The sequence below is a fragment of the Vidua chalybeata genome, chromosome 15, assembly GCF_026979565.1.
Source record: "Vidua chalybeata isolate OUT-0048 chromosome 15, bVidCha1 merged haplotype, whole genome shotgun sequence".
NCBI classification, from domain to species: domain Eukaryota; kingdom Metazoa; phylum Chordata; class Aves; order Passeriformes; family Viduidae; genus Vidua; species Vidua chalybeata.
Genome location: NC_071544.1, coordinates 9,904,511 through 10,480,146, shown reverse-complemented (window position 1 = coordinate 10,480,146; position 575,636 = coordinate 9,904,511). Strand labels below are relative to the sequence as shown.

Here is a 575,636-nt window from a genome sequence, read left to right as displayed (position 1 = left end):
GGACAGCAGCACGTGTGACACACGGTGACAGTGCTCCCGTGCCTGTGTGCCTACAGCTGTGGGGAAGGAATGGAGCCTGGTTTGCCAGCCAGGAGAAGACATGGACATGCCTGAACTGACGTTCTGCTGGCTGCAGGAGCCATGGAGGGAGGCTCCCTGCTGCTCTCTGCTGTGATGCAATCCTCGTGAGCAGAAGCAGGCCCTGGATTTGCATTCCCCATCCATTAGGGCAGCTTCCACCCTCTCTCGGTGCCTGTGCCATCAAATTGGCTGTTGTCTGGTAGCTGATGTCACATACAGCCAAGGCCTGTCTGTGCCTGAGCCTGTGGCTGTGCAGGCAGCACCTGAAGGTGCTGGCAGGCATTTGCAGAGCTGTTGTTTGCTGTTGAGTGCTCAGTTGCTAAAGCCACTGTAGTGTTCCCCTGTGAGCTCCTTGCCTCAGCCCCTGCCTGTGTGGCAGTTCTGCTTTGTGTTTGCCTCTGTGAAGAACCAGATGTGAGAGGTGATGGTTTGGCACTTTAGCTCTCTCTAAGGTTGCAGTTGCTTTCTGCACGCTGACAGTGCTGTAAGTTAGAAGAGTATGGGTGTTTCTTCGGGGTTTGGATCTTACCCTTGTCGATCTCACATGGTAGAGTTTGGCACTTACAGTGTTTATTAGACATTATGTAGAGCAGTGCAAATTTCAGATCTTTTAGCTGACTGTCACCCTGTCTGGGAGCAATATTGGTGGAGTTACAGGTGGGTACCTGGTGTAGAGAGACAGAGATATCTCAGCAGAGTGGGATTTAGTTACCTTGAAGAGGTCAGTAGGCTACAAATAACTCATCTTACCAAATAAAATCAATGTACATGTCTGAATTCCTCAGAGGCTTTGCACAGCTCTTTGGTGCAAATAATTTACTTGAGACCTGTTCTCTTTCTCTTCTGCTTTCTGGCACTCTCCATAACAGTAACGCCCACTTGCCGTCACGGATATTTTTCAGTCTAGTTGGATTTGCCTGGTTAAAATAAGAACATATCCCTGTGTGCCCCATTCACACCTGCAGTGTGTCACTGAGCCCTGAGGGCCCAGGCACAGTTACCCATGGACTTGGACCACCCATGGCTTTCATATTTCAAGCTGTTGCTCTTGATTTATAAATGTCTCTCAAGTAGTTCAAGGATGGCTCCTGTCCAAGGTTATACCATGAGGCCATCAACAGGGCTGTGCTGTGATGCAAGGGCTGCTGGACAATCCCAAACCCTTGGATGTGGGAGCAGGGCCTGGGAATGTTTTTGAGTTGCCCTGGGTTCCCACTGCAAACCAATCCTGGCTGGACTCCACCACAGATTCCCGTGGTGCTGGTTGCAGTGCTGCCTTCCAGTCTACCAGGTAACAGTTGGTATAGTCAGTTTTCAGGAGCTGGAATAGTGGATGATTTGGCTTTTTTCTATTTTGTCTCCAAAGAAAAAGGGTAATGAAAAATCAGACATGTTCAGATTACAAAAGGAATTCCTGGACTGATATATCTGCTTTAAAGAGTGTCCCCTACACCTTAAAGACACCATTAACAAAACTGCATTGGAGGATCACTGCCCCTTCTTTTTCTGCACAACAAAAAACTTCATTATCCTCAGAACTGCCATCACTCTTCATGTCCCACTCTCTTTCCAAGTCCATGATCAGTCTGGACACGCACAAAAGATGCACAGAAACAGAGGGCACAGAGGTTCCCCTGTCAGAGGGGACTGTGGCCACCTGTGGTGTAGGACCACAGCACAGTGAGGTGCTGCAGGAGGATACACACTGTATCTCGAGTGAGGAGCACGGTCTTGGAGAGAGGTTGCTCTACTGAACTGAATGAGAGAAGCTCCTGACAAGTTTCCAGTATGATGAAAGAGGCACTGAACTTTAGCACTAAGCAGGAATAGCAGCAGCTTATGAATTTGTGCTCAAGACAGTTACTCAGTTGCATGGCATTAGTTCCTTGATGCGATGATTGCTGCTAAGACCTCCTGACGTGGCAGAGACCGTGGCCAAGGGATGGTGGCTGTCAGGGCTGCGAGTGTGCCTGGCCTGATGCCCTGTGACACACCAGGCAGTCAGTGTTCCCACAGTAAATACAGGCAGCTCTACGTGGGCTGCTGCAGCTGCCAGTGCTTGAGAAAGGCTGGGTTAACCTCTCATCAGAGCAGATCCTGTCAGTTCAGCTGAGTGAAGACCCCATCACTGGGAATTCTGTTTGTTCTTGGCTGCTGTAGGTCAAGAAGGCAGAAGTCATCCTTGAAATCCACGTTGCTGGCAGCACCTCTGTAGACAAACTCATCCTTCACACACATGGCTCATGTTAGATGCTCTGTTCTCACCTCCTCTTGTGTGGTCCCTCAGTTTCACAGTTTGCTTCTCATGAGTGTGTTGGATGCTCTCACTGTTATTGTTAGATTTAGGTAAAGGAGAGTTCATGGGAACTGATAAAAGGCTTATGAACTTCAGTGCTGGGACAGTCACAGCTTTAGTCTGAATTCCTTGGTTTTGATTGAGACCTAATGAGGGTTGAGGTTATCTAGTAAATCAGGAGACTTTCAAGCCTGCTGCAGATGATGGCTGGTGTTGCTTTAAAGGGCAGAGTGTATTTGGTAGAGTAAATGTCCTGAGAGCATTTGGGCACTGGCTGCAATGCTGACAAGCTCTGCCACTACTAATTAGTTTCACGTGGTTGAAATAGTGGGTTTCTGTAGGAGGCCAAAGCTGTCCTGTGTGTGTGGCTCTCCAACTCAGCAGTAAAAATGAGAAGAGGTCATTCAGCTTCCAAGAAAACACTGGAAGGTCACTCTGAGGTATCTGTTTTCTCTTTGGTGCATCTCCTTTTCCTTATGAGTGATGCTCCAGGCTTCTGTAACTATCAGTTCTCAGACTTCTGAGACCCTGATCCCACATCCTGAGGAGCTCTGTGTGTGACCTGCCCCTCTGCCTGTGTTTGCCTTGCTAAGCAGAGAGGTTTTCTACAGCAGGTTAGCAGACCTTGTTCCCTGTGAGGGTGGTGAGGTCCTGGCACAGGCTGCCCAGAACAGCTGTGGCTGCTCCATCCCTGGAAGTGTTCAAGGCCAGTCTGGATGAAGCTTGGGGCAGCCTGGGATAGTGGAAGCTGTCCCTGCCCATGGCAAGGGAGTTGGGAGGAGATGGTCTTTAAAATCCTTTCCAACCCAAACCATTCTGTAATGTTACGAGTCTGTGAAAAGTCATCACCCTACAATTTACGCCCTTGAAAGAATATCTAGCCAAGGTTTTACCTTGGTGAGTCATTCTAGCAGTCCTGGTGTCTCTTATAAATGTCAACCTTTACTTAGTGTAACTCTAGATCTTTGTGAAGTGGACAGAATTAGACTCGGCCAAATGAAGAGTCCAAGGACCTTTGCAACCCAACACCAGAATGATTACAAGGTACATCCAGATCATGCTGTTGACACAAACCGTAATGACGACACTCTGGCATTACCTGAATAGCTGACATGGCTGCAGAATTATGCTATATGCAACACTAGGACAAATTTAACACAGGGCTAGGAAAGTATTAAACCTGCACGGAGCCCTTTTGCCAGGTGTTTAGATCATGGAAAACACATTAAATCTGTTTTAGGAACAAGATGAGCATCTGCTGGACCTGAAATACACTGCATTGCAAAGAGTGTGTGTAGGGGGGAGGAGTACATTTAAAAATTTACACTTAGGAGTGTAGCAGAGCTAGACTGCAACATCACATTAATGTACTAGCTTGTCTTTTATTTTAAAAGCTGCTTGAATAGATACACAGGATAGCAACTTCCAATCACTTTGGAAATGATGCATTTTGCAAACCATCTGCGTGTACCTGATGGTGCTACTCATTTTTACAGAGGTGTTCAAGCTTTGGGAGTGTGTGCCAGACACTTGGGTATCTTGGGCACTACTCTGTAGGGCTTAACAGAGATATGAATAGGTCTGCAAAGAAGGAGGCTCTTCCAGTGGCAGTGGGCTGCAGAAAGCTCTGTCTGGAGCTGAATTTCTTCTGTGCCATATGGCTAAACAGGGAAATTGTCACCACTTTAGTAGTGAGCTCTCTAGTTGTGAGTTCCTTAGTGGTGTGAATGTGTGATTATAAAGTGGCTTCTCTGTTGCTCCTGGGGTGTGAATAATGAGATTTCTGTAGGAAGTGATAAAGAGTGATTTTATTTGCTTCTCCTTCTACGCTCCAAGAATCCTGAGAAGATCAGTTGGACTGCAGAGACCGTTGTGATTTATGGAACAATTTCTAAAATCACTGTTCTTCAGGTGGGGAGTGGGGCAGCTGGGATATTCTGAAAATAATCAAATAGCTGAAAGAGGTTATTGTAGCCATTGATAAGGTATTCACAGCAACTGCAGAATCCTGGTTGGATGTGAAGCTTGCTGAGAGTCTTTTTAAATTGTAGAAATGCAGCTGAGTATGTTTCAAATACCTCTTTTATTTTTGGCATATTTTCAGAACAGGTAGCACTGAAGAGCACAATTTCAGAGGCTCGTTTTCTGTGAATTCAGCTTTTAATGCCTCCAATGAAGCAGGTTGGAGATTTGCATCTCAAAAGTTGTGTCTGGCACTCCTGTGCACATTTCCATACACGTTTGGGAAGGGCAGGAAGGTGTGCTGGCTTTCAAGGACAGGCTCCCTCTGGAATTAGCAAGGACTGTCAAGCATGGAGACCAGCATGGCAGCAGGAATGAGTGTACTGCGTTTTATGCTTCAGAGCCACTGCTAAGTTTAAGTTGGGTTTGTCCACTTTACAGAGCAAGTGATGTAAAGAAAAGAGCATTAGCTCTCAGAATGTAATGGCATTTGAGCAACAGTAGCCTTAATATAGGAAAGAGCACAGTGAAAAGATTAATTTTGGAGCTACTTAAGGCACATCCCTGATGAGATGGTGAACGAACACAGCCAGTGTGTGGCTCACGCGGCCGTGAAGCCTGTGGGCTCTTGGTGCAGGTGTGCCCACACTCAGGGTGCTTGTGCTCACAGGCACACGTCCCACTCCAAGTGCAGTGTGAAGAGATGGGGCCTCAATATCTGTGTGTTCAAATCTCCTTTTGGTTGCCTGGAAGTCGCTGGGGCAGAGCAGGGTCCCTGGCGGGGCTCGGGGGCCGCCTAGCGAGAGGGACACGCTGGGAGGGACGGGCCCTTCATCCAGCGGCTGGGAGCGGCTCACACACCAGGGCTGAGGGGGAATTCATTCTGTCCCTCGTATTGCATGCCTCTTCTGAGCACAGCTGTTTCTCAGGGCTGGAAAATCCTGGCTTTCCCTCCCCTTATTTGGATAACAGCTGAACTGCCAACAGACACTGGACACTTGAGTCGAGCTGGAGTTCCTAGAACCAAGTGACTAAATCCCTTTTAAGCACCGACATTAAAAGACGCCTCCAGCTTATTTTAAGAGATGCTAAGCTTCCACTTGAAGTCATGAGGCTCCATACTTGTTAAAGTATATTTGTGTCAAACAGAAATCCTGCTAATTTCCTTCCTTTCTTCCCTATAAAAAAACTCAACCCTGCCCCACTTCATTGCATGCCAGAGCATTACAGAGATGCAGAAGGATTTTGAGCCCAGACTGCCTGACATGGGAAGCCTGCAGGCCCTGGGATGAAGGCTCTGGTGCCCATGGCTGTGACCTGCAGAGGATGTGCAGGTGTGAATACAGGCAACAGCATTTGGGGAGTCTCTGGGCATCCTGTGCCTGCTGCTCTGTGCTGTATCTTTGGCATTCCCATGGCACAGGCACATCCCAGAGGCTGTGTTTGTGGAAGCTGAGGGTCCCTTATGTGAATCCTATGGACCATTCAGTGCCATGGACAGAATGTTGTTTCAAGAACCTGTAAATGCTGTCTCTGCAGTTAGGATGCTGTAAGAAAGCTAGATGAAATTCTTTCCTGTGAGGGAACACCCACAGCCTCACAATCTCCAGGATTCCTGCTCCCTAAGAGCTCAGTGTTAGTGCTGAGCTGGTGCACCGGGGCAGGGCTGGGCTGCACTGCTCGGGTCCAGCTCTGAGCCACCGAGCCCCGGTCCCTCCTCGCAGTCCCCGTGCTGGGAGCGTCCATCGGCTCCCCCTGCACCCCCCCCGTGCCTGGGGAGGGGATGAATCCCATCCCAGCTCTGCCTTTCCCATTCCCACAGGATGCCTGATGAAGCAGAGCCTCAGCCATAATACAAAAACCTACAGTCCTTTTTTTAAGGTAGAAAACGCGCCGTGCCCTGTTCGGGCAGGGCGCGGGTTGACCTCCCCACCATGGCCCAGTGACGGCTCTGCCGCACGTCAGAGGGAGGATTAAGTTAACGGGGCCAAAGAGGAGGGCGAGAAGCCTGTCCTGCCCCATGCTCCGTGAGGGGCACACCTTCCAAGGAGGTGGCTGTCATTCCAGCAGGCTTAGGAGATGGGAATTGTGTGATCAGTGCAGTAACTGTGACTCATGGCTTTGCTATCCGGAGCCCCAAGGATGACTCTGCTGCCGTGGCTGTACCCTTACGTTTGCAATTTCTGCAGAAGGCAGCGAGTTCTGATCTCCACTGGCCCCAGACCACACCTGTTACACGTGTCCCTCCTCCAGGAAGAAGGAATTTTTTGTGAACAGCGCTGCAGAAATTGCAACTGCTACAGTATCCTGTAGCACAAGATGTCTTTGCTATAGTAGTAATTACCAAAATGGAGAAAGAGCCTTTTCTGTCCCCAAACATCATGATTTTACTTAGCTGATTTCATTTGCATGGGAATAAAAGGAAAGTATGTCCTCAGATGGGAACACATTCAAATGGGGTGTCTCCAGAGTGACAGCAGTAGCTCCGTTGCACTCAGATGCAAATACAAATGTGGGGTAGCTTTTGCAGAGCCTGCAGAACATTTTTCTCCAAAGTGCTATGCAAAGCAGCACGTGCCTGCTGTAGCTTCTGTCATCTCCTGTCACACAGGTGTGCCTCAAGTGGTTACTGACTGGTGCTCTGATGCTGCTGCCATCTAAACCTGAAATCATCAAAGCTGGCAGATCCAGAGATGAACCAAAGCTCCTGAGCCTGCTGAAATGTCAGCTCTGCTGTCCCAGCGCACGTCAGGCTCCTGAGCTGCCCGTGCTGCTGCTGCACGATGCCGGAGGCTGCAGTGAAGGGCTGGGAGTGACCGTCCTGCTCCATGGGAGCTCCTCCCAGACAATGCCCCAGGCAGGGGAGCTGTGCACAGGATCCTCCCGTTACCCATCGCCTCGCAGCTGTGCCCTGAGTGAATTCTGCCCCAAAGATCTTGTCCTAGCTGAGCTCCATCAGCTCAGCCCCTGAGACAGGCAGTGCCAGCCCTTCCACAAGCAGAGCGAAGTCAGGGGCTGAGATCTGAACGAGCACAGTTAACCAGGAGCCCAGACCCCCCTGGAGTCTGGGCTGTGAGGAGTGCTATCTAAAGCTCTCTGGTTTCTGGTTTCCCTGACACGCCAGGGGATGTTTTTAGCTCACTGGTCAGAGAATTGTCTGTCTGGGCTGCTGGGAGGTGGTGCCCGTGTTCCCGTGGTGGTGGTGCAAAGTTCTGGGCAGAAGTGCCTTTCCAGAGGCACACACCAGTGTTGGGGTTCCCCCAGGAGCTGGAGGGTTTGTGGTGAGCATGTGAACCACAGGAGCAGCTGCTGGGCAGCAGGGATGTGTAACCTGGCTCCCCCACAGCACATGTGCAGTGCTGTGGGCTGGGCAGCCTGGCAGTGGGGAGGAGAGCACAGGGATGGGGTCTCTGGCCAGCTCCTGCCCAAGCTGGAGCACAGCTCTTCCCTCTGCTGCCACCTGAGCAGCAGGGTAATCTCAAGCACCGTTCAAATGGTGCTAGAGCAGGCCCATAGTGCTGTGGAGTGAGGGTGGCAGAGAGGCAGCAGGGCGTGCAGCTGCTGCAGGGATGGCAACATGAGAGGGCATTTTCCATAATTTTTCCTTTGCATGGGCCTTGCAGAGGCTGGAGGGCTACTGTGCAGTGGGGCAGAGCTGGGGTCTCTTAAATACTTGTTCCCAGGTCCTATCCCTGATTTCTTCACCAGAGAAGCTGGGGCAGCTTCAGCATCTAAAAGAGAATTTGAGTCTACACCAAGAGCTCTGATTCAGCAGCAGGGCTCGTGGTAATTATCCAAAACTGCTGGGAGCCAGAATGCAGCATGTAACCAAGTCAGGAAGAGCAGCCTGTTGCATATGCTGCAGCATTACCACAAAACTCAGAGCAGGGTCCTACCTCTTGCACTGTAAAATGTGGTAAAGAAAACTATTCCTGTCTGGAAGCTTTTACACAGAGCAGAAATTGTGCATTTAAAAGTGTAAATAATCAGGATATTGCTAAGCACTGTAGTTTGGAAGCCTGTGTGTAGAGCTAAGGTGTAGACTATGAAGCAGTTAAAGGTGCCAATTCCCCAAACCATCATTGTTCAAATTGCCTAAATTAACCTGTCACTATACAGTCAAAGGCACCTTTTTATAGGGAAATAACTTTACAAACCCCAAGCCATTTCACAGAAAATTGAGCTGGCAGAAAGGATTGCATAAAATTAAATAACTTGCACAGATGTTTCTTGAATGAAAAATGAGTTCTAATGGTTATTATCTGTGCCCAGCAGGCATCAGGACTGTGCCATCCAAGCTCTCCCAAACACCTCCTGTGACTGCCACGTGCCACACCCCGTGCCCAAGGAGGAGGAAAGGTTGGTTTCAATGAACGCTGAGGGATTTGGGCTCCCACAGATGCCCTGTGCCCAGCTGGTGCCAGGCAGTGACTGTTCACAGCCAGCAGCCCATGGGCAGTGGCTGCAAGCCAAAACCCCCCAGAAATAGGATCAGGCTAATTTTAACTGCAGGGACAGCATTTGATATGGAAGCAGCTGGTGTCATACAAAACTCTGGGCCTGTCGAGCAACCCGAGAGCATTGCTAAAGCAAATATGTTCATTTCCACCCAAAGGCCATTAGCAGCCAGACCTGATTTTAGCTTGCACTTGGCTCATTATAAATCAGAGCTGTAAATTTGTAACCATAGGCATGCAGTGCCTAAACTCAGATTTTAATTCCATTTCTTTAGAAAAGCGAGGCATGTCTTGTCTGTTTCTCTCACCCTGTAATCCATTGCATTGCTAGCATGTTTCACCTGTGTGTGTTTGCAACTGGTGAAAAGGTTTCCTGGTCATACTCCCTGTGCTCCCCTCTTGTGAAAACGTGTTCTACAGTGAAAAGTTGATTTGCCAGACATCATGCTAATTGCCAAGAGCACATCTAGGCAGTGATCTCAATGTGTGCTTGGATTACCTTCTTTTTGGCAGCTAAGACAAACTTCCTGGGTAGAAAACCCCTAAAAATACAGAAGGGCTTTAATTTTCTGTCTTCTGGGGAGTGGCAGAGGTAGCATATGTGCTAAACTTCAGCTCAAGTGTCCCACAAGCAATTGATATTGCATAATTGTTGGAAAGTCTCTCAAAACCAAAGTGCCTGATTTAATGTGTACCCAGCTGCACTGGAAAGTTGTCACAAGTAGAGCCATGTCAGGGTGGTTTTGAACTCCAGCTTGTGCTGCAGGCCTGGCACTCAGCAAGGGGCTGTCCCCTGCCCTATGTAACCTTTGGAAATGAGGAAATGGCAATAGAAAGGCACATGTGCACTGTGAGGCACAGGAGAGCCAGGGCTTTGTGTCTGCCTGCCCTCCCTGTTTGCTTCTGCTTAGAGAGCTGGTCAGTAAATTAGTTTAAAATGTTATAGGTTAAATTAGCAGCTGAGGTGGAGGTGAGTTACAGTTCTTGTTAATTGTATTTGTGGGAAGTGAACGAAGTTCCTCTCTCAGGCACTGTACACACAGCACTCAATTTTCTTGCTACCTTTTGCAACAAGAGTGAGGAATTTCTCTAGGAGTTAACAGTGTTAGGGACAAAGTTCTTGGATACCCCAAACCTACTAATTAATGCAACCAAAAAGAAAAAAGGAAGATACTCATAAAACAAAGGGAATTAAATTCCTTTCAAGGGGCAGGTCCTGCCCTCAAGTTTGCCTCACACCCTGATCTGCTGAGGAAATCCTTGATCCTCCAGTGTTTTGTCCTTTGGAGCTGGGAGGCTCCACGCTCCCATCGGCACTTGGCCATTCTCACAAGGCTCTGGGTTAAGCCTGCAGACAGGGCCAGGTGTTAATTGTCCTTCGGGGCTGGGCTGCGGCTCCTGCCCTGCTGGAGCACTGCTGAGAGAGGAGGCACTGCCCAGCCCTGCCCCTGGCCTGAGGTCACCCTCTGCTGCTGCCCTGCTGCAGAGGCACAGACAGGCTGTCCTTGCTCCTTGGCTGTGGCACAGAACAGCCAGTGATGTGTTCTGGTAGCACAGTGCTGGACAGTGAACTTCTGTGGCTGTAAATGATGTGCTGGCAGAGAATCAGAGCAGCCTGGGCTGCTGCAAGGGGGAGCACAGGGTGAAAGACTAAATCCAAATCCCACTGCTGTGGTTCTGGTTACCTGCACTAACTACAGTTCTCAGTGCTCTGAAAAGACACCCACTGAGTGTATTGTATTATATTTTCTGGCCACTTTCTTCCCTGTAGCACCTCTACCTCTTTTCTCTTTCCCCTGCCCACGAGCCATGTATAGGAGCAGGCTTTGGAGCTCTGTGAGTGCTCTGCTGCACACCCCAGCCCACATCACAGCTGAGGGTTTTGGGGCCAGGACACTAAGTGAAGCACTGTTGGATTGGCTGCTTGCAGAGTACCTCAAAAATGGACCGAGACATTCAGGAGGGCAGAGCTCATCGTGGCTTCACCCCTTGTGCCCGTGCTGTGGGGCTGGGATGCCCTGGTTGGCAGTGGAGTCCTCTCCTGCTTTGAAAGCACAATCTTCCTGGGTGCCAGGGTGAGAGATGCTGATGCAGGCAGCAGGACTGAGCAAGGATGCTGTGGGTTTGGAGCTCCTGGGTTGCCAGGATGCTCAAATGACCACCCTTGATGAGCCTAAAGGTAAGAGCAGAGCTTGATGTGCCAGCAAGGGGAATGCTGCTCTCTGAAAAGGAAAATCATATCCCTGCCTCTATTCCCCACATCTGAAAAGCATCAAACATCCTGAGAACATGGTCAATATGCTAGAAATAAAATGTTACTTACCTCTATAAGCCATCAGTTTGGTGTTGGGGCTCTTGCTGCCAGCAGTTTGTGTCAGTGCTGAGTCTTGAAGTGGAAAGTCTCCTCTCCAGCAGCTCCCTCTGAGGTCTGGAGGCTGTCTGGGGTGGTGGGTTACATTTCTAATGTTCAGATCCCTGCTTGTGAGTGATGGCATGGCGGGAATGTCAGCTGTATGGGAATAAACTGCAGCAATTTATTCCCTCCAGCCTGTTTGAAAGTCAACAGGGTGGCACCATTAGCTGGAACAAAACAGGTCCAGTGTTGTGAGACACAACGGTGGCCAGATCCGTAATTGCTCATAATTTGAAATGCTAATAGCCCTGAGTGCTGGAAAGATGCCAGCTCAGGTCGATTGTGGCTCTGTACATTGAAAGAGAAGTGTAGAAAAACTTCATTAGAAGCAGGACTCTCTTATACGGATCTGGAATGTAAAGAATTTCCTATTCACTTGGGATATAAAGAAAACCTGAGCTTCTTCCCAGATGCTGAGGAATGCAGGGAGATGTCTTGGTGGAGCCAGCATGTGTCTCGCTGGCTTGAGCAGCCTCGTGTAGCCACCCTGCAGAGCTGGCAGTGTGAAGCTTGTAGGAGCTGAAGGGATGTTGTGAAGGGATGCTGTGATGATGGCAGAGGTGCAGGGCCGTTGTACACCCGCATTTCACACAAGGTGCACTCTTCAGTGAGGAGTCGTGGGGAGGGAGGGCATCTCTGAAGTGGAGGGCAGTGTCCCTCAGTGTCACTGCAGCAGGTGTACTGGGGGTTCCTGTGCCCCCAAACCCTCGGAGGAATTGCTTTGTGTGATGCACAAAGGGCAGGATCCCCAGACAAAGCTGCCCACTGCTCTGCAAGTGTCTATAAACAAATTGGTTCTTGTCTGCCCCCACAGCAGTGCCCTTCCATGGCTGGACTGGGGTTATCCTGCTCAGGCTGGGCTTGGCCAGCCTTCATCAGTTTTGTGGCCATGGGAATAACCCAGCTGCTTTGCAGAACCCTGCCCTGCAGTGTGAGGCATTGAATAATTAGTTACCTCTCGTGGGATTCCCCAGATTCCCAGTTTGAAAACATGACTTGTAGTTTGCTTTCCTGCAAGCACAAACTCTCACATTTTATTCATACGAGTCCCAGAAGCTGTGTGAAAAGGTATAAATGACTTTTGGCTAGAGCCTCTCTCCTGGCACTGCTACTAAGGGCTGCTGCTACATTTTTTGTGTCGCTGCAAATCGTATGGAGGCCATTTGGGCTCAAGGGTGGCATGGGTCCTGCCCTCCAGCACGGGCTGTGCTGTAGGGATGCTCTCCCTTTCTTCTGGAAATTCTGCCACTATCAGTGGGATTTACTTGGATCCCCTCACTAGGCAATCCAGCCCGAGGAATTTAAACTATTATTCACCTCTTGGGGGTGCAATTCCCAGATGAACTTTTGAAGCTTTTCGAATGCAGGGGTGGTGGGAACAGACTGGCTATTCCAGCCATCTTAAACCCTCCCCAAAATGGAAAAGCAGCAGGTGCAAAGGCCACAAATGCTGGGGCCCTCCTTCCTGAATTGCTTTGTCAAGGGCCTCTGAAGTGACATTTCAATTTATACATCAAATTCTGAGGCAAATGAATAAAGACTTATTTTTAATTTTAATTTTTTTTTTCCAGAGACATTTCTGAATGAGGAGTGCAGGTAACAAAAATCTTCTTGTGGGTGATGAAGAGATATGCCCTGTGGAGAAACTGGGTATCTTCAGTGGCAAGCTGGTGTCTGGGGTAGTTTTGACAGTAAAAGTTGAATTAATTCTGACTGTTGTATTCAGAGTTCAGCCAGGAACTTCTGACTTCCTGAGGAAACCCAGCTCATCTTTCCACTCCTGTGTGAAGAAGCTGGGCACAGGCTGGTGTTTGTGTCACAAGGGAGCTGGGACAGGGAGGGAGCTTGGCAGTGCTAGGAATTTCGGGACAGAGAAGCTCCAGGCAGGCTGGCAGGTCCAGCAGGTGTTTCCTAAAGAGGTCCCAGGGTTACTTGTGGCAGTGGCAGCCTGGCTGGGGCTGGTTACTGCCAGGGAGGATGCTGGGCAGGGGTGTGCCAGGACAGCTGCTGCACCCCCCTGCAGGGCTGGGGGAGGATGGGGGGCCCATTGCTGGAGACAGCCAGGGCTCTTCCTCCAGGGGAGCCTCAGACAGGGCAGGGAATGTGATTGCAATTTTAACATCACTATGTGTGAGAGAGGAGAGGCTCTGGGAGGTTTTAGTCACATGGAGTGTCATTGCCAGAGGCTGTCACAGCCTGGCTGATGTCCCAAGGCAGTAGAGGGGCTGTGAGTGGGTACTGGGAGTCTCCCCAAGCCTCCCCTCCTGTCTTCCCACACTGGGGACTCCACGTGGGTGGTAAACTCTGGTAGACTCTGCCAGGTTTGGCTGGTTGCACTTTGTCAGACCTGTCTGAAACTGGACTCACCAGTAGACTCAGCCAAGTCTGGTTAAACTGAACCAAGTCTGAGACTAGCACTGGCTGGGCTGCCTTCACCTCTAACAGTACTGCTCCAACCCCAAATTTGGGCTGGTACAGTTCCTCTACTTCAGAGAAGCAGTGCAGGTTTATGTGAGGGCTGTGTTTGGACAACAGGGACACATTTGACCTTTCTCCTGACATTGTTGTTCCATTTAAGATCTGATGTTCTCAGTGAGCCAAACAGATCAGTAGTTTTAGCCTAGGTGCTTATCATGGGCATCTTGTAAATTCAGATTATCTCTGACCACATTAGCCAAATACTCCTCTGAATTATGCTGGTGCATATTTGTAGACTTCAAGGGGATTGAGCAAGTGTGGTGGAAAAGGAGTGCAGATGAGCATGAGCAATTTGGAACTTTGCTACTACATAACAGAGGTGGCATTGCTGGCAGATTTCCTCAGTCATCTGTCAGAATTAACTTCTGAAAGCAGCTTAGCAGAGGTGCCTGCTTGCTCTCCACATCCTGAATCCCAGGAACAATATTTTAGTGGGGAGACTGGCTAGGCTCAGATTAAAGTTCTCACAGAGTGTTGCAATAAAGACATTATGGATGCTGCCTCGAGGCACCGCTTTATTGGGTGCTCTTACAGCTCTCTTAGTGCTGCTTTCTGGCAGCATTCCCTGGGGTTTAATTTCAGGTATTTTGATGTATCTAATGTATTTTCCACTGTAATTTAAGCCTGTGCCAGTCTGGGCTATACATTCTTGTCTACAGGCAGTTTGAGGAGGGGTGAACATTGTTGGGTGCTTGCCAGCCCTGGGCAGGACACTTGCCCTATCTATAGAGCCTGTACTGATGTGTGCCCCAGCTGGGTCCTCTGCAGGCTGCATCAAGATACAGCTCTGCAAAACATGTCAGAGTTTTATGTCAGTTTCCTCTGTGGATGTGGGTCTAGGTTTTGCAGCTGAGATATTTCCAGGGAGGAATCTTTTATCCTGGCCTTTCCCTAAGCAACCCACTCGCTAAAGAAGACAGGATTGCACTCACCACGATCTCCATTTCCATTTCACTTCGTGACAGTGGTTCCTACAGCTGGGCTTTCCCCTTGATGCTTGGGGGATGGAGTTAAATTATTGAGGCAGAGAAAGTGGCTCCACGCAGAGCCTTTTCCCCTGGGCTGCCTCAGCAGGGATGGTCAGGACACGTGCAGAGCGTGGATCGCCGGCGCGCCGCCCGCGCTCGCTGTTTTTAGCTCTGGCAGGAGCTCCCCCAGCATGCTCAGGATGCCTTCCCAACAGCTGCAGCTCTCTTGATGGACACACAAGCACCTCTGGCCCTCAAGTTTGCAGGTTTTCGTGACCATAAACAAGGACATTTAAATGTTATATTGCAGAAATATTCCTCCTGACTTCTGTGTGTGGCACAGCACCTTTTATCAGCATTTAGGGCCTGGCAGGTGCAGGAAGAGCCATGGAAGTTGGTGGGAAGCCTGTTTTCTGGCTAGACAGCAGGCTTAAGTGCTTAAGGCAGAGCCCAATTGTCAGTATAAATAGCTCTCTGTAAGAACAGGAAAAATGATTCTCATACAATGCAGCTGAATTGGGACCATCAAAAAATACCCCTGGTGGAACTCACACCAATGTCTTGGGACCTGCTGTCTGTGTGAGGTCTGGGTGCAAACTGGGTGTCTTGGAAAGATACCCAGAAAATCCCTTCCAGGTGGGGATTGTGAGCCTCTGCAAGTGCCTACAATGGAGGAGCTGGATCAGAGCAGGCTGGGATTCTCTCTGATTTTATATATGGAGATGGTTCTGTTTGTCCTAAACAGGAGATAATTTTTAGCAAACCAGCTTGGTGTCCTTCTCTTTGGGACTGCTGGATTTTTGAGCTGCAGGGGTTAAACTCCTGGCTGAGGAGCTAAAAGTAACTAACTAAGCTAAAGCTAAAAGTAGTTTCACCCTAAAAGTAAGTGTCTATCTCTGTTTCTATCCCATTCTTTGCTTCTAGAAGGGCATTGTGTCTAATTTCATGCAGCATTAAGGACTGCATCAACAAGGATTTGCTTGTGATATTTCTCATGTAAATAAATTTTGCCTAAAACCTCGTTTATCCCTAAATTGCCACAGGAGACCCTCAGGCATCTGAAGGATTTTCATTTATGCCAGACATGAATTAGTCAAGTCTTAATCTTTTGTGCTGCTGTTCCTGATGTGCCTGTGGCTGCCAGAACGGCAGATGGCACCAGCACCCTGTGCTGCTCACAAAGCTCAGGTTCCTCAGCACAGCCTCGGCTGTGACCAAGCCACTGGAATTGGACAGGGAATTTTAGCTCTAAAATCCAGCTCATAGCAGAGGTGGGTTTTTTGTTTGTTTGTTTGTGTTTTTTCTTGTTGTTTTGTTTTGTTTTTAGTTTTTTGTTTGCTTCGTGGTGGTGTTTTTGTTTTTGTTTTTGTTTTTGTTTTTGTTTTTGTTTTCGTTTTTTTTCAATCCAAGAATCTTCATAGACAGCTGGAGACTTGTAGTTTCCCTCGTGGATACCTCACTGCAGTGGTTTGAGTAGTTTGCAGCCAAACAAAAAAGAAACAAAAGGTTTGATTTCTGCTGGGTGGGACAGAGCTCCTTGTTGCCCAGGTGGGCACAGAGCAGCCACCCTCAGGGCTGGGGCAGAAGGCAGCCTGGTGGAGTTGCAGGTTGGGCTGAGCTGCTCTGCCAGCTCCCCTGGCCAGAACCATGTCTGGGTGCATGATACCCCTGAGCAGGAGCTGCAGCCCCTGTTTGCAGCTGGCCCAGCAGGCTGACAGGCCCTCAGTTCTTTGCCTAAGAAGCTTCAGCACTGGCAGCTCTCCACAGCAGAGCCTGGACATGAAATTCAGCATTCAGCAGGCACAGCAAGGGAAAGGAGTGCAAAACAAAGTCAGGAGGAAAGGACAGAAGAGACTGCATTCATTAATTGTGGTGATGTTGAATCACTCCTCCACTTGCCACAGGAGAGTGGCAAAGCTCTGAGCACAGCTCTGGTCTGTTGTCTAACAAACATATCTGTACATGTGCTTTACCTGGGGCGAGCTTATGGCACTATGACTGAAAGCTTTTAAGTTGTCAGGTCAAATCTGCCCAAGCAGAGCTGTTGAGGCTACGTGGCCTGGTTTTGTAGCTGGTCCTTGCCTGTCCCTGAGTGTTTTTCCAAAGCCATGGACACGGTCTTGAGTTTCTCCGTGGTGTCTTTTTGTGCATCTCTCACTGTGACCTCATCTGTGACCTTCCCCATGGCCTTGCTCCTGAGCTGGGTAAATATCTGAGATGCAGATGCTGTGGGCTGGTGCCTGGTGAGGATGCAGGGCTTGGTCCCCCATGGGCTGTGGGCACTGTCCTGGACCCAGAGGAGCAGCTGTGCCCTGAGCACATGGGGGAAGGAGAGTTTGCAGCAGCACATGGGAGAGAAGATTGTTCTGAGGGATTTGAATACCCAAGTCCATTAGAGTTCCCTGGGAAATAAGTCAGATTCATGCTGGCATACCTTGGAAATCATTTTAAATTAAGTACCCAAACTCAATGCATTGCAAGACTCCCAGCATGTAATTCTGAACCCATTAGGAGATTTGTGCTAATTTTGAAAATAATCTTCCTATTTTAAATATTGCTTTGAATGTATTTTGAACTTGAATATTTGGCAGAAGGGGAGCAATTAAATCAAAGGAAAGATTATATTGTGTTACTTTAATTGTGATGGATTGAGTCATTTGCTGAAGGAAAATATCTACAAAGCATGTCTAAGTGCAGAAGCAAAACTGAAAACGGGTCTTGGCTGTTCTCTTCCCTGTGATTAATATATATTTATGTGATGCATTCCTTCTCATATCTTGATAACACCACGGGCCCACAGTGCATGAATTAACTCCACTGAGAACTGCAGTGAGATTGTCTCTGAGCCTGTGTGAGCACGAGGTATCAACATTTAGGTCCTGTATGTATTCATTTGTACTTTATGGTTTTAAAGCTACCTAAGGGAGAGGAGGAACATCCCTGACTGGATGCATTGCACCAATGTCTGGTGCCACTTGGGGTCCAGAAGACTGTCCCATAGCTGTCACCAGTGCTTGCTTCTGCTGCCTGTGCCATAGGCTGGGAAGTGAAGCTTGGGACCTGTGGGATTTTGTGAGAGCCCTACATTAGGCAGGGGGTTCCTCTTCAAGAGGAACTGGTGAACCCTGCCTCATTTCCACCTTCAGAAAATTAGGCAACAAGTGGTAGACAAGTGATGATTTTATTAAAACTGTCCTTTTTGGAGGTTTAAATTCAATCCAGTTATTAATCTATACATCAGACTGGAGTTTTTGTGGCTTATGTTTACCTGGAGGTGTGTCTGGTGAGTGCTGGGCACTCAGTGCTCCCAGTCCCAGCAGCTGTCAGCTGTGAGTGCTGGACACCTGGAGGGACCAGCACAGATGGGGAGGAGCACAGGAAAAGCACAGCAGCTCAGAGGCTGTGTGACCTGTGCCACCATGCTCATTGTGAGCTCCCTTCGGGGTGTATCGTGTGTCTCTGAGCCCTTCCCATTCCTATTGCAGCCCACAGGCTGCTGGCAGCTGCTGTCATTAGAGCTTCTGACTTGAGCAGAGAGGGTGCTGAATGCTGCTGGAGACAGGGAATGGCTTGGGCCAAGCTGGGAGGAGTTTTGTCCAGCAAGTGATGTCTTGTCATGAAAAAATTGTATGTGCAAAGGTAGAGCAACTGCTTCTGCTTCTAATTAAGCTGCACCTGTGGAGCTCCTGGGGTTATGGGAACAGAGCTGCAATACAGGCTTTTAAATCTGTGTAATAAAGCCATCAGTATTTGAGGATGGTGTTGGCTGTTAACTGTCCCTCTCTGACCCCTCCTTGGTTAATGAACATAGCAGTTGGATAAAAATGCAAAGATTCTGAGTTGTGAAAATGTGTGTTTGCACCACTAATCACTTGAAAAATCAATCTCCAGACCTTCATTTGTAAAGAGCGGCTGATTAGCTGCTCTCTATGCTTTTTCCTTTTTAATAAAACCCCTGAGAGGAACAACAGAAGGACTATAATTAAGGAGCAGTTTTTCCCCTTTCTGTGTGACATTCTGTCAAATGTGAGCCAGTGGGTAGCTGGCACACACAGGACAGAAATGCCTTTGCCCTGGTGGTGCAAGGCCAGGCTTCACCTGTGAGAGAGAGATGGGGCTTTGCTCCTGTCTGCCCAGGCACTGACAAACCTAGGACTGGATGGTGGCTGTGCTGGATTTGGCAGCACTCTCTGTCCCTTGCTCAGCTGCCCTGGTGGGGATGCTCTTCCTTTGCCAGCAAACTGTGCCTTGGAGGTGACAAAAGGAGCCAGAGCAGACCCAGGCTCTTGGTTTCCATGTGCTTCTGTCTCGAGGGCCCCAGGTTAGATGATGATGATGACACAAAGATCTTTTGTAGTAAAAGATAACTCTAAGGTTAATATTCCATCCCTCCTCTATTTTACCCTGGAGATTGATGGCTTTGAATGAGAAAGAATAATTCTGAACTGTAAAGATTTGTGCTTCTCTTAAATGACTTCCCTGTTCAAAGGTACACAGCACAATTTGTCTAGCCAGGCTGTAGGTAAAAAAGGGGCCCAGTGAACAAAGCTCAGGGCTTTGTCTGTTTTCTGACTGGTACCTTCTGGTTTCTAAATGGCCATATATCAGCCATCTGGCAACAAGATGGTTTTTAGTATGAAAAATTAATTAGATACAATCTAAGCAGAATTCTGCCTCGATTTTCTGCAACACAATAATAGTTTATACCCATAAAAGGCTAGCAGGAAATATGGTGACAAAATAACCACTCCTCTTAAATTTTTGTTTATTTGCTTCTTTTTCAAAAAAAAAGTGAAGAATTGTCCCAGCTAAAGATATGCCTTGTGCAGGTTCTTGCTGTGCTGCCTAAGCTGCCCAACCCAGCCTGTACTACAGGTGTGCCCACCACAGCTGCTGCCTTGGCCAAACAAGGATGGCAGGTAATGACAATAATGACAATATATGCCAGTGATGACAGATTGTGCCATAATGGACGAGTAATTATTATGGACTGAAGCAATTCCACAAGCCTTGTGACTGAGGCTCCAGAGATAACAAGACAAAATGTCAATACAATAAAAGAGTGAGATGGGGAGAGACTTTTGGTTATTTTTCTTCCTTCTTTTCAAGACTGAGCCAAGAAAATATCTGATTGTTTCATAAATTCAGGCTCTTCGTATTTACATTGAGGCCATTAGGAGAAAAATACAATTTCAGCTTCACTCACAGAATAGTGAGCACGATGTGGAACTCAGCAGAGAGCTCGGGCAGCTCGTGCACAAAGCTGGTCTGGGTCTCTTAGGGTTTTGTCTAAATGCAGCTGTATCAATGCATTGATAATGCAGTGTCTGCACACTGTCTGTAGGAGTGCTGGTGAAAGGTGTGGGAATTTGGCAAACAGAGGTCTGGGTTTCTCGGGAAGAAGGGCTGACACGGGGCTGATGTAGGAAGTGCTGCAGGTGCTCCAGGAACATGCAGAAAGGGACTGCTGGCCCTCACAGCACTGCTGGGAGACAAAGCAGAATAAGGAAACCTGGGCAAGGATCTAGAGCTGAGTTTGTCCTGACCTTTTGTTACACTTAAAATGAGGGAGCTGATCTGCAAATGTGTATTCTTTGTGATATCCAAAACCTTCACATTTTGGAAGTACTTAAAGAGCAAAATTTGTGCATGGGGAAAGTTGTCTGACCACGTTGGCAGGACACTGATTTCCCTAGGAAGGTTCAAGCTGATGATGAGCTAGAGATCACAAGGATGTTGAGCCAAACTTCCAGCTGATGCAGCTGTGCTGACCCAGCCCCAGTGCCAGGGATACAACCAGGCTGAGAACATGGCTGTGGAGTGTGCCAAACCTGTTGGTGAGAGTGGTGAGGTGATGGTGGGAGGGAAACTTCCTTGGCTGATGTGTGCCTCACCTTTGCAGAGGTGAAAAAGGTGGAAAATGTCTTTTGAGGAATTCCTGTGCAGCTGCTGTACTGCAGGCCCAGTGTTTCTTGAGTTTCTTGAGTACCTCAGATGTGCTGTGGAAAGCACAGTGCTGCCAAAACCTCTGGGTAGGAAAAGGACGAGTCTGGTATTTGGGAGTTTAGTGTGCAGGGATTCTGCTGCTAAAAATCCCATGACTTGCTTAATGGTGCCAAAATCTGACCTTTGATTCTTAAGGCTTTGTAGTAGTTATTTTTTAATTTAAAAATTACCTAAGTGAATGAAAACAACTTTTTCATCTATACATGAAGGCTGGTAAAAGTTCCAGAGTGTGTTGGTGCTTTGCTGCAGCTTTTGTCTGTGGGATTTATTATTGTGTTTTGTGGCTTTTTGGTTTTTGTTGTTGTGGTTTTGGGTTTTTTTTTGGTGGGTTTGGTTCGGTTTTTTTGTCATTGGGGATTCTGGTTTTGTTTTTTGTTTGGTTGGTTTTGGGGGTTTTTTTGGGTTTTTTTTTGGTGTTTGGTTGCTTTCCCCTCCCCTGCAAATCAAACCTTAGATTTTCACTGTCCTGATTGGTAAACCTGAATTACAGGTTGTAAAATCCTGGTGCTGGCTCCTTGCATCATGTAGATGTTCTTGCTCATATCACCTCTATTCTTTCCCAGAGAGTAAGGGAGTGGTAGAGAGAAGGAGGGAAAGAGAAACTGAAAATCCAGGTAGAGCAAGCCGAGCACTGGAGGATTCTAGAAATGGGTGATGAGCTTTGAGAAGGAGTAATCCATTCCCCATATGGATTTTGGAAACTCAGCCTGGGAGAAACCTTCCTCTCTCTGTAGCCATCCCAGATAATAACACATTTCCTACCTCTGGCACCAGAGTGGCTCATTTTTTATGTACTCAGTGCACTGAAGTCAGTGCTGTGTGAGCCAGATTTGTCTTGGCTGCAGCTGGGGACATTTAAGAGGGTTCCTTGCTGTGCGAAGGAAAAATCCATTGTACCTCTGTCACCCCCTGGGAATTCTGGAGCCTTTCAAGGCTTTTTGATTAGGACTGCAAAGTGTTCATTTTTGCAGGAGGATGACTGCTGAGATGTTAAAACTAGACAGGAGATTAACCTAAACACTGAACAGTGGGTAAAAAAAAAGGGTTTTATACAGCCTGTATCATTTGATTTGAAAGGAGCGTTTGGTCTACCAAAAATTCTTGAGAACAATTTATCTAGAAATTAATGCTTGTAGGGGAACTGTTATTTTATTTTTAGTGTTTCCTGGCACTGGGATGTGGGCAACTTCTGATAAAGAAGGAGTTGTCAGAACCTAGTTTTCCACCTGACTTTATTTGGAAGCTGTGCCCGGAGGGCTGGGCATGGGGGGGGGCACAGGGCTGGCCAGGTCTGCCTGTGCTGGCACCTTGTGCTGAGGGTGGGTCTTGGGTGAGGGTAGAATGAGGTTTCCAACGAGTGAAGGACCCATTTCATTGCCCAGAGTAAAAGTTAGCTTTCTTTCCATCTGGTTAAATAATGTCAGAGGCCAAGCAAATTTAAATCCAGACACACAGGTTTGCAGGAAGAGTGGGAGAGAAAGCAAAGTGGGTAAAAGTAGGTCTAAGGACTTGAGTAAAGGAAGAGCAGGGTCTGTTTACCTGTACTATGATGGCTGCATAGCACAATGCTGATTCAACTACCTGCAAGAAAGGTTTATGGTGTGCTGAGCAGACATCTTGGCACCAAAACCTTATTTATAAATCTTTGCATCACAATTCCAATAATGTTGGAAGCTAGAAATAGCAGAGGCATAGCAGGAGCACCATATGGTGAGCATGGACCTCTCCAAGACAGGGCTGGAGCTGGGGCCAGGCTGTGTGCTGTGTTCAGGAGATCTCATTTCAGTGCTGGGCACCGAGGCTTCAGCTTTTAGAGCAAACACGGTGCTAATCTGATTGTTAAAGGTGGCATGTGAGTAATGCCTGCCTCGGGGAGCAGCTCGATTGCTCTCAAGGTAAAGCAAATGAAGTCGGTATAAAAGGTTGACAGATATTCATGAAGATCAAACTTGACAACATTCCTCTAGATATATTTAATATAAAATGCAGATGGCAGTAATTTGCAGGATCTCTGGATTCTGGTCATCTAAGATGGTTCTGCTGGTGTCTGTCTCTGTCTGTACCATGTACTGAAATATTAACTTCCAAACCCATCAGGATCCCACAGATGAAGTAGGCAGGAAACGAATTTCTATTGATTTCAGCCCTGCTTTGGTCTGTTGCATGAAGAAAAGAGGAAAACATAATTATCTTTTTGCTTGCACCTCTGCCCAGACATACCAGGCTCGTGCCTCCTCCATCAGCAGCTCCACATCACGTCTGCTCACCTCTGCCTTCATGCTGGCAGCTGAAGTGGTTTCCACTGGAAGATTTTGGTTTTCCTGAGAGACTTCAGCTCCCAGTTTGTCAGCAACATGAACTGGGACAGAAAAAAAAAAATCCTTTAGAGTGGGGAGATGCTGAAGCAGAGCAGCACCAAACATCTGGTGAGGGCAGTGGTGGTTCGGCGACACCCGCCCAGGAGCAGCTTTCTGGTGAAGTTTTAATTATGTGAATTTATGATTGTACTTCAGAAAAAGCATTTTATCTTACTGAGCATGGGGGGTTAGATTAGATGATATTAAGAGGCCCCTTCACATCCTCAACAGTTCAGTCATTCTGCATGTTTTTAAATTCTACTTAGTTGTTAAACTAGCAGCTGACTTATTTTAGCTTTTCCAAGAAAACAAGAAGCAGCTATTATTTCTTAGCAGCAGATGTACAGTAACCCTTGATTAAATTAATTTCACTGTTCATAGTTTTTCTTTGTTCATAATTTGTTTTTGCTCATAACTTGCTGTTGCTATTCTCAGATGCTTTTTGTACAGCTGCTGCAGATCCCCTCCATGCAGAAACACACTGAAAGTATTTTAACATTCACCTCAGCCTTTTAACATGGCTTGAGTTGTATTGTATTAATACACTGTGTATTTTTCTTTAGAAAGAGGCAAGAACTCAAAGCAAAAGCTAATCAACTCTGTAAATTGATAAGTCAGCAAAGTAAATTATGCTAACAAAAAAAACCCACAAACCTTTCCCCTTGAAATATTTGATTTTTGTGTATGCCAATGAATAAAGATGTGAGGTTTAACAGGATACTTGAACTTCCATGATTGTTGGGTTTTTCTTGCATAATGCCCTCAGTATGTCTGTGTCTGGTCTGCTTGCATGATGGGGATGGGAAGAAAGAAAGTTTTTGTTATCATTCATCAAAGGCTTTCTTTTTAAATTTAGTGTCAGAGCTTGGGTTTCCTGGAACATCAAGCAGTAATTATGTCCCTGTGTTTGTTGACCTTTCAGTCAACTCAGATTTTGCTTTCGGATTCAATGCTAATTCTGTGGCAAAATTTTAAAGGAGTCTCAAGTTCATCTTTAATGAGAAGCCAGGAATCTTGTTCCCAGTCAGTCACAGGACTTCCCTTCCTTCAGCTGACCACTCAGTGCAGTATGTCAATGGTTTTGTTTGAATGCCTAAATGCAGGCAAAGTTTTACCAGGTTTTAGTTAATAAAGAGCATTTTGAAAAGATTGTTATGCCCTCAATACGGGTTAGGTTTTGGGGGTTCTGTCTGCCAAGCACTGGGGGTCTGACCCTGCTGGGTTGGCAGGAGGTTCTGCAGCACTCCGAGGTTGTGGTGCCCCTGGAGAATGTGCTCTCTTGGGATCAGGTTTATGGTCACTAACACGGATGGTGGCACAAAACCACCGGAGGGTGACATTTTCCACAGCTCCTCCCTGCTCCCACCCACCACAAAAGCTGCAGACAGACGGTGCCTGAGGCAAGGGGCCTTGAGAGCCAATGCCAGGGGAGAGCCCAGCCTGCCTTGCACACGTATTTGATGCTGGGGGACACCAGTCCCAAGGAGGAGATCTCTGATTTCTTTCCAGGGGAGGAGTGCACAGTGCATTGGTGAATGTGAGAACTTGACCTGCTCACACTGTCAGAAAGGTCTGGCAATAAAGAGCTGGAAGCACTAAGGCACTTAAAGCCATCTGAAATGCTCAAATGTAAATGTGTGCTGGATAGGGTATCACCCATGCTGACAGCTTTGCTAGGCTGACTGGCAAAGATATTCCTTACAAATGGTGAAATAGTGGCCTGGACATCGTGAAAGACATTATTTGCTGACTAATTTGCCTCCCAGAGGTTTTCCCTGTGAGTGTGGTGAGGTCCCTCTGACCTTTACTTTGCAGCTCCTCAAAAGCCACTAAACTTAGAGCCACGCAGTGCGGGTGTGGAGTGCCCATCCTGCAGCACAGCTGGGCAATCCACTGTCCACTGCTGTTTGCTGTAAGAGCTCCCAGGCCTTACAGGCGAGCCTGGGAGTCCCTCACTGACATCTCAGGTGCCTGATGGCTTTGTGCTCCTGCAAGGACTGCCTGTCTCTCCTAATTCTCTGGGCATGGCTGCAGTTTGTAGGTGGATCTTCCACCTGTGCAAGTTGAATTATGAAATGGTTCCTGTGTCTTTTTTTTTCTTTGTAAAAGTGTCCTGTGAAGACATCATGTTCAAATGCAATCTTTTCTCTGGCAGCCCAGATAGCTGCCAGTGTGTTGAGTTAAACACCCACAAACACACACATATATTTGTTGTTGTTGTGTTGTTGTTTTTATGTGCTGTTACAATCTACTCAGAGACTTGTAAACTCTATCTTCATCTTCTTGCAGAATCTTCCTGAGTCTCTTCCAGGGTCTGAGCTCTGTTGAGATCTTGTCTCAGCTCTGCTCTGCTCTATCAGATTCAGCTCCTTCCCTGCCACTTCAGAGTTAAGCCCCTTCCCCAAAATTCAGGCTGCTTGGCATTCATTCCTGCAGCTGAAGAGAGCGCCTTTAGCAGTGGAATCTGCCCAAGAGGCACTGGGAATGGGTAAGGACTGTGAGGTAATAGTTGCTTTTAGGTTCCTGTCCTTATGTAAAAGGGGAGGCAGCTAGACAGTTTTGTTAAGGAAATTCTGGAAGAATGGGAAATTGGCTCTGAAGAAACTGTTGTGGGATCTCCTTTCTTTTTTCTATTCACACAAAGATTCTTGACTTTTATTCTTGCCTAGGTTTACTTCTCCTGTGTAAGAAAACAGTGGTTGCATTTATTTGAAAAGCAAACAAAACCCCAGTACCACTCCCACCCCCAAACCCAATAATCTGATGGCGATTGAACAGCTTCCGCTGGCCAACTACTTCAGAAAATGTGGGAATTTGATCAGACTACAGTCATGGGCTGGCTTTTAGTAGTTGTATTTGTGGCAATTCCTGAGACAGCTTCAAGGTAGAAATGAATGCATGGACTCATCTGACACAACTATACCACCCAGATAAGTGGTGGTAGTCCCAAAAGCAGTCATTTTGTAGCTTGTTAGTAGACAAATCTGTTGGCCCTTACTGAGGAGAGGAGATATTTGGGTGTGCTGGGCAATGTCAGAGTGCCCTGAGGAGGTGGAGGCTGTGCAGGACTCACTGCAGGGGTGCCTGGGAGATCTGTGCCCCTCACACTGCAGGTCTGGTTCCATGCAATGAAGCACTGCAGGAGTCTCCAACCAAAGATGGAGCTGCCAAGGGTGGTAAGAGATTCTCTTTAGAGGGAACCCAAACTTTCAGAGCTTCTTGTGACTCTAGTAGCCATCCCTGGCTGGAAGAACTAATTCATGGAGCTGATACAACCCTGACATCTACATGAATTAACAGGTTTTCCTCATCAGGTATGAGGGTGAAGTGAATTCTGCAGAGAATAGCTCCACACGTGCCAATTCCATCACATTATGTAAATAACCTGTGACTAATGGAGAAATCTATGAAATGAAATGAAAGAAATGAAATGAAGTTAAATGAAATGAAATGGAAATTAAATAAAAGGCATCAGTCAGTGCATTTGCATGGAAACCAAAGGAATCTTGTTTAAAAATGAGTGATAGCAGACAAGATAATTCTACAGTTGCCATTGTGGAATATTTCTAAGTGTCTTATTAGCATAGAATTGAAGGGACAATGTTGTTTATGGAGTCTGTGAGGTTCCACTCAATTCCACAGCCAGTCTGACCTTTCATTGTGAGGTTTCTCAAAGCTTTTCTACAGATTCGCTCATCTCTCATTTTTTAAATTGCTCTTCTGTGTCTACTTTTATCTGGTTTTCTGTCCCTGTTTTCATTTTTTTTCTTCCTCTGCCTTGTACCCCTTAGCTTTTAAATTTTTTCTTTCTGTCTCCTTTTATTGAGCTGGCTATTCATATTTATTAAGGGTTTTTTTCTCATTTGTCACATACCCTGTTGCTTTTTAATTTTTCTATGTGTCTTTTTTTCCCCTCTTCTCTCATCCTGATGCTTTAAAGGATCACCATAGCACTGCTATCTCTGGAGTGTACTTTGTACCCCTCTGGGTTTGTCAGGACATCTCTGGAGGTCACCCCCTTCTCCTCTGAGCAGTTTTTGTGTCCTCTCCTCCTTCTCATTTGTCTCCTCTGGGTCAGCAGCTTCCTCACACATCTGAAGTCTTGTCTGGTCCCTCAAGGGCACCTTTGTGCCCTTGAGCTGTGCTCTGTTGGCTCCATGGCCATCCCTTTGACCTGCAGCAGGCTCTGCATTTCTCTTGGAACTTTGGATCTCTGGACCTTTTGGTGATTCTTGATGCTCTGGTGCCCCGTTTGAATGAGAAGTGCCCTATCCCAGTTACAGACAGCACAATTCACCAGCTGGGCAGGGAAATGGTTTTATTTTACACAGGGTAATATTTATTTGTCAGTCAGTGGGAGAAATCAAAGTCTTTAAATCACACACAGCACTGGCACTGCCTTTGTCCACAGACAGGATTACAGTCAATAATCAATTGAGCTCTTTGCTCAGTGGAATAAATTCCACAGTGAAATGATACTTGGCACTTCCCAAGTATCTAACCCTAGTTATAAGGGTATAGGTGCTTAAAGTGAAACCAATCAACCATAAAATACACAGACATATAAGGACACAATTCATTTACAAGGATGTTTATAAATATATTGGTCTGGTCTGCATGACCAAACCACTCAAACAAATCTCTGATGCAGTTTTTGTTTTTTGAAAACTAAGACTTTCTACACTGGAATAGCATCTGGGAGTTCAGGCTTCCCCTCCAGCTTTCTGTAGTTAGTTCTGTTTCCCCAAGGAAGCTCACAGTTCTCCAGCTTGTTGCATCAGGTAACAACTTTCTGCTGAGAAATGCTGTTAGTATTTTTTCTACTTGGCTATACCAATAAAACAAGTGAAAATAAAGTCATCAGCATTACCCAAGACAGGGTAACATTTGCCATTTTAACTTGAGCAACCTTTAAGTATCAGGTATTGCAGTTACCTTTACCGCTGCACACACTGGGTTGGAGTCCATAATACTTATGCTTTAAAAACAAGTAATTACTCTTTGTTCCTGTTCCTGTCACAGTCAATTGGCTCCTACTGACTTGCTTGGAAGTTCAGTATCAGGATGCACAGGAAGGCAGTGGATGTGGTGAGAGAATGTGCAGCGCTGAGGGCGACGTCTGAGACACTGAGGATCCTCTGCTCCGTTAACAATGATTGTTACAAGTGCAGCATTAAGGAGAGATGCTTGATGACTGAATGCTCAGAACAGAAACCATCAACACTTGAGTCAAGTGAAAGTGTGAGAAAGAAATGAGAAGGAGAAATCAAGGCACAAGTGTTATTGTTCACTTTTGATTCTGAAGCAGTGTCATTGCTCAGAGAGCTCCCACCTGCTAATGAAGAACCCTCTTATACCAAGATTTTCAGACTGGAAGGAAAAATGGAGTGCTTAACTCTGATCAGGATGTCAGGAGTAGACAATTGCTATTGCAAAAAAATGATGGCAATCTTCTTTTTTATGCCTGTCTAATACATACTGCCCAAGCACTTCTATGGAGAGACAGTAGAGAGACCATCCATCAGCATCACATAATCTGAACCAGAATTCATTTCATGATTTTTTAAAAACCACTTGGGACATGATATTAAAACCACCTCTGCTGTAAAAGTAAGCACACTTGGCCTTGTCGATGGGATGGGATGGGATGGGATGGGATGGGATGGGATGGGATGGATGGGATGGGATGGGATGGGAGCCACTTAGGCCAAGTTCACACATGGGAATCTCAGCTGGGCCTGATTCAAACATTAAATACTGTCTGAGACATTTGCCAGTGACAGTAATCTAAACTGCTGTGCTAGTATTAATAAATTAGAGTAAATTGTGAATGTCATGTGCTTGTAAAATGATTTAAGCATAGGCCCTGAAGCTGTAAATAGTGTACTTAAATTTGAGGAAGATGGTGGTAGAGATCTGTGTTCCAAACCCAGGGAAATACAGTTGATAGCCCAGCCTCTAGAAGGTGTGACACCAGCATTTGTTAAAACACTGTTAGGAAACATCCTTTTGACAGGAGTAGATGGTTTTTAATACAGGTACTGGGATTCCCAAGAAAAATGAAGTTCCTGGATCAGATCAGCTCTCAGTTTAGCCAGGTGCAATGAAGACAATGAATCACTTTGTTACCCAGGAGTCTCAGTGGTGAAAGAAGCAGCTCCATTCCTTCACCAAAGCACAGCCAGCCCCTCTGACCGTGCACAGCCCCAGTGTCATTGACTGCAAGTTCCTGCTTTTAACCTGATGAAATGCCTGTTGTGCTGAACAAACAGATGATGTGCATCAGCAATAAAGGCAGCCCAGTGACCTGGGTTGAAGTTCACAGAAATGGTTAATGCTGAGATACTCTCAACAGTCTGATCATTGGCCTTTTTTAGGTATTTAGCTGCCTCCTGGTTTCTTTTCTGTGATGCACAAGGCAGGTGTTAAGGTTTGTGTAATCAATTCCACATGCATAATATTTGATTTAATTAGAAAAAACCCCTAAATTATGCCAAAGCTAATCCATACCTATCACTCAGATACTTGATTACCATGTCACTAATTCTGCCATTCTTGCTCTTGTGATGGAGCTGCCCTTATGGCTTCTATAGGCTCAGACATGAAGAGATTTCACCGAGGTCTTTTATCTCGGTGTGAATCAGGGGGCACTTCACAAACCTGAGTACCTGCAGGGGCTGGTGAGGCTCTTCTGACAGAGCTCCTCTGTTGAGCAGAGTGGTGCAGACTGAACTAATGCTGGAACAAGAGAACTTGTCCAAACCCTTTAGGAACTGGATGGCTAAGGAAAGCAATGTTCCCTCTCCAAGAGAGTTCTCTCATAGCCTCAGGAGCTCAGTGTAATTTGAATGGGAATTCTTTTTGCTTAAGTGGGCATTAATAAATTGCTAAAGTTAGAGAATACTTTACAAGGAACCTTATGTACAAGTGTTAGAACAGGGTGTTTTGAAACTCAGAAGAAAAAAAAAGAAGGGGCTTTAGCAGTACAAGTAATTAATTATATTTAATTTGAACAAGAGGAAGCATGGTGAGTTTTGGACTAAAGTGTTCTAAGTACTGTGTTTAAATAGCTCAGTATTAACTGATTATTTATGTTACCACTATATCATGGATGAAGAAAAAGTTTGACAACTTTTTTATGGCCACACTAGAAAGTTGTTTTTAAAATGTTTTAGTTTAAAAAAGTTCTGTTCAGTGTTATCCCTTTAGGCTTCTTTGCACTGTGTCACTAAAGAAAATGCTTTCAAATACAGAAATTGTGTTTCTGTGAACAGAAATGACTACATCTGCTCAAGTGTGCCCTCTTGTTAGTGCAGAAATGTGGGGAAAAGTATTGCTGAAATTAAAATGCAAACCAATTTTCTACTCAAAGAGAAATCCAAGTAAGTAGCTAAAACAAATATTACTCCGAATTTTTAGTGGGTTGTTTTGATAATGGAGATTCTAAAAAGTCTGTTGTAAGGAGCAGTGATGATGGTAAGAGAGAAAACAACGATCTTTACTGGTGCTTTGGAGAATGCAATGCTTTTAGGAGAAAAACTAAATATATATTTCATCTTGAACAACATCATTCTGAGTGAAACTTGCAGTGCATCAAATGGGTCCTGTTTTAGTGTTCATAAAAAAAAGAAAAGTCCAGCTCTAGCCTTTTCCCTTGTTAAAATACAATTTCTGGTCTGAACTGCCACTAAGCCAAAGCAAACTGCATGAGGGGGCTGAAAGGAAGGTGGTGGAGTCTTAGGATAACTTCAAGGGCCTTCCCTACAGTGTGAACTGCCTCTACACTCAGATTCATCAGGGAGGGTATTGGTGTAGGGCTGGAAAATAAAAATGCCAGAAAACAGTGTGTGAAAGGCTGCTGAAGTTAGGAACACCACAGTGTTCAGGGTTTACCTGGGGGAAGCCAGGTGTTTAGGAAGGACATCCCCATCAGTGGCTGAAATTGAAACATTTTTATTGGAAAAAAAGTAAGATGTTAATACTGTTTATAATTTATTATGATTGATCTTTAGGGCTGTTGGAAATGGTTTTACCATCATTAATACTATCATAAAGCACCTGTTAGGACTATGCCAATGGGAGTATAATCCTGGTTTTGCTGAACTAAATGGCAAAGAATTCCTCTAAACTTGGTAGTAACATGACCAAGGCCTGCAGAAAAAGGCCATCTGCAGCAAAATACAGAATTTTGGAAACTGCAGTAAGATTATTTTATATATCCACATGGGGATTATTTAACTTCAGAGACCCCTTAGATGCATCCGTTTGCAGGTTTGAAAGGGCAATATTTTCATATTCCTCTTGTGATGCTGAGCATCTGCAGTGGTGAGCTAACACTACCAAATCCTTCTGGAAGTTGCTGTTCAGAAATCCATAAAAGATGGGATTGATACATGTTGAGATCATGGCCACAAGGTGGCAGATTGTAAATGCCAGGTTATGATTACAGCTCATTAGTGCCTCGTAGTTCCAGTCAAAAACCACATTGAATATATTGAGAGGCAGCCAGCAAGCTGCAAAGGTCACAACGATTGATACCAGCATCATACTGATCCTTTTGTTTGCACTCAGCCTGTTCTCATTCTCTCTCATCCTGTCTATTTTACCTCGTCTCCGTCGAAGACATACAAAAATCCTGAGATAGCAGATAAAAATAAACCCCAGTGGGAAGCAGTACTGGAAAACCAGGAGGCTAGTGGTGAAAATCAGTCTCTCTGTAAGAGACGGCCATGCTTCGATGCAAGCAACCTTGTTCTTGTAGAAATCACTGTAGAAAGATAAATGTTTGAAGGGTTCGTCTGTTATTTGGTGGAATACTAAAAAAGGAGTGGATATGATGAGGGAAAGCCCCCAGACAAAAAGAATTCCCCAATAAGCATGTGAAATATTAGGCTTCCAGCCACGTGGGTTCACAATTAACTGATATCTCTCGACAGCAATGAGTACAAGTGAGAAAATGGAGACTGAGACAGATAGGCTTTGTATGAAAGAGCCTATTTTACACATTGCTTCCCCAAATATCCAGTGGTCCATTAAGGTATATGCAACTGTGACAGGAATGCACATGATACAGATCAAGACATCTGATAAAGAGAGGTTGGCAATCAAAATGTTGGTGACATTTTGAGCTTCTTTCCGTCTCTTTATTATAATAATTAAGCAAAGGTTTCCAACGAGCCCCACTAGTGTAACCAATGTGTAAGCTGTAATAAGCAAGAATTCTGCAAGGGAGGAAAGTTGGCATGTATCAAAGTTCAAGAACTGAGAAAGGCTAATGTTAGAGACAGTTTGATTCAAGATTTCACTGGGATGCTGAACAGCTTTATCCATCCTGAAGCATCTTCCAACCTATGGACAAAACCTTGTATTATTTAGAATATACTTCGCATGGAGATTTTCAAAGCAGTGAGTACTGTGTGTCTATCATTTTAGTCAGTGCCCTTAAAGTTTTGAGTAAATCTAACATGATTAGTTACAGTACTGGGAAAGCACATGGTTATTAGTGGGTTTATGTATCTCTGTGGAAGGAGGTTGATGTCACCTTTCTGAGGTTCTGCACAGACAGTGCTACAGATCTATAACTGATGCACAAGAAACAGCTGTGATAGCAGCTCTGACTAAACTTGTACAGACACTTTCACACAAATCCTCTTTTACCAGTTGTGGATAAAGTTTGCTTTTCAGAATAAAGTATTCTAAGATCTGTCTCAGCTGAAGATTTAAGAAGGTTTAATGGATTCCAATGAGGATAATCTGTTGCTTTTGTACTACCAGAAAAGAAGAATTGGGTCCTGCCATCACTCTGCTAGCTTAGACATCACACTTAGATTTTCTTTAGAACTACAAAGCAATGTGAGTTAATACACTCAGTCCTCCTGAATTAATCAAAGTTATGTGTGCTTGAGCTCAAGTGGCATTCAAAGCCTCTATGAATGATACCTAAAGGGAGTTTCCTGTTCTACTGATGCATTGAAGATAGTATGTCCTTTTTCCTAAATCTAACCTGAGAAAAATGTAAACAAAATAAAGCTCACATTGTAGTTATACAGAAAGGAACTCCTCTTTCAGCTCTAACTCAAACAGGAGTAAAGAAAAAAATATTATATTAGCACAGTTCTGTGGTTTTAAAACTTATATTAATGGGAAGAGTTAGGTTCAACATAATATCTTGATGGGTTTGAGTTTATCACTGAGTGCAAAAGTTAATTTAAAGGCTCACCAGCTTTCTAGCCAGAAATTTTGTTTCCAATCTGGGAAAGGAAAAGCTAAGTATGAAAAGAGCTATTTTAAAATTTAAAAATGGGTAATGGATATATGTTCTACACATATATCTTTCAAAACTCAACTTTAACTTACCTTAATTCATCTGTGAAATTACTGGAAAACTAGCTGGAAGGAGATCATTCTTCACCCCTAGTAATGGTGTTGAGAGCCTGTGGAGAAAGGAGAATGAAGAATCAGTGGGAAGTTAGAGGATACACAAAAAGAAGGGATAGCTGGATTTTATTATTACTAGAAAAAATCTGCTTATGTGTAGAAGATTTGTCAGCTCTTTCACAGAAATGATTGCCATTATTTAATCACTAAATTTTAAAAATTTAAAAAAAATTTGGATTTAAAAAAATGTTTGGTTGCCTGTAAAAAATTAAACACTAAATCCAGAGTTAAACTGGAATTCTGTAGTTGTTTTCCCACAGACACTCAAAGAATATTCCAGCCAGAGTTATATCCTGGACTGCTTTATCCTGACACTCCCGTTTGATATAAGTTTGGGTGCTTCAAATTAGGATTCTTAAAAATCTCTAAAAAACACCATGCTCACCTTTAGAGCATCTATTGCCACTCTCATTCTGATTAAAATACCCTTTTCAATCAGCATACTCATGTTGGAGTGGGAAGTGGCTGTAGATACATGTGACTCTGTGTGGCCCTGATGTCCCAAAAATGACCTAAATTGTGGTCAGGGCTAGCATTAAGCCCTGTAGTCTCCCTAAAGAATGTACCTGGCTTGGTTAAAGCTGTATTGGGGAATGACATGAAAAACTCTACAATCCTGCTGCAAAAACTATGGAAGTCTGGTGGCTCTGATAGATTTTGCAGTCCCTTGAAGGTGTCCCTACTTCAGTAGAGCAAGAGCTGGGTACTCCACTGTGTGCCCACCAGGCTCCAGAAACTCTTCTGCTCCTGAGGCCAGGAGAGAGGCCAGGGACTGTGACTGACAGCCACTTGCAGAAGCCCATGATGTGCTTGGGCAGCAGCCCCTTCAGGCCACCTATTTCCTGGTGGCTGTCACCCACCTTTCCCTGGAGCAGCACTGACTGCCTGGCCGGGCTTCTCACCCCCGAGGATGCATGTGCTGGAAGGACAGAGGCACTGAACGCTAGATGTACCAACGAGAGTGGCACTTGTTGCCCCAGTGAGGTTTCCTGCCACTTCAGAAGTGTGAGGATCCAAAGCCTGGCTGCTTTTCCCCAAGGGGTGACCTTTCTCTGCAGTGCCTGTGGTGTCCGCCTGGCTGGTACAGATCTGATGCCTTCAAAGACAAACTGTGCTCTTCCCTGCTTTTTATGAGAGTAGGAGAAGCTGTGGGGGACTCAAAAGGCCATGAAGCTGAGCCAAGTTTGTAATATTTTATGCACTATTTGCTAAGCTTGCTTATTTCTCCATGGATGCACATCACAGTTTGATAGCAAATTCTGAATGTCCTCTCCCAAGAATTTAGGATGGTAGGACTTCTCTGGCATTTTCTGTTTGGGAAAAGTCCCTGTATTGACCTAATCAGTTCACTTGCTACATCAGTTTTAGGCACAGTCTCCATCTACACTGTCCTTTTCTCAGGAAAATGTGTCATTTCTTTTCACTCTTTGGTTTGTGCCAGGAGTTAAAGAGTGCAGTCTTCAGTACACATCATTCTGCAAGGCAATTTAAACATTTCCTTGGCAATAAAACAAATTCACCTGTCTTGGTGAACATCTGGAGTATTCCTAGCATTAAAAAATAAGTTACTCTAGTATTTACTACAGCATGTTGAACTATATTGTAATACATACTGGCATTTTTTAATCTAATAAATAAATGTTATTGGAATCAGCATCCTTGGATCATAGCTACAGCTGATATCAGAATTGAAGTGTTTAACAAAAAGAAATAATTACTTCAACCCCTAATCCATGCATTTTGGAAAAGATTCTCTATCATAGTAAGAGTTTAACACTGTAAGATATTATAAACCCCCTAGTCTTGTTACATTCATGTGTCTGCAGAATCATTACTGAAACGTTCATAAGCAAAAGAAAGGTCTAAAATAAAATGAGTTTTAGAAAGGTTTTCTTTCCTAAGTATTTTCTTACCTATGCTAAAGATGAACAGTCCCATCCTTTCAAGGTGACCAGTAAATGTTTCAATTACAAACATTGTTTATTAAGTTCCTAAGTACTGCACAGCTAAAATGTGGAGGAAAATTTACATTCAATTTTAAATATAGGTTATAGAGAATAAAATAATGCTTTAAAAGATATTTCAGTAACTTTTGTCATAGTTTTATTGATTTTCTGACTTCTTACCTGATGAAAAATTCAAGTCATATCCACACTGCTTTAACAATTTTTCTTTTCCCTCTGAGCCAGCAAACACGTCTTCTTTCTGTATAAAAGAATCCAGAGCAAAGCCATGTCTCCTAAAGCGATACTTAAACTCTCCTTTCTTCTCTGCCTGTAACAAAGCACAGATCCCCACTTTCCAGCAGTACTGAATCTGCCAGGCTGTAGGAAGGCTGCTGAGGAATAAAACAAGCTCTGGAATCCAAGAGGAGATGAACAGCCGTGAGCAGGGAGGAGGAAGGACCAGTAGTCATGGGGATGGATTTTCCTCCACTGTGCTGCTTCCCTCCACCCCGTGAAACACCTTATCATGCAATTTCATTTTTGATTATTTAATCTGTTTTGTAGTTCAAATGTTTTCCCTCTGCAGGATTTCATACACAAACATCTGCAGATGGCATATTGCTTTCTTAATTGATACAGCAATACAATAAGCTGCTTGGAAAGAGCATGCACATCCTATTAAGTGTATCATTTGCTTTATTGCAATTAAGATAATCAGATTTTCATTATAAATCGATATTTTAGCTTATACTCCTCAGATAAAGACAATTCCTGAAAGCAAGGCATGGCACACTGCACTAGCACATAGTGAAAAGAGGGTTTTTTTTTTTTCTTAGTGTTTTTTCAGTAAGACTCCCTACATTTTGTAGACACATGTTTATAAAACAAGCATTCAGCTTGCTAAATATTTAGAATGAACATTTATGGAGTGAGAAAAGAACTGCTTTGCCTAGGACCTGCAATCTGGTAAGTTGCTATATAAACTCTTGCATTTTTACCTGGGTCCACTTCCAGTATCTCAGTCTGTTTTTTTTTTAAGAGAATGGCTATCAAAAAGCAGTAGGATTTTTGGGATGATCAATACTGATGCTGTACTGAAGTGCATTTCAGAACTAATTATCTAAAAATATAGTTGGTTGTCATGCTATAGTATACAAATAAAATAGGTGCAGGGTGGAGGGAGCCTTTGTGACCAGCCAGAAAAACATTCTGCTTTTCATGTATTTGAGTCTATTCATGATGTTTGTCCAGACTGTTTTTTAACCATCTGTGGTGATCTTGGATTAGGTATTCAAGTGCCTAATTGACTGCTAGGAAAACTGCCTTAACATCTCCCCATAAAACTTCCTTCTCTTTAGTCTAACCCAGTGCTTTTTATTCTAGGTGTGGTTTGGGAATTCCGATATTTTAACCAAAAATGCTGCAATCAAGCAATGGGAATATATTTTTCTAAAGCATGTCTAGAGCTTGCTGAGTTTGATTATGTCAATATTACTATAAAAACAAAGCTTTGCCAAAGTACCTTAGAAATTCTGTTTCTGGTTGTAGTGTAACCCCAAGAAGTTAATCAGGACATGAACATGCAATGTGATAGATAAGCATCAGAACAGGCCATAAAAATGCATATCTACTTATGAAGCAAATAAGTCAATAAAATGAAAAGATGTTCTATTTCTTAATTTCAAAGGTCATTTTGCTTATTTACACATGCCTCTGTTTCTAATATAATTCTGTCCTTCATTTGTGGAAAAAGCGGAGTCTTTAACATATGATCCATTGGTTTTACAGTTGCATCAGCCTGCTGCCTCATGTGGATTTTATTGTGTTGTAACCTGCTGTGAATTGGATCACATCCAGCATCAGAGGCTTGTTGGTGTAGCTGCTTCTGTGTGTTTAATCCTGATGTCAAAGGTATGTATGCTAAGTGGGACCCATGGCTCTGGAGGAGGGATCACAATGTATTTTTTCAGCCAAATGCTGGAGTGTCTGTTTGCAAAAAAAAGGTTAATGGATAGCAGAATTGTATTTACTTTTTATCAATGCTCTTGTCATTTCTAAATTGCTCAGTATTAAGTGATAGGTGAAGTGCCATAATAGATTTTTAAAGTTTGTAATAACTTGTGTAGCATTGGCAACAACCTCTTGGTGAAAGATAACATTTAACTCTTTTAAGTTCACCTTTTGCTCTGGCATTTACATGATTCCTTGGACAGCAGGAATCTTTGCTGGTGGTTGATCATTCTAAATTTTTGATTTTGCTTAGTTGTTTCTCCTATGTACCTGTGCAGTAGCCCTTGTTTCTGCCTTTTGCAGCCTCATTCTTCAGAAATAAGATTTAGTAGAGATGTACATGTTCAATTTCTCAGCTCCCCATGTGAAGGAATTCTTTAACAGCAGATTGGCCAAGGGCTGGTTCAGAGACTTGTAACATCTCTGAAGGGTCATGGAATCACAGACTGGTTTGGTTGGAAGGGACCTTAAAGATCATCCAGTTTCAATGGGCAGGGACACCTCCCACTAGATACGGCTGTTCCAAGATCCATCCAACCTGGCCTTAGTCACTTCCAGGACACTTCCAGTGTCACTTCCAGAACGCTTCCAAGGATGGGACAGCCACAGCTTCTCTGGGTGATTTCTTCCAATGACTCACCACCCCCACAGTCAAGAATTTCTTCCCAAATCCCACCTGACTCTGCCCTCTGTCACTACAAAGCCACTCACTCTTGTCCTGTCATTCCAGGCCCTTGTCCAAAGTCCCTCTCCAGCTCTCTTGGAGCCCCTTTAGGCATTGGAAGGACTCTAAGGTCTCCCTGGAGAGTTCCCTTGTCAGGCTGAGTACTCTCAGCTCCCTCAGCCTGGCTCTAGAGCAGAGCTGCTTCAGCCCTCGTAGCACCCTGATGGCCTCATCTGGGCTTGCTCCAGCAGATCCACATCCTTCTCAGTGGGAGCCCCAGAGCTGGATGCAGCACTGCAGGTGGGGTCTCACAAGAGTGCAGGAAGGAGGGAGAACCACCTCCATCATCCTGCTGGTCACGCTGCTCGTGATGCAGCCCAGGACAAGGTCAGATTTTTCAAACGCAATTTACCGGCTCATGTTGAACTTCTTGTCAATCAACACCTGCAAATCTCTCTCCTGGATTATTGCTTCCTAATAAATATTGTTCTTCGTAGCACTTCAAAGAGGCATAGAAAATTAAACAAGAATAATTGGAAATCTCATGTTAGTGTTGGATGTGCTGGTTAATGCCATGAAAGTAAGATAATATGCTGTGATGGTGGAAAAACACACCCCCCTCATGTTTTCCTGTTCTGTGGAGAGATCAACACTCCAGGTAAGGGATTCTCAGTAAATAGCTCATAATGTGAGCTCATAACAGCTAAGTATGCACTGGGACTTTTTCTCCATGGATGTACATGTGTACGTTGAAGCCCTGCTCCATGACTCAGAGGTTTTTTCTAATTGGAAAAAATTGTCACAAAAATAATTAATATTCACTACCTGGAGTTTAAGTTTCACTCCATTATACTGCGTAGCTCTAAAGGACACCTTTGCAATATCCTTGATGCCTGATCTCAATTTTGATTCTCAATTAGCTCATGCCTAGAATGAAAAGTCAACTGTTTAAAAATCTGATATAACTATAAATTAGTTACTTATAATAACATATTAATTTTCAAAATTGTGTCATGCCATGAACTGTTGGCTAATTTCTGGACCTTATTCAGTTGGCATAGAGCTGAGATGAAGATGAATACACTCCCTGGCTGGAAGGTTAGCATCTTAATTTTTTGGGTCAGCCTAGTTACTTTTCTCACTGAGAAAGAGATAAGATATGTGAGTAATTGTAATAGGAGTGTGACTGCATAAATTCATATTTTATAATAGATTCCATTTTCCAAACCCTGATTCAATTCTTTATAGCTTCCTAGAACTTCTCCAACTCACTTTTACCAAAGGTTGTCTCTCAACTCAAAAGAATTATTTCAATAGCTCACAGATTTGGGGGGAATATGTCAATTTGTATCTCTGGTTTGTTTTTTCCCATTCTAGAGTCTTTTCATAAAAACATTGTGAGCACCAAACCCTGCTGTTCTAATGGCATGACATCTTTCAGGGTCCTAATTGTTAATTAAGCAATACTTAAATGATCAAAAGTTTTTTCCCATTAATCTCAGTCCGTTTCAATTTTCCAGCATGTTTCAAACGGTAACAAGCATTTTGATTTTCTGGATTAAACCCAGGATTTCTTGATTGCTATTTCCTGTCTAGAACACTTACACTAGCTCATTTAAAATTTCTTGAGTAGCATGGATATCTTTCAGCTAATTTCAGGCAGGTACTTACTGAGCTTCACAGCTCAGCTCTTCCTGCTGTGTTCAAACAAAGTTTAACATCAGTCATGCAAAAGCACCACAAATCCACCCCACAGAGGTTCTGTGGTATGAGAAAGAGTTGGAGTCCAGGAATAGCTAAGGGGAAAAAAAATAAAAGCAAGTAGATTTTAATTTAATTGGAAAATACATAATGAAAAATTTGCAGGTGAAAAAGATCAGAGTGTGGCTGAGATTGTTGCTGGCTCCAGGTCTTTCTTTGGCAAAACTTAGGTTTCTGTCTGTCTCAGACTAAGATACAGTGAAAATTCTCCCCTCTCACATCTGTCACAGCATCACTACAGTCTTTGATCCTGCACAAGAATCTTGACTTTTGAGACCATATTTTGCTGCTTCAAATTATGGCCAGCTTTTATATACAATTTTAGGAAACAGAAGGAAAGAAATAATGAATTATTAAAGAAGAGTGAAAAGATGAAAGAGGAAAAGAGAAATTGAACTTCAGAGGGAAGAGGCGGGAGGGCAGGGTTTAAGGAAAAAATGGTAACTTAAATCCAAAGAAAAGGATGCAAATTCAATTCTCTGATGACTTTCCACTTCAACCTTCACAAAGGTGTGTTTCTTTCTTCAGCAAACTCCCCTTAGAAAGGGCTCAGGGAAGATTTTGTTTAACAGATAAACTTTGATACTACTTACTGAAGAAATAGTACCTGTGGGTTATTCTGTTACCTTTTTATCTGTAGGTTATCTTTTTTTGCATTAAGCAAATACAAGAGAGGGGTAGTGTTTTATTCCCCATCTGAATTTACAAAAGGTAGAGATTTTTATCCTGAGGAGTGTCATGTTCAGACTTTGGGAGGTAAAAGTCCATCGAGTTGCCTCTCAGTATTTTTTAATCTTTTCAACAAAAATCCTCTCCTGATCAGTACTAATTCATGAAAGTCTCCAAAGTAAGATCACAGGTTTGATGTTTATGCAGATGAAAGTGCAAACAGCAGAACAGAGTGAAAGAGAAACTTTGGCCAAAAAGGCAGGAGCTCTCTCAAGGACAGCTGTACATCTTTCAGAAGTTTTTGCACCTGTAACTAAAGCGAGGTGCCAGGCTGGGAATGCTCGTGGTGCTGCTGTATTTCTACACAAAATGCTCCCTATGAACCACACAATTGCACTCTGCCTGAGGTGTTGATTTGGGTAGGGGCGAGCCTTCCAAAAGTCTAATAATACCTCATTGAAATGATGAAAATAAAAATCTTTGCTTCTGTGTGTATCTCAGAGTGACGTGGGAAATTATGGTTGAATCCCTTGTATTCCCAACTGCTCCCACCTGTGCACAGTTAGAAAAATCTGGGTGAAACGTGCGTGTAGCTAAGGTGGTATTATTACAGTGTTCAATGTGAATGCAGAACTAATTCAGCAAACAGTCTGCATGAAGCTTCAAAATGCTTTCTGTCTGCTGAAAGGTCAAACTAAATCTAAGCCTAGAGCATTGTACTATATTAAAAAAAAAAAAACCAAACATTTAAACTCATTAAAAATTCAAGTGATATACATAAATTGCTTAAAAAAATAATCAATGCCTGCCAAGAGTGGAAGCCAGAGATGTAACTAAAGATGTTGAAACTAGTTAAAAAGATATGACTTTGTGTTTATATGAGGGTTTAGATAAAATATTTATAACTTACGAACTACTTCTGACTTCACGATGTTTTTCTATTGCCCTTCATGCTCTTTTCCAAAACTTAATTATTCATTTTCCATCTTGGCAGTTTGGACCCATGAAATAGCATGACAAAGTTATGTTTCTTGAATGACAAAAATTAATGTAAAGAATTCCTTAATAGTTTATTTTGCATCAGCTTTTACTAAGAATATATGGTAACACAGGAAGTCGTGTTGGAAAGGGACTGCTCAGATGTCTCTGGTTTTCAATCTCTTAAGCAGCAATGCCCTCCTGTGGACTCTGGGTAGAATGATTTCTTCTGGATAACTAGAAAGGTGTATGCATGAACATGATTTGTTTTCCTTCTTCCTAACGCACTAATTAAAATGTCCCATGAAGACATTTGATTTAATTGACATTATTTAGCTAATGCTTCTCGTTTGAGAAACACATCTCCTTTAGGTAATGATACAGGTGGAGCTTTTATCTGAAAAAGCACCTAACTTTAGAAACTTCAGCTGCTGATTTTTTTTTTATTCTATAGGTTGCTATCAGAGCTGAAAAAATGTCATGCTGCAACTGCTTTGTCAGAAAGTGAAAAGCATGTATTTCTTTTGCATGACACTTTCCTAAGAATTTTTATATCCATAGGATGGTATTATGCATTTCCTAGTTTACATGAAAAAGCAGTTTAAAAATTCTGTGGGGAAGCTGCTGTGGCAGCCGGAGTGTTTCTGGTTTACATCTCACACACAGTGAGACTCATCTTTGGTTCTGCACTCACACAGTGGCAGCACCTGTGTCTCGTTGGCTCACATAGCTTGAAGGAAAAGCACATTTCAGGAGCACAGAAAGGCACCTAGTTCCTGGGAATGTGTGTGCCAAGTGATTTGCTGCACAGCTCAGGTGACTGGGTGCCTCAGCAGGCGTGAATCCAACAGGTCCGGCTGGAGCCTCCGAGGCAGCTCGGATGACCTGGGAGGAATGAAGGTCTGTGGGGTCTGCAGGAGAAGCTGATGTTCAGCTGGCTGGGAAGCCTGCATGCCAGAGCCTGGGATGTGTCGGGGCACAGGGATGTGTGCAGGAGAAGCTGATGTTCAGCTGGCTGGGAAGCCTGCATGCCAGAGCCTGGGATGTGTCCGGGCACAGGGATGTGTGCAGGAGAAGCTGATGTTCAGCTGGCTGGGAAGCCTGCATGCCAGAGCCTGGGATGTGTCCGGGCACAGGGATGTGTGAGGCTCTCAGCCCTGCCAGGGCAGGGACTGAACTCGGAGCAGGTTTGGGCGAAGGTGTGAATGAACAACACGAGCTCACTCCGGCAGCTGGGAAAGGCGGGGACACCGGGCCAAGTGCAGATTGGCCTTTGTGCATTTTCAGAGGAGACATTTCCACCTGCAAGACATGGGTATGTGTGTCTTAAAGGCGTTTTCCTTTCATTAATCAACCAGTTAGAAGTGTAAATGAAGAGGAAGAATTTGGGCTACACCTGAATTGAGTCAATGGCTGATTTTTCCTACTGATTTACTCACATCTTAAAGACCCTCATCTCCTCGTGATGCAAGCTGTGACTTTTTTCTTTGATCTGTTCCTTGGCTTACTTGTCTGTCTTGCTTTCAGGGAGAGAAAGTGTGCTGCAAACAAGCTTTGATTTCTTTGTTATCTGTTGAGGCCATAATTAGCTCCTCTTAATTTTTCATCCTATTTGCTCTAAATTACTATAGGTCTATAAAACTCTCATGGATTATTTTCCACGTGACACATACTAATTTATCTTGTGAAGGGCCATACAGCTCTTACAATAACTAGTAGGCAAAATAGTTTTGTATTTCCTATGATTTATGTGCAGCTGGCAGACAGACTCTGGGAAGATTTTTATTTAATACAGTAGGATATGTTGTTTATTTTAAAACCAGAGATATTTCAGTGGCATTATGGGATATTCTCTTTTCTTAAACTAGATAAAATGATGGTGTCGGTTCATGTGTTAAGATAAATGGATCTAAACCCTTGACAACTTTCCTTGTGATTGTCAAACATAGTCATTTAATAGTCATTTACTCTTAATATAGACTTGGCTATAGCATAAAAAAAATCCAATCTGAGTAAAATCAGATTACTGTATTGCAATTATCAATGCTACAGGTTAATGATAGCCTGTGAGACAAAAGCATGTTCAGCCTCTCTGGATTTCCTCTGGGGCTGTGGTTAACCAACCTTCCAGCACAGTCAATGTTCTTCTTGTGTCTGTGTCTCCAAGGGAGCATTTCCAATTGATCTCCATCAGGGGGATGCTGCAGTTCTGCCTCCTCCCTCCTGCCAGCACCAGCAGGTCACGCAAAAAATATTTCAGAAAGCTGAGGCAGCTGAAAACCAGTTCCTTTGTCATGATAAAACCGTTTATGGCTGTCTCAGTTCTCTTATGGGGATGCTGTGTGTTTGCAGAAGCATCAAGGCTGGCACATGGGAAAAGAAAGGATCAATTCAGGAAACTGTGGAACTACATCCTGACAATGCCTAATGCAGCACAGCAGCCATTCTTAGCTCCTCCTGCTTTAACATAAACCCCAGTGGCTGTAAGACCAAAAAAAAAAATCTTTCTAATGAAAAATTCACTTAAGTTGAAAGTAATACTGCAGTCTTCATGACAGCAATGTTTAATGTATTATAAAAGTAAGAGAAAAAGAAGGAAAATTATCTCACTATTCATCATTCCACAGGGCTTGCACACTCTTGAACAGCTCAAATCATTTATCTGAGAAAATACCTCCTTTTCAGAGCTAAGGAGAGATCTAAGGGTGCGTAGGCTGTGATAGGGTTGGAAAGGGAAAGCAGGGGAGGAAACAGTAGCAGGAACAGTGAGTGAGAAGGAATCACAGAAATGTGTAAGTTGGAAAACCCCTTCAAGATCATGGAATCGAACCCTTCCTGCGGCACTGCCAAAGCCACCACTGAACTGTGACCCCAAGTGCTACATGTGCGCTGTCTTTTAAATCCCTCCAGAGATGCGACTCCACCGCTGCCCTGGGCAGCTTGTGCCAGGGCTGGACAGTGCTTTCGGTGAAGAATTCTTCCCTGATATCCAATCTAAACCTTCTCTGGCACACCTTGAGGCTGCTCCTCTCATCCTGCCCCTGTTCCCTGGGAGCGGCTTCCCAAGGGGAAGGCGGGCACGAACGAGGGAAGAGCCGCCGCTGACGGGGAGCAGACAGAAGCAGGGCGGAGCGGAGGTTAAAGCCCCGAGGAGGGCAGCGCGGAGCGGGCTGGGGGAGGCCAGGGGTGAGGTGCGAGCACAGGGCCGGAGCCGGAGCCCGGCCGGGGCCGAGCCCGACGGGCGCCGGCAGCGTCCGTACCCACGGGGCGCTGCCAAGAGGCTGGCCAGGCTCCGCTTCACGGTGCCGACCACGGCAACACGAGGCAACGGCAGCCACAGATTCACAGCAAGTTTTAAATGAACGCGAGGAAGAGCTTCTTTAGGGCGCAGTGACGAGTCCTGGGACAGACGGGACGCGGGGTCCGCCTCACTGCGGGTGTCCCAGACCCGTCCGGAGGCGATCCCGTGCTGCGCTGGGGCTCCCGCCGCGCTCTGAGGGGCGGCCGCGAGCCGCTCGCGCGGGAGCGCGGCTCCGCCGCGGGGGGCGCGCGCGGGGGGCGCCCAACGGTCCCCGCCGTTCAAACGCTCCCGCGCGCCCCGCCCCGCGCGCGCTGCCCCGCCCCCCGAGGGGCGGGGTCAACGGGGAGGGAGCGCGCGCCGGGCCGGACGCGGCGTCCCATTGGCTGCCGGCCGCGGGCCCGGAGCATTGACGCAGCGTGCCACGCCCCTCCGCCCGGCGCGCGCGGAACACGTCCCGCGCCCCTATTGGCTGCCCGCCGCGTCCGTGGTCGGCGAACTCCGGGACTTTTGCGGAGGTCGCGCCCTTTCATTGGTTGCTATACACGTCCATCGCGGCTTAAGCCACGCCCCTTACACGGGAGTGGCGGGCGCCGCCGGCGCGTCGTTCTCATTGGCTGCGCCGGCGGGGGAGGAAGGCCCGGGGGGCGGGGCTCCCGGCGGCCCCTTTGTGTGGGCACCAGTCGCCGGCCGCGCTCCCGAGAAGCTGCTGCCGCCATTTTGTGCGCGCCTGTGTTCGCGCCCACCCCCGCCCGCCTTTCCGGGGGAGCGGCGGCACTGGGGACGCCCCGACTGTGCTGCCGGTCAGGTGAGGCGGAGCGGAGGCGCCGGGCCGCGCCGAGGGAGCTACCGCCGGCGGCCGCCGCAGCCGTGAGGTCCCGTTGCTCGCAGAGGGAAGAAGCGGCAAGACGGAGCAGGGGGGGAAAAAACCTCCGGAGCTGCCCCCGAACAGGAGGAGGAGTCTCGGCGCCAGGCCCAGGCGCGGCACCGGAGGCGGCATGGAGAACTCGCAGCTGTGCAAGCTGTTCATCGGCGGGCTGAACGTGCAGACCACGGAGGCCGGGCTGCGGGAGCACTTCGCGGCCTACGGCACCCTCACCGACTGCGTGGTCGTGCTCAACCCGCAGACCAAGCGCTCCCGATGCTTCGGCTTCGTCACCTACTCGGCGGTGGAGGAGGCGGACGCCGCCATGGCCGCGTCCCCCCACGCGGTGGACGGGAACGCGGTGGAGCTGAAGCGGGCCGTGTCCCGGGAGGACTCGGCCAAGCCCGGCGCTCACGCGAAGGTGAAGAAGCTCTTCGTGGGCGGCCTCAAAGGGGACGTGGGCGAAGGGGACCTGGTGCAGCACTTCAGCCAGTTCGGCCCCGTGGAGAAGGCCGAGATCATCGCCGACAAGCAGAGCGGGAAAAAGCGCGGCTTCGGTTTCGTCTACTTCCAGAACCACGACGCCGCCGATAAGGCGGCCGTGGTCAAGTTCCACCCGATCCAGGGCCACCGAGTGGAGGTCAAGAAGGCCGTGCCCAAGGAGGACATCCAGGCGGGCGGGGGAGGCGGCGGCTCTTCCAGGCCCTCCCGGGGAGGCAGAGGAGGAAGGGGTCGGGGCGGCGGCGGCTCCGGCAACCGGGATCACAACGGGCTTTCCAAAGGAGGCGGCGGCTACAACAGCTACGGCGGCTACGGCGGGGGAGGAGGCGGCGGGTACGGCTCCTATGGCAGCGGTTCTTACGGAGGCGGCGGCGGAGGGGGAGGCGGAGACTACGGCAACGGGTACGGCGGGTTCGGCAGCTACAGCCAGCACCAGTCCTCCTACGGCCCCATGAAGAGCGGCGGAGGAGGTGGAGGAGGGGGCGGCAGCTGGGGGGGCCGCAGTAACAGTGGACCGTACAGAGGAGGCTATGGTGGGGGAGGCTACGGGGGCGGCTCTTTCTGACCTGGAGCGCCCATACCCATTGATGGGGGGGCGTGGAGAGCCCTCCCTTCGATACGGGGCAGCTTCTAAATGGTTTCTCCCCTCATTCGCCGTAGGGCAGCTCCTTTTAAATGCCTCCCTGCTGTGGGAGCGGCTCCTAAATGCCCCCTGAGGGTCGCCTCTGCTGCCTGTGCCACTTCTTTCTCTCTGAAGATGGACTGGGCCCCACATACACATATTTTGTGTTACAGTCATTGATGGACTCTATTTTTTTATTATTACTTGGACCTTGGTCGTTTTTATACTAGCAATGAAAAATGTCTTGTTTTAATTTGTTTTTTGGGGGGTGCGGGGTGGGGAGTGTCTTGCTGATCTGGAGTAAAAACTGGGGAGGGTTGGGGGGAAGTTCCTTTGTTGTAAGGACTCGATGCCTGGATACTACGTTTTTTTCTACAAAAGCTACTCGGATCCCATGACTGACTTTTAACATTTCTGTAAAGGAGGAAAAAATGGTTTTTACGTTTTTTATTTTTTAAATAAATCATTGTGTTCATTGACCTTTACACGTCTAATTTTTTTTCCTAGGATCAATTCCGCACGGTTTTAGGGCTTTTCTAGGTTTGAAGCAAGTGTTCCTCTGCTTTAAAATCTCAGTGTACTTAGAGTAGTAAATATTTTGTTGCCAGTAAAGGTCCTAACTGACTTTTTTTGCTAGTGGCTTTCAAACACTCGACAGAGAAATTTTTGAAGTACTAATCCATGGATGTGGTCTGTTTTTTAAATACTCGTTCTCACTTTGGCAGTTTGTGTGCATCCACCATCTTGTACTAGGCAGTTTGACGTGCTGACATGGTTGGTCAGTTTTTTCTATAGGACTTTTCCATCAGCGTATGTACTGTGTAGTTTTGAAGAAATAGTTTGTGTTAAGCATGTGCTTCATTCATATAAAATGTTCAGAATTTCTTATTGCTTAGTTTTCAAGTCCTTGGTTTGTCTGTGTGTGATTCCTTCCAGGAAAGGGTCGACATTTATCCCTTCTATTAAAGGCATACTTGTTTTCCTAGCCCCGGGTTAACAGATTTCACTCGGAACTATTGTCCTTCCTGAAAGTTCCCTGAGAACTCTCGCAGCAGCTCCGTCTGCTGTCAGGATGGCAGCCCCGTGCTGTGGGCTTCCTTAAGGCAGGAGTAAAACTGGCTTGCTGACGATTGTACCACACTTTGGAAGGTTATTTTATGCCACTAGATGACTGGTGTAGAATGCAGTGACATCTGCATGTGAATAAAGATGGGGTCCCTGACTACTGATTTGGTGGGGGGGGGGGGAAAGGAATGGATTTGCAATACCTGCCTCAGCACGTAATTTAACAAATAATAATTGCAGTTGCCCACATTTCAGAAAGTGGTGATCTAAACTGGGCAAAGAGCTCTGAGAAGTGAGCCAGCAAGTGTACCAGTAACATAGGTGCCAGTTGTAAAGCAAAGATATCTGTGTAGTCTGCTTGATTAAAAAATGTATATTTGTAGCCCTTTCACGCAATAGAATTAAAGTTTGTTGTTTATTAAAAAGCATAATGTTTTAGGGGAAAACTGCCTTCCTGCATAGAAATATAGAATAGCAACGTTTATGGGTTTATGGATATCAAATAAAAGATTTGAATTCCTTATATGCTTGAGTGAGAGTATGTTGTGGGGCATGCATTTAAAAAGTACAAAGTTATTTTGACTTCAGGTTTCTAAGCTCTTGGAATGCTGATGTTTCATGGGACTGCATCATAAAAGCTGCTTTTTGCTTTCGTCCAGATATGCAAGATATTAGGCATATGATTCCCACTGATTCCACTGAAAAGTTAAATGTGTAGGGCTTGGTGCTTCTGGGCTGAAGAATTTCGAATGGAATATCAAGGTATTGTTACCATTTGTTATCAGTCTAACTTGATTTAAATTGAAATGAGCTTCGATGTTATTAGAAGTGAAACTGCATCACCTTAATTGCCTTTGTGAGCTTAAACAGGACAACTGAGAGCTGAGTTTCCTCCTGATTGTGGTTGTTTATGGCTCTCTTTTGCTTAGCTGAGCTTTTATGAATAGGTTCCAAATAACTTGCTGTTTGCAATTATATTGTAAATTTTCTATCTCAAAAGCCTGTTAATCACTGTTGTGCACCAGCATCTCTTATACATTGTTGTAAGTCAATTTCAGAGTTTGAGTTTATAAAACACTGCAAGTGCCAGCTCTTGTCCGTGCACAGCTTCAGGTGGTTTTATTTCGGCTCACTGGACTTGAAGGCTTTTTGCACTTTACAACTGTGTTGGACAGTCATCCTTGAACTTCATTTGAAGCCCAGTTTTCCTGTTTTTAGCTGAAATGAGCAGCAGAGTTCTAGGTCTTGTGTTAGTTTGGGGGTATGATTTAGTCTTTGCAGTGTTGTTGCCTTAACCTTATGAAGGAACAGCCTGGCTTGCAGAGAAATGGTTAAATTCACTTTTGTTGTCTGTCTTGTAGTTTGATTTAGGAAGCTAAAGGTTTGTGCACCAACTGTAGCTTTACAGTGTTTTCATATTATGTGCTGTGACAGAATATGTTGATACTAGAAACAAGTAGGTTTTTTAAAAAGTGACTTTGTGAAATCTGACAATTTGGCAAGTGCTATGCTGAAATGTGCTGTTACCTGTGTGCAGTAGTCCTTGTAGGATTAATGTCTGCTAGGACAAAGAGCTGATCCCAAAAATCGCATGTGGATTAGGGAGTAGGGTGCCTCGTGTCGCCCTCAAAAGATTGTCACCTGTTTAACCATGTTCTCTGGTGGCTTGAGCAGGTGGCACCTGCTCTGTGACCCCTGGTCTCTTGGGAGTGAGAACTTGTGACCCTGCGGGTGACATTGGAGAGGATCCTGTGAGCACAGGTTGGGGAAGGGGCAGCAATGCCAGGGTGTACCATGGAATACAGAGAAGTGCAGATCTGTATGGGTTGGCATTAAAGACACTGTGACTTCAAGACTTTTGGAATATAAACCTGTTTCTAGTACAGTTCCTAGTTATAAGAGATTTGTTGATAAACCTTTGCTCATGCGTTTAAAGGTATTTAATGATTTTCTGAGCCCTGGGTGGATTTGTTTGCATAGAGGTGCATAGGAAGAATTGAGCTGAAATAAGGTGGATAGCTGGCATGTAAATAAGTTTGTGAGTTCACAGTTGCTTTAGGAAGGTAAGGAAGATAGAAATAAAGTAACTCTACTTTCCTGTTCCTTAGTTTGTAGTTGAGTTCTGAAATTCCTATGTCTAAAATTATCTTGATAAGTTAATGGCCTTCTGTTCAGGACCAAATGTTCCATTGTGTTGATGTCACCTGTGAGAAATAGAAAATAAGAGCAATTAGTTTGCTTTCAGCATTTAATAAAGTAAAAATGTAGTAGTTTTCTTAAAACACAGATTTTTTTTATTTTTGTAATCTGCATGACCAAAATGGAATTTACAAACCCAAACTTTTCAGACTACAGTGTCACTGAACTCAGTGTGTTGTGATGTACATACAGTTTTTTAATAGTAATGGGTGTTCATGTCTGCTCTAAAATACAATTTGTTCTTGACTTGTAAATTTTATTTGGCTAATAAAACTAGCCTAACTTACACTTTCATAATACTGATTACTACTGCATTAAAAAGAAACATGCTAAACATCTGTAAATGTAGTGCAGTGATACTTGCACAAGTCTGTGGAAGTACCTCCCACATGTTTGTTTTAACATCAGGTGCTGGAAAGGTGGCTTAGAACATGCTAACAGCTCAGACAGCTTCCATGGCAGTAAATCTCTGTGGGTCACTGGTGGTGTGACACACTTACAAAATAAAAGCTGTGTTTTGTCCTGCAGGCTTCTGTAGTGTAACAGTCCTTACCCTCCAGGACTGGGCAGGCTCTGGTGGTGTGTGTTACAATAGCTGCAGTCCAGGCTCCAGTAGTGGCTCTGGCAGTCCCGTGCTGCTCCCAGGGGCTCAGCCCTGCGGGGAGGTGGGGGTGTGAACTGACAGCTGGGCACTGACAGGAGGTGTGCCCGAACTCTACAAGATACTTTGCACATGTGGACTTAATGGCCTGTGAAGGAGAAATTCTTAAAATGGCTAAAAATGTAAAGTTCTCAAATGCTTTATGGGATGGGGTTTTGCTCCTACAGTCTGTGAGAGGGTTGGGATTCTGATAGAAGGCAGCTTATCCAAACCTTTAGATTAGGATTGTTTGACCTGTTGTAACTACTATGCATTAGTGTTTATCATGTAATCAACAGTTTATGCCACATTTATGTGGTTTACTTTGTTACGGACCTTTTACTTTCTGAGCTATTTGGAAGAAGGCATTTTCAGTGGTTTTTCAAACTCTATATGGGTAATACCTTGGATTAATATTAGGTGATTAAAAGTGTAACACCCAATTTTTAGTCTTTCACACTAGCCAGAGGCATACTTTGCAAAACAATGAGTTATTTAACATGCATTGCATAACTGATTCTGTGATCTGGTGTATGTGTCCCTTAAAGATGCATTTTCTGCTTGTTATTTTTGTATTTCTTAATGAATAAAACAGTTGTATTCCTGCTTCACTTAAAAATGTATTTCACAATGCAAGCACACCACAAGGAGTTCTGAGCTAGCCTGAACATGCACAATTTGCTTTTGTTGATAGGCATTTTTTAGGTCTCCTGTTGAAGCATTATTGCTCTGTTATTTTTGGAATGTGCATTTATACACACAGACATTACCTCTACTTCCACGTACCTTTAATGAGTATTTATTTGTGCTGTAATGTAAGCATTACTATTGATGAGTGTCAGATGTGTATTTCTCATTACAAGATGAAAGTCTTCCTGCTATGTGTGTTTTTCTGGGAATTTTGTATTATTTACCTGTATATGAGGACTTGTAAAGGGCTGATAGAGTTGGGTGCTTTTCTTGTTGCTGTTCTCTTTGACAAATGCTAGTATTTTTACCTTCTCTGCTCCCACAACTCTCACCAATTTCTCTTATATATAAATGGGTGGAAATAATCACTTTTGAACTGATACCTCTTGTTCATATGGCTCTCAGAGTGTTTTAATCCTATAAAATCTATGTTCCCCTTAAAAACATCTCTCTGGGAAAATGGGTAGTGGGAACCCTGAAAGAACAACAGCTGTAAAGCTGTAGTTCACTGCAGAAGAGAGCCATTCTCCAGATTTTTCTATTTCCTGTATTACCTGCTGAATAGGCTGAACAGTTAAAAAGATGGTACAGTTGAGGTCTAGACTGTAGCAAAAGAAAAAAAAACAGCCAGCTTAAAAACCAAAATTCAAGTACTGTTCTCTGTGGTTCAGCCTTTGCCAGTAGGAGTCCTAACCTAAAGCTGCAACAGCATTTTTTAGAGTACATTCTGAGTGTGATTAATCTTGGTGTAACTTTTTTGCTAAAAGTCTGAGGCAAAGCTGCAATGTTGCCTGTTGTTGTTACAGTAAACGTCAGGTTTAGAGCCCTGGCTATTCTCAGATTGTCAGCCATCCAAGGAACCAAAGCTCCTTAACTTGGAAAACTAGATGTCAAGCCCAGGCAGACTAATAATGCCATCTGTCTGAGGCATCTGGATATTAACCTTCTTAGCATGATGCTTACGGTTTCATTCCCAAATGCTTTCTCAGATGGAAAATACACAGATTTGAAAGAATAGCTCTTCTTTTTTTAAAAAAGAATAAAAATTGGGCTGTGTTGAGCTGTGTATAATTTTGGTGCATATTATATTCATCAAACTACTATAAATACCTCTTTTCATGAGTAATACAGTGAGGAATCTATGCCAATTTAGAAGGGAATTACATTTCTGGCTGGAAATATGTCAAGATGCACATTTGCTTACCACCATCAAAATACAATCACTGATTAACATTGCAGAAAAATTCCTTAGAAGCAAAATGAGCTGACCAATCTGAAAGTACATAATTTGTTCAAATGCTACTTTGTACCATGGAATTGCCAACTGGTTTGTCTCACAGAAGCCCTGTTCTCCTGGGAATGCTCTTTGAATTTAAAGACATGCAAAGCCACACATCTGAAAACACGCTGTCAGTCTGTAATGTAGTCAATATAAAAGATGAGTACCATCTCAGTCTCTTCTGTCATTTTTGTAATTTTTGTTGCTTTCTGTAGCATTACAATGGATTTTCCCTCTCTTGTAAGAAAACCTGCTTTCCACAAAACCCTGGGGGGAAGGAAGCATGAGTGTAGTCACTGCAGGCACTGCCTGGGAAGGAAAAAGTTCAGGAATACTGAACCTGTTTGCAGCCCAGGCATGGATTAAAGCAATGCTAGGTAAAATGCACAAGTAGTTTGGGGCTGGAAGTTCATGTGCTTTTTACTTTTTCTCTGTGGATCAATAATCTTGTTTTTTTACTGTACACTAAACCAGCTCCAGTGGGAAGCCTCCCTCTCCCAGCCACACACCCTGATGAACAAATTGCAGCATGGGCAGGGCATGGCCCTGGGGGGAGGCTGTGCTTACCTTGTTATAGTATACAAGCACAGCACTATCAGCTGTGTTTTGAAATAGTTTACTCCAATTTCATCCTCCAGATCCCCTCCCTCCTCAGAAGGGATGTCCTCTGGTTTCGGGCTCACTGGCTCTTCCTGGGCTGGGTCACAGCATTGTGAAAGATTCCTGATGCTAAATCCCCGATTCTCTCCTTGTGCTTATGTAGTACCTCTTCAGGTTTTAGTAATCTTTTAAGTTTATTGGGTAACAAATTTGGCCAAAGTCCTTCACTGTGATATTTCATTTGAACTTGTTTGTTTTCTTTCCACCACTGCTGCAATATTGATGCTCTGTTTGTTGGAAAGAGCTCCTTTGAGACCTGATTGTAAGGTCAGGACTTGCCCAAGATCACTACTGGACTGCAGGATGTTTGGAGTTGTCATTGCCAATGCCTCTTGCATAGGGTGGTTAGCAACTGCATTCTGCAAGGGTAGTGCCAGCTTCCTACTGTTACTTTCATGGAGGAGTGTCCTCCTGAAAAAGAGAAATGCCCAGGAGCACAAGGGGCTCCAGCCTTTGCAGTCAGTGTGCCATTTCCCTCTAAGCCCATCCCTCCATTACTTTCAGCAGTCTTAAATGCAGGCAAATAATTTTTTCTCAAATGACATAATTTAGATGTTATGAGAATTTTCTTTTACTCAACCAGCACCAGTTAAAACCTCAACTTCCTCTGTGTGGTATCAATTTTACTTTTAAATCTTTGAGGCGTGAGCTTGGCGATGAATCAGCACCACGTGTGTTTTGGAAATGTTACAATGGCTTTGGGTGTAGGTGGTGGCAACGGGGAGCCCTTGTTTTTGGTATTTTGGGGAGTCAGATGAGAGGGAGTTGGGAAGCATCACCTTTGAAAGGAAGAGCTGGGCTTGTTTTATTGCTGGAGCTGCTCTGTGCCAAAAGTGTTGCAACGAGCTGATGCCATGCACTCTCTAATGCCTTTTTAAAGTGTGGGTTTTTTTCTTTCACAGGGTGCACTTCTGTGTGAATGAGAGGATGGGAAAGCTGAGCCCTGAAAAGCACACCACAAAAGTCGAGTAAGTGAACAGAAACCTGAGCCGAGCCCCTGACATACAGTTCCCACTCTGAATAAGCTATGGAATATTGAACAGAAAAAGAGGTTTGCCCAGAAAATACCAGGCAAGATAATGAAGGTCAGTCTGTTACCTGTGAGGAAGATATGCTGCCTGAGACAGGTTTTTCTGTTCTGGTAAAATGATGTGTCTGCAGAAACAATCCTGTCTAAATTTTTGTGTACGGCATCTGTGGATTTCACTCATTTGTGTTGATGCTGCTGCACATTATGTTAAAATATGAGGGTGGTGGGCTGTGTTTCTTGGCTTTTGTAAAGAGCAAGAAATGAAATGTTTAAAAAAATTCCAAGAAGAGAGCAAGTCAAATGAGTGTACAGGGAATAACAGTAACAAGAGACTTGGGTTGTGGTGTTGAGATCCTGAATGGGAATGTTTGTTTATGCTGTTCCCTCTAAATTCTAGTATGCAAATATTAATTAAGCCATACATCTTTATGAAGCATATGGATAATTTCCCCTTATTACAGAAGGTAGTAAGGAAACATTAAGGGTTGTATTTTAAAGATGAAGAATCACATTAAAATTTTATCTTATTAGAAAATTTTTGGTTTAAAAAATCCCACTTTTTGGTCCATACCTTAAACTTTTTCTCAAGTTCAGTCTTTTTCTGAGCCTGTAGCAAGAACTGTACACTCAGTAGTACAGACTAATGAGGCAGAGAGACTAGGTAGCATTTAGGCAACTGAATACCAGCCTTTGCCTTTGTTCTAGTGCCCACAAGAGTTGTTTTTATAGCTTTCTTCCTGATTTTTTCATTTTGAGCACTAAATTCTAAACAATAAAATCAATCTGAAAATCTTCCTGCAGATCTCTGATAAATATGTAATATGACTGCAGGGCAGGAAGCGTGTGCCTCTGACATAGGTGACTGCGAGTGACATCTGTGACTGATGCTCCAGGAAAGAATCAGGAGAGCAGCAGGAAGAGCATTTTCAGCTGGTGGGTAACTGCTGTGTAGCTGAGCAGTGGAGTGGCTCATGCCCCAGAAATCACAGACAGGGGTGAAGATGCTCAGGGGTCGTTGCCCTAAAGGTGGTAATGTTATTATGGAATTGTTGCAATAAACCCACTATTTGCAGGAATTGTGATTTATACAAAAGACTAAAGGAAAACAATGTTCTGAAGCTGGATTGTGCTGGCCTGCACAAGCAGGAGCACGGGAGTGGGATGTGTGCCAGCAGAGGGCCACAGCCCGGAGTGCCGCTGGAGAGGCTGGTGGCTCCTGCAGCACCTCCACGTCCCGGGGGAATGCTGGCCTGGTGCTCCAGCCCCTGCTCTACCAATCACAGGCTTTAGAAAACAGCGCTCCAGTGGGAATCTCTTACTGCTTCAGCTGCCAGAACATCCCTGGTTCCAGCCCTGGGAAAGTCCTTACCTGGGAGGTCTCCCAGAGCATCCTTTGGAGCCTTGTGAGAACTTGGATTCCTGTGAGCTGCTGCAGTAGGTAAATTGTAGCTGCTGATCTGGTTTTGTTACTGAATTCTAGCAGCAGCTGGGCAGCAGATACCCTCAGGACTCCTCTGCTGAGGCATCTCCATCTCCAGGTCCCTTGGGAGGAGTACCACCTCCAAGTGACTGCAATTGGCCTGGGAGCTACCAAGGCAGCTATTCCAGCAGATACCCTATATATCGCTTTTCTTATATTAATATCCTTAGAGAGCCTTTTCCAAGAAAGCACATGGTCTATATACAGATCTATCTAAATGAGTATCTACTTAATTAGGATGACAAAAGAAGTTTATTTAGAAGGGACTCCTGGAGGTGATCTGGTCGAAAGAACCCTCAGGACCAGCTTCAGGGTGAGATCAGTTTGGTCACTCAAAGATAAATATATATACCTAATATATGCATTGAAAAAATAAATATGTTTATGTATATCAACAGATATTTTTATCTAAATATCCGTATCTCTAAGAAAACAGAATGAAAAATAATTTAGGTTGTGAAGATGCAGCTTTAGAAGCTTCTGTGAATGCAGTGTTTTATTTACACCTTTCCCAGCTCTTCAATGCTGAAACCACAGATTTTTGAAGAAAGTTGATGAATTATTTAGTGGAAGATATTATGCAACTAAGCAGGAGAGCTGCTAAAGATAGGAAATTGCTTGATATGGGTTTCTGGAGGCTGAACATTGGTATATACCTGGAAACAGGTATGTACAGGGGAGTGAAGTGTTCCTGAATTGTTTGCACTCTGTCCAGGCTGGATGATCCAATGATTCTCTACTCTTGCAGTTTGCCTTGCAGAACTAGGAAGGATTTTTCCCAGTTTGATGCCATTTGCTCTCTGCTGGGTTTTTGGGAGGTGAAGTGACCTTTTAGGCTTCTGCAGAGGCTGTGGAGATTGACAAGGTCAATTGTAGATTGAAGATTGTATTTGGCTCGTCATATAATTAAATTCTCGTAAGCACTTGGTGTCCTTTCCTTATAACCTCAGCATTAAACCAGCTGCTGGATTTTGGGCCAGGAGAGTTTTGGATCAGATTGGTAGGGATTGTTTTTATTCCCTCCCTTCATGCCACTTTTATTGAAGAAATTCCTTGCTGCTGTGGAGACACTGGCAATGCTTTTCTCTCCCGTCTCCCTATGGCTCCTTGGAATTGGGGGTTTTGGTCTTTCACTGCAGATCTGAAAATTGTCACAGGAATCTGGAAAGGTTTTGATGGGCTGAGGGATGGTGGGACTGGCTGGAACAGGTGTTTTAGGGACCTTTCTACTCTGAGAACTGGTTATATGGTGTTCAGTGGTCAAAGGTAGATTAGATGTAGGAGTAATTTTCGACTACTTGAGACTAGGAATTGTTGAAAGAAGCTGGAAAAATTCCACCCATCAGGTGTCACTAATTCCTTTTAGCTGAATGCTTTATCAAGATGCCAATCTTTGCACTTAAAAACAAACAAGAAGTTTTTGTCTTGGAATTGTTACCAAGTCATGATTATTTTGCAAGGTTGCTGTAAAGATAATCTCTGATTACTGGAACATGGTTTTGTCCCACTCCAGAAGGACTATTCACTGTTTTGCTTGTCTGTCACTGTACCTTTCAGGATTTGTAGAATGCAGTGTACGCAAACCTGTGGGGCAAAGCATATAAGAAGGTGTTGCTGGTTTGATTCAATTTAGGTGCTTAGCTCCCAGGTTGACTGGAGTGAGATGTAAATTTTAAGGTGAAAGCCCAATATTTTGTTATTGAAAAACTTTGTGTTAATAAAAATACACAGGCACTTTGCAGCAGTTTCAGGACTTGCTCTTGTATCTGGAATTTTTGTGATTACTGAGGGATTTACTCAGAGGAAAAAATCTCTAGCCCTTATTTCTGAGGTGAATTCTACTATTTTTATATAGTTCCCTTTTCTCTGGTTTGAGCTTGTGTCTTGCAGTTTTGCATGTTGTGCATTAACAGTGTAAGACTGGACATGGAGAAAGTACTTGAGGATCTGAATGTTTTAAACTGATAGTGTAACAGGATTCTCTAGGGAAGATGAAGGAATTTTACCTGAATTCTGTGTGAGGATTGACTTCATGGCTTTATCTTTATTTCTTCTTTTATGGGTAGGCTGCCAAATGGTGTTTAAATAGCAGGACTCTCAATCCCCATGTGTCTTTGATAAAGTCCTTTAAGTTTCAGGTGTGTTAAGTTTTCTTACCTGAAGAATTAGGGTGATGAGTAGTTAAGATTCTCAACAAGCTTCTGAAACCCTCCTGTAGAAGGCACAATAGCATCTGTTCAATCATCATTGCTGATAGGTTTTGAAAAGATGTATGAAACTTGGGCTGAGGATATGGCTTGAGGAGAAACATACAAGAATCAGGTAATTTTATTTACAAAAGAGATGAAATGGCATCTTCAAAGAGAAATCTCTTGATACTTCTAGTTATCTCTTCCTTTTGCACAAGAACATTTTGTGAATGGATGAGTAATGAAGAAGGCAAATGTTTCTTGTCTTTAATACAATTAGCCTCTGAGGCCTCGCTGATGTAGAATACAACTGAAAAATTATTTTAATAAAATGAGGGGGGCGGGGAAAGATTTATGTAGAACTCTGTGCATTTGTATCAATTGGAATAAAAATGACAAATGTAATTTAGTTCAGTCCTTTAGGCTAAAAAAGCACCTGCAGTGGAGAGGGACTCATATTGCCTATGCATGGTGTATTTGGCCTGATAGATTGCATAAAGGACAGGAAGGCTTTGATAAATCGGGGAACTGGAGGCAAGATCCCGCTTTCTGCGGTGGGAGCGGGGAGACTTCGGAGGGCTGGGACTCTCTCCTTCCTCACCATCACCGCTCCTCTCCTGCGCTGCCCCGTGCGCGGGCTTCACCTCGGCACTGGGGATGTTCAGCCGCCACTAAAACTTTTGTCCAGCCCGCAGATCGCAGGCGTTGAAGCAGTTCGGGCCGCACGGAGGACAAGTCCCGGGCAGCGGCAGAGCGGAGGGATGGGTGCCGGGCCCGGGAGCTGCCCCGCGCTGCCCGTCCCGCTGCCGGCGGGTCCCGCTCGGGGCCGGGCCGGCTCGGGGCTGCCCTGACCTATTTGGCTGCCGCAGCGGGGCCGGGCCGGGGTGCGGAGGGCGCTCTCGGGGCGGTGCGGGGCGGTGCTGCCGTTGCCCGGAGACGCTCGCAAGCCCCGCCGGGGAGGGGAGGGGAGGGGGCTGCGCGGCAGCGGCAGCGGCAGTCGGTGCGGCGGGCGCGCCCGGCACGCAGCGCTCCGCTCCCGCAGGAAGCGGCCCGCGGCGGGGGCGGCCGCTCGCAGCCATGCCGGGCCCGGGGCGCTGAGCCGGCCCCGCCGCCGCCCCGCACGATGGAGGAGGAGAGGTGGGTACCGCCGCCAGCCTTTGTGTCCGCCCGGAGCGCTGCGGGATGGGGATGCCCTTCCCCGGGGTGCGAGCCGTGCGGGGCCGTGCGCAGGAATGCGGGGCGCGGCTGCGGGGACCCCCGCTGGTCGCCGCCGGCGGGAATGCCTCCTGCCACGGGCGCCTGCAATGCTCGTGGATGTTGCAATGTCATGGTGACAGGCGGCTTCGCCCCGCACCGAGGCAGCGGAGGGCTTTCCGTGGGATGTGTTTGGGATGTAATTAAGGACGTGAGGGAGGTCGGTCGGGGGGGTGTTCGCCGAAATGGAGGTGCGGGGCAGGGGACTGGGATGCCGGGCAGGGGGGTGGGATGCAGGACAGAGGGGTGGGATGCAGGACACGGGGGTGGGAGGAAGCTGCCCCGCTGGCTCGCCCCGCCGGCACAATGTGCTGGGCTTGTGAGTGCCCTGCCTACGCCTGGAACCTCAGGCAGCCGACTTCGGCATTCCGCTCAAGACACACTCGCTGATATTTGCTGCTTTTCTGAGTCACGAGTGAAAATCCACATCGTCCGTGGATCCTTTGGGGTCTGTTTTCCTGCTGCCGTGTGTGGATGCCGGGCGCTGTGCGGTGTTAGGGCAGTGCAGGGGATCCCGCTCCTCCTTCGCACGGTAGCCGGGCCGTGTAGACTTTATTTCCTGCCAGGCAGCTGTTTTGCTCCACAACCTGCGTGAAGAAGTGTTTACCGAGTCGACCTAATGTCCACTGAACCCATAAAAGATATTATTCTGCGCAGGGACCTCGTGGATGCCAGAGAGATGTTCAGTGTTTTGGCTCTGCCCTCATTACTCCCCTCTGTCAGGTGCCTTTTGCACACCAGAAGCTACTTGTGCTTCTTCAAACGAAACATTAAACTGGTCTGGGTTTTTTTACAATATTTTTTTAAGAACAGGATATGCTGAGTGCTTCCTTTTGTGCTGCTGACCTTGCCGGGGGTGGGGGAACAGAGAGGGGGCTTGACCTGCTGGTAAGACTAAATATCGGGGCTTGACAGGAGTTTTGTTTAAATATGATACATTAGAAAATTAAGCTGGAGTCAACCCCCAAATTCTGGAAATCTTCCTTCTGTTGAGGGAAAACATTCACAGCAGCCTGTAGGAGTTGTTTTCCAAGCTCCAAAGGGCAGCTTCCTACCCTTCTGTGACTCAAGGGTTGCAATTGTTTGTGTATTTAATGTGCAAAACCTTTAATCCTGCCACATTTCTCATTGTAGGCTTCTGCTTTCCGTAATGTGTGAACAGTCACCTCTGAACATTAATCCAAATATTAATTAATTTCAAGTGCCTTGAAATCTTAGTTTGTCATGCTAGATGCTAGCTCATGGAAAGGGATTTTTTTTTTCTTTATTTGTATAAATGAGCCTGTGTTTGAGGAAATGGAACAGAGCTGTTTTGATACCCCAGGCTGGGCTCATCCTTGGCACAGTTGTTTGTTACTTTTTTTTTGGTGGCTACAAGCAATGGTCTCATTTTGATTAGAGGCCTTTTTCTGTGGATAGAATAGTGAAAAAGCCACTGAAAAATACCTGGACTGTTTTACCTTACCCTTTTTTTCACAGACTGTCTGTTTTTAGGGCATAAAGGACTATCCCCATCAGCATGCTTTCTGCCTCTGGAAGTGAGGAATGATTACCCAAATTACTGCTTTCATTTCTAGTTTTTGGGAAGAGGAAGGTGGTCCTGAACTGGCTGTGGGCAGTAACGGTGTGAGGTTTGATTCTTGGCAAGAAAAGCTGGAAATATTCACCTGCTTTCTGGTTCAAAAGGGCACAGTGTGTGTGGGGCTGTGCTGGGGCTGCTTTGGCTGCTCGGAGCAAGTCCTGGGAGGAGGTGTTCAAAAATGACCTTGGCGGGCGAGCACCGTGGCCTCGGTCTGTGCTTGTTGCTGTGCTTTTGCCCCACATTTCAACTCACAACTGTGTTGGGCAGACTGGTCCTCAAATTTTACACTTGGTGGTTTTCCTTATGGCAGAGTTCCCCCTGGTTTTTAATATTATTGCCACTTTCCATTCCTGTGGTCGGTGAGGATCCGTGTTGTTGGTGCTCACTTCACCTCTGACTCTGGTCCTGAGCCTGCCCAGACTCAAATATCCTGTTAACTTGCACACCCAGGACATTCAGTGGTATCATGTGCCCGTGGCATTGCACATGAGCAGAAGCATCTGAGGGCAAGGGAGATTTAACCTGAAACATTCACATGTGGCAATAAAGTATTTCAGAATCCTGCTTTTCTTTTACTGTGCTGATAGTAAAATGATGGTACTTCTATTTTATGGAGAAATTGCATAAGGCTTACAGTTAGGTATGATACTCTGGTTCTGAATTTACAAGATGTTTTTGAGTTTGAATAGGAAAAACCCTCTGGAATGTTATTTTTTTTTTTTTTTTTGTTAAAATATTAAAACACCTGTGGTTTTATATTTAAGTGAAGGTAGTCTGTTGTATCAGTTTGAGAAATACAATATTTGTCTTTGAAAGCAAATAGTATTGTCATATTTGAGTTATTTTGTGTTGTTTCCATTAGTGTCAGCAAAGACTTTTCTTCTCACTAGTTCCCAAAGTCTTCTTTCCCCCTGAGGTCTCCTTTGATATGAATACCCTTTTAGGGATCTGCTGTATGCCAACTGTGTGTTTTCCTAAGCTAATGTCTCCATGTTGATCTAGGCACTGAAAAAAATCAACAAAATAGGAAAATAATATTGCTATTAAAAGAAAAATAATCCTTTCCATTTCACTGCCTCCCATATGTTTTAATCATAATGCATTTCTCTGAAATCCTCTCAAAACCCAGTTCAGTATGTGGATCCCTTCAGTCACAATTTTTTTTAATGTCTTTGTATGTACCTAAAGACAAATTCAGAAATCGAGATTTTTATAACTATGCCATTACACTGACATGTTTTCCTTAATGTGTCTGCCTGAATAGAGGAATAAAACTATTGGGCATAATATATTTGTCCTGTGATTTGGGGTGTTGATTCTAAACAGAGAATTAGGCCAGTTAAAGCAAAATGATTTTTCATTGTGCTTAGACTAAAACTAAGACTAATTTTGGTCTCAGTTGATTTCTGTAGCAGTATTAAAGTTTTCAAGACTACTAACTGCTATCAGGCATCTGTCAGGTTTTTAGACCAGAGTGATGTCAAACCTCTCAGAAACTGTAGATTAACATTTTCTGGTGATGATTCTTACATATCCCTCAAAGAAGCTCCACAGGCTTTGGAAGTTTATGGTTAGCAGGCACTTTTAAGTTAATCCAGGGGTATGAAGCTGCTACAGAGGTGCTGGATTGCCCGTGCAGGACGCTGAGCCCGGCTGGATCTTTGGCCCTGCTTGTGGTGCTGAAACTCTGTGGTGTTAGGGACCAACCAGCAGAGCAGAGCTCAGCCTGTGGTGCTCAGGCAGGAGAGGAGAGCAGCTCCCAGAGACCCTCCAGGGATGCCCAGTGGGATGAGGCTGGGCTGGACATGTCTGGTGTCCCATCATCTCCCCAGTGACAGAGCCTGGTGGAGGGGGACCTCTGTGGTGTTCATGTTGGGTTAGGAGCTAAGCCTGGAGGCTGTTCTCCCAGAAACATGAGCAGAACCTTGCCCTTCTGTGCTCTGAAGGAGAGTGCATTTGAGATCTGCCCTTCCTTCAGGGTGAACTGGCTCCCATAAAGCCAGTGTTAGAATTGGATTTGGCAGAGCTGGGATTTTTGTTCCTGGGGTTTACCAGCTCTCTGCACAGCAATAATCTTGCCAGGGGACAGTTTATCTCTAAGGAAGGCTTTTATTCTTTCACATAATCTACAAAGACATCTGTAATTATTGCTGGTAACTAAGGCAACCCAACTTTATAACTGATACACGCGGGCAGCAGAACAGTGGGGTATGGGTTTTTAAAACACCTTTCTGTCAGCTGGGTTGTGGCCACACTTGGGCAGGAGCTGGGCTGTGAACCCTGGCAACCTGAGCCCAGCTCTGCTAGGAGGTCCTGGAGAGGAGGAACACGGTGTCAACAGGGTGGTGATTAGCTTCACTGGCTTAACTGGGGACTCTCAAATAGGGGTTCATTTCTTCTACTTGGGGACATCACTGAAAGGCCACGCAGGAGAGAGCAGTGGAGTTGGCACTGTCTAAAACTAAGAGCCTCTCTGCTCATTTTAGGAACATCCTGCTGTGTCTCTAAAGAGGATGTTCATCTGGCCCAGGGAAATTAAATCATTTGTCCATTCAGTCAGTGCACGGCCTCGGATAGCCCAGGAATAGAACAAATTGCTCCTGGCAGCTGGCTCAGAGTCCTGCTGCTGTAGTTGGACATCAGCTTGGCAAACGTGGGAGCCATGTCCCTGTGGTCATGGGGTGCAGGGGCTCTACCATGTCCAGTTGGTCTTGGCTGGTATCTTTGATCAGAGTACCCTATTCCTCCTTTGCTTTAATCCATTAAAATAACAACAGTGTAATAAATGTAATAATTCTTAGCCTTGTAGGAGGACAAATCTCAGAAAAGGCTGTGAAATGTAATGGTTTGGTCTTCTCAGGGGCTGCTTTTGCTTTTTGTCAGGGTGCATTTGCTTGGAGCATTCAGGTTCTTGCAATTTTATGTTGGAAATGTGTCAATGATCTCTGAGAGTATGTGCATGGAAGTGTAAAATATCTCTCCCAGATAAAATCATCCTCTGTCTGTTACTGGAACACAATTCTATGGTAGCTGAATCAGCTACCAGCTGAATCTTAGAGATGAGTTAAAGGCTCTTAGCCATTAATTCTTCACATTTGTTTTTTTTAATATGAGTCACTTGGAAAAAAACTTTAAATAGCATATCTTGATCTTTTTTGAAATAAGTTTTTAACCAGACAATCTACAGTATTTTCTCATGGTGAGCCTTTGGCAAATTCTGAAATCAGTCCCTTTTAATTAAGCTGAGGATGTCTCTTAGGATGTTTTTTAAAAACCTATCTTTCCTGCTTTTTAGGAAGAGCTGATTGATCTTCTTCCAAAATCCTGAAGCAAGTTTTTTTGCTTTTAAAATACACAGACAAATGTTGGTGCAGTTGAGGCTTTATGAAAGCTTGACATTGGACCTGACATTTACTTTGGTGTTCAGTGAAACTTGCTGTGTTCTTTGAACTGTATCTTTTGCCAGCAGAAAAGTTTGAACATCTTTGGTCTCTGGCACTGGAGAGCTAATAAAAAAATCTCAGTAGTGTGCTTGTTCTTATTAAAGAGCCCCCATGATTTCTGTGTGCATGGCTTGGTTTTGGATCTGTGAGGTGTCTGTGAGGCTGCCCAGGGCAGTGTCCTGTGGTCATCCAGCTGTCCTGCCCGGGAGCAATGGGAGTGCCTCTCCCTGATACTCCCTTTTGGTTTCACTTTCTTTTAATTTTTTTTTTTTCTTTTTTGTTTACTTTGCTTACTTCCTGTACGTGTCCCAGCTTTGGAGCCTGAAAGCTCCATGAAGTCACTTGCACTTCCAGAGCCTTTTTTTCCCTTCTTGGCTCAAACATACCACATGGGCAGGTTTAGCTGTTTAAAAATCAAGAGTTTGTACTGGGGTGTTGAAAGCTGTGGTCACCTTGCCTAAAGTTTCAATGAAGGCTTTTGATAGACACAGCACTGAGGCTTAGCTGGATTTGGCCGTGTCCCTGGGGCAAGGAGAGCAAGGAGGCTTCTTCACTGGAGTGTGCAGAGCTGGGGAAGAGCCAAGTGCCAGCACAGCTCCATGGCAATGAACACCTCTGGCAGTTCACGTGGCACAGAATGAGTTCAGCTTTCCTCAGGGATAGAAAAACTGTTTGTGTTGATGCCTGGTACCAGTCCCTTGAATACTGAACACTTAACACGAGGTATTCTGCTTTCTGATTTTTCTTCTTTTAATCCAGCCATACTAAGCTAATTGGATGATGACTGTAATGGAATTTGGGAAGTTCTCTCCCTCACTGGGACATGTGCTGAGTGACGTTCTGCTCAGCCTTGTGGCTTCCCTTATGACTGAAAATATTTCACTCACTCAGCAAAGTGAAAGAATTGGACTTGGCTGGTTTTTGGCATTAACCTTTGTCTCAGGCACAAAGCTGGAGGCTGCTCAGTATGCAGGCGTGGATTTGAGCTGCGTGCAGCCAGGCTGCTGCTCAGCCTCTTGCTTCTCGAGGAAGGAGAACCAAAGATTGTTGGGGGGCAGAGAGCTTTGTGTGGTGTCAAGGGACGCGGTGGTGGTGACAGCCAGCGGTCAGGAGCAGGCAGGATGTAATGTTAGCCAGGGCTTCACACTGTCAGGGGTTGTAAATAGTGAATGATGTGTTTTTCAAAGGGAAAGTCAATGTGTCTAAGTGTGCTTGTATATAGATATGTATGTCCATGCATACACACCTTGACAGAAGCTGACAGGGTGTTCTGGGAAGGATCCTTCCACACTTCCCTGCTCTGTGCCCTTCTTCAGACACCACCTTCTGGTCACCAGAGAGCCAGGATGCTGGGTTGTCCAGACTGCTGGCTTAGCTCAATTCAGCCTTTTTTATCATGCCAGCCCAACTAAGAAAGGTGGTAGGGAGGAGGGGACAAAGGTGAAGGAGACTATCCTTTGGAAGGAAAAGCTCTGAGAAGGTCTCCAGTCAGGCACATGGGGCGATGGAGTTGCCACCTGAGATCTGCCTTTCTCTTGGAGTTGGCTTTAGACACAGACAGCCCTCCTTGACTTGTCTTGTTTGCCTTTGCCTGCCAGGGGTTTGAGGGGTGAGCCGTGGAGGTGAGCAGAACAGGGACCTGCCTCAGAGTGCTGCTCCTTTCTCAGGTGGGAGCCTTTAGCTCCGAGTGATTTCACAGACTTTCACATCAGGGAGGTGGAGATATTGACCCGCTGTCAGTTGTGTGTAGAGAGCTATTGCTGCCAACAAAGCAATGAGGACATGTATGTGCCTTAGGCACCTGTTGGCCTGGTTAAACACAGCACATAGCTGAGTGCCTCTGGTTTGACATTACCTATGGAGCTGGTGGTTCTGGTAGGAAGGTTTAATAATTCATTCCATATGTTTCAGTGGCAATAAATAGACTATTTCTGAAATGGAAAGCAGCTTCAGTAAAGCTTTGAAAGCTGTGCAGGGAGTTTTAATAGCCCTTTTCTACTTGCCTCTAAAGAAGATACAAGTCATGTATTGTGTGCTTGCTTTTTTCAGATGGGACATTGAAGGCTAAACTTCTTTTTCTCGGTGTGAATGTTAAAAAATCCATGGTACTCTTATAGTTCCCAGTGCTGAAGTCTATTTCTATTCAGTGAAGCAATTATGTTCTGGCTTGAATTTCAACTTATACTGCTTTCCTGGCCTGAAGGCTGTAAGACTGGGCTTTGTCCTCAGGTGTTTGGCACTTCTTTCTTTTCTTCCCTGCTGTCTGAAATGTGGGCTGAGTTGGCTTTCAACATCCATGCAGAAGTAGCTGCATTTTTTGATGCGCTTCATGTGGAGAACCTAAACTGACTAACTGACTTGTGAGTAACTCCATGCTTAATACCCTGTGCTGCAGTTTTAGGATGCTTGTTTTTTATAGTGCCATTGAATCAAACTTTCTGCTCCTTTTTTTGTCCCTGTTTTTAGCATTAAGCAGAGTTCCCGTTCCTCTGAGGCAGCTGAAGATGAAAAGGACCAGCGTACAGTGACAGTCAATCCCTCTCACATGAGAAAGGCTTTCAAGGTCATGAATGAATTACGGAGGTACACTTTTGACTTACTGGGCACCCTCTGTGGTTTAGCAGAATTATGCTGATTGAGAGACGTAGAAAATAGTCTGTGCCATTTTTATTACAGCTAATGGTTGCATGTAGAGGATTAATCACAAATAGGGAGCTAAAATATACTCCTTTTGTGGTGGGCTGCTCTCCTCAGTCTCAGAACTCTGCCTTCCCAAAAACATTATCTGAGCCATAGCCTTCATTTATAGATGATAATTCATTTAGACTTTTCCATTACTTCCAACAAATTCAGCTGTAAACTATGTTCTTAACTGAGATAAGGGTCTGAAACTCAATAATAGAACATTACAGACACTAAGACACCTACACATAATTACAGACCAAAGATTATTAATGTACTGTTCTTAGTCTCTTTAACTAGCAGCATCACTCAGTCTGGGCTTAGCACTCCAAAGTAAGGGGTGGGAAAAAAAAAGCAAGTACTCAGGAAGAATGTCAGCTCTCTTCTTGCAAAAAAATCCTCATATTAGTTAAAAGAGAACACCTTGGTCTTTACACTGCTGTGTGGGTACAGGGAGAACAGAGGCTGAAAAAATATCTGTGAACACAGCCTTGAAAACTGCTGTCATCACATCAGCAGTGTGGTGGCAGTGGTTCAGCCTGAATTGTTTCTTGGTGGCTGTTATCCCACAAACCAGACAGAAGTTCAGTGAGCATTTCTCTGACTAATTCATTAGACTTTTCACCCTTCTAATTTTAAAAAGAATATGGAAAGTATGTGTGTCACACACATGAATGTATGTGCTCCCTAACTCTTGAGGGGACGTGATGAAAGCAGATAACACCTTTTGCTCTTCTGCACACTCCAAGTAATCAAAAGATGCTGTAATAGCTACTTACTCTCCATGGATTAAGTAGTTTCCTAATACACACTTCTCTAGTGTGGAGAAGGATTGGAAATGTTTCCTTCCACAGATATCTGACAGTGATTCTCTGTTGCATAGGAACAAAATGGAAATATTGTAACTATTATCTGAAGCAGGGCATGTTGTAATTTTTTTTTTTTTTTTTTTTTTTTTTTTTTTTTTTTTACTTTTAACTGGCATCCTTCTGGTCCTTTCTTTGTACTGAAAGCAAAGGATCTGAAACTAAAGTTTTGTGCAGCTATATTCAGAAATCTATTGCGCTACTGTTATTCCTTTGTTAATTGAAGCAGAGTGGGAATAACTGGAGACAGAAAATGTTTCTTAGTGCCTGTGGTTAGGTATCTTGGGCAATACTGAACAGATAAAATAAGGAAGAATTAAAGCTGCCATTAAGCACCTGTATGATGTTTTCATCTTCTTGGTACTGGGTTGTTTTTTTTTTTTTTTTGTTGGCTCCTGTTGCTCTTATGGAATATACAGTTTTCAAATCTCTTGAATGTGCACTGAGCTTGGGATCTGTTAAGCTGTCAGCAATCAGTGTTAATAGATACCTTAAATAATAGTTTCTTCCTTCACAGGCATCCAGAAATCTCATTCAGAGGGTCTAGAAAAATCATGCTAAGCCTTTAACCTATATACTATGGAATAACCTATACTAATAACCTGTACTAATCATGGAATTGTTTAGGTTGGAAAAGACCTCTAAGATCATTGAGTCCAATCCTTAACCCAGCACTGTCAAGGCCACCACTAAACCATGGCCCTAAGTGCCACTTAGGCTTTTAGTTGGCAAATGTAGATGAAATTAATTTTATGAGTGGTACTTTAGATTACTATAGCCCAAAGCGGAATTGAACAGAGCACCTTCTATATAAGCTAAAATAAATGAGGAAGCTTCCATTAGGAGGCTCTTAAAGAGTTTCCCTCTTGCCCTTCCCCCCTTCCAAACTAGCATGAATGCAGGGTACAGACTGCCAGTTCCTCCTTTCTTCCTGTTTTCCAACTATAACCCTCCTTTTCACAGCTGTTTTTTCACGTATTTCAATATATGGAGAAGAAGAGACATAGCTGGTCCATTAGAAGCTCTGTGTATGTTTATTTGATAATGCAGTTTCCTAAAGACAAAGTTCAGTGTGGAGATAAGTAGTTCCAAAGAGAAGGCAACATCTAGATTTACAGGCACTGATCCTTTTTTGGGCTTGACATTTGAAACGAACACCCTTAGTTTGCATTTGTATGCTTAAGCATCTTAAACCAACTTATTGGGAGGCTGAGCACTTCTTGCTGTCGGCATCTGCGAAGCTCTGTGCAAACATTAACTAATGAATCCTCAAAGGACATACGTGGGGCGAGTAGAAAAGGTCACTCGTTAATGAAGTGACTTTTCCAAAGCTCTACAATGAGTCAGTGGGGGAGCTTAGAAGGTTTTTTTTTTGGTTTCTGTCTGGAACCCCGTTCTTTATCCCAGTGACTCTTAATCCCAGACTAATTCATGAGGTAAATGAAGTCCTCAGGCCCATGGATAAACTCCAGTGGTTGATACCTCTGCTCTGGCAGATGCCTCAGGCAGCCTCTGCACCTAACAGTGCCAGGACATATTTTGGTGGCCACTTTCTTTAGTGACAAGCATGGAAGGAAGTACAGAAATCACTTCATTTTCCACTCCACCTTTTCCCTGTGGAAAGAAAAAAGTGATGCTGGTGTTCCTTGCATGGCTATTTCTTGTCTTACAGATCTGCTAGAGCCTGGCCCCAGGTAGTGCCCAAATCCTTAAGCTCTTCTGTGCCTCCTCCAAGCCCTACTTGTTTGAGAGGTGAGGGAGCTGCTTACCCTTTGTTCTTTGAGCAGCATGTATGCCTTGTTTGGCTTCCAGGTTTTGTTTTCCCCTGGGGAAATCAGAAGCACAGGCAGGGCTGCTGCCTCAGGAGGATTCAGGCTTTGCTTTGTAAGCAAACAGTGATAGGAGCTGGTACTGAAGGATTAGAGGACCTTCCCCTGGGATTTGGCAGAAGCTCAGGTGCTGTGTCTGTAATGGTGGGTCTTCCACTTTTTTGGGCCATAGTGATGTAGCTTTTTGCCTGACAGGGAATTCTGAAATGATCTTTGTCTTTTCTGGTGTTTCCCCAGCAAGCGGCTCCTGTGTGATGTGGTGATTGTGGCCGAAACCGTGGAGATGGAAGCTCACCGGGTGGTGCTGGCAGCCTGCAGCCCTTATTTTTGTGCCATGTTTACAGGTACTGCTTGTCACACCACACAGTGCTTGGGCTGAACGGGCCATTGCTGTCCCCAGCCCTTGGGCTGTGTCTGTCAGGAGCTGCAGCACAGGCTGAGAGGGTTTCCTTGAGACAGAAGGGGCACACATGGGTCTGCAGATTGCTGTGCTTGATGGATGATGCTGGTCATCCTTGACTAATTCCTGTGGGGTGAGTAGATAGCATGTGGGGCACTGTGAGGTTATGGATTTGGCTCACTGCTTTATGGGTTATTTTTTTTTCCCCTAACAAGACCTTGGATCATGAAAACATTACCATCGAGCACGTGTTCAGTGCCCTAAATGTTCATGGTGCACATCAAAGGAGTTGCTGGCACAGGAGTTGTAGTTTCAAGGCTCAGTCCTGCCGATACTGATTTGGCAGCCACAGATGTTTAATCTCCCATGGCACTTTTTTCTGCTGCCTGAAATAACACCCTTGTTCTCTTGATCCCAGTGTGTTTTAGCAGCCCAGCTTTTTAACAGGGTGAGTTGCTGCAGTCCAGTGTGTTTTGGTAATGACAGAAAGGAAGAAGAGGACAAAATTCCCACTCTGATCACCTGATCCCTGGAGCAGGTGCCCTTCAAAGGCTGTGCCCAGATGGGTCAGCAAAAAAAACCCCAAGAAAGCTAGGTCAGTCCTGAAGGAGGAGAGTGAGCAGCTTATTTAAGTCATTCTAGTAAAATTAGTGTGGTCAGAAACTCCTGAGCTTCCTTCCCTTTCTTTGCCCTCATTTCTGGGACAGGAACTGACAAATACAAAGAAAATGATTGTACACCCCAGGGAATGGTTTTCACTGCCCCTGAGCTCCAACATAAATGATATTCAGGGATTTTTCCCTGTTTCGTGTTCATTTGCTTGTGGTCTGGGCCTTGTTTCTTGCTTTTAAAAGTCTTGAGATTAGACCTAGTTTAATTCATTTTGTTGGAAGCAGGATGCAGCATTTCTCAGGAAAGACCTTGTCGTTAGTGAAGCTTTTTTCCCTTCTGTGATGGAAGTGGGGAGAAAACCTCAGGTGTAAAATGTGAGGCATGATGTGACACTCCCCATGGTGGCTTTATCAGTGTGGTGAGCTAAGGTGGGGAGCATTTGTGTTTCCTGGGGTGCTGCACCCTGCAGCTGGTACTGTCTGCAGTGGTGAGGCAGAGGAGCAAGCGCTGCTCAGAAGTAGCTGTGTGTGAGGGCACCTCGAGCACAGCTTGTGATGCTTGTCCCTGATGAAGAGTTTAATAAAGAAAAACCCTTGGAAAAACCCCCTGATCCTTAGAGGTCATCTGAGTGGGAAGGTGGTGGTGCAGGGCTGCTCATGTTTCCATGCAGGAATTCTCTGGGCCGTGTAATCCCTCACTCTGTGGGTTAAACAGTAATCAGCTAACCCATCATGTGGCTGGCTCCAGAGCTCCCCTGGGCTGGGTGACAGCCCCGGCAGCCGCCTGTCCCCTCCCCCTGACAAGTCCCCGGGGGCAGAGGGTCAGGCAAAGACCAGCTCTCCCTTTGCTTTCAGTCTAGCTATCTCCAAATTCCCGAGGTCTGAATCTCATGAAGAGTGTGTGATCTCCTTCCAGCTGCACGGGGGTTCACTCCCTGCAAGGGGACAGTTTAAAATCACACCTTCAGCACGAGCTGGTTGTTGTGACTTGGATTTTTTGCACTGCACAAGGGCTCAGGTTCAGCTGCACTGTGGGGGTATTTGCAGGAGCTGCTTGTGGACACTGAATTCCCACTGGAGGAGTCCCCCAGCAGTGCCAGCAGTGAGTAGTGAGTGATCAGAGTGGAGCTGTGAGCAGTGGGACCCACACTGAGACCCACAGCTCATCCACCTTCACCACTGCTTGCTCTGCAGGCTCTGTCTGTGTCAGCTGGCCCTGACTTTGGAGCCATGAACGACCTTGTGATGACCTTGGGGTCTTTCCTAAGCCATGTGTGTCCTCTGGTTAGCCATTCCTCTTTGAAGTATTCCTGGAAAGTCTGAAAATGGGTAGGCACATTTTCCATTTGTATCTTCCACTGCTGAAGGAAAGCTGGGACCAGCACTTCCTGAATGTCCCTTTCCATGCTGGCTTTCTAGAGCATTTTGGGTGCTGGTCCTTGTTGGCACTATTCTGTGGGGATGATTTGGGACAGTAATTTCTGTCCATTTAGAAGAAAACACAATCATTTCAGAAAGGGTAACAAATACTCCAGTGACACTGCTAGGACTGCTCTTGTCACATACCTTAGGAATTTTGGAAGTGCTGAAGGAGGAAGCAGAAGGAAGTCCCTTGCAGGACTTATGTGCTGCTTCAAAGCACTCACCCCATGTGTGAGAGGCTGTGGTTTTGCTATCCAATGCACTCATATGCTCCCTCAGCACATCTGTGACTTAGGAAACAGCCAAAGCTGTGGCTTTGCTCTGGGAAATGCAATGTGGAGGAGCAGAGCAGGCTGCTGTGCTGGGTAAACACAGCACCGTGGGCTGCTGCAGTTTGGAGTGTGGTTTGTCTTGTGACAAAACAGAGCTCTGCTCTCTTCTTGCCCTGATGAGCAGAGGGGAGTGGAAAAGGCACTGCTGGGTGTTGAGTGTGGTGCAGGAAAGGAATGCCTCCATGAGGGGCTGTGTCTGCTAAGTCTGTCCCCTACAGAGGTCTGCTCAGAGCCACCCTGCCTGTTTTGCCTGCCTTTGCCCCCTCTCACCTCGTCCCTTGTGTCTGCCTGGCTGCAGCGGTGCAGGGATGGGTCTGTGCAGTGCCATGTGCAAGGCAGCCCTTTCTCATGTGGGAGAGATGCTAGTGATTTGAATTATTCTGTAATTAAGGTATCAGATAGGGCTGGAGTCCAACTTATGAAAGACACCCTAGAAATTGCATTTTGTGAGGTTTAAGGTGTAGGTTTTTCTTCTGAAGAGATGTGAGACGAGATGCCCTCAGTGGTCCAGCACTCAGCTGCCCACAGGCTTGCCCTGGGTCTGTGCTTGGAGGAAGGAGCAGCCTGTTGCCTGCTCCTGGTCTGCACCAACCCCTGCCTTGGTTCACTTGTGGTGTCTCCAGGCTCTTCCCCATTCCACAGCACTGGAGAATTGTCCCCCGTGTGACAAGTGGGAGGGGCGGGATGGCTCCAGTTGGATCCTGTCCTGCTGTGGGCACAGCACACAGCCTCCCTCCTGGGCTGGTCCCGCAGCAGAGCCAGTGGAAGCTGTTAGTGTGCAGGGCTGGCAGCTTGCTGGTGGGTGGGGAAGCCCACACAGCTTTTATTTTTGTTGCTTGTGTCACATGGATGCTGCCACGACAGATGATGTTATCAGATTGGTCCCTCCAAGCTATTTCTGCATCAATCTCTGGGTGTGTGTGGCCGAGCCCCTCCCCACACCGAGGGTCCTGCAGGGCTGGGGCCCCACTTGCCCTCCCCATGCAGGGGGTTTCGCTGGGTGCTCCTTACAGGCACCTCCAGCAGCACAGGGCTGATGGGGACTGGGCTGTCCTCAGAAGCACCCTTTCATCTCTGGAGATGTTTGGGGTTTTTTAGGGGGAGGAAGTGTGTGAAGATGACACATTTTGTCAATTAAAAAGTCCTACCTGCTTTGAAGGCCTCCTAAATGTAGGTCATTTATCCCTTTGTACTGGTACATTTGTATTCATGAGCTTCTCTGAATAACATTTTATTATTAAATTTTAAAAATTGAATTTGGAGCAAATATTATTTCACTTCTTGGGACGTTGTTGACTGTTCTAACACTCATGATCCCACCTCACTCCTATTATTTACCTCCTTATTCACATAAGGAAAGTCAGCAAAGTTCAATTAGCAGGATCCAGGTTTTGCTCAAGCTTGGGCCCTCTTTAGCATCTGACTCTGTGCTGTGCACTTACTGTGCCTGGCCATGTCCTGTGGAATGCTGCACGGAGGTGTAGGCTGTAATTACTTCTATAGGCTGCAGGAAATATTTTTCCACTTAATCCCACAGCAGTACTGAGTCACTGAATTTCTGAGAGTAGTGATTATTCATGCCCAGGTTTAAGAATTGACATTTCTTCATGCTCTCCTTTGTTTAGCTTTGTTTTTCCACCTATCATTTTCTTTCCACTTGGGAGTTTGTTCTTTCTTTTCTGTGGAGATCCTGGTGATTAACTCCTGGGTGAGGTCACCATGTGTGGGGATGCTGGAAGGGCCGTGGGGAGTCCTTTCTCCTCCCCACTGCTTGTTTTTGTTCCTCTGATGTGCTCCCGTTGCACGGGGGGTGTGGAGGTGTGCATAAAGCTCTGGGTCATGAATAGGCTCTTACACAGCTACGAGGCTTTTCTTGTGTATTCAGGGAGGAAATTATTGCTCTAGTTCCATGTGCTTTTGAGTTATGGGTTTGGGGAAGGGATACGGTTTGGATCCAAAGGTGTGAGCTTGGGAAGGTGAGAGATGAGAACTGCATCTTTCTGTGTGGATGCTTTGCACAAGGTGTAAGTGATGGATGGCTTACAGCAGGGTAATTTAGGAGAGAAGCTTGCTGCATGCTGTGTAACTGCTGGCCTGTGTGCTTGTTTTTCTAAGCAGGTTTTAGCTTCTTTCTAAAGAAAGAGAATAACACTGCATTGCTTTTAATGTAGGGTATACTAAAAAAAAATACCCTAATGTAGCTGTTGCAACATATTAATTCATATTCATTCATAATCATTCTATCCATATGTATATATATTTTAAAAATTAAATATATTTTTAATAAATAGATATAAAAATATATTTCTCAAAGGCCTTTGTGAGGCACATCCACAGTGTCTTTGAGTCTGTCCCTGTTTTGGGACATGATTAAGGGACATACTGGGGGTTTATTTTTAGCTCTTGTATTTGTTTGAATGCAGGTGAACCATGGCAGGTTCTTTTGAAGAAATTGAGTTTTTTGCATTTATTGATTTATGTTGCTTTACACCAGTGTCCTCAATCTTGAGTTGCTTTTTAGGTGCCATTGGGAGGCTTCTGGGAATCTCACTGGTGGTTCTTCAATGGTGAGGGATAGTGCCAGGCAGTCTCGTAGTCGGGCACCAGGAGAATGTGCTGGATGTGTGGGGAGCAAGGTCCTGCAGAGCAAACTGTAACTGTCCTTTTGAAATGAATTTCAGGAGACATGTCTGAAAGTAAGGCCAAGAAGATTGAGATAAAAGACGTGGATGGGCAGACCCTGAGGAAGCTGATTGATTACATCTACACCGCTGAGATCGAGGTCACGGAAGAGAACGTGCAGGTGGGTCTGCTTCAGCAGCTCCTGTGGAGAACCAAGTGGAAGGCTTGGAACTCAAAGGCACAGGTTCTTCGGGGGTGAGGGATCTCCTCAGGCTGCAGAAAGTAAAAGGTTGAGCTTGAAAAGAGCTGCTTCCAGCCTCTGTTTAGTCTTGAGGCACTTTAGTGCTTTCCCCATGCTTAAGTCATGTTGCATTTGGCTTTTGTGTGGAGCTGTTTTAACAAGAGCGGGCATCTGCCTTCCAAGAAGCTGTGCTGACTTGTGGGTCAGTCTGTCGAAGGTCAGAATACACTCAAACAAGCAGTGAGTCAAATGTTTTAAGGCCATGGCAGAGGAATGTGGCTGTTAGTTTTTAAATTCTTCTGGGTAGTTTGAGTTGTTTCACAGAGCTTTGAGTGGAATATGTTGTTCAAATGAGGACGTTCTTCCTTTTTTTTTTGTGTGTGTGCTCTGTCTTGAATTTCTGAGAGGTAAATATTTGTTCAGAAGTGGAAAGAGTAATTGAAAGGCAGCCTTCAAATAAAGCAGGGTGCTCAGGAAGAGTGTTTTGCAGTGTCACGTGGCTGTGGCTGCTGGTAAAGCTTGCTCTTTGACTCTGCTTGTATTTGTGGTAAGAAAAAGGCTCTGCACTTAGCCACTGATGTCTGGGAGGGATGCTGAGAGCTTGTGTGTGTACATGCTTTTAGTTTTTCAGTTGGTCTGGTTTTGTTTGCAAGTGGCAGTTTGAGCCCATCGTCTTCCTCGCTTTGACTTTGACACTGCCAGGGGAGCAAGTCTGTGTCAGTGATGCTGGGGAGAGTTTTGTTGACCTAATTAACACAGCAAAATTAGATTGGTTCTGCTTGAAACGAGGCTCTTGCTGTGAGCTCTTCTGCTCTGACCCCTCAGGCAGAGTGAGGTTCTTGCTGCCCTGTCCAGGAGCTTGGCCAAACCCCTGAGCTAGTCCCACTTTGCAGTGCGGCCCTTCGCCATCCCTCGTGACCAAAATCTGTGGGGGCCTTTTCCTGTCCCTTCTGCCCTCTGGTTTTACAAATGTGACTCTTTGGTGTGCTCTCAGCCTGGCAGTGTCACACTGGTGGGAGTGTGGAGCCTGGCTGCCCTGATTGCCCTGCAGTGAGGCTGAGAGCCATCAGTGCAGAGACCTTCAAGGTGCCCTATGGCAAAGGAGCTGGGACTCAAACCCCACTGTGGGTGGCTTGGCCTGGCTGTCTGCTGTGTGACCCACATCAGGGTCATCAGGAGCTGGCACCACATCACTCAGTGGGGGACTGGGGTGGAGCTCCTTGCACCTCTGATCTCCCATTGCTGGAGGAGAAATGACATTTACACACCCTCAGGCTGTAAATTTCCCTGTTTCTGTGGGAAGCATGGAGGCTGTATCCATGTGCTTTGTGAAAGGTGTGCTTTCCTTCCACGCTGCTCAGCCTTGGGTGCTCCAGAAGCTCCCACTTGGCACATGGGATGTGCAGAGCTTGGGATCCCATCTGCTGAGCCTGCCGTGGATGGGGCTCGGGCGGTGACCCTGGCTGCTTTCCCAGGGGAGAGTTTTGGTGCTCCAGCTGCACCAGGGTGTGAGCAGTGCTGTGGGAGCTGGAGCAGGCTGGAGAGACAGCCCCATCCTGCCCAGAAGGTCTGTGAAAGTCCAGGTGTTGCCTTTCCTGAGCAACTAGACAGCCATATCTTTTAGTAATACATAACCAAAACCTACCTTCTGTGGCCCAGGGATTACAGGGAGTTAAAGCAGATCTCTGGCTACATTTGTTTTTCATCTCTCAGACAGCAAGATAAAAAAAATGTAAGTTCTGAATACTAAGTGTTTTTTCCCAATCTAGTAAAGCAGGTCCTTTTACTGCAGCATTTATTTTAATATCCACTCTGTGATTAACTCTTCCGGCTAGAGGTAAATTAATTCATAGAAGCTAAGAAATGAAGCTGATCTACTGCAAGATTAACTGACTAGTTTAAATTTTATTACATGTTTAAAGTGTTCATGCTGAAAATGTTTCATGGAATTTAATATAATTGTGTTATGAAACCAATAGAAAGAGAAATTTGTATCCTGTCCCCGGGTGTTTTACTCTGAACAAAATGCCATAAACAGGTTAATATTCACCTTAAGCCACAAGAAGAAAAGGTTACAGAAGTGACTATTCTGTGATTTATTGGAAAGTTTCACATGAAGTGAAGGCTAAAAACAAAAAAATTAAGTTCCTTGTAGACTCTCATTTGAATTAGATGTGTCAGTGTTAGAAAGAAGTGAGCAGGTTTGGTCCCTTGCATCACCACATCCTCCTGCTGCACAGCTTTGGGTCATCCGTCCATCCATCCGTCCATCCATCCGTCCATCCATCCGTCCATCCATCCGTCCATCCATCCGTCCATCCATCCGTCCATCCATCCATCCATCCATCCATCCATCCATCTGGAAGGACACCTCAGTAGTGCCTGTCTGTGCTGTTTCAGCAATGTTTCTTTGCAGCCCTGCTTGAGCACAGTGAGGCTTTCTCTTTTCCCAGCAGGTATCTCCTGAGCTGTCCTGTTTCCTTGTCACATGTTCTGAATCTCTAGCTGGGCAAGGGTGTTTTTAAAGGAGTTCCTCAGACTTTCTCTGGAAGAAGCAATTTCTGGGTACAGGTGCCAAGTAATGTCATTGTAGAAATTATGAAAAGAAAAAGAATGTTGCTCAATGGTGTTGACTGAGCAGATGCAGCCAAGATATCAAAACTTGTGAATAAATGAAAAGACACTGTCTTGGCAGTGAGAAAAATAAGATGAGAGCAGGATAGAACTGAGAAAAAGATGGACAGCAAAGGTAGCATGGAGTGCAGAATGAATGTTCCTAAGTGTGTTTGAATGCTGAGCAGTGCCCTTTTTTTTTTTTTTTTTTTTTTTTTTTTTTTTTTTTTATAGGCCTGGTATGGGCTCAGGAAGTGAGATTCTTTTTCTAAGCACGTATTTCTGTAGCTGATTGTGCAATGAAATGACACAGTGTCTTTTGTTTTTTATGTAAGGATAGATATGTGTACCAGGGGCCAAGCCTGTACGAGTCAGTTCCAGTCATCATCTATGTAGTGAGTTCCTGGGGGTGGCCATCCAATTCCTTCTCAAGATTATGTCCCAAATGTGCAGGCAAAGGTGATTTTCAGCTCATGCTGAGCCCAAGGAATACTCTCTTCTAACCCTGCTGGGGTACATGGGTGAGAATTACCCCAGCAAATGCACTTGTGCTTTATCTATTGGAACTTCATTCTTAGAGAGGGATTTCAAGGCAATATAGGTGCAGCAGTAGGAGGGCTCAGGGATGATGGATGATAGAGAAGTTTTATCTGTGTATTTGGGATTAAGCCTCCCACTTGTTTGGAAGGCAAGGAGCAGAGACAGAATTTCTGTCTTTGTTGCAGTCGTGTTGTAGTTTCAGGAAAATCCATCCTGGGATTTCTACACCTGCTGCCTTCTGTTGTTCCTCCTCTGTTGCATCCTGTGTCAAGGTTGGTTGTAAATTTTGATATGCATGATATAAAGACCTCATTCATTTGAAGGTGGAGCTTGGTACATTTATTTAGAAGGAAGTTGTGTCATGCAGTTTCTGTAAAAGGAAGGAAAACTAAAGTGAGTGTCTCGGGGAACTTCACAGATGCTCAGGTTCCTGGGCTGATCTCAATGGAAATCATAAACACATCAGAGCACAGAGTCTGCTGCTCTCTACGTGTGAGGGGTAGCTGGTGATTTTAACATATGAATTACTTGAATGTTTCAAATAGATCTTGATTTTGCACCTGAAGTGGTTACATTGCTGCCTGCTTTCCAACTTTCATATCAAACCTGCTAGCTCAGTGATGGAGAAGCTCTTCATGGTGTTCTTGAGCAGAGCTGAATTAAGAGATTTGGGACCAGGCCTGTCCCTGTCCTAGGCAGTCCTGGGAAAATGCCTGGACCTCTGTCTTTAGACAGTGAATACAGTCCCTCCTTATGGTGTCCCAACCAGCCTTACTTGTGACACTTCATTACTGGCAGGCAGCCAGAGAATTGCCCTCCCAGATAAGAAAGTAATTATCATTCAAGTTATAATGATTCCCTGGAAAAAGTCCCGATTAACCTGGTTTCACAATTAAGTTGTTAGGAATGATGTGCCATGGACCACATGTGTGGTGTCCTTGTGTGCTGCCACAGTTTGAGATATGGCTCATACACAGAGAACAAATCTGAAATCAGCTCTCTGGAGGAAGTAGATATTGAATCTGTCAGCTTTGCAGCCATAGTAATTGTCATAAAAAATGTCTCAAGAAAAGAGGAAAAAAGAATTGCTAGGAGCTGCAATATTTCTGTTCCAGAGTACTTCTGCACTTCAGCTTTCCCTGCACACTTAGGAGTTCACAGCAAGGAAAGAGAGTTCTCTGGCAAGTGCAGTTTTGATGATAAAGGGTTTATAAATGGGTCAGTCCATCTCTCTTCCCCCTATTCAGTCCAAAAGCTGCAGCTGTAGTAGGTGCAAGCCAAGGGTGAGGCACAGCACCTTTCAGCAATAAGTTAGGGCTGTGTTCCTCCCTGGAGCCAAAGCTCCTTGCTGTGCATCTCCCTGGGGTGCAGGGGTCCCTGGTCCATTGCAGGGCTGACTCCTCTGGGCTGGGGGCCCTTTCTTAAACCTTTAGGAAGTCTTTTAAATTGGCTTGGCCTAATAGAAAGCTGAGGAGAAACTTGTGGATGTGGCACCAGAGCACTGTGTTGTGCCCGTACATGTGTCACTTTTTTATTTCACTGTTTAACCGAGGGATGGTGTGTCTGAAGTTGGAGAAGGTAGCTCAGGAGGGAAGTTGCCAGTTGTTCCCCTGTTTTCTCTCTCATCTCTATGTCCTTTGTCTGTCTCCTGCTCCTGACAAGGTTTTTGACTCCCTGATGCTGTCACACCTTCCTCTGTCTGGGCTATTTCACCTCAGGTGGAGCATTTAACTGGAAGTACTGTTGTTGAGCCCATGTGCTGCCTGGGAGCAGCTGGGGCGTAATAAAGCCTGATTGCCACCCTTGCACTCAAAAGCCACATTACACTAATGTAGTTTTATCTCCACTATTTGTGCTGTTCAGAGCAGCTTGTTTAAAACTGATTTTACCTGCCTTGCAAGCACAAAATCCATTTGTTCCTCTGGTTACAGGTTCCCCTGGGCAGGTGCCTGGGAGCTGTCTCCCTGTTTGGGCAGATGTGCAGTCCCAGCTGTGGCCCTGGATGTGCAGCTGAGGCTTACAGCCACTACTTTTATTTGGCTTCCAATTTGACCAAATTGTCAAAGGTGCTTATAAGCTTTCATACATCCCCTGCCTAGGGGAAATGCTCCTTTCCCAGTTTTGCAGAGTGGGAATGATGTAAATTAACTTTTGGCCAAGGCTACCTGTAAGGCTCTGTCACAGTAGGGAATTAACCTCAGCCTCTGCAGTCCAGCATTAATGAATGAACCTTATATGTACAGAACACTTTTGGCTGAAAGATGTTTCTAGTTTAGAGACATCACAGGTCTGTGGAAATAATTGCCCAGACAATGTTGTGTAAAACTTGAAATTTGTGTGGAGTCTGCAGAGCACAGCTGGATATATATATGTATATATTAAAAAAAAATATATATATACACATATAACTAGATGTTATCTATATCTCTAGACACACACCCCATAGATGAAGCTCTGGACATGAATTAAGCAAAGCAGTCAGTCTCAGTAGTAATAGCTGATAATTTTGATATAGTTTCAAAAAATGAGTGGGTTTTGATTTGGAGGCAGATCTGGTAGAGAAGCCAGCTCTCACAAAATGGTTCATGGCTGTTGGAGTTCAAATATTAAGAGCCAAATCCAGACCCATGTGAGCAACTTGCCTGGATATTAATGGGGCTGCAGTTTGGTCCTGCTGCATGTTTAGGCAGGGCATTTCCTCTTGTTATTTCTAAAGGAAACAGACTTTGTTCTCACGGAAATCCTTTGCTTGCTTTTTGCCTTCCCTGGTAAAAACAAGATGAGTGTTGAGATGTTCAGCTGGGAAATAAGAAAGAGAAAATCCCCTCATCTCTTGATAGGCTTTTTATATCCTATTTCTGAGAAGTGCTGTATGATAGTGCCCCTTTCCTGAAGGCTGAAGTGGTGTAAGGCTCCTTCTGCACTGCTTCTCAAGCCAGCACAGGCCATAAAGCAGCACTGGTTTGTCCAGGGGCTGGTGCATGTGGGGATGGTAGTCAGTTCCTTTTGGTCTGGAGGTCACATCCCAGACACCAGGGGTAAGCAGCCCACCTGGACTGGCAGGGATGCATCCTGGGTGGATGGGGTGCACAGAGGAGGCTCTGGCTGGTCTATAGCCAGAGATGGCATGCATGGAGTCTCACTTGGCTACCCAAAGCCCTTATGTAGCTCAGATGTTCAGAAATGGTTCAGCTAGAAAGAAAATGGTTCACAGCCAGGTTTTAAAATCCTAGAGCATTGCTGTCTTGACTTAATCAAAGCCACAAACTAATCTCCTCCTGGCATCAAGAGGCTTGGGCCAAAACAGGCTCCTGGGTTAATTGACTTCTCTTTTTATTGCTGCCTGTTGGGGTGGCTGCTTGGCAGCAGTCAGCCTCTGTACAGCTGGGCTGGAGTGGAACACATCAGTTGCTTAGAAAGACTTGGAGCAGGTTGTGAGTGTCCTGCCCTGGTGTGAAATGGGACTGTGGTGGCAGGGACAGGGAGGGACCATCTTTATCCCTTTGCTGCCATTGGGACCCAGGGAGGTGAATGCTGTTAACCTATTTGTTTTGTTTAACAGCTGCTTTTTTTTTTTTTTTGAGTTGGCAATAACTTTCCGGAAATGTGTGCTCAGATGGAGAGCACAGATGCCCAGTTGGAAGGACATGTGTGAGGCAGCCAGAGCTATGAAAGAGCTGGAATAAGACACGTCTGCAGTTGCTGTTGGACATAAAAAAGGAAGTAGCTGATGTCACGGGCTGTAATGTCCTGATGGATTTTGTTTTCTACTTCCTGTCCTTCTCGCTGGCCTCAAAGGTGTTTTTTTCCAGCAGATGTCACATTTGTCATCCCTTTCTGTCTCCTTTTTCTGTGCTTAGTACCTCATATTCAGATGCAGCCATGGTCCACAAGTGTCCCCAGCATTTTGTGTAAGTGCAAATGAGAGCTGCTGATTTGAATAGTTGGACCTGTCTTTCCCAAGAGCCTTGCTGTCACCAAAACCTGCTTGAGATTCTGGGAACCCCCTCTCTTACATGACTGCTTGGGCACCCTCCTCACAAGCCAATAAGGTTTTGTTGGAAATAACGAAGTCCAGGGTTTTGAGGACTGCTGGGCTGCTATGGGCTTTGAATCTGGTGGCAATGCTTATAAATAATATAAAAGCCCTTTGGGAAAAAAAAAAAATCTGTGTGCAGGACCTACCTGCAGCAAAGCCAGAAATTCAGGAGCATTCAGAAGCATGGTTGCTTCTACCTTGTCCTCATTTTGCCTTGAGGTCTTGTGGGGAGAAGCTGTGAGAAGAGTTGCACTTACAGCCCAGGGTAGGATAGCCATTTTCATGTCTCAGAGCATGAACAGGGATCTTCTGCATATGGGTGGAGCTAAGACTTGAACCTTCCCTCTCATAACCCCACAGGGATGTGGCCCTGTCTGGAAGGGAATCGCCTCCAGTTTGTGCAAGCTGTGAACCACTCCTTGTTACTCACTTCCATTCCCCTCTCGTGCCTTTGCAGGTTTTGTTGCCAGCTGCCAGTTTATTGCAACTGATGGATGTTAGAAAAAACTGCTGTGACTTCCTTCAGTCCCAGCTGCATCCCACGAACTGCCTCGGCATCCGCGCTTTTGCCGACGTGCACGCCTGCACCGAGCTGCTGCAGCAGGCCAACGCCTACGCAGGTGAGGGGAGGGGAGGGGGTCTGGGTGTGCAGCTGACCCTGCCTCCAGGCACAGCAGCTCGGAGGCTGAGCACGTCCTGCTTGGTCTCTCCAGACTTCTGGTTTTAGAACAGGAAGGGAATGCTTTGTTTAGTTCTGGGCTTGTGACTTTCTGTGACGCTGCAAGTTGTGAAATGTGGTTTGGTCGCAGGGGAGCACCTTAGGAGGTAAAAAAGGAGGAGGTTAGGAGGTAAAAAAGGCTGATCCTCTGGATCTCAGCCCACAGAACAGTTCCTGAGTGTGATCCTAGAAGCTCTCGGTGTGCCTGTTGAACAGCTCAGCGCTGGTGCTGGTGTCCTCCCCATGGACCCTGCCCTGGGAGAGCAGCAGGCACTGCTGGGCATTTCCATTGTGGGAATGAGCGGCTCTGGGCCAAGTTAGATCCTGGGGGTGGGAGCTGGAGCACTCAGCTAAAACTGCCATGCATCTGAGGCTCTGATCTGTGCAGCAATGGCCCCTTACCCCAAGGGAGGATAGGCTCATGTTTCTTTGGGAGTGGGTGTGTTTGGTTGCAATAAGTAGGTGCAGACAATGGCTTTCAGCATTTCTCCTCTACATCATAAATGTAAAGCTTCTTCAGCCAGCCCAAGCTTTGAACTCCCCAGCACTTTCCAGTCTCCTCCAGCAGAGTTGCCCTTGACCTCTGCTTGGGACAAGCTAATAGTTTTCTCCCAGTTTGTTTTTCTGTTTTCTGATAATTTGTATAGGGACGCACACACCTGCTGTTTCCCAGAGCACCTGCTCTGTCCTGCAACATTTTCCTTTTTAACAGTTTTGCCCTTAATTGGACCATAAGTAGGCTCAGTGAAATCAAAATGTATCCATTGAATTCTCCCCTATTCTCTTGCAAATAAAACTAAAACCTTTTCAGCTGCTCTGGCTGTATTATCCCCTGGAGAAAAAGGTACCCTGGAAGGAATGGTTAATTGTATAAAAGCTTGCTTGTAATATCTCATTATCCTTGTTTCCAGGCCCTGTTTAATCTTTAACCCAACAAGCAGTGCATTCACTGTATATTTATTTGGTTGTTTGGCAATTAGAAGGTCTGCTTTGTTGTTTTATTGGCCTTCATAGGTCCCAGTTAGTACAGCAGCCCATGTAATGTTAATGGAACTCCATTAATAAAAATGTCATTAAAATTCTTTTCACTATGTTGTTTATGTAACAGCCTTAAACCAAGACAGAAGTCCCCAAGCTCAAGAGTCCATGCATGCATGAGCTCAGTTACTTGAGAAATGCTGAGTTCTGGCCAATGGATAACTTCAGTAGGTGAAGGAGCCTTCTTGATGCAGGCACCAGTTCCTTTATTAAAATCAGTAAATACTCTTCCTTGCTTCCAACTAATAACAAGATCAAATACCTCTCTGCTGCCAGATGCAAGTCCAGAATGAATGAATATGAGATTTTGCCCAGAAGTCAGAGTGCATCCAGCTTATTGTGTGGGGAGTGTTTCCTGCCTCTTAAATATTTAAGGCCTAAAGAGTTCATTAGGTCATATATATATTTCCAGCATAAGAGAGTATTAAACTTTATCCACATTCTGCTATTTTTAATCAGAGCCTTGGCTTAGCTCTGAGATACTGAGGATTTTAGTCCTCAGTAGAGCAAGGAGGGTCTGGGAAGTCCAAGTCCAGAGTCCAACTCTGCAGCAACAGCTTTGATGAGGGGTTGTTCAGGGGCTCCAAAAATCTCCTGTCTCGAAGTTAGGCCAGCTCATGCCCCTGTGGTGCTGCTTTTTGTCAGGCAAAGCACTTTGCAGATGTGAAAACTCGAGGCAGATCTTGCTGCAGAGAGAGCTTTTTGGATTCAGGAGTCTGAGCTTCTCAAAGCTACAGAATTAGAACTTGAAAGAAGCTGCTTCAGATAAAGTGTCTGAGATTCATGTTTCTGTAATTCAGCCAAAGATAAATGGGACTTAGCAAGTGACAGGTGAGATTAAATTGGCAGTATATGTAAGAAATTCTTGCAAAACTAAAATTGCTGCAGCTGGCTAATGACATGTTTGACCTAGAAATTATTTTTTAGGAGGGGATTATTTTGTGTGCCTTTTGGCTAGATATAAAGCTTGACAGGTTTGATGATGCTCAGTCGTAATTCTTCCAGTTTGGGGTTATATTCATGCTTTTTGTTTTCAAGTGGCTCCCAGAGTTACAGTATGGAGGGATCTGGAGGCAAAAAAGGGAGAAATAGAAATTTGTACAATTGCAGGCTCAAGCAGAAAGGGGTAAACTACTGGGAAGGTGGATGCTGGGGTGGCCAGGTTATTTACTACTTTGGACATTGACCCTTGTCACTTATAATTGTATTTGCCACTGGAATATTCTCAGTGGCTTTTCAGAAAGTTTAGTGTCATTTATGAAAGCATTTCATGGGGCCGGTGCTGCTTGAAATAACATCAGGTTTCTTTTTCCTGCTCTGAGGCTGGTTTCTGTCTGTGCTCCACTCACAGCTGCTGTGGGTCTGTCTTGGGTTCTCAGCACTGTTGTCTGAATGCTGACTGGTCCTTCCACTGACTGAAAACATGGATTTCATTATAATTTTCTGTTCCCCCTTTTCATTTGTTGAACAGAGCAGCACTTCCCTGAGGTGATGCTAGGAGAAGAATTTCTTAGCCTTAGTCTGGACCAGGTTTGCAGTTTAATATCAAGTGACAAGCTCACAGTCTCCTCTGAAGAAAAGGTACAGTAAATTGTATAGCAAAAGTGAATGTAAGAATGCTGGCATGTTTCTAGATATTACACCAGGAACTGTTATCATTATATGCTCCTTTGGGGCCATTCTCCAACAGAGATCATGTGGAATGGAAAATTAAAATAACGTGAATCCTAAAAGCACATAAAAATGACCTTCACTTGGTTGTTCTTTGCAGGAAGTTATGACTCTCAGATCCATATCGTGCTAAAAGCCCTGGGGCTCAGAACCAACTACTTTCCCTCTCTGGAAAACTAGGAAACTCCCATCTGCTGTTGTGTAAAGCATTTAATACCTGCTGTAAAACCTCAAAAAAAAAAGTGAATTTCATTAGGCAGGGGAGGAATATTGGCTTCTGTTGCATGTTGGCTAGAAAAACAAAAGGAAGTCCAGAACCAAAAGGAAGGAAGGAAATATTTTTCTAGTATCTTCAGTGGTTTTAGTAAAAAAGGGGAGAAAGGCACTGGTTGATACTGTTTTTGTGGTTGAAACTTTTGGCACATCTTGTGTAGTCTGGAGCCCTGGGGAGGAGGGTGAGCAGTGTTTATGGTGGTTGGTGACCTCCAGCCCCGTTCTCTGGTCTGAGTTTCTTGTATGACCTGCTGCAGGTTTCTGGGGACAGACACGTGCCTCAAGTCCTTCAGCTCATCTCCAAATTGTCACTGTGGGGAGATTGTAAAGTCACAGAATCAGTAAGGTTGGAAAAGACATTTAAGATCATTGAGTCCAACCACTAACACAGCACTGCCAGGTCCACCACTAATCCATGCTCCTAAATGTAAATGGTCACTTGTGAGAGGCTACAGAAGAGCTTGAGGGCTGTGTGGTTTGTGACTTCAGGGCTCTTGCTGGATGCCTGCATTTGGGTGGGCTGAGGCTGGACCTGGGTGTGGTGGTGCTGCACATCCTCATGTGTGCCCTTGTCCTCTCAGCCCCTCTGGGCTGCAGACATGCAAGTGCTTGGGCCCAGAGGACTGTAAAACTCTCCAGAAATCCTGTTCCATGTGAGGTGTGGACACAGGGGTGCTCCCTGCTGATCCTGAGCCAGCAACCTCGGAGGCTCCGGGCGTGTTTCCGCAGGCGTGGGGCTGGCGGGGGCTGCGAGGTGCCACTGGGGCAGGGCCAGCAAGGGAAACAGCAAATGGCACAAACTCACAGCAGAATCCCTCTGCCTGAGCCAAGCAGCCTGCAAAGGGAAGTGCAAGTTTAGTAACCAATTTTTTCCAGTCTTGTGCAGCATTGTTCAAAAGCTTTTATTGGCCTTGTGCCCAGGGGAATCAAAATCTGAGCTTTACACAATCAAACCCAGTATTTCTTTAGCTGACTGTAAAAGAACTTGTAAAAGAAAAGATTGTTGAGAATGCAAGGCAGTGGAAGGAAATGTAAGCACAAAGCTGCACGTTCAAAACAACAGACCTGAATAACAGGAGAGAGGCAGAAAATGGGAATGGAACATAAATGTGAAATGTGCTGGAGTTCAAAGAAGTGCTGGAAACTGAGGACAGACTCGTAGGCTGCTGTTTTCATGTTAACTTCATGACAGACAAGCTGTTTTCCTCACTTTTATTCTTCCTATCTGTTAATGCTTGAGATACATATTATAAAACAAATTATATAAAAGCATATATGTGTGCATACCAGTCTATACATACACACGTGTATCTGTGTGTATGCATGTGCAAAATATTTCAGCAATCTGGCAGCTTAATTGTCACAGCCAGATTTCACAAGGAGTTTTCTCGTTGCCCTTCTTGCTGTGTCTCATACATGTTCTGTACCTGTGAGCCAGAGCATTGCCATCCCTGGATCACTGGGAAGCGTCAGAGCCAAGTCCTGCTGGGATCAGGGAGGGAGAATTACCCTTGGAATGCCTCAGGAATTTGTGTGTTCTCCCCTTCCTCTGGCACCCTGTAACTAATACCAATTGGCCTAATAAAATATATCCTTATCTTCACCAATTTTGGCTTATTTATACCCCTTGGCCATCAGGATGACAAAAATTCTCTGCTAGCACAGAAATCTATTTTAATTGTCAAGTGGTGACAGGATTTTCTCATCACTCAGAGATTCCTCTCCTTTCTCTTCTATCCCCCTTGTTGTACCAGCCTCTGCAGTTACACAGGCCTTTTCAGAAAAGGGCAGAGGTTTGTTGTCCCTGCTTGCTCTTTTTGCTGTAGCTGAGTACAGTACAGTGGAAGACATTTTTACTAATGTTTTCTGTACCTGACCTAATTGGCTCTTTTTACTGTTTGCAAGGTAAAAAAACATGTAAAATAATAATTATTTGTTATTTTACTAAAGGTGTGTGAAGTGGGGGGACTTGAGAATGGTCTCCTGCCAAATCAGAACAGTGGCTAAAGAAATGTTTTAGAGGGTTGGGATTTTTGGATTGGGGATTCTACTCAGAGTCTGGTAATTGATTCATTGTCTCATGCTGCTGACATGCAGCAGAAGCTGATGCAAGGTTTGGCCCTCACTCTTGGGAGTCTCTAACAAATGGGTTTTTGGCTGAAGAGACTGGGAAAACAGCTGGACTTGCTCTTTCCTTAGGCAGTATGCAGAGAGGGGATATTCCAGGCTTTTACCCTTCTTCTCCATAGAGTGGGAATTTTACTTCTCCCAAGCTCGGGACTGATCCTGCAGCCAGGCAGGTGCCAGCTGCTACCTCAGCCTGTGCCTCAGCTCTGAATCAAGCTGTGTGGGCAACTGCTTTGTCCATCCCACCCTGGCAGCAGGTCCTGCGTGGCTGGAGGGTCCTGGGGGAGCAGCAGCAGCTGCTCGGGGTCTGCAGCGGGCACGGCGTGTGGAGGGAGGGCACGGCAGGACTGGAAACAGATGTGGCCTTTAAATAGAGATATTGCTGTCTTGGATTAAAGCCTTTTTCCCTTTCTCTGAAATTAGAAATCAGAGCCAACGGAAGGTGCCAGAATCTGATTTTTTTTTTTTAATAGTTATTTTTAGAGTAGGCACAGCAGGGAAGCATCAGTGCTTGTCTGACTCAGGAGTGGACGCCAGCACCGAGGAAGCAGCTTATTCCTAGTGCACAGTGCCTTACCTTCCTTTAGATTGTTCACTGTCCTCCTGACCTGTAGCTGGGTATGTCCCAACCCTTTTAACCCATTCTGCAGCTCAGCCTTTGTGCAGAAGAGGTTAATGAAAAGCCTGTCTGTCGGCTAAACATTTGCTTTATCCTACTTCCACACTCATTTACAATTAAAAAAAATCTCACAACAACCCAGTTTCTACTTTAAAGGCCTCATAGCCAAAGTTAAAATGTTTGCTTGCTTATTTATTTTAATTTTAAAATACTTAAAAGCTCTGCAGTAGCTATTTTCCTCAGCATTTGCTGTGGTTTGATTACACCGTTCCCTGTTGGGTTGCTTAAATCCTCATTGCAGTGTCCTGAATTCCAAACAGTTCAGCAGAAACTTTGTTGGCACAGGAAATGAGGCTGGTGCTTTACTGCATTTTAAAAGTATATAGTTTAGCCTAAGAGGAAGAAACCTGTTTCTGCTCTGCATCTCCTTCATGGCAGGATGTGTCTGCCAAGGCCTCCTGCAAATACATTTACCAGCAACAATTGGGGACTGAAAGGTGGTGCCCTCATTTTTGGTTGATTTTGTCCATTTAGTGACCTTGGACTAAACAAATTGGTTTATTGGGGAGTGATGGGCAGGATGGAAAGAAAGAAATAATTATCTGTGCAAATTGGCCTGACCATTTGGTGACCCCAGAAGGAAGCTGAAACCAAGGGCGCTTGCCTGGCACGCTGGAGGGAAAGGCCAGGGATGCTTTTGGGGGAAACATGGGACAGATGGGGTCTCTGTTCAGCCCCCCCAAGTAACTGGGCAGTGAGAGAGCTTGGGGAGTGTTGCCTGTAGATATGGGTTATGCTTCAGAATTTAATTCTGTCTCTGTGGGGAAACTCAACTGCAGTGATCCAGTTCCTGCTGTGCAGCATCTGAGACTGCATCAGCCCCTCTTCCTGCCTTGCTGGGTGTTTCAGGAAGCCTTTCCCACTCCTGGTGACATTTTTAGGCCTTTCTTTTGTGCGTGAGGCTCACAGTTACATAAGCACATGCATATTCATACAGGAGCCCGCATAGGACGCTTCTCCCGCGCCTGTGCGTCCCAGGGCTCTGCCCATGGGGCTGTTTGTGAGCACTTGGTCACGGACTCCAGCTCTGGATGCTTATCTCAACCAGCTGGATCTGGAAGTAAAACTAGATTTTGGTTCAGAGCAAAAGCCCAGTGTGCCCTTGTTTCCCAGCTGGAGTATCTGAGTATTTTTAGCAATGCAGGCAGTGCAGAGGCTCCATGGCTGCAGGCAGGGCTTGCCCTGTGTGTGTGGGGAACTTGTCCTCAAGACTTTTTGGTTTCTGGGGGCTGGTGGAACTGGTGCAGTGATTAAATATGAGTGTAGTGACTTTACTGTGTGGCCAGGCTCCTGGAGGAGGGAGATCTCTGTTATCAAGAGTAATTGTTGTGGCTGATTTCATGAATAATATCCAGTGCAAATGTCAGCAGGCTCATTAAGTTTCCTGGCTGCCTTCCAGCGCTAATGTCCAAGAGGTATATGATTGTTCTGGACATGCACTTAGCTCTGGGAGTGATACAGCACATCTAGATGTGAAGCTGCTTGTTAGCATGCATGGTCAGCTCAGCTCTTTGCTACAGCACTGCTTGTGCTCTGTGCAGTCACAGCTTTTTGATATCTGTTTGATAGAGATCTTGCACCCCCTTCCTTTGATGCTCTAAAATCACTATGCTTCTGATTTTGGGTGGGTGACTCTGCAAGGAAGTTGTCATTTCCCCATTTAATTGTACTTTATCTGTGTAGGTCTTTGAAGCAGTTATCTCTTGGATAAATTATGAGAAGGAGTCTCGCTTAGAGCACATGGCTAAGCTGATGGAACATGTTCGCCTGCCCCTTTTGCCCAGAGATTACCTGGTACAGGTTAGTCTCCAAAGAAGTCATTAATACTTGCAATTAAGCTGCTGGTTGCTCCGTAATCAGTGGCTTGGCTGTTTGTGTCTGAGATGGGTAATTTGGTCTGTTGCTGAGTCTGTAAACAGAAGAATAAAAGCAAAAACTGAGTGGATTCTGAAATCAATGTGTGCTTCAGAAACCTTCTTGAAAATGGGACTCATGCTCTGCCAGGCAATGCTGAGAGCAGAGCTGCTGTCCTTCTAGGGGAAACATTGATAAGTGAATATCTTGTGATTTTTCACCCTGAAAATACTGAAGTGGTGGTGTTACAAGCGTGTGCAGCTTTTTTTCTGTCATGCACAGGCAAAACATCATAATGGACACACATAATCTGTGATAATTTTGGTTTAAGACATGTGCTGTGCATACATATGGGTCTGTGTGGCTGGCAGGGGAGGCACTCTCTGACTCAGTCTGACTTGGAGATTGTTCTTCATAAATTAATTCCTGGGATCTGGGCCTAGATAATGAGCTGAGAATTCCCGAAGAAGGGGTTGGCATTAGGGCTTTTTGACTACTATGCTTTTATCATATGTCTAAAAAAAATCAATTGGTATAAAATCTGTATTCACAGGATGAACCCGTCATGGTTTTGGTTTTCTTTCATCTGTATCTTCTAATGGAATAAAAGATACTGCCTCTCCTTAAAAATTCTGACTCAGATAAAAAAAAAATCACTTACTTTGTATCCAGACTCCTGGTGAATTCTCCTCTGCTGCCTCAAGTGTTTGGCAGAGAGTGACAAAATACTCACTTCTTGTGAGTGATCTTGGAAAAAAGTAGAAGCTTGGATGTTACTCTGTGTGCTTCTTTGGGAGGTGCTGGAAGTCTGTGTTTGTCTCCTGCACTTTTTTTTTTAAATGTTGGTACACTTGAAGGGAAATTCCAGGTTACATGTTCTTTCCACAAAGCTCCTTGTGACCTGTGCCAGTGTAAATGATCTTTGTTGTGTGTGCATGCTCTCAGACAGTCGAAGAAGAAGCTTTAATCAAGAATAACAACACCTGTAAAGATTTCCTTATTGAAGCCATGAAATACCATTTGCTTCCTCTGGATCAAAGGCAACTAATAAAGAATCCCAGGACAAAGCCAAGGACTCCTGTTAGCTTGCCAAAGGTAAGCTGAGCTTGTCACTTCATGTCACCTCACCCCTCTTCCTGGTGGCATTTTCAGTCTTTTGACAGGAGCTCGAGAACTTGCTGTTACTTTTTACTAACTCAGTGGTTGTGCTTGGAAGTGTTTTACTCCCTCTTCTGGCATTGCCTATGCCCAGCAAGGAAACATAATTAAGTTGATTTTACATTGAATAAACTTAGATAAACCCTTAGGGGAAGGAGTATCTCTGCTCTTGAAACGTTTTGTTAGCCACAAGTGGGTTGGTGGCTTGCTGAGCTGCAGAGTGGCTGCTGGAGTGCTGGGAGAGCTGGCTGAGGTTGCTGCAGCCTGGTAAGAGTGTCGTGGAGCCCTGCTGAGGGAAGGTCACAGTAGGTGTCTCTTCCTTTCCTGTATCCATAATCAGAAGCCAGGAAAGCAGGAAACAACAGCACCCAGCCCCGTGGGCAGGAAGTCTGAAGTGAATTTCAATGGACTCAAAACAGCAACTGAATAAATAATCCTTGTTATTCCCCACATTTATCCTGCAGGCGTGGGATGCTCCAGCCACCACTTTATTAGTGAAGAAAAAAAAACACCACAGGAGTTTTTCTCTGTGCCCCAGAGATAAACACAGTTTGGCACAATGTCTCTCATCAGACTACCTCTGAAGGTGCTAGTAAGCATTTGGAGATTCCAAGACATCAAAACCACAGTGTGTTATTTTTCCAAGCACAAACAATAATGAGGTTGTTTTGTGGGATGGTGTATGAGATCTGTGCTGTGATATTTGGATACTGGACTGTCCATTGAGAAATCGTGGTTTTGCGGTGTGTGCCAGTGTCCTTTCTGCCTGCTGTTGCTGAGATGAAGTTGGTAGAACCCAGCTTCATGAAAGGCTGACATGGCCCTTGTTCAAGGACTAAAGTAGTTAAGGATAAAAGGAGCAGCAAATCAGTGAGTTCAGAGGTTCTCAACATCTTTTATAGCATCGCCTATGAGTACAAACCCAAATCCTTCTGCAGGTCTCTCCTCCCTTCTTTTGAACTGTGAAGAAAGGGAAGGAGCTGATGATCTTTCAGCAATCCTGTTACTGAGAAACTTTCATCTGGCCTGTTGGTTCTGCTGATGAGGGATTATTGTCTGCTGTGAAATCCCTTAATTCTGTAATCGCGTGAAGCCCTGCAGCTTGCCATGGGAGACTGTTACACAACTACTGGTCAGGCTGTTAATTTAGACTCAATTTGGTTTCTAATATCGTGTTCTCATCTTTGTAGATCAAACAGGCCACTGTTTCCATGCTCTTCAAATACTTTAAATTGATGTCTAGCTCTCTACTTTTAAAGCAGCCCTGCTTGGAGTTGAGTTTGTTATCCAAGTGACGATCTTATCCCCTCAGCTACTCCCAGCTGCCTTGCAGAGCCTAAAGCCAGTTTTCCAACTACTCTTTATCTATATTTGAAGCTCCATTATCTTGTTTCTAGCTCCTTGGCCTTGGAAAAATCAGATTGTCTTGGGTGATGTTTGTCCCACTGATTTGCTGTGATAAGGGGAGCAAATCCTCCCTCTTGAGGGAGGCTTGCATGAAATGTGTGCTGAACAAAGTGCAGGTCCAGCTGCTTGCCAGTGCAAGTGTTTTGGGGGCTGGCTGCCTGTGCAGGTGTTTGCAGTGCCCAGCTGGGGCTCAGAGCCATGGGCATCCTCGAGTACAGAGCTCCTGGCACCCTTGTCCATGGGGAATTTGTCTTCTGGCAGCAGATAGGGCAGATTTGGGAAGGACCACACTGCATGCCGCCCAGGTCTTTTGGTCTTCTCACTTTCCTCCAGTGTCCACCCCTTGCTGTTGCAGGGTAGTGCAGTCTGGGGCTGGACGAACCCTTAGCCTGACCCAGCACTCCTGAGGTTGCCCTTGACCACCTTGACATAGCTCTTCCCTACCTGTAAGGAATTCAGGGTTTAATTCCTGCATTTCCTTCAGTACCTGTGGCAGCCAAAAGCCTTAATGAAGCTGACAAATCACATCCTTCAGCAGCCCAGACCCCCCAGGTCGTAGCAGTTCTGGTGATTTCCCCGAGTGTCGCCTTCCCTGCAGGTGGCACCACAGCTGTCACGTTTTATTTGCTGAGTGGCATTGATTATTTTTAGCACCACCATGGAGATAATGACTAAACAGTGGGCTGCCAGTGGAAATTATGCTGGAATCTTCTTCACTTAAAAATACTTTTGCAGTGAGTCTTGGGTATGCCATGGTGCCAAAAGGTTTTGTATTTCAAGGAGAAGTTGGGCAAATTGCCCACCTTGGACACAGTGAGGAAGGGTAAATGGGGTGGCCATATTTAGCATGCATTAAATTGGAAAGAAATTTTTCCGCCTTGAAATATAATTGCCTGAAATAAGTGTCCCTGCAGAGGCTTCTAGCTGGCCTTCAGCACATGTTTTGGCAGCTGCTCTTGATCAGGTTGTGGTGATGGTTTCTCTGCAGGGAGCAGCTGCCCAGGGTCATGTCTGAGGTTTTCTAGCTCTTCTCTTCCCTCTGCAGGTGATGATTGTGGTGGGTGGGCAAGCACCCAAAGCCATTCGCAGCGTGGAGTGCTATGATTTTGAGGAGGAGCGGTGGGATCAGGTTGCTGAGCTTCCCTCACGGAGATGCAGAGCAGGTAAAGGGAACTTTTGCTGCAACCTTCTTTCTTTCCCTGATGCAGCTCTTCAGCACTGGATGGATGTCCTTAGTCCTCCCTTTAGCTTCCTCTGTGCCCTGCCCTCAAGCAGCTCTTTCTTTTTGTCATGCCTCCTTCTTTCCCTACAGACATCTTTCCCTTCTTGTTCAGGTGGATGCCCTGCTCTCTAGTGGGGTTGCTCCTGCCTGTCAGCCCTCCCACTGTCTCCCCTTCATCATCTCTCTCTCCTGGCTGTTCCTCCATCAATGTTTCCCCTCCTCCTCCCCTGTTGCTGTCTTGGCAGCCCACAGGGGTCCAGTTTTTCTTGCTGGTTTCCTAGTGAAAAATCAAAGGAGCTGAGTCAGTCCCTCTTGGAGCGGAGGAGTAGGTGATGGAGAGCAGATCTTTAAGTTGGGGGTGTTCCTCTGAAAACATCTGACAGGGTTGTGAATGTGGCTCACCATTTGGTGTTCCCTCTGGCTCACAGAATTACTCATTCAGGTGTGAACTCCATCTGTGCCTTATGCTGCCGCGCTTTCGTGTGCATTTCACCTCCCATATGACACGTATGTTTCATCACGCTCGACTTCAAACGCTGTTAACCCGCAGAAAACACCAAAGCCTCGCCCGTGTTCTGCTCTCCCCAGCTGCCTTTCACACCCTGCCGGGCGAGCAGGATCTAGACTGGTCCTGCCGTGAAACCCCTCTCCCCTTTCCTCAGGCGTGGTGTTCATGGCTGGCAATGTCTACGCCGTGGGCGGCTTTAACGGCTCGCTGCGGGTGCGCACGGTGGACGTGTACGACGGCGTCAAGGACCAGTGGACGTCCATAGCCAGCATGCAGGAGAGGCGCAGCACGCTGGGCGCCGCCGTGCTCAACGACCTCCTCTACGCCGTGGGCGGCTTCGATGGCAGCACTGGTAGGTGACCGGGCAAAAAGCAGGCACTGCCTGACCCGACAAAAGTGCTTTCAGAGCGCCCTGCAGAGATTGCAGAGCTTCAGAGCGGTTCCTGAGCCCTTCCTCTAGGGTTCTGTAAAGGAGGAGCCAGAAGTGGGGTTTGGTGTGTGTTGTAACTACCCACGTGCGTGTTCTGACCTGTCAGTAATTGCAGAGAATCTCACCCTTATTATTTTCTTTAGTGATGCAGTTCTTTCAGCCTCATTCTCTGTATGATTATGCTTTTTCTGGGCTGAAAAGGGATTTTTCCTTGTTTCAGTTAAATTTTTCATAGCAACATGAATAAAATACTAGCAAGGAATCTTAGAGGGTGTGTGTGCCTGGGATTTATCTTGGCATAGCTGCGTGTTTAGATTCACACCTCTGCCTCTGCTGTAAAGCTCTGCCACTTGGCTAAGCCCTGAACTAACTATTACAGCAGGGTTTTGGGGAATTTTTAAACCTCTGCATGGATGTTTTTGGGGCTTTTGGGCTTGGAATTTGGACTCTGCTCACCTTGGTGGCCTCAGCACATTGGAGAGGCAGCAGTCCCAGGGCAGGGGTGATGGGGTAACAATTTTCCCAGCCAATGAAGAAGTGGCTTTGACATACTGGTCCCAGCCTGAAAGGCAAGGGATTAGAAAGTGGGATTGCAGGAGCATGGTGGGAATTATGGGTTTGGGAGGAGGTGGAAGGCAGATGAAAGTGCAACACCAATCTTTTTTTCTTCTCTTTTTTTTTAATTAGAAAACCTGTGTATCCCCTTTTTAACTAGGTCTGGCATCAGTTGAGGCCTATAGCTATAAAACCAATGAGTGGTTTTTTGTGGCTCCCATGAACACAAGAAGAAGCAGTGTTGGAGTTGGAGTTGTGGAGGGTAAGAAAATTAGCAGCCATTTCCATCAAGCAAATGTTACTGTGTCAAACAGAAGCCTGAATGGTTAAGTGCAGTAGGAGGGGATGGCAAGAACTGTTCCCTATACCAGAAATCACCAGAATCAGTCTTGGGAAAGATTGATTTTATATGATGTAATTGCTGCAACTTTTTCCATTCTCCTCTTTATCTTGGTGAAAAATCATGTGTAGCTTTCCAAGAGCCTCAGATCTGTATCAGACTAGCCCATGCCTCCTGTGAATGCAATTAGGTGTGTGCAGGTTTCTTTGAATCCAAATTCTTCCTGGGCTGGTTCTGGCTGGTGAAGGGCAGCACTGCTGTGCAGTGGATGCTGCTGCTGCCGGCAGACACTGCGTGGATGGAATACCCATCACGGAAAAACTGCTCAGCCTGGGAAACAGGAACAGAGTTTGTCCCACAGCCCCAAGCTGGTGGTTTAGCAGGAATACTAAAACCTGTGTTTATTGACACCAGGCACAGCTCTGCTGTGGTTCCTGAATGAGCAGGGGCTGACGATAGCAAGGGCTGGTGCTGCAGCAGCCTGGAGCGAGGTGGGAGGCCTGGGAGGATGGTGGCAGCTGCTGGCACCTCTGGGTCAGCACCAAACTTGAGGGAGCTGGAACTGAGCAGCTTGGTTTGGACTCAGGAGAATGAAAAGTTTAAGTAGGAACCATTTATTCCTTTACAAAATCTATTCTGAAGCAAGTGAAAGGCTTTATTTGAACTTGTCTTTAGTGTGGCATAGCACTTTCCTGTTAGTGCAGAGCAGAGCAGCTTTGGCACAAGCCTTATTATAAATCACATAAACTATGCTTTACAGTGCTTTGGTTGGACCTGTTTGAGTGGGAAGTACCTGGACCATGTTAATGAACATGAAATGTGTTTATATGAGAAGAAGGGATTTAAAGTCAGAATAAATAGTGGTCATTAACTTAAATTTGCATATTTAAGAAGCACCTCCTTCAAAATTGGCCCATGCTTGGGAAGTGCTGGGCTGCTGTCAGTCATTGGAATTCATTCAAGTGGCTTGAATGCAGAAAAAGTATTAAATATGGACCTGAGAGATGCATTTCTATGGAAAGATTTTTTACTGGAGACTCATGAAATCCTTTTCCTTTACTTTTCCTGAAAACACAAGTAAGTGTTGCATATGTTGGAGTCCATGATAAAAATAATGAGGGCATGTGATGGGCACAAGAGCTGGTGTAGGGAACGAGCTGCAGTGTGCAGTTGATTCACAGGGTTCATCTGAAAGTGATAAAAATTAATCTGATGATCAATCACATACTGAAAATACTTAATAATCTGTGTCAGCTGGGGAAATTGATCTTGTCTTGCTTGGACTGGCACTCTTGCCTGATTCACTGACAAATACCAGATGGGACCAACAGCACAAGTAAGAGTTTGAAATGTTCTTAGAGACAGGAAGATGCAGAAGGAGGCCATGAGTGGGCCTGAGGGAGAAAGAAAAGAGCCAGCCTGTTCTTGGAGCCTTACAAACATCCAGAAACAGGAGGATGCAAAAGCTGAAGATAACTGCTGGTGGGAGTCTTGGGCATGCAAAGAATTGCACAGCTCATTCATGGCCAGGCTCTGCTGTCATCGATTGGGAATTGATATTATTTCTAGGTTTTGTACAAAAATTTAGGTTAGAATTTTTCTACATATTTGTTGAGCTTTTTAAATTGTTGTTTGTTGTAGCATCTGGGGACCTGGACTTGAACCAGAATGCCTTGTGCTGGCTGCTTTAGTAAGAAGAATCCTTCTCTGCCCAGAGAGTTAACTGCCTAAATGCAAAACAAGCTGATGGATGACACAGGGAGACAAGGGGAGAGGATCAGTCAGGCCTGGGAACAGAGGACACAGTAGAGCATCAGCCTTGTTTCATGTATGATGCAGCCCCATGGTATCTGATTGTGCTTCTCTGATCTCAGTGTGTGTCTATCAGCTCTCAGTGAGCTGAGGCAGGGAGGGCTGGATACCCCAGGAGACCCTCACAACACATTGTGTCCTGTCCTGTCCTGTCCTGTCAGCACCGGCCATGAGTGACCAGCTGGCCTCAGCTGTGCTCGCAGCATCTCTGGGTTTCCATTTGGCCCAAGTTCTACAAAGTCATGTCTGGGTTTCTTTGCAGGTATTATACTATTATAAGAAGCTATTTTGTATTTATTGCTCATGTGGTGTTGTAATTAATGTGCAGTGACAGCCTTTGACAGCACACCTGAACAGGGGGAACTCTCCATCAACAGAACATGCTTTGATAATCCCTCTTCTCCTGGGCCAACATGTAATTTGGAAAACCCTCTGGGCTGCTGACTTCTGATTAAGCTGTTGTGGTGTATCCTTGTGTTGCTGACAGTTTAACAGCTTTACAAACAGTCACTCCTGAGGCGAGTGACTGTTCTAGATCCCTTTGCTAGGCTTTTCCCCAGACATCCCAGCAGGTTTAGGCACGTCCCCATGGGCTGCCCTGAGGCAGGGCTGTCAGGGCTGTGACTGCAGCTGAGCCTGGCTGTGTGTGTTGCAGGGAAGCTGTACGCCGTGGGGGGCTACGACGGGGCGTCGCGGCAGTGCCTGAGCACGGTGGAGCAGTACAACCCCGCCACCAACGAGTGGACCTACGTGGCTGACATGAGCACGCGGCGCAGCGGGGCAGGTACTGCTCAGCATGGGCACCGCCTTCTCTGCTCACACACAGGGAGGAAAAGTGGGATTTGCCATTGCTGGGACTGCAAGTGCAACCTCTTATATGCACCCCCCCTTCCCATGAGGGGTAAAAATGTAATGGCTTGGAATCTCTCAGCAGCTCTCCTGTCTTTGACAAAATCTGCCAAATTGAGATCGATTTCTGGGTTAATGAAATAATGTTCAGTGTCTCTAGGTAGCCCTGCTAGCAGATGCATCTCACTTGTAAGCAAGGAGTTCTCTTTCCAAATCACCAGCTGCAGACACAGCTGGGCACGGGAAAGCCAAGCTGCACCTCCCTCTCCCCTGTCATTGCAGGGTTTCAGAGGAATTTTCATTTTGGATCTTCCTGCAAGCACCCAGTGGGGGCTTTGCAACACAAACCTCATCTGCACATTGGGTGATGTGTAGGATAACAAAATTCATCTCAGACTGTCCCTGCTTAGGTAGTTTTTAGTTTATTTTTTGCTGGCAAGAGTTGGTGATCTGGAAGATTAGAGGAAAGGACCTGTTGTAAAAGGATTGGATTCTAGTCTTGACGGTTTCTAATTTCCTACATGATCTTGGGCCAGGTAGCAATTTGTCTTCTCTGTTATTCTTCCTCTCTGAAAGGGAAGAGAGCTCTTATCCACTGCATTTAAAATCACCTTCAGGTGAACAGGAATTTGTCACTGTTGGTCCTAATGCTCAGTGTGTGCCATGGGTCCTCCCTGATATTAAATTGTGCAGGAACCCACAGGCAAGCCTGGGGGCTGCTCTTTGGGGCTGAAATGACCCACAGGTTAAGCTGTGGCAGGAGTTCCCTTTTGAGCTGGGCAGGCTGAGGCTGCTCTCTACACCCTGTCTCTCTCTCCTCACTCCAGCATCTTTTCTGTAGCTCCAGGTGAGGTAAATATGGACACACTGTTGGTTTGAGTTCTGTTGAAGAGGATTGTAGTATCTGCTTGATGCTTAAACCTAGTCCAGTGCAGCCTTCCAGGAGAGCAGAATGAGTATCTCCTGTTGTGGGCAGTGTGTTGAAACAGCAAGAATTTTGTGCCTGTAGTGAAATGATTTTGGCGAGTTGTCTTTGTTGGAGACACTCTGCTCTCAGTGCTGCTTTGCAAGTGTTTCTCTGTGTAGCAAGTCCTTTGTTAGCAATGTTCCTACTCCCCTGCCAAATTTCTTTGCAGTTTTCTGTTCCCCACCTGAAAGCTGAGCTCCTCAGGCTCTGGTGGTCCTGCAGAGGCCCCTCCAGCCCTGGAGGGGACTGCCCCGTGGCACTGGCCACCAGCGGTGCTGCAGCACAATCTGCTGTACAGCTGCAGCAATGGCACCGCGCTCTGCGCTGCCGTCCCTGTGCTGACATCTAGTGGGGCTGAGGACAGTGTCCACAAGTCCCTGGAGCCACCCCAAGTCCCTGCAGGCACTGGGGCTGTGGGGATGTGCAGGTGCTGCCCAGGTTTTGTAGAATCATACATTTTTTTAGATTGGAAAAGACCTTTAAGATAATCAGGTCCCACCATTAACCCAGCACTGCCCTGTTCACTGCTAAACCACGTCCCCGGGTGCCACATCTGCACATTTTTTGAGCACCCCCAGGGTTCGCTGAACCAGCTGGGGGGTTCACTTCCCCTGCTGGCAGGGATGTCCTGTCCCTGCCTGCCCTGGCTCACTGCACAAGGAGGCAGTTTATGTGAAAAAGCTTGAGTGTTTCCGACTCTTTTACTCTCTTACTTGCTAAATTACTCATTTAATTTATTCTTACAAGTATAAAATTTCCATTAACAGCTGAATATAGTCAAATGCCAAGGTGCTGCACAGCCAGGCTGCTGGGCTCAGATGCAGTTAAGTGATTTTCTATTCCCCAGTGAGCTCAGAGACACCTGCTGCAGCTCAGGAGCCAGAACACACATGTGGATGTGTTCTGCTCTTCCCAAGTCCTGCATGTTGGAGTCCTTCTAGCACAGCAAGGATGTAGCCCAGTAGGGTGAATATTTGTGGCAGTTACAGATTAATTATATGTTTGCCAGAGGTGAACCATGAATCCCAATGTCATATTAGGATTTCAGCACCTCTCGGTAGAGTGAGAGATGGGTGGCCAAAACCAAACCCAGCATTAGCAAGCTAAGATAATTTGGAGAAGGGAAAGGTGACAGTGGTAGACCTATGTACCTGTCCCCAGATGGGGAGAGCTCCTGATGGAGCTGCTGAGCCTGGGTGCTGCCTGTTCTCTGGCTCAGCAGCTGTTCCTGCCCTCTCCTTTCCTGACCAGGAAAGATCCTTGCACAGGGACCAGTCAAAATCAGGCTGGCAGGGCCCCTCTCCTCCCTGCACACTGGTTAACGCCCATGGCTGAAATGATGTGATTCAGATCTGTTTCTGTTTTACCAACATCTCACCTGGTTAATTTTAATAGAGGGCTTTGAACCTATTAATGAAGATATGTTGCTGGAAGTTTTAACTCTCACGGATTGGTGAACATTTTAATTAACTAATTTACTTAATATTAGGAAGAAGTAGCTTTAAGATCCCTGTCATTCCCAGAGATTTGGCCAGGGGCCTTAAAAAATGGCTGAGAAGGTGGCATTGGAGGCACCTTGTCTGTGCCAAGTGCTGACAGGTTTTGGGGTGGGAGTGGGAGGAGAGGAATCAAGTGGCAGCTTCAGGAGCTGTAAGTTGTTGAGGAGAGGAAGATCATGCAAGGATGATGTCATGTGGCACAATGGCAGCAGGAAAAACAAAAGTAAAAGTCCTGAAAGGGGGAATCAGGCTAAAAGCAGAGGATCCCATGGCAGAAAATATCAGGCAGATGGAAACAAGGTGGGTTGGGAGGCAGAGAGCAAGTCAGTGCAAAGAGATGAAGTAAAGGCAGAGGAATGTCATGGGACTAGACTGCTGGTCTTGGATAGCCTGACAGCTGCCTAAGAGGGAAATGTGCCACACATTCTCTGCAGGTTGCTGTAGTGCCACGGGGTGGGCGGGTGCAGAGCTGACCACCTGCCCGGTGATCTTGATGCACATGTGGCCCATGTTTTTGGAAGTGCCTTGGAGAGGCCAAGGCCATGCCCAGTAGCAGATCCAGGGACGTGCAGGCCTGTCCCTGTGCTGTGGCTGACCTGGCTGTGCTTGGCAGGTGTCGGTGTGCTCAGCGGGCTGCTCTACGCCACCGGGGGCCACGACGGGCCCTTGGTGAGGAAGAGTGTGGAAGTCTACGACCCAGGGACAAACACCTGGAAGCAAGTAGCAGACATGAATATGTGTAGAAGAAATGCAGGTAACCATGATAAGTTTTTCTGTGGTGGTTGGCTCAGTTGTCTGTGTGTGGTTTTTAATGCAATTGGTGTGCTCGTGGTGTACGTGATCAGTGTTATAAAAGATGAAAATGGGAGTTGAGGGATCTGCTTGGGGGTGAATCAGAATGTGGCAGCAGCGTGCTGTGGGGGATGAGTTAGCCCATGTCTCACCATCTGTACTCTGCTTTGAGGTGTGTGTGCTGTGAATGGCCTCCTCTACGTGGTGGGAGGTGATGATGGTTCCTGCAACTTGGCCTCGGTGGAGTACTACAACCCCAGCACAGACAAGTGGACGTTGTTGCCAACCAGCATGAGCACAGGGAGGAGTTATGCAGGTAAACAGGCAGTGGGAGAGTGGGTGGCAGTGGGGTCATCCCTAAACTTGAGAGCTGTGCTCCCTGAAGCTTTAATTTTACTTTTTTTTTGTATGTTTTATGTTGATTTCAGTAGGAGAAACTTTCACAGAAATGGTAGACACCTCCCTCGTTGCTGGCCTTTGGCTTTGCAGGATGATTGTAGCCACGTGGCAATTCAGGAGCTGCTCCTACCATAACTGTGTCTGTCTGTTCTTACAACAGGTGTGGCTGTGATTCACAAACCCTTGTGACACACGATGAAGCCAATGTGAGGAGCAGAAGTGAAGTGGATCCAGCTAGGTGGTGTTGGGAAGATGACTGACCTCTGACTTGACCCATCTCATTGCTGTTAATGTCTTAGCATGACAAGTGATACGTTGCAAGCATCATCCACTCTGCAGTGGATTGCATAGCCAAGTGAAAATCCCTCTGGGGACATGTTCCATGCTAGACACGAGGTGTTGCTTGTTATCTGTGGTGCAATCAACTGTTCTTCTCGATGGCATGTGTCCTGAGATAAACACTGTGCTTGGACTGCAGGCACGGAATTTTTTGTGTGAAACAAAACTGCTACGTTTGGGCATGTGAGTAAAAACAAACGGTTCTGGATTTCTTCCCTACTGATGCTCCGTGCACATTGTTGGTTGAACTACTTACTCACTGTGCCTGGAGGGTGGACTTTAATACTGGCAGGGGAAACTTCTGAGTTCCAACAGAGAAAAACAGCAGAAATGGACTGGAGCAGGGTGGTCTGGCTCGAGTGTGACGCTGTCTCAGTCATACGTTTGTACATGCCACTGGGCTGCTGTCTGTATCCCTGAAATGCTTGTGGAAATAAACACCATGTGGTTTTTCTACTTGCCATGAATGCTGTGTGCTGTGCGTGACGGGACCTGCTGGGCAGTGCCTTCCCCAGGGCTGAGCTCTCAGCACCTGAGCCACACAGAACTTCCCAGCCCCACACAACACATGCTGCTCCCACGGGGTTTATTGCTCCTGTGAAACAAATATTGCTTGAATAAAATGTTCCCAACCCACACGTTTCAGCTGTGCTGGAAGCTTCAGTTCTAGCTCTGTCCAGCATCTCAATGCCATTTCATAATAGAGCATTTAGATGTTAAAAAATACCTTATGGTGCCATTAATGTAGAGACATTCCATACAGCGAGAGCCCTCTGTCACCCAGGCAGGGATTAATGAGCCAAGTAAAATACCTGCAGTGTTTTAATACTTCCAGAGCATGGAGATTAACTAATCACTGTTACTGTAATTGCTATTTTAGCCTTGCCCTTACTGAAAGCATTCCTCTATTAGCAAGAACTCATAAGATTATTCAAACAGACAAATCAGATAAAAGGGACCTGTCTTGTTTATATACCAAATTCTTAAAGTTTTCTGTTAAGAAGACATTTGATTTTAAAATAGCTTTTTGTGTCTCCCCATGAGCTCTGACATGCTTCATGCATACAGAGGTGAACTCTCAGAAGCTCCTCAGCTAAAGGGAACTAATGAAGAAAAATATTTACTCATTTTCTTGTTGTTTGGGTTTGTGTATTTTTTTGTTTTCCCCTTGTAGATCAGCTGAGGCTTTTTGTTGTGGGTGGCTATCCAGAGTTGTTATGCTGGTTTCTGTCTCCACAGATCTGCTCTGTGTGACCTTTGACTGTAGAAAAGAAAAATACTTAAAAATGGATTTCAGAGGGATCCGAGCTGCATCACCTTGTGCTGCTTTTGTAGAGGAGTGGGTTTCTTCTATAAATATGCAGTCTTTGGTGTTTGAGTTGACACAGTCCTTGTAAGATGGGTGCCTGTTCACTGTGAGGGAAACAGCCCCTGCCTGTGTTGTGTCACTGCCCTGCAGAGGGGCTGGCATCCCCTTCATGGGGAATGTGAGGTAGCTCCCACTCCTCTTTGGATGCTCTTGCTTTCACAAACAAGGGCAAACTGTCTAAAAAAAAGCATTACTACTCTTTATGTCTGCCTTTCCACTGTATGTGAGCTCAGAGGTCTTGAAAATAGTAATGAAAAAAAAAAATAGTCTTTTCCATAATACCCTTTAAATCTTTTGCTTTGAGTTTTACAATCTGCAGCGAAACGTGCCAAAATAATAGTGTGACATGCTGCTCTCCTCTGAGGTGTTGCAAAAGCCATTGAGGCTGGTAGGAATGTACCCTGGTAGGAATGTATACCCAGTAGGAATGTACATCCCAGTAGGAATGTATATCCCAGCAGGAGTGCACCCCAGCAGGAATGTGTATCCCAGTAGGAATGTTTCCCTGACTGCAGCTGCCTTCAGATCAGAGTCCTGAGATGCACCTTTATGGTGGCATAAGGAAGGTGATGAGGCCTCAGCTGGGACAGACTCAAATTCACTGGCCCAAAAGGTGGTTCCCTTCCATGCAGCCTGGGAATAAAGGATAAAATGGGATAGACAAAGCATTTCAGTCCGAGGCAGCATCTCTTGTTAGGCAGAGGCAGCTGGACAAGCATTTGGGCACACGTGGCCTTTGTTAGGTCTGATACAGACATAAAGCTAAATAAACTCCTCTATAAGCTACTGTGCAGCCCAACTCCAGCTCAACAGCTGGGAACAGTTCCCAGCCAACATTCTCACACCTCTGGCTTCACTGGAGTAAAGGCAAATATTATCCAGAGAAAGAGTTTATGTGGGCTGGAGATAAAAATTGGTAGGTACTGCTAGAGAGGTGCAAGGTTGCAATTTGCTGTGTTTGTCAGGTGTGAAAAGTGGGTATACCTGGAGGTGGGATAATTTTATCCCCTGCTATCTATCTGTTCATAAACCTTCCTTGCTCATAAGGAAAACAGGTTTTGGTGGTTCTCTGCTCTTGTAAAATGGCACTTCTGCCCAGTGCTGGCCCAGAGCTACGGCATGCTGGACAGGGCTAGGACTCAGAGCCCTTGCCAGGGACGAGTGATGCTGTTCCCAGCTCAGCCAGTTCTCCTCGATGGTGTTTCCTCCCTTCCTTCCCAAACGTTGCAGTGTTATGCAAGTCAAGTGACCTCGTTTTCCAGCTATGCAATACAAACAACCGTAACATGTGATGAACCAGCTGTGCCCTCCAGCCCCAAAATTTGTCTTTGGTGTGTGGTTTCGTGTTTGTATTGTTCATTTTGAGCACCTGAGCCAGATCCTTTACAGATTGCCTTTTTCTAGGACTGAAAACGTAGCATTAGTACTAACAAATTTTACTGTAAATATTTTTATAAGACAATTTAAAATTTTTGGATTGCTTTTTATGGTCTTCAATGACATTTCTGGATCTAAGTCATGCACTCCAGTGTGGTTTTTGCTGGCTGTGGTGTATAGGTGTGACTCTGTATGTTCTCTGCACAAGAAATGCCATGTTGTAAGAAAGATCTGGGATAGCTGTTGTGCTGATTTTAATGTTAGAAGGACAGCATTGGGCTCCACATTATGAGATAAATTCAGACCCATTACCTCAGTCACCAATAGGATCTTAGATTATTGGTTATTTTACAATGATTTCAATACCCTGATTTAATTTCCTTGTGCCATGAGTTTGGTTCCTGGGTAGTTTGGGGGACAAGCTGTCACTTGGTGGTTCTGTTTCTTGGCTCTGCATGAGCTGCTTGAAGACACTCTGCCCACAACAGTCTGCCCCCCAGGATGCCAAAATCAGACAGATCATTGCAGGAATTTTAGTAAAAGCTTTACAGACCAAACTTGGACCTCTTCCTCATGTTGGTCCTTTGTGAATATGAGCACTTTCCTTATCTCCTTCTGTTGTAATCTCTTTTTGGGGTCACCCTGTGCTTGACCCCCTCTGGGACTTTGGCCTTGGGATTCCTAAAGGGGGCTCTGCTCTTGCAGAAAAGCACCCCAGGATGAGCCCCAACCCCAACAGCATCGTGTGTGGTGCACACCCTGCTGCGCTTGCAACGCAGGGCAGATTTGCCTCAAGCAAGCTGTTGTTTAAACAAGTCTGAATGAAGTCCATCTTTTCCATTGGTGCCTAATAGATAAATTGGGGGTGTTTAAAATCAATTTTCAATTCATTCAGTTTATCCAAACAGTGTCCTTTTATGGATGTGTACAACAAGTGATTACCATAAATACACTTGGCAGCGTTTGCATGTCACCACCATGAAAGCTCAATAATTCTGTTCTCTGGTTTACATTGTTTGGAGACCAAAATCCTTAATACCCAGAGAGGTGTGATGCCTGTTCCTGAAGCCAATGTGATGGCTCAACAGATAAATGCTGTTCATCAAGCTGTTGTGATGGTTCAACAGATGAAAGACAGCTTGGTCTTAACCTTTGGGATTCATTATTCATATATTATCAAAGCAGTTGCCCCCTTTGCCCACATCATGCCCAAAAATCACTTTCATGTGAGCATTGCTGCTCAAAGCTGCAGTGCTTGGGAGTGTGCTAGACATTATGGTCTGAATATGGACTCATCCACTTTTTTCATCTGCTCTTATTTTTGTTTATGGGTTTATAAATTATTTTCCTCTTCAGTGACAATAAATAAATAAATAAATACTGATAATTTTAATTAGTATATTTTATGTATGAAGACCCTCAAGGGTAATGAATGATTGTGAAATAATTTACCTGGGTGTGAAAATTTTTGGTTTTGTAAACCTGACTACTTTGGTTGAATAGCTGACAGTATACTCTAACAAGTTGGTTGACTGTTTAAGCTCATTTTTTAAATTAAAGATTTTTTTTGCATGAGTGTGGAGGACAAAGGACTTTGCAAAGTAACTCTCTTGACAGCTGTCTTGTCCAGTGTGAGGAACAACTCAAGAAACATTCTTCACTGACATATTTATATTATGAAAGAAAATCACACTGTAGTTCCCCATCATTTAATTTGAATAAAAACTGAACTAATGAAACTTTTCTGGGTCTGTTTTGACTTCATTGGCTTCTGACAACGAGGAACAATCTCATCACTCCACACAGTTTTATTTGTCCCTTCTTTAATTAGAGCAGGTACCAGCCCTGGGGTTACTCTGCCCCTTGGTGTGGGGTGGTGGCACTCACACGTGCTGATGCTGAGATGTCTTGCTGCCAAGCTCTGCTCTGCTCCTTTTCCAAGGGAAGTTAAAAGCATTTCTCTTGGGGGTGGGGAAGCCCTTGGTTCAGGGCATCATTGGCAGAAGACAGAACCTTTTAGGGAATGCAGCTGGGAAGAGAGAAAATGCAAAAAACGAGAGTTTAGCGCCTAGGGCTCAATATTTCTTAATAACACCATGAAGTAACACATTAGCCAAGTCACCCAACTCATTTTGCCTTATGCTCACAAAACATCTCACTGAGCTCTTTGGTTTTCCAGAAATGCTCCTTGTGCCTCCCTCATCTGTTAATACCAATGTACAGCATCAAATTTACCATGTGGGATCCTGAAATTTAATTACCTGATACACAGATAATGAATGACATATTGTGGGCTGCTCGGTGCAGCTGGGGGAGTGCAATTATTCCTGACTTCATTTCAAAATGACTTTTCTCTTCTGCAGCTGGCTCCTTTTTATTCATGTTTAAACTGATGAATCTATGAATCTATGAACCTGCAGCTAAAGAAAACCTTGGCAATCCAGGGAGAAATCTCACTAGCTTGAATTTGCTGCCTGTTTTTTTTTTCCTGCTGTTATTGTTTCTTTTTGCATCTTATATTTTCACCTTTGGGCATGTTTTCCTCCCTACATTTCACCCTTGACAGGGCAGAAACCATACAGCAGTAGCTGCCACCTTGCCTCATTCACCTCAGAAGGGTCAGGGTCAGGGTTAGGGTTTTGCAGTGAGGAAAGGGAAAGCAGAGAGGAAAGGAAATAAAACCGGGGAAACTCACTCAGCAGAGTTACAAGGTCAGAAAAGCAGCTCCTCTCTTTGTTGTTGGGTGTCACACATGCTGGAGCAGCCCAGGGTGAGATGTGCCTCCTCTGCAGCAGGGATGTTCTATGTTCTGCCTGAGTCATCTGGAACTGGAATCAAAGGTAGGGCAGGAAACAACCTCAGCTGTGGAAACTTCAACACCTGATCAAAGATGAACCTGTTCATTCCTAGGCCCAAATGAATCAATAAAGCCAAAGAGGAATTCCCTGTGTCCCTGAGCTGCACTGATGGTCTGAGTTTGAGATGGGATGTAGCTGTGGAGGGCTCAGATGGCAAAACTGCCTCTGCTCTGGCTGGAATCTTGTTCTTGGACTGTGCTAAGGGTGGATGGCAGAGAATAAGTGCAGTTAAAAAAATAACAAAATCTGTTGGATACATTTGAAAAAGCCTCTAGGAGGCAAAGGACCACTACAGAAACATTGCTAAGAGCACCCAGGGTTCCTAAAGCATCCCACAGTTGCTCAGTGACTGATGATATTGCCTCACAGAATGTTATTCTGCACTGTAAACAAGCACAAAATCACTTAACTACTCAGTGTCACGAAATATTCTAAGAAATTTGCCAAAGTGATTAATGTTAATGTTCTTGTTCAGCAAATTGAATGAAATTTAATTGGCACAGCTGCTGAAACTCAATGCATTTGATTTGGCCTTGATTTACAAAATATGTTATCATGAGCCTCCTCCTTCTTTCACTGCAAACTTCCACAGCCTCTGCTAAGCACATTGCTCAGTGATTTACTGGTCTTAAATGCTAGAGGGATTTCTTTCTCCATTCAGCAAGACTTCTAAAAGGGCCCTTTAAAGTATGAACACCTGTCTCAAAGGATCTGTTCTTCTTTCCTAACCACAAGAGGTTTAGATCTTACTTTTTAATGTTTTTCTTATACTTTATTACATTATACTCTTTCCACAATATTTTGTCGTTTATTATTCTTAAAATGCCCCTTGCCTTTAGACTTTGGATAGAGAAAATGCTGCAGGATACATGGTGCAGCATGGTCCAGTCTCAACCCATGCACAACCCAAGAAAAAGAAGGTTTTAAAAACCTGCAAGAGCAGGGCTTTATGTCTCAAAAATCAGTCAAGTTACTTGTTAACATAGGTTGTTTTTAATAGCTGTATCTTGAACATAAAACATGCATTTGTCTTTCAAAGCATACGTGACATTGGCAGTAGCTTGCTTTATCTAACACAAAATGAAACTGATATCTTTACAATCTTAGTTAAAGAAAAAAAAAAGGTGGGAAGTCAGGTGGAAGCAAATTACTTAAGGCAGGAGCACGTGCTTGATGACTTAACCTCAATTGCCATCGATTGTTTGAAGCACAGGAGCTGGCTGCCTCACTTGTATCCATCCCTCCACCCTTTCCCCAGCCACCCTGTGCAGGGAAGCTTTGATCCCTGTTCTGGACTGTCTCCCATTTTTCTCTACAAGAAATACCTCACACAGGCAGAGGGTCCCACAGCCCTTGTCCCAGCCACAGAGCAGGGGGAGCTCCCAGCCCCACGGGGGGCTCACTGGGACACAGGTGGCAGCAGCCATCCCATCAGGGTGTTTGGCAGGGGTGGTGGTGGCATCTGTGCCAGGCCACAGGGGATTCTTGTGTTCTCTCCTTTGTGCTTCCTCTCTGAGTCTCTAACGTTATCCTGTAAGATGAAAAAATTCTGGGACCCCTCCCTAAGTGCAGGGGATGTTTTCCTAGGAGGAGATGATGCATTGAGGATACAGCACCACAGATTTCTCTTGGCTTCACCTGTGCTCGGAGATGGATATTTTCTTGAAAAGTTATTCTAGTTTAATGAGTTCCAGCACGTTCCATATGTTTGTTTATGGCAAAATGTTGCAGCCTCAGGTGCTGACTGAAGGAATGTGATGCTCCCCAGTGCAATCCTGCTGGCTGTAGGATGCACTGTGGGGCTGGGTGCAGCCAAGGTGCTGGGCTGAGGGCTGCAGGGTCAGGTGGGAGTCCTGGCTTGGCTCCCCTGGGCTGTCCCAGCAGGGGTGATCCATCAGTGCCATCAGCTGCTTGCTGATACAGAGCTCCTGAGAAGGACATGGTCCTGGGTGACATCAAGTGATAGCTCTCTTTGATTTCTTTCCAAGATGTTATTTATTATGACTTTTTCCCTTTTTCTCTTTCACACTTCAGCACTTTCCTTTTGTCCCCTGTGTGTGCCTGGTGTCAATGTCACCAGGCCTGCAGCTGGTGTCCTCCATGCTGGTGACAAAGGGGACTCAGGGGGATGTCCCTGCTCACAAATGTCTCCTCAGCTGCTGCTGTAGCTCAGGGGACAAGTGTCAGCCTAAAGGGTAGTGCAGAGACTGGGGAGCAGAGCCAAGAAAAAAGATCCTGTCTTCACAGAAGGGTATACTGAGATAAAAGAGATTTATCAGGTTGTCATTTGTGAAGGGGGGAGAGGGAAGATAATTCCCATCTGGGTTGTGAAAAATGCCCCTTACCTGAAGGCAAACTAATTTTTTTTTTCCTAGATTGAAGGTCGCAATGAGCTTTAAAAGTTAAAAAATTATATAGGTATTTTAAACTTGCTTAGAAAACGGCTGCAAATCCTCATCTTAAAGGAGACCTGAATTTGGGTAAAGAAAACTCTATGAGTTTTTAGTTCTATGTGCAAGAGAAGGACACTTCATTTATTGAAGTGGGGCTCCTCTCAAAAAAAAAAAGTGAGCAATCCCTCAGCTTCTAGTGTCCTCTTGTCCTGGGGAAGTTCTGGTGTCTGTCAGAGTGATTTTAACATTGTGACTGTGGTCTAAACAATTTCTCTTATGCAGCAACTAGCTAAGAATAATTAACCCAAATTAATCCCTCTCCGTTTTCTGTGTGTTTTATAATGTCTGATTGCTATGTTTGACAGTTAATATGGCAAACAGTTATTTCAGAAAAATGGAATTAGAAAGTCCTAAAAATGTATATTAGAAAATAGTATCAGCTTTCTCCAGACTCAAGTAGCAGATATAAAGGATTCTTTCTGCCTTAGCAGGTGCTTATCTAGTGATAATTCAGTTTTTTCCAGGTGTGTGGCTGGAGATATTAGATATAATCAGACAGCTTTCCCATGAGACTCTCTATGTGCTTTATTATAATGCCTATGTAATTTTTTCCCCCTTTATCTAGTTAATTCTGCAGTTTCAAATGCATGCAGCAATTTGAGTCAGCGCGGGGTAAATGTCTGTTTTCTCTGGTGCTGGCAGGGTGCAATCATCCCCAGGCTGTGGGAGCAATCACTCCAGAAAAATCTCTGGATTAGTGGCAATGGGAGGAAAGAGGTTGAGGAACCTGATGGGGTTTGGCTCGGGATGTGCCATGCAGAGCACTGGACTCTGGGGGTCAGCACAGCCAAATAAATGAGCATGAGCCTGGCTAGCAAGAGCCTTTTGTGATTCAGGGTGCCTTCCTGAAAACAGTATCTGGGGGAAAAATACCAATATTTTCTTCTCAAGCAGTGCAGCTGCAAGATTGCAGCACCTGTGTTGTATTTCGCATGTAGATTGGGATGAAAAGTTCTGTGACACAAATCCTTCCTGCTCTGTTCTTCAGAGTCATCATATCTGAGCCTCACATTTGATGGCACACATTAGAAATAAGCTGCAGACAAGAAGCTGGAGTTTATAAGGGCTGTTTCTTTTAAGCCATGTACTTTGTCATCTCTTTTCGAGTAGGAGGTGCCTGAAGCTGCAGTGAGCTGAGCAACAGCTGATGTGTGGGGGAGCATTTAATTGATCTCAGGGGCAAAACCTGTGCACTTGGAGTTGCAGTCTTAATTACGCCTTAATATTGGCTGCCTGTGAGCTCTTAGGGGTGTCATGAACTGTTTTGTGAACTGAACTGTGTAAAAGACACTGAGGGGCTGGAGTGGGTCCAGAGAAGGGCAGGGGAAGGGTCTGGAGCACAAGTCTGATGAGGAGCAGCTGAGGGAGCTGGGAAAGAGGCTCAGCCTGGAGAAAAGGAGGCTCTGGAGGGACCTTGTGGCTCTGCACAGCTCCTGACAGGAGGGGACAGCTGGGGGGGTCGGGCTCTGCTCCCAGGGAACAGGGGCAGGATGAGAGGAACAGCCTCAAGGTGTGCCAGGGAAGGTTTAGATTGGATACCAGGGAAGAATTCTTCACAAAAAACATTGTCCAGCCTTGGCACAAGCTGCTCAGGGCAGCAGTGGAGTCACAGCCCTGGAAGGATTTAAAAGATGTGAAGTGGCACTTGGGGACATGGTAAAGTGCTGGGGTAACAGCTGGGCTTGCTGATCTTGGAGGGCTTTTCCAACCTAAACAATGTCATGATTTACTCCACCTCACAGTTTGATTCTTTGCTAATTCTAGTCCCCTCAAGAAACTCAAAGCAGGGATCATCCCCTACTGATGGAGAAAAAAAGAGGGAGGTTTAGGGTCTCTCTCCAGCTGGGACATTCCAAAGATGTCTGGGAGAAATTTGGATTTTTGCCTCCTGTATAATGATTGAATCCTGCCAAAGCTGCTGATCCTTGGGTGCAGGTGACAAGGAAGGATGAGGGGATGCTGCTCTCCAACAGCTGAATTCTGGGATTCAAATCTAATGGAAACAGCATTTAAATTCCAAGTCTCAATGACATTACCTACAAGCTACTCAGCTCTGTAAGTAGCATTTAGTAATTTCTGGATGTCAGAGAGTATGATTTTCTTGAGCTGGTACAGGTGGTTGCAGGGCAAACAATTACTCTTGGTAGAAATCAGAGCCCCTTATTTGTTTCACTCTGCCTCCTACCTCGAGGGCTTTTTTATTTGAAACTCATGAAATAAGGCCCCAGAGGTTATTAGCATCTCCCTTTTCTATCTTAACCCCGAAGTGGGCACTGCCTAGGAAGGCACTGATTGCCTGTGCTGTCACTGCCTTGTTGATGAACCAGAAAAGCTTCTATTAGTTTATGGAAATGAGACTTAGACTTACACAAAAGCTTGACACCATGCCATGTTTTTAATTAGTTTTTTTGAATAGGTATGTGAGTTGAGACACGCATACACTGTTGGTTCTTAATGTGGCTGTTAAGGAGCAGGTCCTTGGTTCTGAAATCTGTGTCTTTTTGCAATGATCTCATTTTATAATTACCATTTAAACAAATCTGGCAGATTCCTCTAATTCTACCCTTTCTAGAAAATAGCTCTTCAGTTGGCCTGCTTCTTTCAATGAGAGATTATCTGGATTTGTTCACAAGGAAATGGTAAAATCAAGATCAGTTACTTGATTATTTGTACAGCTAGTTTTAGTACTAACCGAGCCCTTTCAATTAAATACTTTTCCTTGACATTTTTCATCTTATGAAGTACAACAGATTCCCCAAATCTTGTGGTTTATGGATAGGATTATTAGTGGAACCTGGTCCTATTTGTGGCTTCTTGAGGGAATCACTAACATTTTGAAGACTTCTTTTTTTCTTTTGTGTCAGGAAGCAGCTTTACATAGGCAAGTAAATGTAGGAAAAATGTAACCTACCCCATTACCTGATCACCTTAAAATATCCCCTAAACAGTTCAGTTTCAGATTTTGACAGATTAACTGATGACAGTTTGTTTCATCACCTTTGGTAAATCCAGCTTTAATTAACTGGCATTTTAATGGTTCCTAAGTGGTCACAGACTTCAGTATAACTGAATTTAATTTGTTGGGCATGATTCTGCACTGGGGAAGTCCACAGCCAAGCCTGTGTTCTCATCCCTGCTGCAGCAGTGCCAGCCCACAATCCATCACTCACAAGTGTCATTAAGAGCTGGTCCAGAGCCCAGCTAAAAGCTGGGTAGGGACAGCAGGAGCTCTCCATGTGACTGCAAATTTGTAAATAACTGGGAAGTCAGGATGGTTTATTTATTTATTTAAAAGAAAAGGAGTGGTGCCAAGCAGAGGATGTCACCTGGAGGTGTCCCTGCTGTGGCACTGAGGATCCTGTGCACACCAGCACAGCTCCCTCCTCCCTAACTCAGCTCAACACCGACCCCAGCCAGCCACAGAAACCTCCCAAAGACCCCAGTAAAGTGCTGGTTTGTAACATGGCACATCTCTGAGGCTGGCTTTTTAAAGGGATCTGGAGGAAAAGCACCACAGCCCAGTGGACACCTTTGAATTGCCAGATCCATGCGATGTTGAGGAGATACTGAACACTGCCTCTTGCAGAATTCAATATTTGAACAACCTTTCTTCTCTAATCCAGGTATTATAATCTTGGAATAATAACAATCTCTCTTTCACCAAATATATTTTCCATCCTGTATCTGGGCTCCAGTGTCCAGAGAGACAGTTCACTTGCTCTTCTAGTGCAACTCATATTTGTCCTGTTGAATGAAGCTGTCTGCAGCTTGAAAGTACACAGATGTGCCGAGCATAAGCTGTACAAATGTTAGCACTTGAGTTTGAAGGCCTCTATTAAATTGGCCTACCTATATTTGCATGTGTATTTACTTAATTCCTTTCTTTACCAAATATATTCAGCATGCCAGGGGAATATTTCTCTGTTTTACCTGCTGGCAGGGCATCTGTATCACTTCCCACCTAAAGGTGGTGTTGCATCAATCTCCACCTGTTGCCAAAGGTAATGATTTACTAAGCTAAAATACTGTTTTTAGAACACAAAATTTAATTTAGTAATCTTAAAAAAAAAAAATAAATTGCTGTACTTGATGCCTTAGCTGTTCTGCTGACTATGCCTCTAGCCTGAACGTGTACAACTGTTTTTATTTTTATAAGCCAAGTACTTGTTCTTCTCAATGATCACAGAGCACAGAAATATTCTTTGTGGCAGTGATCTGGTTTGGTGTGTTATGTTTGTACAGGACTTGTTTGTTCTGATGGTGCTGTATGGAATCTTTTATAAAACTGACACAGATTGAGACTCTTCACTTTCATGTGGTAGTTCTTGAAGGGCATCTGGGAGGGTGGGGGAATCTCATCAAAACCCTGCTCTGCAAGCAGGTACTGCTCAGAGTTTTAAAGATAAATGGTGTGACACCCCATTTTACCCAGTCATAGCTACAATGAAAGATGATTTGGTGATCTTACCCTGGAAGGGTTGGATAGACTGAGCCAGCCCTGATGTGATGGCTTTGCTGTGTCTGGACTCATCACCTACAGCACTGGAAGAGTTTCTCTGAGCTCATAACCTTGATGGCTGTGTCCACCCCTCACCTCCCTCTGCCTGTCTGACTGATCTTCTGGCCACTTCCAAAGGGGTTTATTTAAAATGGAATTGGAATATAGAGGAATTATGCACAACCTGGCAAGGCAGGGCACTGCCAAGAACTATGGAATAAACAAAGATAAGTTGCTTCCACAGCCCTGGCTAAGAGGAGAATTAACAAACAGTTGCTGCCAGAAGTGTTTCAGCCAGTGAAACTCTTACCCCAGGGACCAAGAAACCCCTCTGGCAGCAGATCCCAGTTTCTCCAGTCGTGTAGGAAGGAAGATGCTCATCCAGCCACCCTCTGGCAAAGTTCTTTCATGGTCCAGCTGAAGGCCATTCACTATGTTCAGCATGTACTGAAATTACAACTAAATAAGTAGTAATATTAATTTAACTATTACCTGAACATAGCAAGGATTTAAAGGAAAAATTAATTTCTTGGTCTTTGTGGTGTAACATTGCTTCTGCAAACTCTTCAGCAGAGGATGGGGAACCCTGGCAAGATTCTAAATATTGCTAAATGCTGCCTTTAGCCATGCTGTGTCTTAGCACACAGAGGATGAAATTAATGAATCTGATGGTAATGAAGGTATAACAGCACAGGATGAGTGTTGTGCCTACAGGTTAATTATTAAGTAATTCAAGGGAGTCTGCCTTTATAAGATTAAGATTTATGTGATAACGTTGTGTGTTGGTTTTGCATGGCCTGGTTTTTGGTAGTGGGGAGCCACAGAGGTGGCTTCTGTGAGAAACTGCTGGAAGCTTCCACCATGTCTGGCTGAGCCAGTCCCTGATGGCTCTGAAGATGGACATGCTGCTGGCCAAGGCTGGGCCAATGAGAGAGGTTGAAAATAGCTCTGTGATAACAGAGTTGGGAAGACAGTCAAAGCAAAGTGGGGCACAGCTTTTTTCCTAGCCAGAGAAGAGGGGGATGTGAGAACATGTAAGGGAAACAACATGGAGACACCATGGGCAGTGGAGAGGGAAGGGCAGGAGGAGCTCCAGGGGCCAGAGCTGAGATTCCTCTGCAGCCAAGGTGAGACCATGGTGAGGCAGCTGAGCCCCTGCAGCCCCTGGGGATCCACGGGGCGTGCAGAGATCCACACACAACTCCTGGGGATCCACAGGGAGTGCGGAGATCCACCCACAACCCCTGGGGATCCACAGGGATGCAGAGATCCACCCACAACCCCTGGGGATCCACGGGGGATGCAGAGATCCACCCCCAGCCCCTGGGGATCCACAGGGATGCAGAGATCCACCCCCAGCCCATGGGGATCCAGGGGGGATGCAGAGATCCACCCCAGCCCCTGGGGATCCACAGGGATGCAGAGATCCACCCCCAGCCCATGGGGAAGGTGCCCATGCTGGAGCAGGTGGATCCCTGGCGGAGGCTGTGACACAGTGGGAGACTCCTTGGAGAGAGGGCCCTGTTTCCAGGCTGGAGCAGCCTGGCCTTGGAGGACTGCCCCCCATGGCAGAGTGAGCCACGGCACAGCTGTTTTGGGACTCACCTTGCAGCAGGTGCAGTTTGGCTGCTGCTGGTGAGATTGGACCCACTCTGGAGAAGCTCACGGAGAGCTGTCTCCATGGGAGGGACCCCACAGTCTCACAGGGGAAGGACTCCTCTCCTGGAGCAGCAGAAGAAAACCTCTGATGGTGATGAACTGACCAACCCCCCCACCCTGTCTCCCTGCACTGTTGGTGGGAAGGAGGGAGGGGATGGGGGGGAAAAGGTGTTTTAAGGGCTTATTTTACTTCTCATTATCCTCCTCCGATTCTGTTAGTAGTAAATTCGCTTTGTACCTCTAAGTTGAGCCTGTTTTGCCCTTGGAGTGTTTTCTCCCAGTCCTTAGCTCAGGAACTCTTGGTTTAATGTTTTTTTTCCTCTCCTCTGCTCAGCTGTGGCAGGGGATGGTGAGTGAGGGGCTCTCATGGGTACCTGGTATTGGGCCAGTGTCAAACCATGACATGTTGTTTGCCTTTATATAAACCAAAATCCAATACTTAATAAAGGAACGACAAATTAAATCCTTCACAGAGCAGGTAGATTTGGTTAGCTGTGTTTGCTATTCAGAAAAGCCTGGCATTGCTGCAGCCTGAAACACAGGAGAACTTGCTTGACATGCTTGGCCAAGGCAGGTGAATGGATGGAGTTTGGTGACACAAACCCTGGTACAGGTACCCCAGCAGCAATGGGGAGCTGCATGTTCAGTAGCTATGTGTGAATTTTGGTGAAGCCACTGAGACAGAGTAAAAATCTAACAAGGTAGAAATCTATTTAGATTTAGATTTAAGTGAAATGTGCCGCTTTGAGCTTCCCAGCATAAGTAAAATATGCTGTTTAGTCTAGAAACTTTGCAACACTAGTAAAACTGCCCCAGCTTAAAAGAAAGAATGGGAATTTCTAAGCTGAAGAGATAAGAGATCAAAAAGACTCCTCAAACCTTAAAACAGACAAAGCAGAATGACCCAAGAGTTCTTTCTGTACTTTCTGACAAAAAACTAAGTACAAGTACTAGCTGTAAGTGTAATGTGAATAAATTAAGTGTAACAGAATAAATATGCATAAACCTATTGTAAAATTCTATACATATATAAATTAGTAAAGAGTAATAAAAAAAGATCGAGAGTCCTCAAAGGCACACATGTCCTTTGAAGAACAATCCCCACATGTCCAGTGCTGTAATAAACATACCGTCCCTACAAATCTTTATAAGAATTGTAGGGTTTTAATTTTTTCCCTCTTTCACCACAAAGTGACTGATGAGCAATTGCACACTGTGGAGGAAAGAGTTTGAGCAGGGGGCTGGATCTGTGCCTGCTTTTCCTGGCCACTCCATCCTGCAGCTCACTTTCACAGCACATCATCCAAATAATGTCACCCTTCCCAGCACCAGTGACCCTGGGGAGGGGCAGGGAGGGTGGGGTGAGAGATGGAGAGAATTGTTTTGCCCAGAGGTAGGGTCTGCTGACATGGGGGGGAAGGGGGGGGGGGGGGGAAGGAAGGTAGACCAGACCTCTGTGAAACAGATGAGGTCAGTATGTAGAAAACATAGGTTGGAAAAAACTGACAGAGGAAAAAATGGAAAAAAAAAAAAAAGTGAGTAAAACATCTAGAAGTCTGTGAAACTCCTCCAGGTGATAGAAAGAAGAAGAGACATGGAGTGTTGTGAGCTGTAGTGTCTTTGAAAGAAGCCAAAAGTAGGGCAGGATTGCAGATGTTGGAAAATGATGACTTTGCAAGAGGAAGACTCAGCAAAGGAAAGGAAATTGAGTTGTTTGCCATAAAAGATGGTGGTTCTGGGAGAAGCAGCCTTGCTTTGGGCTGTCCATGGAAAAAGTGTGGCTGCAGGGCTGGTAGCTCAGTTCTGAATGAGGCACAAATCTGCATGCAGTTTCAATTTCTAAAAGCTCATACTTCAACGGGTTTCAGTGCTGGAATAAGCATTTAGAGTTTAATAGAAATACAGTTCTGGAGGCTGGGATACCTGAGGAAACATTCCTGGTTTGGAATAAAGTCACTGTTCCTGTAACACTGAGTTAGTCAAGGATTATTTTGGCCATTAAAGGAGACTGAAACCCTCAAGAAAAGGAGTTTTTTTTCTACCACAAGATGGCATTAGTTCTGCAGAGATAGGCTTGCAAAAAGACCTTAGGCTGGAGACAAGAGCAGATTTAAAATAAAAACAACATTTTAAAATTGATATCAGACTGGTACGAACCAAGTATTTGTCTCACCAGTGTCTCTTGGAAAACCTTGTTACCAAGGTTGTAAAAGCTTATTTTGGGTGCATAAAATGAAGGTCCCACTGATCAGATTAACCAGTGCAGCTGCTGATTGTGATCCTACTGGCATGAACCAAATTTTGCCCACAAATGCTTTTCTGCTGTTCGTGCACATCAGATCTAAGTGAGTTTATATTTCCCTCACAGGCCTCCTAAAGCCTTTCAGTTGTTTGTTGTAAGCTAGCAACAATATTTACCCTCATTTAAAGCTCATCTAATGTGTTCTAAAGGTCTTGTGGTTTGCTTTATAGAAATCCTCATTTATATGTTTGATGCTTCACATATGTATTTTCCAATCCATTTTCAGGGCTCTATTTTGACTCTGTGTGGCCTCATAAAGGTTTTTGAGGTAAAATCCCTCTAAATACTTCTGTTGCCTCATAAAGCTGTGAACATCGTCAGCTGGACTGCATTTTATATTAATTTAGATAATTTTGTAGTTATTATTGTAAATCCAGTAGTAATCTACTAGAAAACTCAGAATATATTGGTACTTCTTGGACTTCTCTGTTCAGAGTTTTGATATTTTTTTTTTCATTTTATGTTATGAAAGATATCCAAAATCCTGTTTTGTACCATAGATTTGTGGTATTTTCCAAATAGAGGTTCTTTACTGAGTTCCAGGATGGCCACACTCCTCTAAAAATAGCTAAAATATATCTGATTATTTTCCTTTTTTTTTTTTTCTTTTTTTTTTTTTTTTAAATTCTTTTTTCCCCTCATTTTGTCTTAAAAGCAACATTCTCAAAGTGTCACACTGGAGACTGTAACTCATGGTGTCACAAGGTTATGACAAGGCATTTGGAGATTTATCAAGTGCCACTATAGGTTCTGCTTTGCCATGTTTTACAACTTAGAGCTGCCAAAGGCTTATTTCATTCAACTGTTGTGTGTATGTTGCTTTGGCTTTCAGAAAACTCTCAAGATTCATGCTTTGTTCTCCTGTTTTTAGAAAAAGTCACAGGCTTTCATGAGTGCTTGTGGTGGATAGTGGATTGTCTTGGAGCCCTTCCACCACAAGCAATGTAGAAAGCAATGCTGAGTCTCCATCAACTGCACAATAATGTTCACCTTCTTTTGCTCCTCCTGCAGCCCTCAAGTTTTTCCTGAAGCATAAAGTGCCTTTGTAAGAGCTGCTGTAACCATGATGGTCGTGTTTGATCTTGCATGTATTTCACACATGAAATTCAGTGGGTGTTTGAGCCAGCAGGCTTCCAAACTGTGCCTGGGATTGCTATTTATTGCAGCATCTAGTCCCTTAAAAAGCAAAGCCAAGAGGTATTGCTTGACCTGATGTGTCTTTTTGGTGTGGCTGATCCTGGAGGGCTGAACAAGATTACACTGAGAGAGAGATGAGGAAGAAGAGCTTTTTCAAAAGCCTGATTGACTCCACAATTAATTTTGTCTAGGTGGTCTCTGACAAAATTGCCAGGTTAGCACTTCAAAATGACCAGGAGGTGGTTGTGTCCGCAGAGCAGCCCCAGGGCTGCTAATGAAGGAGGTAATTACCTTTGCTGTGAGAAGCACTCCCGGGCTGAGGCACTGTGAGGATTTCATGCTGTTCTCAAGATGTTTCATCTCTTCACCATTTTGCACCAAATACTGACAGAGCATCAAAGCAATGGCCGTGTCTGTGCTTTGGAGAGTGCCTGCAGAACCTTGGTCCTCTTCCCACGAGGATTTGCTTAGCTGGCCCCTAACAGACACCATGGAGCAAAGGTGGCACCTGCACTTTCCTGTGTCCATCACTTACTCTTGGCCATCCTGGCTCATTCCCAAATGGTGATGGCTTTGCCTCTCGAGCAGGCAGGGCAGGACTGTGCCATGCTGAGGAAAGCCAGGTTTTCCTAACACAGACTTGCCCATCCAGCTTAATGTGGTTGGGGTGTTATTTTCTATTTTTCCCTTTTTCTGCAGAACTTGGGGATTACAGGTGTGGTGGCTTTCTGTTAACCTGCAGTTGGGAATCTGCCATGGTATCTCCTGCTGGAGCAGATTAGAGAGAAGAAAATGTTCCTTTCTGGTGTCAGTTACCCTCCTTCCTGCAAGCAGAAATGTTCCTTTTAACTTTTTATAACTCCCTAGGAGGTAGGATTTTGTCTTTTGATCTTAGAAATGTTTGACAACTCATGTTACCAGATTTTGTTTGAAATGTGCTGGAAACAGGTCTATTATTTTTCCTTCAATACAACCTTTCTTTCACAGACCATTTTAACTTCTTAATCATGTAGAGGTAGTATATCATTATACCATTTTCCCTCTACATGTCCACTTAATGGCTATTTACTCTTTTTAGTTTAAGGCACTTCTTAATTAATCCTTCATCAAATTATTTTAAATGTCTCTTTCCTGTACATTTTAGAGAAGTAGATAAGAAAATAAAAAGGCAAATTATATAATTGCAAACCTTGTATTTTTGGCATCAAAGCTCTTTGACAGAAAACCTGCAGGACCCAAATGCCTGGTCTATGAGGGCAAAGTCTCCAGCAACTCTGCACGTGTTTTAGACACAGTTTGTTGTAAATTTAGCTTTATTTCTGCAGAAGCATTGCCCTTCTCCTTAGGCAGGCTGTGCACAGCACAGACTCGTGTTTCATGGTGTGACAACTCACTTTGGTTTTATGTTAATTCATGACTATTGGCTGTAGCAAAGACCGAGTGCAAAGGCTCCTGCTCCTGGCCCTGCTCTTGGCTCTGCATTTCCCTCCTGGCTAGGAGGCACCTGATGGGTAATGTCCTTGAAAAGGTTCCACTCATTTTCTGACAGTATGCAGCATATATTGCCACCTGTCAATCCCCTGTGCTGTTAAATACACGTTCATGTTAACATAAATTTCTTGTGTTGGAACTGTGGTATGAGGCAGGGCAGGTAATTTGACTCTTTCCTCTCAGCATTCCGCTTTTTTTTTTCTTTAACTTCATTCGGATAGTTGTACTCTCATACATAATGTATTCCTAAAAATGTATTTAAGTTTGAGCTGGCTGAACATGGTCCCCAGAGTTAGAACCAGTGCTACTTACAACCAAATAATCTAATGGGTTACCCCTGTGTGGGAGATGCTGGAGGTGTGGGAATGAACTTCCTCCTGACTTGGAGAAGTGAAGCAGCACTTGAAAAGTAATGGAAGGATTCCTGGAAGTGTTTCTGGGCTTCAGAGAAGGAAAAGAAGTGCTTCATCAAGCTGGAGCAATGCATTTGAAGAGCAGTAATGTACAGAGAAAGAGGCTCCGTGCCGAGGGAGAGGATCAAGGTACTGAGTCCAAACATGTTGGGAGTTCAGATTTGAAATAAGAGGAACTGATGGAGTTGCTTATCTAGAAATGAAAACAATACTAAATTAGATGGAATTCAAGGGATTTGAACCCAAATGTACTTAGAAGTTCAACTGGATTTGGATAGAAGCTTCTGGGCTGGCACAGGGTTCTGCAGGATGCTGTTTGCACTGCAATCCTGCGTGCAGTGACCTGCAGCTGCTGCTGTTGTAGTATGAGCAGTCCCTAGAGAATTATTAAATATCAAAAAAGGCATAGGCCTCCATTAAAGCCTTCACAGCCTGATGTTTTGCATTAAGCAGTTTTTGGGGAGGCACCGTGTGGGTGTGATGACCACGGGTGGTGCTGGCACCTCTTGTCTCCAAGAAGCTCCCCTGGAGTGTCCTCGAGGAAGTGGAGGAGAAGGACCATCAGATCCCTCTCTGTTAACCTTCCCTTGCACCCTGGGCTGCTGGAGATGAGGCTGCTGGAATTGTTGTAATGTTTTTTCTCTGTTGTGAATGAGGGAGGAAAGCTTTTTCATCCAATGAAATGATCTTTCCATGTTAATCAGCAAGGGGCTTGGCCAGTCTCTGAATTCTTGGAACTGACTTTAAAGAGAGAGATATGCATATGTTTGTGATTATTTTATACCAGCATTATTTTGTAATGGGATTGTTGGCAGAAGCTGTTATTGGGAGTTTTCCCTGTCTTAATTTAAACTGAGACTCATCAAATTAAATTGAACCAGAGAATGAGGCATTCTGAGTTCAATATCCTTCCTCTCCTTCTTCCTCCTCTGCTCCCAGTCCCACACATAATGTGAGTCTCAGAGTCCCTTGGCCAGCAGCCCTGCTCCAGGCCTGACAGAGTTTTCTCTATTTGTGAGAACAAAAGCTGTAGTGAGCCCAGAGCAGTCCCCTCAGACTGGCAACCTGCACAGAGCAGGCAACAGATGCTGGCATTTTTTGTAAACCCAAAACCTAATTATGCTTGGAGCAGTCCCACAAGTCTGGGGAAAAAAAAAAAAACAACAAAAACCCTCCAATCTGATTTATGGATTCCAGTCATCACTGCTGGGTTTTAAAGCAGCAGAATATGTTTTTCAGTGATGTTCCCTTTCCTCAACCTCAGGAAAACAGGCAGGAGTGAGCATGATGATGAGTTTGGTGCCTTCCCACTGTAGGGCTGTGTGTTGGAGCGCTCCACATTGCCAGAGGGAAGCTAAATTCTCACTGGGGCATGAAACAGGACCTGGCATTTAGCAGGCATGCAGGTGTGGCCCCAGCAGCTGCATTTAGTAGGTGTTTAGGGCTGATGAAGCTGCTCCCAGAGTGCTTTTAAGGATATCTGTCATATTATGATGTCAAAATCCAATGTGACTCTGTACAGCTTATTATTTTTGCTGTTTCTGGGTGGGTATTTCTTGTTTTCATCTATATTGAACAGACACTTTATTCTTATCACAGTACCTGCCCTGCAAGCATGGATAGCTGGAGAACCTTGACTCTTTTATGATCCAGGCTTCCAGAGACCCAGAGGCAAAAATATGAAAACTGCCTTTCACAAAAACATAAATTATAAACTGAATAGCAATTTTTTCTCCCCATCAGGATAAAATTTGTGCATGCCTGAAGCAGGAGAAAAGCTACCTAGAGGAGAGGCAAAGCATTTTCCAGAGCCTTGGAAGGACTCACTGGCTCTGATACACCTCCAGTTCAACTGGACTAACAGCCCATGGCAGCTTTTGGACATCTCTTGTGTCTCTACAGATCTCATTTTAAGTGCAAAAGAAATGTTTTGCCAGTGAAGACTAAAGAAAAAATATATTCTGTGTGCTCTGCTTGTGGATAATGGGGAAATGTTGTATTCCTAGGCAAGTCCATTGGAATTGTACTTGCAAAACAGTTTAGCCACAAGCAGAAAGTAAAACAGTGGCCTTGGGGTGTAGAGGAGGTGAAGGGCTGTGAAAACTGGGCTCGCAGGGATAGCTGAGAGGAGTTGCTGTGTGCTGGGGAGGTCTGAAATCCACCACGATGGTGTGGACATCTCCTCCAGCACAGGCTGGATCTGGAGGCCTGACAGACAACATCTTCTGACAGGAGGACTTTTGGCACAATCCTGTTCCTTTGGGAGTTTGAGGCCCTTGAGAGATGATGTCAGATGTAACTGACGTGCATTTCAGAAGGTGTTGGCAGTTTGTAGAGGGCTGAGCTCTGACTGGAGTTGACAGACACTCCACACTGGTTGTGAACCTGCTCCCTAAACTCCTGTTTGCCCAGAAAAGCTCTGTGTGTGTGGATTTGTCTGTGGTGGTGCTGTGGTTGGGGTGACAAGGCTCTTTTGAAGCAAATCCCGTGGCTGTCCCCACTTGCCATGCCCTGGTTTGCGTGGCAGAGCCATCTCTGAGTGTTCAGAGCAGGATCCCTGCACAGGAACCCAGCTGGGTAGTGGGAATATGCTCCAGTCCTCCAGTGCATCCAGAGAAGGGCTGCTGTGACACAAACCCCTGGAACATCTGTGGTTTGCCCATTTTCCAGCACCAGGGATCCCATCCCATCCCATCCCATCCCATCCCATCCCATCCCATCCCATCCCATCCCATCCCATCCCATCCCATCCCAATCATCTCCTCAGGTGCAGCCTCAGCTCTGGGAAAGCTGATGCTGAGACAACAGTTGGACAAAGCACCATCAGTCTTTTTAGTACCCTGGCATGATTTGTTACAGCTGAGTCCTTCCAGCAAATCCTGAAGATTTTCAGCAGCTATAAGCTTTTACAGCAAATCAGATTTTTCCATCTGGCTGACCGGTTATAAACACACATTTCTCAAGTTGGCTTGTTACACTGTGTTGGTATTAAAAAGAAAACCCACGATGAGCAGTGGAGTGTTCATCTGTGTCTGCTCTTGATGACTTGTGCCTCTTGCAAATGAACACAAATAACCAGGAAAATCAGTTTGCATGTGAAATCCCAAAGACAAAAACTCGAGCACAACAAAGAAACAGGTTGGTATGGGGAAATGTTGAAGGAGGCTGAGCATGATTGCTGCTCTGAGAGAAGCATTCTAGAGCAATAAAGAGCTTATGGAATATTGATAGGGAGCTGCCTGGATTTTAGAAGTGCCACCATCCACCAGTCTTGTCAGGGTGATGGGACTGACTTTCAGCATCTGTATTCAAAAGTATTGATCTGGACCTTCAGTAAGCCTTCACCCAGGGATAAGCTGCATTAATTAATTTTCCTCGTTTCTTCTGAATCTAGGTAATTTAAGAAATGTCTTATTGATTGTGATTTTGATAAGTTAAATTTGTGTTCTGTGTGCTGTGAACATAATGAGGAGGGTTTGCCATTAAGGGCTGCTGTGGGTGGTAGTGTGGTGTTATCGGGCATGGGAAAAGAGAAATACTCCACTTACTGCTCCCTCCCACTAGGCTGCTGACATTTTTATTGCTTTTGTGCCATTGTGGGTATTTTGGATGGATTCAATGATCACAACTAGAAAGGATGTGAGGTATTTTTGCCACTAAAATTTAGCAGCATATCTACAGTGCAGTCATAGCAGATTTAGGAGATCTCAACTCAAAACCAGATTTACAACTAAGTCCCACTGTGTTCCATCAAACTATGAATTTCTCCATTTTAAGGTATGGAAAGGATACAACTGTCTGTCTGACTGGTGCAGTGCAAATGGGGAAGAAGCTGGATTTGCTTTGCTGTGGCTTGGCTGGTCTAATGCCTAAACTTTGGGTGATGGTTGATATGAACCTCTCCCCTAGCACATGTGTGATTTTGGACCATTTGAAGTAGAGAACCTCTGAGGTTCTAATGCAATTTATTAGAAAAACATTATTTCCACAAGGGAGTGAAATCAATTGAATGAGCAATTCACATTTAATCCTCTGTCCTCCCCACCCACACTCCACCCACCCCGCGCAAGAGGGAAGCCTGGAGGAATTCAAGCAAAATGTGGTCTGGCAGTGTATGGCTTCTGGCTACCTCCAGCAGCCGTGTGTTAGGCTTATCACCTGTAGGATGTGGAATGCCAGAGAGAGTGACTGCCACATAGAACGTGGAATCTTTGATGAGGGAATTCACTGTGCAGGAGCTGACTCTTTCCATGGGGCCTTTTAGGCTGCTTGGCAGTTATGAGCTTTTTATAGCAAGTCAAATTTCTTCACCCATCTGCTTGTCTGCTTATGAAAATGCATCCCTCTGGTGCACTTGTTACATTTCATTACTGTTGAATAAAATCAAAAGTCAACATACCTTGGCCACTGGCTTAGTCATCTGTGTCGGCTTTTGGTGAGGTGCATCTCCTATCAAAAGCACACAGATGCTCTGGACATAAACATCACCCCCTGTTACAGCTTCCAGGTCTCTAATAATGAATTGACTTCATTAATGATGAGTGTAAAGGTAATGCACACTAAACAGCAGCTGCACTGGGAACCTTTCCAAGTGGAAACGTGAGGGATACATGATGCAGATGTTGTCTTTCATGAACAATTACATTTCCCTTGATTACACTCTCTTGAGAAGGAAAACCAGAAAAGGAAGCAAATAGTAAACTTTTTTCCCTGATTGCTTAAGTGCCCTTCACAGGATAAGATGCAGTAAAAAACATTTGAAGGAAAATGTTAGAGAGAAATTTATTCAGGCCTCAGATATTCTGTATATCAAGTCAGTCTCATGCCTTAGCAATCATTTGCACTCCCTCTCCAATGCTTCTGGCTTGGTCCACTCCTCATGGGGGAAAGAGGAGCACAACAGTCCTGATCTCTAGGGGCAGCCTAAATAGCTTGCTCCAATTTTGTCTTGTTATCTTTAAAGTCTTAAAAATTAAGAACGCATTTTATTGTGCTCTGTATAAACAGTCAGCTCCCAGTGGGAAAGTTAATTAAAATAGCCAATGCATCATATTACCAACCATCTGAGTAGTGCTCAGTGCTCTCTTTTTTTATGGCCTCCTGAACATAATTCAGGTTGTACAGATGCAGGTGCACACAGCCAGAGAGACTTGTAAGATGCTCTTAGTTGTAGGTTCATCACCTGTTAAAACACAACTATTAGTTATTGCAAAGACAAAAAATGTCGGGTCTAGCCCAATACTGTGCTAAAGAATAAGACCCAACCAGTGGAACTGTGACTTAGATTAAATACTAAGCCCCATTCCCTTTCCTTTTTCCTTTCCCTTTCCTAGTATTGAGTTATTTTCAAGTTTCCGGGCCCACATGCTTGAGGTTAAAGGGACTCAATTCCATTTTGTTTTTCTTTCTGTACCTTTTCATCATCTTAATGGTTTTTCTTTTTATTTTCTTTCCTTTGCTGGCATTTCTTTAGCTGGTTGGTGACTGAAGTGGATTGTTATGAACTGATTTTTACAGCTTTTATATAGGCACCAATATCCACTCCCAACGGCTTCAAATCCCACTTTGGGTGAGCATGTTCTGCCTCCTTGTGCTTCCTTGTCATCTTCCTTGGGAGCAGTGTCCTCTCCACCCCAGCTGGCTTGCAGCAATTTGGCTGCACTGGTAAAGCCATTCCTGTGGGTATTTAATTTGGAAAGCACAGTGCTTTTCCTTCAGGATGATGGGTGAGTGGAAAGGATACTGTGGGAATGCAAGATGGCACTGTATATTCATCATATGGAAAAGTCTCTGTGCATGTTCCAGTCTTTCAGGTGCTGTTGATGGGACACCAAGATTTATTTAGCTGGCTTTATTATAAAGCTGTTACCCAAGGCTGTGGGCAGCAGCTCACACCTTTAAATGAGACAGTACCAAAAGTCAGTACTGCAGTACAGAAATTTCCCCACCCTGCCCACCTAAATCCCAATTTTTCCTTTAAATAACCTCTCATTTTACAATAATAACCAAACCTGAGGCCTCTTCATAATGCCACAGCCCTTTTCTGCACTGTATTCTGGTACAGCAACTCTCTTTCTGCAGGGGGTATCTTAGCAGGCTATGACTGTGCTCTATCTGTTTATTTATAGGCTCAGGATTAATGTAGTGTGGATGAAAAACATGTTTACTTATAGGATTGTGACTAATGTAGTGTGTGCATTCTACATCAGTAAACATTAATGAATATTCCTCTGCGAGAGGCTGAATAAGCAACTGGATTGTGTGATTGCCACTCAGAAAGGCTGGTGCTGCAGCACTGGCACGGGGTGATTCTGTCTCCAGCACAGCAGGATGGAGCACTGGACCCATTACAGAGGCCAGAAGCTGATGTTCCTTTAATGAATAATGACTTGGGGTGCTAAAATGTTTATTGAGGTTAGCCAGGGGTGACATTAAACCTGTGGGATGGCACCAGTAGCACAGAATCCATTTTTTTTCATGTAAGTACTATTCAGATTAAATAACTGCATATTGAATATATTGACAAATAACTGAAGTTGAGTGGTTGAGCACTATGGCAGCAGCTATAGGACTCATCATTAAGTGAGATGGAAAGCAGTGAAAGATCTGACAGAAAGCTCATAAACAGTGATAGCACAGCACCACCCCAGTCACTCCACCCCAGCCCAGTCCATACTGTATTTGCCCATTTGCAGCACACACACAGGGCTGGTTCTCCCAAGCTTTGCAGCATCTTCCTTTTACACAGAAGTCTTGGCAATGCTGGGGAAAGAAACTATAGAATCTGGAGACCTGAATGGGAATTTGAATAAATCACCATAGAGCACAGCTGCATTTATCCCCTTGCAGCAGAGCCAACAGCCACGACAAGGCAGGAAGGTCTCATGTGAAATGATGTTCCCTGCAGCTCAGCACCTCTGTTATCTCTGTGCAGTGCAGATGCCTGTCCATGATTGGCACCCTGTGGCTTCCAGCCCCCAGCAAGAACTGCTGTCTGAGCTATTCTTCAGCTTTCTTTTCCCCTGACAGCTCTCCTTACAGCTTTCAAGCCATCCTACATGTTTGAATTCCTCAAGTAGTTTTGAGTGCGGCTCCTGCAAATTCATCTCAATGCAGGAGCATGGGCTGGGGCTGAATACCCAGGACAGGTGCATGTGTTGTGTTTGAGAGATCAAACTGACATGTTTGTGCATCAAATATTGACTGAGGGAGCTCCACCAGACCCTCTCTAGCTGAAAGGGAGAAGCATTTTTGGCTGTAGCTTGTATGTGCAGAGGGTCTGGCTGGCAGATGCAGCCTGGGATGGGGGGTGCATCCTTTCTGCACTCTCTTGAGGAGGCTTTAAGCCATACCTCGTTCTGGCTGTTCTTGCCTCTTCATCCCTTCTTCATCCCTCCTAACTTGTGCCCTCTTTGCTAAACCCTCCCATGTGTGAAATGAAGGAGCCCCTCCTCGTTCTCCTGACACCACCTTGATTGGGTGTTGTAAAGGGAACAGAATGTGCTGGGTAAATACTTCCAGTCCCTGGTCACAATTTGGAAAAGAAGACAGAGAACTTCCTGCAGGCAACTTTATTAGATAAACTATGAGAACTAAAGTTGCCAGCCAGGGACTGTGCTGCATTGGAGCCCCAAAAGGGTTCTTGGGGTTCTCTGTAATGTCACCATGCTTCGTTATCCCCATTAATACTTTATCAAGCAGAAGAAGAAAGTTTCCCTTTGAAGTGTACATTAGGAAATCAGCTTATTATAGCATTAAAATAGTGACAGTTTTGCTTGGGGGAAAGGGAAGCAGGCAGCCCAGCTATAAATACTGCATGGGAGCGATTAATAACTTCAGGAATAAGCAAGTGTTACAAACTAGAAATTTACTTGCTGTGGCCCCTAAAGCTGAACCTGCTACAGCTCTGATCTTGTTAGTTCATTCTTTCATCCTTTCTGAGCCTAATGCAAACCCTTGGGGGAGCACTTCAGGCCTAGATGGTGCCAAGTACTAAGGCACCATAAAAAGAACATTTTCAGAATGATGTGATGGACTAGTTGGGAATGGAGGCAGAAACATACTGGGCTTAGAGCTAACTTTTTCTATCAATTACTGTAATATGGCAAAATGTGTATATATCTTTATTGTATGGTTACAGATTGTCTGGGAAAAAAAATCTCTTTGTTGTGGACACGAAGGAAAGCACTTTGTCTGGTAAGTGTAATAAAAACTGACCAGCACACTGTGCTGTAAAGATGAAAAGTGCTGTAAATGTGTCACTGCCTGTTATGTGGTTTATATGAGAGATTTGTAGCCATCGAGACAAGCTGCCCATAGAGAGGACACTGGGAATTTGGGAAAGGGGGCTGTGCTTACAGGGGTATTAGACAGACAGATCCTGCTGTAATCCTTCCCATGAAGCATTTTTGAAATCTCTGCTATCAGTGGCAAGACAGTACAATCTAAATACAGACCCATTTGGTCTGCAGGGCTATCTTGAATTCCAGGATCAAAATAGGTCTCAGCATGACAGCTCAGCTCTAATCACAGAGAGAGAACCCCCTTTGCTCTCTGGGTCAGTGCAAATGCTGTCACTGAGACTGGGCAAGGGTTTGACACGTTTGCTGGAGTAAGGTGGAAAACATTTTAAAGCCCTTTAATAAAAAATAGTTGTCCAAGAAGTGCTTTGCAATGAAATCTCTTTTGATGGGTTTTGCTGAGAAGAAAACTTCATGCTGATCAGCTGATGGCAAGTTTAATTTAGTCTGGTGTTCCCTCAGGAGGCCTTGGCTGCCCCATTTCATTAATCCTCTGTGATTTGTTCATTTGGGAAGGACATTTTTGTCACTGCTTTTTTAACTACATGTTTGTATGGCTGCTGGCATAACCCCGAGTGGGTCTGTCAATAATGACTATTTCATAAGCTGTTAACAAAGATGTGTCCTGGGCAGCCATGGGGAAGTGCTCGGGTGTCTCAGACATGAAGTTCTTTCCTGCCAAAGCCTCCTGCCTCTTTTCTCAGCCCAGGCCAGTCTCCTGCTCTTCCCTCATGTTCCCAGTATTGTTCTGGGAAGAAAAAACAACATCTTTATAGGGATTTCATGCATAACTTCAAAGGCCCTTAATGATTAGAGCTAAAATCTTGGCCTGTCTTATCTCTTGTTATATCTAGCTAATATGTTATCCCTAACAAAAATGAAGTGAACAAGGTAATCCTTTAAGTTAATAACTTCAGGAATCAATAATAATGCTAGATGCTGTGATTTGCTTTCTGCCTTCAAATTTAGATCAGTAAACTATGTCCCTTCAGCTCCTCTGATAGAAAATGGCCAGAAGATCCCCTTTGAAGTGGTGGGCTTTTATGGCTTGTTATCTGTTAATAGTATTTATAATCTAATGGAGAACAACTTTCCAAATCTGTTTGAAATATTTTGAAGCTGCTTATCATGATGTAGCAATATAATCCAGCACTAATTCACATTAGGCAAGGTTTGGATTTCAATTTACAGTTGCAATACTAAAGTTTATTCAGCCAAACCATTGACATTGGTGTGGTGCTCACACAAACAAGGTGCAGTTACAGACCTCTCTTCCACATTTCCCTCGCAACTTTGGACCAATTTTCTAAATTATGGACAAAGATGAGATTTTGGGGGTTTTAAAGTTTTTAAATCCAGAGGGTTCTGAAGAAAAGCAAGGCACATATTTCCTTGGTATCAAATCTGCCTCTGTTGCTGTCTTCAACCCTGACAGAAAGAAGCAGCTTAACACCCCAGGCCTGCCTGGGGTGTTTGTGGCCAATCTTGCCTTGGTGGTAACAAACCCAAGCTGGGAAAAAGTGGCAATGTGCAGATTCAGGAGGTGCATTTCCCCATATGCCATTGGGCTGAGTTCAAAGCAGTTTCTTTTACCATTTCATCCTCTAAATTACTTGAGCAGAATTCACTCATTCTTCTGGCATTTCTGTGCACATTGCACAAGTGCCCTGCAGTACAAAACACAAATAAACATCAAAGCATGGAAAATAATTTGACTTCCTCATCTTTTTGGATGCGCCTTTTTTATTTTTTTATTTGATATATATATAATTCCTGGAGTAGCCTGTGGCTGATATTAAAGTGCAAGCATTTGAAATTAAGTGACAGGGGGTTAACTTCTTGGGAAAAAAGGGAACTTTTAAAGTGTTGTGATCAGATCCCAAAGTCTGAAAAACAATATAATAGAAGAGAGGAGGCCTCCTTTCAACAGAAAAAGCCTGAACTAAAATTGAAACATTTCCTGGTTTTACTATTTTTTTGTCAGCACTCTGCTGTGGGGCAGGACCTTGACAGTATCTCCGGAGAGCAGATGGATAAGAAGGAGAGCAAAAGTGCCTGTAGCTGTTCTGCTGCTCTTGACCTATCCATATCTTTGTTCTGTCCCTCTCTCAGGCACTCTAATTGGGGTGGTATCTCTATGTCCCACAGGCAGCTGCTGCAGCACCTGGGCAAGGTTCCTTATCTCAGGGTGTTCATGGTTTGGCAACTGGCAGCAATAGAACCCAAGGAAATATTTCTTCAAAGGGAGTTTTGGCAAGCAGCACTTTTGTGGGAACAGCTTCACGTAGACTCAGATTTATATGGTGCTTTAAAAATAAATCATAAATGGAAAGTGGAAAATTATTCGCTCTTCTGTGCTGGGAGGGTTTGGAGCAGGGGGGAACATGGTGGGGCTATTCCAGCCTCCCCTCTCCCTGGGCTTACTGCCTGCTCTTGCTCCTGACATTATTATAAAGAAGGTTTGGGATGCACAGGGGTGGTTATTGTGTCAAATCAGCTAATTGGGGAATTGCTGAGAAAAATGGTCTTTTTGGAAACTTTCTCCTGGGTGTTGATGCTGCTATTTCATACCTGTGAAGCTGGAAAACAGCTGCTTCTCAGCTTTGGGCACATTTGGCCTTTGTTTGCATTTCCTTGTCACCATTTAGCTCCGTGAATTTCATAGAATCATAGAATAGCTTGGGATGGAAGGAACCTTGGAGATCAGCCAGCTCCAACCCCCCCTCCTCTCCCATGGGCAAGGAGACCACTCAATACCCTGGTTTGCTCAGGGCCCATCAAACCTGGCCAACTCATTTTATGGCCAACTTTTCACTTTGCTTTAGGGTGGGAGCAGCTGAGTGTCTGGGTACCCTGTGCCCGTGTACCTGGCTCCTGCCACGCAGCTCTGGCTCCCTGGCAGCACATCCACCTCTCCTGCTCCTCGAGTGACCCACAGCCTGTTCTAATGAAGCCTTTTCATGCGGAGGGGTGAACCTGGGAGTGACCCCGAGGTCTGTTAGCACTGAGCACGCATGGGGTGTGGCACCCTGTCATTCCCAGCTGCCATGGGATGCTCTGGTGTGGCAGGAGCAGGGAGCACAGCTCCTGCCCTGTCACACAGCCCGTGCTGTGGCACAAGTGCTGCTGCCTCAGCATCCCCTCCGTGCCTCGCTGCAGCTGCTGCTCAGGGCTGTGTGTGTGCCCCTCGCTTGATCCCCAGTGGAATGGCACCTCGGAAGCGTGCTGCTCTCCCACAAGGGCACTTCGGGGAGCTGAGCACCTCCAGGAACTTGGTGGGAGCTCCTCACAACCCCATTTGCACTTGGTTTTCTTCTGCTGTGCATTGGGCTCTGTCCTCCTGCTGCAGACCTGGCCCCAGGCTCTGTATCTCTGCTGGCTCACACGTATCCCTCCCTTCAATCCAGGCACAGCTCCAAGCAGCAACAGCTTTGATATTTGCAGGCAAGGGTAGCACAGACTCATCTAGCTCTAGGTGTTTCATTATTCCAATTGCACTGGGGAAATATAATGTTTAATGGCTTTGTGTCACTTGGTCTAACAGGCCCCTCTTGGGCTGTGTAACATGACCTATAGAAATGGTGTTGAATTTGCAGCCTCTTAAAATTTTTCCTTGTCCTGCCAGGACTTGCTCCCTCCCACTGCTCACCAGTTTGCAGCAGGTTCCACAGTGCTGCCCTGGTGGGGAGGATGAAGCCATTCTGGCAATGTGAGCTCCTGGCTCTCTCCTCCTCCTCTCTGACTGTCAAGAGAGACAGAGTAGAAAATTACATATCTGCTTTCCACAAGCAGCTACAAGTGATCGAACTCCCATAAAAACCAGCTTGTGATACTCTGCTTTTCAGCTTGTCTTATTTGCTTGTTTACTCACTAATTTTTTTAGCTTCAGCAACTTGTAATGGAATACTGGTTATTAGCAGGAATTAGCAGGATTTGGCTGCTTAGCTTTCCAGAGTAAGCTCATTTGCTTCTGTATATGTTATGTGCAAATATAAAATCTGAATTTAACAACCAAAAGTTCATTAGAAATATTGGCAGCATATTTGAATCGTCAGGACCACTTTCCTTGTTCCTTCAATCTGCCAGGTGCTTTGGAACCACTCCTCCTTTGAAACACCCTTGGTTTAATTTACCATTCTTGCTCTAGGTGTCCTTTGCTCCCTGTAATTAGTAAATGTCTTGAGCCCCTAACATTTGTGGGGGACATTGCCAGAAGAATCCTGTGTGGTGTGTGCTGATTGACATTTCAAATGCCCAGTTCCTTCTCTCTGCCCTCAGAGTTCATGACTCCTGTGAAAGGCACTAATTAAGACTTGAGATCAGCTCCTGTTGGAGCCACAGAGCTGAGATTCACCTGGAGTGGCTGAGGATGGAGCAGTTTAAAGGCTGCTGGTTCCTCTGTCCCTGTGGGTAGTGCCTACCTGGGAAAGGCACTCCTCACAAAGGAGGGAGGTTCTGCCTCTCTCCACCCTTAGCCCTGCAGTATCCTCCTTTTCTCTCCATAAATGTGTCCTCTTGTGTACCTTTTGGACAAGATGTGTGGCATTACACACTCCAGTACAGGACTTTGGGTTCTGCCCCCCCCATCCATAGCTCACCATAGCACAGGCACCTTTCCACACTTCAGTTTCCAATGTACACTACTGGGAACATGTTTCTTGACATGAACTTCTTTTCCAAATGTGCTGTAGAAACAATGATTTCAGGAACACAGAAAACATGATGGGTGTGTTAATCCTCATGCAATGCAGAATGCTGGTGGGTTCAGTTAGGAAAACTATGAAAACTGCAAACAATGGTTCAGATAAAATGAAGGAATTCTCTTGGTAGCACTGCATATTCTTCACAGCTTTGTATGCTATTTATAGCAATATATTTGGCAATCCAGATTGAATACATTGTCCTTGCAACTTTCAGATTTGGAGCTGGTAAAACAAGGGTACCTGCATGTCAGTGTGCAGCTGCACCTTGAGTGCTGAGATTGTGTTTGTGTGTGGGGTTCTTGAAATTTTGTTAAGGAAAAAAGCTTTTGGGTTTAGTTTGGCTTTGTACACATCAGAGATCCCATTTCTCTCTGACTTTGCAGTCTGTCAAACAGAGGTCTCATTTCATTGCTTCTGTAGTGGCTTTGGGACCACCACCTCTTGTTGTCTCCTCAGCTTTGCTCCTGGAGGTGTGTTCAGCTGAGCTGTGGGCAAGCAAAGGCACTTTGCCTCTGCCTGAGGCAAAGGTGGCTCTGAGAGTGAGGCAGTGTCTTTGCTTCCACTGTTGCTGCAATGCTTTCCACCTACTGCAAACATGCTCCTCTGCCACCTCTAATTCTGGCAGATTAAAGATTTCATGCATTCTTCGGAGCACCTTTGCTATCAAAAGCAAAAGGGACTCATGGTTCAAAGTCATTTAGAAGTGTAGAAAAATTCCATCCTGAACCAGATCTTGATTTTTTTAAAGGCTGTGACAGTGGCATAAGTAAATAACAATGAGGAGCTAGGAGAGATTAAAATGGAAAGAGGCTGTGCCAGCACCTGCCAAACAGATCTCTGTGAAGAAAAGACAGTCTTTTCTCTATCACACATATCTTACCAAAAATTCCTATACATTTTCTTCTTTGATAATAATAAACCTTTTCACCCAATATATTTCTCAAGGCTGTGGTCTAGTTGTAAGCTTCAGACTTTAATGAGGTTTAAATCTGGTGCTGGGCTCCTCATCCAGTCTGTTGTCAGCCATCACTCAAGCCTCTGATTTCTTCCTTGCATCAAAAATATGCAGTCCCCTCCTGCTTTATTTTGGCATGCTCTGCACATTTCCTCTCATTTTCTGTCTCTCTTGAGCTTTAAGAGTATGCTGGGAAATAATAAGAGAGAAGATAAAGAGTTGATTTAATTCTTAGCAAATATTGGAAGGATGTTTGTACATGTGATTAGAATTTATTTGTTCTGTTCTTAGGTAGCAGAGGAGGGTTTGATGTAATAGCTGAGAACATACATGGCAGAAGTTGCTGAGGAAGGCCTTTCAATGGTGACAGCTATGAATTTAAAATTAACAACTGCAATTCACACCTAAAGAATCCTTTGTGGAGTGGAGAGGGATTTCTCAGCAGTGTGGATATAGCTACAATCAATAGGCACAAATCCATGGCCGGTGGCTGCAAGGAATTTGAGGTGTGCCAGAAATTTCCAAGGAAATGCTACAGTGAGAGAGGTTTAGGAAAGATAGAAGAGATTTTCTAGTATATTAAAAAGTTTCCTTCTTTTATTTGGCATCAGGCCCTCAATCAAAACCCCCTTGGACTGGGGAGCAGTGAGTGGTCACAGAGCCATAATGCTGAGTTCTGCTGTGGGCCAGTGGCTTCTGAAGGATCTCCTGGGCTCATGGGTGAGTGTGATACAGGGAATCTGGAAATGCTGAGCTGCTCTGATGTCTGAACTGTGGTGTGGGGGTGTTACAAGAGTGTTCTGAAGGAAAGGCCTCATTAGTCTGCAATGAACAGAAGGCAAAGGCAAGACGAAAGGAAGGAAGTCAAAGGTGATAGGAACTGGAAAGAGAATAAAGACCTGGGTATGCAGAAGAAGAAGAGATCTCTGTTTGAACAGACAGTTTTGTAAGAAAGTGATATAAAAATAAACTTAATTTGCTTCCTAACATGACATTGCAGCAGCATAAGGTTGGAATAAATCCTGAAATTGTTTATTGCAGAGAATATAGAGTAAAGCTCAATCAAATCATTTGTGTATGAAGAATGAAAGAACATGTAAGAAAATGGAGTTGTATTGCAGAAGAAAGTCTGTTGCAGAAGGAAAATAGACATGTGGTTCCAGTTCAGCAAAGGCTGTAAATGATGCTTTCATCTTCCTCTGCTGAACACAAGGGGAGTTTGTAATGAGCAGGCAGCAAAGAGGGTGCACAGTCCCAGACCAGCTGGAAACTGAGGAACTGGGTAAAGGGACTGGGGATGCCCAAGGGACACAGCCACCCCTTGCTGGCTTCCCTAGGGACAAAGCAGCTGTGCCCCCTGAGTCAGCTCCAGCATCTTCCAGGATGAGCACTTAGTGATTCAAAAGGAAAATGAGAGCAAGTAACACTCCACAGTCCAAAACCAGAAATATTGAAAACATACCTAAACTGGCTAACAAATAAGAACCTCAGTAGCTTTTAAAAATGTTTTGTTGTTTCTGGTTTTGATGGCAGTGAGTGCAACAGAATCAGAGAAATTAATGGAACACATTTGAAGTGAGACATTGTTGGCAAAGTACAGTGGAGTTTTTTTTTTTTTTTTAAAGATTTATGGATGGTAGGGAAAAACCAAAAGAAAGAGAAAGCATAGAAAGCCAAATGAACTGTCAGAGCTAAAAAGCGTCATCATTCTGGAAGCAGCTGAAAAAAGTCAATAGAAGACAATTGACTTTAGATAAATTGTCAAAAAAATGTCAGCACTTGAGGATGAGAGAAAGGCCTCTTGACAATGGAAATTTATCATTTTCCTTGATAAAAGTCTGTTAAGATTATTAGAAATGCATTGATAAGAAGTTTATAGAGCAGCTTTGAAAATAAATGATGAAAGGAAGACGACAAAGAGCAGCTCTGCCAGAGGTAGGAGAGCAAGTGTTCTGTAGCAGAATGACCTCTCCTAGAGAGGAAAAAATGGAAAGCAAGGATATGAAATACATTTCTCTTGATCTCGAATTTTTTAGGAACCCAAAATACTTTGATATGGAATGCTAAAGACATTTCTTATAGAATTGCAATTCCCTAAAACCATAGTAGCGACCACTATGAAGGTTGAGATTGCCAAGTGACTGCTCTGGTAGCAAGATTGTTTGTACCTCCAGAGGCTCATTGCATGATCTTTGCTTATAACAATGGATGTTTACTCGTGGGAATTGTCCATTTCCTCTTTTCCATGAAAAATGTGGCGAGAAAAACAGATTACAATACTTTCATTCAAGCAGCCTGGGGTGCTGCAAGACAGAAACCCAGCAGCAGCAGGGAGAAACCCTGGGTGGCCCAGGTTCGTGAGGCTGAGAGTTGGGACACACAACAAATCAGAGCCCTCTTTAACCCTTTGGAAATCAGTTCTGGGAGAATCCCCTTATGGATTCACTGCTCCTGCCCAGCAGTGCTGAAGGCAAGATATTGGTGCTGAAATGGTCCAGACATTTCTGTGGAGGCTGTGGATCCATTGGGCTGAAGGAGGAAGGGTTGAAACAATTGCTGTGCTTTAAAAAGAAAGTCCAGAATTATGGAAAGGTTATAATTTCTCTTATCCCAGTGCCTGAGCTTGAGCAGCAGCAGGAAAGCTCCTTACAGACAGGTTCTTCTCATGCCTTTTTTGAGCTAGTAACTCACAGAGTGCTAACCTGGGGGACTGCCCATGTCCATCACCTGCTGGTTCCTGGGATCCACATTTCCTTGGGAATGACTTCCTTGATGCCAGTGAAGGGGGATGTGGAGTTTCCTCTGCACTTGTGTGAAGGAGATTTGCAGGCAGAGTGAAATACTGTGGTTGAAGGGCTCTATCTTGATGTGATTTATTTAGCTCGTGAAAAATGTAAGAAGATTGAATTATATTGGCACCATATATCATATTGCTGAGTGAAAAATTAAGATATATTAGTGGAATTTAAGTGACTAGTTTATCACTGAATTTGCATTATGATTAGCCCAGCTGTCTCTGCAGTGTGCTCTGCCCTGGGCTTGGGCAAGAAAGCAGCAGGCAGGATGTCCAGGTGCTTTAGGAACTCCAGACCACAATAAAGCACACAGAGGTGTGTGGCTATTATGGAGTCATGTCTTAAACTGAGTTTTAATGATATCAGATTTAATAGAGTGGCAGGAGAAAATTGAGGGGGAGGATTTGCACCAAGGAGGAGGCATTAGTGAAACTCACAGGGTTTTGTTCAAGACTGAGGTAAATTGCAAGACAAAGGGAATTAAAGAGTGTTCTCTGAAATACTGTAACTTGTCAGTACCAGCAGAAGGAGAGAGACAATTCCAGTAATCAGCTAGAGAGGAAAAATTCTGAAGAAACCATGAAGAATCCTGTTAATGCAAATGTTTTTTGCTTATAGCAGAAATCAGGGAAGAAAAGCACAGCATTTAAAGAAAATTGTAGTTAAGATTATTTTCTAATCTTAATTTTCAGTAATATATTTTATTCTTTTTCAGGACACTTTCAAGTCCATCTCCTAAAGGGTAGTAATATCAAATTAAAATAATCTGAATAGAATTGCATTCTAGGAGTATTCAATACTTTTATACTAGAATTTTTGAGAAACACAGATTTTAATTCTCAATTTGAACCTTCAAAACCAAATGAAATTTGTAATTTAACAGCCCAGTTTATTATCTTTATTATCTCTGCTTTTGACCTCATCCCTTCTGCCATGTTTGAGATGGTGGTTTCAATTTCAGGTTAAAATGCAGAGTAAAATGGTTTCTAAATGGTGCAGTGCCCATCAAAGCATGGCTGGATGGTGCTGGGCTTCCTCTCCTCACAGGTGCTCACGCTGCACAGCATCGAGAGTTCCTGAAAATGTCATGTGAGATGCAACTGCACAAATTACCAATTCAAAGGTTATGGATAGAAAAGCTCTGTCCAAGGGAAAACGACATCATGTTTAAAATCTAGACTGACTAAGTGGCTTAAGAGGGCAAAATTTAATTAAATGCCTGGAGCCAGCCTGAACTGTCGGGAATAAATCTAAATTAAATATGATTACAAAGTGATCTAATAGAATGAGATAAGTTATAAATAAATTAGACATAGCTTGTGCGACAGAAACAAATCAACAGAAAGTCCTTGGGTGTATATCAGTCCTGGTACATTTTTATGACACAAATCAAAATAGGATGAGAATTCCTGACTGTACAGCAGAAAGGAGCCTATAAACATGATTGACAAATCTGCCAACAAAAGTTGACTCCATGGGGGGTGGAGATGGATCATGAAGCAGTTTCTGTGTAACATGCTCTTGGTTGCTGAGAGGTTATGAATTATTACAAAAAGCCTGGGTTGCTGCTCTGCTTCTTTTAATAGCAGAAATGGTGGCAGATTTAAATGGAGAACTCTTGATACAGAAATTAAATGCCATTCCCAGAGCACACTTAATGGTTTTACCTTACTTTCTGCCAGTGAAACATGGCTTGTGACTGCAAAAATAAACCAGGGAAATTGTCTGCTAAATTGGAATACTCCCTGTGGTTAATCCAGGTCACAATTAACAGAGTAATCCAGGGATTTGATTCTTGATAAAAAAACATGTGCTGCACCATTTTGTATTGCAAAAAGCAAACTGTAATTAACTTGTAGCCGTTGCTTGAGATGAGCCAATAAATAAATTAAGATGAGGTTGGCCGCTTAGCAAATTGTATCAGCAAAAAGACAAACCAAATCAAAAGGCACCTCAACAGTAGCAAATATCAAGGTTTTAACAGCTGGCAAGAGCCAGCTCTTCCCCAATTAAAACAGCTTCAAAGAGAATGCCTAGACTTCTGTTATGAGAGAAATAAGCTTAGAAAAAGAAAATGTGTACAAACACAGCAAATCTTGTTCAGCCTATTGCCCTCTGAATATTTGTGTGTTAATTATGATTTCTCCTGGCACAGTGACGCACGGCAGGTTCAGGGGAGAGAAGCATGTAAAGAGAACACCCAAGAGAAAAAGAAAAAGTGTAAACAAATATTTGAAATCTGACTAAATCAATGTTTATTTAAAGGAAAATGTGACCGGGAGTGTCAGGAGGCAGGTGAGGCTGCCTGTGGGAGCAGGGAGTGCAACCATCCCATTCTGGATGGCAAAATGACAGAGTTTGGTGGCATCAGATCATTTACTCCTGAACAGATGCCAGGATCAAAAAACACCCAGCACTTTTGCTGAGCTCCTCTTGGAAGGCTGTGAGGGAAGCCCAGGGCAGGGCAGCCTGGAGTGCTGTGTGCTTTGAAGCAATCCTTCTGTGGCAGGAGCTGGGGTGCTGTGGGGCTCCAGGCTCTCTCTTTGGTGGCACCACCTGTGTTGTGCAGTGGCAGAGAGGATCTTGTTCTCTACCTACAAAAGGAAATAAAAGTCTTTCTGATAAAAAGACTGCATTTGTTTCAAAGCTAGAAGGAAAAGAATAACCCCCTGTTTCTGGTCTGCAAGTGCCACATTGCTCATGGGAATTTTTACCATGGTCCTTGGGGTGTAGGGTTGCCCGTTGTGTTCTTTCCACCCCGACACCCACATTTGTGTGGCTGCTCAGCCTGGGCAGTACAGCACAGATACAGCTAAACCCCACATTTTTCTCTACATTTCAGTGTAAGAGAGGTCAGATTTCTTATGAAATCGTGGTTTTTCCAGCCTGCATTTCATTAGTTGGTCAAAAACCGATTGCAGAGACTGATGATCAGCAAAATAAGACTGTCAACTCACCCTAAGCTGCCGCTTTCTTTTGGGTAAAAGCACAATGTTGCCTTTTATTTTCTAGTCCTTATCTTGCTTTTTTTAGTACAGTGTGAACTGATGCTGGCATGGAAAAACATGACAGTTCCCTGAATCAGCAGACATAGGTTTTAGAATGAATAGGGCTTCTGTGGGAAATTTATTAGGTTTAGAGACAGAATTACAGTGGTGGTGGATAAAGTAGAGAGGAATATAACCTTGAGGAAAAAAATGAAGCAGTCTACTTCCCAGTTCCCTGCCTATTTTTCAAGCTGGCTCTGTACAATATCAAACAACTATTTCCCAACCATCCTTTTAATTACTATTATTATTATCGTCATAATTAGAACTATTATTATTGAGATATTTCTGCATTTTGCTCTGCCTCCCCCATGCCCTCAGCAACAGGGTATGTTTATGGAAGTGTTGCAGGACCAATGTCTGTAGCTGCCTTTAGTGGAAGAGGGAAGTGAGATGAGCATTTTTAAATGGGAGTTGTAACTTGGTGTCCTCTGCAGGAGGGGATGCAGGGGAGCAGACAATCAGCAATTGCTGTACTGCTTCCCTTCCCTGCCTGGCATGGGACTTTGATCTCAGCAGGAAAAATGTCTGTTGAGAAAAGGCTTCACAAATCACACCCCTATCACATTAAGTAGGCTGTAGCCCCAGGACCTGAATTTGTCCAGTGAGTGTGACTTGAACTGTACTTTCCTTGCACAGCTGCTCTTATTTTAAACACCAGTCTCAGCCCTGAGAAGGTCACAGCTGCTTTGCTGGGTGTTGAGCTCAGGCCACGTGGCTGAGCATGACAGTGGGACACGCAGGAGGTGCAGCTGGAGGCACCTGGGCACAGGTGGGACAGGCAGGACTGGCCCCAGGCACCGCTCTGTAGGTGCAACCCTCCTGTGGATGTAACCCTGTTCTCTCTGCCCTGAGGCGCTGAGCAGAGCAAACACTTTCTAGCAGCTCCTTTCCCTGAGAAATGCAGCCTCTTTCTCCACACGAGTGTCCCTAACTCGGCTGCAGTTTGGGTTTCCTGTGGCTGTTTGGTGGCTCAGCTGGAGGTGGGAGCTGTGCTCTGTGGGTGCTGGCAGAGGCACAGCCTCTGCTGTGGGGGCAGCTGATGCTGGGCTGGCTTTAGGAGCTGGGGGAGCACATTTGCAGGGCTATTGGATTAAACCACATTTACATGAGCACCTGAGGAGAGAAAATACGGAGCTGGCACAAATGCTGTCAATACGAACTATTGCAAACAAACATTTGCCAAGCGACCACAGGGACCTTTTTATTGCTTTGGTATTGAAATCCCTTTGCCAGCCTTATTTGTTAATGGTATCTGTACAGGAAAAATGCAATGCAAATAGTCTGGGTCAGAGGTACAGCTGACTTTGCTGCCCTGCTTCATCTGAGGATTTGTCCTTGTGCACTAAGGTAGAGGGGACTTGTTCCTGGTCAGAAACTAGCAAAACACTTTCATAATTAGATGTAAAATGAATTTACTTACAAGACATTAGTCATCCTCACCGTTTCAAGTACCTAATGTCATTGGTGAAGTTAACTCTCCTTAATTCACACACAGAGAAAAGTAAGGATAAGTAATTGTCTGCTGTTGGCATCTTAATTTTAGAGCTCAGTGCAATATATTTGGTTGCTTGTTTCATGGATCTAATCATTGCTTTATTTGCTATCCCTACCCTAGCTGGTATTCATTCTGTAGTTCCATTAAAGAGCACAGGATATCAAGATAAATCAATCAGCCTTTTCTCTTCATCACGGGACAGTTTTCTCCTGCAGGGGAAGAGGCTCTTTGTCACTTACTAAGCTTTGGCATTCCTTAGCTGCTGTTTCATTGCACCTTGGGCTGAGTTGCCCTTGCATGGACTGACTGGTCTTGGATTTAGAAGCTGCTGAACTTTGCAGAGCTGCTTTTAAGAACTTGGTAATCTTGAAAGATCTTAAAAGTCTTTTCCAACAGAAACAACATGGTTCTAAAGAGCTGCTGCTTATGTTGTCAGAAAAAGCTGTAGCTGCTCCCTGCTCCCCTAAGAACAGTGTGCTGTGGTTGTGCCCCTGGCTCGGGGTGCCCGTGCAGGATGGAGGACGCTCAGGTCCTGCCACTGCCCAGCTCCTGGGGTCCGTGCTGGGCTCAGCGGGTGGGCACAGTGCCCACATGGGTTGTGGCCACTGGCATCACTCAGTGCTGGCCACGGCTTGGCAACAACTCCAGCTTTGGACTTGATTTCCATTTTTATTACTGCTGCACTTGTGGAAAATGAGAAAGTTAGTTATATCTGTGTTCACGTTTGCATCTCCATTGTTAGCCATGACCCGACACGCCACGTTTTGCTGTTGCAGCACCCAAGTGAAATTGCATTTCTTAATAGGGAAACTCAGCTACACAGAGTCTGCAAGGGGCTCTGCAGAGATGTAATAACTGCTTGTTCACCTGTCAACGTGGAAAGGAAGTTTGGTTGTTGCTTTGAGCATAATTTTTGCTGCTTCTGTGCCATGTTAGACTTGGATTCAATATTAAATAAATCAGAATTCATGAAAAAGCTGCTCCTTTTCATGGCATTAAATGGATTTTGAATACTACACTGAACTGACAGAAATGGCACGGAAGGCAATGGTTGCACAGACTGCAGACCTTTAAACTGCATTTGAAAAGGACATAAATATATTCTAAAATTGTCTTTCAGATATTTCTATATTTTCTTACCTCTTCCTGCCCCACTCTCCCTTTCCTCCAAAAAGTAACGAATAAGATTTCAAATATCCTAGGAAAATTTCAGCATAAATATATATAAATTTTAAACCTGTTTAAAGGGATATTGTCAAAGGTGTTTCTTTAACTAGCTTCCAACATTTTTGTTTACTTCTCTTGTACAGTTTTTAAAAGTGCAGAAATAATCTTCCTTGACCCACTGAAGCCTCTTCCCATTTATCAAACATTGATTTTTGTGTGTTTCTACTAGAGCTTGAAATTAGCAGAACTGTGCTGGTAATTAAAACACAAATGATCATAGCAGTAGCCTTTGCATATGTAGATCACTTCATGTAAACATCAATATAGTGATCTGTAGCTGTTACATATCGTTTGTATTTACACATAAAACAGAGGGAAAATTGTTTAATACAATAAAATGTTCATTTATGGAAAATCCACTTCCCCTCTGCCTGGAGAGAGACGAGGCTCCTCCTGGGATGGCCAGGCCCTGGCTGGCAGCACTTTGGAGCTGCATCTCCTGCTGTGTGCAGAGCAGAAAACCTTTCACTTTCCAGCGAGAACATTTGTACCTGCCTCGCTTCTTCCCTGCTCTTGGCAGCAGGAGAGGCTCTGCCCTGCCCAGGCACGATGAGTTCTGCTGGTTTCTAAGGCAACCATCACCAGCACATCCATCTGGACACATTTCAGGTGGCAGAAGGAAATCAAACCCACACCCAAAGCCCCCCTGCTTGTCCAGGTGTGAGTAGCAGAAAATCGTGTAGCAGTGTGCAGACACACATCTCTGTCACCTGAGCATCCTCAGCAGATCTCCCATGTGTGCAACCGTGTCCTGAGGATGCTCAGGGCTGGAGGTGGAAGTAAATATGCTGCAAATAGGCATTATCAGATAAAAACCAAATCAAAATGAAGTTCTCAGGCATATGGACACACAGATTGTTGCCATGCACTGGGTCACTGCTATCATGTCTCTGTGAACAGAGAGCAGCACCCTCTCTGTAACTGGGAAAAATCCACAATGGGATGGGGGTCCGGAGCTGAGTTTTGTTGTTTGACTCCACTTTTTACAGGAGGCTGCAGATCTGGGAGCTCATACCCTGCATGTTTTGTGTGAGTTACACCATCAAGGGTCGTAGGAGATCATGAACTGTATGAGATGATGAAGTTTGAAATCAGTAGGTTGAAATTTGAAGAGTAATGTCAAAACAACGACTCTCACACTTGGACAGTAGAGGGTTTTAACTGAATTTAAGCTGAGGAAATGTCTTCCCTGGATTGGGTACTGGAAACCTTATGCTGGAGGAGCAAATAATTTCTTGTTCTTTTATCCAGGGTGCACAAAGAGGTACAGATGGCATTGCTTTGCAGGATTTTTGCTGAAGGTTTTAGGTGTGAGTCAAGTTGGGAATGATGTTCACTCTACTTGGGCAGTGGACTGAAGTGACAAGCACTTATGTTTTGTGAATAAAAGCTTCAATGACCCAATAGCCCCATTAAAATAAAAATAATTTGGTTTAACAAAACAGTCTTTATCCAAAATAGGTGAGCTAAGGTGACCTTCTGTCCTGATACTTTGCTTCATTCCTTTAGGAAGAAAGTACTTGACTGCCTTTCACAGTGGGAGGTGAGCATGCACAAAACTTCCCATGACTCTTAGAGTAGAATGTTTGGGGGGAGGGAAGAAAAAAATCTGTTTGGTGTGAGTGGTGTGTTGATTTCTTAGGCAGGCAGTGAGTTTGTCGGGGGGTGTAAGCCAGAAGCTTTTACCCTCTCTCACGGTCTCTGCAGGCGGATGTGATGTGATGTGCCCTGGGGACGCTCGCGGCCGCAGCTCTGCACCGGGCTGGGGCTGTGTCACCGGGGGAGGTCACGGCCACCTCACCCAGCATCGATCGTACTGCTGTACCTTGAATAAAGGTTAAAGGAAAAGTTTTCTGCCATATGAAGTGGGTATTGATTTCCTGAAGGCTACTGGGAATTGCACTATGGCTACACTTTCTTTTGCTGAAATAATGTCACCTTTTTTCCCCTTTTCGTTTTTATTAAAGGCCACGATGTCTCTTCACTCAAGCTCTCTGCAGTCTTTAGTAGTTAAGTGGTTGGCTTTCTGATTTTGTGAGGGACTGAAATGAGAGTATGATTTTAATGTTCCCTGTTATACCACCCACCAGTTCTGTGTCTATAAAATTTCATTAACTTTAATGATACGATAAAGAAACTCTTAAGAGCAATAATGCAGTGATGATAGAAAGGGAGTAACTCAAAGCAAGTCAGAGCACTCCTGTTGTTCATGCACTCCATATGAGGCCACGTCTTCAGTAATTCAGAAAGCAAATTTGGTTTGATTCATGTTGGTACCTCACGGATCAGTGTCACAGGGTGTGTGTGCAAACCTCCTCCCTGTGCAAGGGTAAATTTGGCTTTCACTTGCTGGGGTGCTGTGGCTTACCCTCTTCACTCCCAGCAGTGCTGCTTGTGATTCAAAACTTCTGCTTAACAGTGCACAACTGCTGACTTCTTTTCCAGTACACAGTTTATTCAGCAGTCCAAGGCGAGTACAAAATTATCGCATGCTCTCAAATTCCTCTTGCAGGGAAGGTTTTGTTGTTACAGAAATTTAACACTTGATACAGCCTTGCCTTGAAATTGTACAGCCCTGCCACAAAACCACCCCAGCTGTCCTTTCACTGTGACCATTCTGTAAAGAAGATGATGGTTTGTAATTTATTTTTGCAATAGAATTGCAAAAATTCACTGTGAGTGGGGACTACAATTTTGCAAGACTGATTTAATTTGTTTTCTTGTTTCAAGGACAGATATAATCCCATATTTACAAAGTAATTACATAGTTCTTCATGTATAATACTTAGTCCGTGGAAGTTATTCATCATGTAATTAAATGAATGGTTACCTTTTAAAATTTATTCTAACAGGTAAAAAGTCCTCCAAATTTGTGCAATGCTAAATACAGCTTTAACTAAATTACAGATGCTGGTTAAAGTGACCAATAATTGAGCTACATTATAATTATGTATTCTTTCAATTGCTTTTCTTTGAAATTAATTCAGGAACATGAGTATTTAACTAGACTTGGGTTTTTTTTCCCATTCACTGGTATGCTGAGGGGAGTTATATCCGAAACTGAGGATTAGAAAATAATAATTTTGCAGCCACCTGAAGTGCCCATGTCACTCATGTCTGTCCTGTAATGCCCAAAACCTTTGCAAGTGTTTAGAGCATTCAAAATAATGATAACGATTTTTCATTCATTTGGTAAAAGAGAGGGAGAAAATAGAGAAGAGAAACTGAAGTGACCTTTTGTGGTAAGCAGAAATGTGCCAATATTGAAACACAATTATCTGAAGTGCCTGTGGGTACCAGCTTCCTGTTGATAACCCGTGGTGCTAATTACCTGCAAGAATTCAGGGCAGATATTTGTGACTTGAATTAATTGGCTCTCAGGAAAGACAGCGCCTGCAAAGGCTACGGAGAGAAAAAAATACAGAATTTCAAGATGGAAAAGGTGTTTATGATTATGGTGGTGCCTTTTGGTTCTGGTTTCCAGCATTCTCCTCCACATGTGTGGTTGTGTCTCAGCCAGTCTGTGAGATGTAATGTTTGATCACACCCTTTTAATCTTCCCAGTGATTAGAAATGTGATTTTGTAGCTTTTCCACCTCTTTGTCCCCCTATAGCCTTGGAAACCTGTGGGGCAGAAGCAAGCTGGCCAATTAATCAAAATACAATGTACTGAAAAGGTCAAAATAGTGGAGCAGACTCAATATATTTTTCCTAGAATGGGAGGCATTAATATTCTGTGTCTTTATAGACCACCGTGTAATGTCAAGTACTGCAACATCAGAGCAGAAAATAGAAAAAAGGCAATAGATTCCCTTGACAAAGATTTTAATTAGAGTGAGTAATGATACAAGATTAACTAGTGGGTTTTTAGCATGTCTCATTTTAGAAGATACATGGAGTTCTGTGAAGTGGCTCGGAGTATATTTTGTTTTGCAAAAACCTGAGAGATTTGCACGGTGAATAAAGTCAGCAAGTTTGCTTTTGGATAAAAATGTGCTGAAATGCCCACTGATGGTAGTGAAGGCAGGACAGCATCGCTTCTGGGCTTCAAGGTGCCCGTGGCAATTCTCTGCCTAAGCCTTCCTGCTCATCTTCCATAGCTGAGTTAATTTGCACATATCCTGGTGGAGAAGTAAGTTGGTGTTACATTTTAAAAGGGATTAGGTGGGATCAGGTTTTTCAAAGAGCTTGGAGCCCACCAGGGTGTTAAAAAGCCAGCAAACTTTTGTGAGGGCTTGAGTCCTGCTGCCTTGAGCATCTGGCCATGGAGAGCCCCAGAAGATGATGCATAATCCAGGGAATTTTTGCAAAGTTAATCTTTACTGCCACACTGAAAAAGGAGCTTGGTTGCTTTCACATAGCTGCCGAGCCACTGAAGATGTGTTTTGAGCTTCAGAAATGCTCTGCTACCCCCAGCCCAACCCCTGTAAGGGCAGTTGATGTCCATACGCAGTGACAGCAGAACGAGGGCACCTAATTAGGGACCTCCATCTGCTTAGTTAGTGCAACCTGAGCATCTCCTGATAGTGCCACAGTCACACACCACCCAAAGCCAGGGCTGGGCTGAGGGTGTGCTGACACAGTTGTTCTGACCTGTGATGCTCCTATAAAGGTGTATTTTGGGCCCTGCTGCCCACTGAAGCCCTTGTGCCCTCGCTGGGCACAGCTGGACGAGCAGCACATGGGCAGGCATTGACCTTTTCTTCTGCCCTGGTGACAGATGTTCCTCACATACATGTCAAAATGTGTTCTTTCTACTCCCTCTCTTCTTTTCAGAGTGACTTTTTATTGATTAGTCCAGGCAGGTAAATCTGAGCCTAAAGTAATTACCTTCTCTTTGTTTCATAAGGTCCCTAGGCCCGATATATTTTAATGACTTTCCTCCCCTTTAATGGATATCAAATGACTCTTCATGACATCCATCATTTCTCCTCAGTGACCCTGTTGGCTGGTTACAGCTGGTTCAGACAATTCTGGGCAAACAGGCCTTTTAAAGATAATTAACATTCAAAAAGGTCAGTTACCCTTGCAGGCCTGCATGCTGATGTTCAGCTGTGAGTAAGAGAGTTTAGCTACTCTTTATTGCAAACACCCAATTGAAAACCCTAAGCACAGCCAAATCCATTTGTAATAATCCCACACAGGTCTGACTTTCGCCTCACAGCATATGAATATTGAGCTTTAATTTTTTTCCAATTCCTTCTACCAGCAAAGGGCTCAGCTATATAAATTCCTATCAAATTGTTACAAATATCAGCTTCTCCCACTGCCTCCTGCCTGCCTACTCCAACACTTGCATCCTCAGAGAAATATTTGCACTTCTTCATTCCCCAACAGCATTAATGAATGATCTTAGAGCTGTAGGAGCTCTAACTTAAGAATCCACTCCCTTGTTTATGTCAGCCTAGCTCCATGCTCCTTTCTCCAGGAAAAACACTTTGGACTTGCACATATATATATATATATATATATATATATATATATATATTTATATACCTACATGTGCATATGAATATGCATATATGAATATGCATAGGCATGAGAAGAAGCATTATATCTGAGCTGGAACCATTGCAAGGGGGATTCTATGTGATCTTGTGATACAGAATGTCCAGCAGAATATGTTTAAGGAATTGCAAGGCCTGGAGATGGTGATTAGCTGGCAGGGTAGCTTTGCAGACACTGTCTATTCTGGCTGAAGGAAATGGCTTGGTCTTTTTGTTTCTAAATGGGATTGAGTCCAGATGAGAATTTAACCCAAATTGCTAAGGTGAAAGAGTCCCAAGGCTGACTGTATGGAAAAGGCAGCTTTACCAGAGAATAACTGTTTAAACAATTATACATCTGACCCAAATAAAAGTGCCCATTAGAACCTGCAAATGGAAGCACTTTCTGAATGCACATCCTCCTACAAACTGAAACTAAACTGTGATTTTTTTTTTTTCTGAGAAAGCTGTGTCTGAAAACAATTTTTTTTGCTCTTGCTGCAAGAGTAGTTCATTAACACTGAGCTTCTGTGCTTTATTATTCTAGCATTACATGTTTATCTGCCAGGTACTTGTCAGATCAGGCTGCTCAGTGGACAAAACAAGTAAGGGGGAAATATAATTGTTAGCAAGGGAGATGGGTTCTGGCCAGCACTTCAGTGTCAGCATGTCTGCTGTGTCTTGGAGTTTCTTATTTTTCAGCCCGTGCTTCTCTTTGCACAAAACCTTTTAGCTCTCATGATTCTCCACCCAGGGCTTGCAGGCCTCAGCAGAGGCATCCTAGGAACAAGCAGATGTGGTGGAGGTGGTGGCTACTCAAGGCCCAAGCAAGTTGGTGATAGCCACATGGCCATTACCATGATGGTTAATACCTAGGTTTCTGTTGGATGGTTAATGTGCAAGCTTACAGATGGATAAATGATACAATGAAGGATTTAAACATTTTTGACCAAAACATGGCTTTTATCTCTTCTACTCTTATCACTCCTGAGAAGACCCAGTCCTGGCCCCACCATGGGCACTGACACTCCCCAGCTGGATGCCCAGCATGGCTTTGGGAACCTGTCCAGTGATTTCTAAAGAAGCTTTGTCTCTGCAGGAGCTGCTTATCTGGTCAGGTCACAGGAGGGCTCAGGGGCTTTGATTTTGGGGCATTCAGAGGATCCAGCTGTTCTGAGCACTGCAGTGAGGGCTGGTCATTTGAGAAAGAGATGTGGAATCTGCTTTATCTCTCAGACTGAACAAACCCATGAGGACACAAAATCTCAGCCTGCTTATGCAGACTGTTTATTTAAACTACAGCTACAGGTAATCAGTCAAAGCTGCTCCAATTGCACTGGTGCCTTCAGGAAAGTCACTGCCAGCACCAGCCTGGACACTGTTGGACAATATGTTAGAGCAGGAGTAGGTGTCAGTTCTCCTCTCCCATCCCTGCTGATGGTTATTACTGTGCTCTGGAAGTCTCCCTCCCACTGATGGCTGATCAATGAGCTCGGCATCGCTCCAAGAGGACTTACAGGTCAGTAGTAAAAGTGCAACGATTAGTACGTTTGCCTTTTGTGCCAAGTTTTGCAGTGTATTTGCCCACCTCCTCCCCAAATAGTCTGCTTATTTAATTGTTACTTTTTTTTACACTAACAGATGGTTCCTAGTGGCTGGCATCTGCAATATTTGGGAACAGATTGATAAAATTGATAATGACCGGTTTCTGCAACAGATGGCTTATAGACAGATTTGGGTGTAAACTGACAATGTTACATCTAAAGAGAAGTTTCCAATGAACCCACACATTACAGCTATGATTACAACATTATTTAGCCCCTGAAAAATGAATCTAAGCATAGCATGAGCACTATGTAGTGTCTAAGACAAAGGTTAAGAAAGATTGATTAGTTAATTAGCATTGCTTTATTAGCCTTTCACCACATCTGCACGATGTTTTTACATAAACATTCCCAGCCTAAAATTACAATGATGATGTTTTAATATTTATTATGTAGATAGGCAAGAACTCAATTTACTTTATAAAACAGAGTTGTCTCAGATTTGCAAGCCCCATGTGACAGAAAATGATATGTAGAAAGCAATAAACAGGCAAGAGTGAGCCCCAGGCCTGGTGGGGTGGAAGAACATTGACTGCAGTTGTGGCTTTTCAAGCCTGCTCCCACTTGTGAGCAGAGCACTCTGCAGTCTACACAGGTCTGGAGTATGGCTGGAGCTGCTGAATTGCATTTTTGTGTTGGAACCTGCAGGATTCTCCAGAGCCCTTCACAACAGCTGTGGTGTGTGTCTGCCCCCCATCTGGACAGCAAATGTAAGAATATCCTTGAGGAGTGTGCTGATACCACTTTGACACAGGATTTTGTGGCTTCCATAGCATGAGAGGAGTCAGGTTTGCAGCACCTTGGCAGCTGAAGGCATCTGAGATGTCTCCTGGCTCCTGCTGAGCCCTCTGACATCTCTGTGCAGGGCCAGGCAGGGTGATTGCTGGCTTTGACGGTGTCACTGCATGTCCTGTGTCACAGCAAAAGCTCTCAGCTGTGGGCTCAGAGAGGTGCCAAAGCAGGGTTCAGAGACCCCAGAGCAGGGCTGGAGGCAGAGGAGTGCTGCTGTGCTGCAGAGCAGTGCTCCAGGGCTCCATGTGCTCGGGCTCTGGCCTTACCAGTGTCTGCAGTGCTTCAAGGGAGACATGCAGCACAAGGGAGACATGCAGCCCAGCACACCTTTACTTCTGTTGGGTATTTTTTTTTTCACTTCTGAGGAATTGCTTTATTTTCCCCAAAACTGCTGAGGCCTTTGAAATGCTCCCTGTGTGATGTTGCCAGTCATTCCAACAACTCACTGTCCCATCCAGCCAGCACGTGCCACCTCCTGGAAATATTTACAGCAAGAGGCCACCTCCGTGGCTCTTCAGAGCTGAGCACTTTGCTCCATCCAAGCACTGAAGGGTTATGGTCCCTCTCTGGTGAAGCCCAGGGCATGGGGCCAGTGTGTTGGTGACCCTTGAGCTGGCAGAGTGTCTCTGGAGTAAAAGCTGCAGGTTCATCCACCGCAGGCTCTCAGCCCATCAGGAGCCCCGTGGAGTGAGGGATGTTCAGCAAGAGCTGTGTGAGGACTTGGCCTTGCTTGGCACTGCGTCTTCCTACCTCGATCAGGGACTATTGACACTGTGAAACAAATTATTCAAAGCTTGCCTGGACACCTTAATTTGTGCCAAAGCTCTCAGAGCTGAGCCATGCTGGAGCTGTGAGATGGATGATGATGTGTGGGGTGAGCACTCCTGATAAACTCACCTGCCCAAAAATGTCCTGCTGGGGTCAGTTACCTGGGGTAGACAGTGCAGGGACAGCACTCCAGAAGGAGTGCATTTCCATCTTTACTGGTAAAGCTCTAGATTGCTGGGTTGTTTTTCCAGCAGTGAGAGAACAGAGACACCACAGAGGATACCACCACATGAGGAATCCAGGTTTTTGTTGGTACAATTGGCATCATGGGACAGTTTTGTTTGTTCCCAGCACTCTTCCTGTAGGCAAAGCTGGAACAGTTTAACTAAAATGAGTGTAAAAACAAACAAAACTGGAGCAAAACCCCTTAGGGAATAGCAGTTCAACTGAAAATAATTCTCTGGTTGACTTAAACAAACAAACTTTAAAACTGGGCTGCATTAATTTAATCTGGAACTGCATGTTTTGTGGTGTCTTACAATGCAGAAGTGCAGTTAGGTGAGCTCTCTGCCCTGCAGGACTGCCTGTCTATACTATTTCTCTCAGTAACTTTTTTTTTTCCCTGTAAATTAATTTTTTTCCTTCTTATTTTACTTCCTTTAAAAAAAAGAAAACTGGTTTGTTTTAAACAGCTGCAGGAATGCAGGTGGCTATGGACAATCCCAGGGAGTAACAGCTTCAATCACCTTCACCTTTTTTTCTGAATGGCAATTTCTCAGAGCCTTTTGTAAAATATTCCAGCTCTGGTTCTGATACAGACATTGTGATTGACATGCAGTTTTCATTGGGTTTGAGTAAATGTGGCTTTTGGATATCAACCTGGAATTGCATTGGTAAACACAGAACTGAATTTGACTGTAACTATTTGCATCTATATCAGATTGTGGAAAATAGTGTCCACAAAATGGAAGTGAAATATTAAAATTCTTGAAGCTCTTTAATCCTTTTTGTTCTTGTTTTCTTTCTCTGATATGAGGTTCCTCAGATGTGGAAAAACAACACCCATGTGCAATACAAATGTATCCAAACAGTGAAGTTAGTTTATTTACATAAATGCTGCTTTCCCTGACTTCCTGAGATTATTTTCAGCGCAAATCACTGTTGCTTGAATGTGCAGTGCTTATAATGACTCAAAAGCTATTATGGCTTCTGCTCTGGGGATGATCAGCTTCTGTAGCAATGCCCAGAGAAATGTTCTGCTTCCTAATTGTTGCTCAAGGCAGCTAATTTGCCTTTTTTTTTCCCAGTGTCAGGTGAAATGAGGCATTCCTGCGTTGGTTTTTATTGATCTGCATTGCCTGGAGTAGGCAGAGTGAGGGCCACGGGAGTGGCTGGAGCGAGGGAAGGGACCTGCAGCCCTTCTCAGCTCAGCGATCTCCTCTGCCCCAGCCCTGGGGACATGGGGGTGTCCCCTCCATGGGGAGCAAGCCTGGAGGCATTTCTGCTCTTGGCACTGCTCAGATGTCAGCCTGGGCTTGGGCCCCGAGGCCCCTCCAGGTCTGGGTCCATCCTGAGAATGAGAAGGTTCCATCCTGGGGCTGTTTGAGTTAATTCCTTTTATTTTGCTTTCTCAGGAGTTCTGACTTCCCACACCCTCATGAAAGTGCTCTGAGCACCCACCAACTCTTGGTGGAGTTGGCTGAAACCTGTTCCTGGCACTAAATATAAATCTCTTCTCAGTCTATTATTTTTTGATCAGGATTTAAGGAAGCCTTGATTTATCTCAGCTACCCACATCTCAGTGTCTCCCTGTTATTGACCAACACAGCCATTCTGGTGAGATGTCCCACATGATCACATTATGTGTATAATTAGTATCCTATTCTTATTATCTAGTTTGAAGAAAGAAAAATAATTTAACACAAGGATAAACTGAAAACCAGCTAAGACACTGAGTGTATTTTTTTTTCCACTTCTAAAAACAGGAGGAGATATGTGAGATTTTACATTGTGTATGAGCCAATGATCAAATGTCATCTTTGCAGTACAGGATTAAACACTGACTCAGGTGTTCTTCCCATATTCTAAGTACCAGATTCTTCTTTCTGTCCTTATCAGATGACAGGCTCCCAAGCTGGGAAGCTCAAGCCCAGAGGCAATGGGAAGCTTGAGTTGATTTTCACAAAGAATGAGAGAACTTCTGTCAGTAATCACCTCCTGCTGTAGAAATAAAGCCAAAAAAAAAAAAAAAAAAAAAAAAAAAAAGAGGGGTTTGCCTGGGGCATCAGTGATGGTTCTAATGGTTTTGCACAGCTGGGCTTTTGAAAGAAAATATATAGAGGGAAAAAAGGCTCATTTCAGGAAAATGTCCAAAATAAGATGTTGGCTGAAAACTGTGGTTTATGCCCCGTGTTCCTGGGCACTTTTTAGGTTGTTGGGTGGCCTCAGATCAACAGAAAATGGCACAAAGGTACAACAGTGAGAGATTCAGGTGAGGCTCTGGGTGGGTGCTCCCTCTCTCACATGCTCACACTCTCACCCATGTTCATGCAGCATTCAAGGAGGTTTGAACCATAGTAAAATATCAGCAAGAAAAAGCATAAAGTCTCTCTGACACACAAGAAATTTGGGCTTAAATAAAAAAAAAAAAAAAAAACTTGAGGCATGCTGTTGGAATGAATATTGAGCTGTGCTCTGGATTCCTAATAGACACCTTAAAGAAGGATATATTAAAAGGGCAGCCAGTTCCTATTACTTTTAGCAGATTTCATGGTCTGCTTTCAGGCTATTGCAATGAATTACAAAAATAAAATATTCATTCTATTTTCTTATTTGCTTTTTCTAACCTACTGGGTCTCCAGAGCACTGTGGAATTGAAGTGCATCTCTGATTGATAGCAGTGAGAAAGCAACTGTAAGTCAGTTTTAAATTGTTCTAAGTGCCAGAGTTATAATTTTTAAAAAATATAGGTAAGGAGCATTGCTTCTTGTTAGTGAAGGAATTTATGGGTTTAATATGTAAATGGCAAGGATCAGCCCAGAGAAACAGAGCAGGTCTCAAGAGAAAATTCACTCAGGTTTGGCTGCAGGCTGAGGCCCCAGGCAGACCTTAGTAAGGCTTGGTAAAGCCACCCTGGAAGAACTTGCAAAACCAAGGGTTTTAGGGACAAATCTCTTTTGGGAAAGGCAAACAACTGTACAATATATTTCACTGGGGCAGCTGCTTCAGCAGAAATTCAAGAGCCATTGAAAAGGGACCAACTTTTCTGTGTTTATGAGCATTACACTGATTTCTTTCCACCTCTCTCTTGGTCAGGGTAGGTACCAGATATTTCCTGGTACTTTTATTCCTGTAGAAAATGGGTTCACACCCAGAGTCAAAAGGACTTAGGTAATAACAAATTATTCTGGTAATTCTGTTTTCCTGACCCTGCTGGCATACAGCTTCTGAAGGGGCAAGGAAAAAAGGCTTCTTTCCCTCTCCAGTGCCTGTGACAAGCATAATCAATAAGTGCTATTGGCTGCACTTCCTGTGGCTCAGAAAGGGATTTGCTTTAGATCTAGTAGGGCAGTGGAACTTAATTAGCAATTGATTATTAAAGGAGATCACTGATGAATAACAGCAATTTTTTATGTTTAAATTTATCTAGATATAAAATGTGATTCACAAGCACTGGCAGATTTTTAAAGTCCTTGCTAGAACACAAAATAATTTCCAGGGCTCTCCTTGCTCAGCATCCTGGTCACTGTTTGCCACTAGTGATGTGTGACCTCCCGTGAGGGTGAGGGACCTTGCAGGGACAAGTCCTGGCTGGAAGGGTCACAGCAGGGCTCTGGGATGGGTTTTCTGGCAAGGGCTTCTCATGTGCCCTCACCACCAGGGCACTCAGGAGCTCAGGGGGAGTGACCAAAGTGGCACCTAAAAACTGCCCTTCAGGCCTGGAACAGTGCAAATGCTGTGTTTGGGACAGACAAACAAGGCTTCTCTGCTGCAGCTGAGCAATGGCTGTGCTGTGTTTTTGCTCCACAAGACTCAGTCCTCTCCATCCTCCCCCCATGCAGGATGAAAACACAGGTGAGCACCCCAGAACCAGCGTCCTGGTGCTCAGTGCCCATCCTTGTGAAGGTTATGTGGGGTCATCCCCTGATTTATCTTTTGTGTCCTTCATCTTCCTCTGCTCCCCATGTCCTATCTCTTCCTCTGGCCAAGGGCTGCTCTGTTCTGCCCCCCTTTTCTACCTCCACTTGTATCATGGGTTTGTTTGCTTTATGTATATATATATTTTACTGGTTTGTCTCCATCATTTTGTCTCATGGGGACTGCATTTAGTACCATCTTACTACTTTCTTTTTATGCTTCCTACATCCAAATTGCTCAGTATATCACCAAATATCATCCTGTCACTCTCTCCCATACCCATTTACTGCTGCTGCTGTTTGAGGCTGCAGCTCTGTGTAAACAAGGAGGTGGATAAATTACCCAGAGGGTTCACGCTCACCTCCCATCACCCACTGGCCATGAGGCATGTCACACTTTCCCTGGACATGAAATGGTCTTTTCCCATCATGGGCTGTGGGATAATAAAAGAGTTGCTTACAGCAGAGTAGGCCTAAGGTGACAGAAAACCAGGAGTGATTTACCCACTCTATCTACTTTTATTTATAACTTGTGGCTTCTCTTCTGAGGGGAAATAAAAAGGGGTGTTTTGACTTTCCATTTCTGGGTTATGGAGCAGAGGGTCAAACCCGAGTTTTTGACTTGATGGTCCCATGACCTGAAATAATGTGACAAGTGGAGCAAAATGACAAATTGCCTTTTAAAATGTATGCAGGTGTCACTGGGAGTAAATTGGGCACAGAAATTGATTTCATGGTATTTGCCTCCTATGTCAAGGTAAGAGCCTGAGCAACTTATTCAGATTTTCAGTAATTTGGGGCACCTACCTTTCTTCCCAGACCTGCAAAGTGTATTTTGCATGCAACAGCCTCAGTTGTTTGGAACTAACATGCAGTTACTGCCCACAACCAGCAGCATTAGTAAAACATGACAAAAAATGGGTATTTACCCTCCAGGCTTACAACTTGTATCACTGTGCCCATTTTCAAGGAAATCAAAGATTCAAGTTCAGGTTGGATGGAGACCTGAGCAACCTGCTCTTGTTGGAGATGTCCCTGCTCATTGCAGGGACTTTGGATTAGATGACCTTAAATGCTTCCTTCCAACCCAAACTGTCCCGTGATTCCATTCCTCATCTTACCATTCTAAAAGCCACACCAATTCCCAGCAAAAGGAGGTTCTGTACCAGCAAGCTCTCACTGCAGGCTGATGGTGTTGTGCCTTCCTGAAGGAACATCACTCATGGTGCAGGGCACTGGGGCCATCTCCTGCTCAGTAAAGCCTCTCGTGCTGGTTTGGATGTGCTGCAGCAGCATCTCCTTGTTTTTCTGAAGGGGATTCTGCATTTCCATGTCCTGTATGGGCAGAGCCAAGCAGTTTTCCCAGTGCTGATGACAATCCTGCCAGTTAACTGTGCTACCACATCCAAAATAGCTCTGCATGGAGCACGGGAAAGAGCCTGGAGCTGTGTCCCAGCAGGGACGTGTGAGGTGGGCAGCAGGTTTAGGAGGAAATGGAGATAAGGAAAGCAGCTGCATTACCATGGGGGCTGCTAAGCCTGTGAGCCTTAGATAAACAAAGCTAATACCTTAATTTCCAAAACTATGTATTTTCCCTCTTTTCATCTCAAAATGATAAATATTTCAATTGATTCTGAGATCCTGGAAAACTGAAGTCATCATCAATCACAGACCTCCTCTGCTTGCCTACCCACCAGGTGAAACTGAAGAAAAGGACATCAGCACTTTTCTGTTTGGTTGCCTCCAAACAGGTTGATACTTGTGCTGGGGTGGGATGGCAATCACAGCAGGGCAGCAATTTTAATTGCCAGGCTCTCTATGAAATGCAGCAGAACTCCCTTTACAGAATTTGATACTGTGGCAAATGTAGCTAGGAAAGAGAATTTCTTAAGTGGTTAAAATAGGTCATATATTCTTAATTGGTAGAGAGTGTTTTCACTTGTTAAATAGTGTTTTCAGTCATTTAAGTGGATTTTCATCACACAAAGTGGATCCTGAAAAAAACCCAACACTCACATTATGAATTTATCTCTGCAACCGTAAGAAAATCTTCATTTCTGCTCAGTTTAACACAGCAGGTTCAAGCAGCTATTTAGCTTGACATTCACAAAATGGGTCAAATGTGTTAAACAACACCTGTTGTAGTGTGACTTAATCACCAGATACTAAGTTTGTCACCCAGACTTCTCTGGGAGAACAGGTGGGGTGTGTTAAAGGAGAAGGTGTGTCTAGAAGGAAAACCCCTTTCTGCCTGTGGCAGGGTCAGTCTCTGTGGAAGGAGAGACAAGGAGTCTCCACTCTGTGACATGAGGGCAGTTGGCCAGACAACTTAAAGCAAAACCCAACCCAGCTCATGAGAACAGGAAATGGCATTTATTCTGGAGCAAAAGTCCCCAGCAGAGTGCCCAGAGCAGCCAAGGTTTTGCTCCATCCCATCCCTCTGCACCCAGGTGTGCTTGAACCTGCTAATAACCTTCCCCTGTGCCTCCAGCAGTACCCATGTTCTGCACTGGACTGGCACAGACTGATTTGGCTCTTGGAGTCTGCAGGCTGAGCTCAGGACAAGGGTCTGGGCAGTCACAGGGACCGGCTGAGACAAACGTGGGAATTTGGCAGTTCAGCTCCAGCAGCCTTCACAGTGGTGGGCATGCACAAACAGAACTGATGGAGTTTCCTTTGCCTGCTAATGGAAGCATGAAACAAATTATTTTGTGTCCAAAGTTTGTAGTAGAGCCATGAGGGACTTCTAATTAGAGGGCTAATGTGCACTTTCCCAGTGATTAGGTAAACATATTTTTTTGTTATTTATAATAGCTTCCATCACACAGATTCAACTAATTACAAAAGCTTCCCTTGTAGAAACCATTTACAATTTTAATTCCAATTATTTTTTGATAATCAGAAACGTTTTTCCTATTACTCATCAGAAAGCAGAAAGTTAATCCATTCATTACCATGCTGAAAGGCTGATTTGAAACCAACCATGGATTACAAAGTCAGAGTGAAGGTGAAAAGCAGGAGTTTGCTGTGCAGAAAGTTGAGGGGGGTGGGAACAACTGTAAAACCCCCAATAGCACAAGGCTGAGAAAAAGGAATTTTTTGCAGAGCTGAAAAAGGAAATTTTTGCAGTGGTGCATTTACAGCCTGAGCACTCTCATGTCCAGGGAGCTCCTCTGTCCTGCTCAGTGCCAGCCTGGGACGTGCGGGGCTGGACTGGTCCTGCTGTTCCCCTGCCAGAACTGAAACCCAGCTGTGTTAAATCCAGCTCTCAGCTGGATCTGCACCAATTTCAAGAAAAGCAGACAGGGTGGGAGAGAGTCCTAAGAATACTGAAGATGGGGCTTGTGTTTGCATCCCAGAGACATCCCCCAAATTCCACACAAACTTAACTCACAGCACTCTGCTGGGAACTGCATGTGGTAGCTTTGCCTTTAAAAAATACTTGTTTTACCCAAACCCTAAAAAGGCCAAAGGTTCAAACTGTCTTTCATAAGCACTGTGGGATTATAGTGAATCTCCTGTGATTCCTTTTGACTGAAAAAAAATAGAGGTCAGGTCCTACTCATATCCCTCTCCTTAAATTAGATGCTTTCAGTGGAGCTGCACTGATTTACAGCCCTGGACAAAGAATGAATACATTTCTTTTAACTGAAATGACCTTTTTGTAATGTACCCAATCTGGAAATTAAACATCCCATCTGATGTCCCATTTGGAATTTCATTATATGAAGCTGTAAGACATTTACAGCTTTTTTCTCTGAAAAGTGATTATGCTCTCTGTTACAAACTCCTATAAAATCTTACAAAATTTGCTTCTGCCTCCCAATTTTGTACAACAAACTCCAAATTCAGAAGCCTATAAAACTAGTTTATTGAATTCAGTGTGAAAAGATTTGGTTTCTGTACATAAATACTTTCAGAGCTGTATTCTTACTACCTCTTATCTTCTCCAAATATTTACTTAAATACAATTTCTGAGAGACCATTTCAACCTTGAGAAATGAATTGCTCACTAAAATGGGTTTGACAAGGCATGAATGCAGCATTCAGGTTAGAAAAAACAAAGTGTTTTAGTTTTGAAATGCACCTTGCAAGGCAGGTCTGTGTTTTTTGGAGGTGCATGCTCAGAAGATCCAGCTCAGCCCATGTTTCTTGGCTGAGAAGGGATTTTTGGGAGCTGTCTGTCCTGGTTCGGGGATGGAGACACTTGGGAAGGGCTTTGCAGGCAGCAAACCAGAGGCAGGGAGTAAAAGGAGGGACACGAAGAATGTCACATGTGAAAATAGTGGGGGCAGATTTGACCTTTCAGACCTTGAAAGACAACGTTCTCAGCCACTGCTGAGAACCACTGTTCTCAGCCACACCCACCCAGCAACCTTATCCTCTCCCAGACAGAAAACCAGCTCGATGGACAGCCACTGTCTCACCATTCCACAGCTGTGCTCCTCCCCAGCCCTTCAGGACTCTTCTAGATGGCTTTTTAAACAACCAGAGGTGCTGCAGAGCAGTGCCCGCTTAGCCGGGCTGTGCTGAGGAGCCTGATTTGCTTTCAGCAGTGAGCTGTCACACACGGCTGCCCGAGACCTCGGTGCCATAAATCCTCCCCTGCAACCTGGGCAGAACAAATTGGATCGAGGGAGCAAAACATTCTGAATGGGTATGGGCTCAGTGACAGAAACCATGTAGGAAAATGGGTCTGGGGCAGTGGCACTGAAACCACAGAGGAATTTCTGCTGAATGCTGGGCCTCGGAACAGCAGGGTGAAGAGATTTTCTCAGGGCCTGACTCACTGCTGGGCTGGCAGTGCTGTGCACACTGTGCCACGTCCAGCAGACTCCTTGCTCCCTTCCTGATGTGCCATGGCTCTCAAAGTGAGCCTCTCACCCAAAGCAGTCCTTTCTTCTTCCCTCATCCTCCTCTGGTCATGGGATGACCAAAGCTGGGAGCATGCTTAGTGTTGTCACTGCTTGGAGCTGCAGAATGGTAAATTTAACTCAATATTGCTGAGTATTTCCTGGGGGATGCTGGAACCATGAGAAACCTTGTGCTAGAGAGCCAGAGCTCAGCCTGGCTCATCTCTGGCAGCTAATGAGTACGGACAGAAGGCAAAAGTGATGGATCAACTCTGCCAAAGTGTTTTCCAGCACATCCCCTGCATTCAGCTGCCCTAAGGAGCTGCACAGTGCCATGGCTGTGTTAAAGTGCTGTGGTGGCTTCCACAGGCATGGGTGGCAGCTGACCTGCACTTGTAAAGCTCTGTCCCTGGGATAGAGACCACTTGGAGGGCAAATACCAGCAAATATGTTTGTCATTGCTTCAGCCTTTTGGAGGGGCACCATTGCAGCAGAGGCCAGGCTGCCTCAGTCCATGGATTAAAGCAGGTAGTGAGCCCTAGGGAGGAAAGCACGCTGGTGACTTCCTTGCAGGATGCTGGGAGAGTCTGTGCTTTTTGGCTTTCACCCCTAAGGAGCCAATCCTCCTGCCTTGCCAGCCTGTAAAGCTCTGAAGGCAAAAGCCAGACAGCAGGAAAAACCCCTCACTGCTTTTAATAAGCAGAGGGACTAACGAGGCTGAAGCTGAGTGCATTGAGAGCCCACCTGAGCACAGAGCCTCTTCATGACAGCACTTTGCCAGAAAGGATCCATTTGTTTCCCCCAGTGATGGGCAGGCAGAGCCTGTCACCCTTGTCATTAAAGATTGCTCCAAAGGGAGCAAAACACCATGTCTGAGATGTGCCAGGGCCAGAAAGGCTCAGCAGCCCTGCCAGCCCACTGCAGGCGCTTTAGCAGCCTCCAAAGTGACCCAGAAATGCTGCCTGGTGGGGCAGCAGCACTAAGGGAGCACTTAAAATTTCTAAGATTTTCTAACACTGCCCTGGGAGGAGAGAAACTGAACCAGGAGCTGAACCAACGTGGAGCTGATGAGCAGGTCAGAAATGCTGCCAATGCAACGTGCATGTTCCACATGTGAGTACAACTCTTCAGAGCTTCACAACTTTGTGTTCTCTGCCCTGGAGTCACTGTCATCTTAAGACTCAATGCAAGGATGAAAACAAATCATGCTGTCAAAAAATCATGCCTTAGAAACAAATTATTCTGTCTAAATGCATCTTGGCAATATAATTGATAAACTGTGAGTATGTGAAATAATTGAAAAAGCAGGGTGGGGACATACAGGATAAATGACTAAAATAAGAAAGTAATGAACACATGTAAATAAAAGCCACAATCAATAGATATAAATTACAGTGTGACAAACTGTAAATAATCAGATCATTTCAGGTCTGGAATGTGATCCTTCTTCAGGGAAAACTTGTGTTAGCAAATCTGCAAAAGCCTTAAGAAGAAAACAAGAAGACATGAGGTTATCAGGGCTGTTTGAAATGGCAGACACGATGGATTAGCCCCTGGATTCATTACTCAAAACCTTTACCAGCAGTGTGGAAGTAAGACATGATACCAGCCCACTTCCTTCCTCCACCCCAACATACAAGTAATCCTGGCAGGAGTGATGCCCTCAGGCTTTCTCACACTGATACAGACAGATTAAAAAAAGGGATGGCATTTTTCCTTCCTGATTTAGCCATTTAGAAGGGGCTTTTGAAGGCTAACTCTTGTCTCTTGATTGACTGCACATTTTTCCTTTGCCCCCATCTCAGGAATCCTTGTGCTATTCAAAAATAAACACTCACTGTTCCCAGCTTCTTCTGCAGATGCACGTATTGAGGCATTTTTCTGTCCACCATGGAGGATTTTATCCCATCTCTGTTTCCAGGTCCTAAATCCTTTCCAGATCCTGGGGATTAAATTATCATCAAGACCAGACCATGCCAAGACCCTTCAGAATGAGTGGGAATGCAGCCTGCATCAGGGATGAGCTCAGCCACTGATGCTGAGAGCACAAAGCAGCCAGAGATCAGCACTGAGAATGGACTGAAGAGATTTGGGATGGATGAGGGATGGTGGATTTATACCCTGGCCTCCTGGCTGACTCTTGAAAATGAAGGTGGGGGATGACAGACCTTCATTTGCTATTTCAGAACATGGTTGCTTTGTCTCAGGACATCTTTCACTCATTGCCCAGAGCACAGCAGGAAGGTTCCTGCTCACCTGCCCACTGTGGGTGCTCTAAATCCCTGAATGTTTGGTGAAGCACAGAAGCACAGAATGGTTTGGGTGGGAAGGGACCTTGAAGACCACTCAAGTTCCCTGCCATGGGCAGGGACACCTTCCACTATCCCAGGTTGCTCCAAGCCCCATCTAACCTGGCCTTGGACACTTCCAGTGGGGGCAACCACAGCTTCTCTGGGCACCCTGTGCCAGGGCCTCCCCACCCTCACAGGGAGGAATTTCCTCCCAATACCTAATCCACTCCTGCCCTCTCTTAGTGTGAAGCCATTCCCCCTTGTCCTGTCACTCCAGGTCCTTGTCCAAGTCCCTCTCCAGCTCTCTTGGGGCTCCTTTAGGTACTGGAAGAAGCTCTAAGTTCTCCCCTGAGCCTTCTTTTCTCCAGGCTGAACAGCCCCAGTTGCTGCAGGTTTATGTCACATTAAATGAAAGCGGGTTAGAACTGGAATAAAAATTTTCTTAGTGGACAGATTTGAAGGAAAGTATTTGCTGCTCTCTAAGACTGAAGTTCGTTTGGAAAGCACCCTCAGGAGCAGTGTTTAGGCAAAGATTGCAACCTCCACCTTGCTGCTGGCTTGCAGACAATATGCGGTAAAAATACATCATGCTCTACATCTAGGGGTAATAAGAAGAGAAGAAATGACATTAAAATGCAAAGTATTGTTCGTGGTTATTTCCATGGAAAGTCCATTTCCATTTAATAGCAGAGAATCCATCATGTTCTGCCTTATTTCAGCTGTGATAGCTCCCAAGAAAAGATGTAGGTCACAGCATGCCTTTGAGAAGAGCTCAAGGTGCAGTTTTCAGGTAGTGGAGGAGAGGGTTGCTTTGTCACTTTCCTTTACAGCCATGCTGGCACTCACTCTTCCCCAAAAATGCTAGAAAATATCACTAAATTTGGCTATGGGGCTGCACCACATGGTGCAATGTGAGTGCAGGCTGAGAGAGCAAAGCAAGAGTGTCAGCCTGCTGCAGGGGGTGTGGAAAAGAAAAATGGGGAGAAGGTTTGAAATTTTGGGTACAGGTGAAAGCAAGGCTCACCCAGTAATTCTGCATCTCTACAAGTGCCTGGCTGGGTTAATGCTGTGCCATGACTTGCACCAGAGACCAGGGCAGACTGAGCAGCCAAAATGCCCTGATTTTAATGTAGCCCTACAAGCAGTGGTTTGGGATATACCCTTGTTCCACTATAACAGAGAATTTCATGAGACTCAATTAGCAAGGTAATTAATTAATCAATTATGTAAAACAGATGAGCAATCCGATATCCTGTTCTACAGTGAGACAGCTCTTTGTTGAGACTTAATTAATACACAGGCTTGGGGACAAAATTAAAAAAAAAAAAAAGGAAAAAAACCCCAAATCCTGGAGAAGAATTAGTAGGAGAGAATGATTCCAACAGAGGATGGAAGCTGGGCTGGAGATCAGATGGGATGACAGCCCTGCTCTGAGGACAGTGGAGTTATTCTGGGTCGTTTAACAACCAGCCTGATGTTTGTCTCCACCACTACAGCCAGCTGAGCCAAATTGGGCTCTCCTGCCTGCCAAAACAAATGTGTGGTAATTCCTTCTGTGTAACTGCTCAGTGCCCACCTTTCCAAGCTGGCTGGTGCTGTACATGATGAGGGAGGTGTTAGCAGATGTGTTTGTTGTTCATGTGCCTCCCAGCTCCTCTTGCTGTACCAGGAGGGCTGCAGGGCTGAGCTGCAGCTTTAGGGTCTCTAACAACCACCAAAGCTCACTGCAGGTGCTGGGTTCCTACGTGACCTGTACCAAAAAGCAACGGGGATATTGATCTTCTGTAACAACCCCTTGTAACCCAAAGTATTTCAATAGCCTACATTAATCTGTGAAAAACTACATCTTGTTACAGTCTCTGTTTTATTTAATTTTACTTTAGGCTAATAGTTATTTGAGTCAATTCTTTGCAGTTGTGATAAATTGATACATCATCCATGATGGAGCAAAACTGTGTCAGGGCTTCTACTTACACAGACTCTCACTCCAATAGTTCTGCATTAACCAGATTTGTGATAGTCAATACAGAAAAATCAGTGTCAAACCTGCAAGCCTTTCAAACCCTCCAAATAATTTTAGAGGTAATGTGTTTCCAAAGCTTAAACCAATGTGCTTATGGACCTTTCCTTTAGCAATATGCCCCAGAGTTGATTTTCCCATGTTCAAGGGCCAGATTGCAAATGTATTGGCTGGGAATAGCAGAGTCATGCTCCAGCAATGATTCTTGTTGAGTAACTATAGAGGAGAAAAGGCAGTTACTACCTGGCAAAGACCCCACATTTTAAGTTTTCCTTACAAACTCTCTCTCTGGCCAAGCCTTTAGCGTGGAATTGCAGGAATTTATAGCAATATGTGGAAGAAGCTGATACTCAAGAGCAGTGGCTGCCAGGGACTGTGTTTCTTTCTAAGGCTACTGTCAGAGGGGTTTTCTTGCACAGCTACAGCGGGGAGGGTGACTGCAGAGCCCCTGAATGCTCACATCAGAGCCTCTACGTGCCTCTGCCTCACTGCTGGGCTGACAGACTGCTGCAGCATCAGAATTTGCTTCTGGCCCTGCTCTTCCCTTCCTCCCCAAGTGCCACTGTGTGGTTTGTGTGTTTTAAGCCTTGTTTTCAGGGATTCACTTCAAGCAGTTACTGATATTGCTGATATAGCAGCAATCTGCCTCTGCAGTTCCTGGGTTTTCATGGGCTGATCCTGAGCTGCTCCAGTCACTGGGAATTCTCCACTGGAAAAAACTAGGTTCAGTCCTGGAAGAAGTGGATTGGACTTCTCAGGGGATCCATCCTCCTCATTCACAGCTTACCTAAATCTGTTTGTTTCACTGTTTTCCTTCTCTTCCCAAGATTGCATGAAACCATCTTCACTCTGCCTCCTCGCCCCCTCTAAAAGAGCTGCTGTCATTCCAGAAATGGGAGTGTTCAGAAAGTCAAAAGCTTATTAATAGCTCTCTGCCTCTTTCTAATCTATTCAAAAAGCTGTACAGTGTGCAAAGCTGTTGTGACATGATTTTTCTTTTTTAATATCTCATCCTTTGACTGTCACTATTTAAGGAAAAATGAAACTAATCATCAGTGAAGGCTGCAATGCTACTGTTTTACAGCTGCTGTGGAGCTCAGAAGAAAATTTTATAAGAGAAGATATAAAAGCGAGCATGAGACAGAGAGAGGAGGTGTGTGTGTAAGTGTGTGCATGCATCTCACATTAGAGGTTTTACAGAACAAACCAAAAAGTCTATTAGGTTGCAAAGTAATATTAGTAAGATAAGGAAGGTATATATTGGAAAACAGTGAAAAAAAGAGCCATTTTTGTAACTTTGTCCTGAGTGCTCCTTTCCATGCAGAGGTATGACACCCCCCATACTGACCAGCCTGGCAGATTTTACTGAGGAATGCAAAGTATATTCGGGTATGGATGAACTCCACTGTCCTCCAGGTAAGAGTTGTCCTTGCTAACATTTTACCTTGAAGCCCAAATGACTTTTTACTATTGCTGGAGCAACATTTCAGCCACAGACACTCTTCAGTATCAGTGGGGAAGCAAAGACTGTATTTTCTGGCAGGGAGTTAATGGAAATTAGTCCAGGATTCTCCTCTGAAAATGGAGGACAGAGTCATGGAAAAGCTAAATATAAATCAGTGCAGCTTATCAGGACATGACAGGTGGGATATAATAATCTATTGCAAGTATTTTAATGTATGAAACCAAAGTACAGCATTGACCCCAGCACAAGTTGTTACAGGAGGGAGTAGCAAAGCAAGGGTAATAAAACACAGACTGAACCTTATATGAGGTGTAGAAGGAATCCCAGAAGTGGATATCCCAAAATTCCAATGGATATCCCATGCCCAGGGGGGCATATATGTATGTAAAGACATACATACATACATACACACACACACACACACACATATATATATATATATATGCACGTATTATATATCTATTTATATACACATTTGTAATTAGAAGGGAGTGGGGTGTGTGTACAGTTATGCATGTGTAATAAAAACAAAGCTTGCAAGGTGCCTGTAATTTGAAAGCTAGAAGAAATATTAAAAAAAAATAGAGCTCCAATCATCAACCTGTTCTGACAGCTACAATCTCATTTGCAACTCACACACCTTTAAGCTCTGGATTTCTTTTGCTTTGCTCCCAGCACTCAGTGCCACACACAGCATCTGACATCTGGAACAGCTGAGGCACTTCAGCACAGAAGATCAAACACTTCAAAGAGTCTCAGAGTGGTCTGGGAAAGGGAAAACCCAGTTGTTCTCAGTCAGGTAAGGTGATGTACTGCCAAGTGATGTGTGGTATCCACAGTAAAAATAAACTCATGAATGCAGGCAATTGAACTGAAATTTCAGGCAGGTTCTGACCCCTGATGGCCCAACTCAGCCAATGGTGTATGGACAGACACATTATCAATGCATACCTGATGAGATGACAATTGTGCAAGTGCCTGCAAATAGGTGTCTCATTTCACCTGGTACTTTTAATATTCCACATACAGGAAAGAAGTGATGAAATAACATTTTTAATTCTATAATTAGCACTGCAATAATGCTGGCTGTTTAAACTGGTTAATAATATTAAAGATGAGCTCTGATTTAATTATAGAGACACAAACCCAGGTATTTCTAAATGAGGATGGCTTCCCACCAATTGTATTTAATATAATTTTGCCTTCATTTATCATGTAGATAATGGCCACTGCAGTGTGTGGTTGTGTTTGTGGAATTGCCCTGGATACCTTCAGAAGAGACAGAAAAACATGATAATTTGCAATCTGGAAAGGAAATAGAAATGAAAGCTTCTCCCTCCGCCCTTGCTAGTTCCTCAAAAATCAATTTTAATATAATTTGAAAAGTTCTTATTTTGGTACAGTTATTCCATTCTGTTTGGTTTCATTTCTGCTTCTATAATAGAGGTTTCTGGAGACCTTGCATTAACTCCACAGGTTACAGCTGGCATTGAACAGAGGTATAAGTTATGCAGCAAATATAAAGGAGCATCCATTTTCATGTATGATTAAATGCTGACTCAAGGTAGTGCAGTATTTTTGATCCCCTAAGTTTAATAAAATTCAGGACAGGCAATAAGGAGTCGCAGACAAATTAAAATTTATTGAGACAGACAAAAATGCAACTATTTCAGACTACAGTTAAGCATTTACAGTTAACCAAAGGTAGCAAAATGTTCACATTCCACTTAACTCCTTATGGAAAAAGCATTCAGAATTCACTATGCAGTTCTATTTACTATGATAGTCTACATCCATCTACAGTAGGGACATCGAACTGAAACACGTAATATTTGGATCTCTCCTTACAGCTCTACACATTGAACAGTAACAGACATCAACAGCATTGAGAAAAGTATAAAAAGACCAAAACCCACCTACTGTAGAAAGGGCTTTTTGATGTGTAGTAACTGTACAAAGCAGTCTGTGGATGAAAGGATGGGACACAGGAGGGACTGCGAGAGAAGCCAACAAACGGAGGAAGCGAAGCTCGAGCGACCTGGGCTGGGTCAGGTGGTGACCTTAGATCTACATCAGTTGCTGCTTGAGGGAGAAAAGGCTACAAAACTCCTAATATCAAAATATTCCCATGCCAGAAATGTACACTGAGACTAACAGACTAGGCTGGAGAGGCAAAGAGAAGCATTCACTAACAAACAGTGTTGTTTTAAATATAAACTTTACATCTTCAATATAAAGTGTAGAATAAATATTAAATAAACAGTTCAAATGGTTAAAAATAATAGTACAGAATAGCTTAAAAAAAGGCAAAGAAAATAAAGAGGATTCTTTGTGTTCACAGCAACGGCCCAAAAAACCCAGCTGTACTGAAATCTGAACTCAACATTTTGATTTAACTACAGTAGTTAAAAGGAACATAAAGGAATGCCTAACAGTATCTCATAGACTGTAATATGAAAAGAAAATGAGATTAAAAGTTGGTTTGTGTTTCTAAAAGAATGGGACAACTCTGATTCCATTTGGTTTGTGTCTCTAAAAGAATGGGACAACTCAGATTCCATTTTTCACAATGAGAAAATGTTTGGAAGGTCAATGACTTGATTCAGATAGGAAGTAAGTCTTGCTTTGTAAAAAAAAAAACTGATAAAGAAAGGAATTGAATTAAATTAAGTTGGAAACAAATTAAATCCTTTACAAAGCATGAAGAATGGAAGGGGCTTGATCTGGAAGAGCACTGGTTCTTGGCAGAATCGCTGGTTTCTTTATCACTATTTCATTAAATAGAAGATTTTCTTAATGCATCTCCCCAAACTGGACACACACATACATATGCACATACATATTGTGCATAAATGTATATATACAGTCACACAGAGATATACATATGTATATATATATAGGCTGCAGATCCCCCACCACGGGAGGATGCCAGTGGATCTCAAAAGGGCTTTGTTAAATAGCTTTGCAGGATTTGGGAACTTGCTCTCAAAGCAATCCAGAGCCTGAGCTGCCCTTCCAAGCACGTGTGCCCTGCTCCTGCCCGGCTGGGACCCTGGGATTGGGCACGGCTGCCCTGCCCAGCTGCCCCAGCCCATAAAGTGGCACATTTCCCGTGCTGGCTGGAGCCAGAAGAACACTTGCACGAGTCAAAGAGGTGACTGAACGGTCACCTGGAGAGGGGGCTCTGTCTGGATCCAGGCCAGCATCCTACAACAGTTGTGTCTGTGTGTGTTTCTGGGTGCAGGGGGATGTGCTACCAGAGGCCACCCAAGCCAGCCAAGGCCAAGCCCCCTCACCAGGCTGGGCTGGGCATGGAGCTGTTTCACTGGGGCCACCCAGTGTTTGAGCTGGTGAGTCTGGGAGACACTAATTGCTTTACATTTAGATAGAAACCCTTCCAGCTCTGATTTGGAAGCATCACATGTGGAAGATGACAGCCAGGAGACCACCAGTGGGTGGTGCTGCCATGTCTGCACATGTAAACTCAAAGATGTTCACATTCACTTTTAAAGGCTTATTTAACAGCTTTAATTTAACCATCTTGCATGTTTGCATGTGACACAGCCCCCTGCAGCCTCAGACCTGGTACTGCCTGCAAGGGCTTAGAGTGCCAGGCCTTACCCTGGGGAGGCACTGGGCTGGGGAAGGGATTTGCTCTGTGACCTTTGATGTAAGGCACAGCCCAGGATAAGCTGTTGTGGAGGGACACAGGACTGCCAAACCCCCCAGCTCTGTGTGGAGAATGAGTCCAGTCAGGAGGATAAGCTTAATCTGCTGATTGTGGAGCTCAGGTTTATGGCAGAATGAAATGGCAGCTCTGCCTCAGGCAGGTCTTGCACAGGACAGCAGAGCCAGACCCAGAGAGTGTGGGGTTAATTAAGAAAATATCAGAGGAAAACTAGACAGGATGTTTGAGAAGGAACCTACTGACGGTGTTCAATTGCTTCTCACAAAATCATATTTAGGGAGACAGAAATGCTGGGTTATCTGCTCCTCCTGCAAGCTGGCAGGATTTCTGTGAAGAGCAAATAGAAAAAGTGTGCATATGTGTGTGTGTCTGTGTCTGTGTGTGGTGCAGCTCATGGAAAATTATTATTAAATATATTTTTCTAAAGCTATGGGAAAACCAAATGGATTTATTTGAGCCAGGGCAGATTGCAGGCCTTTTGCAAATGACTGTGATGGCAGATTTTTGGGAGGATGCAGGGGCGTGAAACAACAAATTCCTCATGGTTTTACACATCCTTCTGCATTAATAATGATTATGCAGGCTTGCTCTTTGTTCTCAGGTCATTGATCTGGATAAATAGGAAATAAAAGAGGAGAAAACAGGAGAGCCCCTGCAGCACATGGTACCTGAAAGGAATTCCACTTCTGATCACATCTGAAAGCAGAGGTCCCACCCAGAGGGCTGCCAGGCAGGCACTGGCTTTGGAGAGGGCTGAGAGCCAACATCCCCAGGCCAATGTACCTAAAAACTGACTTCTGCCAATCTTTGTGCTATTTTCCAGCTTTCAACTGACTATGTAGACAACCATGTTGTGACTCAATGCTGTCTCCACCTCTACATCCACCATTAACTCAGAAAAAAAAATCTAATTAGTTTTTGTTATAAAAACCACATTTTTTATTCCGCAAAATAACTCACTGACCAACCACAGGCACTGCTAAAATACTCACACCTGTATCCTAATGCAAGAGTGGGGTTAAGGTTCCTCTTACTGCTTCACAAAAGAGCAAAAATAATAAAAGATCACCACAGCACATTACTGCATCCCAGAACTGCCATGGGAAAGGACACTGCAAATAATGTAATGTCAATATGCTCTGATACAAGATCTTTGAATATATGGGAGGTATCAAGGGAACCACAGATTGGATTTTAATACTATTCTCTTTTAGGAGTGTGTATTACAAGTGTGCAGCACCACACTGAGCCAAGGGGTTATGCTTTTGAAAGATCACCACCCAAAGCTGCTTTTTAAATCAGGTTATCTTTACATGAAATAAGAGACAGTCACTTGGACAGCATTCTAGCTTTGGAAGGAGGGTTGCTCAGTGGAGAAGAGACAGCTCTGTGGTGTGTGAGCTGGGAGCAGAGGCTGCCTGGGTGCTGTTAGTGGTGCAAACGAGCTCAGACAGCAGCTGAGGAGCAGCTCTGGGGGTGGTTGTGATGCTACAAATTCACCAAATACTCTCTCCTTAAGCACTCTGAAAGGCAGGTAGACTCTGAGTGCCAGTGAGCTGATCTGGGCCCTGGTGGGAGTTTTGTCTTCAGTGTGAGCTGGACTAAGCCTGTTGGACTCATTCTCAAAGAATGGAAGGAAGGGAAAGTCCTGTCAGTGGGTTTTCTTCTGGATTAAACCCCTGGAACTGGGCAGCCACTGTCCAAAGAGACTTACTCTTCACTGGGACATTATAAATATGGACCAGAAAATGAGGCTCCTACTTCTCCTTCTTCATGAAAGAAAAACTTTTTCTGATATGATCCAGGTAACAATTTATGACACAAATTCTCTGACATGAGAGGGGCTTCTAAGCCTTTGTATTGGTTTTTTTTTTGAGCCCCTTCCAGGATTCTTTCACAGGATAGATTTCGTAAGTGGTGCAAGTGAGGATTAAGACACAAAATGGTTTTGAAACAAAACTCATTGCCCCTGTGGATAGAACAAAAATCCCCCAAACCAACTGAACAAAAGCTGTATTCCAAACAGTCCTTGCTGGAAAAAAAGTTGTCATCCAAATTAAATTGGCTATACAAAATTAAACTCAGTATAGAGGGAACTTTTGTGCCAGGTACTCTCAGATACAATTGCAGAGATATGATGTGAATTGCAATATTGTGCAAAACGTGAGTCCTCATCATGATGGGCACTACCATATATAACCAATTTCATCATCCTTATCATCATCTTCATCTTCATCATCTTCATTAGCTGCTCTTACATGAATCTTCAGTTTCCCTTCTTTGTCTTTTTTTGTTGCTTCAGGTTCCTCTTCCAAGTCATCCAACAATACAACAGATCCACCACTGCCAAAATCCCCTGAGGTTTCTTGCTCTTCTTCTGAAACAGGTGAGCAGGAAAGGTCATTTCCTCACAGAACACCCAATTCCACATTAATCACTATCCTTGTCATGCAGGCCACTGTCATTTGCAATGTTATTTTTTAAATTAATTGGTTCAGCTATTCATGAAACAACCTTGAAAGTTCAATTTTTATTCTGACCTGGGAAAGATACATATCAATTGACTCTGATTTTTTTTTTTTTTTTTTTTTTTTTTTTTTTTTTTTTTTTTTTTGCATAAAATGCCCCCTTATGCATTGTCCTCCTCTTAGAGGCTTGACTGGAAAATTCCACATCAGATGCATGCAGGCCAGAAAATAATAATTCCTTTGTAAATACTTTCATTCCATCATGGCTCTGTAAACCAGGCTAAAAATATCTTAAAAAAGTTTTTATTTGAGTGCATAAACCTCACTCTGCAAATGTAGCTATTGAACTAAAGATCTGTGGTGTAATTCTGGCCATCCTGGACCTTCTAGGTCTCTGTTCCTTCTCAAAACCATCCCTGAGGCACTCTGAAGGATTGCAGGTGACATCTTCCTTGTCTGGGCACAACAGCTAATTGGTGATTTCACTTACCTACATAATATTGTCCTGTCAGCAATTGTATTGGGCTTGCTTGCTAATGCATGCAATTTTACACATTTAGGCATTCCCTTGTCTGGAAAGTTCCAGTAGATGTGTGTTCCAGAGTATACAGAATATATATATTTAATAACCATGCAGAGCAACCCCAGACCCTTAATTTTAATATCACTAACTGCACTTTCCAGGCTGGTAGCAAAAATACCTTAACAGTGGTTATTGCCTGCTAACTTGTGCTGCACCTCTGCTGTCCAAAGGGCCCATGAGGGCCCCATTTGTGGTGTGAATAGGAAAACAGAGGAGCACTTTGAACTGTGGTGCTCGTGTTTCCCTTTTGGTGGTGCCAGGGTTACAGCAGCGTTAATTCCCCTGTTGTCTGAGGAAAGCAGATCATTACTCACCACAGCTGACTGTGCCTTGCTTTCTGGAGCCAGCTATCTCATTCCCATACTTATCAACACACCAGCACTGCCCCGTGCTGCCATGGCACTGCGTGGCTTTGTAATAACCTTCTTCATTGCACCGGGGGATGAAAGCACCTGAATAAAATACAAGGTGTGCTCAGTAATGCAATCCTCTGCAGGAGCAAACACACAGAGAGGGTATTATGAACTCAGCACTTATATACATGAAGATCTTGACAACGTTGGCAAGGAAATACGTGTGATTATCTGGTGCCTGAAAGGGCGAAGGAATTATTTCTGGTTAACTCTTTTCAGACACCCTGGTCACAGTGTATAAATGTTTGTTCATATCCAGCACACGGAGGAGAGTGTCACACAGCTCTAGAGAGAGCTTCAGTCTGCCCCTGAATGATTGATATTCCCACAGAGCTTTTTCACATTTAACTCCTGGTTTTAAACTTTTCTTCCCAACTGGATTATTACCCCAACTTCATTAGTTCTGCATTTCCCTCCATTTGCACTCCTTCAGTGTTTATCACATGAGTCTTTCCACAACACTGTAATTATCCCTGGAAGGTATCTGCCATCTGCTTGCTATTCATACTAATCTCAGGCACATCCCCTGACTTACTGAGAGCTCCCATGTATAAAAGCAGAAATAATGCACAAGCTTTACAGAGAGGGACAACAGGATCTGAATCAGTAAGTCTTCGGATTTGAAGCCCAAGTTTTGTCTCACAATAAAACCAATATATTTCAGCCTTGTAGAGTGTGGTTCATTCTGGCTTCTGCCAGAAACCTATGTTATTGTTCCCACCATTTCCAGCAGATACAGCAAATGTACTTCAGTATGAAAAGCCCTCTTGTTCTTTGAGATGAGTTAGCTTTATTCCTACTGGAGGTCAGTACATTCATTTTTCCCTTCTTTGTCAATTGCTTCAATTTGAAACATGGTATAACCACACCCTTGCCCCCAAATTTCTTGTCTCAAACGATTTTTGAGAAAGTGTTTTTCTCCTTTGTCAAAGATACCAGTGATTTACTGGTGGTTCAGTAAAGTTTTTAAACTAGTTCCATGTGTAGCATCTATTCAGACAGCACATGTGTCAAAGGGGCCACTTCCACTACATTTCTCACAGGAAAAGATGAATGAGAAGGTGCTGCCCAAATGTCACCAGATTTCCTACATAAAAGACATAAAAGTGGAAGTCAGTCAGTCTCATGCACACAGAGAGCTACACAAAGTGAATCTGAATATCCAAACTCACTGCTCTGCAGATGTTGTCTAAAGTTTGAGTGCTGCTAATACAGGTCTGGGAGGTGAGAAGAGAAACCTTTGAACGTCTGCAGAAATCTTTGTATATCAGATCAGTTTTGGAGACCACATCCATGAGTGAGAATATTTTCAATAATGTCAAAGCATGATCTTATAGCAGGTTTGCTAATAGGTATCACCATTATGTTCATGTACAAATGTAAGCATGCTAGCAACTACCAAAGATTCATTTTCACTAGTTGTAAGCCAATAGTTTTAATAACAAATGTATGTATTTGCCTTGGCAGGTTTTTGTAAGTTAATACTCAGTGTTCAAAACTTTATTTCAATATCAATTAGGAAAGATATTTTTTTCATATTTATGCTCATGTTCTGCCTCTGATAAGAACTCCAGATGTTTATCAAACCACACACAACCTTGGGAAAAGTGCTCAGGTGCTGACTGACTTGGAGCTGGTGTAAATCAGCACAGCTGTACCCATGTCACTAGAGCTGCCCTTTTATATCTGATCAGCATCTGGCTCCAGGGAAGGATCAAAGGGGGGACCTCAGGGGCATTACAGGGTGAGCAGAGAACAGCTTCTGCATTTTAAACTGTTTCATGCTTTCTCTTTTCCTAGGGCAATGCAACCTTTTCCTTCTTTGAAACAAGCCTTTTTGCATAGTTTCACTGTTTCTTGTAAGGTATGAAAATGTTCCACGCTGCCTATAAAAGCTTTAAAAAATTTAAAAATAAATTGTGGCCCAGGCTCACTGCCAACATAACTGTGTGTGGAATAGATTCACACTTTGGGTCACAGTGAAGAGTGGAAGGTACTTTTCTTTCTGTGTGGGAAATTCGTGCCAATTTGTATGTAACACTGGAGCTTTAAATATTTATCTATGCATACTAATGTCACAGGATTGCCAACCATCAGAGGGAGGATAGAGCATGTCCTCTCCAATGTGTCAGGTGCAGGTGATAATCTGGAGAGGACAGAGAGTGGCTGGGAACAAGTGTTGTACAACGTGATGATTCTCCCTGTGAATTGTACACAAATCAGCCTGTCTTTGTTAGAAATGAGCTGGCTACAAGCTCTGCTACCCTGGAGCATGGCACCCAGACAGATCATTTGCTGGGTTTGGCATCAGGGAACATCTGGAGTTTTCCTCTCCAGAGGTCCCTGCACAGTCAGTGCTGCCCCAGAAGCCTGGACTCACAAAATGTGAGTCCCTCCCCACAAACTGCCTCAAGCTACTGAATCCTGCCTCCCCATCTCCCTCTGTCCTGGGAAGGGTTTAGTTATTCCACACAAACTTGAACAGCACTGTTGCATCTGTATCCTCTTTATAGACCCAGACCTATACCTCTTCTTTATTTTTTTTTTTTTTTTGCATCATTTCCTTACCTATATAACACCCCCCTTCCATAGAGAACAGGAGGAGAATAATTATATGCTAAAGATAGAGGTAAAAGCCTGTCAGAATTAAGTACTAGCCAGCACACAGCTCCTGGTATTAGCTATTATATTAGCTGAATCCACTGGGTTGATATAGGAGAAAACAGTGACGGGAGCAGAAATTTATTACTTTAGTGGTGTGGGAGAAGCATTATCAGGCTGCACAGTTGTATGCTCTAAAAGTACAGTCTCTGCAGTTAATTGTACTCCAGATAAATCTGGTAGGAAAAGATGAATAGTGCTGTTTACTTTTTAATTCAGTCTCCTGGGATGCAAAGACTTCATTTGAAACCCTCCAAATTCAACAAATCTACTGGCAATGGCTTTGAAGTACTTTGTTGAAACTGTCATGTGTTTTTGAAAACATATAGAGAAGGAAATATCAAAAGTCATCATTTTTATCAATGGATACAAGTTAACAAAAACATTCTTCATGCTAGTGCCCAGCCTGTAAGTGCTGTGCTTTCTATGTTGGGATCAGAGGAGGAAAGAGAATAATTCAATATTTCTCTGAAAATACTCGTCTCTTTCCACTTTACCATTGCTACAAGTCACGTGTATGTTTGGGCTTCCATTTGAATGATTTTTCAGAAAGTGAAGAGAAAAGACAATGTTTTCTGCTGTATAAATAGCTCTGATATCAAATTAAAATCTCCATGACAGATGTCATTATGCAGGAAGACTTTCAGAGTAGGTGAAGCAAAGAGTTCCTCTTTATATTATAATTTTCTAGCTTGTGGAACAACCTGTGCCTGACACCTTGATTTGTTGAGCTTCATCACTTTCATTCTTCTTTTTTTTTTTTTTTTATTAATACAGTTGACTAGAAGTTATTTGTGCTAAGGGACCATTTTTACTGCTTTTACTTTGTCATTTTACTCCTGCTATTGTGATCAGATCCCAGTGACATGTGCTACAACCACCTGCATGTTGAACTACCTGCAACCCAGGCATCATTCTTCCCACACACCAGAATAAACTACTTATGTTTCAACCTAGATGACATTTATTGCACGTTGAAAATAACAGCAAAGCATAAAATAAATATGGGACAGTCAAAGCTATCTATTAAGAACTGGGCTTCTTACTCTTTTAGGTGGCTTTGAAAATCATGACACCCATGAGACAGAGAACATTGTGACTTCCTCTGCCACAACATTCCCTTGAACACAAATGCAGAATATTTACTGAATGGAGCACACACATCCCAAGTGATCAATCTTCCCTTTGCTCCCACAGCTATGAACAGCAGGAGCTGTTCTGAAACATCCTAACCCTCAAGGGGACTTGCTATGAAAGGATGATGGACCTAAACCACAGTCCCTGTGGCCTTTAGGAATGTTTGTTATTAATTTAAACCAATGAATCCATGTTGGGATTTTTCACAAGGCACCTGAACCTTGAGTCCAAATGGCAGTGGCATCTGGGAGTGGCAGGATTTGGCAGAGCTGAGCTGGTGGCAGGGTCTGCTGCTGAGTATGGAGGAGCAGCAGGCAGCAGTGTGGGAGGCACTGAGCAGCACTGTGCACCCCAGCAGAGCTGTGCACACCCTGTGCTGCAGCTGGGGATGCTGGGGGAGCCTGACATGTTCTCCATGATGGGGCTGACAGCTGGGGCTGGGGTCAGCCCTCCTCCTCGAGGGTGAAGTGCAGGGCTTGCATCTGTCCTGCTGCACCTCAGGGGCTGGGCTCTGTGTGCACAGATGTGCTGGGACACAAGTTTTGGTAAAACACCAGCACACAAACACCAGGCCACACATCACTGGGTGATTTTAGGGTAGAGAATTGTCACTTGAATTTTCTTCAGTTCAGCAACCTGATTTTCAGCAATTAATTGGGAAAATGCCAGATGGGGATTTATTTAACCTAATTTTAGATATCCATCAGAGCAATCTAAGTCATGAATCAATTCAGGCTCCCAATAGGCATGAGAGAGAGGGACAGGCATGACCACATCTTACAGCATGAAGCATCCTGCAGGCTGCCTAAAACGAGGTGGTATGAATTCCTGTTTTCATATACACAGAATATTCTGACATATTTTAAAGAGTGATTAGGCAAAATTGAACCCAAAGGAAAGCCTGCATTGTACCATAACTGGAGTGAAACATGAATGCATTGGCTATGCACCTTCAGTCACCCTTCAAAAATGGGAGCCTCGAGTATCAAGCAGCCTCCCAGTACTTACTCTGACCTGTGAGGTGATGAAGGCAGTATTAAGCTCTGTGCAGACAAAGCTTTGCATTTCTGGAGAGCTGTAAATTAGTTCTGAACCCGTTGCCACGCTGACACCTGTTCTGTGTGTTGCTATCTCATTATTTGTTTAATTTCATAGTGTCAGGCCTGCGCTCGGTGCTGCATATTCCCGACTCAAAACATTAGTCTCTAATTGAAAAACCATTACTGCATATAAAGTTACAATAATCACAGAAGCTTTAATTAGTTGAGCAAATGAATAGCAAGTAATCGAACTTACCCAACAGACTCTTCCCTCTACTTAGCTTTTGAATTCTATTCATTTCATTCTGGCAAGGAAGACCTAAAATATAATGTATAAGAATCAGTTTCCAGATGGTATGGGACAGACTCTGTAATGACTGGCTTCACTGCTGACATGAAATGTAGGCTACTGTACACCTGGGGCTGAGAGAAGCCCATATGCTGGTACTGTACCGCAAAACAAATTTATGTCATTAGCTCCACTAATTAAAAAAAAAAAAAAAAAAAAAAAAAAAGGCAACACACTGTAGTTGAGAATAGCGTTTGGGGGCCATTTTAATTGTTAAACTATTCTACCTCTCTTTTCACCAAACTGACATCATGCCAGCTCTCTGATTTATGACTTGCTAATTGGCTAAATGCTGCGTTAATAAAAGACTAAATTCTTGAGCTTTCTGTCAGGAATAGAGCTTATTTCTAGACTGTGTGCAGTGACACTTACTACTTTGTTTGCTTTAATGATCAAGGGATGTTAATATAGTTCATCTGTGACAATAAACATGATTCCATAATGCCCTTCACACTGGTGCTGGGCAAAAGAGCTTTTTAACACACCTGCCTGCCAATGAGCAAACCCTACAGGCAGGCCCTGAAACACGGGGAGAGCCAGAGAGCTCCTCTTTGTATTGCAAATGGCACAGCTCACCGCCTGGCTTCTGGAAGCAATAGCACCACTCGTTGTTGGAAAGCTTCCCGTCTTTGAAGGAGTCGCAGGAGTTGAAGAGGGGCTTGACACAAGGCTCGTACTTATCCAGATAAATGGCACTGATCTCCGAGGGATCCAGCAGCAGGTCATAGTTCATGTCAAGTTTGTTGAACATCCAGCCTAAGGAATCCTTACAGATTGGTAGGATGCTGGTGTCAAATCCTGTAAGAAGACAGGCAGATATTCCTCAGCTGAACCCCTGCATGCCCCCGGCACAGGAACCACTCTAAGGTGAAGCCTTGCCAACTTTTCTTTTTCTGGCTGGACTCTGAACATTGAGCTGACTTGCCTAAAGCAGAACAAAATCCTACAACTGAACTGATTGTGTGAAGCTTAAAGCCCAAGCACAGCAACAAACCAGAGCACTACTCACACTCTGTGGGAGCTGTGGGGTAGAGAGGGCTGAGATTCAGAACTGTTTTCTGTAATTCAAAGTCATCTCTACTCAAAAAATTCTTGCTTTTTTTTTTTTTTTTTTCTTCAATCCTCAGTTGAAGTGTCTTGGCCTGGTTCCAGGAAATTGAAATGTGATGAGAAAAGGCAGCATCCACCATATTTTCAAACTAGACTGAATCTCAATGCAATTTAAATCCTGTTTCCCAGACTCCTTTCTAGTTGCCTGATCATATTCTTTCTTGCTGTACTCTCACCTTTTACCTCTCCTCCTTGCTTTTCACTTTTCAGAGGCCCGTCTGTCGTTTGTGACAACAAACTGCTTTGATCTGGACTATGAGCTGTCTGGGGGAGGCAGAGGGAGAGAAGAGGTGAAGTGTCTCTGTTCCTCACAGCACTCTGAGGGAGGGCACAGTTTCAGCTTCTGGAGCTGCCCAGAGCTGCCCATGCTCTTGTATGCTGTACCAGCACCTTCCTGCAGCAACACAGGATTCTGCTTTTCCAGCACTTTGGAAACCATCACCATCATTCATTTTAATAGCCCAGATTCTTCAAAGACTGCTGCAGCAGCAGTGGTTATCACAGAAAGCCCAAGTCATGCATATAGATACCCACTGTGTATATGAGTTCCAGTATCCCGCAGTCTCCAGAAAAACAGTGGCATGGAGCATTCTAAATCCACACTGTGCTTAGACTAAATTCCAAGTTATCTACAATGTAAGGAAGTATATTTGCAATACAGAGATAATACATCTGATAACAAGGGCAGTGGTTTCAACCAGGACTCAGAAACATGAATCCATTGGTTGGGGATTTGCAGGGACAGAGGGTTCCTGACACCCCAGGGCTCTGGTGCTCACACTGCTCCAGCTGGGAGCAATAACCTGCCTGTGCACTGCTCACTCTGCTTTGGGCCACGTAGAGAAGCCTGATGAGCTTTTTCCTTCAGCTGCAACTTTCACTGACTTTATTTGCTGTATGTGTTCCTTTCAGGATGCTGCTTTGTTGAAGTGAAAGCTGAGATGTTGCTGGAATCATGCTGACAGTTTGTTCAAGCTCTGCACCCTACTTGCTATTTTAGGCATTAATCCAAAGGAGAGCAGGGCTTTTTGCTGGAAGCTGTGGTTTTTGTATGCAGCTGTGGCTGAAGGTTGTCAGTGACACAGAGGGACAATCAGAAGGGTTAACTAATGGGAAGGTTTGTGTCATTCCTAATACATGTTTCTCTAAGGAAGGAAGAAGGTAATGCCATTTCCTCAGGGCTAGAGGCAGCTCAGGCAGGGAAGAGAGAAATCACGCTGAACATTTCATCACATTTTTATGCTGTTATCTCCCATAACATTATCTAATCATGTTGGGCACAGTGAAAAAGAACAAGGCTGTGTGAATAGATGTAGGGGGGAGCTGCTTGCCTTGCTGAAGCAATTAGAAATATTGACTTCAATTATTTAAATCATCTGAAGAAGGTAAACAGGATTTGGTCGCTGTGCAATCTTTTGTCAAGTGAAAGGACTTAAGATTACTCACCTTTGCCTTTATAGAGCAACAGGAGCAGGGCACCCAGTCCTGCCCTGTGCAGGTGTTTGCTGCCAGATTCCCCAACCCAGGGCAGGTTAAAAGTAGTCAAACAGGCAGGAGTGGATCATTCACCTGCAGGGTGGAGCTGGGATCAGCTCCAGCTATCCCAGTTTAACAGTTTTCAGGAGAAAAAGTTAGTTTCCAATGTCTGCTGTTTTTCTGCACAGATGCTCTCTCTGACAATGGACTTTACACGCCGTGGTGGCACTTACTGCTGCAAAAGATGAGCAACTCTAAGGTGTGTTGTATCATCAGTCGAGTATGGTACGTGTTGCTCAGCCCTGATGGTCTCTAAAGGTCATCTGGTAGGGATCAAAGCAGGGAGGAGGAGATCCTGGAATGAATTTGCCCCTGACAGTGCCTGTAGATTATTTCTGAGTCTGGTTGTCTTCCCTGTTGGGAAATCTCCACCTGCGTGTGCCATGGGGATACACCACCAGCCTGCCCTCAGCACGGATCTGCCTGAGCAAATCACCAGTAGTGACTGCAGTGAGTACAAAGCTGCTCTGTGACACACCACCAGGGCTTGATGGGAGATACAGCTGGGAAAGGTCACTCGAGAAGACAATTACATTAATTGAAGAGGTTTTGATCATGATTTCTTATAAACAAGGGAGCTTTCACTGTTGTGACCAGAGTTCCAGATTAGATTTATCAAGAGGCTGGTTTACTAAGCAGTGCTGGATTATCAGACAATGTGGTCTGGAAGTCCTGAAATATTGAAGTGGTAGGTGTGACAGAAAGTCCTTAGCTAGATGGTAATTATCAGTGGAAAGTTAATTCTTTAAATGTGCCCCAGTATGTCGTTGAAGGTAAATAGCAGCTCCATATTGTCTCCTGGTAAAAGGTACTGCCCATAAATTGCATCTGCAGCCCAAATCCAACAATCCTGGATGCTCTCAGCACCCAGCACCAGGAGTGAAAGCCAAATGTCCCCTTAAATGTTCAACACAGGCTCTGACTCACAGCATAACTAATAAAATATAACATAATAAGAGCAGCTTTTGGAAAATGCTTTTGGAGCTCACTTACTTTCACTGGGAGGTCACTGTGCACCCACCAGCCTCGTGAGGCCAAGTGATATTGAATTAATTAACTTCTTTTTAGAGTCTTTTGATATACTTATCCATAAGTATGATGCAATTTTCTGGATGAAATAAACCATGTACTATAATTCTGTAAAGAATTCTGTGCTTGGTTAACAGGCTGGATTTCCAGAACAACAGACCCAGAATAAACAACCTCAGTGAGAACTTTTCTGCATCTTTCTGTTCATCAGTGCACTGCTGCAGTGCCTTTGGTGAGAAGCAGGAGAGAGGTGCAGGCTCCACATCCTTCTTGGCTCCTTGGCAGAGGCTGCCAACACAGATGCCAATTAATGTCAGCTGAGGTGGTGGCTGCTCTCATTTGGACACCTGCTCACAAGGACCTGGACTAAGACCATCTTGTTCCTCTTTTCAACTGACAGCTGTTCAGCATCCTGACAACTTTCATTCACTACAGAGATGGAAGGAAATCAAGCTGGTGACCTACATGTAAAAGTCTCTCATCCCATTAACACAAAAAATGTTCCACCTCCTCAGAATTAAAATGGAATTAAGTTTAAAAAAGTCTTTAGGTGAAAATCCTTATTAAAAATAAACACACCTTCTGGCATGAAAGAATTATTTTCCCCCTTCAAGAGTTGACTTACATGAGACATTTTTATTTTATTAAAGTATATTACAATTAAATTAACAGGGGTATAATTAACCTAATTTCCCCTATCGCTTAAAATAAAAGAAGGAGGAGAAGAATTGTTCCCCAGAAAAAAATCCTTTATATTGCACAGACCTCTAGTAAAAGAAAAACAACACCCACTCCAACCATGGAGACTATCTGGATACAATATGGGGATGTTATGAACTATCAACAGGCTCAGGAGCAATTTGAATCTGATCTTGCTACCTAATTAGTTTTATTATTTCCCTATGTCAAAGCATGTCCCTGAGTTTCTTACATCATTTATTGAGGAGCTTTTAATTGCACAAAGCCTTCAGAAGACAAAGTACCCAGCCCACTGTGCTTTGCTAGGATCAGAGAGCTCAGGGAAGGAAGGTTTGAAATCTAAACACAATAATCTTCCTCATCCTTTTCCTTTCAAGAGAGTTACAAAGAAAATAAAAAGGAGTGTACTTTTTTCCTTCACCTGGGGGTGAACATAATATGCTCAAAATGCTTATTTACACTCACACTAACATCTTGAAAAATTAATGTAGCATAGAGAAATCTCTGCTGGAAGACCTTCTCTGGACAGCTGATGTGTCCAAGGCATTATAGTCATGGCATCCCACCATCTGTTCCTTTTACTGCCACAGAGGCACGTCCAAAATGGATTACTTGAGGATGTTCATGCCTCTTCAAACCCTGCAGGCACAACCAAACCAGTTCAGTTTAATGAAGGGATGTGTGTGGTGAGGAGGGCACCACAGGCTGAGCCATAAAGAAGGGCAATGTGTACATCAGAGCGTGTGTGTCCTGTTTGCCAGGATTCACAGACATCCTTTTCTGCAGCTTGGGTATGTGAACTTTGCTTTGAATTCTGAGCCCTGCTTAAGGTGTCTTTCATTTTTACAAATGTTTGAAGTTGGAGAGAACCAAATACTGCTGTCCTCACCCTGTGAGTATTTTCAGAGCCACCAGAGAGAATACGAGCTGCAGAATTTGGCACATGCAGATTAATTCATGAGTACTGTTGCAAAACCTCAAAAAGAAAAACAAGCCCAAGTTTTGTTTAAAAATAGCTGAGGCATCTAAACTCATAAAATTTCTTTCTTTTTTTTTTTAAATTGATATAGAAGAAAATAAGAAAATGTGCCAAACTAAGTCAACAGTGTAAAAACGAACATTGTTGAGATCAAGTGTTTAAAAGCATCAGGCAACCTTTCAAATAAAAGCTGCCAGGAATCAAACTAAACTAAAAGGAGATAAGAGCTCCTCTGTGAATCAGAGCAAACGCTGCAGAATTACCAGGAATGTTTTTCTCACTGAAATTGCTTAAGGAAAAAAAAAAAAAAAAAGACTCAACACCTTTAGGATTTGGCCTCTGGCAAGGTCATCATGAGGATGTCACAAATCATCTGCATGAAAACATCCTTTTGACAATCTGATAAAATGAGATTTCCCATGATTCTGGGCCTAAAGGACTTCAAATACAGTTTAAAGCCTCTAAGGCTTTCTGTCATGGGGTTTGAAATGAATTCACATCTGGAAGCCACGATTAGCTGTACATCCGGTTGCTTTTTGCACTGTGGTTCGGATCTTCTGCATGAGAATATCTTTTTTTGGAGCACTGTTTCAGAAATAAGTAGGACATGTGGTTTTAAAGATACTGACTTTGTAGTAACTACTGTGCAAAATAAGGGACACATGAAAAAAGATCATTTACAGAGAACATGACTTGTTTCACCACAGAGTTTTAAGATGTGTGGTGGAATTACTGGGTTTGACTGTAGTTTTGAGCAATACAGCCAGTGGAATATTGTGTCTTTAGGAAGAGCCCATCTGTTGCTAGCCCAGCTCAGACGTAGCACAAAAGACAGAGGCTGTGGAGACCTGGACCAACAGAAAAAGCCCACCCTGATGTGCTGGGTCAGCCCTAGTGCCCCTGTAGCCTCTGTGGTGTGTCACTTTACAGGGACACCAGGTGAAAAGAGCCATAAAAGCAGCAGCTGATTGGACCCTTCAAATTCTGGGTTTGGATCCTGTCTTTAGACAGCTCATCCCAGAGAATCAGTGCAGTGACAGTGAGGCACACACCTAGATAAAACTTGTGCATCCTACTTTGCAGCCCAAGGGCCCATGTGTTTTGGGACACTGTTTAAAAGAATTAATGAATCCTTACAGAAAGTGAATTTACATTGGCTCTCTGATGAGCATGACCTCTTTTAATGCTGTTCTCTGAATCTTTTCCCTCCCTGGTGGCTAAATGACATCAAAATCACTCATGTTGGCTTAACCCACAGAGAGTAAATGTCCTCTAGACTGTTCGTCTTCTTCATTTCTTAAAAAAAAATAAAAATCCATCAGAGGAGGCAAAGATGGTGTTATTAAATACCTAGGACACAATGGGCTGCAGCTTTCTTGACCATTTAACTCTTCTGGCTCCATGGCTCAGATGTGGATGTTTTAATTATTCTTTCCCGTACATAAACTCTTAGCAGGAAATTTTAAAGTAAAATCTCAGTGAGTTTTTTCCAACACTGGCATAACGTTCCCTATGCTTGTATGCCATATTTTCATCTTATGCCACTGACATTGTGTCAGAAAATGCCTGGTCATAAAACTGGTGGTTAAGCAGAGACCAGAGTCCAACCCCAAGAAATGATTTGGATGCAGGCACGTTGAATTGTGATGGAATTTAACTGTACAGACACAAACTACACCGTAATAATTAACCCCAGTGCTTGAGAGAACTCCCTGAGCAGTTTCAGTTACTCATGCAGAGGTGATCTCCATGGCCTTCAGAGAGTTATTTGCCTGATTAACTTGTGAACGTCTCTCTGTCTCTGACTGCATTTGGGCCAGAGAGAGAGGACAGAAGGACTGCAGCTCCTTCAGAAAACAGCATTTATTTGCAGGATCAGGTCTCAGGTACCTGCTTATTCACTGCCACCTGCCTGACAGGTTATTGCAGCACCACCAGCAGTGCTCAGTTCAATTCTCTCAGGCTGGGAAGCTCCTACAACACCCAGTGTTCAAGGGGAAGGGGTTTCTTACTGCCTTGTGCTGTCTCCGAGCTCGTGGGTTTGATGACACGATTGGCATCCTCGTGAAGGGCACCGAACCAGTCCTTCAGCCTCGACGCCAGACTCCTCAGCTCTTTGTCTGTGCAAGCTAGGAAAGAACAAAGCACAGAGTGAGTCAGGAGCACCAGGGAAAAGCCTCTCCCCAGAGAGTCCATTAGAAAAATTGTGTTTATGGTTGTAAAGCTCTCCTCATTAAGAGCTCTGAAGGAAAAAGAGAAGGTCAGGGAACAGGATGCAAGATAAAAAGAAAATGTAAGTCATTATGAATTTTAAGTTGTACTCAAGTACTTCCTTGGAAGCTGAGATGATTGGTGATGGAAGAAGTGCCACGCAGAGCTCCCTGCCAGTTGGCAATTAGAGCTATGTGACTATTTAACTTAAATGTTTTCACCTTTTAGGATTTCAGAGAAAAATATCATTCAAACAGATGGGGAGGAGGGACATCCTTGCCTAGACATGCTACTTGAAAAAGATGCTAGGGATAATTTATAACCACATTTGGCTTTGTATAAGGCTATTATCACGGTAATAGAAAATATATATACTTATTTATATACAGAAAAAATTGTTATGTTGCTCTACTTCCACTGCGAGACTCTACCACCACTGAAGGTTGTCAATTCCATTTTGTTATCTAGGTAAAACATTTATTTTCTTATAAATTTTACTGATAAGTATCTAATTTTCCCAGACATTTCTGCCAAGAGATTAATGTTCAGCTGAAGCAAATATTTTTAGGGAAGAAAGCTGCATTAGCTACGAGTTTCTGTCAAAAAAATATTCTTATTTCTGTATCATGTTTAGTGCTTAAAATTCACATGCTCAGGCAATTTTATTATTCCTACTGTGCACTCACTCTACATTTTAAATGACATTTTTTGAAATACAGAGCAAGACTTTATGCCATAGAGGCAGACATCCTTCACAGCCACAATAAGTCTTCTCCGTCTCACTGCACATTATAATATCCCTCCTTCCACCTTACTGAGGAACAATTGAGTCCCACAGCTCTCCCAAGTTTAACTCACTGCTCCAGTGACAAGGAACTTGCTGATATGTCACAGCTGTTCTGAGGATTAGTTTGTTCTCACACTTTAGTTTGGGACAAGAATAACTTTGAAGTTAAAAATAGAAATTATAGCCTTTTCTAAATTTCAGGGGGGAGAAAAAGAAAGATTTCCCCATTTTTTTTCTATAACACCAAGAGAGTTTGATAAATTTTCCTATGAACGATAAAGATATAAAGACCAATATGCCTCTAAAGCTGAGTCCAGGTAAGAAAAAATCAGGTCTAAAACAAAAAAATCCCATCAATGTAAAATAAATGGAAAACAACACAATACTAATTGTTAATACTAAAGTGGCCTATCTTGCTGAAAAAGCTACCACTTTATTCTCTCACCTGAATTAACATTATATTTTACTCATGGTAAACTATCTTATCTTTCCAAGTTGGATAAAAAAAAAAGAGGATTCATTTGTCCAAAAAATTAGGAATATAGTTTTATTGTGAAAACCTGATAGTTATTAAATAATCATGGTGGCACAGGTCACCTTTAGGAGGCCAAGGCTGGAACTCTGCCTGGACAGGTACACTGAGCTTCACAGACAGTCAAAGCCCAGGAAAAAGAAACAATAATAAGGAAAATACCTTCCAGAGCCATTTTCCTGATTCAGATTTGTGTACTTCCAAACACAAAGCCAACTCCAGGCACCACAGCAAATTAAGCCAAATGCTTTGAGGGACACTGGATTTGCTCCCAAACTCACCCTGCAAGGAGCACACACACCCTGTCCCCCAGCCTCAGCACCCTGCAGGATGCCCTCCCCAGGGCCAAATGAAGTCTCTAAAATAAATCTCACAAAGTGGTCATTTGGTGTGACCTGCACTGACTGGGGTAATAGGAATCCATGCTTTTAAATTGCAATACAAACCAGGATTGAATGCATAGCATAGGTGGGACAGAAGTAATTAATTAATGGTAAACAGAAGTAATTAATGGTAAATCAGACTTGAAACAACTTGTCTCTATAATTGAGCCAATCAAACATGTCAGGGTCTGTAAATGCCATTTGTAATGAAGCTGTTACACTTCTTCCGTGTCTGTAACTTCAGCCATGTTGAGAAACAGCTTTTTTTGAGTGCAGTGTTTGAGAGTGAACCCTGGGTGAATTTATTGCTTTTGTTTTTGCTGACCATAAACCTTGCAGATTTCCTTTGGAATTTGATCCGAGGCATGATTGACAGCAAGCCCAGAACTGGATTTTTCTGCATTCTGGATAGTTTTTCTGTGAATAACTGAGATATTCCTTAAGTATGCTGCTTAAGGATGATTCCACAGTGAGTAAGATGTTGAGGTTCTCTCATAGGACTGCAGTCTTTCTTCACTAGAATAAATACGGTTTCGTGAGTCAAACAGGAGCCAACTTTGCTATTAATATGGAGTGAATAATAAATTTCTGGACGAGACTTCAAAAATTTAATGCAAAGTTCAGTTAAATTTCTATTCAAGTATTTAATGCCCTCAGTCTTACTTTCTCCTGCACATTAAAATAGAGGAACTATCCTTTTATTTTACATTTCTTGTATTAATTTTTATTTTAATGCTACAATGCCTGGTAAAAAATATCCTGCCTTTCTACCCAATGGAACTGATTCAATTTTTATTTATTTCATTTGAACATTATCAGAGGCATATAATCATTCTGAATTTGATTTGGGGCACATTTGGGACACCTCACAGTGGATTGACATTCAGGGGGCAGGAGTTTCATACAAACAGAATCAGTGCTCTGGCATCCAGGAACCAGAGCACTCAATGTTTTATTTCTGGTGGTAGGGCCCATTAGTTATATATCAAACAATTAGCTTGGAAGAGCCCCTCATCTGAGGTCCTTACATATAAATTTACATTAGTAGAAGTTATAAAGCATTTTAAAGAACCCTCTTCATGAAAAATGCAGTGCAAATGTACCTCTTCACTAATAATAGAAGTTTCAAGTCACATTTCTCAGATAAGAAGAGCAGGGCTGTAGGAGGAATGGATGTGATAATGGGTCTCTTGCTATTTGAAGATTTATAAGGAGGGAACACCGGGGTTGCAGACAATATGGATATTGACATGACTAGAAGCACTGATTTAAAAATCCAGGCTGAAGAGAATCACCAAGGGAGGAGACTCTCCATAGCCCCTCTCTCACAACTGGAATCTGTCCAGTCAACTGTCAACAACCATTTAAAGCTCTGCTGCTGTGAAACAGACCCAAGTGCAAGCATATGTAAATAGGCATTTTCACTGCTGTGTGTCTTCTCCCAGATAAGAGACCCCGGCTTCAATTCATTTCCTACACCTCTTAAAGAGAAAACAACCCAAGTTCTTTACCCTTGCTATTTCATTGGTGTCAACAAAGGTTCTGCTGTAGCAGCCATCTGATATCAGCCCCTCCTGTAACATTAATTCCTGGATCCTTCCCTGCTGATGGCTTTGATGATGCTCTCACAGCCCATGGCTTCCCCAAGAGCAGCAGGCTGGGATGGCAGCTGCTCCAGGCAGGGATGGAGAGGCAGGCTGGTAGCAGCCAGCGCCCCAGCCTGAGCCCAGAGCACAGTCCCTGCCCCTGAGGGGACAGAATCTGTCCCTTCTCGGAGTCTCAGCAATGAGAACACAGGGGGAGGATGTGAGAGCTGCTGGACCCAACAACATCCTCAGATCTGCATCTGCTGATGTGACAAATTATCCTGCAGAAGTGATTTATTAACAAGCACCTAAAGTGCAGATTTATTCCCGAGAGTGAAGCACTTGGTCCAGCAGTTATTTATTCCTCACAAACTGAAAGCACTGTTGCTAAATACCTATTTTCACCAAGCAGAAAGCATTAATCTGACCTAATGGAAAGCCATTAGCATGCTGTAAAGGCTCAGGCTTTTATGGGCCTGCTTTTGTTATGGACTTTTGCAGCTCTACAGATACTAATCTATATACATTGGTGGTGCAAATTAGCAGTATAATATTTAATTTCACTCTTTCAGATAGGGACTTTCAATAGTACTTAGTGATAGAAATCAACATTAAAACTGAACTTACCCGTAGATGTGTAAGATTAAATCAATACTGAATCACATCCCATTTCTACTCCAGCCTAGCAAAGCAATATTGTAAAATCTCCATCCACTAACAAAATAAAAACCCCCAAACCTCTCAACTCCTCCTGCAGTGAATTGTAAACAAAACTTAATACTTAGGAAGCACAGTCCTGCAGGATCATATTAGTATCTCACCTGCTGCTGGAATATTCTGGCACTGTGTGACTAACAAGAAGTCCATATTGTCCAGGAACAAGTTACAGTGGTATGTTACACTATCTCCCAACAAGTGAAGTATGCAGCCAGATTCACAGAATGTGTACAAAAGGTTTTGTGTCATTTGACTTTCCTGGCATCTCTTTGTTGCCTTCTCACTCCTGCTGTTCTTATTCTAATAATAATTCTTACAAGTAGTACTACATTCCTACCAATTACTTGTGGAGAGGTTCTTTGGGTTCATATTATTGTTATTAATGCTAACTAGTCTCTTAGGCACATATTGAGGAGCCCTGAATGCCAAAGGGATGCACCCCTGAGAGGTGGAACAGCTTTCACTGTTTCTGTACTGTAGAAGGAAAGAAACTCCAAATGCAGGGAAATAACAAAAAGGGGAAAAAAATGGAGCTTTAAAAAATGCATATTTAGTTAGTTTAGTCGGGTTAGTGCTCTTCCCATGCAAATTAAATCTTCAACTTAGGGACATGCTACTACTTTTTAATAACCTGCTTAAGGATGCAAATGTGCTGCATGGAGCAGAATCAATGGGTTGTGGTCGAGGTGACCAGCCACAAAACGTAAATAAGAAACAGAAACCTTTGCAAGAGAGCCCGTGGACTGAGATGCTTTTTATTCCCTGAGCAACAAGAGGTAGTGGATGTATTACTGGAGTCCAGCCCTGCCTGCTGCCTGGCTCACAAGCAGAAACCAGCTCTGCTGGTAGCACATGTGAGTGGTAACAAACTCTCCAGTCATTTGTCCTGTGAGCCTGGAGGACAAGTCCATTTAGTTTTGATTAAAATGTGATATAGCACAAACCTAAATGACATTGCCCAATAGTGATATATTCCTCCACTTAGAAGTAGGACAGGCATTATTTCAGCAATTCAGCAGGGAAAAAACTCTAATTTTTGTATTTTTGAAGACTAATTCAACAAAATTATATGGTAAAACATATTTAAAAACAATGTGGCAACACTTCTTAAAAAGGTTTGACATAAATGCACCTTAGCATGGAGGTTGACATGAGATCTTTTGTTCTAAGTACTAATTTTTATATTACCTTTGATTTTTGCATGCTTTGTAAAAAGAAAATGCAGCCATTTTAACCATGCTTTCTCTGACAACCATCATTACATTTTCTTGTAGGTAAGTCAGCATCTTATTTCACCCTGATATAATTGTGTCCACATGTATGTGGATTATTAGAACAGGAAGTTAAAAAAATTGTAGCATCTTTTGGGCTGAGAGGGTGGGTCTGCTCCCAGAAATGCAGAATAGTGTTCTGCTGCTGCAGGAGCTGCTTTGAAAGTAAGCATCAAGATAAATTCAGGGCTGTGCTCACCTTCCACTTCCAATCCAACTCCACACATATGCATATAAACATACACACATCTGTGTGACTTGCAGATGACTCCCAAGTGTTTTATATGTGGTATTTTGGTGATGCAACTCTGGTGATAATGGCCTCCACAAATATTTCACTGTTCGTGGCTGGAAGGAGTAATGCTCTAATTTGCTCTTTTCATTGAGGCCTCAGGCAACTTCTTATAACAATAAAAAATGAAGTATTATGCCAATAATTTTATGGAGTAGAAAGGAATGGATTGCTTGCTGTTACTATAAGGAAAGGCAGTGCATTCCAAACATGCCTTGCTGGTCCAGTCAATGAACAGCTCACCTGTAAAATCGCTCCTGTAGTCACCAACACTTCATGACAAAGCTCTTCGTGGATGTATTTGTCTCACTGCATTTTTGGCACCCACTGGCTATCCCTCCACAGGGTTGACACCTATGCTGATAACCACCTCTGATCCTCCTGTCACTTGTTTTGCCTTGTCTTACTTATATATACAGCAGCAGATGCCAGGATCCTGCAGCTCAGACTTTGAGATGATTACAGGAGCAGCTGAGTTATTGGGAAGATGAAATAGGCTTTGATCTGAAGCTTCTTTAAAATGGCACATTTAAAACACAAAGCTCTGCTAGAACTGTGTGAACCAAGATTGAGAGCTACAAAGCTCCCTCAGCACTGGAGGCAAAGTATACATCTGCTTTCCTGGTACTTACTGCTACTTCCTTTTGTGCTCACATTAATTGTGGAAACCCTGGAAAGTGCATCTTTGCCAGGTGATTAAGAAACCTGGAGTTTTATTTTAAATACATCCAAACTATAATGATGGTAGGGGACTTTCAGAGCCAAGCAGGAAGCTTGTGGGAGTTACATCCCTTGTGACGTTCTGGCCATGTCAGTTACCATTTAAAATGTTATCTCCTGCATGGTTCTTAGCCTCCCAAAATTCATTTGCCAGCTCACTCTAATGCCCTCATTCAATTCTGTCATACCACCTGAAAGGTGGAATAGAGTTACATCAACTGAAAACTAAAGCAGAGCAAATAAAAATATCTGACTGAGTGGACTTTTCCAACAGTTCATGCAGCACTCTGGATTAAAAAAAGGCTTTTTTTAAGGCATCTTCTCCCTTCTTGCCTTCCTTCTTCCCTCCCTCTCTATTTTCACACTCTACTCTGAACAGATGTCCCCAGCAAATCCCAGACTCCAGCTGGCTTTAGCTGTGGCCTGTCCAGCACTGGCCAATCTTTGCAAGAGGGCTGAGTTCTTTGAAAAACTGACCACTGCTCTGAGATTAAAGCAGTGTTCAAAGTAAACACACAGCTCACAGCCCATGGGAGGTTTTCACAGATACTTGACTTTGCTGGCAACAGCTCAGCAGATATTGCACTCCAAAGCATTGGGAATAACAAATAAGCAAAGCTGGAAGAATAATTAAGAGTGGAAACAAAACTCACTGTGGTTAAAATGAAGAAATTGTGGGACAGTTGTTTTTAGACAGAGAGGCTCCATAGTGTGTATATTTGGGCTTAAAATGGAATTGTTTCCCACAGACCTTCCAAAGCCACAGCTGAAAATGTTAGAGACGACCTGCTGAACTTCACATCCAGGAGGTTGTTTTGCTCCACTTCCTGAACAAAGAGAAATTTTAGATTCTGATCTTCGGTAAAAATGTTCTGAGTTACAGTAGTGGGAAATAACTTGAGCTGGTGATGCTAAGGGCAGCTGCTACTTTTCATAAAGAAAATGGCCTTGAGCTGGAAAGAGTAAAATTCAGGAAGTAAAGTTAGTAATTTGAAAGTATTTGAGAAGAAATGGGCAGATCTATTAATGTCCAATTGGAGCAGGAAAGCATCAGCCAAGAATAAAAATGAAAAGACTATATATAGCAGGAAAAAAGCGAAAACACAGGGTGATTTCACAGAATGCCTATGTTGAAGCATAAGCATATGCACCACTTCTCAAAAAGAAGTTGAAAATATTACTATATATGAAATGAGCTGTAAGAGACATCCAATTTTTACAGTTTCTTGTGTAATCATGGATAGACCTAAACTGAATTAGGAAAAAAAACAATGGCAGTAGATAATTTTTGTCAAGTGTCATAGTAAAAAGAGATATTCATTGTTATTTGATACCATTATTTTAAAACACATGAAGGTGGTTCATAGGATAAAATTACCTTTACACAATTCTGTTCTTCTGACACTATCTCTTTAAGTTTGTTCAAATCTAAAATGAAGGAGCTCCCAGTTGGTCATTGCTTTTTTTTTTTTTGCTTGAATGTGAAAAGCTATTATTTTTATATGAAGCAAGATCCAAATGCTAGTGTGTGCTGGATATGCTTGTTTTGGGGTAATGGTTGGGCTCTTCACCCTCACAGTAATGACCATTGCTCTACCTGAAGAAACAAACTGCAGAATATTGTACAGAAAGAAAGAAGCAGGACTCTCAGTGTGCAGCCTGAGTGGATCTAGACAGGGCATTTCCAGAGTAACAGTGAGCACCAGGACTAGCTGCTTTCTCACAGCAAAAAAACCCCACCCCACATTCTTCCCAGAATCCCTGCTGGGACATTGGATAAAACCTGCAAAGGGACCCAGGAGCTGATTGGAAAGACTCCTTCTTCCAGGAACTGGTGCTCTATCAGACAGAAAAAAGGGGAAAACAATTGAATAGATTCACTTAATTTTTACTAGAGCCCAGTATCCTTATTCTCTTCCTGAGGGACCCTTGAAAAACAACAGATAAATCCAATTTGCCTGTGCTTGAGCAGGATGGAGGGAGAGATACTCGTGAGTCAGCATATGCCAGCAGAAGCTGGTTTTCCCCCTCATTAACTTTTTTGCACATCAGCTGATTTTTACTTTATACTGAGTCTATCCCTGTGCTTGTTTTCTCTGTTCCCTACAGAATGTCATCACATCTGATACCACCAGGGCTTCATTAATGTAAAATGTTGTCATGTGGTGAATTATTCCTAAATGAGAAAACACAGACAGCCCTAGAGGAGAAAAAGAGGAGTTGTCGGACAGCATGTGGCTAGGAGCATTTGAAGGTGTCCCACAGGAATTCCTCCAGCAAATTGTTGGGAAACCTGATTGAAATTCAATAAGAAAGTGCAAATGAGACAACATAGCTCCCCTGTGGATTGCAAAGATCCCCTGACAGGAAATCAGAACTACCCATGCACTACTGCACGTTGCAAAGGCAGAAATGCACAAATACCACGAGGAAATGCAGTGCTGTGACCCAGCATTCAGGGCAGCATGGAACAACCAAATGGAGCAAAAATCACCATAAGGAAATACAATAGTCCTGAATATTGGGAACCAAATTTGCATGGATTTATGACCTGACTAGGATTTTATTGGAGCCATTTGTACACCAGAGCAGTGCCATTAACAGGAGCGAGGAGCAAGCGGTGTGTGAGCAAACACACTTGTCTGGGATGTTCATCCAAGTGCACTCCATTAACAAAGGCATTAGAATGCACTTCTCATTAGATGCACAGGAAAGTGCATCACAAGCAGGGCTCTGGCTTCTGGGCAGACAGCTCTGTCATGTGGTGTGAGCAGGGGGACTGTGGGAACCCCCCAGAGGACAGGACCCAGGCAGGAGGTGAAATGAATAAGCATCTCCTCCCTCACAGAACCTGTGCTTGGGAACTTGCCTGAATCCACCCTGGCAAAGTGGTGGAGTGGCTCAGTTTTTAACAAACTTTGGTGCTTTAGGCTGAGGTGGTCACTGACTCCATTCTGGCTTCTGTTTCTGGACTGAAGAGCTGGAGTGCTGCTAAAGCACAAAACAAACTTCTCCAGGATTAAAGAGAGGACAGCTAAGATGAGCTGAGTGTCAGAGAGGGCTGTAGATAAAAAAGGCTCAAAATATTCACTGTCTGTTATTTGCCTACTGTAACATGTATTACCTCATGTAGCTACAAAACTTCATTTAACAGAGTAAAGAAAAATATGAGATGGGCTTACTAATGAGCACATGGCACTTAGAAGCTGTGGGAATCAAGAACTTCAAAAAAGTATGGAATGTAGCTGCAAAGATCTCCTACTAATGCATATTTTGAAGAACCATTTAAAGAAATGTCAATTTTCTCAGCTCTTGATGCACATTTGTGTATTCTTAAAATCTTTTAGAGGCAGGCTTGAGTTTTGTGTATTCAAGGATATGGTTTATTGAAAATGTCCAATTTTTAAATACATTTGCACTATTAAAATATTTAACATCCAAAATAATAGAAATGCAGCAAGTGAGATCAAAACCATCCTCTGGCATTATGAAAACCATAAGCTGTGCAATTCCAAAAAAGATAAAAACGGCTTGTGTGAAAGGAATTTGTTTTGTGAAAAAAAAAAAAAAAAAAAAGACAGATTTGCAACTGTGGCTGAAAAAGCTTTGAATGTGGCCAGGCTGACAGGGTGTAGGGCAGTTGTAAGCTTTTGTAGATGCAATTATTATCATTTCCCCAAAGTACAGGCAAGTCTGAGAGCAAAAAAAACCACCAAAGGATAGGAGAAAAGGCTGCCTGGAAAGGAGATCTCCCCCTTTCCCAGCCTAGATGCTGACTTGCTGATGGCTTAAGCCAAAGTCAAAATAATCTGAATCTCATTTAAAATATGGTAATTCTGAAGAAGATTAAATTCCTGGATTGTACTTGCTGAAAGAATGGGTGAGAAAAGAGAAATGTTCTGGGAGGGGGCAGCAGCAGGGGTCTGAATGCAGATCTGGGTCAGCTCCTCCAGCCCCATCCCCTGCCAGGCCACAGAAGTGCTCTTCAGAGTAATTATTTAATTACTCTGAGTGATGCACAAAGTGGCTGTGGATCAATGTTCTCAAAGTGTTTGCAATTAGAAAATTTTGTAAAAGGTCCAGCCAGGCATCCTGGAGGACTGAGGATTTGGAGTGCAGGACAAGTCTGCACACTGTGCAAACATCAGCAGCTTTCCAGTGGCAACTCTGAAACTGGGAACTCCGAGGCTCTGCTGGTTTCTCTAGCACTGCTCAGAACTGTCTAAGGAATTCATCCTTCAGTGAAAACAGTATTTTGCCCAGATTTCTTATCAAAATGTTTAGTTCAAATCTCAGATTTGAGTACATGTAGACCATATTAGTCAAATTAGACTATGGGCCTGCATCTGATTTTCCAAGGTTCTCAATTTACATGGGTAGCTGAAAGTTCTGGGTGTCACACAATGAAAGAATTTTAGAATGTATTATTCAGTCTTCCTCCCAAAGTTGCCTTATACCTTTTAGATTTCACTGTTCCTTTGGTGTTCCTTAAGGATGCAAGGATATAATTTCACATTCCAAACATTTCAATTATTTTTAATTCACTATAGAGCTGGAATGTACTTTCCCCATTTTGCCACAACATCCTGGACACTGAAGTATCTGCAGATGACAGGACTTTAGTACACCATTTACTATCCCTGTCCCTGTCAGGGAAAGCAATCATCCCATAAAGGCAAAAAAGTCTCATCATTTCATTGTGAGCTAATTACCACAGGCTGTTCTATGTGTGTCTATGTGCTAAGGATCAAAAATAATTCCCTACTACACTTGCTATAACTGATCACAGAAACGCACTTCTCATGTTAAAATCTTGGAGAAGTCACTGGGAATTTTTTTGTTCTTTCTGAAGCCTTCCCTGACAGCAACAGGAGACTGGATTTAAGTGTCTGTGTGCCAGCAGATGGAAGGGACACACATTCACTCTTGCTCACAGACTCACAGAGCTGCCTCCATGCAAGTAATAATGCAAGAGGATCTTCCTCCTTCAGCTGTTGTAAAGGCAGGCAGTAAAGAGAAAAAAATCACTCTTTCATTCATACCCTCTGTCTGTAAAAAGCACTACTGAAAGCCCAAGTATTTTGATGGATACAGAGGAAAGCCAAAAAAAAAAAAATAAGGACTTAGGTAAATTACAATGCAAGAACTCAATGTATATCTAGAAGTATCTCAGGATTTTGCAGTAAATAATGCTTTCAAAGGAAATGGTAATCTTTCTGCATTGAAAGCTTCTGATCTTACCATCTTTACTTCAGATCACATTAGTACTGAGCATCATTACAAGAATGTGCTCTTTGAAGCATGTGTACTCTATTTTCCTTCTATTCATCATAAATACTCTCCCAGTGAAAGCATGCTCTGCCACTGTGTGCACATTTTTCTTTCTAAGATTTAATTCATTTCCTAAAGAAACTTCATGCAAAAATCAATCTTGCCAGTACAAGTTCACAAGGCCCGATTCGTTTAACAGATGATTTATTGACAACTGTGAGATATAAAATAAGGGAATGTTGTTACTAAGAGCAACATTACACATTCCCAACAGCGTGTACAGAGATGGTACACACGGAGGACGTCAATGCTCCTTCATGGACAAGTGACACATTGCAAGATGAAAGAAGAGAGCTGGCCATAGCTCATGGCTGGCTTCCAGCTTCTATTCCAGCTCCCCCTTTGCACTCTCACCTAATGTTATTGCATAAATCCTGACCTTTGCTGTGGTTGGTTTGACTGAAAAGCAAGTTTGTGGAGAGAGAGATAAGAAAGCAGTTGTCCTATTACATAACCAGTTCTTCAGAGAAAATGTGGAAGTTACACCAAAACTGCATACGAAGGAACAGAGCACAACTGAGTGTGGTAGTTGACAGTTTGATACCTAATCTGGAAAGTACTTGTCTAGGTAGTGTCACACACAGGGATTAAAGACTTCCCTTCCTTTTCTCCTTCCTTCTTGTCCCTTTTTCACACAGTGCCTAAGAAAGCAGAGTTTGCAGTTCTCCAGGCTGAATACACTTTGGATTTCTTAATATGGTGTATAGATCCTTTTTATCTTCTACTAAAGAAGACATGAGGAAAAGAACCAATTTTCTGCACCACCCCTTTACCTATATATTCCACAAGAGTGGTGGGATCCTGGACTGTCTCATAAAAATTAAGATTTCCCCTGAGCTGTCTTGTGCTCTCTTATTCATCACGACTCGAGTGATCGAATGTGACCTTCAGCAGGATAACTACTTTGCTGTCCCCAAGTCAGGCATTAAATCATCCAAATTCTAGTTCAATAGCTCTTGTAAAAGAGTCCAAGCCCTAATGTCAGGTGCTCACGCTCCTGATGCAAAGTACCTGCACACACCCTGGGCAGAGAGCATCTGGTCCCAGGCACAGAAATGCCTTTGACATCTTGCTTGTTCCTTAGGACCGAGGAGCTGGGGCTGAGCTGACAGAAAAATGCCCTGTGTGCTCCAGATCCCATGGCCAGAATCCTCATGGGCAACACAGCAAAAGGACTCCTAGAAAGCAGCAATGAAACATGGCTGTGCTGCATTAGAAAGCAAGCAGTTCTGAGCACAGCCTGTCCCACCAGACTGGTCCCTCAGAGGGATCAATGATCATCCCTCTGACCCTTTGCCAGACTTCTAAATCCCAGCTCTGCATAGCTGAGAAGTTACTTAAAGAAGTTTCTTTAAGTAACCCATCATGCTCAGTGCTAGACAAGCACAGGAAACAACTTCTCATGCATGAAAGACTCTATACTTTTTGGAAAAAATAAAAAACGTAAAGCAAATCCTTAATTCTTCTTTCTGAAAAATAGCAGGAAAAGAAATTACTCCTCCAGATCTCTAAAGTGCAAAAAGTGAGGATTGTCGGACATGCTTCATTAAACAGACAAAAATAGGAAATATTTTGAAAACACAGAGTTGAATACATCCACAGGACTCCATAGAAAAAAAAAAAGAAGATTAAAATCTGTTCCCAGAAAGATAATTTAAAACTGGAATGATACATTCCCTCCCTAGTAATCAGTCTCCAAATAGTATGATTTAACTGAGACCCTCAAAATCTCTGTAACAGAAACTCAGGAAAAACTGATTAATTCAATTGTACTATATTGCACTGTCAAAATTATAAAGTGAAAATGTTAACTCAGCCTACAAGGCCTTTTTACTGTGTAACAGAATTCAGTTGTAATTAAAAAAAATCTCAAGCACCCACATTTCATGAAAACAAGTCAATATATTTTCCTATGTCAGAGGAATTGTGAGGGAGAAACCCAGGAGGCAGGAACTCAGGCACTGGTGTATTTACAGCCAGCAGTCACAAGGGAGCAGCACAAAACATCAGTCTAAAGGATTTCTTGAAGATGCCACAGAGGTGGAGGAGACCCGACACAGCTCTAAGAGTGCAGGAACACAACTTGTGGCAATTAAGTGCTTAGTGGGGAGGAAGTTCAGTGCCGGGGTAGCCTCTACCAACCTCTGAGCCAGCCAGCAAAAGCCCAATAAAAGACCTTTTTTTTTTTTTTTGGATTTCCTTTAGGTGAGAGATGTGGAATATGATCTGACATCAGGGCACGAGGAGAGTGGGGAGCAGAGGAGGTTTGGCAGGGTCATGGAGGGAAACCTTACATCTCACAGTGTCTCACAAATTGGCTGCTCAGCTCCTGAGCTGCTTTCAAATAAGAACTGATTGTTTTCCCCTTTCAGTACCCTCTCTAGGCACTTTTAAAAGGAAAAGGATTCATATCAATCCTCCATATGTTACACTGTATATACAGCATGATGGAATATGTATGCATGCACAGTAACTGGGGATTTTCAAAAGTAAATCTGTATTCTTGGACATACATGTAGAGGTCAGTAGGTCAACAAAGATTAATAAAGTCATTCCTTAGCTCCTATAAGGGGTGGAAGGACTCACAGAAATGAACTGTGATCTGCAATAGAACTGTAGCTGAATATTCTCAAGAGCTGGAATTTTTGGCTATTGATCTGCCAATCACTTTTCTGTCAGAGGAAATTCAGTTATCCCCATCTCACTGAGCCTTTTTCACCTAGTTGCTTTTGTAGGAATTGTGTTTGTTGTATATGGGGATCTTTTATGTTATCTCAGAATGAAAAATTCAATAGCTGCTGTGTTGAATTCTAAAGATCATTATTTTTCTTGTTTAAAAAATGACAATGACACCCACTTTTCTCTCCTCTTGCTCTTACCATCAGTTTACTTTCAAACAGCTTGGTATATTTTACTAAATTAATGTATCTTTTGTTATACTGGTGTTGTCTGGGCAAATGCTACAGCTATGGCATTGTCCCTGCCACTAGAATGTGTTTGTAAAACTGTTGAATAAAAGCTCTCTAGTACCGGAGTAGCTGTGATGTCTCACTTTAATGTTGCAATCATTCTTCTTTACTTAGTACAGTTCTACCATAAATCCCAGTGACCTCCCCATTGTCTGGGAACTCACTCAACTCCCTCTCTGGTGTTAGGTCCTGTTCCAAAGCACCACCAGAACTTCCTTCCCAGCTCAGCATGCACTTTTTGCACACCAGTACAGACAGACTCATCCGTTCCCAACAGAGCGTGTCCAGCCAACATTGATGCCAACCCCTCTTCCTCTATTTCTCCAACTCTCAGCTACCTTCAGTGCCATTTCCTCAAGAATCTTGTTCTTCCAGGCTTCTGCTCCCACATTCTTCTTCCTGTCTTCTTGCAGGTCCCATTCCTGCTCTCTGCAGCAATCTGGGAGATGTCCTCTGTCCCCACCCTCCTTCTGTCCTCCACAAACACAAACTCAGTTCAGTTTCCAAGACACACATGTGAAAGACTGATGGATTGACTTCTTCCCATCAAACTGAAATTTCTGTCTAAATTTCATACACCTCAAAAATGCCAACTGGTCAGCTTATGTTCCCCACAGGCAGCACTGAGCTCCTCATTGCTCCTCTCTAGTGTTCAAACCCCTTCACTACAGATTTTCCCCCACCCTTTTGCTGTATGTTTTTAGTGGGGCTGTAGCCTTTCCTGGGACTGTCTCAAGCTTATCTCTGCCTAAATGTTGTAAGTAAATTATACTTTAAACCATCATTTAATCCTTTCTCACAGGTAAGTAGATTTTATCAGTTCTCCTCCTGCCTATTCTCATGCCCTTTCCTCTGGCCTTGCTGAGTCCCACCACCTTCTCTTCATATCCTTCCAAAATGCTTCTGCAAAGACAATTTTGCAAAGATAACACAGCCCAGCTCCTCATGCTGACCACGCCATCTCTGCTCTCCCAGTCCCCACACAGAGCCCATGAGCTGTAAGTCTCAGTTTTGAGACCCTTTACATTTCACTTCACACCTCTACTGAGCCATCATTGACTTCTCTCTGTGAACGATGACAGCCTTTATTACCCAGTTGCTAAATTTTGAAACAAGTATCTTCAGCTTTTCTTGTCATACCTGTCAGAAACTCTCTGTAAACACCTGCAAAGTCATGTTCACAGACTTCTGAAACTCAGCTTTAACATCATGCCCACAAAAACCCCAGACAAATACATGACAATTCTTGTGTGAGGCATTGACTGTAAGACTGCACATACTGCTGACTTGTGCTGGCACATTTTTAATTAGCAGTGCTGGTGTTGTTCCTTCCCTTTGCTTTATGTGGGTTGTAAACTTTTTGCTTAGAAACCATGTTTTTATTCTTTTTCCATGAAATGTGCATATCAAATATCTGACTACTTTATTAGCTAAGCAAGGAAATTGTTAAAAGGAAGGTGTCTATAAAATACAGAACTGTATAACCCCTTCCAGATGTGTAAAATGTATGTTGCAAAGGATATGAAGATGAATATAACAATTTGGCATTGTGTCAGAAAGAAAACCCACTAATTGGGATGGATGATGATAAAGAGAAAATCAAAAATTCATGGCATGATTTAGCTCAATGTAAATCTGAAAAACACCCCAGCAGTGTCAGGGAAATTATTCTATATTTGTTTAAGCGAGAGGCTGCACAGGATGCAATTCAGCCATCTGTGCTTGGCCCATCTGTACTTTGCAAAGTATTGTAGGACTGAACTGCACCATTTCTGCTGTCAAACTTTGGAGATGTTACAAGAGAGCCAAGGAACACGAATGGTGGCTGACAGCACATCTACTGAGATCTCTTTTTCAAATTGTCTTCTCTCTAGTCCCTTACAGATGCATTTCAAATCAAAATCACTGATTTAATCTTTCTAAGAACTACTTAAAATTACTCTTTTTAAACGAAATTGTTCAGCTATTTCTACTCTTCAATGGAAAGACAAAGTACTGCCATCAGTTAATGATTATATATAAAAAAATAAAATAAATAGTGCTTTAAATAACAGAACTAACAAAGTCTGCTTTGCTAACAAAGTCAGATTTGTTTCCTATGTCCCCAGTGGCTTTGAGCCCACAGAACTCTCTAAAATCACATGTGCCAAAGTCATGCCAAACTTCCCTCTCACAAAACTAAATCTTCAGGGAGCAGCTACGGGGACTCTCCTGCTGTCTGCAGGACTGGTGTCAGGCCAGGGAACTGCCAAGTCTTCCCCCTGGGCATCTCCTTTCAGCCCATCTCTCAATTTTGTCCCAAACCAGATGGGAATCACCACTTCCACCTCTCTGCTTGAGCTGAGGCTCAACAGGTGTGAAAGGCAGTTGAGCAAACAGGTTGCACACCTTTTTTTAAAAACACCTCAAATATATTTAAATGCAGTAGAGGAAAATAGTTCTTGATTCAAATAATTCCTCTCCATGGGTTTATTTTAAAAGTGGGGAAAATGATGTTGAAACCGTTAAAGTGCTGATGTTGAGGCCTTTCCCCCCACTCTAGACTGCTGTGAGGAAACAGCTCTGCTGCATTTACCAGGGACACAGGGACAGCACCCGCAGGTCCCTGCCATCAGACGGGATCTCCTTTCAGTAGTTTCTTTCCTCTTACATACAACAAAGGCAGCTGCAATGAGTTCATATCTACATATTCAGAAAACACTGCAGTTTAGTGTGAGTGGGCTGATACAAAGCCTTACTAGCAGAGAACTGTATCTGTGCTGCAAAGAAAGTAGTAAAATCCACTTAGCTGTGAATTAATACATCATGAACAACTGACAATAATTATTTCTATCTGGTGCTGCTGACCTGCTTCAACACTTCCTTCTTTTCTAATCATATATTTTAGATGGTTTTGCACTTGATTTCTTAACCACAAAGGCACCTAGTAGTTTGTGTTTTCCATAAATTCTCTATATAATAGTAAGTAGCTTCCCCCAGGACAGAAGTGTAAATGACTGGCTCTTTTTTGGTTTTTTTTTTTATGATAAGAATGCAGACGTTGTGACTTAGGGCTCAGCAGAGCTCAACACATCTCATGGACCTTAACTCTGATAAGCCTTTGCTACAGAATGAGGGAATTCAGTGAAGTGTGCTCAGTGTAATTAAAATTGTGTTATGCTGTTGATCCACCAGCAGATAAATTCTAGAAGAATTAAATTGCATTGGTTTGTTAAAAAAAATTGGCTGTTTGTTTCCTTGTAAAAAACAACAGCAATTTAAAGACGGTGAATCTATAAATCTGAAATGAATTACAGTAGTTCACAAGTTCTCCGAATAAACAGAGGTCTATTTTCTCCCCTACCAAGAGACTCCACACTTTATGAAGGGTGCAGTGAACCAGTTTAATAACAATTACAAGCCAAAGGGATCTACATGCACAGATTGCTGACTGCTGGCACATTAATCCACTTTTTTCCACCCAGAGAATAAACTTCTTAGCAGAAAATACTGAGATTTTCTAGGAGTGAAGGTCATGGGTTTAAATAAAAATGTTCTATTTGTAATTTTTTTATTTGCCATTTGTTGAAACAAATATGATTAGGTGCAAATAAGCCTGGCATCAAATGTCATGATGTGGGCAGATCTCTTTGCTCTGAGTTGAAAAAAAAAAGCTGGTTATTTTCCTTTGTATTAATGGTAATATTTCATCATCTTTAAGAGTTTAATCACAATATGTTCTATGTGGAATATTATAAATCAAGAGTCCTGCTTGCTAGTTATATGGACCTGAAGTTTAAAGAGACTGGCCTTTTGGAAAAGTTTTTCTTTATCACATTTATCAGTCTGTGAAAATCAGAATAAAAAGTCACCTGTTTTACAATCTTGTCTAACAAAATATTAATACATACTCTCTCATAGACAGCAGCAATTACTCACAGGGCTGTAGAGATAATGGGAAGAAACGAATGGAAATTACTTTGCACATGCAAGCAAATTCTTGAATTAAAATCAGATGAAAGTCAGATAAAATTGCACCAGGTTTGAAGCTGAAGCCATGTAAAAAATTTTTAGTTAATGGGCATGCCTTCATTCTGAAAAGAATATTAGCTCATACTGGGAAGTAATCTGTTGCAGATTTATGTGTGAATATTTATAATAAAGTGAATAATATGCATTATATGATCTTTTCCTCAAGTTATTTATGTAGTTAAGATGAAGATAATGTACAATAAAGATTATATAAATAGGATGAAAGATCAGGGCTGAAGAACAGGAGCAGCTCACGCATAGAAGAAAAGCAGACAGACATTTTCTGGAAAGAATCAATTTCAAAAGCCTTGTGCTCATAAGAAGAGAGTTAGGGTCAAACAAATGGATGTGGAGCAGGAAAGAGCCAATCTGCATGTGCTCAGGCAGTTTGCTGGTGAAGAACTGAAGTTTTTGGTGGCACACAACGCATTCAGAAGTGTCATTTTTTGCCAGGAGATCAGGTGGCACCGGGGCTGGGACAGCGACACAGGAGCTGGAAAAAGAGGACAGGGCAGGATGCTGACACACAGAGCACCTGTAAGAGCAGGATGCTGACACACAGAGCACCTGTAAGAGCAGGATGCTGACACACAGAGCACCTGTAAGAGCAGGATGCTGACACACAGAGCACCTGTAAGCCAGCCAAGGAGTGACTGAGTGTGAAAAGAAAGAGACTGAGGTGTGTTGGAAGAAAGGAGCTCACCTTAGGAAAGAGGATGTAATAAGAGGGATGAGGAGAGGCAGATTTTCCTTGTGCTGCTGCTTCATTGGCATGCTACACATTGCCTCAAATCTTCTCATTTTTTCATAATTTTCCAACTTAAATAATAATCTTTAAGGATAATGTCAATAGTTCTGGAGAGAATCAACTGAAGTCTGCCATTTCCCCTTTAATTTAGAGTCCCAAAGTTCCAGTTACTAGCAGTGAGGAAGAAAGAAATCAAAAGATGAGGCCTGTGATTTGATTATATCAAGAAATGACATTTTTCACTTCCAAAGTTGTAACTTTGGTAATTTTTCCTTTCTTTCACCCTTAAATAGGTACTTCTGAAATCTGACTGCCTACCTTGTTCCTCTTCATACTGTTTTTCATACAGGTGGCAAATCTTGGAAGGACCTTCTATTCACTGTTAGCTGTTGCCATTTATTTTTCTTGTAGCAGATGTGTGTCAGTTCCTTAAGTGTGTTATTTATTACTAGGCTTTTAAAAATCTCTTCTGCAAATCTGTGGGGCTTTTTTACTACATGTTCTCAGAATACTTGCAGGGTGTCAGTAAGGCTTATTTATGTATGAAGTTATTTATGGACAGGAAACAACACATCTGCTTCCTTCAAGAATCATTCCATGTGCAGATGAACCCAATATTATATTCTCAAAGAATTCACAGAAAGTTAACAGAATAAGTGGTTAGAATGTGCTTTAGGGAAAAGTATCTTGATGTCTTGTTAGAATTAGGTTACAATGATATTGATCTTCTCCTTCTTATCTAGGTGTGTATGCAACATCTGAAACACTAGTGAGCCTTTTCTGGAAAAGATGTTTCAATATCCATCAACAACAACAAAAAAAGGGTAAAATCCAGATCACTAGTAGCTTTAGGTCAGCAACCAGTTGCTTTGAACTACACTCTACCAACCTGTTTTTCAAAACTGTTGACAGCACTAGGTATCAGACAGATATCATAAGGCTACTTGTGAAAGTGGTTTTGTGCTTATTCTGCTGTAATTAATCTCTTCTAGAGACAGATGAGAACACAGCACTATCACTGCAGTATCTGCCTGACTTGTTCACTTGAAACTCCCCCAGTTCTCCTGGGACAGTATCAGATCATCCACATCACCGAGCACATTTCATTCTCATCCCCAGAATCACATAAGCAGGGTGCCAACATTCTTCTCCCAGAGGTGAACAGAGTACTGAATAAGCAAAGTAGGTAATAAAAGTATGCAAATAATGCAGGCCTGCACCCAAACTGCATACATCTACATTCCATTCTAAAGCATGACCTAAGCTAAATTCAAAATTGTGTTTTCTCCAACTGCAAGACTGTATGGACACCAACAAGTTGCCCAGGGAGCCCAACATCTAGAGAAATTTCATTTTGATTTGCTTGTTTTTCACCTCCAAGCCTAGTTAGGAGCACTTGTGCTGGTGATAGGTTAGACTTACAGTGATGAAGCTATTGGCTTGGCTTCCTTCAACTTGCCCATTCAGGCTCTTTGTTCCTCTGTAACTACAGGAGTGCCAAGCACGAGGTGAGATGAGTGCAGCTCTTACACGGGGAGTGCTCAGTCCCCAGCCCAAACCTGAACATGCTGTGAATACTAAAACCTGGAGGAGCACAACGCTGCAACGTTGCAGCAGAAGGTTTAGTGTAAAAAGTAGTATTTGAATAATTTCTCATTCTTGCTACAATCATTAACATAAAATCAATTTATGTTGTGACATTTTCAGTTCTCATTATGATCTCTGTCACAAGAGGGAGGTTTTTAATCCCCCATAAAGTCTTTAAGAGACAGCAGAATAATATGCACTAAGTGCATTATACAGTTTCCAATGTGACCTTTTCACGCTTCTACAGTTTGACTGCCTGGTCACTGCTGTTCCTTGGCTGTCTTGGTAATCTGGGAAGAACAGGTGCAATGGTAAATAATCAAAATACTACATCTTTAAAAGGTTAACTTCATACTGCAACTTACAGTTATATATATTCCGTGCTCTATACTGTGCGGCCCAGAAAAAAACAGGAAGAGAAGGAAATGACAGACAATAACTATTCTTAAGCCAGTGACAAAAAGAATTTGGGAGAAGAGTAAGATGGGTGTGTATTAGCCACTAATTTTATTCTGCCAGTAGCTCACATGTATTTATGCTGTGTGAAATAACCTACTCTTGATGGAGATGTGGAGGGCTCTATTCACTCTTCACCCTTAAAAGTCTGAGAGCCCCAAATAGTATGTTATGACCCAATGGTTATCCTCTTCCTGCTACCATGGTTTTAGGGTGTTTCATTTTGTATGAAACCTAAAGGTAATCAAGAGTGAACCTAGCACTGAGTAAAGAAGTGGCAGGTAATCATCTTCTTCTGTTATTGTTTTAAACAGTGGCATTTACTGCAAAGGGACCCAGGGTCATGCAAGAAATGAGGGGACTGCAAGTGCTGAAAAAAACCAGGGAGAAGCCAATCTATCCAGCCAAGGAGAGCATGGACAAACAGGGATGATATGACCCATCAAACGGGGATTATATGATCCATCATCTGAATGGATTGCTCTAAACCAGAGCATCTCCTTTTGACTCTTTGGTGCTGCCTTGAGTTACTGTTCCATAGCTAGGCACAAGAATTCTCCCAGGAAAAGGGATGGGGAGACAGGCTAAGAAAGTAGGTCAGTTTCTAGAATGAATTCTGTATCAGTAGCAAAAAAAAAAAAAAAAAAAAAAAATCTAAGAAGGGCTGGACAAAGGGTACAAAATGTCACATGGAGTGATAATGTATCCTCACAATATGCTCATGGATATACAGAAGGAGGGGAAAGGCAATAGAGATGCCAAATGATTAATAAAAAATATGATGGCCACCATAGTACAAAGATGCAAAATTTTATATAATGTGCCTTTCTTACAGGAGAATCCTTAGAAATTAACAATAACAACAAAACAAAAAACCTAAAAGGGAGAAAACCCTCCTTTAATGAGATTTTAGAAGGAACCCCATTACACAGAGAGAAGTGCAGCTCTGGCTGGAAGGGGTCTTTGTGAGGGCAGGGGAGAGGTCACCTCGTGAGGCACTGCTCAGTCTGGCTTCAAAGCTTCTATGAAGCTGTAACTCCATGTCCTATTTATTCATCCTAAGAAAGGGGGAACAGAGTTTTTCAAGTATTTGAAACTCACAAGCAAGTTAACTTTGTGCTCTCGTGTCTGGGAAGACTTTCAGAAAGGGGAACTGCCACAACCACCATGCAGAGAACTCCTCTCTATTCCCTACTGAAGTGGCAATAATCTTTATTGTTTTGTAGCCTATAAAGCAATAAAGAGCTGCTAAGATTAATTAAACTCTGAAGAGAAACTGAAGTGTTTAATCAATCACCACTGCTGTTTGCTGCTGCTATACTATTCATAGGGATTATTATATAGCAATTTGAATTACAAAGCAAAGCAAAAGCAATATAAGAGGGGTATTGCTAGTCAATGTTTGGACCTCTAGTTCCAGGTATCGAAGATTTGCTTTTCCATGGTACATGAATACTATAAACAGCTTCACACTGACCATTCCCTTCAGCTGTGAGTGCTCAGCACTTCTGCAAATCAGGCCTCAGGGTTTCAAATCAGGAAACTGGAAAATTAGAAGATGCAGCTAATGACCCTTTGTGAAAAATCTGGCTTAGCAAGATGGGCACCATTGCAAAGGAAATCAGAGCCAGGGACTGCACCAGAATTAAATCCTTCAGGAGAGCACACATCAACTGCTCTGCCCACGTGAGGTTTTTTCTTCATCCTTTGCAATTTTGCTGCCTCTCAGGCTCTGCAGCTTTGGAAAAATATGATGGAACTGTTGGCTGCTGTACCCTGCAACCTGACATGGCCAAAACAACACTCTGTACTGAGTGAGAAAATTCTGCCATGGACCAAATGCTAGAAAAATATGCAATGAAAGTTGCACATCATATTGCATACAGAAAAGAGTTGAATTAATCCTCTCTAATACATGGACTTGGCAACCTTTCCCAACTTCAAGTGTACTTTGAAAACTAAACAATTATTTGACAATGATTTCAATTATCAAAGGTATTTTAAACCATATTCGGGAAGCTTCAAAAGACACTTTTCTTGAAAAAAGTGAAAACATGGTCTTGCATAATTCCCAGTCTAGTGACATTCAGGTGTGAGATAAGAAGAGAAACATGGTAATAAGCCTTTGAATTCATACACAAATCCTGCATTTGTTAACAGTGTGTTTGCTTTTACATTCCATGTCAACAGTGGTTAATATCTTTAGTGTAGCTATGGGAGCATACCAGCGAATTATACATAATCCTGATTTTCTAAGAAGACCATTTACAGAACCCTAAATATATGTAATAGTGATGTAGATCCCTACAAATTGGTATGACCTGAACTGCTTTCAACTCTTGTTCTTTCAGATCTGGCTTTCTTTCTGTTGAAAGGAGGAGGACATCAAAGCTCCAGGATGGGTCCCTCTGATACAAATCAGCCCTGACTTTAATGGAGCTCTGTGGATTTGCAGCAGGCAGAGATCTTGGCTGTCTGATTTTCCAACTGACAACTCTCCTGTATGGAGAACTCCAGTGAAAATAGGTATTCCCTGCAACCTACACCTATGTGAAGAGCTATGTGAATGGTACAAGCCACGAATACTGAGAAATGTAAACTCCAGTTGAACTTAAACAGGAAAAAAAGAGTTTTCTGTAATGATAATAGCACTTACAGTATATTATGTATGTTAAGTACTCAAACCACTTTAGTAAAAAAAGCCATTCATTTCCTTTCATCATATGGTCAAGAGTAATTTCTGGCACAGAGAAGTGAGAATCATCAGTGCAGCTTTGCGGAACTGATTACCACGTACTTCAACAGAGACCAGCAAATGCTATTTAAGGAGCAATTTCAATCACTGATGTGGTGATGCAGGAGCTGGTTATGTCTCCTTGATGTGGAAGGATAAACTGTCACAACACTGACAATGCACAGAGCAACGATGAACTATCCTTAAATTACTCCAGTGCAGGACAGAAATGGAAGTTTGCTTTCATGTCCTTGTGCTGGCTCCTTTCCAGCCCAGTGACAAGGACATTTGAACACCATGTGAGCACATTCTCCCTGAGCAGAACCAGGAAGGATTAATGGGCATCTCCTGAGACCCAGGGAAATGAACAAATGCCTGAGGGACAGGATGTTAAGGGATAAAAGAATATGGCATGGTCACACCAACCAGGTTCATTTAGCCTAGTGCACTGTGATGGTGGGAGAATGGGCTGTTGTAATTCTCTAGAAAGTTCTTTCAACTTCCCATGATTTTTTCACTATTTAGAGCTGAGATAGATCAAAAATATGAACAAGAAGCTAAAATTCCGATGCAATGACAAAGTGTCTTTGAAGTACACCAGGAACTCAAAAGCTTACATAGTAAGTGGAGTTACAAGCAAAATTATCACTAAAAGAGAATAAAGAATATAATGAGATGGTACTGCACTCCTTGGGAGAAAAGAATTATTATTATTAGTAGTAGTAGTAGTAAGAATACAGTTTCCGTGCTGCAGAAAATGTAGTTTGAGATGATCAAAATAATTTACAAATTGGGATTGACAAGCTGAATCACTGAAATACTGACATTTAGCTTGTTCATTTCAAAGTGATGTCTCTGCTTCAAAAACTGTCAGATTTCATTTTTTAAAGAGTTTTTTAAAAGGTCTTTTACTTTACCATGAAGAATTACCCCCTCAAATCCTGACTCTCCAGTCCAGTCAGTAAACTAAAAAATCAATTATTTGCACAGTACTCGTTTTGGGGAAGAAGGCCAGAAGATAAAACAACAACATACAAAAGTCAGTGCAGAATCAAATGGAGAGTGAAAGAGAACAAATATGGAATTTATCCATAGGGCAGACAGAGCCTGACAAGAAACTGTCTTCTATTGCTAAATTAGAAATGTATGGGGAAAGGTAGGAGAAGAACCTTTGCTATGAGCAGAAAAGTTGGCAAGTGCCACAGCCATGTAGAGAACCCAAGTACTCCAGCTTGGCAAGAGGGCAGATGGTCTCTGCAAAGTAGTTTAACACTTCTTGGCAGAAGACAGCCATTACACAAAGTAAGGGAGAAGTTGGTCTTCAAAATCTGTAAAGAAATGAAAAGCATGTGCATGACACAATAGTTCCTGCAGCAAGGTGAGTGTCTACACAAAAAAACTGGAAAAGAGCTCTCTGGCAATCCAACTGAAATGTTCTTCTATGGAGGACAGTAATTGTTGTTTTGGAAGGCAGATGAGTACAGCAGTTAAAGCTGGGGCTTTAAACCTCTGCTGGAGGTTTCCTGATGTGTGCAGCGTGAGTCAGAGGAGCTGGGTCTGCACCTGTTTACCTGTGCATTGCAGTGAATCCCCACGGCAATGTGAGGCTGAATCCATTGACATGAGCAAAGAGCAGAAACAACTCAAGTAACGGGGTTTGATGTCAAAAAGTGTTAAAGCACAACAAGAATGTTGGTTAGCATTTAAAAACAGCAAGAGGAACTGAATTAAGAACATACCTGAACACCTAGACTGTATTTAGTGATATTAAAATGATGCAATTTGTAAAAGACTTTCTGTAGCTAGGCCACATGGCATCTTGCCAATTCCATTTCTTTATGCAAAACAAATAATTTTGCATAGATTTGCATTTTACTAACAAGAGAAGAGACTTACTAACAACATAAATTACATCTCACTTCTATTTAATTTATTATCTTGAATTAGCTGATGAGTGTGCTCAAGCCTTATCGCTCTGTTTAGACACTAACAGAGCACTTATCACTGTGGCATCAATGCCACTCTTCAGCCTTGATATAGAGCCTGGGATATGGACTCAAAACAGTCAGCTGTGAAATAAAGCAAGCTGAGTTTTGCTTTGTATCTGGGTATTCTGAAGGAGGAAGATAAGTCATTTGCAGAAGTGCAGGGCATTCTGTTCTATTAAAACAAACTTCCTGAAAGTATAGAATATTGTAACTTCTTTGCCCTAGGGCATTAAGAGGAGTATTTCCAGTAGAATGTGTGCACCCAGCTGCTTTGCAGGCACCAGTCTAAATTTGAAACCAGTCCTTTCCAGCCAGTCTAACAAACTACCCATAAAACCAGCCAGCTGGCTGGATCTCTTCTGGCTACTTTCTTCTCCTCTTATTCATTGTGACCTACAGCTAAGGATGTTTTTCACACTGAAAAACATGGAAAAGGCTCTCATAATCTTGTTAAAGGCTGGCATACTTGACTTGCACTACAGAATGCTGCATTTGTCTCCTCAGGGAAATAAACATTTTAAAGAGCCTTTGGACTTCAAAAATGCCTTAGACAAATACAATGGCCACCCTAGTAATAAGTGAATCAATTTTCTGCTCCTCACAAAAATGTCTACAGCCAGGAATTTGGATTTTATGTGCCCTTATACAAACTCATCTGCAGTTTGTTTTTTTTTTATTGCTCACATGTTCTCAAGGGAAAGCAATTTCTCTTTCAAGCAGCAGTGACTTTAGTAAGTCAAAGCATCCAATTGCTAGAGGAGGGTTTACTTTACCTCTCATCACTGAAACCCTGCTGTGGAATACAATCTGCTTTCGGAAGAGCAGAGAGGTGAAGGACAAAAACAAATGGCAATTACTCAAAGCCTGTGAAGAGCCTGGAGACTGGTATTCTCTTGCATCTGAATTAGGGCAAGAAAATACACTGGTCAAAACGCTGCCAAGGATAATGCTCTAACACTGAGCAGACTGAAATTTGTCTTGCTGTCATCGAGAATATTAAGCAATAATATAATATTATGTAACATTTGCATTTATGGCTGCTTTTTAAGAAAGGCTGAACCAATTTGTTAACTCTCCTTTAGGACAGATGTTTGGCAAGGACACGATAAAATATTCACAGTTTGCACTGCTAACTCTAAATCCACTATTTCATGATTTAAACCTTTCTTGCTTCTTTCAGAACCTTGCCATACCAGCGAAACAAGCTTCTGAATTTCCCCCTTGACTACCTAATTGAAAAATAACTGCATTTCAGTGCAAATTCATGCAACGCTTTTCTTAGGGATTCCACCAGTCCAAAATGTAACACATTTAATCCATATTAGGATATTTGAAGCAGCAGGAGAAATAAATCACAGTATTTTTCACTATCACAGTTGCTAGAGAAGCACTGTCTTTAGCATTAGTAAAAGTAAGTTGGCCTGACAATATTTTTATAAACACAGTGACTCTACCACAGAGAAACTCAAACTCATATATATCTGCAAAATTTCCAAGTACAGGAACTGGAACTCCAATAATAATTGCAATATTATTGGGAATTAATTACAAACTTAAGCTGTAGGTATTTACAAATAGAAGTCCTTCTTGTGACATCTGCTGATAAAAATTATGCCCAAGCAAACAGAAATGTGTTTGGAGCCTGGTAGCAGTTTGCCATAAAATAAGAAAATAATCTCTTTGTATAGGAAGTTAAATGCAGGAGCAACTTTGTGGCCTTCACTAATTCTTAGATTGTGACACACAAGTCCAGGCTTGCTTAAAACATAAACTGCATTAATGTAATTCAGTTTCCCAAGGTCAGGAGGAGTTTATTTCCAAAGCCTTGCTCTTAACAGCGCTGTCGTACAACATGAAATAACACCACCACATATCAGCAGGTCCTGAATTTCTTTTGAAACACAAAGACCTGACAATGAATCTGCTTCTCATGAGCTTAATATATTGTTTTCACTTGCATCTTCTTTATTGTAGCTCTTTTATACCTGTACTTCAATTGCACATGGCATCTTTCCTTTACTGAGGGCTGCAGTTAATCAGATGGTTCCATAAAGCACCGCATAAATTCTGTTTTATGAATTCTTTGTCACAAGAATGTAGCCAAATGCCTCGTGTCCCAAGACTCAGCAGTAACACATCACCTTTGTACAGCCTTGCAAAACCATATGGAAATTACAGCAGCCCATGAACAGAAACTCCTCAATCACCTTTACTGTGATGGGGATGGTAAGGAAAAAATAGAAACCAGTGATGTTTAACAGACATGTCTTTAAAAAGAGTGAGGAAAAGAAAGAGAGAGGAAATCAGCCTGGCTATGAGTGCATAGACATTTGCAAGGTTGCCTTTGCAATGCCAGAACCTCAGCACTGTGAAGTGCTGCCATGAGCTCTCATTTTCCAAATTCCCTTACAAGTAGCAGATATCTTTCCCCTTTCCTCAAATTCCTCACTCATTTCACTCCCTAAACTATATGACTACAAGAAAAATAAAATCTAAAAAATTATGTGCAAAAATACTGTTTTTTTCCACTTAATGCATACTGAGAGAATTGACCTAAAGCCACATTTATAGTATAATTTAAATACCCGTACCAGGCTTCTTTCCCCCTTTAGCTTCTCCAAAGCAGCTGTAACAAATCTTTTCAGTAGTGCTGTAGAGTTAAGTTTTAGGAGATAACACTTTTTACTAGGTTTTTGTATCACGAGCAAAGAAGTCTGTGACAGGAATGGCTCAGCTCTAGACTAAAGCAGTGAAAAACTCAGTCTCCTATTTCATCTTGGAATTCTCTCTGACAGAGCATTGCTGATCTGAATATACAAAAAAAGCCCCAAAGTCTTACCAGTGTCTTGTAAAGTACTGCCAGTTATTTCTGGAGATGCCTCTCCTGACATTCCTGAGGTTTAAATGTCTTTTTCACAGCCCATAGCTGCTCACAGTTATCCTGTGACCAGCCAGCACACTGAGGCCTTTCCTCCTCCAGACATTTCTAACCCAAGAGCACTTAGATAAAGCAGATGTTCATATTATTACACCCCAAGTGTATAACTATGCACTTTGTGCTAATGAACTTCTTCCCATTTCTATTGCTCCAGCTCCCAAGGACATTCAATTGAAAATACAAAAAGGAACTTTTTTTTTTTTTTAAAAAGTGAAATACTGTCCAGTGTTTTCTGCAAACAACTCAACTTCTCGACATAATGTAAACTGAAAAGATAACAATTCCTTCCACTTGCTTGTTTATTGAAAAATCTATTTTAATCATTTATTGCCTTCAGGGTAACAGCATTCTCAAATGCACTTACTCTATACACTATATAGCATAATCCTCATACAATTAAAAAATCAAAACAGTTAAAAATTATATTTGCTGGTAAAAAACCTGTGCTTCAAAAGTTCTGATATATATATATATATATATATATATATATATATATATATGTTCAGAACTTATTGCTCATGGGGGTTTTTAGACTGAGGAAAGTGATTAATATATAAACTTCATGTAACAATCTCAAATGTACAGTATCAAGATTTCTATGAAAGATTTTTTATTTGTAATGTCCAGAATGTTACTGTCAATATTTAAAATGAAAGGGAAGCATGATATATAGCTCATAGCACTGGTTAGTTTTGTGCCTTTGGCAATTTCCCTCAAACTGAGTCTCCACTGCCCACCAATAATCTAATTTAGAGATAAGAAACTTCATATATGAGATGCTTCTTCCAGTGCCTCTGCCGCCCATCAGGCTCAGAGGAAAGGACTGCAAATGTGGGAGGGATTTTTTTTTCCACAGGCCAATCTCACTGCACTTTGTTTCCAAAGTCCCAGTGCTCAGGTACCACTGGAGCACATTTCCTGCTAAGAGCTTATGGAAAATACTGGAGTCACAGGGATGGTTTGCAGACCTTGAGTTTGCCATGCATGAAAGGGTTTGTTTGTTTTTGTTTGATCCCATCCCGAAAAGGGCAGATCCTGCAGTTCCTAGATTGTTTCTGGTGTTTTCCTGGGTTTCATTTCAACCAAACATAGCTCAGGCAGGAGCTAATTAATGCCTTTGTGAGAACAACAAAACAGAATGAGGCACCTTTTTTTTATGTAACTATTTTTTTAGCCACACCTGAATGTTATTGTATAACATTAACAGAGGATGCAACACTTGAGAAATACATGGGTATTGCTTTTCCACAGTGACTTATTACAGAGATAAACAACCATGTACCAGGAGTGTTTGGAAAATCATGATAAAGACAGAGATATGTATATTTTGTTGTCATTTCACAGCCCCAAATGAAGCCTAATTCTGGTGGTCTCAACCAAGATGCCCAGGATTTTTCAAAAGATAGTATCCCTTTTGCTTTTCCTTTTGCATCCTTTAACTCCATGAACATTTGCAACCTTTTCAAGAACTGAGAGCTTAAACCTGAATTTCAGTCATGAATGATCAATGAGGTGTTTGTAACATGCAACTTGCTGTCTGGAGTGACAGTGATTTTATTTTATCCAGTTTTCATTTTTCCTGCTGACAGGGTTTTCCTGATAAGCAAGTTCGTGCTGCTACAGACCATACTTAAAATTTGGACAATTTTTGCCTGTTGTCTGTGCCTGATAACACCTGAACCCCAACTATCTTTGTAAACAAATAGAAAAATAGGTCACAATGATAGTAAAATCACCTTCAGACAAGCAAGATGGAGCCAAGACTATAAATTATTCAATCCAAACACATAGTGATATCATTGCATATTCTCATAAAGGAAAATGTTTCCCCATAAACACAGCCTTCTAAACTATTAATGAAATTGGAATACAATTTTATAGAAATCTAGTTAAGACTAAGTTTGAAAATCAGCACAGAGTAAACAAATTACTTAAACATAAGCTTGGCCACTCTGTATGTTACTATTAATTAGAAATATTATAAAGGCTTGTCTCAATGCTTGCAGGGTCTAAGAATTTATAATTCAGCTCCAAATTTGAGATTTGACTGTCCAAGCTAATCCCAAGGACTGCTCCAGAGAGGCTGCATCTGGACACCTGCAGGGAAGGTTAAACTGCAATTGTGAGTGACCAACCCAGTTTTCAGGGTTTGACCCTGAATCTGAAAAAAATACTAAATGTTGAAATATGGATATTTTAATATTTGGGGCATAAAGGTCTATGGTGGTTGCCTAGAAGCTTTTCCATTATTTATTTTTTTGTGTTGCAGGATATTTTAGTGTTTTCATGTGAATGTTGGACTCCTGTTTGACAGAGATGGGCCTGAGCCAAATCATTCAGATTTTAGTAATTTGTAGATTCTCATTCTAGTCCACATCTAAGACAGCTACTTTAGAGAAAACAGATAACATTATTTTTTGATTTACATGCAGTCCATTCAACTGAATTACAAAAAATTGCAATTCTTCAGAGGAAAATTAATGTAGAAACGTCCCTGTTGGGTCAAGGGAAGCTATAAAATATGCAAGGATATATATTTGGAATGAAGTAGTGATATCACAAATGCCATCTTCCCTCTTCTGCACTAATAAAGAATTAGAAATTGAAAAAAACCCCCAAGAACTAATTTGCCACAATGTTGCATAAAAAGTTACAACCTGTCTGGAATGATCAATTATCTCTAGGCTATACTCATTTATACCTCTGTAGACTCAGAATAACTTAACCAAAAGTAACTAGCTCAACACTGTTGATGGAGCTATTCCAGACTTATACCGGAATAACTAAAGATGGAATTTACTCCTTAAGATACCAAAAGGAAAAAACCCAAACAAACAAGAAACTGGAAAATGATGTATTTGAAACCTCAAAACTCTTATTTCCCCCTGTGTTTTACTGAAAAGGTTCTGGGGCTTTTTTCCCCCTCACACTGGGATGTTTTAGCTTAACACCACACAATGATAGGCACTATAATTTATTTAATTGTCAGGTTTCCAGAGATTTTACAAAATTCTTGGAATAAATGTTAGGGAGATATTCCCAAAAATGCAGAAACCAATATCCATGAGAAAAAACGATATAGAACCAGTCTTATTTATTTGATTTTGTTTACGATGAGAGAAATTTTAGTGTTCTAATTATCATTATCAGCACACAAACACCTGCTGTTACTAGATGGTGTTTCTATTAACAGTGTGCCACTTCAATAGTTTTTTGTTGGCAATCCAAAATCAAATTACTTCATGTCTGAAAATTATTGTTACTTGCTGACACAAAATGTTTGCTATGTCTGTCATTTTCTAACCTTTTATTTATGCCAGAAAAGGAAATCAATAGCCATTTTAAGATTTTTTTTTTTAAATACTGTTTATGAAACCAACAGCCATTGAGCTGTCTCAATGTGCTCTTACTAGTTTTGTGGGTTTATGCATCCCAGTATCCTTTGGGGTCCTGTATCCTTTGTGTGTCCAGGTGGGAAGTTGTCTGCAGGGTCAGTGATCCAGGTGACGCCTACACTGCCCTTGGGACCTGAAGCCCTTTTAGATTTGGGGTCTGTATCAAATTTAATGTGGAACTGAGCAATCCATAGCTATTGGTTACATGGATGAGACCCACCAAATCAATTTTTTCAATATTATTTCTATTTTAGCAGGTGACCACTCCAGGGGAAGGGGTGAAACCTGTATTTACTGCTAAGCCTGGGTAAACGTACTGCTATAAATGCTTGAGAAAACATAGGGACTTACTCAGCCACAGAGAGCTGCCAGGGATTTAACACAGCCTTAGAAGTTCTCTTTGCAAAGATTTCCAAAGGATTGAAAAGAATATCCTACTGTTTTTAATATAATTACACCACAACACAGTTATTTTTATGCAGTTCCTGTCTCCTGCTGCCGTTTGGGATTAGTTCTTATTTAGCAATGATGAGGAATTATGTCTCATGTCCTGGTTCAACCTTCAAAATTATGTCAGGAATTTTGGCTCAATGTGATTCTCTTGCCATGACAGCCTGTTAAGGAGATGCATTTACCAATAGGGCAAATCCTGCTGACAGGGATGTTGCTACTGCAGTCAGCATCCTCTGAGCAAGCACCTGAAAGCAGCAAAGTGCTGCCTGCTCCTCCTTTCTGTCAGCGCTGCCTCTAAAGCAGATGTTGTCTGCTGTATTTTGGAGCCTGCTATAATTTGATCAAATCCATAGAAGATCATGTCAAAAAGTGACAGCTAGTCAATGGATGGTGTTGTCCCTAACTTGTTATCTGTCTGGGGCCTGCTGCAATCAGTGCTTTGTGCCAAGTTCCAAATCCTTAGAGCCAGCTCAAAACAACATTTTTACAGGGGACAATTCTGTCTCCTTTTCAAGTTCACGTCAAAGCAGGCTTCACATAGGCACCTGAGTGCTTTCTGTGCATAACTCTTGATAGCACAAAAAATATTTAAATTCATACTCCTTGGTAAAAAAAGCATTAAGGTATCAAAGATCCAAACCTAAATTTACTCTCAGACCTAACCAAGATTTTTTGGCTGATTTTCCTTTACGACACAATTATGATGGAAAACACAGCAACCCAAAAATTTGCATTTCATTTCCATTGTATGAATACTTTGTACATATAATTCAGAACCTCAGTATGGGCATATTGAATGGTGGTGAAAAATCCAATAGTATTTGCTCAAGTTGAGAAATGATTTTAGATTTGATATTTGAAATCTCTCTATATTCTTCCTTTGCAGAGCTTTGAGCTCTTAAATCATACCATTATGGCTGTTTGCACCTACATGCTAAAACATGGTGCTCATATACTGGTGCAAGAGAAATTTAGACTTGGTTATTCAATGATAAAGTTTGCAATTCACATTATGTGTTGTCCAATTATACAGTCACAGTCAGTTGTATTTGGGAACAGGAAAAAACACGACATTAATTCTGTATCTGGCCTTTCCCCCATCAGCTCTTGCTTTTGTCCAGTGCACAAAAGGAAGATTCATGTGAGGTCAAGCAGCAGAACAGCCCTCAGCCAACACTGCTTTCTCTTTGCTTGCAAGAGCTTGATTTTGTTGGCTCAGTCTTGGAGCTATTGGCTTTTGCTTCCAAGAGGAGTGGGTGACACCAAAAGCCATCCATGGGGAGCAGAGGTATCTGTCCTTGCCTGCTTCCTGACTTTCTTTAATCAAATATTAATTGGGTGCAGTCACTTACTTCACTACTCACAAACAGTATCTTGCAGAAGTGAAAAAAAGTGAATCTTTCATGCTTTGGGGATGCTTTTCCATGCTTTTGAAATAAAAGACTGATCTGTTTGTGTGAAAGCTTCCAGGCAAGAAAAATTGTATTGGTAATAGTAATTATTATTTACAGAAACTGCATAACTCAGATTTCCTTGAGTAAGTTCCTTTCATCATGTAACAAATTAAAAAACTGAATTGCAGTATTCACACAGAAAATTTTGGAGCAAAAATATCAGATCCTGCATAGTTTAGAGCTAACAAACCTACTATTTACTGATGAAGTCCAGAGGAAAAAACCCACCTAGTTTTCATGAGATATACTAAAGCTTTGAAACCCTCGGTAACCTTAATTTTGGAATGCTTCTCTTTTATCATTCCCAGAGTCTGAGACTCAAGTAAGTAACTTAGAGATCTACCTGGAAATTCAGTGTCAGAAAGAGCCTTTTTTTCAAAACTAAAGCTACAAAAGGAAACATTTCCTGACTAATCTGCACAAATTTCAAATCTACCACATTCATGACTCATACTTCATCTTCATAAACTTTAAAATTATGTACTCTGCAGTTATGAAAACCTGTGAACAGTAATTTGAAGCTGAAATATTTGCTGAAAGTGGATTTCAAGACTTTAAATTCTTTTAGTTGTCATTCAGACACAAGAAGTGATACAACTCATTTGGGAAACAAGACTGTGGTTTCTTCGAATGCATTTCATGCACTGAGTGCTCTTTTTATATAGGAAAGGAACATTAGACTTTCTCATCCATCACACCCAATAGGGCTGGTAGTTAAATGCTACAATTCATACCCTAAACAATGTAGATTCTTAATCAAGCTTGCCAAGATCTATTCCTGCAACTTAAAAATGTTCCCTTGATTCTCCTTAGAAATTTAAACAACACTCGGCATATTTGAATATATTTCCTTCTGCCTATTGACCTTATATTCCCCTCATCAAGATAACAGAATTTCCTTAGAAGTTGCCTTGGGCATTTCTGCAAGGTCAAAAGCACACAATGCACAGACAGGGATAAACCTGCTTTGAATTACTGCATCCACTCATGCTCCAGTGGTTCTGCAGCCCTGATGGCAACAAATGCAGTGTGGTGTGCTGGGAGTACAGCACTCTGAAGGCACAGAAGGGGTATGGTCAGAAAGAGCCCTGTCAGGCTGTTAAACATTTACCACCCTGCCTGAGCACCTCCACCACTAACACAGACCAAACAGCAGTCACAGAGCAACGGGGGAAGTTGACAGAACCACATTATTGCAACCACGAATTCACACCTGCCAGGAGACACCCCAGTCACTGCACTGCGTTGGTGTTTTGATAGAATGAACAGCACATTCAAGGCAAGAATCTCCCCATTTGCCAGGAGCTTCTGAAGAACTGAAACCATTTGTTTCTCATCTGAAGTTATTTAGGGTGGGTTTTTTGGAAGCTTCATTTGGTCTAAAAATAAATTCTGCTTGATGAGGACTCTACTTACTATTGCAAAGAGGTACCTGAGAACCAGCAGACAAGGTTCTGTGCCTTAAATAATTTCTGTCACTTAGAGACAGTTTCTAGTAATTTTTTGTTAAAATTATAGTCTTATTCATTTTATAGTATTAAATCAAAGGGCATACACACTCTGGAAGGGCAGCTAACCTCAGGGCAGTTTACAGCTCAACCTCTGTCTCTGGGTAGCCAAGTTGAAAATCAGCAGCTATCATGGAAGCATATTGTAAAGCTGGGATACTGCTGTTTATTATGAAGCATATCAAGTGTTTGGATAAATCAAAGGTTCCTAAATGGGTCTAAAACAGCAAAGAGTAAAAGCATTAGGGCTTGTCTTCTTTTCTAAAATCTTCCATTAGTACTGTTACAGAGACCTGTTTTCTACCTCTCAGACACTGATTCAAAATTCCATTTAAGAAAATGAAGAACATGATCCTGCCATCTCCTCAAAGATTTAACTTTATGGTAGAAAGATTTTATTGTTGTTACTTGCCATTAAAGGTAATAATTCTGGTGTAGTTTTCTTTTGCTTGCATTCGTGCTATTTTATTAATGTCTCCATAGTTGCAGTTAGCATTGCGAAAGGAATTCCAATTTTTAACATGATTATTGGTCTTCATTTTCATCCTCAAAGCTGGGATGTTTTCGAAGGAGCTCAGGAAGGAGGAAGGAATAAGACTCAGACACCACAGTCCATTGTTATCTCTGAGCACATACACTTAGATTGCTTTTCTTTGATGCTGCTGTCAATTTTATTCACAAGCGTATAAAAAAAAGGTCATGACATTTAGAATTACACTACTTTGGAAATTAAATGTTCCTTTAAATTTTTAATTTCTGAAAGTAATTTATCATGGAATAATATTTGAATATGATTGAATGAATGTGTAAAGTTAATGCAAACTTTCTTCAAACTGCAAGTTCACAACCACATATGTTTAACCTTGTTGTGTAATAGGCATAAAAACGTTGATATGTGAGCTCAAAGATCTGCATTTCCATTTTGCTGGAAGCACTTGCACTGTTATTCTCCTTTTTATTTTTCCACTGGCATGTCTGTATAAGGCATGAGGTTTAGTTCTCAATCATTTTCTACTTAACATTACACTTCACAAACCTGGCAACTAAATAAGGCCAAAAATGAATCCCAATGGTCTGCAGAGTTTTTTCACACGAATTTTTATGTGAGAAATCAAACTGCTGATTTTTAGGCTAATTCAGCAATATTAATGATACTATTGTAGCATATGAGGAAATAAAATAATTTTGTGTGAGCAGTAGAGAAAGGACTAAGATACCACATAACCTACATTCTAGTCAGAAGCTCCCAAGTCAGAGAACTGGGGATCTGATGAAGAGGAGATCACTGAAATGCTGTCATGGCCAGGTTTTGGGAGTCCCTTGTCAAAGAATGGACCTGCTCATCTCACACACAGGCTCATCAGATGGTTTAGATTGGACCTTTCAGATCACTGAACCCAGCTGTGAACCCAGCACTGCTGTGTCACCTTAGCCACTGCTCAGGGCTTATTTCTCCAGAGCCAGCTGCCACTCCTTGTTCAGCAGAAAAAGGAATCTTACTAAAGGCAGCAGCACACTCTGGAAATTATTTTGTGGTCAGCAGCTACAGTTCATAATTTTCTCATACACTAAGGAAAGCTGGCTGGGCCCCAGGCTGCAAAGGGCAGACACACACAACTCCAAATCTCTGCTCAGATGCTGCTAAAATTGCACCTGCATAAAATTTATGCTGGTGTGTAGAATTTACTCATGTTTTCTCATGGAAACTCATGGGAGCCCTTTGTTAGAAGACTGACAATCTCTGAAATATTCAGTTTGAGGCTCCATTGCACTCACTGGGTCAACTGAAGAGACAATGTCTGAAGAAAGGAGACTGAGGAAGATAAAGGAAGTCTTTAACTGCAATGTTACTGGCACATGGAAAGATCCAGAAGAAAAGCAAGTTATAAAGCACCTCTGTTATTGATTATTTGATTCTCAATTAAAAATACATTTGTTTACACTTCAGTACATGATAACAACAATCATAAACAACAACAACAACAACAATATCAACAACAACAACAACAACAACAACAATAATAATACTATAGTAATAGTAATATCCTTGTCACCAGGGCAATGGCAGGAGCGTTGCTATTTCAAGTTTGGCCTCTTGGAAAGCCCTCAGGAAAGTTGCTCTGCAGATCACTCAATTCATTAAATTAATGCTTTGTTGGCTGGAGTTAAAGTTTGAGTCAGGCAAAACAAAAGCCTGGGTTTCAGAATACATATACCCTGTCAAATTGCATTTATCAAGATAAGGGTTATTAGAATCTTTTTTCTCTTGTGTGAATGAAATTGTAAGCTTGAAATGTCACTGAAGATTTATTAATCTGATACTCTTTCTGATAAGGGCAAAGAAATAGAAAGGGCAGAGAAAAAGAAATATTTCTTGTAGCCTGATAAGGACTACAAGAAATAGAAAATATGAATAAGGCAATTTATCAGTGAGCATTCTGTAACCAAAGGATTCAAGCCACACAAAGCGATAGTACAGTTATATATTGATTTCAGAACACTGCCATCTACAACACTTGGTCAAAGTTTGAGAGCTGTGCAGAAGAATATCTACAATTTTAAAAAAATTATATTAAACCTGAATTTTCAAACTCTAGGCTGGAGTAACACTTGTTCTAGAAAGGAGATGGAGGCCTAATGTGAAAACTGGTGCTGTGCTAGCGTATACAATGCATGCAGGGAGAACCACCAGCAGGATCATCAGTGTTTCCAGCTGAAGTGGCAGGGTGTGAACTAACCATAAGAAAGATTGTTTAAATATTTTTTTCCCTGTTTCTGTGCCTGCTACCTGTAGAACATGTCTACAGCGGGGAGGAGAAAGAGTGAAGAGAGGTTCTCAAATATTTTGGGTCCAACAGAGCATTGTTAAAGCTTCCTGTTTGTTGTACTCCATGTGATGCACAAGACAAATAAACACATTTCACTACTCAACATGACAGAGCAAACCCCACCTAATCACACTTCACCTTTGTGAGCTCCCAACACAGGCAAGAGCCCAGCAGCAGCCAGTGAGTTAAACCTTCTGCAATCCTGACACAGGGGAGACAACAGGACTCAAAAGCAGGCTAAACCCAGGCTCATGCTCACCATGCCAGCTCACCAGAACATCTGCACTCGTACCAAGGAACCACAGCCACAGGAACCCAACTTCTTCCTTAAGGGCTTTCCTCAGCAGGAAGGAAACTCTTAGAACCTGGCTGTGACACCTCCCCTGCTGCTGCTGGACTCTGCTTTCAGTCAGTCTCTTCTGATAGAACTAATTCCCTTCGGATGAGGCACCCCAAGACAAGTTGTGCTGGAGTGAATGAGCTCACCAGGCTTTCAGAGCTGCAGAGAACTCACCAGAGAGCTGGCAGGGAAAAAGGCCATTTGGCTGAGACTCCAGCCTTCAGTTTGACACAGCATCGTTTGCAATGACTTTGTTATTGAAGCAGATTGATACATGGACACAGATACGTCTGTCTATTCAATGCATATTTGACTTCTCATGCTAACATTAATAACAATAGAGATGAAAATGATAATTCAGATCCCATGTAATACACATGTGACTTTAAACAACTTTTTAGTTAACACAGTCTGATTTTTTAAACTCACAATATAATGAATCATCAAGTAGTATATTTTCTTTTCTACTTTCTTTTACAATTCGTCAGTATTTCTATTTGACATATTTTCATTTAAAATTGAGATTCATTAGCCAGAATTTAGTTTTCTTATGAGACTCTCTCAAGTAGGAGTTAGTTTTGCAGCAATTAAGGTGTTTGAAAGATTTACTTGTTTAGAAAATGATAGTTGTACCTTACCTCTTTCTCAGAACACCTTATATAGAAAATATGCCAGTTAAGAAAAGTCTTTCTTACATTTTTCTAAGAACATATCAGGAGCCAAATCATCTGCTCTGATTTCATTAACAGCATAACTTACCAGTCTTCTCTGTCTTGTGTTTTATACTTTCAGGTCCTGGCAGGCAGGGGCAGGGCCCTTCACATCGAGTTGTGATGGTTTTGCCAGAAGTACATGCATGGAACTCCATCTTGCACTGGAAGCAGAAAAAAAAGCAAGAATACTATTTAGGACAAGATATAAAATAGTAGCTGTCGATCAAATAAGAAATTGTATTATCAGTAATGACATTGGATAGATTCCAAAACTTCAGTCTCTACTGCAAATACTTTTATAAGACAACACTGACTATTCCTAGCCTTTGTTGTTTGCATTACCTACATTTTAGTTCTGACTTTCCTTCAAGAGCTTTGTGCCTGTGTAGTTGCCCTCTCTTCAGGGATGGCCCCATGGGTATTTCCCCATTCTGTGCCCAGCAGCACCAGTGGCTGGACACTGGACTAATGCAGTAACAAAATGAAGTGAAAGAAAACAGCACAGAAACACAAATGTTCTCTTTGGCTTGATACCTAATGAACCAAATTCAGCTCCATTTTTTGTCCTCTTAAAGGCCTGCTCTTACAAGACCAGCATCCAAGGGCTTTTGATACACAGGGGAGTGCTGCCTGTGGTGCCCAGGCTGGAGCTCCTCTCTGCAGGGATTGCCCCCTGCCAAGGAAAATGGGAATGCTGGGCTGCAAAATCCCTTTCATCTGAGTTTTATTGAAGATTATGATTCATTTTAAAGCAGGCCAACATGTTTACACAGTGGGACACGACGTGTTTTGACACAGCTGAAGGACACGGAGCCTGAGACCATGGTGTTACCATGGAGGATGCAGTGGGCAACTGGAGCTCACTGGGCAGCAGCCACTGCTGAAACCCACAGCATCATCCTCTGTAATTCTGGTACAGGGGGAGCCTGGAGAACAGAGCAGGATGTTGCTACAAGATAAACACCTCCTGCTTTGAAAGTACTGCAAATAATACCTTGGCTTTGCCTGTGTTGGTTTTTGTTAAAAGGGCTCATCGTTGCCCAAGCTTTAATCCAGCAGCAGGAGACAATTATGCTGTGCCTACATCCCATTCTGTTGACATTATCCCCCCACCATCCTCAACTTCAATGCATCAGGGTGATTCTGTGCTCTCTGTGATGTCCTGCCCTTCTCATTTAGAAAATGCAGGGCCACACACAAGCTTGCAAGTGTGCAAGCTTAGCTCGTGTTTTACACCAATTTCTCCCAAGACTGAAGGGAATGTATGTACTTATTTTTCAACTGTTTGCTCCATAAATACACTTCGCTCAGAGTGCAAAGACATGAGAGAGCACATCAGAAGGAAAGGAGAACAGGAGAAAGGACAACAGTGAGTGCAGTCCTGAAGGCAATGACTTTCTGCAGCATATTCTGATACTCAATGTGTTATTGAGAACACAGGCATAAATCTTCTTCCTGCAGCTGGAGTTGATAATTTAATCCCTTTCAGAACATCAATTACTTACATATTTTATTATGCATAATAAATGTAAATTATGTATCTAAGCATTAGCAATTATACTTCAAATACCAACCTTTAAGATGGCACCAACCTATTTCAAGCCCGTTATTACATGCGGTTAAGAAAGGAAGAACTTTATACTTAGAAACATCAAGGCAAGTTTCTCCTCAGCTTTCCAGACAATTGATAAAAATGACACTCAAAAAGCTAAACACAAACCAAAAAAAGAAACTGCTTAAACAGGTTGTATTATCTGAGGGCAAGGAGGAGAGCCCAGCTTGAAGATCACAATGCTGCAGTCACATGTAAGTTTACACCCATGATTAACCACATTATATTCCCACCAGGCTTGTTCGGGATGTTTGGTGTTGGGGGATGAAGATTAAAGAACTCCATCATTTTAAATATTAAATTAGGATAATACTAATTACTTTTCAACACCTAATCACTGTATGTAGCTCTTTATTCCTTCCCTAGATGAAAACATGGAGATATCTTACTTTGCACGTGATGGTGTGCTTACTCACTGTAACAACCTACATTAGTAGCTCAACTTTGGATTTAATGACTGTGCCTAAGTCTCACTAAGTGATACTCAGAGACAGAGCAGCCACACAGGATGTCTTGTGGAGACAATCCAATAATGACTTTTTGGATTTATTCTGCCATTGGATCTGCAGCATATAATGTGCCTGCTGTCCTTCTCCAGACCATGGACAATAAAATGATACACAGTGCTTGGAAAAACGCTAAGTCTTTCACACCAAAGGGACATTATACATTTTGGAGACATGAGTCACAAAGCTCCTTGCAGTGATTGTGCACAGGACTCTGTGGGAGCAGCCCCACAGTTTGGGGCCAGTCCCTCTCATTTCAGGGGACTCATTTTGCCAGTGATGTGATTTGATGTGCCTCAGCTCTCTGCTGAGCTGCTCTAGTAGAGCTCCCTGGGTCGTGCAAGCTTTGTATTTTTCTGTAGCCTCCCTGGTGTGTGAACTGCATTTGTTTACTTTGAACCCCAAGGCCCACATAAACATCTCTAAACTATTTTACTGCAAATGGAAAAGCAGCTCTCTTATTTGTTGCTAAATGTATATGGAGATCAATAAAGTATATGAGGGGAGAAATGGTTGAACATATTCATGGAAAATTCATAAATTAATTTATTCAACTAAGATGTGGGAAATTACTGCAGAGTGTGTTTTGGTTAAAGTGTTCCCCTGAGAATCCACTACTCGTATAATGATTCCCTCTTTATTGTCAGTGAATCTACAGCAATGTGTTTTGCATAAGCATTCACATTTGAGGGAGAAAGAAATAGCTACATAAAATTTATTCCTAGCTATTTTATTCTTGTCTGTTAGTCTCCAGCCTCCAGTCCCTGCTAGAGTATAATCTAGATCTTTTTTTCTTTAATGATATAATAAAACAGTGTATCTCTGCCTTCATTCTGGCTTTCAACTTCTGGCAGCCCAGTTTTGATCTAACCTGCAAGTAAGTAATCCTGTGAAATAAGTTATTATGATCTTTTCTGCAAGGGTGTATATTTGACTACTGAGTGTGTTCATGGACAGCTTGGTACAGCCCAGTGCATTAATGCTGCGAAGAGCTTTGCACCCTGACACAAACAACTCACGGACTTGCTTAAAACGCAGCCAGGTACAGCAGCACATCCCAGCCCTGATGGCACCTTTCAGTGGCAAAGCAGAGTAATTGAGATGTAATTGTCCCTGGGGGCCTGGGACATGCTGTGTGCCCAGCATTGCTCCTGCTCATCGGGCACAGAGAGGACAGACAGAGCACTCTCAGTATCATGGGCAATCTCACAGCCTCCGTAACAAACAGGGAAGGGGGTGAGGAGAGAACACCACCCAGGGATCCCTCTCTCAGACCCCTGCTAGGTCTTAGTGCATCAAATCATTGAGTATCCTGAACTGGAAGGAACTTACAGGGATCATCAAACACCAGCTCCTGATCGATTCATGAGCCAAAAATCTGTAACTGAAAATTTCTTGTAGTCACGCTAATACAGGAGAAAGTGTGAGGTTCCAAACTCCCGTTGCTTCTATCATTTATTTAATGTGAATTAAACAGAAGGGTATGTAGGAATTAGCAGACAATACACATGACAAAGACAAACATGAAGTCTCTTTTGAGAGTGAACACTGAAACAGGAGGTTAAATTTTATAGTATACTAATTAAGTGTTAAACTCCTGAGATATTACATCATATTAATGGCAGTGTCTCTAACCCTGTTGTTGAAGAGTGCTCTTGCCTGGAAGACATTGCATTTTTAGCACCCTACAGCTTTTTACATTTTCACCAAGAATGATTTCAGTGCAGTGTTTGTTTTATGGTTCATCTTTTGTTCACTCACAATATGTCTCTTCGAAACTACACATACAAATAACAAAAACTCATTATTTTCTACCTTATCTTTTACCCAGTGGCTGCCACAGGCAGAAGCTAAAATTTCCTAAAATTATAGCATGTATATATTTTTAGTCCAGAGTTTCTTGATATCAGTAGTGTTTCCTACCTATCTGTCTTAGCAGATAATTAGAATCCATTGAAATTCAGACACCCCTTTGAGAGGAGTTGTTTGTTTACAAGCTTTAGTGCCGTGCTTGCCATTGCTTCCTTTGCTGGGACTCTTATCACCATTTTCTTTATAAGCCTCTCCTTCCAGTTTTCATCAGATGGAAAAAAAAATACAGTATTTGGAACACACTCAGAACAAGTGTGGGTTTTTTAAAAAACTTGTCACAGAAAAAAAAAGGTTTAGTATATTTTCTACAAATCCCAAAAGAAATGTCAGATGGTGCACTTCCACTGCATCCTGCTGAACACATACATTAAGTTTTAATGGGAATTCTCCAAACTTTTCAGGCTCTGTAGAACCTGAAATCCTGAAATAGGGATTTAGAGACAGCAGTCAACCATGTGAATTCATGTTCATTAAAGAAACAAGACACTAATCTAATGTGAAGTCTGGAGGTGAGTCTCAGACTCAGGGCTGAGGACAGGGCTGTGTGGTCCCTTAGCACTTCCCCTCCCTGCCGTGGGTTCTGCTGCCTTTTTGCTGCTCTGCACACCAGAGCCCCACTGTCCTGGGTGCTGGGAAGGAGAGGGGGTGCCCTGGGACACAGCACCTCAGGGGGGCACTGAAAATAATGGCCAAGCTCTGTCCTCAGGGCTGGTGGCATTAGTGGCTATTGCAGACCAACACTGTTGGTGGCTGGTGCAGTCAAAGCTCCCCACTGCCAGGCCTCCTGCCCTGCACATGCCCTGCTCCAGGATGGGACTGGCTTGTGCTATTGCAGCAAAAATTAAAGGGAGACTGGTGGAAAAAATAATTATAATAAAAACATACAATTTTTTCCCTATGAAAATAGCTACTAGGCGAGGATACTTAATCTTTGCAATAAAAGCTGTACAAAGATATCTTAAAATCCTGGAGCTCTAATTAGGAGCTATGATCTTCTTATGAGAATACATAGTTGGTATTGATATTAATGGGAGTTATGCAGGCATACCGGTGGTGGAATAAACTCTAATTAACACAACCAATCTATTGTGTAAATACATATTAAAGCCTTTTAAAAATGTGTGCTAGCTCTGGTTTTGAAGCAGATGTTACAGCTGATGGGCTCAGAAATTCCCCTCTCTGCAAGGAGTGACATGAAGGACCTTGTTATATGTCAGGTAAACAATAAATATTTGAGAATGTCTCTCACTGCACATGTAGCTGACAGGCTGGTAGTTCATAATCTGCTAGAAAAAGAGAACAGCATCCAGGTGGAGGGTCAAGAACAGAGAGACCCAGGTCCCAAGCCACTGATATTAAATGGAACAGATTTATGCAGCCAAATTCAGTAACACCAAAAGGTCTCACACAGCAAAGCTCCAAGGACCAGAAATAGGTTCACACTGCTCAGCTCTGCCCCCTGCAATCCTGCAGCTCTAATGAGGAGAGCTGCAGGACTTTGCCCTCTGAGTAAATTACCAGTGAACAGAAGGAAAGCATGAGACCCCAGTAATCTTTAAATATTAGGCTAAGTCAGGCAGCCACATCAGCAACTGCATGTGCTCCAAGCACAAGGCTCAGGTCCTTAAGATTACAATTGCCAGGTTTAAGATTTTACAACGTAACAATTTTTAAAAAGTTATTAAAATTTTTAGATGCTTCTTTTGTTAGATCCCAGCCATATACAGAGAGTGACATGTTTTTCACTATTACAGCATAATAAAGTTTAAACCACAAAGTACCATTTTTAGGGCAACAGGAAAGTCAGAAGGTTCATCTTCCAAGAAGAAACAATTGATTCTTAGGCTTCAGAAAAGAACAAGCTGAGTTGCAATTGGCAGCAATCATGCAATTCAGGATGGCATTAATTGCATATTTTGTGGCTCTGCATTATAATTAGAACTGTACACACCTCTCTAAAAATAGCCTTCAGTTTCTCAGGAGGAGGAGAACAGAAGGAGCTCCTTCTTTTCATCAGCTAAAGACAAAGAATGACTTTAGAAAACACAGAGCTTGATTGCTCCATAGAGGGTCAGCTCTGCTCCCAAGCAGAGTCCATGACTGGATAAATAAAGAAATAAAAAAAAAATCATAAGGAAAATATTAAAGACTTTATTAAAAAAAAAGAAAAAAGAACAGTTATCCAAAGTGACTGATGGCTGAAGAGTCAGTTGGATGACTGCTTGTAGGTATGTTGAACCATCTCAGTGTTTGACTGGCAGGGCTGCAAACTAAGCAAATGATCCTGTACTTGTGTTGCTGCAAACTGCCCTTACAGACAGAGCAGAATCAGCTAATTTGGGGACTTCTGGACAGACCACCGAAGCACAAAATTCTGTTTTAATACAAAATACATTGCCCCAAGAAACAAGTGGCAATCAGCTCAATGTGAAGCAGGAAATTCTAAAAAATGCAGTTGATTGCATGAGCTAGATGATATGGCATTCAAGGTCACAACACCATGTGGAGGTGAAGGACATTCCAGGGACCATTTATTAATGCAATGTGACAATGAAAACAAATGGTTTCCTATTCTATGATCAAGCAAGAAAATAGTTCCAGGCACCAAAATCTACTGCATCATAAAGAAATTGAACTTGTTTTTACAAGTAATTTAGATGCCAGTTCTGGAAACACTGAGGTCAAGGGGTATGTGTGGGCATCTCTCAGTTGGTTTATCATCTTGTAAGAAATTTGTGTCCTTATTGAGAAGTACAGACCAGACAGAGCTGGAATTTGACACAGAAGAATCAATTCATAAGTTGAAATGTTTGTGCAATGTTGATTTCAACTTTCCTCCACTGGCTGATGAGACCACAATGAGTTAAATGGGAAATGAAGAAAAAGCACTTCTGTCCCTTATATAAGTAAAACACCCATCCTCCCTTCTCACTGAGATTTAACACAAAGCACCAGCCTGGCTTAGATCTGCAAACCACCCTGCTCTCCTCCCATCTTCCTCCTGTTACATATCATGCAAAGGCTATGGCACTTTGATTTTGGTGACCATTTCAGAGTACCAAGGTCATGCTCACACTCTGGGCTGCACCAGCTGGTTCTTGTGCACAAGTGCAGGAGTTGAGGTGCTGAGGAGATGATGCAGTCAGTCACCTAACCCCATATTCTACACTCTGTATTCAGTCACAAAAGCTTTTCCTGTTGCTAAGTGTCTACTCTGCTGTCTCCCTGCAGGATTTGCATGACAGGTCACTGATGATGAGCATTTCCTAGCTGCACCTGGAAGTTTTTGCTTTCCAGTACACTAGTCTGCCGTATCTCAAGACACGGACTTTAAAAATTACTTTCCTACTGCATTTGTTTTCCTTCATTCCTAGATTTATATTGTATTGCTTTTGCCTCTATGAAATTATTCCCTATTCTAACTCCTCATAATCATGAGCTGAGAGTTCATAGCTAATAGCACTATTCAAAGTGGAACGAAGCTACAATTTTCTTCCCTTTTAATAGACCAAAGCCATCTTAGATTAAAAGCAAAGAAAATCACAGAAAAACAATTGGAGATTTGGAGTGATCGATGCTGCTTGAAATGTACTTGCCACGTAATTGAGATGCATTCTCATTCTCATTCTGCAGCCATTTACTGATCACATGAGAATGATGATTTGTCATTTTTACTTGCTCCAAATTACTAAAGGCAATTTAATTTCTCTCATGGAGACGACGCATCAGATAACGTGAACATAATCAAGGGGTAACGATCTGTGGCTCTGTGCACACACTGATGCTCCTGTTACCAGCTAAACAACCACCTGCACATGGCAGAGGGAAGGCAGCACCAGACATTCAGATCCCCAGGCACAGGCTCTCCACCCAGTCAATCACATTATAAAAATAGCAATTTAGCTACGCCAGGTGACTACACCAATTTAGATTTGAGATTATTTTAGATTTCAATGCTCCACCTACAGTCATTCCCATACCCATCTGTCCATACCTGGACCAAAAGCAGCAGCTGGTGACCACTATAAAGGGTAGGCACGTTCCCTGAAGGCTCTCATGCAATTGGTATGGTGGCAATATCTTAGCATCCCAAAAATCTATCAACTCTCCCTATCAATCAGTAATTGCAAAGTACTTAGTACTGTATTTGCAGTTACTTTTGGGATGTCTGATGCCCAACAGGATGTGACTGGGGATGGGACTCTGACCATTTATGGCTGTATGGACTGAATATCAGGAAAAGTCCACATAAGTCCTGATACTGCATCAGGATAAGCTCAACCCTCACTCTCATGTATCTAAGTCAAAGAAAAGTTGCTACTACACCTGCTTCCCCTCTTGAAATGTTGCTGAATTAGCCTTGAATTTGTTCTATGCTGCCCATTTCTTCTCTAGTAACCTTTCCATAAATATTGAGTAACAGCTGGAGTGTTGTTTTGCCCATCCCTGTTGAATGCCAGCTTGGATGCAGCTCTGGTCTAGTGACAGGTGTCCCCACCCATGGAAGGGCTAGAACAAGATGCTCTTTAAATTCCCTTACAACCCAAATCATTCTGTGATTTTGTGGTCACAAAGTTTTGTGCTCCCCAAGGCCCAATAATATAAAATTATTGGGGAGAAGGAAGAAGTACCTGGAAACATCTCATAATCCATGGAAAAAGGTTGGGGGGGTTTCCAGGAGAGACAGAGAACAATGGTCAGAACAAGTGCTGTACTCTGGGCTTCAGAGCTCATAAATCCTGCACTAGCAAGGATCTCTTAGAACTCACTGCACTTTTTTTTCTAGAAAATGATCCAAGGAAAAGGCTGGAGACACAGTAAAAGAACACCCTAGCTTGTTTGACAACTTGGTGGTGCAGTAAGCAGCAAACTCAGGATTTCACTTGTGCTGCCAGTCATAGGCCAATCATACCATCAAGTCCTGAAGTCCCTCTGCAAAACTGGATACATCAGATTTTCCAGCATGCACACTTGGTTTTCAAATGTGTCATCTTTTTCTAAGCAAACTTTGTCTTTGCATGCGAGAGGTGAAAGCCAGTCTGAGTTTTTCTGTTCCCAAGTAGCTCCTTATTCCCTGATAATAGATTTCAGGAAGCCAATCCTGTTCTCTAGAATAGTTATCCCATCCTATCCATTACATCTATTAGATTAACTAGTTCACAGTAGGTTTGCACAGATTTCACTGACCATGATGTGGCCCCAGCAGTGTTCATTCCTTTTTACAGATGTATGAAATGTACAGTATCCAGCAAACTTTCAGGTCTCAGAGAGAATTTTTGTCTGTTGATTACAGACAGAGCAAATCTGAAGTGTAAGTACAAATATGAAATACTCAGCATCCTGCTCTGGTTGCTTTTAGACTAGCAACAACACTGAAGTCCTAAGAATGCCAGCCTGCTTTTTGATTGACTTCTCAGAATTTTTATTTTGTAATCAAAACAAAAGCCAAGCAATCTCCAATGCTAAGAAGCATTGAAACAAAACATTTGACAGTTCTAGCAAAGAAGCTTTAGGAATGTCTTTTGGAGCATAGCAACCAAGGGAGAGTAAAGCAGGCTTAAGCTTTGAAGTTAAAGCTTTCAGCAACGTTTCTGATTTCTAAAGAACACAATAGGAACAACAAGAAATTAAAAAAAATAAATTGGAAAAACCAAACCCCAGGCCTAGTTCAATGCTCATTGAATGGACTTGCTGTGAAAGACACCCATACAAAGAAAGCCGAATTAGTCTGTTTGCTCAGAAATCAAGTACCCACAGCTAATCCTTTTGCAGTATTATCCTGTTTTGGCCTTTAATAAATCTACTTTAAATTAAAGATGTACCCAAGCCAAGAAACACCTCCTTTGATGTTTCAAATGGCTCAAATAAGCTGTTTGCTAGAAAAAGCTCAAAATATGAATTCTGAAACTGAAAAAAATAAAAGTCCTTCTCCTGTGCTACAAGGCTGGTACCTCTCAGGAAGGTCAGAGACCATTTAAAACCACAAATCTGAAGCACCTTAGGCATTGGTCCCTCTCGAGCCCATGCATTAGGGGGAAAAATCCTGAAATACATGTCTCTTACAAACCAGTTAGCCAAAAGCTGCTAATCCCCTTTTTTTACAACCATTACATCACATCACTGGAATACTGGAACAAGGAATTTTACAGGTTAACTGAATGCAGGCACAGAGCTTGGAAAAAGCTTGGAACAAGGTAACTAAATTACTGCAAATGATATTTGTATTTAAACTTGTATAATGAACTGCAAGTTGGTGCAATAAATTATGTTCTTGTTTCTTCTTCCTGTCAAGAACACAACTTTCAGTACTTGAACTGTATCAGATGACTCACCATGTAAACAACAGTTTTCTCCTGTTTTGACCTTGACTGCAGGAAGAAGGATTTTAAAAATAATACTGGTTTTACACACCAAATGTACAGCATGCAAGTGGAACTAACACCAGCAGCAATCCTAAGGCTGTCCTTAGTGCAGGAGCGTATGTAATTGGTGGGTTTTTAGGTTCCGACCATCACATGCCAATTTGTTTGATTTGGCAGTCACAACTGTGATTCTAATCAAGTTAGAAAAGCAGACCTGTGATTACCATCATCAAGATTGGTAGCTTTCACAAAAAGAACAAATACTGTATTTGCAGTCCTCACTTACTGCTTACTTCCTTTCGAAGGGCGCGTTCGCGCCCAGAACCATTCGCGGCACAGGGCAGGTCGCCAGCCACAGGCAGCTCAAGGACACAGAGCTACTCAAACTTTGTTGCTTTATGCTTTGATCATCCCCTTCAGTGAAAATTGTTGCAGCTTTGGGAGCATGGGAACTTCTGTGAATTTTCCATAAGCCATATAAAAATGCAGGCTCTGGAGGTGCCAGGGTTAAATGCAAGGAAGCCAAAGGCTTCCCTGTCCCGTGCCCCTTCTCAGTCCTCTGAGTAACTGAGCTGGCTAAACAAGGGTAGTGCTGGGAAAACAGCAGCCATAAACCAGCACCCACTCTCACCAGGATGCGACTGTGATCCTGGCCTTCGTTTCCACTTTTCCTTCTGCCATTCTCAGCCATGAGACCTTCATCCTACACAGTCTCATACAGGCAGATGCAGTCTCATACATGCCTTTCCCTTCCAAGCATGCAGGCTGAAAGACTGATCTCAAACATTTTTTGGAAAATAGTTCAACCAGTGGGCACCCACCTTCTAGGTCTTCTGTACCATGACCTGACAGAGTACTGGATATTACCAAAGGAGGGAATTGCTCAACACATTTTTAATTTCATTCACTGCAGAGTTAGTAAATACCACTGTTTAAGACAAGCCAAATTACAACTTACTCTGGTTCCATGTAGCTTTCATCTATGTATTATTTTCCTTCTTGCTGCCTTCTGAATTCTCATTAACCTTTCTGTCAGGACTGCATTAAACATGTCCTGTTAATTCAACGTGTTTTTCAAGAAATCTGACATGGAGATGACAAATGCTCATTTAAAAAAAAAAAAATCCTCTAGTTAATGAAGCACATAATAAGAAACACAAAATTCTAGTTTACAACACGTTTTATTTCAGCTTTGCTACTCCAGTGAGTTCAAAAGTGAGACTGTCTGAATAGCTTTGGCATCTGTCCCTATGGGAGGAGAAGAAAAGGTCATGGACTCTGAAGAAACCTAAAGACTTGAAGAACTTCCTCCAAAGCTTTAGCATTTTTGTTATTCTAATGTGATATTCTATGACATATCTCCTAAAAAAACCCCTTTATAATTAACATACATAATCTTACCATAGCCAGGGCAGTAACTTTGTTGGTATTTCTAATGAGAAGATGCAACCCTGATGCAATACAAGGTAAAGAACAAAAATTTGTATTCAAGGTTTTGTGAAAGAAATATTGCATGTTCTATAAACACCAGAAAATACTTGTTAATCCTTAAAAAAATCCCACAGAAGTTTAATTGACTAGAATGATTAATTGCCTGATGTACTACATCTATTCTCCTAAATATTCTTTTGAAAAATATTCAGTAAGACAATTATGCAATAAAATTACCATTTATATGACTCCTTTCATCCACAAAGGCGTCAAAGTCCTATGCATGTATAAAGGTATAAATACACAGTACTGCTCAAGTGCAGCCAATCCTGCAGCAGGAAATATCAAATGCTCTGCACCAGCAGAAAATATAATGGGATGTTCGAAGGGAGCAATGCTATTTAAATTCAGGGAGATGACAACACCCAATTAACCAGATAAGAGTACTAAACCTGCACTCAAATACAGGGTTTCTTCTCAGACTTTTGTTTATTTCCCAGCTGCTGAAAATTAAACCCCATAAAGCAGCTTTGCTTTTCTTACATACCTCTCTTGACCAAGCAAGGTAGTGCTCAGACCCTGTGTCAGATGCCCACAGATGCCCCTTCAGAATCCACTGCTTGTTTTAAATGTAAATCAACAAGCATGTCAACATTCTCCACAAACCCATGGTTTTCACACTACTAAACGTCTTCTTGGCAAGTCTCCTGCTTCTACCTGCATTAACTCAGCATGGCATTGAGTGGCACTAGGACTGGTAATAAAACTGCAAAAGGAATGGTTGGAACCAAATGATTTCAAGTTGGAAAAGCCCATGGGTCACAAATTCTGTGAAAGCAACCCCTAAGCCTTACATCTGAATTGCTACAGGATTTTGAGAAAAGTAAAACTGTTTTCCCCCTCCTTTCTGCTAACAGTTGCGCATAATGATCCACACAAACGGGTCAAAACTCCTCAGTTTTTCTCCATTTAACATACCAACTTAAAATCCAACAATTTTACTTTAAGAAAACCGTAAAGTAGAACTGCAATGTGGGTCATAGTCTGGACATTAGCAAAATTACTAAATATTAGGGCTAATACATTCTCAGTCTCCAGATGGCCACTGGGCAGATGAAGTTTGTGGCATAAATCTCATTTGCCACTATAAATTCATCAAGCATGACTGAAGCTTATTAGCAAAACTTACATGTTATCTCCCACAGAACTCTATGGCTCCAGAAGATTAAAAATGTTTTCCTGCCATGACAAGTATAATGACCTCATAAATATTAGTAGACCCTTTGGCACTGGAAAATGCCATCTATTCCTGCTTCTGAGCAATATTACAGGACTGAGCAAAAAAGAATACAAGGATGTTGCTGCTTAAGTTTACCCCCATAGAAGGCTAAGTAAAACTGCAGTCAGAAGTCATATTTTCGTGTTTCAGAAGTCATGAAAAATACTTGAAGAGTGTATTTATCCTTTTGGAGGGGATTCAGACCATTAGACTAAGATTTTTTTTTCTGAAATATAAATAGCTCAAGAACCAAAAGATCTAGCTAGATAATAAATGAGTATTTTTCACATAGTATCAAACAACCGGTTATACACCACTGATATTTGAACTGCTTTTGTCAGAAAGAGATTTATTTAAACTCCCTTTGAAAGAGCTGTTTCCTAGAATAACACAGCAAAGCTCTCATGTCTAGTACTGTTCATTTTGTTGACCAGTTAGTTACTCATCTACTGGTACATGCACTTATCCCCCATTTATGAGACTGTTCCATTTGTTCCAAATGGCTGAGCGCAAAGCTGGTTGCAGCTGCTTGTGATGTTCCAGACAAAACCTTCCTTTTTTCCCCCTTACATGTCTGCAGCATTCCTGAATGTCCTTAAATAGAACTCAGAAATTACATTTCTGAATGAGAATTCATCACCCCTCCTGCGGACTGTAACAGTATTTTAAATTCCTACTGAAGCCTTACCAAATTCAAAGTCAAAGATGACTGCTTTTTTTTTTTTTTTTTTTTTTTGGAACCAGTTTCTTGAGCTCTTCCATACCGAGCCTGGAAATTACTTCTTGCAGTAGAAGAAAATCTGTGTGTGGCTTCTGCCACAGTACCTGAATTGTCCAGAGGATGCCACTTTTGAAATGTAAGGACTTGAGGCATCTTTGCCCAAGTCCAGCTTCTAGAGTTGAAACTCCAAGCTCAGTGTTGGTGCCTGCTCAGGGGAGAGGCTGGGAATTGGATCCTAGAGGCAGCACTAGCCAGACACTGCAAATTGCCTTGGCCAGACACTGCAGACTTGCCTTTCTCATCTGGCTTTGGAAAAGGTCCAACTCCCCAAAAAAACAATAAAAGTGAGGCCAGTCCAGCTGATAACTGATTGCAGCTCAGAATTAATGCCCACAGTGAATGATAACAAGTGCCCAAATGAGGTTTGATCTGCCTAAACTGCAGACATTTAATGCCTGAAACAGACACTTCATTCTCAGGCTGGGTTTCTACATGATTCCCAAATTTCAGACTCATTCTCTCATAGTGCTCCTTGTCTCTCCTTTGCACTGGTGCCAGAAGGGCCAACTTCAGCATTTGAAGCTTCACCTGCCATTTTAGCAGTGATATTTTTCTCTTGAACATAATGGAGACTGAGTATTTTGATAGGTGAACATTGCTGAAGATAGAAGCATGAATTAAGCTATTTTAGCTGTTCACTATTTATAGGATGCATATATGCACACATTCAATAATTAATTGTATTAAAATGTTGAAAATAATGTAAATATTTTGACTGACAGAATTTAGTACACGGGCTGAAGGTGCTATGAGAAGAATATCTGAAATCAAGAGTTGCTGTGTTGCTTTAAATCAATCACTTAATGACTGCAGAGTTCATCTTTGCAGCACCCACTTGTTTGCCCTGGAGAGCCTGGTAGGGGCTCTGAGCCTTTATTCCACAGGGAGGCATTTAACAAGTCAGTGAGAATTGGCCTCCATTCTTCAGGAGAGGCCTCAGCCCCTTCTCATTCCCACCACAGCTTGGACAGCCTGATGGGTGAGAGCCTCATGGCCCTTCCACGTCCTCCTGGTCTCTGGGTTGTCTCATCTCAGCAGGGAGGGCTCCCCTCATCAAGGTGCTGCGAAGGAGCCATGATCAGGATCATTTAGTTCAAAAATGAGATGAGAATGGGTGACCTGTGCTCTCAGAGTGATGCTGAAGGACGACAGCAGTGTGCAGAAGGCAACTGCAGCCCTGTACATGGGATCACCAAGGAAATCCATCCCCGAACAATGCACAGGCTGATGGCTGGAAACTGAGGGGACGTGACGGATTTGCACAACTCCCTCGATAGAAAAAACATTTAATTTAAGAAAGATTAGATTGTCACAATCGCCCCTGACAAGAATGCCTGTCTAGCAAAGCCTTGAGCCTATATTTTGGGCTAGAATTGTGCCTTAGCCAAGACCTTAAAAATATTCACAATACAGGCTGTCACCAGCACTACATTTCCTTGTCACTCTTTAAGTGTGACTGATTTGCCCAGATCAAGACTAAATTCACAATCAGCGGCAAGGGCACCCAACATGAATTATAAAGCTGCCTTTCCTTCCCAGCCTCCTGGATATGCTAAGGAAAATGCTTTCCCTGCATTCATTGTTGCTTTTTATATCCACAGCATATCCTCTGTGTAATGGTGCAGGACTGCTCGGCTCATCCCACAGTCTCCACCCTGCTCCCACAGCAAAGATGATGCTCAGTAAGAAGGAAGCATTTAGCTATTAAATATAAAACCTGTATTAAAAAATGTATTGATTTTATGGCCAAGTGTCTTGTGCCCTGAGATGAAGTGGAAATAGAGGTGGTGGTAGAAGTGGAGACAATTTTTTGTTAATTTTTAACACTGAGGGAAGCAGCTGGTTGTTTAGTGCAGCTCTGAGGAGGCTGGGGCAGTGCCTAGGCAGAGTCCATTTACAGATACAGAGCTCTGATCAAAGCAAGGAGAGAAAAGAAAACCCAAAATCAAGAGGACCAGCTGATTAGAGGGAGGAATAGGAAAGGAGCTTTCCTTTCTCTTACCCTTCCCAAAATCATGCAAGCAGAGGTGAAACTGAAGTCACTGAACAGACAAACTTAAACTATGCATTCAGAAGAACCTGTGAAGTCAAAGGATTAGCTTTTCAAATTTCTGCAAGTGGCTTCCTGGATATGAGCAGAAGCAGGGAAATGACTGTTGATACAGAGGAAACAGGGGCTTGGAGCATATCAGACTTTGGGTGGCAACTGATTCTCTCCCAAAGCCAGGCTACAGCCCACAGCTAAAGCTGTAAAATAAGGGAGCCAGAGAAGAACAATGAACAGAAAACCCCACACAGTGCTCCCAGCCCCTACAGTGACAGATGATGTCTTGAGCCTATTAACAAAGCAATAAATCCCACAGAGTGATCTGCCACCGTTAAAGCACAGTGTATGCTTAGTCTTGAGGATTTTTACACAAGGGAAGAAAATACTGGAGTTCCAGTGCCAGCTTACATCTCAGATTCTCTTCCAAAGGTAGCTGTAAGTGGGTCACTCCAGTTACTGGTAGACTGGGAGATAAAATGCTGAAGTTGCAGAGAGTCTTCTCTGAAGAAGAATTAGATGGTGACAGTTTAGATACTGATGAACTGGGTTTCACTAATCACATCACTGTGGAGATGACTGTGGGTAATGAAGAAAGCCTACTTCTAAGTCACTTTACAGAAGTTTATAAGCTTCAGTGCTTTGAAAGTCACAAGACTTACTCCAAGCTTTCACATTCTGTGCTGTGGGCTCACTCACACAGATGACATGGAAAAGTTTATGATAGTACATCAAAAGAAAAACCCTAATTAAAAAGGCTTCCCATTAAAGAAAATGGAAACAATGACAAAAACTAAAGTCCATTTTTAGATTAGTCATAAGAAGAAGAAAACTTCCACAACTTTATAATAACTGTCTACTTACAGAAAACAAAGGCTCTAAGTTAAACTAATAGAAAAGCAGAATTAATGAGATTTAAGATACCAGGAAACTGTTGCTGACCATCATTCAAATATTGTGTTGCATCAGCCTGTGGCGCTGTTTTACACAGACATAAATGAAGAATTCTTTTCACATCACTTTTCCAACCAATAAAATTACTATTGTTTAGTCACAATAGTAATTTGTGGATGCTGGATGTTGCTCAAAATGATCTCCTACTATTTTGCAGTTATGATTTAGGTCTGAAAACTTTTCTAATGGAATCAGCAAACAGAAGGAGCTGAAATTTAGATAATAATGCCAAATTTATCACCACAGTAGAAACATGAGTCACACTCACCTGTAAATCTACAAGAGTTTTTAACCCTTCACTCCTGAATTACAGCTATTGCCTTATCTAAAGCCCTGTATTACTCATACTTCATCATTGCAGTGATCTGACAAAGCTGACTAAAAACCTAACAAACTTCTAATCAACCTATATTTCACCATCAATGAGCAAATCTATGACAGATATCCCTGGGATCACAGCACTACCTTCACAGCGGTTCACTGGGCACTTCTGGAGTCTCAGTTCATGGCTCCAACCAATGGTCTTTGTGCCCCAAAAATCCTAGCAGCCTTTCCTGCTAATTGCACAGAGCTAATTGAATAATGGCAAGAGAACATTTCCTGTTATTAAATTTTTTGATGCTGTGAGTTCTCAGCCAGATGGAAGCTGTTTACTGGAGATTATATTCAGGTATTGTTAATCCTAACCTCTTGCTGTAGCCATCAGTTTATATATTATTCATTTTACCAATCTAATATTTATCAAATATTTCACTGTATTTGACAGCAAAAGCTATCTCTGTGTATGACCACACAAGCTCACAACGTTCTTGGTCCATAAACGCCCCCTGAATTAATCTTTACCTGCCTTATTTCCTATTTTTATTTCCCAAGGAACAGCTTCTTTTTATTTTTATAGACACTATATGGTCCAAAGAAACAGCTAAGTGAAAACATCACAGTTAACTGCCCTCAGCCTGCAGCCCATACCTTTTGGAATACCAGGAATACTTAGAGCTGCAAGACTGAATTCAGGAGCTCCTAAAAGTAAAATTACTGCTGCAAAGAAAGTACACAAACATCTCTGAAGACTGAAGTGTCCCCACCTGACCCCTTTGTTAAGGACCAGCATCTACAGCTTTAGCAAAAGCAGTGATATCCAATGAAAACAAACAAAACGTGCACACCAAAATCCAACAGGTTGCTTGTGGATGGGTGCAGAGTCCCACTCCAGCTCTGATGCACAGATGAAGTGGGAATTCCAGGCTCTGGCAAGAGGAACTGCTTCAAGTCTGTTGGATCAGTCACACTGACAACTCCCAGCAGGTCAAAACACTGAACCTGCTCTGCCTCAAGGTGTAAGGGCTGACAGCCCCTGGCCACCACTCAGGGTGGTGCCTCCTGCAGGAGCCCAAACCTTCACTCTGTTTCCTGTTTACCCCATTTCAGATCTGGCTGGTGACATTCTTTGCCTCCCAGTGCCATCACCTGGGAGAGCTGCCTCACAGAAGGCAAAATGTGTGTCAAAATGCAAGTCTGAGTGCCTGCAGGTGATGTCACTCAGTCTGGAAATATGGGATCAGGCCTATCAGATAAGTGTTCAAACTAAATACAACAGGATTTAGAACATGCTTTTAGATTTAAGGAAAAGTGCAGTCTTTAAATTACTGCTCTAGAATTTACTGGCTTAAAAAGAAAGACCTTCAGGCATCCCATCAAAGAGTTATATAACTCAAAAGGGTTCTCCTTGCTCAGTGTTGCTTGTGCAAGATAGATTTAAGCAATAAAACATGCTTCTGGCACTAACCCTTCTATATAGGCTTTATGATGACAGATTTCAGATTTGAAAATAGAGGTCTCCATACAGGCTAGCATTCCTCTTCTATCCCCTTATAGAAGCTTTGACTGGTCATTTTCTACTCTTTATTTATCATCTTGAACTGAAAAACTTTTGCTACCAACTTCAGCAGGAATTGGTCATGATGTGGATCAGATGGGCCCCAGTTTGGTGCCCAGCTCAAACCAGACCATACCCCAGCCTAGTGCAGTACAGCAGCTGAAAGAGCCTTTCATTTCGGTCTCCCTGCAATTTAAATTGGCTGCATCTGATCTGTAAATATCTTCAACCTTCACACAGTTTGTTGCAGCAATCACCCCCTGGGTGGAAGATGCCTCTGACATATCTCTCCTGAGAATGTTAAACACAGAGACTTCAGAATTGGAATTTCTAGCAAGCAGCTTTTCATTGGCATGAAAAGCAACAGAGTCCCGAAAATACTTGAAATTCTGAAGTTAACAGGAAAAAAGTCCATTAACAAGCTGAAGACTTTATCTATGGGAGGCTTTTAAAATTTTATCTAATCTAATTGGTATTTAATAAGACAGGTTTTTTCAAACAGTGCATCCACAGTCCCCAGTTAAGAACTCCTGTGAATGAAATTAATTATTTTGTACTTTCTACAGATTTCAATTTTACATCTTTAGATATTCTGCTTGAAATGTGTAGATAGTCTGGTGTTGCTTTTGCCTGGTAATGATGTAATTTCCATAGATAATTAATCCCATTGATTAATTGGATTTGTTACTTTTAGTGAGGCAGCTAAAAGAAGTAGTAACAGTTCGTGCCAATTTTATTTGTGAACTTCCATTTACAAGTCTATTACAGTTAGGTCAAAATCAAAAAGTGGCCCACAAAACCCAAGTACTGGCTGTTGATCATGATCTGTGTCAAGAAGTCTTGCAAGTTATTTATGCACTGAATCTTACCCAAAGGTGGAAGCACAGTACAGATATCAAAACATGACTACAGGTTTGAGGACACCATTGGTTTGAGAAGCTAAATAAGTAATTATACACTTATTTGAGGTTTGAAATATGCTGGGACACAAACAGTTTAACTTTTTCTTTTAATATTCTATTTATTTCACTGGTGGGGCCTTTCACTCCCATGTGCTGCTGTTTGCTATAAAAATATAAAGATCTCCTCCAAGTTTGGATATCCTCTCACAGCAAAACAATTGGCACCTGCACCTGCCCAAATTCAAGGTGCTGAGCACTGCCCCAGCCTCCAAGGGAGCTGCAATGGGAGGGGAGAGCACTCCACACTCCATGGGGGGCTGCTTCAAGGATGTCATTTTGTTTAGATCTGCTACTGGAAGTCCAGCCATGGGCTTCAAATCTTCAAATCTGATCTTTACCTTAAGCTGGATGGAGAGAGAGCTACTCCAGCACATTTACAGCCAAACCAGGTGTTTACAGACATTATGCTGTGTCATTCTAAGCCAGGGAGGTGTGAGAAAGATGTGCTTTATCACATCTGGGAGAAGGACAGCTACCGACTTACTAAAAATAGCCAGATTCCACCTCTCCAGTCAGCTGGAACTAACCTAACACTTTAGTTAGCCTGTGTACAAAAGAGAAAAAAGAAACCCCAAAAGATTCACCTAAAACCAAATAGTACATGGTGGCAGACAAGATGCATTACATGGTGTGATTACATGTCTGTATGAAAAGAAATTCTGTGTCTCAACATAAGATCTTAAGACTGCAGACAAATTTTCAAGAACCATGTGGTGCACAGCTGCAGAAAGACATGCAAGAATAGGACAAAAATACTCCCCTGCTGATTGAGCCCCATTAGCAGTTTCAGCTCACCCCCAAGAGCTCAGGCAGGGGTGGATATAATTTGCAGGAGAGACAATCCAGCAGGGAGAATCTGTGTGCTGCTGCCATGTACTGCCCCAGGACATGAGAACTATTTGCAGAGGTCCTGCAGGGTTAACTCTGCCAGGCTGGGCAGAAACCCAGATTAGAGAGGCATCCTATGAGAGTTTCCTGTCTTTTCTATCCTACACAGGAATTGGAAGAGACAGCTTGAATAACTTTGCCATCTCCCCTCTGAAAGCCTCTGCTATTCTATTAATAATGTCTTACATTTTAAAGCTCATTTTTGCCACGCAATGCAGATGAACACAGGGCTGTGGCTACGTCACTCACTGAAGAAAGCCATCACCATCCCCATTCAATTGCTGAACTTTCTAAAGGCTCCTTACCTTGCCTGTGCTACCTAAAGAAACTTTTTTTTAAAAGACATTTTGGTCCTTTCTTTGCAACATCTCAGTAATTTTTAAAAAGTTGGGGTTTTTCACCAGACAGGGCAGGTTACCATAACTCTTTTGATATACCTGCTCTATCCAGCTGCAGAAATTCTCATACTGAGATCTCACAACCAGCACTGCTGAAACCTGAACTTGGAAACTTCCATCTCTCCTTTATTTTCCTACCTTTTCATCAAGATCTCCTGCAAGAAAAAGTGAGTACAGCCAGCTAGACCCGAAATGACCCATTTCATGCTTTTTTCTCAGTTTGAAAAGGTAACAACAATGAAGACGTAACTTTCATCAATAAGAAAATATCTGCCACTCTCAAACACATGCAACAAAATATACACTTTTTTCTCCTAGGAAAAATTATAAAAGTAGATTTGCAGCAGAAACTTCTTATACTAAGATTACATTACATCAAACTAGAAGGATCACATTAAGGATTACATACTTATTTCTATCTGTAACACATTAAAATGGGTAAAATAAGTATAGATCATTGGAGAAGAATCCAAAGCATGTGGAAACAAAGATTAAAAAGTATGACTACATGTATTTTAAATTCTCTTCTCGGCTCTTCTTTAATTATGATGAAATATCCTGGATGAAGGGCATGCAACTAGTTGAGCTCTGCTTCTGTTTTGTGTAGTATTAGGTCTGGGAAGAAAACCCTCAGTGAATCAAAAAATTCCACTTGTATCATCTAATTGCCAGTGACTGGGCACAGGCCCAGTTTGTTCAAGGTTTTCTGCAAACAGTGAAATAGAGTCCAATTTTTCTATGGATTCATAGAAATGAATCCATATGTCTTCCCCTTCAATTGTAATCTCAGCATTGCTTTTTCTCCTTCCCACAGATCCTCTCCTAAGACCATCAGTCCAAAACCACCTTTGACATCCTCTGCAATGCTCCCAGGTCCCCTCCACAATCAAAATTCCCTCCTGCCATTTCCTTTTCTTGGAAGGAGTAAACACTTTAAAGTACATGAGGTATAGGGAGGGGGAAATGGAGAAGAAGATTGGAACAGCCCTTGAATGAAAAGAAAATGGAAATGGCCCAATCCTTACAGGACTACCAAGAGGTAATCTGGATGACTCCATGTTCTGATGATTTGGAGCACTCTGTCCCACCTCCACCACTTCACTCTTACAAAATCCCAACAAACAAAACCAAGCCAACACACAACCCACCACCCCCACCCCCCAACCTCCCCAAACCCACTCCCTATCTCCTCAGGAAGAACTGCCAACATGCAAGTTATCACTGGGCAGGTTCTCAGCTGATTTCCAGCCCAGGGTACAAATATTTTGAGAGTGAAGAGACATTTCTCTCTGAATTTTGCCTTAAATTCAGTGAAAGTTCAGAATACTCATTTTGATGAAAACTCTAGGAGCTCAGACTGACATTATACTATAAAATGCTTTCACTGGAAAATATGCACATCATTCTACTTGCAAAAACTATCACAATATCTCCTCAATATTATATGTATAATATCAATGTGATCTCTTCCTAACACCAACTGAACATATATTATATGATAGAATTACTTTGTGCACAGCTATTTAAAACCCACTTTAGTTGTGGATTTACACTGCACAGATTTTTTCAGCTATGAGAAATGTGTTCAGTTAAGCACTTCACGCCACACTGACAAATCACTGAGTAATGTCAACGCCAAGAAGTGTTTTCTAGTCCTGTTATACTACAGGGGCACATTTGAGCATAATGTAGAATATGAAGAAGATAATAATGAGATTTATGTGTGTAATGGAAACTATGTGCATTGCACCTCCCACACACTGTTTAAGAATTATGCCCCACAAAATCATTTAAAATAACTCCTATTCTACACACTGTGAACATCTCATCTGAAAACTACTCCTCTGCCTGCTCTATTACACAGGGACAACAGGCAGTTTACGAAGAACAAGCCTTATGACTTCAGTCCCTTTGAGTTTCTAGTCTTTTCTTTTGAATACTAAAATTGCAAACCAGCTGTATCATTGAAATAACCTAATTTTCCAAACCACCTACATTAACATACTGGCTGAAGCCAATTACAAATGCCTTAAGGCTCCTAGCCTCAGAAGCACAACCTGACAGGTCAAATTTTATTGTTTGCTCCATCCATCATTACTGACACAGTAACTCCAAGAACACAAGTCACAGTTGACTCACTGCTGCTTCTTTCTCCCTGTGCTCCTGCTGTAATTTTAATGTAGAGGCTTATTAATAAGGACATTGTTTTCTGTCACTCAGTGCTGGCTCCTTCCACACATGTGAAAAGAAAAAGCCCCAAATTTTGCTTTTATTTTAACAAAATCTAGTGCTCCCTGCTTTGGGGTAATGCGCCCAAGCAAGTCATTGCTGGTGATACATTTCATAAACAAATACTTTTTATAAATCTAATAAAATGTTGTAATGAGAATTAAAACTACACCTCTACCCACAAAAAAAACCAACCAAACAAACAAAAAAACAACAACAACAAAAAAACCTCAGCCACAAAATAACCAACACCAGGAAAAACCATAAACTTTTGGAAAATCTAGAGAACTGATGTTCAAAACAAGATGTTCATTTACTGTGCAAAATACAGCTGACAGGCCTACATCTTCCAGCCTAAAACAGGAACAGAACTGCATTTTTCAAGATGCTAATAAGATTCAGTCTTATTTAATTCAGTAAGACTTCAGCTCATATATTTAAACTCATTCCCTAGAAAAACATTGTTTTTCTGAGTTTTTTTTTTGAATAATGAGCCGCCAGCAGCAGGAATGTTACATATTCAGACTTCTAATTATTGGCAGCACTTACCTGGGTGCCTAAATAAAAACATTTTCTTCAACACTGCAGAAGTTCATAAACAGGAAGGGGAAAAATCAGTGACATTCTAAACATTATTTCATCCTCCTGAATAAAGCATATGTGGCCAAATCAGAAAAGCATGGGGACCAAGCTCTCTGCAAGAAGCTGCCCTTCTTCAGCATTAACCCTTGCTATGTAAAGTGAATGTGTCATTTCCCTCCCTTTAAAGAAACAAAAACCCCACAAAACACCAAAACCAGAAGGAAACATAGATCTATATTAAAATTATTTTAGCATGCTAGAAATTGCCAAAACAAAATCCCAAAATATTGTTCTTTGTGAATGCCTTGGCCAAGATATTTTAGACATGTATGACTCAGCCCCACACACATCTTCCCAGTCCCTTCCTTGGTTTTTTTTGGTGTTTTTGTAACAACTGACATGAAAATATGAGGAGCTGCATTATCATGCAGCAGGTCTAATTAGGTTCTAGATATACCTAGTGGGTAAACATGAATCTAATTTATTTAAGGAAGATACATTTAAATGAACACTGTCAATGAAGTCCAGTCAATTTAAATTAACACAATAAAAAATGCATTAAACTGCCAAACGAGTAGACTTCTTCTTTTAAAACTCATTTAGGGTTTATTGTGCTGTGTGAAACTCAAGACTACCAGGCCAAAATCCTGCTCTTCTGCAGCACTAAAAGATGAGCACGTCCAGTTGCTTTAGAGAGCTCTGAGTATTTTCAGAGCCATTTGGGAAAATGGGCTTGTACAGAATTTCGGGGAGTTGGATGTGAGAGAAGCAGCCTTGTGCTCCCTGAAGCTTCACCTCTCCCCGTCCCTCACTGATGGGGGCTGTGGGCTGGAAACCTGAAAGTTGTTTTATTCTGCACAGGTTCTCATACTGCCTTTCCCAGCATGGTATTTATACATCACTACTGCAGCTGTATATTGAGAAGGATTTTTTAGGGAGTTTAGAGCAGTTTTTTCTCTATAGTCAAGTTACCAAAATAATATGAAGGAAGAGTTACCACTTGCAGCAACCCACCTAAGAGACATTTAATCATAATCTCCTCCAGAGTCTTTAGGCTTGACTTGATAATTAAAACATTCAACTCTGACAAGCCTTAATATGGCAAAATAACGGACTCAGGAATTAAAGAGAAAATAGATTTAGAAACTGACACAATATGTTAATCACAAAGAACCCAGTCTGTGCAAGGCTAAATTGTTGTGGACTGAGAAATGTTAGAATATGGAAAAACAAACTAAAAATATCTTTTCCCTGCTAGGCAAGGTTAGAGAAAGGAGATAAACATCAGCATTCCCCAATTAGATCAGCTTAACTCATAGTTGCTAAAACTTAGACACACAACTTTGGATAAATTTTGGGTTCTGTCAGGGCCTTTTGCTCACCAACCCCAGTACAAATTAAAACAGTGAAAATTTTAAGTAATCTCTCTTAAAAAAGATTATAGCAAAGAAAACCAAGACCAGGTTGTGATCCATTTTAATCTGTCCCCAGATGCCTCCAATGTTTGTCTGTCCTGCCTTTATGCAGGTGCAAAGAGATCACCAGGCTTCAGCAGGACCAAAGTAACCCCCATCTCCTTCCACCACTGACCAGTGGCTTTAAGAGAGCTTCAAGTAGCCAGTTTCCAACAAAAATAATCAGTATCTTCTGTCTAAGAGGTTTATTTGATTTAAAATGCTTTTTTTGTTGTTTTTCCTTTCTTTGTTCATTTTTTGTTGTCTTTACTTTTTTCCCCCCAGTCTGTGTTTGCAGAGCTGTATTCATGAAGACTCTTCCTCCAAGGACTAAGGGGATAGCAACAATCAGTCTCTGAAAGAACATCATCTCCTGGGCCACAGCAATTTCTCATTAATTCACAGAATCTCAAACCTGGCAATATGACAAAGCAGCCCTTACTCTGTAAGAATTGCCCAGAGCTCTTCGCTTTCCCCCTCTATCTGTTGAGTCACTGCAGAAGCCTCTATTTTGGCTGTTCTCACAATTCATATTATGTCAGGTAAAAATCCTTGCAAACATATATATTCATGGGCTTTAGCTGGGGAGCTGTCACAGAAGCAGCTGCAGTGCACAGATGAGTGGTTATGCAGGGTTATTTTTTTCCTGGTTAGGATGTAAAATTGGTAGAGCATTGTTTGGGGTTTTGAATTTACTATCTGACACCACTGAAAAGCAAAAGCTTCTTCACTTCAACACAGAACTAAATGGGATTTGAAAGGAAGCTCAGGAATTTGCAGAACTGAATGATTATGTGAGCGGAGTTCAAAAGTGGTATTTCCCAGCTCCCTCAGAATTTAACAAAGGTTACCCCAATCAGGGGGAAGCAGAGATCTTTGTTCTGGATTGCTAATTTGTAGCCAAGACACCCTTAAGAGGCATCACTGGCAAGACTGTAGGAGGCAGAAAGACATTTTTTAAGCATATTAATTGACCAAAAGAGAAATGCCATTCTTCAAGCATATGCAAAAATGCCCTTTACATTTAACTATCTTAAGACACTGACATGGATTACAAGGTACAGAATAATACAGATCTACCTTATTCCCAATTTTCTGCTCATTTCTAGAGACCATGCAGAGAAAAACACCATATAAACAACAAGCTGTCTTTAGGATACACAGCATTTGATCAAAAACATCGCTCACCTCATGCTTCAAGCCAAATAAACTGTGCAGCCTTGGATGCACAGCACAGAACTCTGCCTGCTTTGCCTTAGAGAGACAAAATTTATTATTTAGGAGTTGATTATGCAATAAGAGCTTCACACAGCGTTTGGATTACACAACTCAAGTCTCAGTGGCCCAGAGCACAGGCTGAGGGAACATCTGCCTCGTGGGAATGCAGGAGCCAGATGTGCCAGAGTCAAAGGAGGGGATATACAAAGGTACTCAGCATCAGGCCAGCTCTAGTTCTCCCACAGTCCTCTGGAGTTTCCCAGAGGTTATTTGGGAGAATAAAATCAGTAGCAATAAAAGCCTTGTGTCAGATGTATTGCTGCAGTTGGGAACCCCCTGCAACACATGGAGTCAAATATCCCTTTTATCAAATAGGGATAATGTTGAAAATCTGCTCCTAGAACAAGGAAGTAGTTAAAATGCTGCAAAATCTTTTTCCTGTAGAAAGTTCATTTAGAATGCTCACATCCCATAAAATCTATCCATTTTCACAAAGAGATATATGAAAGAATAATTTATTCTTTTATCTCCCACCAACAGTCTTTAAAATGTATACAGGGAGCAGATGCATAAGGATGACTTGATTTTCTTGCCCGTGGAATTCTTTAATCATATCCTATTATGTCTCACTTTCCTTTCCTCCACCTTCTCTCTTACTTCCTTAATTTTCCCCTCCAAAACCAGACCAAAGCTAAAAGTTAGCAGAGAATTTAACCTAACTCTTATCTAAGTGGGCACACAAGGAGTCTTGCTGAGCCTTTGCTGAGTATCTTGTTTTCCATCAGAAGAGGCCAAGTCATCCCTCAGACAAATGACAGAGAGGAAAAGCTGTGCAAAACCATAGCTGAGGAGCAGCACCCCAGGGCTCAAGGACAGCTAGTCCAGCCAATATTTGATTATGGAAAACCAAACCACGTTGCACTAAATACTCAACAGTTAGACATTTTAACAAGTCTTTGCTAATTTTGCTTCTGCATACAGACCCCTCTTAATTAAATGCAGCAGCCTTCACCTTGCACACATTTAACTAATAGTGTCTCATTATTTTGGTTGTTATTTTTTCTTCTGTTTCAAGATTGTTGGAATTTTTTTTTCTTGTACAACCCTTAATATCAAATTTATTACCTAATGTTATGACAACAGGACGTGATTTTTACATTTTTAAACAGAAAGAGACATGATTATGGACTTAATTAGTTCAAAATGATTTCATTAAAATTTGCAGAACAACAATGTACCTAATTAGAAACATAATAATTATGCCAATGTACCTTTCCTTCTTTGAAGGGACCATTAGTCATTGAGGTGGTATGTTTTGTAATTTAAGATCATCCTAATTTTCATTTTCTGACTAGTTAAGTACAGTCATCGTCATGTCCAGGTAATTGCTTTATTAACAAGCTTAATTAAAGTTTCTGTAAAACTGACTACAAAGTTAACTGATCTACAAAGTTATTCTTCTTAATGTGTTGCTGACAAAAACATTAACTAATTACATCAAGCTCTTTAGGGCTTACGTACCTCATAAGCTTAATTCATTAGTACTTTGAAGAGCTTTGAAAAATCTGCCTGTAATAATCTGTGGAAGTGCTTTGTATTGTTACAATACTAAATAGAGCTGTTATACCCAGGAAACTTCTTTGTACAAAGTTATTATGTGAGAGACAGTGTACATTTTAAAACACCTGCATTTCAAGCAGTAAGTAGAAAAAAAACCAAAACAACCCAGTGAAATCTTTGATAAACTTTAGCCTCTTAGAGTTCAAAGCTCATGGGAAAGGGTGATAATTTATAAAGTTTTCCAGAAATACAAGCAAATTCTGGAAGTTCAAAAACCACTACTTTTTCAGTTGCTGTAGACAAGGTACAGGGACTGAGTACATACAGGCCACATCTGTGTTCAAATTTTGTCATGCAGAAGTGCTGAATTATTGGTGTAACGGAAGAATGGAATAATCCCATTACTTGGAAGAATTAGTTTGTCACCTGGAAAACAAAACTAGAACAATAAAAAACCCCACCACACACTACAGTCCAACAAGAGGGCTTATCATAAATTTCCACTTTAGCACTTATGTGTAGCAGATGAAAAAATCCAGAACAAGTTTTCAAGATTTCAGAAAAAGAACCAGAAATATTTAATGCCTAAAGGGTGGTGAAATTTTTTAAGCAGTACAACTCCTACACATGAAGCTAAATCAACATTAGAGACAAAGTTCTCATTGTCTTGTGTCTCCTATAGTTTAGCTGACACTTAAATCATCATAGCAGAAGATGTGGGCATGGCATTTTTATAATTTTTACCATTTTACCATTTGTCTTTGTGCTGGAAATCAACACCACTGAATATTTTCCAATGGAAGATTAAAAAGACAAAAGATTCCTTTGACTAGCCTTCAATAAATTAGTTGTGGGTCTGAAGTGTTCCATGTCTTTGATGGAACTCAGCAAGTCTGAGTTAAACATCCTGAACCTCTGTCTACATCAACCAGTAAGCTCAAAAATGGAGCTTTAGTTTATCTTTTGTTATTTCCCCCCTCTATAACCCTTGCATTATTGATTTGATTGACTTTCCCCAATTTTGTCAAGAAATTCTTGCCTCTAGGTCTCCTACATTTCCTGAGAAACAGCTGGAATTTTTCCAGGACCAAGTGGCTAAGTGAGAGCCTGTGAGATGTATATTTAGTATGTATGTATTTTCTTAATGTGAATTACTGGGCATTTATTGACACCCAAGTTTTGTTGCCGCAGGCCCCCATCCGGGTAATAATTAGCATTGACTCCATGATTGCAGAAGGTTGATCAAATGCTTTATTATATCATCTATACTATATTATTCTATACTTACTAAGGAACTCAGTAACCCTTACAGCCAGTCTGATCCAGAATTGGTCAATCCATCCAAACACCATCCAGTGTCCAATTAAGAAATTACCTTTTGGTAAACAAATCTCCATGACACATTCCACATGTGCACAACAGCAGGTGCAACAAGTGGAGATAAGAATTGTTTCTCATTCTTTTCTCTGATCTTCTCACAGCCTTCCCCAGGAAAATGCCTGGGAAAGTTGTGCCTGCTCTCTGTGGCCAGAGAGCTGCTGCCACAAAGTTTCATCTGCATTTGATCACCCAGCCATACTTGTGTTGTGTCTTCTCCTTTTCATTCATTTTTTTCCTCAGATAACAGTTCAAAGCATGGGAAGGGCCAGCCCTGGTACAAACCCTGCTGCTGGAGGATGGCAGCCCCAGGTCATCACTGCAGCCCTTGGATGCTGCTCTGCCAGGCCAGGAGCCCAAAGCCCATCTCCCACCTGAGCACGAGGGGCCAGACCCAGCTCAGCCAGGATGGACCAGCTGCTGCTGTGTCTGCCTGCCCCACCTGGCTGCCAGCAGCAGGGGAAGCCCAATATGCACTTCCAGAAGATTTTTTTCCCCCTGAAATGTAGTAGCCTCTCTCCATTTTTTGTTTACAAGCTCAGCAGGAATCTGCCCATTTGCCCAGCTCGTCACTGCACGTTCAGAGATGCAGAGCCAGGACCAACAAACACATCCCTGCCCCAAGCAGTGCCCACCTCCAGTCCACCTGCTTGTATTCTCACTGTCAATACCAGAACATGGCAGCACTGCAGGGCCAGAAATAATACCTGCCAACAGCACTGGCATGTGAAAGAAAATTACTGACAAAACTTTGATTTTAGTGACTTGAAGGCAAGAAAAAGGGATCACATTGTCTGGTGAATTCCAATAGTGAGTTTGAGGGAAGCAGTATGATTTTTTTTTTGTAGAAGATACCAGATACTAATGATCATTCCTGATCATAAAAATATTATTTGTTAGGACACTAAAATATACTATTTTATTTTAATGCTCTCCCTAAAGTATTTTCAGCTAATTTATCAAAATTCGTCTTCTAAAAAAAAAAAAAATTGAATTTTGCGAGGACAGCAGCAATTGATAGTAAAACATACAATAAATAAAGATGAGACAAAGTTGTTTCAGAATAAATCTTAACAAAATCTCCTTGAAAAAAACCCCAAAACCCAAACAGGCAACTTCTGGGAGGTGTCTCTGACAGTCAAATGTGTCAGCACCAGGAAATGTTTCATGTCTTCATTGCAGCTCCCAGGCTTATATCATAATCACAACAGCTTAGTGAATTTAAAACATTGGCAGTATGTCTAATGAAAACCAGTTAGATCTTATGGTGAGAAATAGAGAAGGCCAAAATCCCACTTGGAGCTACCAGAGAGGCAGGTAAGATGCACAGAAAGGAGTGCATAGCATGACAGAACATGGAATGAAATCTTTTTGCTACAGAACATCTTACAGACTCAAGAGTTCAGACAGAAAAAGTAATTTTAAAAATATGAGGCCACCTTAACCATAAATGCCAAAGCTACATTACTGCAATCCACACTCCTGGAGAGAATGAAAGAGTAACTTGTTCAACAGACAACATGTGGCCATTTCTCCTGCAGTCTGTGTGCACAGATGAGTTTCTGCTCTCATTTGCTCCTTCTGGCCATGCAAATCCTTCAGCCAGAACAGGAGAGAAGCTGAAATTACCAAGGCATGGCAGCATTTTAATATTTGTGTCCATTAATAACTGAAGAATTCAAGATGCCCAGCTGAGAAAATAATGTAGCTGTCACAACACAGCAGAGAATTTTATTTTCCTGTTTGATTGTTGTTTTTTTTTTTTTTTGTGAAGTCTATGTTTGGATTTTAAAAGGTAGTTTTACTGACTGTTAAACAGTACTTTGCATGCATGAATTTAAGAGAACCTTAAGGGTATTCCCCAAAACATGCTTTCCAGTGCCTGAAGTGCTGTTTTTGGGACATGTGTCCAAGGCATGGAAGGCTTTATTTGCTAATGGGAGATCTGGAATGCTGAATGACTATGAAGACATTTTCTTTTATTGAGTCAAGCCCTAAGGTGATCGTATTTTCAGTATAACAATGAGTCAATTTATCCCCACTGGGTTATGGGAATTTTTTTATGGTACCATATATGCTGCATCTGGCACACAAGCCTATTAAAGCCACGGGCTAAATGAATTGTAATATGTTACCCATGCAGTCTAGGAAAAAAGAGACAATTAAAAATAAATCTATCACTGAAGAATGATTCTTCTAAGTTATTTTATGATTTGGAGACCAAATGTTAAAAAAAAAAGAACTATCCCCAAATCCTCTTGTCTAAACAAGCCAATCTCATCAAATGGTACTTCTTTTTCAGTTGCATCATCAATATTAAAATTGTTGTACTTCATTAAGAGAACAGGCTATTTAGAGAAACATGAATCAGGAAAGTCACAGGACTGTGATTTGGCATTCTGATTTGCTGTTTGTCAAGTATGGAAAAGCCTACATTTATCAGCACTTTTTACATGAAAAAATATTCCTATATTAACGAAGAGTGTAATTTAATTCTGCCTAACAATAAGAGGCATTTCATCTTCATCCCACATCCCAGCTGAGCGTGGTTGTGGGAGCTGGGGCTGCAGGCAGAGTTCACCTGGCTGCTGTGGGTGTGTGAGCTCACCTGGCTGCTGTAGGTGTGTGCTGTGGGTGTGTCAGCTCACCTGGCTGCTGTGGGTGTGTCAGCTCACCTGGCTGCTGTGGGTGTGTGCTGGGGGTGTGTCAGCTCACCTGGCTGCTGTGGGTGTGTGCTGGGGGTGTGTCAGCTCACCTGGCTGCTGTAGGTGTGTCCGTCGGAGCCGCAGACAGCGCTGGAATGGGCCATGGGGCAGGGCTTGCACTTTGCCATGTTGGCTGCTCCAGCCCAGTGCTTCTGGGCCAAGTTGCCTTTCTTTTGTCGAAGGCTGTAAAATAAAACACACGATGTTTTTTGAGAAAGAATTAGAGCTTCTTTGAATAAAGCTGGATTTGCAGTACAGCATTAATTTAGAATCATTTCGGTTGGAAAAGACCTTTAAGATCATCGAGTCCAACCATTAACCCAGTGCTGCCAAGTCTACTAAACCATAATTTAAAGCAAGTAAATTAAATACAGCTCCTAACAATGCTTTTATAATACGGCACATTACAGCAGGCAATCTAAAATGTCATAAATTGGTAGGCAGCCCTAGATTTACAACACTTGGTGGTTTCATTTAGATTTATAACTACAAATGATTTCACTTCAGAATATTGCATTTCTTGAGCTACACAGCATTTCTGGTGATGCAGGCAATATTACACCAGGTTGTATTTAGAGACATTTTCACCAGGCCTTCTCAGAGCTGCCAAACTAGTGCTAAGGTAGCAATGATTATAAACCAAAATCCTTCAAAAAACATTGCCATTTATACTGTGCTTACAGCAATGTATAGAATCACTAAACACTTTTATCACAGTAGGGGCAGGAGCCCTTTTGACACACCAGCTACTGAACAATCAGCTGAGGTTCTCAGATCAATCACAGTCCCCCCAGGAATGCCATAAAGTCACAGAGAGCATCTCCAAATCCACCAATGGGTGCCCCTGGGGAGTGACTGCAGTTGTGTTCAAGTTACAGACTACTAAATTATTGCATTAAAAATGTCTAGGAAGAAAGACATCTGCTCCAAAAACTTATTGCAAAACGTGCCATTGATTCTGACTAACAGCACATTTTCCTGTCATAATGAACTACTTGACTGATAGGACATTAAGTAATTATCACCAGCCTAATGTTGCAAGCTGATTAAAAGTTTGCTTTAGAAACCCCAGTCCAGTGTTACAATGCAGATTAATTTTGGTCGTGTGTACTTGTCTCTCACCTGGAAGCATTTACAAGGGAAGGCAAAGCATTGCAGCAGCTTTGCTGGAGACTGGTAAGAAAAATAACTGCCATCTGTTCTTGTACCACAGGAATAAAAAGATATAACAGTTCAGCTAGAAATGCATTTCAATGTGCTGCTGAATGACTTTATCACAGTTTTAGAAAAATATATACAGATATTTTTTAAAGCAATTTCACTACAGCTTGCAATTTGCTACACAATACCAACTCTGATGTAATGACACATTCAGCTGCTAAATAATATAAATTCTATTCTTTCATCTCAGTCCTAATTTCACTCAAGTCTAACCTTTGCCAGAGATGAGTAGTACTATTAAGAAGATTGGGTCCACAAAAGGAATCCAATCATGATATAATAAACTATGAAAACAGAAGCCAAGTATTTAAGACTAAATTTCCTTGTTATTTTGAAGAAGTCTCCTTAATGCAGAGAGCAGCACTCCCTGTTTCAGATGCCTTCTGCCTACAAAGGCACCAATGCACCAGGTGCTAAATGCTGTGGATAGGTGGTTACTGGCTCTGAACCCCTAAAGCAGCTCTGTGGATCTGATCTCTTATGCTGAGGCTGTACAAACTGTTTATTTAAGTTTTCCACAGTAACTGGTTTCTCTGCAGCCCTCAACTATGCTTTGCTATCAAAATGTAATGATTATCTTATTTTCTTGAGCTCTTTGGATTACAGGTATGACTGTTGGTTTTTTTTTCAGCTTGACAGGAAAATTTCCACATTTACTTTACTTACAGCCCCACACTTCTGGAAATGCACAAAGTCAGAGTCAAAGATACTTTTGAATGTTGTACTGTAGATACTGATGGGCAGAGCCTGGAGACAAATATGAAAGGAGCTGTGCTTTTCCTCTGGAAACTGCAGAAGGTCATAGCATAAAGCAGACTTTTCACTGACTTTAATTTCCACTATTTCAAAAGATAGATCCTTTGCTATACATACAGTTGTTAAGAAGAACATTTTAGAATTAGTTATAGAAAAACAGCCAAGAAGTGCTAAACTTGAAGTGTGTGATTTAGTGCCATCATCATCAAAGCCATCAGCCACGAAGCGTGGAGGATGGAGAGGAGTGAGTGAACTAATGAGCACCTCATCAAAATTAAATATATTGCAGTTCTTAGCTAGACTGATGCCTAAAAAATCACAGGATCTGAGTGGCAAGTATAAACACATTGTACAGCATTTGTGGACCACACTACATCAGGTATTCTACACTATACCATTAAAAGAAAAGTCCACTTAGGACAGGGCTGCTTGTCCATCTCTGCACAGCCTTACACCCTGTTGCTCTTAATTTATTTAATCCTTCTTTGATCCCTTCAAGATTCATATTGCAAAGCCAGTTCTTGTTGGAAAATTCCTCTGAAGCTGATGATGTTTTTCATTCTCCCATCATCACTTAAAAAAAAAAAAAAAAAAGAAAGAAAAAAGTAATTAAATTTGATTGTTTCGAGCCATTCCAGCAGCTCATGGAGCCTGGTGGCCCTTTCCATCACTTTACAGAGAGTATAAAGAACATGCATAGCCTTGGGCAGAGCATGAGCTTCTCAGAGCAGCTGCCTGGAACAGAACACCAAGCCTGGCACGTCCCCTCAGCTGGGGACCACAATGGTTTCACCTGAGCCCCATTTGCTGTGTTCTGCCTGCAGACCATGGAGGAAACATTTACTCTTCCTAACCCCCACATTCATCTTCAGGATCTGCTTTTTATAATAAAAGGAAGTTTATTGTCTGAAAGAGTGATTTACAGTGGAGTAGATATAATAGCATTTCATTAATTTCAAACAAAAATGAAACAATTTTAGTAGCACTTCATGTAATGTGTGTAATGAGGCAGGGAATGCTGCAAGAAATCTACAGCTCCCTCATTCCTGCAGGTGCATGGAACTGGTAGCACAGCAGCCATTTCTGTTGCAAGAAACAATCTGGCCTTCAAAAATTAATATATTCTTTTCAAGCTGCATGTTTTTCCAAAATGATAGTGCAAAGTGTCACCGTATTTGAGGCAAGTCAAAAGTAATTTTTGTCAGCTCAGCCAAGTGAGCAACAGCTGAAAGTTTTAACTGGATACTCAGGTTCCCCACCAAAACCACAGCCAAGCACCTATCTTGTAAAAGGAACATCTATTTTCCAAAAACAAAAGTGTATTTTTCTGTATATTTTTGAGAGGCTGGATAGGACTTTTGGAAGCTTTTCAATCCTATAACTCCTAACAACACATCAAACATACAAACAAACAAATTAAAACCTAGACAAGAACATTGGCTGCCATAAGCAGCCAGCCAGCAAATCCCCTCTCAATGGAAGTGCACATTCACATACTCTGGGAATGCTCTGCAATGCTAATTATCTTGGTTTAGAATGAATGTGTCAGGAGCAAGCCAGGCCAAAGCAAATTAGGCTTTTTTTTTTTTCCTGACAACCAACTTTAATCCTGCTTTAAGACTCAAAGTTGAAAGGATCTATGACTATTTTCACTATTCCAGAAGCTGGAACACATGAATGTCTTGGTCAAGTAGTAAGACTTATAGGCAAACCCTGCCTGCTTTTGCTTTGCAGACTGGTGAACCAATGCACCAAAAGGCAGAAGAATTATGGACTTGGCAAGTTTTACAGCACTCAGCCTCTTGGTATTTTAATACATAAAGAAATGTCAGTGGTTTAAAGCATTCCCAGTGACACAGGGAGAGTGCACAGTGACTGAAGTTCATTACTCTTTACACAGCCACACTGCTCACCACACACTGTGACAAGCCAGGGAGCTGCCATCTGCTTGGCTTGCACAGGAGCAGGGACAGTGCCTGAGGCTTTGCAGATGCCACCAGCCAGATGCCAGGCGGGCCCAGGACAGCTCGGGGCAGCCAGAGCCACGAACACCTGCACGTCAGCACGCGGCTTCCAGGCACAAAGCCCTGGCCGTGCAAAAAGGACCTTGAGGAAAAGTGGCTCCACTCAAGATTTTAGGGCTTCCAGCTGTGCCCTGGGGAGCCAGAAGCTCAGCTCCAGCTGGGTGCAGCTGGCAGCCGCAAGGATGGGAATCACCTAGCTCTGTCCAGCCTCGCTGGGAGCATCAGTTTTGGGTACTGAGAGCCTGCTGGAGTGTTTGAACTGTGCTTTTGATTCAGCAAAAGTTTGTCAAACAAAACACCTTAAATTATCTCAGATTAAAAAAAAAAAAAAACAAAAAAAAAAAAAAAAAAAAAAAAAACCAGCAACAAAACCCAAAAATGCAAAGCCTGAATTCCTGACCAACCCTTGACTGGATGACATAGGCTGAGCTATTTAGGGAATCTATGTACCTTTCTGATAACAATTTTTCAGGGACAGGAAATAAAAGCATATATGGAAAAACCTCTGGCAAAGCCAGGGGTCAAAATAAAGGTAGTTGCAGAAAAAAAACATGTTTTGTTTCTTTACATTTGCAGTTTATTTACATTTAGTTTTATATTTGACACATGCTCAGACTTTCCATTAAGAAGAAAATGTACAACATTGAGAGTATGTTAGTTGCCTTCAAAATCAGCTACTCCCAAATGCACACACAGTAAATTAGCAGATTAAGCATTGATGGGTTTAATGCAGTTACAAATCAGGTTCCTTTGGCAGGCTGTTGTTTTTGGAAGTCCTCACAAACTTCTAGGATGAAGCAGAGAGCAAACAGAAGTTTCTCTTTGGGACTTTAGAACTTATTCAGTAATTTTATTGGACAAGAAAAAGACACTTTACCCAAAGGAGTTTTTGTTAGGTGAGTTTTCAAAAGTATGCCACAAATAACAGCAGAAAGTTTCTCAAAAACCCCAACAAATACGTTACAAAATGTCTTCTGACAGAAAATACCAGGTAAACAAATTGTGAGATTGGTACTGTCTCTTCTTGTTCTTTAACTTGGTGTTTCAGTGATGTTACACAACCACAGAATTTGGTTCAATTCATGTTGTAAATTACTTACACCTATTGTGTTTTCTGGGCTTAAAAATCATACAACTACTTATTTCAGGTCCTCTTGAACAGGACTGAGCTGCTCAGGATTTTTTTTTTTTGATAGAACAGGCCTTATGTACAAAATACTGACTTGACAAACCCAAATTATTTCATGAGCATAAACTGGTGTTACTGAACTCTTATTGGCATTGCCACTCCTAGCTGGGCTGACTGCAGGAAAGTCCATCTCTTCCCAACAGTCTCTTCCAGAGACTTCTTCCATGAAGCAACAGCCATGTCACCATCCGCAGGGTTTGCAGGTTCCCTGGAAGGCAGGTTTCAGTTAGGTACCCACAGGAGGGCCCACCCACTGCAAGGATTCTCCTGGTAAACCAGTCTTTGGGGGTCTGTGAGTTGTGTACTGGAGTTTTCAATTATTGCTCTGACAGAGACATTCCTCAAGATTAGGATTAACTTAATCCATCCTTCTTTCTTTCTGGACTTTAAATCAAACAAAAGTTCCTAAGTCACATAAAATTAAGCTCTATTTTAAGCTCTATTTTTAAGCTCTATTAAAACAAACTTGAAAAGTTCAGTGCACCAGAGCTGGTACCAGAAGCTGGAAGGAGATCTGACAGCAAACTTGAATGGCTTCCTGAAGCTGGAACGATTCACAGTGGGAACAGTTTAAAATGTACTGTCTGTACCTTCTCCATGTCTCATGCATAGTTTGTTCATGTCCCCCTGAAGGAAGCTTATCATACTGAAGATAAAGCCAGCACTGCCTGCCTGTTTTTATCTTTCCTTTGCATAAGTTGTTTCTCTTGTTCTCAAGGAAAAGAATGACAAACCTGAAATTTGCCAGTATAAATGGCACTGTTCTCTTCTCTCTTTGTATCATGTTCGTATTCTGTTAGAGTTAGGAGCTTGGCCTCATTTCTAGAACCTTTCATATTTTTCACATGAGCTGTGTATACCTTGAGCCACTACCAGTCAAGGTTTGTGAAGAAAATAGTCTACACATATTACTTTGGGAAAAAAAGGTACTATGCTATTGAATCTGATACAGACTCTTTATTTAATACAAACACTGTAAAATGAGAACAGACATATGATTACAGCAATTTCTTTGCCTGAGTTTTACATTTTCAGATACAAAGAATAATAACATGCAGCCTTGCATTTCAGCATCATCCCACTGGTACTAAGTACCACTTATCCTGATTTCAATATTCAAAGAAATAACTTCACCTGTTTTTCAATATTCAAAGAAATAACTTCACCTAACTGGTTTTACTTTCCCTTGCTGCCTTCATATTTCTCCCCAGCTGATCTGGCTTAGAAGAGCCATAAGAAATAAAAAGGCCACGGCTCACTGGTAGATGTGCAAAGGTTTTAATGGGGCTTGGTGATGGCTGGGGACCCTTCTAACAGAATGAAACTCATTGAAGACTGGCCCCCACAGTAAATGGATACTCTACTTACTTAATATTCTTTCAAACAATGACATTGATGAGATTATATTAGGAATTATGTCTGTCCAGAGAGAACCAGTAGCCACTGGAGTGTTCCCAGAAAGAAATTGGTACTCAGAAGACAGGGTTAGAGATGACAAATTTAGGGAAGAGTTAAAGCAAAAATCTCAAGTGCTGAAGTGAAAGTGTACCAGGTGTCATTCCAGTGAAATGAAAAACATGTATTTCCAGGGGAAGAGGAAGAGTCGAGCCTCTCTTTCTTACCAACAGTAAGAAGATCTTTTGAAATAAGCATGGGGGAAACAACATTCCAGAAGGAAGCTGTCAGCTGGATGTAGGGAGGTTGAAAGATGTTGTATAGTGTATGTTTTGCAAGAACACCTCCTGACACATCTTGCAGGGAAAATGCCCTGAAGATTCTTGTATGGATCCCACTAGGTCCAGCTGGCAACCAGCTCTGGAAAGAAAACCAAGGGCCGGGGGGCCCAGGGTTCTCAGGGTTATCACTTCTGCAAGATGAAGGAATCTTGTTATTTTTTAACTTTCTCTGTGTTTTAAGGGAAGAAATGACTTGGAAAAGCTGACACAGATTCTGAGGGCCGGGAAGGCCAGAAAACCTCTATTGAGTGAGTTTGATTGAAGTGATGCAGCTGCTGCAGGTGACTTCTGAGTCCTGCAACACCAGTCAGAGAACCCCAAATGCCACTACTTGAGCAAGGCTACTCAGAAAGCAGCAAGGTCTGTGTCTAAACAGATGTAATATGTAATTTAAATATGGATACTCTGAAACTACCAGGACAGCTCACTCTACACAGTATCAGGGTCTCAGCACAGGTATCTTTCTCAGATGTTAGTTCTGGATTTACTTATTCCTGGACTAAAAATGATATGGTTGTTTATTAAGGCCATTAGAGAAGCACAGGGATTTCTGCCTTTGAGCACTCAATGCATTAAAATGGTGCTTGAAAGTTCCACTTACAGTCTTAGCTAACAGATTGTTGTGCTTATAGGCAATTCATTTTTTAATCTAAATTCTAAATGATTTTCAACTTTTAGACCTAATACATATGCTCAACAGCTGCACAGGTATGAAAATAGGCAAAGTACACAAAGCAAAAAACCAAACCAAAAAATCCACACAAACATATAATCCCAGTGTTCTTAAAAGTCATTGTGCTCTCCTGAATAAATAACACAGCTTCTACACTCTGCCTGTTCTCATGAATTTTTATAAGAGAATTATTTTCCTTTTCATCGTTATTTTTCCGCTAACATAAAAAGGAATCTCAGACACCAAACTATGTAAAAATAAAATGAAATGCCTTGAATTTCAAAGGAGGAGAAGAGATAGCAGGAAGTTTGTAATTAAAACTGAAATCTTATTCACCACTCAGTTTGCAGGAATCTCCAGTCCTGGATTTCACATGCTGGATGAGATGCAAGAACTTGGCACCAAGAATGTAAAGGTGAAGTGTGCAGCACATGTACTACCCTTTTTTTTTGCACTGGCCCTCTTTTTTTCCTTCTAGGACAGCTCATTGGTTTTCCCTCCATTACCAAAGAAGAATACATTTTAAAAGAATAAAGGAAGTTTCTCTCTCTGCCCAGGATCTGATTACCTTGATATTAAAATAATGCAATGATCAGGTCTGCCTCCTCCTGCTGGCAGAACTTCCCAAAATCTCCAAGGAAGCTGAACTGCGGATGGTGTGTGAGATTAATCTGAGCTGTCAGGTTGTTTGGGGAGGAAAGCTGATCCTCCCTCACTGTGCCCTGTGCAATTAGACAGGTTCAAAATTGTTTTCACCAAACCTGGCAGCGCAGTCATTTCCCACCAGTTCTCTGCTCCAGCTCATGTTTCTAGTTCCAGTGTTGAACCCTGCATAACCATAGCTGTGCAAGCACATGTGCAGGTTACTTACTAAGGCTAAAATTCAAGGCAGATTTCTTGGCAGCATTTGATAACATTTTAAGGCTCCAACCTGACCGATGAATCTCCCAGAAGCTGAGGATAGAACAGCTTTCAAAGCATCCTCAGTCTTGGCCAAATGCAGAGGTCTGTCAAGTTTAGCACCATCAAAGCTCTGATGCCTCCCCAGACATTCAGCAGTTTGGCAGAATGGAACTGATGGAACAAATGAATGGCCTGAAAGAGGTGACAGACCCACCCTGGGGTCTTGCTCAGTTCTATGTCCTTCAGTTCAGTTTATAACCCAGTCTTATTTATTCTGTCATGTGCAACACAACTCTTAATTCTACATTCCAAAAGACCCCACCGACCAAAGTGTGAGAGGTTTTTTTTGTTTGTTTGCTTTTTGTTTTTTTTTTTTTTTCTGAAGCAAAAAAGTTTAGAGATCTTATTGTCGCGTTGCAACTGCAAGGGAGAAAAATGAATGCTGCCCCCTCCAAAGCATCCTCAGACAGCTCAGCTGTGTTCTGCTTCATTATGTTGCTTTTGCTTATCCTAAGGCAAATAACATGCAATACTCAGAAAAAAAAAAGACATTTTGCTGGTAGGGATGAGAAAGTAAATGAATTTTTAAAATATAGTAAAAATTCTTCCCCTTAAGGCACTAAATCAAATGTTTCTGTTTAAAAATGACTTCACAGTACTCCTGTTCTTGAATACTTGCTGCCATGGTTCAAACAATCAGTTACAAGCTGTGCTAGCAAAATATTTGCCCCTTCTGACACATTTTATTATGAGATAGGCTTATTAAATTCTCAAGAAAGCTACAGCAGATTAAGCTGCTGAGGATTTTTACAATTAGCATTGATTACCTAAGAATTCATGTGTGATTTCTGAATAGAATTGGCTTGTCAAACAACAGATAATTAAAAAAAAAAAATCAATCCCAAAGCCACCTCCAGAGTGTAGTCAAAATCCACTATTCAAGGTAGGTTCCGGGAAATAATCAGAATGCAGTTTCCTATGTCAAAATAAAACGAATGTTAGTGAAGTGCATGCAAACTAAACCAGCTATAAATACTATAAGGAGCTGAGTAATTTTAAAATCCCATCCTTTTTAGCATCTAAATAGGCTAATGCCCCTGTTGCTTATTCAGCACTGCTGATTTATAGAGCTCAGCACTATGAATGTCTAAACATTCTGCTGAATTTCCCCCTGTATTCAGTGCTGTCTGTCTGGTTATTGGATGCTGGAGATGGAGCTCATAATATCTACACCATTCCCAGCTTCTCAAATGAGGCCATCAGAAGCATTAACCCATCTTACATCAGGTTGTCTCTTAATGAAAGGTGACTACAGCTTCAGGAAGGGCCCAGCTGATGGACAGGATTTACATAATCACATTAATTTATGATACAAACTGAACGCACATGATCCAGTGTAGGGACAGCACACAGTGAAACACACCTTTGGGTAAAATTTGAAGATGAATTCAATTGACATACTTGCAGAAACTGCAAGATATACATTTCATCAGGTACTTCCACTGAGTGTTTAAGGTCTCACTTTGCTGTGACCTTGAATCATGAAGCCCAGCACCTGTAGCTTACAAACCACCCCTCCTTCCCATATTCTTTGACCAGGTAGCTCCAGAGGCTGCTCTACCATGGAGGTTAAGGTGGTGTTAAAAGGCAATGTAGCTACTCATTTATACTTTTGATAGTTCAGCATTTTGTAGCTGCTTCCTCAAAAGCTGATTTTACTGTGTGAGACTGCTGTGGAGTTGATTTTACTGTGTAAGACTCAATCAGTGGCATATTTAGATAGAAAGCATAACATTATCTGGGACTGCAGCAGCTTTTGTAAAAAAAAAAATTAAATACTTTGCTGCTGAGTTATTACACAAAAATCAATTTTGGGTGTTGTTGGCTTAAGATGTGCCACCTTGCTTTCCATCACTTCTTACCACCCAAATTTCACTTCAACTACTTACTATTGACTCCTTGGACTCCATTCTTATTCTTTGCACAGTTTCTCTGCTGCTGTGGTACAAATCTAGGGACTGCACTAATTCTTTATCACTGGAAATTAATGCTATTATTTTTCCCTAAATGTTGTTGTATTTCTTCAAAAAACACTTTGGTTTTCTCAAATCCCACAGACTCTGGTCTATCTTCTGCCTGACTGACTTAGCTGACTTTCTCCTCTAGCCCTATTTTCCCAAGATCTGGTCATCTATTTTAAAGAAAATTTTAAAAAATTGTGAAAAAATTGCAGTGTCCTTTCTTACTCACTGCTGAATTTAAATATTTTGATTCCAATCTTTCAGCCTGACTGCTTTGCCCTGGCGTCCTCCCCCTAAATCTCCTTTTCCTCGTACTTTTTCCCTCCTACTTCTGAAACTTTCTTCTGCTTCATTCAACCTCAGAAATGAGGCCCCTAGGAGAAACAGTTATTTCTTCATCTACTCCTGCCTGTTCTTTTCCTCTCTGCTAGGATGTATCATATTAAGTATTATATTCTCTCTAAATTGTATCTCAATGTCATTTTGATGCTTTACCTGTAATAATTTAGTCTTACCCCTCAACCCTTGAGTCCTTGGAAGTCTGAGAAACTTTATAGATGCCGTCGCTGGCTTATCCTTCCATCATTTGCACTGTTATTGCCATTTCCTCTCAGGAACATCTTGTCCACATTAGAAACTCACTATGTCAAGACCAAATATCCTGTATTTCTTCTCACATCATCTTCTTCCTTTTTCAGCTGCTGTTTCCCTGTCACATTTGTTATCTGGACTAGTTCTTTAACCATATCCTCCCTTTCCCAGCTTCAAACCAGAGCACATTATCTTTCTGCTTTCTACAATGCCCAAGAGGCAATCATTAATTTAGTTATGTCCTATATCTTCCTAAAATTCTTTCAGATTATCTAAGCAATCATTCTCTCATTTCATTTGTTTACAATCTATTCTTCTCTTATTTTCAGTCTGTACACTACTTAGGTTACAAATGTACTTTTACATTTAGGGCTAATTAGTAAATAATACTTTTGGTGAGGGCAGGATGTATTTGCAAAGGTAAAATACAAATTACGAGTTTGTTTCTTTCCAGAGCTAAAAACCAATTTACATGCTCTGAGATACTTTCTTCATGAGCCCATTTCCTTCCATCTAAAGGAAGCCAGAGGCTGGTTAAATCTTCCTCTGAGGGTTGCATGATAGCAGCTGTAAGGCTGTTTTTTTGTATTGATAACTGCGCTTCAGATTCACGCTCTACTGATCCTCATTTTTTCTCTACCTTTTGGAATTTAGCAGAGGGCCCTCTAAACACTGAATATCAGCAGCACTGAAACTTCAGCTTGTATTTCCTGACAAGCCTCTGCAGCCAGTTTATCTCATCTTGATGGTGATCCTGAGGTGTCAGTGTCAGAGCAGTTCTCTCCTGGGCAGGGTTTCCATTTCAGCACTCACATTTCTGGCGTGCTGCACAGGGCCGGGTGAAACTCTCTATGAAATGAAAAAGCTCTCACTGTGTTTCATCCATAAGAGTTTCTAAAAGCACTATAAACCTACTACACAGGCAGGCAGCTGGTTCAAAATGAAGCAAAAATTTCTGAACTAATGAGGGAACCAGTTAGCAAAACCCCCAGACTTCGGAGCTAAGATAAAGTGTTGTTTCAAATGAAAAATTTATACACAGATAAAACATAGAGGCTCAAGAAATTAACTATGGATGAGGTGCTAAGCAGGAATGACCGTGGTGTAATTCAGCTTGGCAGTCCTGGGCTCTGGGTAAACTGGGGTAGCTAAGACTACAAAAATCTGTCAAAGGACTTGAAAGAGATTTAAAGCGATCCAGAATAATGGCACACACATTACAACATAGGGCAATGAATAATGGACAGAATAATTTATGCAACAAAACTATAAAGTGTCCTTTTTGTTCAACATGAACCGTCTATCTACATGCCAATAAGGTACGAATTCAGAATTTATAAAAAAGAGGAAAGAAGAATCAGAGGATGTGTGAGTTTCCTGTATTTCTATTTGCTGAACTGCAAGGCAAGGGACTGGATGCAGGAGGAGCAGGTTTGGGTCTTCATTAATGTTTTCATCAGTTTTTAAGGAGCTCTGTTCACCTGAATTTTTAACTCATTAAACAAATGAACAACAACCTCACATTATGTCTTATTACTAAGGTTAATTAGTTTCCCACAGTTGAGGATCACAACCAACTAATCAGAATGTTTTGTTTTGTTTCATAAAAGAAGATGGATTGCATGGTGATTAAAGCTAGAGGCCAGATAAATAGTGAAGCAAATTCCCTACTCTCACTCCCCATATATATTAAGGAACATTTTCCTAGATATGATCATAATAAAGCTGACAGTAGCAGTTGCAATAAAAAATTGAAGCAGACTCTATTGTTTCTTACTAATATTAGTAGGCAAAAAAAAAGTAAATTGAAAGGCTCAAAATTTTTGCCAGTGAAAGGAGAAAAAAACGGGAAACAGAAGAAAAATTGACAAAATTGCAAGAAAATCTGAAGTCATATGGCTGAAATCTGCGTTGGTGATAGGCTGAATATTAATTCTGAACGAAATATGTTAAATCTGAATGTGAACAGTGTTAATAAAAAGTTTGTAAAGATTTACTTGCAGGAGTGACATAACTTCAATACTTGACATATGTTCAGCAAGACCTCTAGAAAACTATTCTTTTCTAGCAGAGCTACTACTTGAAAAATTCACAGATTATTGATTCAGTCTGGGTCAGAACTGTGGCTGTAGTAGAAAACTCTCCTAATCCAAATCAAAACTGTTGTGACTATCCTTCCATGACCCACTTAAAAAATTGGCTGCACAACCCTTTAGGTTCAAAGGACAAAAAAAATTACAGTGAAAATAATTGAGATTTCAATGAAATGCACAGCATGTTTCAGCCCTTGGATGTATTTTTCTTTTTTGGAAAATTAACATAGTTTTGAAATTTGACACGGTTGTAAAAGAGCCTCTAGGTACAAAATTGTTCTTTATTTTAAAACTGCATGACATTGTATAGGAGAGTGTTCATTCAGATGTGTGAGATAACATAAGCCCTCACTAAGGGACAAAATAATTTCTTTTCAAAGTGAAGACCTAGAAAGGAGAAGAGCACAGTGACTGCCAGAGAATGTTTATTTCATGACAGGTTTTGCTGCTGGAGTTAAAGTAAAATGTAAGCAAAACACTGCAGTAATTAGTGATCACATCACTAAGTGCTCACAAGATTTGTGAGCTTTTTCTCTTTCTGAATCCTGCAGGTGTAGTAGCAAGTCCTCAGAATACTCTGAAGCATCTGCTTTCCCTGGAAAAGCATGCAGAGATATAATTATAGAAATTGCCTATTCTTCATAGGCACAGAAAACATGATAATTTGAAGGCTATTGGGAAAGTCTACTTAGCAATATTATTACTTATTACAGATACTGTCCCAGGAAATGGAAAAGAAAGGAGAACACGGAATATTTTCTTCGTAGTTGGCATTTATCAGAAACCAGTGAAGACCCAGGTAAAGGATTTCATCTTTCACAAATCATAATACACTGTGTTTAATAGCTACCATTTTAGAAATAAAATATGAAAGTACCAATGCTGGATCACTTCCAAATAATGAAAAGAGGAGAAAAAATAACTCTCAACACTTTTCTAGGAGCAATTCATACTCTATCTCCAGAGATAATAATGAAAAATAATGTTTTATTTTCTCTAGGTGCAAATGATAATTGAATACTTGAGTCAGTTGGAGCTCTCTATATGCTACTGACTCTCTTCACAAGCTTAGCATGAAATAAATTTGTCATTTCATGAAGATGGGAGGTGATGACAGCACCATTCTGATTTGACTGACTTCTCAAAGGTGTGCTGGGAAGTTGTGGGAGTGGATTTTATTTACATCAGCAGTAGAGACTCAGTAAATCCTGAATGCCAGCTGAGTGCCACAACCATCAGGCTACTAGGTGAATTTGGCATAATTAATGAAGAGATCAAATCTCTTCTCCAGTTAACACCAAAGGAAAGGAATAAAACCTCCAGACTTTCAGGGAGACATCAGTAACTACTCAAAGAAGTTCCAAAAGACTATTCTACCTGAGTGACAAGGCTTGAACCTCTCTTTTTCACATTCTACATTCAAGGTCTCTTTGTCATCCTACTCACATTTGTGAGGTGAGAGACTTTCTTGTCAAGAACTATTCTTTACATTGCTAGAAAATGTTTTGTTGAATTGACAGGAAAACCATTTTGTCAGAAGACTCCAGAACACATCTACTCAATGCTTAAAGCTGAAAGCTTGTTTTCATTTTGAGCTTATTTCTATTTCCACTTTCTCAAAATGTTCCAATGTTCAAAAAAATCTCAGCAGGGAGTTGAGTGCAAACTGAGCAAAATCTACACAGATAATTCTACAAAGTTAACAGTTAATCCAAGAACAATACAATCCCCACAGTTTTAAGTACTTTATCTAATTGCAATATTTGATTTCATAGAGGTGGCAATTTTACACTGACTGCAGTGACTGTAGTGCAAGATATTTTTTTTTGTTTGTTTGTTTTACCATTAGTTGGAGTAAGAAATAACTCTATGGAATGTGCCAGAAATTTTGATTTTTTTTTTAATTGCAGTAACTGAACATTCTGTATTTACTTGTAATGAATCTTTTAGGATTTCATTGTGAAAGTAGAGGACATAAATGCAATAAGTGATAACAAAATGAAGGCTTGATAATTCTCTCTTAACTAATTTGAAAACTTGTTAGTCTTCCTGCCCCTGCTATTTCACAAAGATTTAATAACACAGATCTGTAAAAATGTTTCATGGTAATTATGCTTCATTAATGTAATGGAATCTATCATGATATATTTCCTATTTATTTATTTATTTTAGACAGCTCTATGCTGTAACTGGTTAAGAAGCTTAGATTGAATATACAGATCAAACACATCATAGAATAGCTTCAGTTGGAAGGGACCTGTAAAACATCATCAAGTCCAACCCCCCTGCAATGAGCAGGAACGTTTTCCTTATGCCCATGATTTTTTCTGCCCCACCTCTCAAGATGTAGAAGATGCTCATGGGAATTAAATTATCATATATTACAAGACTGCTTTAAACCTTGAGATAGAAGCAATAGTCTTTCAAAAGTGCTAAGGTATTACTCTTTGTGCCTGAAAGGAGAATGGCTCAGCATCAACTTTCTATATGTAATTTGGGAGTGGAACAGTGATACCTGAGTGAACACATTTAAAAAAGCAAATTATTTGGGGTTGATTGCTAATCATGTTTAGTACTGCCTACATACAGAGCTTTGAACAGAATGTACTCTGGTGGCTCATGTCCATAAATAATCTCATCTGTGGTTCATTGGTTGAAGTAATCTGATACAAAATGACTAAATTGAAAATCTGTAGGTAGAACTCTTGATGAGCTCTGGCCGAGCACGAAGGAGGCAATCATAAGCTTGTTAATAAAAAGAGAATGATAGAAATTGAAATATTAAAGAAGGAGGAAGTAATACGTTAAAAGTAATTTTGATAACATAACATGCACCAAAGAAGAAAATGATTGATGCAAGAAGCTCCTTCTCATTGTTTTCATGTGCTATTTCTTTCAAAAGAGTACCATTAGATGGAACTGCATGGCTCTGAAAGGGATCAAACACCAAAGACTATCTTTTTCAATTTTATATTTTAGCTGACATTCACGTCTTTGTTGTTAATCTAGTTTGGAACTGGCAAACCTCTGTGGAAATATCTTCAGAGCGTTAAGTTTTTTGCAAACTTCAACTCAAAAATGAAAGCTTGTTGATGAATTCCTTAGGGTAGTCTTGGATATGGTTTCATCATTTTTCCTAGTGAAATTTTGTGCCTGAAATGAAGGATGTTGAAGGAGATGTGAAATTTAGCAGAGCTCTGCTGGAAACCACTCTCAGCTTTGGAGGAGCCAAAGCTCCCCCCCAGCAGACCCTACACGTGGGTAGGAAGCTGTGAATACTCAGGGCAGGAGGTGTGGAAGAGTCTGACCCAGCTGATCAGAGTTTCAGCCTGTTGTTATTGGTGCCTTTCACTGCCAGGGAAAGGCTTCAGAAGCAATAATGGCAAACCTCAGCAGTGCAAAGGTAAAACAAAGAACTGTTTTGCAAACAACAAAGATCAGTTTTTAGTTGGTTTAAAAGACGTGTGTGTTGAGTCTCCATCACACAGAAGACACATGGCTGGAAAAAGCAGCAAACTGGCCAGCATCAAATGAAATGCAATATTTTTAAGGCCTAATTTGCAAATTTCTTACAAAGTATATTGTTTGTAATATTGATTGCAATTGGAATGTATAATGTCATTTACCAAAAGGCAAATTTTACATGCTGCATGTGAAACATTTTTTCCAATATAACAGGATGCTGGAAATTTAAGAAAAACTTTAATAAAATTCCTTTACTGTAAACATCAGTCCCAACGTTACAAAAGCATGGCTTTTATTAGCACTAAAAGGACTTCCACTGAACACATTTATGTCCTGAGGCTTCTACAGCAAAAACCAGCAATAAATTTAGAATCTCCAGTAAACAGATTATTGTATAAACACAGAATAATTTTTGGTGCATTGGAGGTCATTTGTGAACATTAAATAGTAATTTACGACTGACTGGATTACTCAACAGATTTAAGATAGGGATAAAAACCAAAAATACAGACACATATTAAATGTCATCACAGATTTGCTTCCAGCCATTCTATGGTTAAGATTTTTATAAAAAATACAAAGAACATGAATCAGGAAATACATCCTTAACTTACTGGGCTGTGGAAAACCCAAAAATATTGCAGATTCCAAGTCATGTGAGGATTAATGTAGTCCCAGAAGTAGTCAGACAACAGCTCAAGCAAAACTACACCCATGTGACCACCAGGGCCAGTGGTGAAATGTAGTGCTGCTGACAGGAATGCAGGGAGCTGTGGAACTGCCCCCCTGGACCCCACATCCTCTTATCCCCCACATCTACAGCCTGTTTGTATTTTAAATACAGTGACGACGGTGTATGAAGATTGATTGAAAAAGCATTGAAAATCCAAGAATTATGAGGCTACTCCATATGCAAAGCCTAACAGCTTCTTAGAGAATGAGGATTCAGAGGCAGTGAATCCCTTCCAATTTTATTCATTTGTTCACTATTCATTTGTTGGCAAATCTCATGACATTTGCCAAGCAGATGACATTTATACCAATTACTGTTTTCATTTCTTGCTCACTTTAAAGTGAGCAAGAGAAGCTTTGCAAACAACAAAAAAGCCAACATCCCTTATGCTATCAACAGCTCACAGTCGAAGTCAGGACCAGAGAAATGCCATGGAGGAGGTGGCTGAACTTTTAACTCTGCCTTCTTCCAGATATCCCGAGGGAAACAGGAACTTTTGGATGCTAACTTAGCTTTGATGGTGGCTCTTAACAAGCTGATAAGAGCTATGCCAAGAGGTTTATATATGACCAATCCTGCAGTCTCCAAAAGAACCCACTGAGACAGTAGAACCATTGAAGAACAAACATGATGTTGCCTCATTTTACCTTTCATATATTTAAGTTTTCCTGCTGGCTGGTGTTTCCCATGAATCTTCTGCACAAACTTACATTCAGACATTAACTTTCAGACATGCATTTGCCATCATTATACATCAGCTTACATATTAGTCAGAGCTCAGAGCTCTAAATACAGCATTTTACATATAGTTTGTATGTAATGCTGAACTAGGTATGGCATTTATTTCAAACTCTTCCCTGGCCCCCTTTTTGTTATCATGTTAATAAAAAAACTCTTTTACATTACAGAGAAAAGTAATTAGTGTGTGTTTCTATGAAGGATGAAACACATACAGAATGTTATGCAGGAGTGCTTAAAGCAGCAAACTGCACATGTATTTACAATATATATCAATTTAGAGTTCACAAAGTGTCAAAGCCAGAGCTGTTCTCCCGAAAGCTCAGGTGTAAGCCCAGCTGGAATAAGGACTTCCAAGCTTCACACATTCCAACAGGGCTGATGGAAGAATCATCAGAGGTTTAAGGCAGGCATGGATAGAACAGCCATTTAAAAGAGGGGATTAATTTAAGAAATAAAGATTAAAATCTTATCATAATTTTGATTACTCAGAGTCACTGCAAAATCAAAGATCTAAAAAGAATTTAAACAGCAAGAAGAAAAAGTGATAATTTTGTGTTTCTTTCTTTACTGATCTCAGCAGCCAAACCCAACAATCTCTGCTACAAAGGAAAACTGAAACAGGCCAAGAGGAATGTCTTTTTAAGAGAGCTTAATTTATTAGAAAGTACTATGAACATTTGCCAAATCTAGCAAAACAATAGAAGGTCATTACTTCAAAATAAATACTGAGGAACAATTTAGGAAAACTCCACAAGTTTTAGCTGGATTTGAATAAACTTAGGCTAGATATTAACAGGTTTCCAACAAGAAAGGTTTAGATGTTCAGGATTCATCCAAATGGAGTACAGGAGGCAAAAAACCTTATTATCTTTAAGAAAGAACTTGATAGGCTTATGAAAAAGTTTATTTTACACTTTTGCAGAGGGATTAGACTTAATGATCCAAAAAGTCACTTCTAGTCCATTTTTATATACTGCTAAAAGCATACAACTAGAAATATTAAGAGTGGGAATATTACAAAGAGGTATTCAATCCATTCAGTAATAGTATCTTTAAATGCAAAAACTATTTATAAATGCTAATTAAAGTGCAGAAAAAAAGAAGTTATTTTCTCATTCTGTTCAATATAAAAATGCTCTGATGATAGCAAAGGTACCCAGAAGTATTCAGGTGATTTCAGTGAGTGCTCAGAAACTGGTCTGAAAGGAGCAACGCAGCAGGAGATTGTCTCAATACCCACTGTGCTTCCTTTGAGCTTGCAGCAGCCTCAGGGGAAAGCAGAGCACAGTGAGGCAGGAGCTGCAGGGTCAAAGCCAATGACCTCAGCAGGGAGATGCTCACCCAGCAGCCTGGTGCTTGGTGGCTGTGAGTAAAATACCCTGAATCCCCTGCTGACAGCAAGAACAACTTCATCTACTGGCATGGCCAGTGCAGACAGGGATGAGGACACATTCTAGAATCTGTTGTAACAGAGCTGTGCATTACCACATATTTCAAAAATTACTCATGTCCAGGAAGAGCCCACCACCTTGCACTACTCTAATGAGGTGTAAAGCTGCTGGAGCATGAACGAGTTCTGTGGAGAGACAGAGTGGCTAATTGGCCTTGGGATGCAGAAAGTCCTGGCTATTCCCATGGGAGATGTCTGTGCTCTGCCTGACCATGGTTTTTCATGTGTACATTTTTCTGTAGAAGTTTGGAAATTCATGGAAATACCAAAATGCATGGTGTAAAATTTGAGCTCTTTTTGCTTTGAGTCAGTAATTCAGTATGAATTTAAAGATGACTGCAGTCATCTTGGACTTAAAGTCAAGGAAAGATATTTCCTAAGTTTGTGAATTGTTCAAGGGTCTTTTACCTCTGGGTTTTCAAATACACCACAGTCAACAGCATACCTAGAGCTTGGGAAAGTCAGAAAACAGCCTAAAAGGAACATGAATTCACATCTGTTGAGAGGACAGACCATAGCCAGCTTCCTCCAGAAAGTAATCAGCTGGAGGGTTTTTGTGCAGAAACCCCTGGCAGCAAGTAGGTCACTCAAGGCTCAGAACTGAGTGAGCTCCTATCAACGTGTGGGATGAAAGCCAGTCCCTCCACAGCCTCTCCACATGGTCTCTTCAGTTAAAAGCAATTTAATGTAGGCAGAGCTAAACTGAGAAATGGACCACTTTGAGGGGAAGACCTACAGTTTACAAATGACCCTGCTCAGTAGAGTAATATCTGCTTTTAACACCAGCGAGTGCTGTTCCAATATTCAAGCATCCTTGGACTGAATCCTGGGCAGTTACTGATGGAGACTCTCTTGGAGGAAAAGCTATTAACCTTTGGGAGTTCATGCTTAGATCATAATTTTCATAATCAAAATTTTAGAAATAACTGTAATGGGGAATAAAGGATAGTGCCAGACTCTTATGCTGTTCTCTCTTAATAGTCAGTGGTCCCCTTGAGCACTTACAGATTGATGGCACATCACACCATGTGCTCTCTGTCTTATTAAAAGGCATTTTGGAGTCTGTAACAAAACAAACATTCCTTATTTCCATGTGTCTGTTACTTGCCTGTTGCAAAATCCCAAGCTTTTGCGCTGTAGTGGAGGTGCCTTTGTTGTCAGGCAATCTGGAGATGAAATACTTTTAAAAGCTTCCAAGTTCCCTCCAAGGATTTGCACACATCACTTGAACACCCCTTGCACATCACATTATCTACTGCACTTGGCTGTGACCTCAAAGGCCCCCCTCACTTTGATTTTCCAGCTTCTCTTTTCTCTTTCTGGACAAACAGCATGAGCACAGTTAAACTGTGCAATGTACCGCGAGGGATTGGATATTAGTAAGAATAACAGTCTTTACAGAGTAATGCACTGGCGTTAACAACTTACAAAAAAATACCCCAAACAACAAACATTTATTCAATCCTGTTCGTGTCTAGAACTTTCTTTCACTGAGGATTAAAGTAACACTCCAAGATTCTATCAGAGCTACCCTTGCAAATAATAAGCCTAAATTCTGGCAATTTCCCCAATGCAATAGCTTTATTTGTAAGAATGCAATCTATTTGGTCTTGTCATTGTGTGTTTAATCAAATATTTCAATGCTCTTTCTTCTGAAGCAAAAATCTATGCCAGTAGATTAATCAATACTCAGCACTAGAGATAGATAAAAAATTTTTCATAAAAACATTCCTTTTTTTTTTTTTTTTTTTTGACAATTCTCTCAGACACGTGGTGGGATTGTTGGGATGTCCTCTGCAGGACTGGGAACTGGACTCAATGTTCCTGATGAATCCCTTCCAACTCAGCATATTCTGTGATTCTGTGATTCATGTAAAGTATTGGGCTATGCTTTTTTCCCCCTGAACTCTACATAATACACAAATGAACAGCAATTATTTTCTGAATCAGTGTTAAAAGGAACTAGAGAATAGAAAAGAGCTATGAACACAGCAAGGTTAACTGGGGAACCAACTGATGGTATTAGTTGATCCAAAGATAATTAATCATCACCCAAGTTTGGATTTCTAACCTACTCAGGCTTTGATAAACATTACCAGGCAGAATTAAATGAGCTTAGGACCAAGCCCTCCATGACATCAGTCAGGGCACTGATGGGAATGTGGGAGCAGGGTTTTCAGCACAGGAAGCTGTGCTCACAGGGGAGCCCTTGGTGTTGTGCCAATCCCTCATTAGCATTTAGCAGTGAGGCAAACAAGAAAAAACACAAGTCAGAGAGAACAGCAAAACAACAGAGTTGGGTTTATAGAGCCTATTTTAGCACCTTTTAAAAGGTGATTGTTGATGTAATCATAGACATTGAAGAATAGCACTGTTTCAAATCCTTGCTTATGTGCACAACTTTTCAGTAAATCCCTAGAAGTGCATTTGCTGTGGTCAGACATTTTTCTGTAATGTTCCCAGCAGTTCTCCAAAGCAGGTGGGTCACTGACATCCTGGCAGTGATTGCTTTGCCTCCCCCTTTTGGATACAATTTAAAGCACTCACTGGCAAACCACAGCAATGTTACAAAAATGCTCTATTTCACATATGGGGATGTTTTACTTGACTTGCTTTGAACAGGGTCCTTCCTAACTAGAAATGGTGTATCAGCTGCAGGATTTGTAAAGAAAGAGAGGGAGATTTGTCTGCTCCTTGTGGGTAAGTGTAGCTGCCAACACTGCCACACTGGTCAGAGTGAGGTTTTGACGTGTAATTTAGAAGAACAGATGTTTTATCTAGGAACTTGTCCAGATTTTTTTTTTTTTAAGTGAGAAACTCAGTAGTAGACTCCTTTGTCAGCAGCATTATCCTTAAAAGTCCTGGAGAAATAGTGAGTAAATAGCTGGATCTCTAAGATATGGCAGAGAAGCAGAGAAGATGTGTGATTATCTTTGTGAGTGACTTACATTGCAGTGATGAACTAATTGGTCCTTGCTGGTCAAATGGACTGGACAAAGCTGTAAACCCTGGACATGTTAATATGGCCATTATTTTCACATCAATCCTCTCTTCTCATTCTGTTCTTTTGAAAAGAGCCCAAGAGTGACATCTTTCCTTTCCATCCACTGCACTATCAGCACCAGCAGACACAAATGGCTTAAAGTATTATGGGACTGAGAATGCATGAGACAACTTTGAGAGACAGTAACTACTGCACTTCATGCAAAACTGAACTAATAAAGACTTTTCCTCATAGATGTCCAAATTGAAAGGGGTTTTAATCCACCCAAAAGATTTCATAAGACTCTATCACTAGTACAAGGACTATTAAGCATGTAAGAAGGTACCTCCAAATGTATTTTTTTCACACTCTTCAATTACAACTCAGTCTTGCCTTTTCTCTAAATGTACTGTAAATGCCTTAGAGGATGTGCTGACAAAACTCTATTTTCTGTCTGAAATACCTCTCAGACATCTTCTGCCTTGACTTCTGAAGTACTAACAGCTTACTAGAAAAATTAGTTGGTTAATGCCCATGGAGAAAGAGAAAAAAAGGAATAAACTACCCAGTGGTTTTCCCCTATTATTGTCTGGGTTCTTCCATCTTTCTGCTAGTGATAGGCTCTACCAAGAAAATACATACAAATAAAACACAAACAATTTACATGGATAAATATACCAACAGGAATCCAAATACTGCTATTTTGCGAAGTTCTCTTTGGGCTATGCCCTTTTCCCTGAATTGTACATAATAACCAAATGAAAACCAATTATTTTCAGAATCAGTAGGAAAAGGACCAAGAGACTGAAAAAAAAATCTACAAAGACAGCAAGGTTAACTGGGGAACTAACTGATTTTATCAGTAGATCCAAAGGGCAGAGGGCTGGAATTAGATGATCTTTAAGGTCTCTTCTAACCCAAACCATTCCATGAATCAAGACCCAGGGCTGCTCACGAGGTGACTGCAGAAGGGAGGAGGAGCAGAGAAGGTTGCAGATGCTGCACAGGAGGGGCCAGACTGCCCCTGGGGCAGGGTCTGAGTAGCTTAAATAACACATTTCCATGCAACTCAATTTTCTCCACTGCTACTGAGTTCCTGCAGTGGTTTAAAAAGCAGGCATTCCAGCAGAAAGGAAATGAAATGGGAATGGCATCGTGCTGGCACTGGTGATTTCAGAGTTTGCAGCACACTGTGCCTGGAAAACCACAGCTCTCCAGCCAGGCAGGCACTGGGGGACACAAACCAGCACAGCTCTGTCTGGGAGGCTCAGCAATAACAAAGGTGTTGCTCTCGATTACTTTTTGCTGAGCCAACATCCTGTGCAAAGCCACTGCAGCAAGTTGATAATGATGCATGAAATGGAAAATCCTCCTGAGCACACCCAAAAGCACTGTGGATGTGCAAAACAATCACAACAGCACGGTGTTATTTGGTAATTGTTACTACATGTGCCCACACTCATATATTCAGATTTTCGCTGCTTTTACACAGGTGCAACTCCACCCCTTTTAATGTGTTTACTCCTGATTAGCACAGCATTTAATATGACTGGAGTCAGATGTACAGCAATAATCAGCTCAGGCACAGAAAAAAAACAGAATGCTGTGGGACTGAAGATGAAAACCTTCAGGGGGTGTCACTCCACTGATTCAAATCAACAGACAATTTGCCCTGGTTACTTCCCTCCTTGACCTGTGTACCCTCTGAGGCCAGGGGAGCTGGGTACCTGGAGAATAAAACTACTGTGGGGCTCTATGTGCCACTGTCACATATCAGCAGTAGTTCTTTCAGCATTGCAAAACTTGCTGGAAATTGTTTGGAGAATTTTCAAAGTAAGTTTTCAATACTTTTCAATTCATCTCCATAGTCACAGTGCTACTCAAAGGTTTGTTGAAACAGCTGCAGGCAGTGGAGGAATCATAGAGAGATCACATGAAACACAGCCTGCTTTCTGCAAAGAAAGGATATTCAGTTCCTCTGCACCATTCCTCTGAACATTTTGACTACTTTGGAGACGTTAAATACTGGAAATAGCTCAGAAAGCATTTGGCTCATCTATGTCTATATATCACAAGGACTACTATAAAATGCAAGGATTTAAACCAGGTTTCAATCCATCCTCACTAGGAAAGATAAGCTACATAATGCCAAAAATATCATTAGTGTAAGCTCTGCACATAGCAGGCTCCTAACTTCCTTCCAGGGATCATTCCATACTGAACACATGGCCTCATGCACATTACACCATTAACTTTGTATTAGCAATCAAAGACAAATTGTTCTTACAGGGTTAACTTCCTCAACCAGGTGACAGTGAGATAAGATGAGATGTAGTACATGGGAATCACATCATCTTGAATTTACTTTGGCTTAAACAGTTGCTGAACTACAGTATTGGCTGACAACAACATTTGGGGACCTGAGCTGTGTAACAGGCAAATATTTTCTTCCTTACTAAACAGAGAGAGAAACTGAAGCACAATCCCTAGATTTATCATTCAAACATAATGAAAGCAAGACAATGTATTCTCCTTAAAGTGCAGACCAAGCATTCAGAGTTGCTCATTACAGCACTACACAATTTATTCTGTTATATATCTGTTGGCAAGTGGAGGAGCCGATTCCTCCAGTTTAATTCTGGGTTTTGACTCATGCTCTGGAGATACTCAACTCTAGTTTCCCTACTGTTTCTACTAATTCTCCTTTCAGAATAGGGCAAAGTTAGTTTTTTTTCTCAACATTTGTTTATAAGTGTCTCAATTCTTGGTTGTAACATATCTCAACCCATGATCAGTAGGCTTTTCTTCTATTGTAGCTTCTCACTGTGAAGTTCTGTGCTCTAATTTGAACATCCTGGCCTTGTAACATATCAGCTAGTTCATTTGCTCTTAATTCAGTCATTCAGCAATCTGATCTGGAGATTTCTCTAGTTACGAAACTTCTCAAGGAGTTGCTCTACAAAATTCCACCAACACTTTTCAGCTCTTTAGCAAATTTAAGCAGACGTTTGATATATTTTTTAAAAAAAATCTTTATTAATCTCCTGTTAATTACTTCTAATTAAGTTACCAGAACTGTAGATATTTCTGGCATGGTGTTTTCATATTTCATGCTTTCAGTTTTTAAAATATGCATAATTACTGCTCTCCAGGGGGAGAGAAATGGGAGAGAATTCTGCAATCCACACCACAGGATGCAGCATGTTCTGGGTCATCTTTTTTAAATAGCCTCAGTTATAAATATAAAACGTGTCTTTTTTTTTTTTTTTTTTTTTTTTACCAAAGTAAAAATTTAAAAGAATGTTGTAAAATGATGGGGTTTTTAATATTAATTTTGGAGTTTTCTCATTTGATGGATTCTCCCACACTGGATGTCTGTGGCAGACACAGAAGCCTCGAGCAAGGGGAGGTTTCCTCACCTGTGCACCAGCTGCTTGCGGCTCACGCAGATCGCGGTCTCGTAGTCGTGGGTGACACACACTTTGTGTGGGCTGCACTTCACCTTCAGGCAGGGATCTTTGGATGGATCAAGGGCTATAAGAAATCAAACATATTAAAAATAGAAAGTGAGAAATGCACGCAGAGGGCTCTCCCGACAGGCAGATGACAACTGGTTAGAACGAGCTCTCCCACACGTGAGTGAACAAATACTTTGATATTTCATAGTGTGTGCTGCTGTTTTCAGACTGCATGGGAAGTAGAGAAGTTTACATAGAAAGACAGATGGAGAGCTTAAAGACTGATTACTGAACAGTGATCTAATTGGTGTTCACATTAATATTAGACATGAGACTTTAGGATGAAGTTCTGGTTGAACAATCTATATCATGTTGTTTATTTCAAAGAAAAGCTATGTTTGGATAAAATGTACTCAAATAACAAAATGACCTGTATTTGAGAACCTAATAACTGATACAATATAGAGTACTAATAAACTTAATTCCACAGCTGCTGTGAAACATGCATAATACTTTTAGAGATTATTTTTAATTTTTACAGCTAAGCATCCCGTGTATTTAAAATGCTTGAGTACAAGAGCTACAACAAAATAATCCTGGCTTTCATACAACAACCTGCACCACCAGCAGTGCTGTCAGAGTTGGGATTAGACAGCATGATGCCTTGCCATCTCAGAGCAAACATGTCCAGGCTCTTGTCCCATTTGAAAGGTATCTGTCTAAAATCATTCTTCTACAAAAGAAGGTTTCTAAAAATCAGCAGTAAGACATTTTCTGCCAAAATGAATTACAAGTATTGAAAATATTGTTATGTGAACATGTCAGGAGGAAAGTCACTGCCATACCAGTCACACAGAGAAATTTCACTTTTGTTTGAGAAGCAAATTTTAGGGAAGCTCTTTTTGGACATTCTGTTGCCATGGATTTGACTTCTGTTCCTCTTCAATGTCTTTAAATCCCATTTTCCCTCCCCCCTATCTCATCACATCTTGGTCCATTCTTGGAAATGGGCAACTCTTGGTTTCATTTTGGGGATGGTATGAAGCTCAACTTGCCTTTTATGATAACCATTTCCCATTTCTAGTGAATAATCAGAGAAACTTTCAAAGGAGACTATTTGAAGTAGAAGAAGTGCCAGTTTGCTATGTACCAGATTTCTCTGAGAGCAAATATATTTCCAACAAGAAGAGGATTCTTCTGTTTTCCTTCGGGTCTGAAGTGCTGCAGCTGTTCTTTGCTGGGTTAAACAGCCACAGCTACAAGCTCCTGCCACATTAACACCCATTTCACATTTGTGATGGGCAATTAAGCTTCACTAGTGCATATGTATTTACTGGAATGCCTTTGGTGCAAGACAGGGGGAAATCGTAAAAACAAAGCAAAAGTGTTAAAAGCTTTTTCCTTTAAACCATTAAAACTGATAGAAGAGGTGAAGTGAACAAGGAAGGAGAAAAGACCATCTGTTTCCTACACCATAAACAATAAGGCAGCAATATTCAATGTGTTGCCATTAGGAAAATACATCGGCAGCGTTTGAGGAGACAGTCTGTCCCACTGGAAAGACCAAAGGCTGTCAAGGCTCTTCAGGGATGTTTTGCTGCTGCCTTTTGGTGTCTTTTTTAAGCCAGACAGATGAGAAGTATCCGATTCCCTGCCATTTACATTCCCAGAACACAAACAGTGAGAGACACCTTCTTAATCCTCTTACTTCACTCTCACTGGAGACTGAGTTAAGGACTGAGGCAGATCTTTGACAGGGATTTAAATGGCAAGCCACCGTTTCCTGAGCTGGCTGTCTACCTGGATATTCCTAAACTGCAAACCAGTGAAACACCTTCCTTCTGCAAAGCTTTTAATGAGTGAGCACCACTTGGAGCGTGCAGGGTCACCACATCATCGTTTCAGTGGCTGAGGTAGTTCAAAGGTCATATCCACAAACAAATTTAATGACCAGAACTTTTGCTCACTTGCAGCTGGCCTTGCTCTGTTGCTGGAGCCCATGCACGTTGTCTGCTTCTGCTGGTGACACATCCTTGATGCCAAAATGCTGCATCAACAAGAATCACTGAGCAAACTGGCTGGGAGCCCAGGGCTAAGAGCTGCCAGGAGCACTGGGCTGCTGGTGAGCACAGCCTGGTCTGCTCAGTGTTCTATCAGCCAAAACCTGAAGAGTGGGGATGTAGCTTTAGCCTGGAAAGTCAATACTAGTTTGGCATGAATAAGCAGCAAAATTTAGGCCCACATGGTCTATGAGACATCATGCACAGCTACAATACTTAGCATTTTTTCACAGTAAATTTTCTCTAATTGGTGAATCCATTCCAGGAGCTATTTAGGTCTTCTAAGGCAATAAAAATGTATGCAGTTCTGAAATAGCATCACACTGTACATTACTGGTAAAAGGAACACAACTTTCAATATTTTGCAATTTAAAAATTGTCTATCCTAAAAGAAAAAAAAAAAAAAAAGCCACTGGTGAATAATCATCAGGAAGGAAAGCAATGGGAAAAGATGTGGTTGGAAATCCTAGCCACCATTTCCTTACAAATCAGGCCTAAGCTTTCTCTACTGTGGTGACTTGCTTCTAAAATCTGAGAACAATAATAATGTTGACAATAAATCTTCCTGATTTCACCAAATATCGAGAACTCTATAATTTCATGATCACTGTGCCCCAAGCAGCCTCCAACCACCACATCTCCCACCAGCCCATCTCTATTTGCAAACAACAGGTCTAATACAGTTCCTCACTGGGACTGGTGGGCTGGTGGGCTCACCCACCAGCTGCGACAAAAATTTGTCCTCCACACAGTCTAAAAACTTCCTGGACTGCCTCTCTTCTGCTGTACTAAGTTCCCAGTAGATGTCTGGTAGGTTAAAATCACCTACAAGAACAAGGGCAGGTGATCCTGAAACATTCTTCAGCTGCTTATAGAGTAAGTTGTCCTCCTCTTCTTCCTGGTTGGGTGGATGACAACAGACTCCCAGTAGGATGTCAGCCTTGTTGGCCTTCCCCTCAATTCTCACCCACAGGCATTCAACCTCATTGTCATTAGTTTCAATACCCACGGCATCAAAAGCTTCCCCAGTATAAAGGGCCAGTGGTGGAAAACCTCATGAAAACCCTTAAATGGAACACGTAGTAGTTTATTTATTATCATTTATTATTAAATACAAACAGCCCTTACATGCAGTTCAAAACAGAAGTTTATTAAGTACAAGCCAAAGTGTGGACTCTGTCAGAAGACAGCAAAAACCCCATGATGTGGATTGTTATTTCTGGAGATTTTTTCCCCACTTATGCAGAATGCATGATCCATGTGAACATAAAAGTTCAAAGTAGGGATTTTTATGTCTGCAAAGTTCCTCAACATGTTAAATACATTTGGAAGGTTGTTCTACTGCTAAGCAATGCAAGCCCTAAGGAGAGCTTGTAATAAGAAACAATTTCTGAAATATGCTAATCAAAGAGCATGCTTTGTTAATCAGATTTCTACATGACTAGGAGCAGATGCTCATCATTGGAAGAAGAACACACCCTTGGGAATAAGATGAAACATCACAACCATATTTGTCATTATAGTTCTTTTTGTCCTAAAGCAATGAGTATGAACTCTTTGAAAATGAGGAACTAAAAGTACAAATAAATAAATAAAGTGACAAGAAGATGTTACTTTATCAGCATGAAAGGAAAATTTCAGCCATCCCTTCTCTATGTCAGGGAGTCTGCACTCAGCTCTGGCTGCACAGTAATAACAAAAATGCCCTAAGTCTGGCTTTGAGATGTGAACATGTTCCCACTTTTTCTTTAGGCTGAGTCTGAAGGTGAAACTGATATGATTAATTAATCTCATTTTAGAGTGGCTGAGCATTCATTCAACATTTATATAGGGAGGTATGTGTCCAGTCAGTACTGAACAAAAAATCTTTGATGAAAACCCACTTCAGTCATCCTCCCTATAATTTTTTGAACCTAGGCTCCATAGCTTCCTGTTCTGAGAATTTCCCATCGATATTGGGTCTCCAAATGAAGGATCCATCCCAGGAGGGAGCTGCCTGAAATAGAGTACTGGACATCTCAGTATAATCATTTTCAGAAGATTTTTTTCTTGAAAAAATGTAGGAAATTAGAAAAATTTCATCTTGGGTCATGAATCTCTTCCTCACTTCACACCCATAGGTTTCTGTTGCTGACATTTGCTTTTTGGGAAGCTGTCCTGGTACTCAGAGCTGAGAAGTCTCTTCCCAAATTGACAACGCAAAGAGAAAAGTAAATAGAGGTGAAGAATTCTTGTCCTTTAGCTTTTTTTTTTTTTTTTTTTTTTTTTTTTTTGGTCTAGCTTTCATTGTGCAGGGCAACCTCCTATCTCTCTTAAAATGATAATTCTTCTCTGGTAATCTCAGAGAAAGACGACCAAAATAACTGGTAGATGATAAACACCAGGGATTGCAGGATTGCATCATGTTCCTAAAAACCTCCTAATGATACGGTGACATTGCTTTCTAGAACCAAAAGGTCTACAAATACCAACTGCATCCCAAATCTCTTTCTGTCCCAGCTCCACACCACAGACCAGAGAGCTTTCCCTTATGGACTGAACACACTTCCCCTTTCACCCCCTCCTTCACCATTCATCAGAGCTGTGGATTTGCAATATACATCAGTGTTGGACAAAGGCCTACCAACAGTGTTTGAGTTACTTTTCTATTACATTTCACATTTTTATTTATTACCACAATAAAAAAAGACTTATGACTTGCAGGAAAATCTTAGTTCAGTCAATGGCAGTACAGGGGAAGTTGCTCTGTAAGGATGTCGTTCCATATGTTGTGCCAGTGGGTCACCGTGTTAATCACAACAGAGCCAATTTGCTTTTCACACATTTGACTTTAAAAGGGTGATAACAAATAAATACTTTCAGTGTCACACAGCAATGGATGTGTAATCCTGCAGAAACTGTACAACTAGTTCACAACAAGATTTATGAGCTTGATTCTGTTTTTATGACCATTCCTTAGGGGGAAGAGAGTATTTTCAAAATGTAGCTGTTTAGTGAAGCTGAAATGAACTGCATGATCAAAAAGAGATGGTGTTATGTAAATATTGAGGGGGTTGTATTTAAAATTGCCTGCCAATAAGTACTATGATCACTCAATGACAAAATACTCCAGCATAATGCAATGTCAAGAGCAGTTGCTTTTATGCAATTCCCTTGGAACTGTTCTGACTATACAAGGAAAGAACATCTGCTGGAGAGGTGTGATGAAATGGAAAACGAGACCTGCTGTCTGCAATGCAAAGATCCTAGTGTGTATTTTAATACAAAAGAGATTGATAATAAAACGAAGTCACTTAATGATGCATTACATTATATGTGTGCATTTCAATATCATTATGTTATGTGTTACCTGATTCCAGCTAAACTTCACAAGCAGGCAGGAGAAGGAAAGCACAGTTCCTGGCTGTAAGGACCAGGAAATGGGCAGGGAAGGCAAAGGCAGGAATGGGAAAGCTGTGAATGAACAGGTTTGGGCAGGCAGTGGACAGAAGGCTCTGACTCTTCCTCCCCTCTCAGCATGAAGCTCAAATGGCATCTAATACCAACCTGCAGATCTAGGAGGGAAGGTTTCAAGTCAGCGTTGTGTGTCCCCTTCCAGCAGAGTGAGGACCAAAGAGAAAGTGACTGAGGCAGCTGAGTAGTGCCTTGGAGGAATTTTACTCTATGCTTCCATGAAAACCATCATAGAGCAAATGTGAAGGAGCCATTAAGCCAGCTGAAAAATGTTAATAAAAATTATTCCAAGCTGGTATTGATTTTTGCAAGTGAAAGGACATGTTTCCAACACGTGCTGGCTAAGACCATATTTTGCTTTGACATTTTGGTTATTTGAAGTACACCACAGCCTTCCCATCAAAGTCAGAGCTTCATCAGCTTTATGATGAATTTATGCTATTTTTTCTAAGGTGAACATGGTAATACATATTAACTTAAAGAGCACTTCTCTCTGAAGGCATGGTAAGTTTCCAGTGCTTTAGTGGTAAACTTGGAACCAATCCATGTGCTGGGGTTAGACTGTCACTGGGGCTCTTTCCAGGTGCAATGGGACTACTCCAATCCCCTTGAATGGACAAGATGTCCCAGGAAGCCCTCGATGGAATTCCAGGCTTTTATAGCCTTTCAGAAGACTTCGTTCTTTGTTGGAGCCAAGTGTAACATTTATTCTCAGTTGATACTGTTAATAATGATGGTCTTACAAAGTGTTATTTAACAACATATTACAAGACCCACCCACCATATAAATGTAAATAACACCAATGTTTTTATTCTGCTTCTGCAAATCTTGGCATAAATCATTCAGCTTCATTAGGGAGAAAATTTGTGTTAGCCCACCCCCAAATTTAGGAGAGAACACGTCCTCCAACCACCAGCTCTGATACTTAAGTCTCTCTCTCCTCAGAGCAGTTTGGATACAGAAATCAATTCAGCTGAAAATTAATTACCGAATGTTTCAAACATGTATGTGAATTATTTTCAATAAATGGAATTTCCCAAGGCAGTTAGGCAATAACATCTCAAACTGTCAGCATTTGCTCCATCCCTGTGTAATATTTTTGTACTGCTTTGTTTTGGAGCACTCTAACATCTGAGTGGCTGAAGATGCTGATACAGTGCACAGAAACATCTATTTTAATTTTTACAGACACTTTAAAAATCACTTTTTATAACTGACATATAATTGCTTTTGACATTGCTGAGGGCCATCCAAGGCAGAAGATGCTTCAAAGGACTCTGTAGATTTCATTTCTGAAGAAAAGGATAAGAACCCTTGGCATTTAAATTAAAATTTCTGACAAATATACAGAAATCCAATGCAGTGAAAAAAAAAAAAAAAAACAAAAAAAACAAAGAAAAGAGAAATAGGACAGGACTGGAAGTTAAGAAATGTGCTTCCACTGGTGGGTGTGATAATCAATCACAACCCTCAGTGCAGGTGCCCTTTCCACAGACAACCCTCCTGCCCTCAAGGCAAAGGTTTCCCCAACATGCAAGGATGTCTCACTCCCATCAGTGCAATGGAGTACAGCCACGACGTTCCCTCAGCTCCAGGCAATTCCACTATGGGATAATTTGTGCTTGCACATGTACCCAAGGGTGTGTTTCTGCATATCCCACTGAGCTGAAGGCAAAACAGACTTCAAAAAGGCCCCTGACAGAAACATATTGGTCAGATGTTACATTCAATTATTAATTCCAGGAAGCAGTGGGGTATAAAAATCACCCCATTCTCTGGGACTCAGAGGGCTTTGGCAGATGTTTAATGACAGCAGCTCTACAGCTTCTGGTTAAGAGTCCCCAAAATCCCCAGGTGGTCCAGCTTCAAACTTCCTGGGATGGAAGTGAGAGCTTCAAAACACTGCTCTAATCTTCAGTTGGTGGAACGGGAGGAAATGCTGAACCCCCTGTGTCCGCCTTGCAGGATGTGCTGTGAGAGATCCTTAGGAGAGGAGCAGAGCTGAACGCGACCTTTTCCTTCCACTGCTCAGCTCTGCGGCCTCTCACCAACACAGGGAGAACACAGCCTCTGTCCCCAGGCTCTCCAGGGATCTCCAGCACTCTGGCCTTTCCCTGCCCTGCCCCAGCAGAGAGAGAGCCATCAGGAGAGCCACTGGGAGAGCCTTTGGGGAGCCATTGGGAGAGCCATTGGGAGAGTCATTGGGAGAGTCATTGGGAGAGCCATTGGGAGAGTCATTGGGGAGTCACTGGGAGAGCCATCAGGGAGCCATTGGGAGAGCCACTGGGAGAGCCATTGGGAGAGTCATTGGGAGAGCCATTGGGAGAGCCACTGGGAGAGCCATTGGGAGAGTCATTGGGAGAGCCACTGGGAGAGCCATTGGGAGAGCCATTGGGAGAGCCATTGGGAGAGCCATTGGGACAGCCATTGCTGACCTGGTGCCCCTGGGTGCTCCAAGCCCTGCCAGCCCTCATCTGGAATGGAACACATTCCTTTGGACTTTCACCTTCAATTTCCTGGCAAATCGGTGCGAGGAAAAGAAGGAGACAGACTGGGAGCTCTGCAATGGTAGATCGGGCTGGCTGGTAACACCTTGCCAAAGGATTCTAAGTCAGATTTAAGTTTTCTAAGAGGCTGAGGCTGTTTTTGCATATCTGTCATTGAACTGGGTCCTGTGACACCACCCGATCCCCTTAAACCTCCAGATCTCAGTGCCAGAACTCTGCTTCTTTCCAAAAGTCTGAAAGATTTTATTCTCTTCGCTGCTAGGGAAATATTGAAAATAAAAACTAGAAAGGTTTAATAATGTCAAAGCCATACAAAAGACTCTATATCATCATAAATAAATTAAAAAGGAGAAAGTATATTTAATTTAACTTTGAGATTTCGGAACTTGGACTAGGACTTAACAATCCTATGCTGGATAAATTTCTCCTGTGAACTGACTTAGATTATTTCTGCTTTCTGTTACACTGAAGTGAATTATAATTTATTTAGTGGGATTTCATTTAATACAAATTATTTTACTCCAAGGCCAATGAAAACAAACCAGGTTATACCTTCTTCAGAAAATAATATTTGAAATTATTCATGCATAATTAAAGATACACCATTCCCATTTCAGATTAATACAAATATATATTTTAACGTGCTCATGAGAGAATTTGCATTGCATGTTGTGAAACACTTCTGTAATACCCCCGAAGTTGTTGGAATTTATACTTCAACTGAACTAGTAATATAATAGGTAGAAAATTGCTATGATTTAATTCAGATAGCTAAGTCATAAGATACTGAACCCTTTTCCAACTCTAATTAAAAGCTATAATGAAGTTTAATACTGTGAACTATGACTGGAAAAAAAATTGAAACAATAACTCCTCTGTATTTTTCACAGAGGAGACTATTTAACCAATCACATTTTATTATTCAATAGATTTTTTTGTCATTAAATCTCATTTCAAAACATGAACAACGTGTATCTTTTAATGCTTGTTTTTAGAGTTAATGCAGAAGAAAAACAAGAAAAACTGCATCACTGTTAATACTGATTCCATCAGCAAATAGTAAAAAAAAAGAACTAAACTGGTTTTACAAATCAGTATTTCAGTATGCATAATTACAACTCTTTTCTAACACAGCACTGTAGAGAGCTAAGCAAGCAATAAAAATTCTGGCTATGAATTCTCTGAAAGACTGACAAGGTTGCTCTATTTGTTGCCTGAATGTCAATGTTGTTACAGTCACAGCAATTCCCAGCCAGGCTGCTGCCTATCTCCACATGCCTGTATTTAAATGTGAAACGAGCTAAGACATTCTGCTCTGGAAATGAGAAAAACTCTACTTTTCCCATTAAGTTCCTGTGTCTATTCTCTAGGATAAATGAAAGAGAATTTGGCTCCAGATATTAGCTCTCAGCTATTGCATATGAAGTTTATAAACTTGTCCCAGGAAGCGTTCAAGGCCAGGCTGGATGGGGCTTGGAGCAAGTTGGTGTAGAGGAAGAATCCCCTGCATAAGGCATGGGATTGGAACTGGATGATCTTTAAGGTCCCTTCCATCCCAAAACATTCAATGCTTCTGTGATTTTCTACTTAATGAATAAGCTAGAACACTGATAACATTCTTTAAAACAACATGTCAGGGAAAAATTCCCAAATTTGCACTTTTTCTTGGTGTCCTTAGCACCTTAGTGCACGGGCAGTGGCTGTCCTAGTCAATGGGGCAGCAAGGAAAGGACACCCTTACATTGTCTTCTTGTTCTGTCATTGCCTTTTTTATCCCTTGGGATAAATGAGTTTGTCACTCTGTGCCTCAGAATCTTTTTCAGCATTTCAAATGGAGATAGCAAAACTCAGTGTCTAGAAATCAGCCTGGGACTCTTGGAAAGCATCACAGGACACAAGCAAAGGAACCTGAGAATGACTTGTAATGGAATGGTTTCAGAACAGCCAAACTCTGCAAAACTAAGAGCCATTTAATGTACATTTGTGGCAGCCTGATTGTCTCCATGGAAACATGGGAAAAACACTTCATCTTCGCCACCAACAGAAGATTGATTTCCATATTACATTAGTTTTAGTGTGCACTGAGCAAAACAAATACTAAAATAAAAGGCTCTTTCAAGAGTGATTTCATTATGAAAACAGCAGTTTCAGTCCTATGATGTGGAAGCACCTCCTGCCAAGGTGATACCACTGTGGAAAACCTCACAAGAAGGGCAGTGTTCCGTGAACACCTCTGGATTAGGGATGAAATGGAAAAACCACAGATTTGTACGGTTACAGGTAAAGAATTTATTGTCAGAAGAAACCAGTAGAATAATTAAGTTATAGGGATTTTAGCCATCAGACAGAATCAAAAAATACCCTGAATGAATGAGTGCTGCTGCTGCTGCTGCACATGGCTTGTACTTAATCTAGAAACAGGAAACACATCAGAAGTGGAAATTGGCTGGGGCTGACTGGTGTAATAGATTGTTGCCTAATGGAATTTTCATTGCTTCTGAGAGGAATTACCTAAGCAGGAAAAGATGAAGCTTCTCTATGGGTAATCAATTAGTCATATAATTGATATCTGGAAGAGGTTTAAATGGGAAATAAATGAAAGGACAAGCACCCAGCCTGCCTGGTTCTAAAGTATAGTGAATATACATACAGCATAGAGAATTCTTCAAGCATGAGTTTAACAGAAACAAGTTCTGGGAAAACCAGTGTCTGATACCATTCCTCACTCCAAAGTGCAAGAGAGAAGCTCTAGTGTGAAAGAAATAAAGATGAAAAATTCCTAAATTACAAAATCATTTTGTAAAAATTAACTCCACTCTGCTGGAATTGATCAGTAATTGCTGGAATTGTGTTAAAGGTAGAAATTTTGACACTCGGAGTCTCTAAACAGTAGGAGATCAGTGACTTTTCTGCATAGAATGAGATGAAAGGGTAAAATTAGCAGGCAGCGTCAGGAGTGGAAAAAGCAGGTTGTCAAATGGGCTGGAAGATAGAAAGTGGTCACAACGAAGAGCATTAGCATTGCAGCTTAGAAGTGTTGAGTGGAATGGCAGCAATGAAAAGATGAAATCACAGGACTTCTACCACACTGCAGAATTTATATACAGAAGGAAAAAACCCCAAGATTGGCTTCTTTCTACAGTTTTTATTTTTTCTTGCTACAATTTAGTTGCTGGCATCTCATAATCTAACATTTAATTCAAATAACCTGAAGTTCCTATCTTGGTTTTGAGACATCAAAATCAATTTTTAACAACAAAAGATCACTTCTAGAGAGCTGCTGCTAATCAAAGTTGTCTTTATATAGCTCTCTGACAAATGCTACAATTCTTGTCTCATTAATACATTGCAGGGCATCTTGATAGGTCTTTTGATAAGTGATAATAATTTTTAAACACACAAACCCTATGTTTAGAAGGCTTTCAAGGAATTCATAGTTCATCAAGGAATTCATAGTTTAATTAAAATGTTTTATGTTTCTCAAAAAAATTGCATTGATGAAGATATCATCTGACAGAGGAGAAATGCTTTTTCTCTTGACAATATTAAGCTAAAATAATTCTGAAAAAAGATCCTTTATGAAGAATTAAAGTTTGAACAGTCCCTTTTTTGAGTAACTGTGTAGAATAACTACAATGTTGTTTTGTCCTTTTCCTACAGAGAAAGAGCTGAAGCTGCCTCAGGCAATACAACAGCAAACTCTGTAACCTTGCACTCAGCATGGTAGCTAAAATTGACTTCTACAACAGAGGAACAACTGTTCATAAGAGAATTGCTTGATTTCTGGAACACCTAGGCAAGAAGTGCATTGGAAAAGAGTAAGCTCCCTGACTTATGAAGTCAGACTGAATTATTCAGGGTTCCTGATGTACATGTTATTTTTTTATTAGAACAAAGATAAAATAGAGTTCTAATAAAAAGGAACTGTATGTATTAGTAAAGGTGAATAATTTAAACACAAAGTAACAATGAAATTGGAAACTGGGGTTTACTGTCTTTCAGGCAATATATATTATATAATATTTCCAGAGTCAACTTGCCTGATCTATCTCTAGACATATCTGGAGGCACTGCCCCGAATACTTTTCAGTTCCAAACAAGATCCTTATGAAAAAATTACAATTAGAAACAGAAACAGCACAATTGTGACCTTAGTATGAAAGAGATAAAAAATTTCTATTGATATAAATTTGCTGTGATGGTGAAAAATCATAAATTTCATTGCAGCACAATTTATCCATCCCACTGCTTCTCTTGCAGCATATATTTCTATTTGATTTTAATCAGTAAATTGCCATTTTAATACTTCACTACAAAGAGGTCTTCTATACTTCCAGAAGAGGTTGGAGCAAGGTTTCATTAAGAAAGACTCTCAGTGCGGACATATCTCATATCTCTGCTCCTTTCTGATTCCTCCTCTCTACTCCATAGGGTTTGCAATAAGCCCCTGTGATATTTGGGCTGACACTGAACTGGAAAATGAGTTTAGCTTGATTTTGCCATAGTCAAACATTAAAATCTGTTCAGAGAAAATGTGTTTGTCTGACATGAATACTGAATTTGCATTTATAATTTGGGCAAGATCATTTTCCAGCTGATGTCACAGCACTTTCCAGGATACAGATGCTGACAGAAAGCCTAACTCAAAATTTTTATCCACTCAAAGTCACATCAGAGCAAAGACTGAAGACAATCTGAGCATGCCAGGAATGCAGAAGGGAAAAAAATAACCGAGAGCTTCATGATCTGTGCTCTGACCCTTTTCCAACACTTGGGATATTGAAGTAACTTTCTTGAGATCCAGAGGCTGGGAACAGCCGTACAAACTAATAAGCCTGAGCAGCTTAGTCCAGTCGACTCCATCACAAGAAACACTGGCACATCAGCTTCAGCTGCTGCCACAGAGGCAGCCTCTGTGCTGGGTACCATTAAGTTCATCAACAACAGAGTAAAAGTGTAATTCTGCCCTTGTAATTCTCTTGAGAGCCTTTATGTTATACATCACAATTTGGATGCAGGGAGTCAGCATTTCAGTTCAGGGTATTTAATTCAGGTACTCACTTTAACTATCCCTTGATTAGACAGTACATATGGATAAAAAAAAAAAAAAGTAAAGACATTAAAAATATATAATTAAAAGAAATATCAGGATTTTAGTGTATTATTCCATGTGCATGCCTGGCATAAATGAGTTATGAGGAAATATCACAAAAACCTCAGATTAAACTACAGTAACAGCCATTGTACTAATGTGCAAGACCTAATGAGGGAATTCCTTTCTCTCTTTCTCACACAGTATCAATTTCATGCCCTATAGATTTTTAAATGGCCCACAAATCTTCGTGATTTTTTTTTTCTCTAAAGGAAGACTACCATACGAGGTTTTTTAATGTGAGTTGAACAGTCAATAACAGTCAAGATATTTATTAGCAAAATGGGCTCCTTGAACACGGCAGATTCCATGTGGGACGTGGCCGCTAGTGCATGTGTGTAGCCCTTACTACTGGTCCCAGTCTGCTGAACTGGATGGTGCCACACCATTAAGACATTAATATATAGATTGGTTTTTTCAAGGGCTTGGCAAACACTTCAGAACAGGAGGTGTCAAACTGCCAACGTCATTGTCTCCAAAGAAACATCCTTCTTTCCTCCTTCCAGTGGATTGTCTCAGTGGCTCCTCCTTAAAGTTTCCTATCAAGCTAATTAATTTAGCAGTCTCCCAGGCTGCAGGATGATTTGAAACTCAGCATGTTCTCCTACTGATAATTTGCCAGCATGTCTGAATTTCACATCACTTAACTATGTTTCAGGTCAATTTCTGGATCATTTGGCTTTAGAATGAAGCAGGACAAAGCCAAAAGGCTGCAGCTAAAAGGCTTTACTAACCCTTCGTATTTCCTTGAAGCCTGAGAAATCAAACAGATGAAGCTTGGCAGGCTCATGATACAAATACAAAGAAGTGAAGGGTATTTTTACAGATACTTAGACTGTCACATTTTTGTAGTGAAATAAAATGAACATATAGTTGCTTCTTTCTGTGAGTAATCTGAAATAAGGCATTCATCCTCCTTAAAATCCCCGAGTGTTACAGCTGGAGTGCTGATCCGTTAATATGCTGTTTATCCACAACCTCCTCTGCTGGCATTCACTGGCAATTAAAACTTGCTATAGAAACGTCATCATCCATGAAGAGCCATTACCTGCATGGGAAGCACTAAGTGCCTCCATCAGAGAATGTGCAAATTTGCAAATGGCCATATTTTTACAGATACTTATCTTTTAATGATGAAACACCAGACATTATCATAGACTGGCAGAAGCTTTGCTACCTTTGGGATGAGATTTCACTTTCTCCTTTTAAATGGGCTTTGCTAAATGACTCATAAGATAGAAACCAACAGGAAAGTAGGGAAATGCTTATCTACATATTAGTCGTGGTCACTCAGAGGAAAAATACTTTATTGTACTGCTGACACATTTGAGAAAAAAGTGCACAACAGAAAGGAACAAATGGAAATACAACAACAGTAGACACAAACATTCTAGCCACCAAGAAAAAGCTGATAGCTGAGCAATACATATCACTGCTCCCTCTATGTTTTAAAAGAAAAAAACAAACCAAACAGTAGGGACAGGTTGGGTCGATGACCCCATCTCTGCATGCTGTTATAGTGCCAATATTTTTGTAACTCATGCTTGATAGAGCTGTCAAAAAGAGGAGACTGGAACAGCTAGAATCTTTCATTCTCCTATAATGAATAATTCACATCTCTGTTATTTGCTTGAACTGCTGAATTCTGGGCCTTACAACCAGATAATTAAGTAATAAAGAATAAGGGATTTGTTGCATGCCTCACTTACCAGTTTCCCCAAATTCATGTAAAGATAACAACGTGCATTCCTACACGTGCATATACACAAGCAATGTAGGAAGAAGAAATCATAAAAGCATCACATGACTGCTAACATCTAGATAATGCACATAGCTTCCAAATGACGTTCAAGTTTGTCCAACACCACAGCTGAAGATTTGCCATACAACACACCATTATTCTGTCTGAAATGATCCCACATGGAGATGAAGAAACCCACAACTGATCACGCCGTCTATCAGAACAGAAGCTTCAGGCCCTCTCCAAGAAGAAGATCAGCTGCAAGCCCCTTTATTACACCAAATTACACATTTAATTACATTATCCATCAACACCTAAGAGTTTCTAGATTCCTTTTACTACTTCCTTGGGATTAATTGTGCCTATTATCAACTGTCCTAGGTCAGATTGTAAGAATATGTAAATGCACAGCACAGCCTCAGATTTAGTGGGGAAAGACAGAAAGTCCTTAACAGAGTATTGCTGCCCATTAATGACATCTCAAGCTGTGTCCACACTCCCATGTCAAGTTTCTTCCTCTCTAGGACCAAGAATTTTCTGCATCCAGTATAAAACCAAGTAGTAATGCTTGTTGTTTTATTAGAAAGGAAAGAGTGCATTTACTATTTTGGTAACATTTGAAAGAAGTATCCCAGATAAAATTTGTACATCACAGAGAGAGGAGAGGGAATAGGGCATGAGGCCATCTGTCTTCTGCCTGAAACTGGAAAGGCTTTCATGGGGGTACACTGGGGATCTGGCTTAAGTGGGCTGGCAAGAGAAGGGAACAAATGAGAAACAGTTATTGAAGCAGAATGTGAGCGAGCATCAACCAGTGTGATGACTCTAAAATAAAGATACGTGCTCTTCTTGTAGGCGTTACAGACTCCTGAGGCAAATCTTTAGCAGAGAACTCCTGCATGAACAGCCCCCAGGGAGCACGTAATGTTATGTCAAGAACAGAAGGCTTCATGTACTGGCAACTGTGCATTTTCCAGTGGGAAAAAAGCCCCATACCTAAAAAATATCAATCGGCTAATGCTCTTGGAAATGCATGAGAGAGAGAGAGAGAGAGAAGTACTAACAGACAGAATACCAGAGATTCTTTCTGACTGTTACGTCTTCTGTGGGCTCACTGACCTCACTCCTATCCCTAGCACACACATTAGTTGAGAGCTTGCAAAGGCAACTGAAGTACCCCATAAATGTTGTTTCTCAGCATGTCAGTATGTTTTGGTACTTCAACCACAGGTTGTCTGCTTGATGGCATAAAATAATCCTAATTTTACCCTCTAGAGTTTTGCCCAGATCCCATTCGCTAATTCAGCTTGCAGCCAGCATTTAATTTAACTCTAGACTGTATCCTCTGCTTTGAGGCTTTCTCATCTTACTTAAAACAACTCTGAGGATTCAATATCCAATTAACTTTCTGAAAATCTAGTTGTTCCCCAATTTTGTCAGTTGGAGTGAGTAAGTGCTAAATTTACTTACCAGCACAATCTTTTATTATAACTTGGCATCCTATCTCATCAGCACTGCCTTGAAATATTGACCTGGGATCTATGCCGATGTTTAATTGGGGTGGGTGTGGTGGGCATGTGTGTGAGTGGAATTTCATTAATTAGCACCTACCAAGTTACTTTTCCAAGAGGGAACAAATATAAATGATATTACATTTTCTAGTTGGCCCTGCAAACAGCACAAAGTCAAGAAACAGAATCTATACCTCAGTATAATCTTAACCCTCCAGACTGTAGGAGAACAATTAATTTCTGATGTAACTAAATACTTCAATCTAGTGAAATCTAAAATCTGCTATGTCTCAAGTCACTTAGGAATCAAAAGCCCCACCAGTCCATTATCCAGATGAAAAGAAGTGTGAGTTGTCCCTGGTAACTGAATAAATCATTCTCCACTACAGGACACCACGAGCAGCACACCATCCCTATGCTGCTTCAGATGAGGGTTAAGAAGTTCAGCTACAGACAGTAACTTAAACTGAAATAACCAGGTGTCTGAAGATCACATGAACATATCCAGACATTTCTATTCAGCTCAAGAAATAAGATCTTGAATCTACAGAATCTGCAGAATAATTAGAATTTTATTTTGGTACAGTATGTATAAAACAGCACCAACAATGCCTTTCTTTTAGCCTTAAATTTGCTGTTCTGAAAGTTGCACCAAAACGAGTTGATCAGCTGAATACACCACTGAAAATCCATATGATGAACAGGTTGCCAAGAAATCTAGGAGAAAATGAGAGGAATGAGCCGCATTTACTGAAGGAATTCCTACTGCAGTATGTGAAGAGGCGCTGATGCAGTAGAAGGGAGATCTCCAGTTAGAGGATGTGGCCACACCAGCTCTTGGGAAAGGAACGTGGGCTTGGGGAGATGTTACAGAACTGGGTTGGCAAAGCAGGGATCAAGCACAGAAAGCAGGGAACCGTGGCATGGATGTGAGCTGTGGCAAGTAAAGCCAGATTGCTGTGTTGAGAGCCCTTGAAGTGATTATGTTCCTACCTGTAGTCTAGTCAATGAATATGCATTTTGTCATCTTGGTGTACAAGAGAAAGAATGATGTCCCTCATAACTACAAACTGAACTTTCAGTTCCCAGCAACTCAGACTAGAAGAGAATCTAAGGATGTCTGGCCAGCCCTGAACAATTATTCAGGTTATGGCCCTAATTAACATTCTCATGGTCAGTTTTCTAATTGTGTAAGTTTCAGAAATTTGCATTTCCAATGCAGCAGGTCATTAAGACTGTTTAGAATATTCACTAGCTAAAAAACTGGAAAAATATATTGATTGGCTATTCTTAAGGCTTGTCCTGTAATCGAAATGCTGTTTCTGTCAGGTATAGGTGAAATGCACAGATTACACCAACTATGAATATTCTTGTTGTACAGCTGAGGTTATGCTTAAGAAAAAGGGGCAAGCTTGGATTCTATGGCATTCACTTGCATGTGACAGCAAGAGGAGGTTTCAACTCAGCAGATTTTCTTGCCCACAGTCTCCAGTTTTTGGCCCTCCAGGATGTACGAGTCCTATACATGAAAATATGCTAACAGGCAGCAATTAGAAGATGCCAGAATTTGGCTTTCAAGATCCTAAGCTATTGCAATGACTACACTTCATTGAAAGGTAATAATTACCAAGGACAGTTGACTACATGTCCAATTCAAGCTCTTATCCAAAGTGTTTGGCTGAACGCCTGCTTCGAGAAATCTGTGATATGGAGAGGTATGACACAGAGCTTCTCTGTGCAGGGGCTGCTTGTGGTGAGGGGAATTGCCATTTCAATAACACACTTCCAAACTAAAACATTCTTTCTAGTAGCTGAAGCAATCTAAAGCACTTGGTGTCCATTTCATGCAAGGGACTGCAATCCCTTAATACATTCTGTTCCACGTTTCCTTGCAGTCTGTGTAATTCGAAGGGACAAAAGTGTAAGTTGCTCCATTTGAGAGAGTAAAACCAGAAATGAAAACATTTATATCACTTAAATCTGACTCATTCACACTTTTATTTAAATCTGAAAAAATCAAAAGTTCTCCAGTGTTTGACAACTACCAGCTGGGAAATTATATTGATATGGAAATGTCAAGACATAAACATACCAGGTGGGAAGCCATCTCATTTAACATTAGAGTCCCACACTGTATGTATCTAAAACCCAGGCACTCTTCTGACTTGTTTTTGACAGCAATCTGAATATGAGCTGAATTACACCCTGGAGTATCTATTTGCCTGTACCAATGAGAAACAGAATCCAGACAATCAGATCCATAGTAACAGACACTGAAATGTAGACAGATGAATCCCTGCTGCTGTGATGATACACCCTAAGGATATTGCAACAATCCATACAGGGAAAAAAGAGAACTTTGGCAAGCTCCTATGTTACTGAGGTATTGCTGTTAAAAATATTTAATTACTAACAACACTACTATGAAAAAAAACCAACTCAACTAGAGGGAGTCTCATACAATTTACTTGTGAAGAATTCACAAAATCTGTCCTTTGGCTATTTCATACGGGCAATTTTTAAAGTGCTTTCCTTAGATAAGAAGAAAGAGAGGGGTATCTTACCTTCCATTATTCATCAAAAAAATTCAAAAAGCGCTCATGCTTTGAATTTAGTCAGCAAATATATCAACAGGTACCATAGCTACTTATTAAAGAAGCAGCATGTTCAGCCCTGTACCTGAAATCAAGGACCTGTCTTTGCATGTATCTTTTGAGTGTTGAGGTTTATAGGCCTGGTAAGCAGGATTATGGATTCCCTCTTTAGGCTCTATTAGTTGCAGTGACTTTGATAACCTGAGCTTTTATACTCCAGCTATCTATCAGAACTGGTAGCTTGTTCTAGTAGATACAGCCTAATACTATTAGCACCTTAGGAAGATTTTAAGTTTCTTTAGTAATCGTTCAAGAACCTTATAAAATTGCAGCAGCTGTACTTCAGCCTGGGGGGGAAAGAAAGCAAGAAGTTTATCAGTCTTAGGTAAGGAAATGTGGAGGAAAAAAGGCAGAGCTAGACAGAGAATTCTAGTATCCCTGGCTGCCAGTTCTGTGCCACTTCACTGAAATGTGCTCCTCTGTCATCATGAATTAGGCTGCACTCTGCATTTGCAAAAGTTGGAAATTTCTGGACGCAACTGCACGTGAGAAAAACCCCAGTTACCAGGAGTGGCCTGTCCTGGCTGGCTGAAGGACTGGTAGTGTCAGGATTAAAAAGAGGATTGTTTTATTTGTGCTGTAGACAAGAAGCATCCCTGTATATTCACAGAAATGTGAACAGAGCCCTGAATATGGCACAGTAAATCCTGGGGGAGATGCGGGCTCTGCTCCCCATCCCAGAGCTCCCTGCCGAGGCGCTGCAGGGATGCACTGGGCAGCAGCTCCCGAGCGCACGGAGCCTCGCACGGGCAGCCAAGCCAGGGGTGCTGTGCTGCCTGTCACACTGCCCTGGGGCTTGGGGGAAAGAGAGAAGGACAGGAACATTTCCTGCAACTCCAAACTTTGCTGGACTCAAGGAGAATTTCCCACCCCTATGCAGCTCATAAAAAGAACTGACACCCCTTACACACACAGAACACTCCCTACGAGAAACAAAAGTGAAAGAACCAGTATCAATGGGAGAAAGAATTAGGATGAATAGGTAAACCAGAATTCACATGGCATTAATAAATCATGGCCAGATTTGAATACAATTAACTTAATGGACATCAAGTACAGGAAGCAATAGAAAGTGAATTGTGTTGCTGATGCCATTAAAAAAACATTTCTGCTCTTTGAAGTACTGTGACTGGACATGTATTTCATATTTAGGATGACTGGCACACTTCAAAAAGAAGTTGAAAACTTGAGAAAAAATATTTTCCATATCTCCAACTAAAATCAAATTCCAAACTTTCTTCTCTGTTTCAAAATGCTGAGTTTTTAAGCAATGATCCCTTCAAAGTGTGTTAGACAGAGAAATATGCCTTCTGACAACTTCTTGTGAGGCCAAAATTGGATCAGAAGATTTTAAGATTAGCAGAAGCATCATCATATCCCCATGCCTAGTGGAAGGCTTTAACTCTAAGAACATCTTCTCAATAAGAAAGTTCATTATTTGTTGGTTATTTCAATTATAGATAGAAAAAAAGAAATAAAGATTCATAAATGCCCTGAATGATGACTGTAAAAATATTCATTCTTTCTCCTGTTGACTTTTTATTTATGCACTTGCTTCACACACTAAGAGTTTTTAAGGGCATGAACAGTTCCCTTTGGGAAAATAAATTGTATAAGCAAAAGGATTTTTAGTTTGTTATACTAATAGCAACAACAACAAAAAAGTGATTACTCCTGAAGGAGATTTGTGTCCCTCCAAATTCTTCTGATATTTATGCAAATACTCAAAACGGCTGTGTTTTCTCCCTCTGTGGAGATCTTTCATACCACAGTGTAAAAGCAGAGTGGATATTCCCACTGAGCAGGTTAAAGAGCTCAACAAGTTTGGTGTTAAACCAGGGGCATCTCAAGGAACAGAGCGTACACAGAAGGCAGATGGAAACAATTTCAAGTCCACTTGAAAATTCCCAAAGCAGTAAGGGGCGTGTATGTTTTGCTTTCCCTAGGCACAGGCTAGGAGAGAATTGTTCCAGGGCTACCTGATGTGCCTACAGAAAATTTTAATTAGCCTGAGGAACACCAAGATTTTGCTGTGGATGGATTTGTGGCCACCCCAAGTGACACTGATTTTGGGAGACACTCAGTACTTCTGGATCTGTTACTGCCTCAACTCCTTTGCCAAACCTTCCTACAGATTTATGGAGAAGCAAGCAATATGGCTTGTCATAAAGCAGTTTCACACTCTCTCTGTAAAGATTCCTGCTGCTTTATTTGGATTCTCAGGCACTGCTCTCATGCCTTGTTTCTGTACTGCTGCACAGCTCCATTCCATCTCCACAGTAATCTATAACAATTGAGACTGAAGTGAGACTATTAGGAAAAGACAAAAGCATCTTGCTTCAGGACTCTCTATAAATGAGAAACATATTCCTAATTTCATATTGGTATTTCATTTATTTTAGGCTTATAAAGGGCTCATATTTTCTAATCATGCAAAGGGATAGTGTATTTCCATTTCCATCAAGCTTCTGATGTCAATTTTTTCTTCAGTGTTGGAGTAATGGAATCTTTTTTATTTTTTATATATTCCACTGTGGATATTTGGTCCTTATTTGTAAATAAATAGAACAATAATGGAGGAGATAATTACTGCTTGCACAGAAAAAAGGCTGACTAACTATGGGGTTGTCTCTCTAAGTATGCTGGATTTTACCAAAGAAAACCTTGATAGGTTGTAATTGAAAGCGAGTGCACCCCTGGCAGGCTTTACACTGATAAAAAGGGCATGATAATTAATCACTTGCCTTATTAGAAAGAAATGATTCTACACAATGATTAAAAATTACTACAAGAGCTGATACCCTGTTACCTCCTCAGGAAGGCAGCTTTGTGAATATAAGAGACAATAACTGCAAATTCTGTCAGCAGCAGAACACAGATAAACTGCAAGGGACACGGTAAGGGCAGTGCTAACACCAGGGAAGAGATTATTAATATACAATAAAGTCTAAAACCATCTCCTGCTGAACGAAAGGAATGCTCTAATAGCATATGTGATTAGCTGGAAGGAAAATCTCAATAGAAAACTGAGGCCAAACCCTTTCCTTAATTTTGTCTTCTCAATCATGTATTTTTTTCTTAAGCAGTGAATCCACAGACCTTACCTGTGGACTATTATCTGCTTAAATAATGGTAGATTTGGTTTCAAGATATACCACAGTATACTCATCATCCCCTTGGACATTGTCTCTAAGGACCAGGTTATGCACGACTCAAACAAAATAAAAGACATCTGAAAATGGCCAACAGCCTTGAAATTCTATTTATATAAAGCAAAAATATTTTTGGCAATACTAAAAAAAGCCTAACAAAATCCAAACTCCCAAACCAAACAGAGACCACTTTGCTACCTCAAATGAAAACTACAGAATTCTGCTGTGACCTGGTGATACCTTTCTGGTGGGTCACGACTGGTATGGATGCTAAACACTAAATAATTACTTTCCATGAGTCTTACCTGCTCTTGATGAAACAACAGATAAGAGGAAAGAGGCTGAAGGGGAAGAGTGTGTTTGTGGGACTTGGTGGTATTACATATGCTTAAATTTAAGATGAAGCTCAATAACCTTCTCAACAGTCACAAAGTCTGAAAACAGACTCAAAACAGCACTGAAACGAAACTAACATTAAAAAACCCATTCCTTTGAATATCTCAGACTAAGGAGAAAATCAACCATTTAAACCATGGCTTATTTTGGAATCAGTCTGATATCTATGACCTTGAATTTTCAGAAATCAAGGCACTGTGATTTATCAATGGCACTGCTGTAACTGTCTGACAGACCACACAGGCAGATTAGAATTAACCTCAGGCTCTGGAAATGCATCTTTTCAGTGTCTTCCTCTCATGCCTGGGGAAGAAAAGCAACAGGAATATACTTGGGATATTAATGACAAAAAACTACCGCAGTTCACGCTTTTTGCTGACTGTGACTCATTAGCCTTGTCTGCCCACCCATCCTTTATCTCCTTATAATTTCTTACTAATTATCTTCTACATCAAAGCTTTTGGGTGGTTCTAATACTGTAAAATCATCTAATGAAGTACCATACTTCCAATTACATTTTATACAACAGCAGGTTGTCAGATGGATAAAATATGGCAGGAAAAATGCTCTCAAGTTTTAAACCGCTGGACCTTTCTTGTGGTCACAACCCTGGCAATAACAACTGAAATATTCAAGCACCCAACTCTGCCTTTCCTGAAGGACTGGGAAACATGCAAGTGTGGAAGGTGGTGGAAGGTACCTGCTGCAAGTCGGTGTTAAGCCTTGATTCAGGTCAGTATGTGGACAGCTATGACAACTGGGAAGCTGTCTCTTAGATCCTCTTTTCAATTCTACCCCCAAAAGCTTTGGTATCTTGGCCAAGGCAGTGTCATAATAAATATGAAGAAATCACGAAAGCAATGGTTCATCAAAGCTGCTCATTCTCTGGAGCCTTTAATATCGAGCTCAGTAACCTCAAGCAGACCTGGGACAGGTGGGCATGCTGCCACGTCTCCTGTATGGAAGCTATTCCTCTCTCAGCAGTGCTCCTCCTGCCCAAACATGGGATCCCGCTGCCTGACAGCACGGCCGGCTCGCACGAGCCAGGCAGGCACAGGAACGACAGTGATGACATTAAAGCAGCATCTCTGCTGTCACTGAAAACAAAGGCCCCATTTGCTGTTTCCTCTGTTGAGGCAGGTGGTAAACAAACACTGCAGAGAGCTCCCAGCACGACAGGGCACCGGCAGCACGGCAAATTTTCCATTGCCTTATGTACTGGCTTCTGTAAGAAAACTTTAGGATTGAGGCTGGTATCAACACTTCTTGCTCTTCAGGCAAAACACAGGCAAGTCTTATTAAAACAGCAAGTAGAATCTTCCCCTGGGATGCTCAAACAAGATTTCCTGGAGTGAAAAATACCCAGTCCATTTATAGTTCCACATGTGCTAGATGCCCTTCTTCAAACTTGACATTTGTGCACGTGAACAGACACTCAAATACCAGGAAATCAGCAATTCTTTGCTCAGTTTCTCAGAATTCAAAACTTTGGCTGTTGTATGGAAATTCATAGACACAAAGGCTTTTTTTCATGCTGACCAGAACTGCAGCATCACTGTCACAGGAAAGTGATGAAGCTAATAACTTAATGAGGTCCCCAAAGGATTGAGCATTTATGCAGACAGCAAGAATAGCTAGAATTATCATAATTAACCACACAAAGGATTTTAAAGCTTAACTATTTCAAGGCTTAATCTGGTGTCTGTGAAAGCCCAGGAGAAGACCTAATGGGAAGAAGTGTGCAGCTGTGCTGGGTGGCTGTGATGGATGCCTGTGATGGTGGCTGTGCGTGGCTCCTTTCTGGTTCACTTGCTCTCTGCACACACTGCCCACTGGCATCCCAAACCCCTCACTGGCACATTAAGAATCCATGTGTGCTCTGGCTACAGAAGGTCCTCTTTTCTCTGCATCATTCCTGCTGGCCCTGCTGCCTGCAGCTGCAGGGAGTTCCTCTGCTTCTGAAGATGTCTTTGAAGTGGCCTTCAAAGGACAGTGCCGTGCATGAAGAAAATTCCTGCCTATTTGCTTATTGTCCAATTTTAACACACTTTTTTTCCTAATGCATCTGCCTCAATCCCCTGTGAAAAATGGGACACTGGACTTGTTAATGTAATTTAGAATAGAAATTCCCATTTTCCTGTTGTTTTTGTTCAGCCAACATGACAGACCTTTGCTGACTTAAAATCCAAATAGGCTGTGCACATGGCTGACTTACTCAAAAGGTGAAGCTGACCTCACAGAGAGAGTGAAATAATAATAAAAAAATAAAGTTATAAATTTCACCGGGTTTATAATTATTCATAAGAACAACTGGAGACCCCAGGAAAGGCGAATTATACACACGTGTCAAACATACATGGAATGGGAAAAGAAGCCTATCCCTGCAGTGTTAAGACCAGCAACCACTGCTTCCCATCTGGGCCTAAAATTGAATTATTACTAGAGATGTGCCAGTGCACTGGGAACTCTATGTTTCTGTGTCACAGCTGTGAGCCATCCCATTCCCATAAGCCAGGAGCCCAACAAGGAAAGCCCAAGACATGTGCACTGGTTATTTGTAGCCATATGTGTATGGCAGCCAATCCATCTGGAGCCTGTTGTGCATGCCAGATATTTTTGGGAGACTGGAATGGAAATGGGGCCTGTCTATACCCAGAGTTAATTAGTAACATTCTCTTTGCCTTTTATCTTTTCTGCCTTTCATCTGTGGATGTTTTGCTATATGAGATGCTGAGGTGCCTTTGGATAGAAGTAGTGTTACAGTGGCTTAAATATAATCCCCAAATACTTTTAAAACATACTGACATGTGGGGGGGGGGGGGGGTCACCTCTTCCATGAAGTTAATTTTGGTAGACAGAGTATTAAAACAAAATAGCTTCTTTTGATGTGCAGATTGGCAGATCAAGGAGCTGTAATCACTGAACTAAATCTCTCTGAAAGCTCTGCAGAATACATATGCTCATTATGGCACAATACTGCTACTTAGCAAGCCTCTGAGCAACATTTATAAAAGGAATAAATACAGTTAATGTGAACAGTTCCATGACTTGAATGCCTGGGCAATGCATTTGGTGAGTTTTAAAGATGAATAAGATATGCTTTAAACCTTAATTTACCTAAATATAATTGACTCTTGACAACCTGAGCAACTACTACAAATCATGATCAGAAACAGTTTATTGTACAACTTGTTTGCCCTTAGTGGTTTACAAGATATATCTAATATTTCTCAAATTAAAAAAAAAAGGAATCTCACTGTGAAACCTTAGTCATGATAAAAATCAGAGGCAAAGTTATAAGAAAGTTGGTTTAATTAGTAATATTTAAGATAAACTCAAGCTCAATAATACAAATTAACATGGAATTTGTTAATCAGTAAATCATGCCAAATACTGAATCTCAAAATAAATAATTCCCCCTGCCCTTAGACTTCCAGGATACTTCTATAATGCAATTTTTGATATTTTACATTGTTGCTTCTGGGTTATCTTGTTGGTGCCATGAGAAAAAAAAAATCTTCTCAGTAATTTGTTCATCTTATTCCCAATCCTTTAAAGAGTATCTAACTTTACATATATATATATATATATATGTGTATGTATCAAGATAGTTTTAAATAGCAAAATAATAAAAAAAGTAACCTCTGTAACGAAGGAGTGGAAAAACACAGGCATTCACTCTTCTAAACCTTCTCTTCCAAAGCAAAGCCCCCATCTATTCAATTGAAAATGAAAAAAAAAAAAAAAAATGAACAGCTTGGGAGCTACAGACAGAATCTCCAAATACTCAGCAAAACTCATGTGCAACTACAAAATCTGTGCAGCCTTTTGGCAACTGAGTGAACTCTCAGAGCTACAAACAATGTATGATATTAAAAACCCATTATGGCTGAGGAGCTGCCTGGGCTCTTTGGAGCCTTTTGAGGTTGTTGACCACAAACTCTCTCCCCTCTCAACTCCCCCTCTCTTCAGAGAGATGAAAGAGAGCTCAGCTTTTTTTGCAACTGATGTGTCTCACTGGAAGATAATTTCTCCAATCTTCACTGCAAGAGAAGAGCTTCACCCACTGAGAAGAGTAAGAAATGAGTCAAGAAGAATTAGAAATGAGTTGCTGCTCCATCCCCCATGGGGACATTCAGGTAAGAGAAGCCTTTTGTCTAACCAGCACCTTGAAATGCCACTTGCCATCCCCCCAGCTGCTTACACACTTGTGTACTGGTTGTACCAGAGGCACAGGATGAGAGGTTTGTCTTTGCAAACAACCTGAAAGGCTGGTACCTGATGTAAATTTGTACAAAGGAGGAAAAAGCCTGCTATCAAAATCTTGAAATTTAGTAATGGTCTGATGGCCCTAAACTATGTCATGTCTGTCATCCCCACTTGACCTCTGGCTTCCCTGTCCCACAGGGTCACAGCGATGACTCTCCGTCCACCGCAGTGCAAGGACATCAATTTACTGCACACATGAATAACTCTCTTCCCAAATTGGTTTCTTCTGAGAGAAGCAATGAGAGTAATTTTGCAGTTTTAAAGCATTATAAGGGCCCAAAGCTGCCAACAACCATTTAGATATGAAGTAGGGTTAAATTTCTTGACACACAGCCAGCACAGCTTCATCAGCTATTAGTGAGAAATTCAGTGATAATTGCTGCCCAAGATGAAATTTTCCTGTTCACATATGAAGTGTGAAGATTAAAAGCCCTGAGAATTTTTAAATAAAAATACCTGCAAATACATACTTCTATATACTAAAATATGCATATGTACAGCACAAGATAGCCACTTCTTTTGATGACTTACAATGGATTTTACTTCCAATGGATTTCTTTTACTTCCAATGGATTTCTGAGGTAGAAGGAATTACGTACTTGTTGCACTCCTAAACATTTTAAAACGTTCTCTGCTCCATGATGCTGGAGAACATTTCCTCTCGTGTGATGTGACAAAGCTGCTCTAGAATGACGCAATGTTTGACAGTACTGTGCTACCCAAGGACCTACAGCAAAGGACACAGGCTTTGCCCTATTCAAAGATGATGAAATGATGGTCTCAATACTCAATTACTTTAACTGATTGTCTCCTTTTAATCCATTAAATTGGAGTAGGTGGATTAATGCCATTTCAGGAGCAAGATGAAAAGACACCTACAACAAAGGAACGTTATGGTAATTGGCACTTGCAAAAACAGAAGCAGTGCTTGAAACCTGTTCTCTAACACCAGGAGTGACCTGATCCCACTGGTGAATATAAAGTGCCTCAACTCTCTGCTTTGACTAAGTGTAGCAACAAAAGACTTCTGAGGGCTCTTGTGAAGAGAACTAAACAAGAAGAGGGCTAAACAAGCCTCAACTCATCAGTGTCAGTGGACATTAGGGGACCTTGCGTCCCCAAGGAGATACACAGTACTTTGGAGAACCAAAGTCTATAAAAATGCATTAATTATAACATACAATACTGGCCTAGCTGGCACGACTGCAGCTGTCGCCCTTTAGTCTTTGCATTCTCCTTTAAAAGATGATATCATCTAAGAGCTTGGAAATGACATATAAATCCCTGACTGCTTCAAAAGAGGTCAAAAGAGGGGCTCAAGGACCTGTCCCAACCTGTCACCCCCAAGCTCTCCTGCCTCTACATCTACTAAAGCACTGTGCTGCATTATGGCAATGACTGCCATATCAAACTTGCTTAGCTACAACGTTTTCCACAGATAGGAAATAAGGTTGTGGCTCAATATTTGTTGTAATTTTTAAAATAGCTCACTGAATTTCATTAAATGTCTCAGTAGAGGCTACTTCTGAGCGTAGCTGTGAAAACAGATGTCTGGAGAGTGCTGTATTGCAAACCTTGAGTGAAATGACAGATCAATCTTTTTACAGAGATTCCTGGGGATAGAAGAACTTGACTCTGTGCCAGCCAGGCAAAGGCAGCTGCCCAGTCGGGACAGAAAGAGGATAAAGCAAATCACTCATGTCATACCCAGCCAGAGTCACTCCTTTCCTTGCCTTACCCTGGTGAGCTGATGGTGTTCTACAAGGGCAGAAGAATACTGGAGAGCTGTGCCTGGAGCTGTGCTGCCAGCCAGGGCTTCAGGTCAGCCTCATAAAGGGGCACCTTTCTCTGCGTGTGTAAAACCAGGCTCTGAGCACGGTGGGAGCCATTGCATTGACAGAACACAACATGTGGAGATCCTAAAGCTGATTTTCAACCCCTCCACTGATGCTGAAACACAATGACAGCAATGATGATGTTCAATGCCATACAAGTATTATTCAGATGGAAAGGAGAAAAGGTGGGAGGCAAAGACAAAAAAAAAAAGGGGCTCAAGATAGGTAGAATAAGATCGAAGATTTAAGGAAGGGCTTTCCTACGAGAAGTTATCATAACTAGCATTGCAGTCATGTAATTGTTTTTTAGCTTGTGGAATCCCATTCCCTCCCAAATGTTTACACAATACCATGGTGTTGGAATAACTTTCCTCAAGAGATTGCTCATGTACACAACAGCTATACATGGTGTTCTAATTAACATAACATTTTTCAAGTAGATCAAGCTTTTTCCAATTCAAAGGCAGACTTCAGCCCTGCCAAGAGGTTCTATACACACTCAATATGTGTAAATTGTCCCAACTAGAACAATAAAAAATTATACTGGTATTTAAAATACAGCAGATTTTTTGTTTGAAAGTATAGTCTAAAATATGCCCACTACTGCATTCGTTATTCATATACAGATTCCTCTGAACTCAAAATGACATGTGAAGGCTCACTGCAAAGTCTACACACACCAGGGATATGTGTGCTCTGGAGAGCACAGTCACAAATATACCACAAAATTTGCCCCAAAAGGGTCTTGGCATTACAGCTGTTTAAGCAGCAACTGTGAATTCTGATCATGTTCAGCAGAGATTGAAAGAAAATACAAATGGTAGCTAGGAAACAAAGACACTTGAATAGGAGGAGGTACAATAAGTAAAAACACAGTATCCTTCACCCAGCTCCCAAACTTCGGCATATTTTCTTGATTTGTTTATTGACACCACACATAGGATAGAATTGTAATATACCTCAAGTGGCACTATCAGGAGAAAATTGGAATGCAGAGTAGCTTGAAAATCCTTTACAAATGGAAAGAATAGTCAAGAGAAAATAACACATCTTCAGTTTCTTTTCTACAAGTGGTGCTTTGTTTTGTTTTGCTTTCCTACTTGAAAACAGCAATAACATATTATGGAAAACCTGGTGAGGGAAGGAAGGAGGATTTTGTATTTCAGGCACTGGACTGTATCCCCTGAAACTTGGGTTCTGTCCAGAGGAAGCTTCCGACCTATAGATATGGTAACTGAACCTCACTTCTGCACAGGTCATACTACTTTTCTTGCCTACTTCAAAAATATTTAATGTAAAAGTGTGAGACTGCAAGGGATACATATATTACAGTGACAGGCACTGTAAAATCATCACATTTTATTAAGCTTAAAGAGCTGACAGCCAAAATTTGAGCTATTGCAGGATTCTCTCTTAGAAGGGCAGTTGGATATGATTTAGGTGAAACTCTCACTAAAAAAAAAAAAAAGTCTTATTTTCTCAAAAAAATAAAATTAATCCAACAGATGATGGGTTCCTTGCCTAAAATTGTTGAACTCCTTTCTCAGCCAACAGGAATCTAAAATCTCTCTGCTACTTCTATAGGCCAAAGGATCAGTGTTTTTAAGCTGTGTTATTCTATCATACACTTTTAAAGCAATACCAAAGCAAAAATGAGCTCTGAAAACAATTAGTTTTTTCTAAGTAAATATACTCTTTGTGAGTTTTGACTTTTTTTATAATGGCCCATGTTGGGCTTTTTATAAATACCACGAATGTCTACAGTAACTGGGTTCTATGTCCTGCAAAATTCACCTTACACTTTAAGCTATGCTTGCATGGAAGAATCACAAAAAAGTGTGTAACAGACAGGCACTGATTTGGGTTTGATAGGACAAATTAATTCTATTCTACAGGAATAAGATTACACAAGTCTTGAGCAGGCTGCTGCCTTACAAATGATCACACATTTTCCTCTCCATCAGCATCCTAATTCCCTGAAGACAACTTCATTTTAACACTAACACACTGGGACCCCACAGTTGAAATCTGCCTCTGAGATATGTGAGATATGTGCTTTATTTTCAGCTGCTTTTATTGTTTTTTTTTTTAATGCTAATTAATTGTTAGATGAATCAAGATCTGGATGAACTAGCATCTCTGAAATCACCAGCTCTGATGTGCTGGGCTGGTGGGCTGTGTTAAAACAACACCGGGCCCATGGGCTGTGTTAAAATCCTGCATGGATTCATCTCCATTTATCCTCTAGGGTTGGGGCTCAGCTTTGCAAGTGCTTTGTGAAACAAATCCCCTTGTAGAAACGAATGGTTTGTTCTGGACCAAACAGAATAGCCTGGAATACATTTAAAACAGAAAATTGATTTGTACGAGCTGCTTGAGAAGTTCTGTTGTTCTCCGGTCATGCCTGGACAACACTGAATGGGTGGAAAAAATGTAAACTGGAACTATACAAGGTCATCACCCAGTGGACATCTTTTTAAAATGTATATTCCCTTGCATGAGCACCTCAACATCATTTGAATACACCTCTGGAAAAAACAGAAATACTTTTTTTTTTTACTTTTCATCACCACAGAACAACATCACAAAACTGAAGCGTGGCATGAGCCCTGGGGGATTCTGCTGCACCAAATCCATCTCGTGGCGCTCTCCTCTCTTCCACACGGTTTCCCAGCTCCTGCAACACCTGCTCTGTTCCCACTGCTCAATGGCCCAACCTCGTTCACTTTTCCATGTCTGGAGGGAGACATGCACTGCTCCCTCTGTGCATTGCGACTCTTCTCTAAATCAAATCTCCTCATTTCATCAGATGCTAAGATAACTTAAAATACCATAAGAGGATAAACAGGAGGCAGCAGAATGCCAGTCCTGAGGAAGGAATTATCCATAATTCAAACATTTCAGGAAGCTGAATACCAGAAGGTCCATAACATTTTCTGTTCTGAGCTCCCTTGCTTCGTAGATCTTTTTGACTAAGTGGCTGCATTCAGTGATAACTATCTGAGCTGCTCATCTTTATGAATTTTGCAGCTGAAACAAATGCCACAAATCATAGTTACCTGACAGAGCACCATGGGGAAAAAGGGTTCAATTCATTCTCTGTGACTTTTGGAAGAAGCATGTATCATATAAACATTATTTTCTGAAATCCTGAATTTGAAGTTAAGATAAGCAAAGCTGACATTTTTTAATGTTTGTTCTCTTAGGTGTACTAAAACTTGCTAAGAACCTTTTTTCTTAAGGGAAGCAAAAATCTCACCCACAGGTGATTTCTTTCCTCAGGAATACTTTCAAATTCATTAATTTTAATAGTAATTCGTGACTTTCAGACCCTGTAGTATCAAGAAAAGAAAAACTTTGATTCCATGTTAGTCTGACACTATTAAACCAAACCAACCAGACATTCCTCCTGAATTTATGTAACCTTTTCTTTTAACTGCAAGCTTTCATTATACAGGGCGCCTGCGCAGCAAATTCAAATTTCATTTATCATTCCTTTTTAATTTTTGTTGTTCCAATGCCTGTTGCACTCTCCTCTTCCCCTCATGTGCCAAAGCTGAACTCCCTGGTGAATGTAGGAGATGGCTTTTCCCCCATAGCTACTCTAACAATTTACTTATTTTTGTAGCTCAGTTGACATTTCCTCTAGAAGACAAAAACACACATAAAAAAAAGACAGAAATGTTTTCCCAGGTAGTTTTTCTTGTTGTATGTTTCACAAAAATATCTCGGTAAAACATACCAGGAACAAACTGTCTGTGAAATCTTACACTGCAATTACTGCCTACTCTACAATAAAATAGGTAATGGATAGAAATTCTCCTTCTTGGTATATATTACATGAACTCAGTGTTTTTCCAGCCTAAAAATAAAAACCCATTCAGCAAATAATTGAATCTACTATAAAGGAAATAACAGGGGAACCTTCTTCTTCATCGGTTCAAGGATGAGCCCCGATTTTACTGTGAGGCTGCAGGAGGCCTCCAGTGCTTCAGGGGTTTGTGGACAGAGACTCTGCTGCAACTCATCAAAATTCTCAAAGCAAGAGAAAAAACCTGAAGGACTATGACTTATTAAATGACTAACATCATTTAATATCAAACATTAAAGATTTGTGACTCAAGTTGGAAACTTGTATTTTTTTCAAAGCATAGCAAGATGCACATGACTATGTGGTGGTGCTGCCTTCATGAATCTTACTGAAAATAACTTGTTCACCTTTAACTTATTCAGTAAACCGAGAGGCTTTTAATCAAAGCTGCAACTGCAATGAGTTCTGTAACTATAATATAGTTCTTTTTCAAAAGCACCAAATGAATGCACTAATTCTCTGAGGAGCTATCACTAACTGAATTCTTTCAGAATAAATTAAAATTTACAACATAACCAGAGATTTTGTTATTCCCCAGATGATAATGTGCTTCAAGGTTTCTGTTTTTAGCTTCTTGGTTCTTTTGGTTTATTATTTAACTATTTATTTTACCTACATTTTCTTTATGTAGGTAAAATAAACGGTTCTGTATTCTCATAAATACATAATAATTATTATTGTTATTATTTAACAATGCTGGTACATAATGGGAAAATATACCAAAATTTCAAATAAGCGAATGGAACACTCAGTTTTAAAGGTGATGAAACATTTAGACTTTGTTAATTTTCTCCTCTCTCTAAGATGGCAAACCCCAACAACTTCAAAACATGACTGTCAATTTGTTTCAATGAAAAATCTATCCCCTCCTTGAAAAATTTCACTGCCAAATGAGGTTCTTGTGAAATTGGCTTTTTTGGCAAGTCTTGAAACCTTTGGAGTGTCACTGGGGTATCTATTGGGTTTGTATCCATTACGATTGCTGACATGGGATTGCTTTTTCCCCCCTCCTCTGGGGTTTACTTGCATTGAAGTCAGGACTTAAATCATCATGTAACTCTTTTGTCAGCTTGTCACTTCGGTGTACAAAGGGCATTTCTGCTTGACAAGTGTGTTATAAGTGCTCAGAATTTAATGAACAAGACAACAAAACAGGAACCAACAGAATACTAATAATTTCATGGAAGCTAATAATGATAATGATTATTTGCAACTAAAACTTGAAATATTTCTACAGTTCTCATAAACACACCCAAAAGAAAAGATGCTTGCTGTGAAGTCAGACATACTTATCTGCATTATATAACATTAATGAGGTTCCCTGCTGTTTCTGAATTAACTTCAAGTACTCTCGGTGTAGTATTTGCTTACAAAAAAAATAATGTTATTGTATTTCAATTTCCTTTTATGTGGATTTTAAGAGTTCTCTTGTAAATAATTTTGTCTTATTGAAAAAAGTCCCAGACAGCTGCATCATGATCTTATACAAAACCTGCTGCCAAATTGAGATTTTATTATTTGAAATTAATTGGTGTTAAAATTTGATGCTGATAGCTGTGTAACAGTATGTAATGTTGATTGTGACAGTATAAAGCCCCAGCTAAATCAGATGGGTGAAAGAAGGACCAGGAGCTTTTATTCCTTGAAATACAGTCAGAATCTGTGAGACAGAAGCAAAAGTAAGGACTTACCATGACACAGTAACAGTGCTTACACTGAGGGAGCAGTTTATTGAAGTGCAGTAGACCATATTAGAACCCTCCTAACCCAGCTATATGGAAGATATAATTCATCTCATTTTAGAGATGAAGGAAATGCAGCACAAGTAAGAGCCTTGGTAGGTACCAGACAGCTCTTTCAACATAAGACAAATAATTCTCCAGGTCAGCATTTTCAAAGGCTGGCACCATTAGGCTTCTCAGAGCTCAGGCTGGATTGCAACAATTTCTATGGTGTCTGGAGATTTCAGAGTTGGCCGTCCTTGTTGTGAGGGCAAAGAGTTTCAGTGAGAGAGGAGCAGGGAGGATGCAAAGGAAGGGTAAAGGGATGGGCAATGTCCCAGTGTCAGAATGCACAGCCTGTGCACAGCAGAACTGAGTGTGGTCAGACCCCCAGACAGTGATAACCACACAAATCACCCAGAAGGCACAAAATGTGGCAGAAATTTCTGCAGTCCATATACACAGGACTCCTTTGATTTTAAAGAAAAGCACAGGCACCTGTGAAAATACCATCCTGGCCAACATTTAAGGCTTTTTCTGAAATGTGAGTTCCTGTTTAGGTACAGCTCTATTGAAAAAGGGATTGCAGGAACCCCACACAGTAAAATGATTGCGTTGGAGTTTGTTGGAAACAAGAAAGGAAAACAGAAAATAAAATAAATCACATACTATTATCACAGACTGACTGTCAACAGCCACCTCCTATAGAAGGGTCCAGGAGCAGAACCAGGGATTTCATGTATAAATGCATGGACAAATGTATATTCATGAACTGTAAACCATTCAAACTTGCTGGACAAGTGGTTTGAAAGAAATCATCTACTGATCTGAGGATGTTGATTTAGGAATCTCATACATATTCAGTACCTAGGTGTTTCTTAATCAACTAATCAAAGCACTTGACTAATTGATTGCTTTCTGCAGTGAGGTGAAAGTCAGTTCTCCCTGACCTGGTTTGTGTTGCTCCAAGAACTGATGATACCTGGTTTTTATTTGTTCAGAGAACTGATTAGAGCTACTTTATAGCTGACTTATTCTTAACAGCTGCATTATCTCTACTGAAAATTATTTCCATTCTACTTAGTACCTATGCTTGAAGAAAAGTTGAGTAATCCTATCAGATTTCTTTCTAGTTTTCTTATCAATGTTTGATAACCTTCACACACATCCACATACATTTAAAAGTTCCCTGGCAGATTTCTATTTGTACTCTAGCTAGAATGTTTTGCTGAAAACCTTGATGGATCACTAGGTGAAATCAAAGCTTTGGGACCTGATAATGAAATCTTTTTTCAGGAAAAATTGCTACTGAGGTTGAGCTGAGCTTCCTCTTCCAGTAGTATGTGAAACCAAGAGAAAAACCAGGCCCTGTTCTGTGTCATATTCTGGCAAGAGGCATTTCCTTAACCCCAGAACTTTTATTTGTGGCTTTTCCAAGCATTGCTTTGAATTTTATTGTTTTTGTGTTACAGCAGAAATACACTTTAAACAGAGTTTAAAAGGTAAATGATGAAAGTGTTTTTTTTTTTTTTATTTTAATGCATAAGACATCTGAGAACATTTGAGTTAACATAAATGTTTTTTATAAAGCTTTTACACCAATGGTGAGATTTAATGGGAAACATCAATTGCAAAATATACGTAAGAAAAAGAACCCATTTCACATGGTTCTGAGGAATCATCTTTATTATTACATTCTTACTAAATTATTTAACCAAAGTGACAGGCTGGGGGAAGAACCAACCTGAGAGAAAGAAATTTCCAAAGATACCTAAAGATATGGTATAATGATAGGTTTTAAAATTCAAAATAAATTATTTAAATATTCTGCAGATAATGCTGAAAGTGAGAGGCAAAATGAGAGGCTTTTCAACACCTGTTGCTCTTCTGTTCTGTTCTCCTGGAGTATCACTGTCAGAGTCTAAAAAGAAACTAAAGGCACTTGTCACTTGGCAGCAAATGAAATTCTTCCTGGAACTTGCTTTTATTGTTTTGGCTAAATTTAAGAACCATAAAGATGATAAACTGATCTCACAGCCCTAGAAACTGAGGTTATTTGTGGTTCCAGAAAAGAGAACTTACAAATTTAAAGCAAAGAACCTGAATGTTTCTTGACATTATATCACTCAACCTCCCTAACTTAAAGGGCAATAAGGTTTCTATGTCCATTTTAACACAAGTCCAGAGACTTCCAAAAGTCATAAGCAGAGAATAAAATTTTTCTAACAGGAATATTTATTCACTGCAAACAGCAAGTTTATATTCTGTAGCATATAACTTAATTTTCAGAGGGGGCACATGTGAAGAGAGGAGCATTAGTCATTTTACCAGAAGGTTATGACTTGCTCAAGTCAAGCCTTGAAATCTTCTGTCGTGTAAATAAAATCTTGGGAAAAGTCTGTTCCCCTACTGGGAATGCAGACAGTCATTTTAACATAAATGCAACCTTTTAAAGTTTCAGAATTAAAACATACCAAAAATAGATATATTTTATAAAAGTAGTGCATTTCCCTCATATATCTTTTTACACCAAACTAATGTGCAATGCAATAACTTTGGTACAGCAATAAATATACTGAGTTGAGAAATTTTGAGTTCTCAAGAAATCAGCCTAAAGGAAAAAGAAGAAATATTAATTCCTTCAATGAGATTCTCACAATCTGGAGGGAATTTTCTTCTGAGCAAGACCTTTCCACTGTGAGGATCTAGTCACAAATTCCTATCTAAACCTGCAGAGCTGGCAGCAGAATTTCCTTCTACCTTGGGATTGTACTTTTACTACTGAATAAAATTTCAAGGACAGCTTTTTTTATTTTTCCTTTACTTTTGCTGTAAGAGCCAGGACTCTGTACATTCCAGTGTAAATTGAAAGCAAAGCCTTGAAACTGTGTAGCATTACTGTGGATTTACAGTTTTATAACTGAGAGCAGAAAAGTGTCCCTAAATATTCAAGGTTATTGTGGAACGATTTTATAGAAGAGAAAGATATTACTTTAAGGATAAAATAGGGAAATTAATCAAAAGGGATTAAAGTGAGAAAAATCTGACAATTCCAATCACTTAAACAGCACAAGGATGAAATCAACTTGTCTTACCATGGCTATATTACACTAATCCTTATTTCTTTTTTCCCCAAGAGGAAGAAGTGTAAAGTAATTGCAGAACCAGCTAGATCCCAAGAGTATATTGCTGTATAAGAAAAATAATCCACTGAGAATTTTACCAAAGCTTTTAGAACAAACCTTACTGCTAGACAAAAATTGTTCTTTTGTAACACACTGCTTTCTGTGTGGATATTCTGGTGAGCACATGATTGTTCCTCAGTCTTTCTGCAGAGATGGTCAGCAGTACCATCAACATTTATTGTGTGAGAAGGGGAAGGAGCAGACAGCAGTGTAAGAATACTGGGGACCTCAGAGACCACAAAGACCAGAGCAGGAGCACAGCCTGAGCTGAATTCACTGGGCTTTCTCCCGTCACATGCAGTGGGAGAAAGCAGTGAAAACTCATAAAGATTCCCAAATTCTCCTCTCTTCTGTTCCCAGCAAACCCACAGTGCCACAATGGAGCCGAAGGCCCAACACTGAGGTTAAAGCAAACTTCCCAACTTTTTCAAACACTTTTATCCTGCTGCAAAACCCAAGAAGGCAGGCTGTCAGAAACCAGCCATGCATCTCCCAATGATTTATTTAACATTCACACTAGCAACACTTGAACCACTGACCTCAGTATTTAAGGGTTTTAGGACTGGAAGGAAGAAAAAAAAAAGGCTAAAAGAACCTGTTTTTTAAAAACAGAGCAAGAATACAAATGTTCAGTATTTCAAAACCTCTTTGTAAGTGTCACCAGGTCAATGCACTTCATCACTGACCAAGATGGCCCCCAAAAGTGTTCTATTAACCTTAGGAAAGTGTGACCAAAAAGTCATTATTATCAAAGTATATTAAAAAAAGAAAACATGCTTCAGCAATACGGAGTCTTTCTTTTAAACCTTAAAAAAGATTTATTGTATGCTTCATTTTTTAAAGCAAATGCTACCAAAGGTTTTGGAGGGGGGGAGGTGGACCCAAACTATAAACAGTACAAGTAGAGATGATTATTTTGAAATGTAAGGAAATATCTTCTCTTTTGTATTTCCTCAAATTGCTAGAGGAATACCCAATTCTTTTTACAAAAGTAGAAATTGAAGACTGTTACTACAGGCAGGGGCTATTTTCATAACAATTTGTTCAGGTAAGTATCAAGAGACGTTTTATTCCTACTTGGGGAAGAAGATTACAAAATGCTATGTTTGATTGAACCTGACTGAACTTATATTACTTTACAGAAATTAATGCTGAAGTCAGTTAAAGGAGATGCAAAAATAAATATTTTGAGAGATCAGCATAATCATGGAAGTGAGAAAATATAGATAACTTCCCTAAATCCATGTATTTGCCAGTTTGTGCTACTAGAGAACAGCAGAGCTGTAATAGCATCAATTTTTGTATGTCTTTGATTTTCAGACAAATAAGAAAGCTCTGTTGGAGAGGCAAGCAAATCTAACTCTTTTAGCAGCAGGCTTACTATCAGGGGACCCCTTTTCCTAGGTCCTTTAAAGTAACCCATAAATTCCTGAGGTGTTTTGTTTTCCTGAGTGATGTTTTGACTACATAACTAAAAACCACTATTATAGAAATAAATCCTGCAAGCAAGATAAGGATAGAAAAAGACTAAAAAAATGCAAACAAAAATGTTATGCCCTTGATTTTGTGCTTTCATATTATGATTTCTGATTTCTCATTCCTGAAATGTTTGACTTTTTTCACCTCTCTCTACCTGTAATCTGACCACAGAGTTTCCATGGGATATTGATTTGAAACATATTTTTCATTTTAGAACTTTAATCTGTGATATCATCAGACTAAAACTATTATTATCTATAGTGACACAGTTCTCATGTTTCATTTTTCACCCATCATGATGTATTTAAGGAAAAAAAGCTAGTTTGCATGGATACATAGTAGGGCAAGGAGCAAGGTTTCCTTTTCCTTTTTCCACAGAGTGGGAGGAGTCACACACTGGTTAACCACAAATATTTCACACATGAGTTTTTACTAGTAAACCCTCTAATGTCAATAAGTAAGTCCAAGGAACTGTCAGAGATGCTAAAATCCTTTGAAGCTTGGTATTTTGATGCTGCTCATGTACACAAAGACATGCATTGTTGTCCTCTTTCTATTCTACACCTGAAAACCCCTTTCCTGCAGTTAGCATTTTTGATATTCCTCTGTATTACTTGCTGCTTAAGGATATCAGCATATTATATAATACATTGCTGGGAAGTTATCACAAAACAACTTCTGTCATGTTACCTAAAAAAGCAACATTAAGCATGATTATCATAGCCAGATTATTTATTCAGCACTTTATTATACTGTTACAGCCATAACCCAGGTAAAAATGTATTGATTATGATAAAGGTCCCCATATGATTATCTTCATCATTCTTATTTCAGACTAGATTTTTCCACTAGGTTTTTTTTTGGACCTACTTTCAAGTGTTCCCATTAGACAAAGCCTTGTGTATAAGATACAGGCAATTTAATGCAATAATCTAGGAAAATCTTCCTTCAGATGATAACAGGATGTGTTATAGTTGGCACTTTGGTGACAGTGTTTGGAGAGCCTGGTATCTTTGCTGTGGATTCCTTTTGTGTCCTGCTAATTAAATCTCACTGAAGTGCCTGCTTCAGTAGATAATTTTAGTTTCTGTTTCTAGTTCCTGACTGTATTAGTGGTTTTACGAGAAATGTGCCCACTGGTTGAGAGGTTAAATGGAAAAGCACCTTGGCCAGAAGTGCTGTCACTGGATGGCAACTGGGGGCATCTCTGAAGCTCTGATGCATTCAGCAGCTGCATGCCAAGAGATGTCTCTGTTCCTCACAGCTTGATCAAATCAGTTCTTAACAATTAAATTCTCATTTGGCCTCCTCCATGCTTGGCCACTCTGTGCTGAAAGTCTCTCAGGAAATTTAGAATTCACTGTCTTTCTACATCTTTGTACAACATTATACCATCAGTTCTACAGTCCCTTGCATGCTATTATTGTTATTATTTTTTGTTTTCAGTATTGATGTTTGTCCACCTGCCAGACTAATCTCAACTGACATTCTCCAGCATCTGTATCTGTTGGCTGATGTCCAGTGTGTGAAAACTAAATTGCTAACATGTCCCTTCAATTTTCCTATCTACAAGTTTGCTTTGTTTTACTGCCATTACAGCAAAAGTCCCCATGCAGGTTATTTTTCATTCTCATGTTGTTTTCTGCCACAATCCATAGGTATTCAATTGTATTTTCTCTACTAAGTGCATGTTTCTATTTTTTTCATTTATTTTATTTCAATTCTTCTGTTCTCATTAATTCCCTAACTTAATGAATTATCTCTGCTCCTTTTATCCTGCATTCAGTGTAAGCCCAATGACTAGAATTTTTTAAATGTCTAGAGATCTTGATAGACTTAGGATAAATTCTCTGAATGCTCATTTGATCTCTTTCATTGTTCGTATTACTGATCTATCAGGAATTAACTCCTCTTTTGAGATTTGATAATTGCATGAGTCAATCACTTGGTACAGCTCAGCTAAATAGTACTTCAGTGTTTATTCAGGTCCCTGACTGCACAGGCTTGAGTATCTTGTGACATTTTTGTGGTTTGCAAATACTCCTGGAGCGCTCCTGGAGCTCTGTGTGGATCCCTTTGTTTGCTGCTGGCTAATTACTGGTGGTCTGTGTAACAGCACTCCTGCTCATGTTTTGTTTGCCTTCTCACACAGCACCCACTGTGATCCAAAGCATATTCAACAGTAAATAAACCCTGTTTCATGCCCATCTGCCCACAGGCTGGGGTTTGGTACTTTTCCATCAGTGCTGTTTGATCTTTCTGGTTTGTTTGTTTATGTGTACCTGGAGGAGCAGCCTCACTGTTAACATCATGTTCTCTCCTCAGCATAAGAAGAAGGATCAAAACCACACAACAGTGAGGCTTTGTCTTTTCTCCCCATGGAGAATTTTTCTTCTTAACGTTGGCAGGCATGTTATCGTACTCCCTATTGATTACTACCTCACATAATGCCCCCCTTTGAAAGAAGTAAATTGCTGCTACAGAGAACCCTTTTCCAACCTACAGCAAATTTCCTGTGGCACACAGAACCCAGATATTATGCCATGTTGTTAACCACCATCTGCAGGTTTTTTATCTGTTAATTAACTATTTACTCCTTGCAGCTCTCCTGTAATGCTTTGAATGAATGTTTCTCCAAACCTGAGGTTTGCACATACTGACAGAACATACACCACAGCCAAAAAAGTCCCTACACTTCATCTGTCACTGTCACAAAAGCAGCCAATTACAAATCACCTGGCAAGGCATCTTTAATCTAACCTGTTTTTTTTTTGCTTGCCATTAATTTGTTAGATCAAAACCATTCAGCTACAGAAATGAGTTAGTTCACTCCCCAAGTAAAATCAGGGAAGATAAGTAGCTCACAAAATCGTTTAAAATCTTTGGAAGCTGATAAAGCATATTTATACCTTCTTCTCTAAGTGGTGCAGTCCAACATAACAGTCAGGTTTCCCTGGGTCTGCTGATTGCTTATCTCTCAGTACATCACAAAGGACAATCTTGATTCTGGGACATAAAGGCTGCCAAGCAGTTGAATGCATTAACTGGAGATCAATGCTACAAGTATGGAAATTACTACAAAGGTACATGGAACCTTCCAAAGAGAATCAGAGCACCCCTTCCTTGTCCAAAATGCAGAAATTGTTTAGATGGTTGAATATACCAATGGTCACACAGGTGTGCAATCAGTTCAAAAGCCACATTTTAAAATAGATTTCCTTTCCAATGGTAGGCTCTGGATGATGAGTTATAGGAGTTATATGATGCTAATCACTTGATCACTCAACAAACCTTGCCTTCACCCAAAGAACAACAGTAATAATTTATTTGCACTTAAGGAGAGACAGAGTAAAGTGGGTTTAAAAACTGTTGGTAACAAAGCCCAATTTCGTATGTCCATTTTGCACAGATAGAGAAAACAGCCATTGCCCAGGAAGTGGAAATAAGGCCCACTGGTTTATGCCCAACACAGTGACAGAAAGAGCCATCAATAAAATCTCCATCATCCTCAGTCCAGCTTGATTTAGTCGTGCAGAGAACAGCTCCTATAGAATATTGCATCTCTGCCTCTTGATATTCCTGTAGATTTCAGTGAGAGTGATCATCACTCAAGACTACAGATCACAACATCCAACAAAATCAAGCACTTAAGTAACAATTTCCCCCCATGAAGAGTTTGATGCTCTCAGGGATCTTCTGATGAGGCATAAAGTGTGAAAGCTCCATCCTTTTTAGCGTGGCTAATATGATTCCACATGCGTATGCTGAATCCTTTTCTTACATATCAAAGACATTTACCATTTTGTATGAGTCATGAAAGAACAGTTTGAGGATTTGCCAGCAACAGCTTTTATGTTTAAAAGGAAAACAGAAGAAATTACAGGGTGTTAGAACTATTAAGTATATGAGCCTAAAATTTTGAAGGACAGGCACCTCTGCATTACCTGAGAACATCTGCTGAAGTATCAATTTCCACAAAAACTGTATTTAAGAAATCATAGGAAAAGTTTTGTTGCTTTCCATATAACCCAAAATTAATATAACATGGCCTTAATTCACCTGAACTTCTGGGAAAAACATTCTGACATCTCCTGAAAACAAGTGGAGTCATATATGCACCTAAACTTGACTAATGAGCAAGGTGAAGGAAAAAGTGAACAGCATTTTCACGAGCTGATCTTTCACCTGTGCCAAGAGCTGGCTCTGGGATTCCCTGAGCACTGCTGGGCAGAGTTTTGCTCTCAGGAAGGAGAACACTCAGAAGTGCAGCTGTAACTCTGATCCACATTTGTCCTGGAACTGCCAGGACAGATCCAGCACTTGGTCATCCTCAGATCCTGTTCCCATTTAAGGGAGTTAAAATGCACAAGTGTGCTGAAGGATATCAGTGGCAATTTTTGGAGCAGTCCTAGACCTTGCTGGGAAGGCTGTTTACACTGCAGACTACTGGCTGATAGCGATGGTCAAATCAGTTAAACAAAATAACTTCTCTCCTATTCATCCAAATGCCCCCAAGCCATTTTAAATTAACTAATTGCAAATGAAGAACATGGAATAAATCAATTTTCAGGTTTGCAAAATACTGTATTTTTCCCTGTAACGACATCTTTTGCCTCTGCCCATTCATGATTTTACAGCTCATTAACAACTATTTTAATACTGCTCAAGCTTCCACAACTTTCTCCTAGTGCCAAAAAACAGCCACTAGAATTTTTTTTTCCATGAAACATGGAACCAACACAACTGATAGCAGAGAAAATGCAGATGTCAGAATACATACATAATTTTTTTTCCCAAAGTTATTACCATGGCTTCACAATTTTACTGCCTCCCTGCTGAAATATTTGGTCTGCACATTTTCATCCTTAATGCACCTGAACAAACAGTTTCAGCAACACAGATGAATAAAATGTTGAACAGATGCAAATGGCTTTTATCTTATTCCTATTCTGACAACCAGCTTCTGCAGTCATCTCAGGTCGTTCCTTATCTATCTACAAACAACTTGAAGTTGTCCATAACGTTTCTTTTCCCTCTCAACATTGATTATATTTGTGTTTCCTTTATTTTCCATTAATTCAATCAAATCTGAGGAGCAGCTTGATTAACGCTGCTCTTCAGCAATGGATTTATGGTTTGGAGATGACCTTCTGTCATGCCAAATGCATTTTGTGCATTAACACTTCAATTCAGCAAAAGACCACTGCCAGAGCTCAAATATAAACAAAACTTTTAAAAATCAAGAGGTTCACTCATTGTATCACTCATTTCACTGGCTGCTCTCCAGATCAACTGCCATTATTCATGAATAATAAATTCTTTTCACTATATTGTACAGTTTTAATGAAGAGAGTTCGTATTCCTGTGGAATAAGGAACAAAAAACTCAGAACTCTTTCAGTGCAAAGGTTTGGACTTCCGGAGAATTATAAAATAATGATGTGCCTGTCTTGCAGCAGATTTCAGTAGAACATCAGCATTTCTTATCTACCCAAGAAAAAAATCCAGATTAAATTAGCGGCAATAGAGTATTTTCTTCCTATGTGAATGTAATGCACATATTATTGCCACAGTAAATTGGGACCTGTTTGCTTTCCAGTCCCCAACACTATGCTTATCATTATCAGAACTTTGACAAATTACTATTGCTTCATTTTTCAAATCAGGGAAATAACTTTGACATATATCTAAAATGCAAAATATGTTTGTGGAAAATGCACAAGAGGAACAAGAATACCGAACATTTTACACTGATTCCAATGAAGCATTTATAGTACATTTAGCACAAGACAAAAAGGGGAAAAAAAAAGTGTATTTTACAGGCTTGGTCAATACACCTGAACCAAACAGATCATCACACCTCCAATGCTGTTTTTTTTCAGAATGCTTATCCAAGAAATGTTCCTCCCATTTTGTCCTGAGCTGTACTACACAGTGCAGTATATACACAGTAAAATACATAGTATAGTATTTGAATTTGATAATTGGGCCCCAAGTTAGAAAAAATGCAAATACTGTTTCCCTGAGTGCCTTTTATTTATTTATTTTATTTTAGCTGAAATTCTAAGAGCAATAAAAAAAAAATGCAAGCTTTGAATTTTCCCACATTCTGGCTGTCTTTGTTATACAGCAGGAAAAAAAAATCTGATGCTAAAGAATTAAAAGCTTATCTTCCTACAGCCCGTTTCTGAAGTTTTGGTCACTAGAGGACACCAGGAAATACCCTTGGAGATGCTAATTTTCATTGCCCAGACCTATTTAAACTGATGTATTTACATATTTAGCACTTGATGAGCTGTATCTTGATAATATATTTAACACGTGCAACTGAACTAGCCTGCCTGACCTCAGCTGTATCACTGGGAAAAAGATCCACCTCCCAAGTTTCTATTATGAATAAAAGAAGAAAAGGGGGGGAAAATTAAAAGCTATACTTATAAGACCCAGAAATGTAAACATCAAGCCCTAGTTCCTTTCACAAGGCAGCCCCACTTGGGCTATGCATGAGTTATATGGCATTTGAGATGACAGTTATATTTGGGGTGATTAAAAGATATTTGCATTCATAAATAATGGTTTTTCTTGCAATTCAAATCAGTATCTTATCCCAGGAGTGATTTATTTAAAAAAAAATCAGATTACTTTCAGCTTTTAGAAAAAGTGCCTTCTTTGAAATGAAAAGAATAGCCTTTAAGCAAAGAAAGAAAGAGTACAACTTACACAGATGAATGTGGGGAATTTGCATGGAAAATTAGAGCTGCATTATTCTTTTAATATGATATCTATAATAAATGAGGCAAATACCTCATGCCAGTGCCTTGTTAGGCCTTTGCACATCACTCACCACACAACCCCAAACGCTGCAATGCATAGGAAGCTCCTCAGATGGAGCTAAAAAGTGCTAAACAGCTGTTCCTACAAAATGCTGCATAAAATACTTCTGTCTCAATGCTGCACCTATTTAATCCATGTTGTCATGCAATCACTACTTCTACTGAGATCTTTCTCTCTAATGTTTTATTTTTCCTTTTATTTTTCCATTCCTTGCTGTTTGTTGAATCCAATTTTCGCTTCATGCTCAAGAATATTTGAGCCAGAGTTTTCTACTTTTACTTACCACACTCAGTAGTGGCTTGTGTGAGTAACTACCACAGGGCTTTTGAGTGGAAAACCAACCAGACAGAAGTTGTAGATTCAGTTGAAAGTTGAGAAAAAAAAATAATTAAGGCATGCTGGATAAAGTCCAAGTGATCTGAAGGAATGCACAGCCAGGGTTGGGCAAGAGAACAGGGTTACACATGTCAGGAATTAGAAAAGCTTGAGCTGCTGCAGATCCAAAGTCTGAGTTATGTGCTCAGTTTTGGCAACCTAACTTGGGATGAATTAAAGGAAGATACAAGTGAGCTGACCACTGAAGTAGCTTTTGCCTTTATCATTCCCAGAATAAAACAATGGTGGATTAAGAAAGCAATAGTGAGTGTTTGCAAGGAAAGCATCGAGACACACAAACACGAGTGATGAGGGCAGCACTTAGTAGGCCTAAAAATATCAGTGCACTGAAGCAAAGCAAAACCAGACATCAGGGGCTCTAATAAAAATGCAAATCTTGACTCTGCATCACAAATAAAATTGAGAAAAAGAGAAAGAAGTCTCTTTAACAACTCAGTGAATTCTGAGAGAGAGCTGAGATTCTAGATATCTAAGTGGTTACTTGTGCAAATCATCAAGCTGAAGCATTTCACAAAAGCAATTAGCAATCCCTTTACTACACTCGCTGATGGGAAAACTCAGAGGACCAGGGTGGTCAGGACATTGCTTCATCCAGGGTCCTGAACCCACTCATGAAGAATTCTGCAAAGTGCCACATGAAGCTGATGGGCTGAACTGAGGTAGCAGATAACTGGATTAGTTATTAGTGTCCTATGTATCTGGCCTCTGGTACTTCAAAGAAACAGCTGTAAGTGAAATATATTTTTATGTGATTTAAATCACAGTTAATCAGGAACTTCATGTGCCACATCTCCAATGATCTGACTGCAAAGAATTAGTGCACTTCTGTCTATTTTTGTCTTTTCATTGCTCAGCTTTGTATAAGGAAATCTGTTGCAAGTTACTGTGGAGTAATAAAAGGATATGGGAAATCTGTGGAATTTAAATATTAAGACACTTCCCAACACAAGGATGCTTTTTCTGCATAGAATGCAATTCTATCAAACCATGGCTAGATGGTGGGTAGCAATATACAAAAGTTAACACAGCTCCTTCATTCTGAAGTTAAGGATCCTTTCTCAGTGAAATAAAGAGACTTCTAGACATAGAGGACAGTTATTTTGTTGTAATATATCAGGGACTGAATAAGCTTTTTAAGTAAATTAAGCATGTTAATCTCACTAAAAGTGTGTCACAAAATCATTGATCTACTCAAGCAACTAAAAACCTCATTCTAATGTCAAGGCTGTGGATTTCAGCTAAGGAGCTATAGGACTGCAGAAGATGAGAGAACTTGGAGTGAGGTAAAAATTCAGTGATTACCAGAATTTCTCAACATTTGGCAATCTCAACAATTTACTTACAAATATGCAATTAGTACAAACATTTTGACCCCAAAATGGAGAACCTATAGGATACCTTGTAAAATACTATCTAAGGAGCAAAGAAAAATCCTTACTTCAGTCTTACTTCCTGACAGTTGCAATTAATGACTGAAAAGTCACCAAGCTTGAGTAAGGCACTCTGAGTAATGAAAGCTGAGCAGGTCATTCTGGCTCAATCACCTTTTTAAGGATGATCCTTCTGTTCCTCCAAGCAGGAAACTCCTACTGCAGTCAACAGGAACTGTGCACAGAGAGGAAGAGTGATAATGATGCATAAGGCATTCCTGCACCTAACTAATGAGCAAACCCAGAGCTTTAAAAGTTAAGCAACTGAGGGAAGTTAATTTTTCTGGAACTTGAATAGATTCACTATATGACGTTTACAAGCATATACACGTAGGATCTGAACCCAAGACCTTCAAAATCAATGGGAATCTGTTTTATGTCCATGCTTTTTTGATTAGACACTCAGCAGCTCATTTAATACAAGATATGAAACAATTTACAAGGCTAATTTATGTCCATTATTTTCCAAAGTGTACATGCTTTGCAGTATATAATGCTATAAAACAGAATGTGTTCATAATAGCCAGGCTAATTTGCAGCAGATTCTGAAAATCTTTTTGCAGAGGCAATATCAACTCCACTGATACTCTGCATTCCTAAGCTGTTGGATATTTCAGCTACTAGTAATGCTTCTAAAATTGGAATGAACTTTAAAAGTGCATCTAGTGTAACATTTATCTCCTGCTATCAATATAGGATGCTGTGAACTATTTTGCTAGATAGGGCTAATAACAGCCAGCTGACTTTGCAGCACAGGGGTTATAGAATGAACCTTCTTCTGTGCACCTTATCTGATTTCAGGTCAGTCAGCCTCTTTTGAGGAGAAAGAAACACAGGTTTTTCTGCAAAGCTTCTCAAAATAAAATATTTAGTATTGTCCACAGGCTGAGGAGTGATAACAAAAGAAATGCAGCTGGAATTAAAATTCTGCTCAAAAAGAATGAAAACCGGCAACACGGAGAATTTCTCAAACAAGCCTATCAGTTGCTGCACACATTTCTGTTCAATTATACTGCTTTTACTTCAGAGTTAATAAAAATCTACTACATAATGCTTCTTTATGGAGATTGATGGACATGTTTCATGCTAATTCCTTCCTGAGTTTGTAAGCCTTTATTTGCCATGTCAAGGCAAAAATGATGGCAGGCAGCCTAGCAGAAATGCCAGCGCATACTTTCAAATGTCATTAAGCTGCAAACCAAATTAAACTATTGACCAAATTAAAGTGTTTACCACACATGCCATCTACACCTCGCTCTTGGTAAAGGCTGAGGTGACACCTCATAGGATCAAAGTGCATTTTACAGGACTGACACTCCTGGCTCCCAGGAGAGACTGCATGATAACCTCTGTGAGGAGTACATGACTTCCCCATGCACAGAACTAGGGAAAAAAAAAACAGGCAAGTGCAAAGAAAAGCATCAAAAATTGCTGGAAATATGATTTACTTCAACATAGCTATATTTCATCTTATTTATCATACTATTCTGAATTGGAAGTTTGCTGACATGGAGAAGCTCTAAATCTGGAAAGATTGTCCCCAAAGGCTATTCTCATCCCTGCTGATACAGAAAAAATGGGGGGTCCAGTGGTTCAGCTGCCAAGCCCAGCACAGCCACAGGCTGGTTCTGACTCCACAATAACATTCAATCTGGCCATAGCTCCAGCCACATCAGTTCTCCTGCAGGCAGCAGGGACACTGTGGCTGTGGACAAAACCCACACTCCCAAATTTCTTTGGTGTACCAAGACAGGACTAGCAGCCCTTATTCTATTCCTTTGCAGCTATGAGCCTCAGACAGCTGAGTTTCCTTACATTAAATATCTACGAGCTAAAAAGTTTTCAACAGCTCAGTTTTCGACTAGGAAAAAAGAATCTGACAAAACCACCCTGACTTCTTGTCGTCACTTTGTCCGTACTTAGTGCCTAATGGCTTTGATTTAGGTTCAGGCACTCTCAGCAGGAAGGATGCTCAGTTCCCAACAGTGAGAACAAGGCTCCTGGGTTTTGACCGGTTTGATAATGGTCTTGCCAAACAGAACAAACATTACCTGGCTCAGCAAACTGCTCCCACACTCACATGTGTGAAGCTGGTACATCTGCTCCTTCCCTCTGGGCTGCTGGGCAGACTCAGCACCTCTGGAGGCTTGGCCCTCAGAGAATGTGGAATATACAGGGTAACTCAGAGCAACTGCTAAACAGCAGCATCCATCTTCACCCCCCAGACACCAACAAGCAAAACTGCCCGGCCAGCATAAAATGTGCTAAAATGAACACAGGCATCTGAGGAGATGATTTCATTTTTTTCACATTAGTCTGTCTTCACACAAGGGGCATTTTGCTAATTGGTGTGATTCAGTTAAATGAGGAGGTATTTTGAGATTAAAAAACATAGCCCAACTGTTGGGATAATGGAATGGGGAGTGGGCTCATAAGCCACAGAACTGAGGAAAGGAGCTGTTGTGCTCTGGAGGTTACAGTTAAAAATGATCTTGGGAAATGAAAGGAATGAATAAGGCAACAGTCAGTACACACAAATACAAAGCAGCAGCATCACAAAGCAGAAATCAAAGCAATAAACACAAAATGGGGATTGATGAGGTAGAAATAATACAAAATGAGATCCCAGAGTGTCAACAAACTGCAGGCTGAATAGGAATCAAAACTGTCAAGCTGCTGCAACAAAAGCAAACTCTTTTAACTGGAGTGTATTAGCAGGAAAGTCTTAACTAAAACACAGGAGATGATTATTCTGCTCTATTAAGCAAAATTGTTGATACCCTCATTTGGCACATGGTTCTGTCTGGGTAAAGGTATAAACAAGATACACAGGATAAGGGCGTAAGATGAGGATAAGAGTTCAGGGGGGAACAGTAAAACTGATAAAATTTTTAATATGACTTCGAAGGAAAGGAGAAAAGGAAATAGACTGAACTACTTGAGAAAGGGAAGACTTGACAAGGGAGTCATGAGATGTCTTAAAATGAGAAAATACTTGTTATAAAGCAAGCAGTTATCCTTGAAGGTTGTTCTCCATATCTGTGAGGACAGAATGACAGACAAATTCCAGCACAGGGTGATGTACTGCAGGAATCTCCACAAGGAATCAGACTACCTTCACCAGAGGTTTCTGATTAGCCTGGGCAAACAGTTGTTGGAGTTGTATGAGCTCTCAGAAGGAGAGGAGGATCACAGGTTCTGCAGCTCAATTGCTCTCCCTGGGGTGTGAGGAATTGTGAAGGAATTTTGAATGAGTTAGAGATGGGACTTCTGAGTTTTTTTAGATTATGTGATTTATTTTTCTTATCTTCTACATAGGTAGGAAGGGTGAGTTCTGCTCACATCTTCACCACATGGTTCAGAAGGTCACAAGACCTCTAATTACAGGACCTTTTAAGGATATGTTGACCAATAAAAGACTGCCAACAAGGATAAATATGTTTTTGACCCAATCCTTCAATATTTCATCTTATGGACTCATGCTACAGTGTAAGCTTTCTTAATCATTCTGTAACACATACAGTACTGCATTCTAAAATCTAAACTCTCCCTTATTTTACTTAATGTATCTCTGCTTTAAACTATAAATCCACATTCTCACTTCTATCACCTAAGTTTAAAAGCCTTTTCCAAGGTCTCAGATCAAATCCTGTGTTTCATTGTAAGCCTTGACTTACAGACCCAAAGTTCTGAGAATTCCTTGCACTTCAGATTCCAACACTGGGGAAGCAGTGGGAAATCATCCCCCACCTCCCTGGGAGAGAATAAGGTGACCAGGAAGCCAAGGTAAGGGCTTTGTTTCTGGTGAGATGGTTTCATGTTGGAGAGTTTTATGATTGGAAGAAAAGAATGAATGTCTGAATTCTGAAGAGACAACCGAGTTACAGATTTTGACTACAGCAGCAAAAATTACTCCATACTTTCAGGCAATATCTTACTTCTTTTAATTATCAAGTTTTGTTAAAATTGGTTATAATCCCATTTCAGTTGTACATTAAAGTAAAAACACTACCACACCTTAATGTGACAAAAAAGTAAGCCAAATGTCATTTTATCTTTCTACAGCATACTGTAACTCTAGAGCACATTCCTCATTTTAGATCATGTTTGGAGTGACAGTTAGGTGGAGAAGAGAAAAAGAAACTTTGAAAGAAACTATAAGGGCTGAATTTTGCAAGTGAAGAAAAATACTAAAATAACATATTATTTTGGCTACTTTTCTATTTCTTTATGAGATTGGAAAAATGATCATTTCCATCAGGAGGTTCTGAAAAGATATAAAATAGATTAAACTGCTCTTGTCTTTGTGTTTGAATGTAGAAACAACAGAAAGTAATTTCAGTTCAGAGAGGCTGGAGGTAAACAACAGTAATCTTCACTTTCATTTTCATTCTGGCAGGTCTCCTTGCTGATGCTTTGCCCTTAATTGCTTTTCTAGTTACCTGCTTGAGTATAACTGTGTGAGATCATATTTAAACAAACTCACTTTGTTTTCTTAACTCCTGAAGAACCAACATTTTTACACCCTGGATTATACAGTTCTGACCCCATTAAGTAAAATGTTGACCTTTTCAGAAGTTTTTTTGTTTGGTTGGGTTTGTTTTTGTTTTGTTTTAACTTAACATTCTTAGTATTGCTATCTTGTGACTCCATACAGATATGCAATGTTTGACAGCAAGCCTTTCATTCATGATTCCCAGCTGCCCGGCAGTCATGGAAGGATCTTGCTGCTCCCTGATCTTATCTTTCTCTTTTCCCCTGATTACTTCTGATGTTAGCAAAAACACCAGATGCCCACAACACGGGGGCTGATCTGACCTTTCTGATCACACAGCAACTCCTTCAAAAAGATACTGGAAAAGCATTAATGGGAGCAATCAACCCTGCTGATGGGGAACATATCAGCACTTCACAAGCAAGAGGGATCCATGCTGAAGCAGTAAGAAAACAGATAATAGTTGGGATGGAGAGAGTCAAAAGTAGTAGAATGAAAGAAAAGGCTGAACAGGCAGAGAAAACAGCAAAGTTCACAGAAGCCAGAAGATACGGCACTGGAAAATGCAACAGAAATTCTAAAAGAAAATGAAGCCAAAACTCAGACCCAATTAAAAAAAAAAATCAATGGACTTAAGAAAGTCTTATCCTGTGATTCAACAGGAACTTTCAGTCTCTGAAGCAGTTCAGATGAGCCAACCATTCTGCTTTACTGCATCCTGTCTTTTATCACAAATAGCTTCATCTCCCCTTTCATCACCTAAAAGTCTCTATATGTAATTTTGAAGTAAATAGAACCAAAAAGAATGTAAGCATCTGGGTTGAAAATCTGCCTCCACTAGGATAAATGACTGAATTCCCACTGACTACACAGAGCGTTGGAGTTTCATCCTGAGAACATATTGAGCATGTGAACTTTAGATCCTGCAGGATTACACAGAACAAACAGTGTCAAAAAGATAGCATCACTTTTTTCTTATCAATTTACAGAAAGCAGTAGCTGAAGGGTACACAGAAGTGCAAGTTTTGTTTTTTTTTCATTTGAATGAAAAATTGGATAGAATTTGCATGAGCAAACTCAAAGCTTTTACAAAAGTTCACTTGGCCACAAGGGATAATGCAATGGCACAAAGCTGAAGGAGCTGAAGGACCACTGGCAGTGAATAATGATGAAGTCCCTAAAGGGATGTGGGGCAAACAGAAGAGTTTCATCCTCAGTGGAAGCTTGTGGGTTGTGATCAGTAAAGGGCAGGGTGAGCAGGTGGCTGAGAGAAGAAGGAAGATGTTAAATGGCAATTGGCTTGTCAGTGACTGTTCCACCAGCCCCTGGAGGGGCTCCTGCTCCTCCCTTTCTCTCAGCTCAGAACCTCATTCCTGATTAATGAGCACTGAACCTTGATTCCCGATTTGGTACTTGGAACCATCAAGGTGGCAGAACTCGAGAAGGATGATGGACTACATGGGAAGAGAAGGGATGAGAATTTTTGCAACTGTTTCTTTTTTTCTGGTGAGTAGCTCTACTGAGACTAGGAGGGCAGCCCCAGTAAAGAACTGTAGAGTACACAATTCATGGAAGTCACACAAGTAAACATTTAAACTAAGCAGGGGAGGAGAGGAAAAAGAAAATTTTATTATTTCAATTACATGCACAGGAATCTATAACTCAGTTTATATGATCTCATCCCAGGTTCCCAAGAAGCTCACATGAGAGCTGGAAAACAAAACTTCATTTCATGATTCTCAATCTAATTTCTAATGGAGTTAGGGAAGAGATTCATTTAGAGACCTGAAGGATAGATTTAACCATTAGACCATCTTGTCTCATGGTCTATGCATTGTTGTAAGAAATTCCAGTAGTGGGGATTTAAATAATCTTCTATAACTTTCTATGGCTGTTTTCTATTAGAGCAAAGGTGCATATTTTAGTTGCACTCCCTAAAAATGTGAGAGTAATTTCCAATTTGAACTAATCTGTGTTTACTTTTGGCAGTTATTTTTATAACTTTACTCTTTAAAGTTGCTTCAGCAGTCCAAGTTTCCTTACCAGAATGAATTTATACTACACCATCTATTGCCCTCCAACTTGCTTTTTCATAAACTAAACCTAATGAACAGTTTAAGTTGTCTGCAGAATCACTTTTGCCAACAGATGTGCTATGATCTGGCAGAAAAAAAATGATGATCACAGGGCCAGATTACTACTATATAAATATTCCAGGGATGAAGCATATTTCCTTCTCTCTGATAGGCAGGACTGGTAGTTAGAGACCAGTCTTGTGAACTTTGCAGCATGGCCAGAATGAGACAAAGAGGTTGTGCAGACTCTTCAATCACAGTAGTGCTGCCCTGAGGTTTAAGTAACAGTTATTCTTTGTCATATTGATGTTTCACTTGTTCATTATGTAGAAAAAAAGTCAGTCCCTCTACATAGCAAGGAATTTTCACCTTCCTTCCCTTTATTTGACTTGATCCAGGAGACCATACTGACTCAGACTGCACAAATCAAAGCACATAAACCAAATCATCGGGGGCATCTCGGGACTCAGGGAGAGAGGTGTGCACCCTGAGAACACATAAATCACATAGAAGTGTTATCCAGCATGCAAAAGGAATGATTTTGGGCATACACAATATTTTAAAGATCAAATTGTAATTTAAAGATGCAAAACCCTTCAGGGTAATTCTCATGTTTTTTGGTTTTTTTTCCATATCTGCATCTACTGTTATATTTTAAGGGAATTCTTCTCTAATAAAATTCAGTAATTTAATGCACTGATGGTAATGTTGATTCAATTTTCTGCTTGCATAAATATATTCTAAATCCATATTATAAAAAATAACACTGGCCCTAGGTGTAAAAATCTGTACTTTTAATCATCTATGTAGCCAGAATTAATGATCCAGTAATAACCCTCATTTGATTAACTGATCAATCATACTTTATCTGCACTACCATAGCATAATATAGGCATCCACTAAGAAAAATATTAAAAAATAAAAGATCAATTGGTTCTGAGCATGGATTAAAGGATTATTTGACCAGATGAAAGCAATGAGGCTGAAATTATTTCAAACAATGTGGAAACACAATTTATTTCAAACTGAAAATTGAAGGGTCTAGTGAAAAGCATAGGAAATAGAAACACTGGGTTTGTCATTTATGGAAGATACAATCCTAGAAAAAATCCAAAGTGCAAGAAGGAAATGCCCAAGCTCTCTTTAATTTTGCAACAAAGTTAACATGCAACAAAGTTTATACTGAAGAGAGATCAAATATATTTTGTTCAAGCACAGGTACTGGGTCAAGCATGTAAATGTCTAAAGCAGTCAAACGAAACATAAGCAGTCATAATAAACAATATTCTGCTGGCCTGTTCATTCCATTGGACTGATATTCTTTATGTGTCTCTGACTTCTAGTCCAGTTTGGGAAAACCCTCCCAGATTTCATGCCTGCAGCTTTACAGCAGGGTGCCCACATGAAGTGCTGCCTCAGTTCTCTGCACATTCAGAGCACACAAAACAAGTGGAACGAGGAAAGAGGAAAGGAGAGTGACACTATCTGCCCAGGCTTGAAGTCAGTTACATTTGGCATCACAGACCTTTGCTGAGGTGCTAAAGAACCTCAGCAAACTTTTGATTCTGGCAATTTTTTCAACTCCATAATGCCAGCAGTCAGCAAGTCCAACAGCACAGAACACATTCCAACCCTCTACAGACCCATAACACATTGAGTAATACACAGGGTGAGAAAGGTGGAGAAGAGGAATGTCATAAATGTAGTTTATCTGCCCTGCTTTAACCTTGTTACTGTCCCAATTGCACGTGCAAGTTCTATCCACAGACTGCATAATTAAGATCTCAACACACACCCAAACACACTCCAATGTCCAGATGCCCAAGCAGTAAGGAACTGAGAGCCATAAAACATCTGGTGTAATCCCTGGAAAACACATCAGCAGTTCTTCATGACAGCAATTACATAACCACTGTTGTATCTTGGAAGGATGTGACAAGAATCTCTTTCAAACTACTACACGTAGCTGGAAAGAACTGATTGCGAAAGTGCTGTTTCAAATCACATACGTGGAAATTCACAGGTATGTCACCAGGGCAGCTGAACTCCACACAGCCACTCACTCCCTGCCCCTGGCAGTGAAATGGGGGAGAGAATTGGGAAGAAGAGAAAAATCCATGGGTTGCAATAAAGACATTTAACAGGACAGAGAAGGAAGGGATGATGATGATAATAATGATGATAATAATAATAGTAGTGATCATGATAATATAGCAATATTACCCAAGTGATGCAAAATGCAACTTCTCACCTCAAACTGAGTGATGCCTGGCCAGCTCCTCAGCAGCAGCCCCTGACCAGCTTTCCCCCTGGTTTATACCCTAAGCATGGTCTCATGTGGTCTGGAATGTCCCTGGGGTCAGTTACCCTGGCTGTGTCCCCGGCCAGCTCCCAGCTGGTGGGGTGAGAAGCCAAAGGTCCTTGACTTGCAGTAAGCACTGTTCAGCAGCAGCTGAAACATCAGTCTCTGTTATCAACATCATTCCCATCCTAAATCCAAACCACAGCAATAAACCACCTACTGGGAAGAAAATGAATTCTGTCCCAGCTGGAACCAGGACACAAATACCATGAGCCACAGAAGATGGCCTTCTAGTTCCCAAACCCCTGGTTTCTTGGTGTCTGCTCTCTTGCTTTTGGAATACCTCGTTCTGATCTATTTGGTAGGGGTTAATAAGGCCAGTAAATGATCTGTGAGGAAGAATTCATGAATATGTGGTTAAGAAGACGGCACTGAAAGGAAACATAGCAAGTCTTCATATAAAGAAAAAGCCACTAAACTTAAGGTGACACCCCGTTTATCAATGGCACACAACACAAAAGTTTTCAATTCAAAGGTCTGAACTGCAGAAAAGGAAAGTTCAGGTGACAAATTTCCAATGGTTAAAAATATGAGAATAAATTGCTGGGGAGACTGTGGACAGTGAGGAAACGTCAGGAGTGATGCAGGGTTGATCCTGCCTTGGGGGAAGAGGTGGATTACTTAATTCCTTAAGAGTTCTTGAGATAATGACACACCATGTCATTTCCAAAGCTTTTCAAGTTTAGTGGATTGAGGAAGTGATGAACTAATTATTTATATGAAAAGATTCTGATAGGATGATATATCTACTAAAGTAAGTTTTAGCTGGATTTATAGTTTGTTCCCTGCCATTTTCATCTCTAGCAGATGAGGTGTGAAATTGCTTCAGTAGAAGGACTCAGCACATAACAGCATCAGACAGCATTTAGAAGAACAGGACTGTCAGACTTCAGGATCATGCTGAGCTCATCACTCCCTTCTGGATCTGCAGTTCCCTTGTTCATGCCATATTTTCTAGGGAACTGTGGAAGCCAGATCTGGTCACATGTTTGATCTGTGGATACTTTTTCAGTCTCTGCAATGAAATTGTGCCCTAGAAAACAGCTCTGAATGGCAAAATTACAAAATGGGAGACACGCACACAATCCTTCTGCTTCGTCTGCTTTATTCACTTTGAGAATTCCATCAAATCCATGACCTTATAAGCATTTGAAGAATGAGGCTGGATATCTCAGACACCACAGTAAGACCACTCACACATGAGAGAGGCAAGGAACCCACAAGGTGCTGCTTTTGCACCTTAGTACTTTTTATCAGACAGGAGAAATGGCCTAGATCCACAAGCTAAACAATTAATCAAAGCTTAAAAAGCAGCTAATTTGGACCAAATTTGCTCAACTATTGCCATAATGTAATGATGCTTACACAGAAAGGAAAATGCACATGATACAAATGCCCAGTAGCCAGGTTTGTATCAGAATGACTGAAAAAGAGAAATACCCAATGAACATGCATTTTCCATCCAAGTTATGTAAGTCTCAGCCAAACTTAAATCACTGTAATGTCACTAAGGAGCCTGCACGTAGCTGAGGGCAGAATTTGACACTGATGTAATTCTGCCTTTGTGTTCTGCCCCTCAGAATTAATCCGGTTTAAATCTATTTGTCGTACATGCCGACCAGTTTTACAAGCTTAAGGAAATTTTTAGCACGTCCCCTCCCAAAGAAAAAAAGGATGCAAAGGAATTAATGAATTTAGAGTTAATACCCAACTTTAGTTGTTAAGACAGGAAAATTATACTATAATTAATTAAAATAAAATCCATTCATCACACATATCCAACCCTAGGCTCTTTATGTGTCAGAGATGTCACTTAAATTCACACCATTTGGTGGAAAATAAATGCTAACTTTTATTAAAATACTTGTTAAATCACATCTACCATAATTGAAATATAAGAAAAAACATTGTAATTAGCTCCCTACTATAGACCCTACAATGATTTTAATGAACTTTTTTGTTTAGTCAGCATACCAAAAATTAATTTCCCAAACTAAGTGTTCTTATCTTTGAGGAAATTGTCGACTTATGTAAGAATGGTCTCTCATAATTATTTAGTGCCTTAAAAAAAAAGCTTCTAAATATTTCAGACTTTAGTTTTTAATAGTTTCCTTTTGAAACCTCTTGTTGTGCCAATGTACTGGACAAACACATGGAGGGAAATAGTGAAATAGAATTTAACATAGAGATCCCAAAAACTAATAAAATTGTTCACAAAAAACACCTTTGTTCCAGATATATCTTCAATTTTTCACTCCTTGCCTTCTCCACCACACAAAAAGCTCTATTTCTAGCTTTTATTACCTTGCTCTAGCAACCTTCTGAAACCCCATCCCCCCTTTCACTGAATACTAACTAGAAGTGAGATAAAAACTTCATTATCCTAAGGTGTCAAGGGTATGGATTCAATATTTTAATTAAAGAAAAAATAAAAATAATTAAAAACCTGTACAGAGATCACAGAATTCCTGTTATTTCAGAAAAGCAAGCAAAAGACTCTTTTCTCTCTACTAGACTGATGAAAAAGACAGCATACTAATGGGCAGGCAAAAATCAGCTATGCCAGGGGACTGCCACACAAAAAATCCATTATTAATCTACCTGATCCTTTTTCAAAGCATTCAACATCATCTACTGCATACTTTATTTTTGCTTCTCTCAGCTTTCTCCTTCTTCCTCATCCCTTCCCAGCTCAAAAGAAAACAGTAGAAGGGACACTAGCACAAGTTTCCAGCTCCTGAAGCCTTTATTCCAACACACCCTTTTTCCCACTGAAACTGGGTAATTTTCAAATCCTCTGGCCTACACAGAGATGACACAAAGGCTGAGATGTGTATTCCAGGAGAACCCTTCTGCTTAAGGGACGCCTGTCATGGTTATTTCATGCCACACATTTCCTCCAAGTTCTTGTCTTCATTTGAAAGCCTGGCAGAATTAGTTGTTCTTTAATGTTTCAGAAAATGTGGATAAACTGATTTCTAAATATCTTACATATAGCTAATATGAGCTGTGTCTCAGTTGAGATCAGTGCCTAGAAGAGGCCCTGTGTGCATCTTGTTTGCACCTGGTCCCATCTAACTTCAGTCCACTGAAGGTTAATTAGGCTCAGCTGGACCTCAGAGTGGCTTCCTAATCTGAACCACAGACAAAATGAACAACCACCTCCAGCTTTTGGGTAACTGTGCAAATGAGAAAGGTTAAGCAACTATGTCCTTTCTTTAAAATGGCAGCCTGTGAGGAGAAGTTAACTTGTTACATTTTTATAAAAGCCACATATATAGCCCTGGAGTGCATTCCTCCTCCTGGGCTCTCTGCTTCCGCTAGACAGGTGGCTTCTCTCTCCTCTTTCATCTCAAACCTTTATTTTTTTTCTGTCTTAAAAACTGAGGTACCTGACTGACTGACACAAACAGGCCTATTTCCAAGTCATATCAACACCTTCATCTGCTAAAAAGTTCTTCTTTAATGCAATTTCCAAGGCAGAGCTCTCCACACCAGGTGCCTGCCTTAGTTCAGTACATCAAGCACGCTGCTCACAAATGCACCACATGACACTAACAGGGAACACAACTTCCCCTACAAAATCAAGGGAGAGCAAAGTAATAGAAACTGAAAAAAGATAAAATGTTTTGTAGGTAGTGGAACACCAGCTGATAGCAATTTCTCTTTCAAGCCACAGTATACTTAATTTATTTATAGGCACTGAGGAAAATGTTATTGCTACAGCTCTGTGCAGGAAAATACACTAGAAGTGCCACTTCATGAAAAAGCAGCTTAGAAGTAGAAACATAAGGAAAATGAATAATGTTTCCCTAAATATCAATCCCATTTCTCGCAATAGAATAATGATGAAGCCAGGAGCTATGTCAGGCAATTAGGAGGGGGAACAACTAAGTACAGCCTATAGCCAGCACACAGCAATGTTGTATTTAGGAGTTCTATTGTTGAAGTATCTACAGATGAAAAACATAATAAGTCATAGTCTTTACGTCTAAACTATCATGATCAGTATATTTGTATTTCTGATACTTGGCTATATCACTCACATTAACATCCTGCTGGTATTTTTCAAATGGACTTGTGCTTTTTATGACCCTACTTGAACATGGCTTTTCGTGGTTTTACTTTTATATTCTTTGGGATAGCTAAACATAATCTGGATTTTGAGGATAAATAAATCCATTGGGTTAGACTGAATTGACTCTAATCATATGCTAGAATTGAGAACAGGATTAACAAATCATGGCTACTGGATTTCTTTTAGCTAACACTCAGTCCTTAGGCAGCTTTATGTCCACTGAGAGAGAACCATACAGATGCCTGTATTTAACAATGATGTGCAGAGGTTCTTCCCTTTCAGTTTTGTAGACCTCTGGTTATGTCAGCAAGCTTTCACTGATTTTAAATATGAAAGGTCATTCAAAAGGCCCCACTGAAGAGAGAAACAAGCATCCTTGCCCTTCCAGCAAAGATACATTTGCTCTTAGAGAATACATGCCTCTTCTAATGAATTTTAACCCCCAGTAATTAAATAAAAGATAAACTCCATGAACACACAGACAGATCATATAAAAATAATTACAATTATGCTTACTTACATTGCATTACAGGTGGCTGTAATGTGCAATGATCCCTAGGATTGCTCTACTGTACATCCAGTTACCACAGAGTTCTGTTTACTTGTTTCAGATAAGATGGGAAGTGAGAGACTGATTTGATTCCTCAGCATATAAATTAAAGCTATCCCAGGAGCAGAACATATCTACATTGCAGGTTTTATTGTACTGCCTTGCCTTGTGGTTAAAGTGAATCTAACGCTTCCACATTTTGGGTCAGCACTTCATCTGCCTGCATCCTTCTACAGCAGAAGAGGCAGTGCAAGGATGCACTTCCATAAGGAAACAATGCTGCTACTGATCTTCCCTGGGTAAAACAGAATAAACCCTCACACATTTCACAGAGAAGAGCAGAAGTAAAATTTCAGTCTTCAGATATGGGTTTCCTGTCCCTGCACTTCAAAGAAATATATATAAATTTGACAAGCCTTTCAAAGCTGTTGGGCAATAACTGCTAAACACAAACAGGTGTTGATGGTGAAGTCCATGGATATACTGCAACCAGAGGACACAGAGAGAAAAGACAGAATGAGATCAAATGACTAAACAACACTTGCCAAACTAACTTTCAACATACTGTGCTTAGGGAATTTTTTAGTGCAGAACAGCATCAGAATATATTTGAAAGCTTCTTTTATTCATCTTGCCATGGACTGCTTAGCATCAGCAGTTTGGAGTTTAAAGTAACTTTCCAAATGACCAAGGCTGCAAAGCTAGAATGCAAACAATCATCATAGAGAAGAAATAATATTATTTCATGCAAATATGTTTAATTTGAAGCAATGAGAAGAGGAAGTAAATGGCTGTGATTCACTCAGTGTTTTGATGACCTGGGCACTTAGGTTTACAGCAGAGGGAGGTTTAATTCCTAAATACATAGGCACCATCACATCTTAGCTAATTAATTGAAAAAGAATGGGTTTCATTCAGGTTTGATTTTCACCCAAATCTTTAGCCTTAAGGTTATATCACAACCTTTATTCCTGTCTGGAGGAAAAAACCAACAAACAACTACTAACACCAAGTACTACATCCCTGGAAGTCCTCCTGACTCTATGAGAAAGCAGGAGAGGGAGAAGCAGCCAGAGAAAACGGGCCTCCTCCTGCCGGTCCCTGTTTGCATTCACAGAGCTTTGCAAGCCCCTGACAGCCATGGTTAGTGCCTATCTGGCAGTTTATGAACATTACTCCCTTCAAATAAAAACCTGTTATTTTTTCAGGTGGTGCCAAAACATCTGTCAAGGATATTGGTTCATTTATTTTCTATTCTTTGCTTTGACTGGAAATTTATTTTAAGAAATACATACTTCAGCATTTCTTCTGCAATTTCAATGGAATTAGCTGGTTTGCATTAATCAAAATACAATCACAGAATCACAGTGCTAGAATGGCAGTTCTGGGAAGGATGATGGTTCCATTCCCCCTTTTCATTGCTGGACTAGCTACCCCTGGGTCATTATCTGCAAGACATTTGTCTAACATGTTCCAGAACACCTTCCAACAGTCTTGACATCCTCTTTAAAATATTCCCCCCAGTGCTTAAATATTGCTGCCACCATGAAGGCTAAAATTAATTTTCATTGCTGCAGTATAAAATTACTCCCCCTTGTTGTATCCACAATGGATGTAGAATCAGCCCTCCACCTGCAGTTAATTTTAAGTATTTGGAAACAGGATTTGTGCATTGTTTTGAGTTTTTGTGGGTTATTTTTGTTTGTTGTTGCTGTTTTGTTGGTTTGCTCCTCTCCTTCAGACTTTCTTCGCTGAGGATATTTTCTGCAACTCTGATCATCCCTGTTACATTTCTTTGGGTACTTTCCAGTTGATCCACAGTACCCAAGAAGCCTGGTACTCAAATGTGGACAATGTATTCCAGCCAAGGTCTTACTGGCACTGCTTAGAGCTGAGGGATTACTCACAGTTACACATGCCAGTGCAACATTTGCCTTTTTCTTTTTTGCAGCAGAATGACATTGTTGACTCATGTTCTATTTGTAATCCATTATAATCCCCTAGCCCTTTGCTCCAAATTTATTACTGATTTGTTTTCATCCTGTTTTGTGCAGATGATTGTTCTTATCTAAGAACTTTGCATGTGCCTAGACTAAATTTAACCTTTGTTTTCAGACCATTTCTTAAATTTCTTAAGGTGACAAAATTTTATTTCCATGCTACATGTAATAGGAAGCCTAATTTCAATATCTATAGTTTAATTAAATTGGTAAATAAAGGTAAATGTCAAAAAGAGGTAAATAATACTGGACCCAAAAGAGATCACAGAGACCTCTACTCAATTTATCCTCCCAGCCTGGTATTGAACCATTGACAGTTACTACAGAATATAGTTTTTCAACTGATTTTGTATCCACCTCAGAATTATTTCTTTTAGACAACACTTCTTTAACTTACTTATAAGGCAGTAATGGAAACCAGTGTCAAAAACCTTATTGAGTCAAGATATGTGATGCTGAAAGCTTATCCCTGAGTATCAAGGCCTGTAATTGCCACAAAAGAAATTGAGTTTAGTTTGACATCCATGTCAGTTTTACTCACCCCCTTACCTTATTGATGCTAACAAATATTTGCTTAAATATTTGTCCTAGTGTGGAAGTTTTTTCCCAGGATTTTAGATTTAACTCACAGGATACATTTTCCCATTCTCTTCCTTTCCTTAATGGAAAAAAAAAATACCATGTTGCTTGTCTTTTCTCAGTCTTGTACAATTTTGTAACTTTTCAGGGATAACTTTAAGTATCTCTAAAATTATTTCAGCTGATTCCCTTAAACCACAGATCAATTCCAGCTGATTTGAAAATACCTAATTTATCCAAGCCTGTCCTTTCCCTCATCCAGAATCTTACACTCCCACTGAAAATATCAGCTATGTTTCTACCTGGTCTTGGCAGCCCTTTTATGTGAAAACCAGAGCAAAGGCAGGTGCCAAAGCCTTGACCTTCTCAGCAATGCCTGTGCAGGAGAATCTCTCTCCACTGAGCCAGCATTTTTCTTGATTTCTTTTTCTTTCTTATACACTTGTAAAAAATGCTATTTCTAAATTCTAGCCCAAACATCTTGTTTGTACTTGGTTTTCCGGGATGGGGCTACCACCCTTAAGAGTCCACTTAGCTTTACTTTCTGTAGGCAACCTCTTGTCACTGCAGTCATTAAGAGTCTTGTCATTAGCCAAGCTCCTGCTTTTGGATAATTCATGTTTGTGATTCCTACATTGAGCAAATGCTAATTATCCCTGTTTTTCTTCCTCTAATTCTTAGTTTACTTAAATCTATATTTGAAACAACTTGTCTTTATTTTGATGTTTTTCTCTTTCTAAAAATTCTCCATTATGCATTTTTATGGCCATTGCCACTCTGCCTCTACTTTTAGTCTCCACAGGAGCTCCTGTTTTTCAGCTAGAACCAAATGACTGTAATCATCCATTAAGTGACAAGCATATAAACATGTTTAAATACTGTTCAAACTACTCTTCTGACTGGATAGTGATTCAAGGGTCACTCTGGCATGCAGATGCTATACCATCCAAAATTAAAGTCAAATAACATTTCAAATCTGGAGACTTTGCCCCTCATTGGTTTGGCCTTCTTAAATCAGAATACAAACCAAAACTGCTTGGATAATGCACTGGGGTTTCTCTCACAGCAAGTAAGGAAGATTTGCAGGCACGTATTTTACAAACATCATCTTTAAAGGTCTAGGTAGGTTACCAAAAATGAACTCCTATTTACTGAACTGAAGCACAGGCAAAGAGACCTCTGCTCCCCGAGAGATGCCAGAGAGAGCAGGGTTGGGTTCTGTGATATTCCCCAAAAATGCCCTCATTTCAATGGAAGCTGGATGAGCATGGGGAGGGCATGAATTTCCCTTTGAAAATCATGTCTGCTTCAAAGTCAAAGAAGTAAGAGATATTAAAAGCAAGCCAGCACCATTATTGACAAAACTAACAAGTGCTCCCCAAGTGCTAATAAAATTCCAGCCAAGCAGCCTATTGATCACTGCCTCTGCTCAGAGCACATCAGCCATAATGCAATCACACACAAGGACCCCAGCCTGCCACTCCTCGTGCCATATTTAATGACAAAATTGGTTGCTTACAAGCTTATAAGGAATTTAATATTACACTTCTAGCATGCAGAAAGAACCACGTGCAACTGCCTGGAGATGAGCAGCCATATGTGCTTGAAATGCATTTGATGGGAGACAGTATATTTCATGTGCTGCATCTCAGCTATTGTTTTTGGTTGATTCAGTTAACATGTTCTAAAATTGGACTGATTTACTGAAGATTTGCAAACATAATTCATGTGCACTTGTACTATGAATAAGCCTCTAAAACTAATTCAAGCACAGTCAAAAAATAAATTGCAAAATAAGTTATTCAATTGAAATCTGCCATCTGAGCCACTGTAATAGAAAACATTTATTATAAAACTAACATATATTTGTGGCTGGAGATGTGTTCAGTACTAAACATCTCTTTGTGAGGAATTTATTCAGGCTTTTCTGAAAGAACATCTTAACTGGGCTAACAGAAAATTACATGTTCAAAAATAATTGCAGGTTCTATGATTTTCATCCTGCATCACAGGCTTCCCATTTCACTCTTTTTGTTTTGGAAGGCTTATGAATTTTAGGCAAACTTTTTTTTCTGCACAGCTGCAGAAACCCATTTCTGGAGTCTGGATTTGTGATTTAAACACTGGAAAGACACAGGTTAGATGTGATGCACAAGGAGAGGAAGCACTGATATCAACACATTCATCTTGAGATGTAATGCTCTAAATTTGGCAAATTCACTTCACAGGGCTGCTGGGCTGTGAAAGTCACAGGCTATGCTACACTGGAGGCCTCAATCCACTCAAAAGCAATGCTTCCTCTTCAAAAGTGAGGGTATTTTGCTAGTTCAGCCTTTCATTAGTGCTCAAGGGGAGCTCTTTGAAATGAGAACATGTCTGTAATTAATAATGATAGTCAAGTCTAAATGAGTGTGTCTGACATTAGAGTCAGTCATTGATAGGTCCAATTCAAGCAGATAAAGATTTTCACATGATACAGTAGAATAAGGAGTTTTAAAATTTTTTAATTTTTTGTATTCCCTCCTCTCCAAGGGCAGATAATGAAAGCCCTGAGAAGGAACATCCCTGTCCAGATTTCAGTTATTGTGGAAGAGGATTGAGAATAGACAGTGAAAACAAAAAGAAAGACTGGAAGACAAGGGGGAAAGGTCAGACTATTTCTAATCAGGAGCTTTTTTCCCCTGAAGCCTGAAGCATTTGGTATTGTTTCCACCAGCAATGGGTAAAATTGTGCCCTGTTTCTAGCCAGTCCTTGTGCCTCAGTGCTGAAGGCAGAGCTGAGGGAGGGGACTCAGGCCAGTTCCACCCACTGCAATCATCTGACAGTGTCGCAATCCAAATGGAAAGGGGGAAACTTGCACCTCCTTGAACAGAAAATTCCTCAGTTCAGTGTTTTAAACACATATTTGGGAAAAAAATCAGCACTACCACAGAATCACATTTTTACCCCTCGTATTGCATGCTTCTGCAGATGTGTTGTTAATAATAATGGCAGCTCAATGTTTTAAAGATGTTTTGATTCAGAGCTCATGCATCTGCAATATAAAGTGCACCCCACTACTTCCACAGTTCCTGTGTTCTGCGCAAAGATGCTTTTAAAAAGTCATATGGTAAATTAGACACCATTCCAAACTGCTTCTAGCAATTGAGGGGTGACTTCTAGCAGAGATTTTCAGTCACTTAAAATTATTTTTTTATTTAACAGTTTTCAATTAACAGACTCCATAAAGTCTTAATGAGTTCATTTTTCTGGCATGTCTGGTGCTGAATATGAGACACATATCAAAATCTCTGACTTGAGTTATACTAAAGTGAGAGATTCCCTATTCCCTCTTTTCTTTCTCCAAAGTGGGTGAAGAATAGAAAGTATGCCAGGTTAGCTGTCAAGCTCCTTAAGAACTCTCAAATGACCTTGTCAGGGAAAAAAACACAACTCTTTGATTCATATTTCAAAATCCTGACTAACCTGCCCCTTCTGCTCTTCTGCTTTATTGCTTCTGTAACGGTGACAGAATCAAGTTCAATATTAATGAGCAGCAATCACTTCCAGGCTACAAACTCTGCTGCCTTCTGCAGTCCAAGTGCCTTGTTAGCTCAGCTCTGTCAGTAAGACTCTCACTTTTGTATTGGTTTCTCCTGGGTTAAAGATGACTAGAAAGCTGGGCTGGTAGCTCAGCTGAAAAAAAACCCACTCTGATCACTCAAGTGCCCTCTGAGTTGCAGTTGAACCACTCAAGTTGACTTCCCTTGAACAGGCCTGCTATCCAAACATACCTCATGTCACTCCCTAGAGGTTTCAGTGAAAGCCATGAATATTTTTTTACAAAACAAGGTATTTCTTTTCCTGAGACAAACACTCAGGTATTTCTCTCCACACTGCAAGCAGAAAGCAGACAGCTTGATTACACTGTTATTGTTTTTCAATGCATAATTAAATAATTCATCCTACTGAATAAAGCCAGCTTTTTGTTAGAAAAGAATAGAGTTGGTTGGATGCATTAGACTTCTTTAAGAGATGCAAATGAAGTACAAGCCTGGAAGCAGAACTCTGCTGATTTTCAAAACCTCTGATTACTGTTGGTTTTTAAATCTGTTAAACATATGGAATCCTCCAGCTACTTTTGTGAGATCCCTCTGGCAGGTACTTCCTGCCTTCAGTTACTTCCAACCCTGCCCTCCCAGCTCTTCCAGCCAGACTTCAGAATTAGAACATTCAAGCAGGATTTTAGATTTAGAATTGAGAAGTAGATTTTTAATATTAAAAACTTGTAAACCTGTCCCAAAAAGTTAGTGTTTGCAAAAAGAGCTTTAGCTTGGTGACACCAGACCTAGATTTTCTATAAAATCCCAAATCTGTTTTCATTCACCCACTGGAGAAGCTTTTTTTCTCTTTAGTAACTAGGAAGAATCTTGGTCTTGTGAGGTTAAAAGAAGCCTTTGAGATATCTCTCAAAATAACAATTGTGTGGTGAGAACACAGACCTGCTAGTGAATTCACAGGAGGAACCTAGGGCTCCTCGCCACAGGATCTGCAGCTCTCTGGATATCAGAATCCCAAAAATATAAAATGAAAGCTCTTCTATCTTCAAAACCATACAAGAGTATAAGGGGCATTTAAACTCCCCAAAGAGAAACAGAACAATATGGGAAAAATACCAGGGCAGGGAGAATGGAAAAGGAAAAACAGATTAAACAATTGTCTTGCAGCTCACGCTGCATAAAAGAGTTGGGACAAATTCTTCTCACTGTTCTTTTTCCTCTCTGTGGAAAATTACAGAAATTAAAGCTTTGGTGGGAACATCTGGGAAAGATAAAGCTTCCCTTCCTTCCTTCATCTCAGCAGTTTCTATTTCAATGCAACTCCCTCTATATACACATAAATATATCACGTATACATTTACACACATATACATACCTATATGCATTTATAAACTGAGGATTAGTCTTGTCAGCACCTGACTCATAGGGCTCAAAGCAGCAACATATGATTTCTCTTCATTTTTTGGGTGACTACACTGAGATCAATGACTAAAGACTCACATGCTCTGTGTATATGTAACTAAACCAATCAACAGTTTTCAAACAATTTTTTTTTTTGGTGCAATAAATCTCTTAAGAAATGTTTGAGTGGCTATTTTTAATGTTCTAGTCAGGGCGAATTTTGCCATAACCAAGAGTAGTGACCTCTGTCAAAAAGAATGATCTATTGGCCAAATAAAATCCATTTTAAGTGAGAAGAAAGCAGTGCACAGTTCTTTGTGCAAGGCAGAGCACCCTGCTCAGACTGCACCCCACAGTCTGCATTCTGTTTCCTGAGCAGAGACATCCACAGTGTCAGAGAAACTCTGCCCTGAAAAAGAAATGATCCTTTTCTTTACAAAGAGACAGAAATCTTAGCAGACATTCGACATATCCCTTCAAGGTATCCATGTGTGGTTTTAGATTCTCTACAAGCATTCCTGCTTTTGCCCAGAGTCAGACATCTCAGTAACACAATAAACAGGACAGTTTTAAAGCATGTCAGTTCAAAACCTCTCTGCAATACTTTGCCAGGATTTACCTTTTTGTTTTTTCTCTTGGGAAAACAGAGGGTCACAAGGCCTCCGAAAGTGGTAGGAGCATAAGTTCTATTTGAAGTCAATAGGATTTGTAATCCTAAATCCCTCGAATGCCTTTGAAAACCTCTGTGGATATGTGTTTTGACAAAGCATCAACTTTGCCTTTCCTTTGACACTGAAGTTCTATTTCCCTAAAGACAGAGAATCTACACTCCTAAGCTCTAACCCCAATGATATTCCTGTGAGCTACAGACAATACCAGGAACATGCCTGGCAATGAAATATAGAAATAGGCGTAAAGTGAAGTTTTCAAAAGCACCTTCAGAGACTTCCAATATGTATTTTCTTCCTAAACACCTGCATAATTTTGAATTTCTTTTTCCTGGTATGGTTGTATCCAGTGCTATCCTGGACATAATTACAATGAGGTTTTTTGAGTATTTTTCCTATCCTTTAGTGGCTGGCCTGGAAATATTTGAAGTACTACCATAACTTAAACGCTCACCAAGACAAAGTGCAAAACATCATTTACAGAGCCTGCATCTGAAACAGCAGCATATACACAGCACCATTTCCCTTTTAAAATCAGCCCTGAAATTCATGCATTACAGGTGATTTCAAAGAATTGGCCCCTTGAGTGTTAGAAAATGCAGTGGTTACATTTACAACATTAATTTAGCAAAGCCTTTAACATGAAAGAAAATGAATGTGAAGATCCCTGTTTTAAACTGCACATTAAACCAAGATTCATGGTTACAGAGAATCTCTCTGAGCACACGTTTCATCATTGAATAGCAAGTGGAATGGATGGGGATTAAAAACATGCTGAAAAAATATCGAGATGAGTCAAACTCTTCTACATAAACCACCTCAAGCTGTGACTAAATTGGGAATGAGATGTAAATATGAATATAGCTCTCCACTAATGCACGGGACAGACAGAGGAAGGGAGACATAAAGCATATGGGGATATCACAAAATAGCAAAAGACAACCACAAAATGTGTACGAAGTTTACCTTGATCAAACGGCTTGTTTGGATTCCAGTTTCTGAAATAATCATCCTAAATGGGAATAATAAAAAAAAAAACCCTTAGGAAAAATGCAATCAGTATTTTCAGTACTATTTTACACAACTACATGAATCAATTTGTGTTTTGATTCTAACAGATTTAGCTCCAATAAGATAAGATAAGACTATCAACAGGTTGTGTCCTAAAGAGTAGTAAATGCAGATTAGAAATTAAAGAAAAAAAAGGTCCTTGGATTCAGTACCTTGAATTTTCCTTCTGGATTGTTTTTGAAAGCATGCCCATTATTAAATATTTTATAATAACTCCGTATGATTTCATGTTAGTCTACAGTTTTGACATGAAAGACCTTTTGACAAGGTCAGCAAAGTAAATTCAAAGATACATCCACACATGTAAATCACACCATTGTGAACATATAGAAATACAGGGTAATATTGCAAACATTATACTTAAATAGTACAATAACTTCCAGAAGCACTTGCAGTGAATATTTTTGTCACTGTTCCCACTATTAAACTTTAAAAATTTTATGAAACCTGATGTAAAGAGATCATTGTGCTGCAAGTGTTGTGGTTCTGCTCTACACAATTCTCACTGGATTTTACACTGGAGAAAGCAGGGACTGTCAGAGTACCTGGCTAAATAATGATTGTTGCAAACTAGTCTCTCTCCAGAAAGAATGGAAAACACCTGCATGTGTTGGATCAATCTATACTCTGTGTACTTAGCAAATATTTATCTGAAGGCAAAGTTTTCCCTGCTTCAGAGTGCCATCAATCCTAGTGCTGAAGAACTGGGAGTTCAGCCCAGCTGATATATCAGTTTCAGCATACTCTGTGTATCTCACTTGTGTCCTCTTTGAGAGGATGTGATAACAACAGAATTATCTATTTGAGGTGGGGAAGCATAGAAAATTTCAACAACACTCATATTTTTGTCATATTTTTCTGCATATTAATCTTTGTTTCCTTTTTAATATATCCAGTATTCTATATTCATTTCCTGAGGGATGCCACTAAAGAGATGTATTCATCAAGCTGTCCAGAATGACACAGAGATTTCTTTTTCCTGCCAGGATGGTAACTAAAAACCCATCTGTGTGAATAAGACATCTAAATTATTTCTTCCATAGGGCTTCATTTACCATTGACCTCCAGTACACTGAATTTCACACACTCTCATGCTATCCAGTTCACCCTAACCTGGAATATTTTGGAGACTTGGAAGTCAGCATGACTTTATGGGGTCAGAACAGGCTGTTACAGGAGTGAGGACTCCACAGCCTCAGTGAGCACCAGGAGATGCACTCCATGTTCCTTTCAGAACACTCTGGACAGGATTGCTCTGCTGCTCTTCTCTCAAGCAGGCAAGCATGGGCGAATGCTGGGTTACACCAAATTATTCTGCATGACTAACAGGAGGAAATGTATTTTTTTTAACCAATATGTCCATGCTCAGTATCATACTGACTTCATGAACAGTGATAATGTTCCACAATAACAGCAAAGACTGCTACCCATGATTTTTTTTTTTCCACAAGTACAGTGTTCGGCACCAGAAATAGAATTGTAGGCTTGCCTTTGAATTTCACAGCCTTGCTAATACAAAACCCCCTCATGGTTATACAATGCTTTGTAACTGATGATGATGTACTGCTAAATTCACCAAGCATTAATCACTTTTCAGAATGTGTTGGGTTTTCAGTTTTTATAGCACAATTTTTTTTCAGCAACAAAATATTCTTTTTTTTTTTTGCTGGCTTATATATTTTCCAAGGTGTTGCTGGGCTACTGGGTTTTCAGCATCAGAAACTGTTAAATAATTCAACTCCCAACAATGATTTCTTATGCTGGTGGCATATGGAACCAGTTTTGAAGTAAGGATTGGAAAGGGGGTTTATCTCAATTTCAGTGTCAAAGGAATATTTTACAAAATATGCACCTTCCTCAAAAAACTACCTACAACACAGCAATCTCTTCTGTAGATCTATTATTCCACCTCTTCTCCTTCATGCAGGCCTGTTTAGTATTCCATTTTGAAAATTGAAATTATGTTTATTTTGGAATGTGCCTGAAACCACAGTGTGATAACATAGAAAATGCACAAGAAAAAAGATGGGGAAAAAAAAACCCTAAAAGGTGGAATAGAGAAAACCTTTGAGATTTTCAATATATAAACCCCATTATTATTTATAGGAGTAAATAATGACTATACATACAACCGAGCAATACAGTCAATAGCAGTTCAAAATAACTTCTACCAGTTGGACAACTGTCCTGGTTTCAGCTGGGATAGAATTAATTTTCCTCTTAGCAGTTGGTACAGTGCTGATTTGGGATAAGAATAATGTTGATAACACACTGATGTTTACGTTGTTGCTGAGGAGTGTTTACTCCAAGCCAAAGACTTTTCAGTTTCCCAGGTTTCTTCAGAGAGAAGCCAGGAGGAAGAATGGCCAGGACAAGTGCCCCAAACTGGCCAAAGGGATATTCCACACCTTAAAGCCCAGAATATGAACTGGGCTGAGTTGGCTGGGGAGAGATGGTCACTACTGGGGGGCACTGCTCAGCAGGTGGTGAAAATTGTACTGGGCAGTACTTGTCTTATGGTTTATTCCTCTCATCCTTCTGTCATACTGATAATAGTAATAATAATGCTGTTCTTAGCACAACTCACGGGGTTTACCTTTTTCTCCCCAGTTCTCCTCCCTTTGCCACCCAGGGAATGGGAAGAGTGAAGGTGTGAGTTGGGTGGTACCTGGATTAAACCACAACAACACAAAATACAGAACCTGGGCTTCACTTCAGCATTGATACCAGCAAGAACTGAGACTGAAGGGTTGTGGCACCATAAAGGTGAAACTCACCCTGTGGATATGGGGAGCAGAAAATCTGTGTCACATTTAAATACACACCTCAAGCTCTGACTCAGAAGCTGACAGGGCTTTGTGCCAGTACTCAGGAAGGGGCTGAGATTTATAACAATATCCTCAAATGACTTTTGTTAGAAGGTGGAACTCTGATCATCTCTGAAGGAATATTATCATTTCACTGTAACTTCTTCCAACAGAGAAGCAGAACATATGTATATATTATCTATATATACACACACAATCAACTTGATTAAAGAGATTTGAATTTCCCATTCAGTAAAAGACCTTCCTGACATAAAGAAATCTATGCATTTCTGAGCATTCTACTAGGGTTGATAATAGTGTGCTAAAAATTCCTTATGCCTTCTGCGACAAATGAAACTTACACAATTTTCATATTAACATGTTAATTAATCAATATTAACACAATAAATAACATGCATCAATGCATTTCATTTATACAAATATCAACAGTTGATCATAGGAGTTTGAAATATAGAATGAATTATGAGCTATTGTAAATATTTTTATTCACTCTATGGATATTTACAAGTTAAAATTGAAAAACCTACCTCAACTTCCTGAACACGTAAGCATTACAAATGAGAAAAGAAAAAAGAATGAAGTAAAGCAATATAAAATTAGGTTAACATTCATTAGTTATCTCCTTAGTGGCCTTTTAAATGTGAAATCACTTATTTCAGATGACCTTCACCCTCAAATGAAACAATTTTCTCTCTTTCTTTTCTGCCCTTTCCACCTCTGCTGCCACGACCTAGTTTTTATCTGCTGTACTATTAGCCAAATGCCATTCTAGTAATGTGTTTTTTCTTGTAGAGCACCAAAAAAAGGCTTTTTCATTCCCTTCTGGCAGGCAAAACCACCAGAAAGTGTTTCCCACAGGCTCATCTGGATATACTTGGTATAAGAGAGGCATAATTTAATTTTTTTCCTAGCTGAATTTAAAGACTATTTATTGGATGGACTTTGAAGGAAATGCAAAACCAGGCACAGGGCCACTTCAATACAGCAGGTGACAGCAAGTGAGAAATATTTTTGATGAACAAATATTTAAAAATATCTTCCTTCTTCCACAGAATTCACACTTGGAAGGTTTTGCCCATGGCTCAGTGACTGCATATGACTAAGTCAATCTTTTAATTAACTGAAGGGACTCTGCACACCTAAAATCATGCATGGAAAGCGAAGAGCTGATACTGCAAGCCAAGGCTGGATCTGACTCCCTTAGCTCAACTCAGGGTTATAGAAGAGTGGTGGGTTGGCTTGGCTGAGTCTCACATCACAGGTTAAATATTCCAATTTCTGGAAAAGAAACTCAACTCCTGTCAAACCAGGCCCAATGCAATTCTTGAGGAAATCTAGAGCTCTGTTCTGTTCTCACTAGGTGTGGGGTAAGACCTTTGGCAAGATTTTTTCCTGCCCTCTTTATAAAGCCTGTTGCCTGCCTGAGGTGGGCAGCAGCCTGGGAGAGCAAGGCAGGGAGCCCCTCACACAGAACGAGGCTCACCAGTGATTTCCTCACTCCAATTAAATTGCAAGACTTGAGACAGGAGCTGCCTTTTCAGTTTTGCAGCATGGAACCCTTCTAGATTTTACCCTCAGGATATCTACTATAGGAATCAGTTGTGAACATAACCAATGAAAAAGAATATATAAAAACAAATATAAATTGCTAGACTTGGGACTCAGTTCTTCATTGCACTTTTATTATGTTGGTTTGAGCAATTAGGAGATTAGAGCAAACACATTTTCACAGAATCCCAGAGCTGGAAGGGACTGACAAGGATCATCAAGTTCAACTCCTAAATGAATGGCCCACATGGGGATCAGAACAGTGACCTTGGCATTACCAGCACCACGTTCTAAAATCCATTTTACCACATCGTGTATAATAAATCCTTGTTTCTTAAGAAAACCAAAACAATCTTCTAGCATTTAATATGTGGGTGTCAAATCCAGCCAACTTGATTGATGTGACATCAACGAAGTAATCAAGAGACTAATCATATCTTAAACTAAGTATGCAAAGGGCATGTTAAAAACACTCGTTTAACAGGTCACAATAAGTTTGTAACAGAACTTTCAAACTTCTCTTTCATCAGAACTCTTAGATTCATCAGAATTCACAGATAGGGTTCTGATTTGCAAAAATATCAAGCCTTGAAGTAGACCTGGGTCTAATACAATCTTCTGTTAGTCACCTCAGAAAAGTCAGCAAATAGAAATTGCCCCTAGGACCAGGACATTAATATGAGACTGCTCTTCTCTCCTATTGCCCCTCCTGTCACTACAATAAGTTTTTAAAAAAATGAAATTAATGGCAAAACCAAACACATTTATCCTCATTTCCCCTACCAACTAAGAAAGCAAACAACAGCTTCTTGTTCTCCTGAAGTTTAAGTATTAAAGTTATTCTCACTAATCCTACTCTTTTGTCACTTTGAATTTAGTTATTACCTAAGACTTGATATTTTGGAAGAGTTAATGAAGCATGGATAATTTAACACACAAACACTCTCTACACTTTATTTACTTGTCAAAAAGAAGCTCTTGCAAGATGCTCTTATTTATCAATACAGCCAAACATTAGCTAAATGGGTTCATAAATATTTATATTTGTTGCATTAATTGAGCTTATAACTTATTTGTATGACTCAAGCGGGAATCAGATTCTGACTGAAAACATTCCCCTGATTTTTTACCTTTCAGAACCAGCTCAGCTCAGTTTGCTTCCCGAAGGCCTGGGATGATCCCTCAGGACTGGAGGAGCCTGCGAGGTGCAGAATCATCAGGAAAGCCTCATGCCAGAGCCCTCCTGAGGAACCCCCTACACAAAGGAGGAACCCCAGGACTCACAGAGACTCCCGAGGAAGCACTCTTCATTCCCAGCCCCTCCAAGCCAACATGAGTTTAAATTTCTAAGTCCCTCCAGGAGGAACATTTATTAACACTGTTTTGCAGCCTGCTCAGTATTTCCCTCTTTCACCTTCCATCTTACCTTCATAAGGACCAGCTGGAAAAAAGTAGTAATTACCAGCTCATTGCTTTTGTTAAAATTAGCTCCAGGAAGATGCAGCTGCATTTTCTGCCTCTCTACCTTGCAGAGCAGAAGATCATTCCAACACCAAGCAGTGTTAAAGCACCAGCTGCTGCTTGCTAAAGTCAATCCAACCTGTCATAAATATCTCCTCAAGGCCTATTGCCTGTTTTAAGCAAATAGCTTGTGTCAGCAAATTACACATTATTTATTTATCTGTTTATTTTTTATTTGGTTAAGAGGAAGAGAATGTATTTTACCCACTGAGCACTTGAGTGAACAAAGCTCCCCAATGAGATCTCTACGTTAAGACATCTCTAACCAATTCCATGCTCTCTCTCCCCCCCAGGAATCAGAGAACTGCATCCAAACAGGATGCTTTGGCCAAGTGAATTATTAATGCTGGTGCTGGAGATATTTAGTTTTAAATTTTGTATGGGAAAGCTTTAAGTTTAGGGAGAAATGTCCCAGAAAGGCCAGGAATATCCAGGTTTACTGAAAGAGCTCCCAAGATTAAGTGAGAGAATCTATGGCAGAAGGAAGCAGTGTCACATGTAATGAAAAGTCTGCAGATGTCAGGACCTGCCTAGAATGCTAAATCATTAATAAAAATATAATTAATTGATAAAGGTACAACCATTCACATTAGATTCTTATATAATGGCAAGTACATTAACAGTGGTTTATTAATAACAGTATAAGATTCATAAATAAATATCCTAATGAGTCCTTAGATGTGTATGGCACTGCAAAGATCCTTGCCCATATCTTACAATCTCAGATTTCCCATAAAACTCAAATTTTCAGTACACAGACTTTTCTTCAGATACCACTTACGTGCAAAACCAACTTCTTCTGCCCATACTAATGGCCCAGAATGTTACTGGGTTTCTTATTTTCAAAAATTAAAAGGTTTTTTTTGGTTGGTTGGGTTTTTTTTCTGCTATATTAGGAAAGAAGGCTTGCCGCTCCTGTTTTGCTGAAAGACTTTTCCAGAAGTTTCCATGAGCAATACTGAGAAAGGTAAAACTTTCAGCATAGACTTTTCTTCCCACACTCACAATCATTCACTGGAGTGGCAGTAATTTTAAAAATTAAATTAAAATATTTGGAAAAAATGAAATATTCCTTACCACTGAGCTCATATCAGCTAGACTAAGAATTGTCATTCCTTACAACTCAATCACATGGGCTTTTATATAGAAATCTTCCTGCTGCTCTCTTGGGGTTTGCAGTTGGTGTTTTTTGTTTTGGCTTTTTTATTTGGTTGTTTTTGGGGTTTTGGGTTTTTTTTTGTTGTTGTTGTTGTTGGTTTTAGGCTTCTTGTAAAAAGACAAATATAGTAAGAATTAAAATATTTCTTAGAAAACCCCAAACCAATCTTTATTTATCCAAAAGAATGAAGCCAGAGTGTATGCCTACAATGCTGAGGGCAAACAGATGCTGATTTTCACTGCCTGTGCTGCAAGCAGGATGAATGGGGGCCAGCAGCTACAGAGCTGCTGTGGCACAGCCCTGTGCCAGCACACATGGCTGACAGAGCTGATCTATTTGGGTGGCTGGGACAATCACACAACTATCTGTGCTGGAAATATCTAAAACCGGGGGAGTGGCTGGGAAAAAGTGCCTTGGTTTTATTATTCTTTGCTGTCCCTTTTGGCAGACTAACTTCAGAACTCCAATGCACTTCTGCCTGAACTCCTCTCATTAGCATGTGCTAAAGATCCTTGAATTAAATAATTCTCCCTAACTTCAGGTTCATGAAGCTTTTCACGCTCCAGCGTGTCCCAGCAGGTTGTGCTGCAGGCTGCACAGCTCTCTCAAGGCCAGAAAGGCAGAACTCCCAAAGGATGGATTCCCTGATCCCTGCTGGGCTGCCAGAGGTGCCACAGCTCCAAGGCCACACTGACCCCTGGAATGGGAACCATCAAGTCCCTCTTTCCCCAGCTGAGCAGCACCCAGTCAGACAGGAAGGAAGAAGCAGAGCCAGAGACAACAAAAATATATTCCCTCTCCTTCCAGGTGCAATTCCTCAAAGCAGCATTAGTTCTGACCTCTGAGCTAACACTGGGCATGAATTCCCAGCTGGACAGCCAGGTTAACTCGCTGCCTCTGGTGAGCCTTACGATGTCCCAGCTAATGCACAAAAATAACAGAAGTGCCCACCATGTGAAATGAAGATTCACAGGTCACAACCTGGCCTAATGATGCTTTCTCACATGATCATTTGCTTGTTTTCCACTTATCAAAATCACTGTGCCTTGATCTCAGTTGATAATTGCAAATACTACTGGGGAATGGCCCCTGCAGGATCTCTATAGAGAGAATAGTATTGTTAATAAATCATATTCTCAACAGGGGTAATACTGAAAACAAACCTTGAAAGGAGAGCTGCTGAACTCTTTCCACATCTTAATTTTCAGTCAAAAAATTCAAATTATATGCATAGAAAGCAATTGTTTTTAGGCAGCTTGGAAGCCAAACACATTAACCTGAAGGTTATAAAGCCATTGGCAATGTGACTTCACTTTCAATACTCTTGTTGCTTTGACAGTACATCTGCAGTAGCTGTTTTTTGACACAATCACTGGTTCTTTTCAGCTGATCATTCATGGGGTTGTATCTGGAGAACAACACCCACATTAAAAAAGTCTAATGCTACCACTGCTTTCACACATGGGAACTGCTTTACAGCAAATAACAATTTGCATAATGATTAAATACATTGCTAGTTCTTGGTTTATTTTACAAGTTTTCAGAAATGTGTTCTGAGTCGTGATTTTTTTTTTAGTTTACCATAATGGGAATAATCTCATTATGAAATAAAGTTATAATTCTCCTAATATCAAAGTTATAAAATAGAAGTTATGCATAAAATACTGATGTTCCACTTAGATATACAAATCCCAGTGGTCAAAACATACAAGGCAACAAACAGCAGTTGAATAAAATCAACTTATCTAACTTTGATATTTAGGGACACAATTTTCTGTAGAGACAATTAAATTAATTACAGTGTCCCAAGTCTTTCAAATACTTATTTAAATGCATAACTAATAACTGAAAAGAGACTGTATGAATTATACTGGATTATGAGCAATGCACTGTCCCTGGGAGCACACAGGCTTTGTATTTAATTTGTTGCTTCAAGGAAAATCTAGTTCCAAGTATTGTTGAAGAAACCTTTGCAAAAGGTGAAATCAAATGTGCTGCTGTTGAAAAGGACAACTTTGCAGCCCTTTAGCCAGTTTTAGCCAATATTTGAAATTTCTTAGAACTGCATCAGGAAAAAGCAGTCATGGGCAACCAGTCCATGTACATAACCAGCTGCTGAGTGTGGGAGAGGGTTGTACACGTTTTATATCAGAAACCCTATGAGCCATTACAAATGTGCAGTTTCCATTCCACTTTATAACATCATTTTCTTAATTGTCTCTGACATTTTATCCATTCTAAGAAAAAAAATAAAAAACACTACATCAAAAATCATTATGCAAAACTGAGAGTGGGTTAATGGGAGCAAACCAGTGAAAAACGTGCAGCAGTTGCTGCAAACAGAAATGCTGCTCCTCTTCTGGTAAAGGCTCCTCACTTTGGTTGTCACCAACAACTTCAACACCCAGCAGGTTATTTTAAGTACCTTGCTTGGTTTATAAAAGCCATCACATGATGGAAGTGTACATAATAGTTGGGGCTGGTTGATTGAGTCACAGAATGATTTGAACGTCATCCAGTTCCAACCCATGATGATACCCCTAGACCAGATTGCTCAGGGGCCCCATCCAACCTGGCTTTGAGCACTTCCAGGGATGGGGCATCCACAAGTGAAGTCCCTTCATTCAGGGAAGTCCTTCATTACACTCTTTTGTTACCAACAGATTTGTGTTATCTCTACCCATTTCCTGAAAAATCACTGGAGATACACAAATGTAAAGTTTTTTTCAGTGACAGCTCCTCATTAATTTATTACTCTGATTAAATAAGATCTTTATGAATATTAAGAAATTAATTTTCTGTGTCAGTTGTAAAGTAACAATGACAAGTTACCTTTCCTCAGTGACTGCTACTTGCCATCTGGCTGAAGCAATAGCATTTTGTAGAGGAACAGGCTTTTTTGGAATGGTATTTCAAAGGATTTAGCTCAAGTAATCAAAAACAATAATAAAAAAGTAAGCTAAAAAACCAAAGAAACAAAATATTCTGATTCAGGTATCAGATAGCTAAACTGCAGTAGTGGCTCCAGTGGGATTCCAGCGTCAAGGCTGTTGGTGTCCACGGCACAGATCTCCACTACCTTTGAGCCTACTTTATTTTAGCAGAAGAGAGCACCTGACTGCTCAATTTGTGCATAATTTGGTTTTAGGAAGTCCACAGAACACTGTCCAAAGGCAACTTCAGATCCATGCTGAGCATTTTAAGCCACAGAAGTCTTGCATTTGCAATGAAGAAGATGCTCTAATTTACACACCTCTCTGCTACGAGGACTCCTCGGCAGCAAAGGAACTCCAGCATTACTGGATAAAGATTTTAGTCCATCTCAGTATCTTCCCCTCAAGGAGGGAGGGAGACAGTGACCCCTAAGCACTAATTCCAGAACTGCTCCCCCCAAAAGTACTGCTGCAAATCCTACATTATAATGTCAGCTCATTAATGTCAACCTCATCCTATTGCTATACTTGGATTCTTTGTTTCAGAATCATGTCAAACAAGGAAGCAGAAAGGTTCAAAGATAATTCACTGGTGTTACATGTTTTCAGAAACTTTGATCATTTTATTTATGCTTGCCCTGGCACTTGGTTCATCATCTAAGATTTCTAATTGTGTACATAGGGAATTTCACACAGTAAGTACTCCAGAAACAACATTCAGTATCAATTACACATTCAGAACTGCTTTAGAAAAGGATAAATTATAAATAGGAAATATATATTGTATTAGACCTCTACAGCTGTGATCATAATGATAAAGCAATATTCAAGATAAGTTCAAATAAAACTGAGAAAACTAAGTGACCTTTCATTTCTTCCAGTAGCATGCACTGGGATCAAGGACACACATCTGAAAGAACTCCTGCAGGAACAAATAATGCACTCCTGAGGCTGCCAGAACATGAGCCTCTGCATCAGTGACAAAAGGTCACTATGTAGTGTGGCACGGAGTGAACAGTGACATGAGAAACAAAGATGTAGCAAAACTTTATTTTCCAATCTCAAGAACCTTCTAACCACGTGCCCGTGGCTCAAGAGAATATAGAGCTCCCAGATCTCAAAATTTTTGAACTGTTCAGCTGTAAATAGAAGTCTGCTCCTGATCTCTAGACATTATAGTTGCTCACTCTTGAAGAGATTAAATCATAAAATGGGTCTAAAGAAAATCAAAACAGCATTTCAGCAAAGAACAGAACCTGAAAAAGCCAGCATTGACAGACATCTGAAGAGTACAGAAGGTCACAGAGAATTCTTTAAGAAAAAGAGAACATTTGCATTTTGATCAGCTGTAATTTTACACCTGAGGTCTAGTACAACTAGCTATTTAATTCTAACAACTGAGAAAATAGTTCAAACTTGCAGTGCAACTAATCTCCAAACCTTAGAGATATAAAATCAAAGGAAATGTGTACTTTAGAGAGCAGCTGCAACTACAGGATATGGAATTAAAGAAATGTGCTGAGGATCTCTGAAAACATTCACTACAAGATATAAAACACTAAATTACCTGGCAATTTAGAGAAACTGGCTGCCTCATCCCTAGAAGTGTTCAGTGCCAGTCTGGACGGGGCTTTGAACAACCTGTTCTGGTGGAAGGTGTCCCTGCCCATTCCAGGGGTTGGAATGTGATGATCTCTAAGGTCTCTTTCAACACAAACCATTCTGTGATTCTGTGGTAATACAGTGTCATTAAAATATTGATGGAATTAATACATGTTTCAGTAAGGCAGAGAAGATAATTTTTACATCAAAGCTCTAATGGCTATCTGTAGGTTCTCTCAGACAGCTCAAATTGGAAATTACACTTCAAACCCACTAATGTTCCATTCTCCACAAGATTAAATTAATCTCCACAAACACTATGAAACTTCTAATTCATGTATGTTTGGGATTTCTGAGAAACTAAGTAACAGCAGCTCTTGCTCCAATGGAGTTTGAACAGATAAATAAAGCACCATTATTTACGGAATAATTTGAAATGTGTTAAATTTGTAGCAAGCTAACCATGAAATGTGAATTATAATCATGTGCTAATAGGGAAACACAACCCAAACTTTTCCAATTGCTATGAAACAAACATCTGGGGACTTGCCTCATCCTAACTGAATTATAGAGAGTCAGGAATGTGACTGCTCAGCTGCAGCAACATTCATTTAGATTATTACCTTGCATGGCATTGTCATTCCTGACACTGTATTTTGGCAGATTCCAAGAAGGCTGTCAAGCCATTTGTCAGCTCAGTCAAACATAATATGAGCTGGAGGAATATTTCAACAGAGTTGAACTCATTTTCACCCAAGTATTTTGAGAAATGTTTGTGAGGGAAACTGCAACCTGAATTCAAGAGAAAAGAATCCAGATGAATGAAAAATATCCTGGAGAATTTTAATATTAGCTGGAGGACTGGAAAAATCTGCCCTATATAACACTCTTCTAGATCTCCATTTGTCTAGTCCTCAGAAAATAATGGTTTAACCACACTGAGACACTGAGGCTGCCACAGTGGATGTTTAAAGGAAACAGCATGCACTTGTTTTCATGTTAGAATCCTGCAATCAGTTAATAAAATGCAAATTATGGTTTAATGTATCACTTCTTAACAGAGGATTGAGAACATCTGATGTCTCAAAAGCACTTATGTGACAGAGGAAGGACCAGACCCTTCAGCAGTGGCAATTTGCACAAGCAGGTTTGCAGCTGTATCCTATGGAAGGAAAGCAGATCCACAGAAAATGCTCCTACAGTGCAGACTCTGACACCTCCATCAACAAGGGCAGGGTGCCTGGGGACTGGATTTGCAGAGCAGGGTAGTTCACACTGAGGATCCAACATCTGCTCTGTTCATTAAGTTCACACTCAGCTCCAGCCTGATCCCCTGCACTGATCTCTTGGCTATTAGGGTCACATATCTCCAAACACATCTTGTTTTCTCCTTGCATCAATAAAGAATCCATTTGATGTGCTCTGCAATGCGAGGAGTGCAGTGACTGGAAACAAAGGCGAGGTTTGTTTCTGAGGTAGACTGGGATGGAAACTAAAATGCTAATGAAGAAATGTCCTGTGCTCACTGCACACTACTCCAAGACCTTCAAGGACTAAAATAGATCCTGATTAAATAGAGGATGGTGAAATCTAGATCATGTCAGCTGAACTGCTGTGGGATGAGCAATAATACTGACTGAAGAGAAAGTGAGGGGAAAGTCTGGCCCAGTGTGAGATGAATCCAGAGGTGAAGTACAAGGCAGTATGAAAAGGGCAGGCAGGAACCACAAGAGCCGTCTGCCAACAGACCATATTTTGCACTTTTTAATCATTCTTTTCCTTATAGCAGACTCTCTTCTGAGATTCCATCTATAGTTCACGTCTGAGACAGGCTGGTAGATCCTAAAATTTGCTGGAAGGCACCATTATACATGGGCAACTATCCTTTCAAAAATCAAGTGTCATTAATCATGACAAGAGCCATGAAGAGCTTGAAGAAAATGGCCACAATGAATCTCACATCTGCTCAGAAGGATGAATAAACAGACACCCCACACCAACATGCCTGCAGGAAACAGCACTGCTTTATTTGGCTGTGTTTTGGCTCAGTAGAATCCCTTCTTCTCTGTATCTATAAATGTGGTAAAAAATGGAGCCTTGATTTTTGAAAAACCCACACTAAATCCATATACTTGGAACTTAAAATAACCATATTTAATATTCTGTGTGACTCTTTGTCACTGTAAGGTGTGACCCTGTAGTGTGCTTTCCTGGCTACCATATCTGTGCAATTACACCCTCAACTGCAGCCCGTTGCCTCCCTTAAACCTGCCTCCACTGACTGGATTACAGCTTATTGTATCTAGTTCTGTATGCTTGATTTCAAATTCCTGCCTCAAAAAAATCATCAACATTTCAAAATAAGGTGGGGAAGCAAAAATTAATTGTTCAAAAATTTTCGTAATTCTGGATTCTAAGACCTACCTTCAGTATCTTCTGAGTGCCCCTTCACTTGTACAACTTTTCTCCTGAAGGTTTGCATTGACGTTAAAGAGAACTGCACAATTATCTGTACATCTTTTATTTCTTGATGCAAGGTTCAGTGGTTCTGTGGTTTACAAACATTGCAAAGATTTTTCTGTGACTGCTGACAACTCCAGCAACAAAAGGAGTGTTTACTGAAGATTGTTAGCTTTTGTTCTGAGCTTATTGCCTCAACTTTAGTATGCAACTACCTAAAAGATGTCTTATTACTTGCATTTCTTTACCTTGGCTCAGATTTTCTTCTTAGTTTTGCATTCAATCAGGCTAAACTTCCTTTGCTCTCACTGATCTGTTAAATTTCTCCCAACTTCATACTTTGGCTTTCAGCCACCCATGTTTCATTTTTTTGTAAAAGACAGTTTACAGTTAACCCTGTTCTGTCTCCTTTTTTTAAACTTGTTCTTCAGGATATGCACCCAACTTCTTTACTCCCTCTTATTATGAGCTTAGCCTGGTTGTTTGGCTTTCTACAATCCACATCTCCAATGTATTCTCACTATCTTTCACTCTGGCAATTCTTTATGTCAGAAAAACAACTCCTATTCTGTCTTCTATTTCACTTCTGGCTGTCATCGAGATACCATGATTTCTCACCTTCTATCCCAAAGCATTTGATGGATTGTCACTAGAGTTTCTCTCTCCTAAATGTCCTTGATATCTTTAATTACCTATTTCTCTCTGTTTACTTTGCACTCACTGGGACAGATTATATAAATCAGGAGTACGTGAACTGAAATTAACAGATTTGTACAGATGTAAAAGTGACAGAATGGGAGCAGAATACTGACTAAAGAAGTAACACCTAATTTCTTTCTATATATATATATCTAAAATCATGGCTGAGAATTTACAACACTTCTTCCTATGCTTAAGCATAACAAATTCCTTTCTGTCATCTGCAGCAACAGCACTGAAAACCAGTGATTCCTGACTTGCTTATGCTGTAGAGTAAAAGAAAGTTACATGACTATTTCTTATCTGTCTTTATAATAAAAGAAAATTTGAAGGAATTTCCTGAAAATTATTTAGGCAGTGCTCACACAAACTTGCCTTTCTTCACCATCCTGCCACTTCCAGATTCTGATGGTATTCTGATGAACACTGCTTATCTGCACCTATAGTACTCATCAACTAGACAATGGATTGCTTCCTACTTTTTATTTCAAAGCCAGGCAACATCAGTTTCTAGAGAAAGTTGAACTAGATTGTAGTTTATTTGTTTGAAGTTTTAATCATCCAGTGGTTCTGTGAAAACTGAGCCAAAGAATTTATCCCTAGAAAGCTGGACATCTGCTACAATACTTCCCCTGGACCTACCTCAACAACTTACTGTCAGTAAGCTCAAAAAATAATAATCTTCTCAATTTATTGCAATTCCAGCATTTCCACACTGATTATATCTGAATCGACTTTCAGTCCATTCTAGCCAAGCAATAACATTGTAGATTTTTCATTTAATGGATTAAAATTCCACTTCACTAAGGAGAAACCCTCCAAGTGCTTCTACCATCACTTCCCACGTGTGATCTAAACGCTCAGGTTCCTCTTCTTTGATGGTGAAGGTTGCAAAGGTGCTTTGCTCCATTGCTGCTTTGCAGAAAGCAGCTCAGCTGTGGACACACACACAGAGCCCTGCCCCAGGGCACATCTCCAGGCCTCCTGGGCAGCTTGGGCTGGGCTCTGCTGGCCCCAAGGGCAGGTGAAGTGGGAGCACTGAGGAATGCAATGAAGGAGAAAGATCTCGATCACTTACACAAGTTTTTTGGCTACATGGTTTTATGGGCTGCTCACACAACTCTGATCTAGAGACCTATTTTTCCACAGAGAGCATGGTGAGATTCAAAGGTAGCTTGACCACGGTTAAAATTGATCATTTTCCTGGAAAGGCAGCAGCTGGCCTTGGTTTATTCCCTAACTCAGCTACATGGGCTGTGCTCTGTCTGCTCCTCCTCTGCCTGACTTGCTTGACTGTTCTCCACACGTGACTGACCGGACTGTTCTCTTTCCCACACCAGCAGCTTTCTTGCACTTTCAGTCACTTTCTCAGCTCTCTCCTCAAGCAGTTAAAAATATCTCCTCCTTTCCCAGGCTTGCACTGGGGAACAGTCCTTCAGGAGCAGCTAATCCCCTCCAAAAAAGACCTAGTCAAGTTTTAGCAGCTAAGACTGTCAAATCCAAATGCTGATAAATCATAACACCTGAAAATACCCTTCAAATCCCAGAGATGAGCTTTGGTTTTTTCTCTGTATAGCTCTTAAGATGTCAAAACTTTCTTGGCTCTTTGGAGTGCAATGCTCTGAGCCACCTCTGAGCACTGATCTACTACAGGTATCTCTGCAGCTCAGCAGATTGATAGCTAAAATATTTGCTTTATTTATATACATGATATATATTCTCCTGGCTGTCACAGAGTATGCTTAGCTTTCCTGGAATGCATAGCAAAATAAAAAATCCTGAGATGGAAGATGGATAGAGTAGGGCTGGATGTGCAACCAACAGAAAAATCCTTCCAAAGCAAGAATCATGCTATACTTGCTGCCTCATATATAAACGTTATTTATTTTAGCTCATCACTCAAAATAAAGTAATTTCAGAGAGAATCTGGGGGATGTTCTGGGGACCTCTCATCTCCTGTGTCAAATTCATATAAACACACAAAATACACAATTCTACTTAAAACCATTTTCTTCCATTTGAAGTGTGATGACCTACACTTTTGTATGCTAAACAAACTCTTAACATTGCTTGTTTACTGCAATATTCCCTTTAGCAATTGGAGCTGTGGAGTGGCATGATGATTGATTCTGCTCTTGAAAGTGATTTAGAGATGAAAAAATATATTTTTTTATGTTCAACTGTATTTTAAACTGAGTTGCTGTGAGGTAAGGAAGCCTGATTAGGTAAAGTAGAGTCTGCAAATTTTTTAATGGGTACTTATTTTTTGCAATAAGCAATTTTTGCCTTAAAGAACAACCAAAAATTACACAGTACAATTCCTTTCACACTAAAACATCCAAGGGTTTTAATATGAGCATTTGCTGGTGGTGGTTACTCCCATAAAATGCCTCTGACTGCTCAAGTTCCAAAAAGACTTCTCATTCCAGTGCATTTCCAAGCCTACAGAAAGCCATAGTCCAGCCTCTCCATCCCATCAGACACTCCACTGGGACAGGGCTGATTGTTCCCCTGCTACTGCAGGAAAATGCTGCAGAGTGGCTGATGGATCTATACAGGGTGGGAAAGGAGACAGACTCTGCAGCCATCCATAAACTCCACTCATTTCAACTGCTTGCTGTCTGCTACTGAGAGGTACACTGGGAAAAGGGAAAGAAAAAGGCTATTTATTTTTATTTTTTAAAAAGATATTAATTTGCCTTTATCATCTGCTATAGCAATGGATCCTAACACAACCCTGAGTATCACATCTGATAAAAACTAAGACATATATTTCCCAACAAAAATAACGTGATAGCACCATATTCCCTTTCCTCTGGAGCACCCACTCTTGATCAACAAACACCAGGGACCATTTCTGATGATGACTAGCCTGTCATAGGCAAGAAAAGGAATTTGTTTAAAATAAATAAACGTGGACAGAACAGTGAATATATTGCACTGCAATGCTCAAGAAGCAGCTAAATATTCCTGCAGAACAGATTTGCTGAAATTCTGACATCCAGATGAGGAGAGGTGACTAAACCTTGAAAGCAGGTGAATTGAGGCTGTTTTTATGCACTGACTCTGAGGAGTCTGAGTTCACCATGAAGTAGTGCAGAAGTATTTTTCAGGAACAAATTTTTTTCCTTTAGAAAAAAGCAAAACAGAAAGAAAAAATGGGCAAGCAGATTATATTTCCCAGGTATGTATACCTTTAATATGTTCTGCATTTGTCCTAGCTTTGTTGTTTGAAACATATTTGTTATTTGAGTAAAACTAGACATGTAAAATGGAGCAGATAAAAATCTGGATCTGTGGGGGTAGTAAAAAGATAACAAAAGGACATCTTTTGATAAAATGAAAACGTACCTGTAACATGTAATGGTCAAAGAAAACGTCTTTTTTGTGGAAAAGATTTGAGAGAAACTAACAGTTCTGCCCCACTCTGGGCACTGAGCTCTGGCCCTCACCCTGTGTCCACTACAGGCAGCTTGGGCTGGCCCAGGCTGTGGCACAGGAGGGTATTTTGGAGCAGGCAGCACAATCAGCATTGATGTGGAGCTCTCTGGAGCATGGACATGAGCACAGCTCAGAGCTCTGGAGATTCACTGCTCTGCTGCAGCCCAGCTGCTGACTGGGCCTGAATGTGTGAACAAGGGAGCTGTTTGCAAAAAGCTTTTCCAAATGGCTCCTCCGTTCTCTTTGAAGTGGCTTTCAAGCTGTGCCCACTTCAGTTTTCCTCATTATTTGAGTTCTCTTATGTTTCACATACAGCTTTATTTTGCTTTCAGACTTTTGCTCATGTCTGATTCAAGTTGGGCATGGGGAGTGGGATCATTGCTAATAGAGGGAAGATCATATTCCCTCTATGGCAGTGACTGACATATAATTTAAACCATTCCAACAAAACTGCACAAATAACAACTACCTGGATAATCTAATATATCTTGGCTTGAGATACAAAACTTTGGTATTTTGAGAAAAGACCAGTTATTGTTTCCTCTAATATTTACAAAAGCACCTTTGCAGCTGTCTATCAATTGAATTAAGTCCTGCCTGCGTACAACAACTAATTGTTCAGGAAAACCCACGCAGCTGTTCTTACTAGAATAACCTACCTCAGAGGTTTTGTGATACTCTTGCAGAACATCAACTTCCCCTATAGACAATCACTATGTAGAAGAAAGAAAAGCCCCAGCAGGAACAGAAGTCTCAGTTTGCTGTGGAAGCATTGCCATGTAGGCACAAGAACACTTCCAGTTCTCCCAGGACAGGATAGGTTCCAGGTATGTCCTGAAGTGAAGCCCATTAATCTAGAAAAGTTAATTCTGCTTCAAAATCTAGGCTATCTAAGCAAATTCTTATGTAAACAGTTGCTACAACACACACAACACAGCAGGAGAGAGACATCATGAGTTAAAGTGTGGAGAAAACAGTCTCCATCCCAATAACCACCCATTTAATTCCTGGGATTTACTCTTTATCAGTAACATTAAGTTGTAGACTCACAATGAAACAAACCCAGAAAAAAGTTCTTCAGTCACACGTGTGCTGTCTAGTTAACACTGCAGGGTAGTAACGACATCACCAAAAGTAGAATTTGATCCATTTTTCTTAGATAATAGTTGTTTTTAGATCAAATACAAATTGCAGAGGCTTAGCCTTTCCATTATGCAATTTAATTGTCATCCTCTCCCTTCTCTACACAGAAAAAAGATAAATGCCTTTTTGGCTTCCAAATTCGTACCCTTGAGACAGACAAAGCGTGGATGAACATATTAAACACTGGAGCTGTTGTGTCCTGGTGAGAATGAGGGGATCATTTTCTTTGCATCTTCTGACCTGCTATAGAAATCTATAGCACATTAATCATTCCTAAACTCAATCTCAGTGTGAGGTGGGAGCAGGGTAATTTAGTGTCTGCATCAGATTTTTCTTTCATCAGACTTTTATACAGCTCAGTGGAAGAAATTAATACTTATACGCTTAACAGGAATGTATTTCTGGTGAGGAAATGTTACTGTTACCCAAATGTAGAAATGAATAATTAAGTCTCTCTTAAGTAAGCATCCACTGTATAATAATTCCTGAACTCATTCATGCCATAAAAGGAACTAATTAAATTAGAGAAGTTTCTTCCCCAATATACAACAGATATGTAAGCACTGAGACAGCAGAATGATGCTCATAATATCAATACCTCCATAGATTAGCCAAAACTGACAGCCTAATTCCTGGATAACATCAGAGGTGAAATGGATCAACCATATGCTGTAACTTTTGGAATAAATCCTCCATCTTCTTTATTCATAAGGCTTTGTGCTACAGCTAAAAGCTGTAGGCTAGAGCCTTGCTGCTGTGTTCTGTTTACTCCCTTCAGACCTGGGGGTCCTATCTAATGTACAAGGAATGGGGCTGAAGACCCTGCAAGACAACACTGCATTGGGAAGGATGGCAGTATTTGCTTCCTTACTGGAGGAACACATTTTCACAGCTGCCTGAACCTGACATAGGCTGGGAAAGACCAGCCCCACCCTCTCTACCATTATTTTTCCCTGTACCAGTTCTCCACTGTCTCAGCACAAGCACTCACACAACTGAGTACTCCTGGATAAGGAACTACACTGATTAAAATTTTGGGTGGGATAACTCTGATCCCTGCCTCCTATTCCTGTCCATCAACTGGATCCCCTTTGAGGCTGCTGAGGATCGCTCAAGCCCAGGTGGCACTGAGCAGTACTCAGCTACTCTCAGTACTTTTCAAGGCACAGAGGCATTTCTGTAATTTGCTACAAGGATACACCCAAGGGGTGATCTCAGAGCCCTCTGCAAAACCTCTGAGCAAGAAGGACAAAGAGAAGAACCCAGCTCCCACTCCATCTAAGAGGACCGAAATCACACCAGTGTTTTCTTTGCTCAAAATTATGTTTTGGCATACAACGAATAAAAATTCACTATTGCATAGAAAATAGCACCCAGCACAATAGTTCTATACACTCAAAGGACCAAACTGATCAGAACAGTCTGGCTGTTCTGATTTCAAATTTTACAAAGCATCTGTAAACTACAGTCCCTGGCCAGAAGACACTGAGGAAGGTGATCCTCTGCATTTCTCTCTAATTCTCCTTAACACATCATGAATTCACACTGACTAGAATTTACATATGTATTATTACTCTTCTCTGCACACTGGATTCTACTCATGCCTCAGTGCTGCAGGGAACACACTGGAGTGACCATGCAAACTCTGGAAAATGTTCCTGAACAGGGACCTTTGATCCTCATGTTCTCACTCTGTTTGGCTATTGAGCAGTAGCTATCAGCATCTATTGGAATATCCTTATATTCATGGCAGAAAGGGACACAGTATCATTGTTCTACCTTTAAAGCTATGTAATGTACAGAAGTTGACAGAGATGTGGCACTCCTTGAATCCCTGCCTCTTTTCATATTCACAGCTTTTTATTCTTAGTGTTTATAATGGTTTGTTCAGTGCTTACTGAGAGAGAGCATGTAATGATGCTGTAAAGGGCCAAGTCCTCATTAGACTCTTAAAATTACTGAAGATTCCAACCAGGAACACTGGAAAGGGATATCACGAGTGCCTATTCTTACCTCCTCTTCCCTGAAACCATAAGGACAATTTTTGTGCAAAATTCAAATTTAGCAATGTTCCTGTCCAAAAAAACCCAAAACGAAAATGCTTGAAGTATTTCCAAAGGATTTCTGCATATTGCACCTTCTCCTACAAATCAAACCCAGATATTTGGGGGTGGGAGGAAGGTTGGGCAGAGGCCAAGCATAAAAGCAGTGCAGTTTGATTTAACTGTCAGAAAGCTGTGAAGGTAGAGGAGTGGGCAGCTCCGGACACCCTCCTTGATATACACAATCCATTTATTTCTCCTAATTCAGCCTTTCCATAAACAGGCAGGACAGCTATTTCTGTACTTATATTAATGTTGTCATTGATACCTTTTCAACCCAGGAGGTACCAGTGAGTATTAGCATTAAGACATCAATATTCCATCACTGACACTGGCACAAATTCAGGAAAGGAACAACACTGAACTTCTAAACACTATGGAAATAACCAGGCTTTCTAACTCTGTCCATATTCACTGCACACACCTTGGAGTGTAACAGACTCACATAACTTAATCATCAGCTCTAAACACTTTTTTCTACTGCTGCTTCCCTACTTTAGCAATTTTCTATTATTTAAAACGCAGAATGCAAGTGAAATAAATGCATGCATGAGAAAAAAAAAAAAAAAAAAAAACAAAACACAATGCCTCTTCCAGCCATCAATACACGCTGGCAAACACACAACTGCAATAATGGGCCCATTGTATATTCCTAATGTTTCTCATTAATCAAATCTTGTTTGTATTAGAAGAAGGAAATAACTGTATCCAAATTAACTTGCCAATATGATAGCCATTAATAACACCAGAGTGAAGACTCATGGAATGCAATTATGGTACCAAAGTAATAATGGTACAAACATAAAACATGATATAGTTGATACAAAGAGTGGGACAATATGCATTGTCAGCTGCATATATAAAGGTGCTTTTGCAGGTTTTTACGCCTCTAATTCCTTGGAACTGAATCCATTCTCAGTCCACTCAACAGCTCAGACAGCTGTCAGACACCATTTGCAGAAAGTTGCTGCTTCCTGGGGTCGTTCTGCAGGATGCAGAACGAAGAGAAGACAGCAAATGTGTGGGTAACAAAGGTTCTTGAGCTGTGGGAGAACTTCATTGCCATAAACTAATGAAGAAGGAAGAAGAACTTGTAGGTAGAGCCATTATTTCTGGGGAAACACTGGAAGGGACTTGAAAACCTTACTTTTACTTGGGCACTTTGTTGCAGCTCTTCAGTCCACCTATCACAGCTCACCATCCTGTGATCTGAGCTCCAGGGACCCCATGCAGCCACTGGTGGGACTGCAGATCTCCCATTCTACAACACTTCAACATGGAACAGAATCAGGGAATCAAAACCCTCTAAAATCATGAAGTCCAACTGCTAACCCAGCACTGACAAGGCCACCACTAAACCATGTCCCCAGGTGTCACATCTACACATCTTTTAAATCCCTCCAGGGACAATGACTCCACCACTGTCCTGGGAAACTTGTTCCAATGTTTGACAGTCCTTTCAGTGAAGACTTTTCCCTGATGCCCAATCTAAACTTCCCTCATTTTTCATAGCTACACTAAGCTTTTAGTATATTTTCCTAAGGATATGGTATTTAAAAATTCTTTCGGTGTTGGGGTTTGTGCACAAGCCACCAAGCTCTGAATACACAGACTGATTTTAAATCAGTGTGGTGAAAGAGCAGGGGGCTTCACATGTATCTATATCCCAACAGGAGAAATGGATGAGAAGAGAGCTTTTCCAACTGTCTCTGCTAGAATACCAAGTCTGTGGTAAGAACACATATATTATTCATGTGCCTGATGCTCTGTGAAAGCTGGAAAAGCTTTCACATGGCACAAATCTGTAGGAAACCAAGCCTCGTTAATTTGCTGCTCAGTGAATATTTACTTATTCTAACCCAGATATCAGTGCAGACACTGTAGACTTATCTATTTTCTCCAATTGCAAACCTGTGAGTCTAAGGTTTTGGCATCTGGCCCACAGCTGACAAGGGATGCAAGGAAGATGAAGAAGCCTGATAGAATTGTAGGACTTTTTCTCACTCTGTGACCAATTAGATCACTTGACACAGTTAAAAAAAAAAAAGAAAAAAAAAAAGCCAAAAAAGTAGCAAGCTTCTAGGAATCCCAAATATCTTAAAAGTACCTAAAATTTTACCAAGTATTTTAGGATTTAATTCTAACTACTGACATGTCCCTCACTGGAGTTACTGCAGCATTTTTGTTACACTTCAGGAAGAAGATAATTTACTCTGTAGATATTCTCTCAACAAAACATGATTATCTCAGCTGGGGAAAAGCCAAGCTAAGTGTCCTGTGCTACCCTGACACATGGTAATCTGTGTCTCACACCCCTGTGAAGGAGTATTCCACAGTTCAATCCTCAGAACACTCAGCCAGGGAAGAACCTTGACCCACTGATGCTAAGATTTCACTGAAGGCAAAGGTTATCACTTGACAGGCCTGTTATTGTGTGTCTGTTTCTCATTCATGCTGCCACAGTGGTAAGTGAGGAATGGCTGTGATGACACAGAAATACTGCATCAGTCCTAGACACTGCCACTGAGCTGCTGCAGGTAGTGACAGCAGCACAGATCAGCAGTGTCAAAACTGCTCTGAAAAATTATTTCATTATCGGAATGGAAGATGTGATTTAAAAATTGTCTTACTTGGGTATATGAACTGAATTCTTGCTATCAATCAGTCAAGAAGCTGTGTTGTTTAGGAATTCTTGAAGACAGAAGAAACTATAAACATGGTATTTTGGAATTTTTAGGTTTGTTTTTTTTTTTAAAGAATACAAAATTAAAAAAGGAGACAACATTTCAAAGCAGCCACTAAGAGAGGGATTTTCCCACCTTTCCACATCCTAGAACTACTCAAAAAGCAAAACATAATTAACCCTGAGAAAAATTCCAGTTAAAAAAATCAAACCAAAACAAACCCTCAGATTACATCATTACATTTATGCCAGTAACTAAGACTGCAGGAGGCTTGAGCTTTTCTGGTGGGTTGGCTGCAGCAAAGATAAGGGCTCAGTACATAAGAGCAGCTGTATTCCCACGGGGGGTTAAAGCAGCTCCCTGATCAGTTGCAGATCCCTGCTTTGCCTTGGAATTGTTTATTTTCATGTTGAAAATTTTCCATTTGCATAAGATACTTAAATATTGATTAATCCAAAAGGCCAGGCAGATACTTTTTTGCTAGGTAGACAGATAAGTTGGCAGACAGCCCAAATGGAGTAACGTGGGCATTCATTAATATTTACACATTTTTGTTGGAAGTTTAAGAGTGTGACCAAGGAGTCAGAGAGCACACAGCATAAAATACATCACAAGACATTTCCTCACCATCTGGGGATGTGAAGGTTAAATGTCCATAACTAGGTGAATGATTTTAGCAGGGCACAGCAAATCTTTGCCTAACTGCATTCTCTGCCTTTAAACACTAGCCCAGAAAATATTTGATTTCTCATTAAATAGTCTAGTCTTTACTGGAAGAAATGAAAACATTGCTGCATAAAGTATTTGCCCAAAACACAGTGCAAAAACACACAGTTCTGTGATTAGCAGGGCAGAGAAATGTTACAGTTTGCTGTTCACCTGTGCAGCTCATAGAGAATGGGGGTAAAAATGTGATGGAACAGAAAAACAGTACTTAATACACAGTATCAGATAATAGTCACACAATCTAAATTTCAGTATAGGCCATTTCTGTCTTAAAAATGGATTTATTTCCTCCACCATACCTTGCAATACAGACACTCATGGATGACATCTAATCAAAATTAATAGGGTCATCCAGAGTTTTAAGTAATACAGGAAGAGGAAGAACTGCTTCTAGTTATTGTTATCCTGGTTAATACAATTTAATATATTAATGTAGTAAATGCATTAATGATACATGTAATACATAACTAATGTATTAAGGGATGTGCTAAAGTTAATATTTTATTGTGTTAGACCCCCTGCATTTATAAAACTCTTCATCTCTCAGTCTGTGAACAGAGCCCACACTGACAACTCACAAGTACAGTGAATATAGAAATAGCTCTGAGACTCTTTCACAGCTTTTAAATTAGTAGTTGAAATGTTAAATCAGACAGTCAAAAAATGTTGAAAACCCCCCAAAAATATTTTTCTTCACTAATGATGATATTCCTCCCAAGAGACTGTAACAAAGGACTGGTTAAAGAAATTAAAAGTTTCAGTGATGAGTTGAGTTTTATTTGTCTTGGCCACCACATGCTTACCTTCAATTTATGAGTACCTACTGGTTTGTTTGCTCTCAGGAGAACCCATCTATCTCACTCAGTTCCTGCTGTTCTGGGATGAAAATGGGAGACTAGAGCAGAAAAACATTCTCCTCACATCTTTTAGCAAATAAATAAATAAATTAAAACCACTTCAAAATCTAAGTTTGGAAATTAGAATTGAAGCACTTAGCTACTCATGTGACATGACACATTTGAAGTTGCACCTCTTGCTATTTTATTGTGGGGGATCTTCTGATCAAAAAACCTCAGTGCACAGTCTTGAGTCCTAGATGTAACATGAAAGAGTTAATGCCAATGTCTGAAATACCCCAAATGAAGGCTTCCTGTAAACTTCACTCTCTGCTGTGCCCTCACACAAAACCAACAAAGACTGCTCCGAGCCAGTGGGAGTCTCCCTGTGCTAGAGCATCCCACTGTCCTTGTTTGGGTCAGGAGCACAGAGCCCTGTCCTGGTGGGCTGAAACATCTTCAGGATTGTACTTGCTTCAGGACGTATAGATGTGCCTATTAGACTCCTAAATCTTAATCTTTTCCCAAATCCCCGAGCACGGGGACAGGGACACACCAGGATGTGTCACATCAGTGTCACACAGACACCAATGGTGATTTCCCACCCCACATCCTGCCCTGGGCATGTGGGCAGGAGCTCTCCTGGGCACATTCACTGCCTTTCCTTGGTCCTCTTTCTAAAAAATATGTTCATCTTCTCCTACAGAGGCTTGGATTTATGGCCTCTCCTGCCCACTATTTCTCCTTTGATCAATTCTGAATTATACAGCAAGAGAGCTCCAAGAGAAGAACAACTCCCAGCAATAATCAGACAGTAAATACAGGGATGGCTTTGAGCCCCTTTGTTAGGTCAGCACAGGAGGGAATGTTTCACCCTCTTCCTGGATGTCTCTACAATTCAAACATGAATATAGAGCACCTTATCCAATTCTGTTGCTACATCTCCTTTTCAAGAGTTTTAAAATTAAATGTAAATTTAAATTATTTAAAATAATGACCTTTAATCTTGTGAAATGGGATTAAAGGACTTAACAGAATTTTCCTTCCCCATCAGGAATTTCACATGGGGACCTCTGGCCCTCTCTGCGGCTGATTACAATGGATTTGCCTCATGTCCTTCCCAAACTCCAGCCTTTGAGCTGTCTCTTGGGAGCTGCAGACTGAGGATATCCCTCAGTGCACTTGTTTCCCACGCTGGATCTCCTCTTGGACCAAATTTGAGGATCAGCTTCAACACAGCACCTTTCCAAGGGCCCAGCTTCTAACATTTCTGTGTTAAAGGGTCTGACACATTAAATGGAATTTCCCATGACAAAACCTTAATGAATTTTACTTAAATTACTTTTTTTTTAAAAATCCAGTAGGAAAATGGAAAATGAAAAGCCTTGAACTGAACTCTGAAAGTCCCCTCTATAAAGTGTTTGCTACATTCCCTGGGGGTAGAATTGTCCTGCACAAGAAACAATTATTAGAGAAAGTAACCTGCCTCACCAGAGCCTCCCACAGACTTTCACCCCGTATTTTAAATCCTCCAAGGCTTTACTTTGAAAAATTATTTTACAGCCCAAGGAACAATCCTTCTGGCTTGAAGTCCACTCTTACTGATACACCCCTTTTCTCACAGAAAATAAAATTCAATCCTGTATATGACTTTGTTTAAATGAACAGAGATTTCACACGGATGATTTATCATGCTTCGGCAGAAGGCAGCACCAATCTTATCAGCATACTTTGGGTGTCAAGAGTTCAATTAGAACAGTTTGTAGCTGGCTGTCTTATTGAAGCCAGGGGACCCGAGGTCAGCATTGATTGTATATTTTATTGATGGGGATCTTTCCTTGACAGTTGTTTAGAGAAACACAAAAATACAAAACACAGCTTTGAGAATACCCTCTAAAAAGTGCTGCAAAATGACCAATTATTTATAATGCCTCATCCCCTCTCAGGATGCTTTTGGGGTTGGAATCTCTCCCAAAAACAGTGTCTGATGATCAAATTCCACATTAATGCCAGCTAAGGTTTAGGGATTGTACATCCTTTGCTATGTTAAAGCTTCCAAAATATTAAAAATTTCAAATTTGTCCACAGATTCCAATACTGGAAGGATTGCTTTTAAATTGTGCTGCTTCAATACTAACAGCACAGCAAAATTAATTATAGTTTTCTTGACTCTGTCTGATGTGTTTGTTACACATAAGGAATAAAAATATGTTCAGAGCTCTTGTGAATTTCAAGATCAGTGATCTAAATTCAGAAGCTTCAGAGTGACAATGCAACACATTACAAATACCCTGTGCTTCTAAAGCAATTCTAGATCTAAGGAAAACCTCAAAATCTCATTCACACACAAAGAAAAAAAAAGGTCCTATCAAAATGGAAAGTTCATTTTATGGTCTAAGAAATTATTTTATAAAAATAAATATTTTTACTCAGACATCTCTGAAAAATATGGAATTACTCATTCAGTGGAAGGTGTCCCAACCCAAGGCAGGGGCTTGGAACTAGATGAGCTCTAAGGTCCCTTTCAACCCAAACCATTCCATGATTCGATGATTTGGTGCAAAGCCATAGCTTTATTAGACATCCATTTTTAAAATTTGTTTTTATCTTTGATTTACAGGAAGTCAAGATTTCAAAGCAAATAACTATGCAAGAAACCTTTCAATGTATTATGACTCCATAATTTATGTAAAACAAAATAGCCTCAAAATATTTTTTTTGAAATGCAGAACAGTTTTCAGAAACAAGGTGCTGTTCTCGGTGTTTTCTGATCACTCTTTCTTCCCAAAACATTTTTTCTGAGTCAAGTCAGGTACTCTTAATGACAAAAATAAAAAAATCAGATGCCTGCCTGAAACATCACTTGGAGAGAACAATTCTTTTCATATTCAATATACTGCAGTAAATATATAACAGGCTATCAATGTTCCCAAGATATATGCAAGCATTCAAAAAAATCTTCATTTAGCCAATTAAAAAAATAATAGTGAATGGAGGCCTATTCCACTGCAAGCACAGAAGTAGGGAGATATGGAATAACCACATGGATATATGGTTATATGGATATATAACTGCATTATGGATACAACAAGCTTTTCAGGGAATTGTTAGATACATCCTGTTCCAAAGAACACATTCCCAACTAAAGGGATTACACTTGAGTGAAAGCACAATCATAACCCTTAACCCCAGTGTTTGAGTGCTTCTGGTGGATTTTTTTTTAATGGATACTTGCAAGCTAAAATGTCTTTAGCTTAAATTATTTGGGTGGATAATTAATTGTCTGTTGCTCCCACAAAGTGAGAATGCATCAACATAGAATATAGATGTATTTTGAAGGACAACAGAGCAAATAATGTTTAAATCTTTCTTATAAGCAAATAACTCTGACTTGGCCAATTGATAAGACCAGTGATTTCAATATAATCGAATTCAAATAAAGCAGTTAAGCATTTAAGACTTCAATAACCTTCCTAAAAACCAGTCTTTCTTTTAAACTAGCCTCCCTGCCATTCCTTAGCTCTCATAGCTTTAAAGAACCAAAAGTGCCTATAAAACACCTGTGTGGTGGATTTATTTTTTTAAGAATTCATATCTGGGAAACGCTCTAAATAAATTTAACAAAATCACCGAAACCTCCACACCCAAAAGCAGATGTTTCTCTGGGGAACTGGACACCCCATATGATTACTGCTTGCATGCATATGTGTGACTGTGAGAGAGTGACTGATTGCCTCGTCTGCTGGTGAAGATCAATAGTTGCTTTAAAAGGAGACAGATTCATGGAAGCTATTGGATCCAAACAGTTTATTGCTTTGTGCTCATCCTTTTGTTTAATGGCAGCTCTCAGAGTCACCTCGGCAATTATTCTTTAAGTTGACTTTCAAGTAACTTCCTTGCACATCACATGGCCTTTTAAAGGTTGTGTTCAAAAGCAGCATCTCCCTCTCCCAAAGTGTTTAAAATAGAGCTGATGTCACATCCTTCAGCATCAGATGGTGGCACTTAGTAGGAGTTACACACTAAGAAAATACTGCAATTTACTTTCAGCCTCTGGAGCAATCCTTGATCTCTGGAATTAACTCCTTGTTGGAAATGTCTCAGATTTGTGTTGCTAATTTTGATGCCAAAGTAAGCTGGTAACCTATTGCACTTCAGATAAACACCCAAACACCTGTGGGCTCATCTCAAGGTATCTGACCTACCCAAATCTCTGAGTTTAATACAGTGCTCTGGAAATCCATTTGCTTCTATTATTATTAGACCATAATCCAATGAGTCAGCAGGTTTCATTACTCCATAGTTTGTCTCATATAGAAACTATGGAGTAATGAAACCTGCTGACTCATAGATATTTTTTTTTTTTAATTATTGTGTCATAGCTGTATTTTTCAGCTTCTGGCCACTCAAGTTTTCTCTCTACAGCATCGTAAGTCTCTGCCTGCCCTCACCTCCCTCCATTTTGTAGGGAAAGAAATAGTTTTTGGACAGAACATTAAATTATAAGAAACTTCAAGGAAGAAAACCCAACCTTTTCATCCAAAAACCTGAAAAAAAAAATCGGGTAATCAGGTAACTGAAAGCCAGCTTGCTTTTTCTCCTCAAAATGTGATTTTGTGAGGATGTTAGGCTGCACCCATGACAGCAGACTGGCATGAGCTCCAGTCCTGGTGAGCTGGGTGTCACATCAGGGTGCAGAGTGCAACCTCCCATGCCTTTACTAGGAGCACTCAAGGGGAGCTGTCAGCTCGGATTTGGGGGTCCCTTGCAGCAGCATCAGTGTGGGATTCACCCCATGATGCCAGAGCACTCCCCAGGCTTAGACACAGGCACTGTGCTCTTCTCCACCAAGCTATCTGTCGTGCATATCAGTGGCCAAAACCCATAAAGCCTTCAAGGGACTTCTTCAAAAGCTTTACTCATATTTATAATCATGGCTCAGAAATGTAGAAGCACAATTAAAATAAAGCTAGGATTAAACACAGCATCAGAGTCTTGTCAGGGATTTTTAGCTGGGAGGATTCAGCTATTGTAACTTAAAGCCATGGTGGCTGCATGATAGACAAGCCTGGACTTCCTTGGGAGGACAGAAATGGGTAGATCTAAAACACACAGTACCTTACTTTATCTGTTAGTTGTGGAAATAGTATCGAGAAAAGCAGAGAGTATTTTGCAACTTAAAAAACCATCAAAATTTAAAAAGCAGCAGTAATTCCCAGCCAGCCTTTCTTTCTCCTTATCTTCCTAGGAGCCAGGCTTACCTCCTGTTGGTGCCACATTACACTCTCTGCATCAATCATTGCTCTGAAACTGTCACTTTTGCTACCCAGTTACTTGTTTCACACACCACTAAGAGCAACCCAAGGTAAGGCCACACCACCAGGTCAGAAAAGCAAAATGCTCACTTATCTGATCAGTGTTTTATGAGACAAAACACCACTGTGGAGGCTGCTGCAAGCAGACAAGCTTTATGCACTGCTCCAAGGAGGGAAGACACATCAAATTGGGTACCAGATATTCAAACCCTACTCTCCCCCATGGTCTGTGCACAATACAGAGCACACACACCACAGAGCTGTTGAGGAGCTCCTGTCAAAGCCCCAACTTTCAGCAAAAATCCCCTCTCATCCTGCATATCCTTTCCCCATCCTATTCTCTTTTCACTGAAGTATTCCAGCCCTGCTTCCTTCCACATTCAACCACCCATCATCTATTTATCTCTCCTCATCTGTACTGAGGACTGCAGATCTCGATGTTGCCTAGAACAAGTTTAGCTCTGTAGGCTCCAGATAAAACATTGTGCCTATTTGCACTTCTTTAGAAGATTCACAATCTCATTCTACACTAAATCCCAAGTAAAGCCACCAAATTTAATGGTATGTGTTATTCCACGGGTAAAACAGAGCTCAGATTGCTGGCTTTGCCCTGCTTATGTCATCAGGATAGCAGCTATTCCCTTATGCCAGCTAAATACCACAGATTAGGCTCAATTCCTTGCTCAAGCTATGTTTATTGGTCACTCTAATTCAACATGAATCTCTGTTGCCACAGAAATAGAAAACAGGGATTTTATGTCTGTATTAGGCTGAAAACTCATCTCTTTTTTTTCAGTCAGCCTGGTTCCTAGACAGAGGCTACAGAAACATATGGGTTTATATTTATAATTATGCTTCACAGGAAGCTCAATACACAAAATAAAGGACATGCCATTTCCAGAGGTTAGACTTAAAAATGAAGACTTGATTTCAATGCTATTTACCTCCTTTTATTAAAGGAGGCAAAAAAGCCATGCCAATTTTCAGGTTTTTTCTTTTGTTATCTTTATTTTTTTCCTTTTGAAATCCTATGAGAAATCTAAAACCAAAATTAGTATGATAATTTTTTCACCTTTTTTTTTTTCATTTTTATTTTTTTATACTTCTCAATACGAATAAGCAGCCAATCCTCAGAGAAATAAGTCCTCTGGCTTCTTCAAGGTGAATCAGACTGGCTTGATAGTCCATCACTGTATTACTCTAGAGTGGCACACTGGCATCATTGTCAGGGGCTCTTCCTGTGCCTGAACAAATACCTCTCCCATCAGATAAAAGCAGTTCACTTCAACACAGGGGAAATATGCAATGTTTATTAAAATAGTGTCAAGTATTCAGCACCAACCACCAGTGAACAGCTTTATCATCTGAGTGACAAATATTGCTAACAGCTGCAAGGGAAAACCAGCCAGATATTCTCCAAGGAATGCACCTTCTATCAATCTGTCCACTCTTGTTATAAAAACTGTTTCAGATATTTATATACAGGACATGACTTTTTCTTCCAAATAAAAAGGCAAAAAAAAAAAAAAAAAAGGTAGGAAAATAATGGGAAGGAAGACAACAGGTTCTGGAATCTATCAATCTATCTACTACCTGCTTTCTTGACATTTATTCAATAATATATTTCAGAACAAACATGCTAAATATGTATTTTGTACAATTCCTTTTGGTTTGCTTTATGGCCTCAGAATGCTTTGTTTTCAGTTCTGCCCTCTCAGTTTCTTGTCTCTAAGCATTGTATCAGATATCTGTTTTATTTGGACCCAATTTTTAAAGTGCATGTTAGGTGCTAAGAGATGCATACATTGAATTATTACAATCCAAAATAGAACAATACTGCCAAACTTGTATCAATTTCTTAAATAAAACTGAATCAATGAACTGGCGTTAATGAATGAGTAGGGAACTGGAAACAGATGGAGGAAGCTTCTGGGACTGTTTGGAAATATAGGTTGGGTTTTGAAATCCTGATAGGTGTTTGTCTGTGTATGTTGACACCTAAGTTGCAGATCCAGACCTTTACTAAAAATAAGTAGTGACTGTTGTCTAGCCAATTTGCAAACTGGGACACATCTAGCATCATTTGCCTTAAAAAAAAAAAAAAAAAATTAAAAATCTGGTTTCCAGATACCTTTTCCTCACCAACAGCTGTTGGGCAAAGAAAATGCCAGCAGGACAGCAAGTCAAGGCCCAGGAACACTGAGCTGACTGGGTAGCAGCAGGACAGTGTGTTCCAGCCCTAGACAGGAACTGCAGGGCAAGTGAGGCTGTTATAGCTGCACAGATAAGGAAACCAAGGTACAAAGCTGGGAACACTTTTGACAAGGTCACCCAGCAGGTCCAACACCACAGCTGAGGAAACAACCCACACACCCCAGTCCTGTCCTCCCATTAGGCTGTTTACCCAGAATATGCATCTCCCATGGAGGCATTCTCCTACACCCTCTTCCTCCTATAATTCTGTTTAACAGCCTGCAAAAGTTACAGTGTATGTAGTTCTCCCTAATATTTACAGCCTCTGGTTAAAACAATTGCAACCTATTAAAGTGTGTTATAACCTCACAAAAAATAACCTTGTACAAAAATCCTCCACAGCTCTGTATTCCTAAATCTTAACAAGGTAATTGTTAGCCGTAGATTTCCATCTCTGTAAAGCATAAAAGAGTCAAACATCAGACAACTACATTTCAGAATGCAGGCACACCAAGGCAGAGTGGGACTCCTGTACATCACTGCAGCATGAGTAAGATGAGGGTCAGGGATCCCAGACACAGCTGAAACACAGAGCCAGAGAACACACAGTGCACAGGGAGATACATCAGCCCAGCAAACCTCCTCTCTGCTTGGAGAAAAGGATTTCTCTTGCATTCACTGAGTCATGTGGTTGCCATCCCAGCACTATCTGCTTTTTTACTCCTTCAGAAACTTGTCATCATTAGGTTCTAGTCATAAGGATTTGATTCTGATTACTTTGAAAATCCTGAAGGACAATGCACTGTGTGGTTCATTGCACACAATTCAAGGAAGGACTATATAATATGCCCTTAGATGTGAAAATGTTTAAGAAGTAGAATTTAATTCACTATGGAAGATAGGTAAACCGGAAACCAACTTAGTCAGAGCAACCCCATCCACACTGTAATTATGGAGTTATATCTAACCTTGAAATTCTAAATCTGTTCCTCTGCATTTCTTCTGCTTCACTTGCTTCCCACTGCCACCACTGTGTCTTATCTAATAACCTGCCTGTGTTTCTTGAATTGCTTTTTCAACACATACAGGCTGGATGTTTATAGAAGGCTATCCATTTGTTATTTTCTATATGGGTTTTACTTTCTCAGTTTCTACTGACTGTTGACAGCCTTAGTTGTATACCCATTTTCTCCTGCTCAGTCTTGCCTATGCACTTCATTAATATGCTCTTTACCTATTTGTTGGTTTTTTACTAATCTGAGTTTAGTCCTATTCTCTGAAGCTCCCCATGCCACCTCCCCATTCCGTCTTCAGGAAACCTTCTTGCCCAATTTAATGGGTTTTGCTAATGAGAGACAGCAAAATCCTAAATAAAAAACATCACTAAAATGTATCTGTCTGCCAAAATGTGACTTTTTATGTATTCATCCTAATACAAGGACAACAGCCTGCCAGTTTAGGGCTCTGTCTTGTGTCCTGGTAAGAAGCTGCAGGTACATAAACTTCATCTCAATGATTTGATTACACTGGGAAAGAAACTTTGCTTTGCTGTTTCATAACCTCCCTTCTTGCAGGAAGGTCAGAGTATGAAGATGAGCCTCCCACTGTGCTCTTAGCTTAATTACAGAGAGTGAAGAACAACTTGATGGATGACCTTCTTGCAAAATCACTCATCCCTTGGCCTCCATGAGCTTTCATAATGGAGCTGAAAAAACTGTAGCAAGTGATAAGAGGAGGGTATTAAGAATTTTCTGAAGACCAAAAATGGCTGCAAAACCTTGTGACAGCATTTCAGAACTTTAAAGCCTGTTTTATTCCTAAAGGTCCAAAGCTGACCTGTTTTTTTTTAACACTGATTTTCTTCCTTTGGCATTTCTAGTTAATAACTAAATAGTTTCTATTTCCAACAAAAGCCCACATTAAAATAGGACTGACAAAATGAGAAGAGGAAAAAAAAAAACATATTTCTATATTAAGTATTTCTATACTGACATTAAAATTCACTAGAATAAAATGGCTAGAGGAAGAATACATTTAAACATAGGTGAAAATTCATCAGTCCATCTCTGAGAGCCACTCTCCCTTGAGAAGCTCCGAGACAAAGGGGACCAAATTCAGGAAGCAATTTATTACTGCATGGGCAGCAGCCTTGGGTTCAGTTCTTTGCAAGAAGAAATATATTTGGCATTTAGGGCCCAACTTGAGAGAGGTTTCTTTTTATGGCAATGTTTGCTTGAGCAGCTCTGCTCCTCCAGCCCCACCTGTTCTCTCCCCTGAACCAGATGTAGCTGTTGGTGTGGGAAAGACAAACATCTTGACTGGACCATCAGCACAGCCTGGTGGGCTGCAGAGAGGCAGATTTACACACACAAAATAAAAAGCATGGAACTGCCTAGGCTTGAACTTCCACTGAGAAGGTTCTGGTGAAACAGCCTGAATCCTTTACCTAACGAGTCAGAGGAAGGACTGCAGGTAGACATGAAATATCTGAGCTGATACCAAGCATTGCTCTTCTCTCACCTGTCTTCCTCAACACAGCTTGAGATGAACTCCCATCCTGTTCTGATAAGAGTGCTGTAGAAACAGATACCTTCCCATGAGAATGTTCTGGGTTAAATGAACTTGTGGTTTTCAAGAGGAAAATGTAAAAAACTAAGATAAAGTTTAGAAAGTCAGTTACTTATAAAAGGAGTTAAAACCTGATTTTTTCTCCTCATTTTCTGAAGCCTCTAGCTTTTTCCATTATTAGAAAAAGGCAAGACAATTTCCCATTTAATCACTTGGATTCAATCTTCCATGTAAGCCTTTTCTATTTATATATGCAGCAAATTTTGATGGCAAAATTTTTATAGAAGACATTTGAGCTGTTAGCAAAAGCAGAAATAATTCTGTATGTTGACCCACATGAAAAATAATCCTTTTTCTTACCTAACAGTTAAAATCCATAATAAGGTATGTTTTATTTAATACACTCCCTACATGCCATACCAATAAGAGAAATGAAATGTGTAACCTAATGGTGGAAACCTTCACAAAACTGTCTTTCCCTTGTACTCTTTTAGATTAGAATGATTTTTTTCCCTAATAGCCTTTCAACTTCTTAACATACATTCTCTCTTCCCCCCCTACAGTATGTTTTTATGTTGTAGCTAAATTTATCTGCAGGTGATGAAAAGGGTTTCCTTCCATTTGCTTCCTACAGATACCCACCAATCAGAATGTGTTATGCCTCTGCAGATCTTTTTCAAGAAAATTTGCCAGGGTAGATCAAGCATTTAAAACACATTTTTCCTTTATCTCCTGCCTCCTATCTAGCTACCTTGAACTCCAATTTAATAGGCACCCAGCATTACCACAGAAAGAACTAAATCACCTCAAAGTCCACAGAACAGGAAAATACAAGACTGTTTTTTCAGGTATTGATTCTGGAACTGTAGTCAGAAAAAATTCTCTCACAAGCCAGTTGGTCTCAAAGTAAGGTTACAGAAACTTAACTCACTTGGGAGTCTTCAGTAAGATATATATAAGAAATACTTGTTGGGGAAATGGTGTTTAAAATGAACACTTTCATTATTAGGTGAGCACATAACTCTGTAGGAAACTGGCCCACTAGGTCCATTTCAGAAAGATGTGCTCGTCCATCCTCTTTTTCTCAGCCACATCAGGACTTGAGATGCAAAGGAATACCCTGTAACTTTTCGAAAATGGTGGGGGAGTAGGGGAAAAGTGAGAAGAATTAAAACAGACCAAATGAAGTACATGTAGGTGGTTTACATTAACACTTTTTGACATATCAATAGCTTCTATTTTTGGTAGTGGTGGGGTTTTCTTTTTATTCTATAAAAGAACTGAATAGCATGACTGTCTTCTAGGTTTAAAAATTTAGAACAGCTGGAACAGGGTTTGGAAAGTGAGTTGGGTTTTCAGAGGGGCTTTGAGGACTATTTTGTTGAAGGTGCTGGGTCTCTCATTTCTTCCTCAGAGGGTTTTCAATCTGAGGACACATTTACACAAGAACAAACTTTCCCAAAAGTAACATCACACCCAAACTTGCATTGAAATGTTAATGGGAAATTTAAAAAAAACCCAAACTAAACACCTTCCTACTGTTTAGCAAGTGCAACTTTATATATAACAGCAGGCCCACGGGATGAACCTGATTCTCAGAATCCCACGTCAGCTGTTCCCTGGCTTTTATGATGTTTGTTACTTTGAAAATGCAACTTCCCCCACACTACGCCCAAGAAAAAGAGACAAAGAAAATAGCATCTGCCATCTTGCCATTGATTCTCTTTAAGAAACTCTGCACTTTATTTATCTCTGTCAAGCATTTGGAAGCAGACATTCATACATCCAAACAATTGAATCCAACTCCACAGGCAGTGCCAATTCTTCTCCAATGCAAGGGTGACATGCTACACTGCTCATAGGTCATCTAATCAGCAGTGAAATAAAGAACTGCCAGACCTCATAACATTTAAGCTGTCCACAGAATGAAGTGCTCGGCACGTACCCCCGGGAACTGGTGTACCAAACACACACTGCAACATTTAGAAACCTGACTCAAAACTCATTCCAACTTAAAAGTTTCCATTTTAATTAACTTTCTTCTGTTACATTTGGCTTTGCCATCATACCATAGGATGGGAAAATACAGCAAGCTAAGCAAAGGTTTATAGTCATGCAATTTAATGTAGGAATTAAAAAAAAATAGCAAAATACAAAGCTTTATTTGCCCTTAGATATGTGTACAAGTGCCAGTTTGCAATAAGGGATTTTTTTTTTTTTTTTCTTAAGACAATGTATATTTTTAACTTAGGAAAGGGCAGAAAGTAGGTCACAGTCACAACCGGGTAAACGCAAACAACCAGAAATTAATTCATCATGTTTTACAGAGCGGGCAGGGAAGGTACAGTTCTGCTAACAGAGGGCAGAAGAGGCCTTTAGGAAGAGAACCAGCACCTGAAGAACTGCCAACACCATCTGTAACCTGTGATGGTTGTAAAGAGACTTGGAGCCACCTGAGTGGCTCTGAGAAACCTGCTGGCAGCTCCTTCTTCCACTGAGGAAGATACACACCTCAAAATGAAGGCAGACTTATTTCCAATCTGCATTTTTCTTCACAGTCCTCTTGCCTCAGCACAGCCAAAGGTCAAAGCCTTCAGCAGGCAACGATTAAAAAGCAGAAGCTTTTGTCTTTTCAATAGCCGTAGAGTGAATGATTTTATTTGGGAGCAATCTGTGATGCAAGGAAAGGATTTAAGTGCAGCTGCAGCAGCAGCTACAGATTCTCTCTTTAACCTGATTCTTTTTTTTATTAGTTCTTCTTTATCTGTTTATTGGCCCAGGGAGTACAAGGGTGGAATTGAATGAGAAACCCAAGGGAGTTTCAGTCTCAGTCAATGCAGTTTTCCTCTCTTTAGAGGCTAAGCACAAAGCCAATTGCTCTCCAGAGTTCCTTAAACTCTCATCCATCTATGAAACCACATTCATCTTCCTCATCCCTACATTCTTCTCCCCTAACACACTGGTCCTTCAAGTCAAGACTTTTTTCCCCAAAATTCATTGGGACTCAAGAAACTTCAGTACTGTCTTTTCTTTCAATTTTTTTTAATGCAACAGAATATCTAGAAGCAGTTTTTAAATAAATTTCCCATTTATTCAAACATCAAAAGGATATAACACAATTAACAGGCAGTTTTAAGTGGAAGGAAATTTAAGTGAACCAGAAACCAGAAATACTAACTTGTTCATGGACACTGAATTCTTCAATGGCCCTTTGAAATTGCCCCAGGAGTGAAAGCTGAGGAATGTAACAGTATCATGGAAACAGGCACTAAAGAAACAGCAATGAGAGAAACTCACAGTGACTTTGGAAATGGAGAAAATTGGATACTGTGCCCTCTCAACCTTTAACACATGCAGTCTGCAGGTAAGATAAGAAATAGTCCCCAAAAGATTAATGCAGAGGGAAGTATCTATTCTTTATATTCTTGTAAATAGGACAAGAAACAATCACATCAAATTCCAGCAGAAATATTCTGACTAGAGACTAGAAAATCTTATTTAAGTCAAGAGGAACAAAGCTCATGTGCAAGCTGTGGAACAACAGAAAGTAGGAATATTTAGTGTTTTAACAGACTCAATAAATATTTGCTGGAAGAAGTGCAGGTATTGGAGCAAAAGGGTCGGCCAAATAACTTAAAGGTCTTGCCAGCCCTATTGTAGTTGGATTTAAAACCTCTTCATAAAATAGTTTATCTAAGCACAACCTACATTTTAGCTGCACAAAACCTGTTCATCCTAGTCTGTGTCATCAGCTCATGTTAGAAATCTGTTCTATGACATCTGCAATTGCCTTTTCTTCAGCAACAGGGTATTCCTGCCTCACTCACTTCAAATGTCTGCTTAATCAGAACACTTAGTCAAAATACGTGAGATTTTAAGTTTATTAATGTAAAAATGTCTCTAGAGCTCAATTTATATCCCATTATAATTTACTGCATTTTAAGCGTATGCAACAACTATTATTCATGCAATCAGAAATGTTTTCCTGATTGCATTTATGCAGTTTTCAAACATGTATTATAACTGACCTTATTAAATATGCTGAAGCACCACTTACACAAAATCATACAAAGGCACAGTTCCTCAACTGAACTCTCAAGTAGCACTTACAAGCATGAATCAGTGCTAATTGCTTCACATTTATCATCTCTGAAATTAGAGTATGGGCAAAAAGTTCTCAAACAAACAGCTGTGTAGGTCACAGCTTGGCAACAACTTGCTAAGCAAGTTATTTGCTCCCCCTTCACCCCAGACTTGATTTTAACCCCATCTTCAGGCAAATAATCAGAGAAAACATGTTCTTTCTCATCACCTATGAATGTCTACTCTAAATTTATAAATATGCTGTCAAATACAGTAAAGTAAAATCATCGTTTTATAATGAACACTGAAGCTCAGGTTCTAAACAGTGCCATGTACTTCACAAGCAGAAATTCTGAGACTGTGTGCATTCTTAGTAATTTATTTTATGCCAAATAGTCTTCTGTAACGTTTTTATGTGTGTTTGTTCCAAAATGAAATGATTCCTTTAAAGTTTGTGTGTTAAATAAAAATCAAAATGATGAGAAGTCAAAAACTTCTGTAGAAACATATCCCCTTTTTCTTCAGTAGGCAGAAACAAATTACAGAACTTGATTGCCCACAACTTTCATCCTTGTACAGTCAATGACCCTTTCAAAAGATTTGCCACAAACATCCTTCAAATTCAAGTGGAGAGTGTTTTAGAAGTGCCTTTACAAAAGTGTCTAGTGGTTCCATGTAATTGTGTCTCCCAACCTCCAGCTATTAAGTTCACGCCATGTTGACTCCCAGCAGAAATATTTTGAATTATACGTTTTCTGAGCGACATGAGTTTACATCAGGAAAGATCTGATCCACAGTTGTGGATTTGTATTTTTTTTAATCAGCATTCATAGAGCACTTGAGTATTACTTTATGAAATGAATGCTTGGCAACTTGGGCACATTTACTTAAGCACATAATCAACAGTTACACTTCGGGAATCGAGATGTGCAGAAACACTATGGTGTTAAAAGCTGGAAAGGAAACAGAAATAAATAATAACCATTCTAGACATAACCTTTCAGAGCACACAGGACCATAGAGACTTTTTTGCCTGGAGGCTGTACACGAATCTGAGGAAACCAACCTGTGGATGTCAGTGTGATGTGCAAACACCTTGGTTTGAGCAAGATGGGGCACCTGCTACTCCTTTTCCCATTAAATGGCACCCAGGAGCAGAAGTGCTTGTACTAATCACATCCCCACAGAGCAAAAACCCTTCTCCACGATGGAGACAGCCTGTTAGGTTTGGACAAAACTAAAGGACTTGTATGAGAGCTTGGCAAGACAGAGAGGGGATGTCTAAGGGACTCTCTCCTTCCTTTGACAAGAAGCAATTAAAAAAAAAGTTACACCCCAAATTATCATGACAGGCTGACCACAGCACCCCAGATCTCTCCATGGAAATCTTAATGGCTTTTACAGTGTGCAATGAACTGAGAGAAATCAAAACTGTGAATGTATTTATGGAACATATTTCGACTACTTGTGTTCCCTGTACCAGTCACACACATCTGAGCTGGGCACCAAACCATTACAGAAGCATGAGGACAGTACCAGAGGCAGGATGAACTTGCATCTCTTTGGGGACTGAAGCTGTAGGGTGGTGATTAGGATATTAAATCTGAGATACTTAATCCAGCTATTATTCCCTGTGAGAGTCCATCCCAGCCTCAGCTCATCCTAAGAGGTAAAATTCATCTTCACCTTAAAAAAGGTCCTTTATTTGGTGCAAACCCTGTAGAGCTGGCACATGTCACAGCTGCCATCAGGATCACTGCACACTTGTGTCAGGTGTCAATGTCTTCTTTGCTCTCACAGAGGTTTATTCATAGCCTTAACAACACCAGCTTTCTGCACAGAATCCTGCACAATTCAAGGGCAAGGCCAGAAAGGGTTCTGGAATTATTTCAGGCTACAGTTGCTTTCAGAGTAGAATAAGGCCCCCTGCATATATTCATGAGTCCTGTGGTTCATTTGTGGAAGTGAGGCAAAAGCCACTTGTCCCAGTGGCAGTCAGAAAGGACAGAATGAAAGATGACCATGACTGTGGTGTGAGTCCAAGAGAAGATGACTGTCTTAATAAAAACACTTTTAAACAAAGAGCTATAACCACAAGCAAAGTCTAATGGCATCAGGGAGGAAGCTGAATAGGGCTCAGACAGTTAATTTTACTTTTGCTTCAGTTTCTCCTGATTTAAAAAACAGGAATACAGTGAAAGGCACTTTGGAATGGATTGGTGAGCAATAGCATTTTAAAACTGGGGATTACTATTCTGCTTTAAGATTAGAGGTAAAACATGGCTTGAAATGATACATTAAGTTGACTGACAGAGTTATTAATATTCTCACACTTCTTTGACTTACATAATGTGATATGCAGCTCTTTTTGCAAACTAGGAGAATGATGCACACCTGATTTCTCTTCATAAATCATTTTATTTTTACCTATAACAGCAAGGCAAACTCCCTAAGAGTAATGGAACAAGGCCTGAATGATACTGAATTTTCACTTTTAAGACAATCTGATAATGAGATGCAAGTCCCCAAGTTGCTTAAATGGCAATGAGCATTGCTTAACTAATGCTAACAAGGCTATAAAAGCAAAAGACGAGGTCTAAGAATGACAACTTCTAAGCAAGATCAGGGTGAGGAAGAATGAACCAAGTGGTAAGAAAATGTTAAAAAAAAAAAAAATGAGAAAGAAGAATTCTACTCCAAAATGTTGGCTCTGCTCAATGGCACTTAGTACAGAATATGCCAGGATAATATGCTGCAGTAATAAAGACACCAGGGTTCAGATCATGCATCTTTTTTGGCATTTTGCTGAAATGGTAAAATCACCAGTGCATTGAGAGGCTTCTAATGAGTGATCCCATCCTTCTCCATCATGCACACACCTCTTACATTCTTTTCAGTAATAATGAAATTCCTCTCATAATGATTTTCCTCACTCTTGAGAGCATAATTTCTGTGTATGAAATGTTTCCCTGAAGAAACAAAGCTAATAGACTTTTGCCTTAGTTACCTTTGTCAGTGTTTTTACCCTGGTGATCTCCTAGGAAGGAATTTTTGATTAAATTAATAAGGACAAACAGTTGTCAAATGTATTCTGTCCTCAGGAAACATGGCAAGGATATAATAAGCTTTCTCAAAGTTTGGGTAAGCTCTTTCCCCTCAAATCCAAACTGTAATCAGTGACATGCTTGAGGTGATGCATTGTTCGACTAGTTGAAAATTTTCTATCAAAACACACTTTGATTGAAAGTAACATTTTTTGTAAAACACCATTTCTTAGAGATGACATCTGCTGTACTTAAAAAAATGTGAATGTTTTGGTGTGCCAGAACACTTGGAAAAAATCTTTGTACTCACAGTCAGAGATGACTTGATTAAGAAAAAAGTTTTAGTTTTTCCACAAAGATAGATAAGAATATATTCCACTTGGTTCTAAAAATTAATGAGAAGAAGATTTAATGGTTGGAAAGATCAGAAGAAGGTTGAAGTTCTATTGAAACTTTACTAAAACAAGAGGTCCTTATCACATATGGAGAAGATTTCCAGGTATATCAATTACCAGAGCTCCAAAAAGGGATTTCATAGCTATGGTATACCATGGATTTTTTTCAGCAGTCTGTAAATGAAATTATATTCAGAGATTTAAACACAAAACTCTTTATGTAACTCTAACAGGACAAGGAGAAAGAAAAATGCAAACTCCAGCAGTTGAAAATAAATAAATATATATATATGTATGTGGCACAGGACCTTGACCTCATAACTTTACAATTTATATCACAGAATCATGTTTCGAGTCCCTGCATAACAAAAGAAAATAAATAAACATTGTGTCTAAGTAAACCCCACCCCTCCAAAAAACAAAAAAATACCAAAAATTGCTGCAGCTTAACATGGCAAGGAAGAACCTTCTTAACCCAGTGTAAGTCCAGAAGCTCTGGATCTGTCTCTGAGCTCTGTTAAATTCAAGAGCTCTGGTTTTGCAGACCTCAGCAGGAAGCTAACATCAGCCTTTCTTGACAACAAAGATGCTCTGTGCATTTGAAATGGTTTTCATTATCCTGAATATATGTTAATATCCTTAAACATGAAATAGATCAAAAAAGCACAGATTCAGCCTTACCTCAAAGACAGAGAACTCCCAGACTCTAAGGGAAAGTGATGAGGTTTTAATGTACAAGAAGAGAGACTTATTTTTCAAAAGATGCTGCTAAAATGGCAATGTCTTTTTATGCTTACTTTTCATGAAGCTGTTTGCATGGCAAAAAATCTTTCTTTGAAATGGTTTCTAACAGTTGTAGGATGTTTCATAATTTTTTTAACCCTGTAGTAAGACAAGGGAAGGAAATTATTTTTGATTTTTTTTTCCAGCCCCTTATTTTCCTCATCCTATTAATCATCTCTTATGTAGGACACTGCTGCAGAAGCCCCATTTCAGAAAGTCAAATGAAGCCAAATGATTTTGGCAGATGGAGATATCCGTCATGTGTGCTTGACACATTTCAAATGGCTTGGTTTCTTTCAAGTTTTGCTCCCTCAGAGGATTCAGCAAATGAGCATGTTTTCAAAAACTATTTGGAGATGCTTAACAGTACTTGAATGAGCCAAAACAAATACTGTCATCTTACTACTTAATGTTGTGTATCATTTTACTTGTTCTTTCATAATCTGCATTCAACTTTGATACTTATACAAAGTTTCAAGTCATGCTAATTCACTTTCAAGAAGCATTAATCATTCCTGTTAAAAAAAGCATATTATCCATCATATGGCAGAGTCACTTGTGCCTCCAAACTCCCACACATGTCCAGGAAGATTTTGCCATAATCAAGGCCCTGTACTTATGCACAAATTGAATTTACTTTTGTTTATGTCAAAAGGAAGTAAGAAGGCCTCACTGCTGTGAGTAACAGAGAATGAGGCATGGCTCAGCTCCTCCAGGAAAGCCAGCATGAAGTCAAGGTTCAGGGAAACAAAGTGTTCTCCAGGTATAAAAGGGTAAATGACATACTACCCTCATTAGGAAAAAATTGCAACTGCTGACTCAGGAAGATCTTTTCCTTCTTGAAACTCAATGAAACCACAGATCAAAGGCAGAACTCAACAGAAGGTAAAAAATTCAGGTAGGAAAACTCTTTACTTCATTGGGAACTGAAGTTGCAAGTTTAACTCTGAAATACCTTGAAATTGCCCATTGCCATTGGATATCTCGGTACAGATATGGATATAGATATAAGATATGGAGCCTGCTTTCCTTCACTGGTCTATTTGAATATGTGCACACAAAGGAGAAATCAGGTTTTTTGCTCATGTGGCAATTTCCTGAGAGAAAAGGTGTATGGCAAGGAAAATCCTGAAGTACTGCAAGAGAGGGAAATCTGAAAGGCCCTTACAAGTGTTAGGCAAGAAACACTGACTCTGGATCTGGTAACTCCTGATGCCCAGAGGCAGCTGCCTTCTCTGTATTTCTGAAGCATTCTCAGATGCACTGTTCTGCCCTGGTACGGGAGTAGTCCACATCCCATGGAGTTTGCAGCAATATGCTGATACTCAACTAGGAGTTTTCTAAATTGCCCCTTGAACAGCACACACAAAGGTTGTTTTATGGTTTGCATGTAGCACAGGCTGCAGCTACATCAGCATTTCAAATTTAATTGCAAGCCAACATAAATACACTTTTAGAAATACTGCTTAGAAGTTATGTGACACATTCTACTGGAAAAACATGCAAATTATTTCAGCTTTCATGATGGGCTTTAACAAGATTTTACTTTCCAAGAGCTACTTTATATATATATACACCCCTCCTAGGTATTTTTACAATGACTTCTTAATTATTCAGCTGCAGCTTCCATTCTCAGTTCCATCAGATGAAGATTTAAGAGGGACTGTAATGATGATCTGTAAGAATCAGACTGGACTGCTAAGTTACTTTTCAAGAGCTGCCACTGAATTCTGGAAATTAGTTGAGAACAGATCCCTGAATTGCCTCTAGTCCCATTGAAATACACACAGTGAGACAGAACAGCTTGTCCATTTTACTGCATCAGCTTAATTTTGCACTTAACATTTTAACTGCAGAAAAACCCCAAACAAATTTGACTTACAAATGGCTACAGGCCACATACAAACAGCAAAAAAACCAGTTAATTATATTACTCAATAATTCTATGTTAATATTGTTCATCTGTTATCAGAAATGTTTATTTGGTCATAAATGATCAAATTTTGTTTTTCCAGGAACCATTCTAACAAATTGCTTTGGTAGAGATCCATTCATTTTCAGTCAACAGTCAAGCAGGAACTTTATGCACTGAATTTATTATGTGCTTCTTGCATTTTCTTTAACATTATTTTTGCAAGTTACTTTGAAATGCATTTTTGCCTCACACAACTTTAACATCAAACTGTCCTATTTCATCCCATTTTAACCAAACCACAAATCCATAAAAATTTTATTCAACTATAGTTTCTCATATGCTATCAGCCAAATGTAGGCCAAAAGGAATGAATGGAGGAAAAAAAAAAAAAGATTAAACTGTAATAATCTGAGGTTTATTATTATTTCACTTCACAGGCAGCCAGTCTTCCAAGCCTACCATTTACCAGCCTGGCTGTATATGAATTAATTGCCTGAACAACTGGTTAAATTTCAGCCACCAGAAAACATGAAGGTTCCATTCTAAAGGTTGTTAGAGAAAGTGTTCCTGTGGTGCTCAGCTGAAGCTACACAAGATGAGCATCCTCATGGTCAGCACATTGATGGAGTTTAGTGGAAAATGTGCATCCCTGGCATTAATTCTCTTGCTCCTTCTGACAAGCTGTAAAACTCAGCAGAACATAACCACCAAAAAACAAAACAAACATAAAAAACCACCAAAGCCTCACCCCAAAAGAACAAACAAACAAAAATTTGAAATGGTGTTCTGTCAGTATGAGATGTTTTTAATTTGCAGTGTGTCTAGATTTTCTAAAAAATAAAACAATGCTCCCTACCAAGTTTTGGGTTCACTAAAACTGACTTCCCCTCCTCAAATATAGAAACTGAACTAAGAAATTCACTTTAACTCAGTAAACTGACCCTGAGAAGTATTTACAATGATTCTGCTTTTTTTAGATTGAATTCATTAAAGTCTAGTGCAACTGCAGCAAGTGATCCATAGAGAAGTCATCATGGAAGATGTGAAGACAATAACTGTTCATGAAGGAAGTGGAGTCAGGTACAGGTTCAGTCGACTCTTCTGAACAATACTTGAACAAACTTGGTGTCTAAATCCCTAATTGTGAACTAGGATTGATGATTTTGTAACTCAAAACAGAAATCCATCACTTACAGCTGTTCAGATGGTGCAACAAAAATAGAACACAAGACAGAAGTCTTCTAAAACCAGGGCTATCAGCTGCCAGCAAACACTTCACTCCTTTCTCATTTTCATCATATCCATATCTGGTGACTAGGACTTATTTATTCATTCATTTGAGCTCCCCAGTAAGTTTGGGACTTCTGCCCTGGAAGACTTTGATTCCAGCTGTAATACCCTCAGAACTGCAGGGTTCCTAAAGCCTGTTCTGAAGCTGTCCCTCTGCAGACGTCACTCGTGTCCTGCTGTACCTGCTCTAGGATACCAGCACAGCTCTCTGGAAGTGACTGAGCACCAAGCACAGAACTCTCAGCGTGTCTGACCTGTTATAAAGCTGCTTTTTGATCTCCACATTGCTTTTAAGTTAAGTATTTAAACTATTGATTCTCTTGGCCACAATCCAATTTTATTTAAACAGAGAGAGTGAGAAAGCATGAGAGAGCCAAACAGCTCTGTTTGTTGACCACACAAACAAAGGTTTGCATCTGTTATGCTGGAAAAAAAGGCCAGGTTGTGATGGACTCCCCTCACTGGTTGTAATTCACTTGTCATTACACACAGCACTTTTAAAAAATGTTAAATTCATACAATTGCAGCAGGCAAGAAAATAGGAAATCACACACAGCTTTTGGAGACATTCAAAGGCTATTTAAGATGTTTAAGAGCTGCACAGAAGCAATTGGAATGTTTTTTACAAGTACTTTCTGGGGGTTTTTTATCCGTTATATTCAGCAGTAGGTAATCAGCTAGCAGCTTTAGTAAGACTGCTCAGAGGGGTAAGGATGCCACTTTTGTGACTTAAAGAGTCTGTTGAAGCAAATCTCTTGAATGTAGAGAGGAGGAAATAATCCACAGGAATACTTCAGCGTGGTATGATGCAGTTAAAAAATAATCCAAAACACAGAATCATTAAATTAATGCCATCTACTGTACTCTTTTAAATAGTACTTTAAGAATAAATATTTTGATCAAAAAAATCAAAATTCTGAGAGAAGTTTCACACATCTATATTCTGCCTGGTTTACAGTAGCTGTCAGATGTACAGTGTTGGGACACATATAGAACAGTCACTGCAGCTAAAGACAAAAGAGAGCAGAGCAGGAAACTTCCAACTGTGAACCAGATGGTTCCCTAAGCAGGGAAGCCTCCTCCTCAAATTTTCCTCCAAGTCATTCTGTCCATTTAGAATGAGGTTTTTCCTGTCAGAGTTTGGAAACATCCATTGTGAGATAAGGAGAAAACTCCAAGAGATACAAAAAAATGTCCTTTGTCTCCAGGGAATTCCCTTCCCACCTGGTATAGCAGCCTCGGTTTTTTAATGGTCCTGTTGAAACTTTTTTTTTTCGGATTATGTGATTTCCAACACTCCCTCTCAGCTTCTGAGCTGTGGGTTTAAATTTTTAAATGCAATATGACATTACTCCCCACGTGGTTCTCTTTGCATTTGATATTAAGGAGAGTATAACAAACTTCTTCAAAGCAGTCTTGCCCCAAACATGCTCTGATTGTCAGTACAAGGAGCATCCATTGAGACATTTGCTAAAGGCCTCCAAATTTTTAATTGCTTGGCTTTCTGATGCTGTATGCAATGCAACAGATAAAGCAGTCCCACTGTCTCATGAACAATATTTTATGTGCCAGCAGAGAGTACTTTAAGCATTAATAACTCCAAACAGTCAGAGAATAAGAGAGCAGCTGCTACCAAATAAAAAAGTGATTCACAAAGAATCACAAAAAAAATTAAATTACAGATTATTGCATTTAGAAAAATAAATATGTGAGCCTAGCAGCTTCCATCTTGTGGCTTCCTAACTTTTTCTACACAGTCTTGAAACGTATAAAAGATGAAAGTTAAATGTAACTAAGTAACTCTAGGACTAGGACATTAAAAAGAAAATATTGACCTGAAAGGCAGGATCCCTTCTGCAAGTGCCTGGTGCTGTTACATACATACTGAGTCTTCAGGCACTCAAGCTGACTCTGTGCAACTAACTTGCCTCTAAAAATACTTTTAGATAGTTATACTAATCCTGAGGCATTGAACAAGCCTCAAAGACAAACCATCTGACCTGTATACCCACTGATTTGGTTAGATTTAACTTTGGAATCTCTAAGTGTCCTTGGTTATGTTGTGGAATGTGTTCAATTGAGCATTCTTACACCAGCACACTGCTCTGTGCTAATGCTTTGCTGGCCTTCTCCAGAATAACTTCTGAATGCCTGTTTCTGATTAGTTGTTCAATCTAATTTACATTAGAGTACTAGCAAATTATTTTTGTGTTTAATATTTATTTTTTCTAATACAAACATATAACCAGACATTCAGAAAAACTGAGAGTGGAATACACTACAACAAGGATTCTAATTTAAAATATTCTAAGCTATTACTGCTAAAATGTGTTGGTTTTTGCAGGTGGAATTTGAAATAGTGAAATAATTTGTTAAAGAGCATGTAATGTCCTAAGTAGAGGTTAGCTACTTTTTAAATGCCACTCTGCACATTAGAAACTCAAATTTCTGAAATTCTCAGCAGCAATTGCATGTAGTGTATTATGGAACTGTACTTATTAGACAAATGGGTGACTCTTGACAAAACTCACTTTCAAGTTCATTATGTCAGAAAACTGCTCTTCCTGAAGCATTTAAAGCAAACTTCTGAGGCACTGATGAAAATAAGAAAATAAACTTTTGCTCTGAAAGTCTTACTCTCCAGATGGTGCAGAAATATGGCACACAATCATAAAACTTCATGTTTACAAAGCACGTGACCAGAAAGATAATAATATTAATGAATTCCACTTTCCACCATACTTTTCTTTTTAAAGTATATTTTTCTAACCCAGCTTCTCATTTTTAATTTATTCTTTTAATTCTACAAAAATCCATGAAAACACCAAAGATTATTTTTTCCCCAAATGGCATTACCATATAAATGAGGAAAAGCCAGCAGGTACAATCTTTAATTTTAGAGCTTCTTTGCTTTTAGAATGAAATGCAGTATTATCTGAACAAAGCTGTTACCTGATGTGTAACTTTGAGGCTCACTTCAGAAGTTCACGTCACCTCTGCCTTCTCCACATGTGCAGGGGCTTTAGCTCTGCAGTTCTTGAGCACTCTCAGATTCTTGCTCCTCTGCTTCAGTCACGCCATGGAAAGAGTGAATGCAGCCCCTCTGAGCTGCAGATAAGTTATCAGCTGGCAGTACTCACAGCAGCTCATCAACAGGTGAACCCCACACCTGATAGAATGTCATTTCCCTCTGTGCTCTAGAGTGGAAAATTAAGTCCATTTTTACATGCCAAGTTCCTGTGTATATCTGTATCAGAAAACCCATGGGTCACCAGGGCATAACAGAAGAGAAAATGTTTTATTTCTGTTCCCTTCCAAATATATTTCCTTCTGTGGCCTACTTGCTAAGAAAATCCCATTACTATAAAGGGAATGCCACATTCTTTCACTTTTCCCCCAGGAGTTGTATATTTCTTTGTCCCCTTTTGCAAAATAAGTAAATTATTTGTTTCAGAGAGAAGATCACTACAGCATATTATACACAAGATTTATTAGAATTATAACCTGGCACCAGTCTCTTCCATGCTGCCAACTGCCTTGAGTACCCCAGCTGCATTCATTTACATTCTATAATATCTATAGGAAAGTTAAAAACTCTGCAGCCCAAAGATACTGACTTGGTAAAATTTAGTGCCATTTTCATTAGAGAACTCTTGTTCTGTTCAGGACTATGTGTTGATTGAGCTTAAAGTATAGAAAGATTCTGTATGAGGAGATATCTGACTATTGACCTGAAAGGCAGGATCCCTCTGAGCTGGTGTCTGGGTTTCCTTTAGCCAGTAAGCTGAAGCAGGCTCCATTTATCTCATGCTAACACAGCTACCCAAATTAGGTCAGATGAACCACATCCGAAATTAATTGTCCGTTTCACTCCAGTGGCTGCAAAACAAGTGTAACCACTTGGCTGAAGTACAGCTATAGTGCAGCCTGCTCAGGTTAGATCAGATGAATCACATTTAAAGTGTATCTTTTGCTCTATTAAAGCCTGAAAGATCACCAGCCTGGCAGAATTCAGTAATGAAAAACCAAGACTGAAACATGATTGTACTGCTTGCCTAGCAGTATGGACACTGATGCCAGTTCCCTTGGAGAGAGATTTCCAACACCCTCCCATACAAGTTGCTTCCTGAAAGTAAAGTCTGTCCTCCCCATCCAAAAAGAAAAAAAAAAAATTAATAGTTTATAGGTGACTTTGCCCTGCTGAGCCAACATATGGCTCTTCAGTTAATCACTGCAGGTGTTCCTGCTGGAACCACAATTGTTTCAGCTAACTATGGAATGATAAACAGGGAACACTGGAATAATGAGAAGCAAGTATGGAAAGGAAAGGTCAGGGAAAAGTCCTAGCACTTTTAATGCATGATATTTTAACTCATGGACAAACTGAATTTTCCAGAGAATTAGAGTCAATCACAGCCCGAGGAAACCATTTCCTAAAGCACTCTAAGTACTAAGAACCTCCTAGGTCCATCTAAGGTACTTATGGGGCCTCGGCATGGTGACCATTGCAAGCCACAGAAATGGCACTGTATGGTCTGTACAGCCTTACAGGCAAGTGCCCACTCCAAGGGTGTTTTGCCAGGAAGTTGGGATATACTGTAATTTAGTGGCTTTGGTCATACAGGAAAACCTGAGGGGATGTAAATTGAAAAGAACATTTCTAAATCCCTGACTTGCACCTTCTTGATGGAGCCACACCTCCTCTGTGAGCTGCTCAGTGTCATGACTGAAATACCTGCATGTTTGCCCTCTTTGGGAAATCACCCCCACAACAGGTCCAAAACAGACAAGAAAATGGAATAAAACTTGTATCTATACAGATGTGATGGATGGCTTTAACACAGCACAAGTCACACGTCAAACCTGTAATTGCTACTCCAGTCCGTAGATAAAAACTAGGATATTCTTCAGTCCAGTCATGGGTTAGGATGGCATATTTGAGTTACAGCCTGGTTTCAGTTTTGTTTACAGGCTGATCAATCAGGCTGCACATGGCAGAAACTGATTTTACTTATATGGAAAACTCAGTAACACAGCAGCAGCTGTGTTGTATATCAAACAGCATGACTAGAAATGCATCTGTGGGCACATGACAGTCACCCTTTAGCTTGCACTATATAAATCAAACCAAGTCATCCAATGATATGACTAATCTTACAATAAGCTACTTACATTTATTTGCTATTTTAAATGCTATCATAAGGTATTCTGAACAAAAAGCAGTGCACTGAAATCTGAGAGACAGAACAACTGAAAGTCCAGAATTACAATTATTTCAAGTATTTCCTCATTTCAATGAAAATATTTATTTTTTATTTTAAGGTCTTTTACCCTATCAGACATACTGAAACAGTGACAGAAAAATAATACAGAACACTACTGCTGAGTGGAGGCAGAGCAGGTTCCATTCCTGCACTGATTCAAATCTGAAAGCAGATGAAGTTTTCGTGTCTCTGTCCACAAACATGGTAATGTGGCAACTTACTCCTCTGCCCTTTCCTGGTCTCTGTCCTGCCTATCTGAAATGTTACAGCTGTTCCATTTTCCCCCTTTGCAAAAACATTTAGCAATTCTCATTCTCCTAATTCACAGATTTGAGAGAAATATCCTCAATGGGACCATTTATTTTACTGCAACCACATATAACAGAACCTGTACTCCTTCAAGGAGCCTGTGATCAGGGTTTGAAATTACTGTTATCTTCCTATACAGCTGCATTTCCCACTAAATAGCACAAAACATCAGAGAACATTATTTTCAGAATAACACAATGTAGTTCATTTAATCTTAGACTTCTCTGCTACCCAAGAAAGCTACAGAACAATTTTAATTTATAGTCTTTTAGGAAATTCAGTGCTCCTGAGGCAGACTGCTCACAGAGAGCAGATCTCTTGTCTGTCAGGGTTCACACCATTGCCTTTGCCCAATGAACCATGCTGGAAAGCATCGTTTTGCCTTCCTCTCCCCTTCAATGCCATCAGTCACCCAAACAGCCCATGCAAGCTCTCTTCCACGAGGATGCTGCTGTTTGATGGCTAACTCAGCAAAACCACAGGGCTTGTCATCGAGGTGTTAGAGCACAGTCCCCCACCTACCTGCCCTGACAGTCTGACTCAGCCCTTCAGCATCCCAACACAGGAAACACTGGACATGTGAGTGAGTGATACCAGAGCTGACCACTGGCAGACAATCTCCTGACGATACTCCTGACTCTCTCCTCAAAGAAATAACTACAAAGAAAAACCTCAACCAGCTTGAAATAGTTACATAAAGATGACAAACCATCAGCCTGAAAGAACTGCACTACTATCATACAAAAAGAAGAAAAAAAATAAAAAACCCACCCTAATATTTAAAAGCCATACTTTACATAAGCATCAAGCTTAGAAATTGACAGCCACATCCACTGAAAAAGAACACCATGTCTCAACTCCCACAGAGCACAGCTCAGCAGGAGTCACAGGCATCCCAACTGCTCATGCAACCACTCAGCAATGACAACAAATTTCAGCTATAAGGAATCATCAATAGCACATGCAGCCTCTGCCTCTTGTCTCTCCCCTCCCTCATCTCACCAGAAACAAGAATAAATTCTGTCTGAGGGTCCTCTAGGGTCTGGCTTTTCCAGAACCACCTTCTGCCTAAGTTTTCATTCGCCATCAATTGCCAGTATGTAAACCACTAAAATCCTCAGCACTATCTGATCTCAATTTGGAAGTTCTAAAACACAGTAAAAAGAGAAAAAAACCCAAAAAACAAAACCACCCCATATCCTTTTGGTTGAACACTTCTGTATCAGGACATGAATCATAGAATCACCACATCATTCAGGTGGGAAGGTTCCAACCTTCCAGGCAAAGCACAGATACACAACTCTTCACATATGTGAATTATTAATGCCCAATGTATACAGAAACAGGCAACAGACATTTGTCAGATGAGTCTGTGATGTGCAACAAATTTCTGGGACTGCCCTCATGGCCCATTTCTCCCAAGAATATGCCTTGCAGCCATTTGCCTGGACATCTGGGCTCAATCACCTCAGCAACTGCTCCCTACAGGAGTCAGGAACTGCCACTTCTTTAAGAGATGTTTTCCCCAGTTCCAAAAAACTGGATCTCTTCTGGCTTCTTAGATGCAAAGATGTTATTGTTGAACTGTATATAAACCAAATATCTCCTGAAATACACAGTAAAATGGCACTGGCTGGTCAGAAGACAGCACTGTGTTTATACAGCACTATTGGGAATTCCCATATCATAAGGTTCTTTTCTATGCAAGCCCATCCATAGAATTGATTTTCTAATATTAAAGACAGGATATCTGAGACAACTCCTCTATCAATCAGCCCATCATGCTTATAAATTAACTTTATTGCAAACCTGGGCTTGCAGCACAATGGATTACTTCACCCAAGAGAATAACATTTATTTCTAATGCTTTTATTGATCTTCATTTTTGTTATTTGCCTGAATGCTGCTAAAACCATGGTAGAAGCAAACCAGCCTAAAGCTTAGAACATGCCAAAATTCTTAATATACTACATTACATCATCCATGCTGATCAATATTTTCCTTAAAGCCACTGCTGGAAAAACATGCAGTTACCTTTCAGTAACTTCTGTAACAATTCATTAGGATTAAGAGATATAGGCTTAACTGTTATGGATGTTCTTTTCATGCCAGTGAACATCAGCTTTTTCTGTGCATTCAAAGGCTTTCATATTATCACTCAAGTGCTGCTACTTGCCAGGGGACATTCACATGAAGTTTCATGATGTTCTTTTTCTATGCTAACAGAGATCCCATATTAATCATGAAAAATCTGTGTGATTCCAGAAAATTCAGAAATATGCAACAATAATAAAGCATATTACAATTTCAGGAAAACATAGTCTCTGAGATTTCTGAGCCCCTGAAAAATACCTGGTTTACTTCATACTGCAAATGCAGGATTATTGCAGTTTTATCAGCAGATTTTTGGCTAATAGCCAAGCCTAATTCAACAGAACAGCATTTTAGTTTTATGCTTTGGGATTTTATTAATCTCTCTCATTATTTCAGTGAAGTTACACTGACTTAAAAACAGTGAGAATGAGTGAAGCTGAGAGTATTTTAATTACTCCTGTATATTGGGTTGAATTGAATTGTGAACAATAGAAAAAGAGAGAGTTAGAACCTGAGTTGCTTACATACAGAATAAAAAAAAATACTACAAAAATAAATCCGCAAATCATTAAGTAAATACCATATAAGGAAAGAAGGAAAATTACACTTAAGAAGCACCCTGAAACATAATCGCTTATTTCCAACAAAAGCTACTATTCAATGGGTAGACAAACTTACTCATTGTATTCCAAACAATTCAGTCTTTGTCAGCTGCATAAATCACAATAAATCATATGCAACATATTTAAAATAAACAATGAAAGAATAAAATGACCCCTCAAAAGACAAATAATCCCTAGTTCAGAAATGTTTTCAAAACTAATAACTTGTATATGCCTGATTTCACTCAATTCCCAGTGGCAATAATAGATTAATGCTATATTCATTAATCACTGGAAAAGCCAGTACTGTTACAAAAGAACCATGTTGGGACTGCTGCACTAATGCTCCCCATGGTGTGAGATTAATGTGTGTCCTATACAATAAGAACCAAGCCAGTGATATTGCCATTTGTAAAACTGTCTTAACCTTTTTATTCAACAGCCTGCCCTGGAAATCAAAGCTGTCGCCTATTGAGCACACTGGCATTTTTGATCCCACTGTACCTTTGTTTTGCTCACAAGACATGAAACTGCAGAATCCAGTGTCAAGTTTCTATATTATAAATATTATAATCAGCATCTTGCCAAGGTAGCAGTGTCTCATCAGCTTTGATCAGTTGGACACACAGTCTCCCCCACACACTGGAACTGCCTTCCATGTGTTTAGTGGCAGTTCTCAGGAGCTGGTCAGCGTTTCCTCACCTACAGTAAGGAAACTTGTCTGATTCTTTCTTTTATACCTATTCAGCATATTCCCCATGCTTCCTAATTTTCCATTATAGCAAGGAATTTGTAATAAACACTTAATAAATGCAACATTTCCCATAAGTATCACTGCAAATCTTCCATGGCTTGACAGAATTGTCACTTAACAGTAGGATGCAAGTGCAGCGGCTTTCATTAACTGAAAGAAAAATGCATTAATTGCAGTTGCATGAAGAACATATACAAGTAAAGTAAAATGTGTCTGTCCCCAAATTTGCCTGCAGCTGGGTAAGCGAAGCCTCTATAACAGCAGGCTCAAGTAGAGAGCAGGATCACACTGCAGAGACTTGAATTCTATTCATGGCCTGCCCTTCACCCAGTAAAATGTCAAACCCAAAAGTTATATCATCTCTCTGCTTCATATTCCCAAAGTAGAAACAGTCTTTGTGACTTCAGAGAAAGCACGAGGTGTAAGAATAATGCCTTCCAGTACTCCAACCTCATTAAGGGTGTTGAGTACGTTTTCAGTTCTGTGGCCATGTTAAGACACCTCAAGAATAGTGAGAAAGCTTTGTGGTCCTCTCCAAGAACGGGATCAAAGTGCCTGGTCTTTCAATGACTCATTTTGAGGGCAGGGGCAACACCTGAAGCTCAGTGTCCATGTAAAGGAAAATCTAGCCCCAGTTTTTAAATTTCATGTAGTGGCTTTATTAAAAAGATCACTCCTGGAAAAAAAAAAAAAAAAAAGCTAAGCCTCAAATGTCAGTGCTTGACCAAATAAACACAGTCAACTGATATCTTCCACAGACTTCTGTGTTTTAACCTTGTTATTTTCAATTAGATGAATTTAAATTTCATAAACCAGGAAGTCACAGAAATATGGAGATCAAACTGTCACCCAAGGGACTTCAAAATGATGCATAGGTTTTATCTAGAAAGGAGTTGTTTGTTTGCCTTTTAGCTTTAGAACATTTGTAATACATCTTATTTAAATTTTCAACTATTTTCCAAAATTTTGAAGGTAGAAACCAAAATGAAATCTAGGTGAAATCTGCCAGGCACTGGTGCTTAGATTCTGGCAGCAGCTGCCATGCAGTGAGACCCCCAGAAGGTCACATTTGAATACTTAAAGGACTTCATCTATAAGCACTGAAAAACTGGACAGCTATAAAAGCAACCCTTGAACCGGAGACTGAAATGCAAGTATCAGCCTTCCAGATATTGACTATGTTGCTGAATTTTTAATTCATATTTTTGAATTTTTAATTTTTTTTTTATGAGACACAGATTGTCATGCATTTAGAAACTCCAGTCTTTGCATGAGCATGGAACTCTTTGGGACGAACTCAACTCAGCTTACACCTGGGCTACAACAGATCTGCTTCTGTTTCTTCCTCTCCCAGACCACACTTATTTCAGCTGCTTTGATAAAAGAATAGTAAGTCAGTTTAGGGAAAGCATAAAAGGCAACTGGAAAGAAAAAGAGAGTAAGATACATCAGAAAAAAAATATAACCTATAGGAAAATGTAATTCAAACTAAACCCAATTGCATAAAATTATTTACAAAGTTCTAATTGCTATAAATGAGAGAGCAACTCATGACAGAAATTCCAATTACAAAAGGAATTATCTGCTCTGCAGCAACTAGTTGCGTGACATTTATAATACACAAGAAATCATGAAGCTTAATTATTTGCATCTTCCACTGCTACAGATGCTGCATGGAAATCTAATTAAATAGATCCAGTAAGACTTACAGATGGTAGCCTACAAGTAGGCTACAAGTAAAACAGGAATTTGCTGATCCATGCATTGTTTTTAAAGGAATTCATAATTACCTCTAAATAAAATGGGAATCAATCTTTATTTTAATGTATTGCAGTGTGAAAACACATTGCAAATCAACAAAATATTTACACATTGATTCAACATATCAGGATGAAAAATGGAATATTTTCCTTAGTCTCAGAATATCTCTGCCACAATACTATCACTTCTGTGGTGCATTTTTTACAAACTTGACTGCAAAAGCATGTTTCTTGCCTTAGGAGTTTTCCCAGAAATAAAAAGGGGAGGTTCTTTTTATGGCAGACTTCCCTCTTCCCTTTCCTTTCACCCACACCTCATATTCTTAAGTTTCTCAAATAATCCAGTGCAAGTGGGGCCACAGGCTTTAGAGAAGTCCATAGATTCCTCTATGACTTCCTCTGCATTTTGAACTTCCCAAATACATCATTATTCACACTCTACAACTGTAATGAATAAACAGAAATTCACAGCAACCTTGCAAAAATCAGTACACTGTGATAAAACAGAATTTTACATGAAAGACAAAAGGTAACAGGAGGGTGCCTTCTTGTAAGATTTTGAAAATTGTCATTGTTGCAGTGAAAACCACAACTCAGGAAAAAAACTTACTAAATTTCCCAGACTCCCTTTCTAAAGAACTCACAGTCCATCAGAATTTTCTGAGGGGCTCTTCTATATGCAGACAGATTGATAAAAAAACAATACACTGTATTAACTCTGAACTAGAGCCCCTATAATCTTCTAAATGCTTGCATTCAATATGCTCTCTAGTAGAGCTAATGAACTTTGCATCTTCCCCTGGATGCACCCAGTGGTACTGCACGTCACTTACCAAGAAAAAACACACCTAGAACGTGTGATGTTCTATTTGGCACTCCCCCAGCCCAATCACAATTTAAAACAGGAACCTTAAGAAACAAACAAGAAAAAAAAAAAAAAAAAACACAATATAACCCAAACAGAACAAATAAAACCTAAAACAATAAAGGAAGGAAAAATAGGCCAAAGGCGATGATGGCTTGCAGATTTCCACCCTTGAATTACAGGGGTCATTGCCTGAACAGCTCCAAACACCATCAGAGCATTCAGGGTTGAATGCAAACTGAATATTCATCCTCTCACTTCCCAATGCTTGTGTAAAATGCTGCCACTTACCCAAACTCCTCAAAAAATTAAAGTAACTTTGTAGGTCCTTGTAGTTTCATTTATTGAGCCCTTGGGCTCAGAGTTGTGTCTTGCCAATCTGTCTCTGATTAAAAAAAATGATTACAGCTTTACTGCTCTCCTCTTGCAGCTTCATAACCTTGCAAAACACTTGCTGCTGTAGCAATCACAGTTCTATTTCTCTTCAGCTATCAGTCGTTGCAAATGATTTTAAATGTTGCTTCCTATGCTTTGAATTTGCATTTTTGATGCATTTGATTTTCTGCCATAATACATGATGCCACAAACAGCCTGTTGGTAGCAGTTTGGATCCTCTCTAGTGATTCCTAGGCGATGTATTTATTTAAACTGATCTAATATTTTCTTCATTTGGTGCCACTAATATAAGAACACTGTATGCCTTGAGTATGGCTAGATATTTGTCTGGACAAACGTTTGTTGCTCAGGACCAAATCTCTTGAATAAATTCTTCCATCTCACAGTCTTCAGCCAGAGACATATTCAAGAGAAGGGAGACAGTGAGATTCTCCTTACACCCCACACATCTCCAGTCTGATTCAATACTCTGCTGGACTAGAACAGACCATTACAGGGGGCAGAAACCTCAACCCTGCTGACCTTGCACAGAATTGCCTTACAATCAAGGACCCAGAAAGAACATTTTTAAGCCTTTATCCTGTAACTTGCACTAAGCAATGCTTAGATCTTGCTTCTGCTCCATTTACTGCTGTTGCTTTCATTATCTTCATTAAAAGCAGGCTCTAATTCACTAGCTGGTATATATTTCTAGCTGCATGGCAATAAAGGCAAAATACAATCCTAGATCAATTACTTGTGACATGCTCTGCAAAACTAGAAAATGCGTAGCGTATTAATCAGCATTATGTTAAGATTCCTGAGCATTAGAAAACGTTTAGCAGATGAGCCTGGATTCTTCTCTAGGGCTCACTGTCTTATCAAAGGTAAAATTCCTTAAACTATGGACAGTAAGAGTTAAATTTTACTGATGCGTCCCATTTGTCGTTGCAGGTCACTCACAAGGACAGACATGAAAGGGCATCTCCTCTGAGCCTTGTAGAAAGCCTTGCCAATGACACAATCAGCCACCTAAAGCAGCAGCACCCATGCATGATGTGACAATCAGATCAGGACTCAAAGCAGAAGCAAAATGTGTATGAAAAATCTCTCCCAGGGAAAAAAATTTTCAGTAAGAATCTCTGTAAAAAAAAAAGAACTCTGCTATTTCCTCTGAAGGTCAGCAAGTACTCAGCATGTCAGACTACAAGTGACAAACTTTGCAATGAGCTCTCACTAAAAGCAGTCAGCTACACTGTTTTTACTGAGAAGTCTCTCCGTGCCAATTGCAGCAGCCCTGAGTCTCTCAGGTAACCAGTCAGCAAGGCACTGACTCAGACAGCAACTCCCACTCCAGCTTCCCACTCACATATAACAAAATCCTACCTCCAGCAGCAGCCCTAACTGCAACAGGGGAACTTGCTGGGAGAGTTATGGTCCCTTGGAAATGCCCAGGAAACACCAATCACTTTTGACAAGAATGTCCTATGGGAAAGGGAACCAGTTCCTTCTGTCTTAGGTCATCAGTGATTATTCCTTGCAAACCTCAGTGGCTTTCCAAAAGAATTTCAAAGTGGCAAGAATCTGATTTTAATTTGCAATAATGAGGCATTTCCCTTCCATTACCTCTTTCTAGAGCTGCATCCATCCAGGTCCAGCCTCCTGCCAGGATTCACTTCACACCCTCATCTCCAGGACTGACAAACATGACAGCTGCCCTGGGGACAGGCTCCTCACTGTCTTTTGATATGGAGAAGAATGCTAATTGTCATTAATATTGTCAACAAATACCACAAAAGAGTTTCTGTAACAAAAGAAAATCCATTGGAGGTTCCTTTCCAATGCAGGAAACGTTTTCTGGTAACTGACAGCAGGAGCTGTATAATGGGAAGTGTCACTCATGCCCTCTTATCTGATGTTTAAGGGTTATCTATTTACACCAAGGACGAGTGTATAACAAATCAATAGCCATCTTAAATCAAAGAGTAATTACACAGAAAGGAAGGAAAAAAGGGAAAAAATTAAGAAGTTAGGTGTTTCAAAATACTGCAGCATCATTCATTAAGATCAATACTAATATTTAATTGGAAAATAAAAATCTTCTTTCATAGATTACTAAGTAACTGCTTCAAAATAAAAAGCTAATCTAGAGCAAGTGTGATATGGCCTATGGAGGTAGATCTAGTTAAGATCAATAAATGAGGAACAGCCACTCTGTCCATTTTCTAAACATGATCCTCTCCTTCCCTAGGGCTCCCAATCTCCCAGTGAAATCCAAGTGCTCTTATTTGGAGCCATCCACCGGACAGTGCTATACAGCCCAAAACCTGAGTGCACTCAGGGTAATTCCACATTGGGTAGTGGCACACTGAGTAGGGAGGGAAGAACATGCAGCTTTTTTTTTTTTTTTTATCATCCTCCCTTGCTGTTGATGTCTAGTAAAGTGACTTAATTAATGTTTTCTGACCATAAACCTCTCACCACTATGTTATTTTGCTCAACTGTTGAAATCAAATATAGCTCTGTTGGTCCAGTGTAACAATTTCAGTCATACTGGCAAGCTCCTGTCACTGGCAACATCTTGCTCTTGTGAATAAGTATTCACATAAAGCAGAAGGAGGAAACCTGAGCAAGGAATTTTGATTTAGGTCCTCACAAATGAACCAAACACATGACAAGAATTTCCAGAAGACACAAGAATGAAAAGCTTTTTACTTTACAGTTCTTTCTTACATTACTTTCCAGTCATACCTCCAACAAGATTAAAAAAACAGTGTATTTGCATGTTTCTCACAGTTAAAGTTCAAGAGAATGATTCTTTATATGAATCACTGACATTACAAAAGTATTTTTGTGGAATATGCCCTACACATCTGAATGTAAATACATTTATTTTTAAGAAGAGTAGAAAGATAAACTTGTATATACCTGAGTATAATGCAACCTAAGGAAGCCTGGATGTAAAGCTTCCAATTTCCCAGACCAACCTTTTGCAAGGGAAGTTTGGGAGCTGACTCTGAAGAATACCAATAGTTCAATCAAACTCTGGCTTTAATACTCTAATCTAGCTTGGATGCAAACTGAAGCAGGGCAAAGTACTTTATTTGGGGCACATTCAGTGGGTTATCAGATGAAATGCTAGCAGGAAAAATTGCCGTATTAAATGCAGTATCACAGGGAATAAAATCAATAGAGGAGACTGCCTGTATCCGAAATGTCTGAACAGACAGAGCAGACACACAGACTGATTGAGTAGAAATAGCAGAAATCCTTTAGATCAGACCTGCAAATTTAAACAGATTTAAACAGCTAAATCATGATCCTCACATCCCCTTATGCAGTTAGCACACATTATAAACTATAGATAAAGCAAGACATTACAATAGCTCAAGGTTTGAATTTTTTTCCTCCCCCTCTTCTATTTAGAAACTGTCACTATCTCCATGATTTTTGGTTTATATTGTAACAGTATTGGACATGACATATATGAGTATGTGCTTTGGGACTCTTCTATTACCTGAATTGTGCTAGTGAACAAATTCTAAAGGCCACTTGCAACAGTTTTCTTGTGTTCTGACTTGAAAGATGTTGTTTGTTTTTTTTTTTTGGCCTATACCTCTTTATTTTTTGCTTGAGGCTACTGACTTAAAAAGCAAAGTACAGACATGTTTCCAAAAAATAGGCTTCTTCTGATATTCTGATAGGATTGTTTTCTTGTCTTTCAAGGGATAGAAGCTTTAAATTAATGTGTAATATTTAATATCTTCATGTGGAAAACATGACCCCACTACAGGTAAATTTAACTGACTTGAGTGGGACCACAGTTTCAACTTTAAACAACAGGCACTTGAAAATTACAAATAACTAACATCTATAAGTGGGTAAAAATTGAAAGACACTGGGAGAGGTTCAAGTTCAGAGATAAGCATTTGATTTGATTTTAATCAGCAGTTGAGGACAGAGAGCTGCACATCAGCTATAGAAGTGTTCAACTACGAAAAAAAGAGCTAAGACAACCACTAAGGTGGGTTTAGTTTTGTTTAAAGTGAAAGCTTCAGAGCATCAGTATGTCACCAGACTGCTTGAAAATAATGGCAAATCTGTCCCAGTGACTAATCTTTGAGCCCTGCCAGCACTCAGAATTTAACAACACTGAAATGGGGAAAGAAAATAATGTCACCTTGTCATTCTGAAATGGACCTATAATCAAACCCTTGAAGTGGGTTCACAGAGAAGTATCAACCCCACTAAAACAGAAGGCAAGCTCAATTTGAAAAGAATAAAATATATTTTGTGATCCCAAAAAATACAAAATGCCACATTGCATATCTCCTGCAACACTTAGTCATTTATTTGGAATTGTCAGTAATTTATACTGCTTATTTGCAGGTCTGCCTGCAGCCTTACAGCCTCCCACTGTGATTTTGTCAGATTCCAAGCCTAGCAGGGTCAGGTTGGGTTAACTCTCGTGTGTAAGACCAGCTGCTACATTTTACCCTGCAGACAGCTGCCTTTCAAAGGCAGGTAAAGCATTCCACAATTTTATGAAGTCTTAGGAATAAGTCAGCCACTAGAAGATTTTCCTCAATACTCTTTGCAGGATTCAAACACACCTATTATTTTGTGTAATATATTTGTGACTTCATGGCATCAACATACAGCCACCACACTAAACACAGCATTTCTGATTGCTTATTGCCAAAGTCTTCTTATCAGAATTGAGTGATTAAATTGCTTTTGCAAAATAAATAGCTTTCCAGTGAAGGCAAACTTGTAACTATGCAGCTACATATTTGGGCTCGAAATTCAACCATAAGCTAATGAAATGCATCACCAAACAGAAATCCTGCAAGCAGCTACAGAAGACCCTAATCTGGAGAAGGCAAACCAGCACACTGAATTCATCATTATTCTTTAAAGTTGAACACCTACTTAAATATTTGCAGATTTGGCAACTCTAAGCATTATGTCTGCATATTTAACAGAACTGATAGTTAACATATTTGTTACAGCTACCAGAATTCAGTTTTCTTTATTTTAGACTCCTTTGAAAAGAAGGCGTTCTCCTCACCTCCTTCCCAAAGACAGCCTTTTTCCCTCTAGTTTTCCTATTTACTCACATCAAAAAAAGCACCATGCAGAAAGAAATACGGATAAATAGATGTATTTGAAGAGACTGCTGCAAGGAATCTGGTTATAAAACTTCAGCTGATGTCACAGATTACTACACCTTATTGTATCATACACAAGAATCATAAGCAAAATTGTCAGAAAGCAACTGAATAGAAAGATAACTTGTACTCAGCTGGCTGATAAAACCAGTAAAAAAGAAAGGAAATGTTATATATTTATTTTACTTCAAAGTATGAGGAGGCCAATTGCTTGAAGAGCTTACTGGGGTCTGCAAAAACTCTGCTGGTTGCACTGGGGCTAAGCACAAATGTGAAAATAAGGATTCATTGAAATTATTTGCAATATGACCGATTTTCATCCCTGTGGTTACACAGTATGTGTACAGGTAAAGTGGAAGGATGCCACCAATTTCTGTAGATCTTTCAGAAAAATGGCATGGGGCTCAGAGAGCCAGTGATTTGCCTCACACTTAATTTTCTCAGGCTCTCTGGGAAACTGCTTTGACACACACAAGGGATCAGATAAGTAGAAACCATGGTTTGTCATGAAGATAAGAGAACCAGGTGGGGGGTTATTCTGCATTTCTGAAATATGCTGAAGCAGTATCTTCAATCTGAACGTGATAAAACTTTATCAGGGTGAGGACTTCACAACTTCATTGTAACAACAATTTGTTCAAAGCTTCCAGCAAGGTATCAAAACCATAGCATAGCCATGCCGTCAACTTAGTACTTCTGGCCAGAGAAATTAGCTAACCATTATACTGACTTAATCAAAATAATGCAATTTAATTTCATGGTATTTTACATAATAATGGCCAGGCAACTGTTTTCCTGAAAGACAGCATGACATTTACAAACTAAATTAATTTCTGTAGCACCTATAAAATGGTAAATACTCAATATAAAACATTAACCTCAGGTTTCAAATAGCTCTTTCACATAATGCAACGTGCTTTATACAATACCTTTATTTCCTGTGTTAAATGACTATATCTGCTTTACATTAGTGTTTATCCCTTATGTGGTGTTCCAAGAGGCTCTGTTCAATTTATTTGCAGGACAGACAAAATTACACTTGCTAATGATCTCCTGTCTATAAGAAAAATTAATGTTTTTACCTAGGCTTTAAGCTTGCTGGAAGGATTGTACTGATCTGGTAGCTATCCACCACTTTCTCAGGAATCCAGACTCTTTCTAATCTGCTATCTATAAATGACTTCCCTTAGAATCCAACACATTCCAAAACAAAAGAAGCATTCAAAACATACAGACAAACTTTGGAGAAAGATACATCTCAGAAAAGATGCTTGCCCTGATTAAGGAAAATGAGGAAAAAATACAATAGTGCAGCCTGCAAGTCACAGTGGAGAGTGCTGTACTTTGGCTTAGCCTCAAAGTTTAAGAGACACGAATTCCATCTTCCAGAGTATAAAGAAATGATCCTGTAGGGTTATAGAAGCAGAAATATCACTGTTCTCTTCTTTTAATATTTTGAGATCAACTATAATAGATTTCAAAATTACTACACTTCAAAGAGACTATGGCACTTTGCTTTAACATGGGTCCTAGAAAAAACATTAAGTGCACAAAAACTGGACAGCTAAGCCTTCCAGTTCATGTGAGATTTGTGTTAGATTCCTTAGGTAAGCAATGTATTAAACCCATTACTTGTTTCAGAGATATTAAAATAATAACTGTCATTCAGTCAGTATTGTTAAGTTTTATGGTAGACACAGCAATGAAAAGAATCTGCATCTTCATCTCCTATCTAGTCTCTTGAACTGGAAGTAGAGATTTTCCTTCAGCTAGGCAGATTTGAAAAACTCCACTTTTTTTTGTTGAAGCTGTGATTAGGGAGCTTAAATAAATGCCTACAATTACAAGTTGGACAGACTGCTAGAGAAATTAGGACTCGGAAGTGCTCTCTGCACTTCTGCTAAGGTTATACAATTTTTCAGCACTGGTTCACTCTTTCAAGTCCTGTAGTCCCAGACTGCAGGAATTCCTGGGCAGGCATACACACCAGTTTTCACTGTGCCAGGTTAAAGATGAAAATCAGACTGATCACATCATCATCAATTTGGATAAAGCAGCTGTTCTGCTGTGACTTACTGGCTAGCAATATTTGGTAGCAAACTCACAGGACTTGGAAGAACTTGGACTTAAAGGAAGAAAATATTAAAGATACCCATTATAAAAGGAGGGGAGAAAGATTAACACTAGAAAAAACGAAAGAGGATGGACAACAGAGATGACAGAGTGAAGAAAGAGTAGAAGGTGCTGCAGAGTCAACTGCAAGAGATACAGCAAGATAAACAAAGAGAGAATGAGAGATGGAGGAAGGAAAGTGAAAGCAAAAGCAAAACCACATGAACCTGAGGATCAAGGGTTAGACATCAGGGGGAGAGCATGGACAGTCAGAGATGAGTGGATCATCTCAGGCAGCACACAGCTGGGCAGGAGGAGGTGTTTGCACAAGCCCTTTCAAGGAAGGGTCTCACAGAGCTTGTGTACAGCTGAAAAAAAGCCACACTTTCAGGCTGACAGATGCTCTGAGGTGGAAGATTTCTGTAAAGCTTTTTTAGCAGCAGATTTTATAGACGTTACAATGACACATGGCTTCATTGTAATTTTCCATGTAAAAGAAGGCAAAAAGATTTTAAAAAAACACCTAACAAAAACTCTCCCCTTCACTAGATAAGTGAGTCAAGTATAAAAATATTCCCAAGCAAATGACAGCTTTTTAGTCCATCTTTACATCAAACAATGACAGCAGCTTGCATGACTCAGACAGATGATTTGGCTGTTGTCCTCTCAGCTCACTCCAGAAGGGAGGGAAGGAGAGAAGCAGTCTATTTTTAAGTATGCCTTACTAGCAAGATTATTATGAGAAACCCATTAAAATGTTTTCTTTCCTTGAGAGCTGAGTTCTCACTTAAAATCAACTTCAGAGATAAATAAGAGTAGGAGGGTTCCTGGGAACATGGAGACAAAGCAAGAAGCCTTAAAGAACAGAAAGAACCTATTTTGAAAATCTGAGATGCTTTAATTCTATTAAGATCTCTTTATCTAGGACATGAAACAAAATATTTTATAACTAAATCTCTTTCAGGAAGCACATCACCTGTCCCTATATTGTTGATGAATATGTCAAATATAGGATTTTAAATGTCAGTGCAGAGTTTCCAAAGGGAGAGAGCACTGCCTGAAGGATAATCTATACTTGTAACAGGCCTTTCAGAAATACTGACTTAACCTTGTGTGAGGCAGGAAGTTATTCTATCTGGTTTTCAGAGACTTAGCTTGAGGCTAAAATAGTCACCAAATGGGTAGAAGTCAGAAAACTGGTCACCAGAAGGAAAAAAGGACGAACACTTAATTATTTTTACTTTCTGTACACCACACTTCAAAACAGAGATAAGGAAACATCAATTTTTCTTTCTCAAAGACTCTTTTCACCTCTAGTATCGCATTAAAATTCATAACTCCAGAAATCATGAAAGTTTGGCCTCTGTTATCATAGTCTATTATTTCCATGGGAGAGTGCAACATGTTATAAGGGAATCCTACACAGCTTAACTCACTGCAAAATACAGCAGAGGAGCAGATGGAATATCAGCTATTTCTGAACAGAAACTGTAACAACATCATAGAATCATAGAACATGCCTACTCTAGTTGATAGGAAGGAGAACAGTAAAAAAAGCTGCCTCTTTTGCTTCTGAATATATCTTTGTTGACAAAGAAACTCTTAGAAAACAAGGTAAATTCATTCTATAGATTACTTCTTTATAAAATGTGCACACAGGTTTGGCAGAAAATGGTACAGATTTTTCTCTTAGAATAAACAGTAAAACCTATTTAAACAGGTTTATATTTAGGCATAAAACTCTGAATCTTAAACAATACCTTGTGTAATTGTAAATAAGTGTGTGAATAATTTTCATATAAACAAACTGCCTGAGACAGTTTTAATCTGGGTTGGTTGATTTTTTTTTTTTTTTTTTAACTCAGGCTTTTTTACCCTCAGCATCTCAGTAATAGGGGCATTAGTGTTTCATGCTGCCAGAACATCTCAAAATGCTAGTGGATCCTTTCCACAGAGATCTCAAACACATTAGGATTCCTCTTCCAGAGCAGTCATGCTGCTTGCTGCAGACACACAGAAATCCCAGGGCTCTCTAGGAATAAAATTGCCACAAGTGCCAAATGATTGAGTGGCCTCTCCCACTTCTGTGCAGCCCTACCCTGGCCAGTTATCAACACTCTCCCAGGCACCAATTCAGGAGCCTTGCCAGTGGTACAGGGATAAAAGCAGAGTCTGTGGATATTGGATATTCTTTTTAACTCAGGCTGGTAGTTTGTAATTTCATTTGTTAAGTGAGGTTGGACATGACTTTTACTTTGGCATTTTCTTATTGTTTTTATTATCCAAATTACAGTGACAGCTCCTACTGCTTCACTTTTGGGAATTTGTCATGAAATTGTGAAGCATGATCCAAGGTCTATCTCTGAAAAACAGACTTAATTTTCTCATATTCAGTAGGGTAAAAACAAGACTGTAGAGATTAAAAATCCCTATCGTTGCTTTGCTTTTCAGAAAGTGGAAGCTGAAAATAAAAATAAAACCATTTATGTAACAGAAATGATGAGGCTGAAATGAAGGAGGAGCTATTCCCACAGCGTTCTAGCATTTGCTATTTGTGTACTGTGAAAGCAAAAGATAAAAGAACTGCTCTTAACTAAGCACAGAAGTGAAATCAGTGTCACGTTTACAAGGAGTGATGAACTGGAAGACATGGAGGGAAGGCTGGGTAGTTGCTGTGTTCTATGCAGGAATACAAAAGAAGTTACCAGCCATCTCCTGCCTCTGTGTAGAGGCCCAGCAAAAAGAATTTGCAGTGCTCAGGAAGGGTAAGAAGGCAAAGGCTGAGCACTGCTGCTGACATATGGAAAGGAGGTGGGAGGAAAAGGAGCTGCATGATCACAGCAGGGTGCAAATCTTCCATGGTTTGATTTAACACTGCACTTGTTAGAAAGTTCAGAAAGGCAGCAGTGCCCCCAAATCAGGAATTCACTCTATAAACAGTGTTTTGGACAAAAGTGAGCAACAACTTGCATTCTGCCTTTCCCCAGAAAGAAACACTCCATAGGCAGCAAATGAAAATTTGCTTTATTAAATCCCTTTTTGTTTTCCCTCCTGTCACTCCTCCCAGTTGTTAACAATATGCTGTTTACTCCCTGTGGTTGGATTCCACTGGTTTTCTCTAGCACCATACCAAGCACACTTTTTGTATTGTGTTGCTGAGCAATCACTTAATGATCTTTTTCAAAACAAAAGTCAAGTCTCCCACTCTCTGTACGCTCCTGAGATACATCCCCCATGTTTTCTCAAACCACCCACAGCCACTCAACACACAGCCCTAACTGCTGGTGGCACTCAGAGAGGGGATTAGGTGGCCTTAATTTCTTCCTCAGCTTTTTGCACAGTCATGTTAGTGCAAGTTACAGCCTGAGCTGGGAGGAACAATTCCCAACCCAGCAGGTAGCTGTAAGCCCTGTCATTATGGGGAACACCATGTAATTCTTCAGCTCCTGAAGGCAGCTGGAGTTTTGAGCAGCACAGCTGCACTCACTTCAGACCCTGGGTGACAGATAGGGCATTTTATATATTCCATAGTTTCAGCAATCAAGAAGCATCTTCTGAAGTCATGAACATGCAACTAAGAGCCATTGAGGAGGTGTTCAGCAATCACTATGAGGAAAAGCATCTTAAAAATCCACTGAAAGCTTCAAAAACAAGGGAGAAAGCAGAACTATACTGGGCAAAGTTCCTACAACTCATGGGCCTGTTAGCTCAAGTGGTTGTAATAAGCTAATAGTTTCTGGAAATTCTTGGTGAAGGAACCATTTCTGACTAAAGTTTCAAACAGCTTGGGCTTAATTCTGCTATGGGGCAACTGAAATTATATTGCTTTTGTAGCTCTTGTAACTGAATACTAAGATGGTTGTGACTGTTTTGGTAATCCCTAAAGTGAAAATATTCAACTAATTTAACAAAGGCTATTTCAGAACCTGAACTGGTTTTATGGGACCTGCAGAAAGAAAGAGAGTCCCAGGAAAAGTCAAACCCTGTGCAAGTGCTCTTCTTTCAATAAACTCAGCTGAAGTTTGTCTGTAATCTGAGCTATCTTCTCTTAACAAGAGCAACACACTGAGTCGGCAGAGAGATTTTCAACACAAAAAGACCCCATACTGAAATGGATGCTGTAATTCAGTTCTACTACTGACCATGTCAATTGGAGAAAAAGATTAATTATTTGTATTATAAAATTTATACTGGTCAGCAGTCCTTGCAAAGATGACAGGCCCCAGTGAACTCTCAGCTTTTTACAATCAACTATAGGCAAACACAAAACTACTATGTTCTGTGAACTATTTACTGTGAGGAGATATAGGGAGTTCACAAAAGAAAAAGGAAACACAGCTCACAATATATTTAAATTTACAGTTCAGCATCTGGAGAAAAATAGGAGCTATCAAGGATAATTTCATTGGCTATTACAGATATTCTCCAAAATATTACATACATAGAGGGAATGGCACTACTGTTCTCACAGAAATATTTTTTGTCTGCATCCATAGAGTCTGCAGGGAGAAAGAGTGATATAGTTTCACGGAGAAAGAGACTATCCAGTTCATTGTGACTTGAAGGCAAATACAGGTCATCTCACAGAGATAAATATCTCAACATGGGTTCATTTATCTTTTTTTAAGAAAAGATAAAAGCAAAAAAGAAAATGTGATCTCGACTAGATTGGATGGTTGCAATAATCCATTCAGCTCCTTTGGGATGGAGAATACCTTATTTCTACTTTATCAATGAAAAAGAGATTTAGCTTATTTTTCTCTTCAGCAACCTTCTCCTTGCTCCTACCTCTCCTTAAAATCAAATATTTCTAAGTTTTGAATTTGGAACATGGAACCACACAACTAATCAACCAGCCTTTCCATCCAGAATCTCATCATTTCAAACACTACCTCATACATATCTCAGTGATTGTGCCTGCCGGGCTACCAGTGCCTTCTAAAAAGATTACATGGACCAAAAGAAACCACTTTGTTTTGCCCTCTGGCTTTCTAAGTGAAACAAGTGTCATGGTGAAATGCTGACAAAATCCTCTCATGTTTTCCAGCTTTGAAAAATTGCAGCACCATGTTAATGTTGGAAGCACACAAGCGAAATATATATCCAGGTTTTTTGATTTGTTTTGTTGGGCTGTTTTTTGATTAAGCTACAGTACAATAGTTACTGAAATTTGAGCACAGAACAACTAAATTGTTCCCTGCTGTGCAGATATAAGACAGGGGAACGGGGAGATCTTAGGGACATTTTGCTGTACTTCCCCTATACATCAATTCATACATAACAGATTTCAGATTTGCAGAACAGTAAAGGTTGAAATTATCCTTTTGAAGCACAAGACATGAGCATATTTTGCAAGTTTAAATGTTTTCCATGCTTTATGTATATCCTTCACTCTGAATTACACCAACTGTTAGAAATTATCTTCCTACTTTACTCCTGCACCACTGTATTGGAGCATCATCTAAGGGAGCAAACTTCTTCCCAAATAAGCTTGCAGCAGCACATGATCACTCAATGGATGTTCTGTTTTAAACCAAGCTTTTGCCATCTGTTCCTCTGCTAATTATGAATGCTACAAATATCCACAACTACATTGCAAGGAAAAAAAGTGATTAAAGTGCATATATTCCTTCTGCCATGCAGCTTTGTTGTTTATCTCAAATGAAAAGCAACACCACTCACCACACAAGTCCCACAGCAGGAAGACCACAGAAAGGCAGATGTTTAGAGCTCCTCCTCTGGCAATCAGCCATTGGTGATTACTCAGAGTCCAAAATGTATTGTGCACACTCAGCAAGACAAGCTTAAAACTGTGTAGAATCACACACACATGTGAAGTGGGGCTTGCCAGCAGCTTTGCTCACAAGAACTCTTCACTGCCCAGTCAGGGTCACCCAGGATGCTGCTCAGCAGGTAAATAATTTTCAGCTGCATCCTTCCTAAATCCCTTCCTGTTCTCTTCTCCCTCTAACCGTAACATCATGATCAACCTGTCATTTTGGAATTTCTTGTAATGAAGTGAAACATGGTATTCCTCATCTACCTTTTCCCATTCTCTCTGTGTTTATAGATTCATTACCTGCTACACATGCAGTCACGTGTCATGTTCTCATTTCCTCTTTCTGCCAGGTATTTTCCATGAGGAGAAATCACTGGGCTTTAGTAAAGATTGTTCCAGACATGGTTTCTCACCTAATGGACCATGTCTCCATTTCAGTCATGACTCCTCTCTCTGGATCCACTAAATCATCCAGCATTCATCTGCCTCTGACACAGATTGTATGCTTTGGGACTTGGAGATTTTTTTGGTATTAGGGGGCCTTTTGTTTGGTTTTGTTTCTTTTTTTTAGTTTTATTTCCTTGCACCTATATAGAAAGAACTGAAGAAAATACATTTATTCCATCATTGCTGTTTCAGTAACTCCTAATTTCAGAGAGCTTCAGCTTTAAAATCAGCCATGCTTTAAGGATCTTATGGCATCTTATTTTATATCCACATCTCTCCTTAGTGAGTTCAGATTTTATAGACAACTTTGTGTCATTCTGGAGGGAACACATCAACAGCACCATCCCTGATATATCAGTAATGGGTTTGCAATTATGGCGGCAGGTTTCAAAATTGCTTCCTATTTGCAGCTTCTTTTTTTTTGCTAATGGAAACTGCAGCACATGCCACATCTGTCTGTATTTGTACATTGCCCTGCTGTAATAGAATATTGCTCGTTCTTGATTACACAGGGACATAGTCTGCCATTAAAGTGTGGAGGCAGTATCTCAACAGAAACTTATGCTAAGGTTGTGCAGTTACTTAAAAAAATACTGATAGCAAAATATGGCCCATAAGAAGTTGTTTGGATTTCTTTTTCCTTTACATACTGATAGGACTATTTGTGATGCCATATGTTACTTTATAAGGGGAAGTTTCAATATATTTTATCACTGTTCTAAAATTGTTTATGGTAGCTTTTTGTGAATGCTCAAAATTGTTGATCTATACCCATTAAAGTTTCTTGTACTCATGTTCAGTCTTCTTTTTTCTTTTACAGGCAGTGCACACAGATAGGAAATGCTTGCTCACAATCTCCAACAGCTCTATCTCCAGGGGAAAAGGATTACATTTCATCTTAGGTTGTAAGTTCATTACAAGTCACAAAACCTTTGCTCTGCTGAGCTTTTTAACTTATTAAGATAAGAAACATGCATAAGAAAGAAAACACTTCTTCATCAGAAGAGACAAAGGCTTTATAAAAAGGAGACTAAATATAAAAACAGACATTTGTGTCACATAAGGATCCTCATTTCAGTCCATCTTGCCTCATATTCCAATGAAAATAAACCCTTAAGTGTCTTGTTATATCTAACTTAACTTTGTTATATAAGCATGAAGAGCCTAATAAATCCGTGGTCACTGATCTGAATCACTATATCCTTCCTTATGAGCAAATATATCTGGTTTACCAGCTTCCTTCATGCTGCATAACTGCAGTTCTACACATAACTGACAGTATGCAGTATTTTAGCAGTTTATATTTATTCTAATTAAATGTGGCACAATTTCCTTTTGGATGCTGCTGTCCTGAGTGAACCATAATGTAGAGATTCATGGTTATGCTTAAGGAATACTGCAGACAATTCTGTATTTAAACCACTAATTATCATATGTTTATAGATATCCCAGCTGAATGCAGCACTCTGGTGTACTTTTATTAAAACAGGGTTTTTTTTAAGACGAGCATTAAAAAAATCAGTAGATGTAAAAGACCTGAACCTCACAAGTTTCACGAGGTGTAGCTTAATATAAAAATAAAATAAATACAGGAAATCCACTCTGCCTAATACCCCTGCTTTAACAGGAAATACCTAGTCCCCCTCCAAGATGCTATTCATCTAGCATTAAATAAATAATAAATAACATTTAGCTAGCGTAAAAGACTGCTTACCCTGACTTTACTTAAAAAAAAAAAAAAAAAAAAAGAACAGAATTTATCCCTTATATACCTTGAGTGAAGTTAATGTTATCAAACAAGAAATGAATCTGGGCCAATAAACACTGCTGTCAGATAGTGGCACATATATCCACACAGACCTGTTAAGCTTTGTCTTTCTGTATTCCAGAACAGTTCATCGCTCCGCAGAAGAGCACTGTCCTGGGACTTGCACGACATAAATTTTGTTGTTATATCTGGCATTAGCTTGATGGATAACTCTGAACCAGCGTTATCCTCTGCTTTCACATCTGTCTAATCTAGAATACATTCCCATGTGCCTAACCATGTCAGAAAAGTGCTTTCCCACGTAGTACGGGATGCCACAAAAAGCTTCAGGATTTTCAAGCGAGAGGAAGGATCCTCACTCGCGCTGCGCAGCCCGGTCCCTGAGCGGCTCCAGCCCGGACAGCACAGCCGGGCCCTGAGCGGCACCACCCCGGACAGCTCCGGGCAGCACAGCCGGGCCCTGAGCGGCTCCAGCCTGGACAGCACAGCCGGGCCCTGAGCGGCACCACCCCGGACAGCTCCGGGCAGCACGGCCGGGCCCTGAGCGGCTCCAGCCTGGACAGCTCCGGGCAGCACAGCCGGGCCCTGAGCGGCTCCAGCCTGGACAGCTCCGGGCAGCACAGCCGGGCCCTGAGCGGCTCCAGCCCCGGCCAGCACGGCCGGGCCCTGAGCGGCTCCAGCCTGGACAGCTCCGAGCAGCACAGCCGGGCCCTGAGCGGCTCCAGCCCCGGACAGCTCCGGGCAGCACAGCCGGGCCCTGAGCGGCTCCAGCCCCGGACAGCTCCGGACAGCACAGCCGGGCCCTGAGCGGCTCCAGCCCCGGACAGCACAGCCGGGCCCTGAGCGGCTCCAGCCCGGACAGCACAGCCGGGCCCTGAGCGGCTCCAGCCCCGGACAGCTCCGGACAGCACAGCCGGGCCCTGCAGCTGGAGCGGCTCCAGCCCGGACAGCTCCGGACAGCACAGCCGGGCCCTGAGCGGCTCCAGTCCCGGACAGCTCCGGGCAGCACAGCCGGGCCCTGAGCGGCTCCAGTCCCGGACAGCTCCGGGCAGCACAGCCGGGCCCTGAGCGGCTCCAGTCCCGGACAGCTCCGGGCAGCACAGCCGGGCCCTGAGCGGCTCCAGCCCGGACAGCTCCGGGCAGCACGGCCGGGCCCTGAGCGGCTCCAGCCCGGACAGCTCCGGGCAGCACGGCCGGGCCCTGAGCGGCTCCAGCCCGGACAGCTCCGGGCAGCACGGCCGGGCCCTGAGCGGCTCCAGCCCGGACAGCTCCGGGCAGCACGGCCGGGCCCTGAGCGGCTCCAGCCCGGACAGCACAGCCGGGCCCTGCAGCTGGAGCGGCTCCAGCCCCGGACAGCTCCGGGCAGGGCATGGCCGATCACCCGAGCAGCCTCAGCCCCGGGAACACTCCGATGGACACTCGGATGGACACTCGGATGGACACTCGGCAAACCCTGCAAGAGCCAGAGCTGCACTCTGCTCTGGCAGCAGAGCGGGCACTGGTGCACGTACACGGGCAGGACTGACAGAGTTGTTCTAGAAATCAAGTGTTCAAAGTACAACACTCTTGTCATTCACCAAGAAATGCCAGGGAATTCTAATTCTGAATTCTCTCAAACTGATTTTTATAAATATTTACCAATTGTAATCCAATTCTACTAAGAACTTCAACATCCCTAGTGCACATAGAAACACTATTCTAAAAGCAATGTTTTCTACTCCCTTGAAGAAACAAGTTAGCCTAATTTCTTCTTAATCCTACAAATATAATTTTCAGCCTCTCTCCCATTCTCCAAAATTTAAGCATCCCCCCACTGAGTTCCAGTGACTGCAGCTTCTTTTACCTTATTACCTCAATCTTTTGTCCAGGTTCAAGTTCTCTAACTTGAAGAGAAAGCCATAAAGGCTAATATACAAACACCAGAAGATACTGCTGGATCAAACTTTTGAATGGACAATGGAACGCAGGGAAGGAAGGATGAAGACAGATCTCCATGCTAAAAACCACACAGAATTTATGCTGTGCAATTTCAAATGAAATTCTGCACACAGCTGAATTTCCTGATTAGACAATTTCAAAGCAACCTGCAGAGACAAGTATCACTTACCTCTATCAATCCCCGTGTTAGTCAGAACTCAACTGTAAGCCGTGATATATTAGAGCCTTTTTCAAAAACTAATCTGAAAATAGTTACTCTGACAGTAAATTTTAATAAAGTATTTTTCTATCTACCTGGGAGAAAGCAATCAGTGAAGTAAATTTATGACATAAAGTTCATTAAGGGGACAGCTAAGATCAGAGAATTAATTGATGTCCCTGTGTACCTATTTAATGAGAATGATTTTCTGTTACCCGGGATTACAAGCCAAGTCACAGAAGTGACAGATAAAGACCAATCTACTCCCTGACAAAGCCACTATTGAGTAGCTTAGCAATTTATCTGTAAACTGAATTTTGAATCATATCTTAGGCTTGAAAGTCATTAGACATTAGCTGTTCAGTCCAAATGTGTAATTCAATTTTAGCTGCCAGCCTGCTACAGCAAATCCCCCAGTGATAACTGCTAGAGTTATCTAGCTGATGACAGACTGCTTGCTCAGAGTTAGGACCTGGTACCTCCGAGCAACAAGTGCCTTTCTAAAGCTGGAAGAGTTAATTGGTGGAAGTGCAGAAAATCACACTGGAGGCAGCAGCATCACCTTAATTTTACTCTGTGTCAACTCTGCTTTCTTGTTTTGGTTGAAATCTATAAAATGTGTACTTTGTAGACTACAGATGTTTGATTTTCAGATAGTTTGATTCTTTCAGGGACTTTGGGGGAGCTTCTTCTATTTATGCTGCCAGACACCTGATCTTTCAGGCTTTTCCAATTCCACAATGTCTCCAAAAGGCAAAGAGAACTGTTTAACCTAACTGGTCTGTCATGTACTGTGGTTTTTCGTCTAAAAGAACAGGAAGATAAACAATACAAGAATGAAACTCCAGCCTCACTAAAGTTGTTGACAATTGAGCCATCAGTTTCAACATAACCAAGACTTCAGTACAGTTCCTTTGGACAAATCTCAGTTTTGGTTATGTAAGGAAAGGAATAATCAAACAGTCCTTGCATAAGCAGATGTTATCTAAAAGAAATAGGTTTTCATACCCCAGATGTAATATTCGAACTCCACTTTCCTCAAAGTCCTACTTCTTGTAAAAGCGGCTCAGCTGCTCCACCCCCCAAATTCAGACAGGCTTGCGTTTTACCCTCAAAACACACACACACACTGACTGGAATTACATATCTGTAGCCTCATGGTTAAAACCATAAGTATAAAGCAAATAGTCAACATTTCTGAGAAACCCCACCCCACCCCCACCCCCCAAAAAAGAGGTGATAATTTCCCTGATGGTCAAAACAGGGTATCATAAATAAGTTTTAAAAACTTTTGGCCCTTGAGAATAATGGACCTGTTTTTCTGGACCCTAACCCTGGACAACTTACCTAAAATAAAAGTAGTATTATTTACCCACACATACCTAAGCTCGATAGCAGCTCTTAACACTAACCAACATCAGAATTCAGCCTCTCATAATGACTTTCAATCCACCTATTTTATATTACACTGACATACAGCTCCCTTGTGGAATTTTTTCCTTTTGTGAATTTCTCAGGAATCTGACAAAATTACAATTTAAATTTGGATTAAAACAAGCCCCTATGGAAAAGAAATCCACGGGGGGGCGAGGGGGGAGGAGGACAGGACAGGGGCAAGCAATAGAATACAAGAATGGTTACTCTAAAAATGCATAAAACATGTTGGAGAAAACGTTAAATCTACAGAATTTCATGGTAAGGATATGATTTGTGACTGCAGTCTGCAGAACGCTCTGTCAGTGAGGAAATTATTAAAGTTATAATTTGAAACATAATACAGAAACTAACACCCTAGTTTTGTAGTGACCTGCTTAACTTTAGAGTCTTAGGTAATTCCTAGGGAAGCTGGATAAGTGTCAGTTAATTAGAAAAAGCTGGCTCTCTGTACCTTCCTTAAGTTAATTATTCTGACATAAATGCCATTATTTTTCCCCTTGTCCACTGCAAAATGGAAGTGTCAAGTTTGAGAAGGGTTTTTAGAAAGCATATCTCCTCCGTTGTAAGAAGCTGATTATGCATTACACTTGCACAGATCCAGTTTCATATTTTCCTATTCTTTTAAATTTCATGCAAGTACATCTCAGCTGTACTTTTCAATCACATTTATATTCCAGTCTTGTCCCCCTGTTGAGTAAGAATTGCTCTAAGAGACAACCTATGCTAGGAGTGCCTGGGTAGACTTATAAATCACATTTCAACTCTGTTGTACTGCAGATCCACTGGAATACACACACACAGTCTTCACCTTCAATTAAATCTCAAGGTGGGCTTGGAATGATACTCTCCTGGGAAGCCAGCCTGAGGTGCCTGTGTCCTGTCACAACCCAGCCACTTGGTACATCCATTACCCAGCCAGCAGATATTCTTCAAGTGTACTGTAACCTTCCTGATGACTAAATTCATTACAAATAATTAGCAGGATCTGATTGGTTTCTCCAGGAATGTATGTACTAAATGTATCAAGAACTGCTTCACAAAAAAAAAAACAAACCTGTGCTCACATTTGAGGTAAAAAAAGAAAAAAAGAGACATTCTGTTAATAAATTGTTGGCAGAAAAGTACTTGCTGTAGACCTAAATACAATATATTAAAAAAAAAAAAAAAAAAAAAAATGTCATTACAAATCCCTGGTAGTGAGACCCATTGAAGGCAGGTGTCTGCCACGGAAGGGACAGCAGAAAGAACCCAGTCTACAGAACGACCTCTTACGTCAAAAATTCCACCAAAGCAGGGGATATTTGGGTGTCACAGATCAGATTCCACCACACTGTATGGATAAGGAGCAAGACAACATCCAACAAGGGGCTTTAAATCTCCTGGACACATGATCTAAAAACCCAAGGCCTTTAGAATCCCCAAATCCAGGTTCTTTTATTGCTCTTCATTACATCATAATCTTTTTTGTTAAAATACAAGCTACATGTTGAAAATTAAGCGCTCATTTAGATAACTTTTAAAAACATAAATGTGGGTGGACAATAACCTTATCACTAACTTTATCAGTGAGATTATTTTTATCACCAATTATCTATTGATTTATCTCACCTTGACACAACGCTGGATTTGGTGTCCCTTTCTCAATAAGCATTCTGAAGAAAATCCACCCATTTGTAATGACTTTGTTTGAGTAAATTAATATATTATATTATTTTACAACAGGGTCTTTTGCTCCTATGATGGTGGACTTTTGGACCACCAACTCCATAAGAATCTTTCACTAATTTTACTGATCAGAAGTGCTCACAATATTTATAATTAAGTAGTCCCTTCTATACCTTGTACATTTTTACTTCTTCAGTAGAAGCAGAAATCTTTCATTTTCTGCATTCCTACGATATCTTTTCTCTCCACAGAATAGCATTACTTTTGCAACTTAGAATAACTCTGCAAATCAATGAAAGTACACAGATTTTCCCTCTCATCTATTTCAAGCTGAGCTGCCAGGACCCAGAATAAATTTGTGTTAGCTCTCAATTCCATGACCTTCCACTTTGTACTTTTAAATTTCATTTCATTTCTATTACCTGAGTTCCCAAGGTCTTCCAATTCTGCCTGCTTGGTATTCCAACCCTTCTCAGTACTGGTCATGTTTTCCAACTCCCTGCTATCAAGTTTCACTACCACACTTCTAATTTGGGGCTAAAAAATCAGAGAAAGGTAAGAGCCAACAAGGGGAAATGCAGTGAAGAATTGTGAAGAGCCAACCCAAATGACAAAAAATATCAGTGGCAAAACTGGAACAATGTAAATCCTCCAGTTCCTAATTCTGTATTTGTTTTGTCTCCTAACACTGCACTTCTGATCAGGTGTGAGGAGGAATGTGCAGGCTCAGAGAGGTGATGTCCCTTCAGTGGTTTGTGTCAGAAGTCTAACATCTATCTAATCTATTGATAACCATCCTCAGCATGAATAGTTATGTGTAACTATTTATCCCCAGTAAGTCTGAGCAACATGTACACACAAATGATATTTCATGCCTTGCTTCTTAGGCTTGCAGTCTCAAAGCATCTCCAGGCATAAAATGCATGGAGGTTTTAACATGATAGCCTGAACTGAAACTCTGTAAGCAATAAAATTTAGAGAAACAGCTTAGTTAATGTTCAGAACATGGTCTGGCAGCCTGCCATGCATAAACATGCACTGAAACCAGAATTCTTGCCAAGATTCTTAGCTTTCAACTTCATAGAAATTCCTTGTGTGGTTTATACTAGATCCTCTTAGTTAATTTAACTTTTTTCTTCCTTTTTGCAGTTTAATCCATGGCTAGTTGAACTTACTACCTTTTTATATATAAGCATTAATAATGTAATAGACATAACTCCAAGCAGAAGTAATAGAATTAGTCTGTTCGTATAATTTTGATTAAAGACAGATCTAACACTAAAATGACATTTCTTCTGTGCCAAGTCTTTATGAGCACAATGAGATGCTGCAGTGTGACCTGTTATAACATTCACTTCACATTCAGCTACCAAATCTATTCTGAAGCCCCTCTCAAGCCAAAGGATCCCTCTCCACAGGTTTGATCAAAAGATCGAGGTCTTCATATTTGGGTTCCTGGTAACAGAAGGTCTAATTTGCCTTTCATAATCCTGATGCCTGCTTTCCCAAGCCTCAGATCTGCACAAGGGAAATAGCTGGAGGTCCTCCCTAGAGAATGCATCTTACTTTTTTCTTTTTCCAGTAATTATTACATTGATTTACTTCTTATTTTTTAGAAACTTACTAGTCAGTTACTTAAGTATGTACCAAGCCACATTCAATATATGGATTAGGTGAATAATAAATTCCATATTACTACAGATTCTGAGCTCCAGCCTTTCTTATTTACAGCTTCAACATATAGTTGTGAGGAAGAAAAATACTATTATCCCCAGCTATAAAATGAAACTTAAGGTACAGCTAAGATTTTGTCATGTATCACACAAAGTCCATGGCAGAGAAGGAAAAAGGGATGAAAGACAGACTGGAATAACAGGCTCAGATTGCACTGAAAACTGATTAATACCACAGACACTACACTGCTATTGATGCTGGGCAGATGTAAAATATACAAGATTTTCAACAGCAAATGTTTCACAACAGATTGGTCACACTGGTCTTACTATTTATTCGCAGTTGATGTTTTTTTTAAGTGGAGAACTTAACCAACAAATTGTGTTCAAATCACATGAAAAGATTGTGTTGTAAACTGTTGTTTTAGACACATCTCTTGAGGCCTCTGGAAAATGATAACACATTTTCACACTTTCACACTATTGAATTCAGTCACACTTAATAATTTAACATGATTCTGCGGCTGTAATGCAGATTTCAAATGAGGTGTACTTCTGTGCCCTCGTTTCACAGAAAAGTAGTGACTGCTGAGACATTAAGTCCAACTACCATGCTGCCTTTGCCCAAAAGAAATATGGATCATACTAAAAAAAAAAAAAAAAAAAAAAAAATCAATCAAAATTAGGCCATATTGGCCTATAGTTCAATAAGGCTGACCAACCAATTGATTTTGAAAAGAATAACTGAAAAATTTGAGAAATGCTTAATTTAAAATTTTATATTCAATTGCACATCATCTGGGTAAACAACCCTCCCAGTACTGCAAGATTATGACAGATTTATATGCACATCTGTGTGTGGAGATGTTTGTGCTGATGCACATAAAGTGGCCACACCCACTCAGAGCTTTGAGCTTCAAATCTCAGCTCCTCACCTTCAGTGTTTTCCCCCACTTTACAGAAGGGTACAGTCATGCAAATATTTGTGCAAATGTGTTTATATAACATGACATAAATTTCAGAGAGCAGCTAAGGGTAATTGTGCTAATTACTGCAACCTTGCCTCTGCTGATTTACGAGGTACAAGGCTTCTACCCTGGAGTAACTGCAGTGTCAGATCCAAGAAAGTTTTAACTGCAACACCACTTCTGCACTCCAGCCTCCTGTGCAAAGCCTACACTGAGAATCTCATGTAGACAGCATGTCTATAAAATTAGTTTATTAGTTTGGCAATGAGAGGAAGAGGGAAGGTAATTTTCCTAGAAATCAACACTTATCCACGAAATGCTGGTCTAGCCCATCCACAGCAATTAATACTCTTATGATGCATCCAATCAGGCAGCCTTTTAAGAAATGTTTTAACAAACATTTTAACAATCTATCCCCAACAGCACAGCCATGAAGTAAGGACGAGATTTCTAACCACATCTCTGCATGCAGGAAGTGTGCTGTCACTGCTGTACCTGCTATGCTGGCAGCAACTCTACCTATGCATGTCTTCATCTGTGGGCACAGAACCTCTCATGGAAGATTACGATCCAGTAAATCAATCTGGTTGAAGACAAGTAATTAAGAGCTTAATTACATATGTAAACTTTTTATATTTTCTTTTTGGAAAAGGCTTAGTAGGAGATGATTACTAGTCTCTGTTAATTTGCTCCATAAAAGGTTTCATGAATAATCATATGTAAAATGCTAGTTTTGAAGTAATTCAATAGAACCATTAAGATGGCCAGATAGAAAGATACCTAAGCTTTGCATGAACTTTATATTATTTGCTTTTGTTTAGTAGACCACTGGTTAAGGCTGGTTTTACTTTTCCATAGAATGAATCTTCTAACATATAAGAGTTTTGAGGCTTTATTGGATTTTTTAGCATTTTCACAAGGTCTAAAAAAGCATTCTTAGCCATGAAATCTTAAAATAGGAGAGGTATCCTTCATGAATATTTTCCACAAGAAGAGGAATAGTTTCTCTGTACTTGTGAGACTGTGTCTTGGAAAAAGAAGTTGCAAGGACTCCAGTTTTAAAGAGAAAAGAAAGATGGAAGCAGAAAACACAAAAATTGCATAAATTTAAATAAAACCTTTAAGCCTTCTGATTAACATGAGGCCTCCATTTGGAAAGACACTGTTGAAAGATTGCTTGCTACAAATCTGTCTCTAGTTAGAAGTGTTTTCAGATTAATGTGTCAATTTCATTCAATTTACCATTTTCAAATGCTGCTCAATTCTCACATCAAGTGGGATGTAGAAATTAACAAGTGAAATCCTCAACCTCTGTTCCCCAGAAGACTAAACCAGATATTTATAAAGATTCCCTTGAAGTCTGGTAAATCTAAGAATCCATGTTTACTGTGGAATCCCCTTTTCTGTATGAGAACTCAGCAGTCCCAGCAGGAGGATGTGATCAGTGACTGCACGTGAAGACACACTCCAAGACAGCTGTTAATTGATGCCATTGCTAAGGCCACACTTTGTTATGCTGAGATTCCGAGCAGCATTTCTCACACAGAGATGACCAAAACTACAGAAAAACACAGGGAGAATAAGCTAAGCAGGGACATACCACATTTAACTGCAATACTTTGACTTCCCCTTTGCAAAGTCAGATCCAATTTTAGGATCACAGAGACAAAAGCAGACCATAAAAGTTTGACTTGTTAATATCCTATAAAAGACTTCTAAATAAACAAACAGATTCTTACAGAAGGGTACTACCAGAACTGCTAGCCAGCTCTAGTCTTCCCTTTCCTAGAGTCTCACTGTGGCCACGGTGCACAAATCCCAGAAAATAAAGAACACTTAACCTCACTGTGCTCATGATCAACACAAACAGTAAAGCATCACATAGTCTTGGGCAGACTGAAGCAGGGTTTTCTGTGTGCTCCAAAAAAGCTTCTTCAGTGCACAGACAGCAGAAGTAAAAGGAACTGCTTAAGTATTACTTCTACTAAAAAAAAAAAAATAAGTTGCATTTCCCTTTCTGCTGTCATTGACAATACACAAGTGTATTCAAACTAGGGGAAGTCTAGAATTAATTTTGAGCTTAAGAAATTAATTTATTTTATACAGATAACACATCATAACACATCTTGAAAATATCCCTTTTTTCCAGCTTGCAGGAGGAAAAAAAAACCAAAAAACAAAAGAGCCAAAGCACTGCTTTCTCCAACTCTATACCAGTCTCAAAGATCTCTACAGGCAGAATTGACAATAAAATCCTTTCCACAAAAACTGCAGGCACAGACAGCTTCGCTGTTTACCACCTTGTGGCTTGAACTGGTAAGTATTCCTTCTTACACACACACCATTCCATCATTTTTCAGTTAACCAGACTCTTAAGCAGCAAGCATTGAAACTTCACTCAAAGTTCTTCCCCAGAGGAAGATCGAAGACCATATGAACAGCGAGACTGACATGGAGCCCAGGCCGTCCCAATCGATGGGGTAAATCAAGAATGCCAGGACGGTCTGTCCAGCTCCCAGACAGCTGAGCATCCTTCACACAGGCAGCAACCGGTTGCCCAAGCTGCATTTCTCTTCTACCCACAGCTCTTGGCAGCCAGCAGCCCCCTGGAAGGATGCTACGGTCAACGAAACAAAAAACGTGCGGTAAAGGGAGAAGTACTTACATCCCGGAATTTGTTCCAGTACTTGTCTTTATCGTACTGCGAAACGGTGCTCAGCCATTTGTCGTTGTCCAGGAAATTGCCATGATTGCTGTTACTCGTGATGATTTCGGGATGCCGGCTCTCCACTTGCAGGAAGCACCAGGCAGCGATCACCAGCACCCCCGACATCTGCAACGAGAGGAGCGGAGGGAAAGAGGAGCGGCGAGGGCAGCAGGGCAGCGGCGGCTCCTCGGGCACCGAACTTTTGAGGGGACCCAAGTCGGGGCCACTCGCCCGTCACGGCCCTCGCCAACTTCTGGCTGCGGAGCTGCAGGCTCCGCCGAGACCAGCCACCCCCCCGCCCAGCCCGGAGGGGCGGGGAACAGCATCAATAACAACAATAATAATAACAACAATAATAGCAAAACGGACCACTGAGGCCGGGCGGGGAGCAGCCAGGAGGCAACAGCGGTGCAGAAGCGCAGCCAAGCCCCCCGCGGGCGCAGCCGGCGCTGGCTCCGCGAAGTTTGGCTGCCAGGGCGGAGAGGAAGCTCCTACCTCCGGGCAGTGCCGCCGGCCGGGCTCCCAGCACCGTGCGCTGCTTGTCCTCCTGCCGCTGCCGGCGCCGCGGTGCGCTGTGGCTGAGCCCTGCGCGGTGCCGCTGAGCTGTGCGCGGTGCCGCTGCTCTCTGTGTGCGTGCTGTGGCGGTGCTGCTGTCAGTCTGTCTGTCTGTCTGCCTGTCTGTCTGTCTGCCGGAGCCCGCGCCAGCCGCTGCCCGTGGCGGGTCCCGAGCCCGCCGTGTCCGTGTTGCGGGTGCGCGCGGGGCGGGCGCGGCCGCGGTCTGGCGCCCCCTGGCGGGCGCGGGGCGCGCTGCAGCGCGGGGGCGGAGCGCGGGCAGCGCCGCCGCAGGGCCGGGCCGGGCCGGGCCGCGGGAGCCGTGAGGTGCGGGCGGCGTTCGACAGACATGGGAGAGGAGGCGTTTAAATACCGCAAAGGCGGCTGCCAACGGGAGGCTGGTGGATTCTTTTCTTTGCTCTGCCCAGAGACAGGACAAGGCGCAGTGGCCGTAAATTAAACACGAGTTTCACCTGAACATGAGGAAGAACTTCAGGTGGAGGGTGCCTGGAACGGGCTGCCCAGGGAGGGTGTGCAGTGTCCCTGTATGGAAACATTCTAAACTCATCTGGACACGGTCCTCTGTCACCTGCTCCGAGTGACCTTGCCCTGGCATTGGAGTTGGGCTGGGTGATCTCCAGAGATGACTTCCTATCCAAACAATTCAGTGATTCAGTGAAACCTGGGGAGGGTGTCTGTGGGGATACCTGGAGAGGAGAGCTGTAAGCAATCCTGGGAATGAGGTCTGTAAGGAATCTTGGGGAGGGTGCCCGTGATCATACCTGGGGATGATCTCTTGTCAGTGAAGTCTTCATTACCACTGCAGTCTGAAGAGACATAAAAGTGGCCTTAAAAACATAAAACCCCTATCAAACACCAGCTTTCATCAGCCCTGGGAAGGGATGACTGTCTTGAGTCAATGGTTTTACAATTTACGGGAGCAGTGACATTTCCAAAGCCCAGAGGTCATCCCGGGTTTGCTGGGGGAAGGCGCTCCCTCCCCGGGCCAGCACAGCCCGCGCTGTGAAGAGGTTTTGCTCCTGCACTGGAGAATGTCCTCGGACACTGCCCAGGAGGTCAGAAGGGTGCAGTGAGAACCAGCTCCTGTTGTTAAAAAGGAGAGGAACTGCATCGGTCTGGGAACTGGGCTGAAAGGAGGAGACCTTCTCCAGGGATAAAAAGGAAACTTCTCCATTGTCAGTGGAGGAGGTGGGAGGGAGGGGCTGGCTGGTTTCCTACTTCAGGGAGCTCATCCCCTGATATATCATGTGATGCCCTGAAATGAGGACATACACTTTTGATGGTCATTTTAAATACAGCTGTAACTACTGTTCCATGTGATATTTTTCAAATACGGTTCATTAAACTGTCTTGTAAATAATGCCTTTTCTCTCCAAAAAACTGTCTTCAAGGTTAATTCCACATTTCCTGACAGACACATTAGGCATTTCTTTAGTAATACAGAAAAGGATCATGTTTATTTATTTTTTTACTGCTGCTTCTGAGCACTGAATGCAGGACACAGATCTAGTCCTAAATCTGATTTTAAATACAGCTCCCAAATGTGATGTTACCTCAACAAAATCCTCTGGGATTTAAAAAAAATGGTGAAGTTTTATTAATTTTAACAGCAGAGAACAAACACATGCATGTAAGTGCCCTGCATTGAATCCTCCCCTTGGTGCACATAGAATCTAATGAACACTACATGCCTGCAGGAGGGCAAAATATAACCCAATAAAAGCAACAAATAGAAGAAATACAAACAGAAGCCCTGCAGATTTGGATGTAAATCCTTACCTAAAAGCCTTGCTCTGCCTTCCCTTCTACAATAGGCTGTACGGTTTTGCTGAAGGTGGCCCAGGGTACATATTCCTCTCAAATCTCTCTCTGTTGTGCACAGGCCATCCTATAAACTGTTCATTTCTGTGGAGATAAGGTTTAACTTCCACCAGGCAGGGTCAACACAAGCTTCCTCCCTTCTTACTTAGATTAATGGGGTGCTGTTCAGTTTATTCTGTATGGGCCTTTTCTGTAAGGCTTTTAACAATAGAGAATTTGTCTCTTCTGCACAGACATTAAAGATCCTTCACCATTTAAAATCTGATGGTTAAGAGATTTCCCCCGTGACCTTACAGAAATCCATGGCCATTCAGCTTTACACAGTTCCATTTGACTCGTGTTTCACCCCAGATACCCCTGCATTTCAGCACCACCAGGCACAATCTCTATTACCTGCTAAATATTTGAGGACTGTTATGCACCATGACAGTTGTGCATAGATGCACTAATTACTGCTTTCTTCATCCCACTGGAGATCCAACCAACTCAATTCTCCCTTGACCAATTCTTCAACTCATGAATTCCTAGGCCTCGCTTGGTAAAAAGCAGCAGAACATTGTTTCCCCCCAAACTTGCAGGAGTTCTACCCATTATATATTTATAGGAGCAGTTAGTTCACCCCTGTAAAACACACTTGTGAACCAAGCTCAGTCCTTTGGTGACCTCAGTACTGTTGACTTCACTGAGTTTGAAATAGGCTGTTCTGCTTGCCAGTCAAAGACCTGAATGATAAATTAGAGAAACATTGTATATGAAGTGAGCAATTATTTTCTTACATGTAAAATTTGTGTCAGAAATGTGTCTTCATTTATTTAATTGCTTCATAATCCCATATTCAACACATGGCTAATCTTCCTTGATCCTGTAAAACACAGGCTTCCTGTTTAATCCTGATAGCAATCTCTATCACTCAGGAGCTGCAGCATTTCACCTCCACAGTGTTTATCATCCATGACTAGAATTGAAACACCCTCATCGCCTGGTTTTTATCTTGGGATGGTGCTGTAATTGCTTCTAATTCTCATCCAAAAATACAATATTGCAGATCTCCCTGTTGTGGATTACTTAAGTATTTGGTTTTTGGATGTAAACAGCTCCTTTGTTCCAAGTTAGAAGAAATACTGAAGAGGTAAAAACCTTTCTTTTATTTTTTGGGGAGTTTTTTCTCTTTTTTTCTTACAGCTGTAAAAAGTGCTACAGTATTGAATTTGGATATTATTTGATAATTCAACTGTATAAATCTTTTGCATTAACAGCCATACCCTGCCAGCTTCTCTGTGCTGTGGCTTGTCCGGGTTTGTTCTGGAAGCAGAACCCTCTGGTGCAGAAAGCATTTCTCACACAAAAGAATCAAGGGACAGATCTGGACCAAGACTAAACTCCCCGTGCACAGGGATGAATGTCTTTGTTGTCTTAATCAGACACTTTGGAACTCTCAGGTAACAGACAGAGCCTTCAGCACCAGCCTTGCCAGCAGCAGAAACACAAACCAAGGATGACTGGAAAAGCAAGTCAGGCACTCCTGCTTTCCCTGAAGCTCCCCTCAGCTGGTGTCACAGCAGAGCCCATAGCCAGGAGCTGTGCACCCAGCAAGGTAAAGTCTGTAGCAATAACACAGAAGCATGGATTCCACTTCCCCCGTTTGTATTTAGCAGCAAGATTCACTTTTTCACCACCTTGATTGCTTCCATAGTTCTTGAGGCAGAGGCTGTAGCCTTTGTAGTGGCACCTCAAAGCTTCTGTGGACTTTTATTCATGCCTTTCCTCCTTCTCTTGTGAACCACAATTCCACTCATTTAATTTTTCTTAAAACATTTACTAAGGAAAGAATATTGTTACAGTGACCAATGTTTAAAGTGAATTTCTTTACTGTACCAGAGTCCTTCATGACAGGATTAGAAAAATTCAGATCTGGTAATTTAAACACATTTAAAAATATATCACTACAAAGGTGCATGCAGTGGGATAGATCTTTATTTAACAGCCCTTTGTATCTTCCATATACTGTCGTATCCTTTTAATAGACAGGAGTTTTATTTCCTCCTGTGAGTCTCAGAACTGCAGATTCAGCTTTGTTAGCTCTGCTGGGCAATTGTGCAGAAAAAAAACCTAGTTTAACCTGTGCAATAAGTGATTGCTGGCTTATACAAAGTTCCTGAGACATTTGTTCATTTTACAACAGGCCATAATTCTTCTTTAAAAATACTGCAAATACACATTCCGATTTGACCTCTTTATTTGCCTCTGCTCCTGGCCTCTGCTCCCTGTGACAGCCACGTTTTATTGCAACAGTGCCTGGAATTTTGCAAGAATTTGCTAAATGCTTGCCACCAGAGGTGCTGCAAGTATGTCCCATGGCAGGAGAGTTATGGGTTTCTAGCAGGCAAAGTGTCTCCAGTTACTTTGGTGACATTGCAGTTGGTGCAATCTCCCACATTCTCATCCTTCTGAACCACTTAACCCCTTAATGTAATAAATTAAATCACTTAATGTCAGTGATTTCACTGAAAGAGAAAATATCCAATGACCAGGAAAGATTATCATGTTCTGCAATCTATTTGCTAGTGTGTATTAGTTGTAATTACTCAGATTAAAGTGAGTTGAAATACTAGCAAGTCCTGGACAAAGTAAAAGCTGAATACAGTTTATGGTAAAGAGTATTAGAAACAAAATAATTCAAGCAAAAAAAAACCAGTTAAAAATACTAAATAAAATTATTTATCACATAAAAAGTAGAAGGTGGTTTTCTAGGTAAATCTTTCTCAAGTTGCAAAGCTGCCTTGGCCACATCTGTCTAGAAGTGAGAAGAGAAAAATACAGTTAAAATTGAAAAGAATCATGTTCACATAAAATGTATAATCAAATACAAGGTTACACTTAAACTGAAAAATGAGATTCAGGCAGGTATTCACAATGTTTAACTTGTCTTCTGAGGCTAATCCTCAATTTCCTCTGTCATAAGGAAAAAAAAACAAGTCTTTTTGAATGATGCCTTAGAGCTGATGTCTGTCCTAGCTGCTGTGGATTGTTTTGTGAAGGATGTTATCAAATCCAGAAAGAGCCTACAAAACCAGAGGCACACTAGGTGTAAGGTAGGCTTGTGATTGCTGTCCTCAGGACCTGCAGACTAACATTAAAAAATAACTTCACTGACATGAATCAGTCTTTTTGGGTCACATCAGAACATTCATCAATTTAAAGACTAAGTATTTAATGGGAAGATAATCCCTGCATATTTGACAAATGGTTTCAATTTTTTATCTTTTTAGTGGGTATGGTGATCATGACAAAAGTAATTTTATAGTATTTCACAAAGTATCTTGTAAAATGGCAACTGTATTTTATAGTGGCTTTTATTACTACTGGAACTTTTGCTGGGAATTACATCACAAAAATCGGTTAACATAAATATTGCAGTGAAGAGCTTTCACCATTTAATGCCAGAGTTAACTCTGCCAATGCAGACTTCATTTTCAGATGGAAAAGGTCATTAGAATTAAATTTATTCTCAGACTTTTTACTTAGCTGGGATGAAACACTGGTATGAAGTTTTGTAGTTCTCTCCAACCTGGAAAATATCATGCCATGATCTGTCACTGTCAAGCTGTCTTACAGGGATGCCTTAAGCCTTTCTATAATATATGAACAGAAACAGAGATTTGGAGATTAACATGTGGTATATAAAATGGGTTTGTTCAATATTTACCACAGTAAGATCTGTTTTGAACATCTGCCAGGCATCACAGCAGAAAACAATAATAAATAACACCACTTACATTAACAGTCAGCTTTCAGAAATTAAATTTGCATGGAAGATGGAGCATAATTAATGGTAGAACTAAATACATTAAATTTGCATTCATGTAAATGTTAAAGAAGACTCAAGTATGCTTGTACTTTCTTTTCTCCTCCTTCAACTTTCTCATATTTCCCCATTTTTGCTGCAATTTTTCTTTGGTCTTTAACACAACCTTATACATCCTTCACATTGTGAGCGCTTTATGGTTCTTTACAATATTTCCTCCAATTCTTCTCTTCTTTTGTTTACTTCACTCTTCCCTTCCCCCTTTTCCCTTGTTCATACATACTAAAATCCTGACAAAAGCAGCAGCTTTCCTGTAGTTCATGGAGCCAGTGCTGCCTGATGGACAAGGAGTCCCAGAACATCTTGCAGCTCGAGGCCAGGCTTGGCATCAGCCCAGCTGCATATGGTTATCATCAGATTTGAATCTGCTGAGTAATGTGGACACAACTGGAACTCAGGATTTATTGTATCAAATATTCTGGCTGTCTCTAAACCTTCTTTTCATTAAAGAAAATAAAATAGAAGTATTGATGTCTACAGATGAGGACAATAAAGATGAGCCACAGCTGAGCCATAATGGTTTGCACACTCATAAACCCTCCTCAGTTTTTGTGGCTTCAGTGCTTTCCTGTTGGGGATAATGTGAAGATGTGCTGGAATGAAATACTCTCGGATAATGCAGGGAAACAATTTTCTTTCTGCCTGTCACTACATTTTAGGTGTGAAGCTTAAACTCTCTAGGGAAGCTGACAATTCTCTTTGCCAATAACCTGGACCCTTATGGAAAGCCAAATGATATTTTACACAACCACGAAATCCCTTGAAGCCCAAGTGCTTGAGATGAAGAGTTTGGGAAGGGAGGGAAGAGAGGCACTGGGTGTGGCATTAGCTGGAAGAGGTGAAGGGGTGCAGGTAGGATTGACCTCAGTGTCTGCTGGGAGCCAGGGGAGCTCTAAGGAATTTGAGGATTGTGGACCTGATGTTCCAGGTGTGGCATGAGGGTTCTGAAAATCTGATTCTCAGAGGCAGCTTCAGGCCTTGGGGTAGGAAAAGGAAAAGGAGAAAAAGGAAAAAGAGACTGGTCAGTTCTCTTACTCTGGAGACCATTATGTCTGCAGAAACCTAACAACAATTTTCCAACAGAAAAACAATTTTTTTTATCTCAACCAGAGTAAGCACTTTTCTTAAGTATTTTTCCAGCTCAAACTAAATATGGAAAAATTATTACCATTGCCAGAAGACCTCAAAAATAATCTTTTGAGATTGTTTTTGCTCATCTACAAGTGCAGGGCTGTTGGTTACATATACACACTCCAGAATATTGGACAGAAGTGCAACAGAATGAAGTGTACTGCTTGATTATATATGTTTTTTCTAAATCCAGTTCATAAAACCGGCTTGTCTAACCTGAGATGAAGTGAAAACTGCAAATTCCAAATATACAGCTGAGATCCCCCTAAAGAAAAAAAATTAATACTATTAGTACAAGTCAGCCCTGCATGTTCCTGGCCCATATACTTTTAAAAATGAGAAAATTAAATTGTTAAAGAGGCAAAGATAGTGACTCCCCAAGGCTTCATAGAAAAATTTATGAAGATATACACAAAGGTGACTTTAGACATTAAAAACTCTAAGAAAAGGTCTGAAGTCTTGCCTCAAATGAAGCATGTGCTATTAAATATTGTCACCTAGGCCAGCAAGAGCGACCACACTGAGTGAAAGAGCACATTAGGAGACAATCACCAGCACACTGATGCAACATAGAAAGAATTGCCTCCTCTGCTGTCCTCTCCAACAGGAGAATTTAACAACAATGTCTAGAAACAAATATATAATGGTTATATTAACCTGTCCCCCTCAGCAGCATTCTAGCAAGAAACTACAATTAAATAGGTAATCCTGTGTCCAGTTTATTTTTCTACATATGTAAATACTGACAAGCTCAATAAGCTGCTTGGTGTATGTGGCTTCAGATGAAGCCATTAATTTGAAATGTGGCTTCAGATTCCTGCCCAGTATTCCTCATCATTCATAGTCCAAAGGGTTGCTGGGAGAAAGTGTCAAAAGAACAAAGAGCCTGCCCAGACAGACTGGACTTGTTTCCAGACTTCATATTAAAATTAAAAAAAATAAAATTAATTAGTTAATCACTTGCTGATGTTTTATTCAACAGAAGATGGAAAACCTCTTGAATGTTCAAAATCTAAAGCTGCACTCATTAGAGACACAGAGCTACACAAGAAGGTGGAAAACCAGCACCGTGGTTTGGGTTGCAGATGCATCCCACAACTCTCACCCGAGGATTCCCTGCCTCTGAAACCCAGACAGAAAGACAGAAGGACAGAAGGACACCCACTGTGACAGCTTCCCTCTTCCTTAGGAGTAAATGCAAACTCTTGTGCTCCCTGCAAAGTACAAGGACTCTACAAATCCTGGTTTGTGCCTAATAAACTCACAGTTACAGGGAAGCATATGGAACACAATTCAGCAAAAGCAAAATGTTATTTAAGATCTTATAGGAAAGCACTGAGTAATGAATTGTTCTGAACTGCACTCCCTCTTTAAGTCACAGCATAAAGTTTTACACTGATGAAGACAAATTAAAAAAAAAAAAAAAAAGCCTAACCTCCAGACAAGAACATGGAGTGTTTTGGTTAATTTTACCAAAAAAGTCTCTTGGGCAAATGATACATAACTTATTTCTGTACTCATTTAAACAACTCACACACTTCCTAAATGCAAAGTACAGATTCTTGGAAGAGCCTTTGATTAAAGCTCCTCACATCAGTCCCAGGTGTTACAGCGTGGGTACTGGACACTTTAATGAAGACTGAGAGAGCATAAGCAGAAATAATAAGAGATGTCAGTAAATTAACCCTTTGTCTGGATCCTGTTGAGGATTATATTTCAGACTTAGTTCCTATTGAATGCCAAGTGAGATAATGAATATGAATCAATTCATATTCTCTAGGGCTCAACTTTTAGAGTTTTAAGACAGCTAATAATTCCATGGAAGTGGAGTCATACATATTTATCCCAACCCTTACACCTTCAGTAATCACTTCTTGCACTCTCTCTTGCACTGGTGTAGCAGGGGCTTGGAAGGATAGAGACAGGAAGGACTCTGCCTTAATAAATGCAGGATGGATATAAATAAGCACTGTCTAGCACTAATAGGCTGTGCAGAGAACTCCCAAAGGATACATTGCTTGAGACTCTTAAGAAGAGGATGATTAAGGCATTGGTGAATATACTCTGGGGAACTATCCTGCAGTGGCAGGGAAATGGGCTAGTAGACAAACCAGGTAGTTTCTAGCATCTTCAAGGCATATCCCCAGCAGCCATTCAGACAACTCCAGAGAGGCAAGGTTATTTCCTATGTACATAAAATTCATGTATGGGAATCACAGACTCCTCTATTCAGCATATAAACACACAGTTGTGTAATCTTAATACAGAATATAAATAAACAGTGACAGAGATGCTTAAGATATACACGCAAAAACTGACAAGGTATTGCCCTGGATGTGTCGGAATGCAAAATGAGATATGGCTGCTCTGTATTACACTACATTCCATTTATAAGTTTTTCCATATTCTTCAAGGGTTGAACAATTTTTTGTAATTTATTTACTCTTAGCATTAAAAAGTACCAACGGTGAATTTGCATCCAATCCTTAATCCAAATGGACTTTCTCAGCAATTAAAATCTGTATTTAAAATGCAGTTTTAATATTGTGACATTCAAAAAGCAACCAAAGGTTTTCTCTGATTTTAAGTAGAAAGAGGAAATAATGTATTATTCAAGCTCCAGAGCTTGCTTAATGCAAGATCAATTTTGTTAAGTGTTGCTTAGCAATGGATTATGAGTGCAGATCCTGAATATTAATGCAGGATGGGTATGGAAGCAATTTCTGTGAAAGTACGCTTTAAAAGGAAAGGATTTTCCTGGTGAACAACAAACAAATAAATAAATACCTCCAGAGTTCCATATGGAGGTTACATCTTCTTCACTTCTTGCATCATTTATTGGCCACTAAGCCAAACAGGAGAAACTTTTGGATGATCTTTGTTGTTTTCCAGATGCATATCCGAAATGCTGAGAGCCTGCTCCCTGACTTTACAGTGGCACAAGATTAACTCAAAGCAACAGGATCAAAGTCTGGGTCATAGTTTTCATAGTGTATCTTTTATAACTGCAGTCCAACACATTGAGTTGTTTAATTATATACATATATATATAGATATATGTAAGACTTCTCATGGACAGTGGTGATGTAGTTCTCCCTTATAATCAGAGATCTTTGGTATTTAGCTACTTGTTTTGATATATAAGAAAGTGCCCATCACCTCACACAATAAAATCCTATTTTATCCTGTATTTTATTTTTATGTGGTCTGTAGAAGAGAAGATGTGGGCCACGCTGTGCTGGGAGAATGATGGGCCACAAAGCCATGCAAGAGTTGCAGCTGAGATGGAAGTTCCAAGGTGGGTTTGCTTTGATTGAGATTCCATTGTTTTTATAGCATTCATTACTTGGATTTTGGGATCTTTTTTTTATTAAACTGAAACATCGTACAGATTTTTGTCTTATGCCATCATTAAATAGTCCTACATGTATATTCTACTATGTTATTTCATGGGCTTCATCATACAGGGTGAAGTCTGAAGCACACTAAAATCATTGTTCTAGAAGATTTCCTAGCATCTATCTACATGAGCCTTTGGGACCTTCATGTTAATTTACTAAGTCTATCTTTGCTAAGGATGGGAATTTATAACAAAGTACTTATTTGACTCTCATTGATTAGTGTCTAATTTGTGTGAACAGGTCTTGCCTAATAAAAGAATAACTTTTTGAGTGTATTTGTTCCTGATTCTCCACTTTCCATGCAACTTGGGAAATCCTACTTGTGTGTTTTTCTCCCCTCACACTCAGCTTTATTTACGAGATCTAATTTTCTTTAAATGTAGATTTAAATTAAGTGCGGATTTGGTTTTATGCATTTCTTTGGGGAACTGAGGAGAACAATATATGTGTATGTAGATGTGTGACTGTTGATCCTCAGACCACTTTCAACTCCTAATTAGATTGTAAACTTTTCAGGACAAGGGCAGCCTCACAGTCTGCATCCAGTAGCTGACTGCTATCTTCAGCCTTAATATTAAAAATAATTACTAGTGTTTATATCATAACATCAACCAGGGGTTTCAGAATTCATACATAAAATATGAGACAGTCCTTGCCAGAGCCCTAATAGCAGAAGTTATTTCAGCAAAGCACTTAAACATAGATGTGACCTTGTGGGTAAACTTAGAGGCAACTTCAGGGATTTTCTATTGCTTATTTTTTTTCTTTCCCTGTTTGTTTTTTTTTCTTCTTCCCCTCCCACTGTGGCAGGATATTTAAGAGAAGCAGAGCAGTAAAAGAAACTCAGGAGACACAACCATCTTCCATCTTCATAGCAACTTTGTTCCTTAGCAGGAGGGAGAATTACTTGCCTTTTTATTTTGAAAATGTTATGCTAAGGTTGAATATCAAAGAAGCATGATGCAGCATCTCAGCCCAACCATTAGTGACTTCCTTCTTCCAGATTCTGCTGCACAACTAAAATTTTAGGTAATTCAGGCTCAGAAATTCAATAAAGACCTTCAGAGATATCTTGAGAGAAACCTTACTGTTTGAATTGGATAGCCTGACTGCTTAGGGCTCAGATAAGCAGCAGAAACGCTGATGGCCTGTTTTTTCATGCCCTTTTTTTGATTGGTAAGCCCTAGATAGCATTTATTTACCCTTCCACTCACATGAGATAACATATGGGGCTTTTTTATTTGCTTAGTTTTGCTTTCAGAAAGCTGCATTAATTTCCTATTACTTTGGGCATTTGTCTTGCATTGCAGTTCTTGGTTAGGTGACATTTTCCTTGTGTCTCATCCCAGGGGAAGGAATTGGGACTCGGTGTCAGTCTGCAATGTGAGGGTAACAGTTTTGCTGAGGAACTCCAGTGGGTCTGTTCAGGGTCCTCTACTGACCGAGCTAGGAGTGCTCAGCTGTGTCCAAGGCTTGCCAAGGCAGGCAGTGAATAATTTTTTATGGAATGTTCTGCCTCAGGAAGCATGGTCTGCAAAGGCACAGTTTTCTGCAACAGGAGCCCAGGTTTCATGGTTTTGTGTTCTCACTACCACATGAAAGAACAGGAGTTTTCACCTCAAAGTATCCTGTGACTTTCTTTACCACAGCATCACTGCATTCATTCCCAGCACACATCTGTACATTCTTGCAGTGCTTCAAAATTCAGCTCTGCTGCACAGTTTAGCATTCACCATCTCCTGTCTTCAGCCCCAGCAGTAATTGCTGGGATACAGCTACGTATGATAAATTTAATAAACCTGGGTCAAAGCAAGTGCTGAATATCATTATGGACAGGACTGTGCATTTACAAAAATTGCCAGTCAGATCTAATTCCAGAATTCATATTTACAGTGTGCAATCTTACTCATGAAAACAGCCTCCCTGAAGTCATTGTTTATACTCTTTTTAGTCAACATTGCTCTGCAAATATGAATATGAAAAGCAGTTTTAAAATGATGTGATTGTTCTCCTAGATAAAATTTTCCTTAAAATGTATCTGAGTAGCTGAGTTAGGGTGGGGAAAAAAAAATCAATCTCTGAAACTAGGAAATGCTGCTATGACCTTTAATTACACATTTCAAATTAGGACTGTGTCACATTGAATTTGCACATAATCAGACTGGATTGCAGAATTTAACTTATTATTCAGTCTATAGTCTATAACAATTAGGCTCAGAATTTGATCCCAGTATATGGGGTACACATACTTCATGGCAGGCATTGACCAGAGAGAATAGAACACAGCTTTCACTTCATCATAGAGAGGTGCCAATCTAAGTACTCCCTCATCTCTCTTGTCATCACTTTTCAGTCACCTCTGTATCCCAGTGTACAAACTGCTTTAAGAACTGGCTTGAGGAACTGACAGTTCAACTCTTCTTTGCTTTCATGGGAGGGAAACCAAGTTCTCTTTTCTTTTAGTCATTCTGTCTATGAACTGTGTTTGAAGAACAATTTCATTTTCATTTGTTTCTTTTGTTTTGTTTATTGTAATCAGGACTCTAAGTTGTTTGTAGTTTCCATCTCTAACTGTAAAAACAATTTTAGCTTGTGAATTTTGCTATCATTTACCTTGCTGTATCAAATGTCCTTCCTCTAGCATAAAAGCATGAAACTTAACTGGATTTCTGGTATTTCTTTTTTCCTTTTTGTCTTTTCAGATGGAAAATCACACCATTTTTTTGGTAATTAGTTGTTTTTAACTTTTCTGTACTTTTATGCTTTTGAGTGTCAGTTCCTATGTGTAAACATCAGATTTAGAAACCAAATCAGGTGTATTTTGCACAGCAACTAAGAAAGATTTTGACTCTTTTGTGGAGAACACAATTCCTGTCTCAGGCTGGCTGATGAGAAAGAGTGTCTAATTAACACATAAATCTCATCAAATATACTGGCATGCTTGTCTCCTGTCAGAGCAGGGATTTAGAACCAACCTTTTATTCAATCATGTCCAAATCCACAGTGTTTCTTTACCATTAAGGAAGAAATATTAAGCATTACTTCATCAAGTCCTCATCTCTTCATCATGGCTTGAAGAGAAGGGACCAAGCTAAATGCCAGAGACACTGAAAAAAGCAGAAAGGCTTTTACTTTATCTGGGAGGCTCAGATCCACCACTGTGTGAATACAGATTTGGCAGCTTGTGACTGTATCTTGAACCAGGAAAGGTTAATTCTGGAAGAAGCTCTTCTGTATCACAAGAACAGCTCTTCTGTTAAAGGCTGAGATTTAGAAAACTCTTGCTAGCCCTATGCAATGTTGCTCTTGGAGAAAACACAGCTGGATGCTTCCAGGTAGAAAACAATGTGCCTCCTTCCTTGAAATGGACAAGGCATCTATTGTACTATAATTCCAGGCTGGATCATCTGCCAGTATAAGAAGACACTGCACATAATTAAAATCAATAATGATTTGTTGATTTACGCCTGTTGGAGATCTACTTCAAGCATCCAAATCCAAGAAGGAACTTGGAGGCAATTTAGATAAGAAACACCAACTTCACAAAGAGCCAACATTACTGATTTCTGAGCAAAGGTATGCAGAGCATTCCTAAAGAATGGATCACAACATATTAAGGTGCAGGATGATAGGAAGACCTTATTTCTTATAGAAATGTGTTTTGTTATAAAGAAAGTACATCCAAAGTAAAGAACAGGATGTAACTTAGTGATGAACAAAATTCAGAAGGGTAAAATTAAAATGAATAAGAGCAAATATCTTCAGTGGCTTTGGTAATTGAACATGGCAGAGTTTTGTTAACGATAATGATAAAGATATGCAGCTATGATGCCATGAAAATAGAGGCAGATAAGTCTCTAAAAACATTCCATGTACACTCAACTTTAACGGGATTTTTTCACCTTTTATCATCTGAAAGTTTTGTGTGATACAGCATTTTATTTATATTGTTTTATTCTATCCAGTAAGAGCAGATGATAATCTGTTGAAAGGGCATTTGTCTGTTTTTCCTTGGATTCTTTTGCAGACCAGCCCTCTAGGTAAGCTCCAGAGAGGACACACTGACAATTATCACCTTATGCCCATTAATCTCCCTTTGTGGAGCTGCTTCATCATCACTGTTAGACAAATACTTAGAAGGTGAGCAGGGCACATTGTATTGAGCAGAAGGAAAGAGTGTAAACCCACTTCAGGATCCTCCCAGCAGACATCCATAATGCTGAACTCTATTTGTTAGAAAGCTTGACCAGAAAAACAATAGTCTGATTTTTGCTGTAGGGTGCAAGTGCTGAGGAAAGGGAAGGACAAATAGAAATGTGTCTGCGTACCTCTCACAGCTCCCTACCATTCAGGGCCAGAAAACAGAGAGAGAAGTGTGAAATCTCACCTCAGTTCTGTTGTTCCCCACTATTACTTCTCCTCAGAATCAAATCTGGGTTAGATTGATTAAGAATAGGATAGAAAGTCCCAGGATCCATTGTAATTAAACAATTGAAATTGCAACATCCAAACAGCAGTAGCAACTGAATTTTCATGACTTCATGATGGCAAGCATGGAGTTAAACATAGAAGCCCAATTATAAAGAGAGATGGACAAAAGCCAGAAAGCAAAAATTTTAAAACCATAAATGGAGATTGTGCTAGAAGTGGTGAGATAAAAGAGGAGCACCTGGCTCTATAAATGCAGTAGTTACTTTAAAGAGAATGCCTGAGAGTGTTTTATTAAAATTGGGCTTTTATTATTAAAGCAGGGGCTTATTTAATAAGTATTCCTCCTAAAGACTTAAAGTGTCCTCTGTCCATGCAGTCTGCATTCCAAGGTTATCAGAAGAACTGTTGCTATGGGCTGAACTCAATTTAGCACATGCTTTTTTGTGTGGTGAGTGGATGTGAAAAGGATTCAGCAACACAAATCTGTCTGTGTTCTGAATGAGAAATGAACTTCTGTTAAAGATCTTGCAAACCTCAACTACAGCTGCACAATACTGATACCGCCAGGCAAGAGAGGATGACCTATTTGTGTCTGTCTGAACTTTGTATTCATCTTTTGATCACAAGCAATGAAACCTGAGGCAATACACCAAACAGGAGAATGTAAGGAAGTGAGAATTGTGTATTTAATTGTCCTTATATGCTGTTTAACTCCAGATTTTAATCTGAGATTTTCCTCTTACAAAATCTTTTAACATCTAAAAATGCTGTATGCTTGGGAGATTTTTAATCATTACTATGAACAAGGAAAGTTGGAACACTGCAGGCAGAAGGTTAGAAAGGCCATGCATTGTAATGTAAATTTCATTGTTAGGATCCACAGAAATATATTTCATTTTTCCAAAGAGGGAAAAAAAATCCCTGAACCCATCATTATCTGGATCCATGGCACAACAGAATGGAATAAGACATTTTGCAAAAAAACCCATCATCTCCTCTCCCCAAGTATTGTGCCCTACAGCGTTTGTACACAATTCTTTGTCAGGAGATAAACCTGTTCTATTGGCTTTAGTGCAGATTATTCAAGAACTAGACACTTAAGAGAATGTTTATTGAAATGCTACAGTATGGTCACCACAATCTAACAGTATCTAATGGTACCCTTGCTCCAGTTCAAACCTCTACCCCACAGGCAAGTTCTGAGACCCATCATCCCTGGCATCATTTCAACCAAGACAGGGGAGACAGAGCAGGATGTTTTCTCTGGGCCCAATGCATGAGACACCCCATAAGAAACACTCTGGGATTTAAAATATGCTCCTCTCTTCATACAGTCTGTCATTAGCAAAGCAAAGAGCAGCTTTAGTATTATCTAAAGAACCCTGCTTAAAAAAAAAAAAAAATGTAGAAGTGAAAATTGAGTTGCTTAAATATGTTTGCCACTCAGATTTCTTATTCATACTTCCAGGTATTTTCAACAGTGTTCAGTCCTCTGCTCCCATACAGCAAGTCTCAGAACACAGACAGTGTATTTCATTTGCCAGAAAGTGTAAAGGGAAAGATGGACACAGTTCACCTAACTAGGCAACAAAAGATGGTCTGAAGCTGTTAGTTCATCTCACAACTCTGGTTATTATTTACTTAAATCAGTGGGGTCTGGAGATTATTACCATTACAATCTCTTGTTCACCTCAGGCACACATTCTCATCAATTCTTGTTATGGTCAAATAAGTGGCTTGAGATAGTTCCCCCCCAAATTCATTGCTTTTAAATCAGTGTCTGTATAATCAGAGCTCCTGCATGAGCACTCACAGGATTGCTGCAGCAGCCAGGCTGTTACAGAGCTGGTATTTTGCTTCCTGGTTGTGTGTCAGAATTCTAGAGGTCTCCCAGTGGGCAAGGAGTGACCGTGTGGGAAACCATGAGTACAGCTGAGCTGTTTAGTTGGCACATCCAGCCCCAGTGCCACTCCTGAGCCTGGCTCTCACTTTGGGGCTACTGGGCAATATTCTCCAGCCTTTACCTTGACCAAACACTCCTGTCCAATTACACAAAACAGTTGGAATGAGCCCTGAAGAGCACAACATAACACAATGCCTGGAGTCAACAAGGCTCAACATGTCAGTGTGTGAGCTAAGCCCTGTATGTGCTGCATAAAGGATGGCAAGAGCTGGCTCTTTTCCTCTCTAGGCAGAGCAGAGCAGAGATCCTTTTCCCTGTGGCCTCTCTAGCTCATTCTTTTAATAGCTTTGTTTTGTGCCAAGTCCTATAAAACACAGCCCAGACTCACTGCAGTGTGTGAGGCAAGCTGTGTACATAAGTCACACAGCAGCTCATAAGTATTTTTGTTAGCTATGTAGAGAATGCCATGTTATTACAGGGTAGGTACATTCATGATCATTAAAAAGGTTCCCTGTAATGGCCATAATTATGTTGTGATATTCTGTTACACTTCTGAGCACACACCCATCTCAGAGTTAACATGCCTGAAGATATTTTCTGTAAGGCAGGTACACCTCAATGTTTAGATCAATAAAAAGTCTCTTAAATTTGGTACTTGTGTCTTTTTGTGCATGAAATTGTACTGAGTTTCTCTCTTAATATATGTATAACCAAGAGAGCTAACACAGTTGCTGGAATTTTAAGTACTGCATTCACTGGAGTTAACTTATGGAAGTCGAAACTATGTAGCACCAGGGGGAAAAAATTCAAATTCTGAGAATCTCAAATCATAAGATCCCTGTATTAGGATTCTGCTAGAAAAATGCAGTTGTGAGAACAGAATGAAGCTGCTTCCTGAGAAAACAAGTGACACAAAAGAGTAGGAATATTTAGTAAAATAATTCTGTCTCCAACCCAGGAGTAGCCTGTTACTGGAGTCACAGTGTTTCACTGTGAATATTAAGGAGCAGCCTAGATGCCAACACACAACTGTCCACATTAAGTAGAAGTGCAAGGGCATGAGATAATGATGTGAAGGTGGGGAAGTCAAATCCCCAAGAACAGGCAGGAGACTGGACTCAATTACAAGAAAAGTGCAGCAGCACAGTGAGAGGAGTAAGGAAGGCTGGCTTTGACCCTCCCAACTAGAGGGAGAACATATAAGAGAGGATATAAATCTTCCAAGTGCCATGCAGAGAAATCATTGATTCAAAGCAGTGTTTGTTTTTGTGTAACACAGTGCACACATAGGCAAGATGGTTTAAAGGAAAAGATGGTGTGATCAGGAAGGAAATTGACAGTTTGTAGCCCTGTGATTTGGCTTTCCTGGCTTGCCTGACTCACCTTTCCCAAGTACAATAATTCAGAGCCAGCTGAACCTGCCAGCAGTAAACTTTGGACTTCCCAACCATGACTGGTGTCACACTGTAGAATTGTTCTTTTTGTCTCTTTGAGCTCAAGCTCAGTCCAGGAAGCTTAAATCACCCACCACTTAAGCAGCCCTTTCTCACTTAAGGTTATTGTGAGCCACCCACAAGTCTGAGTGAGGGGTAGTGCCAGGAGGGAGCTTGCAGCTACCCAGGCACCCAGCCTCCAAATTCCCCAAAGGCTCTGGCCCACTCTGACTCTAAAAGCCACATATTGAAACAATATGATATGAAATGGTACAATATGATATTGTAACCAAAGGGTAAAAGGGGATAAAGATGAGGATAAGTGAGGACAAAAGCCTGAAGGAAAATGTAGAGGGGAGGTTTATCCTTTCATCTCTCAGCTTTGTTTCACCCTGTATGTAGCATGGAAATAATCATGTCAATGACAGGCAAAGCTGCTGGGAGGATGCACATTCTGTTCCATGGCAGCTTTCAAGATTTGACAGTTTTATTTCACAGTGAGCAGGAAAGAGTCCAAAGCCCTGTGAAACCTATAATGAAAAAAACAGTGTCAAAGCATTCAGCTGCTGATCAAAACTTGAACATTTCAGCTCTGGACCATGTAAAAATGCAGCCTTCCTGTAGGGCCTGCCTTTCTTGTAGGAGCCTGAGAATTAAATTCCTGGCCTCTTTATTCACAGTAAAGCTTTTTTTTTTTTTTTTTTCTGTCGTGTACAATAATCTGTCAGAAGAGGAACCCAAATCTTTTTCTTGACATCCCATGGTGACCTAACAAGTTCTTCTTTGAGCTGTTTTCCCTTCCCCATAGCACAGGTTTCCCTCCATTGTGTGCTATTCAGGGTTTCTGTCATGTTTAGATGATGTTATTTGTAAAGAAGTCTCTGAACAGAGCCTGGATTGACACAGGGACAGGTTACTCAGCACCCGTGTGCATTTACTTATCCATTTTCTCTGTGCCTCTGGCAGCTGGTGCAGCAGGCAGAATATTCCAGTCCATGGGGTAGCAACAGTGCTTTGCAATAGGAATCACACCCACAGGCTCACAGTGGGAATTGACCTCTTAGCTGCTGGAAACCTTGAAGCCTTTTTGTCTCCACTTTGGAGCAAAGGAGGGAATTGCAAAGTCTCAGCTGATACCTCAGAAATGTGCACATCTTGATTAGGAAAATAAAAACTTAAATAATGCACCCAAAGTTAACAGTTAATTTGCTACTTGGCAAATTATAAATATTCTTGGAGAGTCATCAGCATCTTTCAAAAGCATAAGAAGTTTTGCTTTGTTAGGATTGCTGTTGCGCACATTGCAAAGCATCAAAAAGAAAGTGGCCTGGCATGGTTTCTTAGAGCTGAATTATTTACATGAAAGGCTTGTGAAATTAGATCCTCTCTCCATAATCAAAAGACTTTTTACAATGATATGAAACAAAATGCTTTCATGGAGAGTATAAGTCATTCCTGTGTTTTATCTTTATAACCCATTCCTTTAATCTCATGGTGTGATGTGGACTTCAGTTGAATCCAGAAGCCTTTTAGCTCTGCAGAAACACTGCCTGGAAAAAGTGTATATCTGTGATGATGTGCACATAAGAAAAAGAAAGAGATATACTGTTTTAGAACTCTCCATTCCTTTGACCATTTTCTTTGTTTCACTACTATTTTGTCTCCATTTCTAGACATTACTAGTGGTGTAACACAGTACAGAAATATAACTTAAACCTTTGTTAGTTGAAATAAAAACTTGAGTTTATTATCTGTAATCCCTTGGTATAATTCCAAAATTATAGCACTGAGTAGATGTACAGCTGAAGGTAGATGGTTGTCATTATAAGAGCACCCTTTTGATCATCATTTGATCTCAGTTCAAATAATCTATCAAAAAAACATGTAGCAAACACTAAAGGATATCAACCTAGAGCATTGGTTTTCTATGAATTAACATCATCAGGAATCAGAGAAAGCATCCCATAAGTAAACTTTCAGTTCTTCATTTATTCTTATTTGTATCAGATTTGTAGGACTTTGGATCAACTTGGTTTGCATTTTTTAATATTTTCCTCCTCCTCCCACACATTTGCAAGCCTCTGTATTATTTTTCAGTAGTCCTGGTGCTGCTTAGCTCCCAGACAATCTAAATGGGAGAAAATTCAACCCATAAACTAGAAAAAGGAATTTGACCATCAAAACACTGGACTTTCTATAGTGAAAATCTCTTCAGAAGAAGAGTGCACTGGATGCCCAGAACATTCCATTTTTCCAGGCACAGGCTGCAGGGGCTTTAAATAGAGACTGCACATGGATGTAGTGATGTGGTCTTCAAAAAGCAATGTGTGATGCAGTCTGTGCTTTGGAGAATCTTCCACTGCTGTGCAATGTCTGAAATCTTATTGTATGGCTACTCAGAACTAGAGCAAGATTATTCACTTTTTAATGTAGTTTAATAATATATTGAAGTTTTTCTGAATCTTGGAAGTTGTCAGAAAAACTCTTTGTGCTTGGTCAAGCAAAACATTTTAGGTAGAGTAGCTAACATATAGAGTATGATTATTCAGAAGTTTTGTTTTATTTTAGTATTTAGTCACAAGATCTAACAATTTACTACAGAAGATTTACTTGAGAATTAAACAGATACATTTGTGGTGACAAACAGTTTATGAAAGGTTTTGCTAAATTGGGACATCCCTGTGCTGGAATGTTGTGGTTTGGGAATCTTTAAATAATTTTTGGAACTTTCTAAAAAGCACAGAAGTCTGCTTTGTTCATCTTCTGCAGATTCATCAGAGTTGCACATACAGTTTGCACATTTGTCATCTTATTTATGATAACTTCAAACATTTTTTTTAACATCTATTGAATCATATAGTGAGTTATGGCTCTGGTGACTTACCCAGAAGTCATGCCTCTGAATATATAAAAGATCAGGATTGAATGTCTTCTGTCTTATACGTTTCCAAGGGCAATTGCTCATTAGCTGTTTTCAGATCTGGTCTGCAGGTATTTGCATTTTAAGGAAGTGAGCAGTCTTTTCAATGGGCCACCATCAGTCTTCATGGCAGCTGCAGCAAGCAACATTTCCCTGCATTGTTTTGTGGTGATAACTAAAGGGCTCACTTGGGTCTGCATTTATTTAAAAATGTATTATTTCTGAAAGAATGATGACAACTGGCTTGGGTGCAGCCTGCCCAACTTTATGATGCTCAGAATGTTAAAAAATTCCTTCACATTGCTGTAATGGAGAATGCTTGGTAGAACAGAAAGAGGGTGTTATATTCTCTGTAAGCAGAGGTGAAGGCACTAAAAAAAAATTTCCCTGGTCCATAAGACAGTGATGGGTGTTCAGCCAAAGACAATTATAAACCTTCCCTCAAGAATGGCTCTTCAAATGCTGGGATATTTCTGCCCACTCTCTCTACTGTGGATGAAATATCCCTTTTCTGAGTAGCTGAACCATAGACTGATTACTAACAAAGGGAAGTAATTTTCCCATCCTAGCACCTTCACAGGTATAAGAAGTAGTTTCTTAATTTTTCTGTTCATTTTCCACTTAATTTTCTTCTGTCAGAAACAGAAGCTCAACACAGTTTGAAATTTCAACATTTAATTCAACCTGTTTTGAAAAGCTGTTATCACCTGTTTAATGGGTTTTACTACAGAAGGTCTCTTAAACAGGCAAAGAGGGACTATTAACACTGAACATAAAGATTGCTTTTCATTCCCCCAGTACTATGATTTCTTCCTTCAAGCTCATGTTTTTGACTCCCTGACACAGCATTTCATATGTTGGTTTATCTTCAAGGAATTGAAGATACTTAATGGTTACTCAGCTTTCCTTCAAGGAGAATAAAAAAAATTAATTGGGGCTGAGCTAAAATATAAAGACATTTGTATTTAAAGAGTCCAATTAAGTCTTAAGGCTTCAATAGCGACTAATTAATCCTCAGTTAGAGGCAATTGTTAAGAGTGAGTTTTGTCTTATGTTCTCCGTGCAAACGAAAACTTTCATTACTTATATATGGATAATCAGCTCCTATTGTGCTCCAAGATAACACAATTTTGTTGAAATTTTGCTTGCTGTTCTCAGAATAATCCATGGTTACTGCAGCAGGAGGAGTTTGTGCAGAGTGGCAGTTCGGTCACTGGGTGATGAGGGTCTTAAAACCAGGCTCAGTGTCAGTGGGCTTTAGGGCAGTATCTGAGGCCTGAGATTTATCAGTGAATATTTCATGTGCCACTAATTTTGTTTTGGATGCAATGAAAGGTCAGGCCCCAAAGCAGCAAATAATTAAGCAACTGAAACACTAATATCTGCTTCAACACACCAGCTCTAGTACCAGTGGGGGAATTACAGTTAACTTAAGTGTGAAGAGAACAGGATCCCACCTTCTTCTTCAGTAACCCACCTTGCTGAGAGAGAGCAGTAAACAAACTGAGGACTTATTCTCACTACATTTCAGTCTCTTTTGACATTTTATAAGACTACTTTTTACTTGGCAGAGTGTCATGTCTCATCTGAACCCCAGCCACATACAAAAATGTGGTTTTGTATGTCTGACCAAGGAGGGGCTGATGGTGGCCTTTGTGGACTCACAGCAGGTATCTTGTGGCAGACAGGCAGCTGGAACCTGGCAGCTGCAGCTCACCTGTTACCTACTCGAGGGGGCATCATTTGCACTGATTTGAATTATGTTTTTACGCTGCTCACTGAGATGGTGCAATGACAGTTACATAAACAGAAGGCTATAGATCTAATTTTCTATAAATTTGTTTTTGTACCCTTTGTAAATCCAAACTCTGAAAACAGTAATTGTGAATGCTACAACATGGACAGAACATCTAAAGCACCTTAACAGCCACTGTGATATCTTTGGCTGAGTCAAGCACATTCTTGACAGAAACATCGACTCTACCTTCTCTTCCCTATTAAAATAAAAATAAAATAGTTTTAGCAGTGCAGGCACATCCAGAGATTAAACTCAAACTCTTGTGTTTACTTGAGATGTCTCAGTGAATTAATCATCTCACTTTGTTAATTAACCTTGCTAGTACCATTAAATAACAATGTGGTTTCTGTTCATCCATGGAACCAAGGCTGCTTGGTGCTTATTTGACTACAAAGACTCCTGCAATGACTCCCCAGAGCTGTTTTATGAGAGGGACCGTGAAAGAGCTTAATCTTAGCAAGGTGATTTATATTGGTCTGTTTACCATTGCTAATTTCAAGGTCAATAAAGCAAAGCAAAGAAACTTGAGTCTGGACTCAGAAAACAGATTAGGAAAACAAAGAGCTAAACCTTCTTGTGCTCTTGAAGTATTTGCTCCCTAGCTTAGTGAGATTCAAGTACTCTTGTGGGCTCTTTTGTTCTCAGCAACATATGAAAACACTAAATTGTGAAACACTCTTCCTTCCCTGTCCAGCTCCTTCTTACAAAACCAGGAAAAAAAACATAATTAATCAAGTACCAGCTTTTTTACCCAGAACCCATTATTATTTTTATGGGTGATCTGTTAGGTATCAGAATCTCCTGGGTAGGAATCAAGCAAGGAGGGTGGTTTTCCCTTTAAATACACAGCCTCAGACAAAAGAAATGCCTAAACCCACATGCTTTGAACCAAAGCTTTCCAAAGAGCATCCTTGGGCGCAGGCTCAGGAGGATGCCCAGGTTCACCTCTTTAGCAGGTTTGAGACTGGAATGCCAGGAGAAGTCAGGTTTCACAATGAAAATGTCTGCAAGCTGTTACAGTACTTCAGTCTCCACAAGAATGGGAAAACAATCCCTGCTGTTTATTGTAGGACTCTTGCTACTCTCAAACACAGCATTGATCACAGCATCAATGGCCCTGCTGATATCTTGCTGTTCAACCAAATATTGGAGCTGCAGCTCAGATCAAATCAGAAACAAGCTCCAGTTTGCTTGGGTGGGACCATGCCCATCCTGAAAGAGCAGCATCCTGATTAGGTCTGGAATTTAGTGTCATCTTCCTCCACAAGAAGAAACCATGGGATTTGTATCAGAATGCTCTGTTTTGCACCTTTCTGTCTTTTCAAGGTAAGGCTTATTACCAATGATTTTACATTTCCCTGTTGAAGATTTAGGTTTTTAGATTTTCTGCATTTTCACATGTCTGGAAAGCCTCTAAGTAATTATATTTGAAAGAAGCTTTTCTGCTTCACCTCCTTTAAATGGACTTTTTTAGCAAAAAGAAAAAGAATATAAAAATAAAGAGAGCAAATAGTGGGGATCCAATCTGTTTCATTTTTAAAACAGGCCAGAGGAGGCCGTAATACTTACATCTGTACCCCTTCCTCCCTGGCAAAATCAGATGAAACCACAGCAAAAGAAAGAGGGAAAAAAAAAAGAAGGAAAAAAAGAGGAATGATTGGTAGGAAATCCATTAATCTATTTTAAGAGAGGAAAAGATTGGGTAACATTGAATAGTCAACAAAACAAAAGTCAAATTGAAACGATTCTCTTGAGGTTCTATTGAGAAGTTTGCTCGGGATAATCTTCCTCAAAGACTCATCTTACTCTGCAAATACAGGGATGTTTCCTCTCCTCCTGCATCAGTGTGATGCATCTACAGCTGTCACAGCCATGACTGCAACAGAATTCCTTGGGCCTGCTCTGTGTTAATGCCAAGGAATTCAGGTGCTGGTAGAATCCAGCAGAGAGAAGAAGGCAGGATACTCAATTCTCAAATAACCTTTGCTGAAGTAACAACAACAAGGTCATTTCAATAAGCTAGAAGAGCCATTAATATCTTGACACCATGATATTTCCCTAGCAAGTCAGAAGGCAAGCTTAAAGTAGGGATTATCTGGAACCAGTTGAACTGAAACTGTGCCTTTTTATTACCTCCACGACAGGACTTCCTGCTTGGCACAGATGGCTTTGTCAGTCCCACTCTAACAGAGCTTTTCTTCCAGCTCTGCAGCAACCCATCTGCCAGGGTTATTATTCTTTTGTCACAAAGGAAATAATGTTTCTTTCCCAGGCACAGCCACGGATAACTATTTTTTAAAGCCAGCTCCTCGTTTTTAATTACAATACATTTCCCAACCTAACACCCCAGAAAGCCTGCAAGAGTAATGAAAGATAATGCAGCTTTATACACAGTGACTGTAAATACACATTATTCATTCAGTCTGAAGAAGCAAACAAAAGTCCAAGACATTACCTTGAAAAGTAAACAATGGCTCTTTTTAATAAATAGATCTCTTCCTCAGCAAGGAGTATTATGTTTATTAGAAAATCATAGTTCTTGGGTAAAAAAGAACATCTCCAGCAATTATTTTCCTTCCACATTTTACCTGTATTATAGACTCATAAGAAAATATTTGAATAATTTAATGAGAAATTTTTCACATGATGTACTTAGTTTTCAAAAAGAGCATAAAATAATATAGCAGCAAAGTCAAAATAACATCATACAGCACCATCTGGAACATCAAATTACTGTATTTGAAAGCTTTGACTAAAACTATTTGCTACCTGCTGCAATCTGCAGAAAATGCCACAAAAAATGATCCAGTTAGAGGAAGGTCATCACACAGACCTCATTCCAGGGATAAGCCTGCTGCAGTTTAGAAATGCACATTTCTGCTTCCAACTGAAAAAGATATCCTGTTGGGAAGCTAAAGGAAGATAAAATAGGTACAGCTATTTGTTTGAACAATCTTGAACTGGGGAGCTATAGAAAGTATATATTTGCTCTGCCACCATGAAGCCTGGAGTAGAAATCACATCAGCTCCTTTCCCAGCCTGGCTCTTTGCCCACACACAGCCCGCCCTGCAGGGATGCCCTGGAGCCAGCTTCAGCCAGGGACACTGTGGAACTGGAGCAGTGCCCAGGGGCAAAACAAACTTTTAGTCATTCACAAATACTTATCTTGTATATTTAAATTTTTGTCCTGATCAGAGAGTGGTCATGGACTAAAGTTTGTGGAGCTGGATAGTCCCAAACCCAGCCCTCTCTAGTCCTTCACTATCAGGGCCTTGGTTCCCCTTTCTGCCAGCAACAGGAAATGGAGACACTTTCCAATGAGGTCCAGCATCCAAATATCTACAGTGATTAACTCCCTAAAGCGAGAGAGCAGAGAAAAAAATCCAATCTGATATTGCACTGGGAAACAAGAAAAGCCCATGTTAAATAAAGTATATTTCTTTAAGTTTGGTACCCAAGCAGGCAACCACAACATTCCAAATATCTTTCCAGTTGCTTGAATTTTCCATAAAGATCTTTTAATTTGTAGGAATTAAGCCATAAAATTTCTAACTTTGAAAATCTCAGCTGAGACATGTCCCTCAGGCAGGATGAGAGAACAACCATGACCTAGTATTTTCTGCAGAAAGTAATTGTGCCTGGTGTTATCTGCTGCTCAAGCACTGTCCTCTTGTACAACTGTAAATGTTGCTTCAGATCCCAGCTATACATCAAACACCTCTGAGGGCAGCTTGCTCAGCTGGATGGAAAATGGCTCATGAGCTAAGCCTGCCTTGCAGTGCATCCCCTCTGTACAACAGAGCAGAGCTGCACAGGACTCCAGTGCTGGCAAGGGGAGCTGGAGAATGCATTACTCTTGCAAATGAAAGCAATCTCTAGTGGTCCAGTCAGCTTTATCAAGCTATTTATAAACTAACTTGATAAAACAGTTAAAACACTGATATAAAATGTTTTGCAATGACTCCAGTGTTTTGGATCAACAAGAGTAAATCTCGATGACAAAAAAATAGAGGCCAACCTTGCTGGAATCTGTACTTCTACTTCATCCCATTTGCTTTCAGTTCACTCACATCTTGTGACTTGTCTTCCTAGAAGCAGCTATATGAGCTAAAATCTCACTGATTGTGGGAGCAAATACAAGTTCTACATACTAGAAAGTTTTATAAATAAAGACATTGCAGCCTTGTGCAACACTGTCGTATCTGTGTGAAAACTGTATGTCTTCATCTACTGCTTTTGAATATTATATTGTAATTCAAAATTCTATTTGAATCACAACTTAATCAGACTATGATACTTGTATCAGCATGCTCTCCCTTATGAAATCCTCTGCAATCCCTGGTTTATTACATTGGTTGAGATCCTTATTTTTTAATATGTTTGTGGAGGACGGGACTTCCCCACTTTAAGGGCAAAGTAAGACTGAGAGTGAGTGAGACCCTAGGAGTCACTGTTAAAATGTTTGCTTTGCCAAGAGAGGAGCCTAGTAGGGATTTTCACAAGTACTTAACAAAGTCCTTTCATTCCCAGTGGATTTAGAATCCATTTCTCTAGGGACATTTCTGCAGGGAGTGATCTGAGCCCTTTCTTCCCTCAGGCCAGCAAGCCCTGAAGTGGCTGGAGGTCAGGCAGTTCTGAGCGGAGCACTGTGCTCCTGCTGAGAGTCATGATGGATCTGCTCAGGCTCAGCCTCCAGTCTGGCTCTGCCAGACAGCTCATTATGGTAGCTTGGAGCAGTTGTATCTGGGTCTGTCTAAAGCCTTTTTTGGGAGATGCTCCCTAAATTCTTGTCACTGAGCCACCCTCTTACTCTGAATTCACAAGTGAAGCTGTCCCTGCTGAAAACCCAGAGAGAAATTTCTGTAGACTGCAACATGTGTAGAATAACTTGACCCTTAGGTCTTTTACCTCTAAGTAGTAGCAAGACCTTAATGTGTCAGAGTGGTTTTATGTCAGATTTTAGCGATCTATTAAAAAAGGGGAAATACATTTTGCAAAATTGAAATCCACATTTAGACATGGTGCTTATGTACCGTGTCTCATGACCCGGGTGAAGACCTTTCCTCTAACCCAGTCATTGAAACAACACAGCTGACTGCAGAAAATTACTAATTTATTTCACTCTAATAATTTAGAGCAATTCCTTTTTATGTTTTTTTTTTTTTTTTTTTTTTTAATCTGCACAGTTTATGCTGCTAAGGTTTTCCCATGGACAAGGTGGTGTGTTCTCTGACATTACAATTCAACCTATTGAACCTACCTACTCAGTCCTTTTTTCTTTTGTCACACTGGGACAGCTGAACAGACCAAGAAACCTGTCCCTTAAGAACAGGGTGACCCTTCAATTGGCTGGTGGAGCTGAAGGTTCCAAAAGCAGAGACCTGTTCTCCTGGGGGAGTTCATTATGTGAAAGAAAGGTTATGCATGGTAAATTCCACCAGCAGAGAAAGAGCCCTTTGCACACACAAAAGGAGCCAGTCTTTGGAAATGTATAGCTCCATTTAAAAATAAATTAAAAAAAGCTGTTAGAGATATCGAGTACTCTGTGTGTGGAGATAAAGGTATTAACTTCCTGGACTATTTTTTTGACAAAGGAAGAGTTCTACTTTTGTCTTTGCAGAGACATTCTATCCCTCAGAGACTCAGGAAAAAAATGAGTGTGACAAGGAGTGGAACTTTTTTTTCTTTTTTTCCTTCTGATGAAGTCTTTAGGGATTCACAACAGAGATTCAAATAAAAAGTGCTGAGAGCTTCCTGTGGGATGGCCAAACAGAAAATTGTGAGTGATGCTGCTCAGCACTTTGCTGCTTCCCAGGAGCTTTTCTCTCTTCAGGCCACCACATTGTTTTACTAATAGCCCATCCTATTAAAGTGAGGGATTGTGCACATACACATCCACAGATCCCTCTGCACCGAGAAGGGAGATTGAGGAATCTCCTTGAATTTGTAAGAATTGCACAAACCCAAATTAATGTCTGCATCTGCTGCTCTGCAACTTTTGGTTTCCTTACAGATGTAAGGAACAATCAGGTCTTTCAGCATTCCAATTTCCTCAATTTTCAAAAAAAGGAATCAAATTTAACACAAACTGGAATTATGATGCCTCAACAAAGCCTTTGATTCCATCTGCCACTGATGGATGTGAAATTAGATTAACCTTCCTGGATTTACTATTTACCTACATAGTGATTTAAAATGCAAAGATATATTTTAGCATTTAATTTACCTGATGATAAATTAGGATGCAAAGATGTATTTTAGCATTTAATTTTAGCATTTAATTAATGGCAATTAATTTTATCATTTAATTTAATTTATAGTCCAGTTTGCTCAGTAATCACATCTCTTCCTTCTTTCCCTGTACATATGAACAGTTACAATGCTTATTTTTGCTACTTACAGATGAAATCCAACTCATATTTCAAATAGAACAGTACAGGAAGTTATTTTGTCTCAGCATGCAACAGCTTCTCTAGCACTGATTTCTTGTCTAAATCCTTACTGTTACTGAAAAGTAGAGACCATACCCAAATGATCATAGGTTGGTCCCTTTTCAAGCAATATTTTCCTGTCTTTAATATGGATTGCTGTTGATGCTGGACATCCACAGCCACACATAAGCCCATGGAAGGGGCATGAGTCATGGAGAGTGATGAGTCAATAAGACTCACTGCTGACCTGCAGCTAAAGACTTCAGAGTCCTATAAAGGACACCTGGAAAACAACACAGAATAAAAGCCCAGCAGACTTCTCAGTGGGAAGAGAGCTTTGTGGGTATGAGAAACCTTTATTGGAAATTATCAGTGTGAGCAGACACTGGTTGCCAAGGTTCCAGTTTGCCCTTAGGCTGATTTAGAATCATAGAAAGATTTGTGAGGGAAGGGACCTTGCAGATCACTTAGATCCAAGCTCCTGCCTGGGCAGGGACAACTTTCACCAGATAAAGTTGCTCCAAGCCCCATCCAACCTGGCTGTGAACACTTCCAGGGATGGGGCAGCCACAGTTTCTCTGGGCAACCTGTGCCAGGGCCTCACCACCCTCATAGGGAAGAATTTCTTCCTAATATCTGATCTAAGCCTGCCCTCTGTCAGTCTGAAGCCATTTTACTTTCTCTCACTCCATGCCCTTGTCCATGCCCTTGTCTCAGCCTGCCTTTGTTAATGTCTCTGTGCTGCTGTACAGGGTGGCTCAAGGTAAATGAGTCACCTGCAGCCTCCCAAGAAGCTGTGGTGAATGGGATATCTGGGGGAGAGAGAAGAGGACTCTTCATTTGCAGCCAGCTGTTTAGGAATACTCAGGTGTTAATCTAAAACACAATTTGGCCTCTGAGAGTAAGACACAAATATCTTTAGAAAAGAAAAAGCAGCTTTGCACAGTCCCTCAGAAAAGCACAGTATAGTTTTCAAATTCTTAGATCTTAAAACATTTCTTATGCTTCAAAGTGCTTTCCTTTAAAGATTCTCAACTCCCCTGAGATTCTTAGCTGTCATTATTTTAAAATGCAAATTTCTATCTTCTAAACTACTTAGATTCCCTGAACCCCATACCAGTAACTCCTAATACCTCAGAAAACCAAAAGGCAACCCAATTGAATCTAATTTTAATGGTTTTTTAAATCCCCAAATATCTTGCTGTTCTGGGGAGCTTGATTCTCAAATTTTTTTAGAAACTAATCTTCATTTGACTTAAACCATAAAAAGGACTAGGGGAGAGAGATATTCAGAATAAGAAGGACAGGTGCTGAACTGAAGGAAGGCAAGGTGCATTCTCATGACAGTCTGGATGAAGAAGCGGGGGCAGGGAACTGAAATGACCTTTCTACTGTGCAAGAGACTAATGTCAGCCTCATTAACAGAGTTCCCAGATCTGGTGCCCTCTCTGATAATCCCTGTTGCTTCCTCTAGAATACTCCCTACAGGAAAAGTTTCCAATAGCACTCAGGGCCTTACAGGATAAAAATCTTTTCTCTTGAACCCTATTATTTAGCATTAATCTTCAGTGGAAAACAGATGATTAGAAGAAGTTGTTGATAATTCTGGCATTACAAATTAGAGGGCAGTGGTAGAGAGATAACCCACACATTTATTTTCTCTTTACATCAGCTCCCAATTGATGCAGGTGCATTAACACTAACAGAGCTACTCCTGGTTTGCTCCAGTGCAGCTGAGCAAGAGCTCCTGCCTTGTCTTTCTTAGATCTGCAATACCATTTTTGGGATGTTTGCTGTAGAACTTCTGGGTGAAAATAGCCTTTGGTCATTATAAGATCTCATTGAAATTAAACCTGGGGAAGCCTAGTGATGCCTCCAGCTGACAGCTCTTCAGAAGGTGTTTTACTGAAGGCAGCTGAGGAGTCTGCATTGTCAAAAATCAACACAAAAAAAGTTAAAAAAAGAAAACCAATGGGACAAGTAATGGTTGTGCTTTCACTTTAAGTATTACAAGGACTTTCTAAGAGATCCAAACTCTATTTGAGACAAATGGGTTTGAAACTGTTAACATTTTAGAGAAGATGTGGCTGCAGGACAGCTTTCAACACATGATCTGTTTCAACAGATTTATCTTCTTGTTTTGAAAAAGGATTTGGGGATGTAGGGCTGGGAACTCCAAGGCTTATTTATACATTTGAAGTAATCAATCAGTTTTCTTACTACCATACTGAATCAGAATGCTGAATGTCTGATTCTCTGTATGAGAAGGCACACTGGTGTTACTGCTGATGTAAGTAGGAACTGGTCATTGCAAGCAGTCAGAAACCAAAACAGAGAGGAAAATAATCTATTTCTTTCCTTGTCACACAAAATTATAAGATTATGTATTACAAGGGGTGATATTTCAATGGCTAGAATTAGTTTCTTTAGAAAAAGTCACGATATAAATCCAGCAGCATGGAGGATTTGTGTTGACAGAGGATTCTACAACTTTTGAAGTGCTTTTCAACTTGGACTCCATTATTCTGCATCATTCATGAAGTGCTTTGAAGTGCTGGCTTACTGAAAAGATCATACATACCTGCAGAGGACCAAGTTATCTAACCTGACTAAATTTTTTGCATCCATGACTTCTGCTGAAGAAAAAAATTAGTTTTCAGGCTAGAAGAGTACAATTTGGTAAGACATTATAAGGCTGTAAAATAACAGCAGCAACCTTTAAATGCTAAATATTTGCAGAACTTCTAGCAAATATACTCTTCTGGCTACAGTGATTACCTGCCTACTGAAATGTTTGCATACTTGCCTGTATTTAGTATCACCCTTTGCTCAGTGTAATACAGTGTTAAATCATTTTTCAGTGTAATCTTGTAAAGGACAATTGCTGTTTGAGCCACAGCAGCTAAACCCAAGATTAATTACAGAAGCCAAAAAAAAAAATGGTGGGGCAGCCCAGGAAATAACTCCATGGGAAGTTTGCCATCACAGTGACTGTCACATTTGTAACCACAAGGGGCTGCAAGATTGGCTTCAAGGTGAGATCCTCACTTTCCCAACGAGGAAGGGTCAGGAGGGTCCTGCCTGCAGCTGGACAGGGCTTGGTACAGCATCCAGGTGTCAGCACCATCACAGAAGTGAAGTGGCAGACATAGGAGGAGGGCAAGAATATCTGCACACACGTCCTCTCCTTTCCAGAGCTGCCCAAGTGTTGGTTCGTATGTTCATTTGTGTTAATTGTCCCAAATCCAGCTTGAATTTAAAGCTTGTTCTCTTCCACAGGGGTTACACCGAGTAGCTGCACAACCAGCACCCTCCAGCACTTTCCAGAGCTGTTCCAAAAAGGAAGAGGAGCCCTGTGAAGCTTTCTGCAGTGAATTTTCTGTTCTATCAGCTTTATGTATACTTTGAAGAGTGGATTAAATGACAGAGTCCCACTTCTCAAACCCTATTTACTTGACAGGTATTGACTAAAAATTTTTGAATCTTTTCTCCTTGGATACAGCTCTGATTATGCCTTTTGGGTCTCAGATTGGTGGACAGTAACATTCTGGTGACAAGATAATAAATTTGATATTCTTGGAGTACAGTTTACTGTGCAAATTACTGCACTATAACATACTGTGCCAGATGAAATAAACAGACCATACTTCACATTTTTTGAATCTTGTACAATTGTTAACTCTTATGCAAAGTAGATATTAAATGTCACTTCTTTTTTGACATCCAAATCATTTCATAAAGTCTCTGAAAGGTAGAGGCTTCTGCCTCCAATACTGGTGTATTAGGAGTTCTCATGCACATTTATGCTGTTAAAACATTTTTGACATTCTTCATGTGCAAGTTCCTTTCCCTCTTCAGCCTCCCTTTCTCATTACCACTGCTGACATGCATTTTTCTTCCACTTGTCAAATGCAATTTCAGGACACAGGATTCTTTATCTGTTACACCTTGCAGATAGGGAATTAGAAATTAATAATGAGATACCAGTTGGAGCTTTTTTGATTCCTAATTCAGCACAGCTTTTGGCTTATGACCACATGGATGTCCTAAAATATTATGCACTTATAAAATTTTGAGGGGCAAATGTTATGGAATAAATGTTGACTGAATTCCCATCAAGTGATCTCATTGCATTTTAGAAGTAATACAATTTTACCTTCATTTAAAAATACATCTTTATCCAAAACTTGCACATAGAGGGTTTCAGTGTTACTGCCCTTAGAGAAATTGTCCCTGGTGCTGTTTTTTCCATCCATGATTTATAGCAGCCTATGTCACAGATGTCTTATTCAGGAGACAGATATGCCAGAAGAAAAGTGTTAAACGAGTTCTGAAGCAGTGATGAAATACACCCTCTGAAGATGCAAAATCTACATCAAAATAAATAACTTTGTAAGTAACAGAATAGCCCCAAACTATGAAGATTTAAAGAAATGAAATGTGTGGCTTGGTGGAAAGGCAGCAAACAGACACGCTTATCAGCAAGAACAGATATAGGCTACTGGAAACAGAAGTTACCTACTTAATATTTAATTGTTGCAATTTTGCCTTATATGTTTTCCAAAACAGATATTTAGCTAAAGTACCAGGGCAGCACTCAAACGGCAGAGATGACATGAACTGCTTTTTCTTCTCCCTTTTGTTTCCCTTATACCACAGTGTAGTGTTTTTCTGCACAAACATCTCGTCACTGAGGGAATCTTAGAGGGAATCTTCAAATGCACCTGTGCTGGGAGCAGCATGCAGGTGATTCTCAGAGGCTGGAAATGGTGCTGGTGATACACTCAGTCCTCTCACATTACCCTTGTTCTGAGAATACTTCAAATCCAAGTTTGTTCTGAGCATTAAATTGGCCTTGAGATGAAGCAGCTGTCTGAGCTTCCTTGGAAGGAGGCCAGCTGGCTATTAAGGAAGGCACTGGATATCCTAAGCAATGTTCCTGATCTTGTCCTTTCATCTGGTGTCCCCTGACACACAATGATCTCTTTCTGGGAGCTGTCTTGCAGCTCATGAATGTATTAGAGGTGCTGGTTGAGCAACTTCTCCTCTTTCCCCCAGCTCAATAGTCCTCACTCTGATTTTTAAAGCAGTTTGAAAAGCCACCCAATAACATCAACATCAAGCAAAGGCTTTAACCTAGGATTCTACAGATATCACATTCTCAGAGTACCCACATCATCTAAATACTGACTTAATACAAAAAAAAAGGGCTGTGGGCAATTAGGAACCAGGTGTACTGGAGGAGCTTTGTGCTCTCACATCAGCTGGGGAAGCATGGTGAGCATTCCCTGACTGTTCCCACAGTACTCATCAGTGCCAGATGCCAGCACCTTGTCCCACCCACTGCACTCATCAGTCTCACCACAGCTGGGCCATTTCCCCTGGATTTCCTTTAAAAATAAAATTCACAAGTTCAAAACAAAGTCATGAAGTATAACACTTCCTTTTTTTGCTGGAGCAAAATATACAAATGCATGAGTATTCCTTCAGAAATGTTGACCTTTTCTGCTTTTCTTTGGATCCAGAGTAAAATCCCATTCATATGATTGTCATCCCTAATGAGACAGAACTGCTGTCCCCTTCACGGCTCCCTGCAGCTGACTCAACAAGTCACTGTGTGTGATGGCAGCATTTTGGAAAAAAGGCAGGTTGAAACACTGTGATACTTCTCTCATCATAATGGAATCATTCCTGATTAAAAAACACCCTTTTCACAAGTGCAGTAGTTTAGTGTTTATTAAAACCTAGAGATCAATAGGTTTTCTTAATATGTAATGCCTCTGGGTATCATATGCCACCATAAAATAGAGGAATTCCTATAAGCTGTGTGCTTGATACTCAAATGAATATTTTAACCTTTCAGGAGGAAAAAAAACACCCCAGTTCCCCCCACACCAGCTTCCCTCAAGAATCCACTTAATCATATTTTGAAATTTAATAAGGTTTTAGGAGTGATAACAGTGTGCTAGGTTACAGCAGTGGAAGGGAATGGATTATTCTAACCTTTAACAAGAGCAAATGTAAAGGGCGATTAATGTGGGAGGTTTTCTGAGGCTGGAAACATCTTAGCTCCTTGAAGTCTATTGCTTCATCTTCTGTTGAGGTTGCACAGCCATCTCCTGTTTAACTTCCCTCAGTAAGCAGCCTGGAGTAATGGCACCACCAAACAAGCTGAACCCACTCATGCAATTAAATTAATACACCTCAGACAGGAGGTGAGAGCTAAAACAGAGCAGGGGAAGGCTCCTGTGCTGGGTTCTGCCACAGATCAGAGCAGATTATCACCATGGTTCTTCTGGGTTTAGACACAGCCCACGAACAGAGGAATCCACTCATCTCCCAGTCCCAGAGGGTGAGACTACAAGAGCTATTGTGTAACAGCAGAACAAATAATATGCAAATAACTACTTTGGAACCTTGTTCTGATCTGTGTTTTCGTTCTCACCAAAGGGCACTTCTCAATAGAGGCTTTGATCAAGCAGGCTTTGGTGATAACTTTGATAATACTTAGTAAATTATTCTGTTCTTGGCAGTAGTCTGGAATTGCCTGCACTCACTTGGTTAAAAGTTTCCACGACTTCAGTGTGTGTTACAGAACATCTCTGAGCTGAGCTGGGAAGAGAGACAGGGGAGCACCTGGTGTGGAGCAGAGGATGGTTTGAAGTGTGCTCCTTCTTTCTGCATTTTAGAAGCAGAGGAAGGTGCAGATTTACAGAAAATTCAAGTCACTCTTAAACCATGAATTTTCAGAAACTGAATTGGGGCTGCCATTTTTAACACTATGTGCTATTTTCTGGTGTGTTGTTGACTACAGTCCACAACAGATTTCCTTTTTTTTTTTTTTTTATTTTAAATAGCACAATTATGCAAGAAGTTCTTGATATTTATCCTACTCAAGTCACTAGAAATGTATGGCAGACTTAGGAAGCAACAGTGTGAGCCCTTGATTACAGATACAGAGAACTGTCACAACCTCTGCCTGCTGAGAGAGCTCCTGGAATAAATGTGTTTGGCTCTCTCTGTTTCAGATATACCTTTTACCTCTGCATCTCATTTGGATCCACCCCATGGTGCCTGGGTTGAAACCCTGTTGCATCAACTTTGAATTACATTCTTTACAAGCCAGAATTGTCAGGTTTTTTTAAGAGCAGGAAGAAGATAGAGCAAAATTATATAAAAAGCTTGGCAATTTTTTTTTGAAAAATTCTAATGCAAAGGGGATGGAGCACACAAAGAAACACTGGGGAGGCAGAAATGCAAGGCATGGACTGTGTTAAATCAGCATGGATAAACTTTCTCACTGAAGCTCACACATGACACTGTAATCAGTCTGCACACATTTTGCCAGTAACCAAGGCATCATAGCAACCTGTATATCAGCTATACCCATGTAAGCAAGCCCACAGTTGTTTCTGGTTTTTTTTTTTCTTTTTCTTTTTAAAGCTGACTGCATTTAAGTGTTTAGGCTCATTGTAGGTTGCATTCAATTCTTTATTTTCTTAGAAATATTTAATTTAAAATTTACTTAACTTTTTGGTGATATTAAAATGTTCAAATCAAAAACAGCTCACATGATGAGTACAGCTGTAATTCTGTTTTTCAGTCCAGCAAATCTGCAGTTTCTCAAACTGATCCCTATAGAAGATCACAGCAGACTGAAATGGCTTCAGGCCTTTCTTTGTCCTCTGCAAACAGCAATAGTGACCAAAGAGCCACAGGACAGGAGGATGCAAATATATCAAATATTCATCTTGCCAGATACCAGCCATTTCTTTAGGTTTTTGCTTGGGTTGACTGGATCCCAAGATCCCATCTGGGAACCATCAGACCTCAGGACTGTGAAATTTGACTTTTGTAGCTTCAGTGATGGGATGACCTAACACATTGTCCATGAAGTGCTCTCTCCCTGGATTTAATATAGATTTGCAAAATGATTCTGCATCGATGGGAGATGAGGTGTGGTGAGCAGGAGAGCACAAGAGGAAATGCATGCAGCACGAGGCACTGCTGCTGCTCACTGAGGACAGCTCTGCTGGCTCATTAATTCTTAGCCCGTTGTTAATCTCAGATGCTCACTTGATTTTGCAACCCCACCAGGTTTCCATTTAACACTGCCCCCTGTAATGTTTCTTTTTCCTGCTGGTTTTCTCTTCCTGGAACACTGCTGCTCTCTAGCTTTCAAAATTCCTTGTATCCTCCACTTTTCTCTCACACACTTCACTGCTTTCCTGTCTAAATTAAGCTGAAAACATATTATTCATGTCCTAGGCAAAGATATCATATTTCTTCTGCATGTTTTTAAAATGCAGGAGGAGAAATTACTCTCCTCTGAAAGGAAGGTCAGCAAAAGCAATCTATCTCCCAGGAGCAAAGGTGTAGTGGAAGGACAAATATTTACAGCACATGGGAGACATGAAGTTTTTTGTGGACAAGGTGCCCTGCAAAGCTGGAAGTGTATATACAGGCAAAAATCATGGATCAAGTCACACATGAAAGTCCTTTACCACTCACAGATTCATACAGCACCATCAGTGGGCAAGAGAGGGACTGATGAGACTCTTGTGAGCAGTGAATTGTTTTTACCATTTCTCTTCTTTCCTCCTATGTAGGAAGAAAAAGAACAAACAGAAAAAACGTAGAACATTTAACCTGTGTGAGAAGATGCTGCCGTGTAGAAGAAGCTCTGATAGATGTGGATGGCCCTGGGAAGGAACCTTTGGCTGTGTGGGGGAAATTCCAGGTGCTGCTGGAATTCCATGCTGTGACATCCTCAGAGAGCCCGGGGATGGCAGACACACCATGGGCAGGCTGGGCAAAGGAAACACCAGCAGCAGGAAAGTCAGTGCTTTTGGAATAGGTGAGGTTTGTAGGAGAAATCTGACATGGCTAAACACTCTTTATCATCTCCAACAGGTGTTGGGGTTCTTATCTGAAGATAAAGGCACAGCCTCTAGTAAATCACTCTTTCAAGGTCACAGGAACATTTCAGCAGGGCTCTGGCTATGATGCCTTATGACTTTAGCTTTTATATTTTTCATATATTTGTAATCTTGTAATTCTTTAGTGTATAACTAAACTCCATATACAATGATAGCTACTGTTTTCCCATTTTGGTCAGATGAAACAATTCCTCTCTAGGCCTGAGAATCAAGGACATCTCACTGTCTCAGGGCCCAACAAGTGTAAACAAAAGTGAGTTGGGGGGAGCAAACTTGGGGTAAATGACTTCATTACCTGAAGCTGTAATTGGAATATTAACCCCCAATATGCAAATGACCAAACTTATAAAAGTATAAAACCCCATGACCTGTCATCTATTTTTGGGTGTAGCCCCTGGGGGGCTACATCTGCCTGAAATGTACCTGAAGGCCTTTCAATAAATAAAACTGCTTTTTATTCCCTTAATTTTGTCTGGCCTCTGTTTTTAGGTAGTCCCTAAAAGGCATCAGCTATGGCACTGACTGCCCTACCAAGAGAAATGCACAATTCCCCCCTGCAAACCTAAGGAAATTCTCCCATTCACTTCTACCTGCTCAAAGTTATGGTGATGACCTGGAAATCACTGTGATCTAAAGGCGTATGATCAATAAAGTGCCTTTGATTTCACAGATCTAAAGACAACTTCAGAAGCCTGAACTTCGGAGAAAGGGGCTGTCCTTTGTGCAACCAGATTTGTCAGCAAGGGAGAGCTCTTTGATCTGGGCCTTTTGCAAAGGCTTCTCCTGACCTTTCCTCCCACACACAGGCATCTCCTGGGACACATATCCAGCCAAGCCTTTGAATTCATTTCATATTCTTAGAGTTTTCTTGTGTGTTTGTCCTGTATTTCAATGATTAATCTGAGAGCAAAATTCATCGTTGCTTAAAAACTTCCTGTGAGAAGAAGGGTTTGGTTTTGTATTTGGTATCTGGCTGCTGTTTCCTTTAGACACAGGGAAGAATTTATTTAGGAATATCAAGAGAGGAAACTGTGCTGTGCAGCCCTCAACTCACCTGTGCTTGGGGCAGCTGTGGACAGACTCCAGGGTAAAGGAGGGAGGTCCTGGGATCTCAGTAGCCATGCGACCATCCACATCCACCCCTGAGTTTTGTAGCACAAATCTTGCAGTGAAAAGGCTCATGAAACTGGGACCAGAGTGTTTACACAGCCAGGGACCCCCTGCTTCAGTAATTTCAAACAGGCAGAGCATTAGCTGGGTTCCTGCTTGCTCAGCAGGGTTTGGGAACAGAAGGGCTCAGACTTTAGGAGGCAGATATGTTTATCACTGACTAGAACTGACTTAACCAGGAACACTTCTATTAATTGTTACAGCAACGTGTAAATGCTACTGGGCAAAGGCTTCCAGCACTACCTTTAGCTACCTGGCCAAATGTAAGGAGGGTCTTCCTGTAGGGGCAGACGTGGAATGAATAGAATTGGATAGAAAGGGCTCTTTGCAACTTGAAGCCTTAAGGCAGCCAACAGTGCCCTCTTCGGGGTTCTTGCTGAATTCCTTCAGTAAAGCAGGTATTTACAAGCTGCTGGCTGTAAAACGTGTGTTTTGCCTTACTTTACTCCTCTTTGTATGCTTACACACATGATGTGCACAACACTAAGCACCAGTGGAAAACAAACCCATTTTAAAATAGCTTTTCTAATTGTTATTTTCAATATTAGATACTGACAGGTGTCAGTAAGACTACTTGGTCTCTAGACCATGGTCCAGCATGCTTATACTTACTTTTATCCTATATGAAGACAAAGAAAAATTTCCAACTGAAAATAAATTACAGAATGAACTCACTATGTGCCAGTTTAGGTGCTAAAATACTCAGGACTTGGGTCCAGGTGCAATGTCATAAACCAGAAATTGTCCAGACTTAGCTGAAAGTCTGAAAATTCCCCTTTGCCCCCGCTGTATCATCACTGACACAAGACCCCTGTGAGCCACGACTAGCTCCAGCTTCATGCCCACCCTGCCTCCCCTCAGAGAAGCTCCTGCTCCACCACCACACAGAAAAGTATCTCAGGAGCCCTGAAGCACTACTTTAATATACATCACTTGAACTACAACCCAAATTACCTAGTTTGGCTCTTTGCCACTTGAGCCTGTGCTATCCCAATTATGCTTTAGAGTGGGAAGTCTCAACAGAGTTTCCTTGGGTCTTTCTGAGCAACTCTGCAAAATTCCTCTGAGGTTCCCCTTTAGGCTGTGTTAAAACACCCTATAAATCTCATGTTTGTAAATCAGATCTTAGTTCTAAAAGTTTTCAAAGCTTAATTAATCACAACAGCAATAGACAGCCTTTTCAGCAACTGCTCAGCAGTTGTATTGATCTTACATGTGTACTCAGCATCACTGAAACACCAGCAAAATAATTTATGGCCAGTGACAGAATAGCTGCTACCAACAAATTATAACCAGAAATAAGCAGCAAATGCAGAGTTATGAATTTTAAAATAAAGTTAGATGGGCACAACTGAAGTCTAGGGAGAAATAATCACCAATTCACACACCTAGTTTCAAATACAAAAGCCCTGGAGCAATAGGAATGGTGCTTTACCTATGACTACAGACACCTGTGCAGGAATCAATCTGAGGAAGGGCAGAGGCTAATCAGGAGAGGAAGGAAAAGCAAGGAAACATCTGAACAGGTAAGATTGCTTGAGATAAAAGAATTAAGGGGCTTGGTTGCTTTTCCTTCAGGTTTTGGAGATCAAATTGAAATGGAAACTCAGGATTTTTGCTTTGTGTGAAAAGAAATAAGAAAAACAAACATAGAACTACTGCAGCACCAAAGATTACTGATCTTTCTGTAATAATGCAGATAGTGAAGGATGCTCAGATGGTCTAGAAGACAAGGAAACATTATGAAACACAGCCAGAGTATTTAATCTGCAAAGAATCAGAATAAAGGCTTTTTTTTTTTTTTTTTTATTTTCAAGACTGTGATGCTGTAGCTAAAGCAGGCTGGATTCAGCCACAGAAATGCAGTTGGCTGTGGCAGAGGAGTCCCTGCCTGTGTGCTGGGGGTGCCTGAGGAGGTGTAAGAAGCACCTGCTGCTCTGCACTGCACTGCTGTGTTTGGTTACATTCTGACTTGCCTTTCAGACCAGAGAGTTAATTGCCTTTTTTTCTTCTCCAAGACTGCCTGTGTAGAGGTACCATGCCTGGAGATGACTGCTCTGGCTCCTGAGGAGCCTGACAAGCAAATAGCTGAAGGTTCATCTGCTGGCAGAGGCAGTGATCTGTGCTGGTAATCTGTTCAGATTCTTGTTTTCTGAAGTTTTGTGGAAAAGCACAAATTACTGTACTCACAGAACAGTTGCTCATTGTCAAAAGCAAATAAAGCCTAGCAAAAGCTCTAGCAAAAACTGATTATGTGTTTGCACACTCACTATAAGAGCAACTGGTGTAGTCAGACCAAATTATAGATTATGGGGATCTCTTGCAGTTGAGTTTGCTTTAGAAGAATGAATCCAATCTCTCTTCAGCAAGGGAGGAGACATCACCCAGTCCCAGGGTGAGCTTTCAGCTCCACTGAGGCCCAGCCTTTGTATCCCTTTATGAAAGCATAAGGAAGAAAAGTTCAGTGGTAAAGAAGTTTTACAATTACATATGCTTCTGAATTTTCCAGTATTCTGTAAATCTTTTCCCTTGTTATCTCCTGGAAATCTATCCAACTGCAAATGCATCCAAGGTACCCCTGGCATGGACTAGACAGAAGAAAAACAATGTTTAGCTTAGGCCTAATGACAAAAAGCATTTCTTCCCCTGTCACTAATACTTTCATGTGATACTGCACTTCTTTTTTTATTCCCTACTGTTTTGAATACAAAGGTTACACATAAACACTGCTTGTGCCATGTAAACACAGACGCTATCAATAGAAGCTAGGCAATGAAGTATTTTTTAAAGATATAGCTATATTTTTTTTTGTTTGTTTGTTTCATGTTTTGTTTTGGACTCTTGTAAAGAGCTACAAGACTAAACCATCCATCAAAGTCAGCAGCCAATGGTGGCCAATGTATCCAATCTCCTGAACATCACTGGGAGCAGCTTGCAGGATGAAATGCTGCTGACAGACCTGACGTGCAACATTTCATCTGGTGATTGCAGAAGTTAAACATGCTGGTGCTTCTGCACTAAGCAGCTTTCACATTGCAAGTAGGAGGGGGAGTTATTTTTAGCCCCAGGTACTACAGAGAGACAGTAAATGCTGATGTTAGAGGGGACAGTGCATGATTAGCTGAAAGCCAGACAGGAGTGTTCTTGTAATGACAGCTATCGTACTGTGTGTCACTTGCAAATGGAAACGTGGCTAAAAATATACAGCAATGGGATAAAAATACACTGTGCAAAAGTTACAGAGCTAATGGGACACCCAAAAAATATGGTAAGAGACTGGAATCTTTCTACAGCAGCACAGAATTCCCTTAATCAGACAAGAAAGTGTCATTCCCTTCAATGGAATCCTCAGAGGTGGCTTTAGCACTCTGTAACAGGGAGGGCAGGGTGGCTTTACAGCTCCAGGACTTTTTGTAGGAACCAGCTGCTTTTAGCTTGACTACACCCGACAGGTTTCTCTGTGACCTGTGGCAATGAGCATGACCAAGACACAGCTTGACAGGACCAAATCCAGACTCTCAAAGTCCTGTTTGCATTCAGACACTGATCCTGCACAGCTGCTGAGGCAGACAACCTCGGTACTGAGGGGCTGGGGCGTGTCCAGAAAGGGCAGCAGAGCTGGGGAAGGGTCTGGAGCACAAGTCTGGTGAGGAGTGACTGAGGGAGCTGAAGGTGTTTAGCCTGGAAAAAAAGGAGGCTCAGGGGCACTTTCTCACCCTCTAAAACTCCCTGACAGGAGCTTGTAGCCAGGTGGGGGTTGGGCTCTTTTCACAGATAACAAGTGACAGGATGAAAGGAAACAGCCTCAAGTTGTGTTGGGAGAGGTTTAGGTTGGATATTAGGAAAAATTTCTTCACTGAAAGGGTTGTGAAGCACTGGAAAAGGCTGCTCAGGTCAGTGGTTGAGTCACTGTCCCTGGAGAGATGTAGAAGGTGTGTGGATGTGGTGCCTGGGGACATGGTGTAGTGGTGGCCTTGGAAGTGCTGGGGTAATGGTTGGGTTTAATGACCTTAGAAGGCTTTTCCAACCTAAGCAATTCTGTGATTCAATGATGTGGTGGTTTTGGGAGTACAGCAGTGACTGTAACATCCCAGCCAGGTAGTAATGTCCGTACCCCTACATACCAGTCAGTAAGACAACAGTTTTTAATTTACTGGGGATATTTTTTTTCCCCAGTAATCTTAAAAACTACTTGTTGGAGAAACTCGGAGGAGCCAAGTTTCGTTAAATTTTTCTCAACTGCTAAGGACATATTTCTTGCCAGCATAGTGTGTTTCTGTCCCATGAGGTTTAGCAGGGGAGAGGTGCCTCCAGGCAAATGTCTCAGAATTCAGACACAGTAGTGGTGGGCAGAGCAGTAGATGGCACCAGCATCCTGCCAGACAAAACAGAACAGCTGCAGAAATCCCTCCCCATGTGTTCTTCAGTATGCAAAGAAAAAGTATTGCAGAAGGAGTAATGATATTAAAAATTGAAATTCCAGTTCAACTGGCAGTAATACCTCCTGATTTACACATGCCTAACCCACAGCCTGTGGTCTGGGGTGCACCTTGTGTCAGAGGGATGGAAGGTAGAGATTCACAAGTGCTCAAATACAGCAGGTGCTGCCCACAGATCTTTCTGTCTGTGCTTTGGTGTTCTGAGCAGGGCAATAATTTCCTCAGTTCTGAGAGGCCTTCATAACAAATACAGAATAGTGACAGCAGGAGGTCAGGCAGAGATGTATATTTGATCATCTTTTAGCACCTGAAGAATGGGCCTGCAGGGAATCTGTCACTGCTTACTTCTGTTCCTTACTAGACATCACAAGTGCTGGGAAATGCTGTGCTTTCCTGCTAAGTGACATTTTGTTCATCACTCAAACACCCAGTTCTGCCATCTCCTGAGCTTCTTCCACCCAACAAATTATTCCTCAGATCTGACCCTTTCCTGCACCAGAGATAAATGAAAAAGCACAGCCATGCTGCTGCTGGTACTCTGAGCTTCCCTGTCCTTCCCTTGGGCCCATCTGCTCTCTGCCTCTGGCTGTACAACCTGCAGTGAGGTGACTGTCCCCTTGCTGTGCCCCTGGGGCACCTGGGGAGGTTTTCAAGGTGCTCTGCAATTACCAGAAATGACTGCCTTACACTGAACCAGGTAATGGGCAGGAGAAAACCTGACAAGTCCTGGGAGAGCCAAGGCTATTAACAGTGTCACAGTGGCAGTGATCTTATTAATGAGTCACCTTCCAGGGCAGAGCAGAGCATTCCCTGGAGATGGAAAGCAGCCAGTTCCTGCCCTTTGCTCCTCTAGGAGCTCTCTGAGCTGCAGGGGATGGTGCCCTGGTCAGCAGAAGAACTGCTGTGATCCTCCCCAGGGCTCACCTCCACAGCCACTGCTCCAGGGGTGGTGACAGCCCCAGCCCCGATCCTGGAGCTGGCAGATTTCCGTGCAGGATGCTGGCACACTGCCTCTGATGCTTTCCGAATATCCAATTCACTCAGTGAGCTTTTCCAGCCCAGAGTGCAGTCCTTTTCTCAGGATAAAGGTGAGAAGTAATCACTCCTAAGCCCTGCACCTTTTCTATTCTCCTCTAGGCAAGAGCTTCTTGCCCCCTCTTTGCGTGCCAGTGAGAGCAGGACCATTCCTCAAAGAGGAGATAACCCAGATGTGCTGGTCAGATTACAGTTAGAACAACTATGTTTTGGGGAAAAAAGTAGGGTTATATTAATTTTACAGATCTGAAATTGCTCACAAGCAAATAGGTGACAGTTTGATTTCAGTTATTTCATCAGAAATCAAATTAATTGATAAATTTCCATTGAACTAAAGAAATAATTTAAATATGTTTCAGTCAAAAACTTGCTGTCAGTTTACACAGAATCAGCTGAAACCAGATGTTGCTGCCACCTGCAACAAAGGGCAGAAACAGTGACCTTTACCTAATTATTTAAATTAGTTTGAAGTATGTGAAACTAAGAGATAAGAAATTCCATTATTATCAAAACTGTTCTGCTTCCTTCTATTCATTAAATATTCAACTTCAGCACCAGAGTTAATATTCTCCTTCTGAATTTGAGGATTTTTAATAATGCATTAAATTATTCCTTGGGGTTCACTGAGGCTTCATAGCATATACAACAGTTTTCTTCAATGCTTATATAGACAAAGCAGCTGGTTGGTTACCCAGGAAGTGTCTGACTGACACCCTTTACATCTTTACCAATTAAAATTTTGCATTTAATGGCCAGCAGTCACACTGTGATCCTAATTGCAGTGGGCAGTGCATATCCATCTGGAGCCTCTTCCCTGGGCACAATCAAAATGACTTGAAAGTGCTGGGTACATGTTTGGAAATTTAATTCCTTATTGTAAACAATATGTCAACTAAAATGCTCTCTCTTTCCTTTTATAAAGGATCCAGGTATGATGGGAGGGGTGACTGGGCAGCACAATTGGGCATGTGCCCCTGGGCCACTCTGTTATCCTGTTGTCTGACCTCAGTTTCATACAAAAACCTCTTTTCAAGCCACAGCAAAAAATTATTGTTTAATAACAAAAAACCCTCTTTGAATGCCCATGACCACACTGCAGTTAAGCAAAGTCCTGTGAGTATGTATAAAACATTGATAATGATTTTGGGTTCCACAGTCATGCCTGAGACTAAAGTTTAAACTGGTTTTGAACCCTGGATAAGTGGGTTCCTGGCAGAATATCCCTGAATCAATTTTTCTGTATTTCATAGGTTTTGGCACACACTAATACTGCTAGCAAGTGAATATTTCAATTTTTGGATATAAATGTCACTCCTGTCTCAGGCCTGGAAGGGGCAGTGACAAAATGGTGTGAGATGCTTTAGTTAATTGCTTCCTCTTGCCAGTGAATGTGAAACTGGTGAGCCCACAGTTGTTAGTAAAGATCATAAAGGCAAGACAACATCTTCTGCTTGGCTTTTTCTACCCCTTGCCCTGTTTTCAGGAGAAGTTGGACTACAGTACTCTTTTTCCTCTTTTTTTCTGGATTCCACAGTAACAAAATGCCCTCTGCCATGTCCCATAAGGGGCCTGTTATTCAGGAAATAAAACCTTTGTGGTTTCAGGTCCAGAGCAGATAATTTATATTCAGACTCTCCAGTTCTGCTGGGTGAAGCCAGAATTGGTCTGGGGGCCTCTCTGAGACTGCACAGTTACAGCAGCACTGTGCCAAGAGCAGGGAGCCTGGGGCCCAGAAGGGTTTTAGGTCAAACTGCAGCAGTTTGGGGACAGCAATTTCTGCAGCACAGAACTCTGGATTTCCCTTTGGGGCAGGTCCTTCAGACAGGGACCAGCTGGAAAGGTTCATCTCCTGCCAGTCTTCTCCAGAGCTTTCTGGGACAGAGCTGCTTGGGAGATGGGGAGCTTTGTGATAAGGAAAACCCCTATTTTTCTGAAGGAGCAGGAATGCCTTGAGATGCAGGACTGCCATCCAGAAAGGCAGAGGATACTGCCTTTGTGTGCTTGCATGTGCCTCAGGATCTCACATATGTGTTTCAGCCAGGAAATCGACAGTTCTGCTTTATTTCTGCAATATTTTATCTGGGAGTGTCACACAGAAATGTTGCCATCTTTGCAGAAGCTCTGGAGTTGGCAGTAAGGGTAAGTATAGCTGCACCTTCCCTTGGGTTTCTAGAAAGGCAGACAGCAAATCTATTTATATCCCAGCTCTGAGCCTGCCTATACGCATTTTCAGAGACTTCCAAACTTCATTCCAGCTTTGAGCTCCCCTTTCATTTCATTGCCTTCTGTTATCCTCACGAGACTTCTCAGATTTACAGGACTGTCAAGGATATTTGCTTTTGCTCAGTTATAATTATTGCCTTTCCTGTATTTTTAGTGTAGGTGGCTCTAACGTGTGTCAGCCGCTAAAGAGGGGCAAGTAGGTTGTTTGTGAGCCACACTGTGGGGATGTCTCATTAAGGTGAATTTTAGGTTTAACAGAGCACCAGAGAAAAATACTGACCTTATAACCTGATACTGCACCACATTACACTGAAGAACTGGGAAAGATGAGCAACACTTCCAAAGGGATAATCCCTATTAAAGGCAAAACATATAGAAACATGCACAGATGACACTAAACTTTTAAATGTATAATATTCAACCAGCCTGCCTTTTTTGGGGTGTCAGAAAGTTACAAATAAACTTCTGGACAGAGATCACCATACTGGTTACAAAAATAATACAATATAACAACAACAACAATAATGATAAAAAAGTAATTTGAAGTATAAAGTTTAAACCATAAACCTTTCTATTTTTATATACGTTGTTTGCTTCTTGATAAGATTTTCCTTCTTCTCCAAGGTTCCCAAATCTCATTAAAGCTTTGAATCCCAAAATCTTCTCAGATACATCGTGCGACATTTCATTGGTAACTTTTGAGGATAAAGCTTGCTGAGATTGTGAATTAGAAAGGTTAAAACTGCCCAGGTTTGCAGGAACAGGGTATTTAAGGAACAATAAGACCAAGAGAAATATGAAAAATGGAGTAATTTGCTTTTTTTTTTGGTTCTCTTTCAAGAAGAATCGTACCTAGAGAGTACAACTAGTCTTTAAGTCTATCCTAATTTCTCTGTCATTTATCAAAAAGTCAATCTTGTCTTCTATTAATAAAATTGAAGCTCTATATTCTTAGAAAGCTCATCTGTAATTTCTGTCATTGTGATGCTTGGACCAATTTTTGTTGTTGCTGGCATTAATTAACCATGAATATTTTTTATTAAGCCCACAAAATCCAAATAGATGTCTTTTCACTAAATGAAATCCTGCCCATAGTTCACTTTTTATGCCTTTTAGCCTTTATGTTTTGCTTTCTTCTCCCTCAAATGAATGATATGTGACAAAGATGTTGCTATCCCAGAGAGAAAAAGTCTCTGAAAGCTTTGTGCAAATGGACAGCCAAGAAGAGAAGAGACTTTTTCATGCCTCTGCTATGGAATGACTGCAGCAGGAACAATTCTTCTTGGGGATCAGAAAGCCCAAATGTGAGACTAGAAAACACCCAAATACTGAGATAATCAGCCATCCCTGTTGGAGTTTACATGAGGGAGCTCACTGCTCAGGCATGGACAGCTTTTATTTTCTGTTGGATAGCGTCTCTGATACCTAAAGAGGGGCTGAAATGATGTTGAAACTTTATTTAAATTGTGCTAAGAAGAAAAGACTTGGTTTGCTTGTGTCAGCCTGGCAGAGTGCTGGAGCCCTCCCTGCTCAGCAATCAATAGCTCACCTGAGGGAAAATTCCTTAGCACAGACTTTCCCCATACTCTGATTACCCAGGGCTGTCTCCTTGGCACAGCTATGACATGCATCACCAATAAAGAAAGGGAGTATCCACTTCTGAGCTTCAGGAAAAAAATTACAGGTTTTCAAAACCAAGAAATCATCCCCCAGGTCTTCTCTCAGCCCCTCACCACTGCGTGGATCTGCCCACCTGTACAGCCACAAGCCCAGCTGACCCATTTGCTGAATGTACCTGGACAGAGAGCAGTGAGCTGCAACTAAAAATGTTCCCTGATATGAAGTGTTTCAATGTTGGCAGTCGTGGGAAGTTATTCCACACAGCTCAGGTTTAAATTCTATAGTCTCTGTAAGACATCTGAGTCTGAAGAGGTAAAGGATTAGTCTGGAGGAACTCAGTCCCCAACTGATTTGCAGAGGGGCAGGTGGCCTATGAGTCCTGTTCTCATTTGTGTTCTGTTTTGGGAAAAGTACTGCAAATCTGGGCATTCCTGCACCACCTGAAGCTGACTTACAAGAGCTGCCTCTTACTCCATGGCAGCAGGGAGCAACACATTTCTGCTTCTCTGCACACCTGAGTTATTTCTCAAACTCATATCTGGCAGAGAAAACTTTCCAGGGTAAGCTGTCAGAAACAGAGGATAAGAGGGCAAGACCTGAGAGAATTTGATACACTTGCCCTAAGGAGCAAGAGCACTTGACTTACTCATGTCAACCTTACATAAATCCCAGGGCAAAAAGAGCTTACAAACCTGTCTTGGCTTTTACTAGGTTTGACAGCCTAAGCTGTCGACTTTCAGAGCAGATTTCAGATTCCAGGGGGTGTTTTAATTCCTGAGAAATAAAAGGACATAACCTATAATAAGGAACCAGGGACATGTCCAGTAATTCCATTTACTTCAGTACTGGAAACTGATAATGATATCCAGGGCTTTACTCCTGTGACAGGCTCAGAGGTGTCTGAAGACACACTTAATACTGCTGTTTGTTCATTAGATACTCTTATGGTTTGATGCTTTGAATAACATCTGCTTTTTTTGACAGGATACCACATCATTACCCCAATCACAGACATGGTTTTACATTGCTCATGTGAAGGTAAGCAAGCAGAGAACGAGGAAGCAAAGATGAGAAACCTTGCCAATGCTCATAACACATCCCTGCTCTTTCATCAAATTTCTAGTCTGGAGAACTGCCAGAGTACTGAAAAAAGACAAAGAGACATGCAAGGGATGAGGAGGAAAAAAAGGAATTGTCACAAAGCTGATTGTATTGGATTTCCACGAGAAGCCTCACTCTGCTTTAGCAGATGCACAGGCAGAATATGCACCAAGGGAAAATCTGCAAATCTGCCACCACGTTTAATCCCCAGCCCAGGATATGGATGTCTGCCTCCCAGAATGAAGCAGCTAATTTTCCTTTAAAAAGGCAAGTTCCTTATAAAAATCACAGAAAGAAAGGGTGGAAGTGACCTCTGAAACACTCTGTCTGAAGGTCAGCTCTCTTGAACCACTCCTGGGGGAGGCTTAGGGAGACCTCGGTGATGGGAGGGGCCTGCAGCACCAAGGCACAGGAGCTTGGCACTTTGCTTTGCTCAGCCATGAACACTTTCATAACAAAATCACACCTGCTGTTATTAAAACTCCTTCTTTCCATACCTGGAAATTCCCTGGCTCAGCAGAAGTTCCTATAAGCTGGAATTGACCTGTGGCTATAACTGCTTAAAGCCAAAATACCATGGTGCAAATTAATTCCAACATGTCCACTCTTCAGTCTCTGCTTGCTGCTCCCACTCCTTCAAATGATCATGAGAAAAATGACCTCTTAGTACACACTGTATCACATCTTGATAGAATATAAAGTCTACTGGTCAGGTAGAACAAATTAAATTAATTTCATTCATGGGTTTTAATTTACTTCCTACAGAGTGATTTTTTGCATCCCAGCAAGTTAATGCCAAAGTCAATAATGACTGCCACCATAATTTCAACCTTTCAGTTCAGTTTCCTGAAACACATCTGTAAATCGAATCAGTTATTGCTGTGAAATGCACGTGCTGTTTATTTGATTAGCTCTCTGTACAGCCCCTGTCATTCCCTACCACAGAAGTAATTGCAGCTACAACCTGTTAAACCAAAGCTGACTTTATAAGTCCCTGTGCTAGAGGCTGCACAGCCTTCTGTTGCCATCCAAGCCATCACTGAACTCATCTCCACCCTGGGTTCTGTGCCTGATGCATCAGCCCAGCAGGTCACAACAGAGCTCTGACCAAATGCTTGTGTACAGCTGAGGAGATCAGAGAATCACAGAATTGTTTAGGTTGGAAAAGCCCTCTAAGATCATCGAGTCCAGCTGTTCCCCCAGCACTGCCAAAGCCACCACTAAACCATGTCCCAAGTGACACATTTACACATCTGTTCTGTAGATCCCTTCCAGGGTTGGTGATTCCAGCACTGCCCTGGGCAGTCTGTGCCAGTGCTTAATGACCCTTTCAATGAAGAAATCTTTTGAATTATCTAATCTAAACTTCTCCTGGCACAGCTTGAGGCAATTTCCTCCTGTCATATGTCTTGGGAGAAGAGACCAAACTCCACCTGGCTTTCAAGGAGTTGTGGACATCAAGAAGGTTCCCTCCTGAGCCTCCTCTCCTCCAGACTGAGCATGTATTTAAGCCAAGGGGGAATCTTGTTGGCATAAATAATGATCTAGAAAAGATGAAAGATTTTTAAAGGAATTGCTGTTTGCAAATAATGCACAAAACTAACAAAGACATTGCTGGTGATTTTCCTGCAAGAGAAATGGACAGCTGCCAGTGAAATAAAACCAAATTTGACTCTTTTTTAAAGTGTTTGACATGTCTTTCCCACCTGAGACATTCTGGCTAAAGAAGCATAGTACAAATCCTTCCATTCGAATTGTCCTGACTAACATGATGTCTTCTGACTTCTCTAGGTCTCGTAGCAAATATAAACTATAGTCAGAGTCTGTACACTTTGTTCTCTGGTACAGTTGAAGACATTTGCTGGCATGGAAACCTCTTCTCCCTTCCTCTGCATTCTTTACCAGGCAGCACACCACTGCTGTGTATCAATTCACAAAATGTTTCAGCACTTAAAATTGATTCCTGTTCAAATTTCCTAAAACCTAAGAAAGAACATTGCCAGGTTATAACAGGCACATTTCAGATTCTCATCTCTGCTTGCCAGTTGCTTTACAAGCGTTTAAAGTTTATAAATAGGACAGCAGCAAAGGAAACTGCCCTTTGCTCCAAAGGCTGGTTTACTTAAAAGTATTAAAGGTTAATCAGGGCATGGCTATAGGGATTTTATTTTTAAATGTTTGTTTATCTGAAAAATGTAACCTGCATTTTCTTATGGCAGGCCTTTTTATTAATAGATCAAATTAAATAAATGATATAACACTCCCCTTTTTCCTATGCTACAGAAAGTAGAAAAAACAGCCAGGAACCACTGCAGCACATTCCTACATTGAACCACTTACAGGCTAAGTTCCTAGACTCCCTGACCCTCCTTTTGACATCAGAATGGTTAATATTATATTCTTGAATTGGAAACAGGTAAATATATCAGTATTTCAAGGGTATTGCTACTTTTTTTTTTGCTTTCCTGTACAGGACCAAGTACACAATGCCCTTAAAACCTCTACAGTTGTGATTAAAACCTGTGACAAATTTGTGACAAATATCCGTTCTGTGATTTATTTTTAATTTTAAATCTCATAAGGAACGCTGTGTCTTTGCATGCATTCACCCTGGTGAACAGCACAGCTACATCTACAAAGATGACAAAAGAAACATCACCAGTTCCTACTTTTCTTTTTGGCAGGTGCAACATTCTGCTTTAGGGAGATTCTGAAATAACTTCATGGCACTGCTCATTTTCAGAGCTCAGTGCATAAAAGAACAAATCATAAAACTCAGCTGCATTTAGCTAAAACATTTTCTAGGGCTCTTGAACTTTTCAAGTAATCCAGGCCTGATTTACAGCTTCCTATAAAAGTCAAGCAGCATTTCAAGGTTTCGTGTGTGTCTCCAGTGAAATGATCCCATTTTGACTGCAGTTTGCTTCTCTTTTGTCACCTTTGAACCCTGATTATAAAAATACTCATTTGTGTTAACTAGTTGAATGTGATAAGAATCAAATGAAACATTCACCCAAATCTCTCTGCAGCTTTGCTGCTTTCATTTTCAGGTACCTTTCAACCTTCCTTAACTTATGGTGCTGTATCTCGACGCATTCCTGCTGTGACCTCTCCATGCATGGCAGACACAAAACACCCACTCTGACAGTGAAAACCCTGAGCTTTTCTCATCCCTGCCCCAGGGGCCACATTTCCTCAGCATTTATGCAAACCAGTTTTGCACTGCTGACTCCATTGGAGCTACTTTCAAATTGCACTGATGTTTTTTCTCGCCCTGATTTGTAGATTTACTGGTTGATGATTAAAGGAACAAAAAACCTCATATTGCCAAACAGCAGATGACAATATTAATTGGTATCTCCCCATTTGTTTTTCCCAGATGAATCCTAGACTTTTCACCCCCTTCACAACATATTTAGCCTCCTTCAAAACTGAGTAGTGAAGGTTCTCATTTCCTTCACTTTGGTTGCAGTAGATGGCATTAATAGATTAGCTACCAAAATATTTACCTGTTGTCATATAATGGTTTGGTAAAGAGTTGAAGTGATGTAGACAAAACCCTGCTAAAAAGGAGATGGTATTAACAACCTCAGCATGTTCTTCCAGGAGCTGATGTGGCGCACCCTGATAAAAACATTCATCACATTTCTTCATTGGGTTTGTTCATTTTCAGGTTCCAAACACTGGTTCTTACCCTTTTCTCCTAGATTGAGGAGTACTAGTGCAGAAGCAACTTTTTCTGGTGATCATATGTCTCTCATCTTGCTGTATTAATGGAAAGAGCCTTTGTTGAAGTTCTGTCCAAAAAACCTTGTCTTTGAAGCTCTTTCCTGTGACCACTGTTCAATCATCCTATTTACAATGTGGACAACAGCACTGCAATCTAATGCAATCAAAATTGACCTTAGTTAATGTAGTTTGCACACTGTAAGTCTTAATTCACACTTATATCTAAATGTTTTGTCCTAATGAGGTGCATCTATGATTTTCCACTGTGCCTTAGTAGTTAGTGTTTGTGAAAACCTGAAAGTACATACAAATACTAAGAATTGCCTTAATTTTTCCATCTCAACTATAAACATACATTTATTTCTATGCTATCATCATTCCCATCAATTTCCCCTCCTGTGGACAGTTTATCATCACAAGAAAGTCTAAAACTTTCCTTCTGATGACTCTTTACTGTGTCAGAAAATGCCCATTTTGCATTTGGAATAGTGATATCATTAATCATATTTTACTGCTGAACACAGGTGATTCCCACAAAATCACATAGAAACTGAAATCCCTCATTAAGTGTGTTTTCAGAATACAGTAAGTGTTTTTCCACACTGGAATTCAGAACCTAGAATACTTCCCCTGGCTGTTACACTGCCTGCAGTATGGCTGGAAATGCAGAACACCCATTAATACCCAATTGTTTTATGAAGTATAAACTGAGACAAATCAATAACAGACCCTTTAGAAAATCAGCAACGAAAATGAAGATTTGGCAGCCTCTTACAGAGACTGTCAGCAGGGAGTATGGGTTAATTAGTGAAGAGTCTGGCTGAGAGACAGATGTCCCTCCTGTCCTGCAGCAGTTTGATTGCTCAGTGCAGGTTCAGTTACCTGCTGCACTAAACTCACACTCTGTATCAGCTTTTTGGGATTCTCAATAACCTGTGGCCTTTCAGCACCAGAGGCAGGAAGGGAAAAGGAGTGAATACAAAAATAGTGCAGCAAATGCAATGGGAAAAGTTCTGTGGAAGGTCAGAGGGCCCTTAAAATGATCATCCAGAGTGTCATTAAGATTACTGTCTAGGTTTTACCCCAATATATCTAACAGTCAGACCCAGAAGTCCAAAACAAACTATCCAAATTACAGAGATTATTTCTTAATAAGTACATTGGTAGCTGCTGTAGTAGCAAGAGGATAAATTTCAATGCAAGAGAGAATGAAACTGTAGATAATGTTTTGGTTAGATTTTTTAAATCTTTCCTTCTTTTTAAAAACTTCTTCCAGACAGTCAGAAAATTCTGGACACTAACTGGAAGCTGTTCTGGCATGTTACAGGAATTATACAAAAAGCTGCTGTGTAAAAATTCAATATATGCTTAAGAACAACAAGACTGCCAAATGTATTAACAAATCTTGAGCACACTGTGTGGGGAGATTAATGATCTCGGACACAAAAATATCTTCCTGAGGAAGTGAAGAAGCACTGAGGTATGAATGCAAAAGAATTGTAGCATTTACATAAACCCTGCTCAGGCTCTAAATCATCCTTGGTCAAGGTTTCTCTGTTTTCAAGCACCTACAGGCACAGATCCTCTGTTTATTCCTTCTCCTTTTATCTCTCCAAGGTCAGCCTTCAATGAGTCCTTCATTTATTGTTTGCTGAACAATTGCTGAAATACCTGCAAAATGTACAAATAAGCTGAACAGAAAATGCCTATCCAGAAAAAAATTATTGTAACAGCTGCTGAAAATGATTCTAGTCTCCACAATATCACAGAAACCTAGAATGGTTTGGGTGGGAAGGAAATTAGAGATAACTTAATTCCAATGCCCCTGCCATAGGCTGACACACATTCCAAAAGATCAGGTTATATAAACAACAATATAAGGTAATCCTTATCTACATGATTTTCAGGTCAAGAACATTAAAACCACAAGCATACACACTGAATTTGGCTGTAATTTTATTAGTAAAGTTATTGTAACATTTTTGCTATGAGATGGCAGCTCAGCAGCCATCTGAGAATGGCTGGAGGTAACTCTACATCCAAAAGTTTATGGCTTACATTAAGTATAAGAAAACATGCAAGCCCTTGCTTGTTTTAAGGCAAAGCAGCTGGCTCAAAACTCAAAGAATGAAATGATGTAGCCAAAGCAAGAGCTGGAACCTGGGCACCTCCTGTGCCAGCAGGCTGCTCTGTGGAATGTGCCACACAACATCCAAACGATGCACAGGAGCCACAGGTACCACGAAGGATTCCAGGTGAGAAGGGACTTGGTGTTCTGGTAACACAGGGTTGTTAATTCCTCACTAACACCACTTCCAAAGGTCACACTGATGCACCCAAAAAATAACAACCACCATCAGGGTGATCCCCTCTGCAGACATGGCCTGGCCAAATCACCTGCCCTGGTAAAAAAATGTTGCTGGTAGAATGCTGATTCTTTTGGGGAAAAATTTTATTTAAGTATTTAAGCCTCAAGTATTTTGAGGCTAAAATAAATCACAAAGCTATGAAATAATGAGAAACAGTGGGGCATATAACTAGATACAGCATATTTCTATGTCTTTGCCAACAGAAGAGAACAAAAAGATTATAAATCCCTTCCCTCAAATTACCCAGAGGTCAGGAGGAATGAGAGAGGTTTCTGATGTGCTTTTTTTTCCTGGATCTATTTCTGCTCACCATCTTCAGCTGAAGTCACTCTGCATCTATTAACTCCTTGGCCTTTCAACTTTTTGTGGAGAGGCCTGGGCCCATAAATAACTACAGCCAAGTGAATGTGGTGCTTCTTGCAGTGGCAGAAGGATGCCTTTGAGGGGCTGGTCCTGAAAAGTGCCTGGTTCTGAACAGTGTCTCCATGAAGTCACACAAAGAGAGGCAGATGAAATTAGAACATTGAGAGACCAGAGCAGCCTGAGCATGAATATTTGTGGGGAGGGAAAAGTGGGTTTAACAGGTAAAACTTATTTAAAATGCACCAGAGGAAGACCCCAGGCTTCTCCAACTACCCCTCCTAGTTATCTCCGGGGATTAAGACAAAGAGAAAGGCAGACACTCAAAGCAATCAGGGTCCAACTCTAATTCTGCATTACTTATGTTATAGAGACTACAAGGAAAATGCCACTTTTATTTTTTTGCATATTCTCATGTTGTTCTTGTCAGCCTGATTCTTTGGATGTGGATTTCTGTTTTCATTCTGTCACTGCAAGTGAAAATGGATGTGGAATCAAACCACTAATCCAAATATTTCCCCCATCACCAAGAAAAATCAAATCTGCATTGAAAGTTGCTACCTCAGGCACTTTATTAAATGCAAATTATTCTCATTAAAAGTAGTATACCCAAGACTGATCTCCAGACATACTATTGACTTGATCAAGCCTCCTGCTGAACAACTCTATAAATGTGATTATAAATATTAATGAAGTTCATGTAAATAACATCTCCCACAGTGCTGCTGCTAAACAGGTAGAGTGCACAAGAAATGTATTTATTTATTTATCATCTTAGGGAGGTGGTCCCCTTCTCTATTAGAGGGAAAGAACAGAGCCATGAAAAACCACAAGGAGTACCTTGGAGTGAGGGAGAGGCTGAGTCACTGGCAAGGCCAAACCTCTGGCATTTGAAACAAATAGGTGCTGGGCAGCAGAAATGGCTGTTTCCAGACACAAAGGATTCCCACTCAACCCTTGGCAGGAGCCTGCTTTGGACAGTGCTTCACAAGGCTGATTTAGCACCTGAGACCCTCTCAGAACAGTGAATGATTCATTTTGCAGGGGTACCTGAGCACACACACATCTCTGCCCAGGAAGGAGGGTGCTGCCTTGGCAGAGGGAGCTGCCCATGGACTGGCAGATGCAGCTTCAAACAAGCTCAGCCCACTCAGTGCTGGGCTGCTGTGGGGAGAGGAGCAGGTGGCCTCCAGCTCACCTTTAGTTCAGACCCTGCCTCTCTGCTTCTTTACCAAAACCAGGCCACACACCCTTGAAAGTAACTCTTGACACAAAGTTGGGGAGATGATCAGGAATATCTTCCCAAACCTGCCAGCCCCGAGTGCTGCCCCATGACAATGCCAAGGCCAGAGAGGACACATTTCTGCCCCGAGGTGTGCTCCCTCAGCTGCTGCATGGCAGGGTGGCCTCCGTGGGCAGCTGGCAGAGCCCCAGGGTCATCTCACAAAATCCTGACGGGGCAGATCAAGGAGCTGTGTACTCAGTGCCAAGAAACTAATGCCGAGTGAAGGATGCCTAGAGGTTTTCCAGAACACTGAGTTCAGCACCATTAAGAAGTCTGAAAGGAGAGGTCCAGGCCAGACAGCTCTGACTTCGTCTCCTACTCTGTAAGCAGACAGCTGCTGCTGGGAGTTCTTCAGATCATCTCTCTGATCTGCTCCATAATGAAGGAGCCACTCCCACACACCTTCAATGCACACACGGCTCAAGAGGTCACCGAGGTCACTCTGCATCTGCCAGCAGGAGTTTTGCCATGACTGAGGCAGTTCCTAGATTATTAATGCTGTGATTTTTATCTTTTATTTGTGATTGTGTTTTGTCCTATTTCATAGGGCTCAGGATGAGAGAATGTAGTCTCTTCAGGGGAGGAGAAAGGGAATTTGAGGCAAAAGCCTCATTAGTAGATCATTATGGTAAAACTACTCTGAGCCACTCTCCCCTGGAGAGAGTAATGGCTACAAAATCTTCCCTCTTATTTTATTTTTCTATCAGAAAATCTTCAAACTAAAAAGAAATCTCATCAGTAGGGAAAGGAATGTTTAGTGTGGCTTGTTTTTTTTTTTTTTTCTAATGAGAAATTTTGCTTTTATTTGTTTATAAATAGATAAAGATTATTAAAAGTTACCTTTCTTTACATTTCAATCTTGCTGTGCTGATCCTCCCTGCACATGACATATTTCCTTAGTGATCAACAGGCAGAATATGTATCTATAAGTATATATCCATGAGGAAACATTAAGCTATAACTCATTAGTGAGCTGCACTAATTTTTCATTTTGAAATTACCTTGTAAATATTCAGGAGTGTGATGCAGAGCAGGACCTACCTACGTGCCTCCTATTCATATCACTGAGGTGTCTTATTTTGAGACTTTAGGAATGTGTGCAATGTGCGTGAAAGAGATGAATAATTATCATGATGATTGCCAAGAAAACAGAAGCAAAGCTCACGAATGACAGTCAAGATGCACAAGGCAAGAGAACAAGTAGCAACAATCACAGTTCATTGCTATGGCTCAGCATCAATTCTGTTCTCCACGGCAAGGGTGCCCCTGAAGGAAGATGAGCTGAGGAAAGTGACTGCCTGACTAGAAAAAATTCTGGGTCCAGTTTTTCTCACATAATAAGAGGGAAAAATCCCTCAACCCAGAACAGAAATGTTTCTCCTTGCATAGAGAGGTTGAGATGCAACTCACAAGGGGAGTGCTCTGGTGCTGTCACACTTGGCAACTCTTCATCCCTGGGGAATGTCACCTGCAGACAGCCCTGCAGCCCTCTCCCTGTGCCTGCTCTTGTCCCTCTGGCTGGCCCTCAGCAAGAGGAAAAACCTCTCTACCCACAGCTCTTGTGCTCTGGGCTGGTCCAGGATCAGAGGAGCTTGTGTTTGGTGTGGTTTCTTCCACATTTTTTAATTTGTGGAGATGCTTCTTTTATTCTTCTCCTCGCTATAAATGGGAAGATGGCATCTGCTCCCCCTGTTCCATGTGTCATAACACAGACTTGGCTCTTGCTATCTATCAGCAAAGTTTGAATTAATCTATTTTCTGGAATTTGGAGAGAACAAATGTAGGTGGCAGACAGGACTGATTCTTGAAACACCCTCTTCTTCATGTTAACCAGTGCTGTGAATGTGAATGTGCTTGATTATCTGCAACTCAGACACCTCCGTGTCTGAGCAGCTGGAGCAGCAGCCAGCCTGGAGGAGGAGGTTCCTCCTCTCCCCTCCTCTGCTCTGCTCCCCACAACACTGTCAGATGAACCTGCCTTAGCTGTTCTTAGCTGGATGCTCTCAAGACTTCTTGCCAAAAACTGCCAAATGCTTTTTTCATCTCCCTAGCTGGAATCTTGGAGGGAAAACAGGCATTGCTTTCAGGGAGAGAGGCACTGCCTTGTGTGAAAGATTGATACTGTAGGAGCCTAGAACTGAAGGTAAGTGCTTCAAAGGAGAAGTAAAAAATTTGCAAAAGTTAGAGTGAATCTTACTGCTAAATCACAACTAGTTGAAGCATGGGTATTTAAAGTGGCTTTAATTCAGAAAGCAAATCAAAGAAAAAAATCTAGAAAGAGCACTAAAAATCTGTTGTAGGACAATTGCCTGAAAGTACAGATCACATTCAGCTCAAATTGTAGCAGTTTTGGAATAAAAAGAAAACAGATTCCTCAAGACAGGCTGATCTGGTACAGCCCTGAAAGGGAAGTGTCAGGACAGAAGCATGGCAGTGACAGAAAACTGCCATGGTGTGAGTTCTGACTTGGCCCTTCTGCACAGCTCTGCGGTTCCTAATCTATTCTGACATTGCATACATAAAATGGGTTATATAAAAACTAAAAATATGGGATATAGGCATAATGTGCCTTTCACAAAGGACAAATAATTAACTGCATGAAATTGAATGTGATTAATTGTAGATTTATACAGCAACACTGGATATACTAAACAAGGTAATGTTTTAATGACATGATGTGTGTAGGTACATAGCCACACTTATGCCCCCAGCTATGGATTTGCAACATAAACTGGAAAATTTTTGGTCCATCTTCTCTTGCAATGCTTCCCTGACTTTCCTCACATATCAAAAAGTATGTCATATTTGGTGATATTGGAATGTAATTGAGAATTATTTAACATAAAGCCACTAGTAACTGAGTGACTTGCTACAGGGTTTTGTGGGTTTAAAGGTTGGGGGTGTTTTTGTAACAAGTATTTGTTCTGAAAAATAATTACTCTCTGTCTTTCACAAAAATATTGAAACAGACAGTTGTGGTCTTGGCATTCTAATAAGGATGTGACATTTCACAGTTTAATGCTTATTCTTGCAGGAGAAGATGGGGAATTCAATTCATTTTCATTGACCCATGAAGAGTCTCACTGAAATTGCACTTTTGTCTTAAACTCATGGAATGATGAAAGATGGGGCAAGAAAGTATTTCTAAAACTATATATAGCCTATTCTTCTGTCCCAAGACACAGTCAAGTATACTACATCATTCCTTGAAAGCCCTTCCTTTAACATTCAGGTTAAGTGAGAAAAACAACAGTGAGAAATAACCCAGGGAAAAAATTAGAGAGAAAACTGAGCAGGGAACAGACAGGCTGTCATGAAAAGATGGGAAGGCATGAGGTGCATAAGAAATCCAAGGCCAGATTTCAGCAGGAGTAAATCAACCTTGAGTCCCTTGCCTCCACACACCTGTGGGACAGAAGCTGTGCAATCCCCCTCAAGGCTGATGATTTACTTGACTCCCCAACTCATAAGCTTACCAAAACTAAATTTTGACCAAAACTAAGTTCTTACCAAGACTTTTGTACGGGCAATAGGCCGGGCAGGAGAGTGTCTATCATGGGTACCATGCTAACAAGGAGACCAAGCTTTGGGGAGGTAACTTTTCTTTAAAATCAGAAGTTGCATGGGCTCAGAGATTGGTTTGGGTTGTAAAGGATCTCCAAGTAACACCTATTCCAACCCTTCTGACCATGGGCAGGGACACCTTCCACTAGACCAGGTTGCTCAAAGCCCCATCCAACCTGACCTTGAACACTTCCAGAGGTGGGGCAGGCACAATTTCTCAAGACAACTTGCCTCAAGACAAGCAAGGTTGTTCACAGGGAGGAACATCTGGTAGCAGGAAGAAGGTAAAAATGGAGCCATGAACAAAATCAGGTGGAAGTTGAACAAACAAGGCTGAATTGCTTTGTTAGCATTTAGCCAGTCATGTGAACCTAGTGACTCATGTGGCCCTCAGTCCTAAAGTTAAACCTCAGTGAAGCTGAGCAGTTAAATACGCAATTAGCTTTCAACATCTGACACTTCAAATGTATTCCCAAAAATCACACCTAGTTCCTGAACAAATCAATCAAATGTACTACTCCTTTTAAATTTTCTACGTACAAAGAAATTGTAGCTATTTGCCCAGAGGGAATAATCCCAGCAAATCCATCAATCTGAGTGTAAGAATAAGGGATAAAACACCTTATGTGAAAGGCACATCAGCAATATCACTCCTGTGTTGGACTGAGAGCTTTTTTGCTAATGTCAGTCTCAGATACTGCTTCACACAATAGCCAGAGCCAGCAGCCTTTTCAAGCATTATTCATTAAAAGTGTCAAAGACCACAAAATATCTGGATATAAAGATGTGACCTTCAAGGGGGGGAAATACAGAGGCTTTTCCTTCTGAATGGCTGGTACTCATAAATGGAAACTAGGGCATAAAGAAGAAACTCAGCAAAATTACATTTTATTTAATAAGAACAGTTACCCAGGATACCTGTGGGCCTTCCAGGAGAGCAGGCTAACACTGGCTGGCAAGGGATGAAAACAACCTGTGGTCTGCCAGATTGCTTCTCTCTTTGCTCACACTCCTGAGCACTGGGAAGAGTTGTTGGGTTTTTTGTTTGGGGGGTTGGTTTGTTGGGTTTTTTTTAAACTGGGATGGGGTGTTTATTTGCTTTTGAGCTGCTCAAGGTAGCATGCACTTGTCCTTATGTACCTGGGCAGAAAGGAATTGCTCTCCCTGCCTCTACTGCACTGTTCTTTAACAGTGTTAAAGTGTTTGGAGTTCCTTCTAATCCTTTGTACATTTCTTCCCTCTCCTCACGCAGCAACATTTGTATTGAACAACATGTTCTTCCAGCCAGGACAATTCTCCTGACTGCACCACTTTTTTGGCACCATGACTTTTTAGGTCTACAGAAGACCAGAAAGACTCGTTAGACAGATTCCCGGTGGTGTTTTTAGCTGTGTGTCCTCATCCTTGTGGGAATCCTGCTTGTGTGGGAAGCACATGGGACCCCTCCTGTGCTGGCAGGGAAGCTGGGACAATGTGCTGCACTGAGTGCTGGCTCTGAAAGACATGGGATTTTCACAGGGTGTGCTTGTCTCAAAGCTTGTAATCACCCAGGGAATAGCCAGCAAAGCACACAGACCTCTCAGTGGAGACATTATCACTGAGAAGTGCAGAATCTTCTTTCACCATGATCAGTTTTTGTTATATACACAGAAATAATTCTTATTTTCATGGAAATCCGTGAGTCTATCTGCACAGCATACTTACTCTAGGCTGGGCCTTCAGGTGTCCTGTTTTTCTCTCCCTTTACCAAGGAAAGACAATTCAACTCATTCTTGCTACCAGAAAGTCTATGGTTCTACATGCAGTGATGCTTTGTATATTCAGTACTAAAAACCTCCTGCTAGAGGGATGGAAACATGTAATAAGGTTTGAATAGTTTAATGTATTTCAGAGAAGCTTTTATGACTAAGGACATTTCCAGCAGGAGAAAGCCAAGCAAAGACAAGGTTATAAGTCAGTGCAGAATATTCTATAAGTTCCCACAAGGAAAAGATACACTAAACTGAAAGAACAGAAGATACTTCCTCACTCTCCACCACACCCCAAAATAAGGTGCAAATGCAAAGCCCTCTGCTTCATAACACCCACATCTTCAGGGCAACACAGGCACTGGTGGTTACAGCTCTCTGAGAAAGAGCAGCTACTGCAGTCTCCAGACACAGCACAGACTTTGCAGAGCACAAAGGTAAGATGAAGATCTGCATCATTCCTCCAACAGTCTCTGTTTTCCTGAACAGTGAACACCTTCCTTCAGGGGAATCACAGGGTGACTCAGCTCTGAAGGGGAAGAGCAGAGCCAGAGCAGCACTGGGGAGCAGTCTGTGAAAGCCTCTGAGCAGAGCAGCTCACACAATGTTTATGCAGCCAACACCAATCATTCCACAAAAGATTTCTTACCAAAGTAGGTTCAAACCTACACAAGAGGGTGCCAGCAAACATTATTTCCTTCCCCCACCTCATTTAGCCTGCTCTCTGCATTTTATCATGGAAAGAGTAGGAAAGGTGAGATTTTCTGTCCCAGACACTCTTTTTTTGGTAAGGCTGGCAGGGTTACTACAGGTCAGAAACTCACAGCGGCTCCCTGGACCAAAAAGGTTTATAACAGCTCTGATAAGGATATTGTTGGTGTGAGAAGTCCAGCCCTGTGATTTGAGAGCATTAACAGTTGTCTTCTGCAAGCACATAGGACTTTTCAGCTTTTACAAGAGACTGATGAGTTCAGCAAATCATATTCACAACCTCATCTTTAGGACTGGAGCTAAGATGATGCTACAACAATTTACAATTACAATGATTGTAACAATAATTACAATATACAATGAATCCTATTGAAATTAATTACTAATAATTATCCATTTGCTAATGACAGTATTATCTAGTAGCAAGATCTTCTAGTCTGGAAACAGGCCTAGTTATTCTGTCTTTATTCATTCTCTAGTGGCCTACATATACTGACATGGGATTTTTACCAAGAAAACCATACAAAGTTACAGATCTTTCAGCCTCAACATGAGCATTTATTAAAAATACTTGAAGTAGTTCACGGCAGGACTTGTAGTCCCAAACTGGTGCTTGAACTTTATGCCCCTTTTACCTCCATGTACCTATAAGTGTGTTTTCTTTTGCTAGTTTTTAGAGATATGGATGAAAATAAAAATGTATTATCTAGCACATGTGATTTCAGAATGTAGGATGTGTGCTGAAGTACTTTGCTGTGCTTCTGTCATGACATATCTTCTATTGTGTTACCCCTCTGTTGAAAATCTACATTTTTAAATTTCCTTAGTTCTAGAATACATTACTTCAGTGACTCATTTGCTATTAACACTAAATTTCATATGTTGCTAAGATAAAGCTGTTGGTGTTAATACTGCACAGAAAAGAAGCTGTCACATCTTTTGGATGTCTGTACTAATTGTTTGCACACTTCAGTTCAATGGACTGAGTCCACACTATATTTAGCTGAAGGATCCTGTATTGCTTTTCCTTATTCTCTCTTCTACTTTTTATTCCCCATTCAGGGGTAACAGCTCATTAGCATCCTGTTAGTAAAAATTAAACCTTGATCACCTGGATGTGCCCCTTTCTACAGAAACATGCAGAGCTCAGACTTCTACAAGTCCAGAAAGAGCATTAATCATAACACTGCAGAGAGAAGTAGCAATCTACTAATCTGTGATTTAACAGCTATTTTTGGAATTTTGCTCTGATTTTCATACATAAAATAATACCAGAGTGACAGACATTCATCTTGAAAAAAAATTCTTCTTGGGTGACAGGTGAATTAGGAGTTCAGGTTGTCAGTAATCCAACAGCATTGGGGATTTAAAGGGATTTTATTCTTGTCAGAGTGATAGTTTATAACAGGTAGATGTAGAGAGTCAAGAAAATGATTTTGACAACGAAAACCTTTTTCTATGAAAGCTTATCCCATTACAGAAGTCAGGAATTGAGGTTGGCCACTGAGATAAGGACCTGTGGGATGCTTTGTGCATAGCAAGAGGTGCATTACTGTTCCAGCGTGGATTCTGTAACCTCGTGGCCCTGCAGGTCTCATTACCTCGTTGGGGTGGACACAATTCACAGAATATTCTGAGTTGGAAGGGACCGACAGGGATCATTGAGTCCAACTCTTAAGTAAATGGCCAGTACTAGCACAGGGGGAAATTCACAGCACAAAATCACAAGACCAGTTGATTAACTTTTCAATTTATGCCAAATTAATTTCTTACCCATATTCTGTACAATATTCTGTAATGTGTTGAGAGGGCATCACTGAATTTCACACTTGCATTCTCCCTCCTGAGACCAGGAGATGATCTCCTCTGACACTGATTAATATGTAAAAAGCTCCACAGTGCTGACAGTCAGACTGTGGGAGAGTTTTACAGATACCTGAGCTTACACTTGTGCACATTTTCCTTCAAACTCAGGCCTGAGCCATTGTCTATGAAAGACTGGTCCTGCTTAGATCCACATCTCACTACTCTGGGGGGAACTGCAAAGCCAGAGAAGCGATGGAAAGTCACTTCTGCCAGCAAAACTCGCAGGAAAATCAGAGTAATGGGTGGCCATAATAACTTCACAAGATGGTGAAAAGGGGATGAGAAGAAATGTTATCCTTCTAAGGCTGTTATCTTCATTACCCTATAGGTTTTGCAAAAAAAAAGAGCTTTGTTTCTTGTGTTATACTTGGGAACACATGATGCCAAAGTGAGAAAAATCACTGCCCCAAAGATCTCCTAGTTTAAAATAAGAAAAGAGGGAGATGGACACAAGTTCTTCAGAAAGGGACAGATAGGTAAGAGTGGTTCATGTACTACTGTAGATTTTATATACAGAGATATTCACAAAGAGAACTCAGGCACAAGAATTACGTGAATTGCAATGCCTTCACGTTTTACTATTAAAATGCAATGTGAAACTGAAGCTGCTTTCCAGATGGCCTGGGCAGTTCCACCTGGGGCCAGACATAAAACAGTGTGAGCAAATACAGAAGTTCCTGACAGAAGGAGCAAGAGAACATGGGCACATGGAAACAAATCCTTCCATTAGGTTAGAAAACTCCTGCCTGGGCAGTTTCCCAAATAAGAGCAAACCTTGCTCTGGGCTCCCAGGATTCAGAGAGCTTTAACCCCGACCTTCAGGTTTGAGTCAGAGTTTCGCTTTCGTTTAGCATTTCCAGAGCAGTAACTAAGTCAAATAAAACCTCTTGGTACTGCTTCCTATGGGAATTACGGTAATAAACAAACATGTTAATTGTTTGGGTATTTCTCTAAAAGCAGTTTTAGCAGATTGAGTTGTTTCTTCAGAGGAAAGCACCTCTTGCCCGGGATAGCTCAAGACATACATATTGCTCTGCTGCTCTAATCAGCCTAGGGATAGCCTGAATCACAAAGAATATATTTTTACCCCTGAAAATCTTTAGCAACTGTCAAGGCTTGTTTCAGTAAAACACACTCAGAGGGAGCTCATAAACATTCAGTGTGTGAATCACGCCTGAACTAATACAATATGTGTTGTGATTGGAAGGGTAGGAGGAACCCAAACTGTGACAGTTTGCTTCACAGTTTAGAGAATTAGTCTGTGTTATATTCCAAGGAGTAGCTGTCACAGAACTGGATGTGTCTTAACTAGTGAAACAACCCAGTCTGAGAACACTTAGGAGCAGAGCTGTGATCCCTGACCTGCTCTCACCTCAAACACGTTGTTGTCTGTGCTAAATTACAGCAGCACAAGGGAGACCCAGCAGTCTGCAGCACTGCACACCTCATCTTCTGCTTTGGAACATGCCAAATTCTTTAAAGTTTCTATTCCAACCTGTGCAGACTTAGGAAATTATTAGGATTTTTTTTACTTGCAAGTGAAGGAACCAACTATAGCCCAGAGCTGCCAGAGAGCTGCCTGGGAACCACCACACAGTAAAAAACCAGGTTGCATGGTGTGAGAGAGAAGCAAGAAGTGACTTCTGGAAGTGAAGTCACCATGAACAGTTATCAGTCCATGGGAGCTATGATGCTGTGAATACATGATGATTTTAATATGATTTTAAATATATTCTTCCACTCCAACATCTTAACCTGTTCTTTGTTTAACCAGCCAGAACACCACTGCCACTGCCTTGTTCTGCTCCAGTGCTTGACAATTTGTTATCTCTGGAAATTGTTGCTCTTTTAGCATGTTACAGTGGATGGTGTAAAGCCAAAGGAAGATTCTGCAATGCTTCTGAATTATTGCTGTAGTGAGAAAGGGCTACAAAAATGGAACATGTACATGAAATTGGTATCATTATCTCCTTTCAGGGTAAATGCAAAATTGAATAATGTCTCTCAAATAGGTCTCACAGATCTCACTTATCACCACAGATAATTAAACACAAATATTCTATTATATTAAGGGAAAAATACCAGCAAGATAGAGATAAACAAGAAGTTTATCTCTAACTTATGGAATCCATTGTGTCCTTAGATTAATGTTATGATTCAGTACTTTGTGTTTTGTCTCCTTTTTTTCATGCATTTTTACCACTTTTCCATGGTTCCCTGATAAATCAACATAGTTATAATGAAAGATTTCATAGAGGAAGAATAGAACAATTAGTTGACTGAAAATCTTCTCAAGCTTTATTCTGAAAGTGAATGCCTGACTTTGCATCACAAACTGCACTCCCCTTGCACCCATCTCAGCCAATATGTCACAGGAACCAGCCAGAAGAGACAGGAATGTGACAGGCCTGGATGGTGGCAGGAGGGAGCTGGGGGTGACAGCTCCACTGCAGTTCAGGTGGGGAGGACAAGGGCATTGTTATGTCCTCAGGACATATGGAAATTTGTCCCATGCAGGTGACAGGTATGGGCAGGTAACACAGAGACCCTTTAAGACAGGGAGCAGCTGAATGCTCCTCAGGATGGGAGAAACCCCAAAACAATTCCTGAATTCAGCTTAGCCAAGCCCCCCCGAGCTGCTGCAGGCACAAAGTGCCTTTTGCTCAGGAAGATGTGGTATAGGGTTAAAAGCCACGAGGGAAGCCCTCCTGTTTCTTGTTCTACAAAGAAAAAAAAAAAGTAAATATTAACTGTGAAATTACTTTTGCTATGATGATGTGATGGGAGCAAAGGGACTGCCTTACAAAAATATAATAGACTGGCTCTATTACAGACAGTTAATCATGTATACAGTGCTTGCAACAGTCATATAACTACAGATTTATAATTCAGCTTCAAAATTAGGAACATTGATGTTACTGAGCAAAGAGAAAGAAATTACTTGGAGGTTTTTTTTTGTCCAACATTATTTTTGGTAAAAAACTTCTTCTTGAAATCTGAATTACATTAAAAAAAAAAAAAAAAAGCAACAAAGCTTTTTGGGGAATGCAGTATTTCAAAGTCCTGGAATTTTTTTTCTTTCAAGAGAGCAAAGATTATCCATCCTCTCTGAGCTTTCCTCAAAGTTGTGTTGCCTGTTCTTTGTAATGACAGGAAACTGCTGTGAACAACCCCTGGGGCAGCAGCAGCACATATTTCCTAGGCAGAGGAGGTAGCTGAAAGAATCTTATTTTCCCCCAAAGTATATAAGCACTTTTCCTGTGAGTGGGAAGAGGAGCCAAGTTGTTTTGGGACAATTATTTTATCTTTCTTAAGAGTTGTCTTGGTGCTTCTGAATTCCCTGTTGACTGTTCACTCTAGCTTTACAAAAAATATAGATGAAAGGTTAAAGCATTAGAAATTATGCAGCTTTTCTCTGGCTGGCCACAGCTGTTTGGGGAGGTGGCCACACAGCATGTGCTGCAGTTCACTGGAAATTTATACTAGGAAAGACAGAACTAAGCTGGGACAGAATAAAATCAAGGAACTGTAGCTCAAGCTCTGCCAGTCCTTCTTCCTCTATCTTCCCCTTCATCCATTTTCCTTCTCACACCTCCTCCTGCTTCATTAATTATCATTTTGCAAAGAGGTTCTCATGTTCAGTGTGTCCAGAGCAAGCAGGATGAGAAATCTCTGCCATGAGCAGAAGCAGCAGGTCACTTCCCTGCCCTCAAGCCCATCTGCCTCCAAGAGCCCTGGCTATGCTGAGGCATCACTGGTGCCAGGATAAGGTGAGAACACCACAGGGACAATTTCAGGCCACTGAGCTAAGTTTTAATCATGTACCTTCCACTAATGTCAGAAGAAATTACATGGCTAAATCCCTGCAAGCTGTTTTGGATATGTGAAAGTTAATTTTACAGCTATTGATGGGGCACAGAAATAGGACTGCCTGCTGGCAGAGGCAGCAACTAACAGAAACTGTCAGGGCAGAGAGAGATTAGCAGTGGGAAAAAACATACCCCTTCCATTATCCCTCCCAAAGGATGTCAGGGCTGTTGGCACAGGACACTTTACAGTCACCCTGGTACAGAGGAGCCATTGCACTGCACACACTCCAGCCCTGCTTCCTCTAGGGAAGGATGGGGATGCAGGATTGCTGCAAGGACTTCAAGCAGAAGTTCTTTTTTGCCTCTGAAACACTTGGGCAGCTCAGTGCCAGGACAAGTAACTGCCTCTACCAGCAGCCTCTGGTTTCCATGCTAATTACCAGGGACAGAAGCATCCCAGTACCTCCTAGTGCTCACAGCAGGACTGACACAGCCTGATCCCTGCCCCTGCAGCACCCCAAGTAGCTCCCCTGGCTGGTGAATGTCCAAGACACCTTGTGCCTGGGGCAGTGGGCACAGCTCTGTTTAGAAATGCTCTTGCAGACACTGCAGGCACAGCACAGGCACTCAGGATGTGGAGCAGGACAGGCCAGACTATCTTACAGTAAATAGTGTTCTCATTTCACTCACAGTAACAGATCTAGGGTTGGGTTTGTGGTGTCGGTTTTGTTTTCTTTTTTTTGTTTTCTTTTTTTTTTTTTTTTTTTTGGTTTTTTTTTTTCCCCAGTATATTTTAGGAACTTGTGCCCTCCCACTTCTGAACCTGCCTGAGATCACTGCTGTGCTTCCATCACTGTCCCTGCTGGAAAAGGATCTTAAACATCCAAGAACCTTTGAAAAAGGAGGAAGTGAGCAGATAGATGAATTTTTAGATTACTAGAAACTTTACAGAGATTGTTTTTAAAGGTTTTGTATTTAAAAATGGCTTAAAATAAGGTATAGTACCTTCTGCATGCTTCATTCAACAGCTGCAGGATTAATGCCACCACAGCTGAGGAAGCACTTAACATCCTTCCACCCATAGGAACCCAGAGCACCCAGAGTCTCCCTGGGGAACATTTTTGACTGTTCAGGAGAAGGAGTTCCATGGGATAACAGTACTTTTCATCTCAGCAAAAAACTTTACCAGCGTGCAATGGATTATTTTAGCAGCTGTGAGCCTACCTGAGCCTGTCAGTCAAATTACAGCAGAGAGAATTAGAACTAAAGTATTTAGTAAAACAAAGAGTAGTGTGGAATGAATTCATCATGTCACCCAAGCTGAATGTTAGTTTTGCTGATCACAAAACCAACAGACAAATCTATTCCAAGTAGGGATCTCACTCATTCCTTCATATCAATGCTTCAGTGATGTCAGTGGTTTTGCACATATGGCAAAAGCAAATTTGGCTCTAAATATGAATTTAAAAACCTTTCTCAGAAAAATCAGTGATGGCAAAAACCACAGCAGAGCTTTTCACATATTTTTAAGCTGAGACAAAGGTGGTGAAGATAACAATATTTACTTAGCTGCTCGCTGTGCTGATTAAACCAAACACTAAACAAGGACACATCCATTGCAGATAATGTTTTCAGCACTCACTGCTGAGGCCATTTAATTAATTGTTCTCCTGGGGTCAATATCAAGTTATGTCAATAAGCATTTGAGCTCATCCAGCACCGATAGCTGAATCTGTTTGTTTGATCTAGCAGTTTTATCTTGTGAACGTGGCTCTTGCTGCAGAGCCTAACCACAAAAACACCTCAGGAATTTTAATTTTTATTAGGTTTGTAGAAGAATTGCACCCATGGAAGTTGAAAACTACTGTTCTTCTTGTTTTAAACAGTGATGGAGTTCCCTTTAGATAAAAAAAACCTAATGGGGAAAAAAGGAGATTTTCATGTATTAATGGCTTTTTTTTCTAGCTGAAGTAAGGATAATCCACAAGATTTTGTCTTCCTCTGTGCAGAGAAATGTTCCAAAAGCAGATTTTTTCCCCCTCTTAAAGGCACCTATATATATTCAAGAGAAAAAAAACCCTTGAGTCTGGCAAATCTGAAGCCTTTTTGTGAATTATTATAAGAAAATAAAGTGGTTGATTATCTGTCATTAGGCCTAGAACAGAAACCACCTGAATTTAAACACATGATTTTGACATTCAAGTTATCATTTTCAGGAAGAAGCCCTCATTTCTTTTGGTACCAGATTTTGTTTTTTTTTTTTCCCTGAGCTAGCAGCCAGCACTGCATCTGATGAACACACCTCATAGCACACAGAAGATCTTTCCTGCCTAGGCAAGCTTGGCTTAGTGCTCCTGGAAACTGGCCACATGAAATGTCATTTGAATGTGGAACAAAGCCAATGAACTGGGAGTTATAACAACCCCTTTCATAATGGGGATTATTTGCTTATCTTATTCACAGAGATTGGGCCACACCATGGGAACTGGACACTCTTCAGGTTATACCAATTAGCCCCCAGTTGCAGCTACTTTCGTTTTCTGGTGTTCTCCAGAATAAAAAAGCAACACAGGAGCATAAAGCAGGAAGGCTGGCTGGCACAGAACAGCTTGAAGTATAAAAGTAGAATGAAGAGCACAACAATCAGCCATTTTAAATACTTTCCATACCAAACCTTCCCTCTGGTGTCACCAGACAATTTCACCCATGTATCCCCTGTGTGCATCATTACAGTGCTCAGGAATCAGAAAAGGTGAAGACACCAGAAAATATGAAAGTGTCCAGGGAAGCAGAAAGTTATAGGTGAGTGCAGATGCTCAGTGAGAAAGCAAGCACAAGTTGTCTGCTCTGATTTTTACTGAAAAATCACCACTCTAAGCAAGAATGAGTATTTTTGGGATAAGTGGGCTTCTTACTTGATAGCTCTTTCCTACTCTATGTGGTCTATTCTAATTTTGGTATAGAATACCACAAAGCAAAGGATAACATGGTCACTTGCCTTTATCAAATGGGCTGAGTCCTCCCGAGGGAGGTACATGCTTTAAATTCCCCAACCATTGCTGCCAAGGTAGGTGCCACCAGCCTGGAATACATTACAGCTGACAGGAGCCCACAAAGATCTGAGCTTTCCACATATCCTGATATTCTTTCAGCATGAGCAGAGATCTTTTTCAATGAGAGCTGTCAGGCACCAAAATCAAGCAATTACTGGTTATAAAACTATTAGCCTGGAAAAGTGGACAGTCTGTGTGTAACTTGTTGTTAAATGACCCACTCTGCGTACATCGTTCATCATTGTGCAGAAAATGGTCTTTGTTACTTGAAGCAAAGCTTAGACTTTTAGTATTCATCAGGGACAAAACCATTCCATGAAAGAAAGAGCATTTTAATTTTGAAGCACTAAATTGTGTGGTTTTCAAGCACATCATGCAATGCACTGGGGAAACCTGTATGTGGGAACATTTTTCTGTTAATGTACAATAACCTCTTAATAAGGGAGGAGATGGATCTTGCTCCTCAGATCTATTTACATCTCACTCCATTGGACTGAAAAGACTTATAGAACAGAAACTTTCTGCCAATACCATGAATTATTTAGCTGCTGGGGTGTAACACTTACTAGATTGTAATTGGTTTGGTTTTGCCAAAAGGAAGCCGTTTGTCACTACCATCTCTGCATTAGCACAACGTTTATGGCATTAAAGTGCCTTAAAGAAAACTACATCTGTCTTGAACTGCTGTTCTTCTGCTTTGATTTAATGGTTCTTGAAGCAATAAGAGCTGCATGGTCCCACCAACTGCTGATATGTACAGAAATAATAAATACTGCATTAAATTCTATTAAGGAATACTAAATAGTCAATGTGACAATCTAATTCCCCTACAACATCCAGATGGATTTACACTTCCACTCTGGAAACTGAAGTAAACATCAGGCAATTTTCTGTTCAGGATTCACTGCTGGTACAAAGTAAGTGAATTCATCCACAAGCAGGGCACTAATGAGCTCTAAGCAGTGATAATCACAAGAGCAAGAAAATCGTGTGACATGATACTGAAAATAAACTCAGGAATAATATCTGTTGGACTGGCTAAGAGTCCTTTTCCTTCATCATCATCTGAGCTATGCAGCTTACAGAGTATGCAGAAAAAATGCCATTTGTCTTCATTTTTATGGTGGGGTATATACACTCACATATGGAATACATGCAGGACCTCCAAAGATCATAAAATAGATATAAAAGCTGTGCAGTACCTTCAATTTTATTTTTCTACTGCACTATTTTAGATTGTAAAATGCCTATTCAGATGATTACAGCATGTTGCTTTCTCATATTCTAGAATGTTCATTTTCTTTTCACATTTAATATACTGGAATATGTGCACAATCATGCTGAGCGGGGGTAATTGAAAATTAAACAGAGAATTACTCACAGCAGCAATATTTTAAATTCAAATAACTTTCACAACATATGGCCTTCATAACATTGTTGAACAAAAATTTTGTAGCTGCTTAGATGAAGCAGGTGCTTTCTTTTTGTACTGCTGGATCCACACCTGTATTGTCTAAGGCACAACTCCATGCTGCTGCCACATCAGGGACAGGCCTGGCCAAACAGATTTCACAGCCAAATGCTTCATCAATAGCCCAATCCCCTTGATAGACTCTCCAATCCATCTTAGATGCCCAAAAATTTTCAAGTCTCTTTTTACAGGAAAGCTGACATCTCCAAAGCCAATTGTTCTCTGGAATTACAGCAGCTGACAGGATCTTCACACCTGCATCTGTTTAAGCATTAGGTCAAGCTGGATCAGGGCTGGTACAAATCAAGAAGACGTGGTTTGAGTGACCCCATCAGACCAAATTTCCCTTTTTCTTTACAGGGTGCAGCACCTCTTGGGCATTTCTGATTGTGAGATCCACTGTTGTCAGAGAGCTTAAGCTCCAAATATTCAACACAAAAAACACTTCTACAGTCTAACCTTAGCTGTCCAATACACATGCTACAGCTTGGAGTGAGTTCTTTTACACTGCACAAAGTTTTTGGAGGTCTTGGGGAAGCCCATCCCTTTCCAGCTCCTGACACAGGGAACAACCCAGCTGATGCAAACATCCTGCTCTCAGATATTACTGAGGAGGGGTGCTGGGACATCCCAGTCACCTTCAGTGGCTGCAAAACTCATTTCAGTTTGAGATGGCAGGGAAGCCTCCTCCACAAAGCAGCACAGAACACTCTCATTGTGAGCTATAACCTCCCCAAAAAGGAAACTCAAAAAACAAGTATTAGACAGCTCCTTATTTCATACTTTTTCCTGCAATATCAGAAGCAGAAATATCTATGTAAGAAGCAGGAGTTTTGCGCCAAATAATGCAATTTGTAAGTAATGATTTCATCTTTGCTTGTTTTCACTCCAGAGATTATTCAGAGTTCTTAGAATTAAAATTCCATGAACACCTTGAATATTTTAAAGGAGGTACTAAAAAATCTCAATCTTCACACATATAACCAAAAATTACTTTAAAACCTCTTTCATATGCCACACAACCATAACTCTCTGTATTAAGAGGAACCCTATCAAGTTATCCAGTTATTTACAGTATCACCCAGTATTTGGGTGCACAGCTGTCTGATCACTAACTGCACACACACCAACACAGCCAGGAACACTGAGGGAAGGACCCTGATTTTAGATCCCTGGATTTCATGGGCATCAGGGAATCAAGCTAAAGAGCATTAATTACTTTCCTCTTTAATGACAGGTAGCATTCCTCTGTCATTTGTTGCTCTCTATTCAATTATCTGTTTGTGGGAGCCTCCATAACACCAATGCTCTTTGGCTGGGAAACAACGAGATGTAAAGTAGGAAACTGATGCTCTTCATTACTATAATTTTCAACCTGTCTGACAGCAATAGGAATTCAATTACAGTCCTCCAGTGGCAATAAGCTCTCTGCACTAGATCTTAATTGTTCAACCATCAGTTTGCAATTTGCATTTTTAGTATAGTGACAGCTGACTGTTTCCATCAGTAGCAGACATTTATATTCATGAAAAAATAAATATATTGTACATCTAGCTCAGCAAGGAAACTTTATAATGAAGGAACCAGCCTATTTACTTAAATGGTTGCAATAACTTGGTGCTCTGGAGTCTGACATAGAGCTTTTCCTTGGTATTACAAACTAGAGGCACAACTGTGCCCTCTGAGGGATAGTTATATTTAGTAACCATGTCGATCACGTTTCAGTTCCCCCTCCCTTAAAGAAATCAAGTTTAATAGGAAAAGGCTTCCAGTATAAATGGGTATGTCCTGAACACTATACTTTCAAATCCTGCATGCTATACGTTTGCACGTGTATAAACAGAGATACGCGAATATTTATGAGGGTGCAAACAAACCCTTTATCTTGTACACCTAAGCTACAGAAAAACACTTAAAAATTGCTCAAGCTTTTGTGGCACAGTGATGTACATACAGGGGAAGCTGTATGTACATCTTCTTCCCTCCAAGAAGCTAATGGAAATGAGGAATTTTTGGAGCATCCAAGAGAGCTTGTCAAATCCTAACCAGTGCAGAACAAGGGAAGTGCCACCCACCTGGGGACTGCCCATCACTGACCACAGCCAGGGACAGGTGGGTTTTCACTGATGGCTGCAGTCAGAAATTCCTGTGTAAAGAGGAGTTTGGCAAGAGCTTGGCAGCGAAGTATTGGCCCAAACAGCTCATGGCTGTCACCCCTTAGGTGTTTCTAAATTCAAATTTGCAATCACTGCCAAACAATGCTGTGAGAAGACAGGACTGTGTCAGTAGGACTCAGCACAGGTATGAGCTGGCAGTGTCAACGAGCTCTGTGCTGCAATAAGAGAAATTCACAAGTAGGAAATCAAAGGGCCAGGATTGAAATTCAGTAACTGAACAACCTGAGAGAATTAGGCAAAGTACCTGCTTTTACATCACCTTGATTTGACAGCTGGTATCATTCTTCATCACTTTTTTTAAAAACAAAAACATGTTTTTGAGAGCTGGGAAAACAATGACAACTCAATGTTGTGTCCCACAGGCAGCTCCTGCCCTGATGAATTACTGCTGCCTCTCACCACACATCACTGCAAGGCATGGTGAATGAGAGAAGCATTTTTGTGAGAGGAGGTATCAGATTTCTATTCATAGCTAAAAATCCTTTCCCTTTCATGCAGACAGCACAGACTGGGACTGGCAGCCTTCGGATGTTGTCTTGCACAAGCCTCTCAGCATAAAGGTGCCAGGTGCTCTACCAAGCTCTAAGGACTTATTCTGGTGGATCTGCATAAGTGTGCTCAGGACTGAGCCTGCCTGTGACAGCCCTTCAGGAGTTTCCACTTCATTATAGATTTCCCTGATGTGGGTACTGTTTTCCTTCTTGCTGTTTGTGTCAGATACATTCTCTGGCATCCTAAATCTAAGTAGCAATTTGTTAGTGGCAGTTTTAATTTAATGGAAAACATTGTACCTGCAATAGTAGGAAAAAAGGAGCAGAGAAATTTTTGACTGATTTTTTTCTTTGTCACTTTTAGAATACATAACCTTCTATTATATTGATTCAAGGCAATCTAAATCAACCTGACTTCATTTTCCAAGCTGAATAACATCGGAGCCTCAACCAGTACAAATAGGAGTTGCACCCATACTTCAGAAATAATAGAGTTCAGATACTTTTTATATATTTATACATATATAGTATATGCTATATATTATAATTATGTATGTATTATACAAATATATATTATTTATATTAGAGTTTTAAATATGTATCTGTTTTCCTTCAAAGGCCAGACAACTCACGGCACCAGACGAACACAGATTTCTAGGACACAAACTATTTGATTTATGGGGCTATCCCTATTTTAACATAGATTTTTTTGCTGATTGGGTCACAAGAGTTCAGTTCACTCCTCCAGTTTGCTGATTGAACTGAAGTGGCAGCTGTACTTTCAGGAAAACTTTTTTCTTATAGAAAAGAGGAGGTTCAGCTCAATTTCCAAGTAGATCATAATCCAGATCCCGTTGCTGTAGAAAAATAAATCAATCACTGTCCAGAAGGAAAAAGTCCAGACCCTGCTGGTATTTACCTGGGTGCAGGAGAAACAAACATCCAGGTAACTGGTTTAGGTTGGAGATTATACTCTTAAAGGTTCTTGGCAATACTAATTCTATTATCAACCTCCCCACAACTCCTTTCTTACAAAAGCAGCACAGATGTGAACCTTTATGCCTGGAACAAGCTGCCTTTCAGATGAGCAATAAGATACTGTAGAAATGTTATATGAGAGCACTGCAAGAGAATTCCAAGTGAAAAAGTGCTGGTTTGATCTACATAATCACTTTGAAAGGGTAAATCTCTCTCAAGCCAGGGTTTGCAGCTTCAGATGTTATTGTCAGCTCACAGCTGCCTGCTCTGAGCCCGATAACAGCCAGGAGTTGTAATGAGCGTGCTGCAGAAATATTACAAGCAATAAGTTCTGAAAATCAATGAAGCATGTACCCTTCAAGCCAGCCTGGTGTAAGCCACATCAAGTGTTATTTCAGGTGTTATTACAGCTTTGTATGCAATGTTTACTTGGGCTGATTTTGTAAGACAAGCCTTTTCTCAATCCCAAAATATGAAATCAGTGTCATTGAATGTAAACACAAACCCTCCTTAAAAATCCTACCTCTTTTTTCCCTCCTGTTATTAAAAACAAACAGCCAACTAAAACGTCTTACCTCAGGATTACCTTTTAAGACAGAAAGCCTTGTATCTGCATTTTCTGCTTTGCATAAACAGAACCCTGCTTGACTATGCATCAAGTATTTATTCCAGGGAGCTTTGTCTGCAGAAGACACTACCATGATTCATCGTGCATGTATGCTTACTAAATTTTATAAATACTGGAAAATAGGCCATAAATGCTGCTTTATGTTTAAAATCACTGTTTTGTCTAGCCAAAATGTCTTGAGAGTAGTAGTGCTAGGAATTCAGATAATGAATATTAAATAGGCATGTGCTATGCCTTCATACAGCAAAATCACACTGATATAGAAGTAAATCTCTATATGGGTAAAAAAAACAGTTATAGCATGACACAAACTGCAGAAAAAGAGACAGATTCCACAACCTTTATCCTGAGCTGAGCTCTGCTGTGCAGAGCAGCACTCAAAGGCTCATGATCTGCCTTTCCCAGGCTAGCAGGGCCAAAAGAAGATCAGCTAGACTTGATTTAAATTAACTGTAATTCAACAGTAGAATATTTTTTAAACATGAACTCTGCTTCAGCTGCTGTGCTGCGGTGCCAGAGCAGCTGAGGCTGTGCTGCAGGCAGGGCCCTGCCCAGCACGGAGCTGTGCAGGGATCCACAGGCAGCTGCCTGCTCCTTCCAGGCACCTCGCCAGCCCAGCAGGGCTGAGCAGGAGCAGACTGTGCCAGCATGCCAGAAGAGCTTCACAGGATTTTTTTTTTTTCCCCTCTCCTCTTTATAAATATATGTATATATGGACAAATCCCCAAGCCTTCAGTGTGAACTGTGAGAGTTCAGAGGGGAATGTCAGGATTTTTCAGCATCCAGGTAGTTTCATTTTCCCTTAGAATTTTTTGTGAATATTGTGGGTTGCAGAGCACTGCTGTCTCACTCTCTTACCAGGGCTGGCATGCTGATGGACCCACCACAGCACAGACACCCAGCATGTGCCATGGCAGGGAACTCTGGCCACCAGCCAGACCTGTACCCCAAGACTAAACTGTCCCAGCACAAGAGAAGGGGTTCAGCTAAATTGCCACCAAACAAGAACAGGCTCATGTAACACCTAAATATAACCATGCCATAGAATCATAGAATGCCTTGGGTTGAAAGGGACCTTAAAGACTCTCATCCCAGCCCCCTGCCATGGGCAGGGACACCTTCCACTAGACCAGGTTGCTCAAAGCCACATCCAGCCTGGCCTTGAACCCTTATTCTTCCAAGCTCACTCAAAACATGTTATGGAAAATACAATGCCCATTACTACATACAACATGATGGAGACTTGAACAAACTACTGGAAGCTACTGGTGAGTGTCTACCAAACCCCAAATATGAGACAAGCAAGGAAGTAGTTTTAAATAGTGTAACTAAATTTTGCCAGTGGCAAATTTAAACCTCTCTTCTTCACTTGCTAAAATTTCATTTCCTTCCCTAGGAAAACTGTGTAGGTTCAGGCACAATCAAAGATCTCCTGAGTGCCAAGGACTGTAAGGACTTCTCTTTCCTTCTGGCTGGCTTCCTAATTAATAATTAAGTTAAACTTAATATGTTGATGCTCTCTTTCTTGCAGGTGCCTCTAGGACTGGGCTCTAGAGTACATAAAAAAAGACTGCCTAATTCCTCAAGAGACACTTGATTATCAGTCAGTCAGAATGATCAGTTCTCTCACCTCAGATCTGCCACAACTAACACACATTTTGCTGTCTGTCAGCTCCCCACTTGTCTGCTCCTCACCATCCTTTTGTGGCCCAGTACAAGACATCACGAAGGGTCATGTCAGCAATCAGGGAAGAATTAGTCTCACTCCCAGGAGTTTTGGTGGTAGCTCCACCTCATTAACAGGAGATGGACACACTGGGGGTACTGAGAGCAACATAAACTGAGGCAGATGGAGGTGGACTGACTTATTAGAGATTAAAAGAGTAAAATCTGTGTAGCTGGGTCCAGAGCCAGACAGTGACCATAAAAACTTCTAGGGCATAAAAATGAAAAGTGGACTTTAGACCCTAGGAAGAATGTGTGGAACTAGACCCAATAGAACGGAAAAATAGACACTCAAGGAATTGCTTTATCAGTGTGAGTTTGTGCAAAACAAGCTTTGCATCTACTACAGATAGTTTTTGCCAATTACATCTCAGTACACTGATGAATTTGGCTTTCAGAAAAGCTCCAGTGAAGGACAATTTTAACATGCATAAAAGGCATGTTTTTATGTTAATTATTAAAATAGTAGCTGAAGATGGAAATACAGATCTCTTTTCCAGGCAAAGAAAACAGTGTGTATATATATATGTATATATATATATATGTATATATATATATATATATATATATATATATGTAACTGGGCTTTCTTCCTAAAGGAATTTCTGGTTTCCCGGCAGACCCAACACTTCACCTGACACCTGAAGTTTGGTTTAGTGCCTTCCTGTCTATGTTTTTATTTCAGTGGCTGTGCTGATAATTAAAAAAAAAAAACAAATAAATTGTAGCTGGCTCCATTCCAAGAATTCCCTGTAAAATATGCAAAGGTTTTAAGGGAGAAGAGAATTTTGAATTGCTTGATGAGCTTGGGTTAGGCTATAAGGCCATTTTTTACATCTAATCTAACAATCTGGGGTGACTGCCAGAGTCATTTACCTGTTGGTCTTTACCCTGCAGGTCAGGACACCTCCCTTTTAACATTAAAATCTCAGGCAAATGATTCTGAAGTGATTACAAGAAGTCAGCCTTTGGAAATTATCTCAGATTCATGAAAAGCCAGCCTTAATCAGGGGTGCATTTTTACTGCATCTGTTAAATTTAGGAATATGACCATACACTCAGTTCACTGATCTTTTCCACAGAAAGGTTGCCTGCTTTGCCACCTATAAATTGAAGCCATTTATTGAGCTTTTAGCAAACCTTGGGTATTAAAATGTAGCATATATGATACATTATAAAGTGTCTGATCAAAGAAGACCAGCTCCTACTAAATTTTCTTTTCTAATCTTCCCTCTTCAGGCAAAAACCTGGATGAATAGCTAAGTTAGTCCCATGAGGTGGATGAAACTTTGATAATAAAGCTTATGCTACTTACACTGATACTCATTCAGTTTTCTGAAATCCATTTACACAACATGATTAAAGAAATAAGACTTGGCTTTCCTCTAACATTCAAGTACATTTTGTTCAAAATAAGTGCAAGATCATACCCTGTGTGTTTTTTGGAAAGTAGGAAAAACATCAATACTATCTCCTGTAATTACAATGGAAAAGATGTAGAGGTAGGAAAAAGTCTTTCAGACTGTGTAGAAGTTAAGCCAGTAATATACAGCAAGGCAGTCCAGGATAGTAATTTTAATATATTTGAATATGTAGCAAAAAATCAATGAAAATTGTTCATAAAGAGCCTCTGAAGCACTTAAATTATACATATCCCAATGTGGCCTTGTTGTACCTCCCCAGGTAATAGGAAAATTAATACTCTAGGTACTTCTTTACATCCTTCTGATCTTAAAAAGACCTAAAAACTAGTCCAGAGACTGTAATGATATATTTTTGAGACAATTTAATTGAATGTTCTTTTCAAGATGGAGGCACAAGGGATGGGATCTTTGAACTTCAAATCCCTGCCAGCAGTTTTAATGAGTAAATAAACACATGCTTTTTTCTGTTACCATACCAATCTGAGCCAAGGTATTCTTTCATTTTACACAGATATGCAGAAAACACCCATGTGCAAAAATAATTGAATTAGTCTTTTACTAAATAGGTGTAAATACTCTCCAATTGCCTCACAGGTGCACAAAGTTTTGGTTGAAGAGGAGTTTTTTTGAGGGAGTGGTAGTTTTGGGTTTTTTATTTGTTTTTGTTTGTGTCTGCACACTACCAGTTCCACAATTGCACTGTGACCTACTGGGACAGAAAATTTCTGCCAAAGTTTTCAGTGCTTCTCTGGCTCAGCAGGTTTATTCTTTAAAGTCTCATCTATGCTATTTCTGTATTCTTTGCTGCACATCACCAGGCAGGTAGAGAGGTTTTTCTTTGTGAAAGATTTGGCCTTAGCACAGATCCTGCAGATTTGTGTTTTTTACAGTGCCAGACCTTTTCCTGACACAAACTTCAGAAAAGCCAGGTGTGGTCAAGTATCTGAAACCCTACCCAGGTGATAAAGTAAAGTAGATCTTATGAAGAGGAAAGAAAGGAAGAGAAATGAAGGCCCTGTTGATGCACCCCAAGGGCTGTTTGCCATCAGCTTCAGTTGGAGCCATCAAATTCCAGCAATTTCTTTATCCAAGAGGCAATGTTTTGAGAAACTAAACCCCAAACTCTTCCTTCCAGGCCCAGATTATCTTGTTGCAAGGAGAGCTGCCTTTATAAGAGGATTTGCACTAATTACATAAAGTATGTTATAAAACAGTGTTCAGGAAATAATAGACTAGAAAGCCAGAAGGTTAATAAGCAAACTGATCCTGTACCTCTCCCTGTCCCGAATTCCCATGCAGGAAATGCAGTCAGGATGCCTAGTAAAGACACAAACCACAACTGCTTTATGGAAATTATTTCTCAGCAATTTAACACCCAAGAGTTCCCTTCCACACTCATTTAAATGACTGGTGAAGCAAATAGCAAAATCAATAGCCACAAAACTCAGTCTCATTTTTGCAATTAAAGCCCTGAGAGAGAATCCATCCACAACATGCTCCTGGCAGTCACAGGGGTGATTGCAGCCTGCCTGCTCTATTTGCCTGAGCACCTCATTCCCATGCAGCAGGTGTAAGGGAATATTTCCTACACACATTCCATTTAACCTGCTGGAGTGGGTGCTCTGCAAATGCCCTACACTCATTTACACAGCCCCCTGTATTCCTCAGCTCAGTGCACACACATTCATTACTGGAATTGGAAACAGGCTTGGTTTAAGCAAAGGGGATGATTGAGTAGAAATTTGCCAGTCTCAGGTAAGTGCACCCCGTGGTGGAAACACACATTGCTGTGGTGGCAGCGTGTGGCCACGTGTGATTTTATAGCCCTGTGTAACAGCCAGCCATGAGATGAAACTGCATCCCTGAGGGGATGTGCAGGGTCAAGAAGAGATGTGATAAAAGCCTGTTCCTTTTACAAGAGGCTGAGAAAAACCATTTTAGGCATTGCAGCAAAGGAAAAAATGTTCCCTTTACCAGCAGGGGCTTGGGATGCAAGTGCACAGAGACAAGCTTGACTGCACCAGATCCATGGATCTCCCTCTCAGTCCCAGCAGCAAAACAAGTGGAATTAGTTTAGTCTATGCAAGAGAATCTCAGATTTTATGCATTTTTAAAAAATAAAACCCCAAACACTGAAATAGCAGCAATAAATTTGAATCTCCAATTTTCAGCACATAGAAGTTATGTGTATAAAATGTTAATATCACACAGATTTGCTGAGCTTATGCTCCCACACAACTTGAAAAACACTAGAAATTACATGTTTTGATAATGTCAAGTTAAAACACCCAATAAAAATTAGAATATTTCTGCAAAAACTCCTGCTTTCACCAAGACTACTCTTTTGGAAATAAGATGCTCATCAGAAATTTAAAATAAATTTTACAAGTGCCACCTATGCCCACTATGCATATATACCACCTCTCTCACATGGGCATGTTTCCCCTCCTTCTTCATTCTATGGAGAAGCAGGACCAATTACTGAAATATTGATCCTACTGAAACAATGGGAGTTTTGCCATCTGACACTACTGCAGTCCCTTTTTTCCTTTGCTTCAAAATTTACTAGGCTTACCCAGAGCTGATTTTTCTAATGGGTCTTTCTCATAGGCAAGGTTTGTGGAATAACACTTAAGCTGTTGCAGGGATCCACTCCCTTAACAATATTAAGGAAAAACAAGGTCACTCAAATATTTACATTATTCCACTGAGGCACAAATGAACACCTATTAGTTCGGGGAGGCATTGGGGAAGTTTTTCCACTTCTTCCCTTTTTGACTATGTCCCCAAGTCATACATGAGAAATTAAATATTTCCCACAGGAATAAAAGCTCCTTGGATAATGTTTATTTGTGATTAGGAAAGTGGGAGAGGAAAACAAGTCCAAAAGGCTCAGCAGTCCTCCCCACCTGGCTGCTATTGGTGGTTAATTGTTTAAAGTGTAAACAAAAGGTACAGCAAAATACACATATTATGACAAAAGAAACTGTAGTTCAGCCTTGGTTCTGCACTGCCTCGTGTTACTTTGGGCCCAAATTGTCTCAGCCTAGAGGGATCTCCTACTGCTGGGCTGTACCCACATGAGGTATTCTCATGGCCAGACTGGATCTGAAACCCAGGGCAGCAAACAAACCAGAGCAGAGTCTGTGTCCTTAAGGAACAGGGAAAACAAGTATTTCTAGGATGGAGTCCAAACCGTACTGTCATTTTAATCTTGTTTTGAAATGTGTTCCATGTAATATTTTAAATTTAAACCAATCTGGAAAGGCATCACACCACTATAAAACTAACCATGGAGGCAGAGGAGCAGGGCTAACAAGGCAGATGCTTTATGAGTTTGGCCAGCTTCCTGCTTGCAGATAAAAACTGCCAGATGCCTCACTGAAGAGAATTCCTTCCTGGGAATGCTGATTCCAGAGCTGCAGGCCATAATATTGATTAGACAGGAAGATCAGAAATTAAAGGCAAGAGGAAAACCCATAGCACTGCTTCTCTAAATCCCAAACATTCCTGCTTGCCATGGCCACACTGCTAAGAGCATGTCACAGTATGTAGTTTGACAAATGTGTCCTTGCTACCATAAACTCCCACTTTGGAGCTATTGACACAGAACCTCCACACTTTGAAAGAAGTGTTTAAAGAGCACACTTCAGGAAGTATATGGAAATTAAAAAAAAAAAAAACAAAAAAAACCCCAAAAAAAAAAAACAAAAAAAAAAAAAAAAAAACAAAAAAACAACAACAAAAAAAAACACAAAACAAAACAAAACAAAAACCCAAAAAACAGAGAATGTGTTTCCTGGCAGAAGTTATCACTGAACAGCATATGCAATTGACTCTGTATGATTTACCCTTGTAGCTTATTAAAAACTGGGGTTTGAACAACTGGGTGTTCACAGGACAAGAGGACACAGCCCCATGTTGCACCAGGGGAGCTTTAGGGGTCACCATTTCTGGAGGGATTTAAACACAAGTAGATTTTGTGCTGAGGGACATGGGTTAGTGCTGCACCTAGCAGTGTTAGGTTAATGGCTGGACTGGAGGATCTTGGAGATCTTTTCCAACCTAAACAAATTTATGGCTGTGAATGTAACAGGCAAGGCAATTGCCAAGGAAATTCATTTATGTGAGGGAACTTTCCCTCAATGCCAGGGAAACCCCATGGGGAGAGCAGCATGCACCACAGGCAAGCAATGAAAAATCACACTTTGTTTACAGCTGCTTAAGGATATTATTTTATAGAGGCTATCTACAGTTTGGGGTTGAATCTCAGAGCCAATAACAAAGCCAACAACGTAAAAAGGAATCAGAATCTGCCTCATTGCAAAGAAAAACCCAGGACAGATAGAATGAAGGATAGATACACAGAAGGGTTTAGTTTTTTGATAACTTTGGAATTACAAGTAACCTGCCTTGGCTGGCTGCAAGGAAGAAAACCATTAGAATATAAATACCAAGTGAGAAGAAGACTGCAAAATGGCATTTAAGAGTTATGGACCAACCTGCATGGACTCACATCCACTGCACTTGATGAACATTAAGAAGTCACAGTTTTCATTGATAGCTATAAGGAAGCCTCTGCATGGAGAAAGAGACTGCTTGGGGGTCTCAGAAATGGTATTGAATGTAGAATCAGAAAAATATATTTATTTTAAAAGAGAGAGAGAGAGGAAGAAAAAAGAAAAGAGAAAAGCCCTTGTAGCAGTGTACCCTTCCTAATGCCAGCCTGTCCAATTGGTAAATTGGTAGCAGCTGTGGCCCTTTAGGCTGTTTTGCATAAAACAAATAAAAAAAAACACCAAAAAAACCCAACAACAACAAAAACAAAAGCAAAAAATGCCCCACATCAGTAGTGGAAAAGAAACATTCTTCCAACAACACATCCTATAACCATCCCGACCTATTTTTCTTGTTCTAACTACAAAATATTTACAACACATTTCTGGAAAATACATCTCAAAGATTGCTTTAAAACTTTAACTGTAAGAGCCCTGTTAACACCACAAAAGCAAGTTTCTCACACATTTTGTCTCTTCCAGCCACAGACAAGCCCCTGCACTTATAAAGGATGAGTGTTTTTGTTAAAGTGTGCTTTATTGATTAGCCACTTTATTCAAGAGTATCATCATAAACTCATCTACTTATTAATTTCAGCTTTATCTGAACACTCTCCCCTAGACACTTCTTCTTCCTCAGGCATATCTGTCATTCCTGTCGAGAGTGCTTCCAATTTAGTGGCAAGAGAACCTGGGAAGTACTGACTGTGGAAAAGTGACATTGGCGTGGATTTGTGAATTGCAGTAGAGATAGAGAAAATAATGAACAGCAAAACAGAGGTAAATTGGTGTTCCTTGCACCAGGCTGTATCAGCATGGACACAAGTCTACAAAACATTAGCTGCAACAATGAGAGAAAACATTGGAAAGAAACATGCTGTTAACAGAATGCAAAATTAGGCTGAAAGACTCCTACACACACCCTGACAGTGAGGGCAGAGTGTTGCTATTAGGCAGTGTCAACTAAGCAGAGAAACAGCACCAGGATTTATCTGTTCTGGGAGCAGAAAATATATTTTGTTTTATCTGTTTTATACAGTTGCAACAAACAGAATGTACAGCTCATTAAACACAGTATTATAAAATACATGCAGGGCCACACAGATTTGTTCAAATCCATTCCCAGCTGAACCACAGGCACTGATCTTGCAGCCAGGTCAGTACTAACACACTCAGTAGTATTTACCATAGTTTCAAACTGAAGTCAATTATAAGGGCTGACCATAAGCCAAAGTTCAATGTTTATCTCAGCATTCCAGCTCTGTGGACATCAGGCTAAACTACAGATTAAAAGGCTGGGTGGAGCCTGTGCACACTGGCATGACCATCACCTCAACGAGCCAGGATGGGCTGGGACCAGCCTCCTGCTCTCTTCCCTTCCAACCAAGGGTCCCAATAAACCCAGCAGTGGCAGAGATCCAGCACATCCCAGAAAAGCATCAGCAGAAAGGCTAGGAATGCAGTGGCAATAGCATTTAACTTGCATCACACACTTATTCCCAATCCAGCTCATGTTCCTGCAGCTAATTCATATTTAAAAATGCCATCCAGACTCATGGCAAGAGCTTCAAAATGCCAGAGCAGAGATCAGCCCTGCTCCTGCTGCCTTGGCTCTGCTCCCTCACTCTCCTTGGAAGGTGCAGAGAACAGCTCAGGGCAAGGCAACATCTGGATTTCAATACTCATTTTCATCTTAAAACATGAATCCAAGTTACCCCTACTTCATGAATATTTACTATCAAGGAAGTCAGTAAGTTCAATGAACACTTGACAGACCTCAGTCAGATATCATGGCTGTCAGACCTCACATATTAAATCATCCAAATACTTAAATACAGCTAGAAACACTTGCAAGAGTAATCAAAAACTGCCTAAGGACTATTCCCTGATTGCTATTGAAGCATTTGCAGGTTAACTGAACATCACAAGCTATGGGAGATAAAACAAGCTTTTTGAATCTTTAGAGTCTGATCTTTTCAGACTTCCAGATTTATGATGAACTGCGAAATGTATTATTTTATTGAAAGTAGTTACATACTCTTAAAAGTACGCCTTTCAGAGATAAGCTTTGAGGAGATAAAACAGGAAGACTTTTTAATGACAGCAACAGCAGGAAAAATAAGAAAATACATTTTATATGTCTGTGGTCTTACTCTTAACTGTGAACAATCTAATCCTGAGTATTGGAATAGCTGGAAAGGAGAGAGAAACCAATCTCTCTGCAGAGCTATTGTTGCAAATGCACACAAGATTTATTGTAAGAACTGTACTAAAATCCATAAAAGCAAAAGCAAGGAACAAAACCCAAGAAAAGAATGGGAGATATTTACTACTCAGGGGAACTCTTTAGCCAGGAAATGCTCTTCTATATGCATCTGTGTAGTTGGGATAGAAAGATCTATTGAATTTTGCAATTTTCAAGATCACACTAGGGAGATCAAGAGAGTTTTTTGGCATACAGATAATTCATATTTGCATAAAATGGACCTAGGATGTCACAGCTATGAGGCTTAAATTACAGCAGCGTAGGAAGGTGCCCCTTTAAGGCACTTGATGGATGAAAACAGGTAAGACAGTTGACAGCTGGATAACAATCTTTTTCTTGTGCAGCATCATTGTATCATCACCAGCTGCTTTGTGAAGTAGCTTTTAGAACCAGCTATGCATTGCAAATGATGTAACACTTCTCAGGCTGTTAACCCTCTGATTTACTTACTCATCTGAGCATCATCAACGAATGCTACAATATTACTTTGAGGATTTAATAAAATAGTCTACGATTATGAATAATTCCCCCACTGATCCCAGAAAGTTAGTGAAACAGAAAGCAAACAATGGCTTTTGTAACTCTCATTTTACACGAGTCTGTTAAAATAGGCAAGTACAAGAATACTGTTCTATTTAATTTTTTCCCTATTTTGCTGTAGCCAGGATCTTTCATTCCCTGCACCTGGGAAAAGCATCATGGGAGCCCAGGACCAAGTGGTACCTCCAAGGCCCTGGAATCCAGGCCTCAGCAGCCAACTTGTGTTACTCCTTCTCTAAATTAAACTTGCATTAAAATTCCTGTTGGAGAGCCTGATAACAGAACCTCATTCCCCAAAACCTATTTCTTCTTTCAGAAACCTCAAATTCCCTCAAGTGATCAACCATCTGCTGTGAGCTCCATGGAAGGTTCCTGCCATTGCCCAGAGGGGGAGGGCAGCATTCTCCTCACTGCTCCTTTTCTTCAAGTCAAAGCTGGTGCTGATTTTGAGCCATCAAACCTCTGCTTTTTCAGCAGCAGCTTCCAAATGCTCAAGCACAGAGGTGCAGCTCTACAGCTGCCTTTGCTGCCATGCTCTTCCCTAACACTTATTCTTTGTTTCTTTAAAGTTGCATTTTAGTAAAGGGAACCTAAAATTAAGGTTTCACCTTTCCATTTCTTCATTTGCTCCCTTAAGAAACTCAAACATTCATACAGACTAAATATAATATAAACCTCCTTTTTAATAACTAATTAGCATTCCTGGTTATGGTTAAAAACATGCCTCCACCTTGGAAATTTGCGTTAATTTGTTGCAGTTTTCAGCAATACTAAAATCTCCAAATAGCAGGAAAAGGAACAAAGTACCAACCAAACAAAGTAAATATTTTTTTACATGAAAATTACTGTTGCCCTCCTGTTGGGACTTGCAATAATTCAGAAACATTGCAGTTCTAGAGCACACAATACATAAATACCAATGAAACCTGCAGAGCTAAGAATTTTGTACTTAGTTGGAAAATCTATCAGATTACAGGATCACATTATTTACTGCCCTCCACAACATTTTAAATCAGGTTTAGTAGGACATTTATTTAAAAGCAACACTCACTCAATCACTGCTTCCTGATGGGAGCAGACCCCAGGCCAGCACTCTGCTTCATGCAACAGCAGCTCCCTGCAAAGAACAAGATTCTCTCACACTAAATCAAGGATTTATTAGAGTACAAATCAGGATAATTCACTTTTTAAGTAGAGGAAACTCAAGAATGTCTAAATCAGAAGTAAAAGAGCTCTCAACCAACTTCTGCCTGCTCACCTCATCCAAGCAAGCAGGTCAGTGCCTCCAGGCTTTGTGCCATGCTGAGCATCCAAGGGAGTACTGAGCCCAATCCCATCCTGAAGCACCTAAAGCATCATCACAGAGCTGCCAGCAACCAGAAAAAAACCCACAAGCCCTCCCCAGGACACCTGCCTTGCCAGAATTAATCACAGCTGTTTCTTAGCAGCTAAAGGACATTTTCTGACTCTTTTTGTGTGTAGGCTTTTTTTTTTCCTTGTTGTTGATTTTGTGGGGTTTTTTCCCTTTTAAAACTTCTGATTCAGAATATTAAGAAGCGTATTGCAGTATTATGCTTTCTGCAATACATTTATGTTGATTTTTGTTTTGTTTTGTTTTTTTTTCCTGTGGGTGATTGGTGTTTTGTAGATTGTTTCTTGCTAGATGAGCTTAATGGACATCCTTACAAGCTGTGTGTAGTATATTCAAAGAAACGTTGGAAGGTGCCTTGGGAATTGTTGAAACCACATCTTGGCAGTACCTGTGCCACGTGTGGAGGATATAGCTCTGCTTCTCAGTCTGCTCTTGCTGAGCCTTCTGAAGGTTTGTCAGGCAGAAGGATAGGGCAGAGTGGTTATTTTGAAAAAGAAAAGTGCTCTTTCAGGGGTAAAAGAAACCTCCAAACTGTTGAATACTGGACAGTTTTCTGCTCCCTTTCCCTAGTATTGGTACTCTAGCAGGGTTAAGGAAAACAGGATGATCCACTGGTACTCTGAGAGCTGGTTAAAACCCAGCTAATCTGCAGAAGGGCTGGTGCTTTAAGGGACACTTACAAAAAACATTAGAGCATATAAATTTGTAATAAAAAGCACTGTTTAACTTTGAAAAATCCTTGGCACAATGTTTGATATAGAAACACCTCCATGTTAACAATGACTACTCCAAAACTGAATTTTTTGATGCTGTTTCTATGGTTCCTTAAGGCTGATAAGGAAAATTTAAATCCAAAGGCAAACCCTTGTAATTTATGTTTATTAGTGGAAGAGGGCCCTGGGGCAGCAAAAGCTATTTGGGGGCTGGCATGTGAGTCAGAGGCATTTTCCAAGCTGCAGCAGCTGCAGCTGGCAGGGAATCAAGCCCTGATGTGCTCTGAGGAACCTGTGCAGCAGCTTGGCTGGAGACTGTTCACAAGGCTGTGGGGAAGAAAATGATAGCTGAAGTTTGGTCTGGAAAGTGATATTCTGCTTTATGGTGCAATTGAACAAAGCAATTAAAGACATATTTAACTCCCAATGCCCAGTGTTTTAATTAAGCATATGCTTAAGGATGCTCTTGTCTAATTTGGGATGCCTGACTCTATCCCTCTAAAAACGGTGGTGGGATGTGAAGGATTTGTTATGGGTTTGCTGGTTGGCTCTTATTAGGGTACAGGGAGGTTTGGTGGAGTCAGGAGGAGAACAAGAAGCTGAAATAAAAGCATATAAATGAATAATTGCATTAACCTTTCCATAGCTCCTGGGAAATCATCAGAAAGGTTTTTCCCACTGAGTTTATGGCACGTTTAGAGTCCTTAATACTGACTTCCCTTCCCCTACTTGTTGAAGCAAGGCAGGATATTCAGTTCTGGGCTTTTTCACAGTGTGTCCCTCCAGCACTGCCAGCACAGTAAAGCTCAAATGGCACAGGGAGCACACAAAGCCTGAGCCCACTCTGTCCCCGAGTGACGCAGGGAACCTGAGGGGTCAGTGTTTTCCTGATGTACCATTAGAGCCAGCAGGCTGCAAACAGATGGCTGTGCCATGGTAAATGTACTAGAATAAGATGTAAACAGCTTCCATCCAAGCTAAGTTTTGCTCCTGTGTGCAGGAGCAAAAGGAAAAACTGGAACATTGCAAAATCAGGCTCGTTTGCAGAGTTTTCAAAAATTTTCTCGTTGTGATTGCACCTAGGTTATCACCCTGAAGCAACTACAAGTAATTCACTCAGTCCTGTTTCTGAGCAGGGGAGTAATTCTTTCTCCTAAATTAAAAATAATTCAAAGCTGAGAGAGCAGTTAGTTTTGCTTTTCACACATTGCCTTTATGATGAACTCAACCAGATTTATGGTTTTAGTAACAAAACTGTCAAATTACTACCAAGAAAGGTACAAGATGTAGAAATATGATTCTAACTTATTCTCTTAGCCCAAATCCACTATGGAAATACTTGTCTAACTTGTAATGGAGAATGAAGTATATTACAGCAACATTTATGCTTAAATACTACCCCCTGACTGATCAAAGAAGAGCTGTATCAAGAGAGAAAATGTATGAAATACCCCAGCACACAGGAATGCCATCAATCATGAACGTAACTGTTTGCATTTTGAAAAGCATTCAACTTGGCCAACTCCTGATGGGTGTTTCTTTAATTGCTTTAATTGGGCTCTTTCCTCTGGTGTATATTGGTGTTTTTCCTGGCTGCCAAGCAAAATACAACTTGTCATCTCCCTGAGAAAAATGTTTATCTTGTCCTGCCCCAGAGCACTTTGGTTTGTCTAGTTATCATTTTCCTTTTACTTGGTGATTAGACTCCATGTATTTGATTATTTTCTGATTTTCATTTCCACGTGAGGTATGGTGGATGGTAACAAGCCAGTATTTTAGGTCTGCCTAAAAATATGGCAAAAAATCCGCTTCAATGGAACCAAAAAGTCCAAAATGCCCTCCGGACTAACACATTTTTTTAAATTGTTTTAGTGGAGGCATGCCTTGAATATAAGAGGACACTTGCAAGGTAGTTTCTACAGCTAAGAATTTTTCAGAGGAAATATTAAATACTAGTGGCTTTCATATGCAATCAGTGTGGTTTCAGGAAATAGAAAAATATAGAAAAATATATTCTTCCCAGTGTAAAGAACATACATTAATCTCTTTAAAACCTCTGTTATAGCAGAATGGTCACCACAGGCTTTGAAAAGAAATACCTGGAAAACAGTAATAGATCCTACTGCCCCAAGGTGCTCTGTGTCCTGATCCTGCCAGCTTCTTAAATCCCTTAATGACAGGAGGGTTGGAGCTGGAAGGGACCTCTGGAGCCCGTCCAGCCCAGCCCCACTGCTCAAGCAGGTTCACCTGGCACAGGCTGCCCAGGATCTTCTCCACGTGGCTTTGAATATCTCAAGGGAAGGACACGCCACAATCTTTCTGTTCAGTCTCTTCCAGTGCTCTGTCACCCTCACAGAAAAGAAATTTTTCACTCTATTCAGATGGAACTTCTTGTATGTCAGCTCCCAGGTTCACTTGCTCTGCCTGGAAAATGCAAATTTGAAGGTTTGGAAGGGAGTGAGATACCTCTGGGCCAAAGATATTTGCCATCCTTCTTTCTATGCTGTTTATAAAGATTTGAAATCAGAAGGTAATGTAATTTTCCTTTTGCTTAGGGTCTTGATTTAATATTCATTTACAAAAGCCATTTTTCTTTTCACAATGGGATGGGCAGAGTATTAATGGATTTTTCTACTCTGACCTATTATATTTTGCTGAACTCTGCCAGAGGCTTCCAATCCCTAGAAACTTTTCTGGGACATCTCCAAATCTGTAAGCATGTGAAGACACTAATTAATATAAAAGCTTTACTTTCAAAAGCAGGGCTACTAAAAAATCTGTACTGATACATTTTTTAATTATTTTTTTTAGATCTTTCAACTATATGAAGTTATAGTGCTTCTATTTTATTAGACACTGAAGTATTTGGCTCTGTGTCAAGCAGAAGTAGAAAAAAAAAAGAAGGTAACTTTCCAAAAAATAACTTCTACTAAGTAGGGTTAATTCTGTAATTGTAGTATATGAAAATGTGTTGTCTTACCAATATTGTTGACTTCTTGGGAGCAGAGAGCCTGAAGAAAAGTTAAAAATTCACAGTTTTCAAGATGTGAGGAGTTGTCTCACTGTTGCAGCCATGCTTGAAGATCTGTGCCCTGAGATCAAGTCTCACCCTCATCCACCCCACTTCATCCTCACCCCCTGCTCTTGGTCTGTCTCTAATCCTCACTGATCCATTGCCAGAGGCAGCTCCTGCCCACCCTGAATCACCAAAGGCTGCCATGACCAAGGCCAGATTCCATCAGGAGTTACAGACAAAACCAGAGCTGGAGACTCTGTACCTTCCACTCATCCCTTACATCTACAGCGAATTGTTCATCACTTGATTTGCTGTCACCTCTTTGCAGGAAAGAGATGTTTGAAGTAGGCATTTCTTTTTCTACCCTCTCAAAATCAAACTTTCATTGTTAGAAATTCTCCTCCACAGACCTTCTTTTTTTTTTTTTGTATTTGTGTGTGTGTGACTTTGAGACCAATCTTCACAGTTTTCCTCAATTTCATCAACTCTGCTTGATCAGCTGTGTTAGATTTGAAGCATTCAGCTGTTACCCAACACTAGGATTTTTTCATTTTTCAGAAGCTGTTAAAACATTATTTTGGCATAAATATTTATTGTGTTTATTGGTGACGTAAAAAAGAAAAGGATGCTTGCTGAATATGTCTGCTATTTTTTTATCTCTTGCTCTGCTCTGGCACATATCCAGCCAAGCCCTTCACACAGCAGAGCTTGGGGAATCAGTCCCTGTGATGAATCACTCTGCTTGAAAGCCCTTCTATACCATTAAATCAGGCTGATGATCCAGATTTCCTGATGTGTGATTCTGTGCTTCAGATGAAAATTGGTGAAGTCGGTGAAGTTGTCCTGCTCCTACAACAAAGGTGATGTGTCCTGGAGGTGACACATCCTGACAATGTGCTTTTCCCTAGAATCACAGAATCACAGAGTGGTTTAGGTTAGAAGAAACCTTAAAAAATCATCCAGATCCAATGCCCTGCCATGGAAGGGACACCTTCCACTGTCCCAGGTTGCTCCAAGCCCGATCCAACCTGGCCTTGGACACTTCCAGGATGGGGCAGCCACAGCTGCTCTGGGCACCCTGTGCCAGGGCCTCACCACCCTCACAGGGAAGAAGTTTTTCATAATATCTGATCTAAATCTATACTCTTTCAATGGAAAGCCTTGTCCAATCACTTTCCTTGTAAAAAAAATATTTTTTAAGTAGAAAAATATTTCCAATATATAAATGAAAGTATAAAGAATGAATCTGAGCAATTAGTAGTTACAGTAACACCAAATACAGCTGTGGAGATTAAATTACTCAGACTTGTGTCTCTGAGTAGATGTTTGGAGGGTTTCTAATTTTTATCTTGCAACCTGTGTGAATGTGCAGAATACCTCGAGGGGCTGCTTTTAGTGTGGCAGTGCTCAGAGATACTTTGGTGTCTGGGTTTATTCTTCTTGTGACTCAAATTGCAGAAGAATAAACAGCCTTGTTTAGGTTCAGTGATACTGGCACCCAGACAAATGGAATTACTGCTGAGAAAAAAGCAAACTCCTGCATGAAGGAGAAAATAAAATATGTATTTTTAAATAAAGCAGAGGCTCTTGAAGTTCACATGAAAATAATCATTGAGCAGCAGTAGGCCAGGCAGCCTATGGTGCAGAAATAAAAAAGTTGATTTCCAATTTTAGGTCTTCAAAAAAACAGCCTGTATAGGAGTTTAATAGAGGAATATGCATTTTCTCTAAGTAATTTCTTTTTCCTGCTACTTACAGCCCTCATACTTTCAAAGCAGACTATTTACTCAAACACCACACGTATGTTTGTGTGTGAGAACTCTGCTGTTTTGCTTGTAGATTTGAAGGCACAGTGTGAAGAGTGGTTGAGACATGTCCAGTATTGAACTGGAATCATTGTATGACATAAAATATTAATGTTCTTCTGACTTAATTTTCTCAGGTTTCCCAAATGATAACTTAATGAGAGGTTTACACCTGCCAAAATCACAGGTGAGCATCATTTCTAGAGAGCATACAGGCACTTCTCTGCTCCTGGAAAGGGCACAGGCTGTTTGCCAGGAGCCAGCGAGGTTTCCTCATGGAGGAGAGAGCAACTAATGACACAGAGCACTGTCCTGGGAAGCCCATCAGTCTGTGGGAGAAGCTGCTACCCAAAAGCTGGGGTGTGACATTCACATCCTCTGGACAGACAGACATCATTCTGTCTCTCAGGAGAAGCACAGAGAGAAGAAGAGAAAGCAATCTTTATCTCTGCTCCTTTGTTTTCCCCTGTGGAATGTGGAATGGAGATTGTTTACCTGCAGTCATTGCTGGGTTGGATTCTGGTGAAGTTGTTTGAGTTCAGTGACCAGTTGGATCCAGCTGTGGCTCGGGCTCTCAGCAGAGTCACGAGTTTGAATTAGATAGGTAAGTAAGAAGTATGTAGAATAGTACAGTATCTCTTTAAATAGTATATTAATGTACTATAGTATAGTTTTAATAAAGCTATCCTTCAGCTTCCTGATCTGGAGCCAGACATCATCATTTCTTCCACATTCGGGGTTTGCTGCATTTTTACAATATTGGGGTACCTGGGGCCTCTTATGGCTCCTCAGGCTGTGCCAGCCCATCTCCAGCTGGAAGTGTCCAAAGCCAGGTTGGATAGAACTTGGAGCAACCTGGTCTAGTGGAAAGTGTCCCTGCCCATGGCAAGGGGTTGGAACCAGATGATCTTCAAAGTCCCTTCCAACCCAAACCACTCTGTGATTCTATGCTGCAGGGAAATATTGTGTCTACTCTTTTCTATTTGCATTAACATAAATAAAATTAGAGCTAAAAAGTAGCTGGGATTTATTTTATATTAATTCTAAAATTAATCTCTAGCTGGTCAGTTTTGTTGTTTCTTTTATGATTTATCTTTAAATGTCATTGAGCAAAGCACATCACTGCTGGAACTTCTGAGGGGATTGTTTGCAAGAATTAAGAAAGAGGGGCAGGTGAAGGAATTAGCAATTAAAAGACGGCTTCTGAAGAGGAATGTACTAATTAAAAATCCGAGGAATTATTTCAGCTGAAGTGCTTTTCTTTCCAGAGACACAAGTATTCTCTTGAGGGAACTGATGATGAGCTGTTAAAAAGAAATACAGCTCATCTTGTTTTGTGATGTTTTTATTTGTAAATGGTCCCTTTCCAAGCAATTTTCAGAAGCTTTTATGTTTTATAGGACAAAGATATAAATTTAAATGGGCAGAGTGATAAGAAATGGTAAAAAAGTCTAGAAGGAAGTTGCTTTATGATTTTGATATACACATGAAATACAAAGAGTGAATACTCCACGTTTCTGAGCAGGCTGTGTTCTTCCAAAGAGCACGTCAAAGTCATTATCCACATACCCCAATCTCACAGACAGGAATTTATTCTCACAAATAAACTAAAAGAAACAACAGCAAATCAATGGGGTTTCCAGGTTTTTGTGCTTTAAACAACTGAATTTCATCATTTCACTTTATATACATGATGAAATAAATGGCGAAAATAAAAAAAAAAAAAAAAAAAGGAGGAGGAAAGGAGTGCTCCAAAGTGGGCAGAGACTCCAGGAGCACGTTCCCTTCATACCCACCCCACAAGCACTCAGACCTCGTGTGCTGAAAGAGCATTCAGGTACTGGGGAATGACTCCAGGAGTGAGCATCTGATGGCTCTTTGGAGATGCCATTTCATTCCTCTCCCATTCCCACTCTCATCCCCCAAAACGCACTCTGGGGTGACATGGGCCTTCCTAAGACTACCCTAAAGTGGGCAACTTTCTGTATCTAACAACAAAAACTTGACCTGTAACTGACTATATCAGGGCATCTTCCAAAAGTTGTAGTAACAGTGTTCTGCTTTGCAGGAGAGAAGGTCCTTACCCAGGGAAGGAAAAGTCTTCCCAAGAAGCTGGGGCTGAATGTGAGAATTTTTTTCAGGAAGAACATCCTTTATTGCACAAAGGACCAAACAGCTTGGTCTGGAGGAGGAGGGAAAACATTTTCCTTTGTTCCCATCATATTTCACCTTCTTGTAGGGTCAGTCACTGCATTATGGCCTCCTTTATCATCTGCCTTGGTAGTTTCCAAGTGCTAAAGGGTTAAAATAAACCTGATGTACGAAGACTTGATGCTGAAAAATTAATTAAGGCTTTGTCTTATCTGTACCTGCTGAATCTTAGTGAGGTTTAACAAACTTTTTATTTAATATGGAACCTCTGTAGATGAAATAAAATTCTTGTTCCTTTCACACTGATTAGAGGGGATAGCATGAAAAATGTATCATCTGACACAGTTTTGTGGAAGCGTGAGACCAATTGATTGACAAGACTGGGCCCTGGAAACAGAAATTACATCCTGCAAATGAGGTTTTTGCCTGGCTCCACATATCACTGAGGCAGATATTCATTGAATTAAACAAAATAATCCTAGAGTTTGGGCATGGGGACCAAGAGGAAATGGAACAGAAAAACCTGTGAGCAGCGTAAGCAGAACAACAAATAACTTTGAAAACAGATGGGTAAAATCCATTGCAGCTCTTTCCAGCTGAGCTCTGCAGATCTCCTTAGAGTGAGGATTGACAAACAGGCAACATATTCCAGCTGGATCAAACTGGATAAAACCAGACCAAGCCAGATCCAACAGCATCCAACCAGACAAAGACAGTTCAAACCAGTACAAATCAGGTCTAAAAGGATCAAACTGCACCGGGCACTGAAATCACCTCTTCAACATGAAAACAATGAGAGTTGCTGATAGCCAAACAAAGTGGAAATTACAGTCCAGAGAAATGCTAAAATAGGTGAGTGGCAAGGCACTTAGCTCCCTGCTCTCCAAAGAAATCCCATTCTCCAGCCATCTTTTATGTATGATCCAGATGACAAGTGGAGTAAACATGCTTACAGGTTCTTTTCCAGTATTCATGCATTTTAAATAAAAATATGGCCTTTCAGCCCCTGTGATCCAAGTGTCCTGGGTGTCCTGGCACTGCTGGACTCACCCTGTGCTGGCTCTGCTGGCCCAGGGAGCTCAGGGTGCCAGGGCAGTGGGGGCTCAGAACCCCTCACAGAGCTCTGGAATCACAACAACCACAATTAGCCACAATAGCAACATTTATCCATTGTACCTTCAGTGGGGAAGAGGAGGGTCTGGAGAATAACACCATAAAACAGGATTGCAAATATACTAATTTTTTTATGACTAAGTGTGGTAACAGGGAAAAAAGACACTATTTTCCTGAGATAATGATAGAGAAGGGACTTTAAAATTCCCTGTGACTGGGAATAGGAACTGAAGGTCTCATGCTGGTTCTGAGTCTCTGCTTGACACAGTGGGCATTCACATGGGATTCTAGTGTTTCACAGAAAATTTATTATTTCAGGAGAAAAAAAGAGAAAATTGTTAAAAATGAGGCATTACATTACCCTATTTTCAGATTAATTAACAGCCTCTTTAGAGGGTGAAAATACTACTTGTTAATAAAGAGCAATGATGAACAATATTAGCCATGGATGGTCATCCATGGACATGGACATACATAGCAACTTCTCATTTTAAAATCTTCTCTCTTCTCTTCTCTTCTCTTCTCTTCTCTTCTCTTCTCTTCTCTTCTCTTCTCTTCTCTTCTCTTCTCTTCTCTTCTCTTCTCTTCTCTTCTCTTCTCTTCTCTTCTCTTCTCTTCTCTTCTCTTCTCTTCTCTTCTCTTCTCTTCTCTTCTCTTCTCTTGTCTTCTCCTCTCTTCTCCTCTCTTCTCCTCTCCTCTCCTCTCCTCTCCTCTCCTCTCCTCTCCTCTCCTCTCCTCTCCTCTCCTCTCCTCTCCTCTCCTCTCCTCTCCTCTCCTCTCCTCTCCTCTCCTCTCCTCTCCTCTCCTCTCCTCTCCTCTCCTCTCCTCTCCTCTCCTCTCCTCTCCTCTCCTCTCCTCTCCTCTCCTCTCCTCTCCTCTCCTCTCCTCTCCTCTCCTCTCCTCTCCTCTCCTCTCCTCTCCTCTCCTCTCCTCTCCTCTCCCCTCCCCTTCCCCTCCCCTTCCCTTCCCTTTGCTTTACTGAGAATTTTAGAAGCTATTCATGAACAGCTAAAACACAACCACGACAAGTATTTGTCACTGGAAATGAGCTACTGCATGCTGTGGTTCTTAAACCTGAAAAAAACAAGTGTCAGGTCTTGCAAACCTGACTGTCTCAGAGTTATTTTGAATCTTGGAATTTCTTCCATTTTCTTTGCTAGGAAATGCTAAATTGATAGAAAAAGTTGCTGCTGGTAAGCTGCAAAAATGTTCTCCAGCTACAGTTATTGGAGCTCCTGGACAGGGTAGTTCAGCCTGGGACGTTTTGGCAGGTACTGTGAGATGCTGATACCAGCAGTGGGGAAAAGCCAGCAGGTGCTCACTTTGGCAGATCTTTAATCTGAGAACTCTGATTTAGTGTTTGAGTGGCAGATTTAAGTGACTGAATGAGACTCAGGCTGTGGCTTTACTGACACTGACACACTGTGTGCTCATTAATTCAGCCAGGATAAAATATAAATTACAATTTTGCCAGTGAGGTACTGCTGTGATCATCTTTGTTATTTACCTGCATTAGAGGATCTAAGAGAGGCTCTTTGTGCTCATGAATTAAGTTTGTGTGACTCTGGCTCACTTTTCACTGCCTTCCATTCATGTTATTCCTCTTTTGTGCTGCTCTCCTTTACCACCTACTTTCCAGTCTTTCTGGAGATTTTGGGCAGTTTTCCCTTTATGTTCCCCCCTTTCTTCCCCACAGAGTCCTTACCCATTGCATGGTGCTGACTGTACTTCATTAATAATTATTCCACACAATGTCCTCCTTTCCAGCCTCTCCCCACATAGAAAATGCCTTTTAATCAGTGTGTCTGTCACACTCATTATTCATAAACAGACACATGCCACAGCACTGAAAACAGATTATCTGTCTTACTTAAGAGCATCCTAGATCTTAAATAAAAGAGACATAACACTGCAAAACACTCAGGACTTTGACAAACAAGGGAAAGACTGGAAAACCAGATCATCACATAAACTAGGGATTTTCCATTCAGAAGCCTCATCCCAAGGCTGGCAGTGAAAAATAAGCAATGGTGAGAAGGGAGAAGAAAAATAATCCTATTTCTTTCTTTTGAAATCATCTCATGTTCCAATATTCAAACTTGTTCCATTTTGGAATTTGCTTGCCATGCTGTCAGCTGTCTCAGAACGTGGTTAAGACAAAAACTCTCACATTATTGTGCAGAATGTGATAAAGTGGGAGTGGAAAGCAGAGAAAAACACAAACAGAGGATGCAGATATTGTACCCATAGAAAATTAAAAGGAAATGAAGGCTGTGTGGAGGCTTTGCACCAATGTTTTTTTACTAATAATTTTCTTCATCTTTCATTTGTTTCTCAATCTCATTTTACTACATCTATATTCATGTAAATAAGTCTACAACTTAAATAGACCAAATGTATATGTTCATTATATAAAAGATATGCTCCAGAACTATTAATGCTTGAGTCCTACAGAAGAAACTGGAAAAGAGTTTTTTACTCAGAAATGGGCTTCCACTATCAGAAAAAGATAATTTCTTAAGGAGAGCTTCAAATTAAAGGCATTCAATATCAATTTTTGGAATGTGAATTTGCTTTGTTTCATTTTAAAAAAGAGGCTACCCAGAGTGTTTCACTGTTTCTCACCAAGGAAATAAAACCCCTAGATTTTGGGGCAAGGTCTCCTATCTTCAGATTTCAAGTAGATGCATTTGAACCATAAAACAAATGCTCAATGAGTGATCCTAAAATGCAAATCTGAATCACCTACCTCTGGAAGGTGTGGAGTGACTGACAGCCCTGGTGAAGCAAACCTGGAAGAGCTTTGATCTCCCAAGATCTGCAGGTGGTATTAGGGACTCACCCATCCCTGTTCCTGTCTGGCTCTCCCTACAGCCAGGCAGTGAGGAGCTCTGTGCTGGGTGATAAACACCCTGCAAGGTGCAGGAGATTGTGATCCCCCCTGCAGATATCTGCTTTTGTGGGTTCCAGGAGGATCTGAGCTGTCTGAAGGATGGTGAAAGCACTGAAGGGCAGTATGGATGGCTTCAAGTACAGAGTTGTTTGGTCTGATGTTGTTTATCACTAAATGTGAATGAAGACTGAGTTCCAGTAACTGAATTAACTTTACTGTTCCAAATACATTTATTTTACTTAGAAGACATGGGATATGTATGGATACTTATTTTGCTAGAATGATGGATGAAAAGAGGAAAATCTTACAGTAAAGTGGATTAGGCTGAAGTTCTAATTTTTGCATATGTGCAGACATTAATTGAATAACTGGAACAAAATTATGTTTAACAGAGTGAGTTGCATGATCTTTTTAGTAAGGAAAAAAAAGTGCTTGCTAATGATAGTGCTGAATAATCAATGCTGCAAATCGAAATAAAACTCTTATTACCAAGTTAATCTATTTTATTACCTGTCTGTATTTGCTCAGCTATTGTAAAATACTACATTAAGAATCCAGCTTGACTAAAGTAGTAACACAGAAAAGCTAGATACTGACAGAAGATTCCAAAGGACTTAATATTATATGATTTTCAGCCTTGGGTTATAAACTATGACCTCAGGTGAAGTGCAGCACTTTATATATTTAAAGAACTCTTACTTTTGCAGTGACCTTGCCATTCATCTTGTAAATTCATCTGGAAAAAAAAATATTCTTCATTCATTTGAACTCCATGTGTCACTGTGCTGCTAGACAACCTGATAATTAGATTAATTTGTGCTGGTTGTTATTTAATTATTATGCCTCACAAGTGCTTAATGTTATCAAATAAAGAACTATCCATTGCCATCCTTGAAACAATTTGATAACTCAATGAGTTTTCAGAAATTATATTTGTAATGAGCCATTTCTCCTAAACAATCAGATATTTTCATCTCAATTCCCTTCTTGATCAATTTTCATTGGGATTCTTTCCACCTAAATCCATGTTACTGTTGCTGCATTGCCTTCTCATCTAAAAACTTCTCCAGTGATTACAAGAAAATCTCTGGGTCTGATGTAACTTTCATCCATTTTGTGGTAACACTTATTACTTTAAAAAAAGCTTTGAAAAGTGAATTTTGTTTTCGCTGAAAATATGGTATTTGGACTTCTGGTATTTGGCTCAATTGTTCTTTGTGTTAAAAAACACACAACTATACAGGTTGTTTTCATAGGCAATGTTAGGGTTCTTTTCCTCTTCATTGTTCTTCCCATTTTTCTGTTGAAATAAACTAATACAACATCTCACTGTAACTTCCAAAAAAAACTTGTTGGAATACATTTTCCAGGTATTAATCTATTTTTTCTTGCTTTATTCTGCTACAATCCTGAATATACTTATGAGATTGAAGACTTTTTTCCTTAGAAAAACAACTGTTATAGTTCCTTCTGTATCTAAAAATCAAAAGCAAAAAATAAGTCTTCAGGACTAAATTCAATCAGTACTCCCAGTCTCAGTTTTTGATAGTGGCTTGTTTCCACAGCCATGGCTCTGTAGCAGATCACAGAACTGGCAACTACACTCTCATTTTTTATGCTGCTTCAACCAGTTTGCAAAGTCAAAAAACTGTACTAGAAACATCTCTGATCTGCAGGGACAAGAAAAGGGAGACTCAATTAGATGGATTGAGAGAGGATTTTCCAGCCTTTTAACCAGTCTGGTGGCATCCAGCCTCTAGTTTGACATAGTATTAAGTATAGCTTTAAATAAAATTAAGAAGCACATAGTAGTAGTAGTTCATCCAGTTTAGGACCTGATAGCAGGAGGGAGTAAAGAAAGCATAAATAAGAATTAAATCCTTTATGAAACGGGGGAATTACCTTGATTTCAGGCTGAAAGTGCATTTTCTCAGTAATTCTTGCACACAGATCACTGAATGCACTTTATGTATATATTTTATATTTGAAGAAAAGGAGGCTCAGGCAAACCTTTGAATCATTTCTTTGAAATATTTTCCAAGCTGCCTTTGGCTCTGCACTGACCTCCTTACTGCTTTCCATGGAGTGTATTGATGGGGAATTGAGAGCAGCACTCAGTGAGAGCTACTGGAGCAGTAAGGAGCTCTCCTTGTGCCATTCCAGAGCAAATCTACCTAGCACAGAGAGCTGAAAATGAGTTGTGAGCTGAGAGAATTTGATTGAAATGTCAGAGTACTCAGAGCCCTGTGGAGTTCCCACAGAAGAGACTTCTACAGCAGAGGATTATTTTGACAAAGGAGTCCTGCTGTGTGAAATTTGCAGCTACACCTTGTGATGAGTAACCACATACTCGACTGAGAAAAATTCCTGTCACTTCTTGGATCATGAGACATTAGCAGGGAATATTGCTCCAAAGCCAAAGTGTTCTTCCTAAATGCAAGTGTGCTCTTAAAATCAATATATTTATGTGCAAGGGTTGGCCTGCTTTGTGAGCTTTGAAGTCCATTTGGGGGGATAAGTGCCACATTTCTGAACTTAAAATAAGAAATTCAAATGCAGAATGAAGTAGCACATACAGCAGAAGCCAGAGGCATTATATGGAGCAGAAAGAAAAGCAAACTGAGCTGAGCTCTCTCTGGGACCTGTGGTGCAGCTAATAAAACTAAAGATCTGGTAATACACCGTGTCTGCTTTCTGAGAGGGTGACGAGCACAGCTGGTACCCTGAATTTGTTGCAGTGACCATGAAGGATGCAATCAATTGGGAGTTTGATCTTCTCACTGAAACTATGCTTGGCAATGAGTTTTAAAAATTCATTTTCTTAGTTTCTTTTGAAATAAAAAATGGAAGCAATCTTGACACTGATCAAACAAGAAATACTAACATGCATATGTATTTTCTTGCACGGTGGCTGATTGAGATTTGGAGCCAGGAAATAGTTTGTTATATCTGCACTGGGAACTTGGAATTACACTTAGCATTCGTCTTCTTGTTGATTTACAAAAAATGATACACTCTGTACTTCATGGAGAGCATGATAAATTAATGCATTCAATTTTTTATTTGTTTCTAGCTTTTCCCCCTCTGTTTATTGAGGCACCAGCTATAGCAGGCAGCTCTGCTTCCACCTGGAACATGCAGCAAGGTCTCTATTTGAAGCTGTGTCCTTTCTGTTCAGAAAGAAGGCATCTTCCCTGAGGGGAGGAAGCAGACTTGGGGGTCTGAAAAGCAGGGCACACATCACATTGCAGGACAGTGCTTTGGGGATTTGGGGAGGAGCTGAAGGCTACAGGCTCTTGCCAGCCCTTCACATGTTCCTGGGCAGGCACCAGGGAGGGCAGTGAGATAAAGCTGTTGGAAGCTCCTCTCCCTGTGTCCCCCTGACCTTTCTGATGGACCCAGGCTCTCAGAAGGTGCTGCTGAAGGAGGGCTCCGTGTGTCTGACCGTGACATGAAGTATGAAAGGAGCTTGTTTCCATATTTTCCTCTGGCTGGCAGAGAAAGAGCCAGGGCTCTAAACTGCTTACAAAAAACTAGAAGGGCTTCACAATAACCAAAGATAGGCTGAACTTGTAGTTTTCTCTCAGCTCATCTCTCTGGTCAGGTCTTCGATATCATTCCAACTCCAGGAAAATCCATTACTTCCCTGACTGCTCAAGCTGCAAGCTCTCACCATAACAAATTTCTCTTCACTTGACACCTTGGCTAGAAGTGTTCTGGAGGAATGAACTATTATTTTTGTATGGTTTCAATTTGGCACTCAAGGAAAACCTGATAACAAGCTAATATCCAGCTTGCTGAAGGAAAGGCTCTGTCACTGGAATGAAAATGTGAATTACTGATACAAAGCTCAAGTGTAGATTTTCAACTTTGCTCTTGCTAGTGCATGGCTGGAAAAGCTTTTTCTATGCTATTGGTATTGTGTCAGGAACTTGGAGTCCACCCTTTCCTGGGGTAAAATGGGGAAAACAGCAATTGTTCTTCTTTTGCCTGTAGAAATATATCCTGTCCAGAGTAGAGATCCCAGCACTCAGCTCCCCATCTTCAAACCCTACCTAAATTAATTTTACCCAAAGCAATGTTGTTATGTGCCAAGGGGTCTGGATTTTAGTAATGTTTGAATACTTGAACTGGAAAACAATTGGTCAGTCTTATATCTCAGGATCTCTTTGTTTTTATTATCTCTGCTCTACCTGCCTTTAAATGCTTCTAACAAACCACAGAAAATGACCATCCTCTTCTTTCTCAAACCACATCTTGTTGCAGTCAAATTTCTCCAGGATTTGGTCTTAGCTTGGCTATGAGTTATGCCTCAGTTTGGATGCTTTTCTGAAATCATCAAAACATAGTGGATCAGCCAAAATTTGCTTGAGAACTCTTGAAAACAGGCTGTCTCTTGAGCTTTCTAATGTTTTTGGCTTCCAGGCAGACTGGAAATGCTATGGAAACAACACTTATGACAGTCCAACTCCCAGCTGCTCCCAGAACTCATCGTTTGGGAAGGAAAAATCACAAATTAATTGAAAACAAACTGTTCAAAACTCAGCAAAGATTCAAGTATGGGTTTAGGTAAATTACAGTAGTTCCAGTCAGACCTGGTTTATCTCCATCTTTTTACTTTAGGGAGAGGTGACCACATGGAGTTTTTCTGCTTCAGGTTTGGATTTTCAAAGGTGTTCAGTTCTGGCCTAAATCTATTTTCTTTAAAGCTAGTGGGAAGAGTTTGGATTTCAGTGGGAGTTGAATATTTTGAAAATCCTACTCTGACTGCATTTTTGATCAAAGGCACTTCCACCTCATGTTCCTAAAGCAATGTGCACGGATGGTAACCAAGTTTCACTGCACTGCCTGGGAGATGGGCACATAAGTGGGGTATGCTCTGCAGAAATCAAGTACCTCTGGCTACTTAAAGCCTTTTGCCTTGTTGGCATCAAAGACAGAGGAAATCAAGGCACTGATAATGCATCAAACCTCTTGAAAATCTTAAAGTTGAGCTAAAATTCATCAAACTGTAGGTTTCTTTCTCAGAACTTGAGAACATCATCACGACACACATAAATCTAGATTGTGGAAATTTTAAAGGAACTGGGTGTTCAAGTAAAAGCAAAGTGATGAGTGATCTCTTTAGTAAGTGTTGCGAGACACATTCATTCAATATGGAAGTTGCTCATTTCTCCACTAGAGCTTTCTCCTTCCCACATGCTTTGCCTGGATGTTGGTAGGATGGAGCTGGCACAAACATTAAGCAAATCAGTGTATTTTGCACCTAGCTGGGAAATTTTTAATCACTTCAGGCATGAGGATGGAGGGATTGAAAGGGGAACGCTGTCTTTACAAAGCTAAACTAGAACCAGACAACAAAGCCACAATCAAAACAAAAACAAACAAAAAGCCCACTAGGAAGTGCTCCAGCTGTGGGGCAGCAGGTAGTCAGAAGCAGGGCAGGGCTCAGTGTAGGATCTTTCGGGTGCCTCAGCAGCAGTGGTGTGAGGTCACCCATCTCCCCTGGCTTCAGAGGGATTGCCCTGGTTTGCAGCAACTGGGAGCCCATTAGACTGAGGAATGCTTTTTCTGTCACAGAGAATGAGACTATTATGCTTTTTGCTGGAGGCTGCTTTGGTGGGGATACAGGGAAGCAGGTGCTGGTGTAAAGCAAATACAGTACTTCTGTTGTGTGATTCCAGCAGTGTTTGGGGAGGATCTGGGTGCTGTAAATGAGAACCCTGAGTGGATTTGGTGGAACACACACAGAGTTACCACAGCTCTGCTGCCCCAGGATAATGTGCTTGCCTGCCTGACCCTCAGAGCAGGAGCCCTGGACCAGCCCAGGCTGGTATCCCTGGGCAGCTCCCAACCACTCCCTGAGCTGAGCCCACCTGACACCCAGCACTGCTGGCTCATTTTAAATGGTTTGTAACAATAACAGACAAGCTTTCACACCTGGATGAGGTTTAAAATGTTTAAACAGCTTAAATGTAACACAAACATGGCTTGAAAGGAAACCCAAGCAATTGAGGCAAAAAATGATATTAAATTACATGATATTACATGATATTAAATGGGATCTGACTTACCTAAAGCATTGAAGTTTTCTGAATGATAGATCAAACTGGGGCTGGACAGCCTTTGTCTCACTGCCTTCCCACCATTTCACTCTGAGATTTGTTAAATATGTCCCTGCTCCTAGGATGAGCAGATTGGCTTCATTCAGAATTTAGGTACCTTAATGGAAACCTTTGCTGTACAGTGAATTTACCTCTCTTTGTCTTGTTGCTTGTCTTCATGCCTGTGTTCATGACATGTAAGACCTGACTTTCAGGTAGGGTAAAATACAGAAATGAAAACTGCATTCCAAATGTAATTTTGATTATATAATTTTAACAGTGGGGTTTTCTTTTTTCCTTTCTTTGGGGTCATGTTTTCCAGGAAAATTATATTTCCTGGGAAAATGTGAATTCATTTTCTCAGTTTAATAAAAAAGTCTTGGAAACATTTGTATGTAAATTTCAATGGGAGAGGTCATGACAGCTTGTTAAAATACACAGCTCTCAGCTTGCAATTTTTTTCTTCTTTCACTTTTTTTTTTATAACCAGATAGATATAATGTGGAGGGAGAAAGATGAAAAATGAAGCATCCATGGTATGCTATGGTGGATCATTAATTTATGATGTGGTGTTATCCTGAATTTTGGAACTGATCTTCTCTTAAACCAGTACATTTCAGTCTTCAAAACTAAAATATGCTGTACCAGGCAAAATTCTGCTTGGCAATGTTGGAGGCATCATCTGTCTTGCAGATTTGTGCACATATGCTGCTGCAGAAGTAAAAAATTCTTTGAATACAACACTTGTCAATAAATCAGGAATTGAAATAAACATAGAAATGAATTTTAATTGAAGAAATTCTGAGGTGTCCAAGCTGAAAAAGATACGCTTTTTATGCTAGAAAATTCAGGCTGATTTTTGTGCCATTACAAATCTGAGAACTGCTAAAAATTATCATCACTGCTTTATGCTCTTTTTAACAATAATTTGAGCTAGTACTGCTGAAGTGCATAACAATTTTTTAATCTCATTCCAATCCACTTCACTTACTGAGCAACCTGTTTGGGGACAAATGAAACTGAACTCCGTTTATCTGCTGAACCCTGAGGCTGTGAAATGCTGATTTATGGCCAACACGCTCAGCACCTTGTGGGACCAAGCCCTTGATCCCAGGGATATCTGCAGCACTGAATTGCAAAAATGCTCAACTGTGGCTTTTTGGTTTTTTTTTTTTGTTTTGTTTTGTTTTGTTTTGTTTTATTATTATTATTATTACTTGCTTTTTCTTTCAAATGTTGGGATTCACAAAATGTCTAGTTTAGAAGATTTTCCAATACTTTCAAGCTTTCTTCTGCAGTTTTTCGCGAAGGTGATTAATTATAGCAAGTGGAAAGGGCATGAAGATTTATTCAGGCATAGTTTTAAGAAGTGTAAATGTCAAAAGAGAAGTTGAAGAAATTAAATACAAGAGCAATCCAAAATAGAGCAGCCATGGTGACAAGTTTACAGTAAGATGTAAAGATATTTGTATTCTGCAAACACTGTCCTGTGTGGTGATACCTCCTGGAATGTGTGTGGATCCACAAGCTGCTTTCTCTGTAGCTGTGTTGCAAATGAAATCTATAGTGTAGAATGTATTGAGGGAAATGTCTTGGCTCAGTTTGCATGATAGCTGATGAGTGAGATGGAATTTAATTTTATTAATTAATTTTAATCAGTTCTTGAAATTAAGCATTTGGGAGATCGCACCAAAGTGAATGGACAGAGTTAAAAAGCCACAGATCCATATTTGAAAGTTCACATTTCAGGTTGCTATCAACAGAAGCATGAGGCTGTTCAGCCTTGTTGAACAACTTTTGAAAAGAACATTAATTTGAGGAAGATATGAGAGAGACTGTGAGATAAAGATCTTTGCTATTGAGTCTTAACCACAACTTTCATATAATTGGTACACAAAAGACATAGGGTGTGTTGTCTTCAGAAAAATGGTACATGGCAAAAAAATCACACTGTTTAGTTCTGTAATTGTTTTATTTAAATAGATTTTTTTTTTCTCTAGAACATATTTAGCTATTTTACAGACAGATTGTCTGGCTAATTGTTGGCAAACTCAGTGTGTGGTGGGTGGGTGGGTGTCTTTGAAAAGAGAAATCTTGTCTTAAACATTAAATTCCAAGGTAGTTTTTACAGGAGGAAAGCAAATAGTCCATAAGGAGATTAACTCACAGCCTTAGTAGTTGGGCTCAGCTGAACTGTGGACACTGGGAAGTTGAACTAATCATGTGTTTCTGAAGGACAAAGTTCCTTATTAAAAATGCTGTGCAGTGTGATACTGTGCATTTTGCAGAGCCTGTTTTTGCAGATTTCCTTAGTGTGACCTAGCACTGCAGCTCCCCAACTCCTTACTCTGATCCAGACCAAAAGCTTCCCTGCTCACAAGGCTTGCTGCATCTTCCATCTCATATTAATTGTAAAGCGTTTCTTTGAAATTATTTCAAAGTCCTTCTAGGCTATCCCTACTTAAAATGTTTCCTCCCAAGCTTGGCATAGCTTGCCAGCAGAAATGGTTGGATGCCTTTTGGGGCAGAAACAGGTTGATCCTTAGGAAGGAAATCCAGCTAGTTGTGCCTCTTGCTTATTATTCCCATCACTATTTACAGCTGTACAGCCTGACAAATGGGATAGCAAGCAGGAGGTGGACATTTTCCATCAATTGATTTAACACAGAAAATTTAATCTGTGCAGCACCATTTTTGTGTTCCTCAGAATCTTCTCTTTGAGTTGTCAAGTCTTTAGATTTTATAGCTTGGAGAACATTAGGGAGAGTCCTGCGAACACCCTTTAAAAGTCAGTTGAAAATAGGACTTCAGGCTGAACAACAGAAAATAATTTCAAATAGATGCAGTTTGGGATTATTTTTTTCATGAGCAAAGTGTCTTGGATGTTTTTATATAGCTGCTGAGAAAGTACAAGTTAAGCTCAAGTGACAAGAAGCATCTTTCAATCTTTTCAACATTTTTCTTGTTGCAGTAATGCTTGAGTTAGACAGGGAGGAGTGAATCCACAAGTCTCTCTGCAGTCCTAAGACAGGAAGAATCTCAAAAAGTCATCTTATCTTGTGTTCAGGATGGCAGTGAAAGATCAAATTACCAGATTCTGATTAATCATTGGTGATTTCATTGTATTGCACTGTCCACCTGCTGTGTTAATGGTTGGGTGTTGAGCAGTGATTGCAAATGAAGTTCTTGTCTTCATGAATTGGATACATCACTGAATCTGTGGTGGGTTTTTCTGCATTTAAAATATATTGGGAAGGAGGTTTGTGTCTAGCAAATTAAGGAGGAAAAGTAGTTAGAGGAAGGGAGGAAAGGAAGAGGCCCTGCAGCAAATAGAAACAAAATCAAACACGTGTTTGAAAGAGCTGTAACTCATTAGTGGGCTCATGTTTTGTTCCTTTAGGTTTGCAAAGGACCTGATATCTATCTCCTGGAAGGGGTGTGTTTGTTTTCTGGAAGATAATGTTACCCAGGATTGGTAACTGTATTTAAATGATTTATTTCTGCAAATGATTTCAATGCTGAGGGTTGTGTTGTACTGCAGTTTGGAATAGGTCACACATTGTATCTGGTTGGAGACACCACTCCTTACAATTCCACTGCTTCTGAATTCCTCCTCCCAAAAAGAGCAGAAGAAGCCCTAGGAAACTAACAGCACAAACTATTCTTTTGTAAGATTAAAAGCAAAGAGCAAAAGTTGAGACCAGAGGGACACTTAGGATGGGTAATACAATTTATAACTTGTTCACTCTGCTTTGCTTCTTGCTAATTTGGTTTAAGATGTTTCTGATCCTGTCACTGAGATTTACCATGCAGTTCCCCTTTCAGACAAAAAGGAATTTTCCACTGCTGCTGGAGCAGTGGGAGGGCAGATGGCTGAGCCCTGGGAAAGGCAGAGACTCCTTGGTGCAGAAGGGAGAAGGTAGCATGAGACAGTGTCCCCAGAGCCAGAATCCCGTTGGGGTGGCACACACTGGGGTGCTGCTTCACTAATGCTTAACAAATAGTTTCAGTCACATTAGGAATGGCACTAGGATGAAGGGAAGTATAGCAGCTTGGTGCTAATCTTGTAAAATATCTGATTCTGGGGCTCAGCACACGATCTCAGAAATGAAGTGCACTTCTGAAAGTACCTCCTGGTCTTCTGCCTTGATAGAAAGCCCTTCATTAATAATGCATCAAGTGAGCTACATGAGGATACTATAATTTCACTGTACTTTAACTCTCACATTCCCTTGATTATCCAGGTCCTGCAGTACAGTATGGCAGTGGCAGTGGATAATGTTTTAAGAAGTGTTTTAGAGCTGACAAAACAGAGATTTATTAGTGGACAGATTTTTTTCTGTCTTGGTATCAGTGTGTGTCCCTGACAAAAGCGATGGGAATTCTTGGCTTTGCTGTGTCCTGCTTCTCATCCATCCCACATTGTACTCTCTCCCTTCCAGGGCCAGCCAGGTATGTCAGTTCAGATGCCAAATGAAAAAGTGGGTGCAAGAGGAAAGTAAAAATGGAAAAACTGCTTGAGTTTGGTAGACAAAAATAACTTCTTGACAATGTCTTTTTTTTTTTTAATTGGGAAATCTGGTTATATTGAAATTATGTTTTACATTAAATTACAGATCTCCAATTCCATGATCAGCAGAGTTCTCCTCAGAAGGTATAAGAACTCTCACTTCTACACATTGAATTTATCAGATAGTTCTTTCAGAAAGGCAGCACTGAAAGTGTTTCCCTGGGTGTGAATTGCACTTTCTGGGTGCAAGTGTAGTGCACAAGAGCCTGGTAATCCCTTCTCCTTTTTCCTAATGAAATCTTTTTTTTTTTTTTTTCTCTTCATTTTTTTTTAAATGCAGCAGCACATGGTAGAACTGCAAATTCTGGCCTTTAGGGCTCTGCTGAAGGCCCTAGCTATGCAGTTCAGTATTCCTGCTTCATATTGTGTAATGAACTGTACTTCTGAGAGGAAAAATACACATTTCAAACATAATATTTCATAGAAATGTTGATGTTTCTTTTATTATAAATGAAACTATTCTCTTCATATTTGCAATTTTGATCTTAACACAGGAATAATAACTTCAACAAGAGCAACAAATAAAAATCTCTTTACTCCATACTAAGGGAAATATGAAGTTAAGAGGATGAAACAAAAGCTCTCTTTGTCAATCACATACTAGAACAAATTCTAGAACTGAAAGGAAATGAGTGAATTACAACTTCTATTACAATTTCCCCTCAGGCTTTGCCCACATTATTAAAACCGAAATGGTCTTCTCAAGAAGACTGAAGAATGAAGAGAAGAAAACAAACGTCTATTTCCTAGAAATGGCAAGGATTCATGTGGTGAAATGGACAATTGGCTACTGAAGTAAGAGATTTCTGTTATTAGAATTAAGAGGGTTTTGGGCTACTTACTGCAAACTTATGTTTTTTTGTGTTAGTAAACTGGTCATTTAGTAGCATTTGAAGAATCTATTTGTAGTTCTACCTGATGTACCCAATAAAACCCAGCTTTGTTCTGAAAACCAGGTTATGCAGAAAAACTGTGCCATCTCCATCAGCTTTCATAGCCCCTCTGAGATTAAACCACATCCCCAAACCTCCTGCTTGCCTGTGCTTAAGGGATAGAATTTATTTCATCAGATGAACAATGATCAGTTTAATTTTGTAACTGAATTTTCTCAAGCACATTATTTATGCTCATTACCTCATGAAAATCAGTGGGAGTTCACCAACAATAAGCTGAATAGATGAATATTACAGTGTTTGAAATGCTCAGCAACACTTACTTTGGACCTGTACTACAAGCAAAACAAAGAGCTGATATTTTCCTTTTTATTTGAAGTGCCCAGGGATGCAGAGAGGAATTATTGAGATTTGTTATTTGCATGCCATAAATCTGAAATAAAAGTCATCTCTTTGTAGAAAAGACTTTGGATTATAACACAGTGGTTTAATAATATTGTACATGCAACATTTAAAGGTGTATTTATTTTTTGGAAGGGCTTTCATCACTTACCCATATAATAAAGCAGGGCATTCAGCTAGAGCAGAGCATTCAAAAGATAAGGCAATATAGATGATCTGAGTGATAATCAAAGATGGGGATCAGCAGTTTATGTCTTCAGCAGCCGTCCATGGGAAGGTACAGAAACCATCTGCACCCTAACCATGTAATACAACTCTACACATCAGTTATTTACTGCCAGCCCTTCTTTGATCCTGTGTGTGGTATTGCCATTGATCAGAAACCCCAGCTCAGCTCAGCAAATATTGGATGTCTCACTTACTTCAAAATCAGTCTGGAAACCTTCCCAGGGATGCATCTGCTCCTTTAATTTGCCACAGAGATGAAGAATTTGTGAAGAAAATTAAAGCTGGAATAAACATCTAGCATCTGAAATCTTCATGCTGTTGTGGTAGAAAATGTGTGTAAAGCAAATGGAAAAAGCTTCAACAGATGTTCTGCTTTTAACCCTAAACTGTAACTGATGCCATGCAAAGGGGACCAGTCCATATGGCAGAAATAATCCCTTGTTTCAATGATGTTTGCGAGGGAACTGTTCTTCCATGAGTGCTACTGGAAGATTATCAGTTACATTTAATGGGAAAGTATTTACCTATGCAGAGGAAGGTTTCCTCACTTTACTGGTTTTATATATTCCTTTCTATTCTACATTGCATATATTCAGAGGCAAATATTCTGGACTTTCAGAGGCTCTGTTACTTGGCATAGCTAGGGATCCACAACAGCAGCCCAAGAGAGTGTAGTACAAAAAAAAATTGGGTGTGGTCCAATACTGAAGGAATATTTTACTTGCCTGGGACTTTCTTAAAATCCTTTCCCACTGTTCCCTTTGTCCCGCAATTTTCTGGTTTTATTTTTGTGGGGTTTTTTGGGTTTTTTTTTAAACCATAACATGTCTTTATTTAGGGAGAGTTCTGTTTAGGTTCCTCCAATCTAACCTCTGTAGGTCCGGCCCACCCTATGTTCTTCTGAGGAAAAGTTAATCATGCAATTATAGAACAGCTTGGCTTGGAGGTGACCTCACTAGAGCAACCCCCCTGCGAAGAGCAGGGACATCTCCAACTCAGCCAGCTCAGATCCATGTCCAGCCTGACCTTGGATGTCTCCAGGGATGCAGCACCCACCACCTCTCTGGCTGCCAGTGTTTTACCACCCTCTGTGTGAAAAAGTTCTTCCTTCTATTTAATATAAATTGATATAAGTTTAAACCATTACCCCTTCTCTTCTTCCCTCCCAGGCTTTTGCAGGAGAGCGCAAAAGAGACTTAAATGAGCTCTGATTTTGCTCCTGGTTCACAGCTTGTTCTCCTGCTCCTGCTGCTGCCATCCATCTTATTTTTCCAAATCACCTCATGGCACTGCCAGCTGGGGTGGCCTGGTGGCAGGTCTGTGATGGGGACAATAAGTCATAATCAGCTAACTTGAACATTAAATCTGGCTGTGGTCTGGACTGAAAACTTTCCATGAGAAGCAGGAGAAATGATCCAGTGGGAGCCTGCACAGTTTTTTAGGCTTTCTGCCAAGGTGTGCTGCTTCTCTTCCTCTGGAGTGAGGCTCTTGCTCCAGGCTGTGAAGGGCATTTGAGATCAAATTCAGGCCAGAAATTTATATGCCTTGAGGTTGCTTCACTCTGACAAGGTGTTTTCCCACAGGCACAGAGGAGACCACACAGGCTGAGATTCTGTCTGTTCCCACTGAGGAGATGTTCTGTTACCTTTTAGTTTCTGTGTCCCAAAGTCCTCAACACAATGGAAACATTTCTCATTTCCATTCCCTGGAAGGGCCTTGCTGCTGCTCACCTGTAAATCACCAGAAATCATTTCCTCTGGATCTCCTTTCAGCTTAGCAGGTGCCATGCACTTGCTTTGAGTACATGGAATGTAGACTTCAGGCAGCATTTTGACTTGTTTGGGGTTTTCTGGGGAGAGGGATTTTTTGGTTGTTAATGGTGTGGAACCAGGATTGTTGCAAATAAATCCTGCTACCTTGTTGCTTATTATTTGCCTGTAACAAGTACAATGTGAATGTCTCTCACTCTGAGTAAAGAGTGAACTTTTTGTCACTTTTTTTTTATGTGACATCACATACAAGATATTCACAGAAGATCAGAGTAAGAGTTAAGATGCTTTACTGAATTTAAAAGGGAGGAAAAAAAAAAGGTGGCTTATATAAGTTATTCTTTTTTGCTTTCCTTCCAACCCAAAAAGAGGAGCCTTAAAATCTGTTTACTCAAAATGATTCATGATGCTGAGCTGTAAGTCCATAGACTGGTCTGGAGTGACTCTCCAGAAAGGGAAAGGGACAGTTTGTAAATGCAGCTGCTGTTGTCTAATTTAATGAAATCTTGAAGGAAAATTAGTGACAACCTGCCTTCTTTTAAAAATGCAAACCAGATTTTCTCATAGTATTAAGCAGTTGTTTGAAATAGGAAGATTGAATCCCTTTTTCATTACTCAGACTCTGTGTGTGGTGAAAGGAAACAGCATTGCAAGTCAAGTGAGTGGCATGACTAGTTACAAACCTAAAATAAAACCCAAACAAATCGGGGTAGTCTATGCTTTTTCCACCTCAGTGACCCCAAGAACCAATTCAGGCTGAAACTTTTTAGTGCTTTTTGAGAGAAGAGATCCATTATGCTGAACTTCCTGAGAAAATTTTAGAGCTACATTTAGGTGAATCAGAAAAAAAACCCAACATTTCTCTGTAACAGATTTTGGGAGTGGACGAAATATTTCTTGGAAGTCAACTATACTTGGGTCACTAGTACTCCACATATACCAGAGTCTGATTCTGCATTTTTAGGAATTTATCTAAAAAGGATACCTTTCTGCCCTTCATCCTGTGCAAGTGCTTTTTCTGGAGCAGCCCTTGAGGCTGTACCCACAGCTGGAGCTCTGAATGAAAAGCAGATCAAACACGTTCTCTTTCTTGTTTCTGCAACAAAGAGGGAGGATACACAGAAATGCTTTTATCCAAATTGTCATGTTCAGAGAACTTGCTTTTTATTATTTTCTTGACTTGAAGTGTTACTTCCATTTTCACTTTTCTGCTTGACTGAGATGACTGGTGTGAAGGTGAGCAATGGTGGAACAAGGACTGACATCCTGAAAAAAGAGCTGTTCTGTGCCCATGCTACTGAAGAGAAGACTTTCAAACACAATATTATTATAGGGAAGCAGACATATGAACAGCAGAAAATGTTTATATTGGTCTCTTAAATCTTGGGTCTTGCCCATGGTTTGATAATGTTATGCTAGTGAATAAATGCTTTATTTAAGAGGCATTTTTCACTAAAATTTACTATGTTTAAGTCTGGTTCTTGTGGGGTGCAGTGTAGATTTCACAGAAAGTGAATAAAAAAAGAGTAAAGCCTGGCTCTAAACAAACCTTTCTTGCTGTAGAACTTGTTTAAATAGGAGTATTATAAGCAAATTACTGACAATGAAGTTTCTTGAACAAAAAAATGCATCTGAAAAATATGGGTAGGGAAAAATCACACAGGTTTTTCTTTTCTATAACAACTGCAAATCTAAACCACCCTGCAAAGCTCCTTGTGCTTTTTCTGGTTTTACATGTGCACAGGGCACACCATATTCTTGCACTGAAAGACAAAATCCAGGGGTAAGTGATTTTTCTAGGGGCCCACATATCCTACAGATGGGCAGGGAAGATGTGTCCTCACCTGGTTTACAGCCAGCTGGCCTGGTTTCATTAGTCAGGGCTCTCTGTTGTTTAATTCATATTTTCCTTGGTGCAGTCCTGGTTCTCCTCTTGTTATTATGATCTTTTCTCCAGGTTGTGGCTGGTTCCTGATTTATGTCTAATGTCCTGTTTTATCTGGAAAGTACAGAAGCTCTTCAGACTCTTTCCCTTTTAAAGGTTTTAAAGGTTTGAGTTTCATTTTATGCCTGTGGATTCTTACACAGGAAAAAAACATTGGAGGATCCTTAGAAATAATATTGATCTTACTCAGTGTGATTCACTTCAGGACTCCACTTTTCAAGACATCTTTTCCCTATTTCTCCCTCCCTGTCCTGCTCTGTTTTTTACTTATTTAAATCCAGGTGTCCACTTTTCACTGGTTCCTAAATTTCTCTTTTTCTTTAATGCTCTCCTCTAAGAGTGGATAAACCAGAAGGATTATGAGTCTCTGTCACAGAAATGAAAGTCATAAGGAAGAGCCAGCTTGATGCTAACTTGCTTTCTAGAGCCTATGGGAATGGAGCAGCCTAAGAATAGAGGAGAAATGCATGCTTTTGGCTCAGTCCAAGCCTGATAAAAGCCAGTTGGAGCTGGTGTGCCTTGTGCCCTGTGTGGGTGTGGGGCTCTGTGGCCTGGGAAGCTCTGGGAGGGAGATTCTTTGGGATTAAGGGCTCTCAGCCTCTCAGCATATCCCTCTTTCTACTTGGAAGGGAAGGGCTTTGCCTCCAGAGACCTTCCACCATCACTGCAGCAGCTGAAAAGGGCAAAGCCAACACAGAAAACAGCAGAAGGCTGCAAACTCCCTCTAATCCCTGGCTCTGGGAGCACTGTCTAGGCAGCAAACCAAAACTTCACTCATTCTGCCTGGGTAATCCATGGGTGGACTATGATCTACTTCTGGAAAATCCATGCCATGGACATGTTTAGTATCTTCTCACTTAAATCTAAAATGTGTCATGAGGTGGTAAGAAAAAGATCTTTCTATTCTTTAATTTCCTTACTTTCCTTTAGTTTCTTCCACATACCTCATTAGGCTCAGCAGCTCTACAATGAAAGATTATTGATATCTATGCTCCTGCTGTTTCAAAAACAATGTATGTGTAGACCAAGTTGGAAAAATATTACACAAAGAAAGTAGGATAGCCTTAATTAAACAAATTAGTGTTTGTCTAGTCAGTGTGATTAACTTTTGTCCCTGCAACACCCTGAAATGATAGGACTAACAAATATTGCAAGACATTTTAAAATTAAATTAAATGCTCCTTTGATTACATTAAAGAAAATGCATTTTAAATCTAGTCCTTCAGGAGCTGTTGCTCTCCAGTGACAGCACTGATCAATTTGCCTTGACTTTCCCTGCAGAAATAATCTTTGAGTCTCCTCGAGTCATCATTTGATCAAAGGGCATTTGCAGCTGGGCTATTTGAGCAGTCTGAGTCGTCATCTTAATGTAAAGGTCCCAAGGGAAAGGAAAACCAGAGTGAATGTGCTTATGCATGGGGTAATAAATTGATCTAAGAATGTGGGTAATTACACACAGGTAGGAAAAAGCAAAAGGTTTGGAGAAAAAGCCTTGCTCTTTACAGCCTTGATAAAGAGCTGTTTGAGTTGTTATTTTTCCAAGAAAACCAAATCATGACTACCAATTATTGCTACCTGCAGGGGAAAAACAATTCCTGGATTACACATGCAGGATGGAGAAGTCTGGTGCCTCATTTCTTCCACAAGAAGGTGTGCACTGAGTATGTTCTTAGCAGGGAAATGAAGGCTGTAAAGAAAGGATATCTTCTGATGATCTAAAATATAGCATTAAAAAAAGTTGACATAACTATACATGTATTTACTAATACATGTATTTATTAATATATGTAAACCAGTTTTTACTTAGAAGGATTTTTGGTATTTCTAAAATAAATCATGGAGAGCATACTTCAAAATTATTTATAAAACTTGAAATCTTGATATTCTGTCTTGGACTTGTTTTCTTTTCTTTCCCTAAAATGCCAGGGGCACATAGTTATTTTTAAGGTGTTCAACCCAGCTTGGGAATCTTTTCCTTTTAAGCAAGCAAACTGTGGTGACTTTTTCCAATGAAAAAAGCACTATGATTAAAAGCTTATAAGTCAAAGAGCAATTTCCTGGATAATGGGATATTTGAAAACATATGCTGCAGTGGCTTCAGATACTGTGGTCATGCAGAGCAGGAGCTGGCTTGCTGCAGATCTCTGTTTCTTGCTTAGACATTGGCCTTCTTGAAAATTCAATTACACAGATGCAAAATTCTCCTTCTAACAGCAAGTACAGATAACACGGGGATAAGTGGATGTGTGGATGGGTGTATCAGTGTACCCCCCACACATACAGCCTTCTTGAGAGAAAATGAATATATCCATGTTGTTTATGTAATTCCAGTGCTAGCTTCAGGGACAGGAATTTGCTGTCTCCAAACAAACCATGTACCCCACATCCTCAATTCCCTGGCATGAAATCACTGTCCTGCAATCTGAAGCAGGTGATGCCTCCCCTGGTAAATGAGCCAACAGAGGAATTAAAATCTACAAATAGCCCTTTTCAGAAGGAAAATAATCTACTCATCCCAATTCCTGACATGAAAGAAAACTATGAAATATCAGCACCACTCTGCTACAAAAAAATTATAAATATTTTTGGGAAAAGTAAGGCCAGATGGTCTGACATGAGGTGCAATATTACTTCAAAGAACAAAGGACTTCCCAGAAATCAAGTATGTTGAACAGAGCACCAGAATGGAATTTAGGATGCAAAATAAAAGCCTATGATCACACTTTATAGCTTCATTTTGAATTTGGAGACTGTATTAGGGATAAGTTTAGTATTAAAGCTGTAGCTTGACATATCCCAAGGATTTGAAGCCTAAAGCTTGAAGTTCTCATTTATCTTTCTATTAAGCTCTCTGACAAGTTTCAGAAAACCAGGCAGTTGAATCTGCAGTTATTTGTGCTACCTTATAGTAGCTAATAAAGCTGTCCTACTTCCTCAGAGGTATGTAAAAATGTAAATTGTTTTGAGACTTTGTTCATTTACTGATGTATATTTTACTTTTGCCTTTTTTCTAAATGAGTACCATGGCCTGGAGGGAGGAGAAAAGTCCTGTAAAATCCTACACTGCTTTATATATCGAGATTTACTTTCTGGATGCAATTCTACCTAATTATTACTGCTTTCTCAAATTGTTCAGTATAATGCCCAAGAGTCCCAAGACTAGAAAAAAATTGCATATTGTGAACAAGTGAAATTTGCTCATTAAGTTTAGTTTCCTCATGCTATGAGATATTTAAACAAATAACAAGCTTTAAACATTTGAGTAATTCTCTTGAAATCCTGATGCTTTGATAAATACTTAAGAAAAGCTTTTCATTGAACGAGAAAACCATGAGTTTTTTAAAACTATGCATTCTTCTTTATGTATATGTTACAACTCATTAATTCATCTCCTGACTTGCGCACTATAGCACAGATGATATTTTGATTATCAGATGCTGCCTTGTGACAAGAAATTGCAAATTCTCCCCCAGACACGTTGCTGTGGTTCAGGAAGGCTGAAAGAGCTGGGACTGAAGAGGAATTGCAGAAATTACTCAGCCTTCTTGAACATAGCAGTGTGGCATTGGAGTGCCCATGATGGAGAGGGATGTATTAAATATTCCTGTGGGTAAAATAGCTTTAAAAAGAGTATTCTTTCTAAGTTACAACATCTCACATATTTCTTTGGCCTCTTCCACAGAGGATGTGATTTCACCATTGCTGGACACAAGGAACATATAGATTGCTCCCACAGTATTTCACTGGATTTCAATTTTAATACTGAATTTTTCCAATTACTCATGGGATTTTCCTGTTGGGACTGAGTCATGTAGTTCCTATTAAACTCTGAAGTAAGTCCCCAGAGCCAGACTTTCAAAATCACAGGCTTGATGCTGTAACGTCAGTGATGATTTCACTCAATTGGGTACATCAGTTCCCCATAGAACACATATTTTTATTATCTGAAAAAGTCAGACCAGGTTTACTTTCCTCTGTGGGCTGGATTTTAGGAGGCAGATTTGTCTCACAATATATGACAAGCCACACTGGAAAAGCTTGAATATGGAAAACAGTAAACCAAATAAACTGGACAGGCTGTTGGGTTTTGGTCTGGGGCTTGCCATTCCCTGTTCCTAATGCAATCCCGACACATAAATCAGGAAGCAATTGGATGCTGTGGTGGTGACAACACTTTCACAATGTCTGTTTCTAGGATTTTATTCTCCTCTGTGTTCTAGGCATATGAGTGATCACACTTTTGACACAGCCAATACAAGCAGAAACCAAAACACTTGTTTTGTTAAAGTAGCTTTTCCCTCATTGCTGCATGAGTAGCTTGATGCTGTATACAGAAACTCTAAATATTTTATTCTGTTTGTACTCTGGGGAGAGGTGGATTTTGTTTACAGTCAGTTTTTACTATGAAAGGCCAGTACATGTTTCCAACATTGCAACGTATTTTTCTTGGATAAACTAGAGTGAGGGTCTTTTTCAGAATAAAATGTGCAGCTCAGCTTTCAAAGAGTAAAAATTGAAAATACTCCATTGAAGTGCATTCTTTAAAAAAAGTAATTTTTTTTCTGGTTAAATTCAGAAAAAAGGAGAATTAATATAAACAAAGCTGTAGTTATCTCCTTGCAGAGGGGTAGGTATTTTTAGTGTTCATGCTCTATTTTGATGAGAATTGCAAAATTCAGATTAACATTCAGGTTATATTCATATATTCATGCAGTTCAAGGCAGTTTTGAGTAGATGCTGTTTCCAGGTGGTGTGTGTTAGAGGGTTTAACAGCAGTGAATTGATGTGCTTTATTGCCTTCTCTTACCTGAATTTTCCCCATTGGTCTTTACTGGATTTGCTCACAAGTGTCATGGGACAAAAAAGAGTAATATTCCTGGCAATGCACATCCAACTTTGTGCATGCAAAAAACTAGAGCTGATTGGGGAAAATTAACAAAAATTTAAAATATCAAGCATTTTCCTTTTTTACACAGTTCTGCTGAACGCTGCAAAGCCACTTTCAATCTGTATTTATAGATTTAATTCAAATAGTAAAAATCTCACAGACTGTGGACAATATTATTGCATTTATGCAGCACCATGAATTTTTGGGTTGGATGCCTTATGATGCAAAGCAATTCATTCTTCGTTATTCATGAAATTAATTTATACAAGCAGTGCCTAAACTTGCTCTCATAGAAACTGGAGAAATATTCTCCCTGTCTTCAGAGCAGGAAAGGACAAGCAATTGCAATATTATACATCTGGGGAGCATAGACATTTCTGGAAAACCTTTTATTTCTCTATACAATAGGGTAATTGAAAGACTATGTTCAAACTTAAATGAAAAACTGGTAGAGAAATATCAATTCAGTTGTCTATGAAGTGAGTAGTATTTTTTGTGAAGGATCAGTAAGCAGAATAAATGGAATAAGGGCTGAATAAATAAGGTTTGTATAGAAAAGAACTCCATGAGGGTATCATACAGCATTGAAGATGTGTTCTGCCAAGCAGCTCTGTGGGGAAATAAATGTATGCTAAAGGGAGCCAATGAAAGGTTGACTGAATACAAAATAACGTCAGTTTTGTGTCCTTACAGACTGAAAAAAACATCCCAAAGCCCCCTTCCTGTCCTTACTTCAGATAAATCTGTTGTGTCCTGAGTGTATTACAACTGGAGATGCCAACTCACCTGGGCAGGAATGGCACAAGCCCCACTCAGGGAAAACCTCTGTCACAGGGTTTCCCACCATGAAATGCTACACAATTCCAGAGGAAATACTTGTTTAAATGTCAGACCTCTCCACTGCTGGTCAGTCTGCCTGGGCTGTGGATATGGCTTGTCTCCTTACAGGGCTCAGGATACATTTTTCAGGCTTTTAGGGCTTGGAGAATTTAAATGGAACTTAACCAAAAAACTCAAAGAAGTTTTTCCTTGGGTCAGTTATTGATCCAATAACAGACCAATCCATCTTCATTACATCATTTTCTGGCTGCCTGAAGTCAGATGGAGAAAAAGTTGCTTTCCAGCATTGTGGAATTACAATAACTTCATATATTCCCTCACCAGAAAGTCATCTATTCTCTCATCCTGCAATTAATCTTGCAAAAGAGCAAACAATGACATAGAATTAATCAACCACTGTGACAAAAAAATTGTGATGGAAAGATGAACCCAGCTAAAATTAATTTTTTGAGCGACAGCTTGAAGCTCAAACAAGTGGAAAACATGGTGCAAATTGTACTTAGCTTCAAGAAAGGGATTTTAATGAGAAATGCAATGGCACAGCAATACTAATCAGTTATAAAAACACAGTCCACCTTGGGTTGCTAAGTGAGTACCATGCCCTTTCCTGCATTTTCTCTTTCCTGTGCAGCACGCTGGAGGGAATAAAGATTGCACTGCATCCATCACCCAGGCTGAGGGGAAGTGCTGGTGCATTTGAGAGAGCAGCTGAGTGGGTTTGTGCTCGTGTGCAAATGGCTGTGGCAAAGTCCTTTGGCAAATGCTGCATGAAAATATTGCTGTTACTGAAAACAGAAGGTGATTGAACTTTCTGTGTATGCCGTGTTATTTACTGGAAATAAGATAACTAGAAAGTGCCCTGTGAGCTGATTTCTGTCTGTCACACACTGACAGCTGCCAGGTAAGGACAGGAATGTTGGGATCCTGATGCAGGCATCGTTCTGCAGCTGCAGTCAGGACAGTCATCAGGGCAGTTCCATGAGTGCCAGCTGGGGCATTTAGCCTTGGTTCCTGCCTGAAATACAGCAGACACCATCACTTTCTTATATTTAGAGATGTTCAGCTTTGTATGTTTTGTTTCTTTGGGTTTTTTGGGTTTTTTAGAGCAGAGAAGTCTTCTGCCTTTCTTATTGACACTTCAGAGAAAATCAGGCAACCTGTCCCTCCCAAAATGCTTTTGTGCATTGATGGAAGTGGAGGAGGAGCCTGTTTAGTCTTCCCATGGATTCCTGTCTCCAGGTAAATTAATTCTCCTCTACCTCAATTGAACTTCACCTCAGTGAACAAAAGAGATGTGTAGAACCCAGCTACTTCTCAGTTTCTCTTTAACTATGATTTAGCTGCCTTTACCTGTGCTAGTATTTTCTAAGTAACTGAAAAGCTGCTGATTTTATAGCAGTGAAATATTATCCTTACTTTTCTTTGTAAGTGATTTGAAAATATCACTATAGCCTTTTTTCTTCCAAATTTTAGGCGCTCAACTGGCATGTGCATGGATGCGGGTTTTATTCAAGGTAACTTCCTGAATTTTCCATTTTGGAGCTAAAAAGACTGGTTTATTTACAGTTTATTTGTTCCTTTGGTTCTTTTTACAAGTGGAAGTATAAAGTTACTAAATATTTCTGTGGTTGCAGTGGTGATAGTAGCTCAGCTTCTCTTGGTTTTCAAATACTATTTTGGGATTGGTTTTTAAGCAACAAAACCAAGCTCACAGATTCCCTAGCAGTAAGCTGTCTTATTTAAGTTCTGCTATCAGATTTATTAATTGAAAGAATACTTGAGAAAAAGTACTATGAAATACAACAGTTCAGAAACTTTGGAGGAATAGTGAAGTAATTTACTGATAAAGTGATAAAATATTATTGCTTGGCTTGAAGAAGTCTTGTTGTATGATTGTCTCAAATGGAAGGTGTATCCTCAGTTGATGAATGAGCATGTATTTCTCTATGATTCCTTAGAATGGGAAACAATGTGCTAAAAATGTACCTTTGTATGGAGGTGAAGTTGCCTAGATGTGCATGAGATACAGATTAACAGTGAATATATTGGATTTTTGTCTCCTTTTTTCCTTCCCTCTTTCAAGTCCTTTCTAAAAATGATGGTAATTGAATAGATAACAAAAGAATAGTGACACGTTGCGTGATAGGCCTGACTCTCATGCCACACCCTACTTATGTTAGTGAGATTTTACTCCCTTCCAAAGAGGTACTGTTGGGTACCACTAGAACAGGGCTCACAATAATCTCTGGGTTTCTGCAGCTTATTCCCTTCTCTTCTCAACATTCCATCGCTTCCATTGCATCTTTGCAGCCTTTTTGAGAGATGTTTCCTAAATACAATTAAGTGACAAAATCTATCCCTTCCCCACCTAAGGTGAGATGAACCATTATGAAATAATTTCCAAACAAATGTGTCACCATTGTGCTATATGCAGCTTCTGATTCTTAAATCCAGATATTTTGGGAGAAAATCAGGTACAGTTAATCAACTTCCTCCCCTCTTCCCTCCCAAATGATAGTTTTCTTATTTTAATAAAAGTCACTGTAATCATACAGAAAAAAAAAAAGTTTGTCAAAACAACATATATATTATGGCTGTGGAGCATGTCATGGTGTATAATTTGCTTTCTTTATCTTAGAGCTATTATTGTTCTCCTTCAAGTCTCTTATATTTCAAGGCTAGATGTTTTCAATTACTTCAGATCTGCTGTAGGTCATGTTTTCTTCTCCTACAGTCATCCACCCTTTTCATTTTAATTTTAAAGAACTGAGATAGATGAAACAGTCATTTTCAAACAACTGCAACTTTAACTCCTGGTTAAAACTGGGTAAAATGGAATGGTTGTTTCATTTTTCTGCTAAGGAAAAAAATTGCTATGTTTGTTTATTATTTCTGCAAACAGCTCTCAGAATTCTATTTCAGGTTTGTGTTGAAGCTATAGCTTTTCAGAACAATCTATAATTCATCAATAATCATACAGGAGCATGTGTGTAGTGTCTGGGCTCACAGCTCAGGACAGGCACTGGAAGTGTATCCAATCCTTCTCAAAACTGTAAGGGCTCCAGCTGGCTCAGGAGTGACCAGCACCTTCCAGACAGTGTCAGCACCTTGGCAGAACACACCTGGAGGAAAGGATGATCAGAACGAGGTGACCAACTGAGTTTGGAGGAAAAAGTCAATGAATGTTGATTGTCCAAGCCACAAACTACAGGACAACATGCAGCTGTGTATTCCTGTCACTCCAGCAGTGTCAGTAGTTTGGAAGGGAGGAGAGAAAGGACAGGGAGGTCCCAAAGGAACATGAGAAAAATCTGCTGCTCCTGTCCCCTGTGACCCTGGCATATGGACCCCCCTGAGAACTGGACTTCCTGGTCTGCTTTTCAACACTTATCTGAGACCTCTGGGGGTCTCCTTGCTCCAGTGTGCTGCAGACACCCAGCTGCTCTTGCCTTCTGCAGCAGATGTGCTCTCCAGATGTCCCTGAGACTCAGAAGTACACATGGAGCAGCATCCAGCTTTGCTCAGCTCCAGGGGAAGAGGGTGTTGAAAAAACCAAAGATGTGCTCCAGGATTTTGACCTGGTGCTGGCTTCAACCCATTGTTCTCCTGCTGTCATTGGAACACTCTGGAAGGTCCTGCCAAAGGAGAGACTTTTCTCTGCATTGTCCTTAAGAGCCTAAACACATCCTATACACTGATCACCACTAAGCTGTGCTAGTGCAAGTTGGAGGTCTCAGAACTGAGAGCTAGTTATATAGCTACTTATGGGCTGATGGGACAGTGATTGAGTGCCACATAATCCTCAGTCCTTGTTGATTTCTCCCCCAAAAGTATTTTTGAGGGAAATTTTCTAGGGGTTAATAATATATAGAATTATAAAAGGGTAATTTTACCTCCGAAAATGAAGATATTCCTTGGCAAGCCTTTTGAAATCTGTGGTGAATCCATCCAAGCATTCATTTATTAGTAAAAAAGCAAACGTAGCTTGAATGGAGTGAGTGCAAGGGTCAGCTCCCCAGGCAGCAGACTGCGGGCCCTTTAGCTGGTGTGAAATTCTGAGTATGCTGCTGCTACCCTGCACCCAAATTCTTCTTCAAGAGACTTTTCCAGAGCCTCCTGTGCAGCCTGTTGATATTAGCACCTCCTGGCCATGTCTGACTCCTTTGGTTTATTTTATCACCTGTTTTCCATCTCTTTTACTCAGTACTCTTCTACCCACCACACTGTGGTAAGGTACGCATGCAGAATATAAATATTTTGAGGATAGGAACAGCTAAGTAGAGAAAGAATAATGATAATTAATGGAGGACTTTGGGTGACATTTATTGCCTCTTCTGCAGTCAATATATTCATAGTTGGTGAACAATGCAGCAGAATAATTAAAAAAGCAACTAGCATATGTCCTTTCTCACTAGGCAAGGAACTTAATCATGCATCATTTTTCTGCATCTGTCATGAGATTGTAAGTGCTGACACCCTTGAATTGTTAGATATTTTTCTCTGTAATTTGTTGAGTATGAAAGCATCTCTCAGCAAAAAATAATATTTATCTAAAATATTGTTCTTGGACTTTTACCTCCAAATTCTTATAAACATATTCCTGAATAAGGCAACATTAGCAAATAATAAATGCTAATCCCAAGCAATCTTTATTTTTATTGTCCTTTTTACATTCCTCTAACTTATTTTCTTTTAAGAACATATAAACTTGATTCTATTAGCAGTAATAGATGAAAGATAAGAGAGGGGAAAACCACCACACAACCCACATAACTCACACACCACAACTCAGAATGTCTGCACTGCAGACAGACAGAGCTTGGGTGAAGCAAGGAGCTGGCTGATTTTTTTTTCTTTTTAGGATGCAATTTCATATGAGATGACCTACCTTCCTGCTGTGTCTAAATGCACCAATAGTTAAAACAAAATACAAACAAAGAAAACACGGTTCTAACCCAGAAAGAGGAGTGGAGTAATTTTGATTTATTATTGCTACTTTATTTTGCATTGTTGTAAGTCCCCATCAGCCAATATGACCAGTCCTTCTACTGGACCATTTTTCTTGTCAATCATCTGCTAAAAATTTCAGACTCCAATTTTAAACAGTGGGTCTTTTGTTATCAGAAATCAGCTTTATCTTGAAAACAATCATCTCTTAAATTACCATCATGGGAGGGGTGGACTGGAGAAGGTTTATTTTCCAATTTTTTCCCCAAGAGCTTGCCTTTTATGAACAAAGCCTATGGAAGAAAAAGCATCGTTAACACAGCAGCAAAGAATCCAAAGAAAGGATAACCTTTTCTCAAAGCAGGGGCAACTATTAAATGAACAATTCATTTAATTTTTAGTCACCTTCTCCTTTCAAATGAAAAGCAATAGAAGTACATGTCAAAGAAACCAATCATGGCAAAATCTCTGTGCAATAGGCAGACTCTGATAGAAAGAGATGATGGTATAAAGGACTGAAAAAAGCAGCTCTTCTTTCTTCTTCTCTCTTTTGTTGTGAACACAAAGATAAGTGCTTGCAATCAGATGATTTTAATGAACAATCCAGTTGTTTGGTCTGGATGGTATATTTCCAGATGCAATCTATAGAGGTGTTTGAATATGAATTTGTTCCTTCCTAAATGTTCACTCGCCTGGCAGGAGCTGTCAGGGCAGCCCTGTTGCAGTGGATGTGCCTTCTCCAGAGAGTGCAGGCAAAGGTTTGGGAGAGAGCCCTTCCAGGAAGAGTGGTTTCAGTGCTTTTCCCCCCCAACACACACACTGTGCAAAGGTTCTGTTCTATTATGTTGTGCAGGACCTGTCTGGTTTAAGTGAGAAGTTCCGTCTGCACTGAATAGAATACCTGTGGTGACTATAAAATCCCTAAGCTCTAGGGCTAAACATTCTGCTGTGTGCAATCAGACTAATACAGAAATGTGAAGGCATAATGTGATCTTCTTTGTTGCACTTATTAGCTTGTTTTGGGAATGTCTGTGGGGGAGGCCTGATGCAGAAGTGGGAGACGCAAGATCACTGGTAGGAGTAATTGAGCATCATGTTATCAAGAGATTCATCTGGTAAGTACACAGAAAATCTTCAATATTCAGTGAAACTATCTGATAGCAAGATGCTTGGAGAAGTCATATGAGGAGTGTTTTGCCAAACACATTAACAGGTCTCTTAAAATTCCAGGTAAGTTTTGAGCAATCTGGGATTTGTGAACAGCATTTGCTCCTAGTCATGGGCCTCTTTCCCCACACTTTATACCACAATCTGTTTGATGATATATTTAAAAAATCAGGCCTCAAGCTGTGCTTTTTCCCAGGAGTGCCTGCCTTTTTCTGCTTTCTATCTCTTCAAAATCCAAACAAGTATTTGCAACACCTGAATGTTACATTTATGCAATAAAGTCAATGTTTTTTCCAAAGCAAAGTATAAAAAGTATGTCTCTTTGAAGAGAAGTTGAGATTACTCCAATGTATGAAGAACACCTACATTGTAAACAATAATTACAGTGTTCTTTTTCTCTTCCTAATGGTTCCATTACTTGTATTATTACTTCCTTTCTTATAAAATGAATTATGTCCCTGGAGCTTTGTGAAGGGATTCATATCTACTATCTAGGCCTGGGGAGGAGAAGAAAAATTCATATTCACTTAAAACATCTCATAGTGAAGTATGGAAATAACAACTAGTTGGAAAATTAAAGTGATTTCCAGGGTTAGTAATTAGTGTATAGTTTTGACTGTAACTACTAAGGGCTTATATTGGATCTAAATATATAGCTTTATGCCTAAATTAAAAGATTAAATATAGGTGTTAGAGGTCTCCTGGACTATTATGCAACTGTACTTAGTTCTCATCAACTGAAAAAGATGTATTTTCAGCACTTGGTTTCAGTAATTTAGTACTGAGTGTGCCTTTCCCTGCTGGACCTTCATGAAGAGCACAAAGAACACTCTACATTCCATGAAATGAGGGTTTCTCACTCTCACAGCTGGCTGTACGGAGGGATTGTGCTTGGAAAGAAGTGGCATCTCACTGTGGCTTTGCACTGCTCAAGACTGCAATGTACAGGTTTAGTTCTGCAGCCTGTACCTGATGCTGACCTCCTATGAGTTTACAGAAATGGTAAATTTTCCATCCTAGGATGCTTTAGGAAATGTCCCTAGGAAATTGCTCAGCTTTATATTATTATTTCTGTTCTTTTGGGAATACATATTTATCTGTCCCTTTACAATTAGAGCCCTTGTTTGACTGTTTTTCTTCAGTGTGAATCTTGAACAGCAGCATAGTACAGCAAATGTGGATTTCAATTCATTGCCTTTAGAGATACACCCTCAGATTTCTAGCTGGAAGACTCTAGGGATTGATGTATGACATTTTCTTGAGATAGTAATCCAAAGTAATTAAAACACACAAGTCACGAATAAAAACATAACTTGAACAAAACCCAGAATTAATACATATTTTATCCCTTTTATCTAGCCTTCTTATCAAAATGATAATGCTTTGTCTAGCTTGAAATGTTAATTGCATATTATAGGTAAAGGTTCAAGGGAAACAGTGCACATGAAAGTGTAGCTTTGCAGGTTATGTATTTCTTGGTTATGTATTTCTTGTATTTCTATGGTTTTTTTGCAGGATCTGTATTTCCCCACTGTGAGTGGCACTGGGCTGACACAAGACAAAAGCAATCCTTACCCCTCAGCTCTAAACTGACCCTGTTCCTCCACCTTCCACAGAATCCCAGAATGGTTTGGGGTGGAATGGACTGAAAGCTCATCCAGTTCCACCCCCCTGCCATGGGCAGGAGCACCTTCCTCTAGACCAGGTTGCTCCAAGCCCTGTCCAGCCTGGCCATGTTGTATTTTTTCAACCTAAACAAATGCATTTTGCTTTCAGATGATAAAATAAATCAATATTTAATATAAATCATTTTGCAATTTGTCTTGCATTTTTCTTATCCCTGTTTCTGTAGTCCTCAGTTGAGAAAAATCCTGCATGAAAGCTCCTTGGTCCCTTTCCTAATGAGAGAAATTAAATTCAACTTACATGACCTGCTGTGAACTCACCCAGCTCTTTTGGGAAGGGGAAGAACACCTAAAATTCACAGCTGTACTGGTCTCGTGAACAGAAAAAGACAATACCTGCTGAAAAATATAATATTCCAAGAATATGAGTGCTGGATATGATGGATGTTGACAGATAGATGAGAGTAAACAAGATAATAGGAAGATATTTGTCAGTATGACAGGGGCTGATCTTCCTATGCCCAAAGGCAGGCTCCTATCAAGAGAAAAAAATCTTGAATCTCTACGAGTGGTAAAAATGGGGGGGTTGAGATTAAACAATGAGGTGATCTAGCAAAGTTTTGGGGAGCTCAGTAAGGAAGAGGGATGGCAAGCAAGACGATGATGTGTCTTTTGAAATCTGGCATGCAGCTGGGGCAGGGTCTGGGGATGGTTCCGAGCTGTGCCGAGGGCTCTGTGCTGGAGGGATGAGCTGGCCTGGGAAGGACCAGGAAAGGCTGGACACTCAGTTTATGCCAGCAGAGATTGTAGTGGGGAAGGCAGTAAAACATGTGGAAATAGAGATGTCACACCAACAGGCCATGCAAGGAAAATGATCTTGCAGCAGAATTCAGGGTCAACAAAGGGAAAAAAACTGTAGTGAGGAGATGAAAACTTTAAAAAGAGCTTTGTGCCTCAGGAAATCTAAGGAAAGCTCTATTTTCTGGAAAATTTTCAGTTTTGGAATTATGGTACATAAAAATCTGTGTGACCTAGAAGGGGAAATGAAAGTATTGCCTGGGAAGTAGGACTGGATAACTGTTGTCTACAGTGAGAGAAAAGAAGATTTGAAAGGATTATGGAAATTCCTGTGTTTAGCTATAATGGCCTTGAAACAGAGGATAAAAGTCATCAAAGGAAGATTCCATAAAGGTCACTATGATGTTTTAGAGAAATAGCAATTAGTTAAATTTTCTGATTTTTGGGAACTGGATCAACTTTCTGTCTAGGAGATCCTATTTCATGTGTACAAGGTACTGCCTTGCTTGATGAACAGGAAAATACATTTGTGTTACTGTTTTAAGTACCCAAAAGTTATTTTAAATTTCTGTTACTATTAAAAGTTATTTTTTTTTGTGTATATAAATGGCAAACATATGGAAAACTTGTACTTTCTTTCCTTTCATTCCCCTGTTCCACTGCTCTCTCTTCTTTAATTCCATGGTCCTTTCTACATTTAACTATGCAGAATAATTTCCAAAACTATTCAAACTCTCTAGGTTATTTAAGGCTACTACCTACAAGCCGTCTCAAGAGTTTTCCCTTTCAGTGTAAAACAATATGTGTGTGTCCCTGTCCCAAAACACCATCACCAGGCTTTGCAGCATGGATCTCATGGTGTTAGAGAAGGGATGAGGAATTAATAATAATTATTCACTCTAGTTTTGTTTTTCATAGAATGAACTCTTTGTCTCCAGCTTAAGACAAGATTTTGTGTTTACATTAAGAGGTCTACAAGGACAGATCTCTTTAGTGAAGCAGCTCTTGCTGAGGACTCAAGACATGCACTTCAAATTGTTGAGGAGCTGAAAGCTTTTGGTGTCCTTGATAAGGACCAGCTCAGTCAGACCTTTTTCTCTTTGAAAACTGCTAATGTGGGGTTTATGTGTAAAGTGTGACTTTTATTTCTACCTCTGCCAGAGTTGGGTTGTGATTTGGGGAGTGTCTCTTTGTCTTGTTAGTCAAACGTCAACAATATTTCAAGTAACATTTTGTACTAATAAAAGTATTAAAGAAAGAGAGATATGTTTGACATCTTAAACATTGAGAAATGCTTTATAGATGGGGACTACACAACGCTGTGGTGTTCTCCCTTGTGTGGCATAGAGCTGTTCTTACATCAGTGGTTTGGATGAGTCAGTCTTACATTTGTCTCTCAGGGACTGAAAC

General features: G+C 41.1%; 4 protein-coding genes across 11 annotated transcripts; 1 reads left to right on the top strand and 3 right to left on the bottom strand.

Annotated features, from left to right (window-relative positions):
- Positions 1-31,229: 31,229 nt before the first annotated feature.
- LOC128795811 (neuropeptide Y receptor type 6-like) lies at positions 31,230-38,982 on the bottom strand. 2 transcript variants are annotated; one of them, XM_053956876.1, is made up of 4 exons: positions 38,901-38,982; positions 35,582-35,660; positions 33,375-33,451; positions 31,230-32,366 (listed from the first exon to the last, which is right to left on the bottom strand). In XM_053956876.1, the coding sequence occupies exon 4, from the start codon at positions 32,346-32,348 to the stop codon at positions 31,230-31,232; it is 1,119 nt and encodes a 372-aa protein (XP_053812851.1). In that variant the 5' UTR covers positions 32,349-32,366; positions 33,375-33,451; positions 35,582-35,660; positions 38,901-38,982. The 2 variants fall into 2 exon arrangements, with proteins under 2 accessions (XP_053812851.1, XP_053812852.1); XM_053956877.1 differs by lacking the exon at positions 38,901-38,982 and adding an exon at positions 38,488-38,551 and having other exon boundaries at positions 35,582-35,729.
- Positions 38,983-43,492: 4,510 nt separating this feature from the next.
- On the bottom strand, positions 43,493-45,781 carry LOC128795856 (uncharacterized). Its single transcript, XM_053956932.1, has 3 exons — positions 45,538-45,781; positions 44,744-45,095; positions 43,493-43,846 (listed from the first exon to the last, which is right to left on the bottom strand). The coding sequence occupies exons 1-3, from the start codon at positions 45,779-45,781 to the stop codon at positions 43,567-43,569; spliced, it is 876 nt and encodes a 291-aa protein (XP_053812907.1). The 3' UTR covers positions 43,493-43,566.
- LOC128795807 (kelch-like protein 3) lies at positions 45,191-107,603 on the top strand. 6 transcript variants are annotated; one of them, XM_053956867.1, is made up of 16 exons: positions 45,193-46,549; positions 54,205-54,270; positions 66,747-66,863; positions 69,895-70,001; positions 75,104-75,225; positions 82,935-83,097; positions 85,705-85,814; positions 90,667-90,783; positions 91,783-91,932; positions 94,448-94,565; positions 95,287-95,484; positions 96,278-96,379; positions 98,925-99,053; positions 102,198-102,338; positions 102,549-102,692; positions 102,936-107,603. In XM_053956867.1, exons 1-16 carry the CDS (start codon positions 45,780-45,782, stop codon positions 102,962-102,964), a joined length of 2,583 nt encoding a protein of 860 aa, XP_053812842.1. In that variant the 5' UTR covers positions 45,193-45,779; the 3' UTR covers positions 102,965-107,603. The 6 variants fall into 6 exon arrangements, with proteins under 6 accessions (XP_053812844.1, XP_053812843.1, XP_053812842.1 ...); XM_053956868.1 differs by lacking the exon at positions 98,925-99,053 and having other exon boundaries at positions 45,192-46,549; XM_053956872.1 differs by lacking the exons at positions 45,193-46,549; positions 54,205-54,270 and adding an exon at positions 55,249-55,265.
- Positions 107,604-170,233: 62,630 nt separating this feature from the next.
- Positions 170,234-442,732, bottom strand: SPOCK1 (SPARC (osteonectin), cwcv and kazal like domains proteoglycan 1). Of its 2 annotated transcripts, XM_053956874.1 has the most exons (11): positions 442,498-442,732; positions 441,961-442,128; positions 356,743-356,788; positions 286,344-286,458; positions 260,396-260,528; positions 228,302-228,416; positions 188,316-188,432; positions 181,527-181,748; positions 180,858-180,920; positions 175,665-175,802; positions 170,234-174,676 (listed from the first exon to the last, which is right to left on the bottom strand). In XM_053956874.1, the coding sequence occupies exons 2-11, from the start codon at positions 442,126-442,128 to the stop codon at positions 174,486-174,488; spliced, it is 1,308 nt and encodes a 435-aa protein (XP_053812849.1). In that variant the 5' UTR covers positions 442,498-442,732; the 3' UTR covers positions 170,234-174,485. The 2 variants fall into 2 exon arrangements, with proteins under 2 accessions (XP_053812849.1, XP_053812850.1); XM_053956875.1 differs by lacking the exon at positions 181,527-181,748.
- Positions 442,733-575,636: the final 132,904 nt, after the last annotated feature.

Excerpts from the sequence above, each read along its gene's own strand:
- SPOCK1 (XM_053956874.1), bottom strand. The coding sequence starts at position 442,128 with ATGTCGGGGGTGCTGGTGATCGCTGCCTGGTGCTTCCTGCAAGTGGAG. Across the intron at positions 286,459-356,742 it reads AAACAAGCCGTTTGATCAAG|CCCTTGATCCATCCAAAGAT; the intron begins GTAAACTTCGTA and ends GATTTCTTATAG. Across the intron at positions 181,749-188,315 it reads CTCGGAGACAGCACAAGGCA|GATTTGACACCAGCATCCTA; the intron begins GTAAGAAACCCC and ends GTCTTCTTACAG.
- LOC128795811 (XM_053956876.1), bottom strand. The coding sequence starts at position 32,348 with ATGGATAAAGCTGTTCAGCATCCCAGTGAAATCTTGAATCAAACTGTC.
- LOC128795856 (XM_053956932.1), bottom strand. The coding sequence starts at position 45,781 with ATGCCGCCTCCGGTGCCGCGCCTGGGCCTGGCGCCGAGACTCCTCCTC. Across the intron at positions 45,096-45,537 it reads GCCGCCGCTCCCCCGGAAAG|CGCGCGCGGGGCGGGGCGCG; the intron begins GCGGGCGGGGGT and ends GGGGCGGGGCAG. Across the intron at positions 43,847-44,743 it reads CTCTTGGCAGCGCCCCGTGG|CCTTGATGCTTCTGCAAACA; the intron begins GTACGGACGCTG and ends CCCATGTGCCAG.
- LOC128795807 (XM_053956867.1), top strand. The coding sequence starts at position 45,780 with ATGGAGAACTCGCAGCTGTGCAAGCTGTTCATCGGCGGGCTGAACGTG. Across the intron at positions 90,784-91,782 it reads CCAGAGATTACCTGGTACAG|ACAGTCGAAGAAGAAGCTTT; the intron begins GTTAGTCTCCAA and ends GCATGCTCTCAG. Across the intron at positions 99,054-102,197 it reads CACGCGGCGCAGCGGGGCAG|GTGTCGGTGTGCTCAGCGGG; the intron begins GTACTGCTCAGC and ends TGTGCTTGGCAG.